The sequence below is a fragment of the Capricornis sumatraensis genome, chromosome 16, assembly GCF_032405125.1.
Source record: "Capricornis sumatraensis isolate serow.1 chromosome 16, serow.2, whole genome shotgun sequence".
NCBI classification, from domain to species: Eukaryota; Metazoa; Chordata; class Mammalia; order Artiodactyla; family Bovidae; genus Capricornis; species Capricornis sumatraensis.
In genome coordinates, this window is record NC_091084.1 from 77164453 (window position 1) to 77706864 (window position 542412).

The following is a 542412-nucleotide window of genomic DNA, read 5'->3' on the forward strand; positions in this document are numbered from 1 at the left end:
AGGTTGAGGGGCTCTTTGAAGGGTGGTGAGCAGGGGGATGGGAGATTGGTATTTAAAGAGACCCCTGGAGAGGATGACCAGGCAAGAGGCAGGTGTGGGAAGTCAGTGAGGTGGCGGGGAAAGTTGGCGGCAGTGGGAATGCAGTCACTGACCCAGCAAACAGCGCTTCCTGTGTGCTGGGCATCAGGGGTAGCAGCAACAACCGTCTCTGTGTAAAGAGCCAGGAAACATACCAGATCATGGTCCTCGTAGCGAAGAGTAATGCAAGGAGGGGCTGGAACGGGACGCGAGACTCCACAGAAGGTGGTCAGGGAAGGCCTCCAGTAAGGAGACAGATCGGGCTGTGGAGAGGAGGGAGCCAGGTCAGTGTCTGCAGACAGCCAGGCTCCGGGCGGAGAGAGCAGGGCTGCCAGGGACCAGCGAGTTCAAGCAAGAGCAAGGGCCAACGTGGCCCAGGCGGGGTGGGGAAGGAGGCGAGGGCTGGTGGCCAGGGCTTGGGGTGACGTTCTCTGGAAGGTAGAAGCGACCGAATTCAGAGGGAGAGAAAGCTCTGGCTCCGACTTTTTGACTTAGCAGGTTAGGTGGCCCTGGGGTGGGAGCAGGACAGCTGTGATGTGGGCTGGGCTGGGCTGGGTTGAGGAGGGAGATTGCCAGTTAGCAGGAATGGCACTGCCTGTGGGGAGAGAGGAAGCCCCGCAGGAGGGACTAAGGCAGCCTCTGATGAAACTGGAAAACCTGGTGCGTGTGAGTCATGGAAACTGATGGAAGAGCATCTCGGCAAGGAGGAAGGGTGGCTGTGCCTGTTGAGAAGGTGGAAATTTGCAGAAGCTGCCAGTGAGCTGAGTGAGGGCAGCTGGAAGCCAGACTGGAGACTGCTCTGAGAAGGGGGAGGCAGGAGAGACGAGAGCTCACATTCTTGTTCCCTCCTCCTTCTGGCCTGCAAGCTGGGTGTTGTGCCCCCATTTCACAGATGAGAAACCGATTCAGACCGGGGTAGTCCCAGCCGAGACCACACAGTCAGAGCCAGGATTGCAACGTGGCATGTCCTCCGGCTCCCCATCACTCGATCACAGCGCCACAAGCAGCCTTGTGTCTTCTGCTTGGCCACTGACTAATTCATCCACCCACCCAGCCTGAATGACTTCTTGGCAGAGCATCATTCTGAGATTGTCCAAGGAGAGGGAAGACGGCGAGAGACGGTGACAATCTGCGGAAAGCAAGCCCACACCATCCAAAACCTGAAAAACAGCTTCTAATAATAGTTTTGAGTCAGTCAACCCCCTGACTCAGCCTGGTAGGTCTTATTCTTTTCTGTCTCCAGTTTCAGGCAGGTCATTCCAACTCAAGTGACCACTCAGCTGTGTCTAGCCAGTGTTAGGTAACCTGGGACATGACTATCGCTTGAGATTGAACTGTGTGGGGAAACGGGGGTACTTTGGGTTGCTGGGAAGGCCCGTCGATGCCCACAACCATCCTCAGGACAAAAGCTGGGGTGTTTATCTCCCACTTTGGTACATCTTCACACAGATGGGGGCCTTTTCTCTCCACTGATTGTCCCTGGAGACGCAGAACAGTGTCAGATCATGTCACCAAATTCAGGCACCTGGATTAGCAGCCTGTCCTCAGAGAGTGCTGACAGCTGAAGTGGGAATGGTGTCGAAGAGCATCGTCCAACTTCCTCCCGTTTCAGATAAGATAACAGAGGCCAAGAGAGAAGTCCCCCATGGAGGCATGAGACCAGTGAAGAGCAGAACCAGGACCCCCAGGCCTTCTGAAGCCCACCTCAGTGCCTCTCCAATGGAAACGCAGTGACAGTGCTTGGGAAAACTGATCACGGGAATATGCTTTGGGAAATAATCCCCTCCCGCATATCAAAACAGTTCCTGTTTCCTTACAGTGTTGGAAGTCCTTTATTCCCTACTTCTTTTCTCCATCCACTGATGAAGTCACTTTGAACTGTTTGGTGTATTTACCACCGAATGTGAATGCTGCTTCTAGCTGTAGAGCAAAGTTGCAATGAAAATGTTGCTGGAAGCTTTCACAGATCGAACCACGCAGTGTGTATAGCTGCTGAGCCAAACATCAGAAAGGGCGGGAGACAAGGGATCTTTTATCCTGACTTGCAGCTTTAACACTGTGAGAAAAATGTTCACAATAGAATAAAATTTGATTCGTGGACTAGACAAGCACAGGTGTGGACCACAGCTTCACCCTGAACCAGCTGCATAAACTCAGGCAAGTTACTTCTCCATGCCTCTGTTTCCTCATCCATAAAATGGGACCAGCCGTAGTACCTACCTCATCAGTACTACATACCTGGCACATGATGAGCACCTAATAAGTTGCAGCTGGTTATTAATAGTATTGGAGGGACTTCCCGGTGGTCCAGCGGTGAAGACGGCACTCCTGATGCAGGGTTCTGGATTCCATCCCTAGTCAGGGAACTAGATCTCACATGTTTCAACTAAGACTCAGCGTAACCAAATTAAAAAAAAAAAACAGTATTGGAAGCAGCCCCCTTAACGTGGAGAACAGACTGAGGTCCCTGCTGCCGGCAAGTCAGCATCACTTGGCGCTTTTGTGTCCAGGTGCACATCCTGTGGGTATACAGTAGTCCCCCCCCCACCCCTGCCTTGGTTTCACTTTCTATGGTTTCAGTTCCCTACAGTCAACTCCCCTCCAACAGCATTAAATGGAAAATCCTGGAAATAATTTGCAAATTTTAAGCTGTGAACTCACTCTAAGTGACACAGAGAAGTCTCTTGCCCGCCCACCCTTCATCCAGTGTAGACGACCCTCCCGTTAGTATAGGAAACAGCAGTATGGACAGGATTCAGTACTATCCATGGTCTCGGGCATCCACTGAGGGTCTTAGAACGGATCCCCCTCGGATAGGTGTGTGGTGCAGTTAGGCTGTGCCCTGCCAGACTGTCAGGATGGGGTCATATGAGAAGAGCGGCGGCCCAGGAGGCGGGAGGCAGGGCCTGGTCCTCGCCGGATCACCACCTCTCCGTAAGACCTTGACCATTAGCTTCCCAACTCCGAGGCTCCCTTTCTTCAATGGCCTGGAAAACGACCAGATCAGTGGATCCCAATCTCAGCTTCATCATGAAGCCTTTTTTTGGCTCACTTTTTTTTCTTCTTCTGTGGGTCTTATATTTTAAAAAAAAAATTTTATTAAGAAAAATTGATTTATATTTTTAAACCAAGATAGAAAACTGCTGATCAGCTTAAGTAACAAAAGACAAGGCAACCACCTAAAAAGATATAATTTCAGCCAAAAGGGAGAAAATTCCTTTTTTATTTTTTGGCCCCACCATGTAGCTTATCGAATCTTAGCTCCCCAATGAGGGATCGGACCAGGGTCCTTGGCAATAAAACCTTGAGTCCTATCCACTGAACTGCCAGGGAATTCCTGGGGGGAATAATCATAAAAATTACTTTTATAATTTTTTGAGTTTTTTTTAATATGCAAAAACAGAGGCCACCATGTGGTACATGCCCAGGGGCCTAGGTTTCAAAATGTCTGGGCTTAGTAATATCTGATCTCCTTTCTGGCTCTGAAATTCTATAATTCTATATTCTGGGACACAATTTGGCTGTTTTCAGTGATTATAGAACTTCACTTTAGAACATAATTTTGGCTTCACCCATGATTTTTTTTGATGCCAACATGCAGCCCCTCATTATGGCCTTGTTCTCAGAGGAAAATTCAACCTGCTTGAAAGGTGCAGGTATGTGTTTGTGGTGAGAGCAGGAATGACAAGCTTGACTGTAGGTGCCTCCTGGCCCCAGAGAGTTCCAGGGAAAAGGTCCCTGGAGGCTGGGCGGCTTGTGGTGGGCCCTGAGGCCTGAGCCTGTCCTCCGTCCGCTGGGCCCTTCACCCATGGAAGTGCCACCCTGTCCCACAGAACTCTCGGATCCCCCCAGAGCCGTACTCACAGAGGAGTGCTCTCCCCCGGTCCTCTCCACAAGATAGCGTGGATGCAGCTTGTGTTCACTCAAGAGAGCACTTGATAATCCCGGCCTCCATTTCTTAAGGAATTAAGTCCACTTTCATCATGAACATTTTCAAACAAAAAGCATGTAAGAGAATAATGTGACAATCCTACCACCTAGATTTAATGATCATTAACATTTTGCCCTGCTTGTTTCATCTGTTTATAGTAAATTCCTACGTATAATCTGTAACTTACAAGGATTTAGAAGCACTATGTCAGCTAACACTGAGCAAACTAAAAATAACTCTTCCATATCACTGCATATCTAACCTATGTTTAGATTTTATCTGTGCAAAATTAGTCTTTTTACAGTTGATGTGTTCAAAGGTCTGAACCAGTCACGGTCCTCCTGTTCCCTTCGTGCATTCGTTGTTAGGTCTTTTCTGAACGGTCTCTGCCACCCACCCCTGTCATTTCCACGTCAGGAAGTTGCTAGAGAAACCAGGGTCATCTGTCCTGTCGAATGTCCCTCCTTCCTCGGGGCCGGTGTCTTCCTTACTCCTGTGTCGTCTGCACGTCCTCTAAACTAGTAATTAAATCGAGACGTTTGACCCAGTCCAGGTTCGCTGTTTCAGGAAGAACCCTTCACTGGCATCATTGTGGATTCCTTGTTGTATCATATCCCATAATCCATGCTGTTTACTGAGTGCTTATTGTGTGGCAGGCCTTGTGAGACTTTACAAACATAATACGCTTTGGGGGAGTAATTTAGTTTTTGCTTCACAACAGTAAACTGAATCCAGCTAGGCCTGGAAGGAGACAAGAGGTACTTGGAATTCAAAGAATTACAGTGAGAGCACAGACGTAGCAGGATTTGAGAGCTGGGAGGAGGTCTCTGCAGGGACAAGAGGAACCATGGAGATAAGATAAAACACAAAATCAGATTGCTCATAATGGGAATTCCCTGGTGAGCCAGTGGTTAAGACTCCATGCTTCCAGCGTAAGAGATGCAGGTTCAGTCCCTGGTTGGGGAACTAAGATCTCACATGCTGGGTGGCATAGCCCAGAATATACTACCAAAAAAAAAAAAAAAAATCCGAATGGCCGAGAGTCTTCTTGCTGGTCTTGCTGTCCCTGGCTCCAAGTGCTCATGGCCTCCACAGTATCCATGCCGTCTCTCTCCTGAGCAAAGAACCCAGTCTGGCCATCCAACCCATCGTTCTTAACTGTGCTGACAAGCAGCCGAACCATTTGGGTTGGGTCCAGCGTTTGCCAAGGACCAGACGTCTGGACATGCTCAAAGTGAAGTTCTCGTCAGAAAAGCTCTCCCCGCTAAATGGACGGAGCCATGGGGACTATCGCGGCTTGTAAGTTCATCATCCTGGTTCATAAATCCAGGAACGAGCCTGGGAAAGCAGGAATCCTTATAACCAAATCTCATGCTTTCTCCTTGGGAACATCGTCTGAGAACAGCTCCAGGAAGACATGGCCAAGCCTGGCCCCTGCACAGCTGTGCACGAGCGTGCCATGGACTCGGCAAGGCGGCAGCTCCGAGGAAGAGCCTGTGGAGAGGCCAGTGTGACCTTAAGCTTCTCAACAACAGCCTTGCGAAGTGAATGCAGTTGTATTTCTGGTTTTACAGGTACAGAGCCCCAGGACCAGCCTCCCAAGCCAGCACTCTCCTGCGTGCCGCGGTACTTGGCTGTCAGGACGGGGGTTTCTGGCAGTGAGGGAACAGGCAGGGCAGTCAGCAGGCCCCGCGCTCGGCCGGAACTCTCGGGAGAAGGGGGCCGCTGTTATGCGTTCTGTCCTTCTCCTGGCCAACAGCCTCTCCTCCCGCTCAGGTTGACTCAGCACTGGCCCAGGCTGCTGCTCAGCAGAAGGAAGAGTGCCTGCCTTCGAGCAGGCAGGATGAGGGCTTTCCTGGTAGTCCAGGGGTTAAGACTCTGCTTCAGGGTACACAGGTTTGATCCCTGGTCTGGGAAGTTCCGCATGGCCACAGTGAGGGGGCGGGGGCTCCTCCTTCAAAAAAGAAAAATCAGGAAGGATGAAACTACATCCCTCTTCAGCTCTACCCCCTTCCTTACTCATATGGAGTTTTTAAAGAAATTAATGGGGTGAGATCTTTTCACCATTAAGAAGAAAAAAAAAAGTGGAGTGGCTCAACATCATTAGTCAACAGGGAATACAGGTTAAAACCACAACGAGACATGGAAACATCCCTCAGAATGGTCGCTGTGAAGTGGATGGATGAGCTGTTGTGATAGGAGCTGGTGCAATTCTTCAAACATTGCCAGTGGGAGTGTAAACCAGTACAACCACTCGGGATGACTATTTGTCAAAGTGTCTTAGTCAAAACAAAGGCCTGCCTTGGGACCCACTCCTGGATCATCTGTATGCAACAGAAATCGGTGCTACACCAAGAGACCTGTCCACGAATATCCACAGCAGTACCATTCATTATAGCCCCGGGTGGAGGCCTAATTCGGGCTCCTCTGTCCTTGAGATTCTCCAGGCAAGAATGCTGGAGTGGGTGGCTGTTTCCTTCTCCAGCAGATTTTCCCAACCCAAGGATCGAACCCGAGTCTCTTATGTGTCCTGCATTGTCAGGTGGGTTGTTTACCACTAGCACCCCCCAAGAAGCCCACCAACAGGTGAATGTGTAAATGAAATTACAATATTCATGCAGTGGAATATTACACAGTTTTAAAGGGACCAGATGGCTGATATACGCAGCAGGGATGACCCTCAGAGACGTGCCGAGCCAGAGAAGCCAGACAAACAGGTGTATGCTGGTGGTTTCCATTTATATGAAGCGCAAAAGTAGGAACACTGATCTAGGTAATAATGATGGTGGTTGAGTAGTGATTATCTCAGGAATGACTCAAAGGAGTCTCTTGGGGGCTGGAAACGTCCTCTTCTTGAGTTGGTGGTAGTTACATGGATGTGAAAAGAAATGCAAAAAAGCAAAATGGCTGTCTGGGGAGGCCCTACAAATAGCTGTGAAAAGAAGAGAGGCAAAAAGCAAAGGAGAAAAGGAAAGATATAAGCATCTGAATGCAGAGTTCCAAAGAATAGCAAGAAGAGATAAGAAAGCCTTCTTCAATGATCCATGCAAAGAAATAGAGGAAAACAACAGAATAGGAAAGACTAGAGATCTCTTCAAGAAAATTAGACATACCAAGGGAACATTTCATGCAAAGATGGGCTCGATAAAGGACAGAAATGGTATGGACCTAACAGAAGCAGAAGATATTAAGAAGAGGTGGCAAGAATACACAGAAGAACTGTACAAAAAAGATCTTCATGACCCAGATAATCATGATGATGTGATCACTAATCTAGAGCCAGACATCTTGGAATGTGAAGTCAAGTGGGCCTTAGAAAGCATCACTATGAACAAAGCTAGTGGAGGTGATGGAATTCCAGTGGAGTTGTTTCAAATCCTGAAAGATGATGCTGTGAAAGTGGTGCACTCAATATGCCAGCAAATTTGGAAAACTCAGCAGTGGCCACAGGACTGGAAAAGGTCAGTTTTCATTCCAATCCCAAAGAAAGGCAATGCCAAAGAATGCTCAAACTACTGCACAATTGCACTCATCTCACATGCTAGTAAAGTAATGCTCAAAATTCTCCAAGCCAGGCTTCAGCAATACGTGAACCATGAACTCCCTGATGTTCAAGCTGGTTTTAGAAAAGGCAGAGGAACCAGAGATCAAATCGCCAACATCCGCTGGATCATGGAAAAAGCAAGAGAGTTCCAGAGAAACATCTATTTCTGCTTTATTGACTATGCCAAAGCCTTTGACTGTGTGGATCACAAGAAACTGTGGAAAATTCTGAAAGAGATGGGAATACCAGACCACCTAACCTGCCTCTTGAGAAATCTGTATGTAGGTCAGGAAGCAACAGTTAGAACTGGACATGGAACAACAGACTGGTTCCAAATAGGAAAAGGAGTACGTCAAGGCTGTATATTGTCACCCTGCTTATTTAACTTATATGCAGAGTACATCATGAGAAACGCTGGACTGGAAGAAACACAAGCTGGAATCAAGATTGCCGGGAGAAATATCAATGACCTCAAATATGCAGATGACACCACCCTTATGGAAGAAAGTGAAGAGGAACTAAAAAGCCTCTTGATGAAAGTGAAAGTGGAGAGCGAAAAAGTTGGCTTAAAGCTCAACATTCAGAAAAAGAAGATCATGGCATCTGGTCCCATCACTTCATGGGAAATAGATGGGGAAACAGTGGAAACAGTGTCAGACTATTTTTTGGGCTCCAAAATCACTGCAGATGGTGACTGCAGCCATGAAATTAAAAGACGCTTACTCCTTGGAAGGAAAGCTATCATCAACCTAGATAGCATATTCAAAAGCAGAGACGTTACTTTGCCGACTAAGGTCCATCTAGTTAAGGCTATGGTTTTTCCAGTGGTCATGTATGGATGTGAGAGTTGGACTGTGAAGAAGGCTGAGCGCCGAAGAATTGATGCTTTTGAACTGTGGTGTTGGAGAAGACTCTTGAGAGTCCCTTGGACTGCAAGGAGATCCAACCAGTCCATTCTGAAGGAGATCAGCCCTGGGATTTCTTTGGAAGGAATGATGCTAAAGCTGAAGCTCCAGTCCTTTGGCCACCTCATGCGAAGAGTTGACTCATTGGAAAAGACTCTGATGCTGGGAGGGATTGGGGGCAGGAGGAGAAGGGGACGACCGAGGATGAGATGGCCGGATGGCATCACGGACTCGATGGACGTGAGTCTGAGTGAACTCCGGGAGTTGGTGATGGACAGGGAGGCCTGGCGTGCTGCGATTCATGGGGTCGCGAAGAGTCGGACACGACTGAGCACTGAACTGAACTGAACTGAACATGGATGTGTGTATAGTAACAGTTTGAGTGAAACACTGAGTTGTTTCAACATTGTTGTATACAAGCTAAACCTCAGTTTTTAAAATACATAGAAAAACAGGAGTGAGTGTATGTATAATGTAAATACATATATATATACAGTGGAAGCAGGCCACCCAGGAGTTGAGCTGACCCCTAGGAGCGCTGGTCCCTGGCTCCCTGGCACCCCTCGTCCCCTGCGCTGCCCTGGGCCTCTCCCTGCGATCTTCCCACACTGGACATGACCCCAGTGCAGACCGCAAACGGCCAGGCCCGGAGGACGGCGAGGCAGAACCCGAGCGCCCCATGCTCCTGCTCTTTGGCCCTCTGTCCCAGTTTGACCCAGGACTAATATTTACCCTTCATACTGCAATCAGGGGGTGGGGGAGGCCCGGCCCTGGGGCAGACAGGCGGCGGGAGAGGGAGAGGGAGGGCCCAGCCCCGGAGGCCGGCAGGCGTGGGGGTCTAAGCTGCTGCTGCGGGCCGCCCGTCCTGGGCAACCTGGGAACGAAGACAGACCGGAGGCCTGGGAGGCCCAGGGCCCGGCTCCTCCTCCTGGCTACACACAACACGCCTCCCCGGCTCCCAGGCAGGGAAGGGACTTGGGACCCCGGCTCCCAGCTGGCCACACCCTGCCCTCCATTTCCTTGCGTGTGGACGGTGGACTCCACAGCCCTCCCCGCGGGCTTTCCTGCACACAGCTGCTGCTCACTAAGCCCCTCCTAAGTTCAGAATCTCCTTCAGTCTCTACAGCAAGACACTCTCCCCACCGCCCAGAGGAGGAGACAGGCTCACAGAGGTCAAAGCGACCATCACCGTGCGTTAGGGTGGGAAGGAGCCTGCAGGAGAACCCTGTGACCCCACTGACGCCGGAGAGGGAGAGGCTGGACGGTGGCAGCACCTCTTGGCTCCGCTCTGGGGCTTCCTCCCGGATGGCGGGGGTGGGCTCTCCAGCTGCGTGTCCCTATGGCCCTGAACTGCCGACCTCCGCCTCCCGGCTGATTTCTTCATGTTGGTTCAACATTAACCTGGTGGGGTCAGGACCAGCCCGCAGAGAAGTGCCGGGAGCGGACACACCATGGCGCGCGTCCGAGGCCCGCGGCTGCCTGGGTGCCTGGCCCTGGCTGCCCTGTTCAGCCTCGCGCACAGCCAGCATGGTAAGGGGGGCGCTGGAAGCTGCGATAGGCTGGCAGACCAGGGTGTGGGTCTGTGGGCTGGGGTCTCCACTGAGAGAAACAGGGCCGGTCCCCAGATCCGCACCGTGTCCAGCTCAGGGAAGGGGCCAGGCGCTCCAGGCCAGACAGACAGTGGCCGCTGCTCTCAGGCAATATGGAAGGTGTCCTGGGGGTGACCCGTGGAAGGAGGGGGCTAGTGGGCTGCCATTAGCAGCCTTCCGGGGCCTGCTGCCATCCCAGAGGCCCCCTCCCTCCGTTTCGGAAGCCAGCAGGGCTTGCTTCCTGCCCCCACGGTGGCCGCCATCCCACCCTCCTCCCCCCTGCAGTGTTCCTGGCCCATCAGCAAGCATCCTCGCTGCTCCAGCGGGCCCGCCGTGCCAACAAGGGCTTCCTGGAGGAGTTGCGGAAGGGCAACCTGGAGCGAGAGTGCCTGGAGGAGCCGTGCAGCCGCGAGGAGGCCTTCGAGGCCCTGGAGTCCCCCAGTGCCACGGTGAGGCCCCGGTGAGGCAGGCCCGGCTCCCCCAAGGGGTCCCGGCACCCCCGAAGGGGTCCCGGGTGCAGGAGCACAGAGCAGGGGCCCGAGGAACTCGGCAGCTCTCTGTTGGTCGCGTCGTGTTTCACTGGGCCGCAGGGATGAGCAGCTCAGTCTCTCTGGGAGCGCCCAGCGCCTTGGCTCTGTCAAGGCCCCAGGGTCCTGCGAGGCTCCGGGGCTTCGAGGGAAGGGGGGCTCCTCGGTCTTCAGCCGTCTGTCTGCGTTGGGATCTCTGGAGCGGCTGGCGCTGGCCGCGTGTCTTAGCTTTAGGTCTGCTGTGACTTCTGTGCCCTCGGGCGCTGAGGTTCCCGTCAGGCCTGGGGCTCAGTGTCCCGGGAGCCCCGAGCAGCCTTCCCTTCCTGGGGGATCCTCCTGGGCCCCTTCTCGCCAGTTTACTCCACCCACAGAAATCCCTTTCCATCTTGGCTGACCTGGGAATGGTGGAGGGGTACAGGCAGCCCCCCTCACGTCCCCAGGGGGTAACCGGAGTAAGGGAAGAGGGGCACGTAGGGAGAAGACAAAGTTGACTCTAAAAGGCAAAAGGGACCCTGCCACAGCCTCATACTCAGCCTTGTTTTTCAGGATGTGTTCTGGGCCAAGTACACAGGTGAGCGCGCGGAGAGATGTTGCTCTGGGAGAGGAGTCCTGGGGACCCCAGCTGCAGAGTGCTCCGCCCCAGAGAGCCTTCTGGTCTGCCCAGCCGCCCGTCCCTGCGCCCCTGCCTCGTTCCTTCCTTCCTTCCATCGCCTGCCCGCTCCTCTATTTCTGAGCGCTGTCCCACCCTTTACTTGCCCCGTCCCCACCTCAGTCTCAGTGGTGTCTCTGGGTCTTTTCTAGCTTGTGAGTCGGCGAGAAATCCTCGAGAAAAGCTCAATGAATGTCTGGAAGGTGAGGAACTGACACGGGGGTGGGGAGACCCCCGTGTGCAGAGTAGGGGTGGGGTAGGAGTCGAGGCCCGGGGTTTAGGGGCGGTGGCCTCTGGCAGCTGACATAGCCTTTCTGTTCCTGAGGTCAAGGATGCGTCTTTGCCCCTGGCTGTATGCCTGGTAATCATCCCTACGATGATTCATTGTGGAGGAGGAAATGAATGAACGAGTCATGAATTAATGCTAAGGCCTCATTCTCAGCCAAGCCCCTGCCCATGCCAATCAGTCTTCCCCGTGTCCCCAAGGCAGAGCTTCGATAACGTCACATTCATTCTCCAACACCGCCCCTGTTGCCCCCAGAATAAAGCACAGGCTTCTTAGACTGGTGAACTTGGTGGGTTCTGAATGTAACATTCCCTTCTAGCCTTCTCTCGCATCGCACCAACCCTGAACCCAGAGCCCCCGCTTCCTGAAAGCAGGCATTTCTCTAAACAGGCCAAGCTATGTCAGATCCTGGCCCCTGTTAGCATGATTATCTCCCCGTGGAGAGCCCTCGCCGCTGAACCACCCCACCCCGCCCCGTCCTTCAAGAACTGGTGCAAATGCACCACCCTGCCGGGCCTTCCGGGCACATCGTCCCTCCTCCACTGCATCCCGAATACGCCGTTAGTATGGCAGTAGGCCCCGCAGCGTGGCTTTAACCACTGGCCATGCTTTCACGGGTTAAGTAATTTATCCGGTAGACCTCTCACTAAACCTCTGCAATCTGTCAAGTTCTATGGTCAAGTGCTGGGAATTTTAAGAGAATGAGGGAGCTCATAGTTTCATAGGAAAGCAAAAAGACAAAACATCAAATTAGTTGATGGAAAAGTTCTGTTCCAGGTGCCCAGAGAATTCCAGGAGTAGTTTTACTTGTATGTGTGGGATGCCCTGATGAGTGAACAGGCAAGCATTCCAAGGCCAAGGCAAGAGCGTGTGCAAAGGCCCCTAGGCTTGAGGACTGAGATAACAGGACAGGCAAACCAGGGCCGGATTTAAGGACCTTGTTCACGCTTTCATTCTGTTGCGGGGAGCCGCTGGATATGAGCTCCGTGCGGGCAGGGACCTACCGTGGCTCTGATCGCCTTATTCGTGGCTGTGTCCTTGGTCCCAGGTACAGCGCCTGGCACATGGCTGTCACACAGGGGGCGCTCAGTGAGTGTTGGGTGCCTGCTGTTGAATGGGTTGTAGACCTTCTGGGTACAAAGGAAGTGCTGAGTAAAGGCAGGTTAAGGGTCATGGAGCAGAAGCAGCTTGGAGGGGATGGACCAACAGAGCTTTACGAGGAGAGAAGGGTGGGTGGACAAGTCCTCAGCATCAGACACCTGGACTGGGTCTCTGCAGGCAACTGTGCTGAAGGTGTGGGGATGAACTACCGAGGGAACGTGAGCGTCACCCGGTCAGGCATCGAGTGCCAGCTGTGGAGGAGTCGCTACCCACATAAGCCAGAGTGAGTGATGGGCAGGCCTGTCTGCTGAGACGCTGGGGGCGAGGAGACACTGGGGGTGGTGGGGGGAGGCTTCTCGCTGAGCGTCTTTCTATTTCAGAATCAACTTTACCACCCACCCGGGGGCCGATCTGCGGGAGAATTTTTGCCGCAACCCGGATGGCAGCATTACTGGGCCCTGGTGCTACACCACATCCCCGACTCTGCGGAGAGAAGCGTGCAGCGTCCCCGTGTGCGGTGAGCAGGGGCGGTCGGTGGCCCACGGGTCTGCGCGGGCTGGCAGCACAGGACAGGAATCGAGATGCCAGCACCCTCTGACCGGGGTTAGTTACCGACACTTCCCAGTTAGTGACGTCAGGAGGCCAGAGCAAGTCCACTTCCAGCCTCGTCCTCTCCCTCCACTTGCTTCCAGGACGTGGCTCATTCTAAATATGCTTTCCTTCCTGCTCGGGGCCTTCTCTCCAGGAAGCCCTTCCTAACCATCTCAGTCCACATGCCCTTTTTTGAGCGCCAACAGCAAGCCTCGTACAGTCCAGCCCTGCATGATTCTCGTTATTAATTCCCATCACGTGGCAGCTAGCTATAGTCACAATAGTGCCGCAGAGCCCACAGAATGACCAACAAACCCCAAAAGCTCGGGGGCAGACACCAGTAAGCATTTATTTTTTATGTGTCTGGAGGTCGACTGGGGTGGCTCTGCTCCTTGCAGCTGCAGTCCGTGGGGTCCAGATGTAGGCTGGGCTTGGCAGGGGGCCCCGCTTCAAACAGTGGGTCCAGCCGAGCTCGGCTGCTCGGGTGGGTGGGTCCAGGTCCGCTTTTCCATGATGAGGGAGGCAGAAAGGCTGCAGCTTCTTCCATGGAAATGGCAGAAATGCCAAACAGTGAACGGAAGCACAGAAACTGGCAGAGTCAGTCCTGCCCACATGCCTTTGGCCAGAGCAAGTCAAGTGATTAAGGCCAAGGTCGAGAGGTGGAGGCTACACTTTGTTTATAAAATAACAGGACAGAGGGTGTGGATTCAGGCAGAGATAACGAAATTAGTGCCAGTAACTCAATCTGCCAAACATGGATTGTCATCCTCAGCCGATCCAGCTCTCTTTCCTGCTGGGCCTTTGTGAACACACAGAATCCCTTAGACTCCAGGCGGGCACTAGCAATTGAGTACAGATCGCGCGGGAGGTGAAACCTGGGCACTATCCCTGGCTAGTCACGCCCCAGACACTTGCGCCCAGTATCTTTTGTTTAAATCTCAACAACCCTGCAAAAAAAAAAAACCTCATTAGCGATCCCTTTCACAGGCAAACGGACTGCAGCTCGGAGAGGTTAAGTGACTTGACATCATACAGGTCAAAGGTCATGGGGCAGAGCTTCCCGTCCTGTCTGGCTCCACTGTGGTCCCATGCTCTCTGTCCCCTCTCTCTCCTCACCCACCAGGCCAGGACCGAGTCACAGTGGAGGTGATCCCACGGTCGGGAGGCTCCACCACCAGTCAGTCGCCTGGACTGGAAATGTGCATCCCGGACCGCGGCCGGGGGTACCAGGGGCGGCTGGCGGTGACCACACGCGGGTCCCCCTGCCTTGCCTGGAGCAGCGAGAAGGCCAAGGCCCTGAGCAAGGACCAGGACTTCAACCCGGCCGTGCCCCTGGTGGAGAACTTCTGCCGCAACCCAGACGGGGACGAGGAGGGCGCCTGGTGCTACGTGGCCGACCAGCCCGGCGACTTTGAGTATTGTGACCTGGACTACTGCGGTGAGAGGGCAGGGCCGGGGCCTGAGAGAGCACAGGGCCTGGCGGCCAGAGCGGGAGCAGAGCCTTCCCTGGCCTCAGGCTTCCCACGTGTGCAGAGGGCCTTCCTGAGCCAGGTAGGGGCGCGCCTAGCCCCTGCCCACAGCTGGGGCCAGTGAGGCCCGCCAGCTGGGTTCGTTAGCAAGCCGGGTGCGCGCGCGGTTAACCGCCAAGCCACACGGCCTCCCCGGGGTGGGGCCCGGGGCGGTCCAGCGGCGGGTGCGGCGTGGCCCGGCCCAGCCGCAGCCCGTGTCTGGGTCCCTGCAGGGGAGCCGGTGGATGGAGACCTGGGAGACGGGCTGGGTGAGGACCCGGACGCGGCCATCGAGGGACGCACGTCTGAGGACCATTTCCAGCCCTTCTTCAACGAGAAGACCTTCGGCGCCGGGGAGGCCGGTAAGGCGCGGGCATCACGCCGTGCGGGCGGGGGCGCGGCGGCGCTCCGCCTCTCACCGGCCCGCTTGCCCCTTAGACTGCGGCCTGCGACCCCTGTTCGAGAAGAAGAAGCTGCAGGACAAAACGGAGACGGAGCTTTTCGAGTCCTACATAGAGGGGCGCATCGTGGAGGGTCAGGACGCGGAGGTTGGCCTCGCGCCCTGGTGCGTGCTCCTCGCCTCCCCCGCGCCCTCTCCCCGCCCCCCACCCCGCGCCCCGGAGCCTTCTCCGATCACAGACTTAGGCTCCACTGGTTATCTAGCCCACACCAGCATCGCATCGAGTCCTCACTGCCACCTGTTTAGATTTGGGTTTGTTACTTCTCCAAATCAGATGGTGAAGCTGAGGCTCAGAGCGCTTAAGGGACTCGTCTAAATGATGCTGTTAGTGAATGGGTTACATAGCAGGACTCAATTCCAGTTCTTCTGACCCCAGAGCTCTGCTAAGCTGTGCCAACTCTGGCCTGGAAAAAGCTCAGTGGGGGAGCGGGGGAAGGAGAGGTGCAAAACGCAGGTGGCTGCCCTTTCGTGTCACATGGATGCCTTGTCCCCAAGGGTGGCCAGGTCAAGCTGGGGTCTGGGCCCAGCAGTTAACTCTGTCCAATTAGTTCTTAAACTTGGGACTTTCTGCTTGTTTTTGTTGTTCAGTCACTAGTCGTATCCAACTTTTTGCAACCCCATGGATTGCAGCACGCCAGGCTTCCCTGTTCTTCACTATCTACCAGAGTTTGCTCAAACCCATGTTCATTGAGTCGGTGACGCCATCCAACCATCTCATCCTCTGTCGTCCCCTTCTCCTCCTGCCTTCAATCTTTCCAGCATCAGGGTCTTTTCCAGTGAGTCAGCTCTTCGCATCAGGTGGCCAAAGGACCGCAGCATTGGCATCAGTCCTTCTAATGAATATTCAGAATTGATTTCCTTTAGATTGACGGGTTTGATTTCCTTGCTGTCCAGGGGACTTTCAAGAGTCTTCTCCAACATCATAGTGCAAAAGCATCAATTCTTCGGCGTTCTGCCTTCTTTATGGTCCAACTCTCACATCCATACATGACCACTGGAAAAACCACAGCCTTGACTAGACAGACCTTTCTGCTTGTAGGGCTGGTGAATGGGGCAGCCTGCCACCCAACCCTGCCACCTGCTGATGCTTCCCGCTTCCCCCCTCAGGCAGGTGATGCTCTTTCGGAAGAGTCCCCAGGAGCTGCTGTGTGGGGCCAGCCTCATCAGTGACCGCTGGGTCCTTACGGCCGCCCACTGTCTCCTGTACCCGCCTTGGGACAAGAACTTCACCGAGGCCGACCTGCTGGTGCGCATCGGCAAGCACTCCCGCACCAGGTACAGGGGGCCCTGGGTGTGTGGCCAACTGTGCGGGCCCTGTGGCTCTGAGACACTGGGGGTATGTCTGTGTACATCTCTTGCAGTAGAAAACCCAGCAGTCCCTGCTATAAAGTCGACTTGCCCATGTCCTGACTAAAGCTTGGACCTGGGGACAGAGAAGCTAAGGCTTGGCAGAGAGCAGAGTCCTGGCCTGCCCTTGGTGCCCCTGCAGGCATCAGGACGCGGCCCAGGCATGAGCCCTGAGTAGAGGCTGTTTGGGTCAGGGCTCGCAGCCTGTGTCCCTCCCGCTGCTGCCTGGGCTGCTTGATTCTCGAGCCTTGGGGCAGCTTCAGGCCAAGAAGCAGCTGCCTGGGGGCCTGCCAAGGCGGAGCTGGCCCGCTGCTTACCCTGACTTCTGGCCCCTGAGGGCAGGCAGTTTCCCTCCTTGAGGAACCTGCCGACCTCCCTCGGTGGCCTGCAGCTTCTCTTTTTTCTCTGCTGGGGTCTGCACAGGTATGAGCGGAAGGTTGAAAAGATCTCCATGCTGGACAAGATCTACATCCACCCCAGGTACAACTGGAAGGAGAATCTGGACCGGGACATCGCCCTGCTGAAGCTCAAGAGGCCCATCGAGTTCTCCGAATACATCCACCCCGTGTGCCTGCCCGACAAGGAGACAGCAGCCAAGTGGGGCAGCCAGGAGGGCAGCCGGGGGGCGGCGGCGGGGGGGGGGGGGGGGCGGCTCGAGGCTGAGGGGGCCTGGGCTGGGTTCCGGGCCCAACTCTGACATCCTGTCGCCTTGCCGAAGCTCATTCCCATTTCCAGGCCTCGGGCCTTCCTGCCACACGGGTCTTAGGCTCGGGTCTCTAAGGGGTGGTGCTGGGGCCGGGAGACTCCTGGGCGGGTCTTTTCTCACTGGGTCCTTCTCCCTTCCCCAAAGGCTGCTCCGGGTTGGGTTCAAAGGGCGGGTGACGGGCTGGGGCAACCGGAGGGAGACGTGGACCACCAACGTTGCCGAGGTGCAGCCCAGCGTCCTCCAGGTGGTCAACCTGCCTCTCGTGGAGCGGCCAGTGTGCAAGGACTCCACCCGGATCCGCATCACCGAGAACATGTTCTGTGCCGGCAAGTCCCCTGGGTGTGGCGGGGCTGGGGTGGGAGGATGAGACCCCTTAACAGCGCGGGCCTGTGTTCAAGTCCTGGCTTCGCTTTATTTGTTTACATATTATACATTTTATTTAAACATAGTTGAGACACAATGTTAGTGTCAGGTGTACAGCATAGTGATTCAGTGTGTCGATAGCTTATACTCCATTTAAAGTTGTTACAAAATAATGGCTGCATTTCCCTGTGCTGTTCAGTATATCTTGGTTATTCAGTCTGTGTGTGGTGGTTTCTCTCTCTTAACCCGCAGCCCCGTCTTGCCCCTCCGCATCCCTCTTTCCCCACTGGTAATTCCTAGTTTGTTCTCTGCCAGTGAGTCTCTTTCTGTTTTGTTATATTCATCTGTTCTATTTTTTGGATTCCACAGATAAGTGATAACACAGTATTTATCCCTCTCAGTCTTTCTTATTTTGCTAAGCACACTACCCTCTAGGTCCATCCATGTTATGGCAGATGGCAGAATTCCATTCTTTTTTAAGGCTGAGTAATGCTGTCTGTCTTCTTCATCTGTTCGTTTATCGATGGATGCTTAGGGTTTTGCCTTGCATTATTGCCCTTCCCAGATATTATGTTTTTTTTGTTTGTTGTACAAATTGAAGGTTTGTGTCAAGTCTACGGGAGCCATTTTACCAACATCTGTTCACTTCGTGTTTCTGTGTCACATTTTAGTAATTCTTACAATGTGTCAAAGGTTTTCATCATTATTATATTTGTTATGGTGATCTGTGATCAGATGTTGTTATTGTAATTGTTTTGAGGCATCACGAGCTGCACCCATATAGCCAGCAAACTGTTCTGACTGCCCCTCTTTCCTCGGGCCTCTATTCTCTGAGACACAACACTATAGCAATTAGGCCAGTTAATAACGCTACCATAGCCTCTAAGTGTTCAAGTGAAAGGAAGAGCTGTACCTCTCATCTTAAATCAAAAGCTAGAAATGATTAAGCTTAAGGAGCAAGGCATGTAAACCTAGGCCTCTGGTGTCAAACAGTTAGCTGAGCTGCAAGTGCAAAGGAAAATTCTAAAGGGAAACTAAAGGTGCTATTCTAGAGACTTCCCTGGCGGTTCAGTGGTTAAGATTTCATGCTTCCACTGCAGGGGGGACAGGGTCAATCCCTGGTCAGGAGACTAAGATTCTGCATGCCGTGCAGTGTGAGCCTGTCCCCCCAAAGTGCTGCTGCTGCTGCTAAGTCACTTCACTAGTGTCCGACTCTGTGCGACCCCATAGATGGCAGCACACCAGGCTCCCCCGTCCCTGGGATTCTCCAGGCAAGAACACTGGAGTGGGTTGCCATTTCCTTCAATGCATGAAAGTGAAAAGTGAAAGTGAAGTTGCTTAGTCATGTCCTACCCTCAGCAACCCCATGGACTGCAGCCTTCCAGGCTCCTCTGTCCATGGGATTTTTCAGGCAAGAGTACTGGAGTGGGGTGCCATTGCCTTCTATAGTGAACATATAAATGATAAGAAAGCAAAACAGCCTGATTGGTGATATGAAGAACGTTTTAGTGGTTTGGACAGAATTAGCCCCAACATTCCCTTAAAAGCCAAAACTTAAAAGCTAGCAGAGACTGATTTATGAGGTTTAGGGAAAGAAGCTCTCTTCATAATATCCAAGTGCAATGTGAAGCAGCAAGTTATTCAGAGGATTCAGCTAAGATAATTCATGAAAATGACTATACTAAACCACTGATTTCCAATGCAGACAAAATCACCTTATATTGGAAGAAGATGCCCTCTAGGACTTTCATAGTTAGAGAGGAGAAGTCAATGCCTGGCTTCAAAGCTTTAAAGGATAGACTGGCTCTCTTGTTAGGGGCTGATACAGCTGGTGACATAAAGTTCAAGCCAATGTTCCTTTACCCTTAAGAAAATCCTAGGGCCCTAAAAGAGTTAGTCGCTCAGTCATGTCCAACTCTTTGTGACCCCATGGACTGTAGCCAGCCAGGCTCCTCTGTCCATGGAATTTTCCAGGCAGGAGTACTAGAATGGGTTGCCATTGCCTTCTTCAGAGGATCTTCCTGTCTTGGGGATCAAACCCAGGTCTTCTGCATTGCAGGCAGATTCTTTACCACTTGAGCCACCAGCCCTTCGGAATTATGTTAAATCTACTCTTCCTGTGTTCCCTAAATGGAACAGCAAAGCCTGATGACAGTGCATCTGTTTACAATATAGATTACTGTTTTAAGTCCATTGTTGACACCTGATGCTCAGAAAAAAAAAATTCCTTTCAAAATATTCCTTCTCATTGACAATGCACCTGGTTACCCAAGCGCTCTGATGAAGACACACCACAAGATTCCACAAGATTAATGTTTCCATGCCTGCTAACGCAATATCCAGTCTGCAGCCCATGGGTCAAGAAGTGGTTTTGGCTTTCAAGTATTATGATTTTAAGAAATATATTTCATAAGGCTGCAGCTGCCATAGATGGTAATTCCTCTGATGGATCTGGGCAAAGTAAATTGAAAAGCTTATGGAAAGGACTCACCATTCTAGATGCACTAAGAACATCTGTGATTCATGGAAAGAGGTCAAAATGCATGGATGACTTTGAGGGGTTCACAACATCAGTGTAGGAAGTATTAATAGGTTGGTGCAAATGTAGTTGCGGGTTTTTTGCGGTTTTGGATCATGAATTTTAAATCATTATAGCTAGGCTCAAACACATCTTTATTAATCAAAATTAGAACCATTATTATCAACATGTTTTTGTCAGTGAGAAATAACTTTGCTTATTCCTGTAGCATAAAAATCTGTGCTTCGGGATTCAGTGAACTCTCAGAAAGCATTTTCTGCCTCCTCCTGGTTGTGGAAGCGTCATTCCCTGCAAAAAGTTGTTGAGATGCTTGAAGGCCTGGTCGCTGGTTGGCGAGAGGTCAGGTGAATATGGCGGATGAGGCAAAACTTGAGCCCCGTTCGTTCAGCTTTTGAAGCGTGGGTTGCACAGTGTGTGGTCGAGTGTTGTCACGAAGGAGAATCGGGCCCTTTCTGCTGAGCGATGCCGGCCGCAGGCGTTGCGGGTTTGGTGCATCTTGTCGACGGGCTGAGCGTACGTCTCAGATGTAACGGTTTCTCTGGGATTCCGAAAGCTGTAGAGGGTCAGACGGGCAGCGGGCCGGCTAACAGTGACCAAGCTCTCTTTTGGTGCAAGTTGGCTTTGGGAAGCGCTTTGGAGCCTCCTCTTGGTTCAGCAACTGAGCTGGTTGTCACATAAAATCCACTCAGCGAGCACATCACAATCCAGTCGAGAAACGGTTAGTTGTTTTTGTGTGGAATAAGAGAAGACGATGTTTTTGATTTGTGGTCAGCTCATGAGACACCCACTTATTGAGCTTTTCCACCTTTCCAATTTGCTTCAAATGCCAAACGACTGTTGAATGGTTGATATTGACTTCTTCAGCATCTTCTCGTGTAGTTGTAAGAGGATCAGCTTTGATGATCCTCTCAATCGTTTAGTCAGCTTCCAGTGGCTGGCCGCTACGCTCCTCATCTTCAAGACTCTCGTCTCCTCTGCAAAACTTCTTGAACCACCACTGCACTGTACGTCCGTTGGCAGTTCCTGATCCAAATGTGTTGCTGATGTTGTGAGTTGTTTCAAACAGTTTCATATAACTAGGAAGGGCTGCATTTTTGCTCTGGTCATTATCTTTGGTCTTTCCCCTTTTTGAAATGCCTTTAGTTTCTTCTAGTTTTTTAACTGTTGTGTGGATAGGGAAACAGTGGAGACAGTGACAGACTTTATTTTTTGGGCTCCAAAATCACTGCATATGGTGACTGCAGCCATGAAATTAAAAGATGATTGCGCCTTGGAACAAAAGCTACGACCAACCTAGACAGAATATTAAAAAGCAGAGACATTACTTTGCTGACAAAGGTCTGTCTGGTCAAAGCTGTGGTTTTTCCAGTAGTCATGTATGGATGTGAGAGTTGGACTATAAAGAAAGCTGAGTGCCAAAAAATTGATGCTTTTGAACTGTGGTGTTGGAGAAGACTCTCGAGAGTCCTTTGGACTGCAAGGAGATCCAACCAGTCCATCCTAAAGGAAATCAGTCCTGAATATTCATTGCAAGGACTGATGCTGAAGCTGAAACTCCAATACTTTGGCCACCTGATGTGAAGAACTGACTCACTGGAAAAGACCCTGATGCTGGGAAAGATTGAAGGTGGGAGGAGAAGGGGACGACAGAGGATGAGATGGTTGGATGGCATCACCAACTTGATGGATTTGAGTGTGAACAAGCTCTGGGAGTTGGTGGTAGACAGGGAAGCCTGGTGGGCTGCGGTCCATGGGGTTGCAAAGAGTTGGACGTGACTGAGAGGCTGAACTGAAGCTGACACTGAATTGTTGTGTCGTCAATAGGAGGGAGTTACGGTCAGTGAGTGTACTTTCTTCTTTCTTTTCTCCTCTCATACTTTTCATTGTATTTTTTCTGCTTGTTGGAAGTTAATCAGCCCTTTCGTTGAAGCATCCATCTCCTGGTTGGATGGAGCTTGTACACTAGCAGACTTTTCAAGAGGGTTTTATGGGTTAAGAATTTCCTGAGTTCTTGTATGTAACTAACTGGTTTTCTGTAGCCTTGCTACCTGAAGTTCAGCAGCATTGGCTATAAAATCCATGGTTTAAGTTTTCCTCCCTTGAATTTGTTGTTACTTACTTTGAATGTTGTTTTCAAAGTCTGATGCCAAGTGTAATTCTTTTGCTCATGCAAGGGAGTTGGTTTCTTTGCTTGGAGGCCTTGAAGGTATTTTCCTCATCTTTGAAGTCTCAGGTTTTTAGGCTAGGTCTCAGAGCTGAGTGTTTTAGATCAGCTTTGCCAGGTTCCCAGTGGGTCCTTTCAGTATGCACATCTGACCTTTTATTTCTATGAAGTTTTCTTGGACTACATTGTACATATTAGTTCGGTCCCATTGCTTCCTTTCTTCCCTTAGTCTGAGTTCCATTTCAACCACTTTCTGCTTTTAACCTACTTACTGTTGTTTTGTCCATTTAATTTTTGAATTTCTGATTCATTCTTTTTCACATGCCAAAATTTTGCTTGAGGATATCTTTTCTTGTTTTTGGCCCTATTGAGCGGCTTGGAGGACCTGTTTCCCAACCAGGAATTGAACCAGGGTCACAGCAGTGAAAGCCTGGAATCCTAACCACTAGGCCATCAGGGAATTCCCCGCTTGATATTTAATTCAGTCACAGTTTTCTTCTGTTTCATGTTTGTGTTTGGGGATTTTTGTTGGCTGAGCTATTTTCGTTCGTATTTATTGTTGTCCTGTTGTATCTTTGTATAGATCTACTTGGTTTTCATCTATTCAGTTTGCAGATTTGGGGTTATTTACAAGATTCCTAACTCCTATGCATCTATTTCTTTGACCTAGAAGATATTTTCCCCTCCTCATCTCCACATAAGTTTTGATATTAAATGTATAGTTAGATACATTAGTAAATGTACATTAATTAATGTATCTAACTAATGGGCTTCTCTGGTGGCTCAGATAGTAAAGAACCTGCAAACCTGCCTGCAAAGCGGGAGGTGTGGGTTTGATCCCTGGGTTGGGGAGGTTCCCTGGAGAAGGAAATAGCAACCCACTCCAGTATTCTTGTCTGGAGAATTCCACGGACAGAGGAGCCTGGTGAGCATCAGTCTGTGCATTTGCAAAGAGTTGGACACAGCGGAGCGACTAACACTTTTGCCTTTAGATACATTAAAGCAGCTTGAAGTCTGGGTGTTCTCTGGGTTACACTTATGTTGACGGTGTAGCTTCTGTTGTTCTTTGATTTCCTCTGCGTTGTTTGTGGAGGGTGCTGGCTTGGGGATGTTTGGATAAAGGCAACTGCCCTTTTTCTCAGCTGCCTGTCAGTCTGTGGGTTTTGTAAGTCACTCTGCCTGTTGGGTGGCGACTGGCTTGGAGGCAGCGAAAGGAGAGGCAGAGAAAGCAGCGGTTCGGGGGGAGAGTGGTGTGTGATGGGCCCGGTGCAGAAGCGGTGAGAGTGGCTGGCCTGGGGCTGCGTGTTGAAGGCAGAGCTGACAAAACCTGCCTGGGCTGGATGTGCGGGCTGAGGCAATGCGCAGAGTCGGGGAGGGCTAGCAGTCGGGGGCACTCAGCCGCAGCATCTCTGGAGGGGAGAGTGGCTGGAGCGTGAGCTGCTCGCTCCCTGAGCACTGTGGTTCTCTCTCAAGGTTACAAGCCTGGGGAAGGCAAACGAGGGGACGCTTGTGAGGGTGACAGCGGGGGACCCTTCGTCATGAAGGTAAGCGTCTCCGAAGGCCCGGAGCTGGTGGGTAGATCTTTCTGGGTGGACGGGGAGGGACCCGAGGTTTCAGGAACAATCGCTTGACCCTCCCTTGGACTTGACTCTATTGGAACCCCCATGTTTCTTCCTCAGAGCCCCTCTAACAACCGCTGGTATCAAATGGGCATCGTCTCATGGGGTGAAGGCTGTGACAGGGATGGAAAATACGGCTTCTACACACACGTCTTCCGCCTGAAGAGGTGGATACAGAAGGTCATTGATCGGTTCGGAAGTTAGGGAGCCACCCACAACCCAGGCTCCTCTCACTGCAAAATCACAGAGTCCGATCCAGTGAAAGAATTATTTTTGTGGTTTGTTCCTAAAACTATCTTTCTCAATAAAAGTGACTCTATCAATGAGCCTCGGGACTCCCAGTGCCATTCATGGGGCAGCTCAGAAGAGCCTGTCCCACCACTGGCCAAGCGACACGCGAAGGACCCGCCACCCCGAGAACAGGGCCAGGTGAGAGGGGAGATGGCAGCCTGAACTTAGGAGCACTTCAGATATTCCAGGCTTGGGGCATTCATGGATTATTTCATGTAATCCTCACACAAGGTAGTAACTGAGCCTTGGAGAAGTACCTTGTCCAAGGCCACATGGCTACGCAGGGTCTAAGTCTGACTTGAAATATAGGAGATACTGAAGCCTGTGCCGGAGTGTGAAGAGCTTGTCCTGGGACGAGCCTCCAGAGAAGAGGCGGGAGGAGGGCAGTCTAGTGAGGGGTGAGTAGTTACATCCATCTAACGTCATTAAGGGACTTCCCAGGTGGTGCTGGAGGGAGACTCCGCCTGCCAATCAATGCAGGACAGGCAAGAGGCGGGGGCGGGCGGGGGGGAAGCATTCGCTCCCTGGGTTGGGAAGATCCTCCGGAGTAGGAAGTGACACCCCTCTCCAGTATTCTTGCCTGGGAAATGCAACTGGCTACTCCATGGGGCTGCAGAGTCGGATGTGACTGAGCACAGATTATTAAAGTATCAGACCTATGCCCCTCAAAGGCTCGGTATTTTAAGTGTCTTCCCTCTGAAGGGTTGTGGGATAGCAGATTGGAGTAGGGACCCTAGCATCAGGCTGCCTGAAAGTGTCACTCGCTCAGTCGCGTCGAACTCTTTGCGACCCCATGGACTGTAGCCCACCAGGCTCCTCTGTCCATGGAATTCTCTAGGCAAGAATACTGTAATGGGTAGCCATTCCCTTCTCCAGGGGATCTTCTCAACCTAGGGATCAAACCCAGGTGCCCTGCATTGCAGGCAGATTTTTTACCATCTGAGCCACCTGGGAAGCCCATATTTTGGTGTCAGCCTTAAAAAGGATAATCATGGGAATCCCCTGGTGGTAGGACTCTAGGACTCTGTGCTTCCAATGCTGGGGCCCAGGTGGATCCCTGGTCGGGGAACTAGGATTCTGCAAGCCACCAAGTGCAGTGGGGAAAGGAAAGGGCAGGGGGATAAACACGGTTAAGTTACTTGACTTCCTGGAGCCTCAGTTCCCTTATGTATAAGATGTGTATGACGACGTAACTTACCTAATAAGGTTTTGAGGATTAGAGGCCCTTGGCGTTGTGTGCTTAGTAGAGCAGCTGGTACCTGGTCAGCTCTCCACGCGTCACCGCTGCTCTCGTTCTCCCTGCTCCTCGTGTGGTGAAAGTTCCTCGGCCACTTTCTTCTCTGGCCCCTGAAAAAGCCTAGTGGTGGGGTTGTTGCTGCCTGGAATTCCCACTCCCACCGTGGTTGTCAGACTGGAGTAATTTGTTTTCCTAAGAAATGGGAACAAGTTGTGGAAGTGGATTCTTAAAGGGTTTGGACAGTCTTAAGAGGCATGGAACCTTGAAGGTGTCTTTTCACAGCACGTGCTTCAGTGTGCGGTGGTCGGAGGGCAGTGTGTGGGACGGCGCGTAGCTCTGACACATCGTTGCCCTTCTATGTAGCTCTAGTTTCTAGCTGACCTCGGCGTATTGCTCTTCCTGTTGGGTGTGTGTTTGACTCAGGGAAGCGGGCATTGCAGCCTACGATGTGTGTGCCAGGGAGTTGCCTCTGGTGTGAGGCACTGATCTCTCGGTGACCACATCTAGCATGTGGAATTCTCAACCCCGGGCTCAGAGGTGGGGGGAGCATGGGTGGTCACCTTCTGGGCCTAGGAGCTAAGATCTTTAGATTTCATGGTTTAAGGCTGGAGGGGACCTAAGGTAGGTATCTTTATCCACCTCTCCCCTTCCTCTCCTTTTTTCCCATTCTCATTTTTTAAAAATATATCAAGGAAGAATTAGGACTGAGTTCCTCATTCTTAGGTTCTAGTTGACCAGAAAGTAGGGTAAAAACTGGAAACTCAGTGAGCGTGCAGGATCTTGGCAGCCTAGAGCTTTAACCCAGAGCAGGGGTAAGGCATTGTTAATTGTAATACCCCAAATCTGCTTTTTCAACAAGGGCGTACCTTCTCACAAGACTGATGGCCACTTTGGTTTTTCAAATTAGCTGTGCTAATTCAAGATCCAAGCACAGCCATTCCTTCTAAATATGTTCCTTCTCCTCTGTCTTCCTTTCAGTGAAAGGCTTCCTTCTATGTTCCTATTAGAAGGGAGAGACAAATTGTTTCAGGCAGCATGTGGACCATCTGAAAATCATGACTAGAATCAACAGAGGATTCATTTCCCATCACCCTTTCATTTCTTGAACACCAGTTAAGAGGTGTGTAGAAAAGTGCTTTTGACTTAACTGTTTTCTGACTGTGGAAGGGGGCCTTGTGGAATGTACTGCAGAGGTGAGCCCTCAGCTTATTTCTAGCTTTTTTTTAAAAACATGATTTATTCAACTGTGTCAGATCTCAGTTGTGGCTAGTTGTATTTTTAGTTGAGGCATGTGGGATCTAGTTCCCTGACCAGGGATAGATCCTGGACACCTTGGAACTGCGGAGTCTTAGCCAGTGGGCCACCAGGGAGGCCCTATTTCTAATCTTTACTGAGACAGAGTGTGAAGCAACTGTTCGTCTAGATTCAGACTCTGCTAACCAGGCAGGAAGCCTCTGTGCTCTCCGTATTTCTTTAGGAGGGTGGCCCCAAGTCTGGTTGTGCTGTGACCGCCGCTGTGGCCCAGCTGACCCCTGGGCACAAGGTCACACGCGCCCAGGCAGCAAGTGGCAGGAGACCCAAGAGCTCCTCGGAACCATGGTGATGATGGGATGGACATCGCGACTAAAAATCTCAGAACAAGGAAGAAAGATTTCTTTGCTCTCCTAGGAGCTGCATGTGGAAAGCAGGAGAGTCGAGTTCCTCTTATTCCAAAGGAATGAAAGACAGCATCCAGCCTGTGGGCCATGAAGACGTAGAGCTCTGCAAGGAGTGATGATGGGCCTTTCTCTAACTAACTGGCTGAGCACCCAGCAGGTCTCAAGAAGAGGCAATGGACAGCTGCCCAATACTCCCTGACATGGAGCATCTTAGAACACAGTTATAGTTAATGCAAACTTTATTTATAAAAGACTCTTAAATTAGTTGTATCATGCCATGCATTCATACAGAATACAGTGACCCTTCAGGGCTACAAGAGCTCACAAACTCAAAGGAAAACTAGTCAAGAGTTTCTAATAGTTAAAAGCTAGGAAAGATTAGGACAACTTTACAAATGAGCAATTAAAAAGAAAAAGGATATGGAAACTAGTCTGAGCTGAGAGGAGGCCCGCTGTTTACAGGTCTGTACACTAAACTAAGACACAGACAGTCTTCTAGAGAGGCAGGATGCTGGCGGAGAGAAGCGGACGATGTGCAAAAGACTTGTGCCACGACGACTCCTCCCCCAGGTCCACGGCGTGATACACACAGCCAGTCTGTGCACACTAGGCCTGCCGAGGCCGACGCAACTATGAGGACTCCTAGCTTAGTCAGCTAAAGCTGCAGGGCGCCAGGGGAGGGGGGCGGTTCATTTGCGACTGCTCTTTATTCTCTCCAGTCTCTTTTTCAAATCATCAATGTTAGCTGTGGAGGAGGAGGAGGTCATGGTTCCTGAAGAGTGGGTCTGGTTGGAGTCCAGGTCTGAGTGCTGGTGCTGCTCCCGCGACTCGCGGAGCTGAGAGAGTTTGCTGTGCAGCATGTCTGTGGAGGAGGCCACGGTGGGAACTGCTGGTTTGGAGAGCAAAGAGGTCAACGGAGGTCGGTCATCCTGCTGTCGAGAGAAGGAGGCATGCTGTCAAGCAGGTCGGGAGGTGGCTCTGGAGCAACACACGCCGAGGCTGGGTTGCAGCCTCTCTGGCCACCCTGGCCTGACCTGCTGGTCACCACCCTCCCCGCCCCCCAGGAGACGAGCAGTACCTTTGTATTGTCCAGACCGCATCGCTGCCGGAGGATTTTCAGCCTCTCCAGGTAGACGGATGGCCCCACCTCTTCTCCGTTTGTGTTACCTAAGGAGGACACTGTGCTTGTGGCGGTGGGCACACACGTGACCTCCATCTGAGGGGAGATGCCTAAGGGGAAAGGTAGGAGTGTTCAGATATATACCCCCTGCCCCGACTGCCCTTGTTAAAATCCCACTGAAGGGAACGATGTGGGCCTTGAATATAACCGCTCTGCCTGATGACTACCTGGAGTTGGTGATAAAAGATACTCTGAGATACATAAGATATACTTAATGAGAACTTCCAAAACTGATAAGAGAAAAGCACTGGATTTTTTTTTTTTTTTTTGGCCTCATCCTGTGGCATGTGGGATCTAGTTCCCTGAACAGGGGCTGAACCCACACTCCCTGCAGTGGAAGTAAGGAGTCTTAACCACTGGACCACCAGGGAGGCCCCAGAAGGGCGCTGAGTGCTGAGCTGGGCCGCCCTTCTGCCTCCTGAGCTCCGCAGCGGTTTATCCTTGTCACCCCTGGCTGGACTGGGCAATCCAAAGAGCCTGAGCTACTCCTGAGTAAATGCTAAGTGCCCAAGTAAAGAACCTAAAGGACTTTAAATACTTTCAAGAATCAGACTTGATTTCGACCAGGTGATACACAGGGGAACGTTCTTATTCCAATCAGGGAGGACAGCAAGGAGCTCAGGAGGAAGAGGAGGAAACTGAGGTGTCCAGAGAGGAGGAGGAGGAGCGGGAGCATTGACATCAATATTCTGGGAGGAGTGGGGAAAACCAGAGCCAAATCAAACCAAAACAAAATCTATCACAGTTCTAAATTTCTGAGAACCACCACAAAATGCAAGCATTTAAAATATCCAATTTGATATCAATGAAAAGACATCACATAAGCCAAGAGAACAGGGAAGAAAAGCCTCTATGGCAAACAGAACAAAGTAAAGCAGGCTACTCCTGAGAAACAGGGATCCTTTCATGTACAGATGAGAATACGCTGAGGGCGAAAAGTGAAGAATAACGCAGAGACGTGGGAAGCCTGAGCACTTTCAGGCATTCAGTTACCGGTGGGGTTACATGCCTGCGCTGCAAATGTCAAACTTTCCCAGAAAGGACTCTGGACATGAGAGACGGAGGCCCTGTCCCGATGACCTCAACCAGGGACACCCGCATGCGGCCCCTGACACAGCTCACTGTGCTTCCAGAAGGGACTCTGGGTCGTGGAGAAGCATAACTTACGGGATTTAAGGACAAGACCAACTATGGGGAAAACAAAAACAAACCAAAAAAACCCAGTAACAACAACAACAAAACAATAAGAAGAAACAAGACAAGTGACACTGCAGCCTAGAGAGGTACGTGGTGAGAGAGAACCTGAGACGCGCAGACGAAGTCTCACAGGCACAGAGTTCGGAGCTAAGAGTAGGTGAGCGCCACTGCCCTTGCAAAAAACTAAATACAGGACCACTGTGAGGGCTCTGCCTGGTGAGAGGACTGCAGCAGCTAGACCTCGTTTTGGTTTAAGGCTCTGGGCTATTTTTTGCCACACCTCCAAAGTCTTCCTTTTGTCTCTAGATCCTTGAGCAGTAATTCTCTAACACAGGCTTTTTTCACTGTGTGGACAGTAATATTCCAGCTTAACATCAGGACAGGCATTCACTCATATTTAGTCAACAAAATACCTACTGAGTGCCTACTATGTGCCAGGCAACAAAATGGATAAAAATCTTTACGCTCGTGAATTTTAAATTTTAGCAGAAACAGACATCAATCAATCAATCTAATGAGCATCATGTTTTACGGTGTGTGTCAGGGGAGGTGAAGTACTAGGAGGAGTGAGGGGTGGGTTGCAAGCTGTGGATCAGGCCTCACTGAGTGACACAGATGAGAAGGAGGAAACAAGACTGTCGTGGAGAAGAGCAATCTAAACAAGAGACAGCCAGCGCAGAGGCCTTAAGAAGGTGTGTGCCTGGCGTGCCCCAGGGATGGCGAGGGGGCCCCTGGCGTGCCCCAGGGATGGCGAGGGGGCCAGTGAAGCTGCCGTGGGACAGAAGTCAGAGAGGGCAGCAGAAGGGAGACAGTTCTAGAGGGATCAGGAGCCCACATCATGTCAGACCTTTCGTGTAAGGCTTTCTGCTCCGCTGAATGAAAGGGAGAGCCTTTGGAAAGCGTCTGAGGAGCGTGGTTTTGATGCTCTGTGTGGACGTGACTATGGGAGATGGGGCTCAGTGCTGTAATCCGCGTAAGAGAAGCAGGGAGTGGCAATGGAGGGCGGAAGCGTGGGTGGATTCCCTGTATGTTGGCAAGTCAAGTCAGAAAGATTTCTCTTTTTTTTTGGCTGCACCATGTGGCAAGCGGGATCTTAGTTCCCCAACCAGGGACTGAACCTGCGTCCCCTGCACTGGAAGCACGGAGTCTTAACCACTGGACCATGTGACAAGTCCCTCACAGGGATTCCCTGACGGAGGGGAAGAGAAAACTCAAAAGTTGGGGGTTAAGCAAACCAGAAGAACAAAGCTGCCATCCAGTGAGATGGAGAGGAATGCAACTGGAGCAGGTTTTGGGGACTACCAGGAACTTGGTGTTTGATGTCAGGCATGAGCTCTCAGCTGGGAGCAGGGAGGAGGTCTGAGCTGGAGAACAGAGAAAATTGGGCTTTGCTGGCATAGAAAGTGTATTTAAAGTGATGAGAGAAGTAGGATTAATTACGGAGGTGAGAGTAAGAACCCAGGGCGACAACAACATTAAGAGCTCGGAGAGGAAGAATCGGCCAGAGAGCCCTGGGGGCAGGAGGGAGGCAGGAGGGGACCAAGAGAGCGCGGAGGCCCAGGCCCAGCGCACAGGCTGTTTCCAAGGACAGCGCGCGGCCGGTGCTGGACCCTGACATGGATCGAGGCTGAGTGAGGGCTGGCCACTCTGCCTCACTGTGGCCGTTACGCCTGAGAGGCAGGGACAGAAACGCAGACCCAGCGGCAGCCTGGTGGCGAGGCGGGGAGCAGCCTGAGCCTGTCCTGGAGGCGCCGGGGTAGCCGTACCTGCCGAGGTGGGAAGGCGGCCTTTGCCCTCCCTCTCCATCTCAATCACCCGAAGGCCTCTCTCAACATAGCTCTGGAAGAACTGTGAGGAGTTTTTCAGAAATGGTTCAATGTCAGCATCCGAATATTTCTTCTTGTATTCATATAACTCTGCTAGGCCCTGAAAAGGAGGTGGAGACAGATGTTAGTGACTCTCTTCCATAAAGCAGATCCCCATTTGGGTCAACCTTTTCCCTCTCACCTCCTTAGTGTTTTCTTTAGAGCCAATCTTCTTAAAAATCTCAGCTAAGAAATCGTTCACTTTGGCCTTTGATGATTTTTCATCCTAAAGACACAAGGAAGGAACCATTGGTTAGATCTGAGTTATTAGTCAGGAACCAGTGGTTGGATAAGACACGAATATCTTCTCTCAAACTTCAGTCCTTCCTGGTATGTTCCGCAGATAACAGAAGCAGAGCTGCGGAGGCTGCGGCAGAAACATTAACAGTCTCAGGTTTTCAACTAAACTTAGGGGGGAAAGTCCCTCCTTACATTTATCTGGGGACCAATCGATGCCTTAGGCATGGACACAGAGACTTTTGTTAGGGACAAAAAGCACAAGGTGAGAGCTGATATTTGAGAACTTCAAGGTGACTGGACTAATCCCTGAGCCTCCACCTTCGGCCCTGAGGAAGACAGGCTCCAGCGGCCTCTCCCTTTGGCAAGACCACTTCTCTCAGTCTTTCAACTCAGGACACTCACAATTCGAGATGCGCCCTTTTCTGTTTCCTTATCAGACTTGCTCCCGGTCTGGTCCATACTGTGCTTCATCATCCGGCAGAGGTGGGCCTCCAACTCTGACTCGTTCTTGTTGTCGATCATAGTCAGGTGGTCTAGGATCTGCGGGAGAAGCGTGCGTGTTGACTGGCAGCAGTGCCACATCCGTGACGCTCTCTTAAGCTACCACGGGGACGCCTGCGGCTCTCACTCACCTTGGGCCCTTTCAGTTTGCACAGAGTGTGCAGCAGTGTTTTTAGGGTCCTTATGGGAAATTCACTTTTGCATTGCTTGAGTTTTTCTTTGGGGAAGACCTTCATGAAAATGTGTATATCCAGAAGAATTCTGTCCAGATTAATGCTGTTGATGGTATCAGGCAGTAGTCGAACCATCCTCCAGAGACACTATTTAAAAAGGAAACGAAAGTCAGATGGAGTCACTGAAGAATGAGGATAACCTCTGCCACCATTTGTTTCCCTAAGCTCTGGGGTCACCTCTAAAGGATGGTCAGGGACGTGCAAGTGGCACCGCATGAACTGTCGAGTTCAGCTGCTAACGTGGACAATATCATTTACTTCAACCATGTCACTGCTTAAAGTGTGACAAGTCGTCTACCTGACCATCTTCATTCCTCTTTCCCACACCCTAGAGAGGGGACCTTAAACGACAAGGAAATGTGGAAATTCTGTCCTGGGTATGTTTGGTTCCTGAGAGTAGTTCATATTACCTAATCAAATCTACTCTGAGGAAACAAAAATATTTTACACTATGACAGTGCAGTAACAGTATTATAACGTTACAGATATGTTCATCTGCAGTTTTTCAAAAAGAGACCAAAACATTATAAATCTATACATATTTTTTCCCCCATGAGAAATGAAATTTGTCTCATCAAACTTCTTGCCTTTAGATTCTAAGAAAACTGGAGACATTCACAAAATAGTTCTATCTTTTCACTGTTTGAGACCAGGAATTTTTTTAGGCCTGAACTGGGGGTATAGAAGGAAAGGGAAAATGGAGAACAACTGTATTATTCAGGTGTGCCTGGCTGACTGACTTTCAATCCTCTTTCCCTACACTTTAAAAGAAAAGATATCAAATTATGTCAACTTCACCTTCATAACAAGCTCTGAGAATTTGGGAGAACTGGCTGTTGCTAGGAGGCTGTCTTGGAGCAAAACAAGAAGGGCGCTAGAAAACAAACCCAACACAATAGCATTAATAAGTTTCAAGCCTGCATCCCAATTAAAACCAGTAACTGAAAGGCCAAGTGTAAGCAGTCTCTATCCACCTGAGAAATGAAGAGCTCATGCATCAGGAACGGCCCTTGATTACTCAGTCATTAAGAAAACAAACATCATCGAAGCTTTCCAAGTTACCACCTGGTAAATGGTAAAGCTTGAAGCTATTTCTCATTGTCACTGGTCGGTAAGAAAGGAATGTACATGAAATGAACTGTATACCAAAGAGGAGGTGCCTGACAAATTTCACGGTCCTGTTCTAGAAGTCATAACATTGGCTGGCTTATTGAGCTGTTACTGTAATTGCTGTCTCAGGTTGGAATACCTTTGGTTCTTGAGGAAGAGAAGAGTGATAATTTAGCAGACAAACCTAAACTTACAACTGGTCTGGTACCTTTTGGTTTCTATGCGTAGACAAAAGAGAGGCTGTTCCAGACTCTAATGCTCACAGTACAAATATACCTCAGGATGTTGGTCTGGTCTGACTTCTCCAGAACCTTCACCACCAAGAGGTTCACAGAGCGGACCACCTGCTGCCCTTCCTCTAGATCTTCAATTCGAGAATCCAGCATTAAGGTGATGAGGCCATGCATCAGGTCTTTCAAAACTCCAGTGGAAGCCTCCCGGGCGAGGCTTTCTATCTGAAACAGCTATCCGATGAAAATTCTGTTAGAGAGGCGTGAAACTCAACATACACAGTGAGGAAGAGAAACACGGGTGGCATAAACGATTATACTGTATTTATAAAAATTCGCAGTACTAGGAAAAAAATAGAGATCACTACTCTCCCAAACCTCCAGTAAGAGCAAAAATTAATTGGTGTGCTTCACTCCTATTATGAAAAGTATTCTTAATGTGAACACATACTTCCTATTCACTACTGTAAAAAGATCTTATTTTTATGATTATGTAAATTACACCCTGAGACAGTCATTACTGACAATCAGTTTCTGTGAAAAGCCAGCTAGGGCCCAACCATAACTGATGAAGAAACTGGCAGAAAGCAGTTCCAGGTAGTTTGTAAGTCTCCTCACAATAAGATGAGCTGGAACACCGTCCAGCGTCCAGTGGAAGTAGTCAATAGCTTACACGGAAAAATCCCACAAATGACCTGTGTTTCCCATGTTTCACTGGAACATCAGGACCGACTCAGGCTTGAGAACCTGGGTGGGATGAGAGACTGAAGGGAAGCTCAGGCTCTGCAGAGGCAGCCTTACCGAAATCAAGTTGCCAATGACACAGCTATACAGCTTGATGACTTCATCCTTCTCCAGCTTCTCGTCTGCCATATGCGTGTTGTAGATGAGTCTCAGCTGCATGAACGTAGCTATGAGGAACTGATCGATATGGCCAGACATGGCTTCGGCTTTGTCTTCCTGTCTCAGGACCTCATCGATCTGGTAACAGAAATCCAAGATGCATTTTCCAAGCTTCATACTTCTAGGTAGCAGGAAGATACTACAAGTCTCTGTAATATTTATTAGCAAAGTGCTTCTAATATCTTAGCTTGAAAAAACTCCATTATTTAACATACAAATAACTAGTCCTTAGGGACTCATTCAATAAATATTTACGGAGCAAGATACTATAGTGTGAGTTAACTGCAGCTCCTATTCTAAGAGGCTTCCCATCTAGTTTAGGGGATAATAATCCTTGTGTTTAAATGCTAATTTATTAAAGAGAGTGTTTTCATACCCATTATGTCATTTGATTATTCCAACAGCTTTGAGAGGTAGAAACAGACAGGGCTGGATGTAAGATCTTCATTTACCAGATGAGAAAATGAGGCTCAGTAAAATCAGTCTACTTAGTTCAAATTCAATACTCAAGTTTTCCACATCTTGGTCCACATTCTTTTTGGTTCAGTAGACTGGTTGTTACTAACAGTAAAATGTTACTATGGGAAAAACACATACTTTCTATTCACTACTGTAAAAAGATCTTATTTTTGTGATTACATAAATTACACCCTGAGACAAGCATTATGGACAATCACAATATCCATGACCACCCTTTCCTGCAAGGATGCTACACTGCACAACTCCAGGGGGCACCATCTCTACAGAGTGCAACGTGAATGATGCCATCTTGTGTTGAGAAGCTGGTGGTCCTACTTTAATTTCTTTATGCATGTATACCCATAAGCACATACAATTTTACATAATTGGAACAGTTTAATAATACTGTTTCAACATGGACAAAATTAAAAAAAATATATATATATATATTGGCGGGGGGGCTGACTCTTTTTCCAAGGTAATCAACAGCCTGATATACTTTCATGCTCACAGAATCACATATAACCACACATGCACACACACAGAGGGTCAAGGTTTAGGGCATGGTTTATTCCATAAGAATATTTATAGTATATACAGTTCTCTGCATCTATCTTTCCTAACAGAAAATTACAAAAATCCTTAAAGTCAACAGAAACAATTCTACTCTTAAAGGCTGTATAACAGTCCACATATAGACACACCAAAACCTAATCATTCCCTGACCAATCAACTCGTTTGGATACCTTGTCCACTATAATTTTACAATAAACATTTTTGTGTATATATCTCTCTCTCAAGGTATTTGTCTTTGAATTTCTGAAAAAAAGAATAAAAACTCTTTGTGCTAGGAGTTTAACTTTTTAGGCTGAAGGATAAAACATTTAAAATTATGAGATAATAGATATTACTACTGTTGTTTTCTTTAAAAACACACATGTAATTCATATTTCTACATGTAATGTGTAAGAGTACTGTTTTTTCAGTGTCTCTATCAGCTGGAAGTATTATTACTCATTTTACCTTTTGTCATTCTGAAAGTTTAAATGTGATGATCTTATTTTAATGTGCATTTCTGTGGTGGGGAGGTACTGGACATCTTTTCACATGTATTTACTGGCCATCTGGATATCTGCTGTGACTTGCCTATTCTTATCCTTGATTTATATTTTTTTAGGTTCTCTTTTTCTCAAGGGTTAGTAAGAGTTCTGTTTACTATAGTTATTGGTCCTTTATTGGTCATATGCAAATATATCCCACAATATAACACTTGTTTATTGACAGTATACAGTAAATTTCTCCAAATTAAAATCTTAAAAATTTTTATGTGATCAAATTTGTCTTTTCATTTTAGGTTCTGGGTTTCCTTCCTTATTTTTCAATGGTTTCCCCAAATTCCTCGGTTATTTCAAAAAATCTGGGAGGGGGATCAGCTGGAACAAGTCTCCACAGAGCTGCACGCACACTTAGTCCGCGTCAGGGTTACGTGTGTGTCATCTCATTTTTTAGAAGAATCTCTTCCACATCTATGGTTACTTCCTTTTTTACCCCGGTTCTTATAATTTTTGCTCTCCAATCAGACTAGTAAGGGAATTTTAATTTCAAAGCTTTTTTTAAACAAGAACTGGCTTTTAGAATTTCATGAATTTTAGCTATATTACCTACTCTCAAATTTTTAATTTTTTAATTTTTCTAATTTCTAAGTGTAAGTACTAAGTTACTTTATTTTAGCTTTTCTTCAATAATAAATGCGCTTCAGGCAATATATTTTTCTGAGTTCGGTAGCTTCAGTATAGTTGTAGAGGGAAATTGTTTCCTTCACTGTTAAGAGTTTTGATTTTTTCCCCTCTTTTTTATTTTTTTAACTATGAAAGTATGATAGCACATTTATAGAAGACTTGGAAAATACAGAACAAAGTTACATATAGTGCCCCAAATATTACAATTATTTTTTTAAGTAGATAAATTAAGATTTTTAGTTGGAGTTTCAATATCAAACTCTCAAAAGTTACTAGAACAAATACACAGAAAAAAGCAGAAAGATATAGTAGACCTGAAAAACAGTATGAACCGATTCAATATAATTAAGATTAATGCAATTTTCACACCACAGTAGGATAGACATTCAATTTAAAGTTCCCATGGACAATAAACTAGGAGACACTGGACCATATCCAGGGACATAAAAGAAGGTGAAAGTTTCAAGGTCTAAAGGTGTTGAAATCATAGTCTGTTCTCTTATCACTGTGGAATTATGTTAGAAATCAAAATCAAAAGATATTAATAGCTCACATATTTTCAAGTGCAGTGTGACATTTACCAAGGGAGATCTTTGACTTAGCCACTGAAAGCCTCAATAAAGTTAGAAGACTGAAAAAACAGAGGCGTGACTGCAGAAAGTGTTTAAAAATGAGTATATTAGAAATTAATATAAAAATGAGAAATTAATATTAAAGACACTTTAAAAACCCCATGTATTTGGAAATTAAATGTCCACTTTTAAATGATGGGTATACCTAACAAGCCATAACAAGGAAAATTAGAAAACATTTGTAAAAGAATAAAAATGATAAGAGAATTTACCAGAATCTGTTACATGCAGCTGAAGCTGCTCAATGCAACTAAATACAATGCAGAATCTTGAATGACGTATGAAGACAAATAATGGGCACGAGCATAAATTTCTGTGGAATCTGAACAGAATGTGTACTTTTATCACACTGTATCACGTTAATTTCTTTCTTTTTTTAACAACATAGTATTTCTTTACATTCTCAGAATTGGATTAGAAGTTTCAAGTCTCAGTTTTCTGAGTCACTAACATAATAAACTTTCTAGTTTTTTATCAATATATTAGACGCCAAAATATATGGAACAATTTCGAGTGACTATAAATAAGAAATCTAGCATTCTATTCATACTAAGTCAAACAAGTGGAATCAAAATGTTGATTTAGGGTGTTTCATACTTTTCAAATAGCCAGTATCTTTTTTGATATTAATATTATTTATTAAAAATGTTGTTGGGTTATCAGCAGAGAATTTGGTCAGTATATCTTCTACTTTTTGCATTTGTGAAGAGATGTTAATGACTCCTGTGCTTTAAGTTTCCATTAGATGTGAGTCTGTTTCTGGGTTCTCTGTTCCATCCTGATGGTCTGTCTGTCTTTCCTTGGGCCAGTGCTATGCTGACCTGATTACAGTGGCTCTGTCATCGCTGCTAATACCAGTGGTGTAAGTCCTTTCTACTGTGTTTTTATTTTAAAACATGGTCTTTACTATTTTTAGGCCCTTTGATTTCCCATATAAATTTTAGAATCAGCTTCTCAACTTCAGAAAAAAAAAAAAACCTGTTAAGATTTTGATTGGAAATGGCACTGAATTTACAGATATAACTTGAGGAGAAGCTGGCATCTTTATAATACTGAATCTTGAGAACACAGTATATTTATTTGGGAATGTAACAAAATAATGTAATTCAACAAAATTTAAAATTTTCTCTATAAAGGTCTTATATGAATGCTGCTTGATCATTCCTAGGTACTTAGGGTTTTATTGTTCAGGGTTTTATTTTTTTATTATGGTAAAATATATATAACATAGAGCTTACCATTTTAACCATTTTTAAGTATAGAATCCAATGACATTTATTCACAATGTTGTATAACCATCATCACCTTTTCCAGAACTTTGTCATTATTCCAGACAGAATCTGTACCCATTAAAATAATAACTCTCCATCCATCCACCTGCCCAACCCCTAGTAAACTCTATTCTAGTTAATTTGGCTATTCTAGGTACCTCATGTAAGTGGAATCACACAGTACTTGTCCCTTTGTGCCTGATTGATTTTATTAGCATAATGCTTTCAAGGTTCATCCATGCTGAAGCATGTGTCAGAATTTCGTTCTTTTTTCGTTCTAATATTCCACTGTGTGTGTGTATATGAATATGTATATATGAATTTTGTTTATTCATTCATCTGTTGACGGACACTTGAACTATTTCCACCTTCTGGCTATTGTCGATGCTGTGAACTTTGGAGCATAAGTATTTGTTTGAATCTCTGCTTTCTAGGAGGGGATCTGAGGATCTTATTGTAATTCTATATTTAACTTTTTGAGAAACCACTAAACTACTTTCCACAATGGTTACAGTACTTTATGTTTCCACCAGCAATACACTCAGGTTCCAGTTTCTCCATATTGTTACAAACACTTGCTATTTTCCATTAAAAAAAAAAATAATGGCTGTGAAGTGGTAACTCCTTGTGGTTTTGATGTATAGTTCCCTAATGACTAATGATGGTGAGCATCTTTTTACTTGCTTATTTGCCATTTGTATATTGTCTTTAGAGAAATGTCTGTTCATGTCCTTTGCCAATTTTTGAACTGGGTTTTGTTTTTTTGTCAATGAGTTAATAGGAGTTCTTAAGTATTCTGGATAGGTATTATATACCTATATATGCATATTATCTGTAACATACATTTATTATATGCCACATATATACACAGGCACATATATTTACATTGACATTTATTCCTGTATTTTTATATCGAAACCATGAGCTCATGCTGGCGCATCCAATTCCAGTCCAGAGTTCATTCTCTTTCCTTGGGCTTCCATATTTTATAGCCCTCTCTGGCCCCATTTTCCTTATTATATTTATTTGACCAATCCCTTTATATGTAACCAATCTCCCATCTCTGCCACAAGCCCTTCCCCAGGCCAACCTCCACTGTTTGGGCTCTGAGTCCCCATTCAGAGCCATTCACACGCTGCCCTGCTCCCCTCCACCACACATGAATATCCTCTTCACCCTGCCTGGGGCGTCCTATTACCATGCCATGTCAGCTCCCCCCATGGACGTCTTCTTCTTCCGGCTTTGGCTCTGCGTCATCCCTCCCAAATGACAGCCTCCTCACAACATTTGGGCTTGGAGACCCTCACACTGGGCCGCTGTGGCTCTCCACTCCCACCCCGTGCTACCAGGTAGGTGCCTTCCTCCTGTTACCCTCCTCCTGGCTTTATGACTGGATCATTAGGAAAGGGAAGCAGAGGAAGAACGATTTTTAAAAAACATGTAGTTTCTCTTTGCTCAAAAGTCTCTAATGACTTCCGATCACACTGAAAATCCAAACAACTCACCCCAGGGCTTTTACAGCTCTATATGATCTGGTCTCTGTCCACCCTTCAACTTTCATTCTATACCATTCTCCCTCTTGCCACCTATGTTCCAGGCACATTGGCCTGTACTGTTTCTGTGACCACACCAAGGTCATTCCTCCTCTAGAGCTTTTGTACTCTAGCAACTGTCCTCTGCTTGAAGCCCAACTACCCATCCAAGTTACTTAGTTCCTCTCTCCCATCACCCCATTTGAGTTTTATTTATACAGTAGTTACTATCGATATTTTGTGTTTGTCTCTGTCCACTAAAATCTAAGAAAGCTCCATGAAAGCTGGTTCCTACCCATTGCTATGTTCCAGCCTCAGGTGAAAGAATGCAGTTGTAAAAATCAAGGCTCTATTAGAGCGCTACCCTATAGAGCAGGCTCTATGCGCGTGCTCTATGCAGTGGGCGATGTCTGAGAGTGGCCCCCGTGCACTTCTGTCAGCAGGGTGGTGCTGAAAACCCTGCCTCCCCGAACACTGCACTCGGTGTGCAGCCACCACTATCGCTGCCTCTACAGTCACCCACAGAACTGCCGTCACGGGCAATACCACCATTACCTGTGTCAGAGCTTGGATGCTTGTGTTGATATCACCACTGGCTACTTGGGAGATAATAAAATTGATTGTGGATGCTGTATTACTGTGCATATCATCAAAGTGTGGAGAAACAGCCCGGATCCTAAACAGCGGAGCAAAGGAAAGCATTCAATTATTACAAGGTATTCTATTGAGTTGGAATTACGCAATTCCCCACTAGATCCATGTTTCAATAAGGAACCTCTACTAGCCAGATAGTAATCTATTCTAAAGGAAATGAGTCCTGAATATTCATTGGAAGGACTGATGCTGAAGCTGAAACTCCAATACTTTGGCCACTTGATGTGAAGAATTGACTCATTGGAAAAGACCCTGATGCTGGGAAAGATTGAGGGCAGGAGGAGAAGGGGACGACAGAGGATGAGATGGCTGGATGGCATCACCAACTCAATGGGTATGAGTTTGAGTAAACTCTGGGAGTTGGTGATGGACAGGGAGGCCTGGTGTGCTGTGGTCCATGGGGTCGCAAAGAGTTGGACACAATTGAGCGACTGAACTAAACTGAATCTATTCTAAAAAGTTCTAATTGCACAGAGAACTCTTTTTAATATGTACACTCCAATGATCATGAACTGCTTATACAAATGAGTTAACTTACTTGGGCTCAGGAATAAGGACTGGTTCAAAAATGTCATCCAGTTTGTGCTGAACAAGTTCTGGCATTTCACACCGCACTGTACCATTGTCATTCTCAATCTCATCTAGGTCCAGCTGGAATTCTCGGCGAACCATCTGGGCTGCCTCAGGATGCCCACTCATGCTTCGGGCTTGGCTAAGGGAAGCAAAAGGAGGCTCCTGAACTAAAAGAGACTTCTGAATCTAAGGGCAAAAGAGTAGCACTGCCAACAGCCCCAAAGCTGCAAGACAGATGTTCAACTTCTGGTTTCAGCCCCCCTGAATGATTTAAATCCTTGCCTCTAAGCAAGTGTCTTCAATGGGCAACAATGCTGGTTCATGAATATCCTAAGAGAGTAGATTAACTTGTACTTATAGTACTACCAAGTTATAAGTATTCTCTCTAGTTCACTAAAGCCAACCAGCAGTAAATAATAAAGAGTATTTATATTGACTCAAAGGTCACGACTTCTGGGCAAAAACCTAAGAAATATCTAGACTGCCTGGATCTTTTCCACCAATTTAACCAGTGTTTATGTTTTTCTAATTACAAGCAGCATCCCATGCAGTGTTCAATAAATTTTATACTTCAGGGACAATCAACTCTTTTTAGGAATATTCACTCTTGACGAGTTGGGACCAGCATTACATCTAAGCAGTAGATATTCACCGTTTCCAAATTCAAATTGGTTAAAATTATACTCATGATATGACCCAAAATAGAGCTGTCTTGCATAGAAGGCAGTCTTTTGAGTCCCTAAGCCAATGCTGGGTTGCATGCACTTTACTCAGCTTTATGAGAAGAACAGGAACCTGTGCATGACCAAACATAACACAAGGAAGAAGGTGAACCAATGCTCTGGCCACACGACATTGAGCTGACACTTCTGCTAGCCAGTGGACTTTCAGGGAAGGCGTGACTCATGGCTACTTGGACACCCTCCACCCTGGTTATAAACTCTACACCAGTAGCCCTCCAGAGGGGATGAATCCAAGTCAGAAGTTAGAAAGATATAAGAGCCCTGCTAATGAGAAATCAGCAGGCAGTACTTACATCCTATAAGTGCGATACATAATTCTGTCCACGGAAAAGCAGTGAAAGAAGGCACAAGACTATTTAGAAGTGGTTTTGAGACAAAGACAATGAAGACTGAAGGATTAAACATTTGGTTACAAGACATATACCCAGACACTGTGTCCATGCATGATAATGGCTACAAGAACTCAAGATTATGTTACAGGATAAGCTCTGAGCACACAGGCAAAGTCCACAGAGATGCCCTCTGACGAGCCTCTCAGCCCACATACTTGAGTCTGGAGGGCATGTCCTCCGCTGGCCCCTTGCGCAGCATGCTGGTGCTGGAGCTTGTGCTCTGGGTGCGCTGCGGCTTCTCTTCCACCTGTTTCACTGGTGCAGCCGAAGGCCTTTTTGCTGACCGCTTAATCCTCTCCTCAAGCATGCTCATATCTTTTTCAGAAAGCTGTTAATAGAACCCACATTTATTAGCTCACCTCTCTACTAGAATTTCAGAGAATTAAAAACCTCATATGGTGGTTTAGTCACTAAGTCGTGTCCAACTCTTATGACCCAGTGGACTGTAGCCTGCCAGGCTCCTCTGTCCATGGGATTCTACAGGCAAGAATACTAGAGTGCGTTGCCATTTCCTTCTCCAGGGGATCTTCCCAGGTTTCGTGCATTGCAGGCAGATTCTTTACTGAGTGAGCTACGAGGGAAGCCCAAAAACCTCATATAATCTTCATATAATTGGAAGACCCAAGAATTAATTGCCATTTCCATGCTGAAGCAAACAGAATCTCCTAGGTTAGGATATGTTCACTTTCAAACACTACCTATCCTTTAAAATCAACTGTTGCTAAAACCTGACTTGCTTTAGTAAGAGAAGATATGAAACAAGGACAGGATACAAAAGGAAAGGCCCCGTGAATAACTACAAATAAAAAGGTCAAGAATTTAACAAAACCTCCTCATTTTTGTGGTATCACCACTAAACTAGTGGTGTGACTATGGGCAAGAAGCTTCACTTTTGGTCATCTGTAAAATTCCTATCTGCTTTATCTCCTTCACTGGCCTCACAGTGAGGATTAAATGAGGTAAATGTAAATAAAAATATACAAGCATAGGGTAAATATACGTGCTACTAAGAGGTAACTGGAGTGAAGAACAGGTCCAGTCACGGTAGTGATTGGCTCAGAGGAACTAAGGAGTCAAAAACAGAACCTTCTGTTTGGAGAGTCTGGCTCATGGCTACAGCGCAAGACCCTTTTGATCTGACAGGTACCAGAATCCACATTATACATGAGTACTTGTTCACTAAAAAATAAATGCAGTAAAAATTATCAAGGAGATTGCCAGGCACAACTTAAATTCTTAGACTAGCTTAAATTTCTTGATTCAAAAATAGTTTTCATCTAAAGCAAATTGATAAGAGGGGAATGCTCGGAAAGAAAATCTAACTTCCAGTAAAACACAGCCTTAAGTGTCCTAAAGTAATCAGATGCACCGTCAAGGGTTTATATGGATTTCAAGACGTATCGAGAGGTTGAGTTTTAATAAAAAGTGGTAAAAACTTAAGAGTTCAGATGGGACGAAATTTCTCACCTACATGATCTTTCAATTCACAACATGCTGAAAATGTTCAGAGAAAAGTGACTCACGGTTCCAATCAGCTTGAACACTTGATCCCCGTGTACATTGTACACCGTGACGATGGTGTTGAGCGCAGCGTTGCGCACAGCATTATCACGGTCTCCTATGTGAATCGCTATCTCCTTTAAGGCTTTTCCTGGGGTTGGTTGGCAAACATTCATGCCATAGGACTCGACCAGACACCCCAGTTCTTCCAGGCACTCTGATGGGGAAGAAAGGCTAGATTAAGGACACTCAATACACATTTGGCACAAAAACCTATCTTTACTGGATACATTTTCCTTGGCATACATGAAGGGCTAAAGTCTTATTCTGGCTCTCCCTTGAATTCTTCTTGTTTATTGCCTTCTACAAAATATACAATGAAACGGTGGTGCTGTAGCAAGCATTCCTAGAAGGGACGCCTGTGAGTCAGATGGCCCCTGTGCACTTGACTTTGTCATCAGGGAGGTACTGGGTGGTGCCTGCATCACCTGACACTGTGGCTCCACCAGTGTGCAACTCATCACTCTCACAGTCCAAACCAGAAGGCTGGAACCAAGAAATTCCCTGGTTCACCTATAAACTACTTCTTTGAGAGGTCACTGTTGCAGACATAGGCATCTATCAATAGTTGCTTTACCTGCTCTCTGCTTGGAGTTTTTGGATTTGGTTCCTTCCATGATGAAAGGGAACATCTTGCTGGCTGGGTAGACAAGGCACATCCGGTTCAGGATGGCACGGACATCTTTACGAATGACATCCTTTGGTTCTCCGACCTGGTCAACAAGGAAAATAATAATAAAGTGAGGCACTGTCTGAGTAGCAAAGGCACCCCCTTGTGTGCTACTACATCTTGAAAGAAGAAAATGAGTGGTGGAAGGTCATCATCATCCAACAGATGGAAGACAGAAGAGGGAATAAAAATACAGGAACTGAAGTAGCTGGGAACTTGGGCAATCTTCCAGAGTGAGAACAATGCTTTACCTTGAGGATGAGATAGGGGATGAAGGAAGATGCTTCGTTCTCAGTAAGATGATATTCCTCATCACTTAGCAGGGTGAAGAGCAATTTTAAATATTCTAGGGTTTTCATGAGGACGCTTGTATTGGTGTCAAAAAACCGCAGCGTAACCCACTTCAAGATAAGATCCAGGCAACCAATGACACCCTCTTTTTCGCTCTCCAAGTGCTTGAAACAAAACAATACAAAACCCCCACAAATTAGACTGTATAAAAATTTAATTTCTATTAGGCAAGTAACTCATATATTTTACTACAGTCCAAAAAAAAGATGATAGATTTTTAAGCCTCCGTTTAAGACCCCAAATTACAGACATGTAGTCATTTATTCAATCAGATAATAAGAAAGCTCTAAGAACAGAGAACATGGTATATTCTAGTTCCTTCGAAGTCATGCAAACTTCTGATTATTTCACAGAGCTCAGTATTTTCACACGTCCAAGATTCATGCCTATTTATTTTGTTGCAAACTTACATCAACCATGACAGCAAGGGCCTTGTTATGATGCTGAAAGTCTGAGTGAAACATCTCATCTTGTAACCATTTAGCCACACAGCTAGACATCTGAGTTTTTAGCTGCTCAATGTATTCATCCCGTGGAGTAGTAAAATTCCATTTTAATACCTGAAAAACAAACAAACAAACAAACAAACAAAAAACAAACAGTGAAAGGGGCTGTAAGGGGTTCAACTGAATGCACAGAGACATTCTATTTAAAGCAGCTGCAGGAATCAATTTAATAGGATATTTTAAAATTCACCAAGATTAATTTGTAATTAAATATGAATGCAAAGTGCACTTTCAATCTGTCATACTCTGGAAGCTTAGTTCTGAAAATCTTTTAGGAATAGAATTTTCAGCAATTTTTACTAGAAAAATCAATGCTCTGTTATTGTATAAGATGGTGAATACTGTTGGCATAATTTTAATAAAGGGAAAATTTGAAATATGTATAAAAATTTTAAATGTACATACCAGTCTAGGCATTTATTATAAATATATTTACATACATGTACAAATTGACATTCAAAGATGCCTATGGCAGTATAGTTTATAAGAGCAAATACTAGAAGCAACTTAAACGTTTAACATAGTGGGTTGAGGATAAAGACAGGTACACACATACGATGTACCAATAAACTGAAAACACATATGTGTAACAGATATGGAACAATCTTCAAGACAGTACTTCAAATACCATTAAAAGAAAAAAGTAAGATTTAGAACAAAGAGTATGGCATATTCCCACCACTTGTGTATAAGGAGAGCTATATATTTATACATATATGATTGTAGAGGAACAGAATATTACTATTTTTAGAGTAATAAATTAAAAAACTGGTATTTTCCCCCGTTCAGGAAGACTAGAGTAGGAGATATGCTTCTCATACTTTCTGTACTTTTTGAGCAGTTTGAATTTTTAAAAAATTATGTATTTTGAAAAAATTTTGACTAATAAAACCAAAACATCAAAAGATAAATTACTGAACTAGCCATATATAGTTATCAAATCTATCTTTTAAGGTATCAGGTACAAGAAAGATTAAAGGAGTGGCATATTACATATGCGTTAATTGATAAAAATCAATGACTACTTTCCAGTCTTTGATTTTAAACAAAATAAAAACCCTACAAACCCACCAAACCCCCCAAAACTTCTTTCTACTGGGAGATAAAAAGGCAACAGCTCCATTCCATAGTTTCTTTGGTAGAAATTAATGCTGTAGGATTTAATACTTCCATAATGTAGTCTTAAAGAAACAAGATATAATTCACAAGCAAAAGATTCAATTATTAGATATTTCACAATGATATGAATTTCAGACAGAAACTTTAATTCTTGATTATAAAACAAAGCAAAAACAAGCAAAAACTTCCTGAAGATTTTAATTCTTTCCTTACTTTTAGTCCTTTCTCATCTTTCATCCTTTGCTCCTTTCCATTTGGAACCACAATAAAAATAGGACCGGATTTGTCTTCATCCTCCTTTAAGCTGGTTTTGCTCGGAACTTTCTTTCCTTGTGCAGTCTACAACCAAGGTGCAGGGAATACTGATTAGACAGATTACTACTCCTTAGGATTCACTGTTGCTGCCTATTAAAAGGGTGCCATGTAAACCAGACATGTTTCTATATCATATTCCAAATGAAAGAAACTAATGAACAGAATCTTACATTTGATATGTTTGTGTACAGGTTTTCTAGAAATGTTTCTGACAGCAGGCTTAAGTAACTGTTGGTCAGTGCTTGGGCTGGCACGCGATATGGTTGGAAAAGTTATACCAATGGTCTGGGTCACAGGTTGTTTTTGTTTACTGGACAATTCTTTCAAAAAAACTGAGAGGTAAGTGACATAAAAAGCTATGGTTTTTCCAGCAGTCATGTGTGGATATGAGAGTTGGACTATAAAGAAAGCTGAGCGCCAAAGAATTGATGCTTTTGAACTGTGGTGTTGGAGAAGACTCTTGAGAGTCCCTTGGACTGCAAAGAGATCAAACCAGTCCATTCTAAAGGAGATCAGTCCTGGGTGTTCACTGGAAGGACTGATCCTGAAGCTGAAACTCCAATACTTTGGCCTCCTGATGCGAAAAGCTGACTCATTTGAAAAGACCCTGATGCTGGGAAAGACTGAGGGCAGGAGGAGAAAGGGATGACAGAAGATGAGATGGTTGGATGGTATCACCGACTCAATGGACATGGGTTTGGGTGGACTCCGGGAGTTGGCGATGGACAGGGAGGCCTGGCGTGCTGCAGTTCATGGGGTCACAAAGAGTTGGATACGACTGAGTGACTGAACTGAACTGAACTGAATGGCAGTCACACATTTAATAGCACTTAGTTGAGAAAGCTCTTCTGTTTCTCTGCATATAAAATCTCTATCACATCATTCTAACTGAAGACACTTTGAGAGCCTACTTTTAGAGAAAACTGCTGAAACATTTTAATAAGATACTAAAGTGGCTCTTAAAAATAATCCAAGATTTAGAATCTTTGCATCAGATGGAAAGAAACTGTGAACATACAGTATACATATTTAAGGTAAAATCTGAATTTCATTACTGGAATTATTATTATAATAAATGCAGCAAAAGTCTGCTATTTCCAGTGAGGCCAGCATTTCTTTCTATTTCAAAGACTGAAGCCATTTAGTCAAAACAAATAAGAGATGAGTTATGTCAAATTGCTTTGTAAACTGTAAAAGTCTGGAAAAAAAGTGGTTTTAAGAAGCGTCAAAAACTACTTTAAAGCACTTGTGATCAAAAACTAAAATCAGCACTTGTTAAACATGGGATGACGAGAGGGAGGAGGACAGGAAAAGAACAGTTTCATTGGACAGTTTGGAAGATCTTTACCCATTTAAATTAACTCACTGAATTCAAGGACCCAAGCACAGGGAAGGAAAATGAGTAATTAATAGTTAGAAGAACGGCCACAGGATGGCCCTTCTATAATGGGGATATAACAATAAATGTACTGGATAATAAAACATGTCCTCCACTGACACATTTTCATCAGTTACATGTAGTTAATAAAATAGTTTTCTCTAGATTTACTATTGATTGCACAGTTCTGCGATTTCCCTTTTGTAAATATAAAATAGTCAATATTCTGAATACAGTGACAAGCTCTGAATCTTGATACAGAAATTGATGACAATTTACTGTGATTAAAAAACCTTAATTAAATGAAAAGACACCCGAGGATAATTAAGGCTGAGAATTTGAAAACATTTCTTTAAACTGTTCAATTCTGCATGCATGCTGAAAGGACTGGTGATCTATCAAATCTCACTGGTGTGGGGACAGAAGGTCCTTTGAGTCTAATCAGAACACTTCGTTGTATGATGACTTAACAGGCAAATGTGAAGGAAGTTGCTTACTACTGAAAATCTCCCCCAAAGACCCGGATGACAGAAACCTGGCAGTAGCTCTTGAGAACAGGATGCCTCTGTTTCATGACATCATTAAAATTGAGCCACAGATAAATGTACAACAAGCACTTCATAGATAATATCCCTTCATATGCAGTGTTTTTCTTAAAAGAATGACTTAGTGTAAAGAAATATTTAAAAGCAACTCTACACTTAAGCTGCAGAGTTAACATACCTTTGTTTTAGAGGAAACTCCTAGAGCCTTGGCCTTTTTCGGATCAGGCTTGGAGTCTACAGTGCCAGAAACAGAATCTTCAGCAGGTGCTTTGAGAAAATAAAAACACATATTGTAAATACAAACTTTTAACTAATATCACTATATTCTGAGCAGGTTCAAAATATAATGATGGTGAGAAAGCCTACAGTTTTAAATGTATCCCTTTCTAAAGTGTTTTTAGATTTTTTTTTTCCCCTAATCTTTTTTCTCCACAGTTTCCTCTTTAAGCACAACCTCATGAAATTAGTTCAGAAAATCTACATCTGCTTTATCAACACTTAAACTGCAGTTTTCAAACTATTTTCTAAATAGCAATTAAAAATTAATTAATTTTAAGCAATTAATAGCAATTAAATCTGTCTACCTTTTTGCTAGACGGATACTTCTTTAAAAGAAGGGTCTATCACCTTTGAAACTACAGGAAATTATATATACCAATGGCAAGATTCCAGTAGATGTTATAACTGAATATACACTTTGATACTAGCAATTTTACACATGTAAACTTTCTAACTTTTTAGCACCCCAATAAACAGATTACTGCCTTGTTTAAGCACTAAGTCTAGAAGAGCAAGTGGGTACAGGTTAGTGTTCTGTTTATATGTTATGGAATTTTAACATTAGGATGAAGAAGTCAAGAATTTTTCCTTGACAAAGTTGAATAAATATTTGAATGCTGCTTTTTTGTTGTTGTTGTGACCAGTGGGGATTGAATCAGTACCCCTTGCTTCAGTGGAAGTATGGAGTCCTAACCACTGGACTGCCAGAGAATTCAATAAATATTAGAATTGATCAGCAACAGCCAAGTGCAAGGGAAGAATGAGGAAGCAGAGTCCTCTGCTGGTTCACACATTGACTGGCTGTTTGACCCTGTGCAAGTCACTTAACCTTTGGTATTTCCTGTCTGTTAATAAAGAGGATTCAGCCAGATGGCCCCAATTCCCCTTCTAACTATAATATCCAATAGCAGAAAATAGTTATGGAAACCTTAAAAATTGAGCACTTGCTTTCTGGAGTATTTCACTGTGCTACTCCAAAACTGCTTTTTGGAGTTGGAAATCAAGTTAATTATCTTCAAACCCTCAGCACAGTAACTGGCAGAAAAAAAGGCAACTTGAGGAGTTGGAGGGAAGGCTTGGGATCTAAGCCACGAGAAACCGTGATTTAAAAACGAAGGCTGGATTTCTTTAAGAGTTCCCGCAGCTATTTTAATTCACCTATAACCCATTCAAAATAAAGTTACCTGAGGCAGGCTGGAATTTGGCTGGAGCTGACCCTCCCACTGGTTTGGATGTTGCTTTAGCAGATGCAGTGGGCTTGGCTGGCATGTTAGCTTTGGCTTTCTCTAACATGGCCAACACCTGATCTTTAGAAGTTGGCTAGGGAGACAATATAAAAGAGGTGAGAGGCCACAGAAATGATATACCCATACTATGCTTACTAACAGATCTGCTGTCAAACGAATCTTTGAGCTCCTGGTTTTGAAATACCAATGAAGGGAGGCTGCACACAGTGCAAGAGAAGTAACACATTATGAAGTCACACTGAGTTAGCTGCCATTCTAGAAGGGCACAATTTTCATCCCTGCAAAGCCAGCAGATTCTTTAGAAGCTCTACACTACTAAATATTTGATCTGTGCTCTCATGGGGATTTCAAGTTGAAACTCATAGGAAATAATATGATCTTCTGCCTCTATAAATTCATGTTCAATATTTTTCTAATGGCTTTTAACAGCAGCAATAATAAGTGAAGTACTTTTAGTTTCCCAGTAGCTTTGGCCATTTTCTCATATCCTAAGTGCATCATGAAGAACGGCAAGGCGTCCTGGGCCTTCTTTCGCACGTCTCCATTGCGATCCTCTAGGCAGGAATAGAGGTGGGGAACACAAAGGATAAGGTCTGTGGGGGTGGAACGAAGAGTCGGTAGTTTCTCAGCCAGCCAGCCCAGAAGCTGTCAAAAGAAATAAAGACCAGTTACATAATTCGTGTAGAAAACTGTTATTATTTCTGATCTTAAGCTTAATTATTTCATCAGTACCAAACAATGAATTAGTTCTCACACTGCAATTTTCCAATATGAAATCAGTTATTTTCTTGTTCAATGAAATAATAAATTTGCAGTGCTGACAATCAGTTAAAGTAAGGACAAAGTTTTTTGGACCATATTTGAGCATTAAGCTATAAAGTTTTAATTGTTCTAAATAAAGAGTCAAACACAACTGAGCAACTGAACTGAACTGAATGCAGTTTAAAGAAGAAAAACTTACACATTTCTTTTAATTCTAAGAACTATTCAGCTAGAGAAGATCCAAAATATTTATTTGATCAGAAGATGACAAGTTCTACCAGGACTTCTGTTTTCTGCCTCACTTAAGACAGTGTTTTCCTATACCTCTAAAATAATGCATATTTGTATCTATTTTTAATTGAAATATTTATCCAGATGATTGCAGTTTCACATGCACTTATAAGAAATAATACAGAGAGATCCCATGCACTCTTTATTCCATTTCCTATACAATCCACTGATTAGATTGTTCCAGTTGGACTTTTTCTCATTTGTGTATGTGTGTATATTTAGTTCTCTACAATTTTATCCTATGTTAATGTATCCACCACCACTGTCAAAATTTTGAGTAGTTCCATCCCAAGAATCCCACGTTGTCTCTTTTATAACCACACTCACGTCCCTCCTCCTCCTCCTCTCTAATCTCTGGCAACTATTAATCTGTCATCTATTTCTAAATCACGAGATTCCAAAGTTATCTAAATGGAATCATATATAATATGGAACTGTTTGGTACTGGCTTTGTCACTCAGCACAGTTCCTTGGAGATTTAACTGACTTGTTGCATGTATCAGTGATTTCTTTCTTTTATTGCTGAACAGTATTACATATATGGATATATAATAGTTCGTTTAAACATTCGCTTGTTGAAAGATATCTGTTTCCAGATTTTGGCTATTTTGAATTAGTTGCTATGAACATTTGTTATAGGCTTTTGCATAAACATAAATTTTCTTTTTTCTGGAATAACTGCTCAAGATTTGTTGGGTCATATATGGAACAACAGACTGGTTCCAAATAGGAAGAGGAGTACGTCAAGGCTGTATATTGTCACCCTGCTTATTTAACTTATATGCAGAGTACATCATGAGAAACACTGGACTGGAAGAAACACAAGCTGGAATCAAGATTCCCAGGAGAAATATCAATAACCTCAGATATGCAGATGACACCACCCTTATGGCAGAAAGTGAAGAGGAACTAAAAAGCCTCTTGATGAAAGTGAAAGAGGAGAGTGAAAAAGTTGGCTTAAAGCTCAACATTCAGAAAATGAAGATCATGGCATCTGGTCCCCTCACTTCATGGGAAATAGATGGGGAAACAGTGGAAACAGAGGCAGACTTTATTTTTGGGGGCTCCAAAATCACTGTAGATAGTGACTGCAGCCATGAAATTAAAAGACGCTTACTCCTTGGAAGAAAAGTTATGACCAACCTAGATAGCATATTCAAAACCCAGAGACATTACTTTGCCAACAAAGGTCCGTCTAGTCAAGGCTATGGTTTTTCCTGTGGTCATGTATGGATGTGAGAGTTGGACTGTGAAGAAGGCTGAGCGCCAAAGAACTGATGCTGTTGAACAGTGGTGTTGGAGAAAACTCTTGAGAGTCCCTTGGACTGCAAGATCCAACCAGTCCATTCTAAAGGAGATCAGTCCTGGGTGTTCATTGGAAGGACTGATGCTAAAGCTGAAACTGCAATACTTTGGCCACCTCATGCGAAGAGTTGACTCATTGGAAAAGACTCTGATGCTGGGAGGGATTGGGGGCAGGAGGAGAAGGGGACGACAGAGGATGAGATGGCTGGATGGCATCACTGACTCGATGGATGTGAGTTTGAGTGAACTCCGGGAGATGGTGATGGACAGGGAGGCCCGGCATGCTGCAATTCATGGGGTCGCAAAGAGTTGGACACGACTGAGCGACTGAACTGAACTGAACTGATAGTTAACTACATGTTTAGTTTTGTAAGAAACTGCCAAACTACTTTCTGGAGTGGCTATATCATTCTACATTTCCACCAGGAGAGTGTTCAAGTTTCTCCACATTCTTGTTGATGTTTGGTGTTGTCACAATTTTTAATTTTAGTAATTCTGGTAGTTGTCTATCTCACTGTAGTTTTAATTTGCATTTCCTTGATGACCAGTAACCCTGAACACCTTTCATGGGCTTATTTTCCATCTGTAATCCTCTTCAGGGAAATGTCTGTTTATGTCTGTTGCCAAATTTCTAATTAGATTTTTTTAACTGTTGAGTTTTGAGTTTTTTAATATATACATTCTTGATGATAATTCTTTATCAGACCCAGAGTGCAAATATTTTCTCCCACTCTAGCCTGTCTTCTCATGTTCTTCACATGGTTTTTTGCAGAGTAAGAGTTCTTAACTTTGATAAATTGTGGTTTTGGTGTCAAGTCTTATGAATATTTTGCATGAAGAACTTCTATATCCTGAAGGTTTACCCCTATGTTATCTTTAAAAGTTCCATAGTTTTATGGCCTATGTTTAAGTCCATAATCCATTTTGAGTTAATTTTGGTGTAAGATGTGAGATTTAGTCCAAAGTTTAATGTTTTTGGTCTCTGGATGTCAACTGCTCTGGCATCATGTGTTGGAAAGGTCACACTTCCTCCACTGCATTACTTTGGTAACTTCAAACTTAGTTGGTCACATTTGTGTGGGTCTGTTTTTGGGTTTCCTCTTCAGTTCCACCTATCTGTGTCTATTCTCCCCCTCCTTACCCCTGCAATCACGGTCTTTTCTCTTTGTGACCACACTGCTTGGCTTGCAGGATCTTAATTCGCAAACCAAGGATTGAATCTGTGCCCGTGGCAGTGAGAGCATGCAGTCCTAACCACTGGACGGCCAGGGAATTCCCCACAGTGTCTTGATTATGTTAGCAATTTAGTAATCTCTAGTACATGGTAAAATGGTTCTTTCCATTTTTTTCCTTTGTCAAGATTGTTTTAGCTAGACTATAAGTTCTCAAATAACCTTGACTTTGTCTATGAAAAAAAAACTTTCTTAAATTTTGATAGGAATTACATTAAATGAACAGAACTGACATTTCTATTATGTTAAATCTTCTAATCCACAAACATCTCTTTGGGTCTTCCTTGAATACTTCATCAGCATTTTGTAATTTTCAGTTTATGCATTTTGTATTTGTTTTAAGGGTTTCATTAAAGGGTTTCCTTTTCTTTGGAGTGACTGTACATTGTAGTGTTTTTAACTTCAGTTTGCATGTGTTCAATGTATTTGACTTTTGTCAAATATGATTATGTTTATTTTGTATCCTGCAATCTTACTGAACTCATTTATTGATTTTGGTAATTTTGTAGGTATCTTGGGATTTTCTATGTAGACAGTCATGTTATCTGCAATTAGGGATAGTTTTATTTATTCTTTTTCCACCTATACGCCTTTTACTTCTTTTTCAGGTCTTACTGCAGTGACTAGAACATCTAGTTCTATGCTGAGTAATAACAGTGAACATGGACATCCTTGCTTTGTTCCTGGTCTTAGGGGGAAAGTGTTCAGTCTTCAACCACTAACAGTATCATTTACAGATGCTTTTTAATTTAAGTTGTAATTCTCTTGTATTATTACTAACTTACTCAGAGCTTTTATCATGAATAGGTGTTGGATTTTCTCAAATCCTTTTTTTGTGTCAATTGATAGGACTATATGACTTTTCTTTAGTCTGCTGATATGATGGATTACATTGATAGATTTTTGAATGTTGAACTGCATTTTTATGTCATGATTAAAACTTCTTATTTTACCATTTAAGAGTTGAAGAAAAGAGAAAATTTCACAAATTTTAGAAAATTATTGCTAAAAAAGCACATGGAAAGTAAACAAGAAAGCATATGAATAAAAAAGCTCCAGGAATTTGGTTTCATTTTATTAGCTATTTTATAATGCAACTCATTCTATCCATAACATATATATTTATTAGGTAGGCTCAGCAGCAGCAGCAAAGCACACCATATTTGGAGTACTAACCTCTTGCCTCAAGAAAGGATTTTCTTTTTTGAGCTCTTCAGAAAGATCCTCCCCCTCCAACCATTCCTTCATGCCAGTCTGTTCTGCCCAAGCATTCACAGTTGCCAGGGCAGCGGATCGAACGTTGTTCTGAATGGAGGAGAAAATCAGTAAACTATCACTATGGTTTGGAGGTAAGGAGTGAAAAGTGTATTACTTTGCAAACATGAACAACAGAGGTTTCTCCACAGATCTATAATAAACATACTTGGAACATTCTTCATCTTCTCTGAAACAACTAGATCTATGGGTGTACTCCAAAGTAAAGTAGAAACTAAAACTCTAAATTGTAATGATCCTATACTTAGTTAATTAGGCAAAACATTGAACTGGGCATAAAATATCATGTTAGGGGAATAAACCCCTAGGTTTTGTTTCCTGAACCTCTGGGGACTCTCATGTCCCTGGTTATCTGCTAAAGGATGTAATTCCATGTGTTAGAGAACTCATAATGGTTAGCTTGAAATTATTAACAATTTAAATATTGTTTTTATATTAACTTGTACTCACAGAATAAGAAGGATTTAATGACATGAAAAATATTAAAATAGTCCAATTCCTCAAATTAAATGAATTACACAAAAGTAGACGTATTCAAATATTCAATCTATGGATACATATAAGAGCTTATAATTTTCAATGAGACAAATTCTAGGACTGTGCAACTGCAAATATCTTACTGAAGTACTAGAAGACTGTATTCTAGTAGTTCAGGGGAAAAGGTAGAAAATAAAATACATTATCTAAAAATTTTTGTTTATTCACTCTTTATACCAATACTTTAAACAATGATATCATAATCATAATAGCAACAATTTTTCAGTATGTACTATATGAGGCAGATACAGGTACTTTATGTACAGACTCTTATTTAATCCTGAAAGAATTAAATTCCACAGATAAAGCACTGAACCGAAAAGAAGATAAGTAACTTATCTAAGAGTCACAAAGCTAGTAAGTGAGGTATGTGGTCACCTTAATACTGCCTGGGAGGTAAAAATGTTTTATTATTTTCCTTCCAATAATCTCTTCTCTACAAAAAGTTTAAGACTGTTTACGTGCACTCTTACAAGTAAAAAAAGGATTATTCTTAGTCTAAGTAGTGGCTGGCTGTTCCAGAATGGAGCTGTGGTGAAGAGAATCAGGGATACCTTGCTGTCTCCAAGCACTGTGATGATAGGGATGCCTAAGTTCTTCACATGCTGCTTGATGTTTGGGCCCATGGCTACTGCCAGCTGCTGGAGGATAGTCAACGTCTGCTGCACCTGAGTGGGAAGAGCCGACACCTTATGTTCAAATCACAGCATGGTGTGTTCGGAGTTTCAAAAGCTTGCTGCTATATGGTCAATGCAGTAAGAAGTTTCTGGCCTACTTAAAACAAACAGCTGGTTATGATACTAATCAGCTTTGAATAATTTTCAGGTGATGGCCTCTCCATTAATCATCATAAAAATGGAGTATTAGAATTTTAGATTAGATTATAATGCTTTGTAATTTTAAAGTAAGGTAAAGCTTAGTTGAAGAAAAATGTGACATAAAAATCCAAATCTAAAAATTAAAAATTTAGCTTGTTTGTATTACAAGCAGTTCTATATACAAATAATAATATCAGAGGTCTTGTAAACAGCAAGTCAGGTTCATGAAAATTTGATTAATAAACTTGCCATCTTCCAACAAGTCTTAAGGCACACTCAGAATGAAAGGAAGCTATTTCTAGTTCAAAGAAATAGAGTGATCATTATCCTTTTTCTTTTTCTTACTGGTTGAGGTTATTGGAAAGGAGCCCCGTATCACAGAGGGGGAGAGGGGAGAGGAAAAGAACAGGCTATGGTCTTTTTTAACTGGAGTACAGCTGCTTTGTAACGTTGTGTTAGTTCTGCTGCATAGCAAAGTGAGCCAGTTGCATGTTTACATGTATCATCTCTTTTTTGGATTTCCTTCCCATTTAGGTCACCACAGAGCAGCGAGTAGAGTTCCCTGTACCATGCAGGAGGTTCTGTTTTAATAAATTGGTTCTATTTATTAAAATAGATAAATAGTCATATTTCATACATACATACATAATACATGTCTATACATCAATCTCAGTCTCCCAATTCATCCCCCCCCTTCCTTCCTCTTTGGTGTCCATATGTTTGCTCTCTACATTTGGGTCTCTATTTCGAGGAGAGGCATGCTCTACGTACCAAGATTTTATTTGAATCATTGAGTCGACCCTTCAAGGCTGTTGGAAGTTCACCTATGTTTGGCTGGATGAATTTTGCTTCATTGATAATGGCTGCTACTTCATCAAGGCCTTCTTTCCTGATCTTCCAATTCTTGTCACCAATCTTAGACACCAACTCTGAAGTGATTTTATCACTAAAAAAACACAGAAGACAGAATCCTTAATTCCTGATGCCTAAAAGGATGTCACACAAGTCCCCTTGACTGAGAAGTGGAAGGCACCATTAAGACATCATTAAAGAAGTCATTAGCAGTAAACCTGATTTCTGTCCTTGGCAAAAGATCCACAGCATCACTGCCCCCGTCATCTGGTTCCTCTCCATCTTCCCCTTCGTCTGTCCCACCAGTGCTGTGTTTAGAAATCCCTCTGGTTGGAGCCGGTGGGTTCTGTCCCTGCATCTACACACAGACAAGTCAGTGAGGCTAATGAACTCAGTGAAGAACGTGATAGCAAACTGGTGAGAGAATGGTGCTTGTGTCAAACTCATATTCCCTCATAACACAATATTCACAATATTTTAATTAGACTCAAACTTCAATTCTGAGACTATGTGACAAAGGTATTTTAATACACACCTATCAGAATCTGACTTCTCAATCATAAAACTGTGTTTTGACTTGTATGTCCAACACAATACAGAGCAGTCAAAATTTAGCAATTTCAACTAGAAAGTTTATTTAGGAAGGACAAGTTTATTTTTAAAAAATTGTTACATTTAGTGTGCTTTTTGAATATGTAATTTTTTCAAAATGTTTAATATGTCAAAGCTACAAAGGATTCCAAGGGGAAAATGTCCCACCCTGTAACTACAGCTATCTTGCTCTCTTCCTCACAAGGTCATCTGTTTCTTATGAACTCTTCCCAGTGATACTTTATATATATAAATGCAAATACATACATATTCTTCATTCCAAACGTTTAAAAGTTTAAAAATTAACCATATCAGCATTCTCAAGTCAACTATGGATTGAATCATCTGTGAAACCTTTACCTTCTCAAATTCTGCATCTATCTGGGATAGGAGGGCAGGCTTCTCATCCTCAAAGAACATTCGCAAAGAAGGACCAACGTACAGATACATCACACCGAGCAGAGTGATGGCAGACGTCCTCACAGCCTGGCAGAACAAAGAGAACCGCTCAGGTCAGGACAGAGCCGCGAAGCTGGCCATCCCGTCCTACACACGCTGCTGTGTACTCACTGGGTTTGTGGCGGCCAGAGCTGTCTTCACATTGCTAATGAAAGCTTTCACATTCAGTCTAGAAGAAATTATATGTAAAATTAAAAACAAACAAACGAAACCCTCAAAACACTCACTGGGGTTTTATAAAGCTAGACTCCAGAACTGGCTTCCTTTACATACGTCATGAGTTTGACTTATTCTCTTTCTACACTCATCTAACGTAAGCTTTAAATACTATCGATATGTTAATTTATGCCTAAATCCACAGAATCATACATCCAACTGCCTTTGTGACATTTCCATTTTTATGTCTAGCAGATGTCCTACACCTGTCAATACCAAGCTCCTGACTGCCCACGGCCCAACCCCCAAACCCGTTCTTCTCCTCATCCTCCCCATCTCGGTCAACAGTTACTTCATCCTTGCAGTTGCTCCCAGCCTTCTTTGAAAATTCCTCAGTCATCCTTGACTCCTCTCTCTCTCAAGCCCAGTATCCTGTTTAGTTTTATTTTCAAAATATATTCTAAGTCATAACACTTCCAAGGCTGTATAATTCCTTATCAGAATTATTTCAACAGTCTTCTAATTAGTCTCCCTGCTTCTGTCCTTGATCCTATCTATTCTGACTGTAGTCTAAATAACCCTGTTAATCTTCTGCTCAAAACCCTCTAATAGTTTCCAATTTATTCAAAACGTTGAGGCTCTACAGGACCTGCCCCCTGTTCTTTGAGCTTTCTCTCCTACCACTGCCATCTCCCTCACTCACTCCGCCCCAGCTGCATTCGGAAGAACTACCAGACTCTTACCGTCAGCCCCTCATGTCCTCAAGGTCTATGTCTCACAGGCATTATTTCAGAAAGGATTTCTGTCTTACAGAGAATAACACGACACTAAACCCTCCAAGGTGTTACCACTAACCCCCTATCTGGCTTTATTTTTATTCCATTGTTCTTATACTTCCTGATCTATTTTTTATTGTTTACTGTCATCTCCCCTTACTCAAATAAGCTCCATGAAAACAGGAATTTAATCCTGACCATACTGTATTCCTGAGGGTCTGGAACAAATGACTAGAATATCACAGGTACTCAATATGTAGTTGATGAATAAATGACAGATCACAGATGAATTAAAAAGAGGAAAATATTCACACAGCTTTTATGTCATTCATGCCAAAGGTAGTTTTTACATTAACGACTCTGCAGTTATGAAGGGATTTTAACAATATCCTCAACTATAGGAGGACACCACAGATACTGACATAACAAACAATTCTTTGCCTGAACAACACTTAAATGATACGTTCTAGGGAATTCCCTGGTGGTCCAGTGGTTAGAACTTGGTACTCTCAGTGCCAAGGGCTTGGGTTCAATCCCCGATCAGGGAACTAAGATCTTACAAGTCACATGGCATGGCCAAAAAAACATAATTTCTAGAGTATTGTGTCTTCGTTTGGTGGAACTGAGAACACTGCAAGCAGCCTACTGAGAACATGTGAAAAGCATCAGGGGACAGAGAAAGGCAACACAGAACAACAGTTAGAGTCTTCCTTCTCAGAGCCAGAATGCCTGGGTTCAAATTTTGGCCTTTGCCACTTTCTAGCTGTGACTTGGGCAGATCACTTTCTGTGCCCTAGTTTCTTCACCTATAAAAGGAAGAGAACATACCTCACATGGCTTTTATGATGATTAAACCAAATGAGTTATTATTTGAAAGTGCCTGGCATAAAATAAGCTGCATAAAAACTGTAGTCCCTCCTTATCTGGGACGGATACATTCCAAGACCCCTCAGTGGATATCTGAAGGTATGGATAGTACTATATAGACTATTTTCCCCCATACATATGTACCTATGATAAAGTTTAATTTATAAATCAGTCGCAGTAAGAGATAAATAATAATTATAGAATGATTATAATAATATACTGTAATACAAGTTATGGCAATGTGGTCTTTCTCCTTAATCAATTTTTTCAACTCTACCAGAAATGCAGCAGCAGCTGCTTCACTGGTAAATGCAGCTATTCCAGTAATTATTATATTTTTCAGTCCACACCTGTTTCTGAGCCCGTGTAGCCATTCTCACTTGCACTAAATGGCTTGGTGTCACTTGTTTCATGGCATTCCTTACTGAAGTCCTCATACAGACTCCACGTTTTTGGGTGGAACACATTCCCATCAATGACATTTGCTGCTCATGCCTTCCATCCACAAATTTGATGCCTTTTCTATCTTAACTAAGCAGCTACAATACTTGCAGTTTGAGGTGTGAAATTTCCTTTTCCTTTACAATTTATTGATAGAAGATTTGCTCTTACTGTGGATCTTAGCAACCTCAGCACACTATTTTCCTCTTTCCTTACTGAGTTCAGAACTTTGTCATGTAAACGAAGCACTTTGCACCTTCTCTTTAGCATTTCCAAATTGCCAGCATCTCTATTCTTGCCCTTTGGGACCATTACTAAGTAAAATAAGGGTTACCTGGACAGAAGCACTGCAACACCACAGAGGTGATCTGAAAACTGAGAGAGCGCCTCTGACTAATGGGGGGAACCCACTGGACAAAGGCATGAATCACATCATGAGCAGGATAGAGTGAGATTTCACCATGCGACTCAGAATGGCCCACAATTTAAAACTTATGAATTGTTTATTTCTGAAACTTTCCATTTAGTATTTTTTGACTGTTGTTGACTGCAGGTAACAAACTGTGGAAGGAGAAACCACAGACAAGGGGAGACTACTGTAAACCGATGTGTTCCACAAGCAAATAACTTTGGGAAAGAGAGGGTTAAACAAGCATCTGTGTGACTTCCCTTGGGGTTCAGAGGTTGAAATCCACAGTGCAATGTGGAGGAGAGGGATTCAATCCCTGGGTGGAGACCTGGGATCCCAAGTGCTGTGGAGCAATTAGGCCTGCACACTGAAGCTGTTGAGCCTGTGGGCTCTGGAGTCCATGTGCTGCAACGAAAGATCCTGTGTGCTGCCACTAAGGCCCAATGTAGCCAAATAAATTAATAAAAGTAAAGAAACAAGCACCTTTATTGCAGGACTTCTAAGAGCGTTTAATTTTCCAAAGTGCACTATAGATTTCTAAACTAATGTGATTTTATATAGTAATTTTCAAACATATTTAACTACAAATCCTTGGAACTGGCTTTTCTGTGGCTCAATCATAAATACTGAAGAAAAATAACTTAGAGAACCCTCATGTTAGTGGATATCAAAATGCAGGAGGACAAGCCAATACAGGCTTTTTAGGAACAAAGGTAGTTTCGTTTTATGTAAATTAGACAATCGAGCTCTGGCTTCTCAGAAATAAGCAGCGATAGCTACAACAAATATAATCACCAGTTAAGAGAGTGGCAAAACAAGTACTTGCTTTCTTTCTGACTTACCCAGAAAAACCAAATTCTTTTATTGCATTTGATAGCCAGTTCAGAGTTTCTGATTGATTCTTGGGATTCTTCTGTGAGAACGCCATTGACATAACCTAGAACAGAAAAACAAACATACAAAAAACCAAACAGATCTGAGTTTTCTCTCATATTTCTTATAGAAATATAGCTTGACATTAAGGTAGAAGTGGATTGAGCACGCCTTTTCTGATGCTAAAGCAATGGCAAGAATGCCTCAGAAATGTCTAACTTGAGAAAATAAGGTAAGTGGCAATAGTATTAAAAGCATTCTCACAGTATTGTAAATCAACTCTACTTCAATAAAAAATTTAAAAAGAATTCTGGACAGTTTACAACTTTTCATTGGTGGTCTCTTGTAATGTCATAAGAGAAAGCTACTCTCATCCTTAATAGAATATTATTGACTGAGGCAATTTTGATTATCATGCAACAGTTATTACTAAAGGTAAAAATTAAAAACGCAGTATCAGAGTGGTTTTACTTGAGAAGAAAAGAACTGAAGTGTAACTAATAACCTTAAATTAAAACTGGGGGAAAAACTGGGGAATCCTGAAGAAAGAGCACTCTGCCACTGACCTGTTCAGCTGTCCACGGCAACACACACGCTTCAGCTATTGCTGTCATAGCTTCTTTTGCATTGTTCCCACATTTCACATCTCCAATCTTGTCTACAAGTCCATCCAAGACGATCTGTGCTGAAGTTTTGGAAAAATTTCCCTTCTGGGCAATCAAAGCAACTATGTGAAGCTTCATTTGCATCACCTGAACAAGGGTAAGTATCAGGAAATTATAAGTAAGCCAAAGACATCTTTCTTCTGCAGGCTATGCCATGTGGCTTGCAGGATCTTAGTTCCCTGATCAGGGATTGAACCCAGATCCTTGGCAGTGAGAACACAAAGTCCTAACCACTGATCAGGGAATTCCCCCTAAATATTTATCTATTTACTTATTTTTATAGTAGCCTGAAGATGTAACAGTTAGGGACAGCTGAGAACATGACCAAACTAAAATCAAATTTTAGACCAAGAAACAAAATAATTTTTATTATGTAATTATTATCAATTAAAGTAGCTGACTTTAATAATCAATACAATTGATTATTATCAATTTTAAAGTAGCTAAGAGAAAAAACCCAAACCATTCAATGTTTTAAAATACTAACAAGCAATGTTACTGTGTGAAGTTTATGAATTGAAAAACATACAGTAATTTCTATATTCTCCTCCTCTGATGGTTATTTGCCTACAGTACTGAGTGCACACCCTGAAGTCCATAATAAATGACCATACTAACTCAGAGTCCTACTAAGTAAGAGTTGCCCACAAAAAAATTACAACCCTCATGTATACACAAACACACAACCCCCCGAAATTGAGAGATTTAAACGACTTGTAGGTTTTTAAGAGGAGGAATGGAAGCAACTGTGAAAAACAATTTAAAGATGTTAAAGTGACAATGGCAGATGGTTGGGATTTCAGACCCTTTTGACCATAAACGTTTTCCTTTGTCCTGTTTGAATATTTAAATAACAGGCGTTGGCAAGAAAGCAGAGAAACAGGCGCTCAGTTCTCTTGCACTGCTAGTGTGAATAAGGTTTGGCAGTTCCTCAAGAAGTTAAACACAGAGTTATCATAAGCCTTAGCAATTCTACTTCCAGGTAGGTACATGTGTTCACGTGAAAACCTGTACATGAATATTCACAGCAGCATTACTTGCAACAGCTCCAAAGCCGAAGCAATATAAATGCCCATCAACTTATGAATGGGTAAATAAAATGTCGTATATCCACACAAGGAATACTGTTTAGCAATAAGAGACTGCAGAGTTGATACATGCTGCAATATGGATGAACCTTGAAAACATGCTAAGTAAAAGTCAGACACAAAAAGTCACATCATCCCATTGATGAAATGTCCCGGAGAAGTGATACACAGAAAAAGTAGATTAATAGTTGCCAGGGACTTGGGGGTGGAGACTTGGGGAGGAATAGTGAGTGGCTGCTGATAGGTATGGGGCTTTTTGGGGGGGGGGGGCAATGAAAATATTCTAAAATTATATAGTGGTAGGAGTTGCAGAGCTATGTGAATAGACTAAAAACAGCTCCACTGTACCCTCTAAAAGAGCTCTATATGCTCGGGAAGTTATTATAAAGAAAAATATATAATAATGCAGTGCTAAGAACAGTGTGCTAGGGAACTAAGGATCCTGAATGGAGAACAAGAGGTGGCAGAACAGAAGTAAAGAGGAGACTAGCATGAACCCAAAAATAAACCTGATACATTTCACACTTTCATTTACCATCTAGAGGAGAAGAAAACTCTTCTCATTCTCCTTCATGTATCACTTTCCTGTGTCCCCCCTTTACACCTACTTCTTAAGACTAGAAAACAGCACTGCTCAACTTCATCTCTAGTATCAGTTAATGAGTTAAACGGCCTATGCGGTCATTTTTTATTAGCAATTTAAAGACTACATTTACTTTTTATCCAAAGAAATAAGAAAGCTATCTCATTGTTTTTCCTCTCTAGATGAGAGTAAAAGGCTTCTAGGCCTAAATAATGAGAAAAATGCATATATATGAATTAGCAAACAATAAGTATTTGTGTATATATATACACAAATACTTATTTATACACACACACACACACACACACACACACACACACACACTCCTAAATGTACAAAGTTAGAGTTAGTGTTTAATCAAAATGCATACATTCTATCATTCATTGAAAATTAGATGACACGGTGTCTGAATGACTTAAATCATTACCAAACTATACCTCTCTAATACTCCATAGGATGATGTAATGAAAATTACTTCAATAAAAGATATTAAATCTCTAATTTAAAAATACCTGAAAATTAGTTTCTTTCCATCCAGGTTTCTTGGCCAGCATCCTCACTAATGCCTGACAAGGCATTTCAGTTCGGTCCATTAATTCAACAGCCTTGAAGTAACACAAGATAGTAAGGGATTAATAATGAGTTCCAAGGGAAGAGCATGTCCAAAATCAAGGAAGTGTTTCCTCTAAAGGAAGCAGGGGAATGGAAATGAGGTGGGTCACAGAGAGAGCTTATTTACTTTTTTCTGTTATAATGCTTTGTTTCTTGAGGTGGATGTTAGGCATATGGTTGTTAACAGTGATGCCACTGAAACTCTTTTTTTCTTCCACATTTCAGGAATTCACAAATAGTTTACCCCATGGAAAGTAACATTAACAGTTTCAATTTGTGTAGTGTATGGCAGAAACTATTTATATATATTTTGACTTATTTGATTTTCCTAAAAACATAGCAGAGTAGGTTGCTGCTGCTGCTGCTGCTAAGTCACTTTAGTCGTGTCTGACTCTGTGCAACCCCACAGACGGCAGCCCACCAGGCTCCCCCGTCCCTGGGATTCTCCAGGCAAGAACACTGGAGTGGGTTGCCATCTCCTTCTCCAATGCATGAAAGTGAAAGTGAAGTCGCTCAGTCGTGTTTGACTCTTCGCGCGCGACTCCATGGACTGCAGCCCACCAGGCTCCTCCATCCATGGGATTTTCCAGGCAAGAGTACTGAGTGGTGTGCCATTTCCTTCTCCGAACAGAGTAGGTTAGATGTGTATAAATACAGGTTTCAAAGAAGCACAAATTCAGGTCTAAATCCAAGTGGTGGATGCAGGACTGGAAGCCAGGTCTCCTGGCTCATGTCTCAGGGTTCTTTCAGTTTCTCCACACTCTTCCTCATCAGAACCAAAGAGTGTGTGCCAAAATGAACCACTGTGCTCCTGTCCAACACAGATTTTTTTCTTTTTAAAGAAGCCTCTCATACCAAGTAATAATGTCTAGTCTTCTAAGAATCATGACAATTAAAAGAGAAACACAGAAAATCGATGTGGGGTGGTTTAAGTGAAGAGACCTGTTTGACAAGTAGGTTTAATACCATATAATATTAAAATTCATATAAGTCTTATAATTCAGAACAAACCTAATTTTCTTGAGTAAGCACTAAGTTATGACCTGACAGAAAGTTATGAAGCCACAGAAAGCAGATGTTGAAAGATAAACCCAACACAGCTAAAAAGCAAACAAAAACCCTGCCTCATCTTTAGTTAACATCCATCAAACATGCTCACTGGTTATAAAACACAGCAATTAGGACTAGTTCTTCACCGGCCAACTCATCACTTCTCTATAATGTAATTTTCTTTCACATTCAACTCATCCTCATGCGCCCACCTTCTGGAACTCTTCCATACAGGCCAGCCTTTCCTTCCAGTTACTGCTGTCGAGAAGCTGTATACAGGTAGCAGGAAGGACAGCTGAAGCTTTTTCTTCACATACTTCGATCTGTGAGATACAAAACATTAACATTAATAACTGCTTAAGGAAACAGAAGAAAAGAATGTAGGAATACTCCAACTAAGACCACAAGGACACTCCCAAAGGTGTGCTTTACTATCTGAGGACTCTATTACACCACTATAAAGGGGAAGTTTGTCCAAGGCATAGTTTCAGTAAGTTAAAAAGGTATCAATTAACCATGTTAGAGAGCTCAGCAAAGAAAGAACTCGAATCTCCTCGAAGGCATTGACTTTGTGCTGTCCTGAGTGTGAGGCATGCTGGGTAAGACTGACCGAGAGCTCAGGCTCCACTATTTCTTTAGTCTCTACTGCTTTCTTGCTCTTGGTTCCGGTGCCTCCTGTGCCTCCTTGAGCAGCTGGCTTCCCCTTCTTTGGTGGCCCGCCAGGCTAAAAGCAAACAGAAAAACGTTAAACCAGGTAAGGATTCAGAATAGTGATTCTTAGACAGATCTGATTAAAATGAGGGATCACTCAACCAACAACAAAAAAAACCCATCTTTTTTTTTGCCCACAGAATTTAGCAATTTCAAGGGCAGACTGACCTCGTGAAGATCATTCATGGGGAAATCTACAGAAGCTGTATTAAGAACCTCGAATTCTAAATGAGCTAATTGAGACTAATGAAATACAAATGATGAACTGGTTTTATACTACATGTATTTACAGATGAATTTGAGAATTAATGTTTGGTGCCTAAAATGCCTCTAGATCTTTCTCACACTAGTAAAGGACAGTTCCTCAGTTATAATATTTACTCACTATTTGACCAGAGGTACTCCACTAACATGAGATTATATTATTAGTCACTGCAGAACTCTCTACTCTGTGAAGGAAAAGGGGTGCTATACCAATTTCAGTGAGTGTTCTAGTTATGCTGAAGATGGCCATCTCACTGAATTTTTTTTATTGTTTTATAAAAGTTTTCCAGATGACTTGCTTGGGTTTTCCAATAATATACTCATATAATCTATAAAAATGATATATTTAATCATGTCAAAGTTCCATCCATTTCTGTATGGTTAAGAGCTTTTATCAAGAAGACATGCTGAAGTTTATTATGTTCCTTTTCAATGTCTGAAATTAGATTTCTTTTGATCTATAAATTCAGCGATTTTTCTAATATTAATATCAAACTATCCTTGCAATCCTGGAATAAACTTCAGTTGGCCATACTTTTTATTGTACCCACTGGATTCTATCCACTAATATTCTATTTAAATATCTTCATTTAAGTTTATTTCACCCCAGTTTTGAACGATCACAAGAAAATAGCAGTTTATCATAAGGTACATAGTCAAGGGCAGTTAGCGTGAATATGCCAACACACATCACTCTTTCTACCTATTTTGGGTATCCATTAAGCAATGCCTAAATGTTAAGAAATGCCTAAACCTAAAAAGAAAAAGATGAAATGACAAAGGACCAAACTAGTCTTGAACATGCAGAGCTGTTCTGAAACCACTGTTATCTTGAACATACTCTGAGCTTTTAAGTGGGGTAATGACCAAAACTAAGATGCTGGGTTTTAATCAAAGAAAACTTCTAACACTTGCCAGATCACATTAGCACTAACTGTGCTGATTCAGAGTAACTACCCCATAAAGAGAAATTTATTTGTTTTCTAACTGTAAAAATAGAAAATTTTACACTCTGATTTATTATAACACCTCTTCTGGATCCTTTCCCGTAACAGTACTCTATTTAGAGAGGTAACTCAGTTAACAAATCTTCTACTTTCTTTTTTAAAACACATATACGTTTATTGGCTTAACAGATTTATTGGCTGATATTGTCCTACTTATTTTTTCAAAAGAACAAAAGCAGGTCCTCCCTACCCCATCCACAGCTTATTTTAGGGGGAAGGAAAAGAATCCCTTATAAGAGAAAGCCAGCTAACATGGTAATGTTCGGCAAGATGAGAAAAGGTCTTAAGGTGCGGTGCCCAGGTCACTGTCCAGAGAGGCAGGAGCTGGTGAGAAAGGAGAAGACAGCTGCCAACTCCCTGTACTAGAGTACTGAAGAGACAGCATAACATGAAAGAGAGCACACAGGCTCTGTAGCTAGAGATACCTGGGTTCAAATCCCAGTTCTGCAACTCTGGACATTCAACAAATATATGCAGAGTTCCTGTTGTACGCCAAAGCCTCTTCTGTGCACAAGGGGTCAACCCGTGACAAGCTCTCTCTCCTTGAAGGCTTGTAATAGTACAGTGTGGAGAGATCGAGTAAACAAACAAGTGAGCTGTAAGAGCACGTGCGAGACACTTAGCCTTGCTGAGCCCTGGTCTGCTTTTCTGGAAAAACAGGGATCACAAAACACTTATCTCAAGGGTTATTATGACAATTTAATGAGATTAAGTAGGTAAAATGCTTCACAAAGTGAGGTTCACTAAATATTAGTTCTTTTCTCCTAACTCCAGGCTGGGGTTCAGGGTAGGAAAGAGAATCAAACTTATAGCATTTGCAGCAGATACCTTTATGCTTAAGAGAATCCAGTCCAGGAAAAGTGTTCACTGTAAGAAAGTCATATTTGCCCTTGAGCATTTCCCCCTCTTCTACACTACAAGGTGAAGGTGGGTGGGTGGGTGGGGCATTGACAGAATGGAAACTTGGTGCAACAACTTGGAGCATTACTAGCAAAATGACCAAGGTGATGTTATTAATGTTAAGTGGCCAGTCACACTATCTCATCATTTAATGATACTTTCTAATGCCTTAAAATAAACTTCCATATCTTCATTATCATTTTTATCTCTATACAGGTTTCAAATAACCAAATGTACTACTGGAATATTCTGTCTTCATTGAAATATGTTCTGCTGTATTTCGAATGTTGTAATGAGTTCATCTCTCAAATAAAATCATATTGAAGAATGACTATGAACCTGAGATTCAGACCCTACCTCACTAAATTCTAATTTTTAAACCACATTTTCCAAGTCACTTATTAACCTTAGCAGCAGGTGCCTTTTTTAAAGGTCCTGGTTTGGGTGCTGAAGTGTCCTTTGCATCCTTATCTCCTGCAGCTCCTGAAGCAGCCGCCCTTCCGGGCACAGGCTTGAAATCCTTTTTGTCAGCCACAAGTCCAGCTTTCTTACCATGTACCAGCTCTACTTTTTCTGAACATTCTTTGATCTGGAAAACGAAATTGAGATAGACATTATTGAGCCCAACTTTGAAACACAATCACCACATTACTTAGTAAGTCATTTCTAAACCACAACTACATGAGAATTCAGAGAGAAAAGCTTCCTTTCCAACAAAGATAAACTATCTGTATTTTCTTGGCAGTAGATTAATGACATCTTACATTATATTTCTATGCAAAGAAAAATTTACGAAGCTTATAATAATCACATTTTTGTAGAAAACAAGTTTATGTTTAGTGGGGGGAACAGGGGGAGATAATTTGGGAGACTGGGATTGACATATGTAGACTACCATATAAAAAACAGATCACTAATAAGAACCTACTGTAGAGCACAGAGAACTCTGCTTAATACTCTGTAATGACCTATATGGGAAAGAATCTAATGAAGAGTGGATATAAGAATAACTGATACACTGTGCTGTACAGCAGAAACTCACAACACTGTAAGTCAACTATTCTCCAATACAAAATTCAACACAAACAATAATCACACTTTTGGTGGCACACATTCATAATTAGAAAGGCAATTTTCCAGATATTAGAAATGAAATTAAGACATCATTTTTACTTCTTCTAAAGATTGGTCCACTCAATTGTATTTTTTATAATTTGAAAATATTTCTACTAATCAAGAAACTCTGATCGAAAGGACACCAGTAGACAAACCTAGAATGCACAGAGATAGGACTGTTATCCAATTTCATTACAATCCATCACTAACCTACCTTATCAAGCTTGAGTTTGTCTACATCAGCTAAGAATGGGTTTACTGCTTTCTCACCAACCACCTTCAAAGCAGTACCTAAAGCTTCAAACGCAGCATCTCTGACTTCAGGAGCAGAATCATTGATGTGCTATAGCCAGGAAGTAAGCAGAATGATCTTAATACAAGGTACTTCAGGTATTACTGATTCTACTTCACACTGAGGGTTGTCAGAAAAGAATTTGCTTTTTACAATTCATAGAAACTAACCTTGGCTTTCTTTCTGCCAATTAACAGTTACTCTTCCTCTCACCTTCTATCCAAAATGCCTCACAAGCAGATGATCTTCAGCTACTCTAAACCGGATGCCCGTGCTTGACCAGATTCAGCTTAATAGCTGGAATCAGTTTATGGGCCAAATAAATATAATTTTTAGTAGTTAGTGGAAGTATAAATTTATGCTTTTAAGAATGGGAACACAAATGGTACAAGACTTTGGATTCAATTTCCGAAGCTACAAAGGGTCTACTCCTCAAAAGACAATAATCTACAGTCACGCAGTCAGTGCAGACAATTAGGAGAGAAAAAAATCTTGCCTAGGTATAAAACAATCCCCCAATTTCAAAGAGAGTCTATACCTTAAGTAGAGCAGCACAAAAGGGCTTTAGTAAGCTCTTTGGCAGGGTAGAAGCAGTGCAGTGGCGGAAGCTTCTTGCAATAAATAGAGATGTCTGTTGCTTGATGGTTGGATTTTTATTATCCATTACTGCTAAAACATCCTCACTGATGTTCTGTAGTGTGGTCTTTAGAAAGAAAATGTGGTCAATCAGCTTTTTTCAATTGTAAAGAACAATTAAAATATCACACTGACAAACTTTACTTCAGACAAAACCACAAACGCAACTTACAGTAAGGAAGATTGCATCAATTGCCTCCTGCAGGGCTTGCACCACTTGAGGCTTCTTCTCTTTGAATTTCTCCAAAATGGTTGGTACAACCTTTACAAGTGAACAGTTGAAATATATTCGGGGAAAAAAATGACATACTGATTAATACACGCTACATCATGAATGAACTTTGAAAACATGATGCTAGAGAAGATGTCAGTCATAAAGGAGCACACCACACGTGTATTATTCCACCTATGCAAAACATCAGATCCACAGAGGCAAAAAGTATACTAGTGGCTGCCAAGGTCTAGAGGGAGGGGATAATGGGGAGTGACTGCTCACGGATATAGTTTCTTTTTTGGGGTGCTGAAAAATGTTCTGGAATTAGTGGTTATGGTAATACACCCTAATGAATATACTAAAACCACTGAATTATACACTTTGAGATGGTTTCATAGTATATAAGTTATATCTTAATAAAACATAATAAAACAATGTCTAGATCTACCAAAATAAACCAAAATAAAGTAAACATCTAAGTTGGATTAAAAAATCACTTCCTTTCTTGAAGGGCACAAGAATCTCATGCTGGAACAATCTTATGCCTGTACCATCACAGCAATGCTTCTCAACCGTTTTTTTTTTTTGCATTTCTACCTGACATGCAACCTTACAATCATTTTTTATCAGTAATAACTCTTACTGGACAAAATGATTCTCAACTAAGTGGATTTAGGGTAGGGGAACGGGTATAGTGTATAATTCTTCCTCCCCACTCAAGACTCTGGTAGACCTCATTTGGACTGAGAAGTCTCCTGCCGTTTTACTAAAGAAAAAAGAAATAGTACCAGAAATTATAGCTAGTTTTATCAGAATTATATTTTCCTATTCAAGTACTAAGTTTAGATCAGTACACTGAGAATTTTTATAATGCTTATTTTGTCTTATAAATTATCACTAATTCATTAAACATTTAGTGACTCCCAAGAACATGTATTGAATATATGTAGCCAGGCACTATGCTAGCAGGCAAATTAAGGTTATTTTTCAAGATCTAAAACAATATATAGCAAAACTCAATGGCACCTCCTGCCACCCAATTTTTAAAAAAAAATTTCACAGGAGTGATACAGATCAGAAGAAATACAGTTTCCATGGAAAATATAAAACTGTTTATTTGTTTTTACTGTTTCATACCATTACTTAAGTTCCATGTGTACCACATGATAATTTGACTTATACATACACTACAGCATGCTCACCACCAAAAATCTAGCTTTAATTTGTTACCATACAATTGATTATGGCATTTGATAGTTTTTTTCCTTTGTTTTATGGACAAAATCCCATGATCACACGAAGCTGTCATTTAGATTTGTTTGGGGAAGGGTGCTTTTATAGCTGAGACTGAACCCCACCCCCTGCCTGTGCCATCCATCACCGGAGACTTCACTTCCATTGTGTGCATGTTTGTCAGGGAGCAGGGTGTTGGGCTACAATATTCGTTTAACCTCCCTTAGAATTGTTCAAGGCATCTGTCCTGAAAGCTGCAAATATATGGTCTAGCAGACTGACATTATGTACAGATAATAATTAACTGAGAATAAAAGAATGAGAAGTGTGATGCAAAGTAGCAAATGGAATGCTTCGCCAGTGGCAACCCAGAACTGTCCCCTCACCCTGCATCTTGCAGGGAGGCAGGGAGTTTTTTTGCTGTTGTGTTTTAAAAGTTGGAACTCAATCATGCCACGTTTCCCGCTGCTGCTGAAACCACCCATAGAAGACACGCCACCTATGTGCATTGGCATGTATTGTAATGTCAGTCCTTTGCTTTACATGACATAAAATAAGCTGGTGGTTTTGTTTTAGTGTGGTAGAGATTTTTTGTTGTTTTTTAGTTTTGCTTTTACAAATGGTAAAGAGTCTGCCTGCAGTGCGGGAGACTCCGGTTCAATCCCTAGGTCGGGAAGATCCACTGGAGAAGACAATGGCAACCCACTCCAGTACTGTTGCCTGGAAAATCCCATGGACAGAGGAGCCTGGCAGGCTACAGTCATGACTTCACTTTTTATCCATTTTGCCTTTCACCAATCAAAAAAATCAAGATACTTTAATAGCTGTAAAGCTAAAGTTCACTTTTACATATATTGCTAAAATATTGTTTATAAATAATGAAAATAAAGCTGAACCACACTAACACACTTGATATCAAACATACCATATAATTTTAAGGGGGGACAAATATCCCAAACTATAAAGCACTAGAGACAGTCTTTATGCTGCACACAAAAATCAGAAAGCCAGAATCAGAATTCAAACTAGAGGGCTAGGTAATCATCTATAATCAACTATAAAGTCAGTAAATTAAAATGTATTTTAAGAATTGTTTTCCAGCTGAAAAGTTATTTCTAATACAAAAGTATAAAGTATTCTAAGCAACACAAAACTGACCAAAAGCTAATCAATACATTTGATAGCACGCGCACACACACACACAAACATACACACACACAGATACTATGTAATAAGTAATGAATGCTATAAAATACTGAATATAATTTTCCTCCAATCTGTGATTTACATGTCTAAGGGTTGTACAGACCCTTATTTTTATTTCCCTGGTAACAAGCTAGTCATGATTTATTTTTATTTGGTAGTGTCTTGTTTTTTTCACTTAAGTTCTCCAAAATTATTTTTAATGCTATGAGTAAGCAAGCTCCAAATACCATAACTAAGTGAGGTTAGATGTTTGCTTCACAATATAAACTGACACATGACTACAGACTGTTAGGAGATCTCAAGTCGATCTAGGGAATCAAAGGATCAAGTGGCTAGCAAGTTAAACCCTAAAGTTCAGTACAGTCAATTTACAGGAGGCTTAGTCAATCTAAGTAATACAGATAAGATTTAGAGATCAATTAACAGAAGCCAGAACTAAAGAAAACATTGCATTTGTAAAAACTGTTCCCAAACTTGAGTGCTTCCAAATTTATATTCAACAAATGTCTCTAGTCAAGAGTTTCTCATAATAAACTGATATATCACCAACAGTGCAACCTACATAAAATATCTCAAGTATGTGAAAGTGAAAGTCGCTTAGTCGTGTTCGACTCTTTGCAACCCCATGGACTTGACACAGTCCATGGAATTCTCCTGGCCAGAATACTGGAGTGGGCAGCCTTTCTCTTCTTCAAGGGATCTTCCCAACCCAGGGATCGAACCCAGGTCTCCCGCGTTGCAGGCAGATTCCTTACCAGCTGAGCCATCAGGGAACCCCATCTCAAGTATATAAGTAAACTATTATTTTTTTAAATAGAAAAACCCTATTAAATACATTTTATACATTAATCTCATTTCTGGTTTTATACTGCCTTTCCTAGTCTCAGTTTTACTCTGTCCTGGTTATCACAAGTTATATTTCATCCTGTTATACTGTACATCGTATTTTAAGAGCAAAACAGGATATTAGTAAGTAAATGAATAAGCAAATCAACTCAATTAAGTACTTTAGGTCAAGTGCTGGATTTTCTACATAAAGCTAGTAAATTTAGTTACAACTGACATCTTTATTGTAAAATAAATGTTTTAACGAGCTACACTGAGTACTAATAACTTATGCCAAAAGCTGTTTTAAAGCACAAAGTAAATTAGCCATCCGTTTCTTGATAAAACTTAACCTATATTGAAAAAGGAGTGTTACTTACGTGTCCTGCGTATTGTCCAAATTTCTTTCTTAGCCCAACAGCCAGGCCAGTAAGACATTTTGCTGCCAAAGCTACCAACATGACATTGGTGTCCTTTCCAACAACCTACAAAGGGTGGAAAAAAAGGAGAACAAAGGAGTCACAGTCCCAAAGAAGAGTAAAAATTTACTCTTAAAAGAACTCTGAAAGCTATTATGTAATAGGCAGCCAACTTTGTTCCGTACAAGAGGAAAGATTCTTCTTTGACAATATAAAATTTGGGAGCTTCTCTTCTTATGTCTAGTCTCCTACCCTAAAGCTCTACCAACAAAATATACATACAACCACATCAAGTCTCAAACTCTCCACTGGTGGTAGTCTGGGCTGTCAGCACTGCACAACTGTGCAGGCGACTCTCATACTGGAAGAAAAGCTGGAGGCCTCTTGACTTTGCTTTGGGGCTGCTGCTGCTGCTGCTAAGTTGCTTCAGTCGTGTCCGACTCTGTGCGACCCCACAGACGGCAGCCCATCAGGCTCCCCCGTCCCTGGGATTCTCCAGGCAAGAATACTGGAGTGGGTTGCCATTTCCTTCTCTAATGCATGAAAGTGAAAAGTGAACGTGAAGTCACTCAGTCATGTCCGACTCTTAGCGACCCCATGGACTGCAGCCTACCAAGCTCCTCCGTCCATGGGATTTTCCAGGCAGGAGTACTAGAGTGGGGTGCCATCGCCTTCTCTGTGCTTTGGGGCAGGGAAAGTGAAAAGACAGTACCTTTGAAAGACACCACAGAGTAGTAGCTCTAACATTTATACCCAAGAAGCACCAGCAGAAAGTGCTGTTGGTACTTTCAAGAAGCTGATGAGATGTAAACTATTATATATAGGATGGATAACAACAAGGTCCTACTGTATAGCAGGACCTGTATATTCAGTGTCCTGTGATAAACCATAATGGAAAACAATGTTAAAAAAAAAAAAGGAAGTTGACGAGGATTCTAAATTGCAAATACCTCTGCAACCATTCCTGAGGGAGCTTACGCCTTGCAGCTGCCGTTTTAGTTGCCTAATGACCATCTGACTTGTACTCAGAGTCTCTCATCAGAGTGTCCTCCAGCAGTGTTAATACTACCACCGTCCCATAGCATGCCCTACAAAACCCAGAACTTAGCAAAACTCATGGGTAGTAGCTGCATTTGCATCAGCTTAGCAAGACAGTGACTAGTATGCCTCAGTTCCTTTTTGCTAGGATTTTACTGTGGTTTACTGTTCAAGCCAGCTGATGCCAAAAAGATGCTTTACTTTTAAGTGCCCCCCAAACTTTGGTTTTTCATGCTTTCCCCAGGTAGAAGAAATACTTCCATTCTATTTTGGATTTTATCCCTAAGATCTGGTATTTCATGAGCAGAACATTTCATTCCAGATTCCTTGAATTAAAGAGCCCCTTATGTACAGCATTATGCATAGCAAGACAGTCCTATATATACATACACATTCCCTACCGAGGAGTGAGGGTTAAAAGACCAACATTTATTAAAAACAAACTAGATGCTATAATTTTATAGGTGCTTTATAATCTTTATTCAATTTTTACTCTATAAAACAAGCACTATTATTATCTCAATTTTGTGGATTTCAAAAATTAAATAGAGATTAATACATTCAAGATCACAGAGTTAGAAAATGGTAGTGCTGTGATTCAAACTCAGTCTGCTTTGACCCCCAAAGCTTTTGCTATCTTTACTAAAGCACATTCTCCTTCTAAACTCACAGCAAATTTATTTTCCTTATGAGAAGATGAGCTGCTGCTGCTGCTGCTAAGTCGCTTAGACCAGGGTCCTAATAAATGTTTTGTTAAATCTATAATTACTATAAGTCTAGGTATTAAAATTCTATCCATTTTTGTATTGAACATATTGGCATTTGTGTCTGGATTATTTTTCTTTACTAAAACATCTCTCAGGTATTATTTACATGCTAGATTTTGTATTTAGCATCTTAACATATATTCTAGGAAAGGTCATCAAAAACATGCTAGACCCCATTGCAAGAGATCCTACTTCAATGAATTTGGGATGGGATGTGGACATTAGTATTTTAATACAGTTCAAAGCTGCTTCTGTTATACTGGCCTAGTTAAAGGACATCATTCAATCGATTTCTTAAGAGACTATCTAATATTATCATAAGAGTAGTAACCAGTGGAAACTGAATCTCAGACACTGATGACCCCAATGCAAGGTTTTGAAGAGGATCTTGTGAACCTATTATAGTTCGGGATATAGCAAAAGACTGAGTGCATTTATTGGTAAGTGATGAACCAGGCATCCAGTACAATATTTACCCATTAACACTCATTCTCACACATCCCAGTTTGACTAAACAAGTGGTTCTTAACTGGGAAACGCGAATGGGGAAAATGGAAAAGTGTTTATTTTTAAGAAAAATAGTGTACATGGAGGGACTCCATTTCAAGGTTGAAGAAAAAGTCAGTAATTCTGTTTGAGATCAGGGAAAGAAGTTATAGCTCACAATGTTAACTTAATCTAAATAATGGGAACTACTCTATAATTCGGAAAAGGCAATGGCAACCCACTCCAGCACTCTTGCCTGGAGAATCCCATGGACGGAGGAGCCTGGTGGGCTGCAGTCCATGGGGTTGCTAAGAGTCGGGCACGACTGAGTGACTTCACTTTCACTTTTCACTTTCACGCATTGGAGAAGGAAATGGCAACCCACTCCAGTATTCTTGCCTGGAGAATCCCAGGGATGGGGGAGCCTGGTGGGCTGCCGACTCTGGGGTCACACAGAGTTGGACACGACTGAACCAATTTAGCAGCAGCAGCAGCAGCAGTAGCAGAAGCACTCTATAATTAAAATTGCTGTCACTTCTACTTAATTGATTTTAAGTAATAATCAATTACTACTTATCTTTAACTAGTAATGTGAGCCACTAAACAGTAATCAAAAGAAAAACACTGTTGGCAGACCATACAAGCAGGGCCACGGCCACCAGAAGTCTGCACGCTGGAACACAGCGTGGCCCCTGCCACCCTGACTAGAGGGGGCCCATGGGCAGCAACAGGGAGCCAGTTCAGCCAAAAACAGATAACACAATTTTAAAAAATTTAAAAAGAAATTATTTCAGGAATATTGTGAGGAATTTCAAAACGAGTAGCTTTTTACTACCTGTATTTAAGGAAAAAACTGGGCAACTAGTAAGATTACTTGATGAAGACAACAGAGAGAAGAGACGATGGAGGGAAGAGGGATGGGTCCACAAAGACCAATTAAGTCAATACAATATGGACCTGGGGCTGGACATGGGGCGGGGGCTTGGGGAGGCAAGGATTAAGAGTGGGATTAGCAGATGCAAACCAGCATACAGAAGGTCAATAACAACAAGGTGCTACTGTACTGAACAGGGAACTATATTCAATTTCTTAGGATAAACTATAATAGAAAAAATATTAAAAAGAATACATATACATATGTATAACTGAATCACTTTGCTGTACAGTAGAAATTAACACAACACTATAAATCAACTATATAATAAAACAAAAACAATATGGATATGAAGTTTATTTTTGTCTACAAGTAACTAAGATACAAAATACAAAAACAAAAATGTCATGTTTCATGTTAATTTATATTGACATTAATTTTTCATGGTTTTAAATATTTTAGCCACAAAATTAAGTTTCTTTTTACTGGTCTGTAGCCTCTGATTGACTGCCCCAACTCCACCATGTGAAGAGGGAAAGAAGTGCCTTCTGCTACCATAAGATCTCACACAGATCCACCGTTTATGTCTACCCAGATATAAAAATCCATGACCGTCTCTGTATAGAATACAGAGAGAGTTTATATTCACAGTCACAAAACCAATGGAAATCACAGAATAGTTTTCATCTAAAAAGCTAATATCCTAAGAAAATGCATGTAGAGAACATCAATTATTAACATTCCTGATTCCAATTAACATTCCTGATCATTACATAAGGAAAAATAAAAGCTTTTATTTGAGGCACTGAGAATTCAGTGCAATGTATCTGTTTCCGTAAGATTTCTGATTTTAAAAATTATATGCTAGAACTCACAGAGAATCTGGAGCTCTTGTCAAGGTCACTAGAATCCCTCTTCCTGTCTTCTACCCGCCTCTTTCCTCCTAGGCTCCAGGTTGGTGAATCTTTTCCCTAGGCCCACTCCCTCTTAATGACAGTCAGTCCTTTGTAACTGCAGATTCCGGAGGCCAACAGTATTCATTGCACTATGCCTTTTTAAATAAGGAACTTGAGCAGCTTTTAGCGTAGGTGGGAGCTCCTAGAACCAACACTCTGCCCCCTCTTTCCCCCAACCTGGGGATATCGAGAGATGACTGTAGTCTTGCCTGGGTCTGTGGCTCTTCAAGATAGATGACAGAGGAACAATGATTTTGAGAAATTATATCCCTGTCTCCAAGTCCTACTTGGAGGAAAGCAAAGGAAGACTAACTATGAGAAAATACAGTCCCGCCTCATTATTCACGAATTTCACATTTGCAAATTCACCTACCCATTAAAATTAACTGACAAGCCCCAAATCAATGATCGAGGCACTTTTCTGGTTACTCACAGATAAGCACAGAGCTGAGGAAAATCTGAACTGCCTGACATGCACATTCCCAGCTGAGATGGACAATGCGATGCTCTGCCTTTGTCTTTCAGCTCTCACACTGTAAACAAGTGTCTTTTCATAGTCTAGTTTACTGCCAGGGTTTTTTTCTGCATTTTTGTGCTTTTGGCTGGTGCTTCCACTGTTTAAACTGACCCACAAGTATAGTGCTGAGGTGCTCTCTGGTGTTCTTACATGCAAAAAGGCAGTGATGTCTCTTTCAGAGAAAATAAATGTGTTAGGTAGACTTTGTTCAGGCGTGAGTTATATTGTTGTTGGCTGTGAGTTCAATGTTAAGGAATCAATCACATATAGTGAATAAGACATCTTCAAACAGAATAAAACAAGGTTATGCATTGATCAATTAATGAAAATGTGACCACAGGGCTGCAGGACCTTAACCCTGTATCTTCTCTTGGAACAATGGTTTAGCATTTGCTAATTCAGTGTTTGCAGTGACATTATAGAACATTATTACCACGAATAATGAGAATTACTCTACTTACATATTCATTTAATTAAAGAATAACCTCCCTCACCCCCCACGATGCTAATCCTCTATAATTTCAAGCTGAAGAAGCAAATAAAACATTTTATCCTTGCTATATTCAAGAAGACGCCTTCAAAAAAAAAAAAAGAAGATGCCGTCAGTCTCTTAAGCTCTATTAAAACAACATCCACAAGTGTCTGACCTGACTTACAGATATTATGAAAAGCCACTACATACAAAAATATCCACCCCAGCATTCAACTTGCTTGGAACTAAGTAATACCAAAGAGTATTTACTAAAATGTTTCTTTCTTATTTAGTACTTACCTGCTTTATAACTGACCACATATCCCCCGGTCCTGTGCTTCACTTTACATGCTAATAGTGTGGTATCACTTACTACCTACCTAATGAAAAATACTCTTCACATCTAATATTTTTTCCATTAAATAGACCCAATTTAAAAAGCTCATTCTGTAGAATTATAAAACTAGAATATTTCATTCTAGATCAGCAAGATTCTCTATTTCTTAATGTTTGTGTATGCTATCAAATAGCACATTTACAGTCAAAGTGATAATTAACAAAGATTAAAAGTAATCCTTCTAAACTAAGACCGATCATTTTAAATAACCCTTAAAAAAATATGTATGCATATAATTAAAAAACAATCAACAGTGTTCCCTAAATGGTGGTGCTGACTGTGATAAAAAAGGTGACTTATGAGGAAAAATAATGGCCTGGTCTGCTGTTGGGATACCAATCCTTAAACTCTTCATATTTACCTTCTTCAAAGCTTTTACTAAATCTGCATAATCGCCTGCTTCCAGTTTGGGGTTTTTCACTAGCACTTCTACAGCTTCCAGGGCTTCTTTTCTTTCTTGCCATTTTTTTGCCTCCTATAAGACACAGTATGAGTCACTTGGAGAATAGAAAATAAGAAAGCAAAACAAAAGTCTATTTCTTGTGTGCTGCTAATTCAAAGATATCTATTTTTTGTTTTTTAGAAACTTTCTAAAGCTAGTTAGAAATCAACATTACAAAACAATGTAGCCAAGCAGAATTAAAGTTAAATTCATGTGTATAAAATTTTGTTCGTATGTAAAAAGTATTTTTGTAACATCTCATAATCCTAATGTTCTACAATAAATAAGCAGGATGAAACACCAGATTGTTCTTCTCATTTTCTAGGTAAATTTTGAGCAAGTGTTAAACAGAAAACACTAATAGAAAGCATTTCTAGCATATCTGACAGTAGCACATCTACAGGGGAGAGGAATTTCTATACTGATAACATTAGAAACACCAGACAGGAACAAACTTATAACCAACAACGAATACTGTTCTAATTCTGGATATTAGTTTTCCAAATTGTAGGTACAGTGTTATTTTTTTTGTTTGCTTTGTGGTCATAAAGTAGAAAATGCTTCACTAGAATTTGAATTCGAATATTCACTGTTGGAAAGAACTAGGGATACAAAGATGACAAACACGTCACCTTGGAGGGAATTATAATTCACTTCAGTTCATCAAATATGTATTTGTTAATCGGAAGATAACAGAATGCGCAAGGAGCTGGTAGTAGAGGTAGGTCTTCAGTGAATAACTATCAGGTCACGACCACTGGGAAAGGGGAAGTACAGGCGGCTCTGGGACAGCAAAGGATTTAACTCAGTTTAGGTTGTCAGGTAAGACCTCCTCCCAAAAGTGATGCTCAAGGTGGGATCTGGATGATGAAGAGATATTATGGGGTAAATGGGGAGGGGGCGGGGAAGAGTGTTATAGGCAGAAAGAACAGGGTATGTCAAAGCCCAGAGTTTAGGGTGGAAAAAAAGTCTGGTGCATTGGATCCCAGGAGAAATTCAGTATGACTGGAGCATGGGAAGTGACAGCAATTAGAGATGTGGCTGGAAGGTACACGGAGGCCTCAAAGGTACCAGAGATTGCCTCAATGACTACAGTATGATTTCAAACATCATCTTAAAACCCATGGAAGCCATTGAAAGATTTTAATGAGGCAATAATGTAGAAAGATTTCCATTATCAGAATGAATATGACACCTCTAATTATACTGTGAAATATAATGGGAAGAAGGCAAAAGCAGACAGGGAGTCTTGTGGAAGACACTGCAACATATATGGCAAGAGCTGATGGTAATGGTCGGGACAAGACTTTCTCAATTGGGGGTAATTTTGACTCTTGGGGTATGCTTGGCAAAGTCTGGAGACACTTTTGATTGTCATGACTTGGAGGAATGGTGTTATTAATATCTGACTGATAAAGGTCAGAGATGCTGCTAAACATCCTACAGTGTGCGGACAATCCCCAAAACAAATATCTGGCCAAAAAATGTCAACAGTGTCAAGGTCAAGAAACCCTGGGGAACAGGGAAAAAAAAAAGCAGTAACTCTTGGGTAGAGAAAGAAATCCTGGGGATGGAGAAAAGAGAATGAATTTGAGATATATTTAAAGGTAAGACCAGACAGAAAATGAGGAAGTTAAAAGTCAAGAATAATGTTTGGGTTTCTGGCAAGATGTGAAAAAACGGACTAATGTAGGCACTTATTCAAACTACTATGGGAACAAAGAAGAAACCACTGACTCATTCTAATAGGGAAGACATGGTGGAAGAGGGTGCACCAGGAAGAGGGCTCAGCAGAGCATTCTCCAACAATGTTCAAGTCAGTATTAAACAGGAAATAGATGAAATAAGTTTACCATTACTTACAATTTTGTCGTAAAAGTCTTTGGGAAGCTTGGAAAGAATTTCTACTGCTTCCAAAAGCTCATAAGCATCTATCTGTGGGACCTCATCACCATCATCACCACCTTCCAGGAGGAAAACAAAACAAACCTTAAAAATGGATGAAATGGTTTTACTTACCAAACAGTCGTCAGTTGTCCTTTCACACTCCTGATGCAATCTTGCCACAGGAGGGACCAGAATTATTAATCCTACAAACAACTTGTATTTTATCAAATGGCGGTCCTATAAAATTTACCTCGTGAACACAGGTTCCTGTTACAGGGCCAGTCTTGCTAACTTTTTTACAGAAACCAGTGCTGATAGGTGGCTTACCTCCCTCAGCATCTCCACCAGCAGACTGTTGCTGTTCCAATTTAGCTTCTAGTTCTTGCTGGGAACGCAGAAACCTAGCTGGTTTAGGAGCACCTGTTGGCAGTTTGACCCACTCTTCTTCTAGTTCTTTCAACTGCAAATATCATAAAATATTTAAAAAACATATCTAGATCTCTGCTATTAGAGAAAATATTTATATTTACTAACGGACCGGAACCCAATTTCTTATTTATGCGGCTCTAATAAGACAAATAAGAAAAAGATAAACTGAAATTGTGTACATTTTGTAGTAAAAGTCAACCAACGTTTATCGACTACACTGAAGATCTGTGACTAAACAGTTAGAAAAGAATAAAATCCAGTTTTTAAGACACTCTTATTATTTCATGAATTCACATATATTTGCATCAAACAGTATCTCTAAAACCAACTGAAATGTAAAAAATAAGTAGAATCCATTCTGTCCAAATGGATATTAAGTCCTACAGTATTATAAAAGGATCTTTTAAACTGTTATAGTTTTGACACTAACATACTGGTATCACAGAATACACAGTATTTAACCTGAGCGGACAAAAGTAACAGCAGAAACAGGTATGTTTGGAAAAAACAGCTTTCAAAGTAAAGAATGAAAAATAATTATTTATAAGGATAGAATATCAACAACAATGACAGGAGGGAGCTATCTCCATATCAACCTTATATAAAGGCAACCAGAAAACGCAGTGCCTTACCTGCACAGGGTTTATGTTTTGTAACGGGGGTCTCAGAGCATCTCGAATCCATCTATAAATCTCTACAGCAATTAATTTGGCTTCATCTCGAACAGCCTTCTCTCGAGATTCAAAGAGTTTTGGCAACACTTTGATAATTGGCTTCAGTAAGATGATTTTGGAACCAAATTCACTGGAATTACAAATTGGGGGGAAAAACCTGTCACCATGCACTATGCTTGGGTAAAATATTAACTTGAATTCACTCAAACTCAGTTTTACATCTATATACAATAAAGACACATATAGGTCAAGTTTTCTTCAGGGAAGAAGAAAAAAGGAACTTAAAACAACATCTGTATTTAGATGCCATTCTTCCAAGAATATTATTTAATGTCCAGAATCCAAAATAATACTACCATTTAAAAACTTTCTAGGTAATCAGTCTAGGAATCACTTAAATCTGAAATAGACCAACACTCATGTAACATCTTAAATAGATATATATGTACATATAAAAGCTTAAAATACAAACAAGTCCATTTATAAATAGTTAAATGAGTGAAATTTATTTTTAATAATCTTTTATTAACTGTTCTATGTAATTATGGGGATTCACTCTGCTTGACAGATCACTAATCCTGGCAGTGCGTCTTTTATTCCTGACTTGAAGCTATCACACTATAAATTCAGGCAACTTAAATCTCTCTTTGCTTCAGTCTTCCAAGGGAAAAAGAGCTGCATTCTGACTTCTTCATTTGGGATCTCTTAATCTTCCTTTACATTATTACTGTTTCATCTGATTTTTGTTTATTTGTTTCGCTATCCTGGACTACTTCTGAAAGATATTTAAAAAAACAACAGATGGAGCAGGACCAAATGGAAAACAGACACCATAACAACACAAAACATAATACTACACAGATTACTCTAGGGGGGATAAAAAAGAGTTTGAGAAGCCCACTTTAGGGGCCTCAGAACGTTTTTGGTCTCCTAAAGCTAACATAGACAGCTTGAGGAAGCTCTGGAACCAAGGTCTAAACAGTTCGGCCCTAAGGTTCCATAAAGTCCCAGAGAGCTATCTAGTAGGTCTACTATAGATTCTGAGATGCTTTAGAATAAATACAGAACCATAGAGGGATGGGAATAAACAACAACATCTATTAGGAAAACATAAGACAGCATACCTAACTTGTTTTTTTTTCTACCTTTATTCTCCCAGTCAGCTTAAAAATGAAATAGCCACAGTTTACAGAATTCCAGATTAGAAACTTTTAATTTTAAGGTAGAATATAGTATGATATATATATTTATTAAGAAACCAATTACTAAGGATAGAACAGATCAAGACAAACACAATCTGACTTCCCTGGTGGCTCAGATGGTAAAGTGTCCGCCTACAATGCGGAGACCCAGGTTCAATCCCTGGGTCAGGAAGATCTCTTGGAGAAGGAAATGGCAACCCACTCCAGTATTCTTGCCTGGAAAATTCCATGGACGGAGGAGCCTGGTGGGCTACAGACCACGGGGTCACAAAGAGTTGTGTCCAATTCACTCACTCAATCTTGACAATGCGTCAAGTCACTAAATTTCTAAAATGATAGTATATCTATTACACTATAATAGGTTAGGAATGAGGAAAATTTTATCACAAAAGAATCTAAGTAAAAGCCAAATTTTATGAAAGAACATTAAGAACGAAGTGAAAGACAAAGTTTACAGACTTATAAATTGAAGACAGCTTAACAAATTTAAGAATTTTGATACTTTCATGTAAGATAAACACCAAAGGAAGCATATTCTGCAAGAAATAGGTCATATACAAAATCAAAACAGAACTGAATTGGGAAGATCTTCACACCCATAGGTCACCCATTTAGGATTTCACTAGAGCTGCTTTCTGAACTATCACATGTGGAAGTATTGGGGATAGGATATCAGATGAGAAGGACTGCCAGATAAGAACAAACTAGTGGTTTGTTTAATTCAGATTTTCATAGAAAATTACAGCCGCTTGTTCCTAAAAGAGATCCCATTCATGAAAAATTTCACTGTCAAACAACATGAAATCCTAGGGTTGAAAATAACTTATTACATAAAAGTTATTTTCTATTTCTGTTGTTATGCCTCTGTTTAAAAGTGTACAGCATTTCGTTCTATTTTATTTTAAAAAACACATAAACGAAGGTTTGCTTTAGCCAACAACTATGTCTTTAGCCAGCATTTCAAAGTACATACATTTATGCTTGAGGATAAGAGAAAAAGAGCTGTTAAATACGCTGAGGAGTGCTTTTCCAGGAAAAAGTTAATTCATAATCTTAAAACAGGTCAGAAATATCCCCCATTCATCTTCCTTAGAAAGAGATTTAGATAAAATAATTATGCAACACACTTAAAGGCTAAAATTACTGAATACAAAGTATCAAGCCTAAAGAATGGCGCTGGTTTTCCAGGTCACTTTTCTGGTTAGTATGGCCTGTCAAGTCAACCCCAGCAGTTTTTATTTCTGTTTAAACCAGGTAGCCAAACTCAATAGAGAGATTCTAGTCAACAGAACTGAAGCAAAAAGAAAAGGTCTTACCTTAAGGCTTTCCTCAGTGTCTCTATACAGGCCACAACGATCTTGGGGTTCTTGTTGTCCAGGCCTTTCAGCAGCTCCTCTTGTACAGCTTCTCCTTTCTCAATCTCTATGTACATTAGACAAATCTCAATGCCTAGCTCCTTGGCTTTGGCTTTGGGTTGGTTGAATACTTTACTTACAACACCTGACACAACTTCTCCCGTGGTTCTGTAATATACAGATTATAAACAATAACGCCCATGCACATAAAAGCACTCTTGAGTGGAAAGAGCTGGAAAGGGTCATGCAAAGTGGGGGAAACAAGCACTTTTTAAAAAAACACTTAGAAATAACGTAAATGAGACTCTAAACATTTATGTTCAAGAACATTAAAAAAAAAAAACCTTATGCAAACTATTTTAAGACATGTCACAGCAGATCACAGTTTCCATTTATACAGAGAAGAAATTTAAATAAGAAAGCAAAAATCCCTTGAACTCTCACGACCCAGAGAAAACTACTTTCAACTTTATGGTATCCATCCTTCTAGACTTTTCTATATGTACAGATAAACAGATAGATAACACATACATTTTATAAAAATAAGATAACAGAGTTCTTGCTTTTTTGGAAAAATTTTAAAAGTCATTTTAAACACTTTTTAGGACAGAGAATTTCTTCACAGAAGGAATGGATATGCACCTTTAATAACAAAAGGCTGCTCCTGACTCCTTGGCAAGACTTTACAGTATCTTTATTGCTTTGAGTCTCTTCTAAATTAAATAAAACCTGTACTGCTGGAAATTAGAGAAACTGAGTGGGTCTGGATCACACATGGCATTAAACAAAAAGTTTCTAGTATCAGAAGAAAAATGAAATTAAGAAAGCAACTGTCTCACTGATGGCAAGGGAAAGTTGGTGATGCTGGTTAACAAAGCTGTCAAATTATAACTGTCTTTCTAGGTATAAATTTTGAGGTGAGTCAAGTATATATTGGTGTCTTCTTTATCCATACTGGTGTCTTCTTATTCATGGGTTCCTCACCTGCAGATTCAACTGAATTCAGATCAAAAATTTTTGAAGAAAAAAATTCTGGAAAATTCCAAAAAGCAAGAGCCATGCAGCCAGCAACTACTTACACATCATTTACATTTAGTTACAATTGTTTATTAGTATTTACACTGTGTCAGGTATTAAGAGTAACCTAGAGATGGAAGATGGATGAAGGTTATATGTCACATGCAAATATTAGGTCATTTCATGTAAGGGACTTGAACATCTGTAGATTTTGCTATATCCTAAGGCATAGGGGTACGGACTTTTGTCCTGGAAACAATTCCCCTGGAGACACTGAGGGATGGATATACATATTTCTTGTGCAATTAGGTCAAGGGTCCCTATTCTTTTTCAGTATGGAGGACTCCTTTCAATGACATAAAGACTACGGTTAGAAAAGTCATGTTTATGAGGTATGGGAGACTGGAGTGACTAGATACATCTATCAACCAATAAACTGGGAGATACAGAGGTTGTAACTCACCTCTCCTAAGAGAGGAAAATGCCTAATGACCATAGGGAGAAAGATGTGGCTCTAAGGTGACCCAGCCTGGAACCATTGTAAGGAAAAGAGTTTAGAAATACTCAAATGTTTTCAGTGAAATTCTGATGCCTTCACTAACCACCTCAGTTTCCTCTAAAAATTTTTCCTCTTAGAGTGATTCTCATACAAAAATCTCAGCAGGAGAGAATCACTTGCTCATCAAACCCTGAGGAAAAAACTCAGTATCTGATTTCTAATTTGCTCCTCTCTAAAGATCTCATGTACCATTTAGACTTCTGAGAGCAGATAAAGACAATGAAAAACAAGGGTCAAGGAGCTATGAAAGTTAAGAAATGAATATCCTCTCAAAGTGCTAAGCACAATGATCCATAAAAATACATAATTAATCCATGTAGCACCAGACAGGGGTTTTTACCAGAATAGTTGGAAAGAAAGTACTTACTTTCCTGCTACATGGGCATTTTCAACATAAACAAGTGCAGCTTCTAATCCTTTCAACTGAACCACTGCATTGGAATCCGTCACAAACTTTTTGACCAATCCTAAAAATTTGGACCATTCTGGGCTCTTTTCATCTTTTATTTTCTGGAAAATCTTCAGGGCTTCTTCATACCCACTTAACCTTGCTTTCCACAGCTAAAAGAAAAGTATTTTGAAACAAAACAAAATTTACTGATATTATCATCTACTATTTGGGGGGAGGGTGACTATCTTATACCAGGTAATTTGAACAAAGGATCCCAGATTAGAAACAAAAACGAAGCTTAAGAAATCCAGATAGTTGATTTTCTTTCTTTTTAAAGATTAGCTAATAAACTTTTTCTTGTGTTTAATATTAATGATATTCTGCCAAAGCCTTCTAGAATTCATAACCTGGCCACTATAAATGTATCGCACTTTGTATACAAGTATTCGTCACTATTTCTTTGTAACAGGACATTAAAGAGCTAACGATTGAAACATGAGACAGTTTCCTGCTGAAAGTGTCCAATCTCCGAAACAGGCTGTTTTTCTGGTTGTACTGTGTAATCATTAGGCAGCTTTATACTACACTATACAGTATAACTGCTGACGAAACAAGCCAATGACAGGGAAATCTGAGCTCCAGAAGAGTCTTACCTTGTGTTCACATTTCTGATCAACCGGCAGTTTCATCCACTCACTGTCATCTCCCATTGTGCTTCCAGTTTCTCCTTAGAATTAAGAGTAATTCCTAGTCAGATAAAAATCAGAATCCATTAACTCTAGCAATGAAGCTCTCTTTTATCAAGCACACGCCAACAAAAGAATCTCATTCTTTGGTCAAATGCCCATTTAATGCCATTAATAGAACATTTAAAAAGTAAACAAAAAATTAATAAAAAATCTAAATAAATCTAGAAAGGACAGATACTATTCTTTAAAAAAGATGCTTATATGTATTTTCCCAAATGAGAACTTCTTAGATCTATGACAAAGCTAGAATAAAACAGAAGAGCTAAACTACTCGGCTTTTTAAAAAAGGCAAGAAAAGAGTTTCAAAGATAAGTCATACTTTTAACTCAAAATACCGTAAGGCAAATAATCAACATGAAAAAAACCTCAATGCTAGCTAGCTCTCTACCTAATCCTGGTAAATAAATATGTCTATATAAACTAAAGGAAATCAACCCTGAATATTCATTGAAGGACTGATGCTGAAGCTCCAGTACTTCAGCCATTGATGTGAAGAGCTGGCTCAATAAAAAGACGCTGATGCTGGGAAAGCCTGAAGGCTGAGACACTGGGAAAGGAGAAGAGTGTGGCAGAGGATGAGACAGTTGGAGAGCATCCCAACTCTATGGCCATGAAGTTAAGAAAACTCCAGGAGGCAGTGGAGGACAGAGGGGTCTGGAGTGTTCCAGCTCGTGGACAGTAAAGAGTCGGACACGCCTTACTGACAGAACAACAACAACAAAATATAAACTAGCAAAAAATTAAATCCCCCAATAAACTAATTCTCCATAAACATTAAATCATTTTTTAGTGAGGTTCATAGTCAACATTCCTTTAACAATTTTATGCTATTCATTTAGATAATATAGCTATAGCAAATCTCCAAAATACAGAAAATACATAAAGAAGGAAAGTATTAAAACACAATTTCATACCAATTAGTAACCATGATGAAACTGAAATGTATCCACTTGAATCTTTCTAGATTTCTTTCAATATATGTGCAGTGTATAAATTAATATGAAAAAGGGCTAATCTTCTTGTAATTTTTTTCTTACACGGTCACACACATTTCCTCATATTTGAGAACATGATGTTTAAAGGTTGCATTGCACTTTATGTGTGTGTGTGTGTTAGCCGCTCAGACATATCTGACTCTTTGCGACCCCAGGGACTGTAGCCCGCCAGGCTTCTCTGTCCATGGAATTCTCCGGCAAGAATACTGGAGTGGATCGCCATTCCCTTCTCCAGATGGACTTCCCAACCCGGGTATCGAACCCTGGTCTTCTGCCTCACAGGCAGATTCTTTACCGTTTGAGCTAAAGTCTAAATGCACTGCATTTTATGAATGTACCATAATTACCAATTCTAACAGTGGACATTTAAATTGTCTCAAATTTTTCATTATTATAAATAACACAAAAGAGATCTTGTTTATCTCTCTGTCCTCAGCCACGTCTGACATAAAATATGTCTTCAATCAATATTTATTTAATGAATATACGCCTTGATACTGTCTGCTATGAGTCAGGCACTGTGAAAAGTAGTTTTTAAAATTGTGGATTCATTATACTAACAACAACTAGGCCAAAGAAAAATATTCTTCCCACTTTACACACTAGGCTCACAAAGATTCAATAATTTGCCAGAAACAACAAAACTGGCAGGCAGTAGCTCACACCAAGATTCTTCCTTTACAACTTGTTGCCTTCCATTTAAATGTAGGAAATATCCCAGGAAAAAATATTAGAGATTGAATTGTAAAAGTTTATTAGAGTAAATGAAACTTTCATTAAGACGTCTCTTCAAAATCGCCAAGACTCTGTGAAACAACAGCACTGTGTTTTAGAGTAGGAGTCAGAGAATCTTTGAGAAGGCTAATAAAGCAACAGTGAGACAATACAAGAGTTTGGGGAACAGTATGATGTTATTTAACTTGAAAATGCACATTCTCTACTATCTGGCAACTCCATCACTAGGTACACACCCTAGAAACTGATGCCAACTGCACCAGAAGACCTGTATAAGGACATTTACAGCAATGTTGGCTATAAAAGTCAAATGTTGAAAACACCTTACAAATTCATCAGAAAGAGAATGAAGAGTGGTATATTCACTGGATACAATATTACACAGCAACTAAAGAGCTGCAAGTGCTGAAAGCAGCTACTCCAAGTACATGAACATGCCAAAAGCTGGCCCCAATGTCCACTGGTGGATGAATAAACAAACTGGTACGTACACACAATGGACCATTACTCAGCTATTGGTGAGAATGAAGTACTTGCTGATATACATTACAACATGGATGAACGTCACACACACGATGCTAAGTAAAGGAAGCCAAACATGAAAGGTCTGATATCACACGATTCCATACGTAGGAAATATCCAGAATCAATCCATAGAGACAGATTCAGATTAGTGGTTGCCAGGGGTTGCAGAGAGAGGAAGAATGGGAAGAAATTGCTTAATGGATAAGCAGTTTTACTGTGATGTGATAGAAATGTTACTGTTTTGGGACTAGACAGAGATGGGTGGTTGCACAACATTATCAATGTGTAAAATACCATTGACTTGTTCACTTAAAATGGTTGATTTTATGTTACATGAATTTCACATCAATAAAAAAATTTTTTTTAAGTTCCCAGGTGATTCTAACATGCAACCCTGGGTTAAAAACCTCTAACGTTATCTTGGCACAAGTTTGAGCTGCAAAAGCAATCTTTCCTATATGACTGATTTTCAAAGAGAAACAGTCAATGAGCGCTTTTAAAGCGTTTTCCAACCAAGAGAATGTGAACAACATTCAGTTGTTGGTATTCTGTCAATTCACCGCAATACCTTCTTTTCTTCTTGTTGGTTCTTTTTTGAAACATGAAGAAAAATGTGATCCAACCTAACTGCACCATATAAAATAGTGTCATTGTGCTAAGTTTTCTGAAATGGCTTCTACTACTTCATAGCCTCAGTTTAAAAAAACTATTGATTTATGATTTTGTTGCTTTCCATTCAAAGGAAAGGCTTGGTTCGTACCGAAACTTTCCCAGGCACTGAAATAATGGATATGGTATTTTCTGTATTCATGTGACACTGAGGACTCTTGCTCTGTCTTTATCTTTTCCCAGATTAATATACTAAGAAAAAAAGGACTTCACTAATTTTTCTCCATAATTAATTTAAAAATTAATTTTAGAATATAATTTTTTATATATCTAAGAAAATGTATACAATATATGTGTTAGGAGGCATTACAATAAAATTGATATACTGACCTACCATCCAATTAAAAATCAGAACTCTACCAATATTATTGTACCAGCGCAACTCTTTCCTACCCCCATCCTTCTTCCCAAAGAAGTACTTTCCTGAAGTTTGCTTGGTTCTCTGCTGTGGTGGGTCACATATTCCTAAACAAAATTAACTGTGCTTGCTTGTGAGCCTTAGAAAATGTTATACTGTTGTATAACTTACCTTTCTCATTCAATGTTTCATTTGTAAAATTCACCCATGTGGTATACTATAGTTTAAATCTACTAAAATTGTGGTCAAAAGACTTATGGTGGTACAAAACCTTATCATTCCAAGATAAGTACAGAAACAGAGGTAAGTGTTTAGAAACTGCCATAGCATCTATTCTAACTTCCTTTATTATGGTGCTCTGAGGAACTGAAAAACGTTGAGTGAGGCTAATTATAAAATACAACGAGAAAAGTAAGGGAGGACAGAGAGTAAGGCTGGAAGGTAGTCTAGATCAGACCCTGGAAGGGCCTGTAAGTGACGTTAGGAAATTTGGACTTTATTCCAAAGACAGGAGACTTTGATTGAAGGACTGTAAACAGGAAAATTTCATAAGGTATCAAATTTGCATTTTTCAAACTATACAATGTAAATATAAAAGCAATATAAAGAATGTCTTAGAAGGCAGTAAAAACAGAGGGAAAACAGAAAACTAATCTAAATGAAGGATGATGATAACTTGGAACTAACAACAGTAGCAACTCAGGTAGAGAAAAGGGAATGGATTTTAGAGACAAAGAATGTCAAGGACTGTCTTTATTGAGTGACTAACTCCCTGATGTTCAAGCTGGTTTTAGAAAAGGCAGAGGAACCAGAGATCAAATTGCCAACATTCGCTGGATCACAGAAAAAGCAAGAAAGTTCCAGAAACACATCTATTTCTGGTTTATTGACTATGCCAAAGCCTTTGACTGTGTGGATCACAATAAACTGTGAAAAATTCTGAAAGAGATGGAATACCAGACCACCTAATCTGCCTCTGGAGAAATCTGTATGCAGGTCAGGAAGCAACAGTTAGAAATGGGCATGGAACAACAGACTGGTTCCAAATAGGAAAAGGAGTACGTCAAGGCTGTATATTGTCACTCTGCTTATTTAACTTCTATGCAGAGTACATCATGAGAAACGCTGGACTGGAAGAAACACAAGCTGGAATCAAGATTCCCAGGAGAAATATCAATAACCTCAGATATGTAGATGACACCACCCTTATGGCAGAAAGTGAAGAGGAGCTAAAAAGCCTCTTGATGAAAGTGAAAGGGGAGAGTGAAAAAGTTGGCTTAAAGCTCAACATTCAGAAAATGAAGATCATGGCATCTGGTCCCATCACTTCATGGGAAATAGATGGGGAAACAGTAGAAACAGTGTCAGACTTTATTTTGGGGGGCTCCAAAATCACTGCAGATGGTGACTGCAGCCATGAAATTAAAAGACGCTTACTCCTTGGAAGAAAAGTTATGACCAACCTAGATAGCGTATTCAAAAGCAGAGGCATTATTTTGCCAACTAAGGTCCGTCTAGTCAAGGCTATGGTTTTTCCTGTGGTCATGTACGGGTGTGAGAGTTGGACTGTGAAGAAGGCTGAGCGCCGAAGAATTGATGCGTTTGAACTGTGGTGTTGGAGAAGGCTCTTGAGAGTCCCTTGGACTGCAAGGAGATCCAACCAGTCCATTCTACAGGAGATCAGCCCTGGGATTTCTTTGGAAGGAATGATGCTAAAGCTGAAGCTCCAGTCCTTTGGCCACCTCATGCGAAGAGTTGACTCATTGGAAAAGACTCTGATGCTGGGAGGGATTGGGGGCAGGAGGAGAAGGGGACAGCCGAGGATGAGATGGCTGGATGGCATCACGGACTCGATGGACGTGAGTCTGAGTAAACTGCGGGAGTTGGTGATGGACAGGGAGGCCTGGCGTGCTGCAATTCATGGGGTTGCAAAGAGTCGGACACGACTGAGCGACTGAACTGAACTGTAGGAGTCTAAAATCAGGATAAAGATGAAGCTTTGGACAACCTGTGTTTGAGATGTACATTAGACAAGGGTAGATGTGGAAAGCAGTTGGAAATTCAAGCCTGGTGCTCAAGAGGGAGAACTGGTCTGGAGATAAAAATTTAGTTAGGAGTTATCTGTGTGGCTCAAATGGTAAAGAATCTGCTGCAATGTGGGAGACCTGGGTCCGATCCCTGGGTCTGGAAGATTCCCTGGAGAAGGGAATGGCTACCCACTCTAGTATTCTGGCCTGGAGAATTCCATGGACAGAGGAGCCTAGCAGGCTACAGTCCATGGATCGCGAAGAGTTGGACAGGACTGAGTAACTAACATACACAAGGGGTGGATGAATAGTACTGAGGAAGAGTGTATAGTGAGAAGAGCCCCAGGTTAGAGTTTAGATGTTTCCAGTTTAGAAACCATAATCTATAGAACCTTAGTCCACATGTATAGTGTTGGATATATAAAATGATCAGTTAATGTCTGCTGGGGGGAAAAAAACAAAACAAAAAAATCACAATAATCCAAAATGGGGTAAACAGTCTTATCAAATTTGAGTTTTTGTTACTTGAGGGAAACTTTGTTACTTTCAATTTCTACCTGCAAATCTAAATTAAAAAAAAAGAAAAGGAATTCTGTATCTTCAAAATCACCACTAACTTAAGGTTGAGACCTTAGGTAAGTTACTTACCCAAATGTACACTGCCTCAGCATGCTTGTGTGTGAAGTGGGAATAACAGTGCACACCTCAGAGGACTGTGTGGATTAAACGAGTCAGTACATGTAAAGCTGTTACACTAGGTATTTGGCTCAATAAATGCTAGCAATTTACTATCATTATCAGTATTTGGCATTCCAAATTTGAAAATATTTATCTCATTTCTAAATTACAGTCGACTTTATTTTGGAATTGTATAGCATTAAAAGAGCAAGTCTACAAGCACCTTAGAATATTGCTTAATGCATAAGATACATGATTATATTAAATCTGTCATGTTGAAATACAGTATTAATATCAAAATATTTTGAAATGTGAGTATATGGGTTTCTACATTAAATACATTAAATAAAATACAGCAGCATATTAATAACTTATAATTCTGAAGTTATGATGAATAAAAATATTTTTATATATTATATGACTACAGATATGATTTGGTGACAGAGGTATATGTTCTAATATTACTATAGTTTATTGTCTACACTATTAACTGAAGAAAATGTCAAAATTTCAGTTAAAAGGTTACTGAAAATAAGATGTAATTATTTTTCCATATAAATGTACAGAGTCCCTGAATTCTAACACAGGTTAAAATCTGTTAGCCTACAACCTTTCAAATTCTGTGATCGAAGACTTTAGGGCACTGCTTACACTCATCTCAAAGTCCCTTGTTAAAGTAACAGCTAACACCCATCCAATACTCAAGCGGCACTTTATCTTTTACAGGTATTTTTACAATCATTCATCTTCTATGTATTTCATAATGTAAATGCAAGTATACGATCTCATTTGGGTTTTCTTTCCTTTTTTATATTATTTTTAGTTATGTGGCTCTTTCTTACTAAACAGTAAGATACTCTTGAGCAAAAGCTTTTTGTCTTATTAATCTCTATCCCCACAAGGTTCAAATAAATAAATAAAGCATCATTATCCTCTTTTTTCAGGTTTTCTTTCTTTTTTAAATATTATTCTTAGGTAACTCTTTTTTACTCAACCATAAGATTCTCTTGAGCAAAAGCTTTTTGTCTCATTAATCTCTCTTTTCACGAGGCTTAAATAAATAAATAAAGCATCTTTATCCTCTTTCTATACCTGGGGGGGAAAGAGGTTCAGTGTCCCACCAAGGGTCACCTGGGTGGAGGAGAATGGTCTAGAGGAGACTTCTTGATTCTTAGTTTGGTGAATTTTCCAGGACTTATGGTTTCTATATGATCTACAGTGAAATCTATTCACCCTGTATCTATTCAAACAGTATAAATAATAAGAGTTATTTTGATGTTTACCTAACTCAATAAAAATATAAACAGCAAATAGGAGTATATGTGAAAGACAAGTTTATTTGCCTTCAAAGGACTTAAGGTAATTTAGAGAAATTTAAAATACAGTTAGTTGGTAAGGGGGAATCATCCCTGATCAGCAGCTGCCAAATAATCAAGCTAACCACCTAGCTGGGTCTCAAATACTGTTCACTTGTGTTTGCATAAGAAATAACTACAGTTTTAATTATAATTTGGGGTTATTCACAATACTTATTCCACTGAGTATTGATTCTACCAGTTGAAAAAGAAAATCTTTCCTTGAAATTGATCAAAAAATCAAGAGTAGTAGACTATAATCTACAGTTCATACTAGTTTCAAACTTATAACTACAATTCTAGAATGTTTGTGGGAGGGTAGGAAAAAGGTCATTAAAGTGGCCACTTGTTTTAAACTTTGCCTCTATCTGCACATTTTAACTAACCATTATCAGACAGGCCTTAGGAACATTCAGAACATATTCAGGAAGTAATGCAGAGGACCCTCAGAGTTCATAAAATGAAATATGTATAAAATAAACCAATAATTTCACGAAAAGTCGCACAATCTAAAGGTCTGAATGATCTCTTCCAAGAAACGTAGTGCTATTTTCAAAACACACAGCAAATAAAACCAAATTAACCTTCATAATAGCTAAGAGTGGAAACCACCCAAATCTCTATCCACTGATAAACAGATAAATAAAATGTGGTAAATCCATAGAATAGAATATGATTCAATGATAAAAATGAGGTACTATAAAGAATCCCTAAAACTCAAAAACAGGCAAACAACATGATTAAAAAGTGGGCAAAGAACTTGATTAGACACCTATCCAAAGAAGACAGACAAAAGGCTAATAAGCACACGAGAAGAAGTTCAATACCACTGAACATTCAGTTCAGTTCAGTTCAGTCGCTCAGTCGTGTCCGACTGCGACCCCATGAATTGCAGCACGCCAGGCCTCCCTGTCCATCACCAACTCCCAGAGTTCACCCACACTCATGTGCATCAAGTCGGTGATGCCATCCAGCCATCTCATCCTCTGTTGTCCCCTTCTCCTCCTGCCTTCAATCTTTCCCAGCATCAGGGTCTTTTCAGTGAGTCGGCTCTTCGCATCAGGTGGCCAAAGTATTGGAGCTTCAGCTTCAGAATCAGTCCTTTCAATGAATAGTCAGGGTTGATTTCCTTTAGGATGGACTGGTTGGACCTCCTTGCAGTCCAAGGGATTCTCAAGTCTTCTCCAACACCACAGTTCAAAAGCATTAATTCCTTAGCACTCAGCCTTCTTTGTGGTCCAACTCTCACATTTATACATGACTACTGGGAAAACCACAGCTGTGACTACCCGACCTTCATCAGCAAAGTAATGCCCCTGCTCTTTTCAGAGTAGCCAAAATCGTAGAGATAGAAGGTGGAATGATTGTTGCCAGCAGATGCAAGGAGAGGGGAATGAGGAGTTACTGTTAATGGGTATAAAGTTTCAGTTCTACAAGGAGAAGAATTATGGAGATGGATGGTGGGGGCTACACAACATTACAAATGCATTTAATGCCATTGACTTGTACATTTAAAAATGCTTAAGATGGTAAATTTCTATGAAATGTTCAGAACAGGCAAATCTACAGAGACAGAAACTGGATGAGTGGTTACCTACGACTAGAGTGTTTGGGAATATTAGAAAAGTGTGCAGGCGGGTGGGGTTTCTTTTGGGGGTAATGAAAAATGTTCTAAAATTGTGTTGATGGTTGCACAAATTTATGAATATACTGAAAGTGACTGAATTGTACACTTTAAAAATGGGTGAATGGTATATAAATTATATATCTTACTAAAACTGATAAAACAATAACAACAACAAAACCTAACAAAGTTTTACTTAAAAAGAAGTCCTTGGGAGATGAGTGATTTGTAAAAGCTGCCGGTCATTTTACACTTGCATGGCCTGGCTATAATGGTTAGACTCCTTTCTAATAACAGGATCTAATTCTCCAATTTTACCTTAAGTATTCACTCAATGAATTTCCCTCTGGGCAAACCACGATGGTTCAATGAGTTCACAGGAGTAAAAGTAGAACCTAAACCAATAACCATATCCACTTGAAACTAGCACAACACTGTTAATTGGCTACACTCCAATATAAAATAAAAAGTAAAAAAAAAACCCACAATTCCAAACAACCATAATACAAAATGTAGTATATGTGGAAAGTGCCCTATAAGCAAGAGACAAATTAGGGTTAGGGAGATCAAAGATAGGATCAACTGCCAGTGAGTAAGGCATGGTCAGTGAAAAATTTTATAGGAAGGATGACATCTGAGCTCAGTAATAAATTATAGGTAGATTAACAAAAAACAAAAACGGAACCAGGAGTGGAGAAGAGATATTGAAGCTGAGAAAATGAGAAACGCAAAGTCTTGGAAGTAGAAAAGTACTAAGCATGTTTAGGGAACACTAAATGGCTCCACTTAACATAGACCAGAAAGATAGACTGGGGCCAGATCATGTATAATCCTGAATATAAACAGCAGAGGATGCTGATGACCCGAAGCAGCAATGACACCATCCTATCCACTTTAGAAAGATAAATCTATGTAGAATGAATTGGAAGGGAAAGAAAGTAGAGTCCTGACCAGAAATTATTGCAGTACTCGAGGACAAAGCTAAATAGAAGCCAGAACTCCTAGGAATGGAAAGGATGAGCAGAGGAGACTGAAGGGAGTTACATTAAAGAAACAGAATCAGCAAGCCTTGGCAACTAAGGATGTGGGAGTTGGGAAAAAAATCTAGGAGGAGGCTCCAGTCTACGTGACTCGGAGAACAGTGGTGCTAATGACAGAAACATGCCAGAAGAAAGTTCTGAGAGTTGTTTGTTTAGGGGGAGTGGAGGAGAGGTTAAGAATATGATGAGTTTGGTTTTAGATTTGAAATTCAAGTGGGTGGAAATGTGGTACCAGGAATGAACAGAGGGCTCTGGATTTTATAAACAGGAAACCAAGTCTTCATTACATAGCAAGGTTTGATGTTTTAAGAGTGCATAACACTGCCAACAAAGAGAAGCATTAATAAAATTAATTTGACCTATATATGATGTTTGCTATGGTTCATTCAAGTTAGTCCATACTACGAATACTTAGAAATTTCAAGTTCATTATCATCATGGTTCATTCAAGCTAGTTCATACTACAAATACTCAGAAACTTCAAATTACTCAGCACACTGTTTTCACCCTAGTCTAAAACAGAGGCAAACTAAATCTGTTCTACAGAAATATTATAATTTTAATACCACTGTTGTACCTAAAAATGTCTTCTAAAGAGCTCAAATACTGTATAGTTCACACTATTGCTGAAGAATGTTTATATGTAATTATTTATTTTTAGACCAGAGGTTAGGAAATGTTTCCAAAGTCACACATAAGGCCACAACTTAGAATAAACTCTGAACTTAAAACGGATTTCAGTTTAGTGTCCAATTAAATATTAAATGTGCATTATGTACTATCATTAGTATACAGACCCCAGCAGTCTATGCATTTTCTTTCATGAACCAGCTAAAAGCAAGGCACTGAGAAAGTCATCAGTAATACCAGTAATGTTAGACTTGGGGGCAGAACCTGTATCTCCTATTTCTCAGTCCACCATTCTTCCCCTTCACTCAAGGGTCCATGTATAGGGTCCTTTTACTTTAAATTCCTGCACTATGACAGCTAATAAGAACATTTATACAGCTACTAAACATACTGTTTTAGCTTCCGACTTGGGAAAACGGTATGGCAGTGAAACTATTTTATGGCTAGCTCCCAAACTCCTGACCTACAAAAGCTCTTCACTATCACGATACAAGAGATCTGGATCTGATTACCATTCCTGGACTCCTGACTTCTGTCTAAGGAAATGCTACCGCAGAAGCGTAAAATAAGTCTGAGGGAAGTCTGAGGAAAAATCCTCCCCACTCAAAAAGAAACCCCTCTGAACGATTAATAAAGAATGATGTGAACTTACTTCAAAATTAAAAAAAAAAAGGAAATTATAAAACAAAGATAAGACAAAATACACATACATGCCCAGAAATCTTTACTCAAACCATGTCTAAGAAGGACAACTGGATTAAAGAAGTATAACAATTATGTAACTGTCATAGAAAAATTTTAAATGTATTACTTGGCTAAGCCAGACAAAATCTCATCACTTAAGTAGCCAGTAACAAAAATGACAAAACTTCCCCTCTAACTTAAAAAAACTGCGCTGCCTCCAGGTAATTCTCATTAACAAGGACAAGTGTTACCCTCTTACTGGAGTATTTTGCATATGGGGCCAGAAATGGGAACTGCTCCTCTAGCAGGTTATCTCAACAAACTTGGGTGAGCTTGCTGTACTAGTCCTGAGATGGTGGCCTCCCACCAAATCCTTCAGAGTGGAGCAAAAGAGCAGACTCTTTCACATTCTGCTATTCATATCAGTGGGAAAGGTTAACTGGACTCTCTTCAATAGCTGATCACTCTCAGTGTCTCCCAAAGTGGGGGATTCAATAGCAACACAGGCCTCTGGGGAGACAGAAAGCTAAACCTGGCTGTGAATTAGGTCAACTTTGAGAGTTACTGCTCAGTTGTACCAAGATAGCTGAAAATCTAATGCTTACTCATCTCAAGAGTTTGCCAGGTCTCCAAATATCAGGCTAAGGACCCAAGGCCCAGGACCCTAGATTCCAGCTCCACCCATCTAGCTCAGCGGGATTATACTGGGCAAAAGCAATCCTCTCATTTCAAGCAGGAACCAGACTGGAGCAAAGCTAGGCTGTGGGCACAGCTCAACCACTGCATATCCAAACCAGCACCCCAGGACCGCTGTCACCACCCAGAAGTAGAGCAGATGCCCCAGGCTTTAGCTCACTGCAGCCGGCATTGTTTACGCTCTTTCGCCGCCTTAGCCTCTGATAGGCCAGTAAAGTCCCCTGTACAGTCCACCAGGACTTCCGCCCTGGGCGCGGGATGCTTGACCCTCGCCCGCAGTTTGACACTTACGCTCCCCGGCAGGGAGAGGTCGCAGCCCTACGGTTCGAGGCGGAATCAGCAGGAATACCGGGCGGGCGGGGGCGGTGGCAGCGGCAGCATTGGCGCGGAGGGCCGCTGGGAAACGCCTCCTCGGGGGCGGGGCCCAGAGTGCTGTGTCAGAGTGCCCGCCCCACCCCGGCCCCCCGCCCCGGCCCCAGCCCCCGCCCGGCACACACTGACGGCTTAAAGGGGCCGCACATGCCTGTGCTCAGAGGACTGGGCGCTCCTTCCATCCCACAGGGCTTTCAAGGCAAGACGCTAATGAAGGGCCAACTAGGCACACTCTACCTCGGTTAGGTATGGACCTCTTTTTTTGTGTGAGGCAACACAGATAATGTTCCAGAAACAAAGGAGGTGACCTGTTCTTACTATCACATCTTAATGCCTCCTTCAGGGGTGAAAAAAATTGCGGCAGGAAACAGTCAAAGCATCAGGGTAAATATATAGCCCCCATTATGTTAGTGGCTTATTCCACTAACTGCTTATTAACTCGAGCAGTTAGCATTTTTCAAATGGCAACTCAAAGGCACAGAAAAGAATTCTGAGAGCCTGCATTGCTTCACCTCACCCTTTCACTGACTTCCTTCTCTTCGGTACAACGAGGAATCCTAGACGATAGAAGATGGGTATGTGCGCATGCCAAGTCGCTTCAGTCGTGTCCCACTCTGCGACCCCATGGATTGTAGTCCACCAGGCTCCTCTGCCCATGGGATTCTCAGGCAAGAATACTGGAATTGGTTGTCATGCCCTCCTCCAGGGGATCTTCCCAAACCAAGGGATTAAACCTGGGACTCCTGCATTGCAGGTGGAGTCTTTACCATCTGAGCCACCAGGGAAGCCCACGTAATATGAACAGTTCTTGAGAAAACTGTAGTAAAAACTGGACTAAAATCTCAGGGAGTTAAGTAATGGTCTCTGATCTCTCTGTAGGTTATTAAAGAATTTTAAATTTCTTTTCATAGGAGGAATTTTTCCTCAACCTCAACTTACAAAGTTTGTATGCATTTTGTGTCTCCTTTATACTGTCAGGAAAGAGATCTCTGTGTTTATTAAGCCTGTATTGTTGTTCAGTCACTAAGTTGTGTTCGACTCTTTGCGACCCCATGAAATGCAGCATGCCAGTTCTCCACCTTCTCCCTGAATTTGTTCAAACTCATGCTGAGCGACTTCACTTTCACTTTTCACTTTCATGCATTGGAGAAGGAAATGGCAACCCACTCCAGTGTTCTTGCCTGGAGGATCCCAGGGACGGGGGAGCCTGGTGGGCTGCCGTCTATGGGACTGCACAGAGTCGGACACGACTGAAGCAACTTAGCAGCAGCGGCATGTCCATTGAGACGGTGATGCCATCCAACCATCTTATCCTCTGTCCTCCCCTTCTCCTCTTGCCCTCAATCTTATCCAGCATCAGGGTCTTTTCCAATGAGTCAGCTCTTCAAATAAGGTAGCCAAAGTACTGGAGCTTCAGCGTCAGCACCAGTCCTTCCAATAAATATTCAGGATTGATTTCTTTTAGGATTGACTGATTTGATCTCCCTGCTGTCCAAGGGACTCTCAAGAGTCTTCTCCAACACCACTGTTTGAAAGCATCAATTCTTTGGTGCTCTGTCTTCTTTTTGATCCAACTCTCACATCCACACGACTACTAGATAAAATTATAGCTTTGACTACACGGATCTTTGTCAGCAAAGTGATGTCTCTGCTTTTTAACAGCTTTTCTTCCAAGGAGCAAGTGTCTTTTAATTTTGTGACTGCAGTCACTGTCCGTGTTGATTTTAGAGCCCAAGAAAATGAAATCTGACACTCTTTCCACTTTTTCCCCATCTATTTGCTATGAAGTGATAGGACCGGGTGCCATGATCTTCGTTTTTTGAATGTTGAATTTTAAGACAGCTTTTTCACTCTCCTCTCTCACCTTCATCAAGAGGCTCTTTAGTTCCTCTTCACTTTCTGCCATTAAAGTGGTATCATCTGCATATCTGAGGTTGATATTTCTCCCGGCAATCTTGATTCCAGCTCCTAAGTCATCCAGCCCAGCGTACCTTCATCTAATCTTGATAAATAAACATACCTTATTAAAACCTTCAGTTCAGTTCAGTCACTCAGCCGTGTCTGACTCTTTGCGACCCCATGAATCACAGCACGCCAGGCTTCCCTGTCCATCACCATCTCCCGGAGTTCACTCAAACTCACATCCATCGAGTCAGTGATGCCATCCAGCCATCTCATCCTCTGTCGTTCCCTTTTCCTCCTGCCCCCAATCCCTCCCAGCATCAGAGTCTTTTCCAATGAGTCAACTCTTCGCATGAGGTGGCCAAAGTACTGGAGTTTCAGCTTTGGCATATTAAAATTACCCCTAAACCTATACAGGAATCAATTTAGTAAAGCCAAAGACCATTTATGGCTTCCCTGGTAGCTCAGTGGTAAAGAATCTATCTGCCAGTGCAGGGGATGCAGGTTCAGTCCCTGGGTCAGAAAGATCCTCTGAAGAAGGAAATGGCAACCCACTCCAATATTCTTGTCTGGGAAATTCCATGGACAGAGGAGCCTGGCGAGCTACAGTTCAGGGGGTCACAAAAGAGTTGGACAAGACTTAGTGCCTAAAGAACAACAACAAAAGACCATTCATAAGTGCCCGAACATCTTCCACCCCAAATAGTTCAAGTGGAAATTTAAATTCCAAAGGACAGGCACAAAGACTGCTCTAATATGGAGCAGACCCAGGTTACCCTTATTCTGAAGGTCTTAGAAAATTCTAGGCTAAGGTTGCCATGAAGAGAAACTGATTCCGATTAGAACAGTCTGATTTTGAATTGGAAAAAAAAAAAAACAACCTCATTTCAAAGTGCATTTAACTATGAATGATACTTTTGAATTAGGTAATTAAGACCTTCCTTCATTCTATCTGTATCAAGCTAATCACACTGTTCTGAGAGCAATGTAGTAGATCAGCCTTCCCACTAGATTGTGAGCACCTCAAGGCAACGGCTGGAATGTATCTCATCTTTTTTCCCAGTATGTGATACCAAATGAATGCTCAGTAAATATTTATACAAAAGATATGACCAACACTTATTTTGACAAAGGAGTCCAGGTAACTTCAATAAGCCTAGTGCAGTGAGTATACATGTGCACGTTCACATACAAATGGATAATACCCAGTGCTGCACTTATTACTGAATTAAAAATTTAGAGAGAAAAAAATCCATTGATTGTACAACTCAGTACAATCAGATTTATATATTTTGTCCCAAAGCAAAAACATTTTATATAAATATTCCTGAATAATAATTAGATATCTCACCAAATGTCACAGCCCCAAATATTTCGGTTATTGCGGCCTTTTTTCTACAAACCACGAAGAGACTAAACTGGATATGTAAAACCTTCACTATTCAACAAATTACCAGAAAGAAGTATTCTCCAGGGCAAAGTTGAAACTGTTTAGGAAATGATTCAACAAACAGTATATATGGAAGAGAATATGGGAAAATGATAATTCATTTATCAGAAAGGTGGTATTTCTTGTGCTTTTTAAAAATCCTTCTTCATTGTAATGTTTTTTCCTGAAACAAATCAAGCACAGATTAAGGAAAATATTTATTTACATATAGCCAGAGCGAAGGGGGGAAAGTTTTAAGCATTAACTGGAATTCTTTATTACATCATATTCAGTGAAGGGAAGAGGCCAAGCTAGTGATTAAGAGCGAGGACTCTGGAGCCAGAATGCTTAGTTCAAATCCTGGCTGTGCCATTTATTAGCTGTGTGGTTTTAGAGAAAAACTCTTACTTCTTTGTGCTTCTGTTTTCTATTTGTAAAATAAGGAATTTTTTACCTTACTGGGTTAATTAGGAGAATTAAATGAGTTAAGTTTCTTATACTTAAAAAGTGCCTAGAATTAATTGCTGAATGGTAAGTAGTAAATAAAGTACATAACATTCAACAAAACTGTCTGCCTTTTCTATCACATTCTTCCACTAAAAAGCAAATGAATAGCCCCTTCCCACTGACTGCTCCCTGTGTTCTTCCTAGCTGTCAGAAGTTAACTGAGGATTAGAGGGAGAAGAGGTCCTCCAACTCAAGAGCTTTTAAATCAGGTTTCAGTTCAGTTCAGTCGCTCAGTCGTGTCCAACTCTTTGCAACCCCATGAATCGCAGCACACCAGGCCTCCCTGTCCATCATTAATTCCCGCAGTTCACTCAGACTCACGTCCATCAAGTCAGTGATGCCATCCAGCCATCTCGTATAACTTACATATACTAAAATTCTTTAGTATAACTTACATATACTAAAATTTACTTTAAAAAATTCTGTCTTGGAGTAGAGTTGATTTACAATGTTGTGTTAGTTTAAACTTCACTCTTTAGTACACAGTTCTATGCACCCTGACAGAAATATAGTCATGTATCCATCACCATAGTCAGGAACATCTCTACAAGCCCTGCAAACTTTCTTGTGCCTCTTTGTAATTAACCTCTCTCCCCCAGACCATCACTCATCAGTATTCTGTTCCTACAGGTTTGGTTTTTGCACACGTCACATAAAAAGAACCATATAGTATGTAGTCTTTTGAGTCTGGCTTTGTTCACTTAGTAGAACTGAGATTATCCATGTTTTTCACATATCAGTAGTTTCACTTTATTGTTGAGCAACACTCCCTTGTATGATCTAACATTCTATTCATCCATTTACCAGCTGAAGGACATGTGGACTGTTTACAGTTTTTAGAACTTGCAAAGAAAAGAAAAGAAAAAAAAAATAACTGCAAACTGCTACAAATTTTCATATGAACATAACTTTTCATTTCTCTTGGGCAAATATCCAGGAGTGGGAAAAATCGGTGATATGGTAAGTGCATGTTTAATTTTATAAGTAACTGTCAAATTGGTTTCTAAAGTGTCTCTTTGAACCCTTTCATGCTCTTCTACTAGCAGTAAGTCAAGGGTAACTGGATTATTACTTACCACTGATTTTCAGTATGGATCTGTATTTTTATACCTATCAATTACAATCAGTTCTTTCTGCAATTTAGTATTAACGGTGTGTAATTAGTCTTCTGTTTATGAAGAATCATTGATCACTTGACATGAATCTTAAATGTTACTTTATAACACTTTCAAAGGGAAATATCAATGAAAATTACTCTTTCAAATCCCATCCAAGAGTGGTCATATCTGGTAATTTTTCCTGGATCAATAAGCTATAAGAATTAACAAAACGTACTACTAGTAACTAAATACATTAGGTATACTTCTGTCAATCAAACTTGCAACATTCAGACAAGAGTTTCCAGAGCCTAAATAAAATTTATCAACAATGTATGTAGCAAGTATTATTTAACATCTTTAGCAAAAGTATAATTCTCCTGATTAGGAAACAAAAAGGATGCATACAAGAAAATGTTTGGAAACTCATTAAAAATACTATGTCCAGAGACTTCCCTGGTGGTCAGTGGCTAAGACTCCACACTGGCAATGTAGGGGACTCAGATTTGATCCCTGGTAAGGGAACTAGTCATGAAATTAAAAGACGCTTACTCACCAACCTAGATAGCATATTCAAAAGCAGAGACATTACTTTGCTGACTGAGGTCCATCTAGTCAAGGCTATGGTTTTTCCAGTGGTCATGTATGGATGTGAGAGTTGGACTGTGAAGAAGGCTGAGTGCCGAAGAATTGATGCTTTTGAACTATGGTGTTGGAGAAGACTCTTGAGAGTCCCTTGGACTGCAAGGAGATCCAACCAGTCCATTCTGAAGGAGATCAGCACTGGGATTTCTTTGGAGGGAATGATCCTGAAGCTGAAACGCCAGTACTTTGGCCACCTCATGCGAAGAGTTGACTCATTGGAAAAGACTCTGGTGCTGGGAGGGATTGGGGGCAGGAGGAGAAGGGGACAACAGAGGATGAGATGGCTGGATGGCATCACTGACTCGATGGATGTGAGTCGGAGTGAACTCCGGGAGATGGTGATAGACAGGGAGGCCTGGTGTGCTGCGATTCATGGGGTTGAAAAGAGTCGGACACGACTGAGCAACTAAACTCAACTGAACTGAAGGGAACTAGATCCCAGGGGCCATAACTAAGACTCAGCACAGCCAAATAAATAAATATTATAAAAAATAAATACTATGTCCAGTATTACAACAAAATGCCGCTGCTGGTTATGTAAATTGGCACATTCAATGTGGAAAATATTTGATATTAACAACCCATTCCCAAGAGAATTGAAAGTCCACACAAAGCTTGTATATAAATGCTAACAGCAGCATTACTCATAATAGTCCCAGAGTGGAAATAACCCACAAATCCATCAACTGATAAATGGGTAAAACAGACTGTGATCTATCCATTCAACAGAATATCATTCAGCCATAAAAAGGAACGATATATCCTACAACATGGGTTAGCCTTGAAAACACTGTACTAAGTGAAAGAAGCAAGACACGGAAGGTCACATATTGCATGATTACGTTGATACGAAATGTCCACGTTAAGCAAATGCAGAGAGACAGACACAGCCAAGGGCTAGGGGTGGGAGGGCAGGGAGGGAAATAAGGAATGGGGAGTGACTATTAGTGGGTATGAGGTCTCTCTTCAGGATGATGAAAATGTTCTGGCATTAGATAGTGGTGATGGCTGCACAACTATATAAATATATTAGGAAGCCACTGTATACTTTATAAGAATAAATTTTATACTGTGTGAATTCTATCTCAATTTAAAAAAAATCCATTAATAGGAGACAAATAAATAAGCTATAGTATATTCACAGAAAAGATATCATACAGCAGTGAAAATAAATGAAGACAGCTATTAGTTAAAATATGCATAATTTCACAAACCATGCTGAGAAAATAGCTAGTTACTGAACAACAGGAGACACAGGCTTGATCCCTCGGTCAGGAAGATCCCCTGGAGGAGGAAATGGCAATCCACTCCAGTATTCTTGCCTAAAAAATCCCATGTGCAAAGGAGCCTGGCAGGCTCTAGTCCAAAGGGCCACAAACAGTCAGACATGACTGAGCACGCATAGCATCGTACTCAAGAGTGAGAAACTGAAGGCTCTTCCTCTAAGAGCAGGAACAGGGCGAGGATGCTTGTGCTAACAGTCCTATTCAACACAGAATTCAAAGTCAGTGTTCTTCGCAGGAAAAAAAAGTCTTACAAAGAGAAATTAGGCAAGATGAAGAAACAAAAGAGATCTAAGTCAAAAAGGAAGAAGTAAAATCATCTGTTTGCATATGACATAATCTTATATGTAGAAAACCCTAAAAGATTCCACCAAAGAAAAATGTGAGAATAAATGAATTCGGTAAATGAATAAATTTTGTGAACAGAAATAAATTCAGTAAATGAATGAATTTTGCACAATACAAAACCAACATACAAAAATCAGTAGTGTTTTTCTATACCACCAATGAAAAATATGAAAAGAAAATTAAGAAAACAATTCCACTTAAAATAACATCAAAAAGAATAAAATACTTGGGAATAAACCTAACCAAGGAGATGAGACTTGTACACTGAAACTTATAAAACAATGCTAAAAGAAACTATATAGAAGATACAAACAAAAAGACATCCCATATCCATGGCCTGTAAGATTCAGTATTATTAAGATTCCATATATCTGAAAATAATCTATAAATTCTATCAAAATTCCAACAGCATTTTTTGTAAAAATAGAAAAATTAATTTTAAAATTCATATGGAATCTCAAAGGACCCTGAATAGTAAAAACATTTTTGAAAAAAAAAAGTTGCAGCACTCTCTTCCTGATTCCAAAGCATATTAAAAAGCCACAATGATCACAACAGTGTGGTAATGGCAGAAAGACCAATGGAACAGCATAGAGAACGCAGGAATAAACCCTCGTGAATAGGGTAAAATTGTCTTTGTTTGACAAGAGTGCCAAGACCACTCAATTGGGAAAGGATGGTCTCTTCAACAAATAATCATGGGAAAAACCAGACAGCTACATGCAAAAGAATGAAGGTGGACCCTTATCTTACATCATACACAAAAACTAATATGAAATCATTAAAAATCTAAATATAAGATCTAAAACTACAAAACTCCTAGAAGAAAACATAGAGGAAAAGCTTTATAACACTGGAATGCACAATGATATCTTAGATATGATGCCAAAAGCACAGGCAACCAAAGCAAAAAGGGCCAATGGGGATTGTATCAAACTTAAAAACTTTTGTGTATCAAACGACAGAATAAACAGAGTAAAAAGATAACCTACAGATGGAAAGAAAATATTTATCAATCATTTATTTGGTAAGTCAATATCCACAGAGTATCAAGAACTCCCACAACAAAACTTTGAATAATCCAATTAAAAATGGGCAAAAGACTTGAATAGATGTTTCTACAAAGATGAGTATTTTGCATATTTGTTGAAATTCATTGGAAGGGCTGATGCTGAAATTCCGATACTTCGGCCACCTGATGCAAAGAGCCAACTCATTAGAAAACACTCTGATACTGGAAAAGACTGAAGACAGAGGAGTGGGGGCAGAGGATGAGATGGTTAGATGGCATCACCGACTCAACGGACATGAATTTGAGCAAACTCAGGAAGATAATGGAGGACAGGGGAGCCTGGCATGCTGCAGTCCATGGGGTCGCAAAAAGTCGGACATGACTTAGCGACTGAACAAGAACAACATCAAAGATGATATACCAATGGCCAATAAGCATATGAAAAGATGTTCAACATCACTAATCATCAGAGGAATGCATGTCAAAATCACAATGGGATTATCTCTTCACACCCAATAGAAGGGTTACTATCAAATAAACAAAATTTTAAAAAACAGAAATAACAAATGCTGGTAAGAATGTAGAGAAGTTGCAACACTTGTCTACCTTGGTGGGATTGTAAATGGTGCAACAGCTACGAAGACAGTCTGGAGGCTGCTCAAACCTTAAAACAGAGCAGCGGCTGTCCTGGCCCATCGCCTGCCATTCAGTGTGTGGCTGAGGGTGGGCGCATCTACCTCCAGAAGCACTGAAAACTGGGGCTCGAGTTTACACACTCATGATCCAAGCCACAGAAGCGACCCAAATGTCCACTAAAGAACGAGCGGATGGATGGATAAGCAAAATGTGGTAAACACATACAATGGAATATTAGCCTTAAAAAGGAAAGAAATCCTGTTATACGCTACAATATGGATGAACTTTGAGGATATCATGCTAAATGAAACAAGCCAGCCACAAAAAGTCAAATACTGTATGGGTCCACTTACAGGAGGTACTAAACGAGTAAAATTCACAGCAACAGAAAGTAGAATGGTGGTTATCAGGGGCCAGGGAAAGAAGAAAAGAAAAGTTGTTCAATGGATACAGTATTAGATCTGCAAGATTCAAAAGTTTTGGAGATATCTTTCACAACAACTGAATGTAACCACTAGTTTAAAATTATGATGGTAATTTTTATGTTACATGCTTTTAAAAAATATTACAGTTTTTAAAAAGTGAGAAACTTGTCTGTTCAAAATGCTCTGTAGGTATTTAAAGAAAAAAATATTTAAATACTGATGTGGAGGAAATCTATTATGAAGTTTTAGAAACAGTTTTGGAAGCTAGCATATGAAGTCTAATTCCTTTTTTGTGTGTTTAGTAAAAATATAAAAAAAGGGTCATACACATTGGTAGTAATGACCCTCAAAGATATTGGGCTGTAATCCCCCAAAACTATAAATGTTGTTATATTTGGGAAAAGGGTCTCCGCAAATGTGATTAAGAATTTTAAGACAGGAAGATCATCCTGGATCATCTGAGTCAGCCTGAATGCAACCACATGTATTCTTACAAGAGGGAGACCAATGAAAAGCTGACACACTCAGAGGAGACGGTGATGTGAAGACTGAGACGAGCAAGACTGTAAGAGGCTGGAGGGATGCGACACCAGCCAAGGGACACCGACAGCTGCCAGAAGTGGAAGAGGCAAGAACCGGCGCTCCCCAGCACCTCTGGAGGAACACGGCCGTGCCTCAGTATCAGCCTCCAGGAAGCCTCTTCCTAAATTTTTCTAAAATTCTTACTGAAATATTGTTGATTTACAATGTTGTTAGTTTCAAGCATACAGCAAAGGGATTCAGTTGTGCGTGTACAAAAAAATTTTTCCATTGTAGGCTATTACAAGTATAGTTCCCTGTTGGTTATCTTATAGTACAGTGTATATTTTAACCCCAAACTCCTACTCACCCTAAATTTCAGACTCAACTCCAGAACTGTGAGAGAATAAATTATTGTTGTTTTAAGCTGCCAAATTTGTGGTCATTTGTTTTGGTAGTCATAGAAAACTAATACATGTTTGAAAGCACATAAAAATTTTCTGGATGGATCCACAGAAAATTGTTAACAATGACCACTTTTAGAAGAATGTATATGGGACTAGCTAAAGAATTTTTACTTTTCATTTTAATACATAGGCTTGTCTTTTATTTTAATGAACAACAAGCTTCAATATTCTTTATCAAAATGTTTTTAAAAGCTCTAAAACTTTAAAATTCCAGCCTGGCACCTTGAAGCTGAATCTGTCTATACATATCCCGTAAGCCTCACTTCCTCCCCTTCATATTTTTTGGACATCATATCTCCCTTGAAAAGAGAGATCTGAATCTTATTTATTGCCCAGCATCTAGCAGAGTGCTTTGTCCTCTAACACATAATTTCAAAAACAGCACAATTTCATCAAATTATAGAACTCTTAAATATAAAATAAATGTGTTCTGAGTTTATAAATAAAATTTTGCATGCTGAATGTATTTAAAATGTGAAAGGGAAACATGATATAAGAGATTAATAGAATTCTAAAGCAAAGCCTTTTTTGAAGTGAAAAATTAGTAAGTAATAGATTTCAAAAATTTAGAAGATTTTTGTCACTGTTTTCTTAGTACCTACTTTTTGATTATAAAATCCATTAAAAGAAGGAAATTTTAACTTTAGATCATTCATTTGGTAAAGTCATGAGAGGAGAGCAGTTGCTTGCAATAAATCTTATTATAGAGCACTCTAGTCAAAATTAAATTCAACCAAAACTGTCCTGTTGGATGTTGGAGTTGGAGCTGAGTTCTAGCACTTGTTTTGCCATATACTAGCTGAGTCTCAGTTTTATCATCATCATTACAGTACCATCTTCATGTGATTCCTTATTTAATACACATTTCCAGAGCATTCATTACATGCCAGGCAGTATTCTAAGCACTTCACATACATTAACTCGTTTATTTCTCATAACTCTTGAGATTGACATTATTATTCCATTTTACAGATGAGAAAACCGAGGCATAGAGGCTAAGTAACTTGCTTCACGTGATTCAACTAATTGTCATGGTGAACTGTTGAAGTGAAAAATGATATTTTGCCTTACATATATTAAGAATCTCTCCAAATACCTGTATTATTCCCCTGCCACACAAGTACACTTAGTATGTAGCTAAGTGCCTAATATAGAGTAGCGTGAGATCATAACATGTTACTCTGTATTAGGCACTTAGCTACATACTGAGTACAGGAAGTGAAATACAGTAGCCCAGTGGCAATGTACCATGAGGGTGTAACAGAGGCAATTAATCTAGACTGGAGCATCAGGGAAGGTCTCCCTGAGAAAGTGATATTTAGGCTGAGAACTAAAGGAAATTAATAGTGATTAGCCAGACCTAGGCACAATGACTAGATATAACAAGAGAATGTTTCAGGCATGTGGGTGAAAGCTGACAAGAGCTAGGCAAGATAAAGAAAGAACTGCAACCTATGTGGCCAAAACAGAAGCTGAGAAAAAGGGCAGACTGGAAAGGGTCTCATCATACAAAGCCAGGGACTTTATGCAAGGAAGTAGTACTGTGCGTGTGTGTGTTAGTTCCTCAGTCATGTCCAACTCTTTGTGACTCCTTGGACTGTAGCCCTCCAGACTTCTCTGTCCATGGAATTTTCCAGGCAAGAAGACTAGAGTAGGTAGCCATTCCCTCCTCCAGGGGATCTTCCCAACTCCAAGGATTGAATCCAGGTCTCCTGCATTGCAAACAGATTTTTTACCATCTGAGCCACCAGGGAAGACCCATCATGGCAAATAGCAAGCATTCAAGAAACAGTAGCTATCATTACTATATTATTATAAGCATCATCTCAGAGTCATTTAGAGATCTTAGACAGACTTCAGCTCAGTTCAGTTGCTTAGTGGTGTCTGACTCTTTACAACCCCATGGACTGCAGCACGCCAGGCCTCCCTGTCCATCACTAACTCCCTGAGCTTACTCAAACTCATGTCCATTGAGTCGGTGATGCCATCCAACCACCTCATCCTCTCATCATCCCCTTCTCCTCCCACCTTCATTCTTTCCCAGCATCAGGGTCTTTTCAAATGAGTCAGTTCTTCACATCAGTTGGCCAAAATATTGGAGTCTCAGCTTCAAGATCAGTCCGTCCAATGAATATTCAGGACTGATTTCCTTTAGGATAGACTGGGTGGATCACCCTGCAGTCCAAGGGACTCTCAAGAGTCTTCTCCAACACCACAGTTCAAAAGCATCAATTCTTTGGAGCTCAGCTTTCTTTATATTCCAACTCTCACATCCATGCATGACTACTGGAAAAACCGTATCTTTGACTAGACAGACCTTTGTTGGCAATGTCTCTGCTTTTTAATATGCTGTCTTAAGACTTAATCAAACCCACATTTTAATCTTCTGGTTCAAGAAAGGCCTAAGTTAGCTTAGGGTTCTTAGGACTGAGTAAAGCAAGTCTCTGATCTAAAACAAGTTTGTTGGGTATATAAGCAATCTATTCTTTCTTATCCTATAGAAAGCAGATTTACTGAAAGTTAAATAAGTAAAGCCTGGATAACTCAATCAGTAGAGCTCCAGACTTTTGACTTCCCTGGTGGCTCAGATGGTAAAAAAATAAAAATAAAAAATCTGCCTGCAATGCAGGAGACCTGGGTTTGACCCCTGGGGGAGTTACGAAGATCTCTTGAAGAAGGAAATGGCTACCCAATCCAATATTCTTGCCTGGAGAATTCCATAGACAGATGAGCCTGACCAGTCACAAAAAGTCAGACATGACTGACTGACTAACACTTTCACCTCTCAAACAAGTAAATGTCATTTTATATTACTCAGGAGACTATCCATATTTCACTTGGAGGAATTCCCCATATTAAATGTAGGTCAAAATAAGCAGGCAGTCCTCTAAAGCATAAAAAACTGTTTTCTTTTACTGCCCAGAGATTTCTGATATGGGATTTAATCTTTACTCACAAATGAAGAACTCATGCTAGTTCAGGACTGGGGGTTTTCATGAGACTTTCTTTTCTTTTCTTTCTTTCTTTTCTTTTTTTTTTTAAGCAATGTATCATATAAGAAAGGGCCAAAAGAAAAGTGTGGAATTACAGTACTGAAAAAAACATCTAAAACACAAGAATGAGAGACTTCATATAGCAAATGAATTAGGACACAAAATGATGAAAAACAAACACTGCAAATAAATACATAAAAGAAATGAAACAGCAAAATGAATTAGAGAATAAGATGTTCTAGATAGCCAAGTTTGCTAGAGGTTTGTCTCTGAAATATCAATTATATTATATAACTTTTTTCCATGTAAAATAAATCTAAGAAAATACATAAGCTTCACACTCTTTTAAACAAAATCGACTGATAATTATTTAAAATTTTCAGGATAATCCATTTGAGTAATCAATGTAGCAATACCCTCAAGAGGTACTGCCAAAGAGTTATGAGGGAATCTTGTATCAAAATCAAGTGGTTCCAATATGGCGTTTTTGAATTTTAATGTTCTGTAGCTTTCCTTCCTCAAACTTCCTGATCAAACTAAGACTTCTAGTTAACTTGTAAGCAGTGCTAATTTTAGCTCTTGATTTAAAGAAGCAAGCAGGGTGAAACTGTGCATAAAGAGGGAGCAGGACCTACTTAAAGGAAGTCAGTAAAATTTAGAATGCAGAAAAGACTTTTTTGGTTTATTTCCTGGCAGTTAACTTTCAGATAAATAAAATGCGACTTTAAGTCTTATGACTGAAGAAAGAAAAGGACGACTGATTAAACAAACATTTTCAAGACATACTTGAGACTATTCAACTTTTTTCCTCATCTTCATAGAAAGAATTTAAAACTCATTTTAATTAATAATCTCTAAGAAATATAATCAAGATGGAGAAGGAAATGGCAACCTACCCCAGTATTCTTGTCTGGAAAATCCCACGGACAGAGGAACCTGGTGGGCTCCAGTTGATCGGATCACAAAGAGTCAGACACGACTGAGCAACGAAACAACAGCAACAAGAAATATAATCAAGATACTGAAGAAGCAAGTTTCTAATCTCGTAATAAAATAAACATCACCTTTGAAGAGACAGCAGTCACCAAGGCTTATCTGACATCATATCTATGCCAAAAATGTCTGACCATTCCAACAAAGTCAGAATTTATACTTTGCATCTCTGAACAAAGATCATATTCCAGGAATAAGCAACTGCTGTTACCAATTAAGTGAAAATAATGTTTTCTGTGGCACTTAAAAAGAGTTATGGAAGAAAAAAGAAAGAGCTCAGTAAAAAAGCATACCACAAAGAGGACATTTGTTTGGGACATGAGTTTCCTCGGAAACTTATGGAGAGACCTGTATGAAATCATGTTTAGCTTAATACAGATAGAAATAAATAAAAAAACTATATATGTGTGCATATGCGTGAGTTAGTATACATACACACCCAGCTCTGTTTACTGAGAGGACCTCGGAACAATGACACCCCAGAAATAAGCACATCTAGATCTTGGTTTCTATCAATAAATATCACAGTCTCACAGAAGGAACCAGGGCTGATTCTATGGCTGGGATGGGGAAAATACTAGATCGGTCTGGAGCATCTTGCTGTACCAGAAAAGTGCTCAGAATGAGCTAAAATAAATAACATAGAATCAGATTATAAAACAGATATTCATATTGATATAGATAACTGGTTAAAAGAAAAATAAATGGGGGAGAACAGACAAATTTTTGTTACAAAATTCCAAACAATCTACATAGATACTGTTCCAACTTCAGTAAGCAGAACTTATTTATGCCCCTCATTCACTTTGAGGATGGGCTAGACTCAAGAGACTCACTTCCAAAGAATAGGTATAGAAAGGAAAAAATAGTAACTTTACTTCTCAACCTGGCAAACACTACCTTAACCAAGTGTTCAAGGTTAACATCATCAGTGATATCATATATTCCCTTGATAAGAAATGATGGTGTTCTGTGACATTCTTTCCAAAAACACATAACCCTTGTCTAATAATGAAAAAAAAAACATGGGACAAACCTGGAAGAAGAATATTCCACAAAATAACTGACTAAGACTCAAAACTGTCAAGACCATGGAGACAAAGTAAGACTTAGAAACTGTCAAAGACCACAGGAGACTAAGAGAGACAACAACTAGATGCAACAGGTTAGCCAGGAGTGGGTCCTCAATCAGAAAGGCGATGTGAATAGAAAACTACAGATATCCCAACAAAGCCTGGAGTTCAGTTAAAAGGAATGCATCAATGTTGGTTTCTTCATTTTGACATATGTGCCATCTAAGATATTAACAATAGAGGAGATCAGATGAGAGGTATACAGAATGCTATATCTTAGCAAATTTTCTGTAAATCTAAAATTATTACAAAATAAAAACGGTTATTTTTTAAAGGTTTTGTAAAAAAAAACACCAAAAACCTGAAAAACAAAAAACCCTGTCATTTACCTTCAAAAAAGTCATGTCTTGAAAAACAAAATTTTTTAAAAGTGCGATACCTCAGACCTACTAGAATGGCTAAAACTAAAAAAAAAAAACAAAACTGGTGAAACTAAATGCTGACATGGATGTCAAGCAAAAAGAACTCCCATTCATTGCTAGTGGAAACACAAGATGGCATTGCCACTTTTGAAAAGTTTGGCAGTTTCTTACAAAGCTAAACACTGTCTTACCAAGCTAAACACTGTCTTACCCTATGGCCCAGCAATCACACTCGTAGGTATCTACACAGGAGAACTAAAAATTTATATGCCACACACAAATGTTTATAGCAGCTTTGTTCATAATTATAAAAAACTAGAAGTGACCCAGATATCCTTCAATAGGTGAATGGATAAACTGTGATACACACACACAATGAAATCTTATTCAGTAATAAAAAGAAATGAGCTATCAAGCCAAGAAAAAACATGGGAGAACCTTAAATAGATACTCTTAAGTGAAAGAAGGAGATCCAACCAATCCATTCTGAAGGAGATCAGCCCTGGGATTTCTTTGGAAGGAATGATGCTAAAGCTGCAACTCCAGTACTTTGGACACCTCATGCGAAGAGTTGACTTATTGGAAAAGACTCTGATGCTGGGAGGGATTGGGGGCAGGAGGAGAAGCGGACGACAGAGGATGAGACGGCTGGATGGCGTCACTGACTCGATGGACGTCAGTCTGAGTGAACTCTGGGAGTTGGTGATGGACAGGGAGGCCTGGCGTGCTGCGATTCATGGGGTTGCAAAGAGTCAGACACGACTGAGCGACTGAACTGAACTGAAGTGAAAGAAGCCAGTCTGAAAAGGTTACATAGTATATGATTCTAATTATATTACATTCTGGAAGAGTGAAAACTATGAAGACAATAAAAAGATCAATGCTGCCAGAGGGTGGGGGAGGGAGAAAGGATGAATAGGTGAATTATAAGAGATTTTTAGGGCAGTGAAACTATTCTCTACGATAGTATAATGGTGGATAAATAACATTATAAATGTCAAAACTTACAGAAGTTCACAACATAAAAAGTAAACTTTAATGCATGCTAATTTTAGAAAGTCATTTTGGAGACTGAGGAATCCCATAAAATGTGTGAAACCATCTCATTGAAGCGGGTGGGGACAAAGAACTGACTTAAGCAACTTTGGAAATGAATGGACTTTAACACTAAAGGCAAAAGGAACTGGACATAAGCACTGTATTTAGTGTCGTTTAGTCACTAAGTCATGTCTGACTCTTTTGCAACCCCGTGGGCTGTAGCCTGTCAGGCTCCTCTGTCCATGGGATTTCCCAGACAAGAATACAGGAGTGGGCTGCCATCTCCTTCTCCAGGGCATCTTCCCAACCCACCCATGTCTCCTGCTTGGCAGGCGGATTCTTTACCACTGAGCCACCTGGGAAGCCCTGCACTTCTAGTTAATAAAGTTATTTTTTATGGGAGTATGGATTAAAAATTCAGATAGTGCTACGTATGTCTACTGGAGCTGAATAGAACTCCTGTTTAATTTGGTATAGAAACAGATAGCGACATATAGGAATATCTATAGATGTCTATATATACCAGTTAGTATATATACCTATTAGTCCTGTTAGTTGAGAGTGCCTAAAAGAAATGACACCCCAGTAGCAATGAGAACACTTACTGCCCAGATCTTGGTTTTTATTACCATTCTCCAATGAAAAGTCCCAGGATATCCAGGAGAAATGACTAATTCTAGCACTGTGACAAGAAATATACAAGATGAGCTTATTGCATCTTGTAGTGTTGGGAACTGCTAAAAAAAATAATTAAATAAAACACACACACACACACACAGATATGGGAATGTTAAAGGGGAACAAGAGCCAACTGAGAGAATACTCAATGGATAAAGCTGGAACAATTCGAGCAACAAAGTAAAGCAATACTGGAATATAACTCAAAGTATAAAATACCCTTCAGTTTATACTGATATGAATCCTTGACTAAAATAATAAATGGGGAAAGAGAGACAAATTCTCCACGCAGAAGAAATTCAAATAAAATATCCAGCTATTCCGCCCCAAGGACAGGGAGCACAATCCCTCACTTCCTAAGTGGGCTGTACAAAATTACTTCCTTCCGAAGACCACAATGAAAGGGGAAAAGAGTTAACTCTGTAGTGGAGAAACCAGACAAACACTACTTTAGCCAGATGATCAAGGCCAATACCAACAGTCATAAACCATGTCGATAGTACCCTTTATATGACACAATTAAAATGGCATTCTCTCTGTGATCTTCCTCCCCAAAACACATAACCCCAGTCTAATTATGAGAAAAACATCAGATAAATTCCAATACATGTGCATTCTACTATATACCTAAACAATACCCCTAAAAACTTCCATATATTTTAAAGGTTTTAAAAATTAGGGGGAAACAGTGAGGTGGGGAAGCCAGATCCATCGTCTCTCTCAGTCAACACAAACATAAAGCTATCATTTTTCCATGATTCTTAGTTGAAGACTTTCCAAATTAGTCTGCTAAGATATTGCTATATCCAAAGACACATAAACACTGGTTAGTTGTACACTTTATTACATGGAGAAAACTATGCCAGTTTTGGCCAACAAACATTTTCTGTCCACCTTATTTGTCCTAAGCACCGCTTGAAGCATTGAAATAACCTCACAGATTGAAAAAAAAAAAAAGCTCCTGTGCCCTGCTTTCATTTCTGTGAGGAAATGAGACAATATACAAGCAAACAATAAATGACCTATCATATAGCAATAAATGCTATAAAGTTAAAAAAAAAAAAGTGAGGTAAATGTGACCAAGAGGGCCACACTAATTGGAGCTTGGGAAATGCCTCTTTAAGGAGATGACATTTGAGTTGAGAACTGAGTGATGCCTATACACAAAGACAAGCTTGAGGCAGGATAGAGCAGGTAGGAAGTTCCAGGCAGAGAGAACACACACAAAGGCCAAAAAGAGTAACTTTTAAGTATTTGAGATAAATCAAGTGGGCAAGGCAACTGCCTAGAAACAAGGTAAGCAACATATCCTGAACTCTACAGGTACAAATATGCATTTACAGTAATTGAAATAAAGCTTAAAAAAAATTCAAACCTCTCCAACACTGATCACCAGGAATTCATCAATCATTAGATCCACATCTAGACTCTTCGCCCCCATTCAGTCCTATCTCCCACTGCCACAACTGTCCATCCCTCATATGGTAAAAATGCTATTTTGAACTGTTCTTCCACCTTCCCTCTAAAACCACCATGTCTGTGGTTCACATTTCCTTATGTCTCTGATAGAAGTATTTAAGAAAAAAAGGCAAGAGGGAGAGTCTACCCAGAAAATGGTCCTGAATTCTCCCTAACAGATCTCATTATTTCACACAGTACAGCCAGAAGTTATGTGCAACGACACTGAACAGACTAACTTGGGTTCAAACTGAGGTGCTATCAGCTGTATGATTTTGAGCAAGCTGCATAAACTTTCTAAGACTCAGTTTCCTCATCTGTAAAAGGCTGTGAGAATTAAAACGTGGCACCCAGTAGAATATTCAATAAATGTTAACTACTGCTGGTAGAAGTAGCTGAGCATTTATTTTGTTCAAGAACTAGAGCTGGCCAGAGGGATTACAGAAATGACAATTTGCTACAGCAAACTGTTTGAGAGATAAAATTGTCAAACTCCCTTAGGTCAGGGGCTTTGTCTTTTTCTGGTTCACCAGTGTATTCCCAGAATCTAGAACAATGTTAACACATGGTAGGCATCAATATTTGTTGAATGAATGAATGAGACTCCATTAAGACAATGGAGCATAAAGGAACTTGACTTTGCTCCAATATAAAGAAAAATTTTCCTTCCCCATCAAGATCTTAAACAATAACCTAAGGCACTATTAAATACATTTATTATTTTTCATTGCTTTCCCAAAACCTAAGACAGTGTTCATAATATTAGGGTACTCAAATTTATTGCCGTTAAAACTCTGCTGTTAAAATTAAGCTGTTGATCAAAAATTTTTAAGTAATAAATTATACAGTTTATTGTTAAGGAATGTTTTTGCTTGCTGTTGCCTGAGTGAACAAACTTTAAAAACTTGTGTAAATTTTTTTTTCATGAGTTTACCCATTATGTTTATGTTGGCAAATATATATTGATTTCACCTTTCTCTATGTCATTTTATAAAAACATTACAGTTTATCCAGTCATTTAAGAAAAATCCAAATCTTTTACAATTTCTTAAGTTTCAAAGATGGTTACCTTCATTATCAGCTCTTTAGGTCAAAGAAGGACTTTTCAGGGTGATAACGGAGAAAGGAGGAGTTCACCTCTCTCAAAATGAGTTTTCAATTACTATAATTATGCATAAAATAAGACAGGGAGCATTTCTGGGCCAACACTTGAAGGCTTGAGTCCCATAAGAATTAAACTGGAGCCATGCATAAATTTGGGGCAAGTTCTGCAAAAACCTCTTCTTCCTCTATTGCCGCTGAATGAAAAACTCATTGCTAAGATTCATCAACATGAGTGTATTTTCTAACACATAGTAGCCGCTCTGGCCACACGATTTTCACCATTTTCTATCCCAGAAACAAAAACGTACACGTTTAAACCCGGCCTGACAATTACCACAATGGCAGGGTAGCTATCTCGACAGCCACAGTGGTTAAGAGCTTAAAAAGTAAGAATCTAGTTTACCGAGACCTCACCTTAAAGTAGCAAGGCCTGATTAACCTACACTGCTGGCTATTGTATGGGTCCCCCAAAGCTTCAAAGCTGGGAATATACCTGAACTCTACTGACACCTTCCGAGACAGAAAGCCAGGCGGAAGGGCGGAGCGATGCGATCCGAATCGTTTTAAATCGCAGCAAGCCGGCGGGGCCGCAGGTGCGCGGGTCGGGCACAGGTGCGCGGGCAGGCCCCGGGACCACTGTCCTTGTCACGCTCTGAGGCGACCAGCGCCCTTCACAACCACCACAGCCCACGGAGGTTCTCTCTCATTCATTCATTCATTTGACAATTACGCGAGGAGCGCCGTAGCAGGGCCGGCTCGTAGGCTCCCCGGCCCCAGCACCCGAACACCCTGAGCCGCCAGACGCGGCCCTGCGCCGCACGCATCCCTCGGGCGCGGCCGCCCGCACCCCGCCGCGCCGCGCTCCGGTCACCCGGATCCCGGCCCGGGCCTCAGCCGCACCCGAGCGCCCACGCCCCCCGCCCTCCCTGCCGCCAGTCCCCCGGCCTCCGCCCCGCTCCGCCGCCTGACCCGCCGGGTTTGTGGGGCGAGGAAAGCGCGCGTCCGCGGAAGCCCCCGCCCCCCGAGCCCGGGGCGAGGGGCCGCTCCGCGCGCGCCACTCGTGAACCTGAGGGGCCTAGGCGGGTGGGTCGGGCCCACAGTCCACTCACCTCCGCCGGGCCAGAACCGAGAGGTTGCTCTAAGCCGTTTGAAACCGCTTGGGCCGCCGCACACCCCGCAGTGTCCTCGTTGTTTATTGGTCCTGGGAGGACCGCCCATTGTCCTTCCATTGGTTCGTTTGAAAGAACTGTGGGCACGCGCCGCCCGCAGCCTTAAAGGGGCCGTGCGCAGCCGTGCTTCCTTTGGAGCCTGACTCTGCTTGGTCCTGTAGGGAGGTCTCGGGGCGAGGAGCGAAAGGTTAAAACTGTCCTGGAAGAAAGCTGTGTGAAGAGCTAGCTGTGCCTTCTGGGTACTCAGCAGGTTTGCTTTACTTAATTGCACGTCTTTAAACTCCTGTCAGTCAGTCAGTTCAGTCACTCAGTCTTGTCCGACTTTTTGCGACAACCTGCCAGGCCTCCCTGTCCATCGCCATTCCTGGAGCTTGCTCAAACTCAAATCCGTCGAGTCGGTGATGCCATCCAACCATCTCATCCTCTGTCGTCCCCTTACCCTCCTGCCTTCAATCTGTCCCCAGCATCAGGGTCTTTAACAATGAATCAGTTCTTTGCATCAGGTGGACAAAGTATTGGAGACGCAAACAACACCTGGCAATTTTTTTTCCGAGTCATTTTATTCACAAATATTTGTGTGCAGCTGAGTGAGTGAAGGAAACCAGAAAGGCAACTAAGATACAGTGGAAGGAGGGTGAATGGAGCCAGGACGATGGATCCTGGTCTTGGACCTGCTCTGAGTAAAGCACTTTTCTCAGTAAATCATGTGGAACCGGGATAATGATGTTTCCCTTATAAATTTAGTGTGTTGAATTAATATAACTAATTGAGTGTCTAGAAACAGGCTTTGAACAGTAATGTATTCTTCAAAGACTTAATACTCTGGTTATTTGTAAAAATGAGAGACTTGGTTAATATGGTTCCTGAAATTCTTGTTTTGTCTCTACATTCAGTGTTTCTATGGATAAGACCTGATCCTAACTTCCAAGGAATTTGCAAACTACAGTTGTCAGAGGAATAAACGTATAGAACTAGTCACTAAAATTCAAGCAATGTGAGAACAATATAAAAAGCTGTAGATGTTTAGGGGAAGGGAGAAAATAGATGGTGAAGGATCTGTGAAGGGGATGTATTTTTAATCTGAGATTTAAACTGTATGTAGCCAAGAGGGTAAGAAATGGAGAAGGGTTGGGTGAAAGTAATAAAACAATAGTTTTTGTTTTAATCTATCACATTGGCAAAGATGAAAAAGTTTAACAACTTTTGGTTAGCTAAGAGTTAGAGAAATAGACATTCAAAGTCACTTGTCAGTAAAAGTATAACTGGTACAAACTTTTAGGAGGCCAATTTAACAGTTATGAAAATGTAAAATGTATATAGTCTCTGGCCAAATAATGCTACTGATGGGAATTTGTCATACAGATTTATGCATGTATGCAAAGAAAAATGTACAAAGACACTCACTATGCACTGATTTAGAAAACAAACACATCAACAACAAAATACCCTAAAAATTACACGTTCATTTATAGGGAACTTATATAAATTATGGTATATCCATTCAACAGAATACTATACAACTGTTAAAAAGAATATGGTTAATCTATATGCACCAGTTAGAAAAATGCACAAATTTTATTTAATTGAAAAAAAAGGCAAGTTGCAGAAAAGCATACGTATATGGACTGATTTGGGGGCTTCCCCAGTGGCTCAGCAGTAAAGAATCTGCCTGCAATGCAGAAGCCACAGGAGACACAGGTTCGATCCCTTGGTCTGGGAGATCCCCTGGAGGAGGGCATGGCAACGCATTCCAGTATTCTTGCCTGGAGAATCCCATGGACAGAGGAGCCTGGCAGGCTACAGTCCGTCGGGTTGCAAAAGGGTCAGACATGACTGAAGTGACTTGGCACATGGAATGCTTTTATTATACATGGTTATAAATGTATGTGTATATGTGTGCTTGCCTGAAAATGGTTAGAGCAATACTGGAATTTCAAAAAACTTAAGCGGGATGGGACTCATTAGGGAGGAAAATGAATTTTTTACCACTGACATATTAAAACATTTGTTTTAGTAGGAGAAGGAAGAATGTATAGTCGTGGGAGAAGTATGGGCACAGAGACAAGAAAATACATTTTATGTTGGGGGTTAGACCTGTGGGTTGATTTTAGAAGAGGGTTTATATTAAGAAGTTAGTGGGACACAAGAGTAACTGAGAAAGGAACAATTTTTGGAGGGTCTTGAATACTAGCGTAAGGAATTTGTACTTTATTAAAGTAGGCAGTGACGAGCTACTGAAGATTTCTGAGCAAGGGAGTGACAAAATCAGAATTGCACTTTAGGAAAACTAACTAGCTTGATTGTCTAATTCTAAAATGGTTAGAGTTGAGAGCCCAGTTAGGAGTCTGATATGAACAATGGAAATGATGAGAAAAGATTCGAGAAAGAGGGAAAGTTTTGGCAACAGACTAAGTTAGGAATAAAGGTGAGAGTGGGACCCATTTAGAGAGATGAATCAAAGAGTGTGGCCAGGATTTGAGAGCCTAGGGAATGGGAGGCAATGATTGCCCAGATGGAAGTAGAAAGTCAGGAGAAGCCAGTCTCATAGGGAAGACAAGATGTTTTGTTTCAGACCTGTTTACTTTTACATAGCAATGAGATATATAAATAGAATCGTGTAAGTAGGCCTAGGGAGTCCAGGATGAGAATTTTGAGAAGAGACTGGACTCAAGTGATATAAGAGTCACCTCCTTGGAGTGAAAAGGTGAAACTGTGGCTGAGACCACAGAGTGAGAGAGTGGTGAGAATGAAAAGATGAGCAATGCAGATAAATCCACAGGCAGAGGGAGCAGGGAGGAGCCGATCTGAGCAAAATGTCACCCTAACCTTTGAGAAACAGGCTAGCAGTATATAGAAATAGTCTTCTTCAGTCATTGATCATTGACATGTTTACTTTATTTAAATATTATCAGAAATAAATTGAAGATTACATGTAAGGAGAGAGTGATGGTAACCTGGAATTTGGTGAATAAACAATGTGCAGAGTCTAGATCCTGGAGATTTAGAGTTTAGAACAAGATGGCAAAATCCCTTTTTGTCTTATTTGGTTTAGGTGCAACCCCACTAGAAGGTGGGCATTAAATATCTGATTCCCTTAATTTATTCATTCATTCAGCAAATATCTTTTGAGCACCTAGTATGTGCAGGACTGTTCTAGGCATTTGGGATTATCCATAAATAAAATATACCTCCCCCCGCCAAAAAAAACCCCTCCTCTTATGGTGCTCACATTATAATGAGGAAGCATAAACAGTCAACACTTAAAAAATCATATAGTATGTTATTGTGCAATGGGAAAATAGAAAAGAATGAAACAGGGTAGAAGGAATTGGGAAGTGCAGTTGGAAAGACTATAATTTTATGAAGGGTGGTCAGAGTTTCATTGAGATCACATTTGAGCAAACGCTTGAAAAAAGGCAAAGCAGTTCACCATGAGTATATCTAGAGGAAGAAAGTGCTAGCCAGAGGGAACAGCTATGCAAAGAGCCTAAGTTGGGTTGCATACCTGGCAGGTTTGAGAAAGAGCAGAGTATTTGGCAGCAGGAAGGTAGTAGCAGCTGCGGTCCTGCTGGTAATAGAGAGAAGGGAATGGCAGATTCTGTAGAGCCTTGTAGAAACCTAATACAGTAGATTTCATAGTAGATGCTCAGTGTTTAGCAAGTCCAGGATTATCAACAAATGGCATTTATCTATGTATTTATTAGACTTATGTGCACCTACTTTATTCCTGGGATCTCTCAATAGTTCTGCACATGGAAGTTAATAATGAAACCCTTGTGGACATTAGATATCTAAGTGCAGACTGTATCATTGCAACCGGAAGCAGGAAACAAATGCCAACGATGGTGGCTGCTGAGTAACTGTGCTGAGCATTTCTAAAAAGTCTGCATTCCATCACAGTGCTCATTCCATCACAGTCACAAGCCATTTTGGTGGAAACATCCCTGCCATGGGACATGGCTCCATCTAGCCTAAAAGGAGCAGCTTCAGTGATTAACTTCAGCTCTCAGTCCAGGTACTCCCTGCATTATTCCCTGGAGACAGCACTGGCAACATTAACACAGATCTTATGTGGCTGTGGTTTTTAGTGCCTTGACTGGCCTCCAAGATGGCAAAGCCTATCCCATCTTGCACTTGGTTGCATTTAATAGGTGCTGGTTGAATGAAGGGATGAACAGCTTTTTTTCTCTTATAGTCCATTTCTCCTTAGGCCCCAAAATGCAGGCTGTCCAAGAACTTTGACCACAGAACCATCAGCTCCACCAAAGAGGAAGTATGCAGAAAGGAGAGATTAGGGACCTCTCTAGCAGGCTGTCAGCAGGCTTTTAAGGGCTGAAGGAAAAACACACTGAGAAGGACAGGATAAGTGAAAGTTCTTGGCTCTTGGTGTCTTGTAAAATGAAATAAGCAGATTGGATAGCCTTGGGGCTAACTTCAGCCTTGGGTTTAAACGCAGACCCTTAATTAGGCTGTCTGGATCTGTTTTAACATCACATCAGGGTGTCTAAAGTTGTGACGAGGAGCCTTGACAGGAAATAAAATTCTGTCCTTTATGCAGAGCTCTACTTAGCCCCTGTCACCTGGTTAATGGGAGAATGATCTGGAGAGGAAAAAATGGGTGAGTGAGGGAATATTTCAAAACAAACGCTGCCTGAAATATCCCCCAGCACATATCCTACTAGCTGGATCAGTTGAGTCATCTTCAAATATGAAGAAAAGACATAGACGTTTCTTAGCCACAAAAAGGGTTCAACCACATTTCTTTTATCAGTATGTCCATTAGTAGAAATGACGACAGGTGCCCTTGAATGTCAGTGCATTTTGCTTAGAACCTCCTACACCCTCAGCTCTCACAGATGCTCTTTCCTGGATCCTAGGCACCACTGACTGTTTTCTTCTGGCCTCGGTTTGATGAAAGCTTCAGTTCATGCCTTGGAGACCTTTTATGGTTTACAGAGATCTGTTCATCTTATTCTGCTTTATTGACTCTGCCCAAGCCTTGACTGTGTGGATCACAAGAAACTGGAAAATTCTGAAAGAGATGGGAATACCAGACCACCTGACCTGCCTCTGGAGAAATCTGTATGCAGATCAGGAAGCAACAGTTAGAACTGGACGTGGAACAACAGACTGGTTCCAAATAGGAAAAGGAGTACGTCAAGGCTGTATATTGTCACCCTGCTTATTTAACTTCTATGCAGAGTACATCATGAGAAACGCTGGGCTGGAAGAAGCACAAGCTGGAATCAAGGTTGCCGGGAGAAATATCAGAAACCTCAGATATGCAGATGACACCACCCTTACGGCAGAAAGTGAAGAACTAAAGAGCCTCTTGATGAAAGTGAAAGAGGAGGGTGAAAAAGTTGGCTTAAATCTCAACATTCAGAAAACGAAGATCATGGCATCTGGTCCCATCACTTCATGGCAAATAGATGGGGAAACAGTGGAAACAGTGACAGACTTTATTTTGGGGGGCTCCAAAATCACTGCAGATGGTGACTGCAGCCATGAAATTAAAAGACGCTTACTCCTTGGAAGGAAAATTATGACCAACTTAGACGGCATATTAAAAAACAGAGACATTACTTTGCCAACAAAGGTCCATCTAGTCAAGGCTATGGTTTTTCCAGTAGTCATGTATGGATGTGAGAGTTGGACTATAAAGAAAGCTGAGCACTGAAGAATTGATGCTTTTCAACTGTGGTGTTGGAGAAGGCTCTTGAGAGTCCCTTGAACTGCAAGGAGATCCAACCAGTTCATTCTAAAGGAGATCAGTCCTGGGTGTTCATTGGAAGGACTGATGTTGAAGCTGAAACTCCAATACTTTGGCCTCCTGATGCAAAGAGCTGACTCATTTGAAAAGACCCTGATGCTGGGAAAGATTCAGGGCAGGAGGAGAAGGGGACGACAGAGGATGAGATGGTTGGATGGCATCACCAACTCAATGGACATGAGTTTGGGTAAACTCCGGGAGTTGGTGATGGACAGGGAGACCTGGTGTATCACAGTTCATGGGGTCGCAAAGAGTCGGATACGACTGAGCAACTGAACTGAACTGATTCATCTTAGGTTGCACAGTTTGCTCAAATAATATAGAAAGAAAGGCAGTGACTGTATTTTGAACATAACTATTAGTATTTTGAAAATTGTGTCCAGTTTGTTAAGAATTTGACTCATTATCTCCTTACTTAGCAGTTCTAGATTTTATATCCACAAAACCAGACAAGGAGTTCTTAAGTCTTGTTTCATCCCCAAGATTTCCTGGAAGGAACATAAATACAAGTTTCAGTCCAGAAAGGACCTCAGCAATCAACTTGTTCAACTTTTTCATTTTACTGATGAGGAAGCTAAGAGTGAGCATACATGAAAACAGGGTGCTAGCTAGTCCCTGACGCTGTTACAGAATTCTCACTTGCCACCGGTTAAATTCTTGTCAAGACCTGGGCCATCAGGCCAACGCCATTCTCCTCTGCTACCTCCTGCTGAGGCAGCAGGACAATCACAGGTTAGCAAAATGCATCCACCAAATTTTCTTCTTCCAGAAACACTTTCAGTTTTCCAGGCAAATGGTATGTGTTCAATGCATTCATTTTTTTCTCCCTATTTGAAAAGTTCTTAGCCTTGGCCTGTAATTCTGAGGCTCTGGTAGGGGACACTTAATACAGGTATATAGGCTTGTGCATTAGACTGGATTTCATTTCTTCAAATGTCCTCCTTTCCTGTCTGTTGTGATTTTTCTTTTTTCCAAAACAGAATGGTGCATGGTTATCCTTGAGCTATTCTACTTGTTTTTGTTCTAGCACACCAATCCCTCACGAATGTTAGAAGAAATATACATGACAGTTTATACTCAGATCTCATCCCTTATTTACAAAAAGATTCAGTCCTTCTTGCTTTCTTTTTCTTTTTTGAGGGGGATGGAGTGGTATTGGTGGACTCTAAGCTCTGTGATATTATCTTTCTTGGTCATGCTTGGGCAGTGTCCAGCCCCTAGCAGATGAATGAATGAATGGGAACAATATTCTATAAATGGTTTGTGGCTTAGAAAATCAACTATTGACCCCTGATATCAAATTGTGTATCTGACATTAACTTGCATGACTCCCAGTCTTTGTTGAAAGGTATTATGTCCAGAGGCTGAAATGGGATCCCCAGTGCCTTGTTCTAGCCGTGAGATGTAATGGATGGGCTATGAAGAGACAGCTTCTTAAAAACAAAAGGAATTTTAGTTCCTTTGACCCATTCTCAGAGTAACTGTGAAACACAAGATCAAACAGAGCTAGTGGTAGACCTGGGGCCGGAATCAACCGTTCTTGTCCCCATCCCTGTGCTTTCCCCTTAAGACATCCAACAGTCTTGCCAGTGACCACCCCTGCACGGCAAAGTCAAGTTCTGTGACACCGAAGCCCTCATAGACCTAGAGCAGAAGTAGAACGTATGTCATGGCATGTATGGTGCCCAAAGAAAACTCCACTAACCATCATGACACTCTTTTCCATCGGGTCTGGACAGAACCTCGGGCAGCCATGACCAACCAGAGTTGGCACTCCCAATGAAACCTACCAGCCACCCTGCTCTAGAGGACATCAGGATTTCAGAAGCCAATGAACTCTGGTCTTCACCTGTCTTCTCAAGATGAGCTGGACCTCCAGCCAGGAACCTCCCACCCTTTATCGCTCTTCACACCCCCAAAGGGCTTAGTGGTGATGTCTGCAAGCAGGTCTCCACAGCATGTTTCAGCCAGACAAAGCAGGCGCAGTTACTAGTCATGACTCCAAGCCAGGCAAGGTGATTAAGAAAAGCTAAATTTATATTAAATTATCATAAAGTCCTAAAATACTGAACATAGTGGTTAAATAACTCCAGAAAGTCCAATCTCTCCAGTGAGTAACGTTAAAACCATTACACGTGAGTGTGGGAGAATCACTTCCATTAGTTTAGGACAGAGAGATTTTGCTTTTTACGTAGTAAATCAGTGCTCAAATAGATATTTCTTCAAATATGTCCTTTCTACATTCTGAACAGCCCAAGTGCAATAAGGTCCTCCCCCCTTTCCACATGAGAAGATACCGTTTGGCTACTTTCTCTCCACATCCCCAAGCCGCGAATCCGAGGACCCAGAATGCTCCTGCGTTTACTGCCCCGTCAAATGTGAAATGCCCCCTTTCCTCCCAGGAGGGGGACCTTTCTTTTCCTACCCTGTGTTCTGGGAAAGCCTGTTTGGCCTGGCCTGGCTGTCCTTTGAGGGTCCAGACCTGGGGCTGGCTACTGAGCAGGGCTAAGAGCCTGGCACCTGTCTCAAGCGATCTTAGAACCGACAGGAAAAGGTTAGCTCTGGTCTTCCCTTTTCACTCAACATGTTTGGCGGCTGATTTCTCAATGCCAGGAGCCCCAGGACATGTTTCAAATTTGGAAACTTACCCTCGAGGCACCCCCATCTATCCTCAGCTCCTGTTGTGTCTTCTCATCCCTGGGTGAAAGAGGTCTGGGTGTGTCCTGGGCTGAAAGGGCCTCCTCAGTGTTTTTCTCTACCTTTCTACTCCTTGCCTCCCCGACACACACACTTTGCATCTTTATTTAGGCCTCTTCACCACAGGTGCCCACAAGGCTAGATCAGAATAAGCACATTAGGCACTGAAAAAACAAACCCAGAAGAGCTAGGTCGAAGTTTAGGACGGTAAGAAGTCTCAATTCCCCCAACATTTGTGTGACATGCATGCCTTTTCTGTAAATAAGCATGAAGCCAGTGACAGCATCTCAGCACAGAAAGGGAGTCACCTAGCTGGGAGGACTTGGAGTGGGAACTTCACCACCCCCAGCTGCAGGCTCTGTCCACTCGCTTAGATCCCTGAGCACCTGAGAATGCAGGAGGCTCAGCCTCATGGACCCCTTCACTTTAGGCCCTGGGGGCCTCGAGTCTCGCTCTTCCCAGCCATTTGTTGAACTTAAGGGCTCTCCTTTGAGAAGTTGCTCCAGGATCTCTGCGCTCAGAATCCCAGAGAATGAGGAGGGAAGAGAGTGGCAGGACATTAAAAGTTCAGGAGATGTGCTATGTTTGGCCTAAGAAGCACTTCTCAGATATGGCAGAGACCCCGTGCTGAGGCCCCCACACTTACTCAAGCCACCGGCTCACAGCCTGGAGGCAGCAGGAGGGGATTCGTGTCAGCCAGCAGCTCTGTGGTAGGGACCCCCACCCCCAGTCATCTGAAGGTAGAAAAGGCTCCAGGCATTCTGGCAGGAGGAAGAACAGCTTGAGCCAGACCCAGATAGATCTCTTCAATGCCTGCAGCTGGAAAAACAACTCTCAGGGCACGAATCATATCCACCGCCGGCAATGGACAGGACACCTGGCCCAATCACCCTTGAAATCTTTCTCATGTTGCCAATGCCCTAGAGGCCGGAGGTTCCCCAGATGCCCATGCCAGCTGGGCTGACTCCTCCTCCTCCTCTCAGCCTCTATCCTTCATCTCTCTCTCTGTACATGACCCCAGCCCCCGGTTCCAGCTCCCAGTCAGCAAGTTCTCCAGAGAAGCGATCAGGCCAGCTCTGATGGGGAGAGTGCCGTCTTGGGTCATCAGCTCTGGTGGGGCAGGCATTGAGGGTACCAGGGGAGGCAGGTGGAGCTCTGTAACGACGAGGAATCGTTACCAGGCCTGGTTTCGGGGCGGCGGGGTGGGGCGGGGGGCGCTCAGGATGGAGTGCAGGAGGTGAGGTTCGTGGTACAGTCCAGGTCTAAATTCTGAGGACGCCCCATCATTTCTGGTGCACAGGTAGGTACGAACTCGGGTGGAAACAGCTCGCGCAGAGGGCTCGGGGAGCAGTTAACGGGGTGGCAGGAGGAGGAGCAGGACCAGCACAGAGAAGAGGGCCCTGCCGTGTAAGCGAGCACGAGGACCGGGAGTCCACCAAGGAGAAGGAAGAGGCAGGGAGGGGAACGCGGGCATTTAGACCTGGCTCTCCGAGGAGAGCTTGCGTTCGTGTCTCCAGCCTGTGTCGGGCAGGGAGCCCCGTCTTTCGGGAGTGGCTGCGGTATGGACGCTGCTGCACTCGGACTGCTCTTCCTGCAACAGCTGCTCCGTCTCCGTGTCGTCCAGGGAGCCAGAGCTGGCCTGGATGGACACGGTGTCTGTCTTCATGCACACGTGATCCCGAAGAAGCCCCCCCCGGGAGCTGCGCAGTTGCTTGAGGTCATCCCACTCGGCATCATCGCCAGCCAGGAGGCAGATGCCCTCGACAATCTTGACTTTCTCCTTGGTGTAGTTATGGTCAGGTCCACCCTGGGGTGGAGAGCAGAGAGACACGGTCAGTTGATCAGCTCTCTCTGAAGTGGGTGGATGGAGTAGGAGTGGGTGCGAAGAGTGCAAAGATCTCCCAGACAAAACGGGGAAATTTAGTCAGAGCCAATGTATAAGGCTGAGCCTAAAAGGAAGGGAGCAGCTTCGATGATCATTACCATTTATCATACGGGGAAGCGGGAGAACCGTGGCTTCTGGCCTTGCGTGAGCCACGCACTGGCTGCGTCACCTGGGGCGAATCACTGAACATCTCCCAAACTCAGGCTCACCTCTTTAGAGCAACAGTACCCATACCTCATAACCTATGGCTGTGAGCGTCAAAACAGGTGATCCAGGAAATGCAATTAGTAGGTACCTAACGTATAAAATCTAACACGTAACATGCACTACGTCATGTTAGCTATTGCCATATCACTAATGTGGTTTATTAATGGGACAGCATGCTAAGATACTGGCCAGAAGCAATTGATGGAAGCAGTTAAATATTCACTTATTCAAGGTTTTAAACCACTTTTGTGCTATTTTATTCTTTTTTGTTTGTTTTTAAAGTAGAGTTGATTTACAATGTTGTGTTAGTTTCTGGTGTACAGCAAAGTGATTCAGTTAAAATTCTTTTTCAGATTCTTTTCCACTATAGTTTATTACAAGATATTGAACATAGCTCCATGTTCTATTTTAGTCTTAATTCTCTTCTTGCTAATGTTCTTAAGAAAAATTTCAGAAGGTAAGGCAGAAAGGCTCTAGCAAACCCTCTCATTTGGGTTCCAAGTGTCAATCCACTGGGGACCTGTAACCTACAAGCTTTTGTGTGAGGTTATTCTGGCTCTGCTCCCATGAGCCTTGGGGCCATTCTCAAGCACCCAGGGATCATTCCAAGGAAGCCTTAAGTTCTGCTCAGGCTTCTCCGTTTTTGGATTCCTCAAAGGACAGCCTTACTCCTAGTTTCTGGGGGATACCAACCCACATGCCGCCACTGCCAAGAGAAAAATGGGCCATGGCTTGGCTTCTGTCCCTGGGATAGTGTTCCTGCCAAGAGCCCTGCAACTGCTGCTTTATTTTAGTAACAATTCAATTCCACAGATATTTATTGAGCCCCTACAATAAGCAGGATGCTTTGATGGTTACACAACATAAAATGTGGTCCTCCCAGCCCTCTGGGAGTAAGAGCTCCCTCAATCAAGCAGAGAGAGACACAGCACACGAGCCCACAGGCACGCACACACATGCCCAGTCACCAAGCACACACTCCATGCCGAATTAGTGTAGATAAGACGCAGCCCACTCAGTGTCTTCATCACAGAGACACGGGGGGTAAGTCAGGAAGAGGTGGGTGGCACGGCACTAGCAATGGGGAATACCACTCCCTCTACAAACACACAGCAACAGGTACCTGAAATGAAGAGGAAATCAGAAGAGAAAGGGTGAAAGACTATCAGAGGGGTGAAAGAGCTGCTGAGGAAGAAAGCATACAACAGGAGAAAGAGTCACATGATTTTAGTGTCTAACCGAGGGCCCTCACTGGCGGTCCTTTCTGGGGCATCAGACACGCCAGGAACCCAAGAAGCTTCCAGAGCCTTTCTCTCAAAAGATATTAATAGAGAAGGGGGTCTGTCATCCTTGAATCTGCAAGCTATCCCTACAGGTTCGGTTTTGGCTTGTAGCAGGTTTTTTTAATAGGGGAATTCGTGGGTCCTGAAATCACATGATTATTATGCAGAGCGTACTAGTTATGCAGAGGAGCTCTGTCGGTGTGAGGGCTGGCTTTGACTGTGCTAGACAGACCGAGAGAATCTCATATAGTCCCATACAGGATAATTTCTAATGAAGGGTTGCAGGATTTTAGGGAAAAAAAGTCCTAGGTTATACGCCCTCATTGAAATGGGACTATTTTTCATGCCTAAACATTCAGCAAATAATTTTTCACAACAAAGGAGTTAAAAGAACAAAAGCACATAAACTTTCAGAACTGTAGAGAAATTCCTTTAGATTCTGTGATAAAAGGAAAAATAGCAAAACACCAGCGAATCCCAACTATAGCTTGGGTGCCGACAGCTTGGATCAGGGGTTAGAAAGCGGGAGCCCAGGAGTTCTAGGAGTTTGGGGTCATTCTAAAGGGGCACAGCCTCACTGCTGGGGAATGACAGCTCTAGAAGGGATGGAACATCTGAGCCTGGGAAAACATGTTTGGGCAGGGAGGTGCACACACACATGCTTTCAGACCTAAACCTCCTGGGATCTGCTTGCTTGCTTTGTTTTTTTTTAAGTTTTTATTTTTTAAATTGAATTTGTTGCAGTAATGCTTCTGTTTTTATGTTTTAGGTCTTTGGCCCCAAAGCATGTGGGATCTTAGCTTCCTGCCCAGGGATTGAACCCACACCCTCTGTGTCGGAAGGTGAGGTCCCAACCACACCAGGGACGTCCCTGGAATCTGCTTTCTAACCTTGCTCTCACCAGGGCCCCTCAAGCTGGTCCCTCACAAGCTGCCGACCTCTCCAGAAACCCAAATCACATTCCAGTCTTCTCTTCACTGTCGCTCCCAAGATGGCAGGACCACCCAGCACCCCTCCCTGCAGCCTTACTGCTCAGGCGACTGGAGCGTAATCCCCCGCCCCCTCCAGAAACACTCTCAGATACGAGTCTTCATGTTTACCTCTTTCTTATAGCACAGTTGATTGTACATGGCCGGTTTGGGGGTCGCTTCGATCTTCACTTCCTGAGTGGAAGTTCGGTAGGAGGGGTTGCTGTAGGTCAGGTTCCCCATTCCAGGATCAGTTAACTTGGACTTTTTGTGTCTTTGGAAGAAAAAGGGATGAGAAATTAGTTCAGATCTGTATGGGGAGGATATCTGGGCAGGCAGCCTCGCAGTGGGCCCTGTCTCCTGGTTCTCACACCTTCTGAATCCCTGCCCCGTGAATGTGGGCTGGGTCTGCTGACTTGCTTCTGTGGAACAGAATGTAGAAAAGTGTGGGATACTAGATTTGGTTACGAGGAAACTCCTGACAAGGAAACTGGCTTCCCTCTTGGCTTGCCCTCCTTCTCTGTCTCTCTCCTGCTTTTGTTCTGAGGGATGCAAGCTGCCATGTTGGAAGTTGTTCTATGGAAAGGCCCACAAGGCAAGGAACTGACAAGGGAGGCCTCCAGCCCACAGCCTGCAAGGAACTGAATCCTGGGCTTAGAAGGGAATCCTTGCCCTTCCTCTTGCAGTCAAGTCTCAAGATAAGACTGGAACCCTGGCTGACACCTGGATTGCCTGAGACAGCCTGAGGCCGAGGCACCAGCTAAGCCGCACCCAGATTTCTGACCCACAGAAACTGTGAGGTAATCAGTGGTTGTCACTTTAAGTTGCTAAGTTTGGGGTTAATGTTGTACAGCAATAGAAAACGAATACACCAAGCTTTAGTGTCGAGACAGACCCATGTTTCAATCCCACTTCTGTTACTTATTAGCTGCTAGGGATGTTGGTGGACATAATCTAAACTTCCTGAACTTTAGATCCTCATCTGTAAAGTGAGGAACAATAATACCTGTATTATAAGGTGGTTGTGGCGTTGAGACATATTCATTAAATGGTAGCTGTTACTATTATTACTGTCGTGGTGCTGGTGGTTTAGTTGCTAAGTCGTGTCCGACTCTTGTGACCCCATGGACTGTAGCCTGCCAGGCTCCTCTATCCATGGGATTTTCCAGGCAAGTAAACTGGAGCAGAGTGCCATTTCCTTCTCCAGGGGAATATTCCCAACCCAGGACTCGAAACCGGGACTCCTGCACTGCAGGCAGATTCTTTACCGACTGAGGTATAAAGGAAGCCCATTACTATTGTAGCTGTTGTTATTAGCAGAAGGATGTTTTTGCTGTGAGTTGCATTTAAAGCATTTAGGGGAAATATATATATATATATAGAGAGAGAGAGTGATAAAAAAGTATTCTAACTTGAAATTTAGGATTCCCAGGATTCCTACCGAGCAATGATACATCACCCAACATTGTCATAAAGGGTTGTATTTGCGTGAAGAGAAAATCACTTCCAGCTTCAGTGGTTTGAGGTGGTGTGGGATGGTGGCAGAAAAGCAAAGCTGCTAGATCAGTGCCAGCTTTGCCTCTTACTGTGTGACCTTGGGCGACATCCCCCGTGTCCTCAGGATCCTAGCCCATAAGGAAAATCCCGAGGGTTGCTGGGGTCATGAAATGAGGAAATGACCTGTGATGTGCCTGGGGAAGAAGGGCACACATTCAGGTATCTGCCCTTCCCTTCTGCTGCTCTGCCCAGGGAGCCAGCTTTGAAATGAGGTTGGTCAGCAGCTGAATCAGTGAGCAGTCAGCTTCAAGGGGGTCCCAAATGTGCTAACGGGGCCCTTCAGTGAACATGTGGCCCCTGCAGTGGGGCTGAGGTTACCTGTACAGCATCAAAGCCGCAATCACCACCAGAATCAGCAGAACGCTGAGGAGTCCACCGATGACGTAGCTGGCGTGAAGTCCTTCCCCTGGGAAGAGCAGAGGGATGCTAGGTGGGGACCACGGATGGTCTTCTAGCTGGCGTGAGGGGTGGGAGGATGGAAGGCTCCTTTTTACCTCCCACACCATCTGAGGACAATTACAGGCCTCCTTCTCAGGGAAGAGGCCGCAGGGGGTGGGTGGAGGGGGCTGAGAAGAAACCTATCACTCTGTCAGCATCTCTAACCCCAGTTCTACCACTTGCTACCTGTGTGACTTAAGGCAAGATGCTTAACTTCTAAGCCCAAGTTTTCTCATCAGTTAAATGAAAATAATAAATTCCTCATTTATTATTTATATTTAATAATAAATATATAATATCACATAATAAATGTATTACATCTGGAAATAGAAAGTGAGAGTGTATATACAAATACATTCATATACAGGCATGAATACATTGGTCGTTTAGTCACTAAGTCATGTCCAACTCTTTGCAACCCCATGGACTATAGCCCACCAGGCTCCTCTATGAGATTTCCCAGGCAAGCATACTGGAGTGGGTTGCCATTTCCTTCTCCCAGGGGGTCTTCCTGACCCAGGGGTCAAACTTGCAGCTCCTGCTTCGTCAGGCAGGTTTTTTTTTACCACTGAGCCACCAGGAACCCGATGCACACACAGATATGGCTTAATAAATAAGTGCCTGGCATACAGAAAGCACTCCAGAAGTGGCAGCGATTTATGGTTGTTCTTTCTATGAGTTTAGTCTAAGGAAAGGGTTCATCAACCCCAGTGTCCCCGTGAAGGTTCCTCAAGATCTCAATGGCAACTTCAATTTCTTACCTCTTGTTTTTCAAAGCAGATGGACACTGGGGGCTTACCTGGAGCAGCAGGCACGGCCTCATTGGAATGCGCGCAGAGGCCCAACTGGGCATCCTTTTCAGAGCACCTGTGGGGCAGAGAGAACCAAATGTGAAAGCTACCTGTATTCAACAAAGATCTTGCCTTCCTCCAGGAAAAGCGGAAAGTCCTATGAGGACCGGGCAAAAGGCCTGGGATCAGGGCTTTCAGATAGGAGACTGTACCAGACAGGAGAGGTTAGAAGCAAGGAGAGGGCAGGACCAGGAAATACAGAGCAATCCACGTGAGTCTTCAAGATGCTACATGGAACTCTGCTCAGTGTTATGTGGCAGCCTGGATGGGAGGAGCATCTGGGGGAGAATGGATTCATGTACATGTGTGGCTGAGCCCCTTTGCTGTGCACCTGAAACTGTCACAGCATCGTTCATCAGCTATTTGTTGTTCAATTGCATGCTGCTCCACGGACTGGAGCACACCAGGCTTCCCTGTCCTTCACCATTTCCCTGAGCTGGCTCAAACTCGTGTCCATTGAGTCGGTGATGGCATACCCCAATACAAAAGAAAAAGTTAAAAAAAAAAAACCCTGGGCTTCCCTGGTAGCTCAGTGGTAAAGAATCCGCCTGCCAATGCAGGAGACATGGGTTTGACCCCTTGTCTGGGAGGGTTCCACATGTGGCAGAGCCCATGCTCCGCCACAAAAGCTACTGTGTTGAGAAGCCCACACACCTCACCTGGAGAGTGGCTCCCACTCAGCACAACTAGAGAAAAGCCCGCTCAGCAACGAAGACCCAGCATGGCCAATAAATAAATAAATAAAATTTAAGATGCTATATCATGTTTAAATGTTTTAAAATATGTATTCCGTTGTTGTTTTTTGGCCACAAGGCTTGTAGGATCCCAGAACCCCCAACCAGGGATTAAACCCAGGCCCTTGGCAGTGAAGGGGCTTCCCAGGTGGCACTAGAGGTAAGGAACCTGCCTGCCAATGCAGGTAGATATGAGAGACCCGGGTCCAACCCATGGGTCGGGAAGATCCCCTGGAGAAGGAAATGGCAACCCGCTCCGGTATTCTTGCCTGGAAAATCCCATGGGCAGAGGAGCCTGGTGGGCTGCAGTCCATCGGGTTGCACAGTTGGACATGACTGAATCAACTTGGCACACTCATGGCAGTGAAACAGTCACAACCACGGGACTGCCAGGGAATTCCCAAAATATGTACTCTTTAAATAGGATTCTTTAAAAAGAAGAAGCAGGTCTGGGAGTGAACTGAAAGTCTGCTGAAAGAACACTAAAGACATCAAATGGTAGGCTTTGTTAAACTACCAGGGTGAGAGGGAAGAAGCTACCAGTCAAGCAAACCTCTCACTGGATAAAGATTATCACAAAGTCTGGAAAGACCTGAAAAAATATATTTTTTGTTTTTTCTCTCTTTCATTCTTTTACACGGGAATATGCAAGACATCCAGAGAGAGGGCTTAGATAACTAACTTGAAATGCTGACAAGGTGACTCTTTTGGGGCACATTCTGAGCTGGCAATTAAAGGTATGTCCTAAAAGGTTAGAGCCCCCGGAAAGGGAAATGGCAACCCACACCAGTATTCTTGCCTGGAAAATTCCATGGACGGGGGAGCCCAGCAGGCTACAGACCATGGGATCACAAAGAATTGAACAAGACTGAGGGACTGACAGTTAAAAGCTTAGAGAAAAGCTGCTTGCAAAAGCATCTGAATCCAAGGTGTACTGAGTCTTCAAGTAAAAAATATCTGAGTAGGTTCAAAAGTTCTCTAAACAAGCCCAAATAAGATCAGATTAATAATGATTTTTAGTGCTTAAAAGTTAGTGAGAAAGGTATGTGTTTATATCATATAACATTTCTATATGAACTCTTCTAACAAGAGAAAACAGGCCAACACAATGTTGGAAAGCAATTATCCTCCAATTAAAAGTAAATTTAAAAAAGAGAAAATGGGGCACATAGAATAAATTTGATCTAATTTCAGGGACAACAGTCTAGAGTTCCCATTAGGGCTTATTACTCTGTTTCTGTTTTCACAATTGGAAGCAAGTATTAATTACCTTTTAAGCTACAGTTGATATTAAAAATAATATGACAGTAAAAACGATCTAACAGAAAAATGCCTGGGAAGATAGACATCAAAATAGTAAAACTAGGAAATGAAATCAATATCTCAAAAAGGTATCTGCACCCCACGTTCAGTGTAGCATTATTTATAATAGCCAAGACATGGAAACCACCAAAGTGTCCATCAGTGGATGAATGGATAAAGAAAATGTTTGTATAGGGATACAATGGAACATTATTCAGCCATTAAAAAGGGGGGGGGGACATTCTGCCATTTGCAATAACATGGATGGACCTTAAGGGCATTATGCTAAGTGAAATAAGTCAGACAGAGATATCACTTATACATGGACTCTGAAAAAAAATCAATAGATAGAATTAATATCATACAGATTGGTAGTTGCCAGCAATGGGGGGTTTGGGGTAGACAAAAGAAGAAAGATGGTCAAAGGGCACAGACTTCCAGTTATAAGTCCTGGGAGTGGAATATACATCATCGTGACTACAGTTAACAATACTGTATATTTGAAAGTTGCTAAGAGAGTAGTTAAAATTTTGTTTAATTAAATTTACTTATTTTTAATTGACAGATAATTGCTTTACAGCACTGTGTTGGTTTCTGCCAAACACCAACAGGAGTCAGCCATAGGAATACCTCTGCCCCCTCCTGAGCCTCCCTCCCTCTGCCCTCCCCACCCCGCCCCTCTAGGTTCTTACAGAGCCCTGGTTTGAGTGCCCTGAGCCACACAGCAGATTCTCAGTGGCTATCTGTTTTACACAGGGTCATGCATATGTTTCCATGTTACTCTCTCCAGATGCCCCACCCTCTCCTTTCTCCCCTACCCCACCCCGTGTCCATTGGCCTGTTCTCTGTGTCTGTATCTCTGTTGCCGCCTTGCACATGGGCTCATTAGCACCATCTTTCTAGATTCCATATGTATGCATTGATACACGACATTTGTTTTCCTCTTTCTGACTTACTTTACTCTGTATAATAGGCTCTACAGGCTCACCCACCTCATTAGAACTGACTCAAATGCATTCCTTTTTATGGCTGAGTAATATTCCACTGTATATATGTACCACAGCTTCTTTATCCATTCATTTGTAGCTGGACATCTAGCTTGCTTCCATTTCCTAGCGTTTGTAAATAGTGCTGCAGTGGACACTGGCGTACATGTGACTTTTTCAATTTTGGTTTCCTCAGGGTATAATGCCTAGTAGTAGGATTGCTGAAAGAGTAGATTTTAAAAGTTCTCATTGTAAGAAAAAAAACTGGATATGTGTGGTAATGGATGTTAACTAACTAGACTTATTGTGGTAATAATTTTGCAATATACATATATAACAACAACAAGAAACACTAAAGGTAATTATATATGCGCATATGGGTACTTATTTCTTCTTTACTCCTATCTGTATTTCCAGATTTTTTTTTTGCCAAGCATAAATTAAAAAAACACATTTATCTGACTTTCTCTACATTGAATATAACATATTTCATCAATTTTAAGATAAGCATTTTTTTCTATATTCTTACATCTCTGAAATAGGGCTGTGTCTTACAATTAATGGCATACCACAATTGCCATTGGTTATTTTTTCAGTTTAATCTCTCAAATCAGGATGCATTTTAAATTGACAGCACTTTCAGCTTAATGAAATACAGTGTTTTATGCTTGATTTGAGAACTGTTCATGGCTATGCTTGCCTGTTTAATAATGGAGTGTGTGTGTGTGTGCACGTGTGTGCACATACATGCCTGTTTTAGTGTTACAGGTCATTATAAGCTAAGGCCATCATATATGTGGGAATGTCTCAAATTAAAAAGCCCCAGCCCAGAGACCACTATGACTTGGTGGCTTCTAAGTAAAATGTAGGATAAGACCATGTGCTAAACCTGTTCTGCCAGAGCAGAAATCACAGAAAGAAAGGAAGAAGGAGGAATGCCAGGTGGAAACTCTTCCTGAATGATTTCTCTCTAAAGCTGCTCTTGAAGCTTCTTGCTTCCAGAGCTATAAAAAAAAAAAATCACTTGCAACAATCTACAAGACTAAATATCATCTCCAGTTCCAAGCAGCAGGGACTAGTGGATAATGATGTAATCCATTTCCCATCTGCCAGAATTATCAAGCTGAGACTATGGTGGTCTGCTGGCAGGCGATGAGATTTGGATCAGAGAGCCCTCAGGCCCATACTAAATGCACTTACCTCCCTTCCACCTCCTCCAGAGATGTACGGGTCCGGGTGGTAGAAGAACGCAGGGTAGTCGGTAACGTGTTAGGTAGCACGGGGCTCCTTTCACTCATACTGGTAGCCCGGGGAGCTGGGGGCACCAGGCCAGGTACTGGAGAGAAAATAAGGGCTGGAGTGGACCACTGGAGCCCCAAATATCTACCTGTGGTCCAAGAGTAGCATCTGGAGAACCTGACGGAGCCATCTTTTAGCTGCTCTCATCCTAGGCACGCCCGTTAGATGTCCTTCTTACTAAAAAGGATTTGGTTTCCAATATTAACAGCTCTGGATAGGCTAGCTGGCCCACAAAGGGCAGGAAGAAAGAGAGTCATGCACAGGTTACAGCAGGGATCAGGGACTCAAGAGAGCTGATTTCCATTCTAGTAAATGCCAGAAGCCAGGGACTTCCCTGGTGGTCCAGTGGCTAAGAACCTGCCTTCCATTGCAGGGGATGTGGGTTGGATGCCTGGTCGGGGAGCTAAGATCCTACATGTTGCAGGGCAACTGAGCCCATGCGCCCCAACTAGAGAAAGCCCGTGCACGGTAATACTAAGCCACGTGCTCCAGAGCCCGAAGCCCACGTGCCACAACAAGAAGCCAGTGCGCCGCAGCTAGAGAAAGCCCGTGCACGGTAATACTAAGCCACGTGCTCCAGAGCCCGAAGCCCACGTGCCACAACAAGAAGCCAGTGCGCCGCAGCTAGAGAAGTCCCCACGTGACACCAGGAAGACCCAGCACAGCTACGTACACACGTACATACGTTCGTGCCAGAAGCCAGACAAACCCGCTCTGTGCCTTTCCAAACCTCAAGCTCATTGCTCCTAGTCGCTCGGCTGTAAGATCCCCTGAGGGACAGTCTCAGCCAGAGGGCAAAAGGTGCTGACCCCTGCCCTTGCAAGGGCTCTGCTGTTGCAGGGGGGCCCATCAGTCCAACTCACCGAGGGAGCAGGGCCGGCCGTCGGGCTCATCAGGACAGGCACACACAAAGTCCGAGGTTCTGGCAAAGCAGAGGTGGGTGCAGCCGCCGTTGTTCACGCCACAGGCGTTGGTCCCTGGGAGCAAAGCAGATGAAGGTCTGGCTTGGTGCAGAATCAAGTCTCCCAGTTTGACGCTTCTCCAAATGGAGGAGATTCAGGGCTCCTTGACTCCCAGGGACGGTGGGGCAGGAAGGAGGGGTATAACAACAGGGGGCCGAAAAGGCCTAAGAGCTTCAGATGTGAACCCATGGCTCTCCAGTGGCTCCGACCGTCTTGGTTATTAACAGTCCTTGGGGTGATCAACAAACCCCACCAGTGGTACGGAAGCAGCCTCAGGACCGGGAGCCCACCTGTCTGCCGCTGAGGGGAGACCACGATGATATCCATGAGTCCCTCCACATTCGCCAACACCGTCTCCTTATTCCGGCCAGAGTACTTGTCCACACGCTGGATGGACTTGGTCTGCCAGTCTGTCCAGTAGATCCACCTATCCTGCTACTCAGCAGGGGGACCCCAAAAGGGTAACTATTAATAGGCAGACCCCACGACAGCTTCCGTGCCTCGGCCCATTCATTCCCGCTGCCCGGGTGCCCTCTTCTTCATATATCCGGGTCAACTCGTATGCATCCCCACATATGGCATTACCCAGGAGATCTCCCCCAGTCCACAGAGAATTCACCCTTCTCTCCATGCTGTTCTGAGCTGTGTCCTCCCTTCTACACGCGGGTTTTGACATTCTATGGTCATTTGTTTACATGTCTGTCTGTCCTGCCAGATTAAGCCCTTCAAGGACAAGAATGTGCTTCATTCATCTCTCAATTTCCAGCACTAACCTGCAGTCCTCAGTCAGTCAACCCAGTGGCTCAGTGAATAACTGAGTTCCTGTACCTAGCAAACAGGAGTAAATTGTGGAGGTGGGGGGTCCTTCTGGGTCCCTGTTCTCACAGGCCCTTCACTCACAGCCCTGGCCCAAGTTCCCTGGTTACCTCTGCAGGCAGCTGCCCTCTAATTCAGTGATCTTGAGATTCTCAACCAGGGGAGGAAGGACAGTGTAGGCGGTTCCCCTCCCATCCCTAGGGTATACATCAGAAACCCCAGGGAAACCTGTAGACTAGAAAACTAAACTCAGTATAATCCTGTAGTTTTACATGTAGAGTACCAGGGAGGAAAGCCTATCATTAAGTGAAGTCAGAGAAAATCTTTTGGCTGGTAGGATATAATGCAGAATATAGATAGAGTGGATGTTTTTTCAAAAAAAGGACAAAGATTTTTGAATAATTGAGCATCCCTGTTTTGGCCCCTACCTTTTCCCTTCCTTGAATTGTTTTACAAGGTTAGAACTCTTAAAAAATAATGTCAGCCAATACTAATGAAAATGATCAGAAATAACACACATTGAGTGGCAGGTACTGTGTTAATGCTTTGTGTATATTTCAGGCTTCCCTGGTGGCTCAGATAGTAAAGAATCCGCCTGCAATGCGGGAGACCCGGGTTCCATCCCTGGGTTGAGAAGATGCCCTGGAGGAGGGAATGGCTACCCACTCCAGGATTCTTGCCTGGAGAATTCCATGGACAGAAGAGCCTGGCAGGCTACAGTTCATGGGGTCACAAAGAGTCAGACACGACTTCAAGACAACACTATTATTAAACTCATTACTTTTATAGGTAAGTGAAGCTTAGAGAGTTCACTATCTTGTCCACGTTGCCCAGTCACTTCATGACACAGGCAGAACTTGAACCCACAAAGCTGGCTCGTTGGAGGCACTCACCCAATAAACTTACTGACTGCCTCGTTGCCTCAAAACGCTGGCTCTCAGCCACTCCACTGTCTGGCTGTTAAGTGAGCTGCCTGAGTTTGGTTGCTGGGACCACGGCACTGGGATCAACTGAGGAACTTGTTAAAATGAATATTCCCAGCCAGACCCTTAGGAGGCAGATTCTTTATATCCGGTGCCCAGGAATGTGCATTTTCACAAGTGCCACGGCTGACTCTGTACACAGCTGTGGGAGAGCCACCCCTCTGAATGCTAGAATGTGGGCAAGCGGGAGCAGCAGGGCGCAGGGCGGCAAGACTTCCGTGTACAAGAATCACTCCCAAAATGGGCTTCCGAAGCACACCTGTTCAGCAGCATCTGGAGCAGACACAGAGCCCCGAGGAAATACCCTCCCCCCCCCGCCCCCCCCAGCAAGGAGCGTGAGTCCCGTTCTCCGAGTCAGTACCTGCGTGAGAGCAAAGGGGTGAGACACGTGGCTGACCAGGACCTGTCGGAGCTTCCCGTTGAGATCAGCACTCTCAATCCGATCCAGGTGGGCATCCACCCAGTAGATCCTGCAAAGGAGAAAAGGTAGCCACTGAAGACACGAGCCAGGGACCCAGCCCTGCCCTCAGGGAGCCGGCTGTCCCCTCCTGAGCTGAGCTGGCGGGTGTGGTGAGCAGTCGTGGTGACCTGATGAGGGGGTCACTGGGAGTCCCTAAGCTGAAGAGTGGAATTGGGATGGTGACTCATAAGTGGGGAGGCCAGGGCGGTTCTGGAGAGGGGTAGAAATCAAGTGACCTCAGTGGAGCCAGCACCCCGTCTCATCTGCAGCAATTCAATCACCCTTTGACTCCTACAGAGACATCACTTGGCTGAAAAAGGTCTATCTAGTCAAAGCTATGATTTCTCCAGTAAAGTATGGATGTGAGAATTGGACTATAAAGAAAGCTGAGCACCAAAGAATTGATGCTTTTGAACTGTGGTGTTGGAGAAGACTCTTAAGAGCCCCTTGGACTGCAAGGAGATCAAACCAGTTCATCCTAAAGGAAATCAGTCCTGAATATTCATTATTCAGGAAGGACTGATGCTGAAGCTCCAGTACTTTGGCCACCTGATGAGAGCAGTTGAATCAGTGGAAAAGACCCTGATGTCGGGAAAGATTGAGGGCAGGAGGAGAAGGGGAGGGCAGAGGAGGAGATGGTTGGACGGCATCATCGACTCAGTGGACATGGGTTTGAGCAAACTCTGGGAGATAGTGAAGGACAGGGAAGCCTGATGTGCTGCAGTCCATGGGGCTGCAAAGAGTCGGACATGACAGCAACTGAACAACAACAACAACAAAATAAATTAAAAAATAAAAACATGTAAACCAGATAAACAAAGCCCACTTGAGGGCTGAATGCTGGGTTCAGCGACTCCTGTTCCAAGAACACGTTACTTCATTCCTTCTCGCTGCTTGTTCTGCCCTACCCACCAAGGAGCTTTCACCCCCATCAAGGAGGGTGAGTCCCATTCTCCGAGTCAGTTTTTTTTTTCACTACTCCTCTGCCCACCTGATTTCCAGGATGCTATCTGGGACAGGATTCCCACCTGCGCGTATCATAGTCCAGGGTAAGTCCATTGGGCCAACCCAGGTCTGTGTTGATGAGGACCTTCCGCTCAGAGCCATCCAAGTTTGCCCGTTCGATCTTGGCAATGTGGCCCCAGTCTGTCCAGAAGAGGTACCTGGGACATGATGGTGCCATCAGCAAGGCATGGGAAGATGGCACCCAGAGGTCGAGAGAATACCATTTAGAAAGAGGCATATTCAAGCGCCTCCTCCCCAGGCCCTTCTCCCCTGGGTCTCTTTCCTGCTGGCCAAAAACTTACCCCTTCCTGGGGAAAACAGCGATGGCCCGAGGCTCATCCAGGCTGTTGTTGATCAGCACTTTGCGGCAGGAACCGTCCAGCCTCGATGCTTCGATGGTATTTCGGCCCGTATCTGTCCAATACAGATTCCGGGCCACCCAGTCCACTGCCAGCCCATCAGTGGTCTTCAGCCCACGCCCGATCACCGTCTCCATGTTGCTGCCATTCAGATCTGCTCGCCTTGAGGAGCAGCCCAGGGTTAGATGACTGATCAGATCAGCAATAGGCTGATACCCCTTTAATCCACATTCCCAGAGTTGGATTCCCACTACACTGTAAGCTCCAAGGGGCGGGGACCATGTATTTATAAGTACATGCATGCATGTGCGCATGCTAAGCAGCTTCAGTCGTGTCCGACTCTCTGCGACCCTGTGGATTGTAGCCCGCCAGGCTCCTCTGTCTTTGGGATTCTCCAGGCAAGAATACTGGAGTGGGTCGCCATGCTCTCCTCCAGGGGATCTTCCTGACCCAGGGAGCAAACCCACATCTCTTAAGTCTAACCTGGGTTGGCAGGAGGGTTCTTTACCACTAGAGCCACCTGGGAAGCCCATTTGTAAGTACCCTCCTCCATGTCTAGCACAGTAGGTATTCAAAATACTTGCAGATCTAATGAATGAAGTATTGGGAGGACAGTGTTTCCTGCTCTAAGTAGGTGGCATTTGGGCCCATGTCTTGCCAGAAGACAGGTTAATAAGCCCCATACACCTTCAGGAGGAGACAAGGATGGCTAGGTGGTGATCAGAAGAAAGGGAAGATTTTCAAAATCTACCTGTGCATTTTTTATAATATAGCAGGGAATTCAACCCAGGATGGGGGAAGGGGCATGCCACCAACACATGGGGGGCCTTCTCTAAACTCTACATGCCCACCAGCTCTCAGGACGAGATTCTAATACACCCCTCAGGGAGAAAAAAGGGAATGCTCCTGTTCTTCCACGTGAGAATCTCTGCCACGGCAAACCCCTCTAATGGTACGTGAACGTACATGAATGTACGTGAACATACATGAACACAGGGTACCACATTCCTTGGTTGTGTTGGGTGAAAAATTGAAAGAATAAAAAATTTAAATAAAACAAAAAATATTTAAAAAACAAAAACAATCACAACCTCACAAACCATCATAAAGCTTTCATTTGGCTGGTATTTCTGTATTACAATACACTCAGTTTGGCGATGTGGCCAACTAATCAGTGAGTCTTAGAGGATCCGTGGAACTCCTGTAGGGTCCAGAAGTAGGGGTAGAAGGCTCCAGATCCCTAGCCTGACTTTATCTGTGGGTTTTACATACTGGACTTCTAGTCCTCTTTAAATAGGGAAATTCCCTGGGGGTCCAGTGGGTGCGACACTGTTTCCAGTGCAGGCAGCGTGGGTTTGATCCCTGGTCAGGGAATCCCGCAAGCTGCACGGTGCGACCAAAAATATAAATTCACGAAACGCAAGATAGGCCGTGCGTGTGCACTCAGTCATGTCCAACTCTGTGCGACCCCATGGACTGTAGCCCGCCAGGCTCCTCTGTCCGTGGAATTTCCCAGGCAAGCATACTGGAGTGGGTTGCCATTTCCTCCTCCAAGGGACCTTCCCAACCCAGGGATCAGACCCAGGTCTCTTGAGTCTCCTGCACTGGCAGGCGGATTCTTTTATCACTGTGAAAGCACATCAGAATCTTCAAACAAGCAAACAAACAAAAAAGTTTGAAACTCTTCTGGGATAACACTGCAAAGCGAACAAATCCAGGTCAGAACTCCCTATCCAAGTTGCCAAATCAGTCAGTCCGTTTAGAGGTGACCCCAGACCATGACCTCAGCCATCAGAGACGGGAAGCAGGTCTGTGTCCTCTGGAGGTTTTCGGGGACACTCATACCTGATAACGTCCAGGAACACATCCGTGTAATAGACCTTGCCATCCACGCTGTCGTAGTCCAGGGAGATGACATTGTTGAGCTCCGGGACCGGTACATGCACATCCGTGTGGTCGCTGGTGTCCAGGGAGATACGCCGGATGGAGCCGCGGCTGGAGAAGAGCAGGTACGTCTCAGGAGCGGGGTCGCAGGTCTTCCCATCTCCCTTCAGCTGGATGCCGGTGGGGCAGGCACAGGAAAAGCCCGAGGGCCGGGGCAAGCACAGGTGAGAGCAGCCACCATTCCTGGGTCCGCACTTGTTCACACCTGGTGACGAAAGAGAGAGAACGGGGCAAGTTTTGACACCCGGCCCGGAATACGGTCTGAATCTTAACCAAGGCACGGGTTTGCTAGTCCCTGGCGGTCTACTGTTCTGCATAACAGGATGTGGTGCCCAGCAGGGATGAGCCGGAAGGAGCAGGGGTGTCTCCAAGAGTCCTTTAAAGGGGACAGCACGCTGCCGTGGGAGTATGAAGTACCCGTCGTACCCAGAGGGAACACAGCCTGATCCTGGAGAAGGGGCTTAGGCAGGTCCCTGTCCCTCTGGTTATAAAGGCATCTCTCTGCTCTGGATAGATCTCTGATGCTGAGAAGGCCCCAGAAAGTCAGAGGCCTCTGGCTCACAGCCCTCGGGGTCTTCTCACCCAGGGGCTGTGACCGGTCCACAGCCTGGATGTCCATGAGGCCTGGCAGGTTGGACCTCACCAGGATGACGTTGCTGCCAGTCCCCTTGTCGGCACGGTGGATGCTACGGGTCTGCCAGTCAGTCCAGTAGATATAGGCGTCGAGCAGGGTGAGGCCATACGGGTGCTGCACAGGTGATACCAATGTGTGCCGATTGGCACCGTTCAGATCCGCAGCCTCAATTCGCTGTGGAGGAGGGAGAGGGTACCGGGTGGCTGTTAGGAGGCTGGGAGCCCTCAGCAGAGATCCCGCGGCCCTCCTATACTCCCAGGCTCTGCGCAAGAGCAGGACCCCCACCTCGGTGTGGGCATCAGCCCAGAGCAGCTGGGAGCTGGCCTTGTCCACAGTCAGTCCGTTGGGCCACCCGAGGTTGCTGTTGATGAGCACGGTGCGGTCGGAGCCGTCCATCCCAGACCGCTCCAGCTTGGCATGCTCCCCCCAGTCCGTCCAGTACATGAACCTGGGCAAGAAACGGTAATAGCTGGTTCCTCCCACAGCTCCTCTACACTCACAATACGCCAAACACCGTGGAAAGCATTTACACGCACAAACAGGAGTTGTTTAATGACTACAGAGTTTCAGATTTGCCAGACGAAAAAGTTCTGGAGACCTGTTTCGCAATAATGTGAAAGTGCTAACACTACTGAACTGTATGCTTGAACATGGCTAAGATGGTAAATTTACTGTTATGTTTTTCACGATTAAAAAAACAGGACTTTCAGGACTTTCCCGGTGGTCCAGTGGCTAAGACTCGTGTTCACAATGCAGGGGGTCTAGCTTCAATCCCTGGTCAGGGAACTAGATCCCACATGCCATAATTAAGACCCTGCACAGCCAAAGAAATATTTTTTAAAAAATAATTAAAATATTTTAAAAATTAAAAAAAAATTTTAAGTACTTTCCATGCGTTATCTCACTTAATCCTTACAAGGTCCACAAGGCATGCATTTTCATTATCACCTCCACGTTACAGGTAAGGAATTTGAGGACCACACGTGTGTGCTAAGTCGCATCTGTCACGTCTGACTCTTTGGCCCCTATGGGCTGCAGAAGCCAGACTCCTCTGATCATGGGATTCTCCAGGCAAGAAGATTGGAGTGTGTCGCCATTTGGGGACCAGGGAGGTTAAATATTGAACCAAAGTGACAGACGCAGCTAATAAATGGTGAAAAAAATTGAATTCTGGATTTCTGATTCCAGGGTTCACGCTTGGAACCTCTAGGCTACATTGCCACCCTGAAGGACATCACACGCGAGAGGAAGTGCCCCCGGGATGTCAGTCTCGGTGCTCCTGCGAGGCGGGCGTGCTCATCCTGCCGCCCAGGGCCCCGGAGCCGCTCTCACCCCATCTCATGGTACAGTACGATGGCGCGCGGGCTGTCAAGGTTCTGCCACACCAACACCTTCCGCATGGACCCGTCCAGGTTGCCCACTTCGATCCGGTTGGTTCCGGTATCTGTCCAGTACACTTTCCGGCCGATGGCATCCACCGCGAGCCCATCTGTGGTCTGCAGCCCTGCAGGAAGTCGACAGAGCACACTGGTTCCTGTCTTAAGACAGATGGGCTCTCTCCCCAGCTCTGTAGCCAGACAGGCGGGCCCAAGGCTGGGAGCAAGGCCCACCTGTGGTGATGAGGTCCTCATGCTGCGAGCCATCCAGACGGGCACGGCTGATCCTGTGCAGCGTGCTGTCTGACCAGTACACTTTTCCTGGAAAGGGAAGGCGTGGCTCAGCCCGGACCTTCACCCCTCCCCGCCTCCAAAGGAACACACACAGCTGACTCGTGTTCTGAGACGCCTGGGCACGCCAGAGAGCCCTATGTCCCCAAGGAGAGGAACTCAAGAGAAATACAGAAATATTTATAACAGGATAGCCCTTGGCAGAGATGAAGAATGTGGCCCCCAACCCTCATAACGAAAGAAAAAGTGCTACAGAGGTGGGCAGGGGTTGTGCCAGAGGGAACGGGAGGCCCCTAAGCTGTTAGCAGGAGGCAAAGGGGGCAGCGAACAGAGGCAGCCATTGCTCTAGGGGCCAGGAGAGCAAGGAGAATCACGCAGACCTTCCTGGGGGTCCACCCCAACGGCAATGGTGTTCTTCATGGTCATGTTGATGGGCACCACCACGTCGGCAAAATAAGGGATGTCCAAGGAGACCATGCGGATGTCTATCCTCCTGGCGAAGATGAGGAAACTGTTCATGCCTGCCCAGGTGCAGAGAGAAGGAAAGAGGAGTCATCCCAGCATGGCCATGAGAGGATCTGGAGTAAGGCAAGCTGAAGTTCATGCTTTCTGTCTCCATTAGTTTCTAGTTGTGTGATCCTGAGCACATTATTTAAATTGTTTAAGACTCAGTTTCATCATCTGTAAAATGGGGACAATGACAGGGGGGCTGTAGGGATAAAAGATCAATACAGAAAAACCCTTAGCATTGGGTCTGATTCATAGACACAGTTCTGTATTAGTATCACAAAAGTGAATCTCTGTGAAGTTTAAAAAACTTCATGTAAAGTGAAAGAGGGCTTTGCCCACAGCCTGGGACAATTCAGAGCTCCTTCCTCACTCAAATTCCCTAGGAAGTTCGGGTTCAAATGTAGCCTACCATGCAGCATCCCCTAGGGAGAAACATCAGCTTCCAACATTTGGGCAGCCAGCTCCTGCTTCTGAGACCTTTCAATTCAGATTATCATGAAGGTTGTGCTGGTCGTGCCCTACTGACGCAAGTGCCATTTCCAAAGGAGGTACCATTACCTTGTAATTTATCACATGTTCTAGTATTTATCATACCAGTTTGGGGCAGATGGAACTAAAGTGATTTAGTCCAACCGAATCAGTATATTATAACAATTTCCCAACAGAGGAAAATAAAAAAGAAAGGAGCATCTTTTTCTAATGTGCATGAAGATGCCATGAGACCCAGTTGGACCCTGCTTCTAATCCTGCCTGCCTGTTCCCTTGTATCTCTTCTTTTTTTAAAAAAAAGGCTTTATCTTGCCCCTAGGCCTTTAGAAGCTTAGGTCCCTCAGACCACATTAGAGTCCACTTGCAAGGAAGGTAGAGAGTCACTGCCTCTGTCCCAGAGAGGCTCTAGCCAGGTCTGTGATGCCTAGACCTACCTGGTGAACAGGTCTTGCCATCAGGCATCACATTAATGCCTGTGGGGCAGGTACAACTGAAGCCACTTGGATTTGGGGACCGAAGACACAGATGGCTGCAGCCGCCATTCTCCATAGCGCATGGTGTAGACACTAGGTGGGGAGGAGGGAGTCAACGAGAAGGACCGTGGCAGAGGGAAGCCAAGGAGAAGCCCGTGTGGGCCAAGGGCTGGTCACCTGGGGGCCGTCGGCGGTGGAAGACGTGGATGTCCATCAGGTTCTCCAGGTTCTCCTGCAGGGTCTCCCGGTCCAGCCCCGTCAGCCGGTCGGCACTCTGGATGCTCTTGGTCTGCCAGTCTGTCCAGTAGATACGCTCCTCATAGAGGGTCAGCCCAAATGGGTGGGGCAGCTGGCTTCCGATCAGCACCTGCCAGGGCCCCCGCGCTTACGTCATGCCCCAAGCAGGTCTGACGGTACAGAGCAGGCGTCAAGGGCGCACTCTGCCGGTACCCCCTGCTGTGTGACCTTGAGCTAGAGCTGGTTCTATCTCTCGAGCCTTGGTCTACCAATCTGTGAGAGCATCATGACAGTGCCTGGCTCCAAGGGTTGTGTGATGATGTTAACGGATCATATATTATTTACATCATCTCAAAGAATCTCTACAAGTGACTTACTAACTACAAACAGAGAAACAGCAACTTCACAGTGGACACCACCTTCACCACACAATCAAAGCTGGTGACTTGCCTGGTGGCTCAGCGGTTAAGACTTTACCTTCCAATGCAGGGCGTGTGGGTTCAATCCCTGGTCAGGGAACTAAGATCCCACATGCCTCGTGGCCAAAAAACCAAAACATAAAACGGAAGCAATATGGCAACAAATTCAATAAAGACTTTTAAAATGGTCCACATTAAAAACAAACCTTAGAAGAAAATATTGGTATTGCAATGATGAGACAAGCTGACATCTGCCGCTACTAATAAGGCATACTGAGAAACTCAGGACACAACTTAATGTAGTATTCCTGCCCCAGATGTATAATCTGAATCTGATCACAAAGATACGTCAGACAAATTGAGGGACATTCTACAAAATAACTGGCATTTACTCTTTAAAGATACAAAGATGAAGAAAGATAAAGAAAAGCTGAGGAAATGTTCCAGATTAAAGAGACATCATGACTTAAAACAACTGTAATCTGGAGCTGGGCCCTAGACTAAAAAAAGAAGGAAAGTTATAAGGACATCACTGTAGCAATTGGTAGTGACACTGAATAGGGACTATGGATTAGACAGTAATGTTGTATCAACATTAAATTTCCTGATATTGATCACCGAAGTGTGATTATGTAAGACTGAGTTCTCATTCTTAGGAAATACACATTGGACTCTCTGGGGTTCAGGGCAGGATGCCTCCAATGCAATCTCAGATGGTTCAGAAAAATAAGGTGTTATGTGTGTGTGTGTGTGTGCATGCGTAGAGAGAGAATGAGAATGGTATGACCATGTGGCAAAATATCAGTTATTGCTTCTTTTGACTATTCCTGCAGTTTGTTAAGTTGGAAATTATACCAAAATTAACAGAGAGAGAGAAAGAGAGGTCATAGGCCCAGTATGTGACTGGTGATAAATTAGCGTTTGTGGTGATGGTTATTAGGAAAGCACTTATACCCCAGCCCACAAGCCACATGGTCCCTAGTTTGCTTTTATCATCAAGGAGCAGGGACCCCAGGCTCTGGAATGCAGCCACAGTCTCAGAGAAATAGCATTCACCCCACTCTTGATCTCCCCTAGGCCTCCCCGGGTTCTGCCAGCTGCCAGCCAGGAAGCCCTGTCGGGGAGGCAGTCAGGGCTGTGGGAGGATGCCCACATGCCACACTTACCTTCCTCTTGCTGCCATCAAGTCCGGCAAACTCAATCGTCTTCATGCCGGCATCAGCCCAGTAGAGCCTCTGGGACCCATAGTCGATGGCTAATCCATTAGGCCAGGTCAGATTGGAAGAGATGATGACCTGTCGACCTGAGGCATCCATGCCAGCTCGCTCAATCTTGGGACTTGCACCCCAGTCCGTCCAATACATGTACCTGGGCACAGGCAAGGGTCTTACAAGCCTTCCAGTTACTACCCAGTGGGGATTCAGGGTTCCCAGGGCTGGAGGGTTTCTACTTGCAGTGGCTGCCCCAGCCTCTTGCCTCAATTTCCAGCTCCCTTCTGGGTTCAGAGCTGTCTCAGAAAGCCTTTCATCTTGTATCACTACCAAAAGGCACCAAAGGTCTTAACTGTTTCCTTGACTGGATGGGTTAAAGAATTACGGTACATCAACTTAACAGAATTCTATATAATCATCAAGAAAAAAAAAAATCTACTGATGAAATGGGAAGATATCCAAGATATATAGTCAAGTAAAAAAAAACAAGGTACAGCTACAGTATGTTGTCAAACAAAAACCGCCACCACCACCACCATATGTATGCACACACGAGGAAGAAAATCTGGAAACACTACCCTTCACTGTTAACAACAGTTATTGTTGGAGAGTGACATTGGAGAGGATCTTCACTCTCGATAAACTGTTTAAAAAGACAATGGCTTACTTTGGTAAGCAGACCAAAAAGCAAAAACAAAAAATAAAAAGAAGGAAAAAAATTTTTAGATGTAAAAGATTTCCTTGGCCATGAAGGAGACAGATTGGTCACGATGCTCTGAGGTTTATACAGCTGTTCGTGCTTCCTCGGTGTGCCTGTAAGATCTAGCCTCTCTCCCTAGCCTCCAGACTCCACTCTAGTCCTCGGGTCTGGGGGTAGGGGGAGGGCTTGTTCCAAAGGGGCACATGCTCACCCGCCCATGGGCTCCACCACGATGTCCCGGGGGCGATCAAGGTTCTCCCAGATAAGGACTGTCCTCATGCTGCCGTCCGTGTTGGCCACTTCAATCCGGTCTGTCCCTACCAAGAAGTCGGTGCGGACAAAGATATCAACTCTAGTCTTGGTCATTCACCCTCTTACCTTCCATGCCCAGCACAGAGCTCACTGTGCCACAAATCCTCAAGAAATACTTTGTGATAAAAGCAATGAGTATGGAGGGACCTGAATTTCAAGAAAAATTCAAGGAACTGATTAGCTCCGTTGCTCGGAAGACTAAGGCTTCTTCAACCCAAGTAACGCATTCTGATAATTTAAGGCCATGCTTCTCAAACTTTACTGTGCCTAAGAACCAGAAGAGCTTGTGAAAATACGGATTCCTAAGCCCCAGAGATTCTGATTGAGCAGGTCTGGGGCGGGGCCCAGGAATCTGCACTTCTAACAAGTTCCCAGGTGATACTGACGCTGCTGGTCCAGGGACCACACTTTGAGTAGCTCTCATTTAAGGTACTCTCCCTGCCTCCCACACTTACCTGCCTAATAGAAAATGCCTCTTTCACCAAGATAATGATGGAAGGAAAACCACAGGGTGTCGGCTTCTCATCTGAAATGCCTCAAAGCATTCTCAAGCATCAGCTGCACAGCAGAAGCGGCTGCCACTTGAGTGGGAAATGCCAAACCCTCAGATGCGAGCTTCTAGTTTCAGTTCTGCAGCAGCCCAACCACTCCTGACCGACCAAGGCCTTCAGGCCAAGACGGAAACGGGCTAGGAGGGGCACTAGGTCCTTCTGAGCTGAGGCCAGGGTTCTAAATAAGAAATCCCAGCGTCTCAGGCCACACGCGCACTCTACATACCTGCATCTGTCCAGTACAGCTTGTTGGTGACCCAGTCAATGGCCAGGCCTGCCGGGCTCTCCAAACTGGTATCCACTACCACCTAGGTGGGAAGCAAGACTGTATCACCAACCGGACTTGCACCCCAGCTCTGGGGCCCAAACGCCAGCAACAGGCAGGCTGACAAAGGTCTGGGAGGCCCTTCCCTGGGAAAGGGTGAATCCCACCCCTCCCACCCGGCCCTCCCCGAGGGCCTGTGCCCCATGTCCGGGCCTACCTCCTGCCCCGTTCCATCCCACTTGGCCCTGCTGATGGTGTCAGTGCTGACGTCTGTCCAGTACACGTGGTCATCCCGGGAGTCCCAGTCAAGGGCCACAGCGCTGCGCACGTCAGCCAGTGGGATGACATCGTCGGACAGGTCCTCCGTGTCGAAGCTGATCCGACGGATGTCCATCCTTCGGGCAAAAAGCAGGAACTTGTCAAGACCTGATCAAAGGCCGAAAGGGGTCTTCTTTTAATGCTCTAAATCCAATAACAGTGGCAGACACAGACGCTCGCCTGCGGGACATCTGGTTCAACCACACTTCGTGGGGTCTGGTGCCCTTTGTCCCCTACGCTTCACACCTCAGACCCCCTCTGAGCACTGGGCAGCCCATGCTGGCACCATCAGACTTGAGGAGCCAGTGGCAATAGACGCCACCAGGGCCCAGAAGGGCATCCTGTTTAAGTGTCTGTCAGCCGCATCTCAACTCTCCTCTGCTCTCTTTGCTCAGCCCCACCTAGTGCACTGGACTAGATCTCTGTCAAGCCCCCACCCCACCGCTCTGCCTTCTGTGTCTGCTTCAGGACTTCTGCTCCACTGCATGGTCTAAGACCCCTTCCTCTACGCTCTTCGTGACTCAGGCCAGTAATGACTATTTGCTGAGTACCTGCTCCTTGCCCGGCACTGAGCTTCCCGTTTCCCTTGCCTTGTCTCCTTTACCCCCCTAACAGTCCTTCGTGGTTCACGCTATTCTTATTCTCATTTTCTGGATCAACGATCCAGAGGCTAACAGGGGCCCAGGAACTGGCCCAGGATCCCACAGCTACCAAGCCCCAGAGCAGGGGACTTGAACTCAGGTCTGACTTCAAAGGTGAAGTTCTGGCCACACTCCAATTCAGCATTTTCCCAGCTGGCTCTTCTCCATCCTCTGCCCCTATTCTGGTCTGTCTGAATATTTTCCAGTCTACTATTCTGCTTAGAAAGGCACTTCCTGCGTCACTTTATCAATTGAACTTCTTTCAGGGGGAAGTTCCTTGCATCTCATCAAGACCACATGGGAAGAGCTGGGCACAGGAGAATGCAAGGAAACAAGGTTCTCAATTCAAAGTGCGTTGAATGACTCCTGCCTCTGTTCCCTGGAATAGTTTCCCTGATTTCACTCTCTGGAAAGGACCTAGGTCCTGAGAGAAATTTGATTTTCACCAGAGACAAGGGAGGCGGCAGGCACGCAGCAGTAACAGAAGAGCCGTGAGCCGTGATGTGCGAAGCATCTCCCCAGCCCCTGGCTGGGTGTACCACCCAGCTGGATCACTCCTCTCTGGACTATTCTTAGGAAAAAAAAAATCACCTGCGCCTCTGAGCTAGACAAGGCCCACCTCTCAAGGCAATACACCTTCAGGAGCTCAAAGGAAGCCGAACAAAGCAGCAGTTCAGGGAGCTCCCAGGGAACCCATCATCTTTCACTCACTAGACACTTATTTATCCTGGGCTCTGTATACAAAGCATCATCAGATGTCTTTATCTTACTTTCTGGTTTAGGGGCTAAGATAGTCTTTAGGGTGATGCTAGAGGTAAAAGGGAAGTCACTCAGTTGTGTCCAACTCTTGGCGACCCCATGGACTATATAGCCTACCAGGTTCCTCTGTCTATGGAATTTTCCAGGCAAGAATACTGGAGTGGTTGCCATGTCCTTCTCCAGGGGATCTTCCCGACCCAGCGATTGAACCTGGCTCTCCCACATTGCAGGCAGACGCTTTACCGTCTGAGCCACCAGGGAAGCCCAAAGGTAAAGAGCTAGGGAACCATTCCCTTGCTTTATAGAAGGGTCTGGAGACCTCCCGCTGCCTAGAGACAAAGCGTCCTGGGTGAAATGACCCACGAACCTGTCTGCAGGGGTTCATGCTTGACTCTGCGGTGTCCCTGAGCCCTCAGGGATGGCCGTGGGGCCCTCAGCCCTCAGCTTTGACAGTGGAGCCCTCAGCTCCTTGCCTTCTTCCTCTCCAGGGGCTGCCTGAGGAGCTGGCTCCTCCCCTAGCCAGGCAATTCCCAAACTCCTCCCCCTTGTTCGCTCCACCCACCCTCACAAGGCAGGTCCACTGAGGCAGGGGCCCTAAACCCACTTACTCTGGGCACAGGCGTGGCTGCTGATCTTGCGGAAGCCGGTGGGGCAGGCACAGGTGTAGTTCTGTCCACTGGGCAGACACAGGTGGGTGCAGCCTCCGTTGTTGTCCCCACAGCGGTTTTTCCCTGCTCAAAAAGCCCAGAGCGAGAGGGTCAGGTGAGGCCAAAGGTTGGCAGGAGTCCCGGGGCTAGTGAGTGGGGGTTTAGCAAAGGCATGATCTTCCTGAAGGAAGAAACTGTGTCTTCTTACTTTGTATATCTGCCCCCACCTATGAGCAGAGTGAATACCTGATACACAGGAAATGTTTGCATGAATTAGATGGGGGATAGCAAAGCAGTGTGAGTCTTTCCTAAGTCTCCATGTTGTACCCTACAGGTCCAGCAGAGGGCGGAATGAGTCCACACCAGCGCCAACCTTAAATTTCCTTGCTGGAAACCCTGGCAACTGTTGACAGGTACAAGGAAGGTTCTCAGAAGCACTGGAAGCTCACTAGGTGAGCGTTTCTTTTTTTACCTGCAGGCTGGCGCTGGGGGTGCAGGGTGTGGATGTCCATGGGGAAGTGGAGTTTGTTGCGAATGATCTCCTGGTTCTTGCCAGTAAATTTGTTGGCACTATTGATGCTCTTGGTGTGCCAGTCTGTCCAGTACAAGCTGTCTTCAAACACCGTGATGGCAAAGGGATGCGGGAGGCCTGGGGAAAGTCCAAGAGGACCTCAGGTTACACATGGCCTGCCCGGCCCCTGAGCCCAGGCCGGGCGTCTGTACAAATCTCACCCTCTGCCAAAGGCTTCTGGGGGCTGGGACAGGGTAGGCAGAACAAGAGATGAAGGAGAGTAAAGGGAGGGCCTCACCCTGGCTAATGACAGCCTTGCGGTGACTCCCGTCCAGATTGGCCCTCTCAATGACGTGGTGCTTAGCGTCCACCCAGTACATACGGCGCCCGGCATAATCAATGGTGAGGCCGTTGGGCCAGAAGAGATGAGTATCAGCGATGATGCGGCGGCCAGAGCCATCCATGCTGGAGGCCTCGATGCGGGGGGTGTTGCCCCAGTCTGTCCAGTAAATGGTCCTGGGAAGAGAGAAAAGGACATTGAGAGGCAGGTAGCAGAGGGCAGGTAAGGTGCCCAGCATAGTAATCAAGCAGAGGGCTCTTATCGATTTCACCCAGGGACTCCAACTGGTAGGCAATACATTCTGTTGGGTTTACAGAGTGTTTTTCAATGTTTGACTTCTTTATTTTATTATTATTAAACATTGTTTTGGCCACATCGCATGGCATGTGGGCCCTTAGTTCCCTGACTAGGGATCCAACTCATGCCCCCTGCATTGGAAGTACGGAATCTTAATCACGGGACCACCAGGGAAGTCCCTTGATGCTTGAATTTAAATGTCTCTAGACAGAGAATGTATTCATTTGACAAAAATATTTTGGAACATCTGCTATGAGATGAGCATATCTTTTCGCACTGAGAGCATGGCAGTGAACAAAAGAGATGAAAATCCTGACCTTGTGAAACTGAAAAAAATACTAGCGGGCTACTACTTAGGACAAGAATTTTCTTCTTGGTCACAGCCTCTACCATTGCCCTTTTGTAATTTTCACACCTGCACATGCACACACACACACCACACTATGCTTCTAAAACAGCTCACCTACAACTGTAGGATCTTAGAAGACACCCCTCTCAATTGATTGCACTTAATTTTTAAAAGCTAGAGGCAAATAACTTCCCCTCCAAAAGACCTTTCTTCTACTAATAAAATTACTAAATTTTATTAATTCGCTCAACCCTATAAACTAATAACAAAAATACTAAACAGCTACCACTTATATACTGTGTGTCATGCCATTTAAAATTCATCTTCACACAGCTGTGAGGTAGGTATATTTTTATCACCAGTTTAGAAATGAGTAAAATGGAAGCCTAGAGAGATGAACTAGCCCCAAGGCCATACAGTCAGTTACCGAAGAGCTGGAAACCCAGGTGGGTCTGGGTGCAAAGCCAAGGCTATTAACACCACACTGTGAGGTCCCCTGGCCCCCCAGGAAAGTCTGGCACAGGTGACGGAGGAACTGTCCCTAAAGGTCATAAGAGGAACGTGGCAGCTGCAGTCACGTCTCGCTCACCCCTCCATGGGGTGCAAGGCGATGGCCCTGGGCTTCTCCAGGTTCTGCCACAGCAGCACCTTCCGGTGGGCCCCGTCCAGGTTGGCCACCTCAATCCTTGAGGTCCCCGAGTCGGTCCAGTAGAGTTTGTCATGGACCCAATCCACAGCCAGGCCCCCTGGTGGAAAGAGGCCATGGAAAGAGGGTCAGGGGTTCAGCCAGGGCCCCTGTAGAAACAAGGCCAACTCTTGCATGAAGCTGTTTCTTGGGCCAGGCACTCTTCTCACCATTTTACAAACACATGTTTTACCTTGAATTGTCACAACAACCGTGTGAGCTAGGTGCTATAATAATCCCCATGAGGATGGAAGCAACTGAGGCAAAGAGAACTCAAGCAACCATCCAAGGTCACGCGTCTCCTCCTCTCAGCCAATCATATTCCCCTTCCGGAATCCTAGCTCCCTGACCCCCACTGGCTCCAGGGTTTGCAATTTGTGCCTCAGGGTTTTACAGGGGAACATCATCAGCTCCATAAGCATCTGAGTCAAATGTGCTTAATTAATACCGAATTCTAACCCACTTCCCCTGCTTGTCGAATGGCCTGAGATGGCAGAGTGAGCTACTGTTTTTCTAATCTGCAAACATTTGGATGCTATCTATCTGGGTCCATCAGAATATTCCTAATATGAAGTAATCAAAACAAAAGTCAGAATTAGATGGGATGCCAGGCTGATAGAGAATTAGAGCTGTCATCCACAAATCTCTGGTTTCAAACAGTTCCTCAACGTAATGGTCTCAGTATTCTCACTGATCGAGCTCAATAACAAGCCTGTAAAATGAATGTAGACTAGTGAACATTTTCTGTATTAGAGCTGCATGCAAGGTTTCAATGTGAGATGTTTTGCTGCCTAAAGGTTTGTGGCCACTCACGTGTTCCTCCCTTGGTGGCTTTGCACGTGGTGTGGCCCTGCCCCTCCCCGTGGGGCCTCATTCCTTACCCGGGCTCTCGAGCCCTGTAGACACAACCTCCTCCACGTTGCTGCCATTGAGGTTGGCGCGGAGGATCCGGTCCAGGGTGACGTCAGACCAGAAGACAAGCTCGCGCCGGTGGTGGAAGTCTAGGGCGATGGCATTCTCCAGGTTGTTGAGCAGCAGCGTGTACTCGGAGCGGTGCGGCAGCACCTGCCGGATGTCGATGCGATTGGCGAACAGTAGCACAGGCTCCGGCCCTGGGATGTGGCATAGAAATGGGGTCCCCACTGGGCTCCAGAGCTGCCCCCTGGCAGCCATCAGCATGCACCCCCCCCCAAGCTCCAAGGGGGCCCCTGGCCCACTAGGGCATGTCCCAAGCCGTCAGCATCCATCATTACGAGAAGACTGGCAGCCTGCAAAGTGTACATCTCATCCCATTCTTGGGGCCCAGAATGCAACTCACAACTCCATTCTATTGCGATGGAAACATCCCTCTGGAACGAACTTATGTCCCCAGGGAGGAAGGATACAGGGAGGGAATAGATAGGGAGTTTGGGATGAATATGTACACGCTGCTATATTTAAAATGGATAACCAACAAGGACCTATATAGCAGAAGGAACTCTGCTCAATGTTACGTGGCAGCCTGGATGCGAGGGGAGTATGGGGGAAATGGATTCATGTACATGCATGGCTGAGTCCCTTTGCTGTGCACCTGAAACTATCCCAACATTGTTAATTGACAGTTTTGTTGTTCAGTCACTCAGTAGTGTCCGACTCTTTGTGACCCCATGGACTACAGCACGCCAGGCTTCCCTGTCCTTCACCAACTCTCAGAGTTTGCTCAAACTCGTTAATCGGCTATACCCCAATATAAAATTAAAAGGCAGAAAGAAAAAAAAGAACCATCTCTCTAACTCTCTACCAATCTCCAAGCACCAGAGCCCCTGGCTACCCTGCTCAGCTCTCTGCCCACCCAGCCAAACGCCAACCCCCACCCCCCCTTACCCAGAGCCTTGCAGCTGCGCCGGTCAGGCCGGAGTTCGTAGCCTGCTTCACACCAGCACTGGAAAGCCCCCTCGCTGTTGGTGCAGCCCTGGCTGCAGTACCCCTCCTCGGCACATTCGTTCACATCTGTGACAACGGAGCAAGGGCAGATCTTGGTTCTACCATCTTCCAGCCCTAGCTCCCAAGCTGACCAGCTCTTTTCTGCCCACACACCGGCCTACTTCCCAGGTCCAGCGGGAAGACTACAGAGCAAGTGGTTAAGGGGTTTGAGCTGGGCTGGGATCCCAGCTCTGCTATTCGTCGGCACTGCGACCTTCATTAAGTGACAGCCTCTCTGAGCTTTCATTTCCCCCCATCTTCGAAACGAGAGGAACAACAATCCCCAGCTCCTGGGGCTATTGAGATAATGACACACGGTCACGTCTCTCAGAGGGCTGACCCATGGTTAACCCAGCCCCCTGGCCCTGCTCCCGCTGGGGGCCCCAGCTCACCCTGGCAGGTGCGCCCATCCTCGGTGAGCCGGTAGCCGGTGTGGCAGGTACACTGCACGGCCCCCCGCACCATCTGGCACTTCTGGGCGCAGCCGCCATTGTTAACGTTGCAGTTCTCCCCACCCGTCCGGGGCCCTGTGCCAGCCAAGCCAGAGATGGGAGTTGAGCCCGGAATCCTCCCCGAGACGGCCGACTTGGCATTCCACCTGGGCCACGAAGAACAGCTCCCGGGGCTGCAAGCGTCCCTGGGGAGGACTCTCTTTGAAGCAGATGGGTGGGGCGCGGCCACAAACCACAGGCGGGGAGTGGGGTGGGGACACTCACGGCAGTTCTGCTGTGGGCTCTCATCGCTGTTGTCCCCACAGTCGTTGACCCCGTTACACAGCTTCCTCTGCCCAATGCAGCGCCCGTTCCAACACAGGAACTGGTCTGAGGCACACTGGGGGCTTCCTAGAGAGGAAGATGGGGAGGGAAGGAGAGCCAGGTCAGCGCCGGGAAGGGCTGACGGGGCTTGGGTCAACAATAACAAAAAAAGATAGGAGCCTGTCATTTTCTAGGCCGAGCTGGAGACAGATGAGACTCAAGGTGGGAGGGTCGGGGTCCAGGGCAGGAAACAGCTCAGACAGGGCTGTCTGCGTGCATGTTCTCCCCAGGACAGCACAGTGGCATGGTGAGATGGGACGTGGGGCAGAATGAGAGAGCCCACCCATGTGTCCGGCACCTGTGCAGCTAGGGGAGGGGGCGTAGGGCTGTCAACCAGAGAGCAGGCCAGAGCAACAGGCGCTGGCCGCGTGTGAGTAAGAATGTGAGAGGCCATGGAAACTCCCGGCCCTGATATTGTGTTCCAGGCCGTGAGGCTGTGGGTCAAAGGATGCACCTGATTTGACACTGGTAAGTGAGACAAGCAGGACGAATCCAGGCCACGGGCAAGACTTGATGAAAGCGTCACGTCAGCCCGACTGGAGAGGCAGCAGGAGAGGCAGCGGTAACACCCTCTCTCCCCCTCCTTGCTCCAGCCTCCCTACGGGCCCGGGGGCGTGGGGTCCTCCAGGGAGACCCTACCCGTGCTCTCACAGTTCTCTTCGTCGCTGTTGTCTGCGCAGTCGTCCTCCCCATCACAGCGCCAGGACAGACGGACGCAGCGGCCCGAGCGACAGCGGAACTGTTCCGCCGTACACACCGAGGTGGCTGGGCAAAGCGCAGGGCTGATGAGAGGCTGACCTCGCTTTAGCCCGAAGCCCCACCCTGCCACCCTAGGCTGCACTTCATGCCAGCACCCACGCCACTTTTCTTTTTTCCCTAAGATTTTTTTTTTTTTATGTGGACCATTTTTCTTTTTGGGGGGCCATTTTTAAAGTCTGTATTGAATTGTTACAATGTTGTTTTTGTTACACGTTTTGGATTTTTTTTTGGCCAGGAAGCAAGAGGGATCTTAACTCCCTGAACAGAGATCAAACCGGCACCCCCTGTCTTCCAAGCTAAATCTTAACTAAAGGATTGCAGTGAAATCCCTCTGATACTCTTTTTGACACCGGGGTCACAGCTGGTCTCTATGGCATCTCTGTGGGAATCAAAAAAAGGTGTCTTTTCCTCAAGACATTTTACTGCCGTCTGCTGGAAAACTGCCATGATGACTATATAAATCTAGAGAATTATGGAATATATAAGTCTACTGGGGACTGGCATCCTTTGGACCTAGCACCTTTGTGCAGAGCCCAACCTACACGACTGGACGTGGTGGACCTGTCTTCACTATCCTGGAGCTTTATCAGAGGCGGCCTGTCCCTGCTTGCGGCCCAGACCTTGGCACTGCCCCCCACTCACTGCAGTTGCGCTCATCAGACTGGTCATCACAGTCCGCGTCGCCATCACAGCGCCAGCCCGCGTTGATGCACAGGCCGCTGTCGCACATAAACTCGCCAGAGCGGCAGGGCTGGTGGGAGGCTGGGGAGACACGCCAGGCTTCTGTCCTTAGCCAGTCCACACACGCAGTGTCCCACAGTGGACCAGGAAGCAACAGCCCTGGCACCCCGGCTCCCCCATGTTGGCCCCATAGGGAACCAGGGACTCCAGAAGCTCCTCCCCCGAGCTCCTGCCCCAGCTGGCAACCGGGCCTCACCCCCACCCCCCAGGAGCTCCTCCCAGCCTGGCCTCCCCTCCTCCACCCAGCTGGCCAGAGTGCTCACAGCAGTCAGACTCGTCCGACCAGTCTCCGCAGTCGTCGTCACCATCGCAGTGGTAGATGTCGAGGACGCAGCGGCCGTAGGCACACTGGAACTCCTCCAGGTTGCAGGGGGGCGCTGGCACTGCTGAGGCTGGAAGGAGGGCAAGGCGGGGAAGGGCACACACTCAGGCCCCCTCAGATGAGAGGGGCCCGTACTCGTCCAAGGGGCCAGGCACTCAGACACAGAAGTTTCCTTGGGTGTGGCCCTGATACACGCCCGTATGCCAGAGGACCAAAGGGAGGCCTCCATTCTCACCTGGGGCACCTGTTCCCTGCCAGCCCCGCCCAGGAGGAGCTGTTGCCTAAGAACCCACCCTCCCGGCCGGTCCACGCTATCCTTTCACTCCTTGGCCTGGCCCTCAGCCCACCCATCGCATGGCGCCCTCTGCCCCCAGCCCGGCCCGGCCCGGCAGCCTGAGCCCTGGGGCCACTCACGACAGCTCTCCTCGTCGGAGCCGTCTTTGCAGTCGGTGTCTCCGTCACAGTACCAGTGCTCAGCAATGCAGCTTCCATCGCTGCAGCGGAATTCCTTGTCCGAGCACTTGCGCATGTCTGGGGGGTGGGGAAGGGGGTACACAATGGGACGGCAATCCTGAAGGAGCCGCACCGGTTACCCTCCTGTCATCCTCCCTGACTCCCACCCTCGCTGCCCCCCTGGGAGTCTGACCCAGGCCCCGCAAGACTCTGTGGGTTCGGTATGGACTCCTGAGGGGAAAGAAGAGGCCCTGGAGAGACTGGCCTCAGGTTCCTGTTCTGTGCTCCCCGGGGTGTCGGCCCCGTCTCCCCATCCTGCTCTCCTCCAGCTGCTCCAGATGCCCGGGCAGTTCAAGGGTTGGGCAGTGCTAGGGCGCCTGAGGCTCTTGCCCCTGCCTCGGCAGGGCCATCCACCAGCCTCCCTGCCTGCCCCCGCCACCCCCTGGAGCACCGCTCACCACACTGCTCGTCACTGTTGTCGCCGCAATCGTTGTCACCATCACAGTGCCACAGGCTCCGGATGCAGTAGCCATTCTGGCAAGGGAACTCGTCCTCCTCACACTCCCGGGGGGCTGCGGGCACAGAGCGGTCAGGCTGCTGCAGGCCAGGGCGGGGGGCCAGCCAGCGCCCGGACGCCCAGCGGGAAGCCTGGTGGAGCAGAGCAGCTCCCATGCTGCCCTAGGGAGCCGGGGAGCTGGCTGTCCCCACCCTGCCAGGGGGGCTTAGATAAGCCGAGAGAGGAGGTGGAAGGACAGGAGCCAGAGAACACGGGCTGGGGCCTCATTTTCCTTTCGTTTCTTTCTTTCTTTATTTTGTATTTATTTATTTTAATTGGAGGGTAATTACAATATTGTAGTGGTTTTGCCGTACATTGACGTGAATCAGCCATGGGTGTATGTAATACACCGCATTAACAAATTGAAAGATAAAAACCACATGATTATCTCAATAGATGCAGAGAAAGCCTTTGACAAAATTCAACATCCATTTATGATAAAAACCTTCCAGAAAGCAGGAATGGAAGGAACACACCTCAACATAATAAAAGCTATATGTGACAAACCCACAGCAAACATTATCCTCAATGGTGAAAACTCAGGGCCTCGTTTTCTGATTGAAACGCCTTTCCCCGCCGAGCCAAATGGAAGCCACCCAGCCCCGCCCAGCACTCACGACAGTCCTGCTCGTCCGAGTCATCCTCACAGTCGTTGTCCCCGTCGCACACCCAGGAGCGGCGGATACACTTGCCGTTGTCACAGTGAAAGTCGAGAGGGGAGCAGGTGGGCAGCTCTGAGCCCAGGGAAGGGGAGGGGAACAGGGGTCAGTCTGGTGCACTTATTCAGAGGCAGGCCCCATCCTTCCCTCTGGCCCTGTCTGAATTACGGTCCCTCCTCACTGGCTCCTCCAACTGCCCCCGGCCCCTACTAATACAGAACCAGGCAGAAACAGCAGCTAAGAAGAGAGAGCTTCCTTAGGGAGTGGTGGTCAGGGGTTCACAGGACAGAAGAGTCCGAGGAACTCAAAACACCGGGAAAGCAGTGAAGGAAAGCATGAAAACAGAAACAAATGTATTTCCCCCGTTTCCTCTTATTAAATGATGACTGACACACCTGGGCTCGATGTCAAGTCCTAGAACTCATTACTTCTATCACACAAGCCAGTTTACCCTCAGTTAGCTCCAGGTTCTTCCGACTGTACAATGGGGATAATTATAATTGACTCAGAGAGGTCTTTTGAGATAATGCATATGAACGTGCCCCATGAAAGTGAGCCATTTACCACCGTCGCAATTAGCTAAACTGGTTAGGGGTAATAAGGTCCAGGCTATAGCTTCTCTCTTACGAGACTAATTAGCCTCCCTCAAATGTAGGTGCTGCCGGGGTCGGGGCCACACCCCAGAACCCAGAAAAGTAACTGGCTCAGGAGCAATATTGCTACACATCCAAGACGTGTATCCAGGGCACCCTAGCCTGTTGTGTATGTTATTGCACTAGGGGAAAGAGGAGACTTAACAAGAATATAAAATTTCTTACCAAGTTTATGTTATTTAAAAAGGTGTGATTACACAGAACACCAACGTAAGAAATAAAGTCTGCATCCATGTATAGCGTGCACATTCAAAAATGCACAAATATGCATCACAAATACACAGGCACACAAATACAGAGATCCGCTCAAGGCTGTTTTTTGCTATGCTTGTTTAAAATCTCTGTTTCATTGGCTATGTTGGGTGTGTTCGGTTGCTCAGTTGTGTCCGACTCTTCGCTACCTCATGGACTGTAGCCCGCCAGGCTCCTTTGTTCATGGCGATTCTCCAGGCAAGAATACTGGAGTGGGTTGCCAGGCCCTCCTCCAGGGGATCTTCCCAATAACCCAGGGATTGAATCCAGGTCTCCCTCATTGCAGGCGGGCTCTTTACCATCTGAGCCACCAGGGAAGCCCAAGAATACTGAAGCAGGTACCCTATCCTTTCTCTAGGGGAGCTTCTCAACACAGGAATCGAATCAGGGTCTCCTACATTGCAGGCGGATTCTTTATCAGCTGAGCTACTATTTTTGACTATACGTGTGTGGAAATATGGGAAATAGGGGAAGGTTGAACCCATACACACTGTGAAGAAACCTCCCATCTGTTTATATCCATCACCCTCCCAAGAGCCCAGGGCGGGGGGAAGGGTTCTTACTACACCCGTCCTCATCGCTGTGGTCCCCACAGTCATTGTCTCCATCACACTGCCACTGGGCAGGGATGCAGGTACATTCTCCGAGGGCGCTCACTGCACACGTGAAGTGGCTCCGACCACAGGCACACTCGGGGCTGCTGGCCAGTCCTGGGCAGAGGGGAAAGGAACCAGTGAGGGCTCAGCTCCCACCCAACCAAAACCCATTCCGGGGAGGGCAAGGTAGAGGAGCCGAGTTTAGGGGCACTGTTACCCAGGAGATCAGGGAGACGTGGATGACGTCATGTGCCGTCCCCCTCCTCTAGGCACAAACAGTCCAGAAGATACTGTCTGACTTTGGGCTCACAGACGGCCCAGGTCTCCCCTCTATGAGGGTTTTCTGCACACCCGCAAAGGCCCAGAGACAAATGACGCCAATTGCAGGGCTCGTGGTCCTGAGGAAAGGCAGCCAGGGACAGGAGGCCGATGCATGAAGGCTTCCAGGTCCTTCCCTCCAAAACCAGGCAGCGTTATGGATGCTTTTGCCTCTATTCAGGACCGGGATGCTGAATTAAAATGCTGGCGCCCCTCTGGAGATGACAAGTCACACCGGGGCGCAGGAAGCAGCAGACACTGCTGGGAGTCCTACAGTCAGAGCGCACCTCTAAGGGGGGCGACCAAGAGAAGGGGGGACGGGGGACGGGGTGGGGGGACCAGGCTGCCTTGGGGCAGAGCGACTGGGGCCAGCCAGGGCCTTCCTGTCTGTGGGCATGGCCGCGGCCTGGAGGAAGGATGGCAGGGGCCGCCCCGCCCCCAACCCCTGCCGCACGCAGCTGGGCTTCCCTATTGAGCATCCAGCTATCTGCCTGGCCAAGTCCCATGACCGGCCGCTGTGCCCCCTCCCCAGCGTGCCCAGCAGGATGCCCTGGGATGGCGTGTGAATGGCTCGGTGCCCCCGCTCCAGCCTCAGCTGGAACAAAGGGTTCTGCCAGGGTCACTCTTCCCCCCCTACCCCAGCATTCATCTAACCCACTGGGCTGCTGCAGCTGGGAAGGACGGGGGCCCCCTCTCCCTTGCTCATCTCCCCCACTTGCTTTCTTCTCCTTGTCCTCCCCTTCGCTGGGTGCTGCCCTCGGGCTGGGCTGGAATGGGGAAGGAGTCAGCTCCCAAATGCCACCCCGCTTCCTTTCCTATTTCCCGGGCCCAGCGTCCCTCTCTTGGCTCATCTCCTTGACATCTATCCTCACTTCACATTATATTCCTCAGGCCAGCTTTAGGGTTCAGGGCCCAGAGTGAAAGGGTGGATTGCTATTCCCACTGAAAGCAAAGGACTGCTGTTCCCTAGACCCCTCCCTCTCCATGTCCACCCCCAGGACAATGATAAGCAGAAAGCAGGGGTCCCTAACCTCAGATGCATGGGGGGTAGGGGTGGGGGACAGCCAGGCTTTGTGATCTGTGAAGCTCTGAAACTACAGGCAAAAGGTATTTCTCTGGAGTGAAGGACCACAGCTCTCACCCCACCTTCAGCGGAGGCCTTGCCCTCACCTTCCATATGCTAAGGGAATTGGCTGCCCTAGAAAAGATGCAGGACTTCCTGCGGAAGCCACAGGAATCCATCCGAGAGAAGCTGCATCTCTACTCCAAGGCCAGCACGCCTGTCTCTCCAGGTCTCCCCAAGTGCAGGACGGAGGATTCTTCCCAGGCAAGCACCGAAGCCCCAGTGCCCTCCTCTCTGGCCTGTTCTGGGAGCACTGAGAAGGGAGGGTTTTGTTTTCTTTTTCACTCAGACCCTGGGCACCAGAGCCTGAGAAACTTTTCTAAGTGTGATCAGCTCATCACAGCTATAAGAACCACTTTCGGGGACTCCGGCTGGGATGAAAGAGCAATAACTAAGTATTCCAGAGGACTCTGTGCCATGGGGCTCACCAAGACACTGACCCCCTTCGGGGGAGGAACGATGAAGAGGAAGAATAGGCTGCCACAGTGGTTCCCAGTGAAGGATGTTTTTTTCTCCCTGGGGGGCATTTGGCAATGCGTGATGACATTCTGGGTTGTAACTGGTGATGCGGATGGAATTCAGAGGATAAAGGCCACAGATGCTGCTAAATATTTCACAATGTACAGGACTGCTGCAGCTGCTAAGTTGCTTCAGTTGTGCCCAACTCTGTGCGACCCCATAGACGGCAGCCCACCAGGCTACTCCCCCGTCCCTGGGATTCTCCAGGCAAGAACAGTGGAGTAGGTTGCCATTTCCTTCTCCAACGCATGAAAGTGAAAGGTGAAAGTGAAGTCGCTCAGTCCTGTCTGACCTCAGCCTGGACCTTCCAGGCTCCTCCATCCATGGGATTTTCCAGACAAGAGTACTGGAGTGGGGTGCCATTGCCTCCTTCAAATGTACAGGACAGGTGCCCCCAAACAAATAAGTTATCCAGCCTAAAACGTAAATGGAAGGTTGGGAAATACTGCTAACCACACAAAGCAGGGAGCAGGGCCACACCAAGGAGGCGATCAGGGTAAGGGGGTGAATGGAGAGAAGGTATGGGAGGGAGGGGAAGAGGAAAAAGCTCTGGGCCTGGAGCGGACAGAGCTGGGACCCCTGACCAGTTGTGCTACCTTGTGTTAAGTACCATAGTCCCCTTCAGTTCAGCTCAGTTGTGTCCAACTCTTTAAGACCCCATGAACCGCAGCACGCCAGGCCTCCCTGTCCATCACCATCTCCTGGAGTTCACTCAGAGTCATGTCCATCGAGTCAGTGATGCCATCCAAACATCTCATCCTTGGTCGTCCCCTTCTCCTCCTGCCCCCAATCCCTCCCAGCATCAGAGTCTTTTCCAATGAGTCAACTCTTCGCATCAGGTGGCCAAAGTACTGGAGTTTCAGCTTGAGCATCATTCCTTCCAAAGAAATCCCAGGGCTGATCTCCTTCAGAATGGACTGGTTGGATCTCCTTGCAGTCCAAGGACTCTCAAGAGTCTTCTCCAACACCGCAGTTCAAATGCATCAATTCTTTGGTGCTCAGCCTTCTTCACAGTCCAACTCTCACATCCATACATGACCACTGGAAAAACCATAGCCTTGACTAGACAGACCTTCGTTGGCAAAGTAATGTCTCTGCTTTTCAACATGCTATCTAGGTTGGTCATAACTTTTCTTCCGAGGAGTAAGCATCTTTTAATTTCATGGCTGCAGTCACCATCTGCAGTGATTTTGGAGCCCCCAGAAATAAAGTCTGAGCCCCCCAAAATAAACACTGTTTCCACTGTTTCCCCATCTATTTCCGACGGAGTGATGGGACCAGATGCCATGATCTTCATTTTCTGAATGTTGAGATTTAAGCCAACTTTTTCACGCTCCTCTTTCATCAAGAGCCTTTTTAGTTCCTTTTCACTTTCTGCCATAAGGGTGGTGTCATTTGCATATCTGAGGTTATCGATATTTCTCCCGGCAATCTTGATTCCAGCTTGTGCTTCTTCCAGTCCAGCGTTTCTCATGATGTACTCTGCATAGAAGTTAAATAAGCAGGGTGACAATATACAGCCTTGACGTACTCCTTTTCCTATTTGGAACCAGTCTGTTGTTCCATGTCCAGTTCTAACTGTTGCTTCCTGACCTGCATACAGGTTTCTTAAGAGGCAGGTCAGGTGGTCTGGTATTCCCATCTCTTTCAGAATTTTCCACAGTTTCTTGTGATCCACACAGTCAAAGGCTTTGGCATAGTCAATAAAGCAGAAATAGATGTTTCTCTGGAACTCTCTTGCTTTTTCCATGATCCAGCAGATGTTGGCAATTTGATCTCTGGTTCCTCTGCCTTTTCTAAAACCAGCTTGAACATCTGGAAGTTCACGGTTCACGTATTGTCCCCTTAGCCTGGTGTATAAAAAAGTCACAGATCTCTTCTCTTGGATGAGAAGAGGAATGTGGGAGAGGCTGATCCGTGCCTGGGCACACCAAGGATGCTCCAGAAGTGCAGGCTGGAGGTGCGGGGACATGAGGATTTGGGGGCTAGCTTCTTTTTTAAAAGGCCTTGAAGCTAAGAACCTGAGTACCAGGATCAAGGACAACAGCATCTTAGGCCACATGCAAGTCAAAAGAAATCCAGGCTAGTGGTTAAGAATTTGCCTCCCAATGCAGGGGAACAGGTTCGATCCCTGGTCCAGGAGGATTGTCCATGAGGCGGAGCAGCTGGGCCTGTGCGCCAGAACCACTGAGCCCATGTGCCTAGAACCTGTGCCCTGCAAGAGAAGCCAGCATGGTAAGAGGCCCACGCATTGCAAGGAAGAGTAGCCCCCACTCACAACTTCACAACTATTAGAGAAAAGCCCCCACACAGCCGAAAGTAATAAATAAGTAAATCTTAAAAAATAAAGGAATTCAGTAGGCAAAGAAGAGCCTTCGGGGGATTTTTTTTTTTTTTTTTAGCCTCCCCAACCTGCTTTGGCTGAGTGATAGCAGAAGTCCTGACTTCCCCCTGCAGACTTAGAAACAAAGCATTCCATCCGGTGGGCATCCAGTTGGTTGTTGAAAAGGCATGACTTCCTGCCTGTCAGAGCAACATCTGAACGTCGGCATGTGAAGGTCAGGCAGCCGGCGACAGGCAAACTCTTGGCTTGGGTGTTCATACAGTAAACAGACACATTATCCTCCAAGACTCAGCTCTTTTGGACAACTGCTGCCCCTCTGGGATCCTGGGAGGTGGAATTCTGCCTTTTCACTCGAGTCCTGGCTGTGATCATAAAGGACAGCTTTTAACCCTTTTTAACTAAAAGAATGGTGAGTGAAGAAAGGAAACAAATGACTGCGGGTGGCAAGCCGTGGTCTTCATTTCAAGAAATGTTCAGTTAGAGTGCTCCCCGGTGCTTCTGGCCTTGAACACTATTTCCCAGCCACGTTGCAAGTCTACTTTGGCCGTAAAGGGGATGGGACCTTCAATTTAATGCTGTTCAACAAGGAAAAGATCTCTTCCCAAAGTGTTCCCTCTCCCTGATCATCCGGTAATCCAGCTTTTAGGATACATGTTAATGTGCTCATAAGGCCTTCCTAGGAGGTTAACTCAAATCTCAGCCATGTTACCTACCACTTTCTCACTGCTTTCTTTAAAAAAAAAAGAGAGACAACCATCTGCTTATACTACCAGATACTGTGGAACATGGGAGAGAACACGGATTCCAGAGTCAGAGAGGCTGGAGTTCAAGTCCTGGTTCTACCACTAACTCTACAACTTTGAGCGAGTTAGTTCATGCCAGAGTCTCAGTTTCCTCATCCATAAAATGGGAATAACAATAGCTTTACCACAGAGGGTTTTGTAAAGATTAAACGAAATAATCTGGGACTTCCCTGGTGGTCCAGTGGCTCAGACTCTGCAGTCCCAGTGCCAGGGGCCTGGGTTGGTCCCTCGTCAGGAAACTGGATCCCAGTGCCACAACTAAGACCCCGTGCAGACAAATATATAAATAAATGCTTTTTAAAAAATGTTTTAAATTTTAAAAATCCATGTAAACTTCTTAGTACAGGGCCAGCACACGGCAAAAGCTTTATAAAAATACAGCCACCACTCACTGAATATTTGCCATGTGCTCTCCAAATACTTTTCTTATGCTACATCACTGAAGGCTCTCAACAGTCCTGGGAGGTGTCTGTTATTATTATCACCATCTTACAGGTGAGGACTCTGAGACCTAGCGAGGAGAAGTCTGTTGACAAGTCATACAGATACTAAGGGCTGGAGCCAGCACTCACACACAGGCAGGTGAATTCCAGACCCTCTGCTCTTAATCCCCTCATGATACTGCCTCCCAATACGTGGTATTGCTATTACGAGAGTTTCCAAATCTCTGCGATGCAAAAAGGGAATTGGTAATACTGGGATTTCCGAATCCTTCTTTCTGCATTTAGCAAATGCACAGCGAGTTTATGGATTTCTAGCAGTGCCCTCTCCTTCTGGCTACTGCCAAGGCTAAAGGCCTATTCCCCTTGCTCTAAGGTCAAGTAGCAAAGCAAGGAGAGTATGGAACCCTAGTCCTTTGAATGAGCGCCTCACTATTGTGTTGGTCCGGAAAAAGACAGGGCTTCACACAGCAAATGATTAAGTTCTGCGGTTTCTCTTAGCAGCATGCAAGCTTACGTTTGCACACACACTTGTGTTCTCATTTAATCATTACAGTCGTACCCTTTTAACAGGTAAGGTCATCTGCTTTGGCCAAGGTCATAGGTTAAGCAGGAGAGCCAGGAGGGCAGCCCCATTCTGATCCTTAGACCAATATTCTTCTGTTACTATGGTCTCGGCAACCGGACTTCCAGTAAAGCCTCTCACTGAGGCACGCTCAAGTGGGAGAGGCGCTGCTCCTCACCACTTCACAGAATGCTCAGCTCAGGAGGGACCACACCTTCACTGGAGGCTCAAGGTGTCCAGTGACTATGCACAGCTACAGAGCAGCTTTTTCAAGCTGAACCAGAAATGAGAAGGCTTAAGGGCTGTCCTGTGTGTATCGGGACACGACAGCTCTCACAGCATGGGAGTGATTACAGTGGGGAAGTGAGACAGCATCACTCATATAAGTGAAGGACATTTTTCTTGTTTGCAAAAATATTTATTTGTTTGTTTGGCTGTACCAGGTCTCAGCTGCAGCATTTGGGATCTTCAATCTTTGTCGCGCAGGTTCTTTAGCTGCAACATGCAGGATCTAGGTCCCTGACCAGGATCAAACCCAGGCCCCCTGCCTTGGGAACACAAGGTCTTAGCCACTGGGCCACCAGGAATGGTTTTCTTAAACACTGTTCTTTTCTCCAATGCTGTCTTCTTTTCTATCAACTGGCAGCCATGATGAAGATACAAACCTTATTTAATGAGGATAAGTTTTTTGAAATGACCCTAAACTACATCCAGGCCAATCAAGAAACCAATCCTTGGGCAGGTTACTCAGTAAGTATCTCGCACTGAAAGGGAGGCCCACGCCACAAGACAAAACTGACATAGCTGAAAGGGGTAGCAGCCAAAGGCCACATGGAAATGGATCTGGTCTCACCCAAGAGATACCTGGAGTCAAGAGAGACCCGGGTTTCTATACAGAGGACAGAGCTTGCACAAAAAAATAAAAACTCTGGAACCAATACCAAACAAGGAAAATGGTTGGCAGCAGGAGGCCAGGATGTGAACCCTTTCCTGATGCTGCCCCACCTGGATCCATGGAGCCTGACTTAACTGAAAGCGTCTGCCCTGTGCCCAGGGGCCCCTGGAGTCTCCTCTATGGCAGCACTTAGCCCACTGTGGGACCACTGTTCTCCTGCTAGACCAGAAGTCTCTTGGCAGTTGGAATTGTATGATACGGAGCTTTGTATCTGTATTCAGTGCGTAGCTCAATGTTTGCATGTAGTGTGGATCATATAAGTTTGTAAAATGAAAAAAATGACAAATCCCTTGAGAATCCTGTGAGAGCTGAAGTCAGAGGAAAAGAGGAAGCCCAGAACATGAGAAATAAAAGTGGTTATTTCTGACTTACCCTATACTCAAGAAAGCAAGAATCTTCTTTTTAAGGTGGCTACCTACTTGTATCCAGGTAAAGTATAAGTTCACTCCTTTCTCCAACAAGAGTTCCTTTCATTTGCTGTGTTATCAGGCTGAGTTACTGACATCCATAACTTTCCTTATCTCTGTCCCTAGATCCCTAGAGGCCAACCTTACCTGGTTTGAAAATCTATCTGATAAACTCTTCTCCTCGAGGGCCCTCTCAAAAGTGACACCACGAGACACATGACTATCAGTCCCAGCAAGTTCAGTCCCCTCTTGCCAGTTTCAAACACAGAAAAGACGTCTTTAATGGTCAGCTTCCAAAGTTTTGAGGCAGAAGAGCATGGTGTCAAGAACATGGGAACAAAACGAAGCTAGATACTGGCCATTGGACCTGGGCATGTTATTTAATTTCTACCTTAGCTTTTCATCTGGAAAACTGGGATAAGAGCCCCTACCTCCCATGGGTGTTATGAGAACTGAATTAGTTAATTCATAAAAAGCCCTGAGCATATACTAAGCTCTCAATAAATGACAGCGCCTACTTTTACTATTACAGAATCTGACTCACTCAGCCTGTCTTATCCAGCCACCCCTTGATTAAGCCCTAATATTTCAGGGCTTGAGACGTCGAAAAACTCGACTGTCTGCCAAGCTGCAGTGCTGCTCCCACGTGTTAAGTTGGCGGCATAAGCGGCCTCAGGAAGAGACGGGGGAGAGTCCTGTGACCACAGTCCTGCTTTACAGCCCTTCTCTGGGGGAGCTTGAAGTACATGGCATCCTTTATCCTTACCTAATCTGTCATCAACCAATTCCTAGGAGGCAAGCATAGGAAAGAGCATTTAGGACCTAAATTTCAGAGCAATTAGTTTCCAGAGGATTAGTTTCCTTTTTTTGTGAAATGGGGGTGGTGGTAGCACCTATTTCATAGGGTTGATAGGAGGTTTAAATGAAATAATGCATACAAAGTACATCACAGCAGCTATTATTTTGTTGCTGTTGCTGTTAATACCACCATCTTCATCTGCGTCTTCTCTCTCAAGCCAGTAATGTGGCTATGTCTCCATACAGGTCCGCAGAGGTCTCCTCACCCCGCCCAGGAGCTCAGTCAATAAGACTCCACAAATCCAGCAGGGCTTGGAGGCGGCTGTGCTCACTGAGAGGCTGCTCAGAATATTGCTCTCCCCTCCCCCTACATCTCAAAACCCAAGGCCCACAGGATAACACATGGCTTCAAAGAGCAACAAACCACATCTCCTGGGAGCTTTTTAAAGCCTCCCTCCATCAAAAAAAAAAAAAAAAGGACCGGATAGGTAATTCTTTACGCACTGGGATTCTCTGAGAAGACTGAAAACAGAGAGGAGAAGTCAATCTGAGATAAAATAGAGGCCAGTCTTGAGCAGGGTCTTCTGGTTTAGCTTATATATAAAAGAGTCTGTTCTAAGAGCCAGTGTGGATTAGAGGGTTAACACCTCAGGCTCTGGGTTCAAATCCTGGGGCAGTTACTCACTAGCTGTGTGACAGCAAATGGCCCAAGCCTTACCTTCCCATCTATAAGACAGGAATCTAACAGAATCTTCCTAGTAAGGATACGGTGAGGAGTAAATGTGATAAAACATGCTAACACTATCACAGCGCCAGCAACACAGAAAAGAGACTCACCAGTGTTAACTGCCCCAGAAGCCCATTTATCATTTTTGGACCACATGTCCCAACTTGCTATGCAAAAATGGTCACCAGAGATCACTCCCAGAGGAGCAGAAATTCTCATTTGGGGGAGGTATATTTTAAAGCCATTCACTTTTTTTTGCTTCTCTGAGCCTGTGGTTGAATTTTCTTGTTTAAACAGCAGGTAAGTGTGGGGTTGGGTGAGGGGGGGTTGGTGGTGGAGTGGAAAGACAAAGAAACTCCCCTCTCTTATTTGCTTTCTTGCTGTTGTTTAGTTGCTAAGTTGTGTCCGACTCTTTTGCGACCCCAAGGACTGACAGTCTGCCAGGCTCCTCTGTCCATGGGATTTTCCTGGCAAGCATACTGGAGTGGGTTGCCATTTCCTTCTCCAGGGGATCTTCCCAATCCAGGGACTGAACCCACGTCTCCTGCTTGGCAGGCAGGTTCCTTACCATTCAGCCTCCTGGGGAGCCCTTATTTGCTAGAAGTATGGCTGTTAGAACCCAGCATCTGTATTTGATTTCCAGCAGGCCATAGTCAGCCCAACAGAGAAACTATCTCTTGTCCTCATCCAGGCCATGGTGACAGTCAGCTCCCCAGGCTGGGGCCATGGAGGGGACTATTTGGAGCATTTCCCCTACCCCCTGCCCTGCAGGCTGGGCAGGAAGTGGAACAACTGAGCGAGGAGAGATCACCGGAGCTCCTTCCAACCTCGAAGCGTCTTTATTTCACTGCTAATCAGGTGTCTCTCTACTCTGTAGCTGCCCGGCCCTTCACCCAGATGGGAGGTGGTGGGGGACCCTCTCCCCCACCAAAAGGCTCTAGGGCCAGGAGCTTCCCCAGCCCCAGAAAACCTCCAGTGATAAATTATGTAGCTGCACCTTTGTGCTGCCTCTCCGCCAGATGGGAGGTTTGCTCCCAGGCTTTTGTTTCCGGCTTTGCTTGCAACTCCAATCCTCCGATCCTCCCGGCTCTGCACAGAGGTGAGGGGGGAGCTCCGGTGGGCTGTGTCTGGGCTTGCAGCGAGTCCCCAGCGAGGCTTTCTTCAGCTGGGGCTCGGGCAGCGCCCTTCCCCTCCTCACTCTAACCTGAACGAGCAGGGAGCAGGGTGTCAGGGCAGCTGGTGGGCGATCCACTCAGCTGTGAGTGAGGATGGGAATGCCTACGTGCCGTGAAAGAATGAAGTTTGCTCGGAAGGGCGTAAAAGGTGCCCAAGGGCACCAAGGATGTTTGCTTCTTGCTAAATCAAAAATGCAGACCAGAAAATGGAGTCAAAGGACTGCCGGGAAAGCTGGAGAATCAGCTCTTTGGAACGGCTGCTCTTGGTTACGGTCAACTTTCCACAGCCTCCCACCCCCCCAACCATCACATCAGTGGCACCAACTTAAATGGAAAAAACAAAGAGACCACAGGGGTCAAACTCGATGAGTGGAGAGGCTGGGGGCTGGGTCGTGGGCTTGAGACTCCAATCTATTCTCCCTGCATGCCAACAGGATTCTGGATTGAAGACAGTAGTCCTGAACGAAGGCAGCCCCACAGCGGCCCGGCCCCCAAATTGGGGCAATTACTACCTTATGAGCTCTGGGGCCTGTCCTTTCCCAGGCCAGTGGGAGGGAGAGCCTGGAATTCTAAATGGTTGCAGCTCCAGGAGACCTCAGCCAGAACCCCTCACCCAGGGTCACAGCAACCTTAGGGCGAGAAGGCTGGCTGCAACCCCGACCACGGGGATGCTCTCAGAGAAAAGCCCCGCCTCCCAGGCTCTGACCCAGGGGAACTGAGGCAGAGTGAGCCCGCTAGACTCGCAGCAGAGCTCCACAGACTTCTTTTCCGAAGTGTGGATAGGAGAGAAATATGCTCAAGTTTCATTAGGTGTTCAAGGAGGGAAAGAAGGGGCATGATCTTAAAAAAAAAAAAAGAGCAAAACTCAGCTTAAATGAATGAAGGGCTGAGCCTCCATTTTAGCACATGACACTGTAGTTTAACTACTTGTTTGCCTGATTCCCATAGTTCAAAGGCGAAACTCATCTCTAATCCATTTCTGCAAGCACGCTAGCTAACAACCAACGTTTATCTGTGGGACTCTGTGCTGAATGATTTGAACGTACTATTATCTCATTTAATTTTTACAGGATCCTTGCATGATAGTTTGTTACTATTCCAGCCCCTTCCTTACAGATATGAACCCTGAAGTTCAAGGTGATCAAGTGTTTTATACAGGATCACCAAGACGTGGTGAAGCCAAGATTCAAACTGCCTGCGCTTCTTGATCATGGAGCTGTGCATGCAGGGATTAGATTAGCACTTGACAAATGTGTGTCCAGGGAATGAATGAACAAATGAATGGGTGCAGAGCCCAGTTCAGGGAATGCTCCTGAGTGTGCTGGGGAAAAACAACCTGACCCTGTCTGCTCGAAGCTGGAAGGAGAGTGGCAAGCACAGGCATTCACCAGAGCTATTTATAGGGCCAAACCCTGGCTCTGCCAGCCAACCAGTCAGCATGAAATCTTTCCTGGGACACTGAATCCCACCAGGCTGAGAAAGGGAGAAAGGTTTCCAGTACTGAAGATGAGATGGTAATCCAGACACAGTCTGGGGCCAGATGCCCCATGTCCAGGCAACTGTGACAAAACTCGTAGCTAAACTGTGTCAAGGAATGTAGAGACCGTGGCTGGAACAGGCTAACGGACCTAGTTGGTCACGGGCATGGAACGGTCATGAAATTACGAGATGTGTCCAAACACAAAAAAAGACAAGACTACTTCTTAAAGTAGTCTCCAAAATTCTGCCCCTATTTTGGAAGCCCCTAGGATTGACCCTCCCTTCAAAGGAGAAGCAACATAGCCAGCCTCTCCCATCTTCCTTCTTCTTAGGGATCAAGATTAGCAGTCAACCCGTAGAAAGAATGAGAAAGGCTAGTAAAACATCCTGTCCTCTGTAATGTCCTGTGTTCTCCGCTGGCCCAGAAGATGGGCAAGTCCAGTGTGCTCAGTATCAGACAAGGCCTTACTCAGTTCCCTTGCACCTGTCATTCTTAATATCATGCGCCAGTCCCAAAGATGTTATCTGATACCCAGCAGGGTACAGAAGAGGAAATCCAAAATCAGTGACAAGCCAGGCATCTTTCACAAGTTCAGTAAGATCAGGGACAAGGTCAACAGAGCACCGTGACAACACCAGATGGAAAGGAGACCAGTCTCAGCTCCACTCTTTGTCACTCAGCCTCACAAATAACCCTCTATGTACCAAGGCTTACCTGGAAGAGATCTCCAAGACAAACAGGGTTTCCACTCTCCAGATGGTGGTGGATTGTCCGAGGCCTCACCTCAACCCTCAACAGGAAGATTCCCAGGGCTATTACCAGTCATCAAGTTTCCTTCCAAAAATCTTTAGGAGTATTACACAGGTTCAGGCCAATCCCACAGGCTCTAGGAAAAGTCCCAAGTACTAGCAGCATCCAAATAAGTGCCTTGAATTTTAGTGTCTTGAATTCATTCCTAGTTGAGGTCAGATCTGTCTAATGCATCGACTATGACACAGTGACTTCTCCTTGAGCCCCTGGAACATAGGTATTTTTGGTTGAGTGACTGTTCAGTCTCACTGGTGAACCATGAATCTGTCCCTTCCAAGCCTCCGAGGATGGCTCAGCAGCAGGCTAGGCAAAGTTTAGATCTTGGTGCCACTGAGGGTCCTTGGGCACATATACAGAGAGCCTCCCATGCCTTGAAGTTTCCATTAAATATCTTGACCTTGAAAAGAACCCAAAGAGTGACCAAGAGCCCTCCTATCCTTCTTCTGTGATGCACAGAATATACACAACTTTCTACCCCGGTTCTCAATGCAGATGTAGTGTATGCAGTTTTGACAGCTCTGGAGCAATAAAATCTTCTTGGCCAGTCTCCGCCGGGAGCCTTCCAGCTCCCCTCTCCCCAGGGCAGAAGGCGACAATCTCCTCTCTGGCTTTGTTGGTATCCGTTTTAGCGTCCCCCCCCCCCCCCCCCAACCCCCGCCTTTTCTTTTTCCTTCAGTGCCATGCCATTTCCCTTGATCTTTTTCAAAACTTCCTCCAGGGGGCAGGGAGGAAAGCTCCCTCCTCTTGCCTAGCCGCCGAAGGGGAAAAGCCCCCAAAAAGCATAGCTGTCCCTTTAAGGGGCCCATGTGGTGGGAAGAGCAGCTACATTCCTACCCTAGTAGGGCCGCTGTCCCAACACGCCAAAGAGGCTACAAATAACCTTCGAGGAGAGAACCCCGGAGGGGGAGAGGACAGTCCAGAGAGGAGCATGGTGGCCGCGCTGCTACTCCAGGAGAAGAGTTAAGCGCTCGGTGGGCATGGAAAAAAGTCCCTGAAAACCCACTGGTCGTCTAAATAACAGGCAGAGAACTCTGTTTTGGATTTGGGAGGTAAACCAATCTTTAAAACAAGTGTTCAGGCATCTCCACGCCCTGCCAGGCAAGTTCCGAAATCTGCACTATTTCCACGCGCGCTCCCTTTACGTTAAAGAAAGAATCCGCTAGGAGGCCGTGGTCTCCAGTCCCCACCACTCTGAACCCCGTCCAGCGCCTCATCCCGGCGGCGGCGGGGGGAGAATGCGAAGACTCAGATTCCACAACCACCGGCCCCCCCACCCTCTACACCTCGGTTGGACAGAGGGGGGTGAATAGGGTTGGGGTTCAAAGATCAAAGTTCTTTGATCTTCGGGCACCAACTAGAGGCAGCTGCTAAATCACGGGGTTCACCCACGATCGTAGCCGGCTGCCGAGAAACAGATTCCACCCGAGCCGTCATTGCACACGACAGTTGCGTTCGGGCACCAAACAAGTTATTAATGAGGAGCAGATGAAGCAGCAGTCCCCTTGCCACCCCTCCATCTCCCCCGAGGGCCACCGCGCGGGCCGGGTGTGGGGTGGGGGGCTGCCTGGTGAGGTTCGGCGACACCCGCCCCCCTGTCCCAGCAAGGACGGATCTGCGGGAGCCTTCCAGCAGTTTCTTCCCTCTGTCCCTCCTCTGCCCCTTTTTCCAACCCTGTTTCCCCCTCCCCCTCCTCCGGGAAGGATCCAGGGCAAGAAACTGATTGGTCACAGCCAGGAGAGGGAACCCAAAACACCGCTAAGTGGGGATGCTGCGAGCGAGCAGTGCCCAAGGACCCCGGCGGGAGCGTGGTCCGGAGTCCGAGCAGCTGCTCCTCGAATCGGGAGGAATCCCCTGAGCTCAAGTATTCAGATTCCACTGGAGCCTCTCTTCGCAATCCTCCTGAGACCTCCCTCCACCCCGGACCCTGGAAGGAAGACTATTTACAATTTGTGCTTTAGCGACCATCCTTCCCCTCCTCCCTTTCTTCGCACACATTCATTCGCACCAAGGACACAGAGACCGTGGGTCACCCCGAAACGGGAAGCACCCCAGCTCTTCAAAGAGCAGCGAGGGAAGGAGGGGGCGAACGCCTTGGATCTTCCCCCGACCTCTCCCCTCCCACACACACCCTCCACCCAGCCTGGCCCAGACCCGAGCCCGGGGAGCTCCTCGGTCGCCGCTGCCCCATCTCGGGCTGGAGGAGTCGGGGGCGGGGAGGGGTGGAGAGCTCCCGGTCCCCTTCCCCGGCACACGATCTCCGGGCGAACTGCTTGGAGTGAGAGGGCGAGGGGCTCTCAGGCCCCAGCCCGCGCCGATCAGCTCTCGGAAGGTTGAGTCCTGCAGCGGCCGGAGCCCGGGGACAAACTTTCCCGGCTGGCGGGTGCGCGCGAGCGCGGCGGCGCCGCTTACCGTGTGCGCAGAGCAGGGCGCCAAGCAGCAGCGCGCCGCACGGCCGCCTCATGGTGCCGCCGCCGGCGCTCCCTGCCGGCCCGGGGGTCCCGCCGGCTCCCGCGGGACGGCGCGCCGGAGGGTATCGGCGGAGGTTCCCCGCTCAGGGGCCGCGTCCCGGTCCACGGCTGCGGGCGCGCCCCGCCGGTCGCCTCCGGCTTGCTGCTGCCTCCAGTGCGGGCCGAGCCGAAGCCGCCCCGCCAGGGGACCGCGAGGGGGGTGTCCCGGGCCCTGCCGCCCCGCCCCCAGCGCCGCTGCCCCCGCCACCGCCACCGCGCCTGGTCCCGCCCCCCGCGCCGGCCCGGCCCCTTCCCGCCCTCGGCCCCCGCCTCCCGGTCCCCGGACCCCACCCGCCGGCGCCTCCAGCGCTGGCCCAGTTCCTCTGCAAGCCACCCCCACATTCCTAGCCCTCGAGAGAGCCCCCCCACCCACCCCACGCACTGTCCCCGTTACTACTGCTCGGATGTCCTTAACTTAGAAAAAAAAAGGTGTCATCGTAGCGGCAACTCTCGGATCCCCGCTCACTCTAGTTCTGGGCCAGAGTGGTGCACCCAAGCTGACCCGAGTCGCCTGGACGTGACCCCGGCCCCCCTACGGGCCCCGAGTCCAGACTTTATTGATGTCTCAGGATACGCAGCGCTTGCTAATGCATAATCCTCTCGGGCTTCACAGACATCAAACAAGGGCCATCAGGGGGCCTGGAGCGCTGCATCTTCACTGGCGTTCTCACTGTCAAAATTTCTTTTCTGAGATTTTTCTCCGCCCCCACCCTTCCCCCGCCCTCCCCCGGCCACCCGGGCCCCCAGTCTAGGCAGCGTTGTTCGAGGGCTAAAGAATTCCACGACCTCCCCTTTTCATGTACTCATTTCCTGAGGTGGTTGTCTGGGTCCTGTCGCCCCAGCTCAGACGTCCAGAATTGGCCCAGACGTAGTTCCTCCTCGCTGTCTTTGTAAATCAGCGTGGTTAGCCTCTTCACCTTCTTTGATTTTCTGATCCTGGCAAGGAAGGAAGGGGGTAAGGAAGTTAAGTCTTGCAGTGGTATCCTCTCAGAGACCTCAGCCTCCTCCCAGCTCCAGTCTCTAGAGCCTTCTAGCAATATTTAACTTTGGGGTTAGTATATACCGTTGTAAATTTCTCTCTTGTCTTCGCTTTGTGGCCTGTGCCTCTCTCCAGCATATATTAATAATATGGATTAATTTTGTTACCACCTTCCATTTTCTAGGTTGAATCTTGTCCTGCTTCTTTTGTCCAAGTCCCTGACTTCCTTCGGTTCAGTTCAGTTGCTCAGTCGTGTCCGACTCTTTGCGACCCCATAGAATGCAGCACGCAAGGCCTCCCAGTCCATCACCAACTGCCAGAGCTTACTCAAACTCATGTCCATTGGGTCGGTGATGCCATCCAACTCATCCTCTGTCGTCCCCTTCTCTTCCTGCCTTCATTCTTTCCCAGCATCAGGGTCTTTTCCAGTGAATCAGTTCTTTGCATCAGGTGGCCTAAGTATTGGAGCTTCCTTAGGGTCCTGTATACCATTTTTCTATCCAAGCTAGTATGCCAGCAGTTTCTGCCTTTGGATCATTAGCGATTTTCTTAAACCACTTTCCTCTCACTAGTAAATAGAGTCAGGAAGCCCCAAATGCCCCAGGTTAGCCGAGGGGAAAGTAATTTGGTACAGAGCAAAGAGATTAGGAGATTGCTCCAGTGGATTGGTCACCATTTCATCCTTGCTTGCCTGCAATTTTTCAGAGGCTTTCACTTCCAATTATCATCTTTGACCAAAGCTAACATTAAGTTCGCAATAGCAAGAAAGAAATGCGGTATTCACTACTTCTTAGCCAATATTTCTCTATTCTGTTTTGCCTGAAATTTTTACACAGATGAAATGTGGTTGCACTAACGTCACCATGGTAACTAACACTGAGGCATTATCTGTGTGTAGTTCTTCTTGCTGTCTGATGGCGGCAGTAGAGTCAGATCAGGTTTACTTGATCTTACTGCTGGGAAAACAGTCAACCTTTAAGACCGGTGTCATCTGAGCCTAAAATCCAAGGAGAAAAAAGTGAAAAGTAGAGGCTGATTCTCAATCCCCCTCCCCACAACATTTTTGATGCAGCTTTCATTGGTCTCAGGGTTTCAGTATATGTTGCTTATGAAGGCTTGTTTTTTGACCTATTGAGGAAGACCTCGTGATTCTGGAGGCCATATATTTTTTTTCCCCACATGAAAACTGAGGACATGTGGTATAATGAATACATTTGTCCCCAAAAATCCAGAACAGGCGGTCACCATACTTTCAGTGTCAGGGGATTAAGAATTTATAAACAGTTTCCACTCTGTATTCAAAAGACAGGTTCCTTTCCAGAAGGCATGGTTTGTGTTGTTTTTCTGGGGTTGAAGAGGAGCAGGGAGGCTGGCTCTCCCCCTCTGACTCAGGCTCAGGAGACTGCATTTTCTGCGTGCGTTCCCAGTCCTCCTCCTCCATGGTTCCACACAGTCCTGGTGTACAGGGCCGTCCCCGGCTGCTGTGAATCACTGGGAATATCAACGGGTAGAAACGAACTTGTTGCATGGTCCCTGGCTGGGTCACCCCCTAGGGTGAGTTAAGTCTTGGCTGTCAGAAACTGCTCTTGTGCCAGGAGGGCTAAGCCATATTTATTTTTACCAAGCCTCTCAGACTTTCTTGTTTGTAGTGAGAGATCCTGAAAAGCATGCCAGAATGGGCTGTTTGTCTCCCTTTTATTGTCCTCTGGGACATGCCCCTAAGAAAGTTGTAGGGGATTGCCAATGCCAGAGGGGGTCTCAGAGGCATTGGTTTCCTCAGAAACATCACCCCCTTTCCTTCATCCTTCTAGAACGGACCAGGGGACTGCATTTCAAAGGTCACAACATTGCCTTGAATTAGACCATCACTAAATGGCCTTTTCAAAGGACACACAGGAAGTGCTACAGAAACAAAATAGAAATGGGCATTATTTTGATCCACTTGGGTTGGTAGAATCCTCCTCTAACCCATGCATCATTCGACAACCTGAATTCTAAAAGTAATTCTTCTAAGAGAGTAAAAGGCTTGACACTTCACACTTTAAACCAGTGATTCTCAATTAGGAATGATTTTTGCCAACATGGGGCAATACCTGGTGACATTTTTGGGAGCAAGTATTACTGGTGAATAATGAACAGAGACCAATAGGCAAGATATCTCTCCCCACAACAAATAATTATCCAGCCTGGAATGTTAATAGTTCTGAGGTTGAGAAACCTTGGTTAAAAAAAATTAAGAACATGAGTCTGCAAAAAACTGCTCCATCGCTGGAATCACGTTCTTGTGTGAATGGAGGAGGGAGACCTTAAAGCTATAAAATGGAAAACAAGAGAAAGCACAACTAAAGGAGCTGAAGAGTCCATACCTATCTGTCCAGGGTTGGCTATTACTAGTATTGACTCACCTAGTGGGAGTATTTATTATGAATATCTTATGTCCCAGGCACTGTAGAAGCAATGGTAACTAGATATATTGCATCCCTGGAACTTAAAGTCTAAGTTGGGGAGGCTACAAGTATACAGAGGCATTAAAAGTATAATCTCACGAATGAATTTAAAGCTATAAATGCTATGGGTATTCGAGGAAATGGACAGAGCCTGTTTAGATTTGGGGGTTCAGGCAACGCTTGTCAGAGGCACTAACACTCATGCTGAGTAAGATTCACAAGACCAAGAGTGGATAGCGTGGGTCTTCTAGGCAGAAGGAACAGTATGTACAAAGGCCCTGAGCCAGGAAAGAGTCTGTAGGGTTTACAGAAAAATCTCAGTAACTTTTTAGCAATGGGTATGCTTCTATCTGGGCTTCCCTGGTGGCTCAGCAGTAATGAATCCGCCTATAATGCAGGAGACACGGATTTGATCCCTGGGTGGGAAAGATCCCCTGCAGGAGGGCTTGGCAACCCATTCCAGTATTCTTGCCTAGAGAATCCCCATGGATAGAGGAGCCTGACGGGCTACAGTCCATGGGGTCCCGGAAGACTCGAACATGACCGAGCAACTAAACGGCAACAGCAAATGCTTTTATCTAGGTTCATGGAGCTGCTACTAGAGACCAGAAGAGAAGAGGCATAAAGAAATAGTCCAGTTTGTATTTCTAGGCTTTCTTTAATTCCAGATGCTCCACAAAACCCTTTCTAGCACCAACACTTTTCACATTCCAGGTCAACAGTAGTATTTGAGTCAAGATCTGAGTACCATGGCTGATACAGTTCCCTGGTGTAACTTGGGGCACATCCTGAAAAATGGGACTTCCAAGCACATTTTTAAAAAATCTCCTGAAAGCTTGATAGTCACATACCTGACACATATAAGTAGAGCTTTTGCAGCAAACATCTCAGTACATCTTGCTAATTTCAGCGGCAAAGTTGAATTTAGAATGGTGGATAAACAAATGGACCAATGAATAAATACTCATTGGTAACAACCGTGACTCAAACATCTCTGTAAATGGTCTGTTTCACACATGCCCCCTTATAATTCATTTTCTACACAGCAGCACAGTGACTTCCTAAAAAACAAATCAGATCATATTATTACTAGGCTAAAAACCATCCCATGCTTCCTACTCAGAATAACGGCTGTACTCAGAATAATGGCTCCACTCAGAATAATGGCTGTACTTCTCACATGTTCTTTGAGGTCCTTCATGAGCTGCCCCCCACTTAATTCTGTGACCACCTTTCCCCTCCATTCTGCGCTAGGCACACAGGCTTTCTTTCAGCTCTGCAACACACTACCATTTCTCACAATTTTTGCACAAACCATCTCCTCTACTTAGAATATTGTTTCCCCAGACCCTTCTATGGCCACTCTCAGCTCAGTGTCATAGCCTCAGAGCTTACCACCCTACATGTGCCTTGTCCTTACTCATTGCCTTTACTCTGTTTTATATCGGAGATTGAATAAGAATTCATGGAGATGGTGCCATTTTGCCGAAGTCTTACAGGATGTGTAAGAGTTTGCATGGGTGCAAGCTCTGTCTCTTCATTCATGTCCAACTCTTTGTGACCCCATAGGCTGTGTAGTCCACCAGGCTTCTCTGCCCATGGGATTCCCCAAGTAACAATACTACAATGGGTTGCCATGCCTTCCTCCAGGGGATCTTCCCCCCTTTCCCACCGCCCCCGCCAGGGGTTGAACCTAAGTCTCCTGCATTACAGGTGGATTTTTTTTACTGCTGAGCCACCAGGGAAGTGTTATGTACAAGTTTACTAGGCAGAAGATGTGGAAGAGGTACATTCTAGGTGGCAAGAAGAGCTTATCCCAAAGCAAGAGGGTGTGAATGAGCTCAGTATGTTTGGGAATAGTGAGTGGGAAGGAAGGTATGGCAAGAGAATTACATGGGTAGGAAAGAGTGAATGGCATAGTGGCTGGAAAACTAGATTGGAGCCAGACTGTGAAGGAATGTATATGTCTGCATGTTAAGGAATTTTGCTTCATCCTAGTAACGGTGAGTCAGCAGTATTTTCAAAGTGAGGAAGTAACATGGTCAAATTTCAATTTTAGAGCAATAAACTCTGTGACAATATAGAAGATGACTTGGGGGAGAAAAAAATAGACACCAACTGCAGCTTTTTGTCCTGAGATTCAAAACTTTGGGAACGTCCAGTTCATATCCTGAGTTTATTTAGTGATTCCTAGTAGATTCCCTTTCATCTTCATAAACTAGTTCTCTTGTCTATAGGCAGCATAATCTCTACACCTGTTGTTGAGGTAGTTGCTTTTTTTCTGGGTATTTCTTAAGCTATGATGATCTGTCACACATAGTATTTAGGTGTAGAGAAGAGATGCCAGTGCTGTCTGGTTGATTTTTAATCTTCTCAATGATGCCTTGCCATCTGCTGGCCTCTTTATTTAATGAATTTGTTTCATGAATCGGTTCCTGTGAGGCAATCATAAGTCCCATGGATTGGATGGCCTTCATTTTCTAGGCTTTTAATCTAAAGTAGGGGGGAAAGTGTTTAATACGCACTGTGCATGATTCTGGAAATTGAAAGATGAATGAAGACTGTCTCTGACTTCCAGGAACTCATAACTTAGTAGGATAATTCAAATCGTGTTTTTTTTTTTAATGACATAAATTTTAAAGTCTACTTTTTCTAATATATTGTTTACATTTTATTTCCAGTCCTTAGCTACATGTGTAACGTGTGAAATTAACATTTATAAAACACTCCACCCCACAATAGCAGGATAAACATTCTTTTCAAAGTGCACCCACATCTACTGAGGCATATTTACTAAGGTAGTCCATATTCCAGATCGTAAAACAAGTCTCAATAAAGGCAAAAAGATTCAAGCCATATAAGATTTTATATCTGATCACAGAGGACCCAAACTAGAAATCAAGGAATTCCATGGTGGTCCAGTGGTTAGGACTCCATGTTTTCACTACTGAGGGCCTAGACTTGATTCCTGGTTGGGAATAACAAACCACCTGATCTGCCTCTTAGAAACCTGTATGCAGGTCAGGAAGCAACAGTTAGAACTGGACATGGAACAACAGACTGGTTCCAAATAGGAAAAGGAGTACGTCAAGGCTGCATATTGTCACCCTGCTTATTTAACTTATATGCAGAGTACATCATGAGAAACACTGGGCTGGAAGAAGCACAAGCTGGAATCAAGATTGCCAGGAGAAATATCAATAACCTCAGATATGCAGATGACACCACCCTTATGGCAGAAAGTGAAGAGGAACTAAAAAGCCACTTGCTGAAAGTGATAGAGGAGAGTGAAAAAGTTGGCTTAAAGCTCAACATTCAGAAAATGAAGATCATGGCATCTGGTCCCATCACTTCATGGGAAATAGATGGGGAAAAAGTGGAAACAGTGGCAGACTTTATTTTTGGGGGCTCCAAAATCACTGCAGATGGTGATTGCAGCCATGAAATTAAAAGACGCTTACTCTTTGGAGGGAAAGTTATGACCAACCTAGATAGCATGTTAAAAAGCAGAGACATTACTTTGCCAACAAAGGTCCGTCTAGTCAAGGCTATGGTTTTTCCTGTGGTCATGTATGGATGTGAGAGTTGGACTGTGGAAAAAGCTGAGCACCAAAGAATTGATGCTTTTAAACTGTGTTGTTGGAGAAGACTCTTGAGAGCCCCTTGGACTGCAAGGAGATCCAACCAGTCCATCCTAAAGGAGATCAGTCCTGGGTGTTCATTGGAAGGACTGATGCTAAAGCTGAAACTCCAATACTTTGGCCACCTAATATGAAGAACCAACTCACTGGAAAAGACCCTGATGCCGGAAAAGATTGAAGGCGGGAGAAGAAGGGGACAACAGAGGATGAGATGGCTGGATGGCATTACCGACTTGATGGACATGAGTTTTGGTGAACTCCGGGAATTAGTGATGGACAGGGAGGCCTGGTGTGCTGCAATTCATGGGGTCGCAAAGAGTCGGACATGACTGAGCAACTGAACTGAACTGAACTGAGCTGGGGAACTGAGGTCCCACAGATTGCACAAAGAAACAAAAAATTAAACAAAACAGAAACACCTCTGGAAAACCCTCTGGTGTATGGAAATCCTGAATAATACATTTCCATATAACCCATGGGACAAAGAAGAATTCCAAAGGGAAATTAGATAATGTTTTCTATTTTAATTCATAAACTTAAATGTTTAAAGGATACAAAATCACATTTTGGAAAATCGGAGCTCTCTTTGTGGGAAGATTTTTAACTAAAAATTCCATTTCTTTATAAACAGACAGGTATTCAAGTCATCTGTTTATTCTCGAGTGAAACTTGCTAGTTTGGATTTCAAGGAATTTTTCCATTTTACATAATTTATTAAATGAGTAACACTGTCCTACTATTCCCTTAGAGAAAATGACATAAATATTTATCAAGGTGCATACTCCTGGACAGAGGAAGTCATGGCTAATTTTTGTGGGCTACCAAGAAGAGTAAAAAAAAAATCTTTCTTTCTTTTAAATTACATGAAAGTATCATTTCCAACTCTTTTTGCAGCACAGAAAATATAAAATAACAAGAAGGTACGAGTCTGTAATTGTCTTTGGGCTCCAGTTCAATTTAAGCCATGTCCTCTAAACCACTTTCTTGTGATGCATTAGTTTTCTTTAACTGACCAAGAATTTGTGACCGTTCTTTGCAAGTTCTCCCAAAGTTCTGGTCTGCTGATCTGGGGCAGTCTAAAATGATTTGTCTGTGAATAGTATTTTAAAGTAAACATGTAAACCTCATGCAGTGGGCACCACACTTAGTTTTTGCTTTTCTCTTATGGAAGATAAGTCTTTGAAGAAGAGCCTAGTAGCTCAGCATGAATTTCATGACCTGCATTTCTTAGTAGCTGCTTCGCCTTTAGCATCTTTCTGCTTGATGAGTTGATAAAAGCTTGTCCTAGTTTCTTGAACCTGTTTTGTAGCAATAATTCAGACTGCATTTTTTTTCTTTCTATTGTTTCCTTGAGGTTTAAAACTATTTGGTATATTTATGTTTGCTTTTCTGTGGTTTTCATTTCCAAGGAGGATTTTCTTCCCTATCCGTCTCTCCACAGATCCTCTGCAGAGCCAGAGATGTCTGTTCATTTTCTCTTTATAATTAGAAATTATAATCTGATAAATTGATGTCTCAACATATCCTCTCTCATGGGCATTTTTTCTATTGAGTTTGATGTTTCCATTCCTTATGCTGCGGTACTGACTGTCGCATCTCAAGCCCTCTCTGTGTTTTGATCGATTTCATATCGCTTGCTTATATTCAGGATTGTGGAGTTGATTTCTAATTTATTGGTTTACCTTGATGATTATTTGTTTGGGTAAAAATTTCAGAACTATGTAATAATAATTGAAGAACCTGAAAAGCCCATCTAATTGAAGGCTGAGATTTTTTTCTTTTCTTTTTTTTTTTAACATTCAATAGGTTTACAAAAATACACTTGACTCAAACAATTCTTGTATATTTCTCGTTTTCTTAAGATCCGATTGTAAAGGTTTCACTAGAAAACTTCCTTTGCCACTGATGGGTTGCCAAAACATATTCATGTGATGTACGGCAAAAAAAAAGAAATGTAAAAGTAATGGCTGCTTTTGGGGAAAAACAAACTCTCTACGAAGGGTCATCACTTCTGCTTAAAAACATTTTAAAGATTTTCAAGCCACTCAGTTATTGTTCATTTTCAGGTTGTTCGTATGCCTATTATAGATCATTTTAAGGATAAAGAAAAGTATAAAGAGGAAAAATGTAAGCAGTACTTCCACCACCATTTAAAGGCTACCTGCTATTTCTGTGCAACCTCAAAGTTTCTTGAAGGCTTAGCCTAGCGACCACCTGCCCTTTTCTAAGCCTTCTGTCTCAATAGACTGTTTAGGACATTAAGAGTGGAACGCTGACTTTAAATATAAGGGCCCTTAGGATTTTTATGGAAGGGATGGAGCTGTAAGGAAAAACCTACAAATTGCTCCAGAGATGACATCTTGTTCTTATTTAGCTTTCTTTGAGTCATTAACAGTCGGGCGCCACTGGTGCTGAAACTTATCATTATTATAACCGCAAATGGGTTAATGCCCAAACAAAGCTATATTCTTGGGGCTGGTTCCCAGATCCACCGCACAGACCCCAAGAGCAGCACCCTCCAAATCCCAGGATAATGCCCCACAAATGAGGCGATGTCAAATGTTCAGCCTGGACTCAAAATTCTCTTCTTTTATCTGGGAGCTCACAGTTGCTGGCAGGGCAGAGCCAAGGGGAAAATAAAAAAATAAACGTCAAGCCAACAAACCCTAAAAAAAGAGGCTATGTGGTTTAGCGGTCAGACCACTATCCTGGAGGTTGAGATCGCTGCGATCCAGTTCCAGCTCTCCCACTGACTGGATGGATGATGCTAGACAAGTCATTTTCCTGACCCGGTCCTCGGTTTCCCTATTTAGAAAAGGGAGCACTGCTTTAGAAAGTTTTTATGAGGACAAATGAAATGACCTGTGAATAGCTTCAGGTTGCTTGGAAATAAAATGAAATTACAATCCTTAATAATTACCATCCTATTACTTAATTAATAATACAGTAAAAAGCCACAGGTGTTAAAGTTTTGAAAAAAAGTTATGAAACTCCCATACCCTCAAGGTGCATGGGGGGTGGGGCAGGGCGGTGGGAGGCAAGGGTGGAGGAAGAGGCAACATTTTTTCAAATCAAATTTGCAGAACTTCACATCAAATACCAAATTAGCAAATTTATTACTTCAAGATAATAAATGCTGCCCTGAGTTTGGCTTTGGCCCTTTATCCTTACCACATCTAAACTCAGAGTGACTCACAGGAGCCTAGAAATGAGACATACACAATTTTAAGGGAAAGGGAGGATTAGGAGGTTTGAAGCTTCTGCTGGAGGAGGCTAAGAATAGACCCACTCAGGACACAGAGAGAACCTCCTTTTTCCTCTTCCTCCCAGTGTAGGTGGCCTACTGGTTTCCCAGTCATTCCTTTGAAAAAATGATTTTTGTTTTCTTTCTGTCCACAAAACCTCACCTTGTGTGGGGGAGAGCTAGCTAAAAATGTGAGGACAGAGTCGCTTTTTCTACTGTGTTAGAACTGTGACAAGTGCTGTACAATACTAACCCCTTGTTGGGTGTGGAGAGGGGCTAAAAGACAAATACTATATGTGAATATCTGGAAACTTGAAAACCAAGGGCTTCTCTACCTTCTGAAAGGAAAAGTGAGCAATTAGGAATATGAGGGGGGAAAATCCAATAGATGTCCTTGTTTGTGTATCCCATTCCCCTAAGACGTGGAGTGTCTTTGTAGGGGAAAAAAAAAGACATTTGGGAAGGATATCAAGTAGTAAGAGACAGAAGTAGAAGGAGGGGCTATAAAGAGGAATTTGAGAGGAAATGTCCATGAAGTCATAGAGGATTTAATGAGCACCTTCTGGATGCCTAGTCTTGTCACAAGCAAAGACATCTCTGACCTCAAGGAGCAGCCGAGATATGGGCACGTGAAAGCACTTTGTAGTAATTTAAGATGGTAAATAATCAGATAAAAATAGAAAGAAAGTGAAGTCACTCAGTCGTGTCTGACTCTTTGTGACCCCATGGACTACACCTACCAGGCTCCTCCATCCATGGGATTTTCCAGGCAAGAGTACTGCAGTGGGGTCCCATTGCCTTTTCCAGGGGATCTTCCAGACCCCTGGAACCCCAGTCTCCTGCATTGCAGGCAGAGGCTTTACAGTCTGAGCCACCAGAGAAGCCACCAAAAAAAAAAAAATTGATGATGGGATATTAAATGTTTAGGGGGATTTAGAGGTGGGAGCTACTATTGTGAGGCTTCCCTGGTGGGTCAGTTGTAAAGAATCTGCCTGCTATGTAGGACACTGCCGGCAATGCAGGAGACTTGAGTTCAATCCCTGGGTCGGGAAGATCCTCTGGAGAAAATGGCAACCCACTCCAGTATTCTTGCCTGGAGAATCCCATGGACAGAGGAGTCAGATGGGCTACAGTCTATGAGACTAGGACACAACTTAGCGACTAAACCATCTAGGCTACTATTATGATAACAGTTGTACAAAGCAGGAAGAATTATGAAATTCAGAAACTGAGGATATTTGGCGGCTGGGAATAAGTTTTCCACACCGGGAAATATGATGGTTTCAGAGGAACTCTCCGCTTCAAATTCCTCTAAAACCATCGCCTCAAGAAAGGGAGTCCAAAGAAACTAGGACCGCCGCGAGGCGACTGCTCCCGGAACTGGTACGGCCAGCTTGGAGTTGCGATACGGAAACTGTTTGCGTGACACCTCCTCCGCCTCCTGCCTCTCCCGCCGCGTGGGTGCCATGGCAACCAGGAGAGCCGGGAGACCTGGGTTCCGGAAGCCGAGGAGCTGGAGCTCTGAAGCCACCCTGATCAAAGGATGCTGAGTCCGGAGCGCCTAGCCCTACCGGACTACGAGTATCTGGGTAGGCGCTTCCTTCAGCTTTGGGGAAGGAAAGAAATGCCAACGCATTAGGCCAGGGTCTCGGGAGGAGGATGGGGCGGGATCTGAGTGTGAATGGGTCGGGTGGGCTATGGAGGGGCGAGGACGGGGCGCTGATCCAGGGGCCTGAAGGTGTAAGGCCCAGAGAAGAGGAAAACAACATCTGGGGAATAAAGAATGCAGAAGTGTACCCGCTGGAGCCCAGGCAGTGTGGATTGTGCTCACAGTGGGCCAGGTTGGAGTTGAGAATTGGCGGGGGTGGAGGGCTTTGGGGATGTTGATATGCTGCTAGTGGAGTAACCTTAGAACCCTGAAGCGCCACATCAGTCATTCCGTGAGCCGTCATATAACTGTCACGGCGGCAACTAACACTTTCGAGTGTTTCTTTTACATTAGGCTCTATGCTAAGCATTTTACATGCATTCTTTATTGAATCTTCGTAACAGCCCTAGGAGGAAACTGTTTTCCTTCCAGACGGAGAAACTGAGGCTGAAGAGATAACTTACACAAAGCCACACCGCTAGGAAATGGTGTGGCCTGGATCAGAACCTAATTTGCCCACTTGTGAGCTTGAGTTCTTGATCAGTAGGGCTGCGGCTGTAATACGTTATGCACACTTAGCACCTTCAGTGTGGATGAAAAAAGGATGTGTGTGTGTATATGCATACGTGTAAGGACACGTATTTTAAAACGTTGTTTAGTCGCTGAGTCGTGTCCAACTCTCTTGCAACCCCATGGACTGTAGCTGGCCAGGCAAGAATACTGGAGTGGGTTGCCATTTCCTTGTCCAGGGATCTTCCAGACCCAGAGATCGAACCCACGTCTCCTCCATTGGCAGGTGGATTCTTTACCATTGAGCCACCAAGGAAGCCCTTTAAAACATTAATAGACTTTACTTTTAAAGAAATTTTAAGTTTACAGGAAATTAAGCAAATATTATCGTGTTCCCATGTACTCCCTGCCAGTCAGTTTCCTGTTATTAACATCTGACACCTATTAGTATAGTACATTTGTTACAATTGATGGACCAATATTGATACGTTATTATTAACTAACATCCACAGTTTGCCTTAGGGTTCACTCTGTGTCAGTACAGTTTTATGGGTTTTGACAAATGCATAGTGTCAGGTATCCACCATTATAGTATTGTGCAGAGTAGTTTCACCCCTGTCTATTCATCCTTTCCCCTGTCCCCCAACCATTGGCAACCGTTGACCTTTTTACTCTCTCTAAAGTCTTACTTATTCAGAATATCATACAGTGGAGTCACAGAGTATATAACCTTTGCAGATTGGCTTTTTTCAATAAGCAATAATGCATTTTAGGTGCCTCCACATCTTTTCCGGGCTTGAAAGCTCATTTCTTTTTATCACTGAGTAATATTCAATTGTATGGATATATCGATAGTATACACTTTTTTTTAAATGAAAAACAATTCCAGTTTAAATTTCTGAATTTGTCATATGGAAACTAGATTAAAAAATATAAAGAAGTTTATAAGGAAAAGTCTCTTCCAGCCCTTTTCCCCTCATCTGCCAATTTTCATCTGTCCTCAGCCCACTACTAGTAACCACTGTTAACTGGTTTCCTGTGTGTCCTTCCAGAGTTTAGTTTATTATGTATATAAGAGATAGTGTATTTTTTTCTTTCTATATAGCTCAGAGTGATTTCTATATCAGTGAGAGCTTTCTCATTCTTCTAAAAATTTTTTTAGCCACATAGTATTGAAATAATTTATTTGACCAGTTCTCGGTTGGTACACATGTTGTTTTTAGCCTTTTGCTATTACTGAAAATGTGTGTGTTAGTCACTCAGTCATGTCCAACTCTTTGCGACCCTGTGGACTGTAGCCAACCAGGCTTCTCTGTCCATGGAATTCTCCAGGCAAGAATACTGGAGTTGGTAGCCAGGAGATCTTCCCAACCCATGGATCAAACCCAGGTCTCCTGCACTGCAGGCAGATTCTTTACTGTCTGAACCACTCTGTCTAACCAGAGAAGGCCATTACTGAAAATGCCCCACTGAATAACCTGTAATTTTGTACCATTACTAGTATATCTGCAAAGATAAAACCACAAAGTAAAGTTGGTGGGTCAGAGATATATGCATTTTAAATATTGATAGACATTGCTAAATCATGTTTCACAGGGGTTGGACTATTTTACACTGCTGTTGGCAATGTAGGAGAATCCCTGTTTCCCTATGGTCTTTCCAACAAAATATATCAAACTCAAACCATCAGATATTTTCAACTGGTTAGTGCCAGATAGTCCCAGGGTAGATTTGATATGCATTTCTCTTATGAAGTTAGGACTCTTTTCACCAAGGTTAAGGGGTATATGTGGTTTTCGAAGGTGTATATATACCTAATTCTCCTAATTGGAGAAGGAAATGGTAACGCACTCCAGTATTCTTGCCCAGAAAATTCCCTGGACAGAGGAGCCTGGCGGGCTATGGCCATGGGATCGCAAAGAGTTGGACACAACTGAGCGATTTCACTCACTTATATATACCTAAAGAGCATAATTAAATCACAGATAATTTTGCATCCAGTGAATAATAATGTCTAGCAATGCCTAGACTCTTGCTAAGAATTTTATGTTTTTTATCTTACTTACTCGGTACTAAGAGTCTATGAAATATTTGAAAAGCCTAGTCCTTTGTTCAGTTCCTTGGATATTTGGCTCAAAGTCTTGACATATTTAAATTATATGCCTCAAAGGCTTGACGTATTTAATATTACTGGTTCTTTGGTGAGTAGAAGTTGATGGTCCCTCCATAAGTGGCTTTTTTTTTTCCCCAGGGAGACTAGGCCAATGGCATTGTTGATAATGAATCTATAAACAGAATCAAAGTTTCGAAAAAACTTCAGCATCCAGCCACTTACCTAATTATTGAACCCTGGATTATTGAAGCTCTTTCAGGTTCTGTTGCATATTTAAGTGTCTTAACTCCATGTCCCAGTCACTGCCTGGGCATTCATATTGCCCTAAGCAGGGTCATACTACTCATTGCATTCCTCATGGTTGCTCAAACCATACAACTGTGCTGAAATGCATTTGTCTTTAGTTGAGAGCAACCCTGCCCATTTCAGTTTGGTCTCTTAGAGGCATGCTGTTGCTGTTTTGAAGCATTCACCCTCCATTTAACAACCACTGAAAATCATCCCTTATAGATTAATTTAATGAAATATTTTCTGGTTTGAAAATTTAAATACTTGTCGAGGTTTTGTTTGACTTGATTTGGCTCTTCCCCTTTTCTTCTTTTTTTTTTTTCTTTTACAAATTATAAAGTCACGTGTGTAGAACTAGACAAGAAAATGCATACAGAAAAAAGAACATTGGGGAGATGGGAAAGCTCTAGGTATTCAGTGCATGGGAAAAGTGAAAGTTCAATATCCCTTGGTAAGTGTAAATGGATACCTCTTTTTAGTATTACGTACAAATTACAGGGATACCTACTCAGTGAATATCTATAGATTTTCCTTTCTACCTGTTAGCCAGGCCTTCCATTTGCCTTTTTCACTATTAGTGAAGAAAAGAATCTTTCATCATGTTGGGTAAACTGATCTGTTCCCTGCTGACTTGGTGGATTTGGAACCTGTAATCATGGCCTGGAATGGCTTTAGTATCTTAAGATCATCATTACAGACTCAGCTCTGTGATGTTCATGCCTGCAGTCATCAGAATAGAGTGATAGAAACTGTGTTAATGCCCAGGCATAAATAGAGAGAGGAGAATCTGGAAAAGAGATGAAGTAAATATAGAGCCCTTGAAAGAGTTCCAGTTTATGAAAGCTACTTATTGGAAGCTTCTGCCAGAGGCTGAGGTGTGTCTGTGTATCTGGTTGGGTGTGGAGAGTTCTCTAGAGCCGAAGGGCGGCCTGTTCTGGTCCCAGGTTTGCAAAACACACTCCCTACGTGCTGACGTGAGTATAAGCAAGAGGGTGTGAAGTTTATCATCTTACCCCACCTAGACTGGGGAGGTGCTTGCTTTCACTCATGTTCCTGTTTACTGCTTCTGTTTCTATGGAAAGTGCTTGCTCTCACTAAAGTTGGTAGTGGATTGGCATGATAGGTAACTCCAGGGAATCAGGGGTGGTCTTTCTCCTTTGCAGGCTGTGCTTATAGAGGAATCATAATAAATGGGATAGTTTTGTTTTTTTTTTAGTGTAGATCTTTATTTTTTTTTTTGTCTTTTTTGAGTTTGTTACAATATTGCTTCTGTTTTATGTGTTGTTTTTTTGGCTATGAGACATGTGGGATCTTGGCTCCCCAACTAGGGATTGAAACCATACCCCCCACATTGGAAGGTGAAGTCCGAACCACTGGACTATCAGGGAAGTCCCTGGATAGTTTTTTTGTTTTTTTAATTGGGGGATAGTTGCTTTACAATGTCTCATTGGTTTCTGTGGTACAACTACGTGAATCAGCTGTAAGTAAACATATATCCCCTCCCTCTTGATCCTCTCTCCCACCTCCAACCCCCACAGTTATTTTGAAGCTATAGTTTTTGAACACTTCATTTATGCTTGACACTGTGCCTTAACTCATTCATCTTCACAAACGTCATACAAGGTATTATTATTAGGCAAAGGAGAAAGGGAAGGATATACCCAACTGAATGCAGAGTTCCAGAGAAGAGCAAGGAGAGATAAGAAAACCTTCTTAAGTGAACAATATGAAGAAATAGAAGAAAACAATAAAATGGGAAAGACTAGAAATCTCTTCAAGAAGATTGGAGATACCAAGGGAACATTTCATGCAAAGACAGGAACAATAGAGGAGGAGGAAGTGGCAAGGACCTAACAGAAGAGATTAAGAAGAGATGTCAAAAATAGTCTGAACTGTACAAAAAAGGTCTTAATGACCCAGATAACCACGATGGTGTGGTCACTCATCTAGAGCCGGACATTCTGGAGTGTGAAGTCAAGTGGACCTTAGGAAGCATTACTACAAACAAAGCTAGTGGAGGTGATGAAATTCTAGCTGAGTTATTTTAAATCCTAAAAGGTGATGCTGTGAAAGTGCTGCACTCAATATGCCAACAAATTTGGAAAACTCAGCAGTGGCCACAGGACTGGAATAAGTCAGTTTTCATTCCAATCCCAAAGAAAGGCAATGCCAAAGAATGCTCAAACTACCATACAAATGTGCTCATTTCACATGCTAGCAAGGTCATGCTTGAAATCCTTTAAGCTAGGCTTCAGCGGTACACAAACCAAGAATTTCCAGATGTACAAGCTGGATTTAGAAAAGGCAGAGGAACCAGGGTCAAATTGTCAACATCCACTGGATCATAGAAAAAAGCAAGGGAATTCCAGCTAAATACCTACTTTTGCTTCATTGACTACTCAAAAGCCTTTGACTGTGTTCAGTTCAGTTCAGTCGCTTGGTCGTGTTCGACTCTTTGCGACCCCATGAATTGCAACACTCCAGGCCTCCCTGTCCATCACTAACTCCGAGTTCACTCAAACTCACGTCCATCGAGTCAGTGATGCCATCCAGCCATCTCATCCTCTGTCGTCCCCTTCTCCTCCTGCCCCCAATTCCTCACAGCATCAGTCTTTTCCAGTGAGTCAACTCTTCGCATGAGGTGGCCAAAGTACTGGAGTTTCAGCTTTAGCATCATTCCTTCCAAAGAATTCCCAGGGCTGATCTCCTTTAGAATGGACTGGTTGGATCTCCTTGCAGTCCAAGGGACTCTCAAGAGTCTTCTCCAACACCACAGTTCAAAAGCATCAATTCTTCAGTGCTCAGCTTTCTTCACAGTCCAACTCTCACAACAAACTGTGGGAAATTCTTAAAGAGAAAGGAATACCAGACCACCTTACTGCCTTCTGAGAAATCTGTATGCAGGTTAAGAAACAACAGTTAGAAACGGACATGGAACAACAGACTAGTTCAAAAATGGGAAAGGAGAACTTCAAGGCTGTATATTGTTATGCTGCTTCTTTCACTTATATGCAGAGTACATCATGCCAAAGGCCAGGCTGGATGAGTCACAAGCTGGAATCAAGATCGCCGGGAGAAATAACAACAACGTCAAACATGCAGGTGTGTGTGCGTGTGCTTAGTTGCTCAACTGTGTCGCCCTTTGCAACCAGGCTCCTCTGTCCGTGGAGAGTCTCCAGGCAAGAATACTGGAGTGGGTTGCCATGCCCTGCTCGAGGCCAGAAAGTGAAAAGGAACCAAAGAGCCTCTTGATGAGGGTGAAAGAGGAGAGTGAGAATCTGGCTTAAAACTCAGCATTCAAAAAGCTAAGATTGTAGCATCTGGTCCCATCACTTTATGGCAAATTGATGGGGGAAAAGTGGAAACAGTGGCAGATTTTATATCCTTGGGCTCCAAAATCACTGCAGATGGTAATTGCAATCATGAAATTAAAAGACTGTTGCTTCTTGGAAGAAAAGCTATGACAAATCTAGATAGCATATTAAAAAACAGAGACATCTCTTTGCTGACAAAGGTCTGTATAGTCAAAGCTATTATTTTTCCAGTGGTCATGTATAGATAGATGTGAGAGTTGGACTATAAAGAAGGCTGAGCGCTGAATTCTTTCAAATTGTGGTGCTGGAGAAGACTTTTGAGAGTCCCTTGGACAGCAAGGAGATCAAACCAATCGATCCTAAAGGAAATCAACTCTGAATATTCATTGGAAGGACTGATAAAGAAGCTGAAGTTCCAATACTTTGGCACCTGATGCGAAGAGCTGACTCATTGGGAAAGACCTTGAAGCTGAGAAAGATTGAGGGCAGGAGGAGAAGTGGGTGACAGAGGATGAGATGGTTGGACAGCATCACCAACTTAATGGACATGAATTTGAACAAATTCAAGGAGATTGTGAAGGACAGGGAAGCCTGGTGTGCTGTAGTCCATGGGGTCACAAAAAGTTGAACACAATTTAGCAACTGAACAACAATAATTATTAGTCCTATTTAGTAGTTATTAAAATCTCATTTTAGAAATAAGAAAACTGAGTCTTAGAAAGGCTAATTGATTTGTACAAAATCACACAGGTGGTGATGCATAAAAGCCAGATTCAGATCCAGGCTTATGGGATTCCATGCCTGTTTTTCCCTCTCTTCAGTTCAGTTCAGTCAGTTCAGTCGCTCAGTCGTGACTCTTTGCGACCCCATGGACTGTAGCACACCAGGCCTCCCTGTCCATCACCAATTCCCAGAGTTTACCCAAACTCATGTCCATTGAGTCGGTGATGCCATCCAACCATCTCATCCCCTTCTCCTCCTGCCTTCAATCTTTCCCAGCATCAGCATCTTTTCGAATGAGTCAGCTCTTTGCATGAGGTGGTCAAAGTATTGGAGTTTCAGCGTCAACATCAGTCCTTCCAGTGAACACCCAGGACTGATCTCCTTTAGGATGGACTGGTTTGATCTCCTTGCAGTCTAAGGGACTCTCAAGAGTCTTCTCCAACATCACAGTTCAAAACCAGAGATAAAAATAAACAAACCAAAATAGCTACTGCCTGTAAAGAGTGTGATCCTCGCTTCCCTTTTAAGACTGGAGCTCTTAAACAGTTCATTAGTTGCAAATAAGTGTCCTGAGAACAGAAATTGTTTCTTACCCATCCTTGTACACCTGCCTTTCACCATATAGACACCTTATACATACATATGTGTTACATAAAAGTAAAAGTGTTAGTTGCTCAGTTGTGTCCAACTCTTTGCAACCCCATGGACTGTAGCCCACTAGGCTCCTCTGTCCATGGGATTCTCCAGGCAAGAATACTGGAATGGGTTTCCATTTCTTTCTCCAGGGGATCTTCCCCATGCAGGGATTGAACCCCGGTCTCCTGCATTGTGGGCAAACTCTTTACCACCTAAGCCACCCATGCAACATGAATAATCTGATCTTAGGGTCCCCCAAGTGTGAGCAGCTACAACAATAACTGACTTATTAAGTACTTAGTATGTATCAGGTGACATTCTATATAGTTTACATATATTAATGCACATGAAGATAGTTTCAGTTTTTATCTCCATTTCATAGATGAGGAAACTGCAGCACTAAGGCATTAAATAACTAGTTAGTGAGTCCTGGAGGCAGGATTCTAATCCAGCAGTCTAATTCCAGAGTCTGCGTTGTTAAACTCTATGCTACAAATACCTTGAACAACTCCAAAAATGAGGCTCCAGTTATCGCACAGACCTGCATTCCATGGTTGCATGGATTCTGGAGTCAGTTCCGATGACTCCAAGGACTTAATTTAACATTTCTGCCAGGAGGGGGCATCCTAGGAATCAGGATGGATCAAGAAATAGTAAAATTCCAGTTCCTTCCACTGGACTCATCTCTCAAAGGCAGGCAGTATGGAAGATTACGACTAAAAATAGACCATTTAGGGGAGCTTGCGTGACCATAATCTGTGTACTTTGTGTGGCTGTGTGACCTTGAGGAAGTTACTCAACCTCTCTGTGCCTTAGATGCCTAATCTGCAAAATATAGATAATAATGCTACTTACCTCATGCATGTAAGCTTTTAGAGCAATACCTGGCTGATACATTGTGAAAAGAGGACATACAAAGATGAGTAAGACATCTTTTCCTCTAGAGCATCTAGGAAGGTGCTCAGTAGATATTAGCTGCTATTATTATTCCTATTTTTCAATAAAAATATGTAATACATCTGTGGCAATGGGTCACAGAGCCGGACACGACTGAAGCAATCTAGCACGCACAATACACCTGTGGTACCCATGAAACTGCCTCTCAGATCTCCTAGTATGGGAGGGGAAGGTAATTAACTCAACTCCAGCCCTCAATGCAACACCTTGTTCACACTGAGGTCACACGTCCCACGGGCTGCTCCCAGCAGATGACTGGGTGAGGCAGGCAGACCCACTTTTATGAGAAGTGTGACTCCTCTGATGGTGACTTCGGCTCGGGGACTGCCACTGCACCGCAGTCTAACACTGTCATTCTCTTCTCTACGCGGGTCACCCCTGCGGTGCGCCTGTCACCTCTCCGCTTCTCTTCCAGCTCCCTCCGCATTTTCTCTCGTGGGCTTTTCATCCCCTAAATCTCTTGCGTGTCTGATCCTGCCTTCTTGTCTGCTTCTCAGAGTCGCTGGACTCAGACAGCCTCCAACAGTCACTGATACAGTCCCTTTCAGTCACGAGATTAAGATTTCTTCAAGCCTTGGCGGAGGTTCTAACATACGACTGTTTCTATGTTGAAGATTCTTAAGTGTTTACTAATCTTGGTTTTTGGGGGTTTTTTTGCATTTGGTGATATCAACTTGTCTTATTGCCAGACATAGTTTCTCTTTTTGCTTTTGGATGAGTCTTGATAACAAACGTAATTTTGTTGGAATATAATCAGTTCAGTTCAGTTCAGTTGCTCAGTCGTGTCTGACTCTGCGACCCCACGAACCACAGCACGCCAGGCCTCCTTGTCCATCACCAACTCCCGGAGTCCACCCAAACCCATGTCCATTGAGTCGGTGATGCCATCCAACCATCTCATCCTCTGTCGTCCCCTTCTCCTCCTGCCCTCAGTCTTTCCCAGCATCAGGGTCTTTTCAAATGAGTCAGCTCTTCGAATGAGGTGGCCAAAGTATTGGAGTTTCAGCTTCAACATCAGTCCTTCCAATCTCCCAAACCCAGCCTCATGCTAGGAAACATTGCCATTTACAGTAAGTCAGAAGAAATACTCATAGGATTTTAGAGAGCTCGGGTTGTTGCAGAAAGGAAGAGGAATAAATACGTGTTACACTGATCCCCTAAATCTTTGGAAACTAGGTTTATAATAATAAAGATGGCCACTTAAAAACAGTAATGCATATGTTCACAAAATCATGAACATAAATGACTGTAACACAAAGTAACTCTGTAATAAGTGCCGACTGGGAAAAATTGAGGGCAGGAGGAGAAGGGGATGATTGAATGGCATCACTGACTTGATGGACATGAGTTTGAGCAAGCTCTGGGAGTTAGTGAAGGACAGGTAAGCCTGGCGTGCTGCAGTCCATGAGGTCTCAAAGACTCGGACACGACTGAGCGACTGCACTGAACTGAAACTGGGGAAAGAGCCAAGACACCTGCCTACACACAGTTCACTCAGTTATAGCACTTAGATCCCATCTCCCATGTATGGCATAGGTTTCCTGTAGGGAGTGGCACGTTACGTTCATCCTTTGCTTTATATAGAGAAGCTATTCAGGGAACAAGGAAGAAGGGAAGGAAGGAAGAATTAGGAAGGGAAGAAAGGAAGGGGAAAGGGGGAAGAAGAAAGGAAAGAGATGATTTTGTGGACATGTGACTTACTGTTTTTAAGTGACCAGCTTCATATATTGTAAACCTATGAATAGTATCCAGAGATTTAGGAAGTCAGTCAGCATTTAACATCTATAATATTTATTTATTTTCCTTCCTGCAACAACCCGAGCACTCTAAAGTCCCATGAGTACTTCTGTTGACATATTGTGAACAGCAGTGTGTTGGATTGGCACTAGCATAGGGTTAGATTTGGAAGGTTCACTAATCATATTCAAACAAAAGTAAGTTTGCCTATCAGGATTCATCCAAAAGCGAAAAAAGAAATTGCCATCGCAGGGGCAGCAGTTCCCTAGGTGGCCCAGTTCTGGGGTGTGCCTCTGGGAGTTGTTCCTGGAAGTTAAGCTTAGACTGTTTCATTCATCTTTCGAAGGATTCTGTAAGCTACTTAATAAATGTAATCAATGTTTCTGTTGGAGGGGGTTAGGGATGGGGAATGGAGGCTGTCGGAGGAGAGCAAGTGAGTTCTAAGGCATGCTGTTTGTTGACCATTACCCACCTCTGTTTCTCCTGGGTAACTGTCTACAGGTGATGTCAGTGTTATTCTAGGGATTAAAAATAGTTCCCGTAAATTTTTTACTTTGCTGGTGGCTCAGACCGTAAAGCGTCTGTCTACAATGCAGGAGACCCGGGTTCGATCCCTGGGTCGGGAGGATCCTCTAGAGAAGGAAATGGCAATCCACTCTAGTACTATTGCCTGGAAAATCCCATGGACAGAGGAGCCTGGTAGGCTACAGTCCATGAGGTCGCAAAGAGTCAGACACAACTGAGCGACTTCACTCACTCACTCACTCATCATTTATATATTCAGGTCATCTTAAAATCTTCCCTCCAAATGCTATCTAAAAGTTGGAAATCACTATTTTTTGTTATAAATGCCATATTTGGTAAATGAGTGAATTTAGGAAGATGACTAGGTAATCAAAGTTTTAAAAAGTAATAAGACTTCAGAAGAGGTAGATGATCCATTAACTTATCTCTCGGTCATCTTCCAATTTATATCCTTAGCGCTTATCACAATTAGCTTATTAATCTATTCGGGTATCTTGTTATTGTCTGTTCTTACTAGAATGTAAGCATAAGGGCAGACTCATTCCCTCAGTATCTCCAAAATCTAGTGCAGTGCTTGGCCCAAGTTAAGTGCACAGTTGTTAAATGAACAGCATGCTCTATGTGGGCCTCCCAGGTGGTGCTAGTGGTAAGAGCCCGCCTGCCAGTGCAGAAGTAAGAGACTCAGGTTCAGTCCCTGGGTTAGGAAGATCACCCGAAGGAGGGCATGGCAACCCACTTCAGTATTCTTGTCTGGAGAATCCCATGGACAGAGGAGCCTGGCGGGCTGCAGTCCACGGGGCTGCAAAGAGTTGGCCACAACTCAAGTGACTTAGCACACATGCACACTGCTTTAAGTAGCAAAATAATTTTTTTTCAAATGAAAGAAAGGAATCCAGTTCAGAAAATAAGTTATTGAATTCCTGCTGTGTGAGAGACACTAGGGTTTTTTCCCTTCTTCCACTGACAACCAAAAGATAACTGATTAAAATCTTTGCTCTGAATGCTGTCCAAAAGTTGGGGATCACCATTACTTGCATATATACCATGTTTACTAAATGAGTAAATATAATTTCTTGGTTGACACCATGTATTCTTTGTTTTGATTATGCAGCAGTAAGATTTAGTTCCTTTTTTCAAATGGTTTCTTATGAAGGAAGGAAATTTTATACCATTTTGAGGCATCTCCTGGATATGCCATTTTCAGCTGGGCAGAGTAACCTGCTTTGATTAAGCCTGGAATTACCCTTGTCAGCTAATCGCCGGGTGCTTCCCTACGGGCCTTAGGAAATAGCTCATCCTATGATTGGAATTTCAAGTCAAAACACATTTATCTGAGCAGAATTTTAATGATTTATCAAAGAGAGGAGGGGTTTTCCCAAACACATCTGAACTTACCAAATTACCGATCCCATTAGCTATGTTTTCTCTTAAGCACTTCTCTTTAAACAAAGTAATTACAGCTGAAATCATCCAATGTATTTTTCATAAAAGGTTTTGACTAAGTTGTGTTTGATTAGCAGGAACCCAGTAAAAGTAAATATTGTTTGAGAAGGCACTTTCTGAGCCCTTTCTTTTTCTTCACTGAATTAGCTTTTTTGGAAGCACTGTTCTTTGGAGAGAGTAAGAGCCTTTTTCCAGCTGTCCTATTGTGTAGCCCATGGTCTTGTTAATACTATTATCTGGCCCTGAGATTATAGGTAATTGTGATAAAACACAGGCTTCAGTTTCTGTAATCTCAGACAGAAATCTGTTTGTGCCCTGCCCTTCACATCAGGTGTTTGTGAAATTCAGGCTTCTCTCACCTGGAACAGCGCCCCCCCACCCCCCGCCCCGGCCCCCAGTAAACAGAGATATCTGGCAGGGAAAGGGCTGTATAAGAGCCATTGCGTTTATTTTATTTATTTTTTAATCATGTGGCAGAACTCCTCCTGTGGCCAACTTACATACAACATGTGCCCTAAATGGGAAAATTATATATTTTAAAATAGGCATGCTTGAAACAATAACACTTTTGAATGTGAAATGTACCAGAAGGCCACATGTCTCTGGCTTTGCTTGTCAAATGGAGAGGCTGCCAGAACCACTCGGCTCCATGGTTCTCATGCCCTAAAGTCCTGGAAACTGACACGTAAGTAGGCAATGCACAAAGAAGCTCAGCCCATGAGAATGAGTTTGGGCGCCCAGGCTGGCCCCCTTTCTCTCTGTATGGAGTTCTCTCCAACTTTGCTTCTCCTGTCCCATCACAGTGTTTTTCAGAAAGGAGAGATTAAACGCATCTGGTATTTCAGCATGTTAGCTGCACAGGCAACATGAGGCTAGCACTCAGGCCACTGTTCAGCCTGTCATACGGAAGGAATTGCTTTTCAGGGGAGATTATAATCGTATGTGTAGCCACACAAATGCGCATTCTGCCTGGAGGGAAATGCGCAGAGGAGGAGGCCTTATGCTGCCACTCAGGTCTCTTTGTGGAGGGCTGCATAAGAAGCCCTTACATGGCATAGTCAACTCTTTTGGGCTTAATGAGTCATCTTTTTGTGTGATGCCTACCTCAAAAAAAAAGTGGGGGGAGGGCGAGGGTAGAGGGGAAGAAGAAACACAGTCTTCCCCAAGTGAGATGCTTTTATTGGCCCTGCAGCTTTGTCTAAGAGTTTTGCAGATTCCTGATGACATCATGTACAATGCTCGTGCACAGACAGTAAACAAAAAAATAATTTAGCTTTCAGGCATTTTGACAAAACTTGAATAGTCCAATTTAGAGAAATGATAATGAGCTTTATGAACAGTAAGCACATGAGCTTAAACAACAAGCATGACCCCAGTCTTTCTTGGAATGTGACACACTGAAAGATGACTGTAGGGAAAACTAGAAGCTTGACACTTCTGAATTACGTGCAGTTCAGACTTGAGTCCATGGTCTAGTGTTAATCCCATGCAGTGTGTTCTAGTTAGCGGCTAAAGTACAGGCTACCAAGTGAGTGACTCATTAAGCCCCTCGAGCCCTAGCGTTTTGCCTGTAAGAAAGGAAAAGGTAATATTACCACCTACCTCACTGGAATGTTAGAAGATTGAGACGATAAACATGTAGAACTCTATAAGAAAGGTATTTTGTAAATAGAAAATACCATTATTACTCTCGTTGATCAAATTTCCCCAGCACAAGGGGATGGGATAAAAGCTACCTCATACCGGGTTGAGAGGATGAATTAATTAATATATGTCAGTTATCTTACAGTAAACTATTTAATGAGACCTAAAATTGTCTTTCTTGATAGTCTATTTAAGCACATGATTAACTTACAAAAGTCTTATATGTGCCGTCAGTCTTTTGCCTTGTCTTCAAGGATTGGCCTGGTAGAGAATAGGCCATACTCTACCATGTGGTGGTGGAAGGAAATAAGTTAGGTCTTCAGGAAGCATGGCCCTGCCTTTTTTCTTTTCAAGGTTATGCCTACAAATAGTCTTTGGAGTCTTGCTAATCTTTGTTGCCATGTCTGACTGTTTTGACCTTTGTTCTCCCAGTAAATATTTGGTTTTGATCTCATGTTTCTAAAGAAGAAACAAGCTTATAAAGAAAAGAAGTGATTGATTTGTCTTACATTGTGAACTTTTCTTATCATATTTCTTAGTAGTTTAAGAGAAAATAATTGTTGTTGAAGGACCTCACTTTGAGTTCCCTAACTGGAAAGGTCTTAAACTATGCCAAGTAATAAAAACAGCTTTGGTTGTTATCTTTAAAGAAGGGATACAGGAAAAGACTTTATATTTTTTTAAATGACAAAATTATCACTGACGTCTCTGCTTCCATTTTTGTTGGTATTTGCATAAAGTTTTAGGCAACAAAACCTGAGACGACCCCCTTGAAAATAATGTAATTTTCAATGTAATTTTCATCCTCTGTTTCCAAGTACACTAGCGTTTGGATAACCTCACTTCCCAGATTTCATTTTCTATTAGATGACACAAAATGGGAAACACTATTTCATTTAAACTCTAAACCCTCAGCAGAGATTCTCTCTCTTACTTTTTTTTTAAATTACTTAATTTATTTTTTTACTTTACAATGTTGTATTGGTTTTGCCATACATCAACATGAATCCACCATGGGTATACACGTGTTCTCCATCCTGAACCCCCCTCCCACCTCCCTCCCCATACCATCCCTCTGGGTCATCCCAGTTCACCAGCCCCAAGCATCCTGTATCCTGCAACCTGGACTGGAGATTCGTTTCGCATATGATAATATACATGTTTCAATGCCATTCTCCCAAATCATCCCACCCTCACCCTCTCCCACAGAGTCCAAAATACTGTTCTATACATCTGTGTCTCTTTTGCTGTCTCGCATACAGGGTCATCGTTACCAACTTTTTAAATTCCATATATATGCATTAGTATACTGTATTGGTGTTTTTCTTTCTGGCTTACTTCACTCTGTATAATCGGCTCCAGTTTCATCCACCTCATTAGAACTGATTCAAATGTATTCTTTTTTAAGTAAAATAAAGTAAAAATAAAAATTAAAAAAATAAAAATTAAAAAATAAAAAAATAATAACTACACTATGACTGACAATATACCAGAACATTTCAAATTTTAGAAACTTTGTTTAATTTCTTTTTAAATATAAATTTATTTTAATTGGAGGCTAATTATTTTACAATATTGTATTGGTTTTGCCATACATTGACATGAAACTTTAATTTCATATGTTAATAATATTTACTCATACAATATAATTTAAGATTTATTGTTAAAAAAAAATGTATTCTTTTTAATGGCCGAGTAATACTCCATTGTGTATATGTACCACAGCTTTCTTATCCATTTGTCTGCTGATGGACATCTAGGTTGCTTCCATGTCCTGGCTATTGTAAACAGTGCTGTGATGAACATTGGGGTACACGTGTCTCTTTCAATTCTTATTTCTTCGGTGTATATGCCCAGCAGTGGGATTGCTGGGTTGTATGGCAGTTCTATTTCCAGTTTTTTAAGGAATCTTCACACTGTTTTCCATAGTGGCTGTAGCAGTTTGCATTCCCACCAACAGTGTAAGAGGGTTCCCTTTTCTCCACACCCTCTCCAGCATTTATTGCTTGTAGATTTTTGGATAGCAGCCATTCTGAGTGGCGTGAAATGGTACCTCATTGTGGTTTTGACTTGCATTTCTCTGATAATGAGTGATGTTGAGCATCTTTTCATATATTTATTAGCCATCTGTATGTCTTCTTGGAGAAATGTCTGTTTAGTTCTTTGGCCCACTTTTTGATTGGGTCATTTATTTTTCTGGAATTGAGCTGCAGGAGTTGCTTGTATATTTTTGAGACTAATTCTTTGTCCATTGCTTCGTTTGTTATTATTTGCTCCCATTCTGAAGGCTGTCTTTTCACCTTGCTTATAGTTTCCTTTGTTGTGCAGAAGCTTTTAATTTTAATTAGGGCCCGTTTGTTTATTATTGCTTTTATTTCCAATATTCTGGGAGATGGGTCATAGAGGATCCTGCTGTGGTTTATGTCGGAGAGTGTTTTGCCTATGTTTCTCTCTTACATTTTTAAATACAGAGATAATATTCCAGCTTCTAAGTAAGCTCAGCCCCCCAAATACTGTCTTAAGTGGGAAATATATTCAATCAGATGTTCTTGGTATGCCAGCTGGAGTCATGCTCATATCCAGGAGGACTAGAGTCAGTCGTTATATTTGTGAGGTAGGTACCAGCCTGACCCTCACTTTTCCATGAGGAAACTGAAATTTAGGTTGTGTAACTTGCCCAAGGTCATCCAGCTGGTAAATGTGGAGGTGAAGCTTAAATGAAGTTTATCTGACTCTAGAGCCTGTGTTGTCAGCTACTTTGCTTTTAGGTCTGATTTCTCAAGGCCCGCTTTCTTATTCAGTTCATAAGGATTTAAGGATTAGAACTTAATATTTTAACAGAAATGTCTATGGAATATATGATATATTCCCTGTATTCCCTGGTATATAATAGAACATAATTTAACATTTTCTTGATGACATGGTGTCATTATTTTAGATGTTTGTACTGTAGATGTGTTATGACATTTGCTCATGAGGGTGTATGTTAGGGAACAGGGACTCAGAGAGCTTAAGTAAAATTTCCAGCGTTCATGTAGATAGCAGTATGTGGAGCTAAGATTTGATTCTAGTTCTTCTGATTCCAAATTTAGTGGTTTAGGTGCCACTCAATCAGTGTTGGTTAAATCTGACTGGTAGCTGTCATTGATTAATGACAAGAACGTCCCCCATTGCTCAAAATTCCTCTCTCTCCAGACTAATGTTTCCTACTGGGTCAGTAAGCTGGTGAGTATATTGAGGTTCTGTACTTCAGGTGATTTTGTGCCACTGATCTCAGGGTGATGGTTGAGCAACCACCCCCTCCACTGCAATGGCTTATACAGGAGAGAACTTTATGTCTCTCTCCCTTAACCTAGGTCCAGGCTGCAGAAGGCAGAAATCTGCTCTAGGAAGCCATCGCAGGATTTCAGGCTAGCAGGGTAGCCATGCCATTTGAAATCCGTGGTTTCTGAGGATGCCTCTGTTGTAGCCATTTCCTGATATAAAAAGGAAAAGGGGAAGGAATGAGTCCAGGGCAAACACCTTTTAAGCAAACAAGGCAGAAGTTGCGAACATCACTTGTGCTCACATTTCATAAGCGAGGACTTAACATAAGACCCCTGCTAACTGCAGAGGAGCTTGGGAAGTCCAACCAGACGTCGTGTGTAAGAAGAATAGGAGCACATATCTTGCACAGGAGCACGTATATTAGGAGTGCCGACAATAACCTACCGTGCCTGGTCTGTGCATAGTTAGTAGCTGCTTGTCCTTATGCACGGAGAAGGCGATGGCACCCCACTCCAGTGCTCTTGCCTGGAACATCCCATGGACGGAGGAGCCTGGTAGGCTGCAGTCCTTGCGGTCACGAAGAGTCGGACATGACTGAGCAACTTCACTTTCACTTTTCACTTTCATGCATTGGAGAAGGAAATGGCAACCCACTCCAGTGTTCTTGCCTGGAGAATCCTAGGGACAGGGGAGCCTGGTGGGCTGCCGTCTGTGGGGTTGCAGAGTCTTTATTCAGAGGGGGAGCGCAGATACTCCGGTGGCTGACCTTTCCTTCCCTATGTCTACCTCTTCAAGTACAGTGTATTTTATCGGTTGTCCCTGTTCTCCACTCTTTCACCTTAACACTACTACTGAGCTTGGTTGCTCCCTTTTTATTATTTATTTATTTATATATTTTTTTAAATTAAAAAAATTTTTTTTTAATTTTAAAATCTTTAATTCTTACATGCGTTCCCAAACATGAACCCCCCTCCCACCTCCCTCCCCATAACATCTCTGTGGGTCATCCCCATGCACCATCCCCAAGCATGCTGTATCCTGTGTCAGACATAGACTGGCGATTCAATTCTTACATGATAGTATACATGATAGAATGCCATTCTCCCAAATCATCCACCCTCTCCCTCTCCCTCTGAGTCCAAAAGTCTGTTATACACAGCTGTGTCTTTTTTCCTGTCTTGCATACAGGGTCGTCATTGCCATCTTTCTAAATTCCATATATATGTGTTAGTATACTGTATTGGTGTTTTTCTTTCTGGCTTACTTCACTCTGTATAATCGGCTCCAGTTTCATCCATCTCATCAGAACTGATTCAAATGAATTCTTTTTAACGGCTGAGTAATACTCCATTGTGTATATGTACCACAGCTTTCTTATCCATTCATCTGCTGATGGACATCTAGGTTGTTTCCATGTCCTGGCTATTATAAACAGTGCTGCGATGAACATTGGGGTACATGTGTCTCTTTCAATTCTTTTTTTTTTTCGTAACTCTGTGTCTCCAGTCATTTCTCTTGGATCACTTCTCTGTCCTTTGTAAACATTTCCAACTAATCAGAATAGTTCGTTTCTACACTTCGGGGAGCACATGTAATTGTTAGGGTTTTAGTTCTTCCTTATTGTGCTGCTTGCTGTCTGTTGGGGCTTTCTTTTGCTGCCAAATAAAAATGTTTTGAGTGGGGAGTTAGGCCCATGGTAGAAACTTAAATCTTGTCTCCGGAGAGATAGTTTTACAGTAAATAAAGATATTTGTCTTCCTAGGCTGAGAGTAAGAGATTTAGAAGGACAAGGAAAATGTGGGGACGCAGAAACTGGGGGAGGAGTGAGTTTCAAGATGGAGGGAGTGTTCAGTGCTATCAGTTGCCTCCAAGAGGTCAGATAAGATAAGAGCTGCAAAAGGGATTGTTAGTGGCATTAGGTGAGAACTTTCAGTGGAGCAGTGTGGCAGGATCCCAGGTTTGCCTGTAAATGGGAAGGGTGAGGGATTTGAGATAATAGGTAGGATAGACTTGTTTCCAGAAGCTTGGCGGACTGGGAAAGGACAGGGGGTGGTAGCAAGGGTAGGGGAGAGTTTATTGTTGTTTTGAAGTTTTTAGTCTTGTGTATGTTTACAGGCTGAAGGAAAGGGAGCCATTGTAGAGGAGAGAGGGAGGAGCCAAGAGAATAAGGTGAGTAAGTGATGGAATGCTTTTTCAGAAGAGGGGAGAGAGCGTTCCAGGATCAAGGGCAGAGGTGCAAGCTTGTTTTTGGAGGTGGGACTCAGGGCCATGTTTATTCATTAGGCACTACAGGCATTGTGCCAAATCTATAAACAGTTTTGAAACTTTTGAAAATATTTGATAGCTAAGATATATTTGTTGTATGTGTGTCCTCACTTGTGTCCGACTCTTTGCGACCCCATGGACTGTAGCCTGCCAGGCTCCTCTGTTCACAGGATTTCCCAGGCCAGAATGGTCAAGCGGCTTGTCGTTTTCTACCCTGGGGATCTTCCCAACCCGGAGATCGAACCTGCATCTCTTGTGCCTCCTGCATTGGCAGGGGGATTCTTTATCACTGTATCACCTGGGAAGCCCCCAAAACAATATTTATTGACCCTAAAATATGGGTAAATGTTTAATTATACATTTATAAAACATAGTATAATATCACTTTTATTGTTATATTTAGTATGCAAAAACATTTTTTTACATTTAAAAGCAACTTTCACATGCTCACAAGGTAATGCTAAAAATCCTTAAAGCTATGCTTCAGTAGTAGGTGAACCAAGAGCTTCCAGATGTATAAGATGGATTTTAAAAAAGGCAGAGGAACCAGAGATCAAATTGCCAACATCCACTGGATCATAGAAAAAACAAGAGAATTCCAGAAAAATATCTACTTCTGCTTTATTGACTATTCAAAAACCTTTGACTGTGGATCAAGGAGCAACAGTTAGAACCAGACATGGAACAATGGACTGGTTCAAAATTTGGAAAGGAGTAGGTCAAGGCTGTATATTGTCACCCTGCTTATTTAACTTATATGCAGAGTACATCATGAGAAACACTGGGCTGGATGAATCACAAGCTGGAATCAAGATTGCCAGAAGAAATATCAGGAACCTCAGATATGCAGTAGATACCACTCTAATGGCAGAAATCAAAGAGGAACTAAAAAACATTTTGATGAAGGTGAAAGAGGAGAGTAAAAAAGCTGGCTTAAAACTTAGCATTTAAAAAAACTAAAATCATGGCATCTGGTCCCATCACTTTATGGCAAATAGATGGGGAAAAATTGGAAACTGGCAGATTTTATTTTCTTGGGCTCCAAAACCACTGCAGACCGTGACTGCAGCTATGAAATTAAAAGATGCTTGCTCCTTGGAAGAAAATCTATGATAAACCTAGACAATATATGGAAAAGCAGAGACATCACTTTGCCAACAAAAGTCCATGTAGTCAAAGCTACGGTTTTCCCAGTAGTCATGTATAGATGTGAGAGTTGGACCATAAAGAAGGCTGAGTACCAAAGAACTGACACTTTCATACTGTGGTTCTGGAGAAGACTCTTGAGAGTCCCTTGGACAGCAAGGAGATCATACCAATCAATCCTAAAAGAAATCAACCCTGAATATTCATTGCAAGGACTGATGCTAAAGCTGAAGCTCCAGTACTTTGGCCACCTGGTACAAAGAGCCAACTCTTTGGAAAAGACTTTGGTGCTAGGAAAGATTGAGGGCAGGAGGAGAAGGGGCAACAGAGGCTGAGATGGTTGGATGGTATCACCAACTCAATGGACATGAGTTTGAGCAAACTCAGGGAGATAGTGAAGGACAGGGAAGCCTGGTGTGCTGTAGTCCACGGAGTCACAGAGAGTTGGCCATGACTTAGCAACTGAACAACAAAAGCAAGTTATAGGTAAGATATTTTGCAATTAGAAGGAGATCCTAAGTGTGAATTCATGTCCTAACATGGTTTTAAAACAACTCTGCTGCTGCTAAGTCACTTCAGTCGTGTCTGACTCTGAGTGATCCCATAGACGGCAGCCCACCAGGCTCCCCCATCTCTGGGATTCTCCAGGCAAGAGCGCTGGAGTGGGTTGCCATTTCCTTCCCCAGTGCATGAAAGTGAAAAGTGAAAGTGAAGTCACTCATTCGTGTCCGACTCTTCACGACCCCATGGACTGCAGCCTACCAGGCTCCTCCATCCATGGGATTTTCCAGGCAAGATTACTAGAGTGAGGTGCCATTGCCTTCTCTGTTAAAACAACTCTACAAGAATATTATTCAGCATAAAAAAGAAGAAAGTCCTGCCACTTGCAACAGCATAGATGGATGTTGAAGGCATTATTTTAAGTAAAGTAAGTTAAAGACAAATACTGTATGATCTCACTAGTATATATGTAGTATTTAATATATTAAAAAAAAAAACCCTAGACTCATAGATAACAAAGAGGTGGAGGGTGGGTGAAATGGGTAAAGGTGGGATAAAGTACAAATATCTAGTAATACAATAAATAACTCCTGGGGATGTAATGTACGACATGGTGACTATAGTTAATTATACTTTATTTATATTTGAAAATTGCTGAGAGAGTAGATCTTAAAAATTCTCATCACAAGAAACAAATTGTAGCTGTGTGGTGACTGACGGACGTTAGCTAGACTTACTATGGTGATCATTTCACAACATACACAGATATCCAATCATCATGTTGTATACCTGAAACTATTAATAATACAGTGTTATATGTCAATTATGTATCAATAAAAAAGAAAAAGCAGGAAACCCTGACTCTACAAAGAATAAATGCTTTTGAATAACAGAGACAGAAAGTAAAATTGGTGAAGGACAGAATTGAAATGGAGCTGAAAGTTGATGTTCTTTACCTGGCCACCTACCTCGTCTTTGTCTTTGAAGTAAGATTCAACGTTATCTCCCTAGACTTAGGGAAACAAAAGTGAAAGGCATAGGAGAACAAAGAAAATTTGTATTACCTTGGAAAAGAAGAAATAAGTTGCTGTAGGAAGGAAGAAAGATAGCTTGACTAGGGACAAGTACAAGAATTCTGAGCAGCATTAAGATGTTTGAAGTAAAGATGTATAAGGGCATAGTAGCGTGTGCATGCTCAGTTGTGACCCCATGGACTAGCCCACCAGGCTCCTCTGTTCATGGAATTTTCCAGGCAAGAAGACCGACTGAAGTGGGTTGCCATTGCCCACTCCAGGGGATCTTCCCCACCCAGGGATCGAACCCGCATCTCCAGCATTAGCAGGCACATTCTTTACCACTGTGCCACCTGGAAATAAATGAACCCTTTGAAAAAAGAAGCAACAAAAAAACGTAAATAGGAACAAAGTCGACTATGTAAATTCTAAAAAACTACAAAAATATTGCAAAGTAATAATTAGGTGAAACAACTGAATAACTTCTAGGAAAACAAGATGTTACAAATAATGGGTAAAGAGAGGGGAGAATCCAAAAGAACAAAAAATATTTGATTTGATGTTTATTAGCTACAGAATTTTATCAGCCAAGTGGGTTTATAAAAGCTTTAGTAAAACAGTAGTACCGTAGCCCACAAACTCTCACCTCTAAATCCCCCTCTTCAGAGGAGACTACTTACGGATTTTTTCACCATGTCTTTTGCTGTTTTGCTGGATATCTTAAAATAACATGCTTACACTGCTCTTCTTGATTTTTCAGTTGCGGATATTGTCTAATGACCTGCCTGTGATGGATTTAGCGCTTTTATATCCTCTTAACTTCCCTTCCTCCTAGCCTTGCAATAAAAATATGATTTTTGGTTAAGTCAATATTCAGTGTTTATTATCACTAAGAAAATGGTATGTATACATTAGTCATGCAGTATACTATGATTACATTTCCCTTTTTCTCATAGTTTCCCCCCGCCCCGAGAGTTAATAATTGCCTTGTCTTTTGTTTGGTTGATTTTCTATGAACTTGTCTCTAGTTTCTGCCCCAGCTCTCCAACCAAAAGCCTAATCTTCTCCGAGCTGATTCAGACACATTAGGTATTCTCTAAATTTCAATTTATTTTCTTCAAGATAACTCTCCTGGGATACTCCTTTACCTGGTTGGCCCTCCTGCTACCATCTGACCCAGTTGCTGCCTAAATCCTTATCCTTATCATGAATATTACTTGTCTCTCTCAGGTGATACTCCATACGACCTAAAGCCTCTGTTTTCCTTTTCCCCCAAATAATCCTTCTTTTTCTTAGGTTGTATCCTCCAGCAGCTTTCTGAGAAAGTTTGCATGCAAAATAAAATTTAGAGTGTCTTGCTTCTCTGAAAGTGTCTTTGTACTACCTTGACACTTGATTCATAATTTGTGTAAATATAAAATTCTATGTTGGAGATAATTTTCCCTTAGACTTTTAGAGGCATTTATCCCTTATTTTTTAGTTTCCCATATTGCTGTGGAAAAATTGAATGCCATTCTTATTTGTCATATTTCATAAAGATATCCATTGGTGTTGATATTTCATTGATTTCTTGAGGCCCTTTCAATGTGGAAATTTACATCCTTCAGTTCTGGATGTTTTCTTGAATTTATGTTTGGCATTTTCTCATGTCTGTCTCTGGAACTGTTGTTACTCAGACATTGGACCTTATGGATTCATGCTCTAATTTTCTTACCTTTCTTTCTTCTTTTCTGTATTTTTTGGTTTACTATATTTTATGTGAATATGTTTGACCTTTCCAATCCTATTGAATGCTACAAATATCTACTATTATATTATAATTTTCTATTCATTTTTTTCCTGGATTCGTGAATGTAAGATTTTAGCTTGTCTTTCTGAGATTTTTTTTTTATTTGAAGGGTAATTGCTTTACAGAATTTTGTTGTTTTCTGCCAAGTATCAGCATGAATCGACCATAGGTGTACATCTGTCCCCTCCCTCTTGACCTCCCTGCCGTCTCCCTCCTCATCCCACCCCTCTAGATTGTTACTTTCTGAGATTAGTAATTGTGAGATTTCTTTTCTTATTTTGTTGTTGTTTTGTGCTTTGGTTTGGTTTGTTTGCTTGCTTTTGTGTATGTCTTCTGCATTTTTTTCTTTCAAGTTTATTTTTTTCTGTTAGTAATTTTCGGTGTGTTTTTTAGACAAGAACCTTTCCTCAAACTTTTGAAGCTCCCTGGATATCCGTTTACATGCTAAGCAGGGGAGAGTCTCACACAGGTCGGCTTTAATGTAGTCATCTGGCACCTCTGTCTTTAACTGTGCTTGAAGTCCCCAAGTTCAAAGACCTGATGATTCAGTTGCTTAGTAGAAGATAAACCTTTAATGTCATATCTAGGTAAAGGGAGGGTGATAACTTTGCTCCATAAAGTCGGGGAGAGGATCTAGAAATGTCAGTGGTTCTTATGTAGACTTTTCGCCCAGCCATATTCGTTAGCTTAGCCTGCCACAGCAAGACAGTCACAGTGTGCATGGGTCCACTTGTGTGTGTGGATACCCAGCTCCCCCCTCACCATTTCTTTTTAAAGATCGCCCTTCCCCCTTGAATCGCATTGGCATCCTTGTCAAAAACTATGTGACATATATGTGAGGGCTTGTGGCCAGGCTCTCTGTTGTATTCCACTGTGGGTTTGTTTTTGTCTGTTTTCATGCCAGTACTGCATTGTTTTGATTCCTGTCACTTGGTAATAAGTTTTAAAATTAGGAAGGGTGCGTCATCCACTTTTGTTCTTTTCCAAGATTTTTTGGCTGTTCAGAGTCTCTTGAGATTTCATGTAATGTTACAATGGGAAAAAAAAAGAGTTTTACAGTGGGTTCCTACTTGTTCAGGGTTCCACACAACTGTTTGCTCCTCTGAGTACTTTTTCGGTGCTTTCTGTTTGGACTCGGTCTCATCCACACCATACGTGGGCAGCTTTGCTGTAGATTTCACTATGTGGTGATGGTCAGTTTGCTTACTTGTCTCCTCAAGGACAGAGAGCATAGTTCTATTTGCTTTCATTTTCCCATTTTCCCAAGGCTTAGCATTTGCTTAGCATATTCTAGATTTTCCATATAATGTTTAAATGAATGAATGAAGCATAAACAAATATTATGTTAAATTTAAGTGGATTAGACTTTCACCCAAATATAAATATCCGATACTTGTGTAGTACTTTAAAGTACATTTAGGTATATTATCTTATTCATCTTAACCTATGAAGAGAGTCTGACTAATAGTTCTTTTGTTATAAATCTGATATTACTGACAGTAAGGTAAAATTAAAACATTTAGGAAAAGAATAAATGAGAAAATTTTGAAATGAAAAATATGTGGATTCTTTGCAAACATCTATCATATACAAGGTACAAAGAAGCTTTTGATTAATAAAAGGCAGTCATATATATTGCATCCTCAAGCTATAATACTATAAAATTAGAGATAATGAAAGTATAATTTAAAAGTACCTAACCTCAAGGATAATTTAAAAATTACTTTCCTTTACCACTGGGTTAGGAAATAAATTTGAGAAATAACAATAGACTATTTCTAACCACAGCACAATTAAAATCTATGGACATTTACTAAAGCAATGCTCAGAGGAAAAGTTACTGCTATAAATATTTAAATTAATAAGACAAAAACATAATTAAGTTTATACTTAAAGACTTCAGAAAAGGAGCAAAGTAGCAAACTAAAGAAAATATAAAATAAAATAATACACTACACAAACAAATGGCAATTTTTTTTGAGCTTTCAGAAGCAAGTAGTTCAATTACAAAGTTTGTCATTAACTCAGAAAAAACTGTCATCTCTTTTTTACTGACGGTTTTATGGACGTATGATTTGCATGTAATAAAGATCACGTACTATAAGGGTGAGATTTAATAAGCTTTGAGATACATATGTGTTAATATAGAGCCATGTAGTCATCACCTCAGTTATGGTACAGAGCATTTTCATCACCTGCAAGTTTCCTTGTGCCCTGCTCCTATGTTGAAGCCTTGATCCCCGGTGTGATAGTATTTAGAGGTGGGGCCATTGGCAGGTAATTGGGCCATAAGATGGAACCTTCATCATGAGATTATACTGGGTTGGCCAAAAAGTTCCTCCAGGTTTTTACATAACATTGTATGAAAAACCCAAACAAACTTTTTGGCCAAGCCACTACAAACAGACTCAAGAGAAATAATGTCTGTTTTTACCACCTGAGGAGGAAGGAGGCTATCTACAAAACAGGAAAGCTCCTTGGCAGTATGTACAAAAGTTGAAGCTACTCATCCCCTTTGGCCTAGTCATGTACTTGAGGGCCCAGAACAAGCTGAAAATGCAGACATGAGTTTACTATATTTTGGCACCAGGGACCAGTTTCATGGAAGACAGTTTTTCCACAGACTGAGGGTGGGGGAAAGGTGGTTTGGGGATGATTCAAACACATTACATTTATTGTGTATTTTATTTCTTTTCTTATTATATCTGCTCTACCTCAGATCGTCAGGCATTAGATCTCTGAGGCTGGAGACCCCTGTACTAAAAGACTTATACTAGGGTGTTCATAGTGATACCATTCATAATAGACCCAAACTAGAAACTGAAAAAATGCTGTCAGCAGGGAATTGACAAATAAATTCAGGGCACAATGGAGGACAGAAGTGGTATGGATCTAATAGAAGCAGAAGATACTGAGAAGAGGTGGCAATGATACACAGAAGAACTATACCAAAAAGATCTTAATGACCTGGATAACCATGATGGTGTGATCGCTCACCTAGAGTCAGACATCCTGGAGTGCGAAGTCAAGTGGGCCTTCAGAAATATCACTGCGAACAAAGCTAGTGGAGGTGATAGAATTCCACCTGAGCTATTTTAAATCCTAAAAGATGATGCTGTTAAAGCATTGCACTCAATATGCCAGCACATTTGGAAAAGTCAGCAGCGGCCACAGAACTGGAAAAAGTCAGTTTTCGTTCCAATCCCAGAAAAGGCAGTGCCAAAGAATATTCAAACTACCACACAATTGCACTCATTTCACAGGCTAGAAAGGTCATGCTCAAAATCCTCCAAGCGAGGCATCAACAGTATGGGAACCAAGAACTTCCAGACATACCAGCTGGATTTAGAAAAGGTAGAGGAGCCAGAGATCAAATTGCCAGCATCCATTGTATCAGAAAAAGCAAGAGAATTCCAGAAAAACATCTGTTTCATTGACTATGCTAAAGCCTTTGACTGTGGATCACAACTAACTGTGGAAAATTCTTAAATGGATAGGAATACCTGACCACCTTACCTGCCTCCTGAGAAATCTGTATACAGGTCAAGAAGCAACAGTTAGAACCGGACATGGAACAATGGACTAGTTCCAAATTGGGAAAGAAATATGTTAAGGCTGCATATTGTCACCCTTTGTTATTTAACTTATATGCAGGGTAGATCATGGGACATGCTGGGCTGGATGAATCACAAGCTGGAATCAAGACTGCCAGGAGAAATATCAATAATCTCGGATATGCAGGTGACACCACCCTAATATCAAAAAGTGAAGAACTAAGGAGCCTCTTGATAAAGGTGAAAGAGGAGAGTGAAAAAGCTGACTCAGAATTCAGCATTCAAAAATTGAAGATCATGGCATCTGGTCCCATCTCTTCATGGCAAATAGATGTGGAAACAATGGAAACAGTGAAAGACTTTATTATTTTCTTGGGCTCCAAAATCACTGCAGATGGTTACTGCAGCCATGAAATTAAAAGACACTTGCTCCTTGGAAGAAAATCTATAGGAAACCTAGACAGAATATTAAAAAGCAGAGACAATACTTTGCTGACAAAGGTCTATACGATCAAAACTATAGTTCTTCCAGTAGTCATGTATGAATGTGAGAGTTTAACTGTAAAGAAGGCTGAGCGCCAAAGAATTGATGCTTTTGAACTGTGGTGTTGGAGAAGACTCTTGAGAGTCCCTTGGACTGCAAGGAGATCAAATCAATCAATCCTACTTCTGGGAATATATCTTAAGGAAATAATTCAAAAGAGAAAATAAATTGTAAAAAATTTTTGTAGCACGTTATTTTTAATAAAAAAATGGAAATATTCCAGAAGCAAACTGAGGTAAATTAATACAGTGGAATATTATATTATTATATCACTACGTAATTCCTAAAAAGACTTCATGTGTGTGGGTGTGAGTGTGTATATGTGTAAAAGCATGTAGAAACAACCAACAGAAAAAGATAGAACTCCAATATAAACCTGTGGATTTTAGTGACGATGAGACGGGACCATAGAGATATGTAATCTCTTGCTATTTTATGATAGAGGAATTCTGTGTTTAAGTAATGTTTTAAAATGCAATAACAATGTTGATCTTCTAATTTAAAAAAAGTATTAAACTAGATGACCTTAATACGGTTGCTATCAGCTCCATGCTTTTATAATCTCAAGAAAATGAACTTGAAAGTCAAGTTTCTTTGATCTTTTCCTTCTCCCTCTGGTGCCATTCAGATCTTTCTCCTTAGTTTAACATTTTCTTAAATTCGATGCGTTAATGAGGCTCTCTACTGACTCATTTTGTTTTGGAAAGACAAAGTATAAATTCAGAGAAGTAGAAGAAAATGCAGTTATTTCATTCTCCATATCTATTTGTATTAACTGTTACAAAAGCAAAATGTGCGCTTATGTTTAATCAGGCTTCCAGATGGTGCCGGAGAAGAAAGTGTCCTTCTCCTCCATCATCTAATGAGGAAATCCAGCTTGGAGGGAGGCTGACTACCTTGCATAATGCTCTGTGGAGCAATCTAAGAGAGTGATTAGAAACCAGGGCTCATATAACAAGACCCTCTTGCTTAGGCTGTTAGCCTGGGGGCCTCTCTGTGGAATGGCAATGCAGGGCTGGGATCAATTCAGTGTTTAAGAGCTGGACTAAAGGTCAGTTCACCTTTCCTTGAAGCGTTGGATTATTTGAGCAATATAAACTTTCTGATAAGAGATTTCTGGAAGCAATTGCAGAAGTGTCTTAAAGCACCAGCAGGAGGACCTGAATGGAATCTGCCCTAGGTTGTCCAGAGAGAAGGGGCCTTTAGAGAGAAGTTCTCCCACCCTTTGCTGCCTCTGACTTCCTGTGCTGCCCTTCGTTTGTTCATTTTCCTCTCTAGTGCAAAAGGTAGGATCAAAGGAAATGCTGCTGTCATCAGTTCTGAAGTTGAACAGACTGCCTCCTCAGTTGGTAAATGGAAAAATTAATTTTCAAATGTCTAGGCAAGTTCTGTGAAATGCTAAGACGTTGATTTGTGATCTGTTGTCAACACACACACATACAAATCATGGTATTTATGTTCATATTAATTAGTATTAATCATGGTCATTTTTAAAAACTTTTGAATATCTCTAAGAATCTCTCTAGAAGTTATCCAGTATGATTCAGTGGGGGTATATTTACACTTACGAGATTAAATTTTAAATCTTGGCTTTACCATTTATAAACGGTATGACCTTGGGCAATTTCCTCATTTGTAAAATGGAGAGAATAATTCCAACCTTATCTGATTCCTAGGTTGGTTGAAAGGTTCAATGAGATAATGTAAGTGAAAGTATTTAGTAAACTTTCAGGGGCATTACAAGTTCAGTTAAAAGAGTCAGGAAGACCTTACCCTGTGTACAACAAAGGTTCAGCATTGAAGGCAACAGTACATTTCTTCAGACTCTAGGATGATGTCTGGAAACACGTCCTGCTAGCCCAGCGTGCACCAACCTATATTAGTGGATAGACCAGTGAGCTTTCTGATTGGTACATTAGTTTAATCTCTTCATTTATACTTTAGGGCAAATACATAGGCATTTTATGTTTATATTAGGTTTCTCTAAATACAACAGAAAACCCTGAAACAGCATGATTTAAATGACTTAGAAGACTGACGTTAAGCCAGCCTGGTGGAAAAGCCTCGAGGGAAAGCCACAGATCCCTGTGTCAACTCGAGGGGAAGCCTGACACTGCTGCTACAGCTCGGGAGGAAAGCGGATGTGCATGTCCCCACTCGAGACGAGGCCTGACTCCCCTGTGGAGACTCCAGAGGAACCCCAAGATCCATGTCAGCACTGGAGAGGAAACCTCAGGTTCCAGCCTCGGCTCCAGAGGAGGACTTAGGCCCCAGCACTGACTGGAGAGGAATCCAGAGAGGCCCCTTGCAACTCGCATGGAGACTGGCCTTTCCTGAGGCCACCAGAGCGGGTCCCTGAGGTCCCCGTCGTAACGCGAGAGGAACCTGCCGCAGCTCGAGAAAAACCAGGAGGTTCTCCGTTCCAGGCGAGAGGAGGCCCATTTCCGCTGCGGCGTCTCGAGGGAAATCACACCTTCCCTCTTGAACCTCGAAAGGGTCCTTCACAACCTTGCAGCAACTCAAGAAGTTCCCCGACATACCCGTCTCCACTCGAGAGGAACCCCGAGGGTCCCACCACAACTCAAGAGGAGCCCCGTTTCCCACATCTCCGTTCGAGATGAGGGTTCCTTTCCCTGCTTCCCGGCGTTCCATACCACTACTGGTATGGTGTGGACTGGTATGGTGTGTCCCAAGTGTAACCAGGAGCTCAGGCTTCTGTCTTCTTACTCTGACATCCAACCATAGATTCCTTTTTTTTTTTGCCTCATGATCCATGAGGACTGAAGTAGCGTCTCTGTTCCTTTCTGGGATGGACAAGGGACGTCTTTCAGCTGAATGAGTTTCATTTAGACACTTTCTAAAAGACCCTCACAAGATTGTGCTCTCATGTTATGGCTTAACCACATCACGAAAGCCTGGCTTCAAGAGAAGCTGAAAAATATGGTCTTTATGCCAGTGGCCATGTACCCAGGTAAAACTGGAGTGTGTTTCTAAGGAAAAGAAGGTTGGTAGAGTTAGCAACCAGCAGTCTCTGTCACAGCATTACATAGATGTGGATGTTTTGCTCATAAACTGCACCCTCCGTCCCAACACTTGCGTGCACACACGCAGACACACATGTGCCTCACATTCACATAAGTGCTGCCTGTTCTACTTCACTTGTTTCCTGGGTAAATTAGTCCACTTCAGTTAGCCTGTGTCCAGGAATCATATCAGTGCCTGGTGATTGAAGCCAACTTTAGGAACGTGACCAAAAGGTCATTAAGCAAAAGGGTCTGTGGTCTTTTTCAAGACAGCCAGTTGGCCCATGGAATGACTTGACTACGTGTGTGCTCAGTGCTGTGCTGAATCCTGCACAATACCCAGAAAGGGTATCATTCTGGCTTTTAGTCCTTTATTTGGTCTTGTGATTGGAATCATTGTATTCCCAAATGCCCAAGAAAGGAACCCAGAAATCATCCTAAATTCCGTCCCGTCCTCGAACCTCTCCTATCCAGTCAGTTGCCAGCTTCTGTTGATTTGATCTGTCATTTCCATTTTTACTCCCCTACTTTGGGCCTTTAATACCTCGGGCCTGTACTGTTTTAACAATTGCCCTCCTTGTTGTCTGTACTTCTAATCTTTCTCCCTCCAGCTCTTCCATGCTGCTGTCAAAGTGATCTTTCAGAAATAGTAATATGACTGTCACTCCCCAGCTCAGACTCCTTCTGTGGTTTCCTAACATCTGTACTCTTTATAAAACGCTTTACGATGACGATGCTGTCCAGCTTTATCTCTTAGGAATATTGAACTATTTGTCGCTTTCCAGATCTCCCATGCTTTTTACATCTTGAGGCTTCTTCACGTGCTGATGTGTCTGTGTTAAATATCCCTTCTCTACTTGTTCACCTGGAAATTCTTTCACATTCTTTGAAACATTCTTTCTCCCAGACAGACATAGGCCTCTTTATCTTTACATTTTTTTCCATGCCTCCTTTATAACAATTATCATACTGTGTTACCATCTTTGATTTGTAGATCTGCTTCTCCAGTCAATCTTAAATAATCTCCTCGAGGACAAGGACCATGCTTAAGTAAATTAACTAATTATTAAACAAAAGAATGTCTTCAATTATATTATAATTTAGTTGAGGTTACTTACAGATGAAGTGAAATACTTTAAGTCAATATGAAATCAAGTGCTATGTAATAAGTAATAGTTCAGGGGGAGAAAAGGAGATCACTGGGGGTTGGAGGAATTAGACGAAGAGTCAAAGAGAATATATCTCCTTAGGAAGGTAGCAAGATGATTTGGGCAGGGGAAACTGAAAATTCCGGGGACATATTTTTATACTTGGCAATGTTTGTATAAAGCAATATTTCTAATGTCAAAGCATTACATTTTGAAAAATATAATAAGTAAATTTAAAAAGGAGATAAAAACGAGAAAGGAAAAGCCCCTAGGAAATACTGTACTGGGGCTTCCCAGGTGGCACTAGTGGTAAAGAACCCACCTGCCAGTGCAGGAGACGTAAGCGGCGTGGAGTCGATCCCTGGGTCTGGAAGATCCCCTGGAGAAGGGAAAGGCAACCAACCCACTCCAGTATTCTGGCCTGGAGAATCCCACGAACAAAGGAGCCTGGCGGGCTACCATCCACGGGGTCCCGAAGCGTTGGACTTTACTGAAGCAGCTGAGCACACGTTCACATTCACTGTATTGGTTTAATCTTGGACCCTCTTATCTATAAATGTCTTTCGCTCCTTTTACTTTAGCCTTTTCTCATCTCTGAGGAAGGCAAAGTCCTACTGAATACATGCTTTGTGGATACTATATCAGTTCTAGGATTCAGCCTCTTCTCAGCCTGCAGTCTTTTTAGAATGTGTGTATACCTCACGGTACTAATGTGTTTATTATATGTATGTTTATATATGTATACACACACACACACACACATACTAGGTAACACATCCACAGGTTCAAAAAATATAAGGTTGGTACAAAAGTCATTGCTATTTTGGACCTGAATTTTAAATCATTATAACTAGACTTAAACTTATCTTTATTAATCAAGACAGGAACCATTACAATCGACACATTTTTGCCAACAAGAAATAAATGTGTTTATTCCTGTAACATAAAATCCCGGCTTTGGGATTCGATGAACTCTTGGAAAGCATTTTCTGCTTCCTGCTGGTTGTGGAAGTGTTTTCCCTGCAGAAAGCTGTTGAGATGCTTGAAGAAGTTGTAGTAGATTGGTGAGAGGTCAGGTGAATAGGGCAGGTGAGGCAAAACTTTGTAGCCTGATTTGTTCAACTTTTGAAGTACTGGTTGTGCAATGTGTGGTCAGGCGTTGTCGTGAAGAAGAACTGGGCCTTTTCTGTTGACCAAAGTGGGCTGCAGGCATTGCTGTTTTCAGTGCATCTCATTGATTTGCTGAGTGTATTTCTTAGATGTAATGGGCTGGGATTCAGAAAGCTGTAGTATATCAGAATGGCAGCAGACCACCAAAGTGACCGTGACCTTTTTTTTGGTGCACGTTTGGCTTTGGGAAGTGCTTTTTGGAGCTTCTTCTGCGTCCAGCCACTGAGCTGGTTGTTGCCAGTTGTCGTATAAAATCCACTTTTTGTTGTGTGTCACAATTCAATCGAGAAATGGTTCTTTGTTGTGCAGAATAAGAGAAGATAATGCATTAAAAAGATATTTTTGATTTGCGGTCAGCTCATGAGGCACCCACCTATCAAGCTTTTTCACCTTTCCAATTTGCCTCAAATGCCAAACTTGGCAACTTCTCTAGTAGTTGTAAGAGGATTAGCTTCAGTGATTGCTCTCAGTTGGTCATGGTCAACTTCCAATGGCCGGCCATCTTCAAGGCTCTCATCTCCTTTGCAACACTTCTTGAACCACCACTGCAATGTACATTCATTAGCAGTTCCTGGGCCAAAGACATTGTTGATGTTGCGAGGTGTCTCTGCTGCTTCACTACCCATTTTGAACACAAATTTTAAAATTGTTCTAATTTGCTTTTTGTCTAACATCATTGCTGTAGTCTAAAATAAACAGCAAGTAATAAATCATAATAAAAAAAATCCCATGAGAAATGCACATTAAAACGATATATAACCTAACCACATTTATTTAAGAATGTATTCCAACGTCAAATGGCAAAATTCAACAATGCAAAACCACAATTACTTTTGCACCAACCAAACAGCAAGGCACACATTGAGAGGAGTTGTTCTCACTCTGCCCTATTTCACCTCTTTCCCCTTCTCTTCTTATGTTCTCTTCTTATACGGACAACTGCATTTATTTTTTTTCAACCAGCTCTTTTAAATCCATTTGATATGATTATGTTTCGATTCTCCAATTTTCTAGTACTGTTGAGCTTTGCCATTTACCCTCCTCCAAAATAGTTTCCTTCTTTACTTGCTCTAGAATACTTTCTTTTTCTGCCTTTTTATCATGCTGCTGCTGCTGCTGCTGCTAAGTCTCTTCAGTCATGTCCAGCTCTGTGCAACACCATAAACGGCAGCCCACCAGGCTCCCCCGTCCCTGAGATTCTCCAGGCAAAAACACTGGAGTGGGTTGCCATTTCCTTCTCCAATGCATGAAAGTGAAAAGTGAAAGTGAAGTCACTCAGTCGTGCCCGACTCATAGCAACCCCATGGACTGCAGGCCACCAGGCTCCTCCATCCATGGGATTTTCCAGGCAAGAGTGCTGGAGTGGGGTGCCATTGCCTTCTCCGCCTTTTTATCATAAAGGCATGTAATAGTTTTCCTCATCTGGTTATCTTCACGTTAAAGGTTCAGTATACTTCAGTAATCTGATTATCAGTTCTTTGGTTATCTTTCAGCCTAGCATTATATTAAAGACAGTTCAGGGGCTTCTCTGGTGGTCCAGTGGCTAAGACGCCACTGTCCCAATGCAGGGAATCCAGGTTTGATCCCTGGCCAAGGAAGTAGATCCCACATGCCACAACTAAAGGTTTGCATGCCTCAGCTAAAGAAACCAAATGCCTCCGTGCAGGTCAAAGATCTGGCATACCACAGCTAAGACCTGGCACAGCCCAATAGATAAATAATAAATGCAAAGAAAGTTAATACTTTATTAAATTTATTATCCCTTATTATAGGACAAAAACAATTGTTTGTATTTGATCCTGTATTATGATTCGTACCAGAGGCCTAAATGGACTATTAATAGGACAGAAGGAGCCTGGATAATATCATTTGACTATTGCTTTTGTGTGTTTTCCTATGTGTCTCATTATGGCTGTGCTGGGTCTTCCTGGCTGCGTGGCGCTTCTCCAGTCGTGGTCCGTGGCTTGTCTTGTTGTGGAGCACAGACTCCAGGGTATGTGGGCTTCAGTGTTACAGCACACGGGCTCACTAGTGGAGGCTCCCGGGCTCTGTAGCACAGGCTCAATAGTTGAGGCTCCCGGGCTCAGTTGCTCCACAGCACATAGGATTTTCCCCAACCAGGGACTGCACCCATGTCTCCAGCACCGGCGGGCGTGTGCCTGTTTAATCACGCAGTCACGTCGAGCTCTTTGCAACTGACGGACTATAGCCCACCAGGCTCCTCTCTCCATGGGATTTTTCAGGTAAGAATACTAGAGAAGCTTGCCGTCTCCTCCTCCAGGGGATCTTCTTGACCCAGGGATCAAAGCCATGTCTCCACTGGCAGGCGAACTCTTTACCACTGAGTCACCAGGGAAGCCCATATCATTTGACTATTGCTTTAAAAAAGTTGGGTGCTTTCAGGGAGTTTGAAAAAAAAATTTGAAAATAATTCAGTTATTACCATGATTTATTTTGTTTGCTTTGTACAAAGAAAAGCTTTGGCAATGTGGTTCTGGATAGAAATATGGAGAACTTAAGGGATGCATTTGAGCAAGCCCAAGAACTTTCTATCACTGAATCAAGGGCAAAAAGAAAGAAGAATGACTTCAGTTTCTGTATCTGTAAAATGATTGGAGTTGCGTGATACAACCTTGAAGTCCTTTAACTCCTAAGCTTTTATAATTCAGGAGCAGAGGTGAGACTAGTGATGCAGTGACTGGCTACTGATTCAAGCACAGAAGGAGAGGCCAATGGGACAGTCTGTGGGAGGACATAAGTGATTTCAAGTCCTGGTGAAGAGGAATAGTGTGTTCAGTGAAAGCTGAGGAGGGCAAGGAATTGTCAGGTTGGGATTTGGTAGCTCATCATTGTGAAAGAAAACTGACCATGTGCTTCCATGAAGAGAGATTTTGTTTTGTTTTGTTTTTAACATGTAGGCCCTGAATCCTCAGAGGACCTATAGATGAGCCTTTGGAAGTTCTTCAGTGTTCTAAAATTGTAACATGTTAAATTATATCCATTTTTCTTTGAGAAAGCATTTGCAGCTTTAATTAGATTCTTATCACGACCTAACAAAAAGCCGCTCACTCTTAAAAAAAGTGAATGATAAAGATTTCAAATGATTAAAACAGAGAAAGAGTAATACACTTCATGGGACATGCAGTGGATGAATATGGTCATTGTAACATTTTCAGAATAAACTGGGTTTCTGTCACACGAGACACAGAAGTAAGGGCTGACAATTTAAATTTTTAAAAAATAGAGAGGAATTTGCCCATTAGATAGCTTTTAGTTATGGCTTGCCATTGTTAGCTGTGTGACCTTGGGCAAGTGAATTACCTTCAAAAACTCAATTTTCTCCGCTGCGTAATGGGGATAATAAATATCTACCTTAAATGGTGACTGTGAAGATTAAATGAGATAATGCACGGTAGCATTAGTATAGTGTGTCAGTATTTGGTAAACCTCTCCCCTCACATGGTTTTTAAATTTTCTACATTTATTTTAAGGCGCTTATTGTAGATTTCACTTGGAAGAGCTGGTTCTCAGTCAATCCGTCTTCAGAGAACTGCTCAGTGATGCTAACACTCAAGAAGATCATATCTTATTAAGTGGTTAGTCTAGAGGCTCTTTCCAATGCAGATTTGCAAGCTGGGTGTATAAAAGTCACACCCTGGACTTGTTGCCTGGCAGCACGTGTCCCTGAGTGGTGGTACATGGCTTGCATTGTAATGCCGTCCATGCAGGGGCCAGCTGGCTGGACATGTACGGCCACATGGGCTGGGGACTCCATTCCTCAACAACACAGCAGCCGCCCCCAGGGTTAACGGAAAATGACAAACCAGGCGGGGATGCTGGAGGCGCCGGCGGAACAGCGGGGCGCCCTTTGATTTGCTTCTGGTATTTGCATGTCTTTCTCGCGGTGTCTGTGAAATGTTCAGAATGACAACGTTTGTAAAAGACCTGCTGACTCCGCCTGAAAAATGTGAAAAACCTCCCGTTTAGAGACCCATTATGTCCAGCTAGCCTGCATTTTCTATATCTTTTCCTTCGTTTTTTATTAATGCAAACATTTGCATGAAGACAGAACCTTTGTTTCTTAAAGAGTTCATCTGCTCCTGCTGCTTACTGGCCCTGCCATGCAAGCGCACAACAGAACCTTTGTTACGCTTTCAGCAAAGCTGTTTATGGACGGTGGCTTACTGAGGACTGCTTCCTGTGCTGTGTGCTTCCATTTTGTCTAAAAGAGAAAAAGAAAATAGTTCTTGGGAGTGAAAAGAATTTGGACTTTTCTTCTATTCACGTCTTGAATGTTGAAATGACAAGTAGCCCCCAAATTTGTGGAGGAACTGGTAATTGCATCGAATGCTTTTTTTTTTCACTTTACCTTGAACATAATGAGGCCCTTAATAACAATAAAAGGAACAAGTGCTTTCTCCCTGGAGTAGAGGGACAGAACAGTAAAAAGGCAATGGAAAGAAGGGTTGAGAGCAGGACAAAGTGGCTTCCTGTAAGAACCCTAACGTTGCCACAGAACGTGTTTTGGCACTTCGTGACACCCACCTGGGAGGCACAGTCCTGAAACGGTTGAGTTGAATGAAGAATAGCACCACAGTTTATAAATAGTGATTCAAGTTCTGTATTCATTCAGTAAATATTTGAATGACTGTTATGTGGAAGACGCTGAATGACCCAGAGTGTTATAGGGGATAGAAGATAAATGAGTTGCGGTTACCTCTGTGTCTTTAAGGAGCAAGAAGTCTTAACAAAGGAGGTAACACGTGTGTAACAGAAATAACTCTATATCAAAGTAGAAAGTGCCGTTGGAAATATTTAAAATTGGTATTTAGGGAGTTCAGGAAAAGGAAGATTGCTTCCTGCTGGGGGAGAATCTCAGAAAGCTTCCTGGCCAGGTGGCATTTGAGTTGAGCCCAGCAGGAAAGGTAGGCTTGGACATTGCAACACTGCAACATTCCGACATGAGTCATTTGAGTTACCAGTCAGAAATCATGTGGCTGAGGGAAAATAGATCCAACGCCTGTTTCTTTGGTGTTCCACGCCATTAATTTAGATGATATGTTGAGTGCCGGCATGGATTTTCTGTGTACATTAGTACACATTTTCTGTGTACAGGGCCTCTCTGTGTAGCCTATGCTGTTCCAGTCATTCATTGCATGTGACTTTTTGTGCACTTTGACCTAGGCCTCCAGGCATCTATAAATATCTATGTTATAACAAAAATAGAAACTCAGAGGGATTGTTGAGCATTATTACAGCCTTATCCCATAAGCAGGGTGTAGACATAGTTCTGAGTGGGGATTTGACATGTGAGACTCTCATTTGAAAAAGAATCCCACCTTCATACAGAAGCGGGATCACTCAGAAGAGAGAGGATTGGGAATTCTAAGCCCATGAGTTTTCAGCTACCTTAAATTGGAACTCCTCTGTATCTTTCTGCCACTAGATTAAATGAGACCCTGTTGCTATTTTGTGAGTTGTTGCGAGTGCGAACTAATTTTTATGAAATAGTTTGAATATAAAATGCCAAGTAATTGATAAGTTATTGCATTAGTACCTTGTTGCATTAATGTAACTGATCTGTATATTCATAGTTCAATTGCATATTACCAGACATAACTGCTGATAATGTGTAAATGCGTGGTTTGCCCCAAATGCTACAACCTTTGATGACTCTATGTAGCACAATTAATTTTCACCCTATAACGTTAGTACTTCTCTGCCTGACATGACATTATGAATGGCACATGACTTGTTCCATGTTTGTCAATTTATAGGTTTGTGTTTTCTGGAAAATGGTATTGTGAATGTTTATGGAGTTGATCTGATAATTCTACTGCTCTGTGAATAGCTGATTTTGCAAAGCTATTATCATGATAGTTATTACTTGACTTCTTCATAAGCATAAGTCATAACTATAGGAAAGTTAAGTGCTACTTTGGATTTTTCTGCATTTTGGCAGTGAATTTTGTTATGGTCAGCTAGGTGAGCGCTTCGCATTTGGACCTCTGTAAAAGCCTCCTTTTTCTGGCAATTCAAATTATAAGACTCCAACATATTATACTGACTATGTTAATTGTGAACTCATAACTTTGGTAAGGAACATAACTAGCTTAAATTAAATAACATCAGAGAAAAATATAGCGGAATAGGTTTATACACTTGAAGTACAGGCCTGTTTGAATAAGATACAAAGCACAAAGTATACAGATATTTAAATACTGCTGACAATATCAGCATTTTAAATTTCTGTGATGAAATTTAATGAAAGATACCATAAACAAACAATAAGAAAACCCCTAAGGTAGGTGTATATTTGCACATATAGAAAATTAGAAAAGCTTCCAATCAAAAAGAAGAAAAAAGATAACCAGAGAGAAAAATGGACAAAGGATATTAGCAGATCATGCACTCAATATGCCAGCAAACTTGGAAAACTCAGCAGTGGCCACAGGACTGGAAAAAAGTCAGTTTTCATTCCAATCCCAGAAAAGGGCAATGCCAAAGAATGTTCAGACTACCATATAATTACACTCCTTTCACATGCTAGCAAGGTCATACTCAAAATCCTTCAAGCTAGGCTTCAACTAGGGTTAGGGTTAGGGTTAGGCTTCAACAGTTCTTGAACCAAGAACTTTCGCATATACACTCTGGATTTAGAAAATGCAGAGGAACCAGAGGTCAAATTGCCAACATCTGTTGGATCACAGAAAAATCAAGAGAATTCCAGAAAAACATCTACTTCTCCTTCACTGACTACCCTAATGCCTTTGACATGGTTTCTTGAATCACAACAAACCATGGAAAATTCTTAAAGAGATGGGAATACCAGACCACCTGTCCTGCCTCCTGAGAAACCTGTATGTAGGTCAAAAAGCAACAGTATGGTACATGGAGCAACTGGTTGGGCTGGTTCCAAATTGGGAAAGGAGTACGTCAAGGCTGTATATTGTCACCATGCTTATTTAACTTATATGAACAGTACATCATGTGAAGTGCCTGGCTGGATGAATCACAAGCTGGAATCAAGATTGCAGGAAGAAATATCAATAACCTATATGCAGATGACACCACCCTAATAGCAGGAACTGAAGAGGAACTAAAGAGCCTCTTGATGAAGGTGAAGGAGGAGAATGAAGAAGCTGGCTTAAAACTCAGCATTCAAAAAACTAAGATAATGGCATTCAGTCCAATCACTTCGTGGCATATAGATGGGGAAACAATGGAAATAGTGAAAGACTACTGGGCTCCAAAATCACTGCACATGGTGACTGCAGCCATGAAATTAAAAGACGCTTGCTCCTTGGAAGAAAAGCTATAGGCAACCTAGACAGCATATTAAAAACCTGAGACATTACTTTGCCAACAAAGGTCTGTATAGTCAAAGCTATGGTTTTTCCAGCTGTCGTGTAACAACAATAACAATTCACAGAAGAGAAATACAAATGACCATGAAAATATGCTTAATTAACTTAATTAAGAAGACCAGAATACTGAAACAACAGTGAGAAACTATTTTATAACTGTTAAATTGCCAAAATCATGAAGTCGGTGAAAACAGTCATAGTGAAAACAGATATTCTTATGATGGGGAGGAGTATAAATCGAAACACATTTTGTAAAGCAATTTTGTATATCTAGTAAACACGGAGAAAAGGAACTTCTTATGCACTATTGTTATGATTATAAGTTGGTACAGCATTTATGGAAATCAGTATGGAGGATCCTCAAAAAATTAAAAATAGAACTACTACCATAAAATCTGAAGAATTGATGAGCGCCAAAGAATTGATCTTTGTGGTGCTTTTGAATTGTGTGGTGAATTGTGTGGTGTGGTGAATTGTGTGTGAATTGTGTGGTGCTGGAGCAGATTCTTGAGAGTCCCTTGGACAGCAAGGAGATCAAACCAGTCCTAAAGGAAATCAACCCTGAATATTCATTGGAAGGACTGATGCTTAAGCTGAAGCTACAATAATATTTTGGCCACCTGATGTGACGAGCTGAGTCATTGGAAAAGATCCTGATGCTGGGAGGGATTGAGGGCAGAATAGAACGGGGCGACAGAGGATGAGATGGTTGGATGACATCACTGACTCAATGGACCTGAGTTTGAGCAAACTCTGGGAGATAATGAAGGACAGGGAAGCCTAGAATGGTGCAGTCCATGGGGTTGCAAAGAGTCAGACATGACTTAGCAGCTGAACAACAACAACACCGTAAGATCCAGCAGTTCCACTTCTGGGAGTATATCCAAAGGAGACAAAAGCACTAAATGGGAAAGATTCCTATACCCCTGTGTTCCTAATAACACGGTTACAGTAATTTAGATAAGGAAACCACCCGAGTGTCCACTGATGAATGAATGGATGAAGATGTTGTGCAAAACACACACACACACACACACATTCACAGTGGAATATTATTCAGCCACAAAAAATGAGGAAATCCTGCTGTTTGCGACACCATGGATGGACCTTGAAGGCATTATGCTAAGTGAAGTAAGTCATAAAGTAGATTTACACTATAGATTATACTAAAACCTACCTATTTAAATAGATTTAAATAAAATAGACACTATGATCTCAGTTATATGTGGAATCTAAACGACTCCATCAGACTATGGAAAAGAGACCAGATGTGATTGCCAGAGGCAGAGGCTTGGGAGAGAGGGAAGAGGAGGAAGGTGGGGGTGATGGTGGGGCTGAGTGCAGATTTCCAGTAATAAGGTAAATGAATACTGGGGGTGTTAAATACAGCATGATGACTATTTTTAACACTGCTATATGATATATGGAAAAGTTGTTAAAAGAGTAAATCCTAAGAGCTTTTACCCAAGGAGAAATAATTTCTTTTTTTTCTTTTTATTTTATGTATTTTAGAAGATGGATGTTAGGCTTAACCTATTATGATAACCATTTCATAATATATGTATAAATCAAGCCATTATGCTGTATTCTGTAAACTTTCACAGTAATGTATGTCAATTATTTCTCAATAAAACTGAAAAATAAAGCCTATGAGGATATGTGCATCCTCTCAGATGTCAATTCCCTTGTGGCTCAGCTGGTAAAGAATCTGCCTGCAATGTGGGAGACCTGGTTTCAATCCCTGGGTCGGGAAGATCCCCTGGAGAAGGGAAAGGCTACCTACTCCAGTGTTCTGGCCTGGAGAATTCCCTGGACTGTAGTCCATGGGGTCGCAAAGAGTTGGACACGACTAAATGACTTTTACTTTCACCTTAAGGAAAGCTCTTGCACATATGCACAGGGACACAAGTACAGGAATGTTCAACCAGCAGTTTGCTGTAGTGAATATGCGGGGACAGCCTGAGTGTTTATCAATAGAAATACACTGGCAAATAAGTTGGTACCATATTGTTTCATAAAAGATTTCCAAACATGGTCAAGTGAAAAAAGTAAGGTACAGAAAAGTATATGTCGTTTACTTAAGAACAAAACCAAGTTCACAAACTGTGTATTTCTATATTTTTTAGATATGCATACCAAACTGATTGGGAACTGGGATTGGTTTTTAACTTTTTCTATATTGTTTGAATCTTTCAAAATAATTATATACTTATAAATAATAAACATTTTTAAAAATTTAAAGACCATGCCAATACTTTATCTGATTAACCAAATGAAATTTCTTTTCTAGTATTAACAATGGAGAGCTAGCATTTTCTAGACAATGCAGTGTAAAATGGGACACACTGTCGGTTCTTCATTTTTTCTTATTTTGTTTTGCTTTTGAGAGCTAAGGTTGAGATGGAAAGGCATGGGCTTTGGAATCAAATGTTAGGTTTTAATTCTGACTCAGTCTTTTTTAAGACTGAGCAGGTTTTTTAGCCTCTCTGAGCTTCAGAAAAAAAAGTCTATTACCTGCCTCACTGGATTGTATAAGTATTACATGTGCTAGTTTTCCTCATTTCCCCATCTCCTTTGGTCAAAGGAAATTGGTCTATGTGGTCTAAGATCAAAGATGGTCTTGTATGGGTGATAAAATATTTTACCAGAGCGTACTGTATCCCTGGATGAGCGCATACCAGTAAAGATGGAGAATGTAAATGATTAATTTTAGAGGTTTAACTTTTTAAACCGTTAAGCTATTTATTTATATTTGACAAGATCAACACATGTTAGTGATTTAGAAATGATATTAAACTTGAAGCTTCTAAACAGTTTACATGACAGGTTGTTGGTTAATAAGGTCACTTTTCTAATCTCAGAGAACAGTCTTGATTTAATCCAGCACTATTTGTTCCAACCAGCATCTGAGTCTCCAAAGGACTCTGACAAGGGAGAAAAAAGTCGGCTATAAACGTGGATCTATGCATATGCTTTGCTTTTCACTTACACTGCTATTGCTCTTATATCTAGTGATAGCTCATATTGTCTTTTATGTGAATGTTTTCTAGTGAAACTTGTTTATTCTAGTCCACGGACTCCGTGTAAAATAATAATCATATAATAAAATGAGTGGTCTAAACAACTGAGGTAGCCCTTCAAGCAAAATTTTCCAAATGGGACCCCTTACCATTTAATTGCAAAATAAACAGCTAATACTTTGATGGCATTTATGCTTGGGAAGAGAGTAAAAAGAAATCGTTTTGGATTTTCCCCATATAAATTAGAGGCTTCTGAGTAATTAGCAGTTAATAAGTGAACGCTTCCTACAAGTTTAAAGGCTATAGCTGAAGTGAGTCTAAATTATGTGTATTATCACATGTGTAGAGTTTTATGTAGCTCAGTAATCCTTGAAGATAATCTGTAAACATGTTTGGTTAGATGGGCAAACTTTAAATAAGTGAGCAGGAGCTATGGTAGGTTGATGTCTTGGTGTTTGTTAGTGCTGAAACCCATTGTTCTGTGAGTTGTGATGTCTGGAAGGGATACGCAGTAACACCTATCACAATAACAACAGTAGTCAACATACACACAGTTTATCGCATACTTACTGCGTGCCCAGTGCTATGCTGAGGTTATTGTTGTGTGTGTTGTGCTGTGTGTTAGTTGCCCAGTCGTGTCTGACTTTTTGCAACCCCGTGGACTGTAGCCTGCCAGGCTTCTCTGTCCACGGGATTCTCCAGGCAAGAATACTGGAGTGGGGTGCCATTCCCTTCTCCAGGGGATCTTTCTGACCCAGGGATCGAACCCAGGTCTCCCACATTGGAGACAGATTCTTTACCATCTGAGCCACCAGGGAAGCCCCTAAGATTATTACACAAGTTATTTTATTTACTCCTCACTATAACCTTAAGTGGTAGACATTAGTCTCCAATTTCACAGAAAAGGGCAGAGAAATTAGGTAGCTTGCTTCAAGTCACACAGCTAATAAGTACCAAAGCTAGAAATTAAATCCAGTTCAGCCTGACTCCAGAGCCTATGTTCTTAACCATTGCAGTGAATTGCTATATTGTTTTGATTTGTAAAATCTGTATGTAGCAATAATAACATAATCATTAATATGTTATCTTTTGTATATATCTGATATTTTCTAAAGAGGTTTGCTTGCTCCTTGCAAGGAAGTGCATCTGTGTGCTTAGTTGCTCAGTCATGTCCAATTCTTTTGTGACCCCATGGCTATAACCCCCAGGCTCCTCTGTCCATGGAATTCTCCAGGCAGGAATACTGGAGTGGGTTGCCATCCCCTTCTCTAAGGGATCTTCCCAGCACAGGGATCAAACCTGGGTCTCCTGCATTGCAGAGAGATTCTTCACCATCTGAGCCACCAGGGAAGCCCTTTTCTAAAGAAGTAGTTTATTAATAGACATAGTCTTCACGTCATACTCAAGTCACAGCAAGCTTGACTGTGGTATCTAGAGATTAAGTGATCAGCAGGAGATGATTCAATAGAGAACCAAGAAGTTTCTGATCCACAGTTGCTTTCACTCACACGGTTCATATAAAGATCATACCGTGCTTACTTATATTTTTCTCAGCCATTTCAGTGCAGTGTGTTGAAGGTTTAAATGCTTATATCAGTCCGTGATGCTATCTTGAGCAAGACTTGGATCCTTGGGCCTTAGTGTGGATTTCAGAACAATAGAGCCTATTGGTTCACGTTAGAAAACTTAATCCTGGCCTTGTGAAAATCACAGCAAAGCAGAAGAGGAAAAGCCAATCTGAGACGTTTTTCCTTCTCCGAGAAGGCAACTAAGGTGCCCAGATATCTCCGCCCTCCGGGGATGCAGGTGTGCAGTTTTTATTCTTTAATCATTCACATAAATTAAAGCCTTTTCCTTTGCATCTTAAAAATAATATGAAATGACACCCTCCATGTTTCATTGCCAGACAAGAGCTTTGAACTTCTGTCATATTGACATTTGATAAAGTGCAAGGATTTTCCAGGGTTGGGTGGTACCCTTAACCACAGAAGGTACATGGGACTGATAAGAGCTGCACGTGGAGGAAACCACCAGCTAGAAAGCAATTAGAGAGGAGGGCTCTTTGCACTAGGCTTGTGTAAAATCCTCAGAGAGGAACTTCCTCCTGCCTCTGCGGGCTCTTCTTAATTCCTTCATTTCACCCATGGATGAAAAGAGCACTAGATCTTTCTCTTTCTACTTTCTGAGCTAGGGATGGGTGGGGTGAAGACTTTGTGGTGAGCAGGTTCTTTGTAAGAAACTTTGAAACTGGGGACATGTCCTAACTTCACACAAATGCCAATTGGCATGCACACCTCTGCAGGCGGGGACAGGGTAGACACATATAACACACAAACACACTCATACGAGTTCACATATGAATTCACATGGACACAAGTGGACCGCCTCTCATGATTTTACCATCCACACACACCCCCTTCTTTTGTGCTCCATGTAAAATGAAGATCGTATCTATTATAAAACTTATAACGTGTCAGTGATGAGGCAGTGTGGTATACAGTGTTAAGGGCATGGGTTCTTGGTAGGACATACCTTGGCTTGAGTCTTGGCTTCTGTTCTTACTAGCTGTGTGATCTTGAGAAAGGTACTTTATAAATCTCCGTTCTCCCTTTTGTATAATGGAAACATGTGATCAAAATATCTATCATAGGATTATTGTGAAAACGAAATAAAATAATGCATGTAGAAATGTCTGTTTAGTTCTTTGGCCCATTTTTTGATTAGGTCGTTTATTTTTCTGGAATTGAGCTGCATGAGTTGCTTGTATATTTTTGAGATTAGTTGTTTGCCAGTTGCTTCATTTGCTATTATTTTCTCCCGTTCCGAAGGCTGTCTTTTCACCTTGCTTATAGTTTCCTTTGTTGTGCAGAAGCTTTTAATTTTAATTAGATCCCATTTGTTTATTTTTGCTTTTATTTCCAGTATTCTGGGAGGTGGGTCATAGAGGATCCTGCTGTGATTTATGTCAGAGAGTGTTTTGCCTATGTTCTCCTCTAGGAGTTTTATAGTTTCTGGTCTTACGTTTAGATCTTTAATCCATTTTGAGTTTATTTTTGTGTATGGTGTTAGAAAGTGATCTAGTTTCATTCTTTTACAAGTGGTTGACCAGTTTTCCCAGCACCACTTGTTAAAGAGATTGTCTTTAATCCATTGTATATTCTTGCCTCCTTTGTCGAAGATAAGGTGTCAATAGGTGTGTGGATTTATCTTTGGGCTTTCTATTTTGTTCCATTGATCTATATTTCTAAGCCAGAAAGAAAAACACCAATACAGCATGCTGCTGCTGCTGCTAAGTCACTTCAGTCGTGTCCGACTCTGTGCAACCCCATAGACGGCAGCCCACCAGGCTCCCCCGTCCCTGGGATTCTCCAGGCAAGAACACTGGAGTGGGTTGCCATTTCCTTCTCCAAAGCATGAAAGTGAAGTCGCTCAGTCGTGTCTGACTCTTAGCGACCCCATGGACTGTGGCCCACCAGGCTTCTCCATCCATGGGATTTCCAGGCAAGAGTGCTGGAGTGGGGTGCCATTGCCTTCTCCGCCAGTACAGCATACTAACACATATATATGGAATTTAGAAAGATGGTAATGATAAACCCTGTATGTGAGACAGCAAAAGAGACACAGATGTATAGAACAGACTTTTGGACTCTGTGGGAGAGGGAGAGGGTGGGATGATTTGGGAGAATGGCATTGAAACATGTATAATATCATGTAAGAAACGAATCGCCAGTCTAGATTCGATGCAGGATATAGGATGCTTGGGGCTGGTGCACTGGGATGACCCAGAGAGATGGTATGGGGAGGGAAGTGGGAGGGGGGTTCAGGATTGGGAACTCGTGTACACCCATGGCGGATTCATGTTGATGTATGGCAAAACCAGTACAGTATTGTAAAGTAAAAATTTTTAAAAAAGATACAACAACAGCAAAAAATAAAAATATAAACTTAAAAAAAAATAATGCATGTAAAACAGCACAGTTTCTGGCACATGGTTATTCAGTAAGTTGCACAGGTGCTCAGAATTAGTAGAGCTGTTATTGTCATCATCATCATTACGTGTAATATTAAGTTCTAAATATCTGAATGGTAGCTGAATGTTAAATAGGTATAGTCCTTTATTTATATTTGTTTTCTTTTTTCCTTTCCCTGCTCCCCATCCCCCACCTTTTTTTTTCTTGCTGCAAAGTCTGTTTTCCAGAAAATTCCTCCCTGTTTTGAGGAAGGCAAAAGTACTTTGATTCTAACTGCTCTGAAAACATTTCTCCCTTAAAGGGCTTTCACATTGACTTTTAGTCCCTGGAGCTAAGACGGAGAAGAAACAGGATTTGCTTCTAAGTAGAGCTCTTTCATTTTTGCTGTCAAAAAGCAAAACAAAAACACAAACCAAAAAAAAAAAAAAAAAAAAAACCCTAATCTTTTGCAGTAGCCTTAGGTAGTTCCAACTCATAAAAGCCTATATATAGCCCATGAAAGGAATCTTTTTGTAAGATAAGGATAAGTGGGTGGAATAAGAGAAGGAAAATACAGAAGTGAAAATATACCGATTTTAATGTTAATTTGGCCATCCCCCACCCCTAGTTTCATATATGCTTAATTATAAAATGATTAATGCCAGCAATTGTCTGCTGTTGTTCTCGTTGTTGTGCCGTGAGACTTGCAGGACCTTAGGGACCTTAGGACTTCCCACCAGGGAAGCCCCAAGAAATTCTCATGTGTTATCTCATGACTTCACTGTCAGTTTGGGCCATTTCTTAGTGAAATAGTTTTCCAGTTGGATGAACTGTTGATGAAGCACGGGTTTTGTTTTCACATCTTTTTGTGGGGTCGGAGTTGGAGAATGTTTGCAGTAGCTGATAGTTGTTAGCTTTGGGAAGCACTCATATCGATAGAGTAAGTCATGGAATGTAAACATGTCATTCATCTGGACTTCAGGCTGGTGTAAACATGGTGAAACTTTAGGTAACCACTGTCAAACAAAGACTGTCTTGAGTACAGCTTGGGTAGATAAACGTATTTGCTTTACAAGTCTCACTAAACTACCAGGACTTCAGGAATGTTTTGTTTTTTTTTTAAGTATCTAATTTTTCAAATTTTCGGTAATTCCCTCATGTTTTCCTGAGGGATGAAAATATGAAAGAGGCAAGTGTCCATCTTGGTAGCAACTTTGTGGAACTGCTTTGTGGCAGGATATTTATTACTTTGGGGTTTTTTGTTCTTACTGCTCCAGACGAAAATTGTTTTGTTTGTTTTGCTTTTGAAAAAGAAAAAAATAGGGTGGTAAATGGAAATACTGAATTGGAAGTTTCTATGTGAAGTGTGCCAGGATACCATTGTTACACCTAAAGACGAAAGTCAGGGAGGGGGAACAAGCGTCTGGGGAGCACCTGCTGTGTCAGAAGCTCTGCTGTATCACTGCAGCAGACTTCCAGTAGCCCTTTGAGACAGACTTTTAACGAGATATATTATCAAGAAAACAAGACATTGTGGTTTAAGAATAGTGATGATGTTATTATCCGCAATTTACAGCAAGGAAATAGGCTTGCAGGCTAATTTGCCCAAAATCGCACATCAGAACTCCAAAGCCCAAGTTCTTAACCAGTGATTGTTAAACTTCAGGATACGTAAGAAACTTCAAGGGTACCTGTTAAAATTACTGGGCTCTGGTTAGAATTTTAAGATCACGAAGTCTGAGATAGTGCCAGGTGATGAATCTGCATTTTAATAGGGTGTCTCAGGCGATTCAGATTAAGTTGTTGACCATGTTTGGAGAAAGAATTAAATTCTGTTTCTCTCATCACTTATATGTGGAATCTAAAATATGACACAAATGAACTTATTTACAAAACAGAAACAGACCCACAGACATAGGTAACAAATTTATGGTTACCAAAGGGGAAGGTGTGGAGGGATAAATTAGCAGCTGGAGATTAGCAAATACAACTACTATGTATAAAATAGATAAATAGGGTTCTACTGTATAGCACAGGAAACTATATTCAAGCTTTTGTAATAACTATAATGGAAAAGAATATGAAAAAGAACATACGTATATACAACTGAATCATTTTTCTATACACCAGGAGCTAACACAACATTGTAAATCAACTATACTTCAATTTAAAAATAAATACATAAAGTTACGTTTCTTTCCACACTTGATAAAGAAGGAAACAGGCGCAGGTTAAATAACTATCCAAGATTATGCTATCAGACAGAGTCATGATTCCAGCCCAGGTCTAATTCTAGTCCTCATCACACCCTTTATTACAAGCCCGTGATGAAGTCACACGTCTGCTAGTCACAACAAATGTGGGAAACATGTTTTCTGATAAATCGGGCCACCCAGCTTTCATGGTCTTACTATTTACCAAGGTTAATAACTTTTAACATCTTTGCTGGAATCTTCATGGTCCTTAAACTTTTTCAGTGAATTTTTTTTTTTTTTTTTAAATGAAAGAATTGAGTTTTCCTTGCAGTCAGGCATAGAAGCATTACTCCCTAGGGTAAATTTCTGAGCCATGCAAAAGTGGAAGGAGGTGGGAAGAAAGAATTCCCAGGTGTATCTGCTAAATGGTGCTAAAGCTCCTCACCTTCATCACTGAAATGAAGAGCGAACAGTTGATATTAATACTGACAGCCAATCACACGGCGGCAGGTCTTCTCCAGCATCTCCCTTTCTGCCCATTGAGACTGTAGCTCACCTAGGGCCGTGAGTTGCTTTCCCTATTGCAGTCCACTTCCTGGAGCAGAGCCAGCGCCTCGATTGACTTTCATGCCTTACTGGGGTTTGGAGGGTTGGTTTTTTTTTTTTTTAATCTCCCTCTCACTTTCTCTCTCTCTCTTCTTTTTTTTTTTTTTTTTTGTAGCCCAGCGACATGTCCTCACATACGTGGAGGATGCAGTCTGCCAGCTGCTAGAGAACAAGGAAGATGTTAGCCAGTACGGCATTGCCAGATTCTTCACAGAATAGTAAGTACCTGAGTGCTTTGCCTCTAGGGCAGGTCCAGAAGAGGCTTTTGGAAGCAGGCAAGATGCACGGAAAGTAGAGCAGGGCAGTGCTGATAAAGTAGTGGCAGTGAATGCTTGGTTTTGGTAGATGAGTTGAGGGCTGCCCAGACATGTTTTGGAGCATGCTTTTGGTGCAGCCAGCTTTGTCTAATGATGGGTCTAGTGAGTAGTCACAACTCTAGAAGCTCAACAACTGCTCGTTTGATCTGTTGCTACTCCTGCTCTTCAGTCGCTCAGCTCTTTGCGACCCCGTGGACTGTAGCCCGTCTGGTCCTCTGTCCATGGGATTCTCCAGGCAAGAATGCTAGAGTGGGTGGCCGCTTTCCTCCTCCAGGGGATCTTCCCGACCCAGGGATCAAACCCCCATCTCCTGCTTGGCAGGGTAATTCTTCACCACTGAGCCCCCTGGGAAGCCCTGTTTGATCTTTTAGATCTGTTTTGTTTTATTTTTTAGGTTCCTCTCATAATTTCTAACTTTTCCCATTATTCAGAATATTCACTCTGATTTCCTTTAGTCTGTGTTCCGTTAGCCTGTGTTTTTCTTGGCTGGCTTTTTTTCACGGAAATGTTTAGGATGATATTCCTCTGCAGTTTTCCTTCCAGAGGATGCTGTGTCCGTCACTTAAGAATTTAAGATTATTTCTAGAGGTAGGATACCTTTCATAGATTATATCTTATAGGACTTGTGTTTCTTTATAAAGTATGTTTGGAGTGTGTAAAAGTCAAGATGATTATCCATTTTTTAAAATTTATAAAAAATGGTTTTCTTTAAGTTTTATTGAGATATAATTGATATACAGCATTGTATAAGTTTAAGATGCATAGCATAGTGATTTGATTTACATACATCATGAAGTGCTTATCACCATAAATTTAGATGAACATCTGTCGTCTTAGATAATTAAAGAAATAGAAAAAAACTTTTTTCTTTTGATGAGAACTCTTAGGATTTCCTCTCTTAACAATTCTCATATGTAACGTATGAAATTTTCATATGTAACATACATTATTATATCCCCAGTACTTGTTTATCTTATAACTGGAAGTTTTGATTACCTTTATCCAATTCCTCCTATCCTTCCCCACCTCTGATAACCCCAAATCTGATCTCTATTTCTGTTTGTTTTTTTTAAAAAACTTTTTGTTTTGTTTTGGAGTGTAGCCAATTCACAATGTTGTAATAGTTTCAGGTGAACAGCAAAGGGACTCAGCCGCCTGTATACGTGTATCTATTCTCCCCCTAGACTCCCCTACCACCCAGGCTACCATATGACATTGAGCAGTTTCATGCGCTATATATTAGGTCCTTGTTGGTTATCCATTTTCAATATAGCAGTGTGTACATGTCCATCCCAAACTGAGTTTGGTTTTGAATTATAGTTGACCTAGAACACGGTTCGTTCCTGTTACACAGCACAGCGATTTAATACTTCTTGTACATTTGACACTGATTATTACAACAAGTCTAATCATGATAGTTCACTATACAAAGATATTACTTAGTTTTTTAAAAATTTTAGATATTAGTTACTGACCATATTCTCCTCACTGTACACTTCATACCCATAAGTCATTTTTTCGTTTTGCCACTAGAATTTACCTCTTAAATTCTCTTACCTATTTCTTTCTTTTTGATATCACAAAACTGCTTTTAGGCTGAATGAGATAATCAGTTTTAAATACCTTGGTCTTCATGAAGTGAGTGAAGTGAAGTCGCTCAGTCGTGTCCGATTCTTTGCGACCCCGTGGACTATAGCCCACCATGCTCCTCTGTCCATGGGATTTTCCAGGCAAGAGTACTGGAGTGGGTTGCCATTTCCTTCTCCAGAGGATCTTCCTGACCCAGGGATCGAACCCAGGTCTCCCACATTGTAAGCAAGACGCTTTACCGTCTGATGAAAGGATATGCTAGAGAAATTTAAAAAATTATTTTTATTACCAAATTGCCATCACATATTTATATAATCATTTTTGTATTCTTTTCCCTTTTTTTCTGGTTTATTGTAAGCGTTTTAAGAAAGGAAGAATAGCTTTTACAGGCTATCCTGTTCTAAGGTGAATCATGAGCTCAGGTCTATTCTTGAAAACAATTTTTTTTCCTTTCTATTCTCTGGAGGTTCCTTGAAGATTAGATATCTCTTCTAATGGCCTAAACTTGGGTTGCTGTTAGGGGAATTCTTCACTCACTCTCACTCTTTTGCTGAGCTATAAGTCTTGCAAATTAAATCTAGATTTTTTTTATGGGTTGGAATTTCAAGTTCCTGGGAAAAACAGGCTTTCCAGGATCAGAGCTGGTCCCTTGTCTTCTCCCAGTCGTCTAAAAGAGGATGAAGTAGGGCAAGGCATCTTCCTTGTTCTCATGGTATGGGCTGAAGCAGATGAAGTGGGCTGGGAATAAAGACCAAGATCAAATAGCCTTGCTTGCTTTTACAGAACTGACAAGCCTAGGAGTCAAGTTTCTAGGCCATTTAATCTGCCAGCACCCTTGAGCCTCCTTGCCAAGTGAAATATGATTCTTCTGGGGGCAATGCTTCTTTCCAGCTTGGTTCATTTTGCTCTATGCTCCCTCCCCCATCTCTTTACGTCTTTTCCCTACTATGCTGGTTCCTGAGGGTAGGCATCATTTCTTCTTCATCTCTGTATTCCCAATGCCTGGCATGCATGATGCCTAGTATATGATAGGTATTAGGTAAATATTTGTTGAATCTATAGCTGTATATATTTTTTAAGTTATTGAATACTATCTACCTGGTGGCCCATGGTAAAGAATCCTCCTGCCAATGCAGGAGACACAGGTTTGATCCCTGGGTCAGGAAGATCCCCTGGAGTAGGAAATGGCAAGTCACTCCAGTATTCTTGCCTGGAGAATCTCATGGAAGAGGAGCCTGGTGGGTTACAGTCCATGGGGTTGCAAAAGAGTCAGACATTACTTACTGACTAAACAGCAAACATTTCTATCTACTCTTTACTCTTGATCTTATTATGAATAAGAACTATCTCTTGTTCTTTTTTTCTTTTTTGTTGATTGTTTTTGATAAAGTTCTATATCCTGCCATTTAAGAAGCTATGTACCAGAATTCCCTGGTGGTCTAGTGGTTAGGAGTCCTCACTTTCACTGCAGGGGGTATGGGTTATATCCTTGCTGGGGAACTAAGATCCCACTTGCTCTGCTGCCCGGCCGAAAAATAAAGAGGAAGCTGTATACCATAGATGTACCATGTAGTGTGGATTCCAAAAGTGAAACCACCAGTCTGTGTAACTAATACTGAACTCTAACAAGGCTTATAACTATTTCCAAATGCTATTGACTATAGCTTTTATCTAGCAGTACATTGTTGGGGAAAAAAGAGTCCACAGTGCTGATAGAAATCTAGTTACCAAGCGAGCAGTTTCTTGTCCTCAGAAAACTAAAAATTACGTAATATATATGAATGGCACACACTTGACATTTCTATAACTCTAAGACAACTATATTGGCCTGAGGCAAGTTATTTTGAGAAGTGAGCCGGCATCAAAGCTCCAAAATCCTTTAGGAAATAAAACAAAACTTGGAAGATGTATGATTAAACGGGAAGACCTGCACGGTAGAAGCTCCTGACTTTCCTTTGATTGTGAATTTAACTTACCTAGTGAAAATCCTTCTTTCACAGGCCTCAGTTTTGTATTGATTTGTAGAAGCATAACGAAGTGAAAAGCTTCCCAGATGGCTTAGAGGGTGAAGAATCTGCCTGCTATGCAGGAGACACAGGTTTGATCCCTAGGTTGGGAAGATCCTCTGGAGGAGGAAATGGCAACCCGCTCCAGTATTCTTTCTGGAAAATCCCACAGACAGAGGAGACTGGTGGGCTACAGTCCATGGGGTTGCAAAGAGTCAGACAGAACTGAGCAACTAAGCCCTGCTGCTGCTAAGTTGCTTCAGTCGTGTCCGACTCTGTGCAACCCCATAGACGGCAGCCCACCAGGCTCCCCCGTCCCTGGGATTCTCCAGGGAAGAACGCTGGAGGGGGTTGCCATTTCCTCCTCCAATTCACACACACACACACACAATGAAGTGAAAAGAACGGAGCCCTGGGAAGAAGAAGAGCTGCTATCCCAAGTCCTCACTCTATAATCTTGAGCCAATTGCTGAAATTTTCTGGGCTCAGCTGCCTCATCTGTGAAATGGGTATAATAAAGTCTAACATGCTAATAAAAATGATGTGATAGTTATATATTATAATAAAGTTTTTATCAAACTCATGCTATATTGCAGTAACTATAATTCTTAAGTAGGTAATATTATTATCTCTGTTTTATAGATGCGGAAACTGAGTCTCAGAAAGGTTAAAATAGCTTCTTTCAGTTCATGAGCTACAGAATTAAGAACGAAGCCTCACCTGCGGTATTAAAAAGCCACTGTTCTCTACTGTCTCCAAGTCGCTGTAATGCCTTATGTTACTGGAGGCCTAACCAGATAATAATTTGAGGTCTCTTCTTGCTATAATTTCTAAATTCTTTGAGGTTTCCCTTATGAATTATACTTCACACAGGTTATCAAACAGCTTTGTCTGGTGACCTCAATACATTGTCATTTAAATGTTTAACATTGGCCTTTTGGAGGGGATAAATTAGAGCTATCTCTAAACAATAGGAGACATAATTTTTGTAAAAAATGTGTTGGGCTTCCCCGGTAGTCCAGTAGTTAAGAAGCCGCCTTGGAATGCAAGGGACACCTGTTTGATCCCTGGTCTGGGAAGATCTCACACGCCACAGAGCAGCTAACCCCGTGCACCAAAACTACTGAGCCAGTTTGCTGAAGCCTGTGAGCTGCAACTAGAGAAAGCCCACACACAGCAATGAAGACCCACCACAGCCAAAAAATTAAATACATAAATCTCTTAAAAAATATGTTAAGTGCGCACTTCCATCTCCCAGTTTCAAGTTCAGACATTGATATTTTCATACAATAAATGGTGGATAATTTACCTTTTTTTCAGTTCAGTTCAGTCGCTCAGTCGTGTCCAACTGTTTGCGACTCCATGAATCACAGGCACGCCAGGCCTTGCTGTCCATCACCAACTCCCGGAGTTCACTCAGATTCACATCCATCGAGTCGGTGATGCCATCCAGCCATCTCATCCTCTGTCGTCCCCTTCTCCTCGTGCCCCCAATCCCTCCTAGCATCAGAGTCTTTTCTAGTGAGTCAACTCTTCTCATGAGGTGGCCAAAGTACTGGAGTTTCAGCTTGAGCATCATTCCTTCCAAAGAACACCCAGGGCTGATCTCCTGTAGAATGGACTGGTTGGATCTCCTTGCAGTCCAAGGGACTCTCAAGAGTCTCCTCCAACACCACAGTTCAAAAGCATCAATTCTTTGGCGCTCAGCCTTCTTCACAGTCCAACTCTCACATCCATACATGACCACAGGAAAAACCATAGCCTTGACTAGATGGACCTCTGTTGGCAAAGTAATATCTCTGCTTTTCAATATGCTATCTAGGTTGGTCATAACTTTCCCTCCAAGGAGTAAGCATCTTTTAATTTCATGGCTGCAGTCACCATCTGCAGTGATTTTGGAGCCCAGAAAAATAAAATCTGACACTGTTTCCACTGTTTCCCCATCTATTTCCCATGAAGTGATGGGACCAGATGCCATGATCTTCATTTTCTGAATGTTGAGCTTTAAGCCAACTTTTTCACTCTCCTCTTTCACTTTCATCAAGAGGCTTTTTAGTTCCTCTTCACTTTTTGCCATAAGGGTGGTGTCATCTGCATATCTGAGGTTATTGATATTTCTCCCGGCAATCTTGATTCCAGCTTGTGCTTCTTCCAGCCCAGCATTTCTCATGATGTACTCTGCATAGAAATTAAATAAGCAGGGTGACAATATACAGCCTTGATGTACTCCTTTTCCTATTTGGAACCAGTCTATTGAACAACGATAAAGATTACTCTTCCAAACTGTTTTTGGAAGGTTTTTCTGCTGATTTTCTTCTGTGGATTGGCTTGCCCTCTCACCTGTGCCGTCACTCCCTGGTGGTTGGTGTTTTCCAACAAATCCATGATTGTTCCAGCAAATCTGGATAAGCTGTAAAACATGAGTAGCTAAGCTGTACTCTGTGTGTGTGTGTGTGTGTCTGTAAGACTGTGAGCTCTTCAGATCAGATTCCTCTGGACACTCTTGAAAGAAGGATACCAGATCCCGGAGGATTTTCTTTTATGTTGTATGCAACCTCTACCTCTGAATGTTGTCTTTCAACCGGTGGAAGGTAAAAGGAATTGACGTTTAGAGGTGCCACTCTAAGAATAGACCAAGTGTCAGCACCGGGTCAGGACCTTTGAAGAAGTACATCCAAGAAAAAGAGGCTAGAATAGAGTAGCTGTAACTCAGAAACCACAGTAAAGTGTGACCAGGTTCTTGTGGCAAAGATAAAATGAGAAATGTGGTTTTTTAAGACACTGGAAAATAATGATGAGAGAAAAACAGGCTGAAATCTGAGAATTCCTATCACGATTGGGAACCATTCTTCACAGGCTAAATTGATAGTTACAACCCTGTGGCATCAGGGAGCTTGACCTCCACGTACGAATATAGAAAAGAATGGTACTCTGTGGTCTTGGCTGGTGGGCCCAGGAGGGCTCTTTTTTATGATCAAGCGTCTTGTTTTTGTTTTTCTTTAAATGATGATTTTAGCTTCCTAGGGAAGTTTGCATGACGACTACTTTGGTTACAAGTACATATACAGATTACCTTCATAGATGGAGGTTTACCTTAAGGATATGTGAGACTATATGACAACACTTCTTGAATTCATTCATGCAGTGATTGTTTTTGAGCACTACAAGTGCCTGTGTGTATTTGGCAATGAAGAAGAGTGGTGCACAAGACCAATAAGATATTAATAATTGCCCTCATAGACCTGGAGGTTCAGTGAGAGATAGTCAATAAACAAGTAAACCAGTGATGATGACAATAGCTAATAGTAGATAAATACCTGCTATATTCTGGGCATTGTTCCAAGCCTGTAACATGTATTATGGCATTTAATTCTCAAAAATACTACGAGGTGGAGTATTAGTATTATCTTCATTTTATACATTAGGAAATTCAGGCCCACAAAAGTAACATTCCCCAGGTTACACAACTGATAGTAACAAGATTAACAACAAAGAAGTTAACTAGAATAATGTGGTTTATAGAACGGCCAGGAAGACCCCTGGGAGGGAACGGCATTTGACGGCTTATCAAATTATTATTGAGAATGTATCAATGTATAATTTATCAAACTTATCATTTGAGGGCTCAAATTATAGAATGATTGGCTCTTCATTCGAGAGCTGATAAGTTACTTCAGCTCAGGTGACTTACCTTGTTTTTGTCCACCTCTATCACTTTCTTTATCCAAAAAAGAAAATTGGACTAATTTTATTTGCTGCTTCTCAGAGTAGGATACCTTTAACAGGTAATAGTCATAGAAATCTACCTTATAGGTAATTGGCCTCTCTCATGGGCACTGCTTGTATATAATAAGTAAGAATAATAAAATAATTAGTCATAAAATTATTTGTATTATGTAATATATACTATATATAGTTTAAATATGGAGATGGAATATTTGTCAATTTTAGAAAAAATTATTAATTCCATTCTGATACATATCAATTATCAGAATTCAGTTGGGAACTTGCATGCTCGTTTTATATGCTTTAGTAGTAAAAGGTGCCAGCATCAAATTCCTTTTTTTATTGTTTTAGTTAGAATAAGTCCATGAAATGTGAGTTTCATTAATTTACTCTTGGAGGAAAGGAGATTCCAATAGTGCATATTCTTAAATCATTTAAAATGTAACTCTAATGAAAACAGTCCATGGTTATAAAGCATGTATTACTTTTTCTTTTTTAAACAGGTGCTTTAAGCCCTATGAAAGATGACCCACTTCTCTCCTCAGTAATCTAGAACGATCAGGGCGTAAACTTTCAGTTCTAAAGTTGGCAGGTTTTGTAGGATTATCCACCACCCAGCGTTTAAGTCATGTTTGGGCTCTTCTTGTGCCCATGGTAACAGAGGAGCAGGTCTGGGGCACTGAGAAGCACACGAGAACAAACTAGGACCTCGCTGATTTTCAGGCCCGTAGCTCTGAATGACGGAGAAGGCAATGGCACCCCACTCCAGTACTCTTGCCTGGAGAATCCCATGGATGGAGGAGCCTGGTGGGCTGCCGTCTATGGGGTCACACAGAGTCGGACACGACTGAAGCGACTTCGCAGCAGCAGCAGCAGCAGCAGCAGCAGCTCTGAGTGAGGAGCGGACCCAAGACTTCTCTGGGCCTTTTCTGCTCCACATTCTCCCAACTGATTGTCGTACAGTTGAGCCAGAGTGTAGCGTGGTGAAGTAATGGTGACTGATCATATCACGGGCGTCTTCCCCAGGGGTAATGCTTGTCCTGGCCTGCCCCTCATCCCCATCTTTTTTCCACAGTTCAGTTCTTAGCTGCAGTTGACATTCTGTAACAAACAGAACGTTATCCACTTTTCACTGTCACCATCTGCATTCTCAGAGGGTTGCCTGGAATAGATTTTGCCATAGCTGAAGCAATCCTGCCCTCACTGATCCTGGCCCAGGCATTTCTGTTAAGCCATCATTTAGGAAATCTGTAGAGGATTCTGGTTCTTTTCTATATTACCAAAGGCATCTTGTAGAAAAAGGACGCCAAAGAAACAGTGGCAGGTTTGAAAGTGTTTTGAAGCTTAAAAATCCAGGTTCACTGAGGATGTAAGAAGCTGCTTGTTTGCTCGGAATCCATCTTTCTTCTCCAGGCCCTTCGCGTTTTGAGCACAGGCAACCACCCAGCAGCGCTTCGCCTGGCGGCCGAGGAAGCCATTTCACAGCCCAGCAGCCCCCTGACTCCTCTAGAAGCCGGAGTCCAAGGCTATGCAAGGAATGACTGGGCCCAGATTCTCCCTGTCAGGACAGACCTTACTTCCCCACCCCCTCCCTGCTACAAGTTAAGAGGAGTTTAGCTGTCATGAAACCGTTCAGTAAGAGGGAATGAAGGAGCTCCATCCTTGGCTGAAGGATTCTCAAGACCCAGTGATACTGTTTCTGTTTTCTTGGGAGCTGCTCTTACAGCTAGCTAGTATAAATGCTGGGTATCCTTCTCCACACTGAACTGTTTCCCCTTAGAGAAATTACTTGATTTATTGTAATCTGTAAATAATATAAAGAACCTTTACTTGGCCCAGTCCAAGCCCTGATATTCCTTCTCACTCTGATCATTCCGAGTGCGCCTCTGGCAATCAAGTAGACACACACAAATCTGAGGCAACGCGTCAATAGTGCTATTTCTAATCAGAAGTTAAGAAGCTTTACCTAATCAACAATAGAACCATTTAAATGAATCAGGGCTTCCCTCCTGGCTCAGTGGTAAAGAATCTGGCCTGCCAGGGTTAGAGACCCTGGTCGGATCCCTAGGCCGGGAAGATCCCACCTGCCACGGAGCAACTAAGCCTGTGTTGCCACAACTGCTGAGCCTGTGCTCTAGAGCCCCGGGAGCTGCAACTCCTGAGCCACGCGCCGCAGCTACTGAAGCCCGGGCGCCCAGAGCCCATGCTCCGCAACAAGAGAAGCCACCCCAGTGAGAAGCCCCAGCATCACAACTAGAGAGTAGCCCCTGCTCACCACAACCAGGAAAAAAACGATCGCACAGCAGCAAAGACCTAGCACAGCCAAAAATAAAGAAATAAAAAAATTATTTAAAAAAATTCATCAGTGGTTTTAATTTCTCCCATAATTTGCTCACGACTCTAGAAGATCAGTGGAGCTGGCAGCACAGGCCTGGCATGAGAGCAGGAAAGAATGACACAATCTGGCACCTGGAAACAGAAGGTTGCTAATGAACTGAGATGGGGGTGGGAGGGAGACAGGGGAAGGAGGATGGACAGTCAGATTTTTGGCAGCCACACAAAGGTCCTTCTTCCCTGAGAAAAGGGAAACGAAAGTCAAGCGAAGCTTCTCTCTGTTACTATGATTTGTTTAGATGTCTGCCTGTGCGTCGCTTCCAGCCCCTGGCAGGTGCATCTCTGCACTCAGCGACCTGCCCACAAAACAAACTGTTTCTCAGTATCCCTCAAGAAGGGTCGTATCCAACCAAGCTCCTGTCCGAGGTCAGAACTGAGCGCTCCCGTCTTCAGCTAACAGATGTGGCTCTGATCAGCATGGTATGCGTATGCATGTGTGCTCAGTCGAATCTGACTCTTTGCCACCCTATGGACTGTAGCCCGTCAGGCTCCTCAGTCCATGGGATTCTCCAGGCACGAATACTGGAGTGGGTTGCCGTTTCCTTCTCCAATATCTGACTCTATGTATTAATGATTCATTTTCATGTACGTCTCATTCCTGTTTAGCTCCAGTTTTCTGGGATGTTTGCATCCCTCCTATTTCATGGCCTTTTTGGAAAGTGATAGTATTTCTCTTAAATAGTATTAGAGATGAAGATCCTTAGGACTTGTTAGCCTCTCTTGTTTTCTGTAACACTGCATGCACTGTTTGGATTAAAGACATTTGATTTTCTACATGACTGGTAGCCGTTTAGTGTTAGTTTATTCAGAGAATAACCTAAGAAAGCTTTTTTCCCCCCCAACATATAAGCTATTTCCTTACTTCCTGTCTATACCCTCTTTCCTCTGGCTGCCAAGGTTTTAAAAATTCAAGGTGTCAAGGGAAACCTGAGTTAGTCAAGCCTATCCAGCTTGTATTGTTCCTGTTCTTAGCTCCAGCAGTGCAGTGATGTGCTGAGGGTAATGAAAAGCAGACATTCTCTGCTGAGGTCATTGCTCGTCACACTGGCAGCTTGCTCCAGGAAGCTGTTTATCTGTGCTTGCTGAGCCAAGCTCCAGCCTCCAAACAGTTGGAATGTATTGAGAAACCACAGAGCCCAAGGAGAGAATGTGACACGGGCAGTTCCAGGCAGGGAGAGTATATTCGCACCACACAAGTTACAGTTTGCATATGTGGGGATAATTGTTCCTGTGCACGGCCTCAGACTTCACTTGCTGTGCGATATATGTGCCCTCTCAAAGGGGTTTAACCTAGAGAGCTCTGTTCAAACTGTCTCGAACATCCACTAACTTGCCGTTAAGGAAAAAAAGATATTATAGAAAACTTGATGTAAAAAGCACCTTTTTTAAGGTAGTGTTTTTCTGAGTCAGGTTTGTTGTTTAGAATCTTAAACCATACAGGCCCAATCTCTAAGGCATCCCCAAACAATATTCCATGGATGGTTTTTCCAGCTAAATATTTTTCTTCATGTCTTTACCAAAATAGCAAGTATTGTTATAGAGCTTTAAATGTGGTCTATATCAACAGGAATATAAGATATGGTCACGTGTCATGAGGGGCGTGTCATCTGGTTGAGGAGTTAATGCTTATTGGGTAACAACTAGAGAACCATTCAAGACCTTATATAATGGCTTTAAATCGTGCTTGGAGATCTGAGAGTATGGTGAAATAATGGGCACTAGAGTAATTACATCACAGAAGAGTTTGTCTTGACCTGTGTGATGGTTAATTTTATGTGTTAACCTAACCAGGCTAAGGGGTGACCCAATAGCTGGTAAAACATTATTTCTGGATGCGTCTATGAAGAGGTTTTCAGAGGAGATTAGCATTTGAACCAGTAAACTAAAGAAAGATCACCCTCCCCAGTGCATTTGGGCATCACCTAATCCATTGACCTGATTAGAACAAAAAGGTAAAGAAAGGTAAGTCTGCTCTCATTGCTTGAGCTGGGAAGTCCATTTTCTCCTGCCCTTAGACATTGGTAACCCCTCCAACCTGAACTGGAACTTAAACCACTGGCCCCCTGCTTCTTGGTTATTCAGACTCAAACTGGGACTTATACTGCTGGCTCCCCTGGCTCTTAGGCCTTTAGACTTGGTGGAATTTACCAACTTTTTCGGTTATCGAGATTACAAATGGCATATCTTTTTTGGCCTCTGTAATCACATGAGTTAATTCCATAATCAGGTAAGCTAAATCTCCATATATATATATATATATATAAATAATATCTGTTTCTCTGGATAACCCTGATTAATATAACCTGGAAAGGTGAGTAGAATATGGATAAGTGAAAAAGAAAGAAGAATTTTTATATGACTTGAAAGCACTGTAGCACAGTGGTTAAGAACACAGACTTTGGAATCAGATCTATGTTCGAGATCTGATTTCGAGCCTGCCATTTAACTTGTATGTGATCTTGGGCAGGTTGCTTACCCTTACCTATAAAATAGGGAGATTCATATAAACATAAAGTTATATGTTACATGATTGATAGAAGGCTTAAATGAGATAATGAGTATAAAGTGCTTGGCATTCTACCTAAGACATACTAAGTGTTGGATAAATAATAGCTACTGCTGCTATTGTTCTTTCATTAAAAAATATTTACTGACTGCATTTTGTTAGTGTGCTAGACACTAGGGGATACAGAAGTGAACAGGACGGACAAGATCTCAACCTTCACGGCACTTCCACTCTAAAATTAGCTATCATTCTGAAACTATCTTTGTTTCATTATTTTCTCTTTTAACTATTTTAGACTTACCAAAAAAATCACAAAAATATTATTGAGTTTCTATAGCCAGCTTCCATTATTCCATTCTTTCACCCAGCTTCCATTAATGTTATCATTTTCTAGAACCATAGTATAATTATGAAGATCAGAGACTTATTAATTGAAAACTATTAATTATAGACTTTAGTGGAATTTTCACCTCTGTTTTTGAAGGCCAGTTTTTTCTTGTATAAATTCTAGGTTGGCAGTTTGGCACTTTGCATATACCATTCCATTCTCTTCTTGTTTACACCATTTCTGTTGAGAAGTCAGTTATCAGTCTTATTCTTATACTTTTGAAAATAATCTACCCTTTTATAATAATCTCTGACTACTTTTTGGATATTTGGTCTGATTTTTGCTAGTTTTTCTGTGACGTGCCTAGGTTTGCTTTTCTTTGTATTTATAAACTGGGATTCTTAAGTGTTTCTTGAACATGTAACTCGACATCTTTTATCAGTTTTGGAAAGGTCTCAATTTTTAACTTTTCAAATTTACCTCTGTTCCACTATCTTCACTTCTTCTGGAATTCTGATTACACAACCATTAGACTTTTTCATGGTATCCTCTCTTACGTCCTTTCTGCATTTTTTTCATCATTTTGTCTTTCGGTGTGAATATTTTTTTCTGAGCTATTTTTACAGTTCATTAATTCTCCTTTTATTTATGTCCAATTTGCTGTTAAACCCATCTATTGAGTTCTTAACTCCCAATTATTGTATTGTTTTTGTGTGTGTGTTTACTGTGGCACTTTTAATCAGTCTTTTAAATACAAAAGAAGGAAAAGGGAAATTGCAAGTTGGGGAAACTATCAATATAAATGGTTGAAAGTTAGTCTGAAGAAACTAATCTCTTCTGAAAACATCTTCATAGACACATCCAGAAATAATGTTTTATCAGCTATTGGAGCACCCCTTAGCCTGGTCGGATCGATATGAAAAGTAACCATCACACAGTCTTGCCTCCCCTACACTGCATCTTAATTCTTTCTTATTTTTATTTCCATCAGCAGAATAGATTTTAATTAGCTTACTTTCTATAATTTATTCTTCTAGATTATTGTGAAAACCTTAGGTTTCAAATAGTAGTTCAAATATGGTTTTTTGTTTGTTTGTTTTTTAAAGGCTTATCTTTAGAGCAGTTTTATGTTCACAGGAAGATAGAGATTTTTTTATATATCCTCTCCTCCCCCAAAATGCGTGCTTCTCTCATGCCAACATCCCACCAGAGTAGCCGCCTGTTACAGTTTATGAGCCTGTGTTGACACATCATTATCACCCAAAGCCTACAGTTTACCTCGGTCGTGCCCGTCTCTTTGAGACCCTATGGATCGTAGCCTGCTAGGCTCCTCAGTCCATGGCGTTCTCCAGGCAAGAATACTGGAGTGGGTTGCCATGCCCTCCTCCGGGGAAATCTTCCCACCCTGGGGATAGAACCCGCATCTCCTGTGTCCCCTGCATTGCAGGCAGATTATTTATCCACTGAGCCACCTGGAAAACCCAGTTTACCTTAGGGTTCACTTTTGATATTGTACATTCTCCAGGTTTGAACAGGTGTATAATGACACATATCCATCATTGTAATATCATACAGAATATTTTTTAGTGCTCTAAAAATCCTCTGCTCTGGGACTTCCCGGGTAGTCCAGTGGTTAAGAACCTGTCTTCCAATGCAGGGGACTCTCCACCCCAACTTCTAATATTTTTTAGTGTCTTCATAGTTTTTCCTTTTTCAGGATATCATATAGTTGGAATCATATAATATGTAGCATTTTCTGATCATTATATTTTGTAGTTGAAGAACTGCTATTCAGCCATCATTTTAAAAGTCTACAAATAGCACATGCTGGAGAGGCTTTAGGGAAAAGGGAACCCTTTGGCATGTTGATGGGAATGTAAATTGGTGCAGCCACTATGAAAAATAGTATATAGGTTCCTCAAAAAAACTAAAAATAGAGTTGTCATATGATCCAGCAATCCCACTCCTGGGCATATATTCAGAGAAAACTATAATTCGAAAGGGTACATGCACCCGTCTGTTTACAGCAGCACTGTTTACAATAACCAAGACATGGAAGTCTTGGACCTAAGTGTCCATCAGCAGATGAATGGATAAAGATAATGTGGTACATGTATACAATGGAATATACTCAGCCATGAAAAGAATGAAATAATGTCATTTGCAGCAACATGGATAGCTGTTGTTCAGTCCCTAAGTCGTGTCCGACTCTTTGCGACCCCTTGAACTACAGCGCGTGAGGCTTCCCTGTCCATCACCAGCTCCCAGAGCTTGCTCAAACTCATGTCCATCAAGTTGGTGTGCCATCCAACCATCTCATCCTCTGTCTCCCCCTTCTCTTCCTGCTCTCAATCTTTCCCAGCAACATGGATGGACCTAGAGATTATCATAGTAAGCAAAGTAAGTCAGAAAGAGAAAGACAAGTACCACAGAAATGCCCTATGATATCACATATGTGTAGAATCTAAAATATGACACAAATGAACATATCTATGAGACAGGCACAGACCCACAGACGCAGGGAACAGACGTGTGGTTGGTGGCGGGGAGGGGAGCTGGGGGGGGGGTGACTGGGAGTGCGCGGTTAACAGATGCAAACTATCATATGTAAGATGGATCAGCAACAAGGTCCTCCAGTATAACACAGGAAACTGTAGTCAATGAAAAGGAACATGAAAATTATGTATACTGGGTATAGTTATATATTATATACATATAACTGAATCACTTATAGCAAAAGTTAAATCTGTGCATCAGAAACTAACACAAGATTATAAATCAACTGTATTTCAATGCAATTTTTAATGAAGAGGACTGCCATTCAGTTCTTTTTTAATGGCTTCTTTACTAGATCTTATCTTTCATTTGCTTGACCATACTAAAGCAGATGGTTATAGGCAGTCCATCAGTCATTATTTGGATTCTCTGTGGGTCCGTGTCTATTATCTATTCTTTCTCTTGGATTTTTACTCCATTGCCTTATTTTGTAGTACGCCTTTCTCCCTTAGTTGTGTTATATATTGTATATGAAAAACTATAGAGATAATGTGAGGCCTAGAATGATGTTATCTATTTTCAGAGAGGATTTATATTTGCTTCTGGCAGATGGCTAGAGCACTCACAATCCTGGATTACCTCAATCCAATCAGGGGTTGAAATCATTAGAAACTGGGCTTAAGCATCAGGGAGGGCTGATTTATTTCCAGTTACAGTTTTCATGGAGCCTTTTCCTGGAGCCTTAGAGAATTTACCAAAGTCCCTGAGTCCTGAACTCCAGAATTTTGACTGCCAAGTCTTAAGAATCATTTGAAAATTCAAGGACTTAACGATAATTCAAAATGATTACTGCTTAGTCTATCAGCTGCCTCTTTTATGACTAACACAGCTCTTGGAACTACTAGTGGGTATAATATTACCTTATTTTTGAAGTGGTAATGAGTATAAATGATATTGTGAAGTGTCTGGAACAACTTTAATATGATATGAAAATATCTGAGGTTTCTATTGTTGAAAAAAAAATCACAGGCATTGCTAATTCTATTATTTTTGCTTTCATAGTTGAAGGAAATACTAAATCCCAATTAAAGGTTAGTAAAGATAAAGATGTAATTTTTTTTCCTATCCAAGTTTGTAGATTCCTTGAATTCAACCCATGGATCCTTCCGTTTAGAATCCCTGCCCATGGGGAAAAATACTCCAAACGCTAGACTCGCCTCTTTGGATTTTACTCTCCTCTTATACCTGGCCTTGTCATTCTTCATTTGACTTGGTGGCTTGCTGATGACTTCAAACAGGTGCTTTTAATAATTCATCCAGCTTTTCTCAGCCAGGAGGGTTGGTCTAAATTCCTTAGTCTACCTCCTTGTAAGAGGGAGTGTTTGGAACTTTGATTCTAGCAGAATATTATTATATTAGCAGAAGTAGAAAGTACCAGACACTGCACGGAGTCATGAAAGAGTCTCCCCTGACTTGTGGAGGGCCGGCACCTGTTGAAAAGTAACCAACAGGAAATAAGTAATTAGGATAGGGCCGGTTTGTGGAAGGCTCAATTATATTGAGATAAGAAGAAAGGCAAAGTGAAAGACAGTACCTTATAAAGGCTGAGAAGTAAACTCACTGCTTGGTCTTTTAATTTTTAAAACTTGGTTACTATTTGTTAAGCCCTGCGCATGATAGGTTGCTTCAGTCATGTCCAACTCTTTGCAATGTTATAGACTGTAGCCCTCCAGGCTCCTCTGTCCATGGGTTCTCCAGGCAAGAATACTGGCATGCCCTCCTCTAGAGGATCTTCCCAATCCAAGAATACTACCATGCCCTCCTCCAGGGGATCTTCTCAACTCAGGGATCAAACCTGTATCCCTGATGCTTCCTGCATTGGCAGGCAGGTTCTTTACCACTGGTGCCACCCGAGAAGCCCTTATTAAGCCTTTAAACCTTAAACCTCTAAGCTAGAGGTTACCTCTAATTGGCATTTAGTAAAATGCCAACCACTGTGTCAGACATGGTCCTCGAGGAATTCACTGTCATTCTTACAGGAAGCAGAAATGATGACAGTTTACATACCAGAAAACAGTGTATCCTACAATGCTTGTGGATCCACTATATGCTAGACACCATGTTAATGAAGGATATAAGATGAATAAGCCCGTTGAACTCAAGGAACTAATGAACTCAAGGAGAAAATCAGATGTAAGCATAATTATTAAGATACTGCTCAGTAAGTGCCGAGTAGAATTTCAGGCAACATGTTTTGGGATAAGTGGAAGAAGAGATTTATTCTGACTATAAATTTTGAGGAAAGCTTCAAACAGTCTTTAGAAAATGAATAATGGAGAACGGGAACTGAGCAAGGAGAGCGTCTCTAGCTCAGGGAACAGCGTGAGCAAGGGCGCAGAGGGTTGGGGTATTCAGAGAGCAAAGGGTCTGTGGTCTGTGCACCAGTCTGTTCGACCTGCTGTAACAAACTATGGTAGACTATGTGGCTTATAAACAGGAGTTTACTCCTCACAGTTCTGGATGCTTGAAGTGCAAGGTCAGTTCCTTGCAGAGGTTGGTGGGATTCTGTCTGTTGAACCCTGCATCCTGGTTCATAGGTGGCCATCTTTTTGCTGCAGCAGCAGTAGTCTATGGGAGAAGGGGCCAGGGAACTCCCGTGAGCCTCTTCTGTAAGGGCACAAGTCCCGTTCATGAGCGCTCCATCCTCCTGACCTACCTCCCCAAAGCCCCATTTTCAAATACCATCACCTTGGGAATTAGGTTTCAACATACGAATTTTGAAAGGGCCACAAATATTCAGCATATTGCAGTGAGGTAATAGAGCTTAGGAAGATATTTACGTGAGGGGTTAGAAAGATAGTTTTCTCTCCTCTGTGACTGATAGGGTATTGGTGCCACTGACTGAGATCATTCAATTTAGGAAATACTTCTTAAATACCCCTGATATAGGTGAACCGTGAACTTCCAGATGTTCAAGCTGGTATTAGAAAAGGCAGAGGAACCAGAGATCAAGTTGCCAACACCTACTGGATCATCAAAAAAGCAAGAGAGTTCCAGAAAAACATCTATTTCTGCTTTATTAACTATGCCAAAGCCGTTGACTGTGTGGATCACAATAAACTATGGAAAATTCTGAAAGAGATGGGAATACAAGACCACCTGACCTGCCTCTTGAGAAACCTACATGCAGGTCAGGAAGCAACAGTTAGAACTGGACATGGAACAACAGACTGGTTCCAAATAGGAAAAGGAGTGTGTCAAGGCTGTATATTGTCACCCTGCTTATTTAACTTATAAGCAGAGTACATCATGAGAAATGCTGGGCTGGAAGAAGCACAGGCTGGAATAAAGATTGCCAGGAGAAATATCAATGACCTCAGACATGCAGATGACACCACCCTTATGGCAGAAAGTGAAGAACTAAAGAGCCTCTTGATGAAGGTGAAAGAAGAGAGTGAAAAAGTTAGCTTAAAGTTCAACATTCAGAAAACTAAGATCATGGCATCCAGTCCCATCACTTCATGGGAAATAGATGGGGAAACAGTGGCTGACTTTATTTTTCTGGGCTCCAAAATCACTGCAGATGGTGACTGCAGCCATGAAATTAAAAGACGCTTACTCCTTGGAAGGAAAGTTATGACCAACATAGATAGCATATTGAAAAGCAGAGACATTGCTTTGTCAACAAAGGTCTGTCTAGTCAAGGCTATGGTTTTTCCTGTGGTCATGTATGGATGTGAAAGTTGGACTATAAAGAAAGCTGAGCGCCGAAGATGTGATGCTTTTGAACTGTGGTGTTGGAGAAGACTCTTGAGAGTCCCTTGGACTGCAAGGAGATCCAACCAGTCCATTCTAAAGGAGATGAGGCCTGGGTGTTCTTTGGAAGGAATGATGCTCAAGCTGAAACTCCAGTACTTTGGCCACCTCATGCGAAGAGTTGACTCATTGGAAAAGACTGATGCTGGGAGGAATTGGGGGCAGGAGGAGAAGGAGACAACAGAGGATGAGATGGTTGGATGGCATCACTGACTCAATGGACATGGGTTTGGGTGAACTCTGGGAGTTGGTAATGGACAGGGAGGCCTGACATGCTGCAGTTCATGGGGTCACAAAGAGTCGGACACAACTGAGTGACTGAACTGACTGATGCCTTGGTTTATCACAGGTGCTGGGGAACCAGTGATTAACAAGGCATGGTCCCTACCTTGAGAGAACTCACAAATAAGCCAGTGGTTAAATTACTTGTGATTTGAGCTAACTAGAGGTTTAAGGTGTAAGAATAAGACTGTCCAGAGGACAGACATCTTAATTAAACTGGAAGGGTCACAGAAGGGGTCACAGAACAGGTAGCCCTCTAAGCTGAGTATTCTTTTCCTAATTTATTTATTTATTTTAAATCAAAGTTATACATGCATACAGTTTAAAGAGTGAAATAGTTCTATAAGAATTGTAAAAAAGAAAAAGTCCGCCAACTCTCAGTTCAGTTTCCCATTCCTCAAAGATAACCACTTTCAACTCAGAGTGATTTATTTGGCATTTATTTCCAGATCTCTAAATTACTAGCTTATGTTGCTACTTCTTGATTTTTTTTTTTTCAAATGCAGGCATTCCCTATTGACTTCCTTTTGTAAGATATTATTTCCTTTACCACACATACGTACCTTTACTTACCCCCCACAATCTCCCAATATACTTACGTCCAGATTTTTGTTATTACTCTGTGCTTATATTTTGTAATTATATAAACACTATCAACCCTTGAACTATGTTGTATAACCTTCTTGCCCCTAGGATTTCCCCTGCTACTTTTTTTTTTCTTGTTTGGTTAATTTCCTATAGATTTATCACCAACTGAACCAAATTCTATCCAGTTGCCTAAACTTCCCTGAGTGCTGTGTTATTCCACTTGCCCCTCCGGATCCAGTCTCCGCATTTCTCTGCTCTGGGGGGCTGATCTGTAGGGATTTGAATCCACAGACTCCCTTGCCCTGTGGCTTCCATTTGGGTTAAAGCCAGCGGGAGGTGCTGGCGGGAGACTGAGGGGCAGGAGGGGAGAGAGTGAGATGGGGGTATATGTTCATTTGTCTCTCTTTCTACCAGCCTGCTGTGGGCTGGGTTGGCTCTTTTCCTTTACTGACGGTCACAGCTCAGGTCGAATGGTCCCTACTCTTTCTGGATTCCAGGAAGCTTTCCCTCCACCTTCCTCTCCAGGCCTAGGGGTAAACACAGATGCTAACTAGCCCTTAGGTAATCCATTCTCCCTCAGCCCTGTCCACACCTTTGTAAATATCCTTTTTCTAAAACACATTCCTCAGCTATCCTCTTTCAGTGCATTATCTGTTCACTGCCAGGACTTTGACGGAAGCAAATGCGTTAATATTTGTATGTATGCATTCTCTCTTTTCTAGCTCCTTAAAGAAGTCTCCTCCAGAATCTTGTTTTCTGCTCTATCTTTATTACTTGATCTCTCCGTGTGCTATATAGCTGCTATCAGGGATCTCTGGACTTTCACTGCTACCCTTCAGATCCCCTGTCTTCTTTCATCTTTATTTTTGGTATAGTGGTCTTAAAAAAGGATCCCACATTCTTTGATATTCCTGCCCTGGAGAAGTGGAGTCTATATGCCCTCCACTTGAATACGAATACGATAGAAGAAAGGCTTTGTGAGTTCCCAGGGCTAGGTCACAAAGGCCACGTAGATTCTGTCTCTGGGACCTCAGGCTTCAGCCATTGCCCCTCAGGACCCCCGTTACTGACCAGCCACCGTGCTGTAAGAAGCCCAGCCACGAGCCTGGTCTTCAGGTCGTCCCAGTCCAGGTGCCCAACCTGACAGTGAAGAAGCTTCCAGCGGATTCTGTCCCCAGCCCTTTACACTGATCCCAGCCACTCAAGCCTTCCCAGTTTAGGCTCCAGACATCGTGGAGTAAAGACTGGGCATCTCTGCTGCACTCTGTATAATTCCCGACCCTACTGAATGCATGAGCGTGACAGCATTTTTATTTTTCATGCCACCAACTTTGGTGTGGTTCGTTAAGCAGCCGTAGAGGTCTGGAACAGCATTTGCTCCTAGGAATGAGGAAGCTCAGTAACAAAAACCGAAAACATGCACCATTGGCCTGGAGACCAGGCAGCGGGCAAGAAATCAGGAGGACCTTGAGGAGAGGTTAGTGGAAGTCTGATGGGCCTCAAGGAGACTATCCATGAAGGCTGAAAAAAGGGTGAGGAAAAATGGTTTTGGAAGCTGGAGATGGGACTTCCCCGGTGGTCCAGTGGCTAAGACTCCACGCTCTCAATCAATGCAGGGGGCCTGGGTTCCATCCCTGGTCAGGGAGCTAGATCCCACATGCTGTAACTAAAAGATCCTGCATGCTGCAACAAAGATCAAAGATCCCGAGTGCCACAGTTATGACCTGGCACAGCCAAATAAATGTTGGGGGAAAAAAAAGACCCTTGTTATACAGAGACAGGAAGATTGGCGTACTGTCACCTTTGGTAATGTGAAAAAATAGGAACTGTACCTGGTGAAGACAGTGGGCTAGCCATGGAGATTTCTGGGACACCTGTCTGTCTTTTCCTAGCTGCCTACAGTAAAATGTGTGGGTTTCCCTGATAGCTCAGTTGGTAAAGAATCCGCCTGCAACACAGGAGACCCCGGTTTGATTCCTGGGTTGGGAAGACCCCCTGGAGAAGGGATAGGCTACCCAGTCTAGTATTCTTGGGCTTCCCTTGTAGCTCAGCTGGTAAAGAAACCATGTGCGATGCGGAAGACCTGGGTTTGATCCCTGGGTTGGGAAGATCCCCTGAATATGGGAAAGGCTACCCACTCTAGTATTCTGGCCTGGAGAAATCCATGGACTGTATAGTCCATGGGGTCACAGAGTCAGACACGACTGAGTGACTTTCACTTTCACAGTAAAATGTGAGAGAAATGAGCTAAAGAAATGAGCTATTACATTTTCAAGTAGAATTTAGAGGAAATACAGAGAGCATGGATAGTGTTTCCAACCAGCAAAAAGTACTCAAAGTAAGAAAGTGCCTCAGGGCAAAGATCAAATCCAGAGTGCTGTCAGAAAGATATGGTCTTATAAAGAGGTACCATTCGTTAAACCTTCAGATTTCAAGGTGGAGCCTCTTAGACTGTTTCAGAAGACCTCATAAGAAAACCCAAATAGGACCTGCTTCAGGGAGATTTGAGTGTATAGCTTTTGTCTGATGAAGTAAACTCCAATTAAGGTAATAGAAAAACCCATGTTTTTAAGAGAATTGTATTGGTGGAAGTGCCACCAGTTTGGACTCAAGAAGATAGAGATAATACAAAGTAACAAAGTTATCTTTGGACCCCTGGACTTCAATGGACAGGAAGCAAGCCAAGAAAGCTACTCAGCTACAAACTGAGGCAATGTTTCATGGAGATGAACATATGATTCAGAAGATGGAACCAAAACCTCAGAGTACAGCGTCAAAGGCCACAGAAAATCATTACCGGGAAGAAGGATTGGGCCCAAATCAAGGAAATGAGACCTGTGCCTGGATGGATTTCAGAGCTGCAACGGACCAGTGGTTGCATCCTCTCCTCCTCCCTGTTTTTGAATAGAAGTGTTTTGTGGTTATCCTGCGCCTGTACCATCACTGTGCACCCTGGATGTAGGGGAGCATGTATTAATAACTCATCTCCTTGGTGTATAGGTGCTCACATGAGGAGCCGGGCTCCAGGAGCCACACCCAAGACATTGCACTGAAGGAGCTTCATCTGGACCTGGCTTTGATTTATACGACAAGATCCTAGACTTTCGGGTCAACGCTGAAATGGAATTAGACTTTAGGGGTTTCAGAGAGCAGTTGGGAAGAATGTGAAGTTGTTGTGGCCAGAGGGAAGCTGGCAGGTTCTGTTTTCCAGAGACAGCTGCACCAGTGTCTCCAGTCATCCATTCTGCTGCAGAGCGATCTTGCCATGCCCCAGCAAAAGGCAGAGTCTGCATTTCCACAGTGATGGACCTTGGCATGCATCTGTAGTCGTTCATCATGCTGGGCTTTTAAGGATCCCTTCAATCTGGGACCTCATGTCTTTCAGTTCTGGGAAATTTTCTTCAACTTTTTTCTTGCCTTCATTTTCTCTGTTCTTTCAAACATCTTGTCTACTGGCATATACACCCACAGACATGTAGTTTTGTATCAGTGGTATTATACTATCCATGCTGCTCTGTACAAAATATTATTTTTCAGATTATTTAGGCTGTATGTCTTTTAATATTTATCAGTACTTCCCTGGTGGCCCAGTGGCTGAGACTCCACACACTCCCTCCCAATGCAGAGGGTCCAGGTTCAGTCCTTGGTCAGGGACTCATACGTTGCAAGTAAGAGTTAGCATGCCACAGCTACAGATCCTGCATGCTGCAACTAAGAGCTGATGCAGCCAAATAAGTAAATGACAATTTGGGTTTCCCTGATAGTGTAGTGGTTGATGACTCACACGCCGATGCAGGGGACACAGGTGTGATTCCTGGTCTGGGAAGACCCCACATGCCATGAAGCAGCTAAGCCCACGTAGCACAGCTACTGAAGCGCAAGTGCCTGGAGCCCGTCCTCTGCAACAAGAGAAGCCGTCGCAATGAAAGCCGTGCACCGCAACCAAGAGTAGCCCCCCTCCCTTGCTGCAACTAGAAAAAGCCTGCTCACAGAGCAGCGAAGACCCAGTGCAACCAAAAACAAACAAATCTTAAAAAAAAAAAAATTATCAAATGGTGTGACATTTAATTTTTATCAATTAGCGTGGCATGTAAACAGAGCCATTCCACCTATATCTATATGTAAAATCTTTAGACCGTTTCTCACACCTGGAAGTGGCCCACACACCAAATAAAAAACTTTTTTAGACTCCGTGTCCCAATTTGAACTTCTGACAATATGGTCACCATATGCTTAGGCATGAGTTAGGAAATGAGCGTGGTGTTTGATGTTCCCCATTACTCTTTTCATAGCTGTCCATTGCTTGTCCCTCCCTTCTTACAGGATGACCCCATCTGAAATGCGTCTACGTAATGGAGAGTAGTTTAGAATTGCAATATTTTATGGAAACAATTATCTCTAATAACTTTTTGTAAAAATCATCTGTTTGTTTTGGAGTCTTAAGCCTAGTGGTGAGGCAGAATTTTTTTTCTTAGGAATCCAGATCTTCTCTTTAATCAGCGAAACCCTTTAATTTGCAAAAGATCAGTTTTGTGCCCCGTTGACCGCTCAGTGAAACAAGCAAGTGTTAGAGAGCCCTTGTGTTTTTTTCTTTGCTTGTAAATTCCATCAGGCTAGCCCATTAATTGCAGTGGCTGGGAATTGGAGAGCTGTTCATTTGGCAATTAGCAAAGGGTGGTGGAGGAAAGGAAAATACCTTTCTGATATTTCTGCTTAGGAATTTGGGAATTCAGAATTTAGTCATAAACAACTAGATTAATGTGTTTAAATAACTTGGATCACTCTTAAATCCTTCCTTGTTTTGTAACATACTAACAAGATCTTAGAGATAGCTGAAACAGTGGTTGGAAAATTCTGTTGTGGATTTAAGATCCTCGAAAAGCATCATCCATTAATGGGCAGAGTGTTTTGGCGCTAGACAAGCGCCAAGATGGATTAGCTAATAGAGTGAGAAGTCCCATGTCCTGTGGTTACCTCTGCACAGAGGAAGTGTGTAGTTTGTAGGCAAGAGGCAATTTCTTTTGGAGTTTACTGTCTTTGTTTTGCAAGGCTTTTTCCTTTTTTTCTTTTTTTTGTAACATATCATCCTAGAGAGAACAAGAACATTTAGTGGCACTCGATGGTACTCATCAGGAGTTTAGGATGTTGACATGAGAGGTTGTTTAAAACAAGACAGAAAAGGTTGCTTTTTGCTGGCTGCATCATTCCTGGCGAGAGCTTACAAGTTTGCTGCTTGTTTTTTTTGTTGTCGTTGTTAACCCATTAGAGAAACTAACCACTATATTAGTTCCGGCCAAATCCTTGTCATCACTGGTCCTAAAAACCTCTGGGGGATCTCAGAGCACCTGGCCATTCTGAAAGCCTCTACACAGTGATTGATGCGCGTCTCTGCAGGCTCCCCAAAGCCCTCCCCGCTTTCCCTGAAGCACCTTCAGGCATTTCTGCATGGCTACCCACTCTCTTCTGTTCCATCTCCTCCTCCTGCCTTACTGAATGCTGGATTTCCCAGCTCACAACTCTTAAGAAGGAGCTTTATTTCAGAGTAGAAAAGGGCCCCCATATGTGGCCTATTATATCCATATCAACTTGCTTACCCTTTTCAAACAGCTATTGTCTTTTAATAGGGTCTGGCCTGGCAGGGGGAGTCCTTAATTCCTGCCATATAAGAATGGGCAGCTTGAGTTACAGCGAACTGTAGTTTGGTGCTCTGATCAAAAGGCTTCTGTTGTTTTTAGGGTTTCTTTTTTCCCCCTCTCCTTCCCTCTCTCTCTCTTTCTATATCCTAGACTAATAATTCAGCACAGCAAGGTCATTACTGGCTTTGAATTGAGAGCTGAGAGTGTTAAATTACTGACCTAGAATAAAACAGATCTGGGGGGTTCTCAGGAAAGATAAAGGGATTCCGGCTAGGAAAGTGCAAGCCCAGCAACCTCACTTCTTAACTATTATTTTTTTTAATCCTCTCTGTCTCCAAAAGTCTTTTCTGGGACAAGGAAAGATCTCCAGCCAGAGAAAGTAGGTTAGGAACTCAGCGACGTCTTCTGGGAATTGCGGCCCAGGTGCTAGCAGTTCATGGGGCCTGCGTGACTGTCCTTTTTGTCTCCCCACCTCGTGAATATTCCTCCCTCTTCCAGCTTGCTCCTTGGCCAGATACTGGTCCTTCATCACAGAAGTCAAGTATATTTGTGATATGTCAGCAGAAAGATTATATCCCTCAGGGGGATTTCCAACACGTGAAAAGCATACCATTGAGCCCCTAAAATATTTTTCAAATACTGTCGTTAAAAGCTACTTCCACTCCATTTATATTGTATAAATATTATCTGTCTGGTCCTCACACACTGTAACAAGAAAAATTTCCCCCACTGTGAATGAATTTGACACCTTCCCTCAACTATATTAGGTCTTCGGAAGAAAGTCACTTCCGTCCCTTTGTGCTTTGCCAAAACTATTATCTCCCATATATCTTTTTTTCACTATTACCTCTTAAAAGCCAGGCACCATTCATATCCTCTGGAAAATACTGACCTCCTAAATTTACTATTTTTAGAAAAGACCCTGAAATCTACTTTCACAGATTTTCTGTAAAGCAAAGTAACAGTAGTGAGCTTCTGTGGTGACTCAGACGATAAAGAATCCACCTGAAATGCAGGAGACCTGGGTTCCATCCCTGAGTTGGGAAGATCCCCTGGAGGGGGGCATGGCAACCCACTCCAGTATTCTTGCCTGGAGAATCCCCATAGACAGAGGTACCTGGGGGGCTGCAGTCCACGGGTCTCAAAGAGTCAGACACAACTGAGCAACCGGGCACAGTGCAGCAAAGTAATAATTATAGCTGGTATTCCCTGAATGTGACAAGCACTATACAACAGGCATTACTGTCACGTTTAATCTTTGGCAACCTTATATAGTAAGCACTCCTATTGTCACCATTTTACAGATAAAAAAATAATTGAGGCACAGAGTGGTTAAGTACCTGGGCCGAGTCACACAACTAAAAAGTGATAAAGTGTGATAAGGTGTGCCCCAGACTGCTGCTGCTGCTAAGTCACTTCAGTCGCGTCCGACTCTGTGCGACCCCAGAGACAGCAGCCCACCAGGCTCCCGTCCCTGGGATTCTCCAGGCAAGAACACTGGAGTGGGTTGCCATTTCCTTCTCCAATGCATGAAAGTGAAAAGTGAAAGTGAAGTCGCTCAGTCGTGTCCAACTCTTCGTGACTCCGTGGGCTGCAGCCTACCAGGCTCCTCTGCCCATGGGATTTTCCAGGCAAGAGTACTGGAGTGGGGTGCCATTGCCTTCTCCGGCCCCAGACTAGTGCTTCTCAAACTCTAATTTGTATATGAATCACTTGGGCATCTTGTTAAAATAATGAATGGGATTCAGTAGGTCTGGGATGGGGCCTGAGATTCTGACTTCTTAGAGGCTTCTGTGTAACACTGGTGCCGCCATCCTTGGTCCACACTTTCAGTAACAAAGCTGTAGTCATTCTTACTTCAGAACCGCTCTAAAAATGTGGTTCTGAAAAATTTAGTTATAACTAAACTTCTCATTCCATCAAGCAATTCTATAAATACACATACTGGGCTTTTGTGTTACATTATTATTATCATCTTAACCAGTATCTTCATTTCTTTATTTTAATTGTGGTAAAATATATATGACTAACATTTCCCATTGTAACAATTCTAACTCTACATTTCTGTGACATTAAGTACATTCACATTATTTTGCAGCCATCACCGCTATCCATCTCCAGAACGTTTTCACCTTCCCAAAGCGAAACTCTAGCCATTGAACACTAATTTCCCATTTCCTCGTCCCCTAGTCCCCGATAACCGCCATTCTGCTTTCTAGCTCTATGAATATGACTGCTCTAGATACTGCATTCCTGGGGAAGGGAATGGCAACCCACTCCAGTATCCTTACCTGGAAAATCTCATGAACAGAGGAGCCCGGAGAGCTGCAGTGCCTGGGGTCACAGAAGAATCAGGCCGGCTTAGCAGCTAAACAACAAAAGATGCTGCACATACGTGGAGTCACGCCATAGTTGTCTTGTTGTGACTGGCTTACTTTATTTAGCTTACTGTCCTCCAGGTTCATCCGAGTTGTAGCTTGTATCAGAATCTCCTTCCTTTTTGAGGCTAAATAATGTTTCATTGTATGCCGCTGTCACATTTTGTTTATCCATGCACCTGTCGATGGGCCTTTGGGTTACTTCCACTTTTTGGCTATTGTGAATAATACTTCCATGAACACGGGTGTACAAATATCTGAGTACTACTTTCTTTTTTTTTTTTTTGACAATAAAGCTGGAAGTGAAATTGCTGGAATATATAGTAATTTTGCCAATATCGTACTTCCTAAGGTACAAGTTTATGTTCAAGGTATTGTTTGTGTCCCTCTTTTTCAAAAAAAGAAAAATAATTTCTTACTCAAATGAATCTTTAAAGGTTTGGCAGGAAAAGTGAGTTTCAGTATAGATTTCCATTAAGTTCTGTCATCTATAACTACTTTGTGATTTTCAATCACAAAAAAACATTGAAAATGTCCTTTGTGTTTTAGAAGATTGGTAATTGGTTAAATGATACCAAGTAAAGAATTAGAGAATGGCAGTGTTCTAAAATAAATCAATACTAAGAAGGTATATATCACAGAGAAAGTTTAATGTGAATGAATTCAAGACTGAACCTGACAAGCAGGTGTCTGGGGAATGGGAAAGTGAAAGTGAAAGTGAAAGTCACTTGGTCGTGTCCCACTCTTCGCGACCCCTTGGACTATACAGTCCATGGAATTCTCCAGGCCAGAATACTGGAGTGGGTAGCCTTTCCCTGCTCCTGAGGATCTTCCCCATCCAGGGATTGAACCCAGGTCTCCCACATTGCAGGCGGATTCTTTACCAGTTAAATTTTTATGTTCTTCCTTTAAGATTTCCTGAAGTAACTATCCCAGGATCATCAGAGACTTTGTGATACCCATTTCTCTGAGGTTTTTAACTAAATGACACATTAGATTCTCGTGTGTTTACAAAGCTTTGTGTAAGATCCTACCTACTATCTAGAGTTCTTTCCTCATGTATCTTTAGAAATAAAATTCTCTGTTGGAAATAAAGTAAATCAAAGTGATATTGGAATCTGATAAGTTTATAAGAACATTTGAAAGGATATTTATAAAGGTATCAGGAAGAAACCGACTTCTTTCCATCATAGACCACTGAATCACCAAGACTGCTTTAATCACGTGTGCCTAGAGCTCTCTCATTTTAGGAGTTCCCAGGTAATGCAAAAAAATTAAAAAGAATGGACTTGAATTTGGAAAAGTAAAAGAACACAAAATAACGTTTACCTAAAGTCAGGAAAATGAGTATTTTTAAAGTATAAATGAGTCAACTAGCAGCTTTTAAAAATAAGTATACATACCAAAAGAAACTGCATTTATTTTCTAAAAAGTAAGACCAACTTTGGAGATAAAACAAAAAATAACACAAAGAAGATAACTGGAAATAGTGGTAGTAATATAACGCAAGACATGATGAGACGAGATGATAACCCTGAAGAAAACAGGATCAGCAGCTGCAAGTCTGATGTATGTGATTCTAACAGAGCAAACCCTGCATCACAACTCCCCTTCAACTTTATTTTCATTTTGAATTATGATCAAATCCAAGAAAGACTTTGTCCTATGACTAAAGCATTTCTATGAAGCTTTTTTTTTTTTTTCAGCTTAATTCACATCATCTTGAACAAGAACAAAGGATGATGGTTTGAGAATGACTTGCTGGCTTTGAACCGAGAGAGCTGATAAATGTAATGCCTCCAGCTCTTAAATGGGGTGGAGGGAAGTATTTTTAACATTTAAGGGACCCATAAAAATAGGGTTGGGTCTTCAGATCCTAATGAGAATAGAAAGATGATAAAGAAGAAAACCTTATAGTTGTAGGCAGAAAGTAGAATATTCCTTAAAATGTCGTCTACTGTTGTACTGATACAAAGCTCAGACTTGCAATGGGTAGAGAAAACCTGGAAGGAGATTAGTATTGAGTTGGAAAAGCTAAAGAAGAAAACTGACAAGAAATTAGATGAGAATATGATTTGCTATCTGGCAGTAAAACAGATGAAAGCTGTTTTGAGGTCCGGAGGTAGAGAGTAAACACACTGTGAGAGAGGAACGGCAGGATGTGTTGAGGGTGACTAAGGAGAGCCTTACCTGAGGCACTAAATCTAACTCCAGCAGCAGAAAAGAGGGCTTCCCGTGGCGACTTAGCTGGTAAAGAATCTGCCTGCAATGCAGGAAGATCCCCTGGAGAAGGGAATGGCAACCCGCTCCGGGCTTCTTGCCTGGAGAATTCCATGGATGGAGGAGCCTGGTGGGCTGTAGTCCATCGGGTTGCAAAGAGTCGGACATGACTGAGCGAAAAAAGTAGTACAGATGGGATGAGCCTGTTGGTAAAAGAGATACAGAGATTTAAAGATAGAGCCAAAGAGAGAGAAACAACAGACAACAGGTTTAGAGACCACATAGGAAAATGTGTGAGATATGACATGGAGCACGAGGTAAGGCTGACAGAAATATTGCAGCTTTCTAAAGAGGAGCATTCTCTGTCCAGAAAATGTTCCTCTACGGGTAGGAGACATTTCCCCAGAGAAATCGTAAAAACAAAATTACTCTGAATTTCACGTGAAGTTAGACAAGCTCCTGGACGTTCTATTATCAAGAACTCTATTTAGAGACCAAGTAGAAATAAAGAAAACTAGAGATCTATGGTAACTCTTGTTAAAAAAATGTCTTTACTACATTACTTGCAGAATATATGGAAGACAGAAAGAAATCAATCAGAAGTCAACAACCCTAATACAATGAGTAAATACAATTGCCTTTTAATGTTTTAAATCATTTTCCTATTGTAGACCTACTATAATGTAGCTAAAATATAAAGTACTCACAATTTTATTTCCTGTTTTTTATCATGTATGAAAATCATTTTCTAAATTGCTACATTGTCTTTTTATAATTTGAATTTCTAACATGCTATAAAGAGTATGTGTTTAGTAATTGTCTCCTGGTGCTCTGTGCATTGATTTCCCTCCTGAGTTACATGTATGTGCCTGTTCCTACTGGTATGAAGTAAACAACCATTTAAAAGTAATGTTCCTTAACACTTAACAACTACAGACAGTAACAGATGTTAATGAATCATCTTACTTCTCCATTAATGCAAGTGAGTTAAGGAGTTTATATGCAATTGGGAGTTTACTGTAGCTTACCAGGCCTTCAGCAATAAGTTTTGATGTTGGAATACTTGAAAAGGGAGTTTGGAACATTTTCTGTTTTAACTCTGGCAGGGGGTCCTTACTGAGTTCGAAACAAAGATCCAGTGGAGAGTGGTTTACTTTCAGAGAAGCAGCATGAGAATGTGCTCAGGCATCACCCTGTGTAGAAACACTCTCCTTTCCCCTTGGCATCAGATGCCCAGAGTGGCACGATCCACGGCTTGAAGTAGATTCTTTCTGCAGTTTGGTGACAGAAGAGCACTTGGCGAAGTAACTGAGGAAAGAAAACTCGGCACTGCTTATGCCTCCCATTGCAGACCTTTGCACAGCTCTCGGGGCCTACGAGGCCGTCTCATGAGTTTTTCTCTTCATAATGCAGTTCAATGTGATCTCACTGATATCATGGTCTGAAAACTAACTCTGCTGCTGAGAATTACTCAGTCAGGCAGGGAAAAAAAAAAAGAATCCTGGTATGAAATGCCACTGCTAAGTCTTCAGAGTGAACTGATAAGCTTCTGATTCAGCGGTTCCGCTCTTGCAGAGATTACTGCTCTCATCCAACACAAGGGCAGCTCAGGTCTCACAAGTTGGTTCACCAGGGACTGAAGATCGATTAGTCCCTGTTGAAATTTCTTCCTCAATTGGAGATTTTTTCGTTTGTTTGTTTAGAAGCCAGTGATCTCAGATACTCTACTTCTAATTTAGCTGCGAATGAGAAGGTGAAGAGGATGGTGGACACCCGCCTGCAGCACAGTGGATTTCCGTTTTCTATGCTGCTGACACTTACATCTTCCTGCCCAACAGAGAAGAGGCCCTGCAGCCAGTTCACCTGATGCATGAACTGGGCAGAACCTATTCCACATGTACTGTACAGTAAAGACACACTTGGTCGGATTTCCCTATGGACACAGAATCATATTGTTCATTAATTTTTTTCCTGTTGTGAGTATATTGTATATTGAACAATAGATTATAACAGCCCAGGAGAGAGTTAGAAGTTTTTAGAAATTCTACAGTCAACTTTTGTGCAGAAATTTCTTTGTAGCATTATGTGAAAGAAATTGATGTGAGACAACTTCTGCTCAAGTGTGTTGTCGAAACTGCAACGTAGACCAAGCTGACATGCTTCAATGACTTCTCTCATAAGTTGGCATTGCAAAATTCTATAGCAGAAAGCAATGGAAAGAAAACATTTAAGGGCTTTAGGCTTCATCTGAATTTCATAAGGCGGGAAGGAACAAACACAGGCATAGTTAGTTCAGGGGACCAAATCACACCATGGGAATATATCTTTAGTGTTTGGCAACTTTTTGCAGAACAAAACTCCAGTCTGTTAGTCTTGCCAATTTGATAGTGGGAAATAGGCCACAAAAGGTTTCTTCTCTATTCCCTCTATAGGGAGTATATTTTTTCCTTCTGCTTCCAGAAACAGTAAAGGGTTACTTTAAATCATGATTCTTTCTAAAGTATTTTGGATCTCTGATCTTATTTACTTTTCAGAGGTTGATCTACACCCTATATATTTATCACCTTGGTGTGGCCAGTTTGTGCTGCATAATTGGGTGGTGTGATCTGTTCTCATAGATTGCTTCTTTGATAGATCTGTTTAGGATTTCTTGCAAATAAAACTCATCTCAAAACAGCAAACGGCAGTTCCAATTCTAACAGAAGATCATATACTCTAATGAGCTAGCCTGATTTTAGAGAGCAAAAAAAGGAGATCAGTGACTGGCCTAAGAAGACGGAACTGTTGCAATCCAATTTAACTGTGTAGGTCAAGACTCATTGGCCATTTTCATTTTGAGTAAGAGCAAAGAGTATCTGGAAGGTGTGAAGTATTGTAGAAGCTTTGAACTTTTGCCTCTTGGCACATTGAACATGAGGTGGAATATTTTAATTTGGTCCTTTTGCTCTTTACTCTTTCTTTATATGGAATGTGAATGGCTATGTATATAAATCTACTATGATTACATTTATATTTAATTCTTTCTTTGGTAGTCCTTGAGTTACTGACTACTTAACCAAAGTAACTTAAATCAGTTCTAACCTTTTGCTTTTTAATATTAAAAATTAAGATATTTATGTGAAATTGATATCATAAATGAATCCTTAGAACTTCTTTAGTTTTTCTGGAGAAAACAGATACCACTTAATAGAAGTCTGTTGACTTTTTTCTGTATAAACAACTTTTTGTTATTAAATGAGAAAATGAAATTGTATCAAAACTATTTAACATACTTACAAATGTCTGGTTATAAAAGTCATTAATTTTAAACAGCTTCTGCTGTATTTTTTGATATGTTACTCTAGAATTAATTAAATAGTAACCAAATAAAACGGTACAACTGAAATTTAATTAACTTATTTTCTTGTTAAAATCAATTTGAGACATTTGTCCTCAGACAATTTCATTTTAATAAATTTGCTTTATACCTTTTAGGATTAAAAATTATTCACAAAGATCCAGAGAGTTCCTGAACTTTTTATTCATGACATCTTAAAAAGAAATCATCAGATTTGGACAAAAGAACACCTATATTATGCTAACTTTAGCATAAGAAAGAATAGGAAATAAAAATATATACATCTACCTATTCTTTAGTATAGAAAACAGACTTGTAAATGTAGATGAAATGATGTAATTAGGCAGAAAATCACCATTCGGCAAAACCATCATAATTTTTATTGCTTCTGGCAAGAATTGTCATTAGATGCTGAAAGTAGTAAATGAAGGTTTGAAGAGTCACAGTATATTTCCCACAAGACTTACTCATTACAAAGGATGAGTTCACCACTCTACAGTGGGTGAACCTGGCAGACACTGCTTTACCTAAATAATCTAAGTTAATATCACCAGTAATTAGATTAACCCACAGCAAGCGCCTCTTGATATGATGTACTAGGAAAACCCAGCATCACTTGTGTGATAATCCTCCCAAAAGAGTATAACCTGGACCTAGTAGTGAGGAAACAGCAGACGAACCCCAACTGGAGGAAAACGTGTACTCTTAAAACGTCAGTGTCATGAAATACAAAGACCCAGGAACTGTTTCCAATTAAAGGAGACTAAAAAGTCATGACAACTGAATGCAATGTTTTGTCTTGAATTCTCTTTTCCTGTAAAGGAGACATTATTGAAACAGTTGGTGAAATCTTAATAAGGTCTGTAGAGTAGATAAAAGTATTATATCAGTTTTATTATATAAAATAAGGTGTTATATCAATGGTATTGTATTGTTCATTGTATTATTGTTACATAAGAAAACTACCCATTTTTTAGGAAATATATAATGTGTTTAGGGGTAAAGGAACATCATGTCCACAAGTTGCTCTTGACTAGTTCTGAAATATGTGTATATATATATATATATATATATATATATATATGTATACATGCATGTGTGGGTGTGGTAGAGACTGAGAAAGGAAGAACAGTGTAGTGAAAGCGAATGTGGTAAAATATTCACATTCAGGTAATCAAGGTAAGGGGTATTCAGGAATCCCTTGTGCTATGCTTGTCACTTTCCTGTAAATTTGAAATTATTTCACAGTAGAAAAACATGAAATCTCAAGGGAATAAAACTAAAAACTTAAAGAAAATGAAAGAATTTACTCAATGAAGTTTAAATAATGGTTTTGGAGAACTCCATTTGAGGCAGGCATCTGGTATACTTTTGCATGCCCTTTTAAGATTATTTTTAGGAACTTTTGTGTTTGATTTTACAGGTAAGCTTGAGGACCTTTTTTTTTCAAAATTTGTGATCCAATTTTATTTATTTATTAATTTTTCTTAAAGTATAGGTGACCTACAATATTATATTACTTTCATATGTACAGCATAATAATTCAATATTTTTATAGAGTATACTTCATACAAAGTTATTATAAAATATTGACTATATTCCCTGTGCTGTACATTGCATCCTTGTAACTTATTTACTTTATACCTTGTAGTTATACATCTGAATCCTATCCATTTATTTTTACCCCCCCCCCCCCTGTGCTGCTGCTGCTGCTGCTAAGTCGCTTCAGTTGTGTCCGACTCTGCGTGACCCCAGAGTCGGCAGCCCACCAGGCTCCCCCGTCCCTGGGATTCTCCAGGCAAGAACACTGGAGTGGGTTGCCATTTCCTTCTCCAATGTATGAACGTTAAAAGTGAAAGTGAAGTCTCTCAGTCGTGTCTGACTCTTCGCAACCCCATGGACTTCAGCCTACCAGGCTCCTCTGTCCGTGGGATTTTCCAGTCCAAGAGTACTGGAGTGGGGTGCCATCGCCTTCTCTGCCTCTCCCCTCTAGTAACCACTAATTGTTCTCAAGATTCATGACTATTAAAGAACATTTCAGTTTCGTTAAATACAGTGACAAATTAATGAGAATGTGCATTTTTATGCAGGTAGAAAACGTGTTTTGGATTAATTAACTCAAAATTCACCAAGGACCTAAACTTAAGAGCTAAAACCATGAAACTCTTAGAAGAAAACAATCCAATATCATCCTGACATTGAATTTGGCAATGGTTTCAAGGCTATGACACCAAAAACACAGAGAACAAAAGAAAAAAATAGATAAATCAGACTTCATCAAAATTAAAAGCTTTCATACATCAAAGATACTACCAAGAAAGTAAGAAGACCACCTACAGAAAGAGGGAACAGATTTGCAGCTCGCATATCTAATAAGGGATTCGCGTCCAGATTATGTAAAGACCTCTTACAACTCAACAACAATAAAAAATAAACAAGGCAATTCAAAACAAAAGGACAAAGAGCTTAAATAACCGTTTCTCCAAAGAAGATATACAGATGGCTAATAAGCACATGAAAAGATGTTCAGCATCATTAGGCATTAGGGAAGTGCAAATCAATACCAGAGCGAGATACCACTCTACACCTGCTAAGAGGGTGATTAAAAAAAGAGGTGGCAGGATCACTGATGTTGATAAAAATATGGAGAAACTGAAAGTCTTGAGCACTGCTGGTGAGGGTGTGAAACGGTGCTAGCCGTTGTGGAAAACAGTTTGGTGGTTTCTCAAAACATTAAACGTAGAACTACTCTTTGAGGCAGACTTCTTGGCATAGATGCAAAAGAATGGAAAGCAGGGACGTGAACAGATACTTATACACCCAAGATCATAGCCACATTTTCCACAGCAGTCAAAAGGTAGAAACAACCCAAGTGTCCATTGACAAATGAGTGGACAGACAAAATGTGGTATATACCTGCGGTAGAATACTATTCAGCCTCAAAATGGAATGAAATTTGATGTCTCCCACAACATGGATGGACCTTGAAAACACACTTAGTGGAAGATCCAGAAACAGAAGGACAAGTATGATTTCATTTAAATGAGGCGCCTAAAATAGGCCAATTCATAGAGACAGAACGTTGACTAGAGGCTACCAGAATCTAGGAGAAGAATAGAAGCAAGAAGTCAGTTTTTTAAATGGATATAAAGTTTTAATTAGGGATGATGAAAAAATTGGGGGTATAGAGAGTGACGATGGTTACACAGGATTGTGAATATGCTTAATGCTACTGAATTGTACACTTTACAATGTTTAAAATGAGAAGTATTATCAGTGGTTAAAATGATAAATATTAATATTTTTATCTTACCATAATAAAAAAGTTTTTCAATTTAAAAAAGGTAGAATTCAAATTCTAGAAAATAATACCCAAAGATTAGAAGAGTGCTAGTAAGTGCACCTTTTGGCCCTAGTTTTGATAAAGATGATTAATTCTATATTTAAAAAATGTTCAGCTAAATATGTATATTAAATTTAAGAGAAATACTAAAAGATTACAGATTCTGTCATAGCTTCCAAACTAATGGTATGGGTGATGTTTCTTAAAAACTTGACTAGCACACCAAAAAGTAGGAAAAGAGGTGAGGAAAGTCAAAGAATAACAGTTCACAGAAAAGACAAAATAAGATGGCAGAGATTAATCAAATATTTATTTTAAAAACTCACCAAAATACATAGAATGTAAAATGGGTAAAAAAACAAAATCCGAGTATTTACCTTCTTAAAATTAGCGAAAAGATTGAAATTGAGAGCATGGAAAAAATATGCCAGGCAAATACCAATCAGAAAAAAAGTGCTAGTATTGCAGAATTACAACACTAATATCAGACCAAAGTCCTGGGCTTTTAAAAAGATCGTAGAAAATAAATTAATTAATTAATTAATAAAAAGATCTAGAATGTTGACTTTCAGTATCACTAGTGTGGCTGGCTACAAACATAAATCCTGATGCTTTCTTCCTGGTATCATTCATCTGTTTTTTTCTTATCTTTCTTAAGCCATATCTACTACATGTTAGGTAATGCAATGGAGACAAAGATGAGTACAAACTCATTGATTACTGTATAGAATGTAATAGAGGGTATAAATCCAGTCACTTTAAAACAAGGCAGCAAATTGTGAGTATCATCAAGAGAGTTGTAAGTGATGTATGATGGGAACTGGCTGTGGTGGTGGAATCAGGAAAAGACTTCATGCACATGGTATTTGAGATGGTCCTAAAAGATTGGATAGAATTTAAGAGGTGGGGGTGGTAGGAAAAAGATATTTCAGGTTGAAGAAAAACAGTGAAGTTTGGAGTAATTGGGTGTTTTCTGCTTTTTCTTTACAGCCATCTTATCTGAAAGAATTTCGCTGGCTGTGTTAAGGTTGTCTGTTAACTCCTTAGGTAGTGATTATGATCTCCATACTGATCAGCTGCCTCGCTAATTCCCGCTTCCTTTTATTTTTAATTAAATGTGAGTTTTATTGGTATGAATTATCTAAAGATGGTAGTGTGAACACGATTCTAAATCTTTTTATATTCAATATTATCTGACTTGCCTTGTTGTATAAAATTCCTATTTTATAAGTTCTTGTGTATATTTGTATTCATCTGTAAATGAGGCTCAGCTAGATTCTTCAATGCATAAATTACTCCCTAGTTTTAAAAAAGCTATTTTTTAAAAGCTACATGAAGAATAGAATTTCACTAGTATTAGTTCCATTTTAGCCTAGACCATGACCTAGACACCAGCTTGTCTCCCTTGAGGGGTGTGCAGTATACTTTGGGACTAATTCTTTGCTGGGTAGCTTCATAAATTTAGGCTAAAATGTTGTCATTTGCTAGACTCCATTTGCTGGAAATGTGGCCTACTCCATTTACCTGTAACAGCTCATTTGCTTTATTTTTCATTTTCCTTTACTCAAGACAACAGCACTGCAAACTGCATAATTAGGTTAACACTTTAGTTGCTTTTTAAAACTCTCTCTTCTAATTCTTTGCCAGATGTTGTCCTCAAACTTCCTCATAATATCTTAGAAGTAAGAGTTCTAGGCTCGTTTTCCATAGGGAAAGAAGGGCATGTAATTTTCTTTTTCATACAGTGTTGTTAATATTAACAGAAAGAGGCTAATTTTATCCCAAGTGATAATATGCTCCATGTTAAGGACAGATTAGACACTTCCCTCTACACTTGGTCAGGGAAAAGGAAAATGGATTAGATGGCTCCTGATATTTTTTTCCTGTTCAGTACGGAGACTCGGAATATTTTCCCCCTTTAAATAAACAAATGAAAAGTGGCATTTGGAATCCCACTATCCCTCTACTGCTTGCCATCTTCAGCTAATGTCTGCTTCTCTACAAAGATTCACATATTTTCCACTCATGATTTATTTGTCAGGGACTTTAGGAGTTTTCTGGAACCAGAAGTCTGTCTTTGGTAGTGATGATTACTGGATAATTGCCTGTTCTTTGGTGGATTTTCCATTTTTAGATCACGCCAGGCTCTACAGCCTTCATTTCTTTGGCAGAAGAACCCAAAGGCAATGGAGTGTATTTTTTCCCCTTCCCCAGCCCAGCTTAAACAATGACTCACTTGGGCCCTGGGGCTTTGCTTCATACTCCCATTCAGGGGCCACTTTCTACCCTTGTTTTCCTTATTTGCCTTTAGTGTCTGTCTGGAACTTTTTGTATCTTTGGCATGTGGACTTTCCTCTAAGGTTATTGTCAGAGAGGTATACAACGCCACCCCCAAACTGGAACAGACAATCCAGTTGTGTTTCCATAAGCCGTGTTGTTCTTAAGGCACCTAACATAGGTCAGTTATTTAGCCGCTCAGTCGTGTCCCACTCTTTTGCAACCCCATAGGCTGTAACCCGCCAGGCTCCTCTGTCCATGGGATTTCCCAGGCAAGAATAGTGGAGTGGATTGCCATTTCTTTCTCCAGATAGAGGCCAGAGAGAAAATAAAAAGAATGTCTTTAGTTTGGTTCAGTTCAGTTCAGTCGCTCAGTCGTGTCCGACTCTGCGACCCCATGAATCGCGGCACGCCAGGCCAGGAAACATAACTTCAGATGGGGTAGAGGGAGACGTGTTCTCCAAAAGGATATGAGTGCCAGCATCATCCCGCTAAAGACAAAGATTTCCCTCTATATGAGATGTTCCAACAACTGATTAAAGCTTCCTTAGTGTGTGTACACAAACGCAAACACACACACACACATATGAGGTAGCGTTCAGAGGGATCGGACTCCAAGAGTTTCCAAAGAGATATAGTTACGTGGAGAGAATTCCTCATAGAGCGGCTTGGTCTAAGCTGTAGTCCAGAGTTTTGTTGGAGAAAAGGTTTTTCTCCAGGCAGTTGTTCTATATCTTCTTGACTTTTGATTCTAATTCCAGTCTTCTGTAACTATCCATCCAGTGATGGTTTCTTGCTTTTTCTCTTTGCAGTTTTAACAGCGTATGTCAGGGAACTCATATTCTTTTCCGGGAATTCAGCTTCATCCAAGCCACCCCTCACAACAGGGCATCATTCCTACGGGCCTTCTGGAGATGCTTCCGAACAGTAGGCAAAAATGGTGGTAAGTCTTCCTGAATTCTTTTCTAGCCTTCCTTTATTCCCTCTAAACTTCTTTCTCTTTGCTCAGCATGCTCTTCAAGGCTCTCGGAACACGTTCCTTTTAAGGAGCTGTCTGTCTGTTTCAGAGACACTGCTGTCAGCAATACCATCACCATCACTGACGATACTTGTTAACATCCAAGTGTAGCTTCATGTGCAGTAATTCATTTAATCTTCACAGCGTCTCTCTCTGGTAGATACTGTAATTCCTGTTTTACAACAAATGAAACTGAAGATCAGTTTGCATGTTGTTGGTTCTGCATCTTTTGATTATAACCCAAGGAAAATATTAAGAAAAATGCTGATTGAAAATGTCTTATATTGATTGAGACCTTTGGTGAGGTGAAGTGTGAAAGACCCTTAGTGAGAGCTTATTTTTTAAAAATGACGCTAGATTAGATTCTTACATTTAGACTACTAAAATAGATTTAATTACACTTTTCAGATCTAGACTATACCAAAACGTTTGTTCACATCTGTTTTCAAGGATCTGTTTTTATTCCTATTTTCATATTATGTGCTTTTCCAAATAAGTATTGAATGCCTTTAAGACAGTTTCTATAGGAATGCTAACTTAAAGTAGAGAGTAAGGCCAAAACGATTTCCTCATTCGTTCAACAAGTATTTCTGGTAAACTTGCCATGTGCCCCGCTCTGGGGTTACAGTAAGTAAATAGGTATGCTCCCTGCTTTTATTGAATTTGCAAGATTTCCTACCCTGATCGAGTTGATGTTATTGCTCTTTTATATATAGACACTGAGACTTTTTTGCTAAATCTCTTTCTGCCTGTTTTCTTATTAGATCATGTCACTATCCTAAGAAATAGATAAGGTAGATATTATTGTGCCCATTTTATAAAGTGTGAAATTGTATAACTTGCAAAAGGATTTCACAGTAGCAAAGACAGAAATAGAACTCAGATTTACTGGTACTCTATTTCTACTGGTACTCTTTGCGACCCCATGGACAGTAGCCTGCACCAGGCTTCTCCATCCATGGGATTTTCTAGGCAAGAGTACTGGAATGGGTTGCCATTTCCTTCTCCAGAGAATCTTCCCGACCCAGGGATCGAACCCAGGCCTCCCACATTGATAGACAGACGCTTTACCGTCTAAGCCACCAGGGGACCTCTATTTCTACTACTGACATGTAACTCCAGAGATCATCCATCTCAATTACACTCTCATGCCAGTGTCCTGAGAATAGCATCATCTTCTTTACAAATGACCAGTAGGCAGAAATCAATGTGAATGAAATTTTAAGTGAACTAGCTCAGAAACACTATCTCATTGATCTTCACATAAGCTGGGAGCTATGAGGGTATCGATGAATTTTGTACTATTTCATCTTTCCTATCTTTCTAGAACCTATCTTTCCTAATCCTTTCTCTGTCCCTTAACTAGTCAGCAAACATATATTGAACACTCCCTATATTGAAGAATGGTGCATATAGCTAGAGTTGGTTTGTGACATAGCACAGGAAGATAACTATGGAAGACAGTCCTCAGATATCCTTAATTCTTCTCATGATTTATGGATCCGTGGAGCAGTGGACTATAAACAGGTGTTCTTCTCTTTATCTTTTTTATGTGTGTGCATGCTCAGTTGCTTCAGTCGTGTCCAACTCTTTGGGACCCCAGAGACTGTAGCCTACCAGGCTCCTCTGTCCATGGGATTCTCCAGGCAAGAATACTGGAATGGGTTGCCAGTTCCTCCTCTAGGGGATCTTCTTGACCCAGGGATCAAACCCAAATCTCCAGCATTGCAGGCAGATTCATTTACCCCTGAGCCACCAAGAAATTTGGAGAAGGAAATGGCAACCCACGCCAGTATTCTTCCCTAGAGAATCTCAGGGACAGAGGAGCCTGGTGGGCTGCCGTCTATGGGGTCGCACAGAGTCGGACACAACTGAAGCGACCTAGCAGCAGCAGCAGCATCAAGGAATGATTCATTCAGCTGCTGAAAAGAAGCGACCCCAGATTCTCCTTAATTCTCCTGTGTTCCCAAAAGGACCTAGATTTTATGCTGGATATTTATTGTCATGCTTCTTAATCAGTCTCTGATTTCTTAAACACCAAAGACAGCATTTATGTCAGGTCTTTGGTTAAATAGTTTTAATATATTCTCAGTTTCTTCCAGGAAACCGTAGAACATCATTCTGTCCCCAAATGTGTCAGTCCCCAGTTTTCAATCCAGAATGAGCAAAAACACTCAGAGGCATGGTTCCAAAGGGAAGTATTTGTTAAGCCCCATTTTTTCAATTAGAATGCCAAGCGCCTACTCAATGGAGCTGCTATTATATTGTTCTCCTGCAGATAACTTCCTTAGAACATCAAGTACATATTTTAGCATCATTGAGAGGAAACTAACTCTTCTGGGAGGTAGCAAGAGAAGCGCAGAGTTCCAGCCTCACATATCTAAAAGTGAAGCCACCTGTAGAAAAGTAAGGACCTGACTCCTTCTGGCAAGAAAAGTTTCATCCCAGGTTTTAGCAAGTCCGGAGATGCAGTGTCCTTCCTGCATGACTGAGTACTGAATGGTGCTCATTTCCCTCTGTTTGGATGTCAAATAACCTCATGAAAACTGTAGTGAATCTCTTGCTATCTAGACAACTTTAGACTCTTGGAAGCAAAAAGATCTATCAAATGTAATGAGCCTTTAACATTCGACTTCTCACTTCGGTATTTCTTTCAATACAGAAAGATTAATCTAAATTTTCCACGTCTGGCAAAGACTGAAATTCCCCTGAAGTAAACCTTTACTTCTATTTAGGGATATTGGCTCAAAGAGCTTTTGTCCACAGTTGATTTTCACAGTTTATGAGAATTTAGTTTTGAGCTCTGTGCTTTTACCAAGGAATATATGTTTTATTTAATAAAATAATGATGCTAAAGGAAGTGTCCTCCTGCTATAAACATCTAGAAAATCAGACAAAATGTCTGTAACAACTGTTTCAGACACTGGAGCAACAGTCAGTGTGGAACTGTGGTCTCTGAGAGACAGTTGCCAAGTGCCAGCACTGGGAGATCATGAGGGTCTTACTGAGTTGAGGAGACGAGGGCTGGGGTTTAGGGAGGCCGCGGCGGCCAGTATTCGCAGGGCCAGGCACTGGAGAGGAGTACGTTGCTCACTTAGCTCCAGAGAACTGCAAGGAGGTATTTGAGTCTTTGGCCACAAACTGTGCACATGTGTGGGCTGGAAAAAGACCGACCAGAAAACAGTAGGCAAGGCGATTCCTGGCGTGTTCACAAGGCTAGTTCAGAGTTCTACCAGTTGGAGTGGAGAAACCTCAACCCACACAGGGCATTGGACTGAGTCCTCAGCCACTTAAGTAAGCATCAGGCTGATCTGCAAGTAACTGCACACCAAAACAAAATTCAATACTCCTTAAAGGAATTCAACAAAATCCAGCACTCTGCAACATAAAATTCACAAAGTCTGGCATCCAACTAAAAAGTACAGGAAGCAGGAAAATATGACGCATAACCAGGAGAAAAAATAAATCAGTAGAAACACAGGCTCAGAAATGACAGAGATGGGGGACTAGCTACCTAGGACCTTTAAACAGTTAAGTCATACAGATGTACTCAAGTATGTAAAGGAAAACATGAGTATGATTAGGAGATAAATGAAAGATATTAGGAAGATCTAAATGGAATTTCTAGACATATAAAATACAGTATCAGAAATAAAAATATTGATAATAATAACAGTTAATATTTATTAAGTAGATTTATCTCATTTTTTAATCCTGTGTATTGGGTAGATACTTTCATTATCTCCTCTGCACAGAAAACGAAGCTGAGATTTTTGAAATTTAAATAACTGGTCTAGGTCACACACCTAAAAGTGTGTGATTGAGGAATGCCGAAGAAGCCAGAGAAAACTGACTACAGACAGTATTGTGTTTTTAATGTAAACGTGTAATACAGATAAGTAAATGGCAATGCTTGCCCTCAAGGAGCTCGCGTTCCGGGGGAAGACACGGAGTAGGTTAGAAGTAGTCCCCGTGCAGCGTAAGTGCTCAGTGAAGTCTGTAAGAGTCAGCGGCTGCACAGGGGAGAAATAGTCCTTCCTGCAGAGGCTAGAGAAGCTGCAGACGCTTCCTGCAGAAGTTGGAGAAGCTGAAAAGAAGTAAGGAGAATGAGGCTGGATCTTGGAATAGTAGAAGGCTGTTGAGCAAAGGAGTACATTCTAAACAGAAAACTCTTGCAGTTTTGCAAATATAACACGACACACCATGGTTCCTTTGGGAAATGGTGAGAAGTACTATGTGGCAACAGAAAATGATGCTGAATGCTTATTGTGCCAGCCACTGAACAGAAATTCTGTTCACGTATTCATTTATTTCATTCACACAACCAACTTGAGTTGGTGTGATTATTATCCCATTTCTCCTGAAGAAACTGAGAGAAGGTAAGTGACTTGCACAGGCTATACGGTTTGTAAGTAGCTCATATTCACACTTAAGTCTTCACAAAGGCCACATTTTTTTTTATTGAATTGTAGTTGATTTACAATGTTGCCTTAATTTCTGATGTACAGCAAAGTGATTCAGTTATACATACATACATACTGTTTTCCATTATGTTTCTTTTATCTTTGTTACAAGATACTGAATATAGTTCCCTGTTCTATACAATAGGATCTTGTTTATCGGTTTCATGTACAGTTGTTTATACCTACTAGTCCCAAACTTCTAATTTATCCCTCTCCCCCTCCCTTTCCCCTTTGGTAGCCAGAAGTTTGTTTTCTGTGTCTGTGAGTCTGTTTCATAAATAAGTCCGTTTGTGTCCGATTTGAGATTCCACATATAAGCGATATCGTATGGTATTTGCTTTTCCCTTTTCTGGCTGATCATCTCTAGGTCCATCCATGTTCCTGCCACCGGCATAATGTCATTCACCAAGGCCACATTCTTAACAACTCTGTTAGACTGAACATGTGCTACCCCCGGTATCAAAGGGCCCTGTGTCCTCTGAAATGCATGCTTTCTCCTAAACATGGTAGGACTCTATCAATTCATGTGATATTTTCACTTCTGACACTGGCACAAGCATGGAAAACAGGATGGAAGGTAGATGGTGAGGCTGAAGCCAGAGACCAGGTAGGAGATGGTTGTAATCAAACGGGAAGTGGCTATGGAGATGAGACGTTATTTAAGGAGTTGGTTTGACAGGACTTGCAGATGTATTGTGAGGGCAGGGTATGGGAGAGAAGAGGTGAAAATGAATGCCAGAAGCTGAAATTGTCCCAATTTCATCCCTCCTCTCCTTTTTTCCTTTCATTTTCCCTTTCACCTTTCAGGTTTTACTCTGGATTTGCTGAGGTTTTGTCTTCATTGTCTAGGTGTATTTATTCACTAAAAAAAAATTATGTGTGGCAGGCTACAGTCCCTGGAGTCACAAAAGACAAAACTTAGCGACTGAACAATGATCAGCGGTGCCTGGGATTAGACAGAAATTCTTGCTCTCATGGAGTTTGTGGTATGATAATCAGAGATTGAAAGTGAACGTGAAAGTCGCTCAGTTGTGTCCGACTCTTTGTGCTATATATATAGTCCATGGAATTCTCCAGGCCACAGTACCAGAGTGGGTAGCCTTTCCTTTCTCCAGGGGATCTTCCCAACCCAGGGATCGAACCCAGGTCTCCCGCATTGCAGGTGGATTCTTGACCACCTGAGCCACAAGGGAAGCCCAATCAGAGATTGGAGGGGACAAAAAAAATCCCTGCTTTTATAAAAGGAGTTCACATTCCTGGAATCGGGGGATCGCAGTAGGTCTTGATGACCATATGATAAAAACCTGTTACTTTTCCCCTAAAATATTGAATGGTATGGTGGGTTTAGTGATCTCAAGTGAACACACAGACGTTTCAGGCTGAGATGAAGCTTTTGGTCTGACTTCTCTGTGTAATTGCATCAAACTTCCACTTGATTCTGCTTGTCACTAATCCTCATCCTCACCACTAAAGAGCCATTCTGTGAGGATTAACGGTGCTTACTGCAGGAGAGGGGTGGCTGTCTTGTGTGAAATATTAAAGAGCATTTGCTGCTTTTGTAATTTTGTGAACAAACACAAAGTGAAGTGTGACCTCTTCACTCTGAGCTCTCCCCTCGCCCATTCTCTCCCCTTGCTCCCACCAGTTTCTTCACCTCTCGTCATTCTCCCCAGGAGCCCGAGACGGCCAGGAAATAATTTCTTCAACCTCAAGTTCCTGTTTCCTAGCTCCCATTCTACGTATTTCTTCTCTGTCCCTAACTTCCTCTCCTTTTCTCATTTTTACTTCCTTCAGAATCTTTTCTCCAGAGAGAACGCTGGTGCCGCCTGGAATCTGTCCCCTCTCTCCCTCCAGTGCCTCTCATCTGTCCCTCTCTTTGCTGTCCCCTCTTGGCTGTTCTGGTCATCTGGGGCCGTCACTCTCGGCACAGAAGCATTTCTGGAATGCTTCTGTCACCAACTCCCCTCCCACCCAAGCCTCCCCAGCCCGCTTAGGTCGCTGATCTCTCTTTATCCTTTTAGGTCTTAGTTTAAAGGTCAGCTCCTTAAAGGGGGCTTCTCTGTGACCCTTCCTCATCTGAATTAGATGACTTCATTACTCTTTTCAAATCATCCTGTAATTTTTTAGTCATCATGTATTATCGCTTCTGACTAAATATTTTTTTGCACGATCCTTTACTTAATGTACATTTCTCTCATTGTAACCTTTATGAGGCTATTCCTGACACCTAGCATATGTAAGTGATTTGTTATTTAACATGAAGGTTCACCATTTCCCGGTCACTAGACAGAGGATAGAGTATTGAATGCTTTACATTATCACCCCTTTTATTAGGGGGTAGGGTCGGCTTCAAATATCTGCTTTTCATATCTAACTTTTCAATATTGTGTAGGAGATGATTTAAAATAATAGTACCTGCTACTTATTGACCATCTGATATATGCCACACACTAAACATCATGTTCGAAGTGCCCCAGCAGCAACCGAACCCTTTCAAAGCTATACTGTAGTATAATGTCTTTTGTTTATTTATTCTTGACCATGCTGGATCTTGGTTGCTGTGCACAGGTTTTCTCTAGCCGCAGAGAGCAGGGGCTACTCTCTAGATGTGGTGCTGGGGCTTCTCACTGGGGTGGCTTCTCTCGTTGCAGAGCATGGGCTCTGGGTGCCTGGGCTTCAGTAGTTTCCGCGCGTGGCTCAGTAGTTGCGGTGCATGGGCTCAGTAGTTGCGGCGCGTGGCTCAGTAGCTGCGGCGCATGGGCTCAGTAGTTGCAGCGCGTGGCTCAGTAGTTGCTACGCGTGGGCTCAGTAGTTGCGCGTGGCCTCAGTAGTTGCGGTGCGTGGCTCAGTAGTTGCGGCGCGTGGCTCAGTAGTTGCTGCCCCCAGGCTCCAGAGCACAGGTTCAGGAGTTCCGGCTTGCCTGCTCCGTGGCATGTGGGTTCTTCCTGGACCAGGGATTGAACCCGTGTCTCCTGCATTGGCAGTCAGATTCTTTACCACCGATCCACCAGGGAAGTCCAAAAACTTAAAATAATATTCAACACCCACTGGTGCTTTTAAACAAGGATTAAAAAGATTTATGTCATGAACTGTAAGCCAGCTTTAAACGTTGGTGAGGGTCTGGTTGGCGATACTTCCTTCCCTTCTTTTGTATTCTGGTCCAGCCTTCATGCTTTGAAAGAGATCACAAACTAGTGGTCAGCTGACTATACGTGCTTTGGCCTGCAGGTATGTTTTCTTTGGTCTGCTGTGTTAAAAAAATATGTATTTTTAATTAGATGCCAACATTTAACAAAAAAGTCTCGATTCAGTTTCACTTAAAAATGCAAAGTCCTTCCAATACTGCAACCACATTCCAACAGAGAGACAGTTCGCCAGGGCGGAGGTACAGCTGCTCTCTTTAGACAGGGCATGTGGCCTCAGATTTACCACCATCCCCAGCTGCCTGGCTTCACCTGCTTACGTTTCCTGCCTGGCCTCTGTAGGCATTTGAATTTGCTATCATTACTAGAACTTCTTGGTCCCTTTATAATCACTTGAAAGGTAAAGTTACACTCTTAATTCAGAACACGGAGTTAGGATCCTATTCCTCAGCTAGATTCTTTCTCTTTTCTCCTTGTTATCATGATGTCTCTCAAAAAATTTCATAATTAGAAGGGCCCTTAGAAGTCCTCTCATCTTGAAACTAAGTCTAGGGGGGTTTAAATTTTCTCTTTTTTTATAGTAAAATATGCACAACATAAAATTTGCTATTCTAACCACTTTTGAAATTGAGAAATCTTCTTTTGGTGGTAAAATATAAGTAACCTAAAATTTACCATTTTAAGTTACAGTTCCGTGGTATTAACTATATTCACATTGTTATAAAACTATTACCAGCATCCAGCTCCTTGTCTGCATCTTCCCAAAATGAAACATTTTACCCATTAAAACATAATTCTCCGTTCTGCCCTTCTCCAGCCACTGATAACCATTGTTTTACTCTCTGTCTCTGTGTGTTTGACTATTCTAGGTGCCACATATTAGTGAAATCATACAATGTTTGTCTCTTTGTGTCTGACTTATTCCACTAAGCGTGACTTTTCCCAGTTCATCTATGTTGTAGTGAGTATCAGAATTTCACTCCTTCCTGTGGCTGAATAATATTCCACTGTGTAGAGTTCATGTTTTCTCGTTCATCTGTCGGTAGCCACTTGGGTTGTTTCCACCTTTTGGCTATTGTGAATAATGTGCGGCACAACCGAAAAAGAAAAAAGTAGTAATAGTAAATTTTTGTGTCAAAGCGAATTTTCTTGCCTAATTGGTGAGTAATCACTTTGGAGAACTCAATGAGCAATTCTCTTAGCTAGTTTAAAAACTGTATTGTTTGGAGAAAAATAAATGTATCTGTAACATCTCATACGAGTTGTCCAATAGTGTTATTTCATAAAAGATCAGATACCTCAGGGGCTGCTGTGGACTAAATTGTGTCCCCCCAGATTGATATGTTGAAGCCCTAAGCTCCAATATGACTGTGTTTGGAGGTAGGGGCTGTCAGGATGTCATTAGGATTCAGTGAGGTCATTAGGGTAGGGCTCTTCTCCAGTAGGGTTAGCATGCTTGTAGGAAGAGACGGCTGAGAGCCTGACCCCTCTCCCCCATCTAAGGAACAGTGAGAAAATGGCCTTTTACAACCAAGGACTGATTCCTCACTAGAACTGACCCTGCTGGCTCCTCGGTCTTGGACTTCTAGTCTCCTCAACCGTGAGAATAAAAATTTCTGTTGTTTAAGTCACCCACTCTATGGTATTTTGTTACAGCAGCCTGAGCAGACTAATACGGAAGCTATCTTTCTACTCACAATTTTTAGACAGAAAAATTAATTTTATTTTGCATGTTGAAGCCAAATCCTGTTTTGATTCATCACTGATGTTTTATCTCATTACAACCACTAATGAGGTTGTAAGTATATTAGTCTTGTAAACGTAAATTGTGCTATTCAGTTTATTTAAAATATTAGTAAGATTTCCAAGTTGATAAACTTTAATGGATATACATAAGGCAGAAATAGGAGTAATTTTTTATTTTATTTGACTATTATTTCAACAACTTATATCAGTCAGAAAACTTCAGTGCAAAAGAATAAATTCCAGTATCACTACTGATGCATCTACAGATAACTCTGAAAGGTCTAATTTAAAAGCCTCATCCTAATAAAATTAATAGTATGTATCAATTTGTACATTATCCAATAGAGTTTTGAAAACTGCCTGCATAATGTTAACTGCTAGTGCTTATCTACACAGCATCCGATGACCCTGTAGGGCCTGTGTTTCCTATGCTCCACTATGCTACAAGTTTTTTCCTGATCCTGCTTTTCCAGTCCCGATACAAAAATGACTACATATATCGCACTTTATTTGTTAGCATGTTAACATTTAAAGACTTCTGTTTTATAGTTGTCAAGCTATGTTGTTGTTTTTGTTAAGTCGCTTCAGTTGTGTCTGACTCTATGCGACCCCATAGACGGCAGCCCACCAGGCTCCCCCATCCCTGGGATTCTCCAGGCAAGAACACTGGAGTGGGTTACCATTTCCTTCTCCAATGCATGAAAGCGAAAAGTGAAAGTGAAGTCGCTCAGTCATGTCCGACTCTTCGCGACCCCATGGACTGCAGCCCACCAGGCTCCTCCACCCATGGGATTTTCCAGGCAAGAGTGCTGGAGTGGGGTGCCGTCGCCTTCTCCATCAAGCCATGTTATGGAATAATAGATCTACTTCATTTGGTTCCGTGACCGCACTATATAGGAACAAGGAGAGGGTGGTAACATCTGTACTCTCATCCGGTGGAACTGAAGATTTTATGTAATCATAGCCTTTATACTAATGTAGTCCTGGGTTGAAACGAAAAGGAAAAGACCAGAGCAGATGAAAAGCTTCCCCCTCAGTGGCACGTCTACCAGTGTGCCATCTACACATACATTTATGGAGAAGCTCCAGGAGGAGTTAACCTGAGAGCGCAGGTTGGTGGAGCCCATATCTAAAAATTTGCTACTAACCTATTCAGTGTACATCTTGTTTTTCTTATAAATTTTAAAGAAAGGCATATTTTTTAACAAGAAAAGTATTAACATTAAACATCTGTAGAACCTTACAAGTGTCTCTATAAAAGCTCTAGTCTCCTGGTTTAAGTATCCTGCTTCCATGGCTGACTCATGTCAATGTGTGGCAAAAACCACTAGCCTCCAATTAAAATAAATAAATTAATTTTTTAAAGAAAAATAAATAAATAAATAAATAAAAACTGCTTGCATGCATCCCCTATCACACAGGTATAAATTGAAGCCTCAAGTCTCCCAGTCTTCTGACTGTCACCAAGTGATCTTGCCATTAGCATCAAGTTCTCTCTCCCTGGTGCTTAATGAACACATATATATTTTATGTCATTCAGTCTCTGAGGTCAGTGTATAACTTCCTAGCCCAGAATGTGATCAAATGAGTTAAGGTTTAAGAATGCATCGCAATTATATGTGATTTTCTATCTTCTTTCATTGCCTTAACAGATGGAGGAAAGTTTCTTTAAGTTCCATTTTGCCTGTCTTCAAGAGAAAAAAGTTATTCCATCTTTTATTTGAAATTAAAAAATCATGATTCTTGTTACTGAGGGAAGTATGGTACTTGTGTTACTGCATATTTCATGCTTTGAAGGACATAAGCAGAATTTGCAAGTTCTTTGAGAATACAACTAAAGGTTTTGTTTTGTTTTTTTTTAATTAGGCTAAAAAGTGAGACTTTACCATGGGATGTTATTAAACCCATTCTCTACAGCAGATCTACCCCAAAACCAAATGGAACCTCTGACGCTTCTGAAATCTCTTGCTCTCATGATTCAGTTAGAAACAAAAGTAAATGACTAAATCAAAGTTTACACACTGTGAGTCAAAGTAAAGCCACCTTAGGTTAAAGATGTCAGTTTAATAAAGCATACTCAAATTCGGTTGTTTTGGTGGGTTTTAAGCTGGAAGTGTATAAAAGCAAGTGTAAGTAGTGTTGAAAATTTAATCTTTTCCAGTTTTATTTTGCTTGGCATAACCTGCTCTTCCTTCCCACTGCCGCCACCTGACCCTAATTTAGAGCCCTAACTAACCACATCGGAGAGGTTGTCAAACAGACAGATTCCTTGATCCCGTCTCCAACCTACTGAATCAGAGTCAGCAGGGGAGGGACCTGGGAATTTATTTTTTAACAAGCATTTCAGGTGATTCTTAAAATCACTCAAGTGTGCGAAGTATTGAATAATTTCTTAACTTTTTTTCCTTTTGCTTCAGTCCTTGCTCTACATCAGCAATTTTTAAGCCGGGTTGCATGTCAAGTTCACCAAGGGAGTTTTTAAAAACTGCTGGTGCCCAGGCCCCATCCCAGAGTGATTTAATCAGAATCTTATGGTTTGGGACCTATGCTTTTTTTTTTTTTTGAAATAAGTAAAAGAAATTTTATTGCAGTGCAGCATTTAGAGAAAAGTGCAAAATAATAAATGTACAGCTTAATGGAGTTCTTAAAAACAAACATACTCAAGTGATGTCCCTCCAGATAAAGACAGAGGACATTGCCAGCACCCCAGCGGTCTCTCCCAGGTCCCCCTCGTCATGAATCCCCTCTAGGTCACCGCTAGTCTGACATTTATCACCATAAACCAGACGTGTCTGATCTTGAACTTTAAGTAGCAAGAATCATAGAACACAGAACGCTGTTCAGGGTCTGGCTTCTTTTGCTCAACATCATACTTCCGATTTGCTGTTGGATTTAGCTGTAGTTTGTTCTTTTTTATTGGTGTACAGAATTCCGTTTTATTTAAACCACAGTTTTTTTTTATCCCTTCTGCAGTTTGGTGGCATTTGGGTTGTTTTCAGTTTCATGCTAGTACAGTGTGACTCTAAACATACTTCTGTATGTCTCTTGGTACCCAGATTTCTGTTTAGGTATGTACTTAGGCGTGGAATTGCTGGGAATGTGTCTGTTCAGCTTCAGCATATATTCCCAGGTTTCCAAAATGATTGTACCATTTTCCACATTTTACTGTAGCTTGTGAAGAGTTCCTGTTGCCCTGGAACTTTTAGTGGGGCCCATGCATTTTCAAAGCTCTGCAGGTGATCGTGATACACGCTGAAGCTTGAGAACTACTGCGAGACCTTGTATAAATACAGCTCTCTAAAGCACAGCCCTGGAAATGTGAATCCCATTACATTACATCCAGACCAGATCTAACCTTTCCACCCAGCACCTTCCTACTCACAGCTGACGCTCACCACACGCGGCCATTCACTTTCCCCCAAACACTCCTTACGCTTTTCCCAGCACACCTTCGTTTTTTCTTTTCTATTTGGGCAGAACTTTCTTGCAAGTCTGTCACATTCCTGCACATCTTCAAGCAAACCCAGCTCAAGTCATGCATCTTTTAAAAGTCTTCGTGATTCCCACATCCTCCTCTCCTTGCAGGCCTTCCCTGGTGGCTCAGTGGTAAAGAATCCGCCTGCCGATGCAGGAGATGCAGGTTCGATCCCTGGGTCGGAAAGATCCCCTAGAGAAGGAAATGGCAACCCCCACCAGTATTCTCGCTGGAGAATCCCATGGACAGAGGAGCCTGGCGGGCTACAGTCCATGGAGTTGCAAAGAGTCAGACACCACTTAGCAACTAAACAAAAACAACCCCTCCTTGCCCTCACTTCTCTCCACATGTGATCTCTCTTAAGACACTTGTTCTATCATATTTATATTTAGTTATTAGCAAACATAGTCTCTTTCGTAAGACATCACATGGGTTAAATTAAATCAATTTTTATGTCTTTCCTACCTCTCACTCCAGCTCGTACATCTGTAATGTCAAGCTCCATATGAAGCCCTCAAGAGAAGACTTTAAGTTGGGTACAGCTGTGTAACCACGGTTAAGTTACTTTTTCCAGGCCTTAGTTTTCTCATCTATAAAATGGAGCATATACTACTTCACCGTTGTAAAAACTAAATGAGATAACGGACTAAAGCCCTTGTTAATCTTGGCACATAGTAACTGGTTCATCAGTGCCCGTTGTCTGTGTCATGCGGTGAGCATCATTGTTAGTTTCCTTCAGGGTGGAGACAGCATGGCTTATCTCTGAAGCTCCATGCAGTGCCTTTGCTTGTTGTGGGTGCTCAGTTCAGGCTGGGAGAATAAATTAATGCATGTCTGCTGGATGGTTGCGTGGGCCAGGCTTATTTATAGTCCCTTTCCAGGAAGCCCATCTTGGAAGAAGTCAAATTTCAATTTAACCATCGGAGATAGACAGAAAGTAGGATTTTTACTAAAAACTTTAAAAACTGCATTAAAAAGGCCAAATCCCCAGTTTAACCATACAACAGCTGCTCTCCTGCTGCTGCCAGGAAATAGGGGAAACCCTCCAAGAGCTATTTGCTGTTTGTTTGTTCATCTTCTGATAAACATGCCGTGACTTGGGGAAAGCACACACTTCGCCTGCAGGCAAGCGTGGGTCTGGGAAGTTGCAAGTAGCAGCAAAGAGGAAGAAATCCCCCACTCTGTGGGAGAGGCTCCTGCAGGGACTCAGCTAAAGCCTTTTGCCGCTTTGCTGAGTTATTTACCAAGATGAAGGGACTGGGTGTGGCTGGCCTGCGAGTCCTCCTGGGAAGTCACTTTAAGAATCTCTTTTATTTCCTCACCCTTCATCTTTGTTCTCTGGCTCTGCTGCAAGGGTGCAGGCAGTCGCACCCACTTGGCCGTGGTTCCCAGCACACTGAATTCTTTGGAGCTGGCTGTTGCAGCCAAGGATTCCCTGCCCTGCTCTTTCCCCCTTGCCCTGATTTGAAAAACAGTTTGGGAAATTCTCATCTGGCATGGAGATTGATGAGAAGAAACCCCATGGGCTGTGTGCTCTTTTTCTAGATACACAGGACCAAGAAGGGTCTTTGGAGCTTTAAATCGTCCTTTCTCAAAAATCCAGTGTTGATAGACTACATGTGAACAAGTTATACAAAGTAGGGTTTGCCATCGCCTCTCTCATTTAAAGGTATTTTATTGCTAACAGGCTGTATAAGTGAGGAAGAAGCGATACCAGAGAGCATTTATCACCATCTATGTCCCTTGCAGAAGGAATATAAGAATATACTTAACTAATTGAAACCTCATGAAAGATGTGTAACAAACCATATGAAGATTGATGGGTAAGTCCACGAAAATGTGTACCAGGTGTCTAATATCTTTTAAAATATGAACAAATAAATGACTTTAACCAAGTTATAATCAAAATGGGTCTGATGACAAAAGAATTAGCAACTTGAAAAATATATAATCCCAGTGTCCAAAACCTTATTTGTCATGTAAGTTGGCCAATAATTCCTTGGAAGCATGTTTCTGTTTTTAAAATAAAATTAACTTCAGGAAGCAGCGATAGACAAGGAAGTAATGCAATTTTAGGAAGACTCTGAAAATCTACATTTATTGTCTCAGGTGGCAGAACAGCAGAATGGTATAATACCATTTATATATATTTTATGTCTGTATGTATTTATATACATACCAAAATGTTTGAAAAGAGGTTTACCTAGACAGCATATTTAAAAGCAGAGACATTACTTTGCCAACAAAGGTCCGTCTAGTCAAGGCTATGGTTTTTCCAGTGGTCATGTATGGGTGTGAGAGTTGGACTGTGAAGAAAGCTGAGTGCCGAAGAAGTGATGCTTTTGAACTGTGGTGTTGGAGAAGACTCTTGAGAGTCCCTTGGACTGCAAGGAGATCCAACCAGTCCATTCTAAAGGAGATCAGTCCTGGATGTTCATTGGAAGGAATGATGCTGAAGCTGAAACTCCAGTACTTTGGCCACCTGATGCGAAGAGTTGACTCATTGGAAAAGACTCTGATGCTGGGAGGGATTGGGGGCAGGAGGAGAAGGGGACGGCAGAGGATGAGATGCCTGGATGGCATCACGGACTCGATGGACGTGAGTCTGAGTGAACTCCGGGAGTTGGTGATGGACAGGGAGGCCTGGCATGCTGTGATTCATGGGGTCGCAAAGAGTCGGACACGACTAAGCGACTGAACTGTACTTACCAAAATGTTATTACTGGTTTTCTTTCAGTACTAGGATTTTACTTTTTTTTCCCCCACACATTTTTATATTGAGTTTTTATAATGACTATGTAACATTTTTATAATCACAGTAAAAATAAAGCTATTTGGGGGACTTCCCTGGCAGTCCAGCAGCTAAGACCCCACACTTCCACTGCAGGGGGCGCAGGTTTGAGCCCTGGTCAGGGAACTAGGATCCCGCCAGTCTCGTGGTGTGGCTGAAACAAACAAACAACAAAAACAATACCTGAAACACAATCAACATTATCTATCATCGTTAAAAAAAAGTAAAGCTAGTTTTGTTTTGAAAAACGATTTTGTTTCACCATCTGCCGTGGGCCCACAGAGGTACTAGGAGTCGTGGGGATTAGAAAAGAAGGCTGTGGCCTAGCCACCAAGATGTTCACGTGCTAGTCGGGAAGACTCCTAAGGGGTGGTGTGGTAGAGAGTGATCAGGCGTCAGGACATGCGGTTCAAAGAAGTGCTGGAGGCTACCAGGAAGAGCAGAGGTCGTGTGGAAGTTTTTACTGGAAAGAGGAGGTTCGAGTTGGACCTTGAAAGATGGACAGGATTTGACCAGGAGGAGGGCAGGTGGACGTTTTAGGCAGCTTGAGCACTGAAGCAATAATAATGGTATTTGACAAGACAGTGGGGAGCCAGTTTATCTAGAGTAGTAAGCAAACATAATTTGAGGGAGAGAAATTTGCTTTCTTGCCAAGTTTATTCTATATCTTTATTTTGATACATTGAAAATTATATTTTTGTATACTTGAGCATTTTAAAAAAGGATATCTTAGGAAAATAAACACAACTATCCCGAATATTGACTCTAAAGTGACATAAAAATTAAGACTGCTATGAACATTTCATTATCTTTAGTGTATTGAGAATGAAAGCCTTCAGTACACGTGCTCTCTAATGCTGTCATTTTAATCCATATTTCAATTCAGTCAGTGGCTTTTTGTACAGATTTTTAATTCGTGATTAATATGTCCCTACTTTCTTGCACTAAAAGTCAAAAAGTAGAGTATGAAGTATGAGGGCCAAAACAAAAGCAAAATTTTACTTAAAAAGAGACATCAAAGTACGCTGCTGGTGGGAATGTAAGTTGATACAGCCACTATGGGAAACAAGTACGGCAATTCCTATAAAAACTAGGAATAGAACCACCATATGATCCATACCCTGAAGAAAGCAAAACTGAAAAAGACACATGCACTCCAGTGTTCATTGCAGCACTCTTTACAATAGCCAAGACACGGCAGCAACCTCGATGTCCATCGACAGATGAGTGGATAAGGAAGCGGTGATACATGCACACAATGGAATACTACTTGGCCATAAAAAGGAGCACATTTGAGTCCGTTCTAATGAGGTGGGAAAACTAGAGCCTACTATACAGAGTGAAGTAAGTCTGAAAGAGAAAGACAAATACTGTGTATTAGTGCGTATATATGGAATCTAGAAGGATGGTACTGATGGACCTGTTTGCAGAGAAGCGGTGGAGACACAGACTGTGGAGGGGGGTGGAGGAGAAGAGAGAGAGGGTGAGATAGATGGAGAGAGTAGCATGGACGCATATGCGCTAATGCATGTAAATAGAGAGCCAAAGGGAATTTGCAGTGAGCTCACTGGGGCTCTGTAACAACCTAGAGAGGTGGGAATGGGCAGGAGCTTGGAGGAACGTTCGAGAGGGAGGGAATACACCTACGGTTGATTCATGTTGATGATGTATAACAGAAATCAAACCAATATTGTAAAGCAATCATCAGTCAAAAATAAATCTTAAATAAATAATAAAAAGACATTAAGGGACTTTCCTGGCGGTACAGTGAATAGGAATCCGTCTGCCAATGCAGGGGATACGGGTTTGATCCCTGGTCCAGGAAAATTCCACATGCCTCGGAGCAACTAACCCTGTACACCACAACTACTGAGCCCAACTCCAGAGCTCCCAAGCTGCAGCTGCTGAAGCCACGTGCCCAAGGGCCTGCGCAATGCAACAAGAGAAGCTGCCGCCATGGGGAGCCCACACTCCACAGTGAAGAGTAGCCCCCACTCATCGCAACCAGAGAAAACCCATGCAACAGTGAAGACGCAGTTCAGTTCAGTCGCTCAGTCGTGTCCGACTCTTTGTGACCCCATGAATCGCAGCACGCCAGGCCTCCCTGTCCATCACCAACTCCCAGAGTTCACCCAAACTCATGTCCATCGAGTCGGTGATACCATCCAGCCATCTCATCCTCTGTCGTCCCCTTCTCCTCCTGCCCCCAATCCTTCCCAGCATCAGGGTCTCTTCCAATGAGGTGGCCAAAGTATTAGAGTTTCAGCTTCAGCATCAGTCCTTCCAATGAACACCCAGGACTGATCTCCTTTAGAATGGACTGGTTGGATCTCCTTGCAGTCCAAGGGACTCTCAAGAGTCTTCTCCAACACCACAGTTCAAAAGCATCAATACTTCGGCGCTCAGCTTTCTTCACAGTCCAACTCTCACATCTATACATGACCACTGGAAAGACCATAGCCTTGACTAGATGGACCTTTGTTGGCAAAGTAATGTCTCTGCTTTTGAATATGCTATCTAGTTTGGTCATAACTTTCCTTCAAAGGAGTAAGCGTCTTTTAATTTCATGGCTGCAGTCACCATCTGCAGTGATTTTGGAGCCCAAAAAAATAAAGTCTGACACTGTTTCTACTGTTTCCCCATCTATTTCCCATGAAGTGATGGGACCAGATGCCATGATCTTAGTTTTCTGAATGTTGAGCTTTAAGCCAACTTTTTCACTCTCCTCTTTCACTTTCATCAAGAGGCTTTTTAGTTCCTCTTCACTTTCTGCCATAAGGGTGGTGTCATCTGCATATCTGAGGTTATTGATATTCCTCCTGGATATCTTGATTCCAGCTTGTGTTTCTTCCAGCCCAGCGTTTCTCATGGTGTACTCTGCATAGAAGTTAAATAAGCAGGGTGACAATATACAGGCTTGACATACTCCTTTTCCTATTTGGAACCAGTCTGTTGTTCCATGTCCAGTTCTAACTGTTGCTTCCTGATCTGCATATAGGTTTCTCAAGAGGCAGGTCAGGTGGTCTGGTATTCCCATCTCTTTCAGAATTTTCCACAGTTTCTTGTGATCCACGCAGTCAAAGGCTTTGGCATAGTCAATAAAGCAGAAATAGATGTTTTTCTGGAACTCTCTTGCTTTTTCCATGATCCAGCGGATGTTGGCAATTTGATCTCTGGTTCCTCTGCCTTTTCTAAAACCAGCTTGAACATCAGGAAGCTCACGGTTCACGTATTGCTGAAGCCTGGCTTGGAGAATTTTGAGCATTACTTTACTAGCATGTGAGATGAGTGCAATTGTGCGGTAGTTTGAGCATTCTTTGGCATTGCCTTTCTTTGGGATTGGAATGAAAACTGACCTTTTCCAGTCCTGTGGCCACTGCTGAGTTTTCCAAATTTGCTGGCATATTGAGTGCAACACTTTCACAGCATCATCTTCCAGGATTTGAAATAGCTCAACTGGAATTCCATCACCTCCACTAGCTTTGTTCGTAGTGATGCTTTCTAAGGCCCACTTGACTTCACATTCCAGGATGTCTGGCTCTAGGCGAGTGATCACAGCATCGTGATTATCTGGGTCATGAAGATCTTTTTTGTACAGTTCTTTGTGTATTCTTGCCACCTCTTAATATCTTCTGCTTCTGTTAGGTCCATACCATTTCTGTCCTTTATCGAGCCCATCTTTGCATGAAATGTTCCCTTGGTATCTCTAATTTTCTTGAAGAGATCTCTGGTCTTTCCCATTCTGTTGTTTTCCTCTATTTCTTTGCATTGATCACTGAGGAAGGTTTTCTTATATTTCCTTGCTATTCTTTGGAACTCTGCATTCAGATGCTTATATCTTTCCTTTTCTCCTTTGCTTTTCACTTCTCTTCTTTTCACAGCTATTTGTAAGGCTTCCCCAGACAGTCATTTTGCTTTTTTGCATTTCTTTTCCATGGGGATGGTCTTGATCCCTGTCTCCTGTACAATGTCACGAACCTCCATCCATAGTTCATCAGGCACTCTATCTATCAGATCTAGTCCCTTAAATCTATTTCTCACTTCCACTGTATAATCATAAGGGATTTGATTTAGGTCATACTTGAATGGTCTAGTGGTTTTCCCTACTTTCTTCAATTTAAGTCTGAATTTGGCAATAAGGAGTTCCTGATCTGAGCCACAGTCAGCTCCCGGTCATGTTTTTGCTGACTGAATAGAGCTTCTCCATCTTTGGCTGCAAAGAATATAATCAGTTTGATTTCGATGTTGACCATCTGGTGATGTCCATGTGTAGAGTCTTCTCATGTGTTGTTGGAAGAAGGTGTTTGCTATGACCAGTGCGTTTTCTTGGCAATACTCTATCGGCCTTTGCCCTGCTTCATTCCGTATTCCAAGGCCAAATTTGCCTGGATTTGGGCCTTGCACTCTCTATCAAACACACTGAATTTGTAATAAAAGGGGAGAAGAGATGTAAAGCCGAAAGAGAAGACGAGATGACAGTGGTTGTTGTTGTTCATCCACTGAGCCATGTCCAGCTCTTTTCTACACCACGGGCTGCAGCAAGACAGGCTTCCGTGTCCTTCACTGTCTCCCGGAGTTTACTCAGACTCATGTCCATTGAGTTGGTGATGCTGTCCAGCCATCTCATCCTCTGTCACCCCCTTCTTCTTCTGCCCTTAATCCCTCCCAGCATCAGGGTGTTTTCCAGTGAGTCGGCTCTTCTCATCAGGTGGCCAAAGTATTGGCGCTTCAGCTTCAGCATCAGTGCTTCCAATGACTATTCAGGGTTGATTTCCCTTAGGATTGACTGGTTTGATCTCCTTTCAGTCCACGTGATAGATGTGAACTAAATTTTACACCTATCTTCAGGTTGATTGCAGATGGATAAGTAGGAACTGTTTTAGCAAAGAAAGCTGCTGACTGACTTACAAAAGAGAAAGGTATCTGTTCATGCCAGGTCAGGCACTCTGAAACTAGGGGTGTGAGGAGAGCTGAAAACAGGATTTGGTGAAAGCCCTTGTAAGGAACTGTTAGACCCCGAGAACTTCTTCCCCACATAAAGCATCAAGGTCAAGTACTTCTTTCTCCATCCAGTTGAAGGCTGGAGCAACCAAACTGAAGACGTCTCAATTCAAGAATACCAGGTTCAGGGCAGAGGTGAGACAGCCTCGTGAAAACAAGGAAATCAACCAGTGTCTTCAGGCTGTGTGTTGATACCTCATCCCACTTCCCTTGCTTAGTTCTCAGAATGCTGGCTGCCAAATGGATACTCCCGAAGTGTGAGTCTGGAGTATTACCTGGGGAAACTAAAGAAGCCCCTGAAAAAGTCCCCACAAGTCTGACATTTATGAGTTCCACTGTGAAATGACAGGTCTCAGCCTATTCGTTCTACAGTGGAGCTCAGTGTTAGCAAGCTCCATCCATTCAGAAAACCAGCTTTTTGACATCTTCCTCTAAATATGGATGGATATATTCCTGGATCACCAGCCGTGTGGAAGAACTCTCTAACGTGATAGCCAGAAACCAAGGCCAGACAAAAAGGGTAAAGAAGGGGGGAGCTCAGAAGGAGCGGCGACAATACAAGAATCAGAAGAAACTTTAAGAAGGCTCTCATTAATACCATCAGGGAAAACAGAGAAGACATTGGACCCACTAAATAGGACTAGCAGGCTAGCCATATATGTATATACACACATACGTATGGAGAAGGAAATGGCAACCCACTCTGGTATTCTTGCCTGGAGAATCCCAGGGAGAGAGGAGCCTGACAGGCTACAGTCCAGGGATCACAAGAGTCGGACACAGCTTAGCAACTAAACCACTGCCACCACCACCACAGGTACATACAAACATAAATACACATATATATGTCTTTTCTTCAAAGAAAAAGAAGGAATTTTTGGAAATTAAAAATATAATAGCATAAATTAATATATATATTAGCATAAATTAAAAATTCAGTAGAAAAGCTGAAGATAGTTAAGGAAATGGCCCAGAAGAGGCAAAGAATTAGAAAATAAGAGAAAATTACAAGGAATTAGAGGCCTACTCCAGAAATGTAACATCTCAAAAATTGGACTTTCAGAGAAAAGGAATTAGAATGTGAATGGGCTTCTCAACAACAAGGCTGGAAGTTGAAAATCAGTAGAGCAATAGAGCAATGCTTTCAGAATTCTAAGGGGAAATTATCAAATCAAATTATTAATCAACTATGAGAACAGAATATAGATTTTTAGATAGGCAAAAGCTTATAAATTTTAACTCCCATGCAGCTTTTTTCATGAAACTACTGGAGGACGTGTTTTACCCAAAAATGAGGCTAAATCTAAAAAGGTGAAATTATAGGATCTGGAAAAAGCTATCCAACACAGGAAGGAAGTAAAGGGGATTCTCCGGATGATATTGAAGGTTAGTCCCAGGACAGTCGTTTGTGCGGGAGAGGTAGATAGCAAACAGCTCAGATTGCAGTGTCAGAAATCTCCAGGAGGAATGCCTACAAGAAAACGTTAAAAATAGAACTGATGAAACTGTTGTGTTAAATTACATTCGGCTGGAGAATTAGAGATGAATATTTCAGTCAAAGAAATAGTAATTAATACTTACAAACTGCAAGCAAACCAAGAACAACGTAACTCCAAAAGAAACAAAATGTTGTATAAAAAAAGAATATGTAATAGCACAGCCTGTGCATGATATTTATGTAGGATAAAAATATAAATACTGCATATTTCAAACTAGAATTGTTACTATTGGTTCAGTTCAGTCGCTCAGTCGTGTCCAACTCTTTGCAACCCCATGGCCTGCAGCACTCCAGGCCTCCCTGTCATCACCAATTCCCGGAGCTTGCTCAAATTCATGTCCATTGAGTCTGTGATGCCATCCAACTATCTCATTCTCTGTCGTCCCCTTCTCCTGCCTTCAATCTTTCCCAGCATCAGGGTCTTTTCTAATGAGTCAGGTCTTTGCATCAGGTGGCCAAAGTATTGGAGTTTCAGCTTCAGCATCAGTCCTTCCAATGAATATTCAGGACTAATTTCCTTTAGGATGGACTGGTTGGATCTCCTTGCAGTCCAAGGGACTCTCCAGAGTCTGCTCCTCATTAATGTATTAGAAAGGTGGAGGGATGGAAATGTGTGTGAGTGGTAAAAAAGATAATCTCCCATCTTCAACTAAGAGTCCGAAGACAATATCAAAGATTTAAAACTCGAGAAATAGCAGCATAAGCATATTATTAAGAAATGGAAAGTGAAGAACAGAAGACTCATTCAGTGTAAGTGGAGTTGGTTACAAGAGTTGCTACTGTAGTTTGGTTTGGAATCACTTGAGTTTGAAAAGCCAGTGAACCTTTCAAATGTACTTGTCCAGCAGGGATTCAAGACTGATGAAGAGATTAGAAGTGGGAATATAATCAGAATTTAAAACATGTGAATGGATGAGATCACTGAGGAATGAAAGTATAGGGAGCGAGAAAGGTAAGGACTTTGGGGAATGTGTATATTTACAGGGTGAGAGAAGGAAAAAGAATCAGGGAAGAACCAGAATGCAGGAAGGAAAACAGCATAGAATACCACGGTATAAGCCACAGGAGGAGAGTTTCAAGTATTGGAGGGACAGCAGTATCAGTGGTCACAGGTGAAGAACTAAGAAAAATGTCCTTTGAATCTATGGTGATTGGGAGCTCATCCATAACTTTCAAGAGAACAGTTTTGATGTGATAGAAGCAACATTGAAGGGGCTACTGAGTGAGTGAATGAGTAGTCAGAAAGAGGATAATGAATGTAGCACACTCTTCTGAGAAATTTGGCTTTGAAAAGCGAAAGAAGCAAGTCGCTTTAGTAAGTAAACTATGAAAGATTTTTAAATTAAGGGACCACTCAAACATATGTGGGTAGATAGCAACAAGTTAATGGAGAAGGTAAGATGAAAGATGCAAGGTGGATAACTGGCGGAGCAGGGTCCCAGAGAAACTGAGAGAACGTGGACTCGGGAACACAGATGGAGAGAGAGAGAGAGAGGGAAGGAAGAGGTGAGGGTAAGTGGAGACACGGGGAGATTTAAAGTATGGAGGAAGGAAATTGAAGGATTAAATTAGATGGCTTCAATCTTCTCAATAAAATAGGTTGTCTGCTTAGAGTGGAGGGGTGGGGGCAAAGGGTTAGTTTAGAAATTTGAGAATGGAAAATGTCTGGGGCAGCTGCTGTAAGGAATGCAATACAAAGTTCAAAGGAGATGACTGAAAGGATTACCCGGTAGCCGTGAGCATCCAGTCAAGGCTGGATTGTATGAATTTGTAATAAAGCCAATCAGTATGGTTTCTGGACTTCCCCCAAGAACACTGTATCTCCAAAAATTGTATAGGTCATCATCTAGGCTAGGGAAGGGCATCCTGTGAGTATCTTAGGAGACATGCTGCTGCTGCTGCTGCTAAGTCGCTTCAGTCGTGTCCAACTCTGTGCAACCCCGTAGACGGCAGCCCACCAGGCTCCGCCGTCTCTGGAATTCTCCAGGCAAGAACACTGGAGTGGGTTGCCATTTCCTTCTCCAATGCATGAAAGTGAAGTCACTCAGTCGCGTCCAACACTGTGCGACCCTATGGACTGCAGCCTAGCAGGCTCCTCAGTCCATGGGATTTTCCAGGCAAGAGTACTGGAGTGGGGTGCCATTGCCTTCTCCACTTAGGAGACATCCCAGGGTTCAAAAACTTCAGAAAAATCCTTACTCAAGAAGAGTTACTGCTCAGGAGTACCAAAGAGTAGGTTTGCTTGTGGGTCATGCAGGGGTCTTCTGGAGAGAATCATGGGCAACAAAAAGCAAGATATTCAAGAGACTTAAGAGAAACAGAGCAGCTTGGTATCGAAAAGCTCTATAGCTGCGTGGATATCTAGACACAGATCTGAGGGTGGGAGCATGCTGGAGAACATCTGGAGTCAGATGAAGGAAGAAAGTGACATCATGTGAGATTTCACCGTAGGCTGCCGAGCCAGATGGAAGAACTGGATAAAGCATTCTTGATGCGTATCATAAAACTGGCCTGAGTCCAGAGAGCATGGCGACAGGGATTGCAAACATCAAGACATAAGTTCCGAGCCACATTCAGCCAATAAGCAATATACTTGATTAATTCTTTCTATCTCCTGTTTATGTTTTTCTGATCATTAAAGAAACACGTGCCTATTATAGAAATGTGGTAGTGCTGCAAAGTAGAATGAAGCGGAAAAACGATTACTTATAAGCACACTACTGACAGCACTCACCATCGATATATTCGCTAATGATTTCTAGGTTCTTTTTTTCTTTTTTGCTTAAACAATAGAATTTTATTTTCTCGCAGTCTGAAGACTCGGAGTCCAAATCAGGGTGTCAGCAGGTTTGATTGCTCCTGAGGCCTCTCTCCTTGGACTAATATTTTTTATACATTGTTTTTACATAGTAGAGATTATGCTGAATAACATTTGTATACCTAGTTGGTTTTTTTTAATATAGAAGCTATTCCTCATGTCTGTTTCTTATATATCTCATATATATCTTCATGAAGATCTGAATTTTTTTAATTCTAAATCTTTGATTTGCCTTCATTTTCTGTCCCTCTCTCAAAAGGAAGAAATATGAGATAGGAGTTCTAGCTGTAATTATAAAAACAAGCTCACTATTTACTGTTTGCTATCATTATTTACGGGGCTTCTCTGGTGGCTTGGTGGTAAAGAATCCACCTCCCAGTGCAGGTGACGTGGGTTCGATCTCTGGTCCAGGAAGATCCCCGGGAGAAGGAAATGGCAACCCACTCCAGTATTCTTGCCTGGGAAATCCCATGGACAGAGGAGCCTAGTGGGCTACAGCCCATGGGGTCGCAAAAGAGTTGGACATGACTTAGTGAATAAAAATCAACAACAAATCGTTATTTACATTTTTCTAAAGATACCAGTCAATACTATTAAGCAGGACATAAAAAGGAATGAATTTGAGCCAGTTCTAGTGAGGTGGATGAAACTAAAGCCTGTTATACAGAGTGAAGTTAAGTCAGAAAGAGAAAAACAATATCATATATTTTAACGCATATACGTGGACTCTAGAAAAATGGTACTAATGAGCCTATTTGCAGGGCAGCAATAGAAATGCAGACGTAGAGAACAGCAGGGGAAGGAGAGGGTGGGATGAATTGAGAGAGGAGCATTGAAACGTATGTATTACCGTGTATGTAAAACAGATTGTCGTTGTTCAGCCACCAGGTTGGTCCAACTCTTTGTGAGCCCATGGACCGCAGCACGCCAGGCTTCCTGGTCCTTCACTACTTCCCGGAGTTTGCTCAAACTCATGTCCATTGAGTCGATGATGCTGTCCAACCATCTCATCCTCTGTCAGCCCCTTCTTCTCTTGCCCTCAATCTTCCCCAGCAGCAGGGTCTTTTCCAATGAGTTGGCTCTTCGCATTTGGTGGCCAAATTATTGGAGCTTCAGTTTCACCATCAGTCCTTCCAGTGACTATTCAGGGTTGATTTCCTTTAGGATTGACTGGTTTGATCTCCTTGCAGTCCAAGGGACTCTCAAGAGTCTTCTCTAGCACCACATTCGAAAGTATCCATTCTTCCATAGCCAGTGGGAATTTGCTGCATCTTGCAGGAAGCTTAGCCCAGTGCTCTGTGACAACCTAGAGGGGTGGGATGGGGTGGGAGAGAGGTTCAATGGGGTGGTGACATTTGTATACCTATGGCTGATTCATGTTGATATATGGCAGAAAGCTACACAAGATTGTAAAGCAATTATCCTCCAGTTAGTTCTTGCTTCAGCAGCACATATCCTAAACAATTATCCTTCAATTAAAAATAAAATTTTTAAAAAGGAAAAAAAATAATAGCCCTCTAACAAAACTATATCTTTAGAAGAAGAGGTGATACATTTCCATTGTTCAATTATAAAGAGGAATCTTGTCACTAAGTTTAAGAGGACATAGGAAAATTTACTTTCCTGTTCAAAAAAAAAAGTACTATTAGGCAGGAGAAAGAAATAAAAGACATAGAAATTTTAAAGAAGGAAAAATTACATTATTTGCAGGCAATGCAGTTGCTTACTTGGAAACCCAAAGACAACCAAACTGAAATCTATTATAAGCATCATGAAGGGGACTTCCCTGGTGATCCAGTGGTTTAGAATTTGCCTTCCAACACGGGGGACACAGGTTCAATCCTTGGTCAGGGAACTAAGATCCCACATGTCCTGGGACAACTAAACCCAAGCACCGCAACTCTGAGCCCACATACTGCAATGAAGACCCTGTGTGCCCCAGCTAAGATCTGATGCAGCCAAATAAACGAACAAACCAAAAAAATTTATGAAGATTCAGCAAGGTGGCTGGACAAAATACACTAAAACCAACCATTTATTTTAAAAATAATAGCCTTTATATAGTCAAACAAGAAGAAAAGTCCCTTCCTATAGCAAAAGAAGATAAAATACCTTGGAATAAACCAACAAGAATATGCAAGAACTGTATGAAGGAAGCCTTAAAACCCCACTGAAGAACTCAGAAGAAAACTTGGGCATATGGAAAGGCATACTCTGCTCTTAGAAAGAAAGACTTAACCATCATAAAGCTGTCAGTTCTCCCTAATTTAATTTATAATTACCATGATCTCAGAAGAATACCAAGAGGATTTAATTTTGTTTTCTTATGGTTTGTGAGACATGCTGATTGTAAAGCTTATACAGGAAAAGTAAATAGGCCAGTATAACCAGGAATATCTTGAGAAAGAAAAAAATAACAGAGTAGCAGCTCCTTCCAGATATTAGAAGCTGTTCTAAGGCTATAATAATTCTACTAAGAATAACTAAGGCAAAACACTGTGTGCCAGGTACTGTTTTAAGCACTTTTGAGATAATGCATTTAATCCTCACAGCAGCCCAAGGAGATTAACTTGCTCAAGCTCACAGAGTTAATGAGTGGCAGAGGATGAATTTAAACTCGGGGTCCTCTGGCTCCAGCGTACATGTTCTTCACGGCTATGCCATAGAAGCATGCATTGCCAGAACATGAACAGGTGAGTGGAAAATCAGGGAACCAGACTGAGAAGCCCAGAAACTGACCCAAACATGAAATGGAGTTAACCTGTGTTGGAGAAGGGAGGACATTTAAAATCAATGAGCATAATTGTTCGCCATCTTTTAAAAAATGAAGTTGGATTCCTTCCTCACACTTTACATGAAAATAAATTTACAGATGGATCGAAAATGCCAGTGTGAAAAAATGAGACCACGGGGCTTCCCTGGTGCCTCAGTGGTGAAGAATCCGCCTGCCAATGCCGGAGACGTGGGTTCGATCCCTGATCTGGGAAGACCCCACGTGCCTCAGAGCAATTAGGCCCGTGCGCCACAACCATTAACCCGTGCGCCTAGAGCCTGCGCTCTGCAGCGAGGGAAGCCACCCCAGGGAGAAGCCAGCGCACCGCAAGGAGAGAGCACCCCTGCTCCCCGCAACTCGCGAGAGGAGGAGAGAGCACCCCTGCTCCCCGCAACTCGCGAGAGGAGGAGAGAGCACCCCTGCTCCCCGCAACTCGAGAGAGGAGAGAGCACCCCTGCTCCCCGCAACTCGAGAGAGGAGGAGAGAGCACCCCTGCTCCCCGCAACTCGAGAGAGGAAAGAGCACCCCTGCTCCCCGCACCTCGAGAGAGGCTCTGGCAGCAGTGGGGGCCCAGCGCAGCCCAAATAAGTGAATTTAAAATTTTTAAGTTAAAAGGAATGTAACTCTTTTTTTAAAAAAGATTGAATCTATAAACATGCTCAAAGAAACCACAGGAAAATACTTTTATAGTTTAATAGAAGGAAAAGCCTTAATATGACTGACAAAAAGAAACATCAAAGCCATAAAAGATTGGTATATTTCATTAGATTAAAAAGGTAGAAAATCTGCTTGGCCAAAAAATTCTGTAAATAAGATAAAAGATTAACAACAAACAAGGAGAAGTGTTTGTAACATATAACAAGTGAGGGGCTAATTTCCTTACATACAGAGTTCCTAAAAATCAATAATAAAAGTTCTAAAAATTCAGTAGAATATTAAATGAAGAAAACAAAATTCACAGTAAAGAATGGTATAAGTGATTCTTTAAAAAATATTTAATAATAGCTTGATTGATAACTCACATGCCATACAATTATCTTATTTAAAGCATGCAATTCAATGGGTTTTAGTATATTCACAGAGTTGTGCAACAATGACCACAATCAGTTTTAGAGCATTTTCATCACCCACTCACCCTCAAAAGAAACCATACTCAGAAGTAACTCTAATTACTAATTACCCCTACTCTTTCCACCAGTCACCGACCTACTTCCAGCCCTAGGCAACCACTAGTCTGCTTTCTGTCTCTCTGGATTTGCCTGTTCTGGCATTTCATATAGAAGGACCCATACGGCACGTGAACTTCTGTGTCTGGTTTCTTTCACTCAGAATAGTATTTTCAAGGTTCATCCATGTTGTTTCACGTATCACATCCATACTTTAGCTCTTTTTTTATGGCCAACTAGTATTTCGTTGTATGGGTATGCAGTTGATAATCATCTACTCATCCATTGGCAGGCGTTTGGGTTGTTTCTGTGTGTTTGGCCATTATGAATAATACCGCTGTGGACATTTGTGTGGAAGCTTTTGTGTGAACATAGCTTTCACTGGGCTTCCCAGGTGGCGCTAGTGGTAAAGAACCCTGCTGCCAATGCAGGAGACATAAGAAAGGTGGGTCAGGAAAACCCCCTGCAGGAGGGCATGGCAACCCACTCCAGTATTCTTGCCTGGAGAATCCCATGCACAGAAGAGTCTGGCGGGCTACAGTCCACAGGGTCACAGAGTTGGACGCCACTGAAGCAGCTGAGCACGCAAACACACACGGTTTCTTTTCTCTTAGATGTATAGCTGGCAGCGGGATGCTGGATCATATGATAACCCTACGTTTCACTTTTTAAGGAACTGTTTGCCTGCCTATGCGTGCGCGCAAAGTCACTGCAATCGTGTCCAACTCGTTACAACTCTATGGACTGTAGCCCACCAGGCTCCTCTATGCATGGGGTTCTCCAGGCAAGAATGCTGGAGTGGGTTGCGGTGCCCTCCTCCAGGGATCTTCCCAACCCAGGGATCAAACCCATGTCTCCTGTGGCTCCTGCACTGCAGGTAGATTCTTTACTGCTGAGCCACCGGCAAGACTGCCTGCCTGCTAAGGTGGCTGCGTTTTACATTCCCACCAATGCATGAGAGTTACCATTTCTCCACATTCTTGCCAGCACTTGTCTTTTTAAAAAGAAATACATCTATATATATAGTTGATGTACTGTATTATGTTAGTTTCTGGAATACTACATAGCGATTTGACATTTGCATCCATTATGAAGCAATCATCATGGTAAGTCTGGTATCCATTTGGCCCCATACAAAGTTATTATGCTGTTACTGACCATATACCTTATGCTGTATGTTACATCCTAGTGGCTTATTTATTTTATAACTGGAAGTTTGTACCTCTTAATCCACTTCACCTCTTTTGTCCCCCCACCCATTTGTTCTCTGTGTCTATGAGACTTTTCATTTTGTTTTGTTTTTTAGATTCCAAGTGAGATCACATGGTATTTGTCTTTCTCTGTCTAATTTGTTTCACTTAGTGTGAAACCCTCCAGATTCATCAGTGTTGTTGCAGATGGCAAGATTTCTTTTTTTATGGCTGAGTAGTATTCCGTTACATGTATGTATACCACGCCCTCTTTATCCATTCGTCTCTCCATGGACACAGGTTGCCTCCATACCTTGTCTGTTGTAAATGATGCTGCGGCGGCGAACACACATATTGCTGTGCAGACATGTTTCTGAAATAGTATTTTTGTTTTCTTCGGGTAAATATCTAGAAGTAATTCATGGATCCTGTGTTAGTACTGGTTTTAATTTTTTAAGGAACCTGCATACTGTTTTTCGCAGGGGCTGCGCCAACATACAGTTGCACCAATAGTGCACAAGGGCTCTCTTTTTCCCACATCCTTGTTGTCTTTTTGGTGATAGCCATCCTGACAGGTGTGAGGTGATATCTCATGTGGTTTTTATTTACATTTCTCTGATGATTAGTGATGTTGCACATTTTCCTCTGTCTGTTGGCCATCTATGTCTTCTTTGGAAAAATGTCTGAGTCTTCTGCCCCTTTTAAATTGGATTATTTGGCGTTTTGCTATTGAGTTGTTTGAGTTCCCCATACATATTGAATATTAGCCCCTTATCAGATACATGACTTACAGATATTTTCTCCCTTTCTTAGGTTGCCTTTTCTTTCTTCTTCTTCTTTTTTTTCCTTTTTTTTTTTTGGCCATGCTTTGTGGCATGCAGTATCTTAATTCCACTATCAGGGATCAAACTTGTGCGTTCTGCAGTGGAAGCATGGAGTTCTAATCACCAGGCTAACAGGGAATTCTGCTTTTTCACTTTATTAGTTGTCTCTTTTGCTGCGCAGAAACTTTTTAGTCTGGTATCTCTCTTGTTTATTTTTGCTTTCGTTGCATATGCTTTTGGTGTCATATATCCAGAAAAATTGGTGCCAAGATCAATATCAAGGATATTTTCCCTCATGCTTTCTTCTAGGAGAAGAAAGTTTCAGGTCTTACATTAGCCTTTAAACCATTGTGAGTTATTTTTTGTGTGTGGTTTAAAATAGAGGTCTGACTTAATTATTTTGCACGTGAGTGCCCGATTTTCCCAGCACCATGTATTGAAGAGACTATTCTTTCTTAGCTCTCGTGCCAAATGTTAGCTGACTGTACATATGGGCTTATTTCTGGGTTCTCGAGTTTGTTCCATTGCTCTGTGTGTCTGTTTTGATGCCAGTGCCATGCAGTCTTGATTACTTTAGCTTCGTAGTATTGTTTGCAGTCAAGACGTGTCATGCCTCCTGCTTTATTCTTCCTTCTCAGAATGGCTTTAGTTCTTCAGGGTCTTTTGTGGTTTCACATGAATTTTAAGATTTTTTTTCTATTTTTTCTGTGAAAAATGCCATTGGAATTTTGATAGGGATTACACTGTATCTATATATGGCTTCGGGTAATATGAGCATTTTAACATTATTGATTCTTGCAGTTGGTGAACATGGATGTCTTTGCATTTGTTTGTTTCTTCAGTTTTCTGATCAAACTCTTGTAGCTTTCAGTGTACCTATCTTTCACTTCCTTGGATGAATTTATTCCTAGGTATTTCATTGTTTTGGATGCTATTGTGAATGGGATTGTTTTCTTAATTTCTTTTTCAGGTGGTTCGTTGTTAGTGTATTAAAATGCAACTGATTTTTGTGTGCTGGTTTTGTGTCCTCTAACTTTACTGGATTTGATTTATTAGTTCTAACAGTTTAGGGATTAGATTGGAATTTTTAAGATTTTCTATATATAAGATTGTATCATCTACAAACAGAGACTGTTTTACTTCCTCCTTTCTGATATGGATGCTTTTTATTTCTTTTTCTTGCCCAATTGGTCTGGTTAAAAACTGCAGGACTGTGTTGAGCAGGGATGGTGAGAATAGGCACCCCTGTCTTGTTCCTGATCTTTAGAGGGAGAGCTTCCAACCTTTCACTGCTGAATACGGTGCAAGCAGTGGACTTGTCCTACACAGTCTTTATTTTGTTGAGGTACTTTCCTTCTATATCCAGTTTGTTCAGAGTTTTTCATCATGAAAGGAAGATGAATTTTGTAGATATATGCTTTTATTTCTCTTGGGTAAATATCTAAGGGTAAAATCACTGACAAACTGTTTTCCAAATTGGTTGTACTGTTTTATACTCCTATCAGCAATGTCTGAAAATTTCCGTTGTTACACATCCTTGCTAATATTTGGTGTTGTCAATCTTTTTTTCCCCAACTTGGAGATATAATTGATATATAACATTCTGTAGGTCTAACGTGTACTATGCAATGATTTGATATATGTATGTATTGTGAAATGATTACCACAATACAGTCATTTTTAAAAATGTGGAATGTTTCACAGGCTTGTATGTCATCCTTGCACAGGGACCATGCTCATCTCTCTGTGTGTGCTCTTTCGCTCAGTCGTGTCCAGTTCTTTGTGACCTCAGGGATGTAGGCAGCCAGGCTCCTCTGTCCATGGAGTTTTCCAGGCAAGAATACTGGAATGGGTTGCCATTTCCTACTCTAGGGAATCTTCCCGACTCAAGGATCAAACCCAAGTCTCTTGTGTCTCCTGCATTGGCAGGTGGGAAGCTTCAGTTGGCTCAGTGTTGTAAAGAATCTCTGTATTGTGCCAGTTTTAATATACGTTCTTCTGAAGCAAGGAGTCATTTTTTTTAACTTCTTATTTTATATTGGAGTATAGTCGATTAGCAATGCTGTGATAGTTTCAGGTGGACAGCAAAGGACTCAGCCCTATATATACATATAGCCATTCTTCCCCAAACTCCCCTCACATTCAGACAAGCGTAGTCTTTAATTTCAGCCTTTCTAATGGGTCTGAAGTAGTCTTTCTAGTATCTCGTGGTTTTGATTTGCATTTTCCTGATGACTAATGATGTTGAACACTTTTTTATTGTTTATTGGCCATTTCTTCTGTGAAATGCCTCTTCACATCTTTTGCCTATTTTTTATTGGGTTATTTATTATAATTGTTAAAACAGTTCTCTATATATTCTGGTTGCCAGTCAGATGTATGTATTATAAATCTCTCTCACTCTTTGGCTTATTTATTTCCTTAATGAAGTCTTTTAAAGAGCAGAAGTTTGAAGTCTGTTTTCTGAATTTTTTCTTTTATAGTTAGGTCTTTGGGGTCCACTCTAAAAAAATCTTTGCCTTAAATACGTTTATAATACTATTACTCTACATTTTCTTCTAAAAGCTTTAGAAATGTACTTTTACATTTAGATATATAATCCATCTTGAATTAATTTTTGTGTGTGGTTTGAAGTTGAGATCAGGAATTTTTGTTCTGTTTTTTTCCATATGGATAGCTAGTTGTTTATTTCAGCACCTCTCTTTGAAAGACTTTACCTTTCCCACTTAATTTTTTTGGTTCGTTTGTAAAAGAAATCAGTTGATGATATAAGTGTAGGTGTATTTCTGGATTCTCTATTTTGTTTCATTGATCTACTTGAACGTTAGTCTTGATTACAACAGAAAGGTACCGTATGTACCTTCTTTAATGTCTCTCAGCAATACTTTATAGTGTTTAATATATATATCGTATACATTGTATTAAATCAATTTATATATTTCAAGTTTTGTGCTACTATTTTAAGTAGCATTATTTTTAAAATCTATTTTCTTTTTAACTTTTCATTGCAAGAACTTATAAATATGATTGCTTTTTGTATATTTCTCTTATATCATGAGACTTTGCTAAATTCACTTATTAGTTGCATAGCTTTTTTGTAGATTCCTTAGAATCTTCTACATGCAAAATCATGTCATATGCCGATTAGAGGCACTTTTATTTCTTCCTTTCAGGTCTCTGTAGGTTATTTTTCTCTTTCTTTCTTTATTGCCAGAGTAGGACCTCATTACAATGTTGAATAGAAGTGGTGAGAGCAGATATCTTTGCTTTGTTCCCAATCATGGCAGAATAGTTATCAGTGTTTCAGATTAAATATGAGGCCTTTTGTCGATGTCCTTTGTTATGCTGAGGAAGTTTACTTTTATTCTTAATTTGCTGAGGATTTTTAAAATTTATTTTAATTTTTTTAGTTGAAGGATAATTGCTTTACAGAATTTTGTTGTTTTCTGCCAAATATTACAGAGAAGGCAATGGCGACCCACTCCAGTACTCTTGCCTGGAAAATCCCATGGGTGGAGGAGCCTGGTAGGCTGCAGTCCATGGGGTCGCTAAGAGTTGGACACGACTGAGCGACTTCACTTTCACTCTTCACTTTCATGCATTGGAGAAGGACATGCCAACCCACTCCAGTGTTCTTGCCTGGATAATGCCAGGGACGGAGGAGCCTGGTGAGCTGCTGTCTATGGGGTCGCACAGAATCGGACACGACTAAAGCAACTTAGCAGCAGCAGCAGCAACCATGCATATGTGCTAAGTCATTTCAGTCGTGTCCAACTCTGTGCAACCCTGTGGACTATATATCCTGCCAAGCTTCCCTGTCCATAGGATTCTCCAGGCAAGAATACTGGAGTAGGTTGCCATGCCCTCCTCCAGGGGACCTTCCTGACCTGCAGATCAAACCTGTGTCTCTTAGTCTCCTGCACTGGCAGACAGGTTCTTTACCACTAGTGCCACCTGGGAAGCCCACTTAAATATCACCGTGAAAAGTGAAAGTGAAAGTTGTTCAGTCGTGACCAACTCTTTTCAACCCCATGGACGATACAGTTCATGGAATTCTCCAGGCCAGAATGCTGGAGTATGTAGCCTTTCCCTTCTCCAGGGGATCTTCCCAACCCAGGGATCAAACCCAGGTCTCCCACGTTGCAGGTGGATTCTTTACCATCTGAGCCACAAGGGAAACCCATAAAAATAGTCAAATAAAAAGTTTATAGAAACTTATGCACATACCTACATAGCATCATTTGTGGTCTAGAGAAATATAAACCACCATACAGATGCAACATGAAATCATGACTGTATAAAGTTAACTCTGGTGCTCACCGTGCTGCTGGAGTAATTTTGTAGAGAACCCCTGTCGCTGTTGCAGTGAGCTCAAGCATCCTGAGTATCCACTTAAAACGCCGTGTGACACTGACTATTTCCACCTGGGCAGTTCATAGCTCCAGTCCTGCTTATCATGTTAAAAGTGATCCCCTGCAGATGTCAAGTATTTTTCATCACATTTAGTACAATATTGTAAACCTTGAAAGACACCATTGGGCCCATATGAAGAGCCACTTGTGATGCTGGAAGTGCTGCTAAGAAGCAGAGAAAAGTCATAACATGACAAGAAAAAGTTGAATTGCTTGATATGTACCAGAGATTGAGGTCTGCAGCTGTGACTGCCCACCATTTCAAGATAAGTGAATCCAATGTCAGGGCCATTCTTAAAAAAAAAACACTTCTGTGTGAGTCATTGCTGCAGCTAGGTCAGCAGGCACAGAAACCTTGCACTTTTTGAGAAATATTGAATATTTCTCTTTTTATCCCCTTGAAAATTCAGCTTTCATGTGGGTGTAGAATTACTGTAAGAAAGGCATATTGATAGACTCTAATATGATTTGAGAAAAAGTGAAGTCATTATATGGCAACTTAAGGCAAAAGGAAATGGAACGATGGAGAATTTAATGCCAGCAAAAGGTGGTGTGATAATTTTAGAAAGAGTTTTGGCTTAAAAAAATGTCAAGATAACAGGAGAAGCTGCTTCTGCCAACCAAGAGGCAGCAGAAAAGTTCCCAGAAGCAATTAAGAAAGTCATTGAGGAGAAAAGATATCTGTCTGGACAGGTTTTTAATGCAGACGAAAGTGCCCTATTCTGGAAAAAAAAGAATGCCATAAAGGACATTTATTAGCAAAGAAGAGAAGTGAGCACCAGAATTTAAGGCAGAAGGAAATAGGCTAACTCGACTGTTTTTTATAATTTCAGTCAAGTATATCATCAGGACTACCCTCATCCAGCCTTCAGACCTCGAAGGAAAGAGATAAATACCAGCTCCCAGTCTTTTTAAGTTGTACAGGAAGAAGGCCTGGACCACAGGAGTCCTTTTTCTAGACTGGTTTCATCGACATTTTGTCCCTAAATCAGGAAGTACCTTGCCAGTAAGGAGTGCCTCTTAAAGTTCTTTTGATTTTGGACAATGCCTCGACCACCCAGAACCTCATGAATTCAGTAATAAAGGCTTCAGAGTGGTCTACTAGCCCCCAAACACACTCTCTAATTCAGGGGATAATAAGGACCGTTAAGGCTCATTACACACAGTACTCTAGGGACAGGATTGTTAACACTGCGAAAGAGAACCCCAGGAGAGAAAACATCATGAAAGTCTATGAGGATTACACCACTGAAGATGCCATTGTTGCTGCAGAAAACGCCATGAAAGCCATCAAGCCCAAAACAATAAATTCCTGCTGGGGAAAACTGTGTCCAGATGTTGTACATGACTTCACAGGATTTACAGCAGAACCAGTCAAGGAAATCATGAAAGAGATTGTGGGATAAAAAGGAAAAAGTGGGGGGGGGGGTGGTGAAAATTTTAAGATATGGAGAAATTCAAGAACTAATAAACACCAAATGAGAGGAATTAACAGAAGATGACTTGATGGAGATGAGTGCTTCCTAACTGGTGCCAGGCAATGAAGAAGACGTACAAGTAGTGCCAGAAAACATATTGGTATTAGACAGTCTGGCAGAAGGGTTCCAGTTATTCGTGATTGCTTTTGACTTCTGTGACATGGACCCCTCTATGATACAGGCACTGAAACTAAAGCAAACAGTAAAAGAAGGATGAGGACTATATAAAAATGTTTTCAGAGGAATGAAAAAGCGGAAAAGGTCAGGCAAATTTCTGATGTATTTCCGTAGAATTACACCCAGTGTGCCTGCCTCTCCTGCCTCTCCTGCCTCTTCTTCCGCTTCTGCCACCCATGAGACGACAAGATCACCCCCTCCTCCTCCTCAGCCTACTCAATGTGAAGATCTTTATGATGGTCCACTCCCACTTAATAATAATAAGTAAGTAATAATAATAGTAAGTAATCACGTTATACGTTAATAAACTTATCTGTTGTGTATGTGGAGGGGGTGGTTATCTTTGTGTGAAAATCTAATAACTGAATAGCAAGAACTGTGTGAGATGTTTTTGTGTCGTTACTATTATCATCCCCTAAATATTCATCACATAGAACAGTGTGTGCAATAATGAAGGAGACGATAAGCAGATGAAAAGACAGCCTTCTGAATGGGAGAAAATAATAGCAAATGAAGCAACTGACAAGGAATTAATCTCAAAAATATACAAGCAACTCCTGCAGCTCAATTCCAGAAAAATAAGCGACCCTATCAAGAAATGGGCCAAAGAACTAAACAGACATTTCTCCAAAGAAGACATACAGGTGGCTAACAAACACATGAAAAGATGCTCAACATCACTCATTATCAGAGAAATGCAAATCAAAACCACAATAAGGTACCATCTCACGCCAGTCAGAATGGCTGCTGTCAAAAAGTCTACAAGCAATAAATGCTGGAGAAGGTGTAGGGAAAAGCGAACCCTCTTACACTGTTGGTGGGAATGCAAACTAGTACAGCCACTATGGAGAAGAGTGTGGAGATTCCTTAAAAAACTGGAAATAGAACTGCCATACAACCCAGCAATCCCACTGCTGGGCATACCCACCAAGGAAACCAGAATTGAAAGAGACACGTGTTCCCCAATGTTCATCGCAGCACTGTTTATAATAGCCAGGACATGGAAGCAACCTAGATGTCCATCAGCAGATGAATGGATAAGAAAGCTGTGGTACATATACACAATGGAGTATTACTCAGCCATTGAAAAGAATACATTTGAATCAGTTCTAATGAGGTGGGTGAAACTGGAGCCTATTATACAGAGTCAGAAAGAAAAATACCAATACAGTATACTAACACATATATATGGAATTTAAAAAGATGGTAATGATGACCCTATATGCGAGACAGTAAGAGACACAGATGTAAACAGACTTTTGGACTCTGTGGGAGAGGGCGAGGGTGGGATGATTTGAGAGAATGGCATTGAAACATGTATATTATCGTATGTGAAACGAATCTCCAGTCCAGGTTTGATGCATGAGACAGGGTGCTCAGGGCTGGTGCACTGGGATGACCCTGAGGGATGGGATGGGGAAGGAAGTGAGAGGGGGGCTCAGGATGGGGAACATGTGTACACCCGTGGCTGATTCAATGTATGGCAGAACCATCACAACATTGTAAAGCAATTAGCCTCCAATTAAAATAAATGAAAACAAGGGAAAAAAAAGATCTCTAAGTTCTGCAAAGTTCTTACTCTTTACAGGAAAGTATTGAACTTTTTTCTAATTAAAAATTAGAAAATGCATTTTTCCTTTTTGTTAGAGATTCCCTTGAATCATATAATAAAATAAAGGTAAAAAGAATGTAAAAATAAAAAAAAAAAACAACAGTGTGTGCAAGACTGGTATTGAGGCTGATAGCCTATCCTTATACAGGCATAAGGCGAGTGATATTTAATACAAAATTAACAATCTGTTAGTCTTCTTCCTAGTTTACTAAAACTTTGCTTTCAGAGAATTATATTACCATACAGCATGCTTCTCTTTCTTATAATTGGAGACACTTTGTTTTATCCTGTCATCACAAGAAAGTGGTTTTTTAAAAGGCAGCAATATTTCCAGTAGTGCATCATGCATATGACTGTAATATTCCATGCCATAAAATTTTTACAATGATTCATTCATTTGTATATAGGTTAGGCTATTGGAAGGACTGATGCTGAAGCTGAAACTAATACTTTGGCCACCTCCTGCAAAGAGTTGACTCATTGGAAAAGACTCTGATGTTGGGAGGGATTGGGGGCAGGAGGAGAAGGGGATGACAGAGGATGAGATAGCTGGATGGCATCACCGACTCGATGGACATGAGTCTGAGTGAACTCCGGGAGTTGGTGATGGACAGGGAGGCCTGGCGTGCTGCAATTCATGGGGTCGCAAAGAGTCGGACACAACAGCGACTGAACTGAACTGAACTGAACCATGAAGCAATCGTATCGCTGCTGCTTCGTTATCAATACATAAACCATTCTACCTGTAAATAAATATGGATTTCTTTTTTCACATATTGTTGTTAAGTCCCAAAGTCATGGCCAACTCTTTGTGACCCCATGGACTGCAGCACATGAGGCTCCCCTGTCCTTCACTATTTCCCAGATTTGCTCAAACTCATGTCCATTGAGTCGATGATGCCATCCAACCATCTCATCCTGTGTTTCCCCATCTTATTCTTGCTCTTAATCTTTCCCAGCATCAGGGTCTTTTCCAGTGAGTCAGCTCTTCGAATCAGGTGGCCAAAGTATTGGAGCTTCAGCTTCAGCATCAGTCCTTCCAATGAATATTCAGAGCTGATCTCCTTTAGGATGGACTGGTTGGATCTCCAGGGGACTCTCAAGAGTCTTCTCCAGCACCGCAGTTTGAAAGCCTCAATTCTTCAGTGCTCAGCCTTCTCAATGGTCCAGCTCTCATAAATGTTAGCAATACATATAACATTACAGTGTTTTGTATCATATAAGACAATATTTATATAGGTACTGACAGATGATTACAGTACAGTACTATAAATGTGTTTTCTCTCCCTTATGATTTTCCTAATAATGTCATCTTTTCTCTAGCTTACTTTACTGTTAAGAATATAATATATAATATTATAATACACAACATATGCATTAATTGACTGTTTATGTCACCAGTAAGGCTTCAGATCAACAGTAGGCTATTAGTAGTTAAGTTTGGGGAGAGTAAAAAGTTCCACAAATTTTCAACTGCGTGGGAGGCTGGTGCCCTTAACACCTGTGTTGTTCAAAGGTCGACTATATATATACACACATATATACAGATGAATATTTACACTTACATTGTATTAAAGGGAAAATAAGAGACTAGGAAGACTTGAAAATGGTGACAAAATACTGAAGACAATGTAAAAAGTCCTCCTTTAAAAAAAATTACATCAGAACAAAAAACGACAGTGAGGACTAGGTGGATGGTATCATATTAATGAATGAAAGCGAGAAAAGAGAGCATTCACCTCTGATTTTGATTTAGTCTCCTCATCAAAGAGAAGGCTTTTTGGATTGGAAAAGATTAAAAGAAACGCTGGTTCCAGGAAATGAAATCAAATATAGCTGAGATGTAAGAAGTCACCTAACTGCTTTAAATGAGCTCAAGTTTCTGGGTATGATTTACTTTCTGAGGAGCGGAGGCCCGGTGGATACGCAAGCTGAACTGCTGCTGGCAGCCTCTGGGAAAGCAGACCGCGCACAGGATGTGAGGAGAGGGCGGCCAGGCAGAGGGAGGGTGGCCGAGCTGCTGGGGGGAGAAGTTCCAGAAGACCCATGTCAGCAGGCCGGTTCAACAGACTGATGGCGGGTGACCTTGCCATCTGTCCTGAGATATTCTTTCAACTATTTGTTAAAAAGAGTAAGTTGTCAGTGTTTAGAAAAGGACGTTGTAGTCACTGTAAGCCTATCAGACTTTACTGAAAGAGAAAGGGCTGGGATGGGGATGAGGGAAGGAGGAAGGGGAGGAGAGAAGAGGAGAGAAGGAAGAGAGCCCAGGCTTGGCGGGTAAAGAAGGCCCCAGCTGTTACTTCTTAGTGAAACGACATTAGGCAAATTATTTATCTTTATAAGCCAAATTGCCTTGTAGGTAAAATAGAAATAATAAGTGAACCTACTTCATAGCATAGTTCTGAGGTATAAACCAAATAGTGTGTGTAAAACATTTATCAAACTCATTGGTAATTGTGAAGGGAGTGACAAAGACAAAGGATGGAAACGGCCACAATACTGAAGGAGGAAAAAGTGAGACGGTCAGGGCAAACTGACTCCATTTTTGAAGGGGTTACTAGACTGTTAAATTGAGAAGAATCTATACTTAGCTATATCTATTATAAAATTCGGAGAAGGCAATGGCATCCCACTCCAGTACTCTTGCTGGAAAATCCCATGGATGGAGGAGCTTGGCGGGCTACAGTCCATGGGGTTGCACAGAGTTGGACACGACTGAGCGACTTCACTTTCACTTTTCACTTCCTGCATTGGAGAAGGAAATGGCAACCCACTCCAGTGTTCTTGCCTGGAGAGTCCCAGGGACGGGGGAGCCTGGTGGGCTGCCGTCTATGGGGTCGCACAGAGTCAGACACAACTGAAGCGACTTAGCAGCAGCAGCAGCAGCATTATAAAATTATTATAAAATGTAGCTATATTTATTCTGTTGGTTTGGGATTCCCAGGTGGCACTAGTGGTAAAGAATCCGCCTGCCACTGCAGGAGACGCCAAAGACACGAGTTTGATTCCTGGGTTGGGAAGATTCCCTGGAGAAGGAAGTGGCAACCCATTCCAGTATTCTTGCCGTGAAAATTCCATGGGCAGTGAAGTCTGGTGGGCTGCAGTCCATGGCGTCTCAAAGAGTCAGACATGACTCAACACCCACTCTCTCACGCACATTGTGTTGGTTTAGTTTAATTGGATTTCAGCAAGACCTTGACATCTCCATGATATCCTGGTGAAGAAGCAGAAAGGATGTAGGGCTGGATGATATCTAACAGGTTGAACAGTCATATCCAAATGTGCTAATTAATGGGTTCATATCATGCTGAAGCGAAGACTCCAGAAATATAATTCTGGATTATGCCATTTTTTTCTAATCTATTATTTGCATGAAAGCATGGATAGCAGGCTAATCAAAGGTGGGAGAGATAGCTAATAAGCTGCCTGAAAGAAATAGAACCTGAAAAGCCACAGTATAATATACTACAGAGAGTGGGGGTGGGTGGGTTTACCACTGCTAGCTTATGACCTTGAAAAATTACTTAACTACCTGAGCCTTTGTTTCCTATTTGCATGAAGATAATACCACCTATTCCGTGGTGGTTGTGAGAATAAAAAAGATAATATATGTGGACTAGTTAAATATATTTTAGTTATCTATCAGTGTATAATAAATTACCCCCAAAGTTTGGAGGCTTAAAGCAATAAATACTTATGTCACACCATTTCGGAGGGTTAAGAATCCAGAAGCAGCTTACGGGGATGGTTCTGGCTCAAGGTCCCACGTAAGGTTAAAAATCAAGATTTGGGGGACTCCTGTGGTGTGGTTATGAGTCCACCTTCCAATGCCGGGGACGTGAGTTCGATCTCTGGTCAGGGAACTAAGATCCCACAAGACACAGAGCAACTAAGCGCATGCGCCGCAGCTAGAGAGCCTGCCGGGGGCAACTAGAGAAGCTGGCTCACCCGCAACGGAAATCCCAGGTGAGGCAGCTAAGACCCAGTGCAGCCAAATAAATAGATTTTTTAAAAAGAAGACAAAATCAAGATTTGGGTCAGGGCTGCAGGCATCTGAAGGCTTGACTGGGACCAGAAACTCTGTTTCTAAACTCACTCATATCACTGTCAGCAGGAGGACTCAGTTCTTCATCTTGAGTCCCTCATGATACAGGAGTGGCTTCCCCAGAAAAAGGGATCTCAGACAGAGCAAGCAAGAAGCATCAGTACCTCTTAGGACCAAGTCTCTGAAGTCACATGATGGCACTTTCATTTTACTCTGTTCTTTAGAAGTGAATCACTAAGTTTCACCCATACTCAAGGGGCAGCGAGGGGAGTATCACAGAATATTGTGGACATATCTTAAAACCACCACACTATAAAAAGTACTCTGCTAGTGCTTTGCACAAAATTCAGTTCATTTCAGCTGCTCAGTCCGACTCTTTGTGACCCCATGGACTGCAGCATGCCAGGCCTCCCTGTCCAACACCAACTCCCAGAGTTTATTCAAACTCATGTCCATTGAGTCGGTGATGCAATCCAACCATCTCATCCTCTGTCGTCCCCTTCTTCTCCTGCCTTCAATCTTTTCTGGCATCAGGGTCTTTTCCAGTGAGTCGGTTCTTCATATTAGGTGGCCAAAGTATTGGCGTTTCAGCTTTAGCATCAGTCCTTCCAATGAATATTCAGGACTGATCTCCTTTAGGATGGACTGGTTGGATCTCCTTGTAGTCCAAGGGACTCTGAAGAGTCTTCTCCAACAGCACAGTTCAAAAGCATCAATTCTTCAGTGCTCAGCTTTCTTTGTAGTCCAGTTCTCTCATCCATACACAACTCCTGGAAAAACCATAGCCTTGGCTAGACCTTTGTTGCTAGGTGCTCCATAAATGGCAGTTGTTTTTATGCTGTTACTACTATACACCTAATACATAAGGTCTTTTCTATAAAGCCACTATGAGCAGGACAAGAAAACCTCACGCTTTTTTCAGTTGAGTTCAGTTCAGTTGCTCAGTCGTGTCCAACTCTTTGCAACCCCATGAATTGCAGCACGCCAGGCCTCCCTGTCCATCACCAACTCCCAGAGTTCACTCAGACTCAAGTCCATCGAGTTGGTGATGCCATCCAGCCATCTCATCCTCTGTCATCCCCTTTTCTTCCTGCCCCTAATCCCTCACAGCATCAGTCTTTTCCAATGAGTCAACTCTTCGCATGAGGTGGCCAAAGTTCTGGAGTTTCAGCTTGAGCATCATTTCTTCCAAAGAACACCCAGAACTGATCTCCTTTAGAATGGACTGGTTGGATCTCCTTGCAGTCCAAGTGACTCTCAAGAGTCTTCTCCAACACCACAGTTCAAAAGCATCAATTCTTCGGCGCTCAGCTTTCTTCACAGTCCAACTCTCACATCCATACATGACTACTGGAAAAATCATACCCTTGACTAGATGGACCTTTGTTGGCAAAGTAATGCTTTTGAATATGCTATCTAGGTTGGTCATAACTTTCCTTCCAAGGAGTAATTATCTTTTAATTTCATGGCTGCAGTCACCATCTGCAGTGATTTTGGAGCCCAAAAAAATAAAGTCTGACACTGTTTCTACTGTTTCGCCATCTATTTCCCATGAAATGATGGGACTAGATGCCATGATCTTAGTTTTTTGAATGTTGAGCTTTAAGCCAACTTTTTCACTCTCCTCTTTCACTTTCATCAAGAGGCTTTTTAGTTCCTCTTCACTTTCTGCCATAAGGGTGGTGTCATCTGCATATATGAAGTTATTGATATTTCTTCCGGCAATCTTGATTCCAGCTTGTGCTTCTTCCAGCCCAGCGTTTCTCATGATGTACTCTGCATAGAAATTAAATAAGCAGGGTGACAATATATAGCCTTGACGTACTCCTTTTCCTATTTGGAACCAGTCTGTTGTTCCATGTCCAGTTCTAACTGTTGCTTCCTGACCTGCATATAGGTTTCTCAAGAGGCAGGTCAGGTGGTGTGGTATGCCCATCTCTTTCAGAATTTTCCACAGTTTCTTGTGATCCACACAGTCAAAGGCTTTGGCATAGTCAATAAAGCAGAAATAGATGTTTTTCTGGAACTCTCTTGCTTTTTTGATGATCCAGTGGATGTTGGCAATTTGATTTCTGGTTCTTCTGCCTTTTCTAAACCCAGCTTGAACATTTGGAAGTTCATGGTTCACGTATTGCTGAAGCCTGGCTTGGAGAATTTTGAGCATTACTTTACTAGCATGTGAGATGAGTGCAATTGTGTGGTAGTTGGAGCATTCTTTGCATTGCCTTTCTTTGGGATTGGAATGAAAACTGACTTTTTCCAGTCCTGTGGCCACTGCTGAGTTTTCCAAATTTGCTGGCATATTTAGTGCAGCGCTTTCACAGCATCATCTTCCAGGATTTGAAATAGCTCAACTGGAATTCCATCACCTCCACTAGCTTTGTTCATAGTGATGCTTTCTAAGGCCCACTTGATTTCACACTCCAGGATGTCTGGCTCTAGGCAAGTGATCACACCATCGTGATTATCTGGGTCGTGAAGATCTTTTTTGTACAGTTCTTATGTGTATTCTTGCCACCTCTTCTTAATATCTTCTGCTTCTGTTAGGTCCAGACCATTTCTGTCCTTTATCGAGCCCATCTTTGCATGAAATGTTCCCTTAGTATCTCTAACTTTCTTGAAGAGATCTCTAGTCTGTCCTGTTCTCCTTTTCCTCTATTTCTTTGCATTGATCACTGAGGAAGGCTTTCTTATATTTCCTTGCTATTCTTTGAAACTCTGCATTCAGATGCTTGTGTCTTTCCTTTTCTCCTTTGCTTTTCACTCCTCTTCTTTTCACAGCTATTTGTAAGGTCTCCCCAGACAGTCATTTTGCTTTTCTGCATTTCTTTTCCATGGGGATGGTCTTGATCCCTGTCTCCTGTACGATGTCACGAACCTCCATCCATAGTTCATCAGGCACTCTATCTATCGCATCTAGGCCCTTAAATCTATTTCTCACTTCCACTGTATAATCATAAGGGATTTGATTTAGGTCATATTGAATGGTCTAGTGGTTTTCCCTACTTTCTTCAATTTAAGTCTGAATTTGGCAATAAGGAGTTCCTGATCTGAGCCACAGTCAGCTCTCGGTCTTGGTTTTGCTGACTATATAAAGCTTCTCCATCTTTGGCTGCAAAGAATATAATCAGTCTGATTTCGGTGTTGACCTTCTGGTGATGTCCATGTATAGAGTCTTCTCTTGTGTTGTTGGAAGAGGGTGTTTGCTATGACCAGTGCATTTTCTTGGCAAAACTCTATTAGCCTTTGCCCTGCTTTATTCCATATTCCAAGGCCAAATTTGCCTGTTACTCCAGGTGTTTCTTTAGATTCCTGGAAAATACAGAGAAGGAAGTACCGTATATCACAAGATTCATTATATCTGTTTTGTAAACTAAAATGAATGCACTCTTTTTATACTATTGCATTAAGAACAGACTGATAAAATTAAATTTCAGTAACACTTAATAGTCATACCTAAAGTACATAGTCAGCCAACAGATACCAGTGACATGGATAGTTTGAATTGATGGTTAATCCAAAAATTAATTTTGTTTGGTTAAGATAAAATATAAACACCTATATTTATATTAACAAATATTAGAATTCTTCCAACTTAAACTGTGTAGTATCCCAACTTGTCTGAGTGTCCTGCTCTCCTTTCCAGCTAGAAAACTGGCCACCCCTAAGACTAAGAGGACCCAGTCTCAACAAAGATAAGAAGACTTGCTAGTTCACCCACCTTCCCTGAGGGCAAGGAGTAATTTAGGGAGAATTAAATCAACAAGCAAAAGAAGTATATCAACAAAGGGCTCAATTAAGCCAGAGAGTTGATGTTGATAGTAAAAACTCAGAAACAAGAATCACTGGATAATCAAGCGTCCCTCTGTTTGTGTATACATATGGATACCTAAGTGTCCATCAGTAGCCTCAGGGATTGTCTGATGCTGGTTGTAAACAAAAGCATAAGAACTCTTGAACTCCAGGTGGACAGAGTAATTTACTGGGCCACTTTGGAAAGATAAGATCATTAAATTGAAGATAGTGTCACACCCGAAACTGGTTTATTCACTAGTGTTTTGATTTGCATTAATCATTAGACAGTTCCTCAGGCTAATGTCTGGCATTATGGAACTCTCCTTAGCAACTCACCAACAAAGCAATCAGACTTCTAACATGTTCACAACATAGTCACGGATTTGAGAGTCAGTAAAAATGGCCCCCAAGGAGCCAGTGTTTACAGAGTTTATATGTGTCTCTGTAAAAGAGGCAGAAAATCTGCCAAGAGCTCCACAGAGAATCCGATAACTATTTATAAATGCATAACTCTCAGGTTCTGATCAGGTCAACAGCAGCAGATAACAAGGTGGTGAGGCGGGTCTGACAGGGGTGATAAAAGTTATCAGGAAAGAAAGTCACTAAAATTCAAACAGTGAAGAGAAAATCTATGTTAAAAACAAACAAGAGAAAATCTATGTGTATATATATATATTTTTTTTTTAATCAAATGGTATTTTAGGGTCATTTACCATGTAGGGGACCTGTAAAGGCTTTATTAATCTTTTTTGTTCTTTGAGGGTATCTTTCCATCATGGTCCAGGGCAATAAGCAGAATGTTGAACCAGAGTTGATAAACCAAATGTTACTTATGTTTATTATCATCTTTTTAGCCGGGCAAGGAAGTTTGTGATGCAGTTTAGAGATAAGATATGCTTTTTAAAAAAAAAAAATTTTTAAGTTTGGGCACTTAAGCTTTACTTATTGACTTACAGAATACACATAGAAGAAGGGGTCACTGGAGCCTCTGGGAAAACTGTGTACTGATTCAGCATCGTGAGGGTTGCACAGCCTGTTCTGTGAATAATAAAATAATTAGAATAACAGCCATCATTTATTGAACACAGAGAATGAGATGGCTGGATGGCTTCACCGAGTCAATGGACATGAACTTGGGCAAATCCCGGAAGATGGTAAGAGACAGGAAAGCCTGGCATGCTGTAGTCCATGGGGTCACAAGAGTCGGACATGACTTGGCGACTGAACAAGTGAAAACTCACCATGATCAGGAACTGTGTTAAATCTTTACATGCATTATGGTATTGAATCTTCTCAACCACTATTTGAGTATTTATCTCCATTTTTTTAAATGTTTACTAATTTATTTGGCTGTGCCAGATCTTAATTGCAGCACACGGAACCTTCCGTCTTCACTGTGGCATGCAGGATCTTTAGTTTCAGCACCTGAACTCTTAGGTAGGGACAGCCTGTGGGATCTAGTTCCCTGACCAGGGATCAAACCAGGGCCCCCTGCATTGGGAGCACAGAGTCTTAGCCACTGGACCCCCAGGGAAGCCCCTGTCTCCACTTTAAAGATGAGGGAACTGAGGTCAGTTCAGTTCAGTCACTCAGTCGTGTCCAACCCTTAGCAGCTCCATGGACTGCAGCACACCAGGCTTCCCTGTCCTTCACTATATCCCGGAACTTGCTCAAACCCATGTCCATTGAGTCACTGATGCCATCCAACCATCTCATCCTCTGTCGTCCCCTTCTCCTCCTGCCTTCAATCTTTCCCAGCATCAGGGTCTTTTCCAATGAGTCTGTTCTTCGCATCAGGTGGCCAAAATGTTGGAGTTTCAGCTTCTGCATCAGTCCTTCCAATGAATATTCGGGACTGATTTTCTTTAGGATTGACTGGTTTGATCTCCTTGCCGTCCAAGGGACTCTCAAGAGTCTTCTCCAAAACCACAGTTCAAAAGCATCAATTCTTTGGCGCTCAGCTTTCTTTATAGTCCAACTCTCACATCCATATGTGACCACTGGAAAAACCATAACTTTGACTAGATGGACCTTTGTTGGCAAAGTAATGTCTCTGCTTTTCAATATGCTGTCTAGGTTGGTCATAACTTTTCTTCCAAGGAGCAAGTGTCTTATTTCATGGCTGCAATCACCATCCGCAGTGATTTTGGAGCCCCCAAAAATAAGTCTCTCACTGTTTCCATTGTTTCCCCATCTATTTGCCATGAAATGATGGGACTGGATGCCATGATCTTACTTTTCTGAATGTTGAGCTTTAAGCCAACTTTTTCACTCTCCTCTTTCACTTTCATCAAGAGGCTCTTTAGTTCTTCTTCACTTTCTGCCATAAAGGTGGTATCATCTGCATATCTGAGGTTATTGATATTTCTCCTGGCAATCTTGATTCCAGTGTGTGCTTCATCTAGCCCAGCATTTCTCATGATGTACTCTGCATATAAGTTAAATAAGCAGGGTGACAATACGCAGCCATGATGTACTTCTTTCCCAATTTGGAACCAGTCTGTTGTTTCATGTCCAGTTCTAACTGTTGCTTCTTGACCTGCATACAGATTTCTCAGGAGGCATTCCCATCTCTTTAAGAGTTTTCCACAATTTGTTGTGATCTACACAGTCAAAGGCTTTGGCATAATCAATAAAGCAGAAGTAGATGCTTTTCTAGAACTCTTACTTTTTAAATGATCCAGTCAGTGTTGGCAATTTGATCTCTGATTCCTCTGCCTTTTCTAAATCCAGCTTGAACATCTGAAAGTTCATGGTTCACATACTGTTGAAGCCTGGCTTGGAGAATTATAAGCATTACTTTGCTAGCGTGAGATGAGTACAATTGTGCAGTAGTTTGAGCATTCTTTGGCATTGCCTTTCTTTGGGATTGGAATGAAAACTGTGGCCACTGCTGAGTTTTCCAAATTTGCTGGCATATTGAGTGCAGCACGTTCACAGCATCATCTTTTAGGATTTGAAACAGCTCCACTGGAATTCCATCACCTCCGCTAGCGATGTGTCTGTCTTCACTTCAGCGTGACATGAACCCATTAATTAGCACATTTTGATATGACTCTTCAACCTGTTGTATGTCATCCAGCCTACATCCTTTCCGCTTCTTCACGAGGATATCATGGAGATGTTGTCAAGGTCTTGTTGAAATCCAATTAAACTAAACCAACACAATATGAGTGAGTGAGTAGGTGTTCAGTCGTGTCCAACTCTTTGCAACCTCATGGACTGCAGCCGGCCAGGCTCCTCTGACCATGGGACTCTCCAGGCAAGAATACTGGAGTGGGTGTCCATGCCTTCCTCCAGGGGATCTCCCAACCCAAGGATCAAACCCAGATCTCTCACATTGCAGGTGGATTCTTTTCCATCTGAGCCACCAGGGAAGTCCAAGAATACTGGAGTGGGTAGCCTATCCCTTCTCCAGGGGATCTTCACAACCCAGGAATCGAACCGGGGTCTCCTGCATTGCAGGCAGATTCTTTATCACTTAGGCACCAGGGAAGTCCTGTAATGTTATCATATGGCAAGAAGAACTTTGCAGGTGTGATGAAGTTAAAGATCTTGAAATGGGGGAGATTATCCTGGAATATCCATGTGATAACATCCAAAAGAATATCCAAAAGATAACTTAATGTTATCTCAGGGGACGGGGGAGTCTGGTGGGCTTCCGTCTGTGGGGTCGCACAGAGTCGGACGTGACTGAAGCAACTTAGCAGTAGCAGTAGCAGCAAGTCTTCCCAGAGGCAGACTACAAGAGGTTTGATGATAGGAGAGGAGAGGCAGTGTGGAAGCTGGAAGCAGTGGACAGGGGAAGGTGATGTGATGTAGCATCCCAAGCCAAGGAATGACCACAGCCCCTCGTGGCTGGCAAAGCCAAAGAACAGATTGTCCCCAAACCTCCAGAGGAATCATGCCTGCTGACGCCTTCATGTTAGCCCTGTTAAGACTCATTCTGGGGACCTCCCTGGCAGTCCAGTGGTTAAGACTTCGCCTTCCAGGGGCGGGGAGGTGCCGGTTCAGTCCCTGGTCAGGGAGCTAAAATCCCACCTGCCTCAAGACCAAAAACCCAAAACTTAAGAGACCAAAACACCAAAATGTAAACCAGGAGCAATATTGTAACAAGTTCAGTAAAGACTTTAAATGGTCCACATCCAAAACAATCTTTAAAAAGAAAAAATAAAAGACTTATTTTGGACTTCCGGCCTTCAGAACTCTAAGAGAATGAATCGCAGCCGTTGCGAGCCGCCGTTCGTGGTGTTCGCTGCAGCCGCTGCAAGAGTCTCGGACAGCCACGTGACTGTCTTCGTGGTTTGCCTGCTTCACACTTTGCCCTTATATTTTTCCTACACTTGGTAATTATATTTCTTGAATTCGGTTATAAAAGCGTCGTTTCAGATCAGGTTTGAGGCGTGTTGAGAATTTAGCTGAGCTACTCCATGCTATTGCTGCCTTGGCATCCGTTTTGTTTGGTCCACAGAGATGTTAAAAATGATGCCAGCCCCTCAGCAAGCACATGCCCTGGATAACAGCCTGCAGAGTCACAAGCAAACATAAGGTCCTGATACGACTTTCCCCTTGTGTTCAGAGGTCGCCCCTGCCGCCCAGGGCTTTCACATCATCCCTTAGATAAGACCCAAGTGGGAGCTTACCAAAAGCCCACTGTTTTGGTTTGAATTGACCGATCCAGACTTAGCCCAGAAATCCCAAAGTTCTTCACCCACAGACCCTAATAAGGACTTGTTACCACAGGGCCTGACGGTCTTGTCTGCACTCTGCCCTGACCTCCCGCTGTGACCCCTTGAGATGTGCTTTGCGCTTCCTCCAAGACCTGACTGTAATAAACATCTCTATTTCAGTTTTCCTGTGGTCAGCTGTTGAACAAGACTCACCACCTGCCATCCTATGCTCCGCTTAACAAACGCTGGTTTACAAAATCATAACAAAGAGGTACTTTATGAGATTATCCATCCTATGGCTAACCCATATCCCAGCCTTTTGAATTGCTACAGTGGAAAACGAAAAGTGATGGGACCAGCGTTGCTATGTGTATAATGAAATGAAATCTTTTCAAGATGAAGGATTAACACACTTATGGAAAAATACTGAATGTCAAAAGTCAAGTCAGTAATCACATCCCACATCTCTGACTAGAAATATAGCAGATTTCCCCTACACCCTCCACTCTTCATTAAAAAAGTATTTCCAACCTTCAAGAAAGCTATGGCAGTAACTTGGATTCACCAAATGCTACCAACTATTGCATTTGTGCCCAATAGGTAGGTAGGAAGGGAGGTAGATAGATAGATAATTCAGAACTAAGTTATAAGGAGCATGACACCTAACCCCAATGTAAGTGAAAGTGAAGCCGCTCAGTCGTGTCCAACTCTTTGCGACCCCATGGCCTGTAGCCTACCAGGCTCCTCAGTCCATGGAATTTTCCAGGCAAGAGGACTGGAGTGGGTTGCCATTTCCTTCTCCAGGGGATCTTCCCCACCCAGGGATTGAACCCAGGTCTCCCACATTGCAGGCAGACGCTTTACCGTCTGAGCCACTAGGGAAGGACTTAATATATATAACCCCTATATACTTAATCCCCTAAAAGGAAGCATTCTCCTCGTCTGCATAACTCCAGTTTCATTATTTAAGGAAATGAGCAATAATTCCCCAGTTGTTCTCAGATATGTTAAAAGAAGCTTGTTTTCTGACCCAGGGTCCGATCCAGGTTCGCAGTTGCGCTTGATGATGCCTCTCTAGCCTCTTTTAATCTGGAACAAACACTGTGCGATTTTGTTCCTCATGACGTGTTTTTCTGGTGTTTAGCCTGACCCTCCCTGCGCTCTCATGTAAACTGCACAGGGGCAGGGATTTGGGTCCCTTTTGTTTGTTGCTATGTCCTCAGCACTGAGAATAGGGCCTGGCACTTATTAAGACTTAGTAAATATTTGTTAAATAAACAGATGAGTGAATGAATAAGCAATACAAGTATAATGAGTGTCCTGAAGGGTGATTTAGAGGATGCCAAAGAGGCTAATCTGTTGTTGTTTGTATATTAACTATTACCTCTGTGTTCCTGGGGTTCATGTTCCAACAACAGGCTCATTTTACAAACCAAATAGGAAAATATAAATTAAAATTGTTTTAAAAAATAACCAACTGAAAAAGTTGGTCAAGACAAAAGAGGTATGAGAATTCCCTGGCAGTCCAATGGTTAGGGTTCTGCGGGGGTCACAGGTTCGATCCCTAGTCGGAGAACTAAGATCCTGCAAGCCGTACAGCGTGGCCACAATGCATGATGACATGTAACTTAACAGTGAGACTACGAAGACACTTAAATTGACTATTGGGTCACAGAACGATGTAACCACCGCAAACCTAAGTTAGCCTTGCTGCTGCTGCTAAGTCGCTTCAGTCATGTCCAACTCTGTTCGACCCCCTAGATGGCAGCCTACCAGGCTCCCCCCGTCCCTGGGATTCTCCAGGCAAGAACACTGGACTGGCTTGCCATTTCCTTCTCCAGTGCACGAAAGTGAAAAGTCAAAGTGAAGTCACTCAGTCATGTCCGACCCTCAGCGACCCCATGGACTGCAGCCTACCAGGCTTCTCCATCCATGGGATTTTCCAGGCAAGAGCACTGGAGTGGAGTGCCATTGCCTTTTCCGAAGTTAGCCTTAGAGTAATACAAAAATAACAGAGGTCTTAAGGAGCAGATGGTTGTTTTGCTCTGTTTATTCATTCTGTCATTTGACTAGTATTTTTTGAGGGCCTGCTGTATTCCAGGCACTAGTTTATAGATTCTTAAAGGTCATCTTTTTTAACCAACAGTAATAATACAGAGATAGGCACAGTTTCATTTTGGAATAAAGGAAAGTAATTATCACAGAAATAAAACTATTGTGTTATTTGGAGATGTTTTTATTTTGTTGACTTCAAATTGCTTCTTTTGAACTCATCACTCCAATTAAAGAAATAAATTTCTAACAGGGAAAATGGCCTACCCAGAGCATAATCAAGACAATAATCATTGTCTCTTTTTCCTGAAAGAACTTTCCCATGATTGTTTAGTTCAGCCTGAAAGCCTTTTGTGACACTTAAAAATTACTGAGGGGAAGAAAAGAGCCTGAGCTGGGCTGGTTTTGCACAGGACATGAGCTGTGAGTCTGGTCTCGGCTGTCGGTGTTGGACAGGATGCCGTCTACCAGCTTTGCTTCTTGTCCAACTCCAGTTTCCACAGGTTTCCGTTTTCCTTTGCTCTCCAGTCAAAAGGGAAAATGCTCACATGATTCTTAGGAATACTGGAGCAGGAAATTGTTTGAGGGACTTGAAAAACCCTTTTTTCTCTCCCTTCAAAGCCTTAAATGATGCTTGCTTCATCGAAGCTTCAGTTCAGTTCAGTTCAGTCACTCAGTTGTGTCTGACCCTTTGCGACCCCATGAATCACAGCTCGCCAGGTCTCCCTGTCCATCACCAACTCCCGGAGTTTATCCAGACTCACGTCCATTTGAGTCAGTGATGCCATCCAGCCATCTCATCCTCTGTCGTCCCCTTCTCCTCCTGCCCCCAATCCTTCCCAGAATCAGGGTCTTTTCCAATGAGTCAACTCTTCGCATCAGGTGGCCAAAGTATTGGAATTTCAGCTTTAGCATCATTCTTTCCAATGAACACCCAGGACCGATCTCCTTCAGAATGGACTGGTTGGATCTCCTTGCAGTCCAAGGGACTCTCAAGAGTCTTCTCCAACACCATGGTTCAAAAGCATCAATTCTTCGGCGCTCAGCTTTCTTCACAGTCCAACTCTCACATCCATACATGACCACTGGAAAAACCATAGCCTGGATTAGATGGACCTTTGTTGGCAAAGTAATATCTCTGCTTTTTAATATGGTATCTAGGTTGGTCATAACTTTCCTTCCAAGGAGTAAGCGTCTTTTAATTTCATGGCTGCAATCACCATCTGCAGTGATTTTGGAGCCCAAAAAATAAAGTCTGACACTGTTTCCACTGTTTCCCCATCTATTTCCCATGAAGTGATGGGTCCAGATGCTTACAAATCATTAAAAGCAGACCTGCCAGATTGATGTAATATATGTTTTAGCTTCCAACAGAAAAAAAGAATCTCCATAAAACTAATCTTTGAGTCATGGAGAATTTTTTCTTTTCTGATTTTAATGTTTTGGAGTACCCCAGCACCTTTTCACTGCCTGCCATACACAAATCTCCTGTGTCTTCCTTGAGCCAAAGATGAACCTGGTGTCGCCTCTAATAGCTCTGTATTCCTAGTCCTTTTCAAATATGTTATTGTTCACCCACTTTAGCCGTTGCAGAGCGACTCCCAAGGCCCAGTGTCTTAGAAAACCAGAAACCACGCAGGAGGAGGGCAGCAGTCGGGTGGACATCGAGAATGCCAGTGCAGACCTGGGTTTCTTGCATCTCTGTGGCTTCCGTTTAGAATAAGTGTAGATGGACAGAGGCCGAGCTGTCTCTGGTGTGACCCCTGGTTAAGCTAAGACCTATATAAAAACTAAGGATATGCTACTTCCTGTTACTCACAGAGAGAGAAACATGAGAAGACCAGACTAACAAGAAAAAAGGAAATGACATTTGTTGAGCGCCCCCAGTGAGGTAGGTGTTGTGACAGGCGCTTCCTAAAGTTAAAATTTCTACTGTATCACATTTGATCCTCATCACAGTCTACAAGGCATCGTCTCTATATTACAGACAGGAGAAGTAAAGCTCGCAACTAATTTGTTCAAGGCGATGCAATAGGATGTGGAGAAGAGATTCTAAACCTTCTCTGTGGCTTCAGAGTCATGCCCTTTCCACTAACTCATTCTTCCTGCTCCTCTGACCAGTCCTCCTCAGTGTCTTTAGAAAGTTACTCTCCTCTGTCTTAAATGCTGCTGTGTCCCAGAATTCCATTCTTGACTCATTACGTTTCTCACTGAGCATGGTTACTGAGCAGTCCTGTCTCCTTTGACTTCCCCTACTATCTTGGGCAAATGACTTCTAAATCTGTCTGTCTAGCCCTGAACTCCCCCTGAGCCTCAGACCCACACATGCTACCCACAGCGTGCTACCAGCCTCAGACACCGCTACTTACACGTATGTCTGACAGTCACACGTTTCTACATGTCGGAAGCAGAAGTCCTCACCCTCACCCTTGAATCTGCCTCTCTTGGGCTCTCCAAGATTACACTCTCATCATTCTAGATTCCTCTTTCCCCCTCACCCCTCACATGCAGTCAGCTAGAGTCCCGCTGTTCTCCCTTCAAAATAGTTCTTAAATTCCTGATCTATCTTCTTGATTCCAGTGATCATTGCTGCAGTTTCTGCTTGAACCTTTGAAATTTTGCTCCCGTTACAGCTGAGTGATCCATGTGCAAAGAAAATCTGGCTGCACTGCTCTTCTTCTTCTTGTGCTTGAAACCATTTAAAGATGCCCCCACGATCTAAGAGCCCATTCACTGCAAAAGACCCTGACACTGGGAAAGAGAGGGCAAGAGGAGAAGGGGCCGACAGAGGAGGAGATCGTTGGATGGCACCACTGACTCAGTGGACATGAGTTTGAGCAAGCTCCGGGAGATGGTGATGGACAGGGAGGCCTGGTGTGCTGCAGTCCACGGGGTCACAAAGAGTCGGTCACAACTTAGCAACTGAACAGCAAACCATGAATGAAGCCCACAAGACTCTGTGACCTGATCTCTGCCTCCCTCTTCAGCCTCGTTTCTAGCGACTCCTTACCTGAAAATCTACTCTCCAATTATACTGAACGCAAGTACTGATAGTCCCCCCCCCCATCTCGCGTGTTGTTTCCCACCAGGATGCCTTAATTGAGGCACTGCCTGCAGCCCTGCCACCTCATCTTTCCTCCCGGATAAACTCCCACTCCGGTGCTCATCGCCGGTAGCACCTCCTCTCGAATCCTGCCCTCAGCTGTCCTCTGCCACAACCCACCAAGGAGGCTAAACCCTGTCCTCCCTGTCAATTGCATCACCAACATGTTTCAAAATCAGTTGTTTGTCTTGTCCATTAGACTTTAAGTTCTTTGGGGACCGAGATCATAACGTACTGAATTTTGTAATCCTAAGGCCTACCCTGGTATAGAGAGGGCTCTTAATAACTGTTTAGCCTTAGTTAAACAACAGCATGGGTCATGTTAGTCGTGTCCAACTCTTTGCAACCTCATGGACTGGGACACACCAGGCTCCTCTGTCCATGGGATTCCCCAGGCAAGAATACCAGAGTAGACTGCCATTTCCTTCTTCAGGGGATCTTCCCAACCCAGGGATCAAACCCTCGTCTCATGTCTGTTGCATTGGCTGGAGAGTTCGTTATCATTAGCGCCACCTGGGAAGCCCAAAACAACAGCATACTATCTCTCTAATATGACATATATTGGAGGCTCAAATGATATCCTTCTCCATGAAAAATAAGCCTGACAACTATTAAAACACAAGAACATCAACCATTTTAAAAAAGCCACCTGATTTAAAACTTGGCAAAGGATTCAGTAGATATTTCTCCAAAGAAGATGGTGAAAGAAGATGTGCAAATGATCAATAAGCCGTGAGTGAAATGAAAAGACATTCAACATAACTCATCATTAGGGAAATGAAAACCAAAAAAATCCATTAAGAGGGCTCCTATTACAAAAGGAAAGAACACGTGTTGGCACGGATGTGGAGAAACTGGCACCGGAACCCTTGTACACCGTTGGAGGGAATGTACAACGGAGCCGCTGCTGTGTACAACAGTACAGTGGCTCCTCAGAGAATCAAAAATAGGCCTACCACCTCTGGGTGCGTAGCCAGAACCGAAAGCAGAGTCTCAAAGAGACACTTGCACTCCCACGTCCTTGGCAGCTAAAACATGGAAGTAACCGAAGTGTCTATCAGCGGGTGAGCCAGCAGTACAAAGCATTACTTGCCTTAAAAGGAAGGACATTCTGACATGTGCTACAGTGTAGACGAACCTTGAGGACGCCACGCTGGATGAAATAAACAAGCCATGAAAACACAAGCACCACTCATATGAGGCACTTAGAGGAGTCAAACTCGCACAGACAGAAAGTAGGCCAGTGGCTGCTAGGGGCTGGAGGAATGGGAGAGTGTTGTTTAATGGGCACAGAGTTTCAATTCTGGAAGATACAGCAGGCACTGGGGAGAGATGGGGGATGGTTGCGTAACAGTGTGAATGAACTTAACACCACTGAACTGCCCACTTAAAAATGACTAAGATGGTACATTTTTTTGTTATGTGCATTTTACCACAATTTTTTAAAAAAAGCAAAAACAGGACAGAGGAAGAGGTCTAAGGGTGAATAAGCTTCTTGAATTGGCACCATGGTGCCCCAGTACAGACAGCATCCAGCTCTCTCTTCGTGATCCTATCTTAGGGCCCAGGAGTTCCCACGTGGCCAGAGAATCTGTACCTTTAAACAAGCACTTCAGATGATTCTGATGAGCAGACAAATTTGGGGAACGGCCTGAGCCACATTAGTGTAAAAGAATGATTGAAGAACCTTTTATCTGGATGTTTTTGAAAACAAGACAGATCATTTTTTATTGTAGTAAAATACACGTAATAAACTAACCGTGGATAAGCGTACAGTTCCGTGCCATTAAGTACATTCAAGCACATTCCCAGCGTTGTGCCACCAGCTCCACTATCCATTTCCAGCACGTTTTCATCGTCCCACCCTGAAACTCCATACCCATTAAACAAGAACGGCCTGCTTCTCCCTCTCCCAGCCCCAGCCCTGGGTGTCCTCTAGTCTTCTTTCTTCTTCTATGACTTTGGTACCACATAAAAGTGGACAGATAATTGATTTCTGTCCGAAGTTTCATTGCTTTCTTGCCTGGAGGCATGAGTCAGGGTGAAGGGAATCAAACATTGTAGGTCTCTCGATCTGCCAAGCCAAGGTCATATTCAGATTTATTGGATTTATCTCACGCAATAGAAAATTATATTCATGAACTTTGGTTTCATGAAATCATGTAGATTCCTTTTATCCTAATCATTTTTATCATAACCTGTGTGTTCATTATAGAAAGTCTATTCATTCGAGATGGTTACTGATCAGTTAGTGGCACTTTATCTGACTTTCCTCATAAAAATTAATAAGCATCTTTCAGTTACATCGTTCTAAGATTTTTCTGTCATATCAAGGCCCAGAGAAAAAAAAATTGAGGAGAATATTATTAAAATGGTTCCAAAGTTCAAAAACAGAAGAACTAGGACTTTTTAGGCTCTTTTTATAAACAGTGTTTACTTCAAGCCATCACAAATTGAAAATTCCAAGTCATCCTGTCCACAAGACTTAGCTCTTGAGTGCAGCCCTACTGACTTCTTCCAGATGTCCCAGTGAAGCAAAGAGCATCTTACATGCTCAGCATACTACTCTGGGGGAAAAAATCTCTCATCTTGTCCAGAGTAGGGCATCTGTGCCCAGGAAAGAGGCCCAGGAAATAGCCACTCCTGGAAATGTTTATTTTGACCATATACTCCAAGCTTTTTAAATGTATACATGTATAATTCATTTATTTTGGGCTGTGCTCGGTCTTCGCTGCTGCACGGGCCCTTCTCGAGGTGCAGCAATTGGGGGCTCCTCTCGAGTTGCAGTGCTCCGGGTCCTCATTGCTACGGCTTCCCTAGGGCACGCGCGCTTCCGTTGTGGCGGCATGTGGGCTCAGTAGTTGTGGCTTCCCAGCTCGAGAGCACAGGCTCAATAGTCGTGGCCCACAAGCCTAGTGTCTCCTCGGCGTGCAGGATCTTCCCAGATCAGAAATCAAGCCCATGTCTCCTGCGTTGCCAGGTGGATTCCTTACCACTGGGCCACCAAGGAAGCCCCAATTCCTCAAGCTTTTAAGACTATTTGTGACATACTCACCACCTTCACTGTCTGACCGTAAAAGTCTGATCCTTAAAACCTAATTATGTGCTTCCCTGGTGGCTCAGATGGTCAAGAATCTGCCTACAACGAAGAAGGGCACTCAAAGCCAATGCTCTGGGACATCCGGAGGGATGGGGTGGGGAGGGAGGTGGGAGGGGGTTCAGGACAGGGGGACAGATGTGCACCTGTGGCCGATTCATGTCAATGTACGGCAAAAGCCATCACAATGTTATCAAGTAATTATCTTCCAATTAAAATTAGTTCATTTATTTTAAATAAGTAAAATATGCCAAGAGACTAATCCTAAAAAAAAGAAAAAAAAGAATCCGCCTGCAATGCAGGAAACCAGGGTTTGATTCCTGGGTCAGGAAGATCCCCTGGAGAAGGGAGTGGCAACCTACTCCAGTTTTCTTGTCTGGAGGATCCCATGGACAGAGGAGCCTGGTGGGTCACAGGCCACGGGGTCACAAAGAGTTGGACAAGACTGAGCAACTAACACTTCCACTTAATATGTTTTGTGCAAAACTATGGAACTACCTGTTAAGTACTTAAACCTTGCATTATAAAATTGCTTTTAGTCTCTCTTCCCATGGGGTTGGACCACTGTATCATGACAAGTCATTGGTCTAAGGTCTTCCTACACATTCCTATTCACCATTAAAAAAAAAAGTATTCCAACTTCTAATTCTCAAACCTGTTAGGGCTTTTCCGATAACCTCCATCTGTTCACTTTTTGAAGTTGACCCTTGGGTTTTACAATGATCTTTGTTACAGACCTACTTTGTAACTTTGAGCAAGTTATTTCTTGAACACTTAACTTTCCACACAACTTCACTGAACATTAAACCAGGTTAATAATACCATCTCTTAGAAAAAGAGATTAGTGGGTCCATGGGTTTGTTTCCTTACTTATCTCTGGGTGGGAAAATGCCATCTTACTTTTCCTTCTGTATTCTCCCTCTTGGTACCTGGCCCAAATGAAGAATTGTTCTTCCTGGCAGCATCTATGGCTACCAAGAAAGACTTCCCCCCCCGGCCCCTGCCTTTGAAATGGTAGAGTCCAGCCTTTATGGAGAGCTTTCGTGAAGGTTCCCACCAACAGCCTCTTTGGGAGGTCCTTTCCCTAAAGTTATCTGCAGACTTACATCAGTTTGCAGAGGAGACATCCTTCCCACAGAAAGTTGGCTTTTCCTCCCACAACTGTGAGGAAGACGGTGAAGGGGAAGTGAAAACTAGGTATAACATGGGCATAAGTTTTAAGCACTTTGGATAAGAACGTTTGATAAGTACCAGCTTGTTTTTATTGCTTTATTGTACTGCTTGTTGAAGAATGTGTGTTTTTTTTGGTCACCCGCCAATGAAAAAAATTAGCCTTTTCCCGAATCTAGGCTTTTTTCTTTAGCTAGTTATGTTGGTAGAACAAGATAGACAAATGCTTCTGAAATAAACGAATCCGTCTCACAGCGGTGCTCATTCCTGTTCATTGCCCTTTTCCAACTCATTGACAGCTGCTGCCACCAACATGAACAGGGTTTCCGTGGGGCTCTTTCTCTCCTCACCAACCCCAAGTTGGAATGTTTTCAGTTGGTTCCTTTGTTCTGAAGTCCAAGACTTTAAAGGACTTGCCCCTACCTCCACCCCTGTTTTCCTGTTTTATGGCATCCAGTAGGAAATGGTTTTTTGTTTGTTTCAATGCCTCTCTGTAATAGAAGAATCCCTTTTTAGATATTTGTACCTTGTATCTTCTAGTTTCTGTTTTAGTTCAAAATAGTTATAATTTTATTTTTTTAAGGCAAAGCATGAAGGGTTTTTTGTTTTTGCCCTCTCTCAAATTTGTTCCTGGTTTACAGCAAAAGAAGCAGCTAGAATAACATATCTGTATCAGAAGCTAGTTGAACCGAATGTAATACTACTTTGAAATTCTCCTTAATGTGTTCTCATTGATCTGGGGTGTCTCTTTTGGCTCTGGGCATTCTCAATTAAAATTAAAGCCTCTAACCCATCATTAGCTTATCTCCACCTCTTCAAACAAAAAAGAATGAATTCCTATTGCAATGTGAGGCACAGAGGTCACATATGTGAGCAAACTTATTAGAGGTAATGTTATGCGATGTCATGTTATGCGATGTCATGTGAGGTTCCTAAGCAATATTGCAGAATATCCTTTCCTGAAGTTCTTTGCTTTGTTTTAATAGAGTAGACTCTGGTAATAGGAATGAATTACATACAGATCTACTTGAGAGCCTGAGATGGACTTTATCTCTTGAAGTCACTTTCTCTTTAGGGAATTTTAACACTGATATAACTGGGAGAATTGAAATGAACCTAAGTCTAGTTTACAGAGAAGAGTCCTTTTATTTAGATAGCAGTTTTTATTTGGTTTGCCAGCCTCTGACTCCCACCCTCTTATGGTGAGTTTCAAGTATGGCTAGTTCTAAGACATGATCTGTTTCTGTGACTGCTAATTAAAATATGAATTTTTCATGTTACTTGAAGACTCTCTGTGAGAATTCTTTTCTCTTTTTTCTGGCCATGTGGGATCTTAGCTCCACCAGGGACTGATCCCAGGCCCCAGTGGAAGTGCAGAGCCTTAACCACTGGACCGCCAGGGAGGTGCTCTGTGTGAGTTCTTGATTTGAGTCTTCATACATCATGGCTTACTCTGCCTTGTCTAAACCCAGAAAGATGATGGAAAAGAGAAAGACTTGTGTGCCTCCCTGCACAGTGTGCTATGCTTCGTTGCTGCTGTGGTTCAGTCCCTAAGCCATGTCTGACTCTTTGTGACCCCATGCACTGCAGCACTCCCCTGTCCTTCACTGTCTCCTGTAGTTTGCTCAAAGTCACGTCCATTGAGCTGTCGATGCTATCTGTCTCATCCTCTGCCGTCCCCTTCTCCTCCTGCCCCCAGTCTTTCCCAGCATCAGGATCTTTTCCGGTGAATTGGCTCTTCACATCAGGTGGCCAAAGTACTGGAGCTTCAGCTTCAGCATCAGTCCTTCCAATGAATACTCAGGGTTGATTTCCTTTAGGATTGACTAGTTTGATCTCTTAGCAGTCTGAGGGACTGTCAGGAGTCTTTTCAAGCATCACAGTTCAAAAGCATCAATTCTTCAGTGTTCACCCTGCATTATGGTCCAACTCTCACATCCACTCATGACTACTGGAAAAACCATAGCTTTGATTCTAAGCCATTTGTTTGCAAAATAGAAACCTTTAGAATAATAGTCTGAGTTCTCTTCCTTTCTTCCCATCAGTCAGTTCTTATCTGTTAGCACCTTCTTTTGCTTTTCTGCTGTTAGATAGAGAAAATGAGTCATCAGAGGCAGAATGACCTTTTTAAATTTTTCTCTAGCAGAGTACCATGATTCTAGATTAAAGTAGGAACCAGAAGACATAAGTTCTAGAAATCCTCATAGTGACCTTGTATGACGGATAAGGTATTTATACGAAGAAACATCAGTCCCTGTGACCTAATTTAAGCTACCTAATCTCTCGATGTCATCATTTCTCTGCTTGTAAAAGAGGAATAGCAACACCAATCACTATCTTACTCTGGAGTTTGGGAGAAATTTAATGAGATAATGAACTTAATTCTACTCTTACAAGGGAATCTATTGTTGACTTTTAGGAGAGTTAGCTATTTGGGGGTCCCCAAGGGACTTGGCGATCTGTTACCTTTTCTAGCACTCAAACGGAACTATTGTAAAGCACTCACCCACAGCTGAAAATTAAGCCATTTATTCTGCAGATAGATCAGATCCAGTGCAGGAGAAAAAAAAAAGGATTTTGATCTCTTCTTTGGAAAAACTATCACTGGATAGGCCCAAAGATGTCCTTTTTTCTTTTTTTCTTTCTTTTTTCTGAAATCAGAACGGTGGCATAATTGGGTTTGATGGTTCACTTTGAGAGAATGTTGGGTTCAGTCCTGGAACATGTTAAATCAGATGATATACTTTTTTAAAAGTCTCTAGAACATGCATTTTCAATAGGAGCAATATTTACCCTGAAGGGGGAAAATATTAGTTCTCTGAGAGGCAAAAAAAAAAAATTCAATAATATAATGGTCTGTGGCCCTCCACTAAAAAAAAAATAGACATGCAGTATTTCTATGGTATTAAAATTTCATGGTGGAAGAGGGCACTTGGAAAAAAATTTTATGAAAAGACTGGGGGTGGGGGATGGGATTTTAAAAAGTCGGGAAACACGGCTGCAGTCTAGAACAACCTTGTTTGACTCTCAGTCCTGTCCAACTCTTTGGGACCCCATAGACGATAGCCACCAGGCTCCTCTGTGAAATTCTCCAGGCAAGAATACTGGAGTGGGTAGCCATTCCCTTCACTAGAGGATCTTCCTAACCCAGGGATCAACCTAGGTCTCCTGCGTTGCAGGCAGATTCTTTACTGTCCAAGTCTCCAGGGAAGCCCAGGCATAGAGCTTTGGTTAGTCCCCTAGAGATGTTGGTCCCTAAGGATAGGTGAGCTGCACACAGTCAGGCTGAATGCAGATTGCCGTTGATTCCTTCAACCCAGCAGGAACTGAGTTCATAGGAAACTTGAAAGAGATTCAGTTCATACCCTAAGGGATAATGATCTCATACAAACAACTCAACATAAAATCTACCCTTTCAGAACCAATACTTTGTACTTAAATGTGGTTAAATCCTTAAGGTAAGAGATTCCTTTTTTCTCTTGCCTCTTTAGTCTTGCAGAAAGGCACATCAAGGGTAGAAGCGATCTTCAAAGTGGTTCACAGAAAAAGTCAGATGGAGAGAAAAGAGAGGGTGTGGACCCCGCAGGCAGGAAGGGAATAATTGTCTAAATAGTAATGTAACGTGCAGAGGAATAAAGACCAGAAACACGGTGGGGAACTGGCGCTTAAGTGTCTAGGAAACTTTAAGTTTGATGTTGGTGCTGATATTAATAAACATTTCTATATCTTTCCATCCCCCTCCTATGTCTTACATAGTCTTTTCATACCTTTTGAATGGATGAGACGTCTCAAAATTGACTTGCTACATACTATGAAGTTTGGAAGAGGCCCTGTGTTCTTTAGACTCAGCAGCCCTGAAAAAATAGAATGGCCATATTTTTCATGACTGACGTTACAAAATTTTTTTAACTAATTTACTTTTGGGTCTCTGTGGCTCAGGCATTCTCCAGCGAGGGCTGCTCCTTGTGGTTGGCGGGCTTCTCATCACGGTGGCTTCTCTTGTTGCGGAGCACAGGCTGTAAGTGCAAGGGCTTCAGGAGTTGCGGCCCATGGGCTAAGCTGCCCCACCTCGTGTGGGGTCTTCCCAGACCAGGGATGGAACCCGTGTCCCCTGCATTGGCAGGCAGACTCCTAAGCACTGGACACCAGGGAAATCCTGGCCGTATTTTTTAAAAATACCCTCCCCAACCCCCCACCCCCATCTCTGACTCTTCTTCCATCATCTTGTTCTTTGATATACATAACATACCCGAAACTCGGAGAAAAAGAGAAAGTGATTTTCTTCCCTCCCCGCTTACCGATCTCACAGTGATGTTCTGGACAATGAGTGCTCTTTCCCCAAGCCAAGCCTTTACTAAGCATTCATTACTGTGGGCATTTAACTGCCCTACAGAAATCTCCCCCAACCCCCTGTTTGTTGATTTCCTTAAGATCTAGAAGAAAGTGAAATGACCTGGAGAGGGGCCTTCAAGGCCACTGACGCCCAGGGGACCCACTCATCTCCACCTCCCACCCCAGTTGCAAACGCTAACCTCCTGGCTAGCCTCCTGGCCGTCTCACTGGTCCTCGGATCCCCACCGGTCAGCTTCCTTCTGCCACCCGCTGGGCCACCCCCGCGGGGCCCCAGCAGCCGGGCTGCTCCCCTCATCGCATTGCAGACATTCTTTTCACATCATTCTGTCCCCACTGCCCCATCCCCTCCATCTGGCATCCTTCCCTCTGCGCAAACTGCTGTGGCAAGGGACAGGAGTTTGCCAAGGGGATGCTGGCAGAGAGGGTCCAGTTCTCTCCTTTCTATCTGAAGAGCCCAGTGTCACCCGTTAGCATATGAGAAGAATGGTTGTAAATAAACATCAAATGAGGTTAACGAGCTGCAGCTCATCAATATTAATGAAGTCCACCCCACAGCCTTGGAGTGAGGTCCTGATGGCTCAGATCACAAGCAGCAGCTTCATAAGGCCCCCAGTTACAGGGCAGGAAGGACTCGATTCAGCCTGCTGGAATGTTTGTCATTTTACCACCCCAGGAATGCTGCAGGGAAAGGTTGTCTGATACCAGATCTGTGCTTGCCTGGCCCCTCTTGTGTTCAGAAGACATCTGTTTGTTTCAACAGGTGGAAGCTGTGAGGAAGAAGGTTGTATCTGCTCAGCCACACTCTGGGGTGGGAAAATGCCAAGTCCGTCTGCAGTTCCCAAGTCTAAAAGGACATCCCCAGAGTACCAGGATTGAATCTTTCATGGCCCTTTCGTCAATAACCCCCTGAAATGGAAGCTCTTGTTTCCAGTGTACTAAGGGACACTGTGGAGGCCTTCTAAGCCCCGCCCAATAAAGAGATGAAGAAACTCCCGTTTCATGAAGCTCGTGGGCCTGCTGCCCCTTAGGTCCCTCCCCAGAGCCACGTTTGATTCCTGTGCCTATCGGTGGCTCAGGCGGTAAAGAATCTGCCCAAAATGCAGGAGACCCATGTTTGTTCCCTGGATCGGGAAGATCCCCCGGAGAAGGGAATGGCAACCCACTTAAGGATTCTTGCCTGGAGAATCCCATGGACAGAGGAGCCTGGCAAACTATAGTCCATGGGGTCGAAAAGAGTCGGACATGACTGAGCAACTCATACACACACAAAGGGTAATGAGTACACCTGTTGTTTATTGAGCACTTACTGTGTCCCAGGCGCTGCACAAAACCTTTTTTGTATGTTATATAACCCTCCTACTAATCCTATGAGGATGATTCCCACTTCACAGGTGAGGAAGTGAAACTCACTGATCTTGTGACGCGTCTAAGATCACACGCAGCCAGCAACAGGGCTCCACCTGTGTGTCTGCAAGGCCCCTGCTTTCTGCAAATCCCAGGCTAATCACTGCGTCCTGTGGCATCTCAGCATCACTCACGGGAAGTATGTGAGCTTCTTTGCTGTCCCGTCTCTTTTGTAAGATGCTTGTCCTGTCTTCTCCAGTTCAGCAGACCAAACACCATATGGTTCTGAAAGTAGAGTCAGAGGACTTTAGAATTATTTTTTTTTTAATCAAAGCACCTCTTTGAAATTATTTTTAGAAAGGACCCTTTCTAAAATACTTTCTGAAAAAGTTTGATGTTTTCCTATGTGTATAAATTTGAGGTCAGTGGGATACGTGCTTTGAGGTTTTGTATGTGTGTCTGTGTGTGTGTTGAGTAGCACTGATACTGATTTATCCAGCTCACCAGGTCAGTTCCTTTTACAATTAAGCACACACCTCTGTGAGATCGGTGACTGTGGACACAAAGAAGCCACCTGGCTCCCAGGGCTGATTTGAGCTTATGATCTTAGCCTCAATCACACTGTTTCAACAACCGAACCTGGTTTATTACTTAACGTTCAGACTATCGGATTCTTTATCTATGATTTCCTTGGGGGCGGGAAGGAGGACCTGATGCTTCATCAAATGGTTGTTATCACAAAAGCTACACCTCTTTGTTTTCAAAAAACAACTCATAGAGAAAGGGTCTGAGAGTGAAACGGTCACTTATCTTTCTTCTCCTCTCCTTGAAAACTCAGGGACCTTACTTGGTCACTTTTACTTAGGCAAAACGCCCAGGAATATTTCCGCAGAGCGGCACCCAAAGCCCACCCTTCCCGCCACCACGGTAACCAGGACTGGGAAGCAATTGAAACGGGGCCTTCCTTTCCCAGGCCTGTGGCTGTCAGCTTGGCTCAGAAAGAGGCAGACTGATGACTCCTGCTCCTCACCCAGGCGCACTACCACACAGTCTCGTTTGAGTCCCAAGTCACATGGTTTTGCTGCTCATGGCCAAACAAGGATGTGCTGTTTCCAATTCTTTGCACCCGGGGTTGGGCCTCGGCATCCTTAGTTGAAACCACCAGGGCCCCCAAACCTGAAGCTTTTCCAGGGACAGATTGCATGCAGCGGTGGAGACGGGGAGCGGAGGGTGGAGCACAGCAGCGGATGGCGCGCCGTCGGGACATGGGCGAGAGCCAAGGGGTTAGTTCACTGCTGTTTAGTATACTCAGGCACACCAGAAAACTCAGATTAATAGGCTGTTTATTCTGCAGCATGTTCCTTGAATCAAAGGCTCTGGATGCTGTTATTGAAGAGTGTTTGTGAGAGTGCCCTGGAACACTCCTCCGGGGCTCCGCTCGCTGAAGAGGAACGAGGGAGTCCTTTCGTTTCCTGAGCGGCATCCCTCATGCTCACCGCTCACTGTAGTCTAAAGGTCTGCACATGCTTTGTGGGAAACCGGATCTTTTGTTCTGTCTCCACGAGGTCCCGTTCCCTCCAGCGCCTTGTTCTCTTAGAGGCTAATCATTTCATGTTCTTGTCTTTGAGCTACCTGAACCTGATGAATGCAGCCACTTTATCTCGAGTTTTTGCTGTTGTTGTTTGGGATTTCTGGGGGTTTTGAGTTGACTCTGTTTGGCACCAATTCTCTGCCTGGACAGTATTGTCATCTTTTCTTTTCATGGTTGTTTAAAGGCACTTTTGCCAGGGGTGAGAAAAAACATCCATCTGAACCCTTTTCTGTGAAGCAAATGAAGATTTTTTTTTTTAATTTGACTGTTAGAAATATGATGAGACTTCTTCAAACCTTGGACTCGAAACATACTTACTATGGAAGAGTTACTTCCTGCATCACCACCCCCTGCAGTAGACATTTACATGCGTGTGCGCCTGTGTGTATTAGTCTCCCGGTCGTGTCTGACTCTTGGCGACCTCATGGGCTGTAGCCTGCCAGGCTGCTCTGTTCATGGAATTCTTAAGGCAAGAATACTGGAGTGGGTTGCCGTTCCCTTCTCCAGGGAATCTTCCGAACCCAGGGATCGAACCCGGGTCCCCTGTGCTGCAGGCAGATTCTTCATCATCTGAGCCCCCAGGGGAGCCCTTTATATTGGAGGTCAAAAAACTAGGAGGGACACCGTTTCTCCAGTCCCCCAAGAAGTCACCATCAGCCTGGGGTGACACGGAAGGGATCGCCGTTCCCTATGCCCTCTGGCAGTTACGCTTTTCCCTGGCCTGGAAAATAATTGTATTTCAGGCCTTCCATGACTTCTGTGCCCATAGGCACAACACAACCACGACCCTCATGGGGATGCCCTCAGCACAGAGGCATCCAGTGTATTGCAGAGGTGCTCGATGCTGTACAGGCCGTGCAAACACTCAGCATGGTGCAGGCGCCCACATACATCAGACAAACCCGGTGCAAATCATAAGCAACAGTTTTGAATCTGGCACAGCCCTTAGTCACCACAGCCAGAGGCCAGCAAATGAAACCAGGGTCACGTATCTGGGGTTAGAACTCTAAAAACCGTCGGGCACCCCATGGCCCAAGATTGTGCCAGGGAGGTGCTCCTCGGAGGGGATCCTTGGAGCACCACAGCTTGGTGCAGTGGGAGTCCTCGCGTCCAGAGGACACTGTCCCCTCACATCCCTCCAAAACCAGCACAGCTTGTGGACGGGAACCATTTGCCGTATATACACTGAGACCAAGATATATACACACACCCTGGCGTTTCGCCTGATTCCTTCCATGAAAGCCATCTGTTTATTCAGTTCCAAATCCCAGAAGATGGTCACCAAAAAGTAAATAGCGAGAAGGGACAGGGTTGTGGTTTGTATTTTTTTTTTAACCCCTTTCCTTCTAGATAAACATGTTCCAATGAACAAAACAGATTTTGCAAACACATTTCTGCCTACTAAATCTTACCTAACAACTGTGTGAGAAGGACTTAGAGGAGAGAAGGATGAGGCATGGGAGGGTGGGCTTGGACCTGAAGAGAACTAGAAATCCACAAGGCGGAACAGTTGAGTCCCCCCTACGTCTCATGAGATGGGGATTTCCTCCTTTCCTTTTTTCTGTCCCTTCATCCCAGTCCCGGGACCTGTGGTGGGCTTGCCCAAGATAAAGATCTGGCTGCAAACATCGGTGTTTTCAACTGAAAAACCAAGCAATCAGAACTTGCATCTTTAGGGGACACGTCCTGACTTCTGCCTGCACCCTCTTCCCCTCCCACCAGCCCTGCTAGCACCCGCTGCAGCCGTAAGGCTCCTCTGGAGTCAGATCAGGGAGTGTTGACCTCGAGCAGCCCATCTGGCCCGACTCTGCTTGGAAATGAGGGACCGAGCTCAGATCAAGAACTTGGATTCTGAAGATCAGGGGCCAGCACAAGAAATTGACCTTTTGCCTTAGAGGCGCCCGGATATGTATGTGTATCTCTGGTCGACATCGAATTGGCTCACTCTACCATTCAGGAATGGTTGTTGTTTGGTTTGGTGTTAATGCTCTCCTCGCTCCTCATTTGTGGGTCAGATGCTCTGGATAATCCAATGGAATTCTCTCTGCTTTCCTGCCGGTTGCTGCCAGACACAGAGTGCTAAATCCTGTCCGGCTGGTGACTTGAAATGATGATGTGTGAAACAGTGTTGCTTTCTGGACATCCTGCGCTCATTCACACGGGCCACTTTGCCAATTAACCACAGTAGGGAAGAGCGGCCATTCCTACAGCCCTTGCCTTATCTTTGCTCTGAGATCAGAGTATCTACTGATGCTCCCAACCCTTCCCCCAAGGTCAACACGCGTCTCCAGTACTAATCGGTCAGCCCTGGGATTCCGTTCCGTTCAGTACCATTCCTTTCCCAGGCCTCCTGGAGCAATTTCTTTAGCAGATGGCAGCATGGCCGGAGATAGAGAGGTCGTGCTTGTGTGCAGAGCAGGGACTCGGGGAGCAAAGCGGCCTCGCTGCCCCTTCCCACCTCCTGGCTGTGCGAGTGCTGTTCGCGCTCCCCTCCCCCGACCGCATGCCCCGCCCCTTCTCATCCAGGCAGGCCCCGGCTCAGACAGCGCCCTCTCCCTGACCGCCCTGTCCAGGGTCTCACGCTCAGTCACTCGTCGTCACACCGCCCTGCTTCACTCCTGCCGTCGCCCCTCTCACTTTCTGCAAGGATCTCATTTCTCTCTCTCTTCACCCACGCACCCACGCTAGAGAGCAAGCGCCATAAAAATAGGAACTTCTGTCTTACCATTCCTGTTCCTGCAGAGCCTCTCCTCACCCCTGGAACACAGTGGGCACTTAAATATTTATTAACTGAAGAAGTCGGTAGGAATGTAGCAGTTAAGAACTCCCAGAGCAAATATATGGTTTCTCTCAGGACATGGTGAAGGCAGACTGACGCATGGTTTGAGGAATGGAATAAAAGCCCAGGGGTTTCTCGTGTTGGTTTTCATAATGGTTTTAATTCCAAACCGAATGTGTTGAGTCAAACATCACAGAAAGTGAGTTGCTCTCTTCACTTCCTCTGACTCAGACTAAACTGCTCCCTTTTGAGTAGGTTAGGTCAGGGTCATGGAGCCCAATAAGACACCCTTCCCTGCCAAGCTGGCATAACCGAGGCCTCAAAGGATGCTCACTTCCAGATTTCCACTGGATAGTGCCCCCAGCTTAGCTTTCCCGAGGGCAGATGCCAGAAGAAACTGGCATCAAGGTGTACAGCAGTGTAAAGCCCAGCCTGGGTATCTTTATCTGCTTTTTATTACACCCTTGCTTGCCTCCAGGTCCCAACGAGCTCACATTCCTCTCCAGAGCTCGGGGCCCTGCAGGCAGCTCTTTCCACTGTGAGAGCCCTGGAGGGTGGGTGGGTGTGTCTTAGCTCTGATCTGCCCAGCTGTGAAGGACTTTCCAGGCAGCTCAGTGGTAAAGAATCCACCTGCCAATGCAGGAGTTGCAGACTTGATCCCTGGGTCGAGAAGATCCCCTGGAGGGGGAAATGGCAGCCCACTCTAGTGTTTTTCCTGGAGAATCCCATGGACAGAGGAGCCTGGTGGGCTACAGTCCATGGGGTCACAAAGAGTCAGACACGACTGACAGACTGAGCACGCACTCGTGCCCAGCAAGGAAACAGTGGCACTGAGACAGCGCATCCTTTTAGCCGGGCATCCACATGGCAGTCATCTCCTCGGGAGTCCTTTGCTGGAATGAGAAGTACTAACTTCACAGACACCATCCGTTGTCTTGTTGGGGCAAGATCCATGCCTCGTGTCAGGAGAGAGATATTAAAGATTAAAGAGCCTCCTCCACCAGGAAACGGGACAGTTTTGCCTGAATCTCTTAATTTGTTTTCCCCCCATACAAGTGCGTTCATGTTTCTGGGCTCCCTGGCTCACTCCCCAGCAGTTTGTAGTCGTTATCCTCTGGACTTTGGTCTCATTGATATTAGAATGTGTTTCATCTGCCGTAGGTGACGCTCCACGCTCCACTGCTTTTTCTGTTACATTACTAACAACTCTTCTGTTGGTTTCAGCCTTTAGCCAAGCCCACCCCGTCCACACCCTACCCTCTCCCTGTCTTTTATTGATGCTCTGTTGACTTTGTGTGTCTCTGTTAGTTCAGTTTTCTGAGCACCTGCAGAGAATTAACCATCTCTACTGGCTGCTGGGGATCACCCAGGCCTTTGATCTGTTTGGTTTCTGTACTTTGGGAAACGTTGAAGGACTCTGAAACCGCACCAAAGCACATAAAAGGTGCTGTTATCCCTGAAGCCTGACCTTCCAGACTAGCTCTACTTAGGGACCAGAAGGTATTCATGTCAACACAGATGTAGATGCCGCCCGTTAAATGTTGGCTACGTACCACGTACTGTTCTGTGCACCTAACATGACTGTCTTATTCAATCCTTACGTGTAGGCCTAGAAAGCCACACGTGAACTGTCTCCAGTGATCTCTCCAGCCTCACCCCTTAGTCCCTTCTGCTTGGCTCTGGCTGTAGCCCCACTGGCTTCTGGGCTGTTCCTCTTACCCGCCAGGCCCGTTCCTTCTGTGTGGCCTTTGCAATGGCTGTCCCCTCTGCCAGGAAGGCTTTTCCCTCAGAGGTCTGCCAAAGTTACTTTTTAACTTTCTCCAAGTCCTTGCTTGGTACCATCTTTACGAAACCTAACTGGACTCCTTTCACTTTTCACTTTCATGCATTGGAGAAGGAAATGGCAACCCGCTCCAGTGTGCTTGCCTGGAGAATCCCAGGGATGGCGGAGCCTGGTGGGCTGCCACCTATGGGGTCGCACAGAGTTGGACACGAATGAAGTGACTTGGCCTCAGCAGCAGCAGACTCCTTTCTATAAAACGATGCTACAACTGCTACCTCACACGCCTTCTCCAATTTCCTCTATTCTATTTTTCCCAGTCAACTTACTTACTATATAGTTAATTATTTTGTTTATCTGTCTTCTCCCAACATAAGGTAAGCTTCAGGAGGGCAAAGAACTTGTCTGTTTGTGCCCTAACATGTCCTAAGCACCTAAAAAGCAGTATCGGGCACATTTTAGATGTTCCATGATTCCTGCTAAATGGATGAACTTTGTCCCTTCAAGAATCCTGTGAGGTGGATGTTTCTGTTGTTTCCATTTAAAGATGATGGAATTAAAGCTCAAAGAATGTAAGTAACTAATTTGCCCACATCACTCAGCTATTAAGTAATGGAGCTGAGATCTGAAGCCAGGATTAACTAACTCCAAAGAATGTGCTTTCAAACACTAGGTCAGTAGTTCTTAGACTTGTTGTTTTTTAATTTTTTGGCGGCACCATGCAGCATGCGGAATCTTAGATCCCTGACCAGGGATGGAACCCATGGCCCCCTGCAGTGGAAGCAGAGTCTTAACCATTGGACCACCAAGGAAGTCCCATCAAACTTTTTTTACATTATTTTAAAAGAGTTTTTCCTTAATTTGTTTATTTATGGTTGCGCTGGGTCTTCATTGCTGCAGGCAGGCTCTCTCTAGGAGCCGTGAGCGGGGGCTGCTCCTCTCTGTGGCGCGGGGGCTTCTCGCCGGGGCGGCTCCCCCGGTTGCAGAGCGCCGGCTCTAGGCACTCGGGCTTCAGGGGCTGAGCACAGGCGTTCAGTACATGTGGTGCCCCGGCTCTGATTGCTCGGCAGCCTGTGGGATCTTCCCAGGCCAGGGGTCAAACCCACGTCTTCTGCGTCGGCCGGCAGACCCTTACCCACTGTGCCGCCAGGGAAGTCCTCCCACCAAACTTGGATACACGTTAAAAGTCACCTGAGCTATTTATTTAAATGCACATTCACACATCCTGACCCTGAGGAGTCTGATTCTGTAGGTCTGAGATACAGATGCTCCATGAACCATACTGGGAGAGACCTTGGGATACACTATATTGCATTTAAGGGCTTGGGATCTTTATAAGGAGATGTAGAAATGAAGTCGACAGGACATGTTCTGCGTGCCTACTATGTACCAGTCCCTGTGGCATATAAAGGCAAGTGAGATGAGTCCTCACTCTCAAGATCCAATCTTTCGGTAGTAACGGGGCAGCCAGATACATATATTATTAAAAAATCATGGAATACTAAAAACCGCAGGCTTCAGATTCAGGCAAAGCTGGAATGGCAAATGACTTTACCTCCCCGTGTCTGTAACTAAAATGAGAACAGCAATATTTACCTAATACGACAGTAATGAGGGATTAAATGAGGTAATGTGTGTATAGAATTCAGAAAGGTAGTTTAAAAACAGATAACCAACATCAGGAGGCAGTGGATAAAAAGTGATAAATAAGTGGCTTAGAAACAGTAAACACAGAAAAACTCAGAAGGAGAGATTTACCATTTTACAGCCTTCTGTTTTATGGTTAGAGTACCAAAATTTTTTATCATTCTTAATATAACTTACATGGAAATCTTTTCAAAATACATTTAAATAAATATATAATTCTACTCTCTGCATTCTTTTCTCCCCCTGCATTCATTAATAGAACTTCTCTTGCATCTAAGTATATACTTATGAATTACATTATGCTGGAAAACACTGCTGCCATCAAAGCTCATGGAAGTGGACCTTAAAAGCATCAATTGTCTTTTGAATATCTCTCCTTCTCAGTCAAGTTTCTATCATGCTGTTAAAGCCTAATTTCTCACTGCTGTCCTAGCACCTGCCTTGTATACTTCCTTTTCCTCTCCCAGGGTACTTTGTCTAGTCTGTACTGGGCTTAGAAACTAGATGGCCAAGCTTATTAAAAACTGTGAGTATAATCAGGGCATTTCTTGAAAGCCTGTACGTTAACCACATGAGCTTTAGTGTGTGAACTTTGTGACATCTGTATTGCCTACTTAGAGGCTTATTGGCATCTAGATATTTGAGACTTCCTATTAGTTAAGTTGTGAATACATTTAGTGGACTTCCTTGGTGGCCCAAGGGTTAAGATTCCACTATCCAATGTAGGGTGTGCGAGTTCTGATTCCTCCCTGGTCAGAGAGTTGAGATTCCCACATGCCTCATGGCCAAAAAACCAAAACATAAAAAAAGGAGCATAAAAACATAAAAAATATTATAACAAATTCAATAAAGACTTTAAAAATGGTCCACATCAAAAAAAAAAATAACTTAAAATGCATTAGGTATAACTGTGTAGGGTACAGACGCCTGGAAAATCCATTTTTGTTCTCAGGATTGGAATTTAGTCCATTTTGTGGCTGTGTAACTTAGAAGAGCCTTGGAGATCACAAGGCCGCAAATCTGGCCTCTTGCTCTCAAGTGGGTAACTGATCGTTACCTCCATTTTACAGATGAAGAAACTGAGGCCTAAAGAGTAAGGAGCTTGCTCCAGTGAGGTAGCCCAGCAGAGCCAAGGCAGGGTTCCAAGTCTCCTGAGCCTCCCTTCCCCTCTGCTCAGCCACGCTGTTCCCAGGAGGAAACAAAGAATCATCATGGGCTGTAGAAAGGGAGGAAGACCATCAATAACTGTGGCTAAAAGGCAGTGGAGTCTGATTAGCATTATAACTGATCAGTTTTAGCCCTGACTTTGATAGGTGTCTCCCTCCACCCCCCGACCCCTGCTTACTGTGCCCCATGGGCCCAAACTGCGAGTATGTGTAAGGCAGAGCCAAACGGCATTCTAACAAGATCCAGAAGCATGTTAAGGATTTTAAAAGATGATTATCAGCTTTGCAAACTCTTTTCATTATGGACAAACCAAGTGACTTAGAGAGGGCAGACAGAGCCCCTGAGAATGAGGGCATGGAAGTGGCTTTCCGAAGGAAGATGCAGAATTGACGTTTTCTCTGGGCAGCTGGCTGGCCTGCTTGCTCGCTCTGACAGCTTTACTGAGATATAATTTTCATACCATTAGTCTGGGTGGCTTTTGTGAAGTACATTTTAGTCTGATTGTGAGAAAATGCAAATCACCCATAACGCCCAAACCCAGAGTTAACCACCATTATTAACACTTTGATATAGCCCATTCTTTTTTCTGTGCAAGTTTATAGCCTTTTTTTTTCTTATAAACCAAAAATGAGATCATACTGTATACAATTTTTTTTGCTCTCTCGCTGAATAATTATGAGGTTATCTAGTTTATTTCTTTTCATCTTCAGCTTGTTTAGTCAGATGTCATAAATCTTTATCGTAAATGCGTCCAGAGAGAAATTCTACATCTGGGGTTGAAAATTCACATGCCTGCAGCAGGCAGACAGGTAATATATGGAGCACAGGTGTTACTCAGTGCAGTGCATTGTGGGTACCTGACAAGGGCGTCCTCTGCCCAGCTCAGCTGATCATGGCCGTGAAGGAATGGCCTTTCTAAGAGTAATTTTTTTCGGGCTTCCCTGGTGGCTCAGTGGTAAAGAATCCGCCTGCCAATGCAGGAGACACAGGTTGGATCCGTGATCCTGGAAGATGGATGCCACATGTCGAGGAGCAGCTAAGCCCGTGCACTGTAACTATTGAGCCCGTGCTCTGGAGCCCAGGAGCCGAAACTGCTGAAGCCTGTGCACCCAAGAGCCCCTGTTCCGCTGCAAGAGAGGCCACCGCGCTGAGACACGCCCACACTGCGTCCAGAGAGAAGCCCCCGCTCTCTGCAGTTAGAGAAAAGCCAGCGAGCAACAAAGACCCAGCACAGCCAGAGAGAACATAAAATTACTTTTGTAAAAGCTTGGAAAGGGATATCTGAAACCTAGATTGAATTATGGGAATTGTCTTGATTTTTTAATGGTTTAACTCAAAAAATTAAAAAATACAGTTCAAACCAAACAAAACCTGTGTTCCAGCCATATTCTGTCTCAGTGAATGCCAAGAGCTTCCCAAGCATCATCTCACTTAATCATCACGGAAGTCTTGTTCATCTAACAATTACTTATTGAGAACCAACCAATAAAAGAATCAAAATCTTTGCCTTCCTGGAGCTTACATTCTAGTAGGGAGATAAATAGAATACTACTGTATCCTGGTAGGTAATACAGTGAAAAAATATATAATACGTCATACAGTGATAAGTACTGTGGAGAAAAATAAAGCAGGAGAAAGAGACAGGGAATACGGGTAGGGGAGTGGCTGTTTTAAATACTTGTGGCCCCAAAGGCTTTACTGCTAGGATGGCATTTGAGGAGAGACCTGAAGGAAGTCAGCACAATACAGGGACAAGTGAAGACAGCAGGTACAAAAGCTTGAGACAAGAACATGCGTGACATATTCAAGAAACAGCAAAGCCGTGTGGCTGGAATGGACTGAGCAAGGGGTGAGTAAGAGATGCAGTTTGGGCCCCCACTGGATGGAGTCCGAGAAGGATGACGTCTTATCCTACTTTACAGATGTGAAAACTAGGGCTCAAAGAATTTTGCCCGTGCCACATAGCAAGGAAATAACAGGTATTTTTGAACTCAGGCCTGTCTTTAATTCCAAATCTCATGCCGTTAGTGACTATGTGTGCTGCACTAGAAGGCAATAATGTGGGTTTATAGCATCCTCACTCTTCTAGCAAGTTCTGTGCTCAGTTCAGTTCAGTCACTCAGTCGTGTCCGACTCTTTGCGACCCCATGAATCGCAGCACGCCAGGCCTCCCTGTCCATCGCCAACTCCCAGAGTTCACCCAGACTCATGTCCATCGAGTCCGTGATGCCATCCAGCCATCTCATCCCCTGTCGTCCCCTTCTCCTCCTGTCCCCAATCCCTCCCAGCATCAGGGTCTTTTCCAATGAGTCAACTCTTCACATGAGGTGGCCAAAGTATTGGAGTTTCAGCCTCAGCATCAGTCCTTCCAAGGAACACCCAGGATTGGTCTCCTTTAGGATGGATTGGTTGGATCTCCTTGCAGTCCAAGGGACTCTCAAGAGCCTTCTCCAACACCATGGTTCAAAAGCATCAATTCTTCAGCACTCAGCTTTCTTCACAGTCCAACTCTCACATCCATACATGACCACAGGAAAAACCATAGCCTTGACTAGATGGACCTTTGTTGGCAAAGTAATATCTCTGCTTTTCAATATGCTATCTAGGTTGGTCATAACTTTCCTTCCAAGGAGTAAGCGTCTTTTAATTTCATGGCTACAATCACCATCTGCAGTGATTTTGGAGCCCCCCAAAATAAAATCTGACACTGTTTCCACTGTTTCCCCGTCTATTTCCCATGAAGTGATGGGACCAGATGCCATGATCTTCATTTTCTGAATGTTGAGCTTTAAGCCAACTTTTTCACTCTCCTCTTTCACCTTCATCAAGAGGCTTTTTAGTTCCTCTTCACTTTCTGCCATAAGGGTGGTGTCATCTGCATATCTGAGGTTATTGATATTTCTCCCGACAATCTTGATTCCAGCTTGTGCTTCTTCCAGCCCAGCATTTCTCATGATGTACTCAGCACATAAGTTAAATAAGCAGGGTGACAATATACAGCCTTGACACCTAGATTCAAATTATGTCCTCCCTGATTTTTAGGTTACTGCCTTAACCACAGAGAATTAAGGTTAACGAATCCTAGAATGCTAGATCCAAATAGAACCCTGAGGATTATTGAGACAAATAATCTGCAGTTTTTTATAGAGTTCTGAATGGTGTTACTTGTTTTTCTTTTTCTACGGTCTTACTTTTTTAAGAGCTGTCAATGTCTGCCCACTGCTCATGTTTTTGTTTGATTTTTCTAAAATGGGTTATACATGAATGTGACAACATTCAAAAGGTATAATGCTTACATACTTTAAAACATATTTGAACTTAGTCTGATCGACCCCGATCACTTATATGTGAGGCATGACAGAAGAAGAAACTGAGGTACAAAGAGTTGGTGCCCAGTTGGGACTCCCTTGGTGGTGAAGAATCTGCCTTGAGATTCAGGGGACATGAGTGCGATCCCTGGTCAGCGCACTAAGATCCTGCATGCCTCAGAGCAACCAAGCCCAAGCACCGCAGCTAGAGAGTCTGTGCTCTGAAACTAAGACTTGAAGCAGCCAAATAAATATTAAAAAAAAAAAAAAAGAGTTGGTGCCCAGTTGAAGGCCACACGTCAATGGGCACACCGAGTAACTTATCCAAACGCTGTAAGACCAGACTTTGTCTTCTAGCATGTTTATGACTGAAAGAAACTGGGTGGGTTCATCCTTTGATGCCACTGGGGTATTTTTTTTTTTTTTTACCTGTTTCCTTTCCTTTTGTATGCCTGCCAGCTGCACTGAAAGATGAGGATCCGAGTTGAGACAGCCCAACCATTGTGTCGTTTCCCAGCATGGAGAGCCGCTAGCATTTGGTTTGAATCTTTATTAAAGTGAGATGAGTGATTCACTCGTGTTACAGGCAAAGACTCTTCTACCAGGAAAACCATACTTTGACAAACAAAGAGGATGGCTTTAAGGAACAGAAACTGCTAACATCAATTTCCTTTCCCATCCAATCCCAAAAAAAGTCAGACACTCTGTGTCTCTGGACACCTCTTTCTCTGACCCACACATACACATATAATTATAGATACGGGGCAATATATATGCCCGCAGAAGGCAGGAAACAGCGGGGACGGCAAAGGTGGGTCGTCTCGAGAAGTGCACGTCTATCTGCATCCAGCCCTCTCTCTGCTTCCTTCTGTGTTTGTTTGTGAAATCTGTTTTTTTAGTTCATGGGTAGCCAGAAATGCATCATCCTTGGTGGAAGTTAGTGGATTCTGACAAGAGAACAGGCTGTGGTCTTTATAAATACGCCTACAGGCTGGCAACAGCCTTCCCCTACTCGCGCCATCACTGAGAACCAGGGAACTTAGATTGTTTTTTATTTTTAGTCTGTCTTGGTTCGGCTCACCCTCTGTGAGTAACTCTGTTAGCCACTGCTTCTTAGTATATTTATTTAGAAAAGAAGGAAAATGCATTTTAAGCAAAACAAATGCATAATCTGTTCCACTTCTTATTTATTCTATGGCTACTCTGGACAGTAGAAAGCCCAGAAAAATAATAACTTTTATTGGGTTTTGTTTTCTGTGGCTTGCTTTCTCAGACAAGTCCTCATCAGATAATTTTGCTGATAGCTTATAAAACTCCATGCCAATTTTTTTTTAAGCCTCATTTTATTTTTTATTTTTTTAACTATATATGTTTTATTGAAGTATAGTTGACTTCTGTTGTTTCAGGTTGTCAGCCTCATTTTAAATTGGAAAAGGAAAAAAGGTAGTTGGAAGTATTTTTTATGTACATTCAATATACTTTTCTCCTGCTAACCTATGCCTGGGCCTGTTACCATTGCAGACACAGGCTTCTAATGACTCAGCGTGTTTATTGTGTTTGTTTCCCTTCTCTATTTTCTTTTAGAGATTAGCAGCAAGTCACCTAAAATAGAAGGGCCTTCTCAGTTTGACTGGAGGGGGCAACCAGGAAGCTGGGAGCCAGACACACCACATCTGACTATGGGGTCAGCCTAGGAGAAGGATGCTAGAAAAGGGTAGAATGCCTGGTGGTAGATTTCAACGTAACCGAAATGACAATAATAGCGTCTGCAGCTAACATTCACTGCATTCTCACTACTGAATTCTCTAGGAGAGATAAAAGCAGGCTGAGAGCCCGGGGTCCCAGGGACTGTATGGCATCACAGGGAACTGGCCTCCATAGTAGAAAGAGGCCATTCCCTGGAGTGGGAAGGCTTGATTGGATCCTGTCTCTACCACTTACCTGGTGATTTTATCCCTGAATGAGGCTAACTTTCTTCATCTATAAAAACGGGAATACTTTCATTCCCACTTTCCTCTCTCTGCCCCACAGGTTTCTTATGAAGATCAAAAGTGGTAATGCGTATGAAAATGGTTTGCATAATTATACAGCCTCTCTATAAATATGACTCATCATCACTTTTAATTGTAAGAAGAGAGGGTTGGCAGCGCACTGACTATCCAGGAAGGTGGTGTGCACCTGCCTTGGGGCAGGAAGTCTGTTATTCACTCGTCAATAAGAACAAAGGCAGCGAGAGAAAATAATTATGCGATAAGGTATAAGATGGTTCTAGCCACCCACTGGCTGGAGCTGGAGAGCTTCCATGAACTGAGCCTTTGTTCTGCAGGTGCCATCCCGCCTGCGTGCCTCAGACACCGGAGTAGGCACTCTGCTGAACGCTTGCCCGGTGCCGTGTACGAGAACGTGAAGTTTACTACACCTCTCTTTTTTTTTTTTTTTTTTTGATCGCCTGTTCGAATCCTCTCAAGAGCTCTTCATGATCAGTATTAGCATCATCTTTATTCATAGTCATATGATGATGATTTACGGCCGTTTCTAGTGGGCATGCTCATTGCTACATGGCTACTTAGCTTCAGCACCAGGATTTAGATCCTGGTCGGCTGATTCAGGAGCCAGCACCCTTGGCCATACGCTGTATGACACCCACTCGGGGTCAGGGCCAGCGATTTGTAAGCCGTCCTGCACAGAGCCCAGCGTGTTATTTTGCTTGCGTAGGTATTTGTTTCTTTGGTTGTGGCAGGTCTTGGTTGTGGCAGGTCTTAGTTGCGGCGCGCAGGACGTTCACTGCGGCACGTGGGTCCTCTCCTTGCGAGTGAAGGCTTTCCTCTAGTCTCCGCGACCGGGCTCAGGAGCTGGGGTGCGTGGGTAGAGCCCACAGTTTCAAAGTAGCTCCTCAGGCCTTCTTCCCCAGCCTCCTCACCCCCACACCTCTAGTAAAGGCCGTTGAGGACAAAGTTAGGTCAGAAAAGGCTTGTTTTTATCTCTGTTATACGTTAAGTTTCCTTATAGGACTTCCTTTTGGTGGGGGGAGAGCAGGGGCTGCACCTTCTGGCTGGTGCGATCATAGTTCCGGGATTGCGGATTGAACTCACACCCTTGGCGGTGGGAGGGCAGAGTCCGAGGATGGCTGGGGAGCTCCCAAGGTTTCCTTTTCTTTTTTTAAAGTGCATTGTTGTATTGTTTGGACACAAAGTCATGTGTGACTCTTTTGCGACCCCATGGACTGTAGCCCGCCAGGCTCCTCTGTCCATGGGGTTTCCCAGCCAAGAAGACTGGAGCGGGTTGCCATTTGCTTCTCCAGGGGATCTTCCCGACCCAAGGATCCAACCCACGTCTCCTGCATTGGCAGGTGGATTCTTTACCGCTGAGTCACCAGGGAAGCCCCTTTAAAAAGTGTATCTGTTTAAAAATTTTGTTCAGCCCTCACATACCACAACGTTCTTATTTTATAGGTGAGGAAATGGAGGTCCAGAAAACCTGTGGCCAGAATCACAGAATTAGTTCTTTGCAGAACTCAGACCAAGTTTTTTTTCTGTATATCAGGAGGTATCTTTGTGGGAAAACAGACTTAAAAAAAAAAAGGGCTTGAAAATCCTCATTTCGGCCATTACAACCCTAGGTGGCTCAGATGGTAAAGAAGGTGCCTGCGGTGCAGGAGATTCAGGCTGGGTGGGGAAGTGCCCCTGGAGCAGGGAATGGCAACTCACTCCAGTATTCTTGCCTGGAGGATGCCATGGACAAGAGGATCCTGGCAGGCCAAGGGGTCGTAAAGGGTCGGACATGACTGAGCGACTAACACACACTCGGCAGGAAATTTAAAATACTGCCTGCTTTTCAAAAATTGAGTGAGGTGTTCCAGATACGCCACCATCGAGAGGGCAGGATTTTCCTCCCACCCTTACTTCATCCTCCAGCTCTTGTGCCTGTTTGACCGTTTCTGTTGTATTAAAAACAGAAGTGGCTCATAGGAGTTTGCGGCGGTCCCTGCTTCTTCAGGGATGAAAATTACACTTTGGCTCTGAAACCTCTGCCTCCAAAGGCACTCCCTTTTGTGAACGCTAGGCTTGAGGTAGCTTCCTTGAAGGGCTACTGGGCTCTTTAGGAAAGCTGCCTCCATGTCCTCAGTAAACCATCTGGAAACCATGCCCGTGCCCGAGGAGCCAGCCCTGTTGCTCCTGGAGAGAGACTCTTCTTTTCTCCTAGCTGGTGCCTCCTTCCACAGTGCCACCTGTCTCCCCAGCCTGGGCACAGGCAGCCTGTTGGGTTTCACGTGGTCATCAGAGCTAAGGCAGTGCCCCCCGCCCCTGCCAGCCCCAGGCCTTGCCCCGGTCCTCCACCTCTCAGCAGCTGCATCATGACGTCCAGAAGAGAGGGTGGCACCCTGAGGGTCTGGCCCAGTCTGGAGGGCTCTTCCATGCCAGCCCAGCCCTCCGGTTCAGTCCCCCAGCCCCTCACCTGATCAGACTGCTGGGATGTGCCGAACACAATCCCTGGGGAAGAGCTTTCAGACCCTGATTAGAAATGCTCACGTCTCTTTAAATCTCTGTATAATATAAAGAGTTTCTGGGGATTTTGTCGTTATTGGTGGAAGTGCTGCATCTTCACTGCTGCGCTCGGGGTTTTTCTAGTAGCGGTGAGCCGGGAGCTACTCTGGTTGCCGTGCGCGGGCTTCTCAGCGTGGTGGCTTCTGTCGTTGCAGAGCCCAGGCTCCAGGGCCCACAGATTCAGGACTTGTGGCTCACGGGCTTAGTTGTCCCGTGTGGGATCTTCCTCGATCAGGGATCAAAGCCATGTCCCCTGCATTGGCAGGTGAATTCTTAACCACTGGACCCCCTGGGACGTCTCCCTGGGGAATTTCTTTGTTCATTCTAAAATTCGGGGCGAAATTGTTACTGTACCTGATTTAATACTTTGCCTAGAATGTATGTACTGGTCAAGAAGTAATAGTCACTTGGTGCTGGGCTTTGTTATAATCAAATATGAAAACGAAAGAGTCTGGCTCTCTGCCCCTGTTTGAACACACTTTGCAGAGCCTGGAGACTAATGAGTTGGCAAAGAATTGCATTAATAATGCCCCACAGGTGTCACTGGGAGCCATTGCTGCTTCTCATTCCTTTTGTAGAATCATTTCCCTTTCAGTAAACTATCATTTCCCTCCATTTACAATATAAAACAACCGTGCTATCAAAGAAGATAAAACTTAAGAACACAGCCTGCCCTTCTTCTGCGGTTTTGCTGGACAAGAACATCCCCCGTGGATGTTCGCAGTTTTCCTGCGTCTCGTGGTACCCAGTGCTTCATGAGGGGTGAAGCTGTCAGATGTCTCGCCGCCTCCCCCTACTCCCCCCTCTCTTCCTTCCCCTCCTTGCAGAGTACGGCTGAGATATTTACTCAGCTGCGGACTGGTACCAAAGCCTCAGTGCCCTGGGGAAAGGAAGGGGTGGTCTGGTCATGCCCTGAATTATCCATGTCCTTCCGAGCATCTCTTGGCAGAGCAGCCTAGCTGGGGGGCAAGTGTCATTTGGAAGGAGACTTCACAACCCCTGCATGAAAGAACATAAACACAATGGCAACTGAAAATTGGAGAGTCCACTCATGGGCTGCGGTGTTCTCTGGACTCTGTGGTAGTTCCTCCTGAGATCATGCAGCCAACCAACTAGAGGCTGTTCAGTCCTCTGGGATTCCCCGTGGCTTGGGAGCATTTCATTATCTCCGGCTCCTGTCCCAGCCCTCAGCCTGAAGGCACTCATGCAAATGAACTCAGACTAAACCCCAGTTCCTCCTCCAGGCTTTCGGAGGTAAAAAATAAATAAATAAAAATAAAAACAACCCTCGATTCAGTCAGGCTTGGGGGAAGGCTTCTCTGAGTAAGGGACAAAGATATGGCCCTCGTTCCTTCATCCTTGCTTTCACGACACCACTCTGACCCTGGAAAGGGCACCATTTCCCAGGGAGAGCAACGAGGCATCTGAATCTTCAACCACACACCGCCGCAGTTCTTCGGACCAAATGCGTGGACCCACATGGTGGTCTGTGAGGAAGATGTAGAGATGACTCAGCTGCCCCCACAGCGCTTCAGAGCCCAGAGTTTCCACACCAGGAAGGCAAGACCAGATGGAGAAAAGACAAGAGAAGGTCTTCAATCCTTCTTTTCCAAGAAAGGAGGAAGTGAGAATGCATTAGCCCTTGAACATATTGAGCGTGACTAATTTCTGACGAGATGAGTTTTCTCAGCCATCATAACCTCATCCATCACTCTCTAGGATTAGAGTGGGACAGCCGAGAAAAGAATATTTTGAGTCAGGGGTTGGGTATGTTGAAAACTTCAGTGTTCTTTCCAGAGTTGTAACAGGGCACGCATGCCAAAGCACTTCAGTCGTGTCCGACTCTTTGAGACCCTGCGGAGCCCTCCAGGCTCCTCTGTCCCTGGGATTCCTCGGGCAAGAATGCTGGAGTGGGTTGCCACGCTCTCCTCCAGGGGATCTTCCTGACCCAGAGTCAAACCCGAGCCTCTGTGGGTCCCTGCACTGGCAGGCAGGTTCTTAACCACTAGCGCCACCTGGGAAGCCCCAGAGTTTTAACAGTGGTAAACTGAATGCCTAAGAAGCGAACCCTAGGCTTCCTCTGATTTTCATGGTAAAACTGCTTATCTGTTCCAGTGAAAATAAGTATTCAGGTTGACTGGACTGAGCGCTTGCTAAGAAAGTGCTAGCTGTCAGCGAGGCCATGGAGTGTAGGTACACCTGCTCTAATTCATTCAGTTCACTGAGAGCCGAGTCACCCAACCAACCAGCGCGTTTTCCATTTCCAGCACCCGGCACCTCCTCGCACTACCCTAAATTCACAGGCATGCCTCCTGTGTCCGGAAACCCCTCGTCTCTGTGTTCACACGGCGACCAGAAACTCGTCCCTCTGAATCTAACCTGGGTCACTGTGCGGTGCGTGCTTTATCCATCTGTTCTTTCAGCGGGTGTTTAGTACTATAATCCGACATTGTGCTGAGGACTTTTGTTAGGTCCAAAGACGCCTTAATTTCAGGACTTCAGTTAACAATTATTAAACAATTCTCCCATTTACTGAACATTTTGATAATTTTTTAGAAACACCTCATATACAAATTACCTCCTTTTATTTTTATAACAATCCCATTAGACAGGTACTGTTGTTAGTCACATTACTAAGAGGAAACTAAGGTTCAGAAAAGTTGTCTAGGGAATTCCCCAGTAGGCCAGTGGCGGGGACTCCGAGCTTTTACTGCTGAGGCCACAGATTCTATCCTGGTAGAGGGTCTAAGATCCCACAAGCTGCAGCCAAAAACAGGAAAAGGAAACAGAAGTTGTCTAACTTGTCCAAGTCACGCCGGCGGTAACTAGTGGAACCAGGTTTTGAAGCCAGGTCATCTGATTACGAAGTCTGGGCTCTGCAGTAACACAACTGCCCTGCCCACCTGCAAGGTATCTGTATTTTTGTTGTTGTTGTTGTTGTTCAGTGGCTAAGTTGTGTCTGACTCTGTGACCCCATGGACTGCAGCATGCCAGGCTCCTCTGCCTTCCACCGACTCCCAAAGTTTGCTCAGTTTCGTGTCCATTGAGTCAGTGATGCTCTCTAACCATCTCGTCCTCTGCCGCCCTCTCCTCCCCCTGCCCTCAGTCTCTCCCAGCATCACAGTCTTTTCCAGTGAGTCAGCTCTTTGCATCAGGTGGCCCAAGTATTGGAGCTTCAGCTTCAGCATCAGTCCTTCCAATGAATATTCAGGACTGATTTCCCTTAGGATTGACTGGTTTGATCTGCTTGCAGTCCAGGGACTCTCAAGAGTCTCCCACATCACAATTCAAAAGCATCAATTCTTCAATGCTCAGCCTTCTTTATGGACCAACTCTCGCATCCATGCATGACTACTGGAAAAACTATAGCTTTGACTATACAGACCTTTGTCGGCATAGTAATATCTCTGCTTTTTAATACACTGTATAGGTTTTCATAACTTTCCTTCCAAGAAACAAGCGTCTTTTGATTTCACGGCTGCAGTCACCATCCACAGTGACTTTGGAGCCCAAGAAAATAAAATTTGTCACTGCTTCCACTTTTTCCCCTTCTGTTTGCCATAACGTGATGGGACCTGATGCCATTTTTGAGTGTTGAGTTTCAAGCTAGCTTTTTCACTCTCCTCGCCAAGAGGCTCTTTAGTTTCTCTTCACTGTCTGCCATTAGAGTGGTATCATCTGCGTGTCGAAGGTTATTGATATTTCTCCCGGCAGTCTTGATTCCAGCTTGTGATTCAGCCAGACCAGCATTTCTCATGATGCACTCTGCATATAAGTTAAATAAGCAGGGTGACACTGTACAGCCTTGACGTATTCCTTTCCCAGTTTGGAACCAGTCTGTTGTTCCATGTCCGGTTCTAACTGTTGCTTCTTGACCTGCATACAGGTTTCTCAGGAGACAAGTAAGCTGGTCTGGTATTCCCATCTCTTTCAGAATTTTCCACAGTTTGTTGTGATCCCCACAGTCAAATCCACACACCCAAAAAAAATGAGATGGTTGGATGGCATCACCAACTTGATAGACATGAGTTTGAGCAAGCTCTGGGCCTTGGTGATGGACAGGGAAGCCTGGTGTCCTGCAGTTCATAGCGTCGCAAAGAGTCAGACACAACTTGAGCAACTGAACTGAACTGAACACAGTCAAAGGCTTTAGCGTAGTCAATGAAGCAGAAGTAGATGTTTTTCTGGAACTCCCTTGCTTTCTCCATGATCCAACAAATGTTGGCAATTTGATCTCTGGTTCCTCTGCCTCTTGTAAACCCAGCTTTTACATCTGGAAGTTCTTGATTCATATACTGCTAAAGCCTAGCTTGAAGGATTCTGTGCATAACTGTATCAGCATGTAAAATGAGCTCAGTTGTGCAGTAGTTTGAACTTTCTTTGCTCTTCTTTGAGATTGGAATGGAAACTGACCTTTTCCAGTCTGGTGTCCACTGAGTTATCCAAATTTGCTGACATATTGAGTGCAGCACTTTAACAGCATCATCTTTTAGGATTTGAAGTAGCTCAGCTGGAATTCAGTTACCTCCGTTAGCTTTGTTCATAGTAATGCTTCCTAAGGCCCACTTGACGTCACACTCCAGGATGTCTGGCTCTAGGTGAGTGACCGTGCTATCGTGGTTATCTGGGTCATGAACACCTTTCTTATATGGTTTCTCTGTGTATTCTTGCCACCTCTTCTTAATCACTTCTGCTTCTGTTAGGTCCTTGCTGTTCCTGTCCTTTGTTGTGCCATTCCTTGCATGAAATATTCCCTTAATACCTCCAATTTTCTTGAACAGATCTCTAGTCTTTCCCATTCTGTTGTTTTCCTCTATCTGCATTTTACCTTAGATATAAAGTCTGCAAGTCACCTGGCATAAATAATCCTGTCATCAGAAGTCAAGTCCCCCACAAACCCGTCAGATCCTACCTGCTAGAGTACGACTCACTGGACCTTGAATGCTAAACCAGCAAACATCTGAATCTCATAAAGAAACCTTGTTTCTTTATTTCTGAAATAATAATATCAAATACTAACAGAGCACTTATGATGGGACCCTTGTTCTCAGTAGTTTAACTCACAACAATTGTATGATGTTGGTTATCCTTATCCCCACTTTATAGATGTTGAAACTGAGGCATAGAACGCTTAAAGGTCAGTACTTTGAAATCAGTGGCAAGGCTTGGATCTGGACCCAGGCAGTCGAACTCCAGAGTGCATGCCGGGAGCCACGACACAGTACCGAGCAGCCTCCTGAGATGATAGGATGGAGCGGGGTTGAGACCTTTGGTCCCCGAGCCAGGCACACAGTCAATGGGGCTCTTAGGAGGTTTAGAATAAGAAAGATGAACAGCTCTGGCCACCCACAAAAAGAGCAGCACCAGTTTGCGGGGAATGTTGATTTTGATTTCATACCAAACTCGTCTCATGTCTTTGCCTTTGAACTTTTCAGGACCTGGGGGATTCCTTTAGAGCAGGCATCTGGAGGTGCACGCCGCTTGCCTTCCTGCACCTGCCGGGTGCAGCGCCGGCAGTGGGTGGGATTCGTGGTGTAGCCGCCGCTCAGGTGTACTCATTCCTGCCTCCCCGTGGCCCCCAGCCCAGCACAGGCCGCAACGCTGGAGCTTCAGTCTTTCCTGTTGACAGTAATTAGAACCTTTCAGACTCAATTTCTTACATGCAAAAAAATCCCAATTCACTTGAATTGTCTCCTTGATCCTGTTCACCTGGAGCTATTTAGTCCCTACAGTTTGTTTGGAGTGGAGAACAAGCTTTTAAGCCTTCACCCATTACCGTTGATAAGATCAAGGTGCAGAAAATGTTAGTTGGGTAAACTTTGGAGCCAGACTGCCGGAGCTTGGGTTCCAGTTCCACCAGTTAAGCATGATCTGAGTTTTTGTATCTGTGAAATGGGGATAACCACAGTGAAGATTAGATGAGACAGCACACGTAACACCCTTGGAAGAACTGTGTCTGGTCCAGAGTAAGTGCCCAGTAAGTGTTCACCCTAGGTATTATTATCATCATTAAGCCCATCCAGCCCTTGGGCCCAAAAGGCTACCCACTCCAGTATTCTGGCCTGGAGAATTCCATGGCCTGTATAGTCCATGGGGTCGCAAAGAGTCGGACACAACTGAGCGACTTTCACTTCACTTCCTTTCCCCTCCCAGCCTAGGAAGCCAAGGCTCTGGGAAGCCAAACATGCTCCTCCTGTCCCCCACGCTCTGAACCCTTGTCTCCTCACTTCCTAGATAATTTCATCTCTCTAAGCCTTCATGTCCTTATCTGTGCAGTAGGCCTGAGACTACTGGAGTCTATCTCATGAGGTTGTCATGAAGTTAAGCAGGCTACTTCAGAGCCTGAGCACAGAGCTCAGTGATTGTCTGACTCACTATTATTCCTGAAGCACAAAGGGGCTGCCTGCAAGGCTGGTCTTCGAGATCTTGGAGAGCTCTTTAGAGCCAAAGGACCCAAAGGCAGGAGCATTTAGGATTAACCAATGGCTGAGTTGGAGCCTCTGAGCTGCGGAGGCTGCCAGCTTGTTGGGAATGGCGTGCGTGCTAAGTCTCTTCGGTCGTGTCCAACTCTGTGCAACCCTACGGACTGTATAGCCCGCCAGGCTCCTCTGTCCATGGAATTCTCCAGGCCAGAATACTGGAGTGGGTTGCCATGCCCTCCTCCATATATTGTTGTTCTTGTTGTTTAGTTGCTAAGTCATGTCCAATTCTTTTGCAACACCATGGGCTGTAGCCCCTCAGGCTCTTCTGTCCATGGGATTTCCCAGGCAAGAATACTGGAGTGAGTTGCCATTTCCTTCTCCAGGGGATCTTCCTGGGAACGGAGGAGGCATAAAATGCAGACTGCAGAAGAATATTCAAGAACAGGTTTGACTCAAACAAGCTGACAGAATTTCCAAGGCAGAACACTCCTAGGGGTTTAAGCTTTAAACTCAGCAAGAAACTTCTTCCTCCTCTCATCTCCTGCCTTTGCCCCCAGGATTTAAAACCAAAACCAAGCGATTTCCCTGGTGGTCCAGTGGCTAAGACTCCATGCTCCTGATGCAGGGGGCCTGGTTTCAGTCCCTGGTCAGGGAACTAGATTCCACATGCCCCAACTAAAGATCCGGCATGACATGACTGAAGATCCTGAGTGCCACCACTAAGACCCAACACGGCCAGAAATGAAATAAGTAAATGAATGAACACTAAAAACAAAGCCAAGCAGCTGCTGTTGTTTGACATTACTGTGCCCTAGACATTCCGCCGAGTACTTTCTAGACATCGTCTCTTTTAATCTTGACTTGAGCCCTGAAAGGTAGGTGTCGTCATTCTCGTTTCACAGATGAGAAACTGAGATTTAGAGGGACTGAGCAATTTGCCCAAGGTTGCCTACCTAGGGAACCAAAGAGCCAAGGTTTGACCCCGAGCCAGAGGGACAGGGGAAGAACAGCTCTCCTTTGCTCATCAATGCTCTGATTCTGGGACAAGACTTAACTGCTCACCCTTCTCCCAGATACCCACTGTGCAACCCAGGAGTGTTTCCAAGTGACAGATGCGTCTCCTTTGAAAGCATCTGGCCTTGGTATTATCCTGAGTCTGCTTTAATAGAACTGCTGTCTTAAAGAAATAGAACTGCTGTCTTCCACAGTTAAGGTACCCAGAGTTGTGTGTCTGCCTGCACTTTCACTCATCTCTTTATCTGACTGTCTTCCCCACTTTACATTTGGGAATGTCAAGTTCCAGAAGTGGTAAACAGGATGTATTCTGTTTTTCTGATGTATTTAGTATTTCCCAGAACTGTCGATGCTTTGGAGAAGAACAAAATTATTTTCGTAAACTACTCTTCTGTCCTTAGGAAGCAAGTATTTGAAACATGTGAGTTAGAATGTCATCAAGAACCTAAAAAATGCTGAGGGCAGGAAAACCAAGGGGCTAGAGGCTAAGATGGAGTCCCAGCGTGGTGTTTCTTGATTAAATAAGTGCGGGTGGGGGGCAGGTGTCACAACTCTCTCTCAGCTTCTCATTTTCCTTCATGCTGTTTATCTTCCCAAGAGTATCTTGCAGATAATTTGGGGGATAAATATGAATAACTGGGGAATACTTTGGCCCTCCCTAAGAATGGTATCAGATCCATCCACCAAATCTTAGCCTCAGTTCAATTCAGTTCAGTTGCTCAGTCATGTCTGACTCCTGCGACCCCATGGACTGTAGCCCACCAGGCTCCTCTGTCCATGGGATTCTCCAGGCAAGAATACTGGAGTGGGTTGCCATTTCCTTCTCTAAATCTTAGCCTAGAAGAGCTTTAATGATTCAAAGACAGAACTCACTCCTCTCTGCACAGGGAGCTTTGGAGTGAGAGGAAAGCAGGAGCGCATTCGATTTGGTGGCTTTTCCTCGTTTCGTTTTTCCTGTCCTCACCCCAAGTCCGCGAGCCCACAAGTAGCTATTACTCTTTCCCCTGAAGAACAAAGCCTCCGACCAGGCTGGTGCCCGAGGTCAGGCGAGCGAGGAGAGGGAAGCGCCCCCCCCTCCCGCCCCGTTGTGGCCAAGATGAAGGCCACAAGCCGTCTTGGTCCTCTGACCCACCCTGGCGCTGACGCTGTCCCCTTGCTGTCCCCTCGCTGTCCCTGACTGACAGTGCGGTTAGTCTGACGCTGTGCCTTCACCTTGAATTGAGCCTTGATGAAAAAGGAATAGGAAACCCAGGCCTGTCCCTGGGGATTTGGGGTTTTTATCTTGGAAAAGCATCAACCGAACTCGCAGGGACAGGAGATCTGGATTCCTGTGGCTTGAGCTAACTTAGGTCCAGAGAAGCCGAGTGCCTGTGATCACCATCTTCATTCCCCCAGCGTGGCCTTGCCCTCTGGGCTCCCTTCTCTCACCCAGGCTCCCGGTTAGGAGGGCTTCTGGGTTGCTCCATCCTGCTTTACCATCAGCACGTCCTTCCATATTTGAAATGCTTTGGTATATGGAATACTTGTGGGTTGAAGCTGCCTGACTGATCTAAAATCCCTCAGCTTTGGGACAAGCAATAACAAAACAAGTTTTTTTTTTTCTTTTCTTTTTTAATTTTAATTGGAAGATAATTGCTTTACCATATTGTGATGGTTTCTGCCATACATCAACATAAATTGGCCATCTGTGTACATGTGTCCCTCCGTCTGAGCCCCCCCCTTCCACCTCCCTCCCCACCCTGTCTGTCCAGGTTGTCCCAGAGCCCCGGCTTTGGGTGCCCTGCTTCATACATCAAAGTCACACTGGTTATCTGTTTTGCATATGGTAATGTATAAATGCCATGGACAGAGGACTCTGCTAGGCTGCAGTCCATGGGGTCACTGAGGGTCGGACACAACTGAACAACTTCACTTTCACTTTTCACTTTCATGCATTGGAAAAGGAAATGGCAACCCACTCCAATGTTCTTGCCTGGAGAATCCCAGGGACGTGGGAGCCTGGTGGGCTGCTGTCTATGGGGTCGCACAGAGTCGGACACGACTGAAGTGACTTAGCAGAGCAATGTATATGTTTCAGTGCTAGTCTCTCAAATCATCCCAAAACAGCTTTTAAGCATCAGTGTATTTCCTCTCCCCTGACATTCTACAAAGCCCTCAGTTTACCTCTCTGGGTTTTCTGCTGAGCCACGGAGCCTCACCCTGGCTCATCTCTCCCAGAGCACTGCTTCTGTATATCGGAAGTCATTTGGTCGCCTTGATTGTAGACCTTGGGTCTTGGCTTCCTACAGTAAGATTGCCAGATTTGTGTGTGGGCATCCAAAAGAAGCCAGCCTGCCCAGCACTGAATGGCAGGGCAAGAAGGGCTGTGGGTCGCCCTGCTAACTCTTCTCCCCCATACATTTCAAGGCTGCCTCTGCCTCAGCACTGCTTCCAGATATTCTGTGCATGGTCTTTGGGATGTTGTGGTGAAGACTACCATGCCAGAGAATTTCAGCAAACGTAGCCAGCTTTGAAATAACTCATTTTTGTGGGTTTTCAGACACCAGGAAAATCAAACTGAGAAGGCTAATAAAGTTGCCCCTCTAATTCTCCCTTCTTACCCAACCATCTCTCAAACCAGTGAAGCTCCTTTGGCCAAAATGTTGTAGCTGGGTGCCTCCCATCCTGGAAAAACTTTGTAAAAATATTGATCGTAAAATATCATCCTTGGGTTAACGCAACCTTAATAGTGACTCACCTTGATCCATGTTGATGTGTGGCAGGAACCAGCATAATATTATAAAGCAATAATCCTCCAATAAAAATTTGTTTAAACAAGAGCAGTTCTACTAGGGTATGTCTGAAACCCCTGAAATGACCGAAAAGACTGCAGTGACTTCCCACTCTGAGGTCTGATGCCTTCCTCTCCATTTCGCTGCAGATTTGCTGACCATGAGGGAATATCACTGCTTGCTGCAATTACTGTGCCCGGATTTCCCACTGGAGCTCACTCAGAAGGCCGCCAGGTATGTCTCCCAGGCTCCCGAAGTAAACTCAGCCCCCTCTCTGGCTTGGGCTTCTGAGAAAGAACTGCGACGTATGCGGACAAACACACATTAGGAGAGAGTAAAGCCGATAGGGAAGGAACTGGCATTTGGAGAGGGGTCTATTTGGGATTTGCCCCAAAACATAATATTCACTTTCTGCATCTCCAGGAAGAAGCCAAATGATCTTTGGTGGTTTCTGTGGGGAGCCTTAGGGTCTGCAGATCGAGTCGGGGGGGGGTGGTGAGATGAAGAGGCAAACACTCACACCGGCTCGCACACTCACACGGGCACACACACAGATAAACATCCCTAGAGGACATTCTGAGAAAATATGGCGCAAGCTTTGGCAGTGACTTGTGATGAAGGGGGCTGAAGTTCAAGGCTGGAAAGCGTGAAGGTGATAAACTCCGACTGAGGGGGAGATAAATTGTATTATTTATGCTAAAAGACAGTTTTCAATATTAGTCCAGAACCAGGAAGACCTGGCAGGAATAGTTGGAACCCCCTAATTTCTATGTTTGGTTTCACTGTTATTCACACTTTTTAAGCACATGAGGTAGCTTGGCTATGCCTCAGTTAACTTTTACTTATTTAGCTGAAAATCTGAGCTAAGGCAGCAAATGGAAGTGTAGCAAAAATCTTTTCGAAAAATGCCCAAACAGAGGATTTTTAGAAAAATATTCTGTCTTATACACGATAGACGGGCTTCCCTGGTAGCTCAGCTGGCAAAGAATCCGCCTGCAATGAAGGAGACCCCGGTTTAATTCCTGGGTCAGGAAGATCCCCTGGAGAAGGGATAGGCTACCCACTCCAGTATTCTTGGGCTTCCCTTGTGGCTCAGATGGGAAAGAATCCACCTGCAATGTGGGAGACCTGGGTTCGATCCCTAGGATGGGACGATTCCCTGGAGGAGGGCATGGCAACCCACTCCAGTAATTCTTGGCTGGAGAATCCCCATGGACAGAGGAGCCTGGAGGGCTACCGTCCATGGGGTTGAAAGGAGTCAGACGGCACACAGGACCCAGCATACATGATAGATACATGTGTTCAAACCCATAGAATGTGCAACACCAAGAGTGAAGCGCAAATCTCAACTTCAGTGCGTCAGTGTAGGTTCAATGCCTGTAGCAAATGTGCCGGCTGTTGTTCACATGTTTTAAGCACATGAGGTAATTTATTTAGGGCTACCTAAATAAGGGTGCGGGGCTTTGATGACGGGGGCAGTCTGTGCCTGTGTGGGGGCAGAAGGCATTTAAGAAATCCCCTCAAGTTCACTGTGAACCTAAAACTGCTCCAGGAAAGTCTAAGTAATGATTTCTTTTAAATGCCCAGCTCCCCTAAATCAGCTGATCAAGTATGCATACAGAGTAGAGCTGACTAGTAAACAAGGAAGAGGCAAGAGACACTGACCCCCTGTGCAGTTGGAAATCCAAGGAGAACTCTTAGTCCGCTCTCCATACACACAGAACTTCTATACACATGGTTCCGTATACGCGGGTTCAGCTTCCATGGATTCAACCAGCTGCACCTTGTGTATTCACTATTGAAAAAAAATCCGCATATAAGTGAGCCTGCGCAGTTGAAACCCAGGTTGTTCAAGGGTCAACCGTATATTCACATCACCACAATCCATTTTAGAGCATCTTAATTACCCCCAAAAGAAACCCTGCTGCTCTCAGCCACTGCTCCCGAATCCCCCGCCCATCCTCTCTCGCCCGCAGCAACTGCACTCTGTCTCAGTAAATTTGCCTGTTCAGGACACTCAGACGGAAGCACGTGATACGTGGGCCTTTGTGGCTGGTTTCTTTCGCTTAGCCTTAGGCTTTCAAAGTTCATCCACGTCATAGCAGCTCTCAGTATTTCCTCTTATCAAATATTTTTTAAAGGTTTCTTATGTGGACCTTTTTTTTTTTTTTAATTTTTACTGAATTTGTTACAATATTGCTTCTGTGTTACGTTTTGGCTTTTTGGCCCCAAGGCGTGTGGGGTCTTAGGTCCCTGAGCAGGGATTGAACGCGCACTGGAAGGTGAAGTCTTAACCACTGGAAGTCTTAACCACTGGACGGCCAGACAAGCCGCTCATCAACTATTTATTGAGTGCCAGTTTTGTGCCAGGATCTAATCTGCACACTGGGGGTGCAGTGGTGAATAAGATTATAGTCTCTGTACCCACCCGCCCCGCCTCCAAGGAGCTTCACATCTGATTTAGAAGAGGATCGCTTGGGTGCTGATCACAGCCTGCTGTCCCCCTTTCCTGCACCTGAAAGGTAGCGGGTGGGCCCGAGGGCGAGCCTTCTGTACGGTCTTCGGCCCCACCCACCTCCCAGATGCTTCCAAACAACCTGATGTAGTTAGCACTGCAAGGCTAGACTAGAAGGGGCAGAACCATCTAAAATCCACGGATTCTTACAAGTATTGATATCCAGGGGCTTCTGGAGTGACCTTCCCCTGGTTGTGGTCAGAAGCTTACCGCCCCTCCCCATCACCACCACCACCAAGAGACCCTCTTGTTCTTTAGAACTTCAGACCTTTTCATTTGAGCAGGGGGGAAGCATGGTGGCCAGTCCATGCTAATAGACAGCAACGTGAAGGGATGGTGGGGACGCCAGAATCAACAACAGAAGGGCCCAGGACAGGCGTCAGGAGACGGGCTATAAAATTAGAGATGACTTCAGGACTCAAGCTTTGGTGTCGACCCCGCCTCCCCTGCTCCATTCTCTCCCCACCCTACTCCAGCTGCTGCGTGCCTGCGTGTGTGTGAGTGTGGAAAAATCATATCCATCCCAGAATGTGACCCTCTGACTGAGCTCTTCCCATCTCGTCCTGAAGGTCAGGATCCCAGCTTCCTCACACGAGAGCTCCGGCTTCTGACCAAAACTGCAGGCAGGGGTGCGGATGGCGAGGCCCCCCCAAGGCAGTGGCCGTGCCTGGAGGATGGTCTTCGTGGCCCCGAGGTGGGGACCGGCCGCGGGAGCAGGCGGCAGCCCCTGATGACGTGTGCGTAAAGGAATGTGACCCACACGCAGCTGTGCACCAGAGCCTGCCGGGCACAGAGCAGCCCCACGTGCGCCCAACTCCCGGTCGGCACCTCGGCCAGACCTGGGGCGGCAGGTGTGAGCCGGAAACACAGCTGGGGGGAAGAGCCGGCAGACCCCCTGACAGTGCCTGGCCAGAGCCCCGCCCCATCCCCCACTCCTGCAGAATGGAGGTCCTTAAGTTACCGTATCCCTAAACGGTCACCATCTTCGTCTCCATCCTCCATGGACTGGGTGGCTTTCCTGACAGTTAAAAGAATTCAACTAGAGCCAAACTTCTTTTTTTTTTTAACAAGTGAGAGGCCACTTTGGATGGTGTTTTAATACCACCCCTCCCCACCTTCAGGGAAGGCCCTTTCTATTTATGTGTCTGTGTTGGCTGTGCTGGGTCCTCACTGCCGTGTGTGGGCTTTCTCTCGTTGCACCAGCAGAGGCTCCTCTCCAGGCGCGGTGCACAGTCTGCTCTTTGCGGTGGCTTCTCTCGCTGCAGAGCACGGGCTCTAGGGCTTCAGTAGTTGAGGCTCACGGGGTCAGTAGTAGTGGCGCATGGGCTTAGGTGCCCTGGGGGTTGCAGAATCTTCCCGGACCGGGATTGAACCTGTGTCCCCTGCACTGGCAGGCAGATTCTTTTTTTTTTTGCTTCTTTCATCCTTTCCCTTTCAAGTTGTAAGAACAACATATGTGCAGTAAAGAAATCCAAGAAATTTCAGAAAAGCCAGAAGAATATAGAAATTACAAACACTAAGAATCAGGAGTGTTCCAATTAGTCAGCTTGTATCCATCCAGCGCAGGTTCCTGGCATCCCGTGCCTGGCTGTCGTGTTCAGGCAGAGTCTGGGCTTTGCTCTGAACACAATGGCAGGCAGATTCTTAACAACTGGACCACCAGAGAGATTCAAGCCAGAGCTCTTGAGTTCAAATCCTGGTTCCAGCTTATATCCTGGGGAAAGTTATTTAATTTCTTTGAGCCTCAGTTTCCTCATCTGTAAAGTGGGAATAATTGTAATAGTTGTCATAATTGAAGCTGCGTATCACGTGATTAAAACGATGCCTGGCATAGAGCAAAAATGTTAGAACCAGTGGTGTTAACCCTGACCCCTAAGAGCACAGGCACGACGGGATTAGAAAGACCTGAGTATCCACACCACCTCTGTCTATTGACTGCATGACCTTGAGGATTTCTCTCAACTTCTCTAAGCCCTGTTTGCCTTGTCTGTAAAATGGGGCTAATAATTACATCATAGGGTGGCTGTAAGATTTCAACAAAATTATATATATGTAAATTGCTTAGCACATTATGGACATTCAATAAATAATATTTTCTTGCTGTTAAAATAATGTTGGTATTATTATTGCCAGACTTTTTTTTTTAATTCAGTGAGAAGTCAGACATTGAGAAGAGACTTGTAGTTGCCAGTGGGAAGGGATAGGCTGAGAGTTTGGGGTTAGCAGATGCAACTGTGACATATAAAATGGATAAACAACACGGCCCTACTGTAGAGCACAGAGAACCGTACCCAGTCTCCCAGAATAAATCATAATGGAAAAGAATATTGAAAGGAGAATATATGTGTGTATAACTGAATCACCCTGCTATACAGCAGAAATTAGCACAACATTGGAAATGAAGTGTACTTCAATGTAAAAATTAAATAAGTGAGAAGTTCCTAGGTTCCCTAAGGCACTGCTTTCTGGCCTTCTTCCCCTTCACAACACTCAGAAAATAATATGTAACAAAAAGTAGGGTAAAGACAAGACTGCCTGTGGTTAGCCCCTGGGCCAGGGGCCCCTCACACCTGTAGCCCGTCCAAGGCTCACAGGACACGTGTAGGAAGCCTCGCCCCAAGGGTGGAGATTTCAAGCAGTGGCTCTCCAACCTGAGAGTGTGCCAGACTCACCCGCAGAGCTTAGTAAACTACAGATGGCCCAGGCCCCGCCTCAGAGTTCAGGGGGTCTGAGATGGGGCTCAAGAATTCATGTTTCTTAGAGGTTCTCAGGTGATGCTCACGGGTCTGGGACCACTCTCGGAGAACCTCTTTAGAGCTTTGCATGCCCATCTCATTGTGCCATTTTAGAACTGATTGCACTCAAAGGAATTGCATTTCCTTCTCACTCTTGTCATCTGAAATCGCATTTAGCTCACTTCTCCATCTCTGAAAGCCGCATGTCCTCGTCAGTAATACGTGTTTAATAGGAAGAGCTCCTCTGCCACGGTTGTAGGCTGAATACATACAGCGCTTTGAAAGCATGTAGACTCTGAACAAATCTAGAATGTCCTTCTTTATGCCTCCCGCCTGCAACATCACCCTGCTCAGCCCTCCTCCCAGGCCGGGCCTGCCATCTGACAGTGTCGCTGCTGCCCCAGAGGTCTTTCACCCAGAGAGAAGATCCTTTCCCTCCCCATCCTTTCATTTCCCAGATATTTATTGAGTGCCTGTTATGTGCTTGTGGAGGAGCCATGACAGTGAGCAAAACAGATGTGGTTCCAGCCCTCGAGGAACTTGCCAGCCGATAGAGGAACAGACACTAAATCAGTGAAGAGCCAAGTGCTGCAGGGGCGCGTAAACAGGTTACAGCCTAACCTGGTAAAGTAGGAGAAGCTGGTCCCTAAGGCAGGGATAGACATGTTGGATCGGGAGCCTGAAGGGTCTGTAAGAGATGAACTTGCTCTTCAGCTCTGTGTTCTCTGTGTGTGCGTCATCACTCAGTCGTGTCCAACTCTTTGCAAACCCCCTGGACTGTAGCCCGCCAGGCGCCTCTGTCCACGGGATTCTCTAGGCAAGAATACTGGAGTGCCGTGCCCTCCTCCAGGGGATCTTCCCAACCCAGACCTGGAATCAAACCCAGGTCTCCCATGTTGCAGGCGGATTCTTTACCACCTGAGCCACCAGGGAAGCCTGATGGTCTTGCACTAAGTCTTAGCCCTATCAACTACTAAGACTTATTGTAAGGCCACCGTGACAGTGAAAGTCACTCAGTCGTGTCCGATTCTCTGTGACCCTATGGACTATATAATCCGTGGAATTCTCCAGGCCAAAATACTGAAGTGGGTAGCCATTCCCTTCTCCAGCAGATCTTCTCAAACCAGGGATCGAACCCAGGTCTCCTGCATTGCAGGTGAATTCTTTACCATCTGAACCACCAGGGAAGCCCAAGGCCATCATAATGCCCACTGAAAATTGGGACTTGCCATCTGTCTGTACGAGAACTAAGCCACTGCAGCAGCTGACCTTCAACACACCCTGAATGGGGTCATTAGGAATGAGGCACTCCATGTTCTGGGAAAAATTAGCGGAACAGGCCTTCAGATAGTTAGATGATTTCAAGAAAAGATTTTATGAGTCCAATCCTTGCCTCTCCTCATACCTGGAAAAGCACTAAAATCATTCATGGAGACATCTGCTCCTCGCGGCTAGCAGTAAACTTCACAAGACTAGTAGCAACTTCTGCAACAATGCGTGCTTGATTGCATGTTCCCCCTTCACCAAAACCAGTATATACTGAGCTTCCCCCCACCTCTTCAGAGCAGTTCCTCAGAGCTATCTGAGGTGCTGTCTCCCAGGTTGTAGTCCTCATTTTGCCCCAAATAAAACTTAACTCACAGCTCTCACGTTGTGCGTTTTTTTTCAGTTGACGTTTATCCTCTAGGATAAAATAAAATTAGATCACTACTTCTGACCATATGCAAAAGTCAATTTCATATAGATTACAGAAAATCCATGCGTGCATGTGTGATCAGTCTTGTCCGACTCTTGCTGCCCTGTGGACTATAGCCCGCCAGGCTCCTCTGTCCATGGAATCTGCCAGGCAAGAATACTGGAATAGTTTGCCATTTCCTCCTCCAGGGGATCTTCCCGACCCAGAGATTGAACTCAAGTCTCCTGCATTGGCAGCAAGATTATTTATCAACTGTTGCCACCTGGGAAGGCTGGATTATAGATGTAAGTGTAAAATGCAAAGCTATAATACTCTTAAAAGAGATTAGAAGAAAATATTTTATTGCCACCGGGTAGTTAAAAAATTCTTAAATGAGATATAAATTCTTTAAGCCCAACCCCAATGGACGAGGTTGATAAGCTGACCACAAAACTGCATTCACTCATTCAGTCATTCAGCCAGTGTTGAAGGAGAACGCCATCACCTGCTGCTGCTGAAAGCAGTGAAGAAAACAAAGCCCCTGCCCTCGTGAAGCAGACGTTCTAGAGAAAGAAGCATCTGCGGGGAAGCAGGAGCGCCCTGACAGAGACTGAACCCAGGCCGCGACCGCGCAAGCGCAGAGCCCTCGCCCAGCGGAGAGTGAGGATGAGAAACGTCTGTCCAACAAAAGACACCATACACAAAGTTGAAGGACAAGCCAGAGACTTGAAGGAGATATTGATCACCTATGTAACTAACAACAAATCAGTCTACAGAATTGCTTTAGTCTCGAGATTGTCTATAAAGAACCCCTACAAGAGCATAACAAAAAAATGAAGGACCTCGGTAGAAAAATAGTCCAAAGACATGAAGAGCTAATACACAGACGAGAAAACCCTAACAACTACCAAACATTCGGGCATATTTTCGTGGCCAAACTCGCTAGTTATCAGGGAAATGCCAGTTAAGTTGAGATACCCTGTCACAGTCATCAAATTGGCAAAAGTTTTAGAGTGAGATAATGCAAGTATTGGTGAGGACGTGGAACTGTGGGAACTCGCACACTCTGCTAGTGGGAGTGTAAGTTGGCATAATCACTTGGAAGCCATTTGGGCAAATCTTAAAAAGTTCAAGAAATGAGAGGGCATATGTGTATACATACAGCTGGTTCACTTTGCTGTACAGTAGAAATGAACACAGCATTGTGAAGCAACTATATTCCAATAAATTTTTTTAAGAGGAAAATGGAAAAAAAATTCCAGAAAGTTCTGAAAAAATAAATTTGAATTTGCCATGTGCAGGGAACTAGTTACATAATAGTAAAAAAAAAAGTTCACGAGGTGTGGCTGAGTCTAAGGAGACAGGCAGCATTATTTGTGATAGCTACCAGTGAAGCCCTTTGCCTGTTGCCACGCCGTAGAAAGGACAAAATGCCTTGAATCCATTCCATGGAATTCTGTACAGCAGCTAAAATGAATACAGGGAGGTGGGACTTCCCTGGTGGTCCAGGGGTAAAGAATCCGCCTTCCAATGCAAGGGACTCAGGTTTGATACCACGGATGTTTTTTCTTAAATAATAAAGTGAATACAGGGAGATACACGTGCATCCTCTCAAAATGGCGAGTTGCAGAGGGATGCATAGAGCTTGAGAACAGACAGACCAAAGTCATATCATGCTTTAAGAATGTAAACGTTTGTGTGAGTCAACAACAGTATGAAAGCACGCAGAGGGCTGCCAAGCCCCAGTTTCAGTGAATGAATGAATGCTAAGCCCTCAAGTTCCCGCAGGATCTCGGAGGAGGAAGGTAGAGGGAGGGTGTCCAGGTGTTCTAAACAGTACGTGTAATCGCTTACAAAGCTTTTAAACACTGAAGCAAGGGTGGGGAAACATGAAGATTGGAGAGGAAGTTAGCTAGTGGGTACACAGATGTTTTTTCTGTTATTCTGTGTATTTTTCTGAAGTTTTAAATATTGTATTTAAAATGCAAAAAGTGTGGATAAAAGAACACTCTGTGTGATTTCAATGCCTTTAAACCACGAAGCTTTTCCACCTTGGTTTATGTCCCTGGATGTGTTCCAGTGTCTCCTAGTTTTCGATCTGTGGTGACTTGAATTTATACCCTACTGTTGCGTGAAAATTGTGTAAGCTTTGTGTCGAACTGGTCCATGGTGCTTTTCAGCTCTATTCCATCCTTCGACTTTTCTGTATTCATTCTATTACTTTTGAGAGTTTGATATTGAAACTCCAACCAAAAATCTTAATTTATCTACTTAAAAATAGTTGTAATATATAGTGAAACTATTATGTAACTTTGATATGTATTTTCCAAGCATCCTGTAAATGTGTTATCATGCTTTCGTAATTCAAAATATAAAAAAGAGAAAAACAAGTGAAAGGAAGAAGGTGGGCAGGATTTAGGAAGGGAGCAGGGAGAGCAAAAGGCCGTCTCGGGCAAGTAAGCAACCTGGAAAGGAGCCAGTGAGGACTTGGGTGGGGGAGCCAGGGGGCCTGGAGTTTGAGGAGCCGGGGAGCTGGGAGAAGAGGGAGGGCCTCACAGGCCACGCACTGGATGTGGAAAGTGGAACAGTTGCCTCCAGCCCCAGCTACGAGGCTTCTGGGGAGAGGCCAGGATCATGGAGCCGAAATGGCCGAGCGGGGGCCTTCACGGCATCTGCAAGAAAGAAGCAGCGTCCAGGCCTCGGCGTCTGGCCCGCCTGGGGGCCGCAGCTCTACAGGAGTGGGAGAAGGGACAGCGCCACCCCCGGTGGAAGGCGTCACAGCCACGTCTCACCTGGAGCAGCTGCAGCTGGCCCAGGAGCTGTGACTAGAGTCAGAGAGGCCTGGGTTCAAATTACAGCTCTTTTGCTTCTGGCTTGAAAGCCCTGGTCAAGTTTCTGAGCCCCTGTGTTCTCAGTGAAGATATCCATCGATCTCACATCAGAGGATCAATGGGAGAAGAAAGTGCAATGCCGGACGCACAGCGCTAACCAAGCAAGCCCTTACTGGACACTGTGTAGCTGTAATCGTTGCTGCTGCCCAGGCTCTCTGGGTCCAGCTTCTCAGGCACTGCAGGGCAGGGGCCGTTGGGGGCCCCCGGAAGTGTGGCCCGGAGCCCGGGGAGAACCACAACCTGGACGCCCCATGCTGCTTGGAGGGCCTGGACTGGAAGCAGCTCGTGCCGCGCCGGGGGGGTCTCCAGTGCAGCCCCGCTGGCGGGCAGCCCTAAGGAAGTGTTGCAGAGAACCGTGGCGATACCTGGAGAAGGCAGCCAGGCTGTGGCTTCGCCCTCGCTCATGGCCCTGACATTAAGGCAGACTCCACGGGGGTGTCCCGGGATCCCAGACAGGCCTGGAGACACCCTTCACCTTCACCCATGAATAGTGCAGCTCATGTGACCTCCCAGAGGAAGTGCCGTCATGGGAGGCTTCTCGCCAGCCCCGGCGCCCCCCAGAAGTGGACTTGAAACAGGATAGCTCGCTTCCGCCTGAGAGCCTGTGCCCGGCCAGGCACTGGCTGCACTTCCTCTGAGCTATATTTTTATTTGCTATTTTGAGCTCTTCCATCACCTGAAACCAGCTAGAACACACTTATGGATGGCAGCTAACACTGATTTTGAGTCATTACTATGTATACCAGTAATATAGAACAGTAGAATAGACGCAGCGTATCACCATATTGAATCTTCACCAGAATCCTGTGAATTGGGAACTAGAATTATCTCCTCTACAGATGAGGAAACTAAAGCTCCAAGAGAAAACGTGACTTGCCGAGAAAAGGAAACTTGGGCAGGGAGTTCTAGAGCTGGATGGGATTGGATCCCCGCAAAACAAAACAAAACAATACATATTCTGCCACTCAACCCGGGGATGCTGACCTTTAAGGGAGAATAGGAAGTTGGCAAGTCGCAGATTCAGGCTGAAAACTGTTGCTTCGTTGGCACCCACCAAATGTCCAGCCAGCCAGCCCATCCCAGCTGTTGGAAGTCAGCATGGGAGGGCAAGAACAGCCAGCCCCCTCGGGACGGGCTCAGACCCTGCCAAGCGCTCTTTTCTTTCTCCATTCCAGCCGCTGCCCTGGACTCCACCCTCCACATGTTTCTGCTCAGAGCCAGCCTCTCCTTCTCCCCTAGAGCCCCCTCTCTCCAGCCCCGAGGCCGGCATGCCAGGGTCCCTCCCCGACCCAGTACAGACTCTCGCTGGCAGCCGCTCCCTGCTGGCTCCGCTTCAAAGCTGGAGCGGGCCCCTCGCCTCCAGGTGTCAGGAGCGGCTGGCACATTAGCAGAAGGCCTCTGGCAGGAAGGGGTGTCGAGCCAGGAAACTCCTCCTCCTGACCCTCAAGCGGGTGGGGCCAGGTTCGAGTTCAGGGTGGAGCCGCTGTCTGTGAGGTGAAGGGCCTACAGCCTGGGGTCATCACAGTCACCACGGGCAGAGACAGAGCCGCAGCCTCCTGCCTGCCTCTCTCCACAGTTGTGAGATCCCGGTGCCAGATGCCCAGGACTCTTACGGGTCACAGCGCTAGTCTGGAGATGGACGGTGTGGCATTCCATGTTTCTAAAAGCACCTTTTTGTGAGGTTTTTCAACAGCAAACTTCTCCCCAGTGAGACCAGAGTTACCAGATGTTAGTTCTCTCCGCCCTTGGGGTGCCCTTCTGTCAGAGCCAGAAGAAGCCCGCTCAGACTTTGGGGAAGTATTCCGCTTGAATATCTCCAGCAGCAGGCAGCTCACTCGCTCACAAAGCAGCCATCATCCCAGAGCTGGGCGGCTTCCAGTCTTCTGGAGGCAGTCTCCCAGAACCCTGTGGCGTCTCCCTCAGAGGCAGCCCTTCAAGAGCCACGGCCCGGCGCCACTTACCCTTCATCCTCTCTTCCCACTAAAGGGTCTGAAGGTAGTCGTCAGCCGACATCCTGGTTTGCAGACTCCGCCTCGCCGACCCCCTGTTCTGTGACTCTAGCTCGTCCCTCTTAAATAAACCGCCCTCTTAAATAGTGCCCGGATGCCACCTTGCCAGGAGAAAAGAGAAGGGTGCCGCACCGCTGTTAGTTATGTGTTCACACTTTCCCTCTCGTTCAACTAACACTGGCTGAGGGCCTACCGTGTGCCCTCCCCGCCACGCTGGAGCGTCGTGGGGGACACTGACTGGGGCCTCCTGTGAGTCCAGAAAGGCGAGCGGGGGCCAAGGGCAGGGCATACAGGCTCATAAGCCAGGATAAGGATGGGAGACGTTGCTCTAAGGACAAGGGGAAGCCCATAAAGTGTTTAAAACTGGCTTGTGAAACAGTCAAATTCGCATTTTTATTTTATTTTTATTTTTATTTTTTTTTTTAATTCGCATTTTTAAAAAGGTCTTCTGGGAGGGAGGAGAGGGTGAGATGAGTGGAGAAAGCAGCATGGAAGCATGTATACTACCATATGTAAAATAGCATGTATACTGCCATATGTAAAATAGCATATACACTACCATATGTAAAACAGATGAAAAGTGAAAGCGAGAGGCACTCAGCTGTGTCCGACTCTCTGTGACCCCATGGACTATATGATCCATGGAGTTTTCCAGGTCGGAATACTGGAGTGGGATCTTCCCAACCCAGGGACCGAACCCAGGTCTCCCACATTACAGGCAGATTCTTTACCAGCTGAGCCCACAAGGGAACCCCAGTAGCCAATGGGAATTTGTACATGATTCAGAAAACTCAAACCAGGGCTCTATGACAACCTAGAGAGGTGGGATGGGGAAGGAGGTAGGAGGAGAGTTCAAGAAGGAGAGAACATAGGTAAACCTAACTGTGGTGTTGGAGAAGACTCCTGAGAGTCCCTTGGACTGCAAGGAGATCAAACCAGTCCATCCTAAAGGAAATCAGTCCCGAATATTCATTGGAAGGACTGATGCTGAAGCTGAAACTCCAATACTTTGACCACCTGATGTGAAGAACTGACTCATTAGAAAAGACCCTGATGCTGGAAGAGATTGAAGGCGGGAGGAGAAGGGGATGACAGAGGATGAGATGGTTGGATTGCCATCACCAATGCGCTGGACATGAGTTTGGGTAGGCTCTAGGAGTTGGGGATGGACAGGGAAGCCTGGCGTGCTGCAGTCCATGGGGTTGCAAAGTGTCAGACACGACTGAGCAGCTGAACTGAACTGAACTGAACTGATGGCTGATTCATGCTCATGTTTGGCAGAAACCAACACAATATTGTAAAGCCATTATCCTTCATTTAAAAATAAATTTAATTTAAAAAAAAAAAGTCTTTCTGACCACAGTATGGATACCCAATTAGAAGGAGGCAAAAGTGTTACCGGAAGCCAGGTAGCAGGTCGTCCAGTTGTCCTGGAAGAGGAGGTGGACCTGGGCATCAATGGGGGCCGTGGAAGTGGAAAAGAGTAGACGGATTCCAGAGAAACCTCTGGAACAGGACTGATTGGACCAGGTGATTGGTTGATACGTGGCGGGCAAGAGAGGGCGTTTCCCAGATGTCAGGAGGACTCCCAGGCTTCCGGCTGAGCAGAGGAGCAGGGCTGATAATGACAGCTGAGACCCAACTGGCTTCTCTGTCAGCCAGGCCCACTGCCTGCAGTCAGCAAAACACTTCAGTCCCACGCGCATGTGCTGCAAGGGTCCAGTTACCTGTCCCTCAGAGAGAAAGCCCCTGCACCGCCTGCCTCCCCCAACTAGCCCCATCCACGCGTCAGCCCCCCGAGGAGCAGGGGTCAAAGCAGAGTGCACGCCGGGCTTGCCCTGCTTCACCCTGACACCTCCGAGGGCTGTGCCCTCTCTCTTCCCCAGCCACCCATCTCAAAAGAGGGAGCTGGCGTTCACAGTCAAGCCTGGCTGCTGACGGAGAGCGGCGGCCAGTTCTGGGGCTGGAAGGGCAGGCCCTCCGCAGCCAACAGTCCTGGCTGTGGCTGAGAAGGGGAGATGCTTACGGCACTTGGCCTGGCAGCCCTGGCGTGGCCGGGAGCAGGCCGATCAGCAAGAATGACCGCTTCTGGAATTAGATGGGGCTGGTGACTGTGCAGCTTTGTGAACACACCGCCCTGTGCACTCTGAAAGGATAATTCCTATGGTATTGGAGTTACATTGCAATACAGCTCTTCCTTAACTTGCTGGGAGGGGGGGGGGGAGGGGGTATATCCTGATAAAATCTACTGTAAGTTAAAAATATCAAGTCAAAAATACACTGACTACACCCGACCTACCAGAGATCATATCTTAGCCCAGCCCTACCTCAGCTGTGCTCAGAACACTTGCATCAGCTCACAGTTGGACAACATCATCTAACCCAAAGCCTGTTTTTTCATAAAGTGTTGAATCTCACATGTAATTGATTTGAACACGGTACTCAAAGTGAAAACAGAATGGTTGTCCCTGTCCCACCCTCACGACTGCACAGCCAACTAGGAGCTGCCCCTGCCCAGCGTCACAGGAGAGTACATACATTGCATCGCTAGGCCAGGGAAAGGTCAAAATTCAAAGTCAAAAATTCAGAGTTCTTCTCGCTTTCACACCATCATCGGTTAAGTCATAAAACCTAAGACTACCTGTCATCAAGTTGGGGACCGTCTGTATAAAATAAGTGAATAAATAGGTGAAGAGAGAAATAGTCAGACTTCTCTGATGGTTCAGGGGTTAAGACTCCGAGTTTCCACTGTGGAGGGCATGGGTTCCATCCCCGGCTGGGGAAGTTCTGCATGCCCGTGAGTGAGTGAACTCGCTCAGTCGTGTCCAACTTTTTGCGACCCCGTGGACTGTAGCCCACCAGGCTCCTCTGTCCATGGGATTCTCCAGGCAAGAATACTGGAGTGGGGTTGCCATTTCCTTCTCCAGTGGATCTTCCCCACCCGGGGATTGAACCCGGGTCTCCCGCATGGCGGGCAGATGTTTTATCCTCTGGCTCAGACGGTAAAACGTCTAACTGCAATGCGGGAGACCCGAGTTCGATTCCTGGGTCGGGAAGATCTCCTGGAGAAGGAAATGGCAATCCACTCCAGCACTCTTGCCTGGAAAATCCCATGGACGGAGGAGCCTGGTGGGCTACAGTCCATGGGGTTGCAAAGAGTCAGACACTACTGCATGCCCGTAGCATGGCCCAGAAAAGAGAGAGAGAGAGAGAAATAGTAAAGGGAGGTAACTGCTATAAACAGGAGCACCAGATCCCAGGTTGATGATAAACAAGAAGAGCCAAGTAACATCTTCAAAGGCTTTGGTTCCCCTTCGTGGTTTCCTGCTTGGGGATGTTCTCAGCCCAGTGCTCTTCCTTAGCAATTAACTTCAGGCCATTCTGGTTCCTGGCTGTCCCGGGAGTAGGGCAGGAAGGAGAGGGCACTGCCTTCTCTCCTCGGGGGGCCTGTCCCTCCACTGTGGGCCAGGGAAGGGAGGACGTTGAGGTCCTCCCTGGGACTCTGGAGAAATGCACTCTCCCTCTGAAGTTTGGGATGCCTCTGCTACCCCAGCCCCCTCTCCCTGCCTTCTCTCTACCTCGCTCGGCCCTCTGTCCCCATCCAGATATCAGAGTCTGGTCTTTGTGCCCTCTCTCATCCCTTTTGCCTGCCCATTCTGCTCAGGTTATAAGGAAAGAGGTAAATACTTGGCATCACCGACGCAATGGACGTGAACTTGGGCAAACTCCAGGAGATGGTGAGGGACAGGGAGGCCTGGCGAGCTGCAGTCCATGGGGTCGTAAAGAGTCAGAGGCGACTGGGTGACCGAACCACAGCTACTTGGCCTGTCTCAGCTCTTGGTCCCTGGAGCCTCTGCCAGAAAGACTAGGGCGCCCTCCTGCGGCCATTGGCAGTATTGCTTGTTCCCACTCCGGCCTTGAATTTTTTTTTTTTTTTCTAGAGGTAATTTTAATGTTGAATTCTGGAAGTTCAGTTCAGTTCAGTCGCTCAGTCGTGTCCGACTCTTTGTGACCCCATGGACTGCAGCATGCCAGGCCTCGCTGTCCACCACCAACTCCCGGAGTTTACTCAAACTCAGGTCCATTGAGTTGGTGATGCCATCAGCCATCTCATCCTCTGTTGTCCCCTTCTCCTCCCGCCTTCAGTCTTTCCCAGCATCAGGGTCTTCTGGTAGAGGAAGCAGCTTTTTTCTTCCCCAAGAGATACATGAGAAGCAATTAAGGCCCTAAGATTTAGGTGAGAAGAAGAAAAGATAATTTAGGCAAATAATAAACTAAGAAATGAAATGCAGGTGTTTATATCCTGTGAAAGAAAGAAAGTGAAGTTGATCAGTCTGTGTCCAACTCTGTGACCCCATGGACTGTAGCCTGCCAGGCTCCTCGGTTCATATCCTGTATCTTTACTTTAAAAGAGGTGGTGAGACCTAGCAGGAAGCAAGTCCATGACGTAAATTTACCAGCTGTGCGACCTTATTAAGCTGACTTCTCTGAGACTTAGTCTCTTCACCTGTAAAATGGAATAATCACAACACCTGTCTCATAGGATTGTTGTGGGATAAAATTTGTTATTGTTCAGTCGCTCAGTCATGTCCAACTCTTTATGACCCCATGGACTGTATCACACTAGACCTCCCTGTCCATCACCAACTCCTGGAATCCACCCATACCCATGTCCATTGAGTCGATTATGTCATCCAACCATCTCATCCTCTGTCGCCCCCTTCTCCTCCTGCCTTCAATCTTTCCCAGCATCAGGGTCTTTTCCAATGAGTCAGCTCTTTGCATCAGGTGGCCAAAGGACTGTAGCTTCAACATCAGTCCTTCCAATGAATATTCAGGGTTGATTTCCTTTAGAAATGACTGGTTTGATCTCCCTGCTGTTCTAGGGACTCTCAAAATTTAATTAACATAAGTTAAATACCCTGTAACTCAGGGCTTCGCTCGTAGCTCAGTTGGTAAACAATCTGCCTGCCATGCAGGAGACTCATTCTGATCCCTGGGTTGGGACGATCCCCTGGAGAAGGAAATGGCAGCCCACTCCAGTACTCTTGCCTGGAGAATCCCATGGACAGAGGAGCCCGTCAGGCTACTGTCCATGTGCTCATAAGAGTTGGATATGACTTAGTGACTAAACCACCACAGGTCCATCCAAATTCCTTGTATGGTGCCTGCCATGAAGTAAGGACTCAGTAAATACAGCCTAGTTCTATTGTTAATTGTTATTAGACCTGGAGACTAGATGTAGGAACCATCTCTGTCTTTGGGAGGACCTGAAGCCAGGCTTTGCACACTCCCAGGGGCGCTGTCCACATCAGAGTCTCTCCAGAGCCCCTTCCCCAGAGGCGAACAATGCCTGCAGTCTCTGGAGCTGATCCAGCTCCAGTCTGGGGACTCTGACCCAGTGAGGTGGAGAGAGAATTCGAAAAATCCATGAACGAGCAAGATAAGTTGGTTTCTTGGGGGTTGTTTGTTTGTTTAAGGAAAGATAGGGCCCAGTCAGAAACAGATTGGGGAGGGGGGTAGGAATTCCCTGACAGTCTGGTGGTTAGGAATTTGCACTTCCACTACAGGAGGGCACAGATTCGATCCCTGGTCGGGGAACTAAGATTCCCACATGTCTCATGGCTGGAAAAAAAAAAGAGAAAAGAAACAGATTGGGGGCCCAGCTGCTGGTCAGTAGATGAGTTTGGCACCCTGCCTGGCACAAGGATGGAGCCCGGCAAGTGCTCATTTCCGTCTCTTCCTGTCCTCTCTCCAGCCAGTCCCTGAGCGGAGTATCTCTGGTCCGCTCCCTCTAGTGGTCACGGGGTATTCTTCCTGCGAGAAGCCGGGAGGGGGCCACCCTGTGAGCGTGGACATCTTGGAGGAGCAGTGGCCGCCCAGCGTCACTGGACCCCCTCAAGGGCAGACCCCCGGCTGCACCCCCGGCCCTCTGTGCCGCCTGTGCCCCAGGATTGGAGGTGCCTGTGGCCCGTCTGGCCCTTGGTCACCTATTAAATCTCAGGGCCACTTGGCAAGACCCTTTAAAGCTCTTGGCTGTTCTTTTCGCCCTTTCTGATCAGCTGTAGTTATTCTGAACTAAATGGTCCTCGCTGCAGGATGGAAGGATTTTCTGCTGAAGGATATGAAAAGAAACCCTGGCCACATTGCAGCTGCACCCCCTCCTTGCTGACCCCCCCCCCCCCGCTAGCCCATGTTCCATCCCCTTGCTGGTGCCACAGGGACTGAACTGGGAGCCTGCCCCCCCACACCAGTGGTTTGGTGGCAGAGCCCAGTTAACGGAGAAGTGCAGTAACAGGGAAGAGCTTGTCTGGGGGAGCCGTCTCTCCTTGCTGTCCCAAGGGGGACTGGAGCCCCAGGCAGGGCTCACTGCAGCACCCTCCATCACACGCACACGCACACACGTGCACACACACGCACCCGCTCTCTCATATCCTCTCGCTCTCTGCCCCTCAGGATTGTGCTCATGGACGACGCCATGGACTGCTTGATGTCTTTCTCAGATTTCCTTTTTGCCTTCCAGGTCCAGTTTTACTACTCAGGTGAGAGTCTTCCGGGCCCCCGTGGCTCCTGTGGGGACCACAGTCCCCCACTCCCCATCCCACCCTGTGGCCCCTCCATCTGCGCGTCTGGCCCGCACCTCCTGCACCGCCTCCCTTCGTGGCGGGCTTCCCCGCAGGATGTGGTCACAAGACTCGGCCTGCAGGGCCTCCTCACGACACAGAAAGCCACGGTGCTTCCCGCCAGCAGGGGGACACACATCAGTTTAAGTGATGACCACGGTCACACCACCACCGACACGCTGCTGCGGGGCGCTCCCCGAGGCGGTTCCCGTTTAGCGAAGGCGTGCTGTGTGCCGGGCCCAGCGCTAGGCGCCTTCGTCCTCACCGCAGCCCTGAGGGGCAGGCGGCTTTTTAATGGAGAAGCCGACAAGGGGAGCTGCCAATGCGCCGGGCTGACCGGAGGGCCCGCCCCACCGCCCGCGCGCTCAGCCCCTCGGCCGTGTCAGCGGGGTCGGAGGTCTCTCCCTGCGCCCGACGCAGACATGTGAGCACACAGCTCCCCATCAGCGCACGCCAGTCCTCTCTCACACGCCCCTCTCACCCCCTGCTCCCCAGCAAGCTCCAGCTGCACCCCGAAATCCCAGGTGGAATAAAGATGGCTGGCTGGACACCAGCGCACACCGGCTCACACACGGCAGCGTCCGATGGAATGCTGGGCCCTGAAACTGCTGACTGTGTCCATCAGCAAACTTGTTTCAAACAGGCTCTTCCAGTTAACAGGGCTGGCTGTCCCTGGAGCCTGCCCGTGGCCTTCCGCCAGCGGCTGGCCCTGGCCTCACTCAGGCGCCGCATCGTGTCCCCTCGAGGGCAGCCCCAGGGCCCGGTCAGGCAGGGGCCGCAGTCTGGGGTCTCGCCTCCTGCTCACAGCAGCTCCAGGCATCCATGTCCCATTTCTCTGAAGCTCTTGGGCCCTGGAGAAGGAGCAGCCGCGTGTGGAGACCCTATTCCCCTCACCACGTGAACGGGCTCTCCTCACAGCGCCCCCCAGAAAGGGCAGCCATGGGGAGGTGGGCCGTAAGTCTCAGCTCACCCATGAGGGCTCGGCGACTAACACCTGAAAACTAGTTAAGTTGTTTAATAAATCAGCAGCTCATAAGCTTTCTCTCCTGCATGGGTAGCTCCAACCTGCTTCCCTTAGTCAGAGAGGCAGGTGGCCTCACAAGAGCGGTTTGCCAGCAGGAATGTGTTCCTGTTCACCTTTTTCAAAACTATTTATTGCATTTTCTATGCACCAGGCACCGTGCTGGGTGCTGAGGGTGGGGAAGGCGGACATGGCACGGTCCAGGCCTGGGGGCAAGATCTGCCATTCCAGCAAGGAGACAAAGCAAACCAGCCGCACAGAGACGCCCTCACTGGATAAGCACCCCAGAGGAGTCCGGGGTGCCTGAAAGTGTGTAACGGGGTCTCGCCTGGTCTAGGAAGAACTGCCAGAGGAGGGGACATTCGAGCTGAGACACGCGAGTGTCATCTCTCACAAGAGTGGGCCATGAGGGCCCCTGCTCCCTGGATGCTGTGTGTTGAGGACTCACTGGGAGCTGAGCCGACCCGCAGAGAAGGGGGCGCACGGTGAGGGGACCCAGGGTGTCCTCCCCACCTGACCTGCGCCCCTCCACCCTGTATGCAGAGTTCCTGGAGAGCGTGGCCGCCATCTATCAGGACCTCCTGTCGGGCAAGAACCCCAACACGGTGATTGTGCCCACGTCGTCCAGTGGGCAGCACCGCCAGCGGCCTTCCGTGGGCGAGGCAGGCACACTGGAGGGCGTGGAAGCCTCACTGTTCTACCAGTGCCTGGAGAACCTGTGTGACCGGCACAAGTACAGGTGAGAGCCCGCCCCAGCCCCCCGGGGCTGCAGGCGCGGGCGCCAGCTCGGACCCCCCAGCAGCCTCTCCTGACGGCTGGCCGGGGCTCCAAGGCCCTTGACGGTCATCGTATTGAATGTGAATCAGCACCATTTGCCCCCAGTCCAGGCTCATGATTGACAAGCTTCCCAGGTGGCTCATGGGGGCCAGATTGCTTCCATTTGGGCAAGATCAGCTGTTAATGGGAGAAGGCAATGGCACCCCACTCCAGCACTCTTGCCTGGAGAATACCATGGACAGAGGAGCCTGGTAGGCTGCAGTCCATGGGTCGCAAAGAGTCAGACATGACTGAGCGACTTCACTTTCACTTTTCACTTTCATGCATTGGAGAAGGAAATGGCAACCCACTCCAGTATTCTTGCCTAGAGAATCCCAGGGACAGGGGAGCCTGGTGGGCTGCCGTCTCTGGGGTCGCACAGAGTTGGGCATGACTGAAGTGACTTAGCAGCAGCAGCAGCAGCTGTTAATGGGAGAAGGCAATGGCACCCCACTCCAGCACTCTTGCCTGGAGAATCCCATGGACAGAGGAGCCTGGTGGGCTGCAGTCCATGGGGTCACTAAGAGTAAGACACAACTGAAGCGACCTAGCAGCAGCAGCAGCTGTTAATGACCAGCTTGGGCCCCTTCTTCTTGCCAGGTGATTGATTGGTCTTGACTTTTTAAAGAGAAGGGAAAAAATATCCACCGTGTGCAGAATTCATCCTCCAGAAAAAGAGGGTAGCTGTCCTGTGTAGCACGAAGTCCCCTTGGGGACAGAGAAGCCAGCTTGTCTCCTCCGAGAGGAGGCATCACCCAGCGCCTTCCCCATCCCCCACCCCTGCCAGTGAAGCACCGATCGGTGAACATACCAGCCTTTCTGTCCAGTCAAGGCCTTGCTCCGAGGGTTCTGCCAGGCTCCCCAGAGCCTTAGGGTTCCCAGGGCAGGCAGGTCCCTTGGTTTTTGCCCTCCTAAGGGCTTCCCAGGTGGTACTAGTGGTAAAAAATCTGCCTGCCAAGGCAGGAGACTCAAGAGACGCAGGTTTGATCCCCAGGTTGGGAAGATCCCCTGGAGGAGGAAATTGCAACCCACTCCAGTATTCCTGCCTGGAGAATCCCATGGACAGAGGAGCCTGGCAGGCTACAGTCCACGGGGTCCCAAAGAGTCGGACCTGACTTAGTGGCAGAAAACACCCTCCTAAGCCTGAAGGTCTGGGTGAGAAGATGGCGTCAGACTTAACTAGTGTTTGAATCTGTGTTCTCTCCTCTAGCTGCCCACCCCCGGCGCTGGTCAAAGAGGTCCTCAGCAACGTTCAGAGACTGACCTTCTACGGCTTCCTTGTGGCCCTCTCAAAGCATCACGGGATCAACCAAGCCCTAGGTAAGCCAGAGCCAGCCACCTCAGCCCTGGCAGCGGAAAGCCACGTAGGAGCCGGAGTGTTGGTGGACAGAGTCCCCACAGGGGACACAGATTTGCCAGGTGTGCCTTGATTCCTCAGGGCCGGACTCAAGAGCTTCCCCTGCTCCCGTGCTGATGGATGGCCTCCCCTACCCGGGTCCTGCCCCAACATGAAGCAGCCTCAGCCTCCCCAGGGCAGAGGCATGCTCAGCACCCCCCACCCCATAGGATCCCCGACTCTGCTGTGGGCACTGGCCTGCAGGCTGGGCAGACACAGGCTATTTATTCAGTGGCTCCGGAGCTTATATTTCAGAGACCTGAACCCCATTTGTAAGCAGGGCAAAGGTGTCTTAGGAGACCTTTTTTTCCCATCTGGGAAAAAAAAAATTACTAGTCTGAAAGGGAGTGGGGAAAAAAAGGGCGGTGGTGGATGGAGGCTGGCTCCGGCTGTTCTTCCTGTCCATCGTTTCATCCTCACTGGTCCGCCTTCCCCTCCCACCTTCCTCCGCCCCCTCCCGCACCTGCTGCCCTCCCGGGGAGGGGCCACCAGGCTGACATCACCACCCCCAGAGCTTGAGAGGGTTCTTCTTCCTATTTTTCAAACAAGAGCGCATCCGCCTGCTCCTTTTTTAAAACTGTTTGTTTTTTTGGCTGTACTGGGTCTTTGTCGCTGCGTGCAATCTTTCTCTAGTTGTGGAAGCCGGGGCTCCTCTCTAGTTTTGGTGCACGGGCTTCTCTTTGCGGTGGCTTCTCCTGTTGCGACATGCCAGCTCTAGGGGAAGTGGCCTTCAGTAGTTGTGGAGCGTGGACCTTAGTTACCCGGCCAGCGATGGAGCTCACATCCCCTGCAGCGCTGGGCCAGTGGGAGACAGAAAGAAGCATAGGGTCCGTCCTCACCTGCGTCTCCTGTGTATGGAAAAGCGACCTGAGCTACCCCAGGTGCAGCCAGCTGTGGAGGGGGGGCTGTGCTGTTCCTAGTCCTCAAAGCGGGATACACGCATACAGGCACACGAGGGCTCCATCACACAGTGTGATCACCACTAACACCAAAGGGGCCAAGAAGCATCATCTGAAAAGGTCAGGAACTGCAGAGCCAGATGGACAATTTTAAGATTGAGGCTTCCCGGGGACCACCACTGTTCACTAGCTTCTGACCAGGAGTGCGGCTCTTTTAAGTTTGCTGATAAGAATCTTTCTATCTGCAGACTCCAGCTCTACCTTCCCTCCCACTGTTAACAGCCCCAGGGGCAGCCTGGACCCCTCCTCTCGCCGTTCCCAACATCCGAGAATGACTGCCCTTGGTTTGTAGCCGAGGAAACCTGCTGAGTGATCTATCAGGGAAGGGACAGCGCCCCTCCTGGCGGCTCGCGGCCAAGCGAGGAGAGCTGGGTCTCATCCTGACCCCGCCTTCCCTTCTCGCCCTGGGACCCTCCTGGGAGGAGCTGAGACAGCATTTTTGACCATTCTGTCCCCAAAGTGGGATCCCCCTGATCTGGAAGCACAAAACTAGGTAATTTCTGGCCTTTGGGGCCTTGGCCGTGCCCTGTGTCTCTGGCTTCTTTCTTTTCAGCTCAGGACCTGGAGCCTCAGGAAAGGACTAAACCCTCAGCACCAGCTCGTGCATGAGTGCTAAGTCCCTTCAGCCATGTCTGACTCTTTGCGGCCCCATGGACTGTAGCTCGCCAGGCTCCTCAGTTCAAGGGATTCCCCAGGCAAGAACACTGGAGTGGGTTACCATTTCCCTCTCCAGGGGATCTTGCTGACCGAGATCGAACCCTTGCCTGTCTCGTCTCCTGCACTGGCAGGCGGGCTCTTTACCACTAGCACCACCTCACAACACACCATCTAGTCTTGGAAGACCATTCTGTTTGTGCAGTGACCTTGAGTTTTGGGGCTGTCTCGTAGTTATGATCAGGGAGGGGAGGCAGGGGGGTTCACTAGATTTCTCCAGCAGCACCTAGGGCTTACTGCCCCCAGAGCAGATCTCTTAAACCTCTGTTCCCTAAATCTTTTAGATCAGCTCTCCCAGGGTCGACATTGTAGGCAGACGTGATGATGAGGGGCACAGAGGCAGCTACTGGCTGAAGCCCGGGTGGAGGACCCTCGGGTTAAGTTCTGTGCCCCCAATTATTCCCTAGGAGCCTTGCCCGACAGAGGGGACCTGATGCACGACCCAGCCATGGATGAGGAACTGGAGCGGCTGTAAGTGTTACGTGGGAAGATGCTGCCCCCTTGTGGGCACCAGACCCCAGTCGATCGATCAGAGCCAGACACAGGCCACTGATCACTTGTCCATCGGTCAGGGAAGGCTTGGGGGGCCGATGGAGGCCTGAGACAGCCTCTCTTTGAACCCTTTGGGGAGGCAGCCCATGGTCTCACACACGCAAGAGTGGGTGAAGGGGTCCTGGTCTCTGGACAAGAGGCACCTCGCTCCCTCTGGGCATCTCCTTCTTCAGGCTGGCGCAGATACCAGGCCTGGTCACCTCAGTCACTGCCGGTCCAGAGGCCAGCTGCCTGCCTCCCAGGACCCCTCCCCGGGTTGGCTCCCCCTGGAGACCCCTCCATCACGCCCGAAAAGTGGATGCAGAAAGCGATGGCTCCACTGAAGAGACAGATGAGTCCGAGACTTGAGGAGCCTGAAGGGTCCTGTCTACAGCACAGAACCCAGCCCTGGGTCCAGTTCCCAGCACCCCACCCGCTCACCTCCCCACCCGCCTCCAAGCCCTGGGACGCCAGGCCTCTCTCCTCCCACTCCCTGTGCCGAGCTGCCCTCCACTGGTGAGGCCAAGTGACAGCCCCAGCCCAGAGACCCACCAGAGAGGTGCTGATAGGCCAAGCTACGCAGTGACCCTAGAAAGTTAACAGCCGACTTTCTCCCGTCAGCCTGCCTTTCACCAGGCCCCAAGCTGACGGCGGATTGAGCTGAGGCCACAGGAAGGGTGGCTTGGTTTTACCCTTTTGCTGGCCATCCCCATCTCCTCACAGCAATTCCAGGAACCATGCAGTGCCTTGCGTGGTCAAGGGTGACACCCAGCCAGTGATGCAGGTATTAGGATATAGCCATGGTAGCTTTCTGCTGGAGGACTAGCCACTAGCCGTAAGATGAAGGGTGGGCAAAAAGAAATTTCACTTTCAGAAACCGCTTCAAGTCTCCTCTGTGTCTAATAGTTAAACATGTGAAATGAATAAAGTCCCTTGTGTCTGCTAAGTGGTGAGTCTAAAGCCATGAGACAGGGGTGAAGGGAAGGGGCGAGTTTGAGATTTTGGTGCCAAGTTCCAGTTTTTTCTGGCAGGACTGGGAAGTTGGGGGACAGAGGACTACTCGACCTGGAGACCTGTCTCAGATCATGAGCAAAGAGGGACTCACCAGCTGCACATGAGCTCTGCCTTTCATGGGAAAGGTGGCCACAGCTGGACAGAGCTTTCAGGAACAAGCTCAGATGGTTCAAGGCCAGGTGCCCATAACTTGAGAGACAGGCCACAAGAGGATGCCATCACAGATTCATTGAACATTTTCTAAGCACCTGCTCAGGGTTATGCCAGTAGGGGTGCAGCTGTGAACAAGACAGGCGGAGGAGTACCAGCTTCCAGCCAAAGCTGGACAGTAAGACACGTGGTCTGCAACTTCCAGAAAGTAAAACCACCCCAGGACCCAAGCAGAGCAGGCTTCCTCCTCTGCAACTGCCAGACACCCACATTTTCCTTGCCTCATCCCTGCCCAGACCAGCACCCCCTGGAGTTACAGGACCAGCCACTCCCACAGCTCTGCCGGGCCAGGCTGGGGTGGGGCCCAGCAGTTCCAGGCTGCGTGGCGACCGCTCAGGCATCTGCAGCCTCCAGCTCTCCAGCTGACTGGGAGCCACTCAAAGCCCCTGGCTGCCTCAATCACCCCGGGGGCTCAAGCCCCACGACCACACCCCTCCAGCCTGGAGGCGGGCAGAGAAATCTCTTCACGAGCACCTCCCGAGGACTTGTGATGACTCCGCACTTGGGACATCGCTGGCTTAGAGGCCCGTGGCTGCCTCCACCCATCCATTCTCATCACCCACCTCCCAGACCAGCGGCTTACAACCATCCGCAGACGGTGGCGCAGAGCTGTTCCAGGAGCCCGTCCGGGGGAGCTGCCAGGCCACAGGTCTACAAGCACACGTGCGCGTGCACACATGCACGCACCTGCCTAGGGCTCCATTCAGGTCTTTTTTCCTAACTCCCCTGAGACAGACAGACAGAGAGAGAGAGAGAGACACACACACACTCTCGCTCTCTCCCCCACCCACCCGAGACACCCGCCCCCAGCCAAGCCTAGTGCTGGGCCAGCGGCAGGGCTGCAAAGGCCTACCGCCCGTGCACAGCTCTCGGGGTGCTGCAAAGGGCCAACTAACGCCAGCTCTTTCCCCCGCGTGCAACAGGGTGCTGAGGTGGAGGCCGCACCGGAGCTCGTGGCAGCACAGGGCCAAGGAGCCAGGGGCCTTTGGCTGTCAGCGGAGAGACAAGCTGGAGGCCCTGCAGACAGTGCCCCCTGCTTCGGCACCAACGCCCTGCCTGTATCAATGGGAGCCCAGAGAGTGAGGCCAGGGGCCTGCACGGGGCAGGGAGGCAGGATCCCAAGAGGACACTCCTCCACTCAGACCAGCAGAGGCCCAGGGCCCCTTCGGGGCTTTATTCGACACCACTTTGTTTCAATACAGTCCAGAAAGAAAGTCACGTCCCTTTGGGGAGGGGTGCTGGGAACAGCAGTCTGTGGCGCTCGGGAGCCCAGCCCCCATCACGGTTGGGGGACCCGGCTGCCGGCGGCAGGGGCAGGTGGCACCAAGGATGGCACAGTGTGTGGCCTGGGGCCGAGACCTGCCGCCCCGCAGGTGCCGCGAGCTCTCCGTGGGGGGTGCTGCCCAGGGTCCCAAGGCCAAGATGGTGCAGAGAAGGAAAGCCGAGCTCAGGCGCCTGCTTCAGTCCCATGTGTCCTCTGCCAGCACTACGCTCATGGCATCCCGAGCAGAGCCCCGGGCAGAGCAAACCCACCACAGCCACCAAGCAGGGGAAGAAGGGACAGAATCTCCGAGGGACTGCGGTCCACCATGGATGGCATGGGAGGACTCCCACACACCCAGGAGGAGGAGGAGTCCTCCGAGCAACCGCCGTAGAAAGGGTCGGCGAGACAGGAGATCACTCAGGTCTCTAGTCTGATCCCAAATGGAAGCTTTAGGTACCAGGTCAAGCTTCTAGCCCTTCGCAAGTCCCAGAGGGAGGTCCTTCCCCTCCCCTGCTCTCTCCTGGTGCCGAAGAGAGCACAGGAGCAGCAGCCCGTCCACAGCCTCCCGCCCTGTGGGCTGAGCTGCAGCAGAGCTCTCTCCAGCCTCCCTGCAGCTTCCAGGGCGGGAGCCAACCCCCGGGACCACCTGGAAGGACCCTAAAGCCGGCAAAACAGCCTTACACTTTTTACTCTCCCTCCTCAGGGAAGGCCTGGACCCAGAATGAGCCATCCTGAGGGAACGCCCTCCCCTCACTCCCAGGGTGGCAAGCCAAGTGAGCGGCAGTGTGGGGGTCAGGACCAGAAGCACAGAGCACACAGGGTGGGGTGTGCGGGGAGGGGAACAAAGGGCCCGATCTCCAGGCAGAGGTCAGTGTGTGTGGGGAGGGGAACGAAGGGCCCGATCTCCAGGCAGAGGTCGGGGTGTGCAGGGAGGGGAACGAAGGGCCCGATCTCCAGGCAGAGGTCAGGGGCCGGCTCTGCCCCTCCCTCGCCCAAGCTCCTCACAGGCCACCCCACTCACGCCACAGGCATAAAGTAACAATGCCTCCCCAGCTTCCACAAGGCAAGCATCCCGGGCCGAGGAATCATGAGGTTTCTGCTACTGCCACCACCCAAAGTCTGAGACATGGAGCCTGGGTCAGTAGGAACCATAGCGATCCTGGGGATAATGGAAAGAAAAAACCCAAGTCAGAGTCTCTGACCTGCAGCAGCTTCCCAGCAAGCCTCCCAAGGGGCTGGGGGGCTGGGGGGAGGGGTGAGTGAGGGAATCAAGCACCCATCTCACCCGCACAGAGACGGTCTCCTATTCACTGTGACCCAGGAAAGAGGGTGTGCTCAGACCCCTAGGGGCACACCCTGCCTGGCCTCACAGAAGCTGGAGAGGGGGGAGAGACAGCACTGAGGACCAGTGTCTGGAGATCAGTGTGGACACGACACCGTCTCAGGGAGAGGCCCGGCCCCGGACCCAGCTCAGGAAGGACGCTGTCCTCCAGGAAGAGAGGAGGCGCCCTCTCGGGCTGAGGTCCACCCTGCGGCTGAGTCTGGGCGTGGTGGGGAAGGCCGCCTTCTCAGCACTACCCTCCGGTCTCCTCCCACCCCAGGTCACGCGGTCAGACTCACCTGCAAAGAGTTCATCACGCCATTGGCCAGCACGGCCATCTTCCCAGCCACAGACTTGACACCCTGCTTAAACTGGGCGATGTCAGCCGTGGGCAGCACACTCCCCAGGGACACGCTGCCTGTAAGAGAAGGGAGGGGGTGACCCAGCGCCCAGGGCCCTCCCACTCGCTGGCAGGCCCTCTAGGGGCCTACCCCGGCCCCGGGCCCACCTGCTCCGTGTGCTCCATCCACGTCCCCAAAGAGGTCTGACGAGCTGATGGCACTGCTGCCCGAGAGCTGCTGGAGCCGGGACCTGGCTTCATACTGTGGCGGGGAAAAGGTGAGGTCTGCGGCTCTCTGCACCGCTGACCCTAGGATTCACACGGGCCGAGCCACCCGAGTGCCAAAGCCCAAAGAACAGGGTAGACAGTCCGCTTCTGCCTGCTGCCTCCAGGCTCAGGGTGGACCACCTCACCTCAGTATCCACCTCCCGCCCGAAGAACATGTCGGAGGAGATGGCTTTGGCTCCTGCAAATTTCTGACGTGCTTCGCTGGACTCCAGGCCCGAGCTCCGGCTCTCCACTTCCCTCCGGTTGGTGACTCTGAGGGGTGGGTACGGGACAACGACCCTGACTTTCCCACTGCCTCCGGAGACGTGTCCCTGGAGCACTGCCACCCTATGAGCACCCGAGGCCCCCAGGGGCGCTCCCCACAGTCCCGCCTGACTGCAGCCCTAGACCGGGCCCTCTCTCCTCCACACTGAGGCCACAACACAGAACCTCTGTTCCCTTCGCTAGGCAGCATGGCAATAGGGGTTGGAGGGGCCAAGGCTTCTGCCCCAAACCACGAGGATGATCCAATTCTCAGGCTGCCTGGATTTATACCTCCTCTCTTGGTGTAATTATTAGTACCACTCTTTTCCTCTCAAAACCACCTCAGTCTGCTGAAAGGTGTAAGGTCACTGCCGCCTAACCCTGGCACACAGACACTGAGCTCGGCATTTTGCCAGTTTCATTTAATCCCAAGACGGCCCTGTGAAGTTATTAGTTATGTCCCCATTTTACTAGTGGGTTATTTGCAGATATTTATCAGTTAAGCATTACCCAGGTCGACATAGAATACGCTTTTAAAAAATTTCTAGATGAGACACATAATCGTCGGGAACCGAAGCATAAAATCAGGCGCCCCTGGCAGAAATGGACCCCAAGCACAGCAGGCTAGTTAGGCCTTCTGAGACACGAGCACAGCTCAAACCCAGGCCTGCTTCCTGCACTCTGCAGTCTGGTAGCCACTAGCGGCTATCCAAATTTATTTAAATGAAGTTAAAAACTCGGTTCCTCCATTAACACTGGACACTCCTGAAGGGCTTGCGAGCCGCGTGCGCCGTGGCCAGCACACCGACAGGGCAGCTGCAGAGCGCTGCCACCAGCAAGGGGTGTCCTAGGGGACGGGCCTCCACCTTTCTGAAACGGGCCGGATGCTGGAGACGGTCACTTCTGGCTCCTTCTCCTCCATCCTGTCCATACCCCAAGCAGCATCTGTATCCCAGCGGGAACTGAAACTCTCCCCCAAGGAGAAGGGGTTGTCCTTGTACCTAGGGAGACAGTAGAGTGGCTCAGAGAAGCTGAGTGGCGAGCACAGCAGCCAAGCCTGCACCCCAACAACAGCCTTACTTTGGAGGCCCAGAGGCAAAGGTGCCAACGTCGTCAAATAAGTCCAGCTGCGAGCGAGAGGACTTGGCACTCACTGGGGTTTCCTGCTCGATCACCTGCATCTCGGACAGCACCGAGTGGGAGACGGAGCTGCAGAGACAAGCCGGGCCGGGGCGGGAGAGCAGAGGTGGGCATCTGTGTTGCCGCACAAAAGGCGCCCAGCTGCGGGCAGAAACCCGCTTCTCCGCGAGCACCACCCAGAACCTTCCTCCCCTCCCTGCGCCCAGCGCTGGGCAAGGCCCCGCAGGGAGTGCTAGACCCTCTGCTGAACTGGAGCGCACCTCCCGTCAGCGTATCAGCTCGTCTTCCCAAAGGAGGGCTTCCCTGGCCAATGACCGTTTGCCTAATCTCAGTGATACTATGCATCGAGCAATAGCGCTTGCTGTCCTCAGCTTACTATACCATGAGCCACATCCTTCACCATGACGGACACAGACAAACGAAAGGAAAAGATGGAAAATGCCCCAGAACCAGGGGAATGAGTCTGATGGCATCACAGGGTGAGTTCCTAATTAACCCATCCTTTTCTTATGTGTGTTTTTAGAGAACAAAGCATTTCAAAGTAGAGCGTCTGGCCTTACGCACTAAGACCTGAATCTGCTATGTGGTTTCCTAAGGGGAAGAGGCAGCGGATTTGGCAGGCAGCACTGACTCGTGACACCTCTCTTCCCTGCTGTGTGACAACTCCACAGAGGCAGTTTAAGGATTAGTTTCATTTAAATAAATTCATTAAGATCTACAGCTTTTGGCTGGCAGAACTCCACAGAGTGCCTATTTTGCTACAGAGTTTTAAACAGGGTAGACTAGGTTTAAATAAGATAAGATTCTAGTGCATACAAAAAATTTAAAAAATTAAGTATACTCTTTAACCCAGTAATTCCTGAGACTAAAACAGGGACAAGGAAGAGATGCAATCTGGAGTAAAATTGTGTCTCCCTGATCAGCTGTGGGTCACACTATCAGGACACAGACTGAGGGAGTGACTGGGACCTGCCTCGCCGCAGCCTGAGATGGAGCAGAGACCCAGCTTTCTCTCTTACCTGAGGAGCATAGTATAATGGCCACAAATGCTAAGTATGAAAGAGTTCTAGGTTCAAAATCTAGTTGGACCAATTACTAGTATTCTGGGCTTCAGGCAAGTTGCTTAACTGCTCTGAGGCTCAATTTTCTCATTTGTAAAAAGGGATAAGAATACCTCCTGCATAGGACTGTTGTGTTTAAGTAAATAATGCCACTGGTGAAGCTCACACCCTGTGGAAAGGAGCAGCTGCCACTTAGCACAAGCTCACTGGAGCCAGGGTTTCTCTCTCTGGCACTGCCAGATACACCAATTTTTAAGACAGATTAAAAAAAAAACCTAGTATTACTGAAATCTCCAAACACTAACTCTCAGTGTAAAGCAAACAAAACACCTAAGAGAACTGGTGAGCAGCTCTTGTTTTTGTTTAAGAAAACCATAGCAGCCTAAATCCAGTGGTCCTGAAACAGGAAGGGCACCACCCAACCAGGGGCATCTGACAGCCTGGGAGTATTTCCAGGTGTTACCGGAGCTGTCAGCACTAACGGCCTTTAGAGGACATGGGTCAGAATACTGAAAGCCCTGTGATTCCTGGGAAGACCCTGAGAAATAAAGAACTGTCCTGCCATCCTAAGAGCCGTTAGCGCCCTCGTCAAGAAACACGACCCTGGTCTCTCGGATGTTCCGAAGAGCACCTGATCCTGCGTTTTGACTCGTTCAACAAATACTTGGCGAGCACAAACCTACTGCACGCCAAGCACTATACTAGGCGCTTGAAGACAGTAAGCACGGCCATCTATTCAGCCTCAGAGGAAGACTGAGCTGAGAATACTAGGAAGAACCTCCAGGGGTTCCCAGGAGAACAATGGCATTTCCCTTCCACACCCCAAGGTTGAGCCTCACCTTCGGGACACCAGTCCCATGCCCAACCTCTCGGCCTGCTCTCTCTTCTTCCCTTCCAGGTTCTGTAGCTTCTTCTCCTCCTTCTTACGGTCAATCTGGAGCTCCTGGTAGGCCAGACGCATGGAGGCAACCCTTCAAGGGAACAAACGTGCCAGAGTTCAGCACACAGCCTGACCTGTCCTGCCTACCCACCCAACCCCATGTAAGCCGGGGCCTCTCTGGCAGACACGCACATGGACTCCTCGGCCTGCTTCTTGGCATCAGCCACCTGCTGCTCACGGAGCTTCTCTGCCACCTGGGCCTGCCGCTCAATCTCGCTGAAACTCTGGCTGCTCACCTTCTGGGCCCCTAGGCCCTTCTTGGCACCCAGCTGGGAGGAGAATCACGTGATGAGAGCTTTGCCAACCACAATGTCCTATGTCCCCTCCTCCCCTCCCTGGAATGAGGGGACACCCCCAAGGAAAGGGCTCCTTCTTAAAGTGTTTAAAAAAAAAGTAGGAGCCCATCCGCATGGTGGAGAGGCAGAAGAGTGGCTCTGCCTGGAGGCAGGCACGAGGCGGCCCACACAACCCAGCGGAGGCCTAACGCTGCCAGGCCTGGGACGAGCCAAGCAAGCACTGAGGCACACAGTATCGCTGACTCCTCCCAGGAGCCCCTAAAGACAGGCCTCTTGACAGCCCTTTCACAGCTGAGGTGCAGAGAAGCTATGCACCTTTACCAAACTCATACAGTCATCTACCAAAACGGTCGGGTCTGACCCCAGCCCCTAACCACCCTGCCATACTGCCTCTCCCCACCTACCCCCTTCTTCACTGTTGCTGGCTTCTTCTTGCCAATGAGGGAGGTTTTCGGTTCTGTGTGAGAAAGAGGGTGGGGCATGAGCAGAGACAAAGGGACTTCAGAGGTGGCAGCTCGGTCCACACCATGCAGCTTCGTGGCGAGAGCTTCTATGAAGAACAGCTTCAGGCAGAGAAACGCAGAGCTGCGACCACCAGCTCCAACCAACAGTGTCAGGACGTCCAAGCCAAGACGGACACGGTTAGGGGCGGTTACTGACTCCCAGCACATGGACGTAAGAACCCAGACCTGAAGCACCAGAGACAAAGGCCCTGACCAAGCATAAAGACTGCCAGGCCGGGGCAGCGCCACACACAGCCTCCGGCACGCAAGGGGCTCCAGAAGCAGCGGGCGGTTACCTCTGGCAGGAAGAACCCCTTTAGGTGACAGATACAGGGACTCTGGAGAGAAACAGATTCGTGGCTAACAGCGGGCCCTACCCCAGAGCCTCCATACAGCTCCCAAGCCCAGAGGCCTCTACAGAGCCTCACTCCAGACCAGGCCACACCAGCCTTCTCACAGGTCACTCTGCTGGTTTCTGGTCCCAACCCCCGAAGGTCAACAAAACAAACCAGGGCAGCAAATGGATAATTCACCCTGAATTAAATCTGAAGGACATCAAGAAGAATAGAAAAGAGTTGAAAGGCCAGGAACTGGCTGAGAAAGGACAACGTCACCTCTAGCCATTAACAGCTCAGAGCTGTCCGCCTGTATCATGAAATGGACCAGACAGGCCGATCCTGCGTCAGCCCCCAGGGCTAGGTGTCCAGCCTCATACCGGCCAGACCCAGGCCCACACTCTGAGGCAGACCCCAGGCCTGGGACACCAGCCGCCAAAGGCCTGCTCTGAAGTCCCTTCAGTCAACATTGCGGCCACAGCTTCAATCTCAGGCCCCACTCGAGAGAGACAAGAAGTTCAGTCTCCTGGGACCTCAGTCCACACAGGCAGCAGCAGATCTGAAAAGAATCCCCACGGCCCACCCTCTCCCAAGGCACCCCCCTCCTGCCAGCTGGTATACTGACCCAGAGAGGCTTTGGGTGAGGTGCCAAGCAGGTCTATGTTGGGGCCATGCTCCGGCTCTGTGGATGCAATGGTGGGAATTAGGTGTGACACTCAAAACTTCCAATGAGCTGCCCTTAAAAAGTGACGAGGTAAGAGCAGAAGCTCAGCTTTCTTCAGCTGCTTTCCTCAGCTTTCTGAGGCCACCAGATAGAGAAGGCATTCCTACCACTTTCCCCCTCTAGGGGTCTTAAGTGACTTGCAGGCCACCCAGAGATACAGGAGACTCCTGGCTTCCATTCCTCTGGTCAGGTAGGTGTCCCACTCCTCTGACCCAAGCCCTCTGCCAAGACCAGGGTACACGGCTGGAACATGGGCTGAACTCACGTGCCAGGCCACTGTTCTCTGCAGATGGGGCTGGCTGCTGGGTCTCTGACTGGTCGGTGGCTGGTGCATTCCAGGCAGGGGGCTGAAAAAGCCAGATGACAGAAGCCTCAATGAGCCGTTCCTGCTGGCAAAGAGAGTCAAGTACCTTGGGAGTACAAGGCCCTACTTCAAGCCCATGAGGAAAGGAGACTGGAGATTAGCGAGTAAAATTTCTGTTGCTATTCACTATGGAGGGCTTCCCCAGTGGCTCAGACATTAAAGAGCCTGCCTGCAACGTGGGAGACCTGGGAGTGATCCCTGGGTTGGGAAGATCCCCAGAGGAGGGCATGGCAACCCATGCCAGTCTGCTTGCCTGGAGAATCCCCATGGAGAGAGAAGCCTGGCGGGGGCTACAGTCCATGGGGTCACAAAGAGTTGGACATGACTGAGCAACTAAGCACAGTGGAAGAAAGCAAGACGAACCTACAGCTGTCACCACCTCTTCGATACTTAACTTACACCCAGAACCCATTCCCCTAATTGAATAACAACCAACAAGGGCACTCACCAGGTGCCAGGTACAAGTCTAAGGGCTTTTCACATATAAGTACGTTTAATTATCACAACAAACCTATGAGGTAAATAGTTCTCCATCTTAAAGACTGAGGTTTTAACATGTTAGGTATCTTACCCCACACTAGAAAGGCTAAGCAGAGGAGCAGGGACCCAGACAGAGTCTGACTTGAGCACCCAGCACCAGCAGAGGGAAACCTCTGAGGGTGGGTTGCTTGGGAGGGAATCCTTTCTCATAGGAGAAGAATCCAGGAAAAATTATTTGGGTTCCTGACATCTCTTGAGCCTTTAAGAATCTTCTCATTCTCCCTAACACCCCAGTTTATAGGGTTCTGTTCCTAAGGAGGGCCACACTGCACCCCTGTTCATGGAAGGAGGAAAAAGCCGGCTTTACCCAGCAGTGGGCCCCACACATTCCCCGTAGGGGATATCACACCAAGATGAACAGGATCCATGCCTGTGACTGTGGGCCTTGGCCTCAGTCAGTAAACCACCTGTCAGGAACAACTGTGGGAAACATTCCTGTGGGCACTCACTTGAGTGTGTTCCAAGAAGAAATCGGACTCCTCCTCTGGGGAGTGACTGGCAGCAGTACTCACACTGTCTGTCCAAAGCTAGAAAAGAGACGACACCACTGAAACACAGGGCTCTGAATATACCCACTCCCCCCACGACCCCAGCCCCAGGGAACAGGCACTCACATCAGTGCCATGCCGAGCCAGGGCCGCGCTCCCCAGCTGCCGGATCTTCTCTCGGTACATCTGGGCAGCTCGACTGTTATACTTGGTGTTGGCATCACTGGCTGTGCATCCATGTTGGCGGAAGAAGGCTGTCTGGTGAGCAGAGAAGCGAGAACATGCTACAGATTTTTCCAGAGCAAAAGAGCCGACCCCCCCCCCCCCGCATAAACACACACAACAGCCCTGTTATTACTTGGAGAGGATGATACACACTACTGACACCAGTAGCTTTTCACAAAGTTCCTCAGAAACTCCTGCAAAATAACACAGCCACGCATCTCTAGGATGAATGTCTGAAGTCTAACCCTCATTTGACTCTGCCTGAGAACAGCATGATACACCCACTCTGCCCAGGCCAAGACCTGGTCGACCGTGGAGGCCCCAACACCACTGGCCTCTCCCCAAGAATGTCTGTCCCGGTTAGTTTGAATCCAAAGCCCCTTTGAGAAGAACAGTGACTAACGTCCAAGTTTAGAGAACAGTGTACAGAGATGCCATAGACCAGAGAATCCTCTGAACAGAGAAACTGAGAGGGGCTCCAAGAAGTCACTGAGAAGTCAGTATCCGGACAGAAGAATGGGGGCAGGATAAGGAGGAGCTTTACCGCATTGGCATTCCCGCCGACCTGCATACACCTCAGCTGGAACCAGCTCCAGTTGGAATCCAACTCTGTGGACCTGTGTGCAAGGGCTGTGTGTCACCTACCAGCAGGTTCCAGGAGACGCTTCCCTGAGCGACCCACACCTGTCATTTGGCCCCGGGTTGCAGTAGGCACCCCAAAACATTCACCAGCCACCACCCCATTTCCTCCACTCTACCCTGTCCGGGAGAGCTCTGCTCTACCCTCATTTAGTCAAAAGGGTACCAATTATTTTCCAGTTGCGAAAGGAAATGGAAGCTTGGACTCGGCCTTCCTCTTAAGGACAGAGTCTCGCTCCAGCATATCACCAACTAGATCAACGCAGGTAACTCTCCCCCTGAAGCTAACATTTCGAGGGTCGAGCGTGACTACCAGGAAAGAGTTCTGACCCAGACGCGGAGACGAACCGGCAGTGTAACAGGAGGCCCACACCGGCGGTTCCCTCGCGTGAGAGTCTAGCGAACACCAAATTCAGCTCGGTCCAAGTCCAGGCAGCCCACTCTCCCCTGCCGAGCACTCAGTCCCTGACGGCCGCGAGGAGACCCCACCTGATGAAGCTGAGATGGACGCCCAGGGAGCGATGCACCCCGGAGCAGTCAATGCACAGAAAAACACCGTACGTGATGCTGGCCCAACTCGGATTCTTGGCGCCACAGTCGAAGCAGGCCTGGGCAGAGAAGGAGATGAGCGAACGGTCAGGGGCCTCGAGTCGAGGCCGGGCGCTGACAACCCAGGAAGAGAAGCCCGCGCCGGCCCCTCCCCGCCCCTCAGACGCCAGGGGAGCCGGGAGAGACCCTCTCGGCCCGCCGCTGACCCCGCACGCCTCCCTCTCCCGCACCTTGTTGGTCGGAATTGCGCGAAGCCTCTTAAAAAGCGTCTGGATCTCGGTCTTGCTCGGCTCGGCCGCCATTTTCTCTCCTTCCCAGAACAGCAGCGCGACCGACGGGTCCCGCCACGGGCCAATCCGCGGCCGCCAAGGCGGGTCAGTGGGCGGGCCTGAGCGGAGGCCGGCCCGCCGAGGGGCGGGGCGACCCGGCCCACGCGGACCAACGGGCGAGCGGCCGGCGGAGCGGGCGCCGTGACGTCAGGGCCCCGAGCTCCACGCGCGCGCGCCCGAGTCCTCGCCGCACCGCGCCGGGGCCAATCCACGGGCGGGGCGGGGCGACTGCTCGCCCACAGGCCCAAACCGCGCCGCCCGCGCGCGCCCCCTCCCCCGGGGGGGCGGAGCCACCTCCCAGAAGCGTGAGGGCTGCGAGGCTCGGCCCTCGGCCTCGGTTCGGGCCAGTTCCCAGTGTGTAATGATTAACAGTCCCTACCAAACACTCGCGGTGCCGCCGGCCTGAATGGGAAGATCAACTGGCCGGGCCCCCGCTCCGCTCAGGGCTCAGCTCCTAACCTCCACCCATCCTCGGATGGCTCGCACCAAATCTGATCACGAGTCCCCTGCGGGACCCCAGGTTAGGTTAGGGTCCCGAAGTCCCAGAGCAGGTACCAAGCTGGCACATCTCCGCCCAACCCCCGCCCCCGCAATATACTGCAGGCCCACGACCTACCCCGCTAGTGCCACCAGATGCCCACGGCTGCCTGGCAAGGGTGGAATATCGAAAAAGATGCACAGAAGCCTTTTTTTTCCTTCGAAGTTTAATACACACTAGAACAAGCCACAAGAGTGCTGCTAGCCCAGAACTACACTCACCCCAAGCCAACCCCTGGAGCCCCAAGAGAGACTAGGTCCACAGCTCCCGGGGAGACTGGAGGACTCATTGGGGAGGCTCAAGCACCCCTGAGCCCTTCCGTCACTTCCTGACCTCCCCACCTCCCCATCTTCTCAGCGTAGACTCAGTTGGCCCTTCCCTACCAGTCCCTTCCCAGACACAAGGCCCCTCCCCTCCCTGGGTCCCAGGACTTCTCCCTCCTGGAGGGACAGAGCGGTCGCAGGGGACAGGATGGTTCAGGGCCCTCAGGTCCGGCTGTCCAAACAAGCTGGGCTCTGACTCAGGGTGGAGAAACGTTGCACAAGGGCTGCCAGGGCAGGTCAGGCCCCCACACATTCCACGTAGTTGGCAGGGTACAGGCCAATCCGGCCACTCTGCAGCTGGCCCTGACACCAGCCCTGTTCATCCTCCTCGCTCATCTTCAGCAGCTCCTCCCCTGAGAGAAGGGGGATTGGTCACTGGCAATTGCCCGCCCCATTCCTGCAATTGGGTCAAGGACTAAGGGGGAGGGGGTAGTCGGAGAACCCAACCAGAAGAGACCTGGCTCAAGCAGAGGGAGGTCAAAGTCGGCCACTCCACCCCCAACCCCCACCCTACCCCACCCCACCCCCAGGCCCTGAATTCAGCAGTCAGGCCCCAGCTGGTGACTTTTGAGAGGCAGGTGAGGGCTCCAAGCAGACACTCTGACTCCTCGGGGATGGACCCAGAGCAGCCTTTTCTTTTTTCTTTATTAATAGTTTTTAAAAAATATTTATCTGGCTGCACTGGGTCTTAAAAGTCATATGCAATATCTTCGATCTGTGTTGCAGTGTGCATGCAGAATCTTTAGTTGTGGCACGCAAACTCTAAGTTGGATCTCGTTCCAGGGATCGAACCCAGGCCCTCAGCACTGGCAACATGGAGTCTTAGCCCCTGGACCACCAGGAAGGTCCCTAGAGCAGCCTTAGGACTCGGAGCTCTCACTGACCCTTGAGAACTGAGCGTCTGGCTTCCCTTTCTCCACATTGCTGCTTAGGCTAGTAAAGGGGCGAGGGAGATGGGCTGCAGCCTGGAAAGGACCAGGAAAGGGGTTCTAGGGTACCTGCTCGGAAGCTCAGCTCATCGGCTTCTTGCCCCGCGTAGTCATAGAGTGCCCGCACCCGCACGCCCGTGGCAGCCTTCGGGGGGTTTTCCTCATCTGACCACTCCTCCTCCAGTCTGCCACTAGAGAGGGGAGGACAAGGGGGCAGGCTTGAGTAGGAGAGCCTGGGACTCGGGTTCAAGGGCTCCCCCCTGCAGGAGCCCAGGGAGAGGCAGGTGGGGGAAAAGCTGCAGGATTCTAGCCTGACTTCTGCCACGAATGCCTGCAAGCTCAAGCACACATCCTGCCACGCAGAGGTGACACGGGCAGTACATGAGAGGGAGTGTGGGGAGCGCCTGGCAGACCACCATATAAACTGGCATTTTTACAACTCAAAACAGCAGCTTTGAACGCACTTCAGGTGTGAAGGGCATGAAGGGAAGGGACAGAGGAAGGACGGCGCAGCAGGGGGCAGAGCTGTGTCCTTCCCACAGCCTGGATCCTGGCTCTCACCGTGGGGACCCCGGGGACTGGGGTGGGGGAGCAGTGCCATCTTTGGTGGGTACAATGCTGGTCAGGGTAACCTCGTCAGGGCTCCGGCCACCCTTCTCCTTCCGGCTGATTGTCCTCTGTGTGTCCAAGGACCACTCCTGTGGGGACAGTGTTCAGGGCCAGGCTGAGCTGTAGGCTTGGTGGCAGCCAGGACCATCCAGACCACCTCTACCTCCTACATCCCAAACCCCAGCCTCCCGCCACAGTGCCAGGGTGAGCCCAGTGGGAGCCTACCCCATCTCCCAGCCCCAGCCTGCCAGGAACAGGTACCTCAAACTGGGGCCAGTTCATGGCCATGCCCGGCCCATGGGTGCTGCGCCACCAGCGCAGGTCCTCCTCGTCGCTGGCTGCCTCGATGCCCTGATGCAGGTCTCGGTGGAGTTCGTGGAACCTGTGCCCCGGGTATAAGCCTCAGGCCGGGAAGCCTCTATTCCCCACCCTCCCCCTCCCCCAACGCGCACACCCGTGCCTGGTCTCATTCAGCCCAGCCAGAGCCCAGAGCCGAGGGGAGCAAGCCAGCCTCATCCGGATCTCCAGGCCCACGGGAAGGCCGTACCTCTCACTGCTGGAGAGGTCTAGGTGCTGGTGTAAGGTGAGCAGCATGTCCTTGAAGAAGAGGAGCCGCTGGCGCTCGGCCGCCTGGCAGCTCTCGAAGGCCTGCTCCATGTCCTCCATGTAGCGTGGGGTGCAGCGGTGCAGCTCCGCCAGGCTCTGCTCATACTGGGTCTTCATCTGGGTGGGGAGAGGAGGGACTCTGGTGAGGACAAGACCTTCTTCTTCCACTCAGGACTCTGCTAGTCTTTCCTGCACACCTGCTGTGGGCTAGGCACCAGAAGCCGGAAAACGGGCTCCTGCCCACTAGGACCCCAGGAGCCTAACAAGGGAGTTGACATTCAGGCCCAGTGGCTTTAAGAGTCCGGTGGAGGGACTTCCCTGGTGGTCCAATGGTTAAGAAGACGCTTTCCGATGCAGGGGACGTGGGTTCAATCCCTGGTTGGGGAACTAAGATGCCACATATCTTGGGGAAACTAAGCCTGAGCACCACAACTAAGACTCAATGAATAAATAATAAATTTTAAAATTTTAATAAAGAAAAAAAGGTGGTACAAAGTGAGATGAGGTTAACCTCAACTCAGAAAATGGCAACCAACTCCAGTGTTCTTGCCTGGAAAATCCCACGGACAGAGGAGCCTGATGGACTACAGTCCTTGGGGTTGCAAGGCAGACACAACAGAGCACACACACACACGGGGCGCCGTGGAAGAAATCAGAAAAGGCTTCCCGGAAGAAGTGGAAGCAGAGCAGCACGTCAGAGGACAGGGAGGCTCTGGATATGCAGAGCTGGAGGAAAAGTGCTCTGGCTGAGCGAGCAACATAACTTGTCCCAGGGGGCAAAGGAAAGCAGCTGGGAAGGCCTCCTCAACTGCTAAAATTATCCCAGTGGCCCACACTGCACCACTTCTTTCCTGGGTAAAGCATCCTCTTTCTCTGGTGCGCGCACACTCCGTCACTCAGTGGTGTCTGACACTTTGCTATTCCATGGACAGTAGATTGCCAGGCTCCTCTGTCCGTGGGATTTCCCAGGCAAGAATAGTGGAGTGGGTTGCCATGCCCTCCTCCAGGGGATCTTCCCCACCCAAGGATCAAACTCACATCCCCTGCATCTCCTGCATCAGTACTGAATTCTTTACCACTAAGGCCACTGGGACGCCCCACCTTTCTCAGGGTCCTATGTTACGTGATAAGCTGGAGAGCAGGGGGCAGGTGAAGATGAGAGCAATGCTGGGGATTGGAAAAGGCACTCAGGGTGCCCTGACCTGAGCTGGCCGGTCCCTCAGCCTGTACCTTCTCGGCCTCCTTGGAGCACCGTTCCACCCGCTCCTGCAGCTTCCGCAGCTGCTCCTGGGACACGGCGCTGTCTGCCTTTGCGTGGCTCTCCCGCGTCTGGGCGGTCTTCTCCTCCTTCCGGGCCGCGTGGTAGCTTTTCTTGGAAGCCTCAACCTAGCGCACACGCAGGGACCATGCTGAACCCAGGACCCTGCACCGTGGCCCCTTCTAGCCCCAGGCCGACCCAGGAAGGGGGCCGGCCTCTGTGGCCCCTCCTCCCTGCCGGGCTCACCTCCTTCAGCCTCTTGAGCCAGGGCTTCTGGGCCTTGCGGAAGCCGTCCTCGGCCGCTCGGCTCTCGCGGAAGCCGCCCAGCACAGGCCGGTGGAAGGCGCCCCGCTGCCAGGAACGCACCCGCTCGCTGTCCTGGCCCTGCAGCTTCTCCCGCACCTCCAGGTGCAGCGCGCTCAGCCGCTCGGCCGCCGTGAAGAAGGCGTGCCAGGCCTTCTCCAGCGTTCCATACTGGGGGCCTGCGGGGAAGGGTGAGCTGGGGCTGGGCCCACCTGTTGGCAGCGAGCCCCCCCCTCCCCCAGCAGGGGCTTCTGGGTGCCAGGCATGGGGCAGAGATGGGAAGATGAACGACAAATGACGTCAGCTGCTGCTGACTGAACACCTACTCTGTGCCTGGACACACGGTCCCACTGAGTGCTTGACTCATCCACCACCGTGAAGACCGCACCACCGCCAACGTGGAACAAGCGAAAAGCCAACCCAGGGAAGTGATTCGTTGCCCAAAGCATTCCAGCTACAGGTGGAGCTCAGATCCAAACCCAGGTGTGTGGTATAAATCACTACACTCTGTTGCCCCAGAGGGAAGAACTAGTGTCTGTCCCCAAGGAAGGCAGCTTGTTTGGATAGAAGGAGCCCAAGCTCCAGAGCCAGTAAACCTGGGCACAAGCTTTAGCTCTTCTTAGCTGTGTGACTTCAGGCAAGTCAGTTGGCCTCTCTGAAGTATCCCATTCTCCTCTAGCAAATAGTTAGAACAAGACCATCCCCGTGATAGAGCTGTGGTTGGTTGGTTGGTTGTGTAAGTCACGTCTGACTCTTTGGCCACCCCATGGACTGTAGCCTGCCAGGCTCCTCTGTCCATAGGATTTCTCAGGCAAGCATACTGGAGCAGGTTGCCATTTCCTTCTCCAGGACATCTTCCTGACCCAGGGATCCAACCCCACATCTCCAGATTCTCTACCACTGAGCCACCAGGGAAACTCATAGGGTTATTCAGTTCAGTTCAGTCACTCAGTCGTGTCCGACTCTTTGCAACCCCATGAACCGCAGCTCGCCAGGCCTCCCTGTCCATCACCAACTCCCAGAGTCCACCCAAACCCATGTCCATTGAGTCAGTGATGTCATCCAACCATCTCATCCTCTGTCGTCCCCTTCTCCTTCTGCCCTCAAATCTTTCCCAGCGAGTTAGTAGAAATATCAAAATAACTCATTTGATGGTGCTTGGCAAACCCTAACAACACAACTGTAAAGAATAACTAGGAGGATCTTCTCTCTTTAAAGGGAGGGTGGACAGGGAAGCCTCCAAATTTCCACAAGGGGTGCAAAAAGAACCTGCCCTGCCTGGCTGCCCGCCCTCCACCTTGGCGGTCCTCTCCTCACAAGGCCTGAGCGCTGGCTCACCCTTCTCCACGGCGCCCCTCCACTTGCGGGCCCAGTCAGCCAGCTGCTGGGCGTAGGCCTTCTCGATGCGGGCGCGCTCCTGGAAGCAGCTGACCAGGTCCCCGCACAGCCGGTGCCCGTCCTCCACCCGCTGCACGGTCCGCCTGTAGTTGCCAGCCTGTGCAGGAGACTGGTGCTTGGAGCCGCTCCCTCCCACCCAGGGGCCAGGGCTGACACGAGGCTCCTCCTTGGGACAGGTGGCTGGGCCCAGAGAGGGGTGGGCATTTCAGCACCACCCCCAAAGCTGGCACCCAGCTGCTCACCTCCCAGAAACTGCCCTCCAGGGCCTCCCCTCCAGCCTCTTCCTCTGGAGCCATGGTGTCCCCGCAGCACGGAATGGTGGCGGATGGGGGCTGCAGAGGGCAGAGGTGTAAGCAGGAAAACCAGGCACAGTTCGAGGGCGAGGAGAAGAGCCTCTGCTACCCCTGGGTTCTGCCCCCATCCCCACTCCCATCCCCACTCCCCAAGGAACTGTCAACAGCCAGGACTCAGCAGGCAGGGGTCTGGAAGTCCCAGGAGAGGCCTGAAGGGGGCAAAGATGGTGGTTCCACGGCTGCTCCTCTTGCTCTGGCATGCCCTCCCCACCACCTCAGTCCATGTACCTGGGCCTAGAGTTCACTCCGGAGACCTGGGTGTCCGACCCTCGCAGCTGCCACTGTGATCCTGCCTGAACGCTACCAAGAGCAAAGCAGGGGATGAGGGTGGGGCTGACCGTGTCCAGGGCGGTTCCCGGCTCCCCCGATATAGCAACTGCTGTCAGAAGCGCCAGATTCCAGCCAGGAGAATGCCAGTCAGGTCACACGGTCCAGCCGGGGATTACATGGCAGGCGGGGGTGGGTAGTGGGCAGAGGGCCCCGCTGCCCTGACCGCAGATGAGATAAGGGGACGCCTGCCCAAGCCAGGGCTCTGTGGCCTCTCCTTGAACAAGGCGACCCCTCCCCAGACCCAGCCAGGTCAGAGGGTACCCAGCCACACCCCAGGAGCTTCTGGGGTGGCAAGAGCAGACTGGGAGCCAGGAGGCCTGAGTCTTATCTTGGCCATGAAGCTTGAACAAGTGCATTATACTGCCGTCTCCTAAGGGGCCTCAGCTCACTCCCAAGATGGAAATCCCACCTTCTTCCCTCTTTCTGTGCCAACACTGGCATAAGACTCAAGGCAGCGAACAAAAACTGTGAGGAGCCTGACAGTCATAAGGGACACTCGTCCTGCTCCACAGCATCCCTGAGGTCCCACAGGATTCCAGGAATAATGAGTAACTCAGCCCCACCCTCCAAAAGCCCAGAGTCAGGGGCAGCACGAAGTGTCAGACAGGTGATCAGCCAGTTACAACAATGCGTTCCAGGACTGCGGGGAAGGGCAAGGCAGATTCCAGCCGCAGAGCTCCCCCTGGGGGAGCTAGAGGACCCAGAGGCACACGGCCACTCCCTGCCTGTCCCTGAGCAGGGTCCCAGCTGTCCCTAGCATCAACTCAAGCCCCTAGAAGGAAACCACTTCCTCCTCTGAGCAAACCCCAGGGACACGGCCAGGCCCCGGAGAACAGTGTGTTCACTGCCTCCAAGGCAGGGCTCTATGACAATCCTCCCCCAAACTGACTCCCTCCCCACCCTTCAAAACTCAACAGCAAGGGCTTCCCGGGTGGCTCAGTGGTAAAGAATCCACCTGCCAATATAGGATACTCGGGTTTAATCCCTGGGTCGGGAAGGTCCCTTGGAGAAGGAAACCCACTACACTCTTCTTGCCTGGGAAATTCCATGGACAGAGGAGCCTGGCGGGCTATAGTTCATGGGGTCACAAAGAGTCAGACACAACTTAGCAACTAAACGTTACTTTAAATAGATACTTTAAATGGGTGAATTGTGTGATATATGTCGATAAAGCTGTTATTACAAAAAAGAATGGGAGGGTGCTTCTCCGGGCACCGTCCCATTCCCCCATCCCCAATCCCCACCCCTCTCTCCGGGTATATATCACATTGGTTTGCGACTACAGGCCAGGATCTGTCCTCAGTCATTGGCAGAGACTTCCTGAGGGTCCAGTTTGTGTTCCTCCAGGCACTGGAGGTAGTAGCTGAATTTAAAACACACACGACATCCACCTGAAGACCAGGAAATGCACGGGATATGGCAGCTTTGAGAAAGCATGGCCCGTGTAGGCTTCTGCCTCTCAGCTCACAGCGGGGAGAGCTCAGGCCCTCAGCGGAGATGCCTGGACCCAGAGTAGAAGGATGGAGCAGCCTGCCCCTCCAGGGTCCTCCCTTGCTTCCTCTTGAGTCTGTCCCATTTACCCAGAAAGGACGTGCCAACCAGATGGAAACAGAGCTGCAGCTGTAAACCCCAGGGCCTCAAGAGCTGCCCCAGCCAGGCATCCAGGGGCTGGGCCCCCTGCCTGCCCCAGCCTCCCGGCTCCCAGGAGAGCTGCCCCCCACCCGTTCCCTCTCTCTGGCCCCAGAACAGAGCGAGCTGTGTGTGCAGGGCTGGCACTGCTCCCTCCGGCCTCCCAGAGCAAACACAAGCCCAAGTCCCAGGCACAGCCAGCCCCACTGCCCCAGCGGACCCAGCAGTGGGGGAATGGGCCTGTGCCTTGACCCCTACTGAGGAGGGCCAGCACCCTGTGCCTCTTGACCCCAGCAGAGACCCAGACTGCTCCCCAGAACACACTCTTGCCACGGCCAAGAGCTCGGGAGGCAGATCATAAACCTTCCCAGCCCAGGGAGCCAGCACCTAACTGGGCTGGGACTTGCGGCTGGGGCTTGGCAGGGTCTCCTCACAGCCTCCTGAGCCAAGGTAGGGAGTCTTGGGGGTCCAGGGAAGAACCCACTTTCCCTTAAGAGGCCACTAGGTACCCTTGTCCAGACCAGCCCCAACCCTGTCCCGAAGTCCCGGGACATGGCCCTGGAAGGGAGCCCTGCTGTCCTGCCCTGCCCAGGCTCCGTCCTGAGTCACAGGCTGCGCCCAAGGACCTCTTCTCCCGGCAGCCCCTCCCGATCTGCCCGCAGCCCGCGGATTTGACGGCACCGAGGTGGGCGGTCGACCGGTCCAGAGAGGGGTGCTCAGACAAGAGCCACTAGAACCTGCAGCCAGGGAGGCCCCGAGGCTGGGGGAGGGGCGGCGCGGGAAAGGGGGAGGAGGCCGGCCCGGGAGGGGCATAACAAAGGGGCACTTTTGGAAACCCGACCAGCCCCGCCTGAGGTGCCAGCTCCCCGATGACGCACTCCGAATCCAGAGCCCTCACACCAAACCTCCGAACCCAGGGGCCGCCGGTCTCTGGCCTCGAAACCATTATGGACGGGCGCGCTGCTTGCGGGCCAGGCGCTGCACACCTCGGAGCCGCTGGAGCCCACGAGGAGCGGCTCGGCCAGGCCTGGCCCTGGAAACTCCAGGACTTCTTGGCCAAACTCGCTGAATTCGGTCTCGGTGCGGGGTGGGGGCCCGCCGGTCACCGCTGAGGGGAGGGGGCGCACCCTACCTTGGCCCGCGCCGCCAGCAACTCCAGATGGTGGCCCGGGACCGGCGGCCCCAGGAACTGGGGCTCTTTGCTAAGGGCGAGGGTCGCTGGGGAGCGAGGCCCCTGCTGGGGTCCCAGGGCGGTCGGGGGCCTTTGAGGGGCCCCAGGAGATGGGGTGGCCCGCCAGCCCCGACGCCTCCCTACCGCCCCGCGGCAGGTCTGGGAAAGTGCCGGGCGCGCGGCGCCGCAGAAGGGTCACCCCCTCCGCGCGGCAGCAGCTCTTGCCGCGCTCCCGCAAAGCGCGGCTCCCCCGGGGCTCCCGGGGCCGGAGCCGGTCCCACAGCAAACCAGGAGCGGGAGGAGGAGAGGGCGTGCTCTATGTAGCCGCGGCTCCCGCCACCGCCTCGCCGCCGTCCCCGCCCGGGCAGCACTCACCGCGTCCTCCCTGGGAGCCTCGGCGGGTGGGGGGTCCGGCCACGCTCCGACCCAACTCCCGTCGCTCCCGGGCCGGGGCCGCAGCCTCCCGGAGCGCGCCGGGCCCTCCCCCCGGGAAGCCCAGCCCCCAGCCCCGCCCTCTCCTCGCGGCCGCGGGCCCCAACCCCACCGGCCAGCCGCCGGGCGCGGGAGCTGCCTGCATCGCGGCGACCCGCGCGGCTCCCGGGGCGCGGGCCGTGGGGTCTCGGTTCCCGCCCGAGGAGCGCCAGGGCCGCCTACCCAGGGTGGCGCTGTAAGGAGTCTGATTTCGGCTTTGCCCCTCCCCGGCCTCGGCAGAACCTGGGAGAGCCGTGGAAGCGGGAAGGAGTCCGGCCTGCACCGGCTCCCTTTGGAGGGAGGCCTGGCGGGGTGCTACACTGCCTTACTCTTTTTGCTGAGCACAGCTTTCTTAAAAGTTATAAGTTAACTTAGACCTTTACTTAGACGTTAACTCTGGAGAGGCTCATAACCATCCCCCTGTAAGCACTAGGACTCCCATTGTATAGATGCAGAAACTGAGGCTCAGAGACCTTTAGCACCTTGCACAAGATCTGTCGTCGGGCAAGGCCGGGACTCCAAAGCCTTGCCCTTTCCTTGCACAGCCCTCTTGGCCGATCTGATGGCCCGTTCTGAGGACTGGGTCCAACACGCGGTGGAGGTGGGGCAGAAAGTCATGACCTCCTCCCCCGCACGTGTTCTTATTCCCAAATTTTGTACCACGGTTCATTCTTAAATCCCTTCGCCCCTCCACCCTCTTTGTTGGTAGATCTTTCCAGATCACCCCCACCACCCTTAACAAACCCCTGCTTCCTCACCCCCTTGCCCCGCACCCTGGGATTTTTCGGAGTCTGCCTGTCAGTTATTTATATCCACTGGAGCGGTCCAAGAATGTTCTGAGTCTGACCTAATCGCCACCTGCTCGGTCTCCCGGCCCCTCCCGCTTCCTCCTGGGCCCGGTGACCCGGCTGCCGTGCCCTCTGCCTGGCAGGCAAGAGAGGGCGCAAGTCTACGCGGTCCGACGCCCCGGGCGCTCAGAGGGTCTGGACCGCGCAAATTGCGGCGGGCCGCAAACCCTTCCGCGCTTTCGGAGGAGTGCGCCCCCAGGGGACGGCGTGCGCGCTGGGAAGCCGAGAGCCAAGCTGTTCTCTCTCTAGCACTTCCTCTAGGTCCCGACGCCCCCACCCCCACCCCTACTCTCCCCGTGGAGTGTGAGTCCGTGTGCACGGATTTTTAAACGACAGCTTTAAAAATAGGAAAATTATGTAGTTTCTAAATCCAGGAGGAATCACGGACGCGTTCCCTGCGCGGATAAATCCGCTCATAAAATGAAAAGGGGGCTTGCAGAGAATGAACGGGGATAATTTCAAACGGGCATCTAAGCCGCTGAGGACTGACTTGCCCCGCAGTCCCCGTGAGAGGGTGAAACGGCCTGTGGGGCACCCTAGACGAGCCGCGTTCGGCCCCTCGCACCTGAGTAGTGGATCCTCGCCTGCGCGCTCGCAGGGTGTGAACCCAGCAGGATGTAGCTCCCGAGACAAGTTTCAACACCCACTCAGCTGGGGCTTGGACAAGTCCCTTTTCTCCATATCTCTCTTTCCACCCCTATGAAACATGGCAGGTGACTGGGCTGACCTCCCCAAAGGGCTTGTGCAGCAACTAATTAATGACTGTAAACGGCTGCAAATGAGAGGAGCTGAGGTAACGTCTAAAGACAGCCATACTGCTTTGTATTATTCAAAATCAGTGACCATCCCACCTAGTGCCCGGAGGGGCTTTAGGCGCCTGGACAGAAAGTGTGAAGTCGCAAGAAAGAAATGACTTACGGGAGCCACCTATCAAAACCCATTAAAAATAAAGGCTGCAAGCCAGACTCTGGGGTCTAGGGAAGTCTCTCTAGAAACTCAAAAAAACAGGGTTGTTTGTCAGACCACAAAGACAAGGGAATGCGGAGTGGGGAAACATCTGGCATCCCTCGGGTTCAAATCTGAAGAAATGCTGCAGCTGATCTTAATTGCCCCTAAGGTACTGTAGGGAGAAAAAAATAAACCAAAACCCAGAGCATAGTGAGCTGCTTCAAGGGCCAGAGCTGACCTTGGAAAGCCAAAGTCCTGCCCCAGGCTTCAGATGTCTGTGCTCTGCAGCCAGAGCCCCTGAACACTCACGGGGCTCCATCAGTGGGCTCCCAACTTGAGCAGAGCTCAAGACGAGATCCCGAGGTCAGGAGGACCACATAGACAGAAACCCAGAGAGGGAGCTTGGCTCCAGGCACCAGGTGGCAGGTTGGTCCTCAGCGCAAGTTCACAACATTCACAGACTCACTCACCTTGGGTTTCTGGAATGTCCTAAGCACTGTTCCTTTGTTTGTTTATTTATTTATTCACTCAGCCAATCAAGAAAACATTTGAATTTTTGCTTTATGCTAAGCCCTAGGCTGGGTGTTGGGAATACAAAAATAAAAAAGGCAGAGTCCAAGGTGTACGTTAATGATACAATATGAGCAAGAAATACTGTGGGAAAACAGAAGCAGAAGAGACCGCCTTTCACCGGGTGATGACACTTGACTGGTCTTGATGAGCAAGAATTAGTCATGTGGAGAAGCAATCTAGGCAGGAGCATCAGGGTGTGCCAAGCGCCGGAGGTGTTAGCATATGACACGGTGACCCAGCAATTCCACTTTTTGGTATCTACCCCAGACAAACGTGTACAAGTCCAGGAAAAGGTCCGAGGATGTTTGTGTATAGTATTGTTTGCAGTAAGGGAAAACTTGAAAACAAATGGGTAGCGGTTGGGTGACATCCCTGGCGGTCCAGTGGTTGGTTGGGACTCTGCCCTTCTACTGTAGGGGCATGGGTTCCATCCCTGATCGGGGCAATGAGATCCTACATGCCATGTGGTATGGTCAAAAAAATTTTTTTAATGAAAAAAAAAAAAAAGAGGCCATTGGTTGAATAACCTAAAGTCCATTCATGCTTTTGGATTATTCTGCAATAACTAAAGAACAGGAGAGATAAAGATGTGCTCTTATATGAAGACATCCAAGATATTGTTGCATACAAAAAAGCAAAGTACAGAACACTCAAAATATTCAGAGAATATGCACCAAACTGATTTTTGGTGATTTTCTCTAGAGAGGCTTCCCAGATGGCTCAATGGTAAAGAATCTGCCTGTCAGTGCAGGAGACGAAGGAGATGCCAGTCTGATCCCTGTGTAGAGAAGATCCCCTGGAGTAGGAAATCGCAACGCACTTCAGTATTCTGGCCTGGAAAATTCCATGGACAGAGGAGCTTGGCGGGCTACAGTCCCTAGGGTTGCAAAAAGTTGGACTCGGCTGAGCATGCATACACACTCTAGAGAGAACTGGTGAAGGAGATCTTCGTAATCTTTGAAAATTAACGATGAGTATGTACTTAAGCATAAATTGTATAATTAAACAGTTTTGTTTTAGGAGATGGTGATGGGTCGTATTGTCTAAAATGGTGCTGCTCCTTCCACCCTTCTCATAGACAATCTCACTGTGTGAAAGGAAGTGACTAGATAAGATCTGTCCCTTAAAAAGATAACTCTGGCAGCCCTTCAGAGTGTAGATTGGAGTGGGCAGAGGGCTGCAGGCAGGACTGATCTCCTCTGAAGGCTGCTGTTTGTCTCTGTGGCCTCTGGACATTGCCCCAGCATTCCAGACGGGTAGCTGAGTAAAGTATTCTGGTTCAACAGCTATGTTTTTAAGATCTCAGGCAACCCCAGGTGGAAAAACTGGTCCTAGTTATTGAGAAGGGTTAACCTCAGTCGGTGGAGGGCGGAGGGGAGGTGGCTGTTTCTGGGCTGAAACACAGGAAGAACAGCAGATGGATGGCATTAGAGTGAAAAATGTGCAGCAGATTTCAGAGCGGGGACTATGGAGAAAGCCTCTCTGGGGTCAGGAATTTGCCTGGGGCAGTCTTTGGAAGGTACTGTTGCACAGTCCACATTACGGTTCTGCAGGCAAGGGTTCTGCTCAGGAAGCCTGCCCTGGTTCATTGGGACCCTTCCCCAAAGTCCACTGGGGACCTCCTTTTTGGTAAAAGAGGAATTCTAGTGGGGGATCCATTCATTCAGCTGACTTTCAGAGAACACCCGCTATGCCAGACACCATGCTGGATGCTTGGTCCAGTGCAAACAAAGCAGATATGTCTCCTGATTCTGTGGATACGATAGGACAGGATAAAGCGACCCCATGGACTCTGCGACCCCATGGACTGTAACCTGCCAGGCTCCTCTGTCTGTGGGGTTCTCCAGGCAAGAATACTGGAATGGGTTGTCATTCCTTTCTCCAGGGGATCTCTCTGACCCAGGGATCACACCTGAGTCTCCTGCATTGCAGGTGGATTCTTTACCATCTGAGCCACCAGGGAAGCTTCATGGAGTTTTCCACTAAAGTCAAAAGCCTGCATACACAATTACAAATTGTGGTATGTGTTTTAAAGGGGAATAAAAAGGATAGCATATTGAAAAGCAGAGACATTATTTTGCCAACAAAGGTCCGTCTAGTCAAGGCTATGGTTTTTCCAGTGGTCATGTATGGATGTGAGAGTTGGACTGTGAAGAAAGCTGAGCGTCAAAGAATTGATGCTTTTGAACTGTGGTGTTGGAGAAGACTCTTGAGAGTCCCTTGGACTGCAAGGAGATCCAACCAGTCCATTCTGAAGGAGATCGGTCCTGGGTGTTCTTTGGAAAGAATGATGCTAAAGCTGAAACTCCAGTACTTTGTGAAGAGTTGACTCACTGGAGAAGACTCTGATGCTGGGAGGGATTGGGGGCAGGAGGAGAAGGGGACGACAGAGGATGAGATGGCTGGATGGCATCACCGACTCGATGGACATGAGTCTGAGTGATCTCCGGGAGTTGGTGATGGACAGGGAGGCCTGGCGAGCTGCGATTCATGGGGTCGCAAAGAGTCGGACACGACTGAGCGACTGAACTGAACTGAAAAGGATACAGTGCCATGAAAGAAAAACAGGGGGAGCACAATTTCAATGGGTCAGAGGAGACTCCTCTCAGGAAGTTTAAGCTTCTCTACCCCCAGAGGCCCAAAAGACAAATGGAAGTTAGCTAGGTAAAGATGAAACCTAGAAGACGGCATTCCAGGCAGAAGGACTGATGTGTGCAAAGTCCCTGTGATGGGAACTTGACCTGGGAAAGAAGGGCAGAGTGGTGAACGAGAGGGCGAGAGGGCCAGGGTGAGGTAAGAGGGGCAGAAAGCTCTCAGACACTGCAGGCTTTGTTTTATTCTGAGTGCAGAATTTAAACAGGAGAGACCTTGAAGATCTTTCTGGATGTTGTGTGAAGAATAGATTAGAGCAGTGGATCAGCAAACTGGAGCCTGGATGGCCCACAAGGTAAGAAGATTTTTATTTTTTGTTTGTTTTCAAAGCTACTACTCTTTTAAAGATTATTCTTATTTATTTATTTGGCTGTGTCAGGCCTTAGTTGCGTCATGCAGGATCTTTCCTTTTGGCTTGCGGACTCAGCAGTTTCGGAGTAAGGGCGTAGTTGTCTGGTGGCACGTGGGCTCCTGACCGGGGACTGAAACTGCATCCCCTGCATCGCAAGGCAGATTCTTTTTTTTTTCTCTTACGGTCAATTGATTTTTTTCTTAATTTTTTAAACACCAAAACCATTTTGTATTGGGGTATAGCCGATTAACAATGTTGTAGTATTTTCAGGTGAACAGCAAAGGGACTCAACCATGCAAGTCCACTTAACCGCTGGGCCACGAATGAAATCCCTAAGAACAACTTTTACTTAATTAAATGGTTGAAAAGAATCAAAAGAAGAATGCTCTCTGTGTTACATGAAGGTTAGAAGGAATTCAAATGTCAGTGTCTATAATTTCAATTAATTATTGAAATTAAAATTTTCCATAAAGTTTTATTGGCACACAGGCACTATCCTGAACCTCACTGATGAGCCCGAGACCTGGGAGAAGGTACAGAAACTGTGCAGAATGGGAGCCCTCTGCACTTGAGGTGAGCCTGTGCCCACCGGGTGGGAGGGGGAGCTTACAGAGTGTCTGCGGAGGTGCAGGTGATCTGCTGAGCATCTGGTCACCCCAGCCTCGTAACAACCCCATCCAGTTGGATTTATTCTTCCCAATTAATAATGGAGGGAAGAGACTTTGAGAGGTGCGGGATCTGCTTTGGGGCACAGCTAGGAAGTGGGAACCTGAGGGCTCACCAACACCAGGGAACAATTTTTACCTCTTGGTGATACAGACCACCCATGGCAGAAATTGGATATATTAGCTTCTGAGGGCTGCCAAACAACAGTGACTTAAAACAGCAGAATGTCTTCTCTTATGGCTCTGGAAGCCGAAAGTCCAAAACCAAAGTGTTGGTAGGGCCACACCTCCCTCTCCAGGCTCTGGGGAAGAAGCTTTCCTTGTCCTTCTGCTGGCTGCCGGTGGCTGCGGGCAACCTGGGGCATATTTGGTGCCCCCTGGGCGACAGCCATATCACTCCAGTCTCTGCCTCGATCACGTCATCCTCTCTGTGCGTCTGTCTCCTTGTCTTATCTCTCTCTGCCTCACTCCTATAAGGACACTTGCCACTGGATTACAGTCTAATCGAATAATCCAAGATGATCTCCGTATTTTAAAATTCTTAACTACATCTGCAAAGACCCTCTTTCTAAATAAGATATCATTCACAGGTTCTGGAGATTCAGTTCAGTTCAGTCGCTCAGTCATGCCTGACTTTGCGACCCTAGGGACTGCAGCACACCAGGCTTCCCTGTCCATCACCAACTCCCAGAGCTTACTCAAACTCACGTCCATTGAGTCAGTGATGCCATCCAACCATCTCATCCTCTGTCATCCCCTTCTTCTCCTGCTGCCTTCAGTCTTTCCCAGCATCAGGGTCTTTTCAAATGAGTCAGTTCTTCACAACAGGGGGCCGAATATTCAGGACTGACCTCCTTCAGAATGGACTGGTTGGATCTCCTTGCAGTCCAAGGGACTCTCAAGAGTCTTCTCCCACACCACAGTTCAAAAGCATCAGTTCTTCAGTGCTCAGCTTTCTTTATAATCCAATTCTCACATCCATATATGACCACTGGAAAAACCATAGCCTTGACTAGACAGACTTTTGTTGGCAAAGTAATGTCTTTCCTTTTTAATATGCTGTCTAGGTTAGTCATAACTTTTCTTCCAAGGAGTAAGCATCTTTTAATTTCATGGCTGCAGTCACCATCTGCAGTGATTTTGGAGCCCCCCAAAAATAAAGTCTGCCACTGTTTCCACTGTTTCTCCATCTATTTACCATGAAGTGATGGGACCAGATGCCATGATCTTCGTTTTCTGAATGTTGAGCTTTAAGCCAACTTTTCACTCTCCTCTTTCACTTTAATCAAGAGGCTCTTTATTTCTTCTTCACCTTCTGCCATATGGGTGGTGTCATCTGCATATCTGAGGTTATTGATATTTCTCCCAGCAATCTTGATTCCAGCTTGTGCTTCATCCAGCCCACCATTTCTCATGATGTACTCTGCTGCTGGTGCTGCTGGTGCTGCTGCTAAGTCACTTCAGTCGTGTCCGACTCTGTGTGATCCCATAGACGGCAGCTCACCAGGCTCCCCCGTCCCTGGGATTCTCCTGGCAAGAACACTGGAGTGGGTTGCCATTTCCTTCTCCAATGCGTGAAAGTGAAAAGTGAAAGTGAAGTCGCTCAGTCATATCCAACTCCTAGCGACCCCATGGACTGCAGCCTTCCAGGCTCCTCCGTCCATGGGATTTTCCAGGCAGGAGTACTGGAGTGGGGTGCCATTGCCTTTTCCGGATGTACTCTGCATATAAGTTAAATAAGCAGAGTGACAATATACAGCCTTGACGTATTCCTTTCCCTATTTGGAACCAGTCTGTTGTTCCATGTCCAGTTTTAACTATTGCTTCCTGACCTGCATACAGATTTATCAAAAGGCAGGTCAAGCGGTCTGGTATTCTCATCTCTTTCAGAATTTTCCACAGTTTGTGGTGATCCACACAAAGGCTTTGGCATAGTCAATAAATCAGAAATAGATGTTTTTCTGGAACTCTCTTGCTTTTTCAATAATCCAACGGCTGTTGGCAATTTGATCTCTGGTTCTTCTGCCTTTCTAAAACCAGCTTGAACATCTGGAATTTCATAGTTCACATACTGTTGAAGCCTGGCTTGAAGAATTTTGAGCATTACTTTAGTAGCATGTGAGATGAGGGCAACTGTGCAATAATTTGAGCATTCTTTGGCATTGCCTTTCTTTGGAAGCTTCAGCATCGGTCCTTCCAATGAATATTCAGGACTGATTTCCTTTAGGATGGACTGGTTGGATCTCCTTGCAGTTCAAGGGATTCTCAAGAGTTTTCTCCCACACCACAATTCAAAAGCATCAATTCTTCGGCGCTCAGCTTTCTTTATAGTCCAACTCTCACATTCATGCATGACTACTGGAAAAACCATAGCTTTGACTATGTGGACCTTTGCTGGCAAAGTAATGTCTCTGCTTTTTAATAGGTTGGTCATAGATTTTCTTCCAAGGAGCAAGCGTCTTTTAATTTCATGGCTGCAGTCACCATCTGCAGTGATTTTAGAGCCTAAGAAAATAAAGTCTCTCACTGTTTCCATTGTTTTCCCATCTATTTGCCCATCTATTCTGGAGATTAGTATATGGGTATATCTTTTCAAGGGCCATCATTCAACCCTCCACACAAGGCTGGAGGAGCCCACAGCTATTAGCCTTGGACATCTAGTATAATGCTTCTTGAGCTTAAAAAGCAGGATGCCTTTTCAGAGACTTTCTTCATCCAGTTTCATAAATCTATCTGCCTCTTTGCGGGATGGATCAGCAGCCTAAACGCTGTCAACACGAATGGGGCATGCTCTTCCAGATTGCCTATCACTATGACAAAATGCTCAGATTCTGGGGCTTTCTGACGCTGGGCAAGTCTAGCACAAAGAGGAATCACAGTAAACGTGCCAGCGATGATGCCCACGCAGGGTGTGGAGTGTCGGGTAGGATGTGTGTAAATCGGTACTAAGAACACCCCCTCCCCTAGGCTATTGGCTTCACCTATAAGAACTATAGCTATCCTGGCAGCTTATCACCTTCCTTTACAGAGCATGTTAACTGAGGTTCCTCGGGCAAGATTTTTGTCACATGCTTCTGGAGTTATAACGTCCTAATAACAGGACCTTGGCTCCTAGGGACAGGAGCCAAAGGCGGGCAGTGGGGAGGGGAGGGGGAAGAGGGAAATGTACAGAGATGTAAATGCAGTTCTCCCGGCCCCACCAGCGGGTGACTCATCCGCTCAGGGAGATTGGCTTGGCTGTAACACAGAGAGAACCATTTTTATTTCTGCCACTTGGGACTTTTGCAGTCCCTGGAAGAGACCTTTGGCTTGAGAAGAGCGAGAAGAAGGCATGGCCTGAATTCAGACACCCGCTTTCTCATTCTCTGGTCCCTGCTCTTTCCATGATGGCTCAGTGACTGGTGAAAATTCTGGAGAACAGCCTCTCCACCACCTTTTTCAAACCTTATCAGTAAAAAACATGCTGCCAGGAGATTATATAACAACTTCTATTTGTAGAGCGCTTTACAGTTTGCGAAGCACTTTCATATATTATTTCAGCACTCTGGTGAATGCCCTGCAGCTCTGGCTGCCTAGAGAAGTTTTCTGGCATCCTGTGCCAGTGGTATTTCACGACAGGATATTGATTTAGTATGTGGATGGTGCTTAATTCCCCACAGCAGAGAGAGAAGGTAGGGTTTGGGGGTATTTACACAGCTGTCTGACACTCCCAAAGCCACCCCAAATTATTATATTTTTGAAAACTGATGCTGTTCCCAGAGAGTGGGAGTCATGCCTTCACTTCACATTATTACAAATCTATTCATATTTGGGCAGTTAAATATGTATTGGAGATGCCAAGTAACAAGGACTCTGGATGCTGTATTCAGCCTGTCTCCAGTCCTTTAGGAGGAATTTAGACTTCAGTTTCCTGCAAATGCTGCCGAATCCTTGAGGCTGTCATTTGCAAACCACTGGACTCAGTAACTGTGTGTGGGAAGCCTGCACATGCCATCTGTGTGGATTATGGATGGTTTTGCAGACTCAGCGAAGTGTTTGGATCCACAGACAGCTTGATCAGAATTGGAGTCATGTATCAGCCTGCAATAGGAAAATAATCCCTACTAGATGGAAACTTCCCACAGGGAGACCAGAGTTGAAAGCAGTCCCTGGTTTCTGCGGCTTTAACAGCAAGACAGCCACAGGATCACAGATTTTAAAATCAAAAAGGATCTGAGAGACCCGCCTCCTCTCTCCCTTTCATTAGATGAGGAGGCCAGTAAGGCACAGAGAAGCGAAATGACAGCTCCAAGACCACATACACAGTCTCAGTACAATGCTCTCTCCACCGTGCTATATTATTTGTTCCAGAAAACACCTAAGCCACACATTGTTTTGCAGGTCAAAGAAACTGGCATTATTTAGGGCCATGCTCATGGTCTGCCAGGCTTCCAGTGTGAACGCGAGGCCTTGATTTGCTACCACCAGCAGCTTTTGAATGAATTGCCTTGTGATGCCTTACATCAAAAGTAGTGTCACAGACAGAACCCAAACATCTGTAAAGGGAGTTACCCAGCACAACCTCTCCACGGCATGCAACCAGAGCAATGCTGTATCATTCACGCCATTATAAGAGTAGCTGCATCAAAAATATGTATTAAATAGTTTGTCCACTGTGCACCCAATGGTTCATCAGATGGGAATGGATGAAGTCCCGTGTGAAACAGCAAAACTCAGGGTAAGAATGGCCCATCGCACAACCTGAGGCAAAGTGTTTTACTGGTACGTGCAAGGTAGGTTTCACTGCTCACATGTGGTTTGTTTGTTGCTGTTGTTTTATATCCACCATGGAAGACTCCTCAGTCCTAAACAAAGATGGCAGGAAAATCTGGTATTAAGCGGGACATCTTTGCTCGTGAGTCCATTATGGCTAACAGTTACCTCCCTGCCTTTCTGCCTTCTACTCCTCCTGCCTGGAAGGTTCTCCCCATCTCCCCAGCCTCAGTTTCCTCTCAAGATTTACCTTAAGTGTCACCTTCTCTGGGAAGATTTCCTTGACTCTGTTCACTTAGTAAACATTTTTTGGCCACGCCCACACAGCATGTGCAATCTTATTCCCCAACCGGAGATGGAACCCCTGGGGGCATTGAGTCTTAGCCACTGGAAGGCCGCCAGGAAAGTCCCAACACTGTCCCTTCTGTACTCCACTCCGAAATGAGTTCAAGTGTCCTTTTCCTGTGCCCCCTACCCCACATGAATCCAGTGCTTCCTCTCTCACCCAGCTTATCACACAATACTGTAGTTGCATGTTTACTTGTTGATTAAAAGGCATACTCCATGGGGGAAAAGAGCATTTTTTTTTTCCACTTCAGCATTCTTTCTGACTGGAATAATGCCAGGAACAGTGTGGGTTTTGATAAATGTCAGTAGGATGAATTCTTCTGCTTACTACACCACCTCCCCCTTTATCTGACCTCTTCCACTTTCCACAATCCTTTATTGACTTATTTTTCATATTTACTTGGCCGTGCCAGGTCCTACATGTGGCACTCGGGATCTTCAATCTTCGCTGTGGCACACAAAACTCTTTATTTCTTGACCAGGGATTGAACCTGGGCCCCCTGGATCGGGAGCACGGACTCTTAGCCACTGGACGGCCAGGGAAGTCCCTGCACAGATCTTTAACGTGATCAGTTGTCTCCTCTTCAAGCTGCCTCCTATCCTGCTCATGAATATTCATGCCCCCAAGCCAAATACCATCAGGGACACGCATGGAGTTGAACTCTGAGTCTACTGCCATTGCAACAGAGGATACATACCATGGAGAAGGGCAGGACATCTCTGAAAGAAGGTGTTAGAAAGAAATAGGAGGACATTCCCTGGTTGTCCAGTGGTTAGGACTCTGTGTTCTCACTGCCAAGGGCGCAGGTTCAATCCCTGGTTGGGGAACTTAGATCCTTCATGCTGCTCTGCTCAACCAGATGGTTTGGATAGGGGATCAGAGAAGTGGGCCTTTGCTCTGGATTGGAGGCTGTCAGGACACAGGAATGGTTCTATGATTGCATATGACTGCATATCAATAAGAATGAAGCAAAGCTAAAGCTGTGATTAGCAAAGAATCTGCAGTCATTCATATTGGCCAAAATATTAGGGGAATGTTTGGGTCATTTCTGTGGTTTGGACAGTGTTCATACTTCTGTCTGTATTCAAACATAAGTGATTATCTTTTTGTGTTGATCTATCAAGATTACACAGGCTCAGTAGTTGTGGCACACAGGCTTCGTTGCTTTGAGGCATGTGGGATCTTCCAGGACCAGGGATCCAACTCATGTCTCCTGCATTAGCAGGTGGATTCTTTGGGTTTCCTACAATGGAGAGACACAAGAAACGTGGGTTCAATCCCATGTCTTCAATCCCACGGGGTCAGGAAGATCCCGTGGAAACGGCAACCCACTCCAGTATTCTTGCCTAGAAAAGTACATGGACAGAAGAGCCTGGTGGGCTACAGTCCATGGGGTCACAAAGAGTTGGACACAATTGAGCGTGTGTCCATGTGCACACACACACACACACACCATGATTATAAAATGGCCTTGTCTGTCTGTGCTGATATTTTGCAAAATTATTTCAACAGATGACTAAAACCTAGCTAATAGTACTAGGTCAGCTTCCAGATCAGAGAAGGCAATGGCACTCTACTCCAGTACTCTTGCCTGGAAAATCCCATGGACGGAGGAGCCTGGTAGGCTGCAGTCCATGGGGTCATTGAGGGTTGGACACGACTGAGCGACTTCACTTTCACTTTTCACTTTCATGCATTGAAGAAGGAAATGGCAACCCACTCCAGTGTTCTTGCCTGGAGAATCCCAGGGACCGGGGAGCTTGGTGGGCTGCCGTCTATGGGGTCACACAGAGTCGGACACGACTGAAGTGACTTAACAGTAGCAGCAGCTTCCAGATGCCAGCAGCTGCTTTTTTTTTTTAATTTTAATAATTTTACTTATTTGTGGCTGTGCTAAGTCTTCACTGCTGTGCAAGCTTTTCTTTACCTGTGGCGAGCAAGGACTACTCTTTCTTGCAATGTGCAGGCTTCTCATTGAAGTGGCTTCTCTTGTTGTGGAGAATGGGCTCTAGTGCACTCAGGCTCCGATCAGGGATGGAACCTGTGTCTCCTGCATTGGCAGGCAGATTCTTTACCACTGAGCCACCAGAGAAGCCCAAGGAGCTGTTTTTCTCTTTCTCACAACCCACACCCATGTCTAACTTTTATCAGTCTGCTTCTCCTCTTAGGATGCTATTCTCCCTCCCCCAGCCAACTCCACAAAACCCCGTCTTTCCCATAAGGCTTTCCTAAATACTTCTTTCTCCATTAGATTATCTCTTCTGAACGCATCTAAGTCTTAGTACTCACCTGTGTTCTTTTTTTTTTTAATCTGTTATTTGACTTGGCTGAGTCTTAGTTGCGGCATGAGGGATCTTCTAGTTGCTAACAGAACAATTTACTTGAGACATGTGGGATCTAATTCCTGCACCAGGGATGGAACCTAGGCCCCCTGCATTGGGAGTGTGGAGTCTTTGCCAAAGGATCACCAGGGAAGTCCCCTAACTGTGTCCTATCTTGACTTGTTTCACATGTATTTTTCTTCTTAGTAGGTTGTAAACTGACTACAACAGTTTAGGGGCAGGACAATTTCTCATACTTCAGGATCCCCCAGAAATGAATGCCCGCTGAGGTGAAACTAAGGGCTGGTCTGAGGAAGGGAGAGGGGGGCATCTTGCTTCAATAACACAGGTCTGAAAACACAGCTTGGGGGGAGATGCCATCAGCTTGCGCTTTTCCGTTGTCTGCCATTTCTAACACCCTGAGCTGATCTTCCCATCAACAAAGCATTTTCCAATTTTTCTCTTGCAGCATTCCTTTCTTTCCAAGAGTTGTTTGTGGCACTCTACCTGTCTGAAAGCTCCTTTAATGCACGATCTACCACTAATACGTTTTTGTCTCCGCTCACTCTCCCAAAGCACCTGGCATGGGACTTAGCCCGTGGAACCAAAGAACCAGAAGTTTCCGACAAGCAGTTCTGCCTGGCTCGAGGCAGAAAGTGGGATGTATCCAAACTGTCTCCTATCTGGCCGGATGGGACACTGACGAAGCTCACTGCAATGGCCCTTGGCTGAAGTCGGGGGCACAAGACCTCTCAGCCCAGGCAGTTAGCTTAGACGCACTCTGTCCGGTCCATCATCACTGCCCTAGGTTACTCCTGAGGAGGACGCTAAGCAGGCTTAGGGAAACTTTAGTTAAAAGTTTAGGGCTTCAACTGTTCTCCATAGAGCTGGAGAAATAACTAATTGACATCAACCGCCGAGCCAGCCGACAGATACAACTTAATTTCCCTCGCCAGGATGTGGTTACTTTCTACGAAGCCGCCTCACGCCAACTGTAGGGATCAGCCAATCACAAAGCCCTAGAGGGCGTGGTCACCAATTAGAAGGTAGAGAGGCGGAGCCGAAGTTTTGATTGGCATCCAGTCTCGGGGGTAGGCGGGGGCCAGAGGCCTGGCAGCGTGGCGTCTGAAGGGGCTTCAAGTCGGGAGGCCCAGCGCTGACGGCCATCTTTACTTCTGGCAGGTCAGCTGATTTGGACTAGCTCCGAGCCAAATTGTAGGCGGTATCCTTTTTCTCTGGGGAGCGGTGAGGCCCTGCCTTCACACACTTCCCATCCGTCCGCGCGCTCCCCCGCCTTCCCGGTGAGCCTGTTTGGCGGGAAGTTGGCTTAGTTGGCCTACCTGTGGCTGAGCGATTTTCCTCGTCCCCGCCTTGTTCTCCCCAGAGGCTTCTTAATTCTTCCTCGGCATAGGGCATAGTACCCCTTCGCACGGAGGACGCCATGGCTCCCAGGAAACGCCCAGAAGCCCAGAAGACCCCTGAGGTGGTTGTGCGCCCCAAGAGCAAGAGGAACAGAAGCCCCCGGGAGCTGGAGCCCGAGGCCAAGAAGCTCTGTGTGAAGGGCCCCGGTACTGCCTGTGCCTGCTGCTTTAATTAATCCGCAATTTGGGGTTCTCACGCGAAGGCTAGAGTGGGGGATGGGTGCGCATAGGTTTTGAGGCTGGCCCAAATTGTGGGCGCCTCAGGCTATGCATTTTGTCTGCAGGTCCTTTGACACCCTTAGAGCTTGGGCTTAACTTCCTTCAGGTGACGGGACAAGGCAGATGACCTCCGTTACAACAGACACAACCGACTTTTCCAATTCCTTGTTTGTATCGGCATTTTTACACACTGAGAACTGCTTAAGATAATCCTACCTTGCGTGGTGGTGTGTGTGCTTAATTTCGATAGTCACGATTGTTAGCTGTCTGTCCTTGATTTAACTGCGGGAACCCTCAATTTCCTTCCTTCCTTTGAAAACTCTTGGGGCTAAAACCTGGGGCTGTAAGGAAGGTAGGGAACTCAAAAGACGGGATTGTAGATGAAGTGGGTTTTTTTTGTTGATGAGAAGAAAGAGTGGGTTGTCCAGAGGCAGGGTTTATAGAGATCAGGTCCTCAAATACAGGTTAGTAATCCAGAGTTGCTTTATTCCTATTCTAGGTGGATCTGCCTCCCCAAAAGTAGCCTAGTGAATTTAGCCCCATGCCAGACCCCGTGGATCCTGCCGGTTTTCAGGAGAACAGATTGGACTTGGGGCCCACAGCTGATCACTTCTACATTATTGTAATACAGGATTAAAAAAACTGCTTTTCTTAGTCACTTCCACTATATCGTCTTAAAATCTTTTTATTGTGTTTTATATGTGACTTTTAAATTGTCACTCAACCCTATCACCAGTTTTCCACCCCAAACTAAGAAGAGTTCTGCAATTCTTGTGTGTTTCTTGGGCTCACTTCTCAGGAACCCTGCAAGATCAGTTTCACTTCAGAATTACTGTTTTGGGGAATGTTTTTTGGAAGAGGTTGAATCCCTGCTCACTATTTATTTGTTGTGCTGGGTGAGACTGAGCAGAACCTGAAAAGATCTTAGGAGGTGATAGAGATTGTCTCTGCCAAAAGAAGCAATAGGGCTTGCTTTCTGGCATATTCGGCAGAAAAATCTTCCCTGCGTGAGATTGGAGCGGAAAATGTGTGTCTGTTCTGCTTGGCAGGTTCTAGCAGAAGATTTGACTCAGGCTGCCTTTGGGCGGGGTTGGCTAGCCTGCGGGTCCCGCCGCTATGCAGCAGCATCGTCAGGGCCCTCCACCAGCATAAGCTGGGCACAGCTGCCTGGCCATCACTACAGCAGGTGAGGCGTTTCCTGGCTGAAGAGTTCAGGGGTTTGTATGGTGCCTTTTTAAGCTGCTTGGTGCTCCAAAATTAGATGCTGGGTTGGTTCACTGGATTGTCAAGAGTGGTCAGATCACCCCTACCTTGGTGACTGGCCTACTGGGCTCTCAGCAAGATAGAAGTCCTATGCTGTAGGGGTCCCAGCAGGAATGCACTCTGCCTCCTTGATTTCTGTGGTTAGATTATATGTATTGCAAATCTTTTTATGCACAGAGCCCGGTAGTTAGTTTTCCCTTAGTGGGAGAACTTGGCCCCAGGCCTCATCTATGAAGGAGTCAGAGATAGGCAATTTACCCTTGTGTTTTAATTCAACTTAATTCTTTTCTCTCTGTATTAGGGTCTCCAGCAGTCCTTTTTGAACTCTCTGGCTTCTTACCGGATATTCCAAAAGGCTGCCCCTTTTGACAGGAGGGCCACATCCCTGGCGTGGCACCCAACTCACCCCAGCACCCTGGCTGTGGGCTCCAAAGGGGGAGATATCTTGCTCTGGAACTTTGGCATAAAGGACAAACCTACCTTCATTAAAGGGGTGAGCAGTACCCTTTGCCAGACAGTAGTACTGAAGAGATGTTTGCTGAAGGGATGAAAAGTCATCCAGTAACAAGGAGATCATTGGGATCAAAAGTAACTGGGTATTTTCAAACAAGTAAACGGTGATGGTACTCAACTCTTTATAAAAGGCCTGCCCTTAAAATATTAGCCACTATGATACACTAATCATCCTCCTAAGTCACTTATAGGATCTAAGCCCCTTCTTACCTCCTTGACCTCATCTTGTACTGTTGTCTTCCTCATTGCCTATGCTTTAGCCATACTAGATACTTCTGTTCCTGAAACTGGGTCTTTGGACTTGCTGTTCCCTTTGACTGGAGTGCTCTTTCCCGAGGTTTTTCTCATGGCTGGCTTCCTCTTACCATTTAGGTCTCAGCTTAATATGCTTCTTCAACAAGGCTTATTACTGACCGCTCTGCTTACTCACTAATGACTCTCTACCTTGTTATTATCCTCCATCACTTCCCCACCCCCCAACAATGTTTATCAATATCTGAAATGTTTTCCTTATTTGTATGTCTCTGCTCACTGGAAAGTAAACTCCATAATGGCAGGGACCTTGTCTTTCTAACTTAGCACCGTATCCCCAGTACTTAATAGCAGCTGCTCTGTATTTGCTGAATGAATGAGGGCCTTGAGGTATAACTGGGCAAGTCAGATGTATACTTACAAGATCACTGACTGTACAGCGATACCGATGCTAAATGCTACAGAAATGAGAGAAGGAAGAATCTCTGGGAATTAGCGTCGATAGGGAAGGTTTCATGGATGAGTGAGATGTGAGGAAGAACAATATTTAGGTAAATGGAGAGTAAAGGAGGAAAGGCAGAGTGTGTTTGGGGCAAGGTTTGGCAGAGAGCTTTTTAGGGATGGTCTTAATTGTGCTAGTGTTTGTCATCAGTTGCTAAGGGGTTGAGAGTGTTGGGTTCTCCACCAAAGAGAACACTCTTACCTTGCCCAGTAGGGGACTGGGATTGGAGGGCTATACTGTGAAAGGTGACACTCTGGGTTTAGAGCAGGAGCTGCAAATTCACATACCTAAAGAAGCCAGACAGATAAAAGAATGATGCAGGATGGTGGTTAGTGATAAATTGGAGATGGTTGACAGGTGAGAATGGAGGTCCTGTGATATCAGATCTGAGTTTTTCAAATGAAGTCTGAAATGTTTGGATTTTTAAAAATTGTAGTGAAACACATAAAGTTTACCACCTTAACCATTTTTTAAGTGTACAGTTCAGTGGCGTTGAGTACATTTACGTTCTTGCATAACCAGTCTCCAGAACTTTTTTGTCTTGCAGAACTAAAACTCTGTAAAGATTACCACAGACTTCCCTTTCCCCCTTCCCTCCAGACCCTGGCAACCGCATTCTGCTTTCTGTCTCTCTGATTTTGACTGACTGTCTCATACAAGTGGACTCAGAAAGTACCTGTCCTTTTCTGACACTTATTTCACTTAGCATCATGTCCTCAAGGTGCATCCACGTTGCAGCATGTATCTGAATTTCCTTCCTTTTTAAGGTTAAATAATAGTTCTCTGTATGTATACACCACATTTTTTTTTTACCTGTTCACCTCTTGATGGACATTTGGGTTGCTTCCACCTTTTGGCTTTTGTGAATAATGCTGCTCTGAACAGGGTTGCACAAATGTCTCTTCGAGTTCGTGCTTTCAGTTCTTTTGGTTATGTACCCAGAGTGGATCACCTTGTAACTCTATTGTTAATTTTTTCAGGAACCACCATACTGTTTGCCATAGCGGCTATGCCATTTTACATTCCTGCCAATAGGACACAAGGGTTTTAATTTAAAATATCGTGATTTTTAATGTTGGGAACCAAATGAAATTGAACATGCTCTGTACCTAAACAAAACGCATTTGTGAACTGGATTCTTCATTAGCTCACTGTTTTTCTACCTCTGGTTTAGAGGCCATGGCTAAACCCAGGATGAGTTCTTTTAAACGGACGGTTTGGAGAACAGCTCATCAGAAAAGGCCAGGTTAGACAGACTTGAGAGATTAGGATTCAAGCTATGAGATTATTCAAGAAAATAAGTGCCTGAAGCCTGAAGAATGGCTTTCTGTCCAGCTGGTGAGACAGATGACCACCAGGAAGTGGAACTCTTAAGTTGAAGTCAGAACCTAGAGTCAAACAGGAAGAGATTTGTTCACCACCTCCCCGCAAGCAGCCAGGACGTGCGAATAGAGAAATTTAAGAAATAGCCTAAGAGTGTCCTGGGGAAGAGCTTCCTGACTAAAAGAGGAATGATAACTGCTTTGAACTTGTGTTGGGGTGAAGGTGCTTTTGGTTTCATCACCCTTCCTTACGATGTGTGTTTAAGTGAAGCTTCCTCACGCTGTTGTGGAGATTGGTTTGGGGATTTAAACTGTGTGACTTGCAGGGAGGTAGGCTGCAGCAGAAGAAAGGTTTGGTGGTCTGGAGTACTGTCTGTTTTTACTCCCAGAAACCGACAGCAGAAAGTTGACTTGAAACCAGTGAGGGAGGGAGAAGCAGTGCCTCATTTTATCTTTTCTTTAGCCATCTGACCTTGGTTCTGATCTTGATATCTTTTAGGCCCTTGGCAAGAGGAGATGTGTTTAATTTTCAAAATGATTATTTTTATTGTAAAAATTACCTGTGCTCATTGTAAGAAATTCAAGCAATACAGGAAAAAATACATATATAAAGAATAAAGTAACTGTTACCTGAAATCCTCATATGGGGCATCTTTATGTGTGTGTAGACACTATTATACACACCCATTCTTTTACTTATATTTTTATATAAGTGTTCTACCCTAGAATCTGTTGTATTTTACTTATTAGATCATATTCTGGTTTAGTCATCTTGTACCAGATGATGACCACTTAAAAATATCTTATTTCCTTTTTTTGTAATGTCTTTGGTTTTGGTATCAGGGACGTGTTCCCTCTATTTGAATTTTCTGGAATAGTTTGTGCAGAGTTAGTACTATTTTTTTCTTAAATTTTTCATAGGATTCACTAGTGAAGCCATCTGGATCTAGAGTTTTCTTTGTTGGAGGGTTTTAAACTATATTTTCAATTGTTTAACGGCAATAAGGCAATTTAGGTTATCTGTTTCTTCTTGAAGGAGCATGGCAGTTTGTCTTTCAAGTAATTTGTTCATTTTATCTAAGTTGTTGAATTTAGAGGCATAAAGTGGTTTATAGTATTACCTTGTGCTCAGATGCTCAGTCGTGTCCAACTCTTTGCAACCCAGTGTACCATAGCCCACCAGACTCCTCTGTCCATGGATTCTCCAAGCAAGAATACAGGAGTGGGTTGCCATTTCCTCCAGGAGATCTTCCCAACCCAGGATCAAACCTGAGTCTCTTACGTCTCCTTCACTGGCAGACGAATTCTTTACCACTAGTGCTACCTGGGAAGCCTTGTATCTTTTTAATATCCATAGGATCTGTAGTAATGTTCCCACTCATTTTACTGGTACTGGTAATTTGTGTCTTTTTTTTTTAAACCCCTGATCAGTCTTGCTAGAAGATCATCAGTTTTGTTGATATTTTCCAGCTTTTAGCTTCATTGATTTTTCTCTGTTGTTTATCTGTTTGTTTGTTTTTTTTTCTTTTTGGCCCATTGTTTTCTTTTCTGTGGGTGTAATTTGCTTTTCTTTTTCTGGTTTCTTAAGACAGAAACTTGGATTTTTACTTGATTTTTTTTTTTATTGTTTTCTAATACAACCATTCAATGCTATACATTTCCCTCTATTTCTCTAACTGAATCTTAAAGATTTTGTTGTGTTTTTGTTTTCATTCAGTATGAATTACTTTCCAAATTCTTTATGATTTCTTCTTTTTCCTATGGATTATTTTGAAGTATCTGTTTAATTTCTAACTATTTGGAGATTGTTGCGATATCTCTGTTACTGATTTCTAGTTCAATGCTGTTATGGAACAAAGGACATTAGCATGATTCCAGACCTTTTATAACTTAGCATATTGACTGTCTTTGGAGTGTTCCATATGCATTTGAAAAAAGATGTGTACTCTGCTATTTTGGGGTGAATTACTCTCTAAATGTCAATTCGGTTACATTGGTTAATCACATTGAAAACCACTGATCTGCTTTCTATTCCTATTGATAAATTTGCATTTTCAAGACATAAATGGCTTGCATGCCAAGTTGCTTCAGTCGTGTCCGACTCTTTGTGACCCCCATGGACCATAGTCCTGCAGGTTTCTCTGTCCATGGGATTCTCCAGTCAAGAATAGTGGGGTGGGTTTCCATGCCCTCCTCCAGGAGATCCTCCCTATATAAATGGCACTATATGATATAGACTCTTTTCTTTTCCCTGGCTTCTTTCATGCAGTATGAATATTTGAGGTTCATCCATATTTTTGCCTGTATCAATAGTTTCTAGTAGTGTTCCAGTGTATTGATGTACCAGTTTATTTATCCATTCATCTATTGAAGGGCATTTAGACTTTTTCCAGCTTTTGACTGTTACCAATACAGCTGCTATGAAGATTTCATGTACAAGTCTTTGTGTGGATATATGTCTTCATTTTTCCTGAGTAAATACCTGGTGGTGGAATGGCTGGGTTGCAGGGTAGGTATCTTTTAAAGATGTTTTTTAAGTGAGAAAAAAACTTTAATATTTACCCACATATTTGCCATTTCCAGTTTTTAAAATTCCTTTGTATGATTCAGACTTCCGTTTGATCTTCTGCTTGAAGAAATTTCTTTAACATTTCCTATAATGTAGGTTGGTTGGTGATGCATTTTTTTTTTCCTGTTTGTCCAAGGAAGTCTTTATTTTGCAGTTTTTTTTAAAGGTATTTTTGCTGGGTATAGAATTCTAGGTTGACAGGATTTTTTATTTTTCTTTTAGTACTTTAAAGATGATTTCTGATGTGAAGTCAGCTCCCATTCTATGTTCCTCTTCATATGATTTTTCTTTCCCTTTGTCATCTAAATATTCACAGGATCCAGGGATCACAGCATAGACATCTTGAGTAATTGGATAATTACCCATTATTCAATCCACTCCAGTTAGCATGGGTCTAAAGCAGCCTATACTGTAGATTTTGGCAATACCCTTCTGAGGATTCTGCTTGAGCTTCTGTATGTTAAGAATCTTTTCATTCTGGATGGTGAGAATAGAGACCGTTCTGAGGATTTCTCCATAAATTTCTGATGTCTCCCTTTTCCCGCCCCAGCCTTGTATAGTTTCCTTATACACATTTACACAATATTATTTACTCAAAGGCCTGAGGAGACCCCTCTGGAAATACCCATAATGCTCTCTCTCTGCACATCAGCCTCTCCAGCATTTTGCCCTGCTGGCTTTCCCAAGTGTTTCCTGAGCCCATTGAGACTATTAGGCTGTTTGGGTCCTCCCTGCCTATGCTGCAGCCTGGATATGCTCTCCAAGCATTAAATTGGGGCAATCACATGGCTGCCTCATTCTTTTCCCTCTTGTGTTGCCTTTTGGCCAGTGTGTGAAATTATTTCATGTATATTGCCATTTTTCTAGTTGTGTTAAGGCAGGAGGATATATCTGGTTTCTGACACTCCATCATGGTTGGAAGTAGAAATTCATATTAATTTTAATAGTTTCTCTGAGGGATTTAAATTTTTTCCCTATACAGTCTTGTCACCTGTAAATCATGAGAGTTTGATTTCTTCCTCTACCATTTTTACACTTCTTTTTACTTGCCTTATCCCATTGGGTGAGACCTCTAGTACCTTGTTGAATGTTTGCTCTAACAGGCATTCTTATCTTGTTCTTGATTATAGAAGGCTTTTATGTTTTACCATTAAAATTTCTGCTGTGTTTTATTGTGATAAGCTATATATAACATGAGAATTACAATTTTAACCATTTCAAAGCATACAATTCAATGGCACTAAGTACATTTATATTGTGCAATCATTACCACTATCCATCTCCAGGACTTTTTCTTCCCAAAGTAAAACTCTATACCCATTAAACTGTCTTTTACCTCTTCCCCAGCCACCCCAATCTGTTTTTTTGTCTCTGAATTTCACAATTCCAGGTACTGCATGTAAGTGGAATTATATAATATTTGCCCTTGGTGGTCTGGCTCCTTTTCCTTAACATATTTCCAAGGTTCATCCATGTTGTAGCAGGTTTCAGTACTTTATTCCTTTTTGAGGTTGAATAATATTCCATTGTATAAATATACCAAATTTTGTTTTGCCACTCATCTGTCATTGAACATTTGGATTGTTTCTGCCTTTTGCTATTTTGATTCAGCTGCCATGAATGTCTGTTTATGTACAAGTTTTTGTTTGAACAAGTGTTTTCAGTTTTCTTGGGTATGCACCTGGGAGGTTGTTTGTTTTTAATACCTTTTATCAGATTAAGTTCCTCTTCTATTCTTAGTTTGCCAGAAGCTGTTATCATGAATGATAATTGAATTTTTTAAAACAATTTTGTGTCTGTTGAGGTCAGCATATGATTTCCCTTATCTATGCTATTAAAAAAACTACACTGTTTTTTGTTTGTTTTGGTTTATTACCAAATAAACCAAATTTGATTTTTTTATTTAAATGTTCTTTTTCCCTACTTTTTAATCTTTACGATTATATTTCTAGCAAGTGATACTGCTTCTTCTAAAAACTGTGGTAAAAGCACATAACCTGAAATGTGTCATCTCAACCATTTTTAAGTGCACAGTTAACACTGTATTGCCATTTTTTGCAACAGAGTTCTAGAATTCTTTTATCTTGTAAAACTGAGACTGTGTGCCCACTGAATAACAGCTCACCATTTCCCCTTCCTTCCAGCCCTTGGCAACCACAGGTTTACTTTCTGTTTCTATGAGTCTGAACTACTTTAGATACCCTAAGTTTTGGTGGTTTTGCTGGGGCTATGTCAGAGAATATTCTTTTAGGAAGTACACAGTAAAGTATCTGAGTGTGATGGGACTTCATGTTGGCAATTTACTACCAAAGGGTTCCAGAAAAAAACATTTCTTTCTGCTGTTCTCACAACTTTTCTATGAGATAATTTGAAAATAAACTTTTTTTAAAAAAAGATTGTTTCTTTCTCAGATATTTAGTACATTCACCACTGAAGCCATTAAGATCTGGAATTTACTTTGCAAGAAAGTTTTTAGTTGTGACTCGGTTTCTTTAATAGATATCAGACTATTCAGATTTTTCCTTTTCATCTTCTGTCAGTTTGGAAGTTTGTACTATTCTAGGAATTTGCTTATCTCTGAATTTTCAGTTTTATTGGCAAAAGATTGTTTATGATGTCCTCTTACTACTTTTTAAAATGTCTAAGATGTCTTTTCCATCCACTAAATTGGTTATTTGTGTTTTCTCCTTTGTTTGGTCATTCTCACCTGGGATTTGTCAATTTAATTATATTAGTCTTTTCATGGAACTAACGTTTGACTTTGTTGATTTTCTCCACAGTGTATTTATTTCATTCATTTCTGTTTTACCTTATTCTCTTTGGTTTTAGTTTCTTGTTTGTTTTACAGCTTCTTGAGATGGTCATTGATTTTTAGGCTTTTTTTAACTTTTATTGTAATACTCCTGTGAATATCTGCATACAAGTTTTTATATCAACATACATACTCATTTCTGTTGACTATATATCTTCTTGGGTATATGAATCTTTGGGGCCATATAGTAATTGTATGTTTAATTTTTTTTGAAGAAATGCCTGTGTTCCAAAGCAACTACTCCATTTCACTTTCCCACCAACAATGTAGGAGGGCTTCAGCTCCTCCACATCCTTGACTGACAAATAAAAACTGTGCATATTTAGTGTACATCATATTGTGGTTTTGTTTTTGCTTTATTTATTATTATTATTATTGCTGTGTCATGTGGATCTTAGTTCCTGACCTGGGATGGAACCTGAGCCCCCTGCAGTGGGAGCAGAGTCCTAACCACTAGACCACCAGGGACCTAACATGATGTTTTAATACATGTATATATTGTAAAATGATTTCTGCAATCAAGCTAATTAGTTAACATCCATCATCTTACACATAGTTTTGTATGTGTATGCTCAGAACACTTAAGATCCATTCTCTTAGAAAATTTCACATATAAAATAGTTATTAACTATAGTCACCATGTTATACATTAGATCTCATGAATAGTTGAAACTTTGTGTCCTTTGACAAATATCTCACCATTCCCCTACCCACGTTCAGCCCCTGGCAACCACTATTCTCTTGCCTTTGTGAGTGACTTTTTTAGATTGCACATATAAGTGAGGTCATGCAGTATTTAACTGTGTCTGACTTCGCTTAGCATAATGTCCTCCGTGTTCATCCATGTTATCAGAAGTGGCAGGATTTACTTTTTTAAGGCTGAATAATATTCCACTTGATATATATATATCTCACATTTTCTTTATCCATTCATTGATCAGCAGACATTTGTTTCTATATCTTGGCAATTGTGAATAATGCTGCAATGAACACAGGAGGACAGAACTCTGAGAAACTGATTTCATTTCCTTTTGATATATACTCAAAAGTAGAATTAACTGGATAGTTTGGTAGCTCCCTTCCGAGTTTTTCATGGAGGAACCTCCATACTGTTTTCCATACATTCCCACCAACAATAGACCAGAATCCCTTTTTCCACATCTTGGCCAGCACTTCTTATCGCTTGTCTTTTTTATAATAGTCATTCTAACTGGGTGTGAGGTGATAGCTCGTTGTAATTTTGTATTTCTGTTACGGTTAGCGACGTTGAGCACCTTTTCATATACCTTTTGGTCATTTGTCTGTCTTTGGAGAAATGCCTATTCAGTCTTTGTCCACTTTTTTTTATCAGATTGTTTCTTCTTTTTTTTGCTATTGAGTTGTCCAAGTTCCTTATATGTTGTTGATACTAATCCCTCATCAGATATAGTTTGCACTATTTTCTTTCATTCTATAGGCTCACAACACTCATTATTGTCTTTTTGTTTATAGCCATCCTAGTGGCTGTGAAATAGTATTTCATTGTGACTTTTATTTGCATTGCCTAGTGACTAATGAGGTTGGGCATCTTTTCATGTGCCACTGACTATTTGTATATCTTCTTTGGAGAAATGTCTGTTGAAATCCTTTGTCCTTTTTTTGGTTGCATCATGGGGCTTGTGGGATGTTAGTTCCCTGACCAGGGATTGAACCCCAACCATGGGAGTGAAAATACCAAGTCCTAAACACAGGACCACCAGGGAATTCTCTTTGTCCATTTTTTAATTAGGTCTCTTTTTAAAATGTATACTAATTACAATTATTTAAAACCCTATGACTAATAGCACGAATACCTGGATCTTCTGTGTCTTTAAGCTGGTGTTTTTTCTCTTGGTTGGTTATTTGATCTTGATTTCTGGTATGCTGGAGAGTTTTAGATTTGATGCCAAATACTGCATATGAAAATTTGCAGAGATATAATTTGAAGTTTTGAGTGCTCTTACAAAAATAATTTTTTCTCTCTGGCAGGCAGGTCAGGTAGAATCAGATCATCTTAATCAGAGATTAAAATGATTTGAACGTGGACTTCAGTCTTCACGAGGGATGGTCTGTTTTGTTTGCTCTTATTTCTAGGGTTTCAGGAATCCTAACTAAAACCTGCTTTTTTCTTCTAAAACCTTTCCTCTTTGACAGGTCTGAACTCTGTTTTTGCCTCCCTTAAGATTGACAGAACTTCTGCTGAGCTGCTCAGCCATACAGCTTTCTCATCTGCATAGGCCTCAGGAGCAAAGGCAGCGCTGAAACGTCGGACTTACCTCCCTGCTTCTCTTCTCTCTAGGGGGCTGGACTTCGAAGTCCTTGGTGCCTTGATAGCTCTTCGTTGACTTCAGAAACTTTCCTTTGAGAACATACACCTCATCTGCCTTTTCTAGCTTTTCTTGACAGAAGGTTGGCCTGAAACCAGCTAACCCACCGTCACTGGAATTGGAAAGTCTCCAACACATTTTCTTTTTTGTATTTTGTCCAGGTTTATGTAGTCCTTCTCAGTGCAAGAGCTGTCAATAACTACTTAATCCACCCTTGCTAGAAGAACACGCTGCATTTTACCTTAAAATGTTTACATAAGTGTTTATTACTAATGCTTTTACATAGGGCCAGTCCTTTCTTGTAAGTGTTCACTGATTCGGGTTCACCTGGTCTTACATAAACAGAATCCATAATACATACTTTACAGTGTCTAGTTTCCATTTCCCAAAAGTGGAGACATAATTTAAAATCAGTTGTGAAGCAGTCTGATTGCAGATTCTCTTAAGTTTTCACTATTTCCCACCCTAATTGTTTATAAGTATCTCTCCCATGCTTAATTCAACAACTCTTATTTTAGCAAATCTTTATCTAGTTTTTCCAAAGTGTTCAATATGGATTTCATAGAAACCACAGTGGTCATTCTTTTTGCACATATTTCATCAATTTTAATTAAATTACATTTTAATGAAATGTTTTGTGTTTAAAATTTAAATGTTTAATAAATTACATGTTTAGTTAAATTACATGATTACAATACAAAGTACAACTGACATATCTAGGTTTAAGAACAAACACAACTAACCCTTCATAAGCATAGAACTCAGCTAGTGGGAGCAGATTAACTTACTAGCAGCAAGGATTTGGTGAACCATGGGCATCAATTAGAATGTTTCATAGAGGGAATGGAAAGTACCAGTTAGTATGCTGAGTGAGTTAAGTGAATGTTTTCTAAGAGGCCTTGTAGAAGTAAGGCTGGGATAGCAACAACATACAGGAGAACTGGAGGAGGAGCCTGGAGGATATAAAGTTCTTAAAACAGTGCATTTGATATATAATAAGCACTTGATAAGGTTATGCTACCAATGTTATCATGATTATCTTCATCATCATTGTCTGGTATGTCTGCAAAAAATGAGGCACTCGGGTCTGACACCAGCCCACCTAACCCAGCCATTGTTCCAAGCTGAAGCTCTTCTGAAAAGAGCACTTGTATGATACATTATGGTACATCCACACAATAGGATATTCAACAGTAAAATGGGATGAACTATAGATTCACAGAGCAGGCTGGAACAAGCTCAGGGGCATTACACCGAGTGAAATGAAAGAAGCCAGTCTCAAAAGGCTGCATACCATGAGTCACTGAAATGACAGTCCATCAAAGGCAAAACTTGTATGGTGACGCAGAACTCATCCCTGGTTGCCAGGGGTGAGGAGTCGGGGGAGGATGTGACTACAGTGGGAGAGCACGAGGGACCTGGGGGGAAGCGGCACAACTGTTCGGCATCCTGGTGGTGGTGGTGGTTCAAATCTCTACATGTGTTGAAAGTCATAAAGCTGTATACCAGAAACAACCAATTTACTCAAAACAGTACTGTGGAGAGCAGCCGAGTGTCTAGGCATCCAAGCTGGCCCGGCCCCAAGTGTGGCCTGGATGGCTCGTGTCCAGGCAGAGGATGTGCACCCAAGCTCTGTCCACTTCACGGGCCAATCTCACTCACTGACTTTTTTCTTCCTTGTGTTAGATTGGAGCTGGAGGGAGCATCACTGGGCTGAAGTTTAACCCTCTCAATACCAACCAGTTTTTCACCTCCTCAATGGAGGGAACGACTAGGCTGCAAGACTTTAAAGGCAACACTCTCCGAGTTTTTGCCAGCTCAGACACCTGCAAGTGAGTAGTTTTCACTCGAGGGGAAAGGGCTTCTAGGCTCTCGGTGTAGTTGTGGCGAGAGCATCCGGATCCCATTTCCTTTCCCTAAACCCGGCACAGGGAAGAAAGGGGTTAGCTCCTTTTCACCCTTCCCTCTGACTCTTTAGCTGCTATTCCTCTGGGCCAGGTGGGTTCCTGTTTCAGGGACAGGTTCTAGAACCTCAGCTTTTCTCGGCAAGGGAACGGTCTCAGCTCTTTTGTCAGTCCTTCCTGTATCCGACTAGACCTGGATTCTCACTGGACAAGTCAACATGGCATTAGTCTAAAAAACTACTTCAAGCCTGGAGCAGGAACTAAGAACTTAAAGATTCCATTCCCTGCTTTCACTGGGGTGTAATGACCTGGCCAACTCCTTGATGGAAGCCTAAATGGATAAAATCATGTCCACCAATTTGGACTCCTCAAGAGCATATGGCTAGAGAAATTACAGAATGCTTGTCACTTTGGTTTTCGGTCAGAGAGATGACTCTGCTCCCGAGGTGTGTGAGGGTGTGGGGCTCTACCTAGCACTGGCTGCCACACAGGGGAAAGAAATGCAGGAGCAACGAGACAGGTGACAGACGGACTTCCTCTTCCACAAGGAGCCCTCCTCCCGAAAGATGTTTACAAGGGGTGCCGAAAGCAGGGCGGCAGAGATTTGAGGGGAAAAGTGTGAACCTGGACTCTCCTGACTGGCTATCAGGATCCCTGACGCTCTCCCCACCCCGACCCGTCCCTTCCTATCAAGTGGTCTCAGGGACGGAAAGCTCGTTGGGAGTTGGTGTGCTTTCTCCCCTAAGTGCTCAGAAGGGGGCAGGAGTTCCTTTCCAGCCAGCAGTGAGGAAGAGTTGGGCAGTCCCTGTTTGGAGTGTCCTCTCCTTTGGCCCAGAGGGTGGAGAGTAGAGAGAGAAAACAACAGCTGAGTCTTCCTCAGGGCTCCAGGGGGCAAGCCCCGACTTGAGGAATCGCCTTACGGCTCTGGGTTTGGCTGCTTCAGGGACTCTTACCAAGTGAGGAGCCTGAGCCTGGAAGTAACTGGACAAGTTTCTGAGCTCCACCACCCCCATACCCTTCGTCGGGATGGTGGACAAGTCTTGAGTGCTCCTCACTGGGAGTCCATGACAAGATATTCATTCACTCAACAGATATTTATTGACTGCTGTGTGTGAGACATGAGCTGCAGCAGTGAATAAATGCAACTTGCCTCTGTCCCTAAGAGTCTTACAGCACAATCTCTCCCTCCAGCGTCTGGTTCTGCAGCCTGGATGTATCTGTCAAAAGCCGAGTGGTGGTCACGGGAGACAACGTGGGGCACGTGATCCTGCTGAACATGGACGGCAGGGAGGTGCGTTCTCACGAGCCCAAGCCCTCCCCTTCCCTTCCCAACCCCCAGCCTCGGTTCTGCACCCCAGCCTGAACCGAGCTCTCGTCCGCAGCTTTGGAATCTGAGAATGCACAAAAAGAAGGTGACCCATGTGGCCCTGAACCCGTGCTGTGACTGGCTCCTGGCCACAGCCTCCGTAGATCAAACGGTGAAAATCTGGGACCTGCGCCAGGTTAGAGGGAAATCCAGCTTCCTCCACTCGCTGCCGCACAGGCATCCTGTCAACGCAGGTGTGATATACCAGACCTCGGCCTTCCTGCAGACCCCACCGACCCGCTTCAGGCTCTTTCCCGCAAAGCACGGAAGCCACTCAGCCAGGCCTTAACCCCGCACAGCGTCGGCCAGGCCGAGGTCCCGAGCCCTCCTGTCTCTAGCCAGCCCCCAGCTGCTGAGCCTCTTGGGTGTTTGTTCACGGCCCAGATCACGGCCCTGCCACCCGTCTCTAGGAAGCAGTGGGAGGAAGGTGCCCCTGCAGGAGGCCCGTGAGGGCCAGGATAGGGCCCACCTGGGGTCCCTTGAGCTCAGAGGCTTTTCGCTTTGCCAGCTCATTTCAGTCCCGATGGAGCCCAGCTCCTGACCACTGACCAGAAGAGTGAGATCCGGGTTTACTCTGCTTGCCAGTGGGACTGCCCGCCAAGCCTGATCCCACATCCTCACCGCCACTTCCAGCACCTGACGCCCATCAAGGTAAGTGATGCTGGGAAGGCGCCGCGGACATGGAGGCCTGCAGCCCCAGCCCTCTTCTCGCCCTGGCTCGCTCTGCACCTTTGGTCCAGCTCCGTGAGCCCGTTTTGCTGAGTCTTCTTCATGTCTCTTTGATAAGTGGATTTTCCTGAGTTCTTTCCACGCCGCCCAGATCTCCTCTCTGTGGGGGCACTTTCTGAGATCCTGATCCGCTGTTTGGCCCTCAGTTTCAGCGACCTGTGTGTGCAGCTGACCCACGAGCTAACTTGGCTTAGTTAGCCAGCTTCTCTAGCCTTAACCCCCAAGGCTTCCAACCTGCAAGTCCTCCATGCCTGCCGCCGCCGCCAGTCTGAGCCCCGCCAGTCCTCCTGCTGTCTAGTCGATATTCTTTTCTAGAACCACAGCCCCTCTTCGGGCCTCCAGAGCTCATGCCTGCACTTGTGTAGTCAGTAGAGCATAGTTCAGCCGGGCAGACCCCATTCCCCCCGGCCCCCAGGTTAGACCTTCAGCACACTCCCATTAGGGATCCCAACGTCCTCATTTATAAAGAGGGAATAACGGTATCTCACTGACAGGTGGTTGTTGTGAGGTTGAACCCAAGTACTTAAAAGCATGTGGCAACATGCTTGGCGCCTAGGAAGTACTCAGGAAACAATAATGATTTGCTATCAGAATGGCCCCCGCGTACCTCAACCCTAGAGTAGGAAATGGCAGCCCACTCCAGTATCCTTGCCTGGAGAATCCCATGGACAGAGGAGCCTGGTGGGCTACAGGGTCACATAGGGTCACAAAAGAGTTGAGGGTCACACGACTGAGCAACTTAGCATAGCATAACGTACCTCACGTCAAATCTAAGCTGTCTGTAATATCGGCCCTTCAGCAGTTGGTGTTCCCACTGATCCTTTCTTCCTTATCTCCCTCTTGGTATCAATCAGCCAGCCCAACCGACAGTGTCCCAGGTGTGACTTGTGACTTATTTCCAAGCCGTTGCCTGTAGCACCTCTTTCTTCCTGCTCACCGTGTCTTGTCCCCTTCAGAACTTCCTTGAAAAGCTTTCTTGGGAAAATCCCATCCAGTTCTGTCATCCCAGTAGCTGCTGGGTTTGAGTGGGGCGATCTGGGAACAGAGGGATCCTCCCTCGTTTCAGCCACTTGCCATTTTCTACTCAACTCCCTGATGTTGGAGGGAGAGCCGTGGGACGAGCTCAGAACCAAGGTCCTATTTAGATCCCTGGGTCGGGAAGACCCCCTGGAGAAGGGGAACAGCAACACACTCCAGTGTTCCTGCCCAGAGAATCCCACGGAGAGGAGCCTGGCGGGCTACAGTCTACAGGTTGCAGAGTCGGACACGACTGAGCAACTATACTATCGCTTTCACTCGGGTCACGCTGCTGTTAAAATACTTATCAGCTGGTACGATGTCAGGAAATGCAGAGAGGCGGCCTGAATGTGTCCTGAGGGTCACAGGAAGGCCAGCCGGGGTTCCACATCTGCGACGGCAGACGCACACGCGCTTGTCTCTTGTTCCACGCAGGCCTCGCCTCCGTTGTTAAACTGCTGGCAGCTGTCTTAACCATTGTTGTCAGTGGCAAAGGTACTTCTGATGTCCCCCTAAACGCTGTTCTGCACTTATTCCTGTGACCTGCCTCTCCATCTCCTAGGCAAGCTGGCATCCTCGGTACAACCTCATTGTCGTGGGCCGATACCCAGATCCTAATTTCAAAAGCTGTTCCCCCCATGAATTAAGGACGATCGATGTGTTTGATGGAAGCTCAGGAAAGATCATGTATCAGCTGTATGACCCAGAATCTTCTGGTATCATGTCGGTGAGGCCTGGGCCCTCAAATAATAAATGGGAGGAGGCAGGGATTCAACCTCTTGGATCAAAAATGACCAGTTACTCCTCACATGCCCCTCTTCTGGCACCTCCACTCCCTCCTCACGCTCATCCCCTTGTCTCTGCAGCTCAATGAATTCAATCCCATGGGGGACACGCTGGCCTCTGTGATGGGTGAGTGTACATGAGGCCAGTCAAGCCCAGCCTACTCCCCAAGGTTCAGTGCGGGCTCAGCCCAGCTTAGCGCTGCTCCAGCCACCCCCAGGATATAGGCAGTGAAGATGGTAACCAGGAGCCCACGGTCTCTTTGGACTGAGGGCCGTCCTTCTCGCTGAGTCTTGGCCATAGCAGTGCCTGGCTGCTGCCCGGCTTCCTGGTGTCTCTTGACCAAGTGCTAGGTTCCCCACATCAGCTCCAAGTTCTCAGAGGCTGGTGATGGAAGGTGCCTCTGGTCTCACTCCTCCTAGGTTATCACATTCTTGTTTGGAGCCCGGAGGATGCTGGGACTCAGAAATGAGAGACGTTAATGAAGCGGGGGCCAAGCAGCGGCTTGGAGCCCCACGAGAACAAGTTAACAAGAGGCGGCTTCATATTAAAGGGCCGAGGTACTGGAGTCCCAGCGTCGGAGCTGAGGCACTGGGACCACGACATGGGGACTGGACACGCACGTGGACTGAGCTCCAGGAACTCCAGAGTTGGCAGGCTCGCTGCCCCAGGGGCCTCTGCTGTATGTGGCCTGGAGCCGAGCTTCTCTCCTTTCTCCTCTCTGACACACAGTGCTCAGGTAGTGGTTTTTGATCTGTGCTCACTATTCACATGGCCAATAAAACCATACCCAGCTGAGCTTCTGAGTGGATCTTCCAGCTCTGATCTTGTCCAAGGGCTTCTCAGCTCCCCAGAGTGAAGAAAAGGCATAGAACCAGCCCTGGGAGTTCCAGGCCTTCATTCTCTGGAAGCTGGCTCAGGCCTGTTCTGGGCCACAGTCTAGAGCTGTTCAGCTCACAACCTAGGGATCCCAGCCCCACTAAGGGCGGGGACAGTGGTTTCAGGATTCTGTCCCACAACTCACCATCCCCTCTCTGCCATCCCCGACTCCTTCCCAAACACAAACCTCCAACTGGCTCAAGGTAAGGGGAGACACAGATGCTGGAAGCACTATGTCTCACTCGAGTTACCGGCAGCTTCAGCTGGACAAACCTCACTGGCTGGCTCTTGGGTGACCTGGTTCCCTGACGGCCATTCTTCCCGCTAAAATAAGCACTGAGAGATGAGAGGCAAGACCGTGTCCTTGGGGCCATCTGGGTTGGAAGAGAGAGCAGGGTTTGATAGAGGCAAAGCAGACCAAGCACCATCTCCTTCAGTTTTTTCCTCCCAGGTCCTGAGTGAAACTGGAGCACTTGTCTACGTTTCACGTCCTTAGAAGGGAGCACGGAGGAGGCAAATCTCGTTTGGAGGAAGCCAGTGTCCGACACAGTACTTGGTTAACGTTGGGCACGTGGATGCCAGGTGACAGGTGCCTCGGGCCAAGCTGAGCCTCACTTGTTCATCTAAGTGCGGGTGATCAGAGGGAGGCCCAACCCAGGGTCTCCTGTCCATGGGCTGGGGAGCAGCAACAGTCAGGAGCAAGGGCCCAGCCCACCTCCCCTAGGAGGCAGAGGGAAGGGGGCTGAGTGGTTGTCAGGCATGGTCCTCCCCGTCCGGAACGTGGCGGTAGCCAGGAGGCTGGGCCTGCACCCGGAAGAGGACGGTGAGGAGCAGCACTATGAGAAGGAAGAGGATGGAGCCGCAGACGGCCAAGGCCACGATCACCTCTGAGCACGGCACCGGGGGAGGAGAGAAAGGTCACGTCAGTGTTCGTTCAGCAAGTGTTGGGGCACCCGCCACATGCCAGGTGCCGTTCCCACAACGGGAGACCGCAGGTGGCCGAGGCGCAGTCTCCCATGTGGCTTTTCCCTTCTAGGAGAGGAGGCGCCATGACAGGCAACTGACAGAAAGGGCAGGTTAGCGGCAGATGCCGTCGAGAGAACCAAAGCCAGGCAGGTCACAGGCAAGGTGTCGCCAAGAAAGCAACAAACTGACCTGAGCCTTGGAGTCACTGAGTGAGACACAGATCTGAGAGGAGTGTCCTCAGGCCAGCGGGCGGAGCCGGGGGGGAGGGTGAAGCAAATGCAAGAGAGAATTAGCTTGACATGGTCTAGGAAAGAGTATCACCAGAGCAGACTGAGCAGGGCCTGGGAGGCCACAGTGAAGAATGTGGGTTTTATCCCAAGTGACGGGAAGCCACTAGACAGTTCTGAGAAGGGTAGTGATGTGCACCGATTCATGTTTTCAAAAAATTTAACTCTGCTGTGCTGACAGACGGGTAGGGCCAAGAACAAACTCAGAAAGAACGTTAGGAAGCTTTTCAGTACTTCCGGCAAGAGATGGTAGACTGAGCTAGGGAGCCAGAGCATGGATTTTAAAGACTGGACTGGCAGGATATGCTGGTGGTTTGGAGGTGGGGGTCTGAGGAAGGGGGCACTTGGAATAGCACCTCGGGATATGCTGTGCACCTCTGTGCCTGAAGCTGCATCTACTAAGGCGGGGAAGCCTGCAGGGAGAACGTATGGATTTAGACCTCCACTGTGAGATGCCTTAGTGGACATCCACGTAGAGACCTCAAGTCTGCAACTGGATATGTGAACCTGCAGCTCGGAGAGAAAGAGGTCACGAGTCATAAAAAGAACTTAGCATGGAAATGGTAACATGAGGCCATGAGGCTGCGTAAACTCACTTGCATAGATGGCATCAGTGGGGAAAGAGCCAGGCTGATGAACCCGGGGCCATCTGCTGGTTAGTGGGGAGGAGAAGCTAGTAAAGAAAGCTGCCTGGGGGGAGGGGAAAGGAAAACCAGAGAAAGCAAGGAAGTGGTCAAAGAAGGAGTGACCGACTCCATAACGCCGCTGACAGGTGAGAGGAGCTGACTTAAGAACTGGTCAGCTGGCTTTGGGGCGAGGGGAGGTCACTGGTCCTCAACAACAGTGACTTCCGTGGAGTGGCAGGTAACAGGAGCCTGTCCAGTGTGAATCTGAGAATGAGCGGCAAGGAGGTGACAGCAGAGTCTAGGCAACTCTGAAAGATCCCATCGGAAAGGGGAAGAACGGGAGTGGCAGCCGGAGAAGGAGGCGGGCCAGAGGAGTCTCTGTTAGGCTCTGCGCTGGGACTGATCCGGCAGAGGGGTGAAACCGAGCACCGGGGCCCACGTAGAGGGGAAAGGAAACGAACCCGGGATGCAAGTGGAAAGGCGGGCCACCAGCGAGAGGGCCAGGACACACGGTAGGGGGCGAGTGAGACAGTCCTCTCCCCCCCAGCTGCAAGGCTTTCCTCCTGCTGTAAGAAGGGCGTCGCCTGAGGGCAAGGAGTGCATCTCAGGCTGGGAAGGGGACTGTCTGGGAACCTGCACCAGGACTGGAGGTGCCTCAGCCTCTGGAGACCTCTGGGTAGGAACCGGGAGCCATGCTGGGCCTCGGCCAGCACGAAGGCAGACGGCCGCTCACCTGTGTCTGCAGGCCCGCCCGCCAGCTGGCACTCCTGCAGCCAATCCTTGGGCACGACCGGCTCCGTGAGGCGGAGGAAGTCCTGCAGCGGGCAGCGGTTGGGGCAGCCGGGCAGGGTCAGGGGCCAGGGGTCCCTGTGACTCTCATTCCGGAAGTACATCTCCACCGAGAAATTCCTGCGGGTGGGTGGGAGGCAGGTGGGCAGTGGTTCCCCAGGCCAACAGCGTCCCCTCAGGCTGCCCACCGCCCCTCCCGAGGGCAGACTGCGCGCTCCACTCACCCACTGTCCTCCTGGTACAGCTCAAACATGTGGCAGGACGCATAGGGGGCCTGCTCGCCGTTGTAGACGCCCAACGCCATCTGCAGAGCCACCAGCGTGGTGTCGTGCTATAAGGGGGAAGGCTTCCCATCAGCACCGCTCCCCCCGCCAACCCCAGATACCGAAGAGAGGAGGAACCCAGCTTCCGCGTGCCCTGAGCCCCCTGGGGGCCGGGGGAGCTCACCGCAGAGTAGACCAGCAGCTTAGGGAGCTGGGAGGTGGTTGCCATCAGCGTCAGGTTCTTCCGTATCTGAGCCAGCAGGACGCCTGAGGGAGAGAGTCCTCCCGTGTTAGCGGCTGCAGCCTTCACCGTCCTCCGACCAGACCTACCTGAGGGCCTCTCACCCTCTGCCAGCCCTGGGTCTGATCCCCAGCAGAGAGGACACATCAGAGGAATCCCACTTAAGAACTTTCAAATTTACAGAAGGAAGCAAGATAAAACAAGATACCTCTATTTCAACACAGATGCAGAAACCTGCCCACTTATTCATAAAGGAGCTATGAGGCCCTGCCTGTGTTGAAGAATTACTCCAGTTAGGAACAAATATAAACCTAAGGCTGCTTCAGGGAGCACTAGACAGCAGCACCAGCCAGGGGATCTCTGTCAGGGGAAGACTCGGAGAACTTCTGAGACGCTGGAAAGGTCTGGCAGCTGGCGCTCCCTTGAGCGCTCAGATCAGCGTGTGGCCTGTGTATTACTCTTGGCCTTCTTTCAGAATGGCCCCTGGTGGTCCTTTGGGGGAGGTAGGGAGTTATTTGAGGGGACAGAGGGTTTCCTAATATAGGTGAAACTTTATGAATGGCAGAAGAGATACACACACACACACACACACACACACACACACACACACACAAAAGATACACACCAGCCTAACTGTGGTCACTGGTACTAGTGACAGACATGCTAAGCACTTGGGGGACTGGGGAGGCTTTGATGACTGACAGAATAACCAGGGTTCACTGGTTCTCAAAGAGTAGAGAACTCTTCAGGCAGAGAACTGAGCGTGTGAGAAGCGGCCCCCCCTGCAGAAAGTTTCTAATGTTGTTGGGTTCTTTCAGGGGAGTGACATGCTGGTCTAGTCACTCACCCCCCTGCAGCCGGGCCTTCTCTGCCTGCTTGTAGATCCCGAAGAGGAAGCGGAAGCTGAAGTCCTTCAGCCGGCTCAGACGCTGCATGGTTTGGGGCGAGGCCCAGGGCGGCAGGGGCAGCCCGTGTGTCTGCTGTGTGTGGCAGCGGGCAGGTTAGCTCCCCGGCCCCGGCCAGAGCCTCTCCCGGGAGCAGCTCTCTTCCCCACTGGGATGGTGCCTGCGTGTGTGTGAGGGGAGGCAGAGGGTCTGGAACCGGGAGACGTGGTGGAGCGTGTCGAGGAGGCAGGGAACAGGAAAGGAGGCTCGGGTCCCAAAAGTGTGACTCAGCAGAATGGAGTTGGATACCACGAGAGCTCTGGGTGGGGAGAAGCGGGAACTGCTGACCATCAACAAACTTGTTTCCCACTCTGAGGTTCTTTCTCACCCGTGAGGGAAATTCTTCTGTTTCACAAGAGGCAGCTTGCCTGGACCTCCCCAAGGGCATGGCATCAGGCACGGTGTTTTACTTGGCCTGGCCACCGGGCCTGCCGAGCTGTGAGAAAAGACCTGAGCCGCTCACCTCGCAGAAGAGCGTGTCGTAGACATTCCAGACGGTCTCCAGTGTCAGGTCCGTGAGCCCCGTCTCATTGGCCACCATCTCCAGGAATTGCTAAGAAACACGATCAGGGGGTTAGTCCTGCCCAGGGCTGAAGGTTGGGGTGGTGCCCTCCACCTCAGCCCCACTCACTGCATTCTGAACACTCTCGTTCTGATACTCGGGCGTCCGCCGGGTCTCATTCTGCAGCTGTTCAAAGCGGGGGCATGGGCCCAAGGGGAACTTCAGCAGCTGCAGGCCAGAGCGGGTAAGCAGAGGCAGAGAAGGAGTCGGGGATCAGCAGGCCAACGGCCAGAGTCATTCCTGCTGTCGCCTCGAGAGAAGGGCGGGCCAGGCTTACCCTGTCCTCGGCAATGGGCACAGTGTGGACGGGGATAGGCTGCCAAGAAATGTTTGGGTTAAAGCGCTGCATCCCGTCGGGCGGGAAGAGTCCAGCCAGGTTGGCCTCTGCACTCATAAGCGTCCGGTCAAAGTCTGTGCTTCGCACATAAACCTGCAGAGATGACAACATCAGTCCCACCTGTGGGAGTCGGGGAGGGGGGCAGCTGTGGCCTCACAGTGGGGCCCCAGTTCTTGCTGTTCACCCAGCAAATTGTAAATCCACCAGGCATCTGGCCTTCTCCCCTTCTCTGGCCTTCCCCACCCATCTTCCAGCCTAGACTGGTGGGGTTGCTGTCTCCCCCATCTGCAAAGAATTCCTGCAGGAATGGCTATAGGTCAAATGCCCCTCCCAGTCTGAAGTGCTTACTCAACAAGGCTCTCGGGTCTGCCAGCCTGCCTGGTTTATTACAACACCTGTCTCCCTTATCGATGCCCGGGTCCTTGGGGGCAGAAACTGTCTTTAATCACACACACACACACGCACGCGCACGCACACGCACACACACACACACACACTGCTTAATAACTGGCTTAGAGAGCCGGAGAGGAAACAAGATGAGGAACAGAGATAAGTGCCTGTGAAAAGGGAGGAAGAAGTTAGAAAGGGCAAGATCAGGATAGGGCCGGCCCTCAAGGAAACAGTAACAACCTGAGGGACACAGATTGGATCTGGCTGATGCACTGTTGCACGCAGTGCCAGCACAGTGCCTGGCCCGTAACAGTACTTGGATGGAAAGCCTGAGTTACTTCACAGAGTTGGAAACTACTCTGCGAGGGCCTTAGGTCTGGGCTTGGATGCTTGAACAGTTTGGCTTCTTCCCAAGCCAAGCAGGGGCAACTCAGCCTCCAGAGTTTTGCTCCAGACAGCCCGTGGACGCCTCGTCCTGCAGCTGTAACCAGAGACGCACGGAGGAAGGCCACAGTGCCCGGGTCACCGGCAGTCTCCCCGCGGGCAGAGGGTGGGAGCAGCCGATCCCTCCTCCCTCGCGAGTTCCCAGCCTTACCTCCTGCCGGTGGTACGAGGCGTTGAGGAAGCCGCGGTAGCGCTGTCGCAGAGCCTGGCCCAGCTCCCAGTGCTGCAGCATGCCTTCCTGCGGGCAAACCCAAGGGTTAAGAGGCCCCGGGGGAGAGGGATGGCGCATGAGGACAATGGGGCTAGCCACGGCTGCTTTCCACCTTGCGGTTGGAAGCAGATGGGTTAATCTGATCCCACAAGTCGTTTATTAAGGGGTTCGTTGTGCGAGCATTGTGTGTGCCCATTTTAATCTGGGCACAGATGAAAGTGAGCTGAAGAAATGTGGCCAAAGTCAGCACCCACATGGGGAAAAGCAGTCTGGTGAGTTCTACAGCTCATCCTGAGAGAGCTGGCTCCTGACCCACCTTGGTTAGCTGACCAAAGCCCTGGGGCCATTTGTCTTCCTGATGGGGGTCCTTGGGATACGTCTTCACTGGAGAGCGGTCTCCATGTCGGTACAGCTGAGGAAAGAAAGTGGTTAGCCCCCAGGTCAGAGGGTCCCCTTGGTATGGACACAGAGCCAACCTCTGCCCCATGTTGAGAGCCTTAACTCTACCCACTGCGAAAAACCCCAAACTAGAAGTCACTAACTTCTTGCAGCCTCCAGAGACTCTTAACTTGGTTAAGCAGTGCCGCTGGAGACCTCGGGAAAACCGAAAGTACAGGAGGGAAAGGGAAAGAAATGAAAGCAACGCAGGTGTGTTGTGGGGGAGGGGGGACTGGAAAAAAAAATCACCAAAGGTTGCCTTAGAAGTGAATCTCTTATAAATCATTGAACTACATCCCACTCCCAAGGCAGACTCACCAATCTATCCTCTAATACAGAACTCCGTGCACCCTGCCCCCAACCCTAAATACCCCCAGGGCTTCACAAAAACAGCGAACCCTGGCCCCCAACCCCGCAGGCCAGCCGTCTCCCCACTCCTCCAGACCCTAGACCCCAGCAAAGCCCCGCCCCTCCCTCCACCAGCAGGCCGGTGCCCTCCTAGCACTGGCCAGCCCTCGGCGACCCCATTTCTCATTACCAAGGTAACGAAACGCAGAGTCCGGGCCTGGGTGGGTGGCATCACCATCAGGTTCACACCAAGAATGAGCTGGAGAAGAGCCGCCCGGCTCCGGCCAAACCGCCTGCCCGCCATCACCGTTGTAGTCTATGCAGCACAGAGGCTGGAACCCTCTGGGTGACACTTGCAGCAGCCACCCGGACGCACCCTTAAGAACACACGCCGGAAGTGCGCTCGCCGCCATCTTGGTAAAGGCGCGGGGCAGGGATGGTGGGAGGAGGCATCCCGGAGGGAATTCCTGTAGGAGGTTCGCGATCCTGCGGTGGAAGAGGAGCATGGGAATGTAGCGCGACCACGCCCTGCAGAAAGGGTTTGAAGACCTCGTCTTGGTAAAGAGACCCCTGAGCGTGGATTTTGCCTCTGCTCACGGAGACCCCCGTACCAAGGTGGCTCTTGTATTCGGCTGGACCGTGGCCGGGAGAGCGAGCGCCCCCTCGGGCCGGGGGGTGCCGCCAGGCTTGACCTAGAGCCAGAGCCCGTGCCGAATTGAGGCGAGGGGTGGTCCAGGGCGCCTGTCTCCACACGCCTTACGTCGGGTGGAATTTGAGCCTTGGCCCGGGCTCTTATTCCCTGAAAGAAGGCTTGTTCGGGGTGTAGGGCACAGGGTGTACCAGCCCTTTGGACTTCCTGTGTGCCTGAGGTTGGTCCCAGTCTAGCCTACTGCTCATTTCCTGAGCAGAGCTTAAGGTGCTCTCTCACTTCCCCTTCCAGTGCTTTTCCCTCTCCTCCCACCCGTCCGCTTCCAGGTTTTAGATGATTAGAATCGAGATGCCGTGCCTCTTCTCAAAGGGGTTGGTTTGCACAGGATGTTCAGGCTCCAAAACCAAAGCAGTGAATCCTCAGGGGAGACATTTCAGACCAGTGCGGAGATATTATAGGGGTAAGGGAAAAGGGGTATACAGTAGGAGTAGATGGGCTCTCCACAGAGTCAGACAGAGGCCCGCTTGGCACTCATCGCTAGGATATAGGTGAAGCCAGTCTGGCTTCAGATCTTTGTGACTCTGAACTTGGGGAGGGACTCACTGCTCCAGGAAGTCAGGTCAAAGGCCATTGAGATGCTTTGATTCAGTCTGCCCCCTAGTAGCCAATTACCTCAGATCATTGGAGAAATAAAACCTGATCAGAACATGTGGAAGAAAGCAGAGGCATTATTTTGCCCCAGGACTCCAGATTGAATTATTTACATATATTTCAGGATCTAAACTTTGCTTCCAAAATTGTTATGGAGGAGTGAATAGAAATTGAGAGCTGAAGGCTGGGTAGTCAAAAAGTTCTTAGCCTTATTTAGTCACAAGCCCCTTTATGAATTAGATGAAAAGTTAGTCTCTTCTCCTCCAGAAAAATGTCCACACACAAATAGAATTTTGTACACAATCCCAAGAAGTTCATTAATAAGCTTCATAAATCAGCATCTCTGAATCCTTGATGTAACCTAGTCCCCTTTCTTCACAGATAAGAAAACAAATCCTAAAAGAGGAAGTGACTTGTCCAAGGTCACACAGTTTAGGAGACTGGATTAAAACTCAGGTTTTCTGATTTCTAGTCAAATTGTCCTTATAACAGGCTATTTCTCACAGGCTACTCAAACTGCATTGTTTAACTATATTCAGTGGCCCCCGAATATTTTCAATAAAGAGATTTCTAGCAAAGGAAACCTTTTCACATGGATGGGGTTGAATGGGACATGGTTAATTGACAAAATTCTGCATATTAATGGGAGTTGTTGAATATTTCATTTTAATATGCCCCTTATTCTCCTTAGCCAGACTGTTGTGATATCAGAGTGTAAATCTCAGGCTTACTAAATTTTGGCACGTAGAACAAAAATCCCTTAAATTCATCTTTTGCTTTTCTTCCCACTTGCTCAAATATTTCTGTTTTCTTTGTGCCTGCAAATATCCGATGTAGGAAGTATTGATGGAGAAGATATTATTTCAGTTTTGATGGTGAGAAATAAACCCGGGAAGGGTGAGGATTGCATCACAGCGCATGTTAGAGCCGAGAGCGGAGCCCTGACTGCTGGACCCCCAGCTTCCGCATGTTTTCCACCAGATGGTTCTGTGGTTCCCACATCTTGATTCTTAGCTACAGCTGCAAAAAGAATAGATGTGTGGATGGATACATGGGCCTCAGTTCAGTTCAGTTGCTCAGTCGTGTCCGACTCTTTGGGACCCCATGATTCGCAGCCAGCCAGGCCTCCCTGTCCATCACCAACTCCCGGAGTCCCCCCAGACTCATGTGCATCGAGTCAGTGATGCCATCCAGCCATCTCATCATCTGTCATCCCCTTCCTACCTCAGGCCAAATAAATCAGAATCTCTGAAAAGGAGGCCAGGTTTGGGAACCACTGCTCTACTCTTTGTTGGCAGAAGTGAACCTAAATCCGTGTGAGTTCATTGTTTTTCCCAATTGGGAAGGTAGTTTTGGATAATGGAGTGAGGTGGAAATTTCTTGTTTGAGGTTTTGAGTCAGCTACACTTGTGTTCAAATCTGAGATTTCCCCTCCTGCTAGTAACTACCTCTTGGGGTTTTATATATAAGGAGAAATAAAATAATACCTCCAAAGATAAATGTATGTCATAGGACCTAATAAATGTTGCTTTTCTTTTTTTCCTTTCTGCCGTCTATCATCTCTGAACTCACCGACCTGGAATTCCTGGGTTCTTCCCAGGAAGATTGGGAGGTTGAGAAGTTACTTGGTTGGCCTGAAAGATGACCGCCCCACCACCACCTCCCACTCCCCACACTTTGCAGCCTTCCAGAATCGTGAGGGAGGCAGCAGGAAGCACTTGCCCCCCTCCTCTGTACGCCAAGTGTACCCTGTGGCCTGCTTCAGGGGAGCGCTTTGAGGGGAGTTATGTAGTGGTGCATGTGACCACGGGCTGGGGGATGCGCCTGTCTTGGCTTCAGATTCCCTCTGGAGGTTGTGGGGAGCGGGAAGATCTTAAATGGAGCTCCCAGGCAGGATGCCTCCTCTCCGGATGGAGGAAGCACACAGGAAAGCCCCCAAGGGACGGGGAGGCCTTACACCCGACACCTCCTGGAGACTGGTAGGTGGGTTTGGGGGTCTGGCAAAGTGAGAGGTGATTCCTGCTGCAAACAACTGACTGCTGGCCCTGGCTTGGGGAACAGGGCCCAGTCCTTAGTCTCCAGGACCCCTGTGGTTTGCTCTCCCCTCACGGGGAGGCTCCTGAACCCCTGTAACCTGAAGGGGTAACTCAGGCAGTCACGCTTCCTCCTCCTCTGAGACAAGGCTGAGGCTGACTCCCTGACGTGGGAGAGATGGCGCCCTAAGCTGCTTGTTCAGCAGCCGGCTCTGTCCCGGGTCGGAGGGTGACAGAGGCGGCTGGCGTGCGGTCCTCGGTCCCGGCCTGTGGGGGAGACGAGGGTGTGAGGAGAGGAGCTGAGGATCTGGAGTGAACGAGGGTCTCCTCCCGACTCCCAGAAGAAAGGCCATCAGACCCCAGACCAGAGTGCCGGGTGTCTCAGGGGCGCCAACCCTTCCTGGCCACTGGAGGAGAAGGGAGCCGGGGAGAGGGTGTGCGTGCTTGAGACGGAACCGTTTCAGTTGCCCAAGAGCCAGAGTCCCTGGTTTTTTACTTTCCCAGGACAGCTGGGGCCTTGTGCTCGTGACTCAGAGATGCCCAGCCCGGGGTGCCGGCCTTGTGAGGGGATGACCTTGTGATGAGAGGGAACAAGAGCAAAAGCTGGAGGCAGAACTTTGAGATGGGGGGTGTCAGAGGGGCTTTTCTGAAATGTGAAAATGAATACATGGGCAGATTTTGCAACACCGCCCAGCCTGCTGTCTTCTCAAGTTTTGCTCCCCAACCTCCACCCGTTCCCCCTGCCCCACCCTGACCGTCCTCCTGTCTTTCACCAAGCTCTTTGCTGTTTCTGCTCGCGCAGTGCCTCTCCCACCCAGTTCCCCCCACCCCGTGTCCACTCTTGCCCTGCTCCCTCTCCTCTTCCCTGGTGCCCTGTTCATCTCTGTGTCTGGTCCTCTGGCTGCCCGCCCTGGCCTCCTGTCCTTCTCTGCTTTAATGCAGGACCCATGGGAACTGGAGTTCACAGCAAAACAGGAAGAGCCTGTGAGCAGGAAACTGGGAGTGGGGCGGGGGAGCAACCAGCAGTAACCTCAGCCCCTTGCTTCCCACATCTGCACTGAAGCACCCCCAGGGGCCCCTGCCTCTCCCACTGCAGCCCCCCGCCCCCCAACCTTCGCCCATCTTGGTGCTTAGCTGGTCCAGCAGACCTGAGAGGCACCGAGACAAGCGTCCTGGACTCGGACGCAGGAGAAAGAGGACGGGACTCGAGTGAGGACATCTGGATTCCAATCCCAGCTCGGCCGCTGACTGTGTGTGGTCTTGGGAAAGGCTCTGACCTGAGCTCAGTGTTCTCCAGAGTTACTGTCCCCTCCCTCCCTCCTGGGATGGCTCCAAGGACCAGAAGAGATAGTGAGGGGGTTGTATAGGAAATAAGCACTGTAAGGTTAATAGTGTTCAGAGTCAAGGTGATGGGAAGACCCATTGCAGAAGGAATTGGGAGGTTGATTGCTGCTGCCATCTCTAGTACTCTTACTAGGCCGGATACATCTGATACATTGTTTAATTGCCACGACAACCTTCTGTGGTAAAAGCCATTATTATTATCCCTGTTATAAAGATAGGGATACAGCATCAGAGACATTAAGTAACTTAGTTAATCAAGTGCTAGGTGCTGTGGTTAGTTGCTCAGTCGTGTCTGACTCTGTGACCCCATGGACTGTAGCCTGCCAGACCCCTCTGCCCATGGGATTCTCCAGGCAAGGATACTGGAGTGGGCTGCCATGCCCTCCTCCAGGGGATCTTCCCAGCCCAGGGATCAAACCCAGGTCTCCTGCATCACAGGTGGATTCTTTATAGCCTGAGCCAGCAGGGAAGCCCACTTAAGATCACACAGCAAAAAAAGAGGCAGAGGCAAGGCCCAAATTTGAATCCAAAACCTGAGCTCAGAGCCGGTGCACTGAAGCAGTGCTGTGGAGATGAAACTGACTCGAGGTAACAAGTATAGGATAGAAGAGGATCAAACTTTTCCTTGTTTACTTATTCATTCAACAAACGGGACCACAGTACCTACTCTTGTTTCTACTCTATGTCAGGTTCTGTTACAGGGGAGGTAAAATCAATAAAATGAGGTGTCCACCTTCAGGGTAGACCTCGGTGTTCCAGGCAGCGGGGTTCCAGGAAGGCAGGGCTATGGTCTCAGGAGAAGCAGGACAGGGCCTGCCTTCACTTGTGATGGAACCCTTCCTATACACACCCTCTCAGGTCCTCCGGGCACCAGCCTCCCATCCCAGACCATCCAGTGCTGAAGCGACTTCTTTCCACCCCAGCCTCCCCCCAGCCTCTTCCCCTCTCGGAGGCCCCCACCCCCACCCCCCGCAGGGCACCCACAGTCAGAAACTCCCTGGAAGGCCCAGCAACCTGCCCGTCTCCACCCCTGGAGTCCTCGCAGCTTGGCCCCGGCCTGGAGATGGTGGGGAGAGCTGCTCGGCCTCTTCCCGAGGCAGGGAAGGCGGAGGGAGACTGGGAAAGCAGGCTGGGGCTCGGTGTCGCAATTCCGGGCCGGGCCGGGCCGGGACCTTTGCTCTGCGAGATGTCTCCGGAGGGGAGGGGACGACGCTGGAGGCTGCGGGGAGTGGGGTGGTGGTGGTGCCTGGGAGGCAGCGGTTTGTGTAAGAGCCGCTCCGAGCCGCCGGGGTGAGGAGAGGAAGGGGAGAGCCGCGGGCCGCTCTGCGGGGACATGCGGCCGCCGGGCTCGGGGGGCAGGGGCCGCGGTGGCGCCGGGCCGAGGGGGCGGCCGGCCGGCAGGGGCGGAGTCAGCGCCGGGGGCGGGGGCGAGGAGGCCCGGGCTCCAGTCGGTTGGCCCCGGGCTCCCAGCCCCTGCCTCGCTCAGTTCGGGTGCCCCGGCCACCGCCGAGGCCTGCGGACCCGGGAGCTGCAGCATCCTGCTCTCCCAGCAAGGGGGCTCCAGAGACTGCCCCGGCCGGGAAGTCTGGCGGCCCGGGCACCGGTGGGTCTGCGCCTCAGCTCTGCCTTCGGACTCTGCGTCTGCGTGTCCGGGAGTGGGGGCGGGGGTGCGGGGTGTCCCGGGGCTTTAGAAAGGGGGTCTTTGGGGAGCAGCGAGGGAGGGTGGTGATGAAAGCGCAGCGCTCGCTCTAAGCCCCAGAATAACTTGTCGCGATCAGGGGAGGAGGTCTTCTATGTGAACTTGGGTGACTCCCGGAGGCGAGAATTTTGTCCCGGGAAGTGGCAAGAGGGAGGTTTGACTTAACTAGCGGTGTTTATCGCGGGGTGGAGGGAGTCTGGATCATAGAACTTGTCCCGGGTTCGGCCCAACGCCGGCGGTCCCCAGTGCAGGAGTAAGGGGAAGGGGCTCTGACAGAAGCGGGGGTGGGGGTGGGGGGGGTCAAACGCTCCCTGACAGCCTGGAGCGGGGCCGGGGAGAAGAGGTGGCACGGTAGCCAAGACATCAGAGCTGTCAACGGTCGGAGAGACCAGAGTTGGGACTCTACCTCGGCTCTACCGCTGCCTATCTGCGTGGCCATAGGCAATTTTCTTCGTGTCTTGTAACTCCAGTTTGCTCATGTGTAAACTGAGTTTAAGAGTAGCCCTGATGTCACAGGGATGTTGTGAGGAAGGCATGGAAAGCCTCGGCACAGGTGCTAACACATACATGGCAGGTAAACATAAGCTGATATGTGAGGATAGATAAAAGGCAGGATCAGGAGGGGAAGGGGCCCAGTTTGGGAAGAGGGTAACCTGGATCCTTCCTGCAGGACAGTCCCTTGGTAATGTCCAGGACTCCGGGAAGAGATGTCTTTGTGGCTGGAGGCTCCTGTGCCTGATGTGTCTCCTGGTAAGCGTGTTCACTCCAGCCCTCTCCCCTGAGCCTGGGCCCCGGCTCCTCTCCTCCCGCGGGAATCAGCCTCCTACATGACCTGCCTTCTGCCCTCCCCTGGAGAGCAGTTCAGAGCTGCTGTGGGTGTTGCTGACCTCCTTCTGCCCGGGTTACCTCTGCCCTGGTTCTCGTGCCTAGCCCTGGCAGATAACCTGCCATCCTTCTCAATCCGGGCTTGCTGCTGGGGAGGCTTGGCATGTCCAGGGCTTACCCAGCTTGGCTTTCAAGAGTTCTGTCTGATCTCTGAGATGGATGGACTTCAGCCCCCACCCAAAGGATAGAGGTTAACATCCTTATTTAAGGTATTGAGGTGCAGGGGACTACAAATGGCTCACCCTAGAGCCCACAACAATCCCAGGGTCCCAGAGCCAAAGCCAACGTTTTGCTGCCCTCTGTGGGCGGAGATAGACTTGCAGTTTCCCAGGAGAATGTGGGGGACCTGAGACCCTTTGTGTCTGTCTTTCGGAGTTCAGACTCTGCAGTGGAGCTGTGGGAACCAGATGCACAAGATGCAAGCAGCCAGCCCTTGGGAAGCAGCAAGTGCATCCTCAGGGAGGAATCCAGCACACCACAGTCCGCTGGGGGCACTTCGAGGGTGGGGCTGGAGGCGCCAGAGCCCGCAGCCCTGCTCCCTGGTGTGGAGGCCCCTCCAGAGTCCACAGGTGAGGAGCTGCCAGATTTGGAGGAGGGGGCTCCCTGGATCTGGGATCAGGGCTCTTTACCTTATGAGATTGGGGTTAAGTCCAAAGGCTTTGGCGTCAACTTGACGTAAGTGATCTGAGTGTAAATCTTGCGTCTGTCTTAGGCTCTTCACTCCAGTATTCTTGCCTGGAAAATCCCATGGATGGAGGACCCTGGTGGGCTACAGTCCATGGGGTTGCAAAGAGTCGGACACTAGGCTCTTCTGAGCCTCAGTAAAATGGAAATAATAAGCGCACCCATCTTGTAGGTTGTTGTAAGGATCAGCGCCTGTAAGGGCTCAGACAGTACCTAGGACAGCTTGGCGTATGAGAGCTACTTTCTTAGAAAAGAGAGACTAGTCTTGGTATAATGAAGTGAATGAAGGTCACTGAGTGCTCAGGCCAGTGGCCAGCTGGGCACTAAGCCTTCTCCCCGAAGAAGAACATGAAGGCTCTTCTCTGCATCCAGAACTTCGTCCACAAAAGCGGAAAAAGGGGCCTGCCCCCAAAATGCTGGGGAACGAGCTGTGCAGCGTGTGTGGGGACAAGGCCTCCGGCTTCCACTACAACGTGCTGAGCTGCGAGGGCTGCAAAGGGTTCTTCCGCCGTAGTGTCATCAAAGGGGCACGCTACGTCTGCCACAGCGGGGGCCACTGCCCGATGGACACCTACATGCGCCGCAAGTGCCAGGAGTGCCGCCTTCGCAAGTGCCGCCAGGCGGGCATGCGGGAGGAGTGTGAGTGTCTGGACAATGGAGCTGGGGGCGGTTAGGCTGATGGGGAAGAGGGGACATGTGGCTGCCAGGGTCTGGGGGCAGACAGGCAGCTGAGTCTGCAGGCCTTCCTAAGAGTGGATTAAAGTCTCTTCTTTAGGGACTTCCCTGATGGTCCAGTGGTTAGGACTCTGAGCTTCCACTGCAGGGGGCTCAGACCATCCCTGGTCTGGCAACTAAGATCCCATATGCCACATAGTATGTGTTTTGGTTTTCTTTTTGTATCTTCTTTGTCTGTAACCAATGCTCTCTTTTTTTCTGGAGCCTCAAACTATTCCTGTGCCCCATCCCCGCTTCCTGTCTCCCCACTTCTCCCCTCCTCACCCTGTCCTGCTCTCTCCTCAGGTGTCTTATCAGAAGAACAGATCCGTCTGAAGAAACTGAAGCGGCAAGAGGAGGAACAGGCTCAGGCCACATCTGCACCCCCGAGGGCTTCCTCACCTCCCCAAGTCCTGCCCCAGCTCAGCCCGGAGCAGCTGGGCATGATTGAGAAGCTGGTGGCTGCCCAGCAGCTGTGTAACAGGCGCTCCTTCTCAGACCAGCTTCGAGTCACGGTACCTGAGAGCCCTGGGGACGAGACGGCTGTGCCCAGAGCCCCAGGTGCTTCTTGACATCCGACTCAGGGCGCTTTGTTTCCTTCCTCCTTGCCTTTCTGGGCAGCCTTGGCCAATGGCACCAGATCCCCAGAGCCGGGAGGCCCGTCAGCAGCGCTTTGCTCACTTCACCGAGCTGGCCATCGTCTCTGTGCAGGAGATCGTGGATTTTGCCAAACAGCTGCCAGGCTTCCTGCAGCTCAGCCGGGAGGACCAGATCGCCCTGCTGAAGACGTCTGCGATTGAGGTGGCTGGTGGGCATGGGGGTGAAGGGATGTCTGTGGGAGGAGCCTCCAGCCAGCCCCCTGGAAAGCCATGTCCTCCCCCCTACCCCCCGGCCCGGGAAGTAGGGATGAGGGGCTGCCCTTTCCTCGACGGTGCCCCAGGCCGAGACCAGCCTGATCACTGTGTGCAGGTGATGCTCCTGGAGACCTCTCGGAGGTACAACCCTGGAAGTGAGAGTATCACCTTCCTCAAGGATTTCAGTTATAACCGGGAAGACTTTGCCAAAGCAGGTGAGGACTGAACTCACACACGGGCTGGGCTGGATGGACAGATGCATTTTGTCCCATCATGCAGGGGATCCATAGCGACTACAGAGCTGCAGGCCCGGGGTTTGGGCAGCTGCAAAGGGAAGGAGCCACCTGTTTTTCCAAGACAGAAAGTTGAAATCCTGATAGTTTTCCCTTAACTGCCCCACACAGAGTCCTGGTCTCTGTTGCATTAGGCCAGTGGTTCTCAGACTGTGCTCCCAGGAACCTGAGGCAGGGTTTCCACAGTGTCACCTTAGAGCAGACATGTCCTTCACCCTAACTTTAGCCAAACAAGAAGCTCCATTTAAATCTGCATTATATGTTGTGCTTTTGAATAATATTTTGCTTGAAGAAAAGATTTGCTTGAAGAAAAGCTAGGAAAAATACTTGAAAACCTCACTGAGCCCTTTTGTAGTCAATCACGAAAAACCTTTCACAGACGTGCTCTTTAAGGATCACGCGGACTGATTTCCTCCTTTCAATTGTGCTTTCTGAGGAGCCGTGGCATTGGCGTTAAAACACAGCAGAGGTGCCCAGATGGGGCAGTTTTAGGATAAGAGGGAACACTTCTGTCCCCATCCCATAGCTGGAGGACTTTCTCCAAGAATTAGTCACAGTGCTGTTCTCTATCTGATACTTGCTTGCAGGCTAAGCAATGTTGGTTTCCTCATATTCAGTTGCTGGTGCCGTTTGTGCTGTGGGAGAAGGGTTGGAAGGTAGAGGGTGTTTTGGAGGGACAGGACTGAGGCTGAACAAGAGACTGAGTGGTTTCATACCTGAGTCAGTGGGTCTGTAAAACAGGGCTGATGCTGACTCTATTCTCAGGTTTGGAGGATCCTGGTTTCCAGGGCAGAGTTCAGAAAGGTTTCTGGTGACTCAGGCCAGCTCTTGTCTGATCACAGGCCACCCAGTGAGCTTTCTAGGTAGGACTCCCTTCACCACAGGGCATGGGAGGGCTGTGTGGGCACCTCTAGCCTTCTATAGTGCCCGGTGTGCTGCTTGAACATAGAGACACCTAACAGGAGTGATGTGATGACTTTTTCCTTCTTTAGAAGCCCAGCCCTGTCCCCTTTCTCTACCCAACCATGGCCTTCTCCTTCATAACACCCTCCCTTCTGAACCCTTGCCTGTTCTCATGTCTGCGTGTGTCTTTCGGCACTTACGGACTTGGGCCATCTGAATCTGCATCTATTTATAGATTCATTTATATAAGCGGTTTTCATGCCGTAGTGTTTGTCTTTCATTTCTCATGTTTTCAGTGAGGGGAGGAGGACAGCGGTGCTCTTTGCGTAGGTCTCCCTCCCCCTCTACCTCCACTGCCATATGCTGCACGTGTGAGTGACTAGTGACGTGAGCCGACCACACTGGGGGTGCTCACTCAGCGAGCAGCAGTGGGCCCTCATGGGAGATAAAACTCTAAAACTGGCTCGTCCTCCCAGGGGGCTGTTCCATGCCATTCAAGGCTGGACACCTCACCAAGAAGTGCTTTCTAAACAGAACTTGTCCATAAGTGGATCAAGACACATCGGGGTGAAAGCACAGGAAGTGACTAATCGAGAAGCCTGGAATGGAAAAGTTAGCAGACGGTTGCTAAAAGACATCCGAGAAAACCTAGGGATGGGGTAGGGTGGGGAGAGTTTGACTGTGTTTGGGAGAAACATTCATTAGAACGCTATCCTTTAGAACAAGTCATGACTTACTGAACTTCAGTCTTCTCAGTAAGAAGACTGGTTCTTCTTTTTTTTTTTAATTCAACAAACACATATGGCAGTTATTATATGTGCCACTCATTATTCTAAGGACCCATTATGAGGTAGGTACTATTATTATTTCCATCCTAGAGATGGGAAAACCAAAGCCCAAAGAGCTTAAATAACTTAGCCAAGGTCACACAGCCTAGGAAGTGGTAGAGCCTGGACTCAAACCCAGGGAGTCCAACAACAGAGTCCACACCCTCAGCACACTGCTGTCTCCCCTGTGATGTGGAAAATGAAATGAACTGCTACTATTCAAAGTAAGGCTAGTTGTCAGTGAAGAAGTCTTTTTGTAAACAAACATAGAGTTGCCTCTATTTCTAGTAATGTGGGGCCCTGAAGAGTTCTAAGAAGAATCCTAACAGAATTATTATTGTGATTATTTAATTCAGAATGTCCTATATGCTGGGTGCAGCGCAAAGGGGTCTGTATGCTTTACCATTTAACCATCACAACAATTCTGTAAGTTCAGATATGATTCCCACCTCACAGAAGAGGCTTAGAGAGGCTAAGAAGCTTATCCAAGGTTACACAGCAGAGCCTGGGGACTTCCTGGTAGTTTCCTGGTAGCTTCCAAAATTGAGCCATGCTGCCCATGTCTCACGGGACTCACCTGGTGGCTTAGTGGTAAAGAATCCGCTTGCCAGTGCAGGAGACCCAGCTTCAATCCTGGGGTCAGGAAGATTCTCTGGAGAAGGAAATGGCAGCCCTTTCCAATATTTGTGCCAGGGAAATCCCATGGACAGAGGAGCCTGGTGGGCTACAGTCTCTGTCGTTGCAAGAGAGTCAGACATGACTTAGGGATTGAACATCAAAGCCCATGCCACAGTCCCCAGCCTCTCTTCTTCCTCCCCAGGGCTGCAGGTGGAGTTCATCAACCCCATCTTCGAGTTCTCGAGAGCCATGAACGAGCTGCAGCTAAATGATGCTGAGTTTGCCTTGCTCATTGCTATCAGCATCTTCTCTGCAGGTGCGGAGGAGGGGCAAGAGGGAAAACCAGCGAGAGACTCAAATCAGAGAGGGCTGCAGGCGCCGTGGGGCAACGATCATGGGGGTGGAGGCCCTTGCTGTGTTCCTGTGGGATGGGAGAGGTTGGGTGCGGCAGGTCCCTATTTCTGGGGCTGTGATTTGGGGTATGGAAATGAGACCCTGGCCAGACCTGCCACTCAACTCTGTTGGTGACCTGTAGACCGGCCCAACGTGCAGGACCAGCTCCAGGTAGAGAGGCTGCAACACACATATGTGGAGGCCCTGCATGCCTACGTCTCCATCCACCACCCCCATGTGAGTCTCCCCACTGTCCCTCCTCCCTCCTCTCCACAGCTCATCCCCAGCACACCTGCTCTCCCTTCTAGAACCCCCTCCCTGACTGCATCGAGCACAGCTACTTCTCTGCCTCTCCCGCAACTCCCCTTCCCCTGGCCCCTCTTCCCTGGGGAGAGACAAAAGGCCCTACTTGTCCCTCTCCTTTCCTAGGACCGACTGATGTTCCCAAGGATGCTGATGAAACTGGTGAGCCTCCGGACACTGAGCAGCGTCCACTCAGAGCAAGTGTTTGCCCTGCGCCTGCAGGATAAGAAGCTTCCCCCGCTGCTCTCTGAGATCTGGGACGTGCACGAATGACAGTTCCTCCTTCATGTCTTCTGTTTTCCTGGGCTGGATGACTGAGGCTGGGTGGCTGCCTCCTAGAGGTGGAGCCAGATGAAGGACAAACATTCCTGAGGGCTGGGCAGAGGAGATCCTCACGTGGCATTAAAGGAGAGTCAAAGGGTTGGGAGTTTTGTGGCTGCTGGGTAGTCGGGATATCCACACTGCGCTCCACGTGAACACTGTGTGAACCCTGTCAAATGGATGAACCTGGGGGCCCCTTTGCACAAGGCTCTCCAGGCGCTGCCCAACTGCTTCTACCACTTCCTGTTTTCCCCCACAGGGCCCCCAGGGAAATTCTCCACTGTCCCTCCGCGGCTTGGCCGTAAATGCCTCGGGGCTGCCACACTGAGAGGTCTGGCACTGTTTATATCAGTTCCGTTCAGTTCAGTCGCTCAGTCATGTCTGACTCTTTGCGACCCCACAACTGCAGCATGCCAGGCCTCCCTGTCCATCCCCAACTCCTGGAGTTTACTCAGACTCATGTCCATTGAGTCGGTGATGCCATCTAACCATCTCATCCTCTATCGTCCCCTTCTCCTCCCACCTTCAATTGTTCCCAGCATCAGGGTCTTTTCAAATGAGTCAGCTCTTCGCATCAGGTGGCCAAAGTATTGGAGTTTGAGCTTCAGCATCAGTCCTTCCAATGAATATTCAGGACTGATTTCCTTTAGGATGTTTGTATAGGAAGACCAAAGTGAATTTAGAAGGAGAGAAACCGATTTCTGGATTGAGGGGTGGGAGTGGGGGCCCGACCACCGGAGGCGGGAAGCTAGTGTGTCCTTGAGGGTCCGCTTCCAGACTCAAGAGGAGGGAGGCAGGTCACAAAGTGACAGCCTTGGCAGTGAGAGGGGACCTCCCTTTACCAGTCCCATTCCGCCGTAAGGGGTCAGTGAGGTGCTGAGGCTGGGAGGCCTGCTTCCCCTTCAGGGATCGCGCGTCGTCCTTCTCTGGGGGAGGGCTGTTGGATTTCTTTTTCAGAACCAACGCCTCAGTCGCGCACCTGTATTCGCGCGTGCAGGTCCAATGCCTTGGCTTTCCTGAAAATCAAAGGACAACAATTCCTTCCTCTTGGTCCCGCAGGCCCTGTGGGACCGGGGAAAAAAAAAAAAAAAGAAAAGAAAAGGTCCTCTGAAGCCAAGAGGAGGCTGCCGCGTCCCGGGTTGAGCCTCTCAGAAGGGCGGGACTGCATTTCCCAGCGGGCCCCGCGGCGCCGCCCACGCCCCCTTCCTTGGAGCGCACCGGGCGTAGGTGATAACGCGGCCGCGCCTTCCGGCCTCAAGCCGCCCGCTCCCCTCCCGCCGTGCCGAGTTGGTAGGCTCCGCCGCCGCGGCCGCCGGCTTCCCTGCACGGGCGGCTGGGCGCTTCCAAACAGCGAGCGGCGGGGGGGGAGGAGGAAAGTGAGGTGAAGGGGACGGCGAGACAGTCTGAGAGCAGCTTATGTTGAGAAGTCGCTTCCAGGGTGAACGTACCATCATCGAAATGGGCTCTATTACCGTGTCGAACTGAAATGTTTGCGCAACGCACACCCACAGCGTTCCCGTGGGTCCTCCCCTTGGCACGTACGCGCCCCATCGCGCTCCCACTCCCTCACGCCTAGGTGTGTGCGTAAACGCCCTTCTCCCGAGACCGGCTCCGCCCTTCGTCGCTCGGCTCGGTGCAGCCCCGTCCCCCCCCTCCGCCGGGGGTGAATGGTACGGCCCCCGGCGCCCCTCAGCCTCCCCTGCCTTCACCTAGTCGGAGTGGTGCGCGCCCCCCTGGTGCAGACGCGGAACTGGCTCGCGCTCCCAGCGGCGCCCGGGTCGGGGAGCCACTGACGCCCGGCTTGCCCGGGGACGTCCAGCCGAGCCCGGCCGGTCCCCCTAGGCCCGGGAGGTAGGAAGGTCCGGACCACTGGGGGCCCTAGAAAGGTGTTGGGAATTGGGTTCCCCGGGGGGAAACGGATCCTGAGAGGGAACAGGAGCTCCAGGGGGAAGGGGTCTCTAAGGAGGCCCCAAAGGCGTGTGAGAGGGTATGGGGGTCTCGAGAGGCAGAGCAGGGGTCGGTAAGGAATGGGGGCTGGAGGTGGGGGCGTCCGGGATGCTGAGGGGGTTCGGGCTGCGAGCCTGGGCGCAGCTCGCGGCTGCAGGGCTGGGTTCCTACGGGGCGGGCTGGCGGCCTTGGTTCCGGGGCGGGGGCGGGGCGAGAACTGTCCAGCAGGTGAGGGGGCGGCCAGAGCTGTCCAGCCCGGGGGCCCGAGCCGTGCTAAGCACATGGCGAGCGTGTGTGTGTGTGTGTGTGTGTGTGTGTGTGTGTGTGTGTGTGTGTGTGTGTGTTTCTGTGCGCGTGTGTATATGTGTGTGCGCACACGCGCGCGGCTTATCTTTGGTTAGGTTTTGAAGAACAGTTGGTTCTTAAAAAAAAAATTATCATTATTTTTAATTCGGTGTTTCAAAATTGGCTTGTTGGTGAGTGGAGACGCCGTTGTTCAGTCTTTCCTGCAACAGCTTCCCTGCTCGTCCTCGTGCACCTCTAAATTCGTCCTCCTGTTCCTGTCCTCCCCTCTTCCCCATCCCTGCCTAGCGCCTGCCTCCTTGCTCTCATTCTTCCCCAACCTGGACCAGTCTGTGCTGATGCGCTTGCAAGGTCACTGCCTGGGGAGGAGGGGGAGGGGAGAGAGCCTCCTGTCGTTGCTCACGTCAGCGAAGATGTCATATCGCTTTCTGGTTCCTGTGGTTTTACTATTAACATCCTGCCCCAAACGGGGGACACATCCAAGGAGCTGGTCCGTGTGACCATTTGTAAGCTGAAAAGACACAGATAATTTAAAGGTCTGTGGATGCAGTGGATGGTAACTGTGTAGAACTTCAGCAGGTAGGTTTGCGTTTGGAGCTTGATGCCTTTGGAATATAGGGGCTAATGATGGGTTCTATGTTTTGTAAATGTGGTTGAGGCTAAAGGCTGAGTGGGTGGATGTGAAGACAGAATGTTGAGTTATAGGTCATGTTAGAGGATGTAGAATCTTTGTGAGGAGGGGAGAAGGGAGAGAATAGTTAGGAAAGCCTTGGTTATCTCTGCAATCTGAATAACTGAAGGCAGTGGCTGTTGATGAGATATGAGCCGAGGCTAAAAATCCATCCTATTGCTAGTGACCAGAATGGTCACGACGTCTCTGGGTCCTTGTGGCTTTGGAGGGAGATGAACACTGTAGAGCACGATAATGATTTCAGTTTTATCAAGTGATTCTCAGTTCAGAGGGGGCTGGGATCCCACCAAGGATAGGGGTCTGATGCCTAGTACATCAGTAGAAGATGCTCCAGGTGAGATCTTTGAGATTTTTTTGGTTGTAAAGGGCTCCTGGTTTTCAGTGTAAACATAGATTATTTCAAGGCTCAGCCTTGAGCTCTGGTCCTGCAAGTTCTGTTTTATTTTAAGGTGCTTTGGCTCTCACTAGGCATTTTCCACGTGATTCTTTTTTTGGGGGGAGCAGACATTTTTATTGAAGTGTGGTTGGAAGTACACTGTTATGTTGGTTTCAGATGTACAACAGTGATCTGACATTTAAATACAGCATAAAATGACCACCACAAACACACAGTTGTTTAGAGAATGAGTTATGCTTTTACCCGTCTTCCTATTTCATTCCTGTGTCTCCCTCCCCTTCTCATTCTGCTTGGGAGGAGCTCTGTTAACAGTGGCCTACATTCTGCAGCATGCTTATGCTTCCATAGCAGTGGGGAGACCCAGAGGGCTCTTGCAGCGCTAGTGATGCCTAGAAATGAGTGTACGGTATGCTTGGGAGCTTGGTTTTGGTTGTATAGAAGGGAGATAATCTCTTAACAAAATCCAGAAATAGGACCACATGCAAACTAAAGGCACACGAGGGAGAAGATAACCTGATAATCAGTAGATGCTGTCAGTGGAAGAGGCATCTCTAGATTCAAGGAGAATGAATTGTTATGGGCACTGGGCAGCTCTGGGGTAGCAGCTGCTAGCACTGTGCGGTCACCAAGCCGGGGAGGGGTGGCAGCTCTGCTATAAATAGTGCTGGAGCCAGAGTTGCTATGGAGACAAAACCGAATCCTATTACCTGCAGGCCCTCTATGGGGAGCAAGGGAAAGGAGGGAGAAGTATTTTGAGGATTTGAGAGGTACTGTAAATAGTTTTTAAAAATTGTTAAGTAGGAGAGAAAAACGATATAACTTCTCATCTGGATCAGGTAGAGCCTTAAGCCTGCAGGGAGTGTTTGCATTGTACCTGCAGCAGCAAAGAAGGGAGTGGTGTGTAAGAGTGTGTGTAGTGCAGTGGGGTTCTGTGTGTGCAGTGAACAAGGTCCTAGTGTGGCCATGTGTGGAGCACAGAGGTGCAGTGCTGGAAGCGCTGAAAGGGGCCTTGGCGTGGAGTGAAACATTTTATTTAGGGAAGTATATGGAAATGGACCAGGAAATAAGTTGCAGTTAAGACATGGAGTGAGTGCATGCTCAGTCGCTCAGTCATGTCTGAGTCTGCGACCCCAAGGACAGTAGCCCACCAGGCTCCTCTGTCTATGGGATTCTCCAGGCAAGAGTGCTGGAGTGGACTGCCATTTCCTTCTCCAGGGAAGACATGGAAGCTTTTCCTAATTTTTGGACTGTGGTTTAGAAATTTCCCTGAGCACCTCTCCCTCTCCTCACAGAAATCCTGTTGTTTTCTGCCTTTAGATTCTTTATCTCTAAGATCCAGAAGGACAGGGCCTCATCCAAGTGTATTGTATTACTGATTCAAATCCTGGAAGTAGAGGCGGAAGCCTATGATTCAGCACCAAGGGCAGAGCTAGTATCTGTAGCCACTGGGCCCCTTTCTTGCTTAAAGAGGGAAGAAAAATGGTATGGAGGCAGCAGCCGGGGCAGAGAGAGTCCTCGTTTGAGATCACATGGAGGTAGAGTAGCCATCTGTTGTTGTTGTCTGAATGCAATTAAGTATAATCTATAGGGTAGTTTCACATCAAGCTGAACACAGAATGTTGAAACAGAATAATTAGGTTTCCACCTAGAGCTAGGAGTGCAGATTAGTTCTGATTAGAGAGTCTGGTTTGATCCTGATGCACCCTGAAGCAGTCCTGAAAGTGGCTTAATTTTTGTTATTATGATAATTGAGTCCGGATTGGACTGACCAGGCCTGTTTTTCAGAAACAGCCCCAGGAGTGAGGCTGGAAACGACCTGGTTTGTAGGGGTGGGGAGGTGAGCCATTATTTATCCTACTTCTCGACATGTGACTCTGTGAGCTCATAAGCCCGGACAGAGCTCTACACTGGGAAAAGTGTCATGTTCTCCTATCTTTAGTAGTGAAATGGAAGATCTTCTGACCTGGGTTGACGTGGAGAGGGATGAGTCCCTTAGGTGAACCAGTGGATCTTACCAGTACTTTTTTTGCTGTTAGACTTGGCTTTTCAGATAACATCAGAATTCGTCCTACGAACCTTGACTCCATGCCTGGTGCCTTGAAGTTTCTCTGAGATGAACTGATGAATTGGAGCCATGGTGCAGAAGAAGAAGTCCTGTCCTCGGTTACTTGACTACCTGGTGATCGTAGGGGCCAGGTAACCAGGAAGTGACTGATTTTGTCTAGTCATCTGGGTAGCCACAAAATCTGTAAGGAATCCCCTTCCCTACTTCCACGTTGCTTTGCATATCTCATTCTTTTGTTATTTGACCCTGACGGGAACTTTGCTGCCAGTTGGAAAAACAGAACAGGCGGATTGAGGCTACTGGCCTGGAGGAAGAGAAAGAGCAAACCTCTGCTCCTAAATAGCATCTTTGTGATTTTGAGCAAATATACTGTCATCTACCTCAGCTTCCTTATTTTGTAAGAAAGGAAAAGTACGTTGTGCTCCTTTTCTGTCTGCCTGTGTTCTTTGGGGAATCCATTAGCTAATACACCTTGAAAGATGCTAGTCATCTTACAGTGTTGGTGATCATCTTACTGGCGCCATTTGCCTTTCATTTCAGGATAGGCATCTTCCTGGCAGCACAGACCTCAACGTGGCATGCTTTCCCAGGTCCTGCAGCTAGGTTACTTTATCCAAAAGAGCATTTATTTCTCCACTGTGGCTAAATTATCATTATTATTTTTTCTTTACTGTGATTAAAACCCAAAAGAGCATGCCATCCCTTCAGGCTGCTGACCTTGTCTGTATGTTCTCCAGGCATCCGAGCAGTGACAGTGTGGCCCAGACTCCGGAACTACTACGGCGGTACCCGCTAGAGGACCACGCGGAGTTTCCCCTGCCCCCGGATGTCGTGTTCTTCTGCCAGCCAGAGGGCTGCCTAAGCGTGCGGCAGCGGCGCATGACCCTGCGGGACGACACCTCTTTTGTCTTCACCCTCACCGACAAGGACACTGGCGTCACCCGTTATGGCATCTGCGTCAACTTCTACCGCTCCTTCCAAAAGCGTGTGCCTAAGGAAAAAGGGGAGGCCGGGCCAGGGTCCCGGGGGAAGGAAGGGCCCCGAGCCCCCTGCGTCTCCGAGGAGGTGGGCCCTAAGACCTCGGAGAGCAGCCCATCCCTGCAGCCACCCAGTGCCGACTCCACCCCGGACGTGAGCCAGTCTCCGCGGGCCAGACGCCGGGCCAAGGCGGGGACCAGGTCCCGCAACAGCACGCTGACGTCCCTGTGCGTGCTCAGCCACTACCCCTTCTTCTCCACCTTCCGCGAGTGTCTGTACACCCTCAAGCGTCTGGTGGACTGCTGCAGCGAGCGCCTGCTGGGCAAGAAACTGGGCCTCCCTCGAGGCATACAGAGGTATGGTTCACTGCCGCTGCTCGGAACAGGGGAGGTGTCTGGAGTTGAGGTGTAGTTGGCTGGTGAGGGGCGTAGGGATTTCCCTCTAAAGCCTGAGGTCCCTCAGACCTCCTTAAATGCTTAATGTTAATCCATGGAACCGAAAGACTGCGGCAGAGTTAGACCTCCTTCCATGATCATGCTTGGAGTGATGCTGAGGAGTTGGGTGTTTCAGGATGGGCAGGACATGAAGTCCTTGCTGTGTGTACGTTCTTGTACGTGTCATCACCCTTGTGTGCCCCCTGTGGCCCTGGCTGAGTCCTCTCATAGAGAAGTCTTCTCCAGTCGCTGTTGTCAGACTCTGTGGCTGCACTGGGCTGCCGGGAGGAGTCCGCTCCCGCTGCTTACACGTCTGCTCCTCAGGGACACCATGTGGCGCATCTTCACCGGATCGTTGTTAGTGGAGGAGAAGTCTAGCGCCCTGCTGCACGACCTCCGGGAGATTGAGGCCTGGATCTACCGCTTGCTGCGCTCCCCAGTACCTGTCTCGGGGCAGAAACGAGTGGACATCGAGGTCCTGCCCCAGGAGCTCCAGCAAGCTCTGACCTTTGCTCTCCCAGACCCCTCTCGATTCACCCTAGTGGACTTCCCGCTGCACCTTCCCCTGGAGCTTCTGGGTGTGGACGCCTGTCTACAGGTGCTCACCTGCATCCTGTTAGAGCATAAGGTGAGAGGGCAGCGTTCCAGGCTGTTCTAGGGGAAGGGCTTCGAAGTGTGGCAGAGGCTGGACCATCACAGATGAGGATTAGGGACCACATCTTTTTCATCACTTTTCTCCAAGAGATAACGTGATCCGAGGTATGCAGTAGGTTCTCAGTGGGAGAGGGTTGAATTACGGTACCAGCATCACGTAGGTTAGGGGGCCCAGTGGTAAAGAATCTGCCTGCCAGTGAAGGAGCAATGGATTCGATCCCTGGGTCGGGAAGATCCCCTGGAGGAGGAGATGGCAGCTCACTCCAGTATTCTGGCCTAGGAAATCCCATGGACAGAGGAGCCTTGGCGGGCTACAGTCCATAGGGTAGCAATGAGTTTGACATGACTGAGTGACTTTGAGCATCATGTGGGATATATTCAGAGAGCTTGGCACTCAGCTGAATTATCCTCAACTGTACCAGCCTAATTCTCTGGAAATCTCAGTAATTCTGTGCTGATGAGTGACCCTGGGATTTGGGGAGTAAGAGCTAAGAAGGTAAAGGAATGATTCCAGGGAGGATTTGGGCAGTGCTTACACTGGGAGGCGACAGGCAGGGCAGGGTGTAGGGCAGTGATAAGTGTGGAAACTAAGGTCCCAGGGCCGTGGCCTTGGTGAAAAGAAATTAAATTGTAGTGTCAGAGGCTCTTTCAACTTCAGCCTTACTGATTCTGTCGAGCAATCCCTCTGGTACGGTTTGCGGCAGGTTGTGCTCCAGTCCCGAGACTACAACGCACTCTCCATGTCTGTGATGGCCTTTGTGGCGATGCTCTACCCCTTGGAGTATATGTTTCCTGTTATCCCACTGCTGCCCACCTGCATGGCATCGGCAGAGCAGGTGAGTCTCAAGGCGCCTTCTGGCTTTGCCACCTCTCTTCTGACACTGCCCAGGTGAAGGCTCCATGCCCAAAGAAGTTGTAAATCAGTCCTGGTCCTGAATTCCTTGTCATAACTTATTTGTCCACAAAATCTGAACTGATCTGGTGGGAAAACCTAGGCTATTTAGGCTTTTTTTCTTTTTTTTTAACTTCTTTTTTTGTATTGGGGTATAGCTGATTAACAGTTTTATGATGATTTCAGGTGAATAGCGAAGGGACTCAGCCATACATATACATGGATCCACTATTTATAGTTTTTCTTTATCACAGTTAATGTCAGGGATTATATGCTACTGGCTACCTCACTGCAGGTAGTACATAATATGTATAATATATACTATTACTTCTCTAAAATCTGAAGCACTCTGAACTTTGGAACACATCTGCCTTCAAGGAGGGATTGTGGACCTGTGTTTCCTCCCTTGGAAGAATCTTGACCTGATAAGTGATCACAGTAGATTTTGGTTTTGTTCCTTGTCTTTCGCACAGCTGCTATTGGCTCCAACACCATACATCATCGGGGTCCCGGCCAGCTTCTTCCTCTACAAACTGGACTTCAAAATGCCTGATGACGTGTGGCTGGTAGATCTGGACAGCAACAGGGTGAGGCCCTTGTCTCAGGCTCCGTGGGGCCTAGAATAGGAGTGTGTTCTGTTTTTCTAGATTACTGCCAGGAAGGTCCTAAATTTGTGGGTGATTGCTACTGTGAAACTCACTGAAACAACTTTTCTTTAAAAAAATGCTGCGTTTACTTTATTGTCTTGATAAGCTCTTGTTTAGGACCCAGAGAATTATAAGATTTCGTTTTTCTGGAGTTGAGTGTTTCCCCGCATCTTGCAAGAGCAGCAGAGCAGTTACGGTTGCAGAATTATTACCTACGGCGTAGGTCATCTACTGGTTTTCTGGGAGTGTAGTTTCTACTAAGAAACTGCATTTCAGTGCAGATTTTTAAAAAGTATATTATTAACATTCTGTGATGTGAATACATTCCAGCTTCGGTAGGTAGCCCTTATACGTGTTTGCCATAAAACTTTAGAGAGTAAAAATAAAAGTACAAAGAACGAAACAAAAGACGTGATCCTGGTACTGCCCTGGTGGTCCAGTGGCTAAGAGCCCATGCTCCCTATGCAGGGGGCCCAGGTTCGATCCCTGGTCGGGGAACTAGAGCTAAGAGTTTGCGTGCTGCAACTAAAATATCCTGCACGTTGCAACTGAAGAACGCATATGCCATCACGAGGCTGGGCGGTCCCCAGCGCCCCAGCCAAGACCTGGTGCGGTCCCATGAGCCTGTTGGCCAGGGAGAGTCACCAAGAACGTTTAGGTATATTGTTTCCTTTCAGATGTGGATATCTGTCATATACATGCATATATCTGTATACTTATATACATGCATATATAATGTGTGTGTTTGCATGTATATAATAGTATTGTATATATGTAAGGAGCTTCCCTGGTAGCTCAGATGGTAGAGAATCCGCCTGCCGAGCTGGAGATGCAGGTTTGATCCCTGGGTCAGGAAGATCCCCTGGAGAAGGGAATGGCAACCCACTCCAGTATTCTTGCTTGAAAAATCCCATGGACGGAGGAGCCTGGCGGGCTTCAGTCCATGGGGTCGCAAAAGAGTCAGACATGACTTCGTGACCAAAAACAACAACGTGGTGTATCTAATTTCCTGTTCTTGTTCCTTACCCTTACGTGAGAGAAACTCTGGAGCAACTAATTCTAAGGTCGCACCTTTGCTCTTTCTCTGGTGCAGGTGATTGCCCCCACCAACGCGGAAGTGCTGCCTGTCCTGCCAGAACCGGAATCATTAGAGTTGAAGAAGCATTTGAAGCAGGTGGGTGAAGAGGGGAGCAAACGAGTAGGTCTCCTTAGCCGTGGGCGGGCTCCAGAAAAGCAGGGTATCTCATTTTGGGGTGGTGGGGTGAATCTCAGAAGAAGAGCCATTTAGATTCCTTTCCATCCACGGTGTGCACCCCTCCCACCACCCTCTAATGCATAAAACCACCCTTCACTTTCTGCTGTTTATCACAGCTGCCCTTCTTTTTTTTTTTTTTTTTTTTGAAGGTTTGGATCATTTTATTTATTTATTTATTTATTTTATTTTTGATATCACTTTTTAATTTTTTTATTTATTTTTATTTTTTTTTAATTTTACAATCTTTAATTCTTACATGTGTTCCCAAACATGAACCCCCCTCCCACCTCCCTCCCCATAACATCTCAGTGGGTCATCCCCATGCACCAACCCCAAGCATGCTGTATCCTGCGTCAGACATAGACTGGCGATTCAATTCTGACATGATAGTATACATGATAGAATGCCATTCTCCAAAATCATCCCACCCTCTCCCTCTCCCTCTGAGTCCAAAAGTCCATTATACACATCTGTGTCTTTTTTCCTGTCTTGCATACAGGGTCGTCATTGCCATCTTTCTAAATTCCATATATATGTGTTAGTATACTGTATTGGTGTTTTTCAGCTGCCCTTCTTAATGGCCTCGGAATATTCTCTGTCTCCTAAGGAGGGAGTCAGCAGTTTGGACAGTCTGGCTCCTTTCATGTTTTTCTCTTGAATTGATCTCTGGTCCCTACAGAATCACTTCTTCAAAAATTCCTTCCTTTGAGTAAACCCCTTAAACGCATTTTCATTGATTGATTTTCTTCTTCCTCTGCATGCTGAACACAGTACCTGAAGGTAAACCGTGATGAGACCCTGGCCCCCTGCCCTGCTCTATGTCTTGTGTAGGACCTCCAGTAGATAGCTCTGTGTTTCTTTTTAGGAACTCCTCACTTGGAGAGTCTTCAGAAATCTCCCTCTGTGTTGTCTCAGTTACTTAGCAATACCTCTAGGTGAAATCTGTTTGGATTTACATGAGTTATTTTGTGTCATCCCTCTTGCTTTCTCTCACTTGGCTCCGTCACTACTGATACAATATGATATCTTGTTACAGCTGAGTCTGGTGAGGATAGCAAGTTCAGAAGATTCTCTAGCTGTCTTCCTTTGCTGTGTTTTCATTATCGATGATTGTTTTAGTATGACTAATGAGATGGAAAAGTACAGTCAGAATTTTGCTTTACATGTTCATAGGAGCTAAGATCTCTGGGCTCACAGACCCTGTATTCTGACCCCTGTCACTCAAAGCGAGGTCCCTGGACCAGCGGCATTAGTATCACCTGGGCTTGTTAAATGTGCAGAATCACCTCAGACACACTGAATCAGAATCCACCTGCAGTCACATCCCCAGGTGATTCCTATGCTCGATGACATTGAAGAAACACTGCTGGGACTGCCCTGGTGGCCCGGTGGTTAAGAATCTGTCTGCCAGTGCAGGGGACATGGGTTCCATCCCGGGTTGGGGAAGATTCCACGTGCAGCTTCTGAAGCCCATGTGCCGTGGAGCCCACCCTGTAACTGGAGAGGCCCAGCAGTGAGAAGCCTCCTCAGCACAGCTAGAGAGAGCCTGCACGCAGCGACCAAGACCCAGTGCAGCCCTCAAGTAAACTGATTGAAAAAAACAAACACTGCTGGTTTAGATCAGTGGTTTTCAAACTGGCCCGTGGAGCCCCTGAGGGTTGATTTAGATCGGGACCACTGAGCATATGAGGCTCTGGGTTCCGTATATGCTTCAGAGAAGCTTTACTTTTATAGGTTTCAACTGTTGATGTTCCCACCTAGATCTCAATTGAAAAACAAGATTTCATAACTAAAACAAATTTGAAAACTATCACCTTGGACTTCAGGTGTGATCAAGTGGCCTTGATCAGATTGGCTTAAGCTAAAGATTGCATAATTCAGATTGTTTCCTAAAGGTTAAAGTCTCTGGATTCTTATTTCAGAGAGGAAGGCTCTTTCCTAGGAATTGACGTTGGCTGGCCGCCCAGGACTCAGCCATCTGTGCGGGACTTCTTGTTCCGCAGGCCCTCGCCAGCATGAGTCTCAACACCCAACCCATCCTCAATCTGGAGAAATTCCATGAGGGCCAGGAGATCCCCCTTCTCCTGGGAAGGCCTTCTAATGACCTGCAGTCCACACCTTCCACCGAGTTCAACCCGCTCATATACGGCAATGATGTGGATTCGGTGGATGTCGCAACCAGGTACAGGCAAGCCAACCAGACAGTCACAGGCTCTTGAATTGGTCCCTCCTCACTCAGTGACCTCGGGGCAAATTACTTCCATGAGCCCAGAGATTCTTTATTTATAAAATGTATATAATACCTGGTTATATTTGCCACCTTAGTAAAAGCAGAGGAAATGGTTCATCATATTCTCAGGCCTTTTAGGCCTCGGGTGCGGACGGGGGTTGATGATTCTTCAAGACACCTCTCCCCTGGCTGTTGGAAGCTTGTAAAATGATGACGTCGGGAGGTGGTCTGAGGCCTCGGATCGTAGGGACCCTTGCTCTGCAGGGCGCGGCACTCGGGCCGTCTCACCATCCTCTTCCTCCCCAGAGTGGCCATGGTCCGTTTCTTCAACTCCCCCAACGTGCTGCGGGGCTTTCAGATGCACACGCGTACCCTACGTCTCTTCCCCCGGCCCGTGGTGGCTTTCCAAGCCGGCTCCTTTCTAGCCTCACGCCCCCGGCAGACTCCTTTCGCAGAGAAACTGGCCAGGACTCAGGCCGTGGAGTACTTTGGAGAATGGATCCTGAACCCCACCAACTACGCCTTCCAGCGGATTCACAACAGTGAGTCCCCGTCCCGCTGCCCCACCTCCTGTTTTGTCCTCCTGATGGCTCTTCCCTTTGCCCTCTCCTCTACCAGTCTGCAGGCTGCCCCTGCCATTCTGATTTTGCTTGAGACTTCCTCCCACCTTTCTTTTACACTTTGCTTGCTTTTTCTCCCCCTGTTGCCCACTCAAGTCTCCTTTTGTTTTCCTCCATGGGTAGACATGTTCGATCCAGCTCTGATTGGCGACAAGCCCAAGTGGTACGCCCACCAGCTGCAGCCCATTCACTATCGAGTGTATGACAGCGGTTCCCAGCTGGCCGAGGCGCTGAGCGTGCCGCCCGAGCGAGACTCTGACTCTGACCCAACCGATGACAGGTGAGCAGCAGGAGGGTTCTCAAAGGCTAGAAGGCTCTCACTAGCAAAGTGGCCGGATTTCGTAGAGTTTAGACATTGGTCTGCAAGGCCTTGTATCTTACATAGTTCACTTGATTTCGTGTTTGTTTCCTCATTCTCTATCTTGTTCCCTGATCTTGAGTTACGGGTGCTCCTCTGTTGGTTTCCCTAATGTGGGTTGCCGATTCTTATCTCTGCCCCCTTTTTCCTGTTTTGTTTTTCTTGCTCTTCACTCTGCAGCGGGAGTGACAGCATGGATTATGACGACTCAAGCTCTTCTTACTCTTCCCTTGGTGACTTTGTCAGCGAGATGATGAAATGCGACATCAACGGTGATACTCCTAGTAAGTATACCCGGAGAAACTAGCCGCTCCAGGTGGGGTTTGGGGTTCTGCGATGGCAGTTCTGCAGCTGCCATCTTTGAGGGTTTTTTTTTTCTTTTTTTTAAAGAAAACTTATAAAAATTAATCTTTTAATTGAAGTATAGTTGATTTACAGCGATAGCGTCTACGGTACAGCACAGTGAGTCCGCCAGACATATCTTCCTTGGGTTTTGGCAGACGTGGACCCTCTGACACACGCGGCGCTGGGGGATGCCAGCGAGGTGGCGATTGATGAGCTGCAGAACCAGAAGGAGACAGAGGAACCCGGCCCGGATGGCGAGCACTCTCAGGAATACCCGCCGCTGCGCTTTAGCTCCAGCACCACTGCCAGCAGTAGCCCCAGCACCGTCATCCACGGCGCCAGCTCTGTACGTGAGGGCTCGGAAGAGAGGATGAGTGAGAACGGTGACTTGAGGTGTGGGGCCTCATTTCTGTTAGGAAAGCTGGGGTGAAACTGTCCACTCAGTTTGCTGCTTTCTCCACATTGCCCCCAGCCTCCTCTCCATAGATCCTGTTGTTTAGAGCCTATGAAATACAGTCTGAGCCCTGAAGGAGGACCCGCAGCCCTGTTCAGGGGTGAGCTGAGATTTCCCCCTTGTATACTTTGTGCAGAGAGAACAGGGGTGTCACAGAGATGCTTCTCACACACGCCTCAGGCTCAGAATCTACCAGGCCTGGCTCGGCCTTGCCCAGCTGAGAAAGACAGGAAGGCACCCCAGGCGCCGGGTGACCCCTTTGTATTTAATATGTCCCCAGGAACCTGTCGACTCAACAGAGGTGGACGATAAGGCGGCAGGAGGCATCCCCAAGTCCCTCCCCACCATGCCTCCCGGCGTGGGCAAGTGCAGCGTGGACAGACGTCAGCCAGAAACTGGAGAAGGTTCAGTGCACCGGCAAGCCTCTGACAGTCCGTGCCTCCAGCCCCAGTATGGCGTTCCCCCTGAGGAAGATGATGAGCAGGGTGAAAGTTACACCCCCCGACTCAGCCAGCATGTCAGTGGCCATCGGTGAGAGCCTGCGGATGCCTCTAGAGGGGTGACGGAAGGACCTCACCCCGTGGGCCCTGGGGTGAGGGTGGACCAGAAAGTCTGGGCAGTCTGAAGGCTCGTGAGGCCTGGCATCCCCAGAGACTCAGGCACCCCTGCCTGGGGGCTCAGAGGTGCCACTGTGTGTTCAAGGGCTCAAAAGCTGCTGCGGCCCAACAGCTTAAAACTGGCAAGTGACTCAGATGCAGAGTCGGACTCCCGAGCGAGTTCGCCCACCTCCACCGTCTCCAACAACAGCACGGAGGGCTTCGGGGGCATCATGTCTTTCGCCAGTAAGTGCCTGAGGCTTCTCCCGCCTGGGTCCCATCTCCTGTCCGGCAGGGCCTGACCACGGCAGATGCTGCTTACGGCTTCAGACATAGGGCTGGGTTGGCATTGTCAAGCTCCTCTTCAGGTGGTTTGAGCGATGCCTAATAAGGTATTTTTGGGGGAAGTCAACAGAGAACAGGGACAGATTAGTCACTGTCTTTATGCCTGGAGGTTTCGGTCTGTTTGGGGGTAAGACAGCTGGCTGTTGAACTGAAAAGGAATCATTTTTTTAAAATCATAACCCTTGTACATGTATTTCCTGGAAATGTTCTGGTCAAATTTGATTTGAGATTTATGTTTAATATCTTCTCTGCCTGGGGGAAGGACTTTTTCACGCACACACCTTGAAATCTATGTGACATGGGCTTGTACATAGAGAATATTACCAGAAATGAGGGTGATGTCGGTTCAAGATTAAAGACAGACTAGGGGCCAGAGAAGGCCATCATGGGGGGATCACTGTGATGGTGAGGTTTTTTTTTTAGAAGCCCGGAAGGGAGAGTACCAGCGTCAGACCGGACGTGTGTTATCTGCCAGGCGTTTGCACTGGGCTGGCAGTAGAGGAGAGGCTTGGGTGTTACCATGGGAGGCAGCCAGAGAAAGTGGTTCCTGGGGGTTCTGAGCATTCCTGGCAGTAGCCCTTTTGTTTGTCCTAAGTTAGCTGTGGTCCTTTCTAAGCTTAGGTGAGGGGCTCTGGGATTACGTCTGAAGAGGAGGAGGGTGGAGGTGGTGCTCCAGCCCCTGGAGGGGAGTGCCCTGACGCTTCACCCCCCTGACGCATGGCTCTCACCCGCCCCCTGGACAGGCAGCCTGTATCGGAACCACAGCACCAGCTTCAGCCTTTCAAACCTCACGCTGCCCACCAAAGGAGCCCGAGAGAAGAGCACGCCCTTCCCCAGTCTGAAAGGTGACTACCGCCCTCCTTCTGCCAAGCCGAGGTCCTCTGGGAAATATTTCAGGCCCGTGGGTGCTTGTCAGGAACCCCGTGTATGATGAATTATCTGACCCGGCTGTTGCCTCTCATATAATGCTTCTCGTGGCTCTCTCCACACATCGTATGAGTTCTCTGCTGGTTTTCAGGTGGAAACTGTCTTTTGTAGCTAAAGAGAAGGCCCTGTAGTGTCATTTAGGATAACGGCAACTGGGGGATTACTGCTGCTTCCGGAGGCAACCTTTGTCAGAGGCACGTAATCCACATAGGGCTCCTTGGCTGCCACCAGTCTTCTGCCAGGCTCCTACTGTGTGGACTCAGGATAGACTCCATCCTAAGGAGCTGGCCCACCAGGGGCTGGTTGTGAAAAGACTGGCAGTGTTCACAGAGTCAAGAGACCTCTCACTTTGGCTTGCTGTCAGCTCAGGGCCCCGTGAGTGCAGCATTGGTTGGCATCGAGGGGCAGTTAAGACCTCACTGGATTTTCATTTGCGATTTCTGAGTTTGACAGGCTCTTTTGAATTTACTCTGACTTTTGTTTATTTCCTTTGGAGTTTGTGCTGAAATATTTAATCAAAGAAGAAAGCCAAATGAGCAGCAGTTTCATGTATTTTTTAACTGGCCTGTCTCCCCACCAATTAGTAAATGTTAGGAATCTCAGGAACGTTCTTTGGTGGGGATGGGAGTGTAGGGTAGATGGGCAGAAGGACATCACGGCTAGTGGTGCGTGTAGGGAGCTCACCAGGCCTGCAGGGCGGATCGGGACGGAAAGGCGGCAGTGTCGCTGACTCTCGTTTGACACAGCTGCAGGGGGCAGGCGTCGCCTCGCTCTCATTGCATGCAGGCGCTTCACTCCATCCGCTGCACTGGTCCCTCCCACCCACTCCCAATCTCAGCCTCACCCCTCCCCTTGATGCCATCGGGGGGCGCTTCCCTCTGTCTCCCTGTGGGCCCTCCGGACACCCATGCTGGACGTTTCATGAAACAGCTGTCTCATATGCATGCGTTCGTTGAGTACCTAAAGGCTCCTGGTGTCATTCCCCTGCCTCTGGCTCGGAGAGGCCATAGTCTTAAGGACAGTCTTTCCCAGAGCCTGGGCTTGTCCCCTTGGCCACTCGGCTTCCAGCCTCTGGAGGTGCCCGAGAACGAAGGTCACAGGCACTAAGCTTCGGGAGGATGCTCAGACGACCTGACTGGCCGCTCCACCGCGGGGTGCAGGGGGGTGGTATCGTGCTGCAGCTACTAATTGTGTATTTTGTGTCCCAGTATTTGGGCTAAATACTCTAATGGAGATTGTTACTGAAGCCGGCCCTGGGAGTGGTGAAGGTGGGTCTTGCCCGTGAGCTCTGCATGATCTTTTTTCTCCTAGCATCTCCTGTGCCTGCCCGAGAGCCATCCTCCTCCCGGAGCAAGCGGCCTCACCTCGAGTGGCCCGCCTTGCCCCGCCCCCCCGTGCTTGCCCATGGGGCGTGCTGCTGGTGCATGTGGAGCGGCCTGAGTCTCCATCCCCACCTCCTCCACGTGGCTGGCCTCCACCTGTGTGTGCGCGACACCCTGAGGCCGCCCGCACCCAGCCCTCCAGGGAGTGGGTGCAGAGCGTGGCCGCCCGGGGGCTGCGCCGAGCCTCGCTCCTGGACCCCAGGAGTGACGCCGTCTCCTCCTGCCTTCCTAACTGCAGGAAACAGGCGGGCCTTAGTGGACCAGAAGTCATCGGTTATTAAACACAGCCCGACCGTGAAAAGAGAGCCTCTGTCACCCCAGGGCCGGGCCAGCAACTCTAGGTAATGAAGGGCAGCGCTGTTTGTTTGTTTTTTGTTTTTTTCCCCCTGTGTAAACATTGACTTATTTATTTGGCTGCACTGGGCTTAGTTGTAGCACTCGGGACCTTTGATCTTCATTGTCATGTGGGATCCTTAGTTGTGGCATGCAGACTCCTCAGTAGCAGTATATGGGATCTAGTTCCCTGAGCAGGGATCGAACCTGGGCCCCTTGCATTGGGCACGCCCCAGAAGTCCCCAGAGCCGTTTGAAAGGTTCTCAGATGGAGGTAGCGATTCCTGTACCAAACCTGAGGGGTGCTAAAGAGAGAAAGAGAGGTGAAACCCCTCCCTACTCTGACTCGGCCCCCGTGAGGCAGCTGTCGCTGGTGGTGTGGAGGAGGGTGGGGCCAGTACTGGGTCCTTGGGCACACCCAGCCATCTGGAGGGGTGGGCTTCGCAGGGGACCTGGTGCTTTGGAAAGTGGCTTCGAGTTTTTGCCCCCGGCGGCAGACATCTAGCCTGGTGAAAGTGGGGGATGCTCTGCCAAGGAGCCGCTGACCCCAAAAGTGGTGTGTGGACCCCCCCACCCACAGTGAGAACCAGCAGTTCCTGAAGGAGGTGGTGCACAGCGTGCTGGACGGCCAGGGTGTCGGCTGGCTCAACATGAAGAAGGTGCGGCGGCTGCTGGAGAGTGAGCAGCTGCGCGTCTTCGTCCTGAGCAAGCTGAACCGCACGGTGCAGTCCGAGGAGGAGGCCCGGCAGGACGTCATCCCCGACGTGGTCAGGGCCAGGGCCGGGGGTCGCCCGGGGAGGAGGGGCGGGGACGCCGCGCTAGAGAGGGCAGCGCCCACTCTTGGCCCTGGGCTGTCGTTGCAGGAGGTCAGCCGGAAGGTGTACAAGGGCATGTTGGACCTGCTCAAGTGCACGGTCCTCAGTCTGGAGCAGTCCTTCGCCCACGCCGGCCTGGGTGGCATGGCCAGCATCTTCGGGCTCCTGGAGATCGCCCAGACCCACTACTACAGTAAAGGTAGGGCTGGGACCAGCAGGGCGGCGCGCCGTCTGCAGAGAAGGGACTCGGCCCCTTGACGGGACTCCCAGCGCCAGGCTGCTTCCTCTGAGGCTCCGGGCTTTTCTTTTCTAGCACGTGTTTTTATGGGCGGATGTTCTGTCGTGGGAGAGAACAAGGCCCACTTTTCTTTCTCTGCACTTCTTCCCTTCCGCCTTCTCCTCTGTCCTTGCTTATCCCACCTCATTCCACACCTGGACTCTCTCTCTTTTTTTTTAAAGAAACACTTACTTACTTATTTGGCTGCGCAAAGATGGTCTTAGTTGCAGCAAGTGGGATCTTTAGTTATGGCATGCAAACTCTCCATTGCAGCACTCGGGATCTCATTCCCTGACCAGGGATCGAGCGCAAGCCCCCAGTGTGGGGGGCTCGGGGTCTTAGCCACTGGCCCACCAGGGAAGTCCTCTCCGTCTCCTTTGACCTCTTCGTGTGTTTCATCTTTTCCTCAGAACCAGACAAGCGGAAGAGAAGTCCCACGGAGAGCGTCAGTACACCAGTCGGCAAGGATCCTGGCCTGGCTGGGCGGGGGGACCCAAAGGCCATGGCCCAGCTGAGGGTCCCCCAGCTGGGACCTCGGGCACCAAGTGCCCCAGGAAAGAGTCCCAAGGAGCTGGACACCAGGAGTCTAAAGGAAGAGAACTTTGTGGCATCTATTGGTGTGTATCATGTGTTGAGTGTGCTGGAGGAGTTCTGGCTTCTTCAGTGTCCCTGCCTCCTTTCAATTCATCCAGAATCCCACCTCTCTCTTCCCCACGCTTTGCTTTCCAGGCAGGGAGACAGACTTGTGTCCATTTCTAGCCGTGTCTCTTTACTTCTCTATCCCTTCATTTACACTCACCATCACCTGAGCCTTAAAGGAAGAGTGGAAGTTTTGGTTAGGGGGCCCAGTGGAGCTTACTGCCAGAGTCTGAGCTGGACTCGCCGTCCCTCCCTCTCTCATTTACATTGGGATTGCTTCACGTAGTGGAGAGTTCCTGGAAGCTGTAAGGCAGTTTATGGATGCATCTCTGGGCTGTAACACTGTGATGATCTGGGTCTCTACAGCCAGCTTCCCCCCCGACCCAGGCATCACACTGCCCTCGGACTTGCTCCTCTTGGGCATGTCTGGCCACCCCACCTCCCTGGGTTCTAGACCTTGAGGTCCAGAGTTCTGAGTCAGCTCTTCCTCGCTGGACTTGGGATTAGAGCTCGCTTTACCTGTGGTGTTTCTCCATTCCCACTGAGGCACCGCCTGGTGAGCTCCCGGAGCATTGGTCTGACTCACTCCCCACCTGACCTGGAGTCCTCTAGGTTGTGCCTCTCTCTTTTTCTGGTTCTAGATCCCTGGGGAACATGCTTCTAACTGAAGCGTGTTTTTGCCACATCCATGATCTGGCCTTCTCTAGCGGGCAGAACACTTTCCTGGAGGCAGCCAGCCATGCCTGTCTCCTCCCTGTTGTGACGCTCTAGAAACTGTACTGACCCCCCAGTCTGGAGATCTGGCCCCCAGCAAGGAAAATGACTTTGGACAGATTGCTTCCCTTCAGGGTCTGTATCTCCTCACCTGGGAAGCGAGGAGATTGGACCGAGTAGACTTTAAAGTTCTTTCAAGAAAAGAATTGCTGTGATGACTGTTTCTCTTCTCTACCCCTACTCAGATGCTCTTCTTGACCATTTAGGGTTCTCTGCCACCTCTACTGGCTAAGATGGGTCTTTTGGCAGGGCAGGCACTGATTCTGAGGGTAAGCAGGTGTTTTGGTAGCAACAGGGAAGGATACTAGCTGCCTGCACAGGTGGCCTCTGTCCAATCCAGAGGAGCACCCAGATCTGTGCTGATGCTTCTGGGGCCCCGTGGCTGCACGAGGTGATCCTCTGTCTGATCTGGAATCCTTAAAGTTTGCTGTTCCCCGGCTCATTTGGCAGAGCGAGCACGGTGTGGTGGAAGCTCTCCCTGGCTCAAGGTTACGTGATCTTGAGCAAGTGTTTCAGCCTCTTTGGGGTCAGTCTCCTCGCACCAGAACAAAGGCGCTTGATCAGAGGCTTCTCTGTCTCTGACATTCCGCAGGATTTTCACTGACGCATGGAGATGCGGAAAGGAATTTAGTTCTTGAGCTGGGCGGCAGGGGGAAGGCATTAGATCTCTCGATGTTTCACCCCCTACCCCTCCCCTCAATGAAGATCTCTCTTGATTTGTAGTTCTGTGCCTGAGACAGAAGCAGCTTGGGTGGGTGGGGTTTCCATTTCATCTGTCTGACCAGCCTCTGACTCTCTCTGTCTTTCTCTCCTGCTTACATTGCATCTGGGGTAGAATTGTGGAGCAAGCACCAGGAAGTGAAAAAGCAAAAAGCTTTGGAAAAACAGAGTAAGGAACAAATGCCCCTTCCCGTTCCCAAGTCTCCCATACCTGCCAACTCCCCAGGTCCAGTCGGGGCAGGCCCCTTGGTCAGCCCCACCCCAAATTTGCTCTTGGGGGGTATTTGGAACGAAAGCAGGTAGGTGGTGTGTGACACTTAGGTATGTGCTCGTAGGCTGCTGCTGCCCCTTCCCCTTGCGGTAAACCAGGCGGTGATCAGGGCATCCGCTGCGTAAAGGCCCCCAGAGCTGGGTTCTCTGTCGCCCCAGAGTTGGTGGGGAGAACGTTTGCCTACTTCAGCGCCCCTCATTGGCTGAGTCTCCCGCACCCACTGGAAGGCCTGTGGGCACAGTTGGCAGAGATGGTTGCTGTCCCTCCGTGTTGAGTCTGCAGCCTCCCGGCTCTCTGGTGGCTTGCCTAGGCACGCTTTCTCGCTTTCTGTCATTCTGTCCTTCTGCCATACCATTGTGGATGGGCGGGAAAGACGGGGGTGCCTTTTAACCTGGAACGTGGAAGCTGGGGGGGGTGGGTGGGTAGTGTCCACTGAAACAGCTGGTGTTCTTTAATTCCCTGGGCTCCTCCTACTCTGGTCCCTTCAGAGAGATTTACGGGAAAGCGCAGGGACCGGGGGACCCCAAAGGCCCTCAGGCCCCGGTGAGCGCTGACCCGGAGTGCGGTGGAGCGTGGTTGGTTTGTGTAACTTTTCCTCCTTAGGATGATGCGGTCAGAGTCTTCTCTAGCTAAGAAGGTGGCTGCAGAACCCCTTGAGACCAGGTCTGATTTTTCCCTACCTGGTTCTTAAGGCATCTGGGGACTTCTTCTTCCAGCGGGGCCCGAGTGAGTGGCAGTCCCTGGAAAGGTGACTGGGACACACGGAGCAGGTCTGGGGCCAGGCCGTGCCTCTGTCCCACTCCCTTGGCCAGCCTGCCCCTAGCCTGTGTACCGAGTAACACAAGTCTTCCCCTCCTCAGGGCCTGAAGTAATCAAACCCACCTTTGACCTTGGTGAGACCGACGAGAAAAAGTCCCAGGTCAGCGCAGACAGTGGTGTGAGCCTGACATCCGGTTCCCAGGTTTGTGACAACCGTGTTCAGAATCGTGAGCATCAACAGTTTGCTATCTCAGAACACTTTAAGACCAAAACAAAAAGACAACCTTGAAACATCATGAATATCCAGTCTCAGAGGAATGGTGAAATAAGTGTAATCTATCCACGTAATGGAGAAGGAAATGGCAACCCACTCCAGTATTCTTGCCTAGAAAATCCTGTGGACGAGGGAGCCTGGTGGGCTGCTGTCTGTGGGGTCGCACAGAGTCGGACACGACTGAAGCGACCTAGCATGCATGCATGCATGCACTGGAGAAGGAAATGGCAACCCACTCCAATATTCTTGCCTGGGGAATCCCAGGGACGGAGGAGCTTGGTGGGCTGCCGTCTGTGGGGTCACGCAGAGTCGGACACGACTGAAACAACTTAGCAGCAGCAGCAGCATCCATGTAATGCAATATTAGTATCCATTAATGACTGTATTTTCAAAAATTTAGTGACATGGGAAAGTGTTTACAAAGCTATATGCAGGGTGAATCAGATTTTACTTTTAAAATATACGTAGAAAAGACTGAAAGGAAGTATGCTAGGCTTTAATAACAGTGATTAACGTGGGTGGTAAGTTTATGGCTTTTTTAAAAAATTTCCTCATTTCTTTCATGTATTTTCCGTAGCAAGCACGTATTTGTTTTCCATTCATTGTTTTTCTTATTCTGTAAGTCCTACATATTTTATATTCAGGAAAAAGGGCTGATTTCTCATGACCCGTCCAGGGATGACAACAGAAGGGTGGGGATGGGAGGAGGAAGAAGATACAGTGTTTCTTAGGGAAGGAGAGCGTGGATGGATCTCCTCCCTGCTGTGTCTGAGTCCGCGTGTCTCGTTTCAGAGGACCGATCCAGACTCTGTCGTCGGTGTGAGTCCCGCCGTGATGATCCGAAGCTCAAGTCAGGACTCTGAAGTTAGCACCGTGGTAGGGGAACACCACGCTGGTGCCTTGGTGGGCGGGGTGTGGGTCCCCTTCGGAAGGGGGTTTCCTCTCTCCTGTGGAGGCTGGCCTTGCTCTCAGGTCAGCTGGGTTCTCTTGGTGGAGACGTGTACCTGTCGTAGGTCCTTGTCTGTGGGCTCAGACCCTGAGATTTCACCCAGGGCGTCTCCTCATCTTGTAAAGAAGGTACTTCCAGAGGCTGTCTTAACACGCCTTTGAGGCTGGGTGGTTTTTTTTTCTTTTTTAACGGCAGCAGAAGGCTCTAAGAAGCTTGGCATCTCCGGGACGCACCCCTGGGGGAGATCCCTTACCGCCTTTCTTCCTTTGCAGGTGAGCAACAGCTCCGGAGAGACCCTGGGAGCAGACAGCGACCTCAGCAGCAGTGCGGGTGATGGCCCAGGCGGCGAGGGCAGCGCCCACTTGGCAGGCTCTCGAGGCACCTTGTCTGACAGTGAGATCGAGACCAACTCTGCCACCAGTGCCATCTTTGTAAGCTCAGCGGGATGGGGCTAGGTTAGAAAAGGTTGAAACTTAGGAGGCAGTTAGGAGGCAAAAGGGAAGGCCAGGCATGGATAACTTTCGTATATCTGACCTCAGAAAAATGTTTCTTAAATTAGCTCTTTGCAGAGTCATCCGACGCCATGCTCTGGGACTTTCAGAACCTTCTCCTGAATCATTGATGAGTTAGGCTTCCTGCCCAGTCACATAAGGGCTTCGACTCCTATGTGGCAATAACCCCTGTGTTTAAAATAAACAAAGTGATGCCTTTGTGGCCACGTCAGGGCAGCTGCAGGTCTCATTTTGTCCCAGTCAGCCTGTTTTTATTCTGCTCACTGCTTTGTTTATGTAGCACCTTACGAAGAAGGCACTGGCACCCCACTCCAGTACTCTTGCCTGGAAAATCCCATGGACAGAGGAGCCTGGTAGGCTGAAGTTCATGGGGTCACTAAGAGGCAGACATGACTGAGCGACTTCACTTTCACTTTTCACTTTCATGCTTTGGAGAAGGAAATGGCAACCCACTCCAGTGTTCTTGCCTGGAGAATCCCAGGGACGGGGGAGCCTGGTGAGCTGCCGTCTATGGGGTCACACAGAGTCGGACACGACTGAAGCGACGCAGCAGCAGCAGCAGCAACAGTTATTCGAAGCTTTCCTTTGTGAATAAACGTCTATTAAGTGATTGACTAAATGCCAGATTCTGTAAGAAAGAATCAGGGGTGACAAGGCATGATTCCCCTTCTCAAGAAGTTTGCAGTTCCGTATGTTGCTATGACTGATCTCTTCTGATAGGTGAGGGAAACAAAGCCGTAGGGGGAAAAAGAATAGCTCTTGCCCTAGGTTATACAATAAGCCAGGGATCAGTAGGAATTAAATGAGCTCTTTTTCGTCCCTGTCTGTAGACACACCGCCCTGCAGTGTATACAGGCATCCCCAGGCAGCGTTAAGGGTCCTGCCACTCTGGGCACTTGGTTAGGCAGAGCTGAGGATGGGTGTTCTCCGCCTGAGCTCAGAGGCCCTCATCTTTGGTCTGTGGGGAGAACGGGAGAGCAAGTCTAAATGAAATACAGCAGGCAGCCCTGGCGGTCACTCCCACCCCAGGGCCTTGTGCAGCCCTGCTTCAGACAGAGCCAGTGACATCCCAGAGTGGGGGGTAGGGGTAGGATTGAACCAGCAGAGCCGTTCAAACTCGTGGACTGTAACTCGCCCGGAGTCTAAACAGACCCTTTTAATTAAGAGCATCTTAAATCCTTCTAGTCTGCTTCTGTTCTGGAAGCTGAGGTACATGCTGTGCCGTAGCTGTCTTGCAAGAAGCCACTCAGCTGTGGGCTCCCCTTCCTGGCACTTCCCGGGACAGATTCTTACTTGTCCTGTGCTTCTGGGTAAGGGTGCTTCCTGCGGTTGAGTTGCCGAGAGCAGTTACCTAAATTTCTTGGCTCAAAAAAATAGGCTGCTTTGGCAAGAGACAGCATTATATTAAGTTAATACGGTTCCCTGAACGAAGTCTTGGGCTCTGAACCAGGCAGCTGGCGTTTGCACACGCTCATTAGGTGTTTATTGCCCAGGAACCTCTGATTGGTGGCTTCTCTGCTTATGCTGCCTCACGTGTTGTGAAATGGGTGTGAGAGCTACCCCTTCCCCAGCTGAAAATCTCTCCCGAATAAACAGAAAGCCTACTGTTGTGGAAGTGGCAGATAAAGTGGTATTTTTACGTGGGAAGATATTTCTAAGAGATGGTAAGAGAGAAGACGTTAACATTTGTCAAACACCAGCCATGTGCCAGGGGTAAAGAACCTGCCTGTTGGTGCAGGAGGCGTAAGAGACGTGGGAGTCTCCTGGAGGAGAGTGTGGCAACCACTCCAGTGTTCTTGCCTGGAGAATCCCATGGACGGAGGAGCCTGGCGGGCTGCAGTGCATGGGGTCGCAAGGAGTGGGACACCACTGAAGCAACTTAGCGCACACACGTGTGCCAGGCACTATGAGTGATTTATATGTCTTTTCTCATTTAATCCCTGGAGTAGTCCTGTTGAGTGGGTATTATAACCTTCCTTTTACAGATGAAGAAAATGAGTCTGAGAAGCTAATCAGTTTTGTGCCAAAGATCACACAGCTAGTAAGAGGCAGGGGTCTGATTCTTGGTCATCCTCAGAAAAGAAACCCAGTGTTCTTTCCACTGTGTCACGCTGCTACCGAGAATTTGTCTTATTTTTAAGAGCAAAGAGTCTTACAGAAACGAAAGGAGGTAAAAATAAGTAAAAATGAAAGGTCGAGTACATGTTTCGGGAGGCAGTAACCGAAAGCAGTATTATCAGATTGACTTATTTTTTAAAAACTTTCTTTTATTTATTTTTGGCTGTGCTGGGTCTTTGCTGAGTGAAGGCTTTTTCTCTAGTTGAGGTGCATGGGCTTTAGGGAGCACGGGCTTAGTTGCCCCACGGCATGTGGATTCTTCCCAGACCAGGGATCAAACCCGTGTCCCCTGCATTGGCAGGTGGATTTTTAACCCACTGGACCACCAGGGAAGTCCCAGATAGACTTCTGTTTGAAGTGAGCTGCTGAGTGGCAAAGACAGGGCTACTGGAATACATGTGGCTAATGATGGTGGCCGGTGTGTGAGCCTCTTTTATAAGCTGCTTGGTTTCCTTTGCCCCTGTCCCTTGGTGCCTTGGCAGCTGACCTGTTGTCTCTTCTCTCTAGGGTAAAGCCCATAGCTTGAAGCCAAGTGTAAAGGAGAAGCTGGTGGGCAGCCCAGGTCGCTCTTCTGAAGATGTCAGCCAGCGAGTCTACCTCTACGAGGGACTCCTAGGTGAGAAGCAGACCGGGAAGGCCTCTTGCACAGGAAGGAAGCAGGCCTCGGCCAGGGAAGAGGGTGGCACCGGACAAGTAGCTGCGTGGCTGTTGGCTGACGTCAGTGCGGATGTGAGAGGGCGTTTTTATATCTGAAGCCGGCGACTGTCGGTCCGGAGAGAGGAAGGCAGTGGGAGAACGCTAGGAGAGACTGAAGTCCGGTATTAATCGACAGTCTCTATCTCTCTGTCTTCTTTTACTTTCTTGCTACCATGGTCCTTCCTGCTCACAAACTGGCAGGAAGGGACAAAGGATCGATGTGGGACCAGTTAGAGGACGCTGCTATGGAGACCTTTTCTATAAGTAACCACCTTTCTGTGTGTGTTGTTCATCCCTCCTTGGGAGGGACTGGGCCTCACTTGGAGGCAGCTGGGGCTGGTGGCAGGAATGCTGGATCTGGGGTGGCGAGTCTGATGTTTCCTTTGCTCTGGAATTTGTAAAGACTCCCTTCCTTGCTGGAATTTACTCTTTATCTTAGTTTGGCAGCCGCCTTCTTTATATGTTATATAAGCCCCTAAGAACTACCCTCTCTTCCACACAGGCAAAGAGCGTTCTACTTTATGGGACCAAATGCAGTTCTGGGAAGACGCGTTCTTAGATGCTGTGATGTTGGAGAGAGAAGGAATGGGCATGGACCAGGGTCCCCAGGAAATGATAGACAGGTGTGAGGTTTATAAACCCTTGGAAAAGGCAAATTTGGCCCCTTCCTCGTTAATTCTGCATCCTCCCACCTGGGGGCTGACGTGTCCTGGTCTCCCGTTCAGGTACCTGTCCCTGGGAGAACACGACCGGAAGCGCCTGGAGGACGATGAAGACCGCCTGCTGGCCACACTCCTGCACAATCTCATCTCGCACATGCTGCTGATGAAGGTAGGGCCAGTCTTGCTTCCACCTAGGTACTGCCAATGCTGAGGACAAGGCTTGTTCCTGTTGCCTGAATCCTGGGGCAGTCGGGAAGCAGTCAGGGCATCCTGCTAGGGCCTCTTCCTCACTGAAGGTCTGAGGCCTCGATGCAGTTCATTTATCCCTGTCTCTGAAGCAGCCAGGCTGCTGTACAGCTGGGGAGTGTTGTATAGGTGATGGATGATGGCTTGCTGTTTGTTTCTTTTGAATTTTAAATGGGCTTTCTTTGCTGAATATTTTTAGGATGCCTGTCGAACTCCCCAGAGGAGTCAGTGGAAAAAGAATTTTTTTTCAAGTAGTAAATTCTGAAACTTTAGAAAGGATGCTCAGAATTTACTTTTCAGCACTAGTCCTTCATAATATAGACTTCCTCGTAGATGTAAAAAGCACTGCTGCTAAGTCGCTTCAGTCATGTCTGATTCTGTGTGACCCCATAGACGGCAGCCCACCAGGCTTCCCTGTCCCTGGGATTCTCAGGCAAGAACTCTGGAGTGGGTTGCCATTTCCTTCTCCAGTGCATGAAAGTGAAAAGTGAAAGGGAAGTCGCTCAGTTGTGTCCGACTCTTAGCGACCCCATGGACTGCAGCCCACCAGGCTCCTCTGCCCATGGGATTTTCCAGGCAAGAGTACTGGAGTGGGTTGCCATTGCTCATTGGAAAAGCAATGAACGGCAGATTCTAGTTTGACTTAGTTATATTTGGTTTTTATAGCCATGGGAGAGAACTGTGTTTCCAAGTAGAAGAGTCCTGTTCTGAAAGGACCTGGTGGGTAGAAGAGAGTTGTTTTGAGAATGAGTTCCGGGGTTTTTGCTCCACCTGTTCTCCCGGCCTCTCTTAATGTGAAGACATGAGTTGATCCAGTGGAGAGAATACCCTGCAGTCACTCTTGGTTATTAAGCTTCTGTTTTGGCTTTCCAGGTAAATAAGAATGACATCCGGAAGAAGGTGAGGCGCCTGATGGGAAAGTCCCATATTGGGCTTGTGTACAGTCAGCAAATCAATGAAGTCCTTGACCAGCTGGCCAACCTGGTGAGCACGTCTCAGCCATTTTTCAGGCTCCTTCCATCACACTAGTCAGCTGCCTAGGTGTGGGCCCCAAGGCCTAACGGAGAGGCTTCCCTGTAGGTCATTTCTTGGCTCAGATATTTTCAGAACTCCTAGTTCTGAACGTAGGGCTTGGCCTCTAGAAGGGTGTTTGCCCTTCTGTTCGGTGATAGGAGCCTCTGCACTGAAACTGTCCCAGTGCAGCTTTTCAGCATCTGTGTGGTCTGTGGACCCCTGTGGATCCACAAGGCGAATACCGTTTTCTTGACAGTACTGAGGTGTTGTTTGCCTTCTTCACTGGGTTGACATGCACACTAATGATTCAGAGGCAGATGTGGGTAAAAACCGCTGGTGCCTTAATGCAGTGTAGACAGTGGCACCAAGGCATGCTGGCTGCCCCACCTGTGCACTCTCTCGGTTAAGAAGAAAATGGAAAGCCAGTTTACTTGAGAGTGTCCTCGATGAAGCAGTTAAAATCATCAGTTTTCTTAAATCTGATTACTGATGATACATCTTCTTAATATTCTGTGTGGCAAAATGAGAAATACACACAGAGCATTTCTGCCGCAAACCAAAATGCGATGATCGTTTCGAGGAAAAGCAGTCTGTGACAATTTTAGTTGCATGGTGAACTGGCAGCTTTGTTTATGGGACATCATTTTCACTTGAAAGAATGGCTAACTGTCATTGTTTGGAGTTGGGTATTCAGCAGACTTTTGTGCTCGAAGCTTCTCAATATTTAAAGGCTTTTCTAGTGAGGTTGGTGAATCAGTGAACGATGAATTTGATGAAATAATGAATTGATGAAATTAATGTGATTTTTTGATATTATGTCATGAATTGTGTCAACACTTGAAAGAGCTTCATAACTTGAAAAACCAGTATTTTCCAGATGCTCAATGTGTGGTGCTGAAAATTCAACTAACCACTCCAAGCGTAACTCCCAAGTGTAAAGCAGACAAATGGGTCATACTGTAACAGAGTACAGAGTGTTCACTGGTGTGTTTTCAGATCCCACACTGCAACTAAGTTTAAGAAACTACTTGAGGTTCTGGTACAGCATCAGAGAAGAATATACATATATATATGGAAAGCCTGGTAGAATACTCCTCCCTTTTCCAGATACATATCTTTGAAGTCAGATTGTCTTTAATATACCTCTGCCAAAGCAACATGTCACAATGGATTAAATAAATGTAGAAGCAGATATGAGAATGCAACTATTTTTTAAAACATTAATGAATCTTGCAAAAATGCAAAATAATGCTGCTCTTCCCTTTTTTTGTTGTTCTGAGAGAGACAGTTATTTGAAAAGTATATGTTATGTATATTACCATGCAATGGGTTTATTATTGTACTCTTGTACCTAGTCACTAAGTCGTGTCCAACTCTTTGCGACCCCATGGACAGTAGCCCAGGCCTCTGTCCATGGGATTTCCTAGGCAAGAATACTGGAGTGGGTTGCCTATTTCCTCCTCCAGGGGATCTTCCCGACCCAGGGATCAAACCCGCATCCCTTGTGTCTCCTGCGTTGGCAGGCATATTCTTTACCACTTGCACCCCCTTACTAATGAATTACTAACTCCTTTTAAATGAATTGGATTTCCCTGCTGGGTCAAGTAAAGAATCTGCCTGCAATGTGAGAGACCCAGGTTCAATCCCTGGGGTTGGGGAAGACCCCCTGGAGAAGGGAATGCCTACCCACTACAGTATTCTTGCCTGGAGAATTCCATGGACAGAGGAGCCTGGCAGCCTGTGCAGTCTGTGGGGGTCACAGAGTTGGACATGACGCGCAACTAACACTTTAAATGAATTAATAAAGACTTAAGACTTTTGTCAATGATAATTTCTAATATGGTAAATATCTATAAATTTAACTCACAAAAACATAAGCTCTTGGGGGTCATCAGTAATGTTAGAAGAATCCTGAGACCAAGAGGTTTGTGAACATGTCCATGGTGGCCAGTGGCCAGCAGATGGCGCTTCGCTGAGGAGACCGAGGAATTGAACTGCTGATTGCGGGATTCTGGGCCCATACTGCTCTGTGAGAGGGAAGCTGGGATGTCACTAAAGGATCTCTCTTTCCTCAGAATGGACGAGATCTCTCCATCCGGTCCAGTGGCAGCCGGCACATGAAGAAGCAGACATTTGTGGTACATGCAGGGACAGACACGAATGGAGATATCTTTTTCATGGAGGTAGGTGCTGCTGGTTCATGCCCAGAGGAACATTTGAAAGTCATTTGAAAGTCACAAGAAACTCCTAGAACGGATGCCAGAATATTTTTCCCCACTTACCTCATTCATTTTCATGGTCCATTATCATTAATTTTCAGTTCAGTTCAGCAACCCCATGAACTGCAGCACGCCAGGCCTCCCTGTCCATCGCCAACTCCCGGAGTTACCTCAAACCCATGTCCATTGAGTCGGTGATGCCATCCAACCATCTCATCCTCTGTCGTCCCCTTCTCCTCCCACCTTCAATCTTTCCCAGCATAAGCGTCTTTTCCAATGAGTCAGTTCATCGCATCAGGTGACCAAAGTATTGGAGTTTCAGCTTCAACATCAGTCCTTCCAATGAACACCTAGGACTGATCTCCTTTAGGATGGACTGGTTGTATCTCCTTGCAGTCCAAGGGACTCTCAAGAGTCTTCTCCAACACCACAGTTCAAAAGCATCAATTCTTCAGCACTCAGCTTTCTTTATAGTCCAACTCTCACATCCATACATGACCACTGGGAAAACCATAGCCTTGACTAGATGGATTGTCAGGCTCTTATGCAAATAAGTTAATGTAATAGATGATTCCCTGTCTTGTCTTTTATATAAAATAGATGATACGGTCACATTGTCCATAAGTCAGAACAACATGAAATGGTATACACTGCCAAGTCTTGTCTCACTCTTATCCCCTTCCACTCAGTTTTCCAGCCACTTCACCCCTTCCTCTCGTAGGCAACCACTTTTATTTATAACCACTTTATGTCCTCCAGTGGTTTTCTATGCAAACACAATAAAATATAAACATAAATTCTTATTTTCCTACTCTTTTACATAAAGGTTCAGTTCAGTTCAGTCGCTCAGTCATGTCCGATTCTTTGTGACCACATGGACTGCAGCACGCCAGACCTCCCTGTCCATCACCAACTCCCAGAGTTTACCCAAACTCACATCCACTGAGTCGGTGATGCCATCCAATCATCTCATCCTCTGTCATCCCCTTCTCCTCCCACCTTCAGTCTTTCCCAGCATAAGGGTCTTTTCCAATGAGTCAGCTCTTCACATCAGGCGGCTAGAGTATTGGAGTGTCAGCTTCAGTATCAGTCCTTCCAATGAACACTCAGGGTTAAGCTCCTTTAGGATGGCCTGGGTGGGTCTCCTTGCCATCCAAGGGCCTCTCCAGAGCCTCCTCCAGCACCACAGACGTAAAGGCAGCACATCATGTCTGCTGATCTGAACCTGTTTCTTTTCCTCCTTAAACATATCCTGGAGATCGTCCATCTCAGAACAAAAAGCACGTTCTCATTCTTTTTACAGCCGTGTGGTGTTCCACCATGTAACTAGACCACACTTTATTTCGCCAGTCAGTAGATACACACCCTTGGTTCTCGCCCAGATTTTTATATTGTTAGTGGTGTGACTCTGGATGATGCTGTGCCTGCTTCATTTCATGCATGAAAGGGAGCTTTATCTAAGAATTCCCAGAAGTGGGATAGCTGGGTCAAAGAGAAAAGGCATTTATAGTTTTGGTTGCTATGACTCTAAAGTATCTCCTAACATTTAGTTTCTCTTCCATGTGGCTGTTTATTTTGTTGGAAAAAATATGCCCTATGGAGGAGCCATCTTACATTTTAGTTTTTTTTTGCTGATGGCATCTCCTTAGTGTTGTGTAACTTGTTTCTTTATCACTTGTATTTGTACACACTAGTGGTTCAGTCTGGAGGTTTGTTCAGTTTTGGTTTCAGTATTTCGGCAAGACTAGGTGGTTGCCTCATATGGTCAGCTCTCTGCTTGTGGTCCGAGGGTTTACACGTGGGAATCTGACCTCTGCACTGCATTACTTTCTGATTTAACTTATGGTATTTTTTGCCGTGCAGAATTTTTATTTTTTATAGTTGAATTAATTAGTCATTTATTTTCTGGCTTCTGGATTTTAAGTCATAGCTAGAAAAATCCTGCCTTAATCCAATATTATGAAGGAAGTTGTCCACGTTTTGTTCATTTCGGTGTTTTTAATTCTAAAATTCTAAGATTCTTTCTAAGTAATTTAAGGGCCAAGTAAAGCTCCCCTATAAAGCAGTGAAATTAGCTAACACCCTGTTGCCTTTTGGTTCAGTTGAATTTGATTTTCACAGTCACAGCTTTTTGAAGAGGTAATCCAGCAAACATAGGGTGGGGATCTGCTCTGCAGCGGGAACTTACACGGTGATGTAGCGGGGAAGGCTGTTGTTTCCATGTCCCGTTGAAGTGATAGAATCTGTCTGAGTGCCTGTTGGAGCTGAGGGCTGCTTCGGACACCTGCAGCGGAGTGAATCTCTGCAGAAGGGTCTCTGGCGTGTGGGACCCACTCTCACCACTGTACATGGAGCCTCAGACGAGGGCAGTGGAGCTTGGGGTGGGTCTGTCAACTCATAGGTGCTCCGCCTTGTACTGCACGGGCACCACGCTCGCTCTGTCAGCGCCTGGCTACTGTGAGGCTATCGGAGTTAACCGTCCTCAGCACAGGCTGCTGGCTGCGTGATCAGCTGGATAACAACTTGAAGACTTTTTAAAAAATCACCTTTATTGTCTTTTATCTTAATTGCGAAAGTAAGAGTATATGTGGGAAACATTTCAAATCATATAGAAGTCAATTAACTAAAAAGTAAAAATTTTCCTTCACTTCCTGCCAATGGCGTGTCTCAGAGATAACCACTGTTAGAGAATTTGGTGTGAATCCTCTCAGATGTTTTTTAAAATGTGTATTTGTATGAATGCTGCTGCTACTGCTGCTGCGTCGCTTCAGTCGTGTCCGACTCTGTGCGACCCCATAGACGGCAGCCCACCAGGCTCCCCCATCCCTGGGATTCTCCAGGCAAGAACACTGGAGTGGGTTGCCATTTCCTTCTCCAGTGCATGAAAGTGAAAAGTGAAAGTGAAGTCGCTCAGTCCTGTCTGCCTCTTAGCAACCCCATGGACTGCAGCCTACCAGGCTCCTCTGTCCATGGGATTTTCCAGGCAAGAGTACTGGAGTGGGGTGCCATTGCCTTCTCCACTTTAGGATATTTGTATGAATACAGCTTACTATATGGAATTTTATTTCAGTGTTTCTAAAAGTGATATCAGGTTACAAATATTGTTATATAATTTGGCTTTTTTCACTTAGCTTATCACAGATATAGCGATAGTATGTCTCCGTATTATAGAAATCTGTCTTTTTTAAATGGATGCTCAACCGTTAGGTTTTCTATGAATGTGCCATGATGTATTTAACTAGTCCCTCCCACTTTTTTTTTTTTTTTTTAACAAGGATTAACTGGTCATTCTTGAACATAAATCTTCGCACAGTCACATGAGAATTTCTATAGGATAGATTCTTAGTGTGAAATTTCTGGGTCAAACTATGTATAAGATAGATGGCTAATGAGAGCCTACTTCCAACACAGGGAACTCAATGCTTGTGGTGATCTAAATGGGAAGGAAATCCAGGCAAGAGGGGGTCGAGCTATACCTACAGACGATTCACTTTGCTGTACAGCAGAAACTGACACAGCATTGTAAAGCGACTATACGCCAATAAAAACTAATTAAAAAAGACATTTCTGGATCAAGCTTACATAAGTTTACAACTTTTTAAAAGCTTTTCATTTTGCACTGGAGTACAGCCGATTAACGACGTTGTGGTAGTTTTGGGTGGACAGCAGAGGGGCACAGCCATACAGATACAGGTGGCCACTGGATACATTTACAGTCTTGATAGGCTTTGCCACATTGCCAACCCAAAGACTATGCCAGTTTACACCTCCGCCAGCATTGACGAGTATGGCACGTTACTGCCTTTGTGTCTCTAGCCTAGAAATCGTGTGTTCTTCTGGGTATCTTTTGCCCTGCGTTCTTTTCAGAGTCACGTGTTTCTGGCTGTGCTGGGTGTGTGTTCCTGTGCGTGGCCTCTCTCTAGTTGCAGTGAGTGGGGGCTGCTCCTCCGGGTGGGGCTTGGGCTCCTCGTGGCGGTGGCTTCTCTTTTGTTGCAGAACACAGGCTCTAGGCGCACGGGCTTAGTTGCTCCGAGGCACGTGGAATCTTCCTGGACCAGGGATCAAACCCCTGTCCCCTGCATCGGCAGGCGGCTTTTTATCCACTCTACCCGCAGGGAAGGCCCTACATGATGCTCTTAAAGGGTTATCTGAAAGATGGAGAGAAGCACAGAGTTCAGCCATGGTAGAATTCAAGTTTCTAAAGTCCCACGCAGCTGCTTCGGCCGTTTTCTTCCTCGGGCTTTTGGACCCCAGCAACGTCTTGTGTAGGTAGATTACAGCCAATAGTCTTGTGCGTTCCTTATTCTTTCACGCAGTGTTTATGGAGCACACATTACAGCCAGACACTCTGCTGGCTTTGGTGGCTTTGGGGTTACAGTAGTGAATCAGGGAGGTAAGGTTTCTGTTGCCCTTATAGGGTTGATAAGCCATTGGGAAAGTCAGGTAATTAAACACCCAGTGTCATAAAGGATAATGAGCATTATGAGATTTCTGGGGGGCAGATGTCATGCGGATACACAGCAGAGGGCCTGGGCGTTGTGGGCGATGCCCAGAAGTGATCTTTGCGCTTAGACTTGAAGAAGAGTTAGTGCTTAGTGGAGCAGGGGAGGGGAAGAGTGTCCTGGGGTGTTTGGGGTGGAATGGTGGGGTCTCACATCACACCTTCATTCCTGGCTAAGGCAGCTGGGGGGACAGAAATGCCATTTACTCAAGGAGCTTAGAGGGAGGAGCTGCCCAAGAGATGCAGAGTCCAGAGCTGGGCAGGATGAGTTTGAGGTGCTGCCAGTGTGAAATCAACACAGAGCATGGTCAGGACTCAGGAAGACAAGTCTCCTATGCAGGAGGCTTTGAGAATCATCAGTATAGTCGTCAGAATTATTATTCTGTTGGCTACATCACAGTTGTATTATTGGTATAGCAGCTGACTCTCGGGTACTTTCTACGTGCCTGGCTTTATTCTGAGAATTTTATGCACATTAACTTACTTAATCTTCACAATAACTCCATGAAGTTATTCCTGTCCCCATCTTATACATGAGGACATACAAACACAGGTTAACTTGCTTAAGGTGACACAGCTAAGTAAGGTGATAGCCAGAATCTAAACCCAGGCAGTCAGATCTTAGCCCAGTGTTCTTAGCCATGGTGCTGAACTGCCGCCTCCATAACTGAAGGCAGATGGACAGATTCATTGGCCTGTGGGAGAACGTTGAGCAAGAAAGAGGAACTCTGTGAAGGAGAACGTCGCCTTTTAATTTATATTGCCCTGTGCTGGATAACTTTTTTTTTTTATTGCATTAAGCAATGGCCATGTGTCACTGGCGTAATTAATTTTTGAGAAGAATCTGTGCAGAACTGGAGTTGAGCCAGGATTAGGAAATATGCTTGTTTCCCGTTTTTTTTTCCTCCTGGGTTAAGTCTGCCCCAGTCCCCTGCCTTTGTGCCGTCACTAGAGAGATGATTCCTAAGACAAAGATAGAGGCGGAGATGGCCTCCGCGCACTTTACCTCCGGAACGCGGGAGAGGCAGTCAACCCTGAGGTGAGGCGCGGGCCTCCTTCCGGGCCCGCGAGTTCGTCTCAGCGGCCTCTCCTCTTGCCAGCAGCCCTTCGGGTGGACGCGTGCCCAGCCGTTCAGGGTCTGCGTCTCCCCCCAGGTTAGGCTGAGTGTCGGGTGAGAACCCTGACCTGGGGGATGCTCCTAGCACCCGCTGTGCCTCCGTCCCCGGGGCGGGGCGGCGGAGACCCAGGAGACCAGGGCCGCCGACCGCCCCGCAGGTGTGTGACGACTGCGTGGTGCTGCGCAGTAACATCGGGACGCTGTACGAGCGCTGGTGGTACGAGAAACTCATCAACATGACCTACTGCCCCAAGACCAAGGTGCTGTGCTTGTGGCGCAGAAACGGCTCCGAGACCCAGCTCAACAAGTTCTATACTAAGAAGGTACCTCCCCGTGAGCTCCGTGTGTCCGGGCGGGGCAGGCGATGAGGGCTACACGTTGAGTTCCCTGCGGGGAAGGGACCCTCCCGGAAGCCACGCTGGCCTCCCCCACCACCATCCACGTGCCTCTGGCTGCGGCGTGGGCCACATAAAGCTGCCTCCGAGGTCCTGGGTTCAGGGACGGAGGGGTGGCGCGCCCGAGGGCGTTCTGACCGGCCGGCCGGCCCCTGTGCCACAGTGTCGGGAGCTGTACTACTGCGTGAAGGACAGCATGGAGCGCGCCGCCGCCCGCCAGCAGAGCATCAAGCCGGGTGAGGAGGGGCGGCCCTGAGCCCATGCCTTCCGTTGACTTTCCTTGGTGTTCATCCGCCCAGAGAGCCCCGCGGAGGTCACGGGCCTCGGGACTCGCCCCCTCCGTTAGCTGATAACGCCCGTCCCTTGCCGCAGGGCCGGAACTGGGTGGCGAGTTCCCCGTGCAGGACATGAAGACTGGCGAAGGGGGCTTGCTGCAGGTCACCCTCGAAGGGATCAACCTCAAGTTCATGCACAACCAGGTGGGTTAGAGTGGCAGCCCGAGGCTTCCAGCCCCAGCGCTGCAGGCATCCAGTGTCCAGGTTCCCCCCGCGAATGGGAGCCAGGCTTCCAGGGCTAGTGGGAGCATCCGGGCAGCTGGGCCAGAGGGCGATCCGAGGGGAGGGCGCAGTGACACTGGCCGCCCCCACCCCGCAAAGCTGAGGCAGGGAGGCCGTGCAGTGGGGGGCGGGGAGAGGGGCCACGCCCCGCCCATAGCCTCAGCTCAGTGTGAGTGGGAGCGTCTCCCCGGCCCTTCCCTTGCTCCAGGGTGTGCTTTTGCTTGTGGTTTCGCTGTGAGTCTAGGCCAGCTGGTCCTCTTGTGCGTGTGAAGCGTGTGTGTGAACTCGCCTTTGCACCCTGCTGATCCTCCTTCCTTTTCTCTTCCTTCCTCTGAGCGCCCCACTCGTCCCCCGCTCCGCAGACCCCACTCCCCCGCCGGGTGGGCCCGCGACCCCACCTGGGGAGCACTTCGGGATCCATCTTGCCCTCCCTGTGGTTCCACCGTAGGAGCTGACCGTTTCTCCTCTTGGTCTTCTAACACAGCGTTACGTTTTCTCTCAGTGGACGCTCCTTAAGCTAATTCCTTTCTGAGGCCGGCGCGTCATCCCAGGTCCGTTCCCAGTCCTGGCTCTTCACACAAGTGCCTTCCCTCCCCCTCCCGAGGCTCTGAGCCAGACCCGAGTGCACAGTGAACGCCTGGCCTCGGGGGCTCCCTCCCCGCTTCCATTTTAATTCGTCTTTCGGGACCCCCTCAGGGCAGCTTGGTGTGCTGGGGAGCAGCCCCCCGGCTTCCCAGCAGGGTGCGTGCAGAAGCACGTCTACTACCGGTCGCGGTAGTGCCTTCAATAGTACACTCGAGACCCCAGGGTACACCTGCAGAGGGTTTACTAAAGCGGTCTTCTTGGACCATGAAGGCGCCAGCAGTTCTTGGGGACCAGGCTTCGGGCTGCACTTGAGGAATGCGGCCTCCCCCAGAGCCTCACCTTCTGAAGAACCCGTCTCAGTGAATGACCCCCATCCTCACCTTGGTCCGCCCCCTGCCCCCGCCCCAGACAGACCTCCCGTCTAAGAGCTACACAGTGTGTGCAGGGCGGTCTGTGGATTACGGCTTTGCCCCAGGAGACAGATGCTGTGGAGAGGGGAGGTCAGACCCTGACTCACGTTGAGACCCTGGTCTCGGGGCCCATCTTCTACCTCTTGACAGTCAGCTGGAGTGGAAGAAGCGGTGGCCCCCTGGCGGGGCTCTGCTGGGGCGGGGAAAGCGTGGCCTTTGGAGTCAGGATGTACTCAGATTCAGATGCCAGCTGTTATCCTTGGGCAAAAACCTTCCTGACCCTCGGTGTCCTATCTGTGGTGATACCACACCTGTGTGGGATGCCCCACCCCGGAGACTCAAGGACAGACAGTGTATGCAGACTCCCAGTAGGCACTCACAAGTGGTAGCTGTCACTGCCGGCACCACACATCCCGGGGAGAACCTGGATCCTGTCTCACGGAAGATGCCCCCACTTCCCCCAGGACAGTGTGAGGAGAGCTTTGTGCCCGTGCCAGCCCTCTGCGCCGGAGGAGGACGCATGGCGGGGTAGAGCGCTGAGGGGCCGGGGCGGGGGGCCCCCGGGGCGCTGGGTTCTGCCAGCGCTGCCCTGGGCGGAGGGTACGGGCAGGCAGCCCAGGCCGGCAGAGGGGCCTCGGGGTTGGCTTTGACCGTTACAACTAACGCCTTCCTTTCTCTCCCATGCTTTCTCCTCCGGCCAGGAGCGGAAGGTACTGCCCTTTCTGCTGTCTTCGCTTCTTGGCGCTTTTGAGCTGTGTGTGTGTGGGTTCTGGCGCCCTCCCTTCGGGACATAGGTTTCCGGTGTGGGCGTGGGGGCTGCAGCTGGGAGAGGGGTCTCTGCGGGCGGAGGGGGAGCCTCTGGGCCTTACCGCTCCCTCCCTCCCTCTCTTGCAGGTTTTCATAGAGCTGAATCACATTAAAAAGTGCAATACAGTCCGAGGCGTCTTTGTCCTGGAGGAATTTGGTAATTACACTATTTTGCTCTTAGGTCTGGACTCACATGGCAGTAACTCAAACCTCGGAGCTCCAGAGGAGGGACTAGAGACAGAGAAGCGCCTCTGCAGAGAGGTCAGGAGGAGCAGGAGCATAGGGAGGACGAGAAGGGAGGCAGGAAAGCCAGCCGGTGCTGCCAGGGAGCAGGCCCCAGAGCAGCAGCTTAACGCCGGCCCAGAGCAGCGCTGGTGCTCAGGGGTTCCTCCAGCTGGCTGGGCCGGACCAGGCAGAAGTCAGAAAGTCCTGGGGGCAGAGCGGCCCAGCCGTGCCCCCGCTCAGCTGTGCTCACGTAGCCCGCCTCGGTCCCTCTAGCAGCCCAGCGCCTGGTCCAACCGCCCTGGGGCCACACCAGGGTCCTGCAGCCTCCAGGCCGGAGGGAGGCGCACAGGGGCGCAGGCAGGCCTAGGCAGCCGGGAGCCAGGCTCCCCCCCACGTCCAGGGCTGAGCGGCGTCTGGGTTCTCACCCTGGGGCTTTGAGTTGCTGCTGTGTTTGTGCTTCATTCTTTTGTGCCCCTCATCGCTGCTATGAAAACCTTCGTTCTCCAGCAGGTAAAGTGACCTCGCCGCGCTGCCTCCCCAGGCCCCGCCCGCCGCCTCGGCCCAGGTGGGCGGGCTCCCTTTGCCCAGGCCAGCCGCTCCCGTCGCCAACCTTCCCTAACCTTCCCTCCACCCTCTTCCTTCCCCATGTCCTCCACCCGCACTGGCTCACCGGTTCTATATGCCTTCCTCTCTTCTGCCAGAGAGATGTTTCGGGGGTAGGGGGGTCTTCCGGCTCAGGAGAACGACCTGGGCTCCTTGCTCTACTTTGGGCGAGTGTATTTACTCTCTGTTAGCCCTGGGCCCCAGACTCCCCTCCCAGGGTCAGGAGGAGGAGGGGCCCCCTGGGGGTGTGACGCCCCCACTCCTGGTCTCAGGGCTGGGACGGGCTGAGGCCGGGGACTGCTTCCCTGCTCTGGCCGCGCAGCAGCCCCGAAGGGCTGGGGCCGGGGGTCTCAGTCTTGCCCCCGGGCCGTGGACCTGCGTGTGTCTTGCCTGCCGCTCCCCGGCACTTCCCCCGGGCGCCGTCCTCGCCTGTCTCTGCTGCTCGGTGTGTCTGCTCCAGGGCCCTCTGACGCTCTCCCTCACACGGGCAGGCCTGGGCCTCTCCTGCCATCAGGGAAGGAAACTCCCAAGTCTGGTGGGTTTAGTGTCCCGCCCTTGCTTCATCCCACCTCAGGAGCCTCCGTGTCGGGGCTGGGAGCACAGGGCGTCTGCTGCCTTGACTGGAGGGTGGGGCTGGGCAGGGGGCTGAGTGCTCGGGGGTCCCAGCAAGGCGAGGCACAGGCTAGGAAACTGCTCTTCTTCTGGCCGAAAGCTGGGCGCGCCCGCTGTGGTCCTTGGGGGCCAGGACTGGAGCAGCGGCCAGCGGGGCAGAGCCCAGCCTGCTCTCGTCTGGGGCGCTCCCCATGGGTCGAGCCGCGGCCGTGGAGCCAGGGGCCACTGCGGACCTCAGGGCATCTGGGCCTGTGTCCCCTCGCTCGCAGGGGCTGGGTGAGGCCCAGAGGGGAAGGGGACCCTGTGCCGGGCGCCGCCGCCTGGGGGAGCGTGGCATCATTGCTCTGAAGTGTTGAACTCTCTTGTTTTGTCTCTTGCCCGTCCGGTTGTAGTTCCTGAAATTAAAGAAGTGGTGAGCCACAAGTACAAGACGCCGATGGTGAGTGTGTCTGCAGAGGGCTCCCAGGGCAACTCTGGCAGGAGGGGGGCGGGCCTCGCAGGGCGCGGGGCGATGGCAAGTGGCTGAGGCGAGTGTGGTCCAGAGGCCAGAGGTGCCCTGGAGTGGAGCAGGCCTTTGGCCCGGCAGAGGCGCACCGCCTCCCCTCCCGCGGCCGCCTCTGACCTCGCGGGGGCTCCTCAGCTGGAGGCCGGGGTCTCCCACCTGGCAACCGTCCACGAGTGAGGATGCAGAGCCTGCGTCCACTGACGCTGACCCGGCTGGTTCTCTCCCCCAGGCCCACGAGATCTGCTACTCTGTGCTGTGTCTCTTCTCATATGTGGCTGCAGTCCGCAGCAGTGAGGAGGACCTCCGGACCCCGCCCCGGCCCCTCTCTAGCTGATGGGGAGGGCCAAAGGCTGCCCCTCGCTGCTGCCCCGGGCACGATGCTGCCGAGCGCGCCAATGGTGGCCCAGCGTGTCCTCTGCAGGCCTCTCGCCGCAGCTTAGACAGCTCTCAGTGTGTGTGTCTCAGTGTCCCACAGGGCTGAGCTAGTCTGTCCCACCTTTCCCTCCCCTCCCCTAGAAGACCAGCCTGCTGTCCCCTCGGGGCTCGAGTGTGTGTGTGTGTGTGTGCACATCTCTCGGGCCAGTGGCTCCTGAAAACGCGAGAGGACATGCAGTGCGAGCCCCCTGCTGTGTGCTGTTGAGACGTCTGTTGTGGTTCTTGTCTGTGACATTGTGGCTCTTCAGGGCAGACCCGGCCTCTCTGCCCTGTGACCCAGCAGGCTCGTCCCCGCCCCCAGTGAAGGGTGGGTGAGCACGGGAGGGGTCAGGGGGCAGCAGAGCCAGCGGGGCCCGCCCTGCTCCCCGGGCAGTTCCCAGGCAGCAGTCGCTGCCCACGGGCACAGGCCTGCCTGGCGGCTGCTCCCACAGCCTCCCCCCGCAGCGGGCCATGCTGACCCCCTTTCGCTGCTGAGCGGCGGGTTCCCTGCGGCCTGCCCCCCTCGGCAGGAGACCCCCAGGGCTCCAGGCTGCCCCACCTGGAGTCGGGTGGGGTGGGGAAAGGCCAGTCCGGGCCCCACTCGTGTGTGAGGGCAGGCGAGCCTGAGAGCAGGCAACAGGGAACTGTAAATATTTTGGCTCCACACTATTTATAGACGGTGTACAGAGGTGTGAATGTGAAATAAACGTCCTCAACTCCCCACGGGTTCCCGGCTGCCGTGCGTTCAGTGAGGACCCTCAGCCTGGGCGCGAGGAGGGCCGGCCCTGGACTCCACAGAGGTACCCTCGGCGGAGGCAGTTGGGGAGGTGAGGCCGTGCCCACCCCACCTCACCCGGCCTGCTCCAAGGGGTGGCCCCAGGGTGGCTGTGCCCGAGTGGGCCACTAGAGGGAGTGGCCAAACTGGGCTTTGACAGGGAGCAGGGATTCAGTGGGGCCGGAAAGAGACTGAGGCCTGGGCCTCAGCTCCCCAGAGAGGTGTCAGGACTGGGCCTCCCCCAGGGCCTGGAAACCAGGAGTGTCTGAGGCAGGGCAGGACTCCGAGAAGCAGCCTTGGACCAGCCTTCATGGAACTTCTTTTCTGTACCATGGAAAAGCCACTCTATCCGAGCACCTCTGAAAGCTGCTGGCTTCCTTCTCCCAAAAGGAAATCAGTGACGGGCTTCCGACCGCTGGGCGGGGGTTGGGGTGGGGAGCAGGGTAGGGCCCTGGCCCCCACACACCTTCCTGGTCCCATCTTGTCCAGACAGGACCCTCTCCCCGTGCAACACAGCTGTGGATGGGCAGCGGGCTCTTTGCCTACTGGGACCCCAAAGCAGCTGGGGTCTTACGGGCAGAGAAACACAGGCGCCCATCACCGCCCCCCGCCAGGCTGTGGCCACCAGGATGGTGGGGGCAGCGCCTGGGCTTCCAGCCCTTTTGCCAACAGCGCACTTTCCTCTGTCACAGCTCCTCGGTGTCCTCAACGGAAGTCAGGGAGACCAAGTTCCTTCTAGTGATGTTCTGTGAATTTAGGACCCTGTTCTGGTCCTCATTTAATTCATCCGGAGAACACCTGCCTTGTTTGTTTTCAATATAAATTCTCCTGTGCTTCTTGTGAAAACAGGCACTTTGGACAGGAAGTCAGTTCTTGGTGGCTGCACCGCTCTTTTATTGCCCTTACACACTGAGAAAGCACAGCAGGCCAGAAAGCCCCGTCCCCAGCCACCACTTCCAAAGCTCACACAGGGTCTGAGAGCTTCCGCATGAGCTCTGAGGTCAGAACGTGCCCGCCCATCGTGACTATGCTGCCCTACGGGTGCTCCCCCCACTCCAGTGTACACACTTGCACACACATCCAGCAGCAGGAAGGTGGCCTGTCCAGCTTCCTTCCAGGTTCCTGGCATACAGGCCGGCTCCAGCTCCACCTGTAACACAGGTTCCTATCTGAGTGAGCTGGGCTGAAACCCTAAGAGCCTCCTGCACCCCCCTTCCTGGTGGCTGCCCCTGGACCAAGGACGATCTGGAGCACATACCTGGCCATCTGAAGGGAGCCAGCCTGGTCACTGAGGCACTGCGGGAGAGGAGGCGGCCATGCCAAATCTGTGCTGCAATCTCCCAGCAACACGTATGGCCCCCGCCCCCAGCCTTCGAGAAGGCTCAGGGAGCAGCTCTGGCAGCAAAGTGCAGGGGCCAGTACCACCTGGCTGTGCCAGCTGCTCTCTCAGCCAGAGCAGCAGCTTGGGCCAGCATAGCAGGGCAGAAGCCCAGCGTACCCAGGGGCACCCGGCCTCAGCCCGGTGGCTCCTCACCTCGCACCTCCAGGCGGCACTCGCACTGGGCCTCCCCTTCCAAGTTGGTGGCCCTGCAGGCGTAGATGCCCCCATCGAAGGGGCAGGGCTTTCTGATCTCCAGAGTCAACACTCCCTGCTTGCTGAACATGCGGAAGCGGGCATCTTTGCTCAAGTCCAGGCCATTCTTGAACCAGGAAATCTTGGGCTGCAGATGGGAGGGTGGGAGGGAGCGCTCTCAGATTGAGGGAGACCCGACATTTGTTTCTCCTCTGAGCGCCCACTGGAGTCCCAGACTGGCCAAGGCTGAGGACAAATGGAGCCGGCAGGAGTCTCAGCCCTGTTCACGGAGGGACCTGACCCCTGGGGTGGAGAGGAAGCAGGGGCAGCCCAGGAAGAGGCTGCTCGAGGTGGGGCCCATAGGTCCCTCTCCTGGGTTGGCCCCATAGGTCCCTCTCCTGGGTCGGCCTGGACCAGCGCCCCAGGTCCCTACCTTGGGGCTGCCCCGAACAGCACAGCAGAGAGTAGTGTTATAGCCGGCAATGACCGATCGGTTGACCAGTGGGCGGGTGAAGCTGGGGGCCTCGGAGAAGTCCAGGGCCTTGTACTTGGGCAACTCATACGTGATGCCTGTGGGGGTCAGAACTCAGCACCCAGAGGGCCGCATCCAGCCCAGCGGGCCTCCCGGGGCGGGAGTGAGGGCCCAGCACCTGGTCTGGGGATAAAGACCGGCTCCTTGGTGGCGGCGGCTCTTTCGCTGGGCCCCACTGTGTTATGGCTGAAGACCCGGAAGTAGTAGCCGTTGCCGATGATGAGCTCCGACACGACGCAGTGGGTGCGGCGGTAATGCTCCAGGACGGTGAACCACTCCTGGTGGGGAGGGAAAGGAGGGATCCCTGCGGCGGGCCCTACGCGCTGCCAGGGCCGCTCTCGGGCACCCCTGTGGTCTGCACGCTCACTGTGGAGGGAACCAGGGCAGAGAGGAGGGCCCCGCCCAAGGGCAGGGAAGGCAGCCTGGCCCCGGGCAGGGTTGGGGGCCAAGCCCCAGGCTCACCATGGTCTTCTCGTCTGCCTTCTGAACCGTGTACCCCCAGAGCTCTGTGTTTCCATCATCTTGGGGCGGCTTCCACTCCAGAGCCACATTGAACCCCCACGCCTCTGCGACCTGGATGTCCTGGGGTGGACTTGGCCTGTCTGCAGGAGACAAACTCAGCTGGAAGCCCACGCCTCTGACACAGTACAGGCAGGGGCTGCCAGGCTTCAGGGGTCCCCCTGCCTGCCAGGACCTGGCCTGCCATCCTCGGCAGGGGCCCCGGGCCTGCAAGATGGCAAGCGGCAGCCCCGCTCGGGCTGGAGGGGCGCCCAGGGCCACGCACCGACGACCTGCAGCACCAGCTGGGCCTTGTCCTCCATGTTCTCCACACGCAGCGTCACCTGGTAGATGCCCGAGTGGGCGCGGCGCGCGGCCCGGATGAACAGGATGGTGTCCGTGGGGCTGTTGCGGATGCTCACCTCCTCGCCCGCCAGTGGCTGCCCCTCCTTGGTCCAGGTCACCTGAGGCCGGGGCTTGCCCTGTGGGGGAGCACAGCTCAGCGGCCAGCCTGGCCCGCCCTCCTGGCCCCTGCCCCAGCCCTGCTGAGGACATGCAAGTGTGCCAGGGCAGGGGCCAGCCCTACCTGGAAAGGAATGAGAAGGTTCACGGGCTCCCCGACCTTCTTCTGGATGGTCTGGCGAAGGTGTCTGGGCAGCTGCAGACGAGGCCGCTCTGTGGGCACAGAGAGCAGCTTGGCGGGGCCCACAGGCTGGGATGAGGCTGCAGAGCCGCGGCTGGGGCCCCCTCCCCTCCCACTGCCCAGCGCTGGCCCCAAAGGTCTCACGGCTCCCACCGCCACCGAGCCTCACACTGCGACACAGGCATGGACCAGAGTGGGTGAGGGACTTATTCACGGCCCGACAGCTAGTCTGTCACAGGCCAGGATGCTAATCATCGAGGCCTTCCCTCTGCATCCCCTGCGGTTTCCTCTGTCCACTCTGAGCAGCAGTTCCTCAACGATCCACTCTTTGCTGGTGACAGACTAATGGAAAGTGGATCCCCCAGGGACCAACCTGAGCCCAAGTGACCTCACTGCTCTGTCCTGAGCACATGGACAACGCCAACCTGATGGAGCTGAGAGACCCACACAACAGCTCAACGGTGATGATGCAACGACCTACCCCTTCCCTGGTCCGAACCCAGGACTGACAGAGCAGCCAGGCGGGAGGCCCTGCCGCTGCCTGCTCGTGCCGCCCGGGATAAGGGGGCCAGCCCCTCGTTCCTGCCCAGCGCTCTTCTCCCTCTGGCAGGCCCTCCCCGACCGCCCCCACCTCCCTGCACGCGAGAGGCACTCACGCAGCAACTCCTGCACCGTCACAGGCTCCTTGGTGGTGGCGGGGGGTCCAGCCCCCGCCATATTGTGCGCTTGCACACGGAAGAGCACACGGGCGCCAGTGGGCAGGTCCTTCACCAGCAGCGACGTGCGCTCTATCAGCCCCGGCAGGGCAGACACCCACGCCAAGCCTGCAGGTGGGGCAGAGGCGGTGGTCAGGTGGCAAGGCCGGCAGGGTCCGCAGCCTGCTGCCCACGTCCCGGTGGCTGGCAGGCCCAGCAGGGGGCAGGGGGCCCGGACGGGCGGTGCCCTCACCAGAGCCCTCTCGGCGGTACTCCACGCTGTAGCCGTCCAGCCCTCCGGCTCCCGCACGCTCAGGGGGCCTCCACTTGAGGGAGACGGTGGTGTCAGAGACATCCTCCACCGCCAGGTGCGTGGGCTCGCTGGGCGGGCCTGGGCAGAGGGGAGGCAGACGGGGTCTGAGCGAGGCTACGCCCCCATCAGCACAGCTGAAGGATCCAGGAAGACCCTCCCCTTCCACTGGCCTTCAAGCACTATAGAATTATCCCAGTTTTGTTAAAAGACATGTCTCTAGAAAGACTCAAAAACAAACGCACATCCAGACAGCACCAGCAATTACAGAAGAAAGATCTAAAAAGACACCCAAAACGCCAACATGCTTAGGAGGAGTCGCTCCTGCCAGATGGTGCAGGAGACGCTATGGAGGCAATTCAAGGGGAAACTAACCCAGAACATGGAAGTTTCCTGGTATTGTACAAGTGAGCTGAGAAACTGAAGTCAGTCCCTGAAGAGGGAGGCCTGAGCCCTTCTCCCCAGGGCACCTTCTTCCTGCCATCTCACCAAACCTTGCCCCTCCCTGTGTCTGCCCCACTACAGCCAGCCACCCTGTCCCCTAGACTCATGGGTCCTAACACCAACAGGGGTCCTCAAGAGTGCCACACCCTCGGGGGCTGCTCTACTTTCTCAACCCCGATTATATAGATGCGGAAACTGAGGCTTGGGGAGACCATGATTCCAGACATTCCTCCTGGGGACTTTCTCAACTCCCATTATACAGATGCAGAAACGGAGGCTGGTGGGAGACCACGACTCCAGATATTCCTCCTAGGGACGAAGGCACTGGCTCTGGTTCCTGGTCCAACGCTCTTTCCATAGACAGACACCCCTCACACCCTCAGCAGCCCCCTGCCCTCACCCCTTCCCTGGTTCACAAACCCTGGCTGAAGAGGGGGAGGGAACAGGAGAAAGAAACATCTATGCCAGATGCTGCCCCTGCGCGCTCTCACTTCATCTTAACAGCAGTTCTGTGAAGCAGACATCGTCATTACCCTCACTTCACAGATGCGAAAAGTGAGGCTGGAGAGGTGAGTCTCAGCTCCACCCCCTGCCAGCTGGGCCCCCCAAGCAAGTCATTTACTTCTCAGAGCCTCCCTTTCTTCACCTGTGAGATGACGGGAATGAAGGAAGACGAGGGGTGTGGACGCAGCCCACGGGGCAGCTGTGGGTACTGTGCCCTGGCCGCGGTGGCCTGGGGCAGGGCTCACCGATGGGCATGAAGGGCTGGGAGGCGGGGCTGGGCCTGGACATGCCCACGGCGTTGACTGCGTAGACCCGCATCTCGTAGATCACGCCCTCGATCATGCGCCGTGCCTCATGGCTCAGCTCCCGCAGCAGGTCAAAGTTCAGCCGCATCCACCGGTAGCTCTTCTTCTTCTTGCGCTCCAGGATGTACCCTGAAAGGGGAGGCAGGCGCGCTGGTCTGCCTGCAGCTCAGCCCACCCCCGTCCCACGTGCCCCGCCCAGGGCTCGGTCCCATGCCCTCAGCTCACCCAGGACCGGCTGCCCGCCATCGTAGGCCGGGGGCTCCCAGCGCACCGTGCACGAGTCCTCGCCCACCTTGCTGATCTCAGGGGCCGCGGGAGCATCCGGCACATCTAGGGGAGTGGACCCTCATGTGCTCTGCCTAGCCGGGGCCACCGGTGCCCATCCCCTCACCACCCATCCCCAACCAACAGGCTCCCCCGTGCCCCCACAGCCTAACACCATCTTTACAGAAGGCGGTTCTCATCAGGTCACCAGCCTGCAATCAACCGGCTACGGCTCCCCACTGCCTGTGTGCCCCCAGGTCCAAGTCCCAACCTGCTCTACTGATCCGAGAGGGGTGCGCGACGTCTGCTGAGACACTAAAGGACTGAACAGACGGGTCCTCCCTGGTTCCCTCCGTGCTCTCCCCTGGACCCCCGCCTCACCGATGACCTTGACCGTGAGGCTGACTTGGTCCTCCCCGACAGGGTTCTTCACTGTGACCACGTAGACGCCCTCGTCCTCCTGCTCAGCCCCCTCGACGGTGAAGATGCTGCGGTCCTTGGTGGTCTCCACTCGGACCCGGCCCTCTGTCTCACACAGCAGCTGGTGGGGGAGGAGAAGTTGGTGGGGGGTACTCAAGTCAGACCCCAGGGGTTCCTGCAGCCTCTGCAGCCACCGACAGCCCTGAGGTGGGCACGGAGCTCAGCCCGGGTCTGCTGGGGAGGCGCAGCCTGAGTGGAAACTGCATCGTGTGAGCATCTAATCCAAGACCCTTTCCCACCACCTGCCCAGAGCACGGCCCTCGATTTGTCACAGGTCAGGCAGCCACCTGTCCTCTCCATCCTCAGTTTCCCTTTCTGACCTAAAGGACCTCACACAATTACTGTGAGGATCTCAAAAGACCTCAGCTGGGCAGCGGAAGCAGCAGCGCGGAGGAGGAGGAAAAGCCAGGAGCGGTGCCCCGGCCGCGACTCCAACCGGATAGGGCCAGGGACCCACTCCCCCGCGGGGAGGGAGCACAAAGTCAAGGCGGCCTCAGGAAGACAAGAGTCAGCGAGCCCCCAAATCCAGAGGACTTCCTGGGGTGTGGAGGGTGGAGACCCTGCCTGGGGCAGGAACACAGCTGGCTCGATGGGGCACCTCAGCAGAGACCTCGCCTGAGGGCGGACACCACGTGGACAGAAACTCACTGCAGGCAAACGAGCCTCCTCCAGCCTCGCTCACCTTCTTGTCAAACACCCACTCGTCACCGGCACCTGATTCCTCTGACGCATCGGGGGCTGGCCCTGCTGCGACCTTATTCCCCTGGAAACAGGACGAGAAGGAAGGAGGGAGGGAGGAGGAGGAAGGTCTGGTTTGGCCTGGAGGGAACCTGGCCAAGCACCCTGTCCTTGTCTCTGCCCACCCTCGGCCAGCTGTAAGGCGTGCGCAGGTGGGGTGGGCAGCATGCTGGGCCCATGCACCCATTTTACAGACAGGAGCATGGGGGGAGGGGTCCACAGTACCTTTGTGATGGTCTTCTGCCAAATTACAGTGGGAGCAGGGTCCCCGGATATAGGGACATCCAGGCGTAGCTTGTTCCCGGCCACCACCACGATGGTGTCCGGCACGCGACCTGGGCAATCCAGGTGGATCTTGGGAGGTTCTGGTAGGGAGAGAGGACAGGTCAGAGAAATAAGAAAAGGGCCCCAGGCCTCTGAAAGAAGGGACAACTGGAAAAAGCACATGCCCCTGGGTGTTGGTTTATTTTCTGAATTGATTTTATCGAGGTATAGTTTGCATACAATCAAACGCCAACACTTGAGCAGACTGCTTAACGAGTGTTGACAAACATGCCCCCATGTAACCACTGCCCATCAACACCTGCCCAGGAAGCCCCAGGGAGGTTCAGAACACTGGGTCACCTAGGACAGCATTTCTCAGATTGTGTTTGGGGGAACACCAGTGTCTTCCTAGAAAAAAAAATTTCCATGGAAAATATTTAAGAAACCCTGGGTTAAACCAAGTTGAGTAGGACTTTTCAGAGCCTTTGACATGCCAATGCGCTTTCCGAATCAACAAGCAGTAGGACAGACGGACGGTTCAGAGTTTCTCAAACTTAATGAACCCTGTTTGGAAAGCCCTGACCTAGAGCCTGCCTCAGCCTGGACGAGTCTCCTGAAGTTAAGATCCTAAAATGCCTGATTACAGTTTAATCTAAATGCAGGAGAAGTACTTCTAAAAGCAAAAAAGATTTAATAATAAAACCCCACAACTGTGATGTCCTCTGCAAGCTCACACATACCACCTTAGGTCAGCGTTCCTATCACCCCATTGGGGAGCCACTTCAGGGTCCCCATTTTAGAGGTGAGGAAACTGAGGCTGAGATAGACCACAGCTGGCCTGTGGTCAGAGTGGCAGAGCTGAGGCTGGGCCTCAGGTTGAGCCAGGTCCCGACTCCCAGCTCCTTGTTTCTGCTGAGTGGAGAGGAGACCCTGGCGGGGTGCGGGGAGGCAGCAAGCCGGGGCCCGAGACTCACCCTGCCTGGGCACGAAGTCAATCTTGACCTCTGCAAGAGACAGAAGAGCAAGTGGCACCAGGGTGCAGGCCGGCCCCAGCGGCAGGGGACCCTCTGCCCCTCACACCGGCTCACCCATGAAGTGGAGCTTGGCAGACAGGTTACAGGCGAAGCCTTCCGGCACAAAGCTGTAGTCTGCCTCGTCTGCAGGCGTGACGTCATCAATGGTCAGCTTGTGGACCCTAGAGGGCAGTGGTGGCTCAAGGGACCCTGCTGGGCCACGCACCCCTTGCCTCACCAGACACCCCAGCCAGGACTCCAGGGAGCTCTTGCCCTGCCCTGGCTCAATGGTGTGCAGAGTGTTTTCTCGGACCTCCCTGGTGGTCCAGTGGTTAGGAATTCACCTGCCAACGCAGGGGACATGGGTTCGACCCCTTGTCCGGGAAGATCTCACATGCTGAGGAGCAGCTAAAGCGGCTGGATCTAGAGCTGGTCCTCCTCAAAAAGAAACACCACCACAATGAGAAGCCCCAGCACTGCAACCAAAGGGGCACTCCCGCTTGCCGCAGCTCGAGAAAGGGTGCACAGCAACAAGGACCCAGAACAGCCAAACACTAAAAATTTTTTTGAGTGCTGTCTTTCTCTGCTTTTGAATTTTTCCGCTCCCTTGCCTGCTTTCAGAGGTAGGCAGTGTAGACATGTCCCCTTGGCTGGGCCCTTGGAGACTGGGCAGGGGCTTGTCACATTAATCTCTGTGACCTTGGGCCCAGCACGGGCTGGCCCAGATACTCAGGGTATGAGTAAGAGCGGCGCCCTGCCCTGCCCTGCCCTGGTCACGAGCTGGGGGAAGAGGCTGGGGGTCCCAGCCTGTCTCTCTCACTGCTTCATCTTTGTCTCCGACTTCCTCCTCCATCTCCAATGGACCCTCCAATGCTTCTGCCTCTCCACACTTCGGTGTGTCCCTTTCCTCTTTGTCTCTGTCCTGACTGTGTGTCTGTCCCTTCTAGCTCTCCTGTCTCTCAATCTCTGTTTCTGGCTCACTCTCGGTGTTAGGCATCTCTTCTGGTCGTCTCTTTTCCTTTGCTTCAGTCTGTTTCTCTATGCGTCTGTCCCTCCGTCTGTCTGTGTCTCTATTTCAGTCTCTGTTTCTTGCTGTCTCTCTGTGGCTCTGTCCCTGGCACACCCTGCACACTCACCGCCCGATGTGGGACACCTTTATGCGGCTGTCAGGCACCAGCTCCTTTCCGTTCTTCAGCCATACCCCCCGCACGTTCTCATCTGACACCTCACACTTGAACACAGCCTGGTCCTTTGAGCCCACCGTCAAGTCTGCGATGCTCTGGTACACCTCCAGCTTCTTCTCTGCGGGGGCAGGGCAGACCCAGTGAGCTGGGGAGGGTGTGGGTGGGTGGGAATCCCTGCGGAGATCTCCTGGGCTTGTGAAAACACATGAGTGCATGCACGAGTGCAATGCTTGTGTGCCTGTGATGGTGCTGTGGACACAGGAACCTAAGTGCACCGGGGTGGGTGATGCTAACCAGGCCCATCTGAACCTCCCAACACTCTCCAGGTGGTCACCCCAGCATCCCCATTTTATGGATGAGATAAGTGAGGTCTGAGGTGTTGAAGTGACATGTCCAGGACCGTGCTGGCCTCAATGCTGGCTTTGCTCAATTCCCGTCCGTGGCTGGGGTCTCACCCTGCACGATGAGCTCGGCCAGAGCCTGACCCCCACTGGTGCGCAGTGCGTAGTGCCCGGCGTCCTCCAGTGTCGCCTCGTTGATGATCAGGTGGTGCTTCTGACCGTCCTTCTTGAACCGGTATTTAAAGGTCTCCTCCCGGGTCAGCTCCACCCCGTCCTTCAGCCTGGCCAGAGGGTGGGCAGCAGGTGCCAGGGCCCCCTCTGGGGACACCCCAGGCCCCCGGCCCTGCCCCACGACCCCCTGCCTCAGCACTCACCATTTGACCTGCGCCCCCTCCTCAGACACTTCACACTCAAACTCCACTCGCTGTCCCACCATCACCAGCTGGTCCTCCAGCGGCCGCGTGATCAGCACGGGGGGCTCTGTCAAGCGGAGGAAGCGAGATGGGCAGGCCGCTCAGCGGGTCCCCTCTTAGGGTCTCCAGGCCCCGGGCCCACCTTTGACGAAGAGCTCGGTGCTGCACTTCTCTTCGCCCACTACACATTGATAGGCTGCGTCGTCAGCCAGTGAGCACTGGCTAATGGTCAGCGTGCGCTTGGCGCCGATGGACTCGAAGATGTACCTGGGTAAGGCCAGGGTGGTGGCAGGAGACCCATGGACTCCCCACCTGGGCCCTGGGTGCCCCCTCAAACCCCCATCGGGACCCCTGTGCCCCCACCCCAAGGAACCTTACTTGCTGTGGAGCAGAAGAGGCCCGTGGAGCATTCCCGATGGGAGGAGCGAGATTGAGAGAAAATGAGCAGGGAAAGAGCCGGGAAGAGACAGAGACGAGAGTCAGAACCCAGAGAAACGGGGAGAGACAGAGATAGGGAGTGAGAGCTGGCCAGAGGGCAGGGGCGGAGAGAGAGGCAGGACAGAAGGGTTGCGGAGCAGCCCTCCCCAGCCCCAGCACCCGTCCTCACCTGCCGCTCATCTGAATCTCCTGTCCGTTCTTAAGCCACTTGACCTCGGCGTCAGGATCGGCCAGCTCCACCATCAGCCGGATCTTGTGGCCCTTGCTCACCTGGTAGGCCGGCTGCAGCTTCTTCTGAAAGGCTGAGCACCCCCACCCTCAGCCCCCTGCTCCCCAGGCTGACCCAGGCCAGGAGGACAAGGTCCTGCCTCCCCACGTCTCTCTCTGGGCCTCTGCTGGGACCTGTCTCCTTATCTCTGTCAGCTCCTTGTCTCTCTGTCTTCCTTCCCTGGGGTCCACTTCACCTGCTCAGCTCAGAGCTAGGGTTCGGGGCTTCCAGAAAGGCAGGAGCTCAGCAGAAGAACGGGTGGTGGGACAAGTGGGCCTTCTCTTCCTCTCCAGTCTGTTTCTGCGGCAACCCCCAGGTTCATGCCCTCCTTCTAGGTGCCTGCGTCTCAACTCGGTTTCCAGGGCCTCCATGTCAAGCCCACCATGGGGAAGGGCTGGCCCGAGCCCTAGCCTCCGACCCACCTGGGGTGGGGGCTGGGGGCGCTCACCTGCACCCACCTGTTATTTACCTGTGAGGGGGCTTAACCAGGGTTTTCTCTTCCCGGGTCGGGTCGGGGGGCAGTGTCCTCTGGGCTTAACTGGCTTCTCCCTCTTCTAGGGGTATGGGGAGAATCAAGCAGACTACTTTTTTCCCCAAGGGCGGGTCGGGGAGGAAGGGGCCTCCTGGCTTTGGCTGTGGAGAGGAGGGCTGGCCTGGGCTCCATCCTCTTCCTGTGGCATCTCCGGGCTAACTTTGCCCTTTTCTTTTTCTGTGTGACCAGATGCCAACCCGGGCACCCCGGCTTTGTCCCGCCAGAGAAGAGGACGTTCACCCAAACGGTCCCTTCCCGGGTGTCTCTCAGTCAAGCTGGACGCCGCTCTCTTTCCCGGAAGCGCGCCTGTGCGCCGCCGTGCGTGCACGTGCCTGCGTCTGCGCGCCGCCGTGCGTGCACGTGCCTGCGTCTGCGCGCCGCCGTGCGTGCACGTGCCTGCGTCTGCGCGCCGCCGTGCGTGCACGTGCCTGCGTCTGCGCGCCGCCGTGCGTGCACGTGCCTGCGTCTGCGCGCCGCCGTGCGTGCACGTGCCTGCGTCTGCGCGCCGCCGTGCGTGCACGTGCCTGCGTCTGCGCGCCGCCGTGCGTGCACGTGCGCGCGCTGGCCTGCGGAGGCGCTCAGCCACCCCTCGCCTCGCCTGGCTCTGCGCGGGAGGCTCACCTGTGCTCTTCTTCTCGTCCCGCTTTATGCCCTTGAGCCTCTTGAGCATGCCCCGCAGGTCGGTGACTCCGTGCTGGAAGGCGATGCGCTCGTACTCCGACGGGGGTGCCTGCCGCAGGATCTCCCACACGTCCTCCTCAGCGGGGGCCTCCAGCCTGCGTCCACGTGGCGAGGCCTCAGGGTCCACGTGGCGAGGCCTCAGGGTCCACGTGGCGAGGCCTCAGGGCCCCCGTGGCCAGGACAGAGTTGTTGTCCCCTCCCCTCCCCTCCGCAAGCAGGAGCTGCTTCTGCCCCTCTGACCCTTCCCTTCTGGTGGAGCAGCTTGAACTGGAGTGGATCCTGGACCAGTTCGGGGGATCATGAGGCCTTACGTGCTCAGTGTGGGGGACTGGGACTGGGAGGGGCTCCTGGCTAAAGTAGGGGTGATAGGGCCGGCGGGGGGCGCTTCCTGGGACACTCACCTCGGGGTCCGTAAACTGCTGCTCCAGGCAGGAAAGAAAGGCAGTGTACACATTAGAGACAGAACAGAGAAGAACAAAGGTGATTCCATATTGAGTCCATGCCTTTAGCACTAACCCCTATCCTCTGTTGCCTGCGTTTCGTCAAGCTGGCTCTGCGCCCTTGTAAAAGCATGTTGTCTATGCTGCTGCTAAGTCACTTCAGTTGTGTCCGACTCTGTGCGACCCCATAGACAGCAGCCCACCAGGTTTCCCCGTCCTTGGGATTCTCCAAGCAAGAATACTGGAGTGGGTTGCCATTTCCTTCTCCAATCCATGAAAGTGCAAAGTGAAAGTGAAGTCACTCATTCGTGTCCGACCCTCAGCGACCCCATGGACTGTAGCCTTCCAGGCTCCTCCATCCATGGGATTTTCCAGGCAAGAGTACTGGAGTGGGGTGCCATTGCCTTCTCATACCCTGAACTATAAAGTATATGACAGGCCATTCTTAAGGCTGTGTCTCCCTGGCTGGACCTTTAAAGGTATAGAACACTTTTCATTTGTATGGAGATAAAAAGTTCCAAAAGATAACAATTATCTTGTGGGAAGTTTACAAGAACATTGTGACCAAATCTCCCTGGAGGGCCGCGAGAACAAAGCATTCTACTAAGAAGTCTGTGATAACCAGCCACACCCCCTCCCCCTTTCAGTAGAAAAGAGACCAGAATTCTAACTGGGGTAAGGTGGTTCTTTGGGACATTAGTCCACCATCTTCTTGGTTTGCTGGTTTTCTGAATAAAGTCATTATTCTTTGCCCCCAACAAGTTGTCCTTCGATTTACTGGCCTGTCATGCAGCACGCAATACAAGCGTGGACTCAGTAACAAAGGCACGGGTCATCCCTCCATGAACACACATGGGGCCTCACCTCCACTTTCCTCCCTGCACTCACACCTTTCTGTTTACAGGGCACCCGTGGCTTTGTTTATTCCTCCTGAGCTCTGACAGGTGTCAGGAGAGCCAGAGGCTCAGAGACTCTCCCCAGTCAGTGGAGATCCTCACCCAGGTCAGTCTGATCCCCAGCCTTGTCATCTGTCATCTTCCCTGGTGGGGATGGCCCTGCTACCCCCAAAGCGCTTGACCCCAGTGCTCATTCTCTGGGCTGAAGCAGCACTGGCCGCAATGCAGGGTCCAAGAGAGGGAGGGACAGGACACAGAGGACACGAGTCAGTTGCACTGGGTGGGGCTAGGTGGGCAATTCCTGAGGCTTTGGAGTCCTCTCCCAGCTTGTGAGTCTCCAGAGCCTATTGGGAAGAGCTATCACAGACTCAAGTGTAGGCTGGTCATGGGAACAGTGTGAGGATATTAGTTCATCGATGTAACCTCTGCTGAGCTCTCTGACTCTTCCCAGCACCTGGCCTGTCCCGTCCGACAGACAAGGAAACCAGCTCCGAGTGGTGCGTGACCTGCTCGGGGTCACACAGCTGGAAAACCGCAGGGCTGGCATCGGGGAGCCTCGTGTTCTGGGAGCTGCTTCCCTGGGGCTTACCTCTTCCTCAGCAGCGAGCTGAAGTCCAGAGTCGCAGTGTCTTCATGGCTGTTGCTGCGGAGAGGAACCCCCAGTGAGGCCACGACAGAGCCAACTGTGAATAGAAGGGTCTGGGAGCAGGGGGCGTGGGGGTGGGCCGAGGGAGAGAGAGGGACACTGACGGAGCGGGCGCGCCCTGCCCGTCTCAGACCCCTGGGGTCGTCATACAGGTGGATAGGAAGGGGTACCTGATGCGCCGACCGCCTCCAGCCAGGCTCCTGCGGGGATAAGACTCAGACTTTTCACCTGCCCGGGGAGCTTACTCTCTCCCACACACGTCCGTTTCAGCCTGGCCATTCACATCACCCCCAGTCCTGGTCCCTGTGTTATGCCCCTGCTCTGACCCCCGTATCAACCCCAGGCCTGGTCCCCCACATCACCCTGGCCCTGACCCCAAGGGGCCACAGACCCCAGTACTGGCCCCCCCCCGGGCCCCAAGGAGGGAGGGCTACTCACGTGCGGCGGAAAGTTGATCGGAGGTCCACATCTCCGGGGCCAACGGCCTCTGGTTTCAAAGAGGGGGGATGAGAGTGATGGGGAAGTTTTTAGAGGGGGCCTGCCCACCTATGACCCCTTGACAGTGGGCATCTGTCCCAGGAACCTGCCCTCTGAACCTTTCCCAGCCCGTGTTGAGGAACCAGGGGTGTGGTGCAGCTCAAGGTCTCCAGTACCTTCCAGATTCATCTCCCTCCCATCTCTCGACTCACCCTTCACCTCTTCACCAGTGCCTAATCACCAGACACCAAGATGATACCCAGAGGAGATCTGAGGTCAAGCCCCACCCCAACCCTAAAAGCCCCGATGTATTTCTTCCACGCTTCTGTGTGAATAGCACTGGGCGTGTGATCAGCAGGCGTATGGCCAGGCCTCAGCATCCCCCTTAGTACTGGGAAGTGGAGGCGGGGGTGGGGACTGGACCCACAGGGAGCCTGAACCCAACAGACACCACAGGGCCCCTCACCATGGACAGTGAGGTTGAAGTTGCAGCTGTCAAATTTGTCCTTGGTGGACACCTCACAGCGGTAACCACCGGCAAAGGAGGCCTGGGCATCCGTGATGTGCAGCTCAAATAGGTAGACCTGTGGGAGTGAGGCGTCAGGAGAGGCTGCAGGCCAGGAGACAAGGCCCTGCACCCGAAAAGAGACTGGGGGGCTGAGGACCACCGACCTTCTCACCCCTCGGGGCTTAAACGAATCCATTCAGTTTTGAATGCATAAAAACGGGGCCCCTTCTCAAGACACATTGCCATCCGCTGGCACAGGGTGGTGATAAAATAGAAATCAAGGGTGGCTACAAAGCAAGTGGCATTCGCTTAGGATGAGGCATTTGGGGGGAATTTCCTGGCAGTTCAGTGGTTAGGACTCCATGCTTTCACTGCAGTGGGCCCAGGTTGGATCCCTGATTAGGGATTCTGAGAGCCACGCAGTTCAGCCCCCCCAAAAAAGGCATTTTTGTTCAGGGAACTGCACATACAACTGAACATGACCACCCTACCCCTCCAGAAGCCCCCTTGCTTGGGCCAGGACTGTGGAAGAGTGGGAGGAGCAAAGGCTGGGAGTCAAAGCACAGGTTCCAGGCCTGGCTATGAGTGACCTGGGACCAACAACAGCAACCTCTCAAGCTTTGGTTTCCTCGTGTGTGTAGAGAATTGTTGTGGTTGCTCATCCAGGGCCCCATGAGCTCTGATAGCCTTCCATATGGGGTCTTTGCACCCTCACTGACTGGTGCCCCCCAGGCTTTATTACGCCCCTTTGAGACTATCATAGCTTCCCTAGTGGTTCAGTGGTAAAGAATCCACCTGCCAATGCAAGAGACATGGGTTTGACCCCCGGGTTGAGAAGATCCCCTGGAAGAGGAAATGGCAACCCACTCCTGGGAAATCCCATGCATAGAGGAGCCTGGCAGGCTACAGTCCATGGGGTCGCAAAGGTCGGACGTGACTGAGTGCACACGTGAGACTATCACGCCTCTGAGCCCCCATGTCCTTCTATGCCCCCCAATAACCCTCCTCGGAGCCTCGCCAAGCTCGCTGTGTGCCGCTGACCCCCCAACCAGCTTTGCAGGCTTTCCACGACCCTGCTCTGCACCTCCCCTGTGGTTCAGGTCTCACAGTGCCCCCTGCCTCTCTGTGCCCCTGGGCCTTCCAGGGGCTCTCCACGTGCCTTCACAGTGCGTCCCCGTGACCCTGCGCCCGCGGGCCCCACCTTGCTGGTCCGATCGTAGCTGTCGCGCAGCTGCAGGTGCTGCCCCACCTTGCTGCTCAGGTCCACCCACTTGCCCTTGAACCACTTGACCACGGGCGGTTTCAAGAGGCTGGCTCCGGCCACGCGGGCCGAGAAGCTGATGCTGCCGCCTGCAGGAGAGGGGCAACCGTCTGGGCTTGGGGGACGCCCTGTACCTCCGTCCCCTCTCCTCGCCCCCGGGGGCAACAGCCCCACACTCACCCATGGTCACCTCGCCGTCCTGTGGCCTCATCACAAAGAGGCCGATGGGGTCGCCAGGGGCACTGGGGCCCTCAGGGGCCGCTGAACTGGACCCTGTGGGCAGAGGCGTTTGAGACCTGCCCTGGGACACCCCCATCCACCGACCCGGCCTCCCTGCCCGGCTCCTCTCACCTTCAGGACTAGGGGCGCCTGCTTCCACCTCAGGGGCAGAGGTTGGGGCCTCTCCCAGGGCTTCAGGGGCTTCGGTGGGGGCGGGAGCAGGGGCTGACACAGGCTCCGCTTTCCCTGGAGGGGATCAGGTCGGGGGTCGTGGAGCAGCTTCTAATCAGAGTCGCCCTGCCCCCCGCCCCAGTTATCTTGTCCCTGGTCCTTCCTGTCTTTGCAGGAAGTCCATCCAGCCTGCGTTTGACCTTCTCCCTGCCCTCACCAGCTGTCTGTGCCCTCATCTCAGAGGGTCGGCCTGAACATCCCTCCTCTCCTTCTCCAGGCTCGGGTCTTGGTCCAGCCCGTCAGGCTGGGCTGGGGCTCGGCACACACCCACAGGTTCGTGGGGCTTCCCTGCCAGCACACCCAGCCCACCAAGTTCCCATCCGTGTGGGGGTGTCCAGCGGGAGGTCAGTGTTACGTCTGACTCATCTCTGAACTTCCCCCACCTCCAGAATGGCCCAGATGGGCCAGGGAGCCTGGCGGGGACACTCAGAAAGGTCTTGCTACAGAAAACGGGAAAAGGCCACGGCGGGCTGGGGGCTCACCCAGGGCCAAGGCAAGAAAGTGGGAAGACAGCTCCTGCGCGGTGATGGACAGAGAGCTGGAGGGGCTGCTCCAACTTCAGGGAAGGCTGCCCTGGCGCTTACCTGTGTCTACGACCTTGAGGTCAAACTTGACCTTGGAGGAGCCAGCAATGACCGCGTAGGAGCCTTGGTCAGCGGGACCCGCGTCCCGCACGGTCAGCGTGTGCCGCGTGCCCTCGGCTGCCAGGCCATATTTCTCGCTGGCGTTGATGTCGCTGCCCGCCCGCTGCCAGCGCACCTTCAGGCCCGCCCGCTCTGTCTCGGCCTCAAACACGGCAGGGCTGCCGGCGGCCACTTCTGCGGACCGTGGCTTCTTGCTGAAGGCGGAGACTGAGGGGCCGATGGAATTTGCAGGGGTCCCCGGCTTGCCCCTGCACCCCACTCCTACATCCCCTCTTATTAAATAAGGTGATGAGTGCTTTAATGGATCACCTCATTTAATGCTCCAACGGCTCTACAAGGTAGGTGCAGTTATCCCCAGAGGAGGGCTCTGAGGCTCAGAGAGGTTAAGTGACTTACCCAAAATCACACAGCCAGGAAGTGGGAGAGCCAGGCCTGAGGAATTTTGCTAGGTGTGTCCCTGAAGAGCCCACCCTCTCTGCCTGTGGAAGCCCAACCCCCAACAGCTGGGGCCTTTGGCAAGGGGCCAGCATTCTGCCTACTTGGACATGGCTAAATTTGTCCTCTAAGGGCCTGGGGCTGGGAATCAGCAAGTGAGATAAAGCTGGACTGGGAGAGGGCTGGGGCTGGGGGGCTGATCCCTGACCTGGAGAACCTTGGAAGGCCAGGGCGGGGACTCCGGGCTGTGACTTTCTCTGCCCTTGGTGGTGGCTCAGGGACCTCTTGCCCACCCTCTCCCCAGAGCAGAGGCCCTGCATCACTTCAGTGTGGGGGCTATGCCTGGTGTGGGGGCCACAGGGGCGCAGGCTGGCAAAGCAGAGACTCTCAGAACAGGAAGCAACCCACCAAAGCCCTCTTTGTAGAGTTGGGGAAACCGAGACCCAGAAAGGGGAGGGGCCTGTCCAAGGTGTTCAGGGAGATGGGCTTGAGTCTGGAGCCATCCTGGGGTACCTCCTGCGGCAGTCTTTCCCCAAAAGTCAAGCCGGGACCTAACCTTGCTGCAGAAGATGGGGATGCAGGCAGGGAAGGGGTCACCTGGCATCCTGAGAGTGGGGCGATGGCCCTGGGGGCTTCCTGCCTTGGCTGTCTCCCTCTCTGGGCCCCTGACCCTGGTTTACCCTCACTCTCATCAGAACGATGAGAAGGAGAAACTGAGAATTGAAAAAGGACCCAGGAGGACAGAGGCCCTGTCCTGGGAACCCCTCAGGAGCTCATTCTTGGGCCCACCCCCAACCGAGGATGTCCGCAGCCCTCCCTGCCCCACAGTCGGCCCCCAGCCCAGGCCTGGAGCTACCTGGTTTCTTCCCTGGCTCAGGCATGTTGAGAGAGGTCACAGCAGGAACCCAGCAGGCACAGGCCACCCCAGGAGACTCTGAGCAGGGCTCCGGTCCCCGACTATATACGGGGCCGCCCCCTCTCCAGACCTTCCTTATCTGCACCCTGCCCGGCCACCTGCTAAATATAGACAAATTCCCGAGATCAAGGGCTCTCCAGGAGAATGTGTGGCCCTGGCTTTCTCTGCTGGCCCCTGGCCCCTCCCCCTCCCCCACCAACCCCACAGGACAGATTCTGCCCCCCAACCCTCAGTGAACACAGGGGCACCCCAAGCCCTGTCTGTGTGTCCTTGTGACAGGCAAATTGAGCAGTGGGAGTGTGCGGGGCCCAGAACCCTGAAGCTGTCGGGTCAGAGGCATCCGTGTCGGGTGATGGTTACACCCACAGACCCCAAGTCCCAGCTTCCCTCAGTGTCCTTCTGAACCCCCGCAACTGCCTCCACACCCCACACCCCGCCAAAGTCGCAAAGAACATCAGCCTCTACATAGAAAGGAGCAAATCACATGTGACCTACTGTGAGCAAGACCCACCATCAGGGAAGGTCATTTGCTCCGCCCCTCAACTGTCAGGAGCAAGGAATTCTATGTACAAGCATTGTCCGTGTGGTCAACACTTGCCATCCCTTTCAACATAAATCCATTCTCTTCTGCCATTTTAACCACGTTTAAACTGCATCTCATGTCCCTGGGCCGTCTTTCAAAAGGCATCGGGACTTTGGGACTTCCCCAGTGGTCCAGGAGTTAGGACTCTGCGCTTCCACTCCTGGTGGCCAGGTTCAGTTCCCAGTCGGGGAACCAAGATCCCATATGACACAGCCAAATATTTAAAATAAATTAATCCATAAAAATTCAGAGACTGAGCTCCACTCTCCCTCTCTCGGGGCTCAGAGATCCATGGAGGGGGGTTATGGTTGAGTTTCCCCAGCCTGAGGGCTCAGGGCACTCCAGAGGGTGTCTGCCCCAACACAAATGGCCCCAGAATCTGGATTCTCTGAGGTCTGTGGGTTGCTGATGAGAGTTCCCTCACTCCCAGGCTGCCGGCCGCCTCTTCTTGCTACTGTTGGAAGCAAAACCCTTACAAGTCTCATGGCTCATGTTTTTCTGCCTCTCCCCTGCTGTGGGCCAGAGGCCAGCGCAACCAGGCACCAGGGTACGTGGGAGGAGTTCTCTTGTGTCAGGGTCCTGCCAGCAGGGATTCCATGAGCTGCTCTGCTGCTTACCGGAGCTCTGGGGCTTCATTCTTGCTCCTGGTCAAGCTGCACTTTACCCCCTTCCAGACACATGAAGCTTCCCGCCTCGCACGGCCATGGCAGCCCTTCACTACACGTGTAACCTTGGACAAATGGGTTGACCTCTGTTAGCTTCAGTTTCCCAGTCTATCAAATCGGGCATTAGATTCCACTTCTCAAGTTTAACACTC

The 542412-nt window shown here is 46.2% G+C and overlaps 11 protein-coding genes, 2 non-coding genes and 1 pseudogene across 64 annotated transcripts; 6 read left to right on the forward strand and 8 right to left on the reverse strand.

Annotated features, from left to right (window-relative positions):
• Nucleotides 1–9839: 9839 nt before the first annotated feature.
• On the forward strand, nt 9840–24227 carry F2 (coagulation factor II, thrombin). Its single transcript, XM_068988131.1, has 14 exons — nt 9840–9988; nt 10333–10496; nt 11121–11145; nt 11376–11426; nt 12788–12893; nt 12991–13127; nt 14325–14639; nt 14943–15071; nt 15148–15274; nt 16277–16444; nt 16940–17113; nt 17367–17548; nt 23762–23832; nt 23968–24227. The coding sequence occupies exons 1-14, from the start codon at nt 9910–9912 to the stop codon at nt 24109–24111; spliced, it is 1872 nt and encodes a 623-aa protein (XP_068844232.1). The 5' UTR covers nt 9840–9909; the 3' UTR covers nt 24112–24227.
• A 3203-nt stretch (nt 24228–27430) lies between these two features.
• On the reverse strand, nt 27431–122750 carry CKAP5 (cytoskeleton associated protein 5). 2 transcript variants are annotated; one of them, XM_068989358.1, is made up of 44 exons: nt 122721–122750; nt 89099–89192; nt 88422–88615; nt 86440–86646; nt 83880–84051; nt 83146–83278; nt 82795–82895; nt 80851–80964; nt 74944–75048; nt 71258–71347; nt 70988–71152; nt 70372–70500; nt 69448–69630; nt 66770–66883; nt 66372–66482; nt 65010–65102; nt 62728–62913; nt 62131–62225; nt 58751–58808; nt 58541–58666; nt 57808–57947; nt 57509–57683; nt 56474–56587; nt 55284–55412; nt 50968–51162; nt 50455–50590; nt 49170–49258; nt 46967–47092; nt 45539–45688; nt 45029–45232; nt 44685–44820; nt 44071–44264; nt 42703–42875; nt 41378–41551; nt 40741–40861; nt 34451–34630; nt 33696–33883; nt 33108–33183; nt 32208–32396; nt 31978–32115; nt 31478–31561; nt 31237–31396; nt 28172–28260; nt 27431–28025 (listed from the first exon to the last, which is right to left on the reverse strand). In XM_068989358.1, the coding sequence occupies exons 2-44, from the start codon at nt 89153–89155 to the stop codon at nt 27783–27785; spliced, it is 6036 nt and encodes a 2011-aa protein (XP_068845459.1). In that variant the 5' UTR covers nt 89156–89192; nt 122721–122750; the 3' UTR covers nt 27431–27782. The 2 variants fall into 2 exon arrangements, with proteins under 2 accessions (XP_068845459.1, XP_068845458.1); XM_068989357.1 differs by having other exon boundaries at nt 28172–28323.
• LOC138093302 (small nucleolar RNA SNORD67) lies at nt 44468–44578 on the reverse strand. Its single transcript, XR_011146038.1, has one exon. It is a non-coding gene; the product is annotated as a small nucleolar RNA SNORD67 (small nucleolar RNA).
• TRNAE-CUC (transfer RNA glutamic acid (anticodon CUC)) lies at nt 60047–60119 on the forward strand. Its single transcript has one exon. It is a non-coding gene; the product is annotated as a tRNA-Glu (tRNA).
• A 9851-nt stretch (nt 122751–132601) lies between the features above and the next one.
• LRP4 (LDL receptor related protein 4) lies at nt 132602–186550 on the reverse strand. The gene is given in 41 exon segments (XM_068988050.1): nt 132602–133057; nt 135726–135867; nt 137469–137556; nt 138388–138455; nt 142662–142797; nt 143624–143737; nt 144013–144157; nt 145883–145991; nt 147010–147144; nt 147289–147507; nt 149191–149494; nt 149872–150097; nt 150209–150371; nt 151256–151427; nt 151534–151620; nt 151971–152111; nt 153024–153155; nt 153240–153429; nt 154885–155086; nt 155841–155946; nt 156719–156800; nt 156975–157183; nt 159084–159206; nt 159595–159771; nt 159932–160149; nt 161209–161365; nt 162186–162416; nt 163168–163293; nt 163659–163793; nt 163983–164108; nt 164721–164846; nt 165483–165602; nt 165845–165973; nt 166318–166434; nt 166815–166928; nt 167530–167646; nt 169040–169186; nt 183946–184027; nt 184030–184457; nt 184912–184979; nt 186411–186550. Coding segments are annotated over 41 exon segments (6384 nt in total). The 3' UTR covers nt 132602–132724.
• A 9284-nt stretch (nt 186551–195834) lies between these two features.
• On the forward strand, nt 195835–404385 carry CSTPP1 (centriolar satellite-associated tubulin polyglutamylase complex regulator 1). The gene is made up of 9 exons (XM_068989040.1): nt 195835–195943; nt 246566–246668; nt 286503–286633; nt 380077–380161; nt 398209–398294; nt 399940–400135; nt 401423–401532; nt 403689–403752; nt 404007–404385. The coding sequence occupies exons 1-9, from the start codon at nt 195898–195900 to the stop codon at nt 404179–404181; spliced, it is 996 nt and encodes a 331-aa protein (XP_068845141.1). The 5' UTR covers nt 195835–195897; the 3' UTR covers nt 404182–404385.
• On the reverse strand, nt 319279–319348 carry LOC138093338 (U6 spliceosomal RNA; annotated as a pseudogene).
• Nucleotides 404386–406219: 1834 nt separating the features above from the next.
• ARFGAP2 (ARF GTPase activating protein 2) lies at nt 406220–416637 on the reverse strand. Its single transcript, XM_068988282.1, has 16 exons — nt 416527–416637; nt 416237–416355; nt 415653–415725; nt 415010–415141; nt 414845–414922; nt 413757–413838; nt 413393–413449; nt 412334–412386; nt 411766–411902; nt 411533–411664; nt 409573–409701; nt 409359–409493; nt 408375–408501; nt 408130–408223; nt 407921–408039; nt 406220–407459 (listed from the first exon to the last, which is right to left on the reverse strand). Exons 1-16 carry the CDS (start codon nt 416596–416598, stop codon nt 407439–407441), a joined length of 1560 nt encoding a protein of 519 aa, XP_068844383.1. The 5' UTR covers nt 416599–416637; the 3' UTR covers nt 406220–407438.
• A 721-nt stretch (nt 416638–417358) lies between these two features.
• PACSIN3 (protein kinase C and casein kinase substrate in neurons 3) lies at nt 417359–426808 on the reverse strand. 5 transcript variants are annotated; one of them, XM_068988288.1, is made up of 11 exons: nt 426448–426544; nt 423171–423242; nt 422832–422921; nt 422530–422686; nt 421135–421370; nt 420861–421016; nt 419572–419747; nt 419286–419406; nt 418977–419113; nt 418485–418606; nt 417359–417839 (listed from the first exon to the last, which is right to left on the reverse strand). In XM_068988288.1, the coding sequence occupies exons 3-11, from the start codon at nt 422883–422885 to the stop codon at nt 417724–417726; spliced, it is 1275 nt and encodes a 424-aa protein (XP_068844389.1). In that variant the 5' UTR covers nt 422886–422921; nt 423171–423242; nt 426448–426544; the 3' UTR covers nt 417359–417723. The 5 variants fall into 5 exon arrangements, with proteins under 5 accessions (XP_068844389.1, XP_068844391.1, XP_068844394.1 ...); XM_068988290.1 differs by lacking the exon at nt 426448–426544 and adding an exon at nt 426727–426808 and having other exon boundaries at nt 422832–423242; XM_068988293.1 differs by lacking the exons at nt 423171–423242; nt 426448–426544 and adding an exon at nt 426727–426745.
• Nucleotides 426809–441301: 14493 nt separating this feature from the next.
• Nucleotides 441302–459736, forward strand: DDB2 (damage specific DNA binding protein 2). Of its 3 annotated transcripts, XM_068989387.1 has the most exons (10): nt 441302–441571; nt 442693–442829; nt 443208–443399; nt 454908–455053; nt 456317–456416; nt 456508–456685; nt 457000–457142; nt 458800–458964; nt 459104–459149; nt 459443–459736. In XM_068989387.1, the coding sequence occupies exons 1-10, from the start codon at nt 441445–441447 to the stop codon at nt 459490–459492; spliced, it is 1284 nt and encodes a 427-aa protein (XP_068845488.1). In that variant the 5' UTR covers nt 441302–441444; the 3' UTR covers nt 459493–459736. The 3 variants fall into 3 exon arrangements, with proteins under 3 accessions (XP_068845488.1, XP_068845489.1, XP_068845490.1); XM_068989388.1 differs by lacking the exon at nt 443208–443399; XM_068989389.1 differs by lacking the exons at nt 454908–455053; nt 456317–456416; nt 456508–456685; nt 457000–457142.
• On the reverse strand, nt 456316–467049 carry ACP2 (acid phosphatase 2, lysosomal). 6 transcript variants are annotated; one of them, XM_068989393.1, is made up of 11 exons: nt 466936–467048; nt 466276–466371; nt 465900–465986; nt 464855–465007; nt 464647–464745; nt 464479–464568; nt 463919–464051; nt 463015–463097; nt 462792–462898; nt 462512–462687; nt 456316–456395 (listed from the first exon to the last, which is right to left on the reverse strand). In XM_068989393.1, the coding sequence occupies exons 1-11, from the start codon at nt 466981–466983 to the stop codon at nt 456364–456366; spliced, it is 1104 nt and encodes a 367-aa protein (XP_068845494.1). In that variant the 5' UTR covers nt 466984–467048; the 3' UTR covers nt 456316–456363. The 6 variants fall into 6 exon arrangements, with proteins under 6 accessions (XP_068845494.1, XP_068845495.1, XP_068845491.1 ...); XM_068989394.1 differs by having other exon boundaries at nt 456342–456392; XM_068989390.1 differs by lacking the exon at nt 456316–456395 and adding an exon at nt 460426–460786 and having other exon boundaries at nt 466936–467049.
• Nucleotides 467050–472902: 5853 nt separating this feature from the next.
• Nucleotides 472903–479999, forward strand: NR1H3 (nuclear receptor subfamily 1 group H member 3). Of its 2 annotated transcripts, XM_068988494.1 has the most exons (10): nt 472903–473025; nt 473792–473871; nt 474387–474575; nt 475063–475329; nt 475711–475919; nt 476026–476205; nt 476374–476473; nt 479102–479215; nt 479435–479529; nt 479722–479999. In XM_068988494.1, exons 2-10 carry the CDS (start codon nt 473829–473831, stop codon nt 479866–479868), a joined length of 1344 nt encoding a protein of 447 aa, XP_068844595.1. In that variant the 5' UTR covers nt 472903–473025; nt 473792–473828; the 3' UTR covers nt 479869–479999. The 2 variants fall into 2 exon arrangements, with proteins under 2 accessions (XP_068844595.1, XP_068844596.1); XM_068988495.1 differs by lacking the exon at nt 475063–475329.
• A 5389-nt stretch (nt 480000–485388) lies between these two features.
• On the forward strand, nt 485389–522094 carry MADD (MAP kinase activating death domain). Of its 39 annotated transcripts, none has more exons than XM_068988175.1 (36): nt 485389–485450; nt 486057–486653; nt 487056–487359; nt 488090–488221; nt 488751–488864; nt 490018–490098; nt 492183–492361; nt 492716–492951; nt 493153–493309; nt 493568–493671; nt 493888–494078; nt 494467–494717; nt 494889–495028; nt 495871–495972; nt 497263–497322; nt 497675–497777; nt 498349–498535; nt 498632–498782; nt 499271–499477; nt 501109–501162; nt 502125–502225; nt 503090–503173; nt 503519–503677; nt 506384–506492; nt 506774–506836; nt 507075–507195; nt 507298–507403; nt 508354–508464; nt 510570–510677; nt 516490–516654; nt 516890–516962; nt 517099–517205; nt 518980–518988; nt 519173–519242; nt 520918–520964; nt 521260–522094. In XM_068988175.1, the coding sequence occupies exons 1-36, from the start codon at nt 485389–485391 to the stop codon at nt 521362–521364; spliced, it is 4950 nt and encodes a 1649-aa protein (XP_068844276.1). In that variant the 3' UTR covers nt 521365–522094. The 39 variants fall into 39 exon arrangements, with proteins under 39 accessions (XP_068844276.1, XP_068844277.1, XP_068844292.1 ...); XM_068988176.1 differs by having other exon boundaries at nt 503090–503161; XM_068988191.1 differs by having other exon boundaries at nt 494467–494590; nt 494870–495028; nt 503090–503161.
• Nucleotides 522095–523733: 1639 nt separating this feature from the next.
• Nucleotides 523734–540977, reverse strand: MYBPC3 (myosin binding protein C3). Its single transcript, XM_068988051.1, has 32 exons — nt 540953–540977; nt 539602–539868; nt 538919–539032; nt 538748–538840; nt 538508–538656; nt 537265–537382; nt 536760–536808; nt 536492–536521; nt 536265–536318; nt 534741–534758; nt 534280–534434; nt 533028–533160; nt 532799–532801; nt 532563–532687; nt 532382–532487; nt 532122–532288; nt 531619–531784; nt 530558–530664; nt 530444–530473; nt 529431–529570; nt 529150–529230; nt 528369–528528; nt 527949–528053; nt 527664–527852; nt 526414–526551; nt 526122–526289; nt 525409–525497; nt 525109–525304; nt 524787–524926; nt 524443–524602; nt 524226–524362; nt 523734–523940 (listed from the first exon to the last, which is right to left on the reverse strand). The coding sequence occupies exons 1-32, from the start codon at nt 540975–540977 to the stop codon at nt 523734–523736; spliced, it is 3819 nt and encodes a 1272-aa protein (XP_068844152.1).
• Nucleotides 540978–542412: the final 1435 nt, after the last annotated feature.

What these genes read in the sequence shown, in the direction of transcription:
- ARFGAP2 (XM_068988282.1), bottom strand. Translation starts at nt 416,598, where the DNA reads ATGGCGGCCGAGCCGAGCAAGACCGAGATCCAGACGCTTTTTAAGAGG. An exon ending in ATGGGACTGGTGTCCCGAAG is followed by an intron (nt 409,702 to 411,532) that starts GTGAGGCTCAAC and finishes TTGTCTCTGCAG; the next exon opens with CTCCGTCTCCCACTCGGTGC. An exon ending in GGCGGGAGGTGGATACTGAG is followed by an intron (nt 408,224 to 408,374) that starts GTGAGGTGGTCC and finishes TCCCCGCCACAG; the next exon opens with TATGAAGCCAGGTCCCGGCT.
- F2 (XM_068988131.1), top strand. Translation starts at nt 9,910, where the DNA reads ATGGCGCGCGTCCGAGGCCCGCGGCTGCCTGGGTGCCTGGCCCTGGCT. An exon ending in GTTCTGGGCCAAGTACACAG is followed by an intron (nt 11,146 to 11,375) that starts GTGAGCGCGCGG and finishes GGTCTTTTCTAG; the next exon opens with CTTGTGAGTCGGCGAGAAAT. An exon ending in GAGGTTGGCCTCGCGCCCTG is followed by an intron (nt 15,275 to 16,276) that starts GTGCGTGCTCCT and finishes TTCCCCCCTCAG; the next exon opens with GCAGGTGATGCTCTTTCGGA.
- NR1H3 (XM_068988494.1), top strand. Translation starts at nt 473,829, where the DNA reads ATGTCTTTGTGGCTGGAGGCTCCTGTGCCTGATGTGTCTCCTG. An exon ending in GGCCCCTCCAGAGTCCACAG is followed by an intron (nt 474,576 to 475,062) that starts GTGAGGAGCTGC and finishes CTCTGCATCCAG; the next exon opens with AACTTCGTCCACAAAAGCGG. An exon ending in TCTCCATCCACCACCCCCAT is followed by an intron (nt 479,530 to 479,721) that starts GTGAGTCTCCCC and finishes CTCCTTTCCTAG; the next exon opens with GACCGACTGATGTTCCCAAG.
- CKAP5 (XM_068989357.1), bottom strand. Translation starts at nt 89,155, where the DNA reads ATGGGAGATGACAGTGAGTGGATGAAACTGCCGGTTGATCAGAAATGT. An exon ending in TGTTCAAGCTGATTGGAACC is followed by an intron (nt 42,876 to 44,070) that starts GTGAGTCACTTT and finishes TTCTATTAACAG; the next exon opens with CTTTCTGAAAAAGATATGAG. An exon ending in GCGGTCTGGACAATACAAAG is followed by an intron (nt 28,026 to 28,171) that starts GTACTGCTCGTC and finishes TTCTCTCGACAG; the next exon opens with CAGGATGACCGACCTCCGTT.
- CSTPP1 (XM_068989040.1), top strand. Translation starts at nt 195,898, where the DNA reads ATGCTGAGTCCGGAGCGCCTAGCCCTACCGGACTACGAGTATCTGG. An exon ending in GGTCCAGTTTTACTACTCAG is followed by an intron (nt 398,295 to 399,939) that starts GTGAGAGTCTTC and finishes CCCTGTATGCAG; the next exon opens with AGTTCCTGGAGAGCGTGGCC. An exon ending in TGTGACCGGCACAAGTACAG is followed by an intron (nt 400,136 to 401,422) that starts GTGAGAGCCCGC and finishes TCTCTCCTCTAG; the next exon opens with CTGCCCACCCCCGGCGCTGG.
- ACP2 (XM_068989390.1), bottom strand. Translation starts at nt 467,049, where the DNA reads ATGGCGGGCAGGCGGTTTGGCCGGAGCCGGGCGGCTCTTCTCCAGCTC. An exon ending in CTCTGCGTTTCGTTACCTTG is followed by an intron (nt 466,372 to 466,935) that starts GTAATGAGAAAT and finishes TTCTTTCCTCAG; the next exon opens with CTGTACCGACATGGAGACCG. An exon ending in ACGAGAGTGTTCAGAATGCA is followed by an intron (nt 464,569 to 464,646) that starts GTGAGTGGGGCT and finishes CGTGTTTCTTAG; the next exon opens with CAATTCCTGGAGATGGTGGC.
- MYBPC3 (XM_068988051.1), bottom strand. Translation starts at nt 540,977, where the DNA reads ATGCCTGAGCCAGGGAAGAAACCAG. An exon ending in GGCAGAAGACCATCACAAAG is followed by an intron (nt 529,231 to 529,430) that starts GTACTGTGGACC and finishes TCCTGTTTCCAG; the next exon opens with GGGAATAAGGTCGCAGCAGG. An exon ending in GGTCTTTATCCCCAGACCAG is followed by an intron (nt 524,363 to 524,442) that starts GTGCTGGGCCCT and finishes TGACCCCCACAG; the next exon opens with GCATCACGTATGAGTTGCCC.
- MADD (XM_068988175.1), top strand. Translation starts at nt 485,389, where the DNA reads ATGGTGCAGAAGAAGAAGTCCTGTCCTCGGTTACTTGACTACCTGGTG. An exon ending in GCATCCTGTTAGAGCATAAG is followed by an intron (nt 487,360 to 488,089) that starts GTGAGAGGGCAG and finishes GGTTTGCGGCAG; the next exon opens with GTTGTGCTCCAGTCCCGAGA. An exon ending in TTGACCAGCTGGCCAACCTG is followed by an intron (nt 508,465 to 510,569) that starts GTGAGCACGTCT and finishes CTCTTTCCTCAG; the next exon opens with AATGGACGAGATCTCTCCAT.
- PACSIN3 (XM_068988290.1), bottom strand. Translation starts at nt 422,885, where the DNA reads ATGGCTCCAGAGGAAGAGGCTGGAGGGGAGGCCCTGGAGGGCAGTTTC. An exon ending in GCTCCAAGGAGGCCGAGAAG is followed by an intron (nt 419,748 to 420,860) that starts GTACAGGCTGAG and finishes CTCCCCACCCAG; the next exon opens with ATGAAGACCCAGTATGAGCA. An exon ending in TGAACTGGCCCCAGTTTGAG is followed by an intron (nt 419,114 to 419,285) that starts GTACCTGTTCCT and finishes CTGTCCCCACAG; the next exon opens with GAGTGGTCCTTGGACACACA.
- DDB2 (XM_068989387.1), top strand. Translation starts at nt 441,445, where the DNA reads ATGGCTCCCAGGAAACGCCCAGAAGCCCAGAAGACCCCTGAGGTGGTT. An exon ending in TGAACATGGACGGCAGGGAG is followed by an intron (nt 456,417 to 456,507) that starts GTGCGTTCTCAC and finishes TCTCGTCCGCAG; the next exon opens with CTTTGGAATCTGAGAATGCA. An exon ending in AGCACCTGACGCCCATCAAG is followed by an intron (nt 457,143 to 458,799) that starts GTAAGTGATGCT and finishes TCCATCTCCTAG; the next exon opens with GCAAGCTGGCATCCTCGGTA.